We start from the raw sequence: 507,770 nt of genomic DNA, 5'->3' as shown, positions 1-507,770 counted from the left end.
AAAATACATATAACCCCTGAATATCATAGGTATAAACACGAAATCATATTTTTCAATCTGGGGAACAAACATTTAACTCAAATAAATGGTCGAATCTTAACTACGTACCCCTCTTATTCATTCTGGTCAGCTGCAATGTATTAGTAGTTTTACTGTATTTTTCTCAGGTATATAAAAAAAATACTGTAAACTAAAAAATACTTTACACTTTAAGGAATTATATTTAGTGCAAGTTTTAAATAGAAGAATTGTCAAGAATTGAGTCAAATACATATCAAATATAATATTGTTAACAGGCATACGTAATTCTCTACTACGTTACACAAAAACCTATTTGGCACACCATTTTATAAAACGGAGTATGATATGTGTTTAAAACGTGGCATTACTGCATTTATTTAATACGGTTTTTTAGTAAACCAAGTATGCAGTAACTCTACTATTTCTTGGATCGTATCTAAGTGGGTCAGAGTAAGCACAAGGTTCGTTCCTAGATAATTAATTACACACGATAATGTCAGTCGCAGACGATCTCTAGGACTTTGGACAGCTATGATAGTTACAATGCCCTCTAGTTGCATTTAATTATGTTAACTATAAAATAACGTAAGATCACCATAAAAAACTAATTTCCCAGCATTGCCAAATAACTTAAAAAAGTGAGTGAATGCTTGTATAAAAAAACTTGTCAATCCAATTAAAAATTATAATGCCCCTTCATTGTAGTAAAGGCTTATTTAGTAGGCTACTTATGGTGAATTATTAGTTTTATTAGTTTATTATAAGGCATCAATACGTGAAATATTATTACATTATATTTTTTCTAATTTTTTTACCACATTTAATAATTTTTAATTTTACACCTTAGAAGTTTCAGTTTATATTGTAATTTTTTAGTTATAGGCTTACAAAAGAATCACTAAGCAAGTTAACACTTTTTGTTGTTCTTTGGCACTGACTGAAATGTTAAATATTACATATTTCCTTATTCAAATGTTTAATATATTGTAAATCTAAGTATCAAGATTGCTCCTCAAAGTTTACAAATCCATGTTGGAAGTTTTAATATTTAATCTAACATCTTTCAATACACCAAAGATGTTGTATAACCTTAATTAATCATATCGATTCAAAACAACTGTAAATAATTTAACCAAACCATTAAAACATACACAATGTTACATTCGTATACTAACAGTAAGATTATTAAATAATTTTTTCAAAGTTTTCCTCACTTGACCCTTTCAGTAAATTAAATAAGAGTGTATATAAATGGTGAAAAGTAAATTTAGGTCACAAAACACACAGCTCTTTACACAGTTACTTTACATACACATGGAATTCCTTGAGTTTTATCCTTGCAATGTTCTGCATTTTCCTCGTACTTTTGTCGTTTTATAGTTGTGTCTGGCTTTGAGGCATTAATATTTTTAATACTTTTCAATGAAATGTCGACCATACAAAGTAGGTATTTTAAGCAACATTCAACATGTTGCCCATTTTCTTGATAAAATTTAAGTATATTATTTTAAACCCAATTCATTTATTTTATTTATTTATCTTTATTAAAGGTACAGTATTATACACTATGTTATATATTACGCAATAATTTGTTTTTCTTTTCTTTTTTTTAGGAAGGAATGTTTATGTTCTGCATATTTAATAATGGATAAAGGGGTTCCTAGTATTAGACGTTATCAATGGGTGTTTGGATAGCTCACATTGATATTAGAGCCATGGTATGCCTTGTACCTTGTTGATGGAAGGCTTCTGATGTTAGTTTTAGTCAGTAATTACTAATTTCAACGTCAGGCTTTGACAACACCTTCTGTTAATTTATAACCATACAGTATAATATAATCCAAGAAATATTTATTGCAGGTAATTTTAAATTCTTTAATATTATCCTTCATATTTTACATAATATTGATTGATGCTTTCACTTGGGCACTACTCGACCCATAGAATGTCTCATATAGAGAATTTAAGACTTGAATGATAACAAATATTCGTATATGTCAACAAAATAAGATACGGTACACTATTTAATTAGCACATTCCCTTTAAAGTTCAGAAGGCTGCCCACAAGACCACTTAGCAACACCAAACCACGAACTCATATCCGTCAAATCAAACCTTTAGTATTTAAGTTAAAATAAGAAGGTTTCCAGTTTTTCCTTAGTTGACTTCATAAAAAGAATAAGCCTTTTTTACAACCCAAGATTAGTAACCCCTACTGCTTTTAGATCTTTTACAGTATTAACCTAACATTTAAATTGATTTTGAATCAGAAATAATATACAACCTTACTTGAAAATAAGACAATAAGTTCCATACCTTTCATAAACGTGATAAAATAATTTGTAACGGTGTCATTCTCTCTTTGAAGTTATATAGTTAACGAAAGTAAAGCAAATACGAATGGTGTATTGCTTGAAACGTAAAGTTTCGTTTTCTTGAACCCACGTGTTGTGAAAAACTATGAAACAGATTTCCATGCCAAAAACTATGACTACGATACGAATAAAATGTCACCAAAATCTTACATACTTTCATAACATACATCACATACATTACATACTTGTAATCTATAACAGTAAACTAGATGGACCTATTATTCTTTAACCACCCTAAATGTAAACGTTAAAATGTTTAGTAGAGAACTCTATAAAAGATTATGCTTTTTGACGTTTTATACTGTAAATCAATATGATTCTCTAAACCAAACCACCAAACCACTGAAGTCACAATTCCGACATGTTGGGACATGTATTGAGACTTTAGTTGAGAATCGTGCTAGGAATGACAAGTTTGGTGTCGGTCATGATGAAATTTTGACGCTGATGTTTTTTGTGCCAATAACCAGACGAATTTGTTTGATCAATGTTGATAATACATGTATATAGGCCTACTTTTAAAAGTATTAATCGTTTAAGATTTACACCCAATTTTGAACGTAATAGGTTTTAGTTGGTGGGTCCTAATTAAAACTTACTAGTTCTAGTACCTTACTTAAAAATATTTCATAGTCAAAATTATCTGCTAAGGAATAAAAATGCAAAAGGAATCTATAGATTCTTTAGTACATAGGACTGGTTAAAATTGTTAAGTTTGACAACATTTCCTGGACTTGGCCTTGAGTGCCTGACAAATAAAATCCAAAACAAACTATCATTACTTTTTTAATAGTAACAAAATACCAATGACTTAAAAAGAGGACATTCTGTTTGTATAGTAAAATTATGAAAAATTTATTCCAACAAATCAGAACGAAATGGTGGAACCATAAAATAACAATGCGTTTTAAAAAGCAGATTATATTCGAAAAAAATACATATTATTCTTACTAAAATTGTGAAATTGTTACTTAAGTCAAGAAATCAAATTAATTAAAGAAGCTAGTATTTTGTTCAATTACGCTAGCCAATTAGGCCATATTCTTGTACAGTATTGCTTCCTCGCAATTCGTTCTGATGAATTAGAATCAAATGGGACTAAGGGGTATATTTTTTTTACTATGTACTTATTATAACTGTATAGTTCAAAGTTTGTAGCGTGTTGGATATGACTAGTACATTAATAGCTATCACTTTGTAGAATACCCTGTAAATTAAATAAGTCTTAATCATTTTGGTACGAAAATATTTCTGACAATGATGTTAGCAGTTTTCTTATAGACTGGTTGCGATCCACTCTAGGAAAACTTTATTAGAGCAATTTATTATATTAAGGATTGCAGTCTTGCAATTTGTTTGATAATCAAACAGATGATTTAATCTTATACGATTCAATATATTTACTGTATAGAAGCCTCATGCATTTAGGATAAAAGTACTTCAAAGAAAACTACAGCAGACCTCTTACCTTTTGCACTTAGCTAGTTATGTTAGGGCACTTTTACTATTTATTTCTAATCCTTTGTCACTGCTTTCAAAATACATTTTATAATTCTCTTCAAAAGAAAATGTGCTAATAAAACAATAATAGGTTAAGAAATATGGAAATACCAAGGAAGTTTTACTTTTGAGGAGATGTAACACTTACTTCTACTATCCAGTTTATTGTTTTTCAAAATTACGATTTACCACCTCTCCAAACTAAACTTATAAATAGAATGATATATTCCCAAATAAAATTACATTAATATAAATCATATATAAATATAATATATAAAATACATGTTTTATATTTTATTTGATTTTCCTATACATACGGACAAACCAGTCACGTTTTGAACTATATATTTGGTTTTTATGACATTAAGAATACGTTTCTGTTATAAGTTTTCTATAAAACTTAGTAGCTTACTTTTATTAAATGCATTCAAAACGTAAATATAGGTAATTATTTTTATTTGTATCTTAATAATAATAAAGTTTATTTTTGAAATATATTGTTCATTCATCTATTCTTTTAATTAAATAGACGCAAGAGTCGAACGGCAACATGCTTATGTCACAACTGCGGTCATGCAAATGTTGAATTGTAGAAACGGTTTACAATTGACTTTAATGGATTTTAATAGTTCATGTTTTCACACTGCCAATATTTTTTAAATTTTATTGGAATCTTTCATATTGAATTTTATAATTTATATCCGTGTAATAATAATACCAAAAGTAACCAAGTAATAAATTGGAACTGTAACGTTATTGAGTACTTTGGTTTAAAGTTCTCTTCCATGTCTGTAGTGAACGAATATTTGAAATCTTACGCCGTTACATCAGTTTCTGAACAATTTATAAAAATATACAAGGAACAAATTATGAATAGGCATTTGTTAAAAATATGCTTGTTGTTATTTCATTTGTTTCAATATTTTTGTATTTATTGTTTTTATTTTACAGTTTGTTTCTAACTTACTACCATATCAAGAACGTCCAGAACGACCCTGTGCACAATAAGCTGTTCTAGCTGCGCTGCAATCCCGTGGTTACTTAAAGCCTGGCCCTCTATTAATAAAAGAACGACCCATGTAAACTGACTCTTTGGAGCATGCAAAACACATCCTTTAAAAAAAATAAAAAAATAAACAATTATTTGATTATTTGCTTATATAATACTATTTCAAATAGGAATCCCCATTCAGTGTACCAAAACAATATTCTTTAGGTATTTAGAGAGAAGGCTTTATTAGATGCCGCTATGGTTTAAAAAAAAAAACTTGAACGCCATTTTGTAAACTCCAACATGTAAGCTATTTTCTCGACGAGTTAAATCAATTCAAACATTGTTCAGTAAAAATATGTAATTTTAGGCTACTTAGTGCATGATAACCTAATATTTGGTACTCAACCTAAACTTTGGTAGAAGTTCTGGAAACAGTTGGTAGGCCATTAGATGATTCATCTATTATTCATTGAGGTAATTGTTTGCAAATGACCATTAATATCAGTAGCCATTATTGCATACAATAAAATAAATTTAACAAAGAATGATATGACAATACGTCTAGGCTAGTCGAACATCTCCACCTGGGTTGCTTCGCTTTTCCTCCTTATAGAGCTGTCGGCGAAGAATTCGAGATCACGAGTAACTCTATTGCCCAGCCTGAGAATTCTAGCTGGAGGACTGTGAAAGTAATATGCGGTGTCTCTGAAACAACGGTGTGTTTTTACATTTGTCCCCTTATAATCTATATGGCTTATAATCCCATTACTAAAACCCCATATCGTATATGGCTTCTCTATCTTTGGTTATATGGGTTAATATGCTTATACACATGTATGTCAAAATACATTATACAAAGCTATGGTTACCTGTGTCTATAATCTCCTTGTATTCAACTTACAACCTGATTAACAGATGTGCTGAGAAGCAACAACAATTGATGCAGCATTGCATTTATTTGTGTACATGAATGACTATTACTCTGATTTATATGAATCCAAGTGGCGGTAAAACAAAGAAATTATAAAAGTGCACGAAATAAAGAAAGAGATTTAGATTTTGTGTATGTAAGAAGTATCTAGAATTGAATCCATTTTGCTAAACTCAAACTGTTAAGTAGAGACAATAACGATGAAGGGTTAACATTTGTGATGCAAATAGCAGCAATGCAAATGACACAGGCGCTGTTTGTGACCCTTGAGACCTTTACTCATTGTTTGAAATGACTCATCATTTATTTATTTATCATATTATCTCAATTTATTCATTTTTAAAACCTGGTATGACTTCAGTAATTTTACAGAAACACTTATAATGCCCGTTATTTAACTGAATACCGATCCAGAGTCTATTTGGCAAACTATTTTAACAATTTGATATTTTTTCTGGCTCTGGACTTGAAAATGTACGAAACCAAGTTTTGAAACCTGGTATGACTTCATTATTATTACACAATATTGAAGTACAGCATCTAGGCTGTATACTAACTTTTATGAGGCTTTGTAGAAAACTGTATAAACACCAAAAGAATATCTTTAAGTAAAAAATGAAAATTTTCTAATTTGTTATTGAAATCATTCACAGTAAATCAGGTATTTCAAACTTGCTATAGCTGGAATATTATTTATCTCGCGATGGATTTTGGAGTTGAGGTGTTTAGTATTACATTTCTAAATAAATGCATTTTACCTAAAAGAGAATATGAAGTTAATGGTAAATTTGTATTTAACATCAGGGAGATAGCGTAAACTAGCTATTCAAACTACACCTCAATACCATTTATAATAAAGAATAGAAAGGAAACGCTAAAAAATCTTAGTTACATTCCAATACAACGAATAAAAAAAATTGGGAACTTATTTGTCCGGGTTCTAAGACTTATTACTTTTATGGTACTCATCACTTAAATACGATCCAAGCTAAAAACTGATGATACAACACGTAAATCTTTGCATACGAGTGGAAGCATTGACGATCCTTTGAACAGATTATAAATACACCACCAAAGCAGTGCATTTACTGATTGAGTTACGTTTGAGTAAATCTTTTATGTAATTTAGGTAATGAAAAATGTTGAACGAATCAAAGCAGGAAACTTGAATGTGAACGAAATATGGACGAGGTAGGCCTAATACATAAAACTGCGAAGATAAAAATGGAGGAATTTCATGTTCAAGTTAAGTAAGTAAGTGTAAAAGTATAAGTAGTTTTGGCAACTCGATACAAATGTGCTATTTATTCCCTTATTTTGTTTACTTAAAAAAAAATGTTTTCAGTACAGCACGTAACTCTATTATTACCGGACCTGTTAAGAAACAATTGTAAATTCAAGAACAGTTGTCTCATGCATACGGTTTGACAGTGTTCTAGCTACTTTTAGACAATCTTTAGACCATACGTAAATCACCCTTTCAAGACCGTTTCATAGCTGTAAGACACAACAGAAGATTGATTGTCAATAACTTAGCAGTTCATTGTTACCTGGTCCAACAGCATATTCGGTTCATTGTATTATGGATCTGGCTAAATGATACTTAACTTTACATTCGTTACTGTAATAATAATTACTGCTAATGTCATCTGGCCATATTTTCTTAAGATAGCTTTTGCTTACTTATTTCCCTAGATAAAAAGATTGCTTTCAACCAGTGTTTGACTTAGCCATTCTTTTGTTATTTTTGGTTCAACGGTTCTTTTACCATGAACATTTTGCTTGTGTTAAGTTGTTTTTTCTAGCAGAAGACATATGACATACAAATGAAATTACATATGAGACATATGATGACGATCCCTTTGAGTTATTTGGTTTTATAAAGCGAAAGGCTGTTGTTATACATATGTTACTAAAATATAATACCATCTTTCGAAATGTCTACGTTTTAAACCAAACGTATTAAAGCCTTCAGTATAACTTTGAAATTCGTCAGGTGAGTAAGACACAACTAATCACACAGTTTATTGTGTTGTGCTTAAAATGTAAAGTTCTACCCTTAGTTTGAGGCACACGTATATGTTTAAAACACGCTGCGTAGTGCTATAGGCACTGTACTTTGACACGGTGAAATGCTGCACCACGTATACTAAAATATGTGATAAATCACTCACATACATTATAGCCTATGAACTCAAACTTTGAAAAAACATATAATTGATTAGAAACTTTCTTATCAATGCAGGACAAATTATTAAAATACTTGGACTCTGATGTTTAGTGTATGGTACATCAACAAGAACATAATAACCAACATGGCTGTCTAAGGTCCTAGATTCGCCTGTGACTGACATTATCTGGTGTAATTAATCGTCTCAGAAGACTTGCGCATAATACTGAACCACTTACATCTGACACTAGAATAATGTGATGCTTGTCTTACTTAACATACAACAGCGAAATGCATACTAGTAAAAAAATGCCGATTACATACTATCGTGAAAAAGATTTTTACTATTCTATTTTGATGATAGTGTAGCTAGCTTTTTATAACTAAGTATTAGAACTAGTCTTATTATTCATGAATTTACAAATCATAAAAGTATGGGTATCTGGTTAAGAACAATTTCTTAAGTTTAAAGAGCTTTTATAGGATGTGCTGTAGGCCTCAGAGTCATTACAAAACCATGAACACTTAGAGGCTCCTGGACCGGATACTAACTTTGAGTGGTTTGCAGTTAAACATCTGTAATAATAATTAGTTCGTAGTATAACAAAATGAGTTCGTATTCACTAATGCAATATTAAAGTCCATGCATAAAGTATAACAATCCCTACTACGAACTAAGAGGAACATCTGCCTCAAGGAATAAATAAACCAATTGAATTTATTGTTTTATAATTTTGCTTGCATTAATTTACTTTGGATTGCATGATGGAATGTCCTCTGGATCGTCTCAATTAACTATATAGTGGTTTAAATTACCTTGATACTATCAAAACGATTCTTTGTATTTTTTATGAATACAGCTGTTTCATGCTTCAAATGGAGCACATCATCAGGTCAATTCTTGTCATTCTTCTGACCTGATGATGTGCTCCATTCGAAGCATGAAACAGCTGTAGTCTACTAACTACAAAGGATCGTTTTGACAGTAAGAATGTAATTTAAACCACTATATAGTACTTAAGATTGGCTTTGCCAAATAAAACTTTATTTACCAACCACTTTTTAAATTGTTTATTTGTCCATACAATTATTAAATTAATCCACACTAAAAGAACGACAGGTTTTTAATGTGATGTTTAAAAGATGTGTTTTTTTATAAATCGACTATCAATAATATTCTAATCTAAACCACAAACTGGTGTAGTAATAACTCAGACAGGTCGGGACATGTGTTCATACTTTGGTTGAGAATCGTGCCAGGAATGAGAAATTTGGTATTAGCGGTGATAGAAAATAAAAAGCATTGTTCATCTACATTCGGACCTAGAGCGCATTGTATACATGAAATGTTTGTATACGAGTGTTGTCCGTAAAAAAAAATACGTTTATTTACTTTAAAAACCCTCAATCAATATGTTCGATAGCTACTTAAATATTTCACTGTAATCTTAAACACAGCAACAGTTGGTACAACTGCTACCTCCATAACTGAGTGCACTTCCGCTCCGTCTCCGTCCATCCACATCTCAATTTCACATGTTGACAATGTTACCTTAACGATATATCAGTACAATGAAGGGAATTCTTGTATTTATTTTGTTACAGACGGCTAACACGACTATTAATTAAATAACTCGTAGACAAAGTTGGTTTTCGTGTGTATCTTTAATTTTATAAGGCTGTCATGTGGCTTGCTGACAAAGTAATTTATTGACCAACTAGTAGGCTTCCCAATAACTTTTCTTAAAAATAATTAATTTTAATACTTTCTCTCTGCGTTCAAGAGCATAGCTCATGTTGCAGGCTTGAGACTGTCAGTGGCCGCATTAAAAGTATTGACCCTCAAAGCCCCAGTGGGGAAGGGAATCTGTTTGGTAGAATATGGTAAAAGGTGTTAAAAAAGGTGACAAACCTAGAGGACAGAAATTAGGAAATAGGGCTGAGAAGTAAGGGGGTGAAGGTTGCACGAAGCAATTTATGTGAAAGGAAAAGCCTAAAAGGTAAAAAGTAGTGTATAGGATGTACGAAAGTCAGTGAAGAGGTTTATGTTCAGAATGATAAGTTAGTAGAAGGGCAATAAAGGAAGAACAGTCGATAAAGTAACAAACGCAGGTAATTAGATGGATTTTAGCTTTGGAAATATTTAGGGGTTTGTTTGGGAAGAACAGTGGATCAAGTGATTGGGATGCAAATAAGGTCGATGGAAGGTCATGGTTGAAGACTACTTGCTTCCACTATGACATAGGGAGATCTGGGGCCGAGAGTCTTAAATATTTCAAATTTGAGATAAGGTTTACTTTGCTTTCACAAAATAAACCTTTCCTCGCATTTGAAATATTTATAATACAATTTTTTTCTAGGTAACGAATAAATAATAGAATGATATGAAGCTATAATCACCTGTTTGAGCTGCTAAGGAATGCTGAAACTATGCGTAGAATACACACAAATAAAATAAAAAATGAAATAGGAGCAGTGCCCCAGCGAATGACCATTTCGTATAAAAAATCACAATAAAATGTGTTTATAAAGTCTTTCAAAAATGTGACTTAAAGGTGGATAACAATATCTGTGTTTTGCATTATGACAGTAGGCAATCATACTAGAACCGCATTCATTATACACATACACAGACTATCAGTCTAGTAAACTCGGTAAAAAGTATAAATTAATGATAATCTCAATCGTAGAACTGTTACAGTTGTATTTTAAACTTCATGAAACAGTAGGTTAAGCCCGTCTATATTACTAATCCTTCTCGAGGCGGTTTTGGAGTTTCGATCAACCAGACTGAGCGTGTTAGGTGAAGTGAAGCGTATTTAGATCAAAGTGTTTACAAGCGTAAAAATGTTGTATTATTAAATTACAATATCTTAACAAATCTATATTGAGTCATAACCCGTTTCGTAACATATTTTTTGTATAGTGTGTATAAATACCAAACTACCTTATCAATACCATTAAAGGACACTGATATTCTGTACTCTTAGTAGGATTGTGAGGTGTACAAAAAAGTGTCAAGACTTTGGAAAAGAATTTGTAATAGAAAAAGTAAGAAGAAATTAATATGAAGGTATGTCGAGAAATGCATATCCACCCTGAAGGACGGCATTTTATTTTTATTTTTACACATGATCATTAGGAAAGTTGATGTGTATTTAAAAGATGAACTGTAAACACAAGCAGCCATCTAGATTTTAAGCTATCTAGTTAAAAAGAAAGCTACACAGTACCAGAAAAAATAAGTTGCTTGAATCTGAACTTTTTTTAAATTGTGGATATTTTATTCTTATAACTTAAGTTATTAATACTTAATTATAACTTATGAAAAAGACAGGGTATCATTGATTTACAATTTTAAATTTCTTGTCAAACCCCACCAAGGTCAGAAAGATCGAATAGCTATCAGCTAAACTGTCACGTTTTTTAGTTGTAAAAGTATGTGCACCCTCAATAACTTAGCCTCATCTTACAGCTTCAAACGTGATATTTCAGCTAATGGCTTTTGATAGGAAATTTTTAATGAAAAAACTGTTCTTGACTCTTTTTCTTAACTTAGGTACTTTTTTATTTTTAAGTGGCCTTCACTCACCTGATAATGATTTTGTTATGTCCATCTTACTTAAGTAAAATAAATAAGCTTCTTACATATCGTAACTTACAGATTTGTGTAGTCAACTCTTTTTATTAAAGACATTACAAACAAGAACAATTTTGTTCGTAACAATCACAACGGTCGTTTGAAAATTGTCCAAACTAGCTTTACCTACAAGAGGATATCTTTTAAGGAAAGATGATAGGTATATTTATTTTATTCATTTAACACTAAACCGATAACGAGTACGACTAATGCGGTAAGCGTATAATCCATTAGTAATTAGAGAATAATCCTCGAATTACGTTGAATCATTAACCATTGTGATTCTATTATTATTCAGCAATTAATTGCTTCTGTGATATTAATCAGTGATTACTTTCATATATTTTGTGCTTTTATGTGTGTGCTCCTTTAAAAATATAAAAAAGATCCAACATTCATAAATATAAAATCTTCATTTACTACTCTAGTTCAAATTAAGAAAATTAGAATTTACTCCATTGTTAATTTTAGAGATAAAATTACTTGACGTATTACTTCTATCAATGAGCCTAAACCGTCATTAATACCAATGTTTATTTAACTCAAAGGACTTGAAATGTCCAAATTTTATTCGAAAAGTAAGATGAGGTTATGTTTCTTGACAAGTTTTGTAGAACTTTGTTATCTAGAACATCCGTGTTTCATGTTTGCATTAGATTATTGGATCATCGGAATATGGGAAAGCTTCAATATTAGACTAATGTTCTCTGGCTTTAAAAAAGTATTATGTTAGTTAGCAAGGAAACAAACAATATGCGTTTTTATTTGTGAATTGACTGATAACAAACCTAAGGTAATAGTTACATAAGGTAGGTGATATTATTACAGTAGGCCTACATTATAATATAATATATTATATTATAATGTAAGTTGAGTAAAGCACAGGGCTGCCAGTCATGATCTCCGCGGTGCCACCAATCGTACCATGGTTAGGTTCTGGTAGCAGCTATGTCAGGATGTCCATACCGATCCCTAGAGGACAGGCTGCATGGCCATAGCTTGGCAGTAGGGGCACACTTGCCATCTGAGGTCATGGAGTAAAGTAGCTACTGCCGCAAACGCGTAGTTTCCAAATCTCTACTCGGACCTTCTAGGGATTTGGGTGACTTATGACCAAAAACAGAATTCAGGAAAAAGGAACCTTAATCCAGTGTACAATCTCTAAGAAAAGACAGGTCACGCGGTCCTGTTAATTCCAAAATTATATTAAAGCTTGTTGCTTGGATGGATCCAAAAGGAAATTAATATACTGCGGGTATTCGAGCACAACAAAGGCCAGCTAGCAACGTTGGTGCAATGCCACAGTGTATATACAGGGTGTCCCGGAACTCTCTACCAATATTTTAGGGCATTGCTCCTGGGTAAGAAACATACCTAAATATCATATTTAAATTGTCCGGAAGTCTTTAGTTACTCACACAGACGCCATTTTGTTTTTTTCAGTTATTAATTTTTTTCTAAAGAATGGTTAAACATACGAAATGGAAACTTTGCACAAACATTAATGACAACTAGACAAAGCTACAAAAAATTATGACGATTTTTCAAATTCATATAACAAAATGGCGGCTATTTAAAATTTTTATAAAATCAACGGTTTTTGAGCTATTTAAGAAACAAAATTTTAAATGGTCGCCATTTTGTTTCATGAATTTGAAAAATCTTCATAATTTTTTTGTAGCTTTGTCTAGTTGTCATTAATGTTTGTGCAAAGTTTCCATTTCACATGTTCAACCATTCTTTAGAAAAAAATTAATAACTGAAAAAAACAAAATGGCGGCTGTGTGAGTAACTAAGGACTTCCGGACAATTTAAATATGATATTTAGGTATGTTTCTTACCCAGGAGCAATGCCCTAAAATATTGGTAGAGAGTTCCGGGACACCCTGTATATGTGTGGAGTGTGTGAACACGACCACTCCAGTATTTTTGGCAGATTTTTATCAAATTCAGCATGGACAGGAGCACACCTACACGTTCTAGGATAGACCTGAATGACTTTGCGACATAGAAATTTTGGGTTATTTCGAGTATTTTAAAGTAGTTTTGAAATTTGAAAAAAATTGTTTTTTCTTTTTTTTCTTTTTTGTAAGACCTAAAACATTAAAATTCTCAATGTTTATTGCATCCATCATGTAGAGAGTTAAAAACCGATGATCTGATATATTAAAGCTAAGTGTACAATTTAGTTACAAAGCAAATAAAAAGCTGTAAATTTTAAATTGCCGTGTTATTTTTTATCGAAAAAGGCATCCGTGGTACATGACGTAAACAAATCCTTCTAAGTACAAAATATAACGTATAAATATCAGGAAAAAATAACATAATCATACTTATATTAACTGAATTTATGCTAACTAAAATATTGATTTGATATTATTTTGTATGGAGGGTAAAAAGTTGTATTTATATTTGTTTTTACATCAAATACTACGTGTTTGTGTTCTATAATGACAGAATTAACGTTGAAGCACCCTGTGGCGTTTAAAGGGATAAACCTGGTGTTTGATTTACAACCAATCACTAACACAAAGGAGCCAAAATGCGGATTTCGCTCTTTTATCACTCTGATAGCGTTAACAAGGGTAAAGTATTTTCTTGTCGTACTATCTTCACAGGTTTCTGAAAAGTAAAATTAACGTATTGGAATATTCTAGAAGAAATGTGTTCCGTTTACAACTAAGCATCATCGTTACGTCTACAGTTGCTGTAAAAAGCTAGATTATGAGTATTGCTCTTTGTTTGCATTACGAGAAAATTTTTACATTTAGGTGAAACTATCGTGCAAGTTTTATTTGCTACAATAGCAGAATAATTTCTGCAATCACATACACAATTTAATAATAATATGTAAATTATAAATAAGTTCCGATTGAAAATTTCAAAATGGCGACCGTTTGAATTTTTATTACTGAAATAACTCAAAAACGGTTAATTCTATAAAAAAATGTCAAGAATACTTTTTTTATAGTTTTTAATTGCCTTTCAAACGATAACAAGATGTAAGACCAGGCAAAATTAAGGGTTCCCCAACTAAATTTGCCTTTTTTTTACACAACAAATTTATATTTCAGTTATTTCATGTTCGATCGTTTTGATTTTTGTAAATTGATAGAGAATTTGAAATGCTAAATTAAAGAGTAATTTTGATTTTTTTTTTCGTAGAATAAGCCGTTTTTTAATAAGAACGGCCACCATTTTGAAATTTACAATCGGAACAACTTTTTTTCTATAATAGGTCTTGTGTATATTAACATGGTTAAAAAATTTCATAATCATCGAATGAAAAATTTCACACATAAAAATATGTTTGTATAGAAAACAAAAATGGCGGATGACTGGGTAAATATGCATTTGTGGACATAGCTTCACAAATACTTTTTTCTTTCTTTTAGTAAGATGATTCATTCCCCAAAGTCCTGAAACGTTTTTTATGGACACCTTGTATAAAACGGGGTTTTCTGCAGTATGACGAACATTTTTCAACCGATGCTTAGCGGTCATAGCATAGCTAAGTTATATTTGGCTTCTTCATAAATCAGTGCATCAATATTCGACTAGATTTATTTAGGAAATGGGCATTTGTTCATCATTATTTGGATCGACAATTTAATGTTCTATATGAATCAAAAACTAAAAATAAACTAATAATAGATAGTGTTTATACTTGTGCAGTAAAATGAATAAGAATTGTTTTCTTCTAGAGAAACAAACTGCAACAGAGTAGATGAGACACATGGACAGTTACTCAAAATCAATTATACTCGCTACCACCATTTGTATCCAGTTAACTCTATTACGCTCCGGATTAATGTTTTGCTTTGTTGCAGAATTGGGTCTGACAGTACCACTGTTATCTGTTTGTAAATGTTGCTGTACATTTGTAAATCACTTAGGATTGGTTGGTGTGAAAAATATGCTGTACATTTTATAGATTTCGTCATTGTTTTCGGCAGTAAAATCATGTAGTAAAATCAAAAAGGAATTATACAATACATACATGTACTTTTATAGAGAAGGAATTGATATCACAAGACTCTATGAATAATAAAGTAAGATCATCAATGTTTTTAGTACACCAAAAGAATGCTATTTACCTTTTTGAACCTAAGAAATGTTAATCAGTTCATAAAGGAAATAATGAATTTTCAAGTTAAAAGTAAGTGCGCTTGGTTTTGAATCAGTTTTCCAATACATCAGTGGTTATAAGATAAAATAATAAAATATTCTAATGTATTGTCCCTATTAGCAAATACAATTTTCAAACAAACGACTCTTAACAGTAAATGGATCCTTTATTGGGTGTCCAATCCGGATAGTGAAATGTTGGTTATGCACAGAAAATAAAGCTATGTTTTTATTGTTTTTTTTTATTTATTTATTGGTTGACTTTTACGTTACATTTGTCCGTCCAAATGCGGCACAGATCCCTGTTCGCGAAACATATCCAGAAAAGCAAGGTCTGAACATGTTCACAGTGCAAGGCTGCTGTTTAGTTATAAGAAGTTGTGACGGCTACCGAAGTCCAAAACAACGACATCGCTGCCTTGTACAGTAGAACGGTCTTATCTGCCTTGAATTCAAAGGCTTAACAGATATGATATCCATTTGGTTTACATATAACGTGGTATTTAGGTAGAAAGGCTAATGCCTTCAAGTAGTAATAACTTAAATGGTAAGGGTTAATAATTGTGTTTAAAGTACATAGCTATATTAAAATGCACCGGATTCGAATAATAGCTTAGTTTCCAGTTGTTTTATCAAATAATTTCCATAAAAATAATTATTAGTACTCGTAAATTATGTAAAAGTCACACAAGTACAATATTTATCATAATTGAAGATGTAGTATTTTTAACATACTTTATACTTGGATCCAAACTATTTTCATCGTGACCAATTTACCACGAGCTCCCTAAGGTAACAGTTATAACAAACAGTTTTTTCATAAAATTTATAAAAAATTTATTTATAATTTATTTACAAAAAAAAAAAAAGTTTTTTTATTTTTATAAGATTTTTATAAAACCAATGTTTTATAAGGCTGTTATAAAGCTAGGGCAGCCAGAACACTGAACAGTGGTTCTTTTTATCAAGGATACAATGTAGAAATGGATGTCATTTTCCAAAATGGCACTAAATTTGAAAATGGTAAAACTGTATTTTATGGTCTCTTTTAAATGTAGATGGAATTTTAAGACTGATTTAGCCTACTTAGAGCATTTTCTTTCTAAACTTACTCGTTTAGGAGCTACATGATGCAGAATGTACACAAAAAATAATGTTTTCTTAGTTGTAACACGCTGTAACTCCTAAGTAGCTTTAGGGGAAACTGCCTCGAATAAAAACGTTTTTAAATTGTATTTACTTTCTTAAGAACCATAAAATGTATTGTCTTCCATAAGAAAAATCAAAGTTGGCAGCCATATTGGAAAAATGGCGGGCAAAATTATTTTTTCAACCTGACAAAATAAATATAAAAAGTCTAAGGCAGTTACGATTTTTTTTATATCTATTATAACTTTCGAATAAAATACCTGGCACACTTATATCAATCACTCTGTATAATGACACTCCTAAAAATAATTATTTTCCTCTTTGTCATTGGATAGGATAAACAATTTTTGTTATGTAGTTGTTAGAACAAATGCTTTATAGTCATGATAAACCAAATTTAATATGCATTATTTACTTTCAAAATTAAATCAAACCAATAATTTAATTTAATTTAAACATATCTAATTTATTGTTCATTGTATTTATATTGATTTATGGCTTTGCCTATTGAAACTGCTCAGTCAATGATCATTAGGTAATGACATTGATACTGAATAATGTAGTTATTAGAATGGACTTGGTGGCACCACCAATACGCCGGAGTGATGATTCATTATGAAGCAGAGATATATAATCGTTAATGTCATGTCAATCAGTGGTTTGTAATAATGCAAGTGTTCATAAACATTCAACATAATGCAAACATACGTTCTCTTTTAGTCCCTCACATATAAAAGATTTGTTATGAATTTCTAATCCAAATTAAAAGGTTACTCTTACTTGGGCATAATAATATGAAATATATATAATCTTTTCCCGTAGTAAATTTTATCATTAACGGTTTTTTGATTTATAATAATCTTTTTAAAAAAATATAGGCTACATAAATTTCTTAAAAAAAAAAAAAAAAAAAAACTACACATTTTGGTATGTTATTGTTATTGTTGTCACTATAAAAAATTATATTACATTTTTATACTTACTACTTCATTTATTTGGTTAAATGCCCTTTTATACTTCTTTTTACCTTTTTAGGATTAACAAAATATGAAATATTAGGTATAAAATAAAGGTTCAGTTCAAAGCAACTACTGTATCCAACAGTGATTGCAACATAAGTATAAACTGTATCTCTATCCCCGTTTACAGTTAAACTGAGCTATATATAATAAGAAATCGACAATTTATTTCAAAAACATTAATACCATTTGCCTTCAGAACTCGCTCTACTTCACCTAACCACACTGAACGTCCTAGTTTGGTTGACTGAAGCTGTAGAACTGCCTCAAGGAAAATTAGTAATCACAGAAATTAACCCTCGTCTTCTAAGTGATTTAAGCATTTCACATACTAAACTATAACTGGAGGTATTTTGCTTGTCAGCTTGAAAAAATAAAATTATTCAAAACTAGTTAAAAGCATGTATTGTACAACATCTTAAAGATTTTATGAAAAAACCTGCATCTAAAATAGTGATTTTCGATTGACATTTTATTGGGTAATTTAAAATTAAACTTATTCAGTGAGGGTAAAAAAAAATAATTTGTAAAATAATGTAAAATAATTAAGTGAAATAAAAATGTAGAAATAGTATGCTGTATTTTAAGCACTTAGTCTAAACAAGGGAACACTAAATAATTGCCTTGGTCTTTAAAGGCCATATGTTGGCTATGGTGAGGGTATTTATTAATTATTAATTATCAAACCCAACAAATCTTTGATTTATCAACCAATTTCAATCAACCAATGAACCAATTATATTTACACATAGATTTTTTCTTTTCATATCCATATTTGTTAGTTGATTATAAACGTGAACAATAAGAAACCCCATCATGTTAAAATAATATACACCATTCTTTCATAAAAGAAAAATTGATCCATGAACCTTAAGCTAAACAGTTGGAATAGTTGGAATAGTTTTTCCTTTTAAGTAAATTTAAGTAACTTTACCAAGTTTTGTTGGAAGTTATAAAATAATATGAATTACATTTCTGTGTATTATAAGGCTACTTACTAAACAAACCAATATGATAAAAGCTATGATTCGTTCGCTTTATACATTGAATTTGTCAGAAACCAACTTCAAACACAGATGCATCAATGTCAAGTTTATTGATAAAGCTTGTTCAAAACCACATCAATTTATATCAATAACGTTTAACTTTTTATCTTTAATAAACTTTATTGGCCATCATACCTTTTTTATGAAGTCAATTTCAAGTTTATTAAAAATATAAATACGTTTACACAGTTCTAAATACCATACGGTATTTGATAGCCATTTAATATCAAAAATTAATTAAAAACTGTATTAAGTTGAAAAGTTTAATTTTGATTTTAATTAAAAAGATTGATATAGGCTGTATTTTACGAGTATATGCGTATCTGTCATTATAATTAGAACTATCGTATGCGTAGGCTCATTCTATAACTAAATTTTCACAATGGCTGTGTGTTTAGAATGAAGGTGATAAGAAATTGTCGCTAACGCTTCGGTTATTAAATATAGGGTGTCCCACGAAGGGGTTTAAACGTTTGATTTTATATTACGCACCCATTCATGCACCGAACTTTTTGAAACTTTACACAGTTTACAAGGTAGGTTTTAAAAATATTCTGGAAAAATTTCAACTCCCTAACCTTAGTAGAAACAAAATGGCGGCATATTGAAAAAGTTACTTTAAAACATTAAAAAAGCTATTTTTGGTTTTATAAAATATTTTTATTGTTACTTTCCAGGGCAATATGACTTTAAAACAAGAAAAAAATAGAACATAGCCAAATGGAAAACTAAAAATTAATCAAATAACTAATAAATAATAATAATAAATAAATAACTAATAATAAATCATGAAAGTAGTTTTTATAGAAAGCACATTGGTAAATTTGTCAATAAGCCGCCATTTTGTTTCTACTAAGGTTAGGGAGTTGAAATTTTTCCAGAATATTTTCAGAACCTACTTTGTAAACTGTGTACAGTTTAAAAAGGTTCGGTGCATGAATGGGCACGTAATATAAAATCAAACGTTTAAACCCCTTCGTGTATATTTATTGAATTAAAAATAATACAATAACCAATAAAAGATAATTTCCTAGTTTTGTGAACAACGAATCATCAGGAAATCATTGTCACGCAGAGGTCGTACGCATTCATAAAGTTTTTTTTCTTTCATCACATATTAGTAAATGTATGAAAATATATTTGAAGCCCAATACATTTTCGAATTTTAAAAGTAAGCTCAACCTATGTGTTTACCTATCAAGCCAATAGGTTAAAAGTAAACTTAAAACATAGACGAGGCCAAAGGACGAAAATGCAAAACATTCTTTACCAATTCATATTTTCAAGTTGGAAATACCCCACAACGGTTGTGAGGTCCAATCATTACAACTAAGCCATTACAAAACAGGTCGGAAAATAGGTTTAAATACAACATATCGTGAAGATCTAACTCCTTCCTAGTAGCTGCTATACCAAAAGTAAATGTATAAAATCCTATAGATGAAAAATAAGCATCAGCTAACCCTGGGTAAAGCCATCTGGATTTGTAGCATGATTAGACACTGTACTCTGTGTAGCATAGGTGCAATTGTAAAAAAAAAAAATAATAAAACCATTTGTTTCTCAAATTTGATAAAACGCAGATTAAGTTTTTTGTTTTATATTTTGACACCCAATATCACACAAGTTAAGACTCATTAAATTAGAAACAATAAGCTATCAAAATAGTTCTAAGCATATATATTTTTTTTCTACTGTCCACAAAATTGTCTGGCAAAATTTTTTTTATAAAGCCTAACATAAATAGTTTGGGAACAGTCCTTTAATTGACTCAGCTGGTTATACTATCTTACATTCTTTGATTTATGTCCACAATCTTAAAATAAATAAAACTGTCACATGGTTCTGCGAAATTCTATATTCTGTTGTCAATGTCAGATATTTGGAGTTTTCAAAGGAAAAACATATGACAGTTCTGCTGGTTTACATTGACATGTCAAAGAAAATTGGAACGTTGGGGGTTTGTTCATTGCTCACATGGAGAACAATTAATTTTTACCTACTTTTAAAACTCTCACCTCAGAATTCTGCCAACGGTGCAGAATTCCAGGTTAGTATCAATGAGGATATAGTCCTAATCTATTCCTCAGTAGCTGTATCTTTTTAAAGTGTTGTATTACCTAAGAAAAAAAGAAGAGCGAATTCCGCACTCCGCGTTCCGCGCTCAGTTTAACCACTAAGGAAACAGAAAATACAGACACTATAAGATTAAATATAGTATAGATTCTTAATATTTTTGTCAGTTACAGCCGCAACTTAACGTATACAATGATAAAAATAGAGAAAATACTCAACCCTGTCATTCTAAAAGGGTGCTTGTTCTTTGAGAGTGATGTGATTGCTACATTTTGTCACGCCGAAAGTGAAATACGCAGAATAGTCAATTAATACGTGCTGAAACATTTGTTAATTTCAATAGATCTCTGAATTGATTGGAATGTTTTTAATTTTGATATTTTATAGCCCCGAGTAGGGTTTAGATGTATGATGCTGCTGTTTGATTTACAGACCATCACTAACACAAAGGAACACAAATAGGGATTAAACGCTATTCACTGTGAAACCTTTCCGTTGTTTATTCAGGTTTCGAAATGAAAATTATAACCATGAGCAATATCGCTTTTGATATTTAGATTTTATCCAAACAACTATACTTTGGTATTCATCGAAATGTGATTTAATATTTTAGTTAATTACAAGACATCAACGTTGTGTCATAATTTTAAGAATAGTTTTGTGTATTAAATCAAATACGGATTATATTTATTAAGAATATATTTAAATACTTTGATAATACATTATAGAACCAACGTCTTGAAAAATATTTCTATTCTTAACTAAATGTCAATACTGTTATCATAATCTTTACAGTTTCGTCAAAGATTATATGGAATAGTAACACTAATAATTTATATATCGTCTCCATAAAAAAAATATTTTTTTATTTTTAAATAATAAATATAAATCAATATTATTAAATGTTTATTTCACTTATTCTTTGGATTTCAGACACGTTTACTGGTTGACTTGCTGTTTACTCGGTTAACAACCGCACGAAACAAATATTTTTACCCAGATATTTTTTTGTTGTTTAAAAACACAATAACGATCCGCAAATTGTATTTAACAAGAAAACAACACCTTTTTGTGGGCAAAAGTAACAATACAAATGCAATTCAAAATATTAAAACGGGGAAATCAGCATTACATATTGAACATTTGCAATTATTTTTATATTTATTTCATTATCTAACAACACACTTCACTCTTCATAATACAACCACTGGTAATTTTCATTTACTTTAAAAACCACGAAACCCCGGTAATAATAAAAACAAATATCTGCAAAAACAGTTGTCTTTCATCTCTCCCAGTTTCATCTAAATCTTTGATCCGTCGGACTATTCCTGTGTTCAGGTCAGTTGGCGACGTGGTCACGGGGGTATGGGAGGGGGTTGGGGGTATGGGTGGTGTAGGGGTTGGGATTGGTGGTTGGGGGTTGAGAGTAGATGTTACTCATTGCGCTGCAGTCCGTCAGTTCGGTGCTGTCCCTACATTTACCGCGTAGTCTAACGCATCCACGTGGTGAAATATTTATCATGTTATTTAAAACTATTTAAACCGGTTTCTATGTTCGGCGTAAAATGGGGTGGACTTTATTGTAAAGTGCAAAGTGTTTGAAGAAACTTGGTGAAAAACTTGTCAACTCTTCCTGTAGTCCATCCTGATTAGTGAGAATGCCTTCTAAACCAGGTAGGTCGTCTATTTGTAAGCTTGTTTTAGAAATAAGTCATATTATTATATTTAAATGTTTTCAAATTAAATACGCATTTACAATTTAATCTAGTAATAGATTGATCTGTTACATTCAATGCCCTTCGTAAGGAATCGTGTAATTGAAACATGTAGGCTGTTATAAATTTTTTATAATTAAAACTGTTACAAATTGATAGTTAGTTTTTTACACAGTTCGTACATACTCGCTCGTATAAATTAAATTTTAGTCACCAAAAGCCCTCTGTACTTTAACAATGGTTCCACTGTTATTTTGTTATAAAACAACGGGTTTACCCGGGCTATGTTACAATTAAGAGACTTCTTTGGGACTATAACAATTAACGTAAAACATTATTATTATTAAACTGGCCCCACCATTAAAATAACTTGAGATTGCAGGTCTTGTTCAAATAATGAGGTACTTGTTTTATTTTAAATAATACTCATGCTCAAAATACTGATACTCCCTGGATTCTTTTTTATAGTTTACACTTAAACCACACAAATTATTTATGAGCACTAGCATTGACAATACACGGATATGCTGTGTTTAGTCAATGGTATTAGGAACCTGGACGTTATGTAAGGTATAATATTACATAGCAGAGATAAATTGTAAGATCGTTCGCTCCAATGTAACTAATGATGTGGTCTCAAATTGACCGCGTTACACCTTGTTCACTGTAAAATTATACGTGTTAGCTTGCTTCCCTTACTTGTTAAATAACTATAAAAAATCACAGTTTTTTTATATTTGGTCAAAACATTCAACAAAAATATTTTTTCAACTGTAAAATCTACAATGGCACCTTAAACTAAATTCTAGAGTAGAAAATGAAATTAAGCTAATCCAAACAATGTCATTCTAAAATAATCTTGTTTCATTACAATCAATACCCTTGCGACAGTTACCCAGTAAATGTGTATTTTGTCATAAAAAAATTTAAAGAATGTAAGAATGAATTGAATCAGAACAGAGCGAAACATACCATCCAGGTGAAACTACTTTAATTATTAAAGTACAGAGGAGGCGCAAGTACAAAAGCACACTTCTCCAAGCTTCCATAAACAGTTTTATCCTTTTGGTAAGATTCTCTTTATAAATGGAACTAATCCATTTAACAAATTAAATTGTCTTTTTGCTTCCACTTTTGTCTATCTACATGTAATTAAAACGTTTTAGATCCAACACTTAAATGTTTATTCTGCTTAGCCTTATTTGCTACTCAAAACTGTTAAAACCAGTTTACCTTATCTACGAATCTTGAAATGTACTATGCAAAATTGCTACTGTAATAATAATTTAAACTGAATAAAAAATTTCAATTCAGGTCAATTTGCATATGGGGTCAATGAGAATTTTACTTCTTTTATGTCTACAGTAGTAAAGCAAAATAACACAATTTATTTTCAATTTATCGAAACAGTAAGAATCATATTTTTTATAAACGCCAACAAAACAGAAAAGGGGTTTAAATAAACGGTATCAGCATTCTGACACATACTTTCTCCCATAAGATTGTCAACAACCTTTCTCACGAGTAAGCGGTGAGAGTAAATATACGGAAATCGGATTTGTACAATTTTCTTCAGAATTTAATGGACTATAACATACTAAATTTTTATCAAAATCGTTCTAGCCAATTTTGGGAAAATCCGATTTTCCGTTCTTTTATGGGGATTTTTATGGGAAAATAACATAATTTAAAATAACTTTTGAACTGTAATTTTTACAGAAATGGGATTTGTATCATTTTGTTTAGAATATAAAGGACTATAACATACTAAATTTTTATCAAAATCGTTCGGGCCATTTTTGAGCAAATCATATTTTTCCCGTTTTTATTGTGTTTTATGGGAAAATCCCCATCAAAAATAAAATTTTCTAAAAAATGACAAAAACTATCAAAATTGTAAGGATCATAACATACTCTGTTAAATCAAAACCGGATTTTTGTCTAAAATCCTATTTTTTGTTATTTTATGGGGGTTTTATGGGAAAATAACATAATTTACCATAGCTTTTGAACCGTTTCAGAAATGGGATTTGTACCATTTTGTTCAGAATTTAAAGGGCTACAACAAACAAAATTTTTATCAAAATCGTTCGGGCCATTTTTGAGAAAATACGATTTTTCCAGTTTTTTATGGGTTTTTATGGGAAAATCCCCATAAAAAATCAAAATTTCTAAAAAATGAAAAAAACACCTGGAGATACCACGGATTAGAACCTACATACCAAATTTCATTGAAATCGGACCACAGGTGTAGTCCCTAGCTCTGTACACATCCAGACACACACACACACACACACACGCACACAGACATCACTTCAAAAACCACTTTTTTGGGTCCAGGGGGACCCAAAACGAATATATCCACTCAAAACTCAAACTCGAAAATTTTGACGAAAACAATACTTTCTCCATATACTATGGTATAGGGGGAGAAAGTAAAAAACATGTAATCATACGATCATCTATCCAGGGAGTTGATACTCCCTAAGTGTGCTTACCAAAAATAATTTTCTGATAATATACTTATTGAAAGATCCTCCAGTTATTATAAACTTCTTGTATTCGGATATTTTAAAATTCAAAACTCGTCTTAAGCCTTGCACCTTTCCATAATTAGTTAGGAAAAATTAATACAAATGGTCAAAGCTTTTAAACTTTTCGAAATGGGGTCTGATAATTAAGTTACTAATTTATGTAACATACAATTTTAAGTTTATATATATCGTGAAATTTAAAGTTAATGTTGTACCTTTACATCAGCAAACCTATTTGGACTAAACAATATGGAAGGTAAAAACTGTCACGTATTGGAGTTACCTTAATTATCTTCCTAAATAAGATAACATCTACTCCAAAGTACAACAGAGCTAAGTTTATGAAGATTTATTAATTTAAGTGGAATTATAGAAATGCTTGGCTTGAAACTATGTTCATGTTGCATCCATCATTGGTTGATAACATGTAAAAGGGTTCAGTTCGGTATTACGTACAACAAACAATGTACTGAATACAAAACTGTGTTTCCTTCGTGATCCTGATGCAAGATAGGTTATTTGGATATGAAGTTATTTGGTTTATATTTGGCAAATTTATTCACTTTATACCAAGTTACATTACACTTCACAAAAAAACAATATTTGCATCAAACATAAGTGTTTCTTAAACCTAGTTTTATGGATTTAATCTGATGTTAGTATTCTTTGGATCAGCTGGTTTTGGAAAATGATGGTTTAAAAAATTAAGTAGATTAATTATATTGAGCATATTTATAAATTATACAACAAGAAAATATTTTTAATAGATGAAATCAGGTAATATAAAGAATGTTCAAAACAATAAATAAATAGGTAAATAATTGTGAATTAGGCAAAGAAGAAAGGTTTATTAGGGTTGGGTTACTTTAATAGTTTTATTTTTGTTTAAAACCTAAAAATCACTATTTTATTCCTTAAAAATGGGAAGATGGACTCGATTTATATTAAAATTACCCTGATTAATGCACGGGCTTACCAACTTCACCATTCAATCACAACCCAGCTTAACAAAGTTCTCCAATTGCATTCGTGGTTAAGGATCGTCACTGGCATTACCTGTGACAATTAAGTAGAGTTTGTTGGCAGCATTGGTTGTTATATTCTAATAGGCAAGTCAGCCTTTTTTCTCATTTTGTTAACAAATGTTGTCACTACACAAAAATCGGTTTTGATATCATTTATGAATTTAATAAATTAGTTTGCTTATTTAATATATTTTGAATCCTAACCTACGATTGAATCATTTATATAGATTTTTATAGAAAAAGCGAACAGCTTACCTAAACTACTATCTTGAGATAACACAATTAAACCTGAAGTCTACAGAAAAATTGCATACGGCATTTCTTTGTTATGAAATATGTATACAGTATTTATTTCTGATTTTAAATTAATTATATTTTCCTTGTTTTCACTAGATTCCTGATTTCCTGATTAATTATCAGCAGTCATAGAATATGGTACTACTCTAGTATTCTAGTTGCTACTATCATTGTGCTTAATATAGCTACCCTTGGGAGCCGTAATATTAAGTAACCAGCTCAAGTAAACAGCTTAATATGATATGGATTTACACTGAAGAAGGTTATTTTGTAATGTAATGATTATTGTATAACGTAACCTCAAAGACCAACGACGGAAAACCCCTGTTATTTAAAAAAGTTTAAGTTTATGAAAACTCTCAAGTTGATGTGAGGCTATTTCGATATGACCTTCGATATGAAAAGATCCTTTGCATTCCCACTGAACCCTACAGGAAATTGGAAAATCCATCAGAGATAAAACAATCACCCAATGAATAAATCATCAGTCATTTGAGTTGCATCTCGTTTCTTTGACTAGTGCTAGGTTGACGACGCTCTGCAACCAAAACAGTACATGTGATTAGTCCTATCTCAGATTTTTATTCTGAGGTCCTATATAAATAACCAATAAGCAATCTTCAGTTTACGGACTAAAAACGTTATAATCTTCAATGGCGTGCAACAACGCATTTAATTATTTATTTAAACTTGAATTCTTCATGCTGAATAAATTAAAAACCTAAGTAAGGATTAAAAACTGTTAAAGTACTTTATTCTAATAAAACTGCTGTTCTTATGAAAAGCAAAGCAAAGTGTTAGCCAATCTCGTCTTTCAGATTCAAACTCGCCAGTTTTTTTTTTTATTCCGTGAGCAAGTTGGTGCCATTGCAACGTGTCAAGGCCATAGGGAGTCAACAAAACGGTATTTGGTAAGTATGTTTAAAGATCAAAAGTAAAAATAATTTAATCGCAAAAATGAATTAAAATGTATAATACAATGTGTAGGTAACATACTTCAACCTATATCAAAAAAAGGATTGTTATTTATGTAGGCTACTGTAATCTTCTTCTTTAAAAAGACACTAAAGTTTAGATTAACATTGGTTACGGCATGATATCTATACGGAGATGACAGCCTAACATTTACAGGAAACAGATTTAAATTGAATTACATTGTAATTGTTATGCAATTGGATTCATTCATTCAAGGTTTAATTCAAATGAGTTTTTTCTTTGATTTATTGCTACTGAATAATACTAGTGAATTATCAAAATATTTTGTACATGATAAAAATAGCATTTCAACTAAAAAAAAAAAAAAAAAACTGATTCACAAGATGTAGGTTATAGTTATATAGAAAAATACTTATTTGTCACAATAGTGGCAAACACATAACTGTACATAATAAATAGACCAGCATATCTGCAAAACTCGGGTGATAAATTTTCCAGCAATGGAAACTTTTCAATTGATCAAAGAATATTGAAAAGATTTATGTTGTCATAAATGCATTGTCTGGCTGGATAAGCTTGTATTGGGAGCCTTCGGGGACGTAGTGTATGCAATTTATATACTATATGCTACTGCTATATTGCAATAGACATATTTATGGTTAATGTTTGGGTTATCAACTCTCATAAAATCAGTTATTATTTTAAATTTATTGATTTAATTTAACAGAATCCAAATAGCTACTTATTTATTTTATAGATATGATTTTTTACTATTAAAATCTATTAATTAGTTGGTAACACCTCGCTTTACTGGAAATCATATTTAAATTTCTTTCAATGACTACTAATAAGTATTTAGATACCTAAAGAATGATTTCTTCTCATAGCTTTTAATATCATGTCACTCAAAAATCCATCACCTGTATGGTAAAATCCTATACCTAGAAATGTCAAAAATGGTTACGTTACATATGTGGTTATATAAAAAAAAGATGGTCTTTGAGAAAAAGAGAATCTATTGCATCGTCTACGGACCAAACAAATATCAAACACATCGGCATGCAGCTTCTGCAATTACTATCATTTACCACTTTAAATTACGTCATAAACCTACACATAAACAGTTACTTGAGAAAAAAATGTAAAAAGTTTTAAGGATTTCAAAGTTTTTATTTCATTGATACACCATTCCATCGATGTAATGGTATTCCCTTATATGATTTTTGTACTATCTTCTTTGTCTTCATTTTTGTTTAAAAGTGTTATTTTTCCTCATCTAGATTTTACAGATGATCGTTCCTATATTATTATTCAGTTAGGATAGAAACAAAAATAGCATCCTTATTCAGAATAAAAAAATGATTCTATGTGTTTTTAGTAAGTTAGAACTGTTAATTAAGTAATTAAATGTTATTAATATTTAATAAACTATGATTATTTTAAGATACCTTAAATTGTTATCACATTATAACAATAGTTAGTCGACTTTATCCTGAAAAGTAATTTGAGTTTTAATTACTGTATTTTTTACCTAACAAAACAATTGTATTTGCCAATACCAGATGTACTGTCAATTCAAACGCCCCACTACTCTTGAAACTTGTTATAAAACTCTCCGATCTAAGTCTATTTTTCAAATATATACACTAAAAACTTATATAAACTCTTGTAGATACAACAGAAGGCCAATCAATAATATATTATTATTACTAATTAACTGTCTTCACTGTTTTATGTCCATATACAAATTTCCAACCACATAATGGTTTTAAAAACACTCCAAGAGAGTATTGTTTTAAGATAAACAGAAGTGGAGAAGCCATTAAGAATTCTCATTACGGAGCTCGATAAATCTAGAGTCTCATCGAGGACTTAAGCTTTTTATAGTTTTTAGATTACATTTACAGAACTGTACCTTTTGTGGGAGGTTCACTATTGATATATGTTGTTTAATAGTAGTAGTACAGGGAGTAAATGTGCATCTTGTTTGGCCAACCTTTAGCAATTTATTTCTTACAGAGCAATATAGTGATATAATGTGAATTATAAATTGTAAGGAGAGATTATGAACATATTATTTATTGAAGTACACATAACGTTATTTAAGTAATGTCGAAGTATTTGTGCCACGTTAATTTTTCCAGGAGCAAAAAGTAAATAACAAACCTTTCTATGGTTAAGTTATGGTTGAACTTTTTACGTTAGTGAGTTATAATAATCCATTTATTACGATTTAGTAAGGTTCTAGCCAAGATAGGCTATCCAAATTGCTCCAGTCTAGACATAGAGGATGTATTTTACCGTATTATCATTACTTAAATAAAGCCAATGTGTGATTGGTGGGTTTTGAACGTTGAACCTCGAGAACCAAAGTCCCAGCTTTACTACTAGACCAGTTTGATCCACCATCGTACTTTTCTTTTGGAAGAACATATTACGAGTATTTTAGTGTTCAGTAACTCATAAAATATATGAGTTTTGTATTCGTTGGGCTTAATACTAAATCCATCGTTTTTATTCGTTTTCATCATCCATTGCATATCCTACAAAAACGTAAGAACAATTGTTACCTGCAGAAATTAAAGCACAGAACCTATCATAACGTCCCTTGTTTCCTTTCTGATAATGAGAATAATAATTATTATATTAAAAAGTTGTTCAAATACCTACCTATTAAATGGAGTATAATTTTCGGGGCTAATAGATATTATATTATATATAATATTATTATTAATTATTAAAGATATTATGTGCTTAGAACTATAGTTTGCTGTAAACGCAAAGTAATATTTTACCTGTAAATAAATATCTTAGTGACCTTAAATATCCTGGTTTTTAATTAACAATATTAAATTTCAATATCTAAGTAGCATATCAAAGTAAGGAGTTTAAGGTTTAAATATTGTAACATTAAGCCGTCCCTTGGCTTACAGCCCAATCTCTTTCAACAGTTGCGTAAACATTTACACATTTTGTTACCCTGGAATTCTTGCTGTAATATCCTCGTATTATATACCGGGTGTACTTCTGTTACTTTGCGTTAAATTTGTTTAGCTTTTATATCTTGGCCTTCATATTATTTTAACAGATATCGTTATTAAAAAACATTTTATACTTTTTAAAACTTTTAAAATATGTTGCAATAAGAATAAGCAAGTACCTGTTATATTCAATTCTGATATAGTTTAAAAGGATTTTAAAATACTTAAATACGTTTTAATACTTTTCAATGAAATACAAAGTAGGTATTTTAAGCCAAGTATGAATGGAGATGAGTGTAGGATGAGTGGCGCGATCTTGCAGTCTTGTTAGTGACTAAAGCCGACATATTCCTTAGACACAGCTGTTAATTACTAGCCCATACAGCTAATGGCAACTAAGGGAAAATCAATAGAGGAAAAAGGTTTTAGATAGTCTTCAGAAACATAGAATGCTTTCACACACAGTCTTTGTCTAGTAGGCACCGTATTGCTGATTAACTACACAGTATTGCTGATTAACTACACATTATTGCTGATTAACTACACGTTATTTCTAATGCACCACCATTGAAAAAAGGTAAATCTCTCGTGTAAACTCGCTATGGGAAACAACTCATCAAGTGAGACGTTATCTAAGTTTAAGATCCACATGACTAAAACGAGATCCTCACTTACATTTGGGTCGATATCTTTCTGGTGGGATGTCATGCTAGTTAGTGGGATTGAGAGTAGGCCGCAACGGGATTATTTGACTTTTTTTAGGCTAGTTAATTGGAAATCAATAATCTAAGTTGGGTACATTCTTTGTTAGCGCAAAAGGGAGTACTGTAAGTAAAGACAGCAGGGTTCAATACCGCTGTAATCTTTATTATAGAGTATTAGGTTTGTAGATTTACATGGTAAACGAAAGGGTAGTAAACCTTGTGATAATACTACTAAATATCCTTTAAAGACTTTTGGACACAATGAGTAGGATGGATTTGTTTAGGTTATTTTTTAAGTGTACATCTCATTACAGATGTAAACTTTTTCTTCTTTTAAGTAAAGAAATATCAAAAGTTTAGTCTAAAAGCTTTAACAGCTTGAATGCCCTTGATACTCTTCTTCAGTTGACGAGTTGAGATCAACTTCATGTAAAAAACTATATAAACTATGTTATTTGTTAATACAACTTATAGGTCATATCCTAAAATTCGTAAATTATCTTCAGCTTACAGTACATGGAAAGTAATGGTAAACATTTGATAATAAAATTTGTTCTAAACTACAGGCTATACAAAATTGTTTTTAGGAAGTCGTATTATAAATTGTCCATTCCTTGGACGAGACATATCGTGAGTGTTACCTACGTTACAAGAAGTATAGTGTTACACGAGAAAGACTAATGGTAAGATCGTTCGTTTCAATGTAACAGACAATGAGGTCTAACATTGATCACGTCAAAACTAAAAAGAAACTAGTAAAACTTACGATCTTTAGTTTTTATTTCTGTCTTACCAACCACAGTAATAGTTATTATTCGTGACAAGATATTATTTGAACCCCGCATGTTCTTTTAATATTGTTTAAGGCAACGCATTAAAAAAGAAACTGTGATATTTGGTAAACAAAAGCAATATAGTAAAATCAGTTTGATGGACGTAAAATTACAAATATAATACTTAAAACTAATGTCTCCAAACTATTTTTTATTAAATGAAATTAAATGTATGGTAAACAACTTTTTCCGTTAATCTAAATAATCATGGTAAATTAAAATTATTACTTTTTCGACAGTTGCTTAGTACATGTAAGTTTTACCGTAATCAAAACAAATTAACTGAACTGAAAATGAATGAACTGACTTGGAACGGAACAACATTTAATTTAATAGTAAAACAAATTTAATCATTGAAGTGCAGTACAAATAGAGAAACAACACTACACTACTTCAAGCCTCTATAAACACTTGTTTTTGTTTTGGTAAAGTTCCTCTTACTAATGGAACTAATCCATTTACAAATATAGTTACGGTGTTTATTTCGCCCTGCGTTTATCCACTTTTGACCAGGACCTTTTGGTCAAAATAATTAATAAATAATTTTAATTCAAGGTATACTGTTTAACTCTTTTAATATGTTAGGAATAGTTACTAAAATCTAATAATATAATCTTAAAATCTGTATTATAGTTTGTTAAAGATTACATATTTAAAGCACAGTTTTAATAAACATGAAATTATAATTATAATTTTATTATTTAAAATTATTTAAATTATTTAATAACAAACATGTTTTGGGCAGTTACATTAATCCAAAGCACTGAAATTTTGTTTTTGTATACCTAAATTCGCATAAGTTTTTAATATAAATATTCAGTTTTAAGTGCATTAAGAAATGTTTTTGTTTTTTTATTTCATAAAAGAAACAATAATAATGCTTCTAGAAAAAAATAATATTAGTATCACACAGTTTCTATTAGATATATAAACTAAATTTGCTTATTACTAACTGTAAAACAGCTTATAAGGCGCTGATTAAGACATTGTTGATTCTTTGTATTAGCTAACTTAGATATACTGAACAATATTGAAAGTAAACACATAAACATTTAGTAGTTACCTTAATTATTTCTTGAATTATACAGCATTTTGTCTTAGAGATACATAGCTACATTTATAAGATTTATTTTTACTTGCTATCAAAAGGCTGGTAGTTAAATGTAATAAAATTTGTTGATATAAAATTGTTCGGTCGATTTGAGTAGTTTTTGCACAAAACCAATGTTCTGAAAATACCTTTAAAGACTTTATGACCGTGCAACCTTTAAATAAACTTTATATACACAATACGTTAGCTGCAGAAACTTATGTTATGCGGTTGGTCCCTTGTAAAGCCGTGGCATTTTTCAGACGGTATAAAGTAAAAGTTAAGTCCTAATTATCACATGTATTTTTCATTCCTTACCTAGCTACTGAGAGAACAAATTAGAAGGATTTATGATACATTAATTTCGCTTACAGTAAATATTTAAATCTACGTACATTGACTAAAATTAGATCCCTATTCAAAATTTGGGGTGATATACAACAACAATTTAGAATTAAGTGAACACATATGAGTAGGTTGAACACATTGTTTACTCTTGAAATAAGATAAATAAAAATAAATGTAATTTAACTTTTTTATTGAATAAAATTTCGATTTAACATTTCTTTCGCTAATAAAAGCACCGAAAAAATAATTGTTAATACGTAAAAAGGGATTCATCCTAATAAATGGACATGGCCCCTAACATTTCAATCAAACCCAACCCAGCCTAGCCTATTTCTCCAATTGCATTCGTGGTAATGTATGATCCCACTCTGGTTTTGCCTGAGGAAATGTAGTGGTGTATGGTGGTGAGATTCTAATTGACAAGATCATCAGTTTAGCATATTTTAATAAAAGAGGTGCTATGCGTTTTTTCTGTTTTCACAAGATTTATGAATTCAATAAATACGATTTTTGTGATATTGCATCTTTCAGAAATCCTAACTCATAAAAAAATCACTTTAATTTTAGTGCAACTCATTAAATACAACAATACAACACAACAATACAACAATACAACAATACAACTATTGATGTGTAAATATTATTTGCTTACCAAATGCATCTAATCCTTTAAGAAATCAGCAAATAAAGCCAAGATAAAACAAACGCCCAATGAATAAATCATCAGTAATTTTAACAGCATCTTTTTACTTTGACTCATACATAACTAACCCATGCTGAGTTGACGTCACTCTGCATTTAAAATGGGTTGGGAGATTATGTATAAATAAACAATACGCCATCTTCCGTTTGTGAAAGAAAAACAATATTACCTCCAGTTGAGTAAAAAAAGAGTTTTAATTTTTAATTTAATCTTGAATTCTTTCCTTACCAAATAAACAAGTAAAATCTGAATACAAATTTAACAACAATAAGTGTTTATTTTTAGAAGTATGGGTTAGAAGGCGAGTCAAGTGAACAAGTTTGCTCTGTCGTCGACTTTATTCTTTTCTTAGAAGCCAACTGAAGTTGATTTTACTATGCCATTATACATCATATTGAGAAAGATAACATAAATAATTGTAAAGATACAGGTAGTCAATGAGATATTCGTTAATTAATATGTGTCTAAAAAAAAAATAATAATTTATGTTTAAAACTCAACTAACATTTACAGAATGTAAATCATTTATTAAAATCATTGAATGAGACTATTAACATACTTAAATCTAAAATACATTGTAAATAATACGTGTATATATTGTATATATAATTAAGATATCTATAATAAATCAGGTATTTCACTAAAAGTGATCGGACAAATTAAATGACGGTTTAACTACCAAGGACAAGACAAAGAACAACAAAAATGTATATCGTACGTTTTACTAAACAAATTGTACATTATATTTCGTGGGCATTTGGGTTTCCAATAGCAACAACCTTAAAAACTAAAGTTAGTATAGCTTAAACATATACGATACCGTTGAAAGTTTAATATAATTCCGAATTGTTGTTTATCAATTACGTTATATCAGGACTTTCTGTTATGCTATTTTTTAACAATTCGTGGTAGATTTAGTCTCCATCCAAAATACTCTGCCTTTTCTAATCACTTCTAGTATATACATATATTATCTCTTAAGAATATTTTTAATTTACCCTCATAAAGTGCTTCAAAATGACTATAAATTGTCAGCCGACCAGATTATCTTCCAAAGGACACTCTCCGCCCACAAAATACACGACCAAGGGGTAACCCTCTATCATTAATTAGTCACTTAACCCTAAATTTCCATAACCCCCTTCTCACAGTAATTTTCACTTTTTTCGTGTGGTTTGCGTTGGTTAAAATTATAACTCAAATCTAAATTACTCTAAGGTTAATAATTTTAATCTTAAAATTAAATGAAAAGTCAAAGTTAAGTTAATATAAAATCAAAGTTTCACCTACATTGTAGGTAGATAAAGCCTTATCTCGGACCTAAACATTTATGTATAGTTAATTTATAATTTGCGTACATTAAAGAAAAACAGTAAATATTATGCTTGCAATGCTTTGATTCTTGATAATGTAATTTCATAAATAGTAAAAAAACAGGTTCTTTGTTTTACTTAATTTATCGTTATTGTCCTAAGCTATATTTTATATTCATAACAAATTTTTATTGTAGTGTTTCAAAATAAAAATATAAACATGAAACATATTTGCTGTTTACAAATAGTACTTTTACTGATTTACATATCCAAAACAAAGCTGTTTGTCTAAAAATGCAATGGCATTTTAAATCTCTTCTTACACACAGACAAAGTCTAAGCACTTTATTTGTATCGTTATATTAAAACAAACTAGTAAAATGTATCATCACCAAAACATAGTTGGCATTTTTATGAGATGAATTGTATAGAGGATTTCAAACTATAAACTTATGTGTGTGGTAGCTTATTAAAGTAAGGGGTTGAAGATTAAAATACTGTAACATTAAGCTGTCCCTTGGCTTAGAGCCCAGGCTCTTTCCACAGTTATGTAAACATTCACACATTTTGCCACCCACGACTTCTTGCTGTAGTAATAGTCGTATTTAAACACCTTGTGTACTTTTTTATATATATATTTTTATTTCTGTCAGTTTTATACATCTTACAAATTTAAAATATTTATCATTACATTTATTTCGTTATACCTCATGTTAAAATATATTTTTGTAAATATAGTTTATGTAATTTTTTATTTTAGTAATTAAAATTACAACGGTCACTATTTTAAAGTTTTTTTGGACTGACTTATTTGATTTTTTAACATAGGTATCTTACCTTTATAAATGCATCCTAAGTTTTAGGATCGGTTAAAAGTCTTACCGTATAAAAAACATGATACAGTAGTGTATATCTGGGTAAATATGAATTTTTTACATACCTTATATATAAACTTTTATTTTTTTTTCATAAGAGAAATCATATTCTAAAATCTTTTGGACACATTTTACCTATGTGGTTTGTGTTGGTAACCAAACTGAAATCAGAACTGGAAATTGCTTAACTACAAAATTAAATTCTACAAAAAACCTTTACATTTTAAAGTAATCAACTGTTACACGGGTGAGTTCATGGGTTCAGTCTGGTTAACAAAGTTTAATTTGTACAATTACACACGCTGTCTATCTGAAGCTGAATTGAGCAACTACAGAGATGTCTCTGACTGTAGCCCTAAACTTGTTCCAAAATAAATGTGTGAAATATTTTCAAAAGCTTACAAATATCAGTTTTGACTAGTTATTGATAAATTATGGCTGTGATGTTTATAATAGAAATTATTATGGTTTCAACTAGATAATTTTAAACTTAGAAACACATTAAATCAACAATTTAAATCGCTCAGTGTTTGTTCCCCAAATTTTGGTCAACCTATATCTTAACTTCTTTTCAGATTTTGAAATTTTGAAATATATATGGATGGGTGCTAAAAAAAGAACAAAATTGTTTACACAAAATTGTTTGTAACTAAATACATCCACTCAGATTATTACAATAACGACTTATCATAATCACGTTAATACTATATTCATAATCCTACTGTATGTTTCTTTGATTTATGTTTGACACATTTTTTAAACGAAAGGTATCATACATATGACATCAAATAAAAAAAACATTAACAAATCAAAATTTCAATGCGTTGTTTTATATAAATGAACAAAAGCTTTTTGTCAACAGTGTAGGTTTAATATTGCATCCGTTCACAGTGGGGTGAATTAATGGAAATTGGATGACTTTTTTACATTTTCTAAATTAAATAATATAGAAGTATTTTAGTAATAATATTAGTTTCAGTAATACTTTTAGACATATCATTTAATGATTTATAGTCCTATATGTTTTACATACCCATTTAAAAATTAGGTTTTACATCGGTGTTATTATAAAAAATAAACCTTCCGAAGAAAATCTATATACTAACAAATTTAAATTTGTCTAATTGTATTTGTCTAATTGGAATTGTAAATATTTCCATTAATAAGATATATTAATTGCCCTTTTAATTAACTTTAGATTTAACGAGTACTTAGGTTTGCTGATTGGGGAAGATAACAGTATTTTCTTTACCAAATTTTAATAGTATTGGGTGAAATAAATAAATTTGCTAAATTTGGCAACAAAACATGCACAAACAAGCAACTATTACGGTTAATTTATTTCCCTAATAGTAACGTGGGAATGTTAAATACAATTTTTTTTTATTTTCTCCATAACCAATAACCGTAAAAATACACTTATTTGTTTTTAAGCTCTTCAAAATAGTTTGGAGAGAAGTGGGGGAATGTTATGTTTTAAGGGCCAAAAATTAAAAAACCAAAATTTTACCCCATAAAACCCTGTTCCCATAGTCCGAGAAGTTCAAAATCAAATTTATGACCTGATCAGTTTTCTAAGGACCTTGATCGGTCTATAGATTCACTTGCTTTTATTTTATCTGTTGTCTATCACAGCTAATCTTAGCAAAGCTTTACAATTGCAGTAATGTTTAGATAAAATCTCGTGCTGATTTCACCTGCTACACTTTTGTGGGAAATGGTTGCAGCATTAGTATTATTGTTCTATACAATCGAATCGATAATTGATAATTTTAACTATTAACAATTATGGTACCACCAAACCAATATCTGTAATATCACTTAAATGAAATAAAGCGCCGTATAACACCTCCTCAAACCATTCTCAGCTTAAACTTTTCTCGTACAATTAAACCCGTTTCTTAACTGCGGATGGTGGCATGGATTGTCTCCTACACCACCTGGCTTTCGCAGGAACTAAGTTAATTAATTTTATGGATAAATGTAATAAAGGAACATAACATTTTTGACGATACCATTTATTTACATCCTTGTTATATTTACCTAAAATATACTTTTTTGAATTTATTATGAACCTCTAAGTTTTTTTTTTACAACACAAAATACTAAAGGATACTAGGAAAAACTAATCTCTATCCTTTAAATTTGAAAAGCTCTGTTCTATCCATGTAAGATAAAAAATCTTTGCTATCAAATGTTTCATGCTTTGTTCTACAGTAAATTACATTTTAGCTACCTGTAGCTTGTGCATTGAACTTATAACTTTAATAAAGTGAAACGCTGTGTAAGAATAATATTTGTATTAATTATTTCCTTGTTTGTAGATAGAAAAAAAATATAAGGCATAATTCACTTATCCTAAAGTTAACTACAGCAACAAAGGTAAGGTGTTATGAGTTGTATTATATTTTAGAACCTTTTGTAAAGTCTACAATAAGTTTAAACAGAAACCTTATTAAAATTCAGTTTTTAATTCGTTTGTTTGTTCTAAAACAAATACAATTAAAAATTTAAACATTAATGTTCATTTTTACTTTTACTGTAGAGTATTTGTAACAATAGCTTAGCTTACTCTAATCCCCTTTCATAAGAATTGCTGTTAATTTAAAACCAGTCTCAGACAACAACACGTTAGTAGCATTAGTCGTAATTTGAATTAACTTTTGAACTAATATCAATGAAATAAGCTTATTCGAACATTTATTTTAATATCGATTATTCTATCATTGCATCCTCCAAAATTCTCTAATAATACTGCAAAAAATACTCCAAAATGATAATTTAAGCTTTTAACCACATAATTGATAAAAAAAAGCGACAAACTGCAAAATAAGACAAATTACTTATTTTGGAGTTCAGGTTTAGTGCTACTTCCTGTACAGTGACAAATTTGGTTTGACGTATTCAACAGTATAGCCATGGAATTATTTAGATAGGAATGCACTCATAATATTGGACATGGCATATGATATCAATTCATCTTCCTATTAGCTAAAAGTTTATGTAATGCTAATACATTGTATACTACGAGCTCAGTTATCTTGGATCGGTCTTGGATCTATGTGGCAGTAATATTGAAATAAACTTATATGCAACATGTATTTTAAATATTGATTATCCAAACAATTAGTCAACACAATATATTGTGTTACTTCCAAATGAAAGTAAATATATTGTACAGATTGTTTAGAGATTAATTTAGAGATTGTTGTGAGCTGGTACAGTACAAAGGTGAACTGTACTGATAAAAGTTTGTGGCAGTGACCAGTATCCGAACCCACGACACTTCTGCCTTGTGCCCAAAGTCCGTGACGCTATGAATCAAATCACAACTGATATTATCGCAGGAGTTAGCAAATAACAAAAAAGTCAGAAATAAGAAAATATATAGTTTTATATCTTTTTAACATAGACCCTAATGATAAATATATTTCATAAATGGAAAATTTCTAAGAGATCGAACAATTACGAAGATATTTATATTGTACTGAATCTATTGTCTGGCTGGATAATAATGCCAGATATTCTTCGTGCTTAGTGACCAGTGTTAGAGAGTAGTTAGAGCAGTATATCAATACTGCTATTAAAAGGCTGATGTGCACTTTAGAACAAAGACTTTGAATGATACTAGACTAGAATTACCTTCGGAATGTAATTACATAGACTTAATTTAAAATAATTTCGCCTGAATCCTATCTTAACTGTGTTCTTTGAATTATCTTAATCTGTCTAATAGTTTTTTTTTTTCGCTAAGATGCTTTGATGCAAAACAAACGACATGCTGTTATATTATTGCAAGACAAATTCAAATACACCCCGATAATTAAGCTTATGTTTATTGATTATAGAAGATTACTTTTTTGTAGCTAAGCCAAGGCTAAAACTTTCAAATATAAGTTACAGCTAACGTGGCTGAGCGAGAGAGTATTTTATTTCAACACTGGTTTCAATACATACTTGTTTTTATTTGTTTATTTATTTATTTTTTTAAGAGGTTGCGGCCTCTTTTAACCTTGCACTTGCCCGTCCACATAGACTAGATATCTGTGCGTGGAACGTATCAGCAAAGCAAGGGGTGAGCTGGTACAGTACAAAGGTGAACTGTACTGATAAAAGTTTGTGGCAGTGACCAGTATCCGAACCCACGACACTTCTGCCTTGTGCCCAAAGTCCGTGACGCTACCAACTGAGCCACCGACTCACCAAAATTGTTTTCCCATGTAAAATGTGTATCATTATTCTAATACAGTTTCATGTTTTTGTCAATTTAATAGACTCAGGCCGATCCTGTAACAGGTAGAAAATTATTGATTTAGCTTTATTCTAAATTAAAACAGAAGTAGAGAAGCCATTGAGACCTCTCATTGCTGAACTCAATTAAGGTCTGATCCACATTGAGACCCTCAGCTTTTTATTGTTTTTAGATTGCATTTTTGAGGTAAAACTAAGTAAGTTATTAAGTAGGTTTACTTGGAATGTTCTGGTTTAACAAATTTGAAACAAAACAGTCTTCTTGGTCATGTAGCAGAGCAATTCACATGTTACAAAATAGTTTTGTCAGTTGATATTGTATGTTTGCTCTTTGTAACAATACCAACAAAAATTAAGATACAACAGACCAATACTCCAACCTTTCATTACTTATGAAGTTTTACGTTGTCCCTATATAATGTTCCTAGAGATTAAATTATAACTGTATCCATTCAAAAAGTTAAACATATAAAAATAAAAACACATAGCATATAACGTGAATATCATGGCTTTCTTTACTAAACGTGTTCCTAACTACTAATTCAATAAATCACAACGAATAAATATAACATAAAATTATCGTTGTATTACAACTGAACTAAAAGTAAAAACTGTTAAATTCAAATGGACCTTCAACCATCATATCATACGATATTCAATGTACTTTCATGTTATAATGAATTTAATGTATGCTTTAGCGAAAAAAAACATAAATTAATCATTATTTAACTTCTAATACACTTTGCATGGTCACACACTATGATTTTCTGAATCTGGATAGAGTAACTACATTATTAGAGTTTTTTTTTTGTTTCTCTGTGGGTGAATAAATTTAAAACATGGAAATACTATACTACTAAATATGATTACCTTCCCTACTGAATGAGTCTTCTGCTTGGTAATTAAGTATTAAGCATTTTATACTGGTTTTAAAGGACAAAACATACTTTCTTAGGCTACTGACTTGTAATTTTATGAAGGTAAATACTGGCTTGACCGTACTATAAATTAATAAACGCCTTTGAAATATTGTATGTAACCGAATAAAGAATACATTTCGTAAAATGCATAATGATGGGAGAAGAGAACTATAATGATGGCTTAACAGTCTTGAATTGTAGTTTTGTATTCTGTGATTTATTTCTGTCATTCCTAAAATTATTTGACATATTAAATATATAATGCTGGGCAATGACATTTGGGGAAACGAGGTTTAAATTTATCACCGTCAATGGAGCATTTATCTCTATACTTTGTAATGTAATGCTGAATCCACACTATTTGTCGCGCAGGTTCAATATTTCATATGTGACATTTGGTAGTTAATCAAACACAATGCTATAGCTGTGTCTGTAGGCCAAACTGTTTATTAAAAACAGAGTCAAGTTTAGTAGAGGTAATATAGCAATATGACGCCACTTTGAGAATTCTTCCCTTAAGAATAACATGGAGGAAATGTTTTAGCTAGACTAATTTTTTCAAATATGCCTAATCTTTGCCTACATATCCCTATATAATTGTCCAACCTTATAAATATTACTAATCTTCATCCATCCCCTATATATTTTCAAAATAAAAGCTAAAAAAAAACTAGTCCTCGTGCGAATCCCGCATGATTTTGAAAATATACGAGTACGTGGGAATGTATACGGAATTTTATGTTTATAGAGTTGGACAATAGTATGAAACATTTATATAGGGGTGTATAGGCAGTAGGCATGATTTTAAAAAAATGACTAAAAAAGCCCACCATGTTATTTTTATGGGAAAAACGCTCAAAGTGACTTATCTTCCTCCTATTGCCTGTACTTTACATATACACCTGCATGGGTCAATAAATGAAAGAAATAGTTTTTTAACTTGATTATGGAAATATATAGGGGATGGATGAGGATTAGTAATATTTATAAGGTTGGACAATTGGGATATGTAGGCAAATATCAGGACTTTTTGAAAAAGTGGCCAAAAAGATTATCCCCATGTTATTCTTTAGGAAAAAAAAGGCCCAAAGTGGCGTCATATTACTATATTACCCCTACTAAGTTTTTAAAAGTTAATAGTGGTACAGTATAAGGTTTAACGATGTTTTTTTTATGTAATCGACACTAAACCGGCACTACTATACCAGTACCAAGGGAAACAAAATGCATGCTCAGTACTTGGTTTTTCACTCATTGATTGAGGTGAGTTCCCTTTATAGGAAAGAAAGGGTTGTTAAATATCGACGAAGACGTCTGAAGTATTCCTCATTAAAAGTTTATCCAAGCATCTGTGTTAAGTATTCTATAGTTTATTTTTCTTCTAGTCTGCCTCCAACACATGTTTTTGGGTTTTTAAATATTTGCATAATAATGATTATTGTTGTTTTTAAAAATAATGTTCTAAATGGTCAGGAAATACATCTCAGTTTTGTACTAAGTTATTTTTACCTTAATTTTTTGGTGATTTTCTATACAGTATGTAAGTATCTTAACAAAGTTATAAGGATTTTTCTCTTTCGTCAATGCCATTAACCTCAAGAATAGAATCAAGATAAGAAAGATATAATTATTCAAGATAAATCTCTATTCATATTCAAATACCAAGCCTAAAGCTAAACTACTTCCTCTCTAAATTCCCTAATCATTTCATTGGTCCTTCGAACATCGGATGAAAGAATTAAGAATATGGATATTCAACATTACTAATATTGTACATTATTATTTATTATTTAATCAAGATATAACGATGACAAATTGCAATGTTTGATTCTGTTGCCTTATTAACAATATTACTACACCTTTCTATCTTTGCCTTTACAACCACATTTCTCCAATCCTCTAAAACCTCCAAGTCCTTAAGCTCACTAGTGCATTCCTTTAATATACAAAATGAAGTATCAAACCTTTGTCAGATTTTCTTACCTAATTAAAGTTCGTCTCAATAATATTCTTTCATTTATTCACACTATACCAGAAAATGATTTGTATATAAATGTTAAAAAAAAGCTGTATGGAGAAATAACATGATGAAAAAATAGAAAAATGATGAAAGTACTCTTGATTTTGAACCCATATTTTAAATCTACATTTATAAACGTTCGTGAACGTTTTGATCAATTGAATAGATCTATTTAGTAAAATTTAGCATATTAAAGTAAGCTTTTATAGGCAGTCTTTTAACATAGAGCTTAAGGCTATAGACGTCCCTTAAGTTATCTCAAAATTTCTGCAAAATCTTCGTATTTTATGATCTAGATATTACTTTAACAGGATTGTATTCAACCAATTTTGTACTTTTGTATGTTTATGTTTCACTTAAACCGGGTTTTTTAGTTACTTGCTTGCAATTTTGTTTTAATACATTTATTATTAAATGGTATTTCATTATAGATTTTGTTCTTTAATAATGTGGATATATATATATATACAAACATCCGCTATGAAATGGTTGGATTTCTTAATCGGTTTATTTTACGGTTCTGTAATTTTCCATTGTTGAAGCATTATCTAACATTGTTATTACAATATTGTAACAGTTTTAATCCTTGTTTATCTCTAATTCAACCTTTAAAACAAAAATATTATTTGTTTAAAGGCAAGAAAATGTCATCTACTTGTAAAACATGTATACAAAAGAAAACACACTACAAAAAGAACCACCTTTGTCATTTCCATAAGTTTCTCAATAGGTTTCTACTTGTTTTATAATCCAGCCAAAACATTTAATAAAGTAAATAGATTGAGGAATATGTAAAAGCTAAAGTTACATATGTGCATGATTTTTTTCGGTGATTTACCAGTTTTTTTAAGCTTAAAACACCACTTACTGCACACAAAAGACGATAGTTAAAGTAAAAGGGGAGCTACGTACACTTTTAAATCCGGAATAAACCAGCATCTGCCCAAGTAGCTCCTATTTTCTCTGCCAACTCTGTAAATGGAAGCAATCTACTCCGCATTTGCCGTGTTATCTCCAAAGATAATTTGGTCTTGGAGTTGGAGTATTTACATTATTCTGACTCATTTTTTCAAAACATTTCATTGTCTTAAAACACAGAATTGTTGATCTGTTGGTAAAGTGAACAGGAAGTTAACTGTTATAAACAACTAGAAAAAAATTATAATAATTTTATCAAAGATTTATAAGAGCTTGGTCATCATACCAAAGACCTTTTGGACCATTATAAACATAGGGAGGTAAACATCTTTTGAAACATACTATATATATTTTTATTATTGCTTCACGCAAAATTTTTTTGCCCATTGGGTGGACCATTGTAAATTGAGAGTCCAAAGTATGACACAATCTTCCTCAAAAGCTCCCTCAAAACTCCCCCTTTTACCTCTAAGATAAGGCCTCCCAGAAGCCCCCCTCCTGAGAAACCTCATACCGAAGTGAGACAATCTCGCGTAGTCAGGCTCGCAAAGAGGCAACGTTGTTCAGGCCATGCAGCACATCAAAAACCTAAATATGACTTCAACAGGAAGCAGGCTAGTTATTTGACGGAAGGTACATATGGAAAATAAACCGGAAAATTAACAAATCTGAAAATCAAGTGGCTATCAAATACACCACTAAAACTTCCTGCTTTCTCATCTACTACCAGACACTTACCAGCAAGAAAAACAGACCCCCAGTACCTTTGAGGGTACTGTATGTAAAACAATGCAATTATTATATTCACTTTCAGCCCGTTGATTATATTCTCGAGGTCGGTGTTGAGTTTGTGAATTGCTTCTTTTATGAAATCAGGCTCAAACGGGAAGTGCAACTGAGAATCATCTGCATACAAAAGTGCTATATAGGCCTGCAAACAGCTGGTGAAGCCAGCTGTGTAAAGTGTAAAGAGCCCAAACACCTAACTCAAGAACACCATATTGTATGACGAGGGGTTCCAATGTCGCAGTTTCAAGTTTAGTAACCTGTCGTCGGTCGTTGAGATCGCAACAAATCCAGATAGTTATATCATGACTAAATACAAAAATAGTAAATTTTCACAATCTTTATTCATTGAGTTTAAATCCCAAGAGTAGTCAATTGCAATAATATCTATTATTGCAATATAATATCTATTATTATCTATTAATTAGTAGGTATATCTATACTACCTTTATCTTTACTATTTACCATATCACATAAACTATTTTCCAATGTAGGCCTGGTACGGGTGAAATAATTCTTTATGAATCCTGCATTTTAGGAAATATGATGATTCTTACTAATACATTCCGTTATCTGAGTATCAATGATCTGATCTAAGACTTTAAAGACTGTTTTGATTTTTTAGGATTTTGGGAAAGTTTTTTAGGACTAACTATAGACGCTGTTTTCTTAACTGGTCTGACAATGGTTTTCTTATTCGCTTCTGGGATTGGTGTATTGATTGGGAATCATTCACGAGATACGCTATCGATCCAAATGGAATTGCACTCACGCCCACTTTCTAGTTAATGACGAAGAAAAAAAGTTTTACTATAATACTACACCATTAAATGCTTGAAACCCAATTGAGAGGAGATCCAATAAAAAAGAAAGATCTCCTTTATTGAAATCCAATAAAGGAGATGATTTCATTTAGCACAAATCATGGAATCTCTAAAACTTCTTGTTTTCACCTATCTTAGGCTACTTAAGCTCGATGCAGACAATGCTTCTAGTTAATTTACCATACGTGTGACTTTTTAACGTGATTAGCTCCTGAGTGAATTAACCAGAGTTGCTACAATCTGTGAATAAAAACATCGTCCGTAGTGATTTTCCTTCCTTTTCATAAGTTGACCATATAGAGAAAAATTACAAACAAATTGAGAAACCAATTGTATCATAGTGCCTTCAAACTCAAAGGTCGATGAACCGATTTCAAGTGATATTTATTCTAGATCCAGATACCATTATTACCATTGAGCTACTATATTCGTATGCTGTCCTACAAAGGTCATTGCCCGATACCAAACGACCAAGGTGTTGACCAATTCATTACAATAACATACAAAATAACAATAGCATGGAACCAACTTTCAATAAACATAAATACACATTTCTTCTAGAAAAATAAAAATCTCTCAAACAGTACCAGTGCCTATTATAAGACTGAAATCATAAGTCTTGTGGTGATAGAAAGCGTTGATAAAGAACAATAATAACTACCAGTTAAAGCAGTGGGTTTTATCAACAACCATAATAAAGCTAGAAAACTTTCTTAGGTACATACTAAAGCTAAGTAGACTTACGGATATCTGGATTGCATTCTTGAGTGTCTGAATACGCAATAACCAAGTACACATAATGCATATTAAAGTTTGAGTTTTAAAAGGACTGAGATTTCGCGAGAAACTCTTGATTACCCTAATTTTCACGAAGAGCGTAATTCATCACTGTTTGCTTCACTGAAAGCGATAGCAACGTCTGGAAACATCGTTAATCAAAGTCTGGTACAGGACAGCTGACGTATTCGGCAGAATGATTTTACCGCGATAAAGTGCTATCTCGTTTAGTGAAATCCTCTCAAAACTCTTTTAAAAAGAAAAACAAAATTATTTTTCAAACTTGTAATTACAAATGTTTCATACTCATAACCTGATAAACATACCGTCACCATTTCGTTTTACTGTAGTTTGTATGCAGTTTATACCTAAAAAGATTTGTATGATAGAGTTAGATAAAAATTGGGTCCATGCAGAAACCCAACGTTAATAGAAGTTATATTATTTACCAACCAAAGGCTTATTCGTGGTTCATTGTTCAATAAACAATTATTGTGTTAGTTATCTTACAATCGTTGTTTTTGTTTCTATTGGGATATTCTCCAGGGTGTCAAATAAAACGCGCAACATATTGAAAAACCCTAGTAAAACGAAACAATCTAAAATAAAAATTATTATGAGTTTGCAGATATCAAAGAATAATTTATGAACTATTAAAAAATATATTTAAGAATATACTTTAAAAATCTTCATAATTCCGTCCATCCAAGCTAGCCTGTGATATCCCGTTTTGTCACGTAGCTGTAGGAAAACTATATTGATTGATGTCACGTAATGCCATTTATTAATAAATTGAACACTGTATTACCAATCAATGTTTTGTACACAACAGTTTACAACGTTTCGCATCACACACAATAAAAACCTTTACAAATCGATTCATTAAGACATTGAGTTTGTATGGTCGAAACAGTCGAATGTAGTCCGTAGAAAGCGACTGAGGTGTAACACGTAGACGGAGTGATGTCAATAGTGACTGACCTTGACTGAGTCAGCTGTTTTCAGCTTGACTGTCACATATTGTAAACAACTACCTCTTCCGTTGTCTACTAGCTATTGCATAATAAGTAAGTATGTTGAGAATAAGCTTTTCTCAGACAATCATTAGTACACTACCTTGCTTACTCTTATTCCAATGTTCTGAAATAAAACTAGTTTTGTAATATTAAATAAAGTCTATTGCAGTTGGTCTTTTACTGGCTTACTCAAGCAGCTTTAATAATTTTTTCGATACTATTTATGTTTTATTATTGTCAACAACATGGCAACCAATAGAGCAAATGTTGATAGTTTTAAAATATGAACTTATAAAATTGTTTGCAAATATACACTTAACTTGCCACAAGCCTCTTTGAAGACTTATTTTTTAAGCAAAAACAAAAAGTCAATCCCTACATCATTAATTTGATTATATTACCTGTATGTTAATATTATATTGTATGTTATATTACCTGTATTGTTACCTGCATATGTATGAAAGAATAGGTACGGAGTGTCCTCAAAGTCTTAGTCTGATAAGGAAACTGCATAGTATGAAAACGGGTGTTAGTAGGATAAAGATTCAATTATAGATATAACAGGTAACTTATAAAGATTGTATAACTATGTACAAACGTAACACAACTCTACGTGTGCTTCTCCAGTGGCCTGCAGATCTTCTATACATCTTTTCAGTTTGTCCCAGATTTAAGTCAGCATATCCTGGGTTACAGATGCCACATAATTATTGATTTTCTCCTGCAGTGTGTGAATTAGGTTCCGGGATACACAAGAATACACAATGTCCTTGACAAATCCCCACAAAAAGAAATCCATGGGGTTACATCAGGGGAACAAGGTCGGCATTTCGTCGGGCCATCACGGCCGGTCCAGCGTTAAAAAAAAATCCCTCAAACGTCTTTATGGAAATTTATCATAGGTTTTAGTTCTTCTAATTGAGTGACTACGAACATCTCCAACATATCAAAGTAAACAAAACTATTTAAATCTTCTTCCGCAAAGATAAATGGTCCAATGATTCCATCATGCATTACACCGCACCAAAGATTTAGTTTTGGACTATCCCTTTCATTTTCATCCTTGATCCTGGGATTTTCACTCCCCCAAACTCTACAATTTGTCTGTTAACCTTCCCACATAAATGGAAGGTCGTTGAACTGCTATAGGGGATTGGGTTTCAATAATATCACATTTATATCACAATGTTCTTAAAAATACAATAGAATTTCAACACTTCTTTTAAAAATAAACTTATTTATTTTCTATGAACTCTTGTATTTGATTTAGTTATCTGAACCAACGATAAACATAACTGTGGAAAACATTCGTCACGATGTGATGTCCAATATTGGTCTTTGTTATCTCTAGTGAGTGTTGACGAATGTTGACAGCTGATAATGACTCGAGCATCAGCTGATCGAATGCCAAGTAACTTCTGCGAACTGTGAATTCTTGATTCTCATTCTTATAGAGGAGACTGTTGCAGCTACTTCGTTCTTTTCTCGGTAAGTGTATATTTTTTAGTGGTGATTGGCTTATTCAGGTTACATTTTATAACTAACCTGATTTACTGTAGAATAAATACATATTTGTTTAGTAGGCTAAATTCATAATATGCTACAATAATTAGATCAAGGTACAGTGTTTCCTAAACGCTGCAAGAAGTTATCTGATTGAAATGCTTTCATAACGCATATGTTATGAACCACACAAAGGGTTTCATCATTTTTGTTTAATTTTAAAATTGTTATTAATAGCATTTCATTAACCTACTGTTGTGAGTCATTGTATAATTTACTATTGTATGGCTTGGTTTAAGACAGTCTGAGTTATATGTCAAAAGCTATAAAAACTTTGATTGGACCTACTTTCATCTGCATGCTATGTATAATTAATAATTTGTAATCAAGATTGATAAAATTTTATTTTACTGCTGTGTGTTGGACTACTGAAATTCTAATAGCCTTAATGTATTATGTGTTTATAACATTATTTTAAAGTTTGTATGCAGTAATATCTTATAGTTGTAAATATTTTCACAATATTAGATTAATCATGGTTTATTGCAGGGAAATCTAAAGAAGAATATAAGATAAGGATATACGTAACAATGTACTTAACATTTAAATCAAATGCATAAATATTCATAAAGTGGCTTTGGATTCATACAAATAAATGTAAAAAAAAACTAAGGGTTTTCCAGAAGATTTGCCAAAAACCAAGATATCCTTTGTTATTCAAGTAACTAAAAATGCAGTAAACGCATTAAGGTGATGTGATTCTTTTAGTTTTGATCCCACACGCTTTAATTCAGTTATGTGTAACTTAAAGCTCTTGCTACAAATTTAAAGCTGTGTACCATTTTACAGGATCGAAACATTATTATAACAATGAAACAAGTTTTTACCATTGGAGCTCTTCTCATCTGCCTCACAATGGTGAGTGTTTAATATTTATTGCACGTCACCTTTCTCGGGTCTTTTATTAGTCGATAAAAATGAAATAAGATTAATTTTGAGGTTCGTTTGATGTTAATTGTCTTATCAATTGTTAAAATTGATTTATACATTATAACCTCATATTCTGTAATTTTTATAGCAAAACATACACAATCTCAGTTACCTTTAAAGACTTCAGTGTTAAGAGAAAATCACAAGAGTTATCTACAAAAAACGTTTGTATTTCTTTTGTACAATGATCCTTATATATAATTCTGTAAGACAAAATTTTTACTGCTGATTTTTGTTTACTTCAATACAGCTGATCGTGATTTATCATCAAGCCAGTACGCAACGTTAACATTTGGATTACTTATTTGCCAGTCAATTCTGCAATGTACTATATAAAACTATATAAAACCAGGGATAACGTTACCTATATTAATTAAGACTTTTTAGTTACGTTATAGAATGTTGAAATCAATTATTTTACTGTGAAACTTTTCAAATTTGTGTATTTTTAACGTTTAACATGAAATAACCACATTGACTATATAATTAACGATTCAAGATTAAATGGAAAACTTCTTATTTGTTTTTATTTTATAACATATGTTCAAGATTTATTCTACACTTTCTTTGTAAATTACTAACAACATTTTAAATTTGAGATTTATTGTCAATATTTTGTATGAAGTGGAATAACCTCAACGGCCACTCTTAGAAAATAACCTGGGAATAAAGATGGAATAGGTTCGTACAGGAAATATATTTGTTAGTTAAGTAAGTACTATGGCAAGTTCCATTGGGCGGAAAAACAATATTGTCTGGAGATTTTAAACAGGTACTGTCTGTTGCTCTAAACAAAAAAGGTTTCAGTAATATAGCCTAGCATGTATGGTATATAATAGTAAACGGAGCATCCAAATATAACAGTAAAACTTAGAGGCAGTTTCCGTTTCTTTACGTTGCTTAAACAAACCAAAAATATTCATGTTAATGCTGATGAAAAGTAATTTCGTGATTGGTTTCGATAACTGGGTAATGGAACCCTAACCGGTCACAAAAGAGTTAGGAATCAGCCGATGGTTAGGCCTATTTTGATAGAATATGTAAAGTCAATCGCATCTTTAAGGAATACCACCACATAAACTTACACTAATTGCAGTTTTTTTATAAGAAAAAAAATCTAGGATTGAGTTTGGTCAATTGGATGCCTTTACTTTACACTAATTTTCTTAAACCTTAACAAAAGGAGTATAAACTTAGAAATATTAACTGGTCAGGGATTCTAATTTGGCGGCTTTTACCAAGCTTACCTCAACACTCCTTTATTTGCTTTTTCATATTTGACGAAGACAATTTCCAAAAATCCAATTAGGGAAGGCTTTTTTTCACCATTAACCACAAGACCAAAGCTACCCTAATAAACCAGTATTTATTCACAAACAATTATATCTTTGCTGCCTTTAGCAGAGTTAAACTTATGGAGTGATTCAAATTATTTATTGAAAATAACATCAACAAAAGCAAACAAAGACAAACAACAAATGGTTTTCTACACAAAAGGTATAGTGTGCAGGGATATCTATTCTGACACATATATAATATATTTCTGAGTTTGTTTAAATATTAGAATATTTTTTTTAAATTATTGAGATTTTTAGGGACTTATGTCCCTACAAGCCACTAGTATTAGTATAAATATGTTTATCAAATCTCCTTTGTAAATTACATTAAAATTTTTTAGTTTTGTTTTGTCTATGAAATATACTTTAGTAGCAGCTACAGTATTAGGACATTTGAACATACACGTCATTTTCATTAGTCGCTCTAATGAATCATATATTTATATATAACTAGTTTTTAGTCTAAATCAATGTAAAATAAGTCTTTAAAACTACGTAATTATACTGTTGGACTAGTATGAAACAAATATGTGTCTTTAGATGAATCAAATCTTTAGGTATTTAAATTATGATGCCATAATTAAATATTTATAAGAAATTATGAATATTTCAGATTATGGCTGACCCTGAAAACAATGAACATTTAGTTGGAGGACTCACACTCATAGACCAGACTGAAAACATCGCAGATGTCGAAGAAGGCAGAAAACTACTGATGAAACACTTGGAGGCTAAATTTGACACCAACCGAGAGGCGTGTGTTGTTAAAGTTAGTCTTCCTGACCTCAAAATTTATCAACAGGTATAAAAAGGAATGCCTTACTTACGTAATTAATTACTTACTCTCAGGGCCATGTATATCTAAGAAGATATTTGGCCGCACCAACAAAGCCTCTCCATCTTGCTCTATCCTCTGCATCCTCCTCAGTTGCTCCTAGTTGCTCCATGTCTTTCTTTACTTGGCTCCACCATTTTAGTTTTGGCCTTCCTCTCGGTCGTCTTCCTTCGGGATTTCTTAGTAAAACTAATTTTAACTTATTTTGCTCCTCTCTTCGTAAAACATGTCCAGCCCATCTAACTCTTCTAAGGCCTTACCTTTTAAAATAGACCAGCCATTATTTAGAAAATAACAATTAGTAGGTCTTTTTACACAAGAAACAGATTGAATGGTGATTGATTGTCAATGTTGTTCATTAACTGTTTGTCTCTTGGTATCGAAACGAAAGAACAGATGATAACTTTTAAATTTATATTCAAACCATTATAGCGAAGACTAGTTAGCATCACTACATCTTTGAAAGCAAAATCTAAAAAATCAAACGCTGAGGGGTCGGAGCCATAAGAAAGGGTCTTTTCAGTTACTATTCGTCTATCCACTAGATCATCGGCTTTATAACTCAATCGTAAATCTCGGTTGAGCAGGAAGGTTGAAAAAGGGATGTAAATAAGTTAAATAATAGTTTACTCTAGTTATTTGTGTAACTAGTGAGCAAAGGGAGTAAATTGACTCACTCGAGAGGAATACTTACTGGAATGGTTTCTCGAGTGAGGCAATTGCACTTTGCACTCGAGTTGCACATTATAGTTTTCTTACAGTTACCATAAAACAAATAAATTGATAAAGAAACGTGACATATTTTTACACAGAAGTAAACTTTTAATATTACATTTAATGATACAACAACAGTACAATACAGCTGACCAGCTGATTTACAGCCAGTGCTGCCAACGTATTTCGCGCGCATACGACCTTGTCTGCATGTTACGCGCTCACTATTTCGTGCCTTCACGTTGCAAATCTGAGTGGTTGAGACAAAGTAATTAGAGTGAGACAATGTTAACATTGTCTCACTAATGAGCGAATTGGCCACTTTGCTTTCTCAAATCAGTGAGAGAACGAGTAAATTGTTAGGTAACTGTAGGAAAAAGTAATACTTTGTCTGAGAAACCATAATTTTGTTAAAATATTGTTCATGAACTGTTTTTAGGTTGTCGCGGGAGTAATGTACCATTATGTTTGGACCCAGGAGAATTACACCTCTACGTGTAAAGATGGCTCAATGTCAAATGACGGTGGTGACAAACAGGTAAACGTTGTCAACTTAAATACAACGGTAATGTAAAACGTCAACTTTAAAACCCTTCATAGTAACAGTTTTGTATTTTTTTTGTACTGCATATACTCAATACAGTTTGAACTACAATTTAGTTTGATGTTACGTGATAAGTATTTAGGTTAACCTATTAAAAATCCATATGAATCAATTTTATATTAACACGCAAATAGTAACTAACCATCTCGTCAAGGGATCACTTAATGGAGAAAACGGTTTAAAGTTACTTTTTAAATGTATCATTCGATTTTGGCATGTACAAGATTTACATTGGTTTCGTATCTTGAAACCAACTAATTATTCCCTATGCACTTCAAATGAAAACTGTTAAAAGTAAAAGTAGTGGCGAACTACCGGTTTAAAGTCACTTTAGGCGTTTTTTCCCATAAGAATAACATGGGGATCATTTTTTGGCCACCAAAACCAAAAATCCTGATCTTTGCTCACATATCCCTATAAAATTGTCAAACCTTATTTCTTACTTATTTCCCATAAATATATTCGATATTAAGCTAAAAAAGCTATTTCTTATATTTATTGACCCTTACAAGTGTAAATGTAGAGTAGTGGTGAACCCACAATATGACCTCACTTTAGGCACGTTTTCCCCATAAGAATAACATGGTGAGCTTTTTTTGACCACTTTTTTAAAAATCCAGCTCTTGGCCTATACAAGCCTATATAAATGTTCAATACCATTGTACAACTCCATTACTATTCCACATCCATTCACATGTATATTCTCAAAATCGATCGAGGTTTGTACGCGAACTCGGGCGCGCTCCCGGCTCATGATGTATGCATGCTCCCGACTTATGGTCAGGCTTCTCGCTCCCGACTCATGGTCGGTTTTCTCGTCTCTAGTGGTAGCTCTTGATTAAGCCTTGGGTGGGTGACCTCCCGTTGAAATAATTTCTAGTTAAATTATTTAAAAGTTTTTTAATTTCTAGCTAAAAATTTTGAAAATTTCACAATTTCTGGTTAAAAATTTTTGAAATTTTCGAAAAGTTTATAAATAGAAGTGACATTCGGGTGATATTTCATTCTGGACCATGAGGCCCACCTGTCAACACTGCTCCGTGTCGCTCTCCACCAAAAGTAACCTGATTCGCCACTACAAGGTAATTCATCAAATGAAGGTGAAACTGTGCAAGGTTTGCAATTTAATCTGTGATAATAATGTGGCTCTAAAGTCGCATATATTACAAAGACACAAGAGTTGTAATTTTTGTAAAAGAAATGTTGTTGGACATTTTAAAAGACACGCCAATTCTTGCATGAAATGTCCATACACAATGATAAAATTTGTTGGTGAATCGATTAGAGCTGACCTTGAAAGTACTCTGAAGTCTTGTCCTCTGCCAATAAAATGGACTTTAGTTAGGAGAATCAAATTTATAAAATATTCAATGGATCAAAATGGAAAATTAGTTAATGAAAAAGAATGTATTGCAGATTTTAGAAGCCTTACTACCTTAACTATTGAGAAGAGAGATTTAAAGTCTCAAATTGAAAATGCACTTTTAAAGATTGATGCTTCTATACACAAATACCAAGCCCAAGGTAGTGGATGGATATATGACTATACTAAGTATTGGCAGTTGCACGTTTACAAGTATAAGCCCTTAACTCCAAAGTCATATATTCCCACACCAAAAACTATTCAATCGAAACATGCAGTTTTAAATATAAAAAATGCTGATAATAAATGCTTCCTTTGGTCAATTTTAGCAGCTTTACATCCAAGGAATTGTATCAATGAAAATGCTGAAAGGGTCTCTCATTATCTACCCCATGAAAGTCAGTTAAATATGACAAACATAAAGTATCCCGTAAAAATATCTGATATAGATCAATTTGAAAGACAAAATAATATAAGTGTTAATGTATTTGGGGTTGAAGACCAGAAATTCATATATCCATTAAGAACAACCAAACCAAATAGTGATACTCATGTAGATCTATTGTTATTACAAGATGGTCGTAAATCACATTACTGTTTAATTCGTGATTTTGATAAGTTAATGTTCCACTCTACAAAAGATGACCATAAGAAGCATTTTTGTAAGTTGTGTTTACAACATTTTTACACTAATGATATATTAGAACGTCACATAACATATTGTAAAAATTTTGATGCTCAACGAGTGGAAATGTCTAAACAAGATACATTACAATTTAAAAACTATAAATATCAACTTAAAGCTCCATTTGTGATTTATGCAGATTTTGAATGCTTTATAAACTCTAACAAGCATACTCCATCGGGATTTGCATTTGTTGTGGTAAAAGATTCTACAATTATTTCTGAAGAGTTATATAGTGGTGCAAATGTTATGGATGTGTTTTTTGAAAGATTATTTCAGACTTACGATTATATTAAAAATCAAATGGCGATATATATTCCCCTTGTAATGACTCCTGAACAAGAGGCATGTTTCCAAAACTCATCGCATTGTCATATTTGTGAAAAGCCCCTATATTTTGATAGGGTGAGAGATCATTGTCATTCATCTGGTCAATACCGTGGAGCTGCCCACAATGATTGTAATTTAAACTATAAAGTAACAAAGAAAATCCCAGTATTTTTCCATAACTTAAAAAATTATGATGGTCATTTAATAATGCAACACTTGGGAAAGTTTAATCGTAAATTAAATTGCATAGCCAAGGATATGGAAAAGTATATTTCATTCTCAGTTGATGATTTAGTATTTTTAGATTCATACAACTTTCTGTCCCTTCCATTGTATAAATTAGCTTCCAATTTAAATACTTTTAGATTCATAGACAATCCACTACTACAACGTAAAGGCGTATTTCCCTATGAATACATGACGGGACCAGATAAGTTTGCAGAGTCTCTACCCCCAATTGAATCATTCTATAGCACTCTAACTAAAGAACATATATCTTCCAATGAATACGAACATGCTAAAAATGTCTGGACCCATTTTAATATAAATAATTTACAAGAATATCATGATTTATATCTTAAAACAGATGTATTGCTACTGGCTGATGTGTTTGAGACATTTAGAGACCTGTGTTTAAAGGATTACAAACTGGACCCCGTACATATGTATTCACTTCCTGGATTAACATGGGAGGCCTGTCTTAGAATGACTGGTATAAAATTACAACTATTTCAAGATATTGACATGCATTTGTTTATAGAAAGTGCGATTAGAGGAGGAGTCAGTATGATTTCCACACGTTACGCTAAAGCCAATAATAGATATATGGGTGAACACTATGACCCCAATCAAGAGAGTGTCTATTTAATATATTTAGACTGTAACTCACTATACTCTACAGCAATGTGCGAGCCACTGCCCGTGGATGGATTTCGTTGGACAAATGAGATAGACTACAAATATAATCAAAATGATGAGTTTGGATACATTTTAGAAGTTGATTTAAAATATGATAAAAGCTTACATGATTTACATAATGACTATCCATTAGCACCAGAGAAAATGAATGGCAAATTAATACCTAATTTAAATGACAAAACTAAATATATTTTACATTACAAAGCATTACAAAAATATGAGGAATTGGGTTTGATTGTTACAAAACACCACAGAATTTTAAAATTTAGACAGTCTAAATGGCTTGCGCCCTATATTAATTTTAATATTGAAAAACGAAAATGGGCTAAAAATGATTTCGAAAAAGACTTTTACAAATTGTTAAATAATAGTCTCTTTGGTCGAACAATTATGAATCAACGAAAGTTTCGTGACATTTATCTCAAGGATGAGTCACTATTAACAAAATATGTCACTAATCCAAGGTTTGACTGTAGCAAAAAGTTCGATAACAATTTACATGCTATACATTTAAATAAATTAGTTGTAAAGTTTAATAAACCTATATATTTAGGAATGACAATTTTGGATATCAGTAAAGTAATAATGTATGATTTCCACTATAATTATATGTCAAAATTTAAGAACAAAAGATTTCTTATGACAGATACAGATTCTTTAATGTATTCTATAGTTACACAGGACTTTTACAAGGAAATAGAATGTGACTTGCACTTTTTTGATACCTCTGGATATAGTAAAGACCATTTCTTATACTCTGATAAAAATAAAAAAGTCACTGGCAAGTTTAAAGACGAATTAGATGGTCATATTATGTATGAATATTGTGGTTTAAGACCAAAGTTATATTCTTATATTCCTCTAAAATGGTTATATGAAGAAGACAAACAAGCTTTAGAGGTGAAGAAAGCTAAAGGAGCTGATGGTGCTACAGTTAAACATCTCCTTAGACATCAACATTATTTGAACTGTCTTGCAACTGGGCAAGATTACTATGAGAATGTGACAAGAATTAAATCTACAAATCATCATCTTCAAACCTTAACTATGAACAAGAAAGTACTATCGTTTGACGATGACAAGAGGTTTATTCTGGAAGATGGTATCAATACTCTTGCACTTGGTCATTATAAAATTGATCAAACATAAATCTATATTTGCCATTATTCTTTAACCTTTCTTTGTCTATTACAAAAAAGCCATATTTAGTTTTATCCCAACATTGATGACAGAGATTTCTAAATTGGTTAAATGAAAAATCATTACCAACATGATTGTTATATACATGTTTTAAATTCAAATCATCTTGTTTAAATAATATTAGGAAATTTACATTATCACGTAAATGTTTGTGTACTTTGCTGTAAGATTGACACAAGTAAAAACTGTTAATATTTTTATGTCGACCCATTGAGAAAAATTGTGTAATATTTGGACTATTGATATCATCAAATACAACAACTGACTGTGATTTTACATCATTTGGTGTGATTTCACAGTCAGTAAACGTGTGTAATTTCACTTCGTCACACAAACTAAATATTTCAATTATTTTTTTATATTTTTCTTGTTCTAAAGATTTTGATATTAAATATAGGTTTGTAAATTTTAATCCTTCCTTTCTTACAATTAAGTTATAAATTACAACCGTCTTCCCACTTCCACTTGGGCCACAAATAACACATCGAATATTGGTAGGAAATAGACCCAACTTCTTTGGTATATTTTCCTTAGTACGTACTATTTTAAATTTGTGTTTTTGTTGAATAAAAGACATTTTTTATATAATAAAAATGGTAAAAAATAATAAGAAAACATGTAAAAAGGGCAAAGGTTTATTCCTAAAGCCTTACAGGGGTCGAGGGTTATTGAATACTCTTATAAATAACCTTCCATTCCCACTTCACATACCATCATATCGGTACTGTGGACCTGGAACGAATATACGTGAGAATCTAGCCAAAAATGTACCTCCAAAAAATAAACTAGACTCTTATTGTAAAGAGCATGACATATTCTACATGAATAATCCTGATACTGCTGCTCGGAACAAAGCAGACATGAGATTAGCAGACTTAGCTTGGACTAGAGTTACAGCCAATGATGCAAATCTCGCTGAAAAAGCTGCTGCTTATGCAGTGACAAATTTGATGAAGGCAAAAGCAAAAATGGGAATGGGATTAAAATTTAATAAAAAATATGGACAACTACCAGCTGTTAGAGGCCGCAAAAGACGTGCCTCACTTCCGGGGAGTGTACCTAAAAAACAAGCTAAAAAATCTAACACCAAGAGTAAAAGAGTGCGGAATAGTTAATTTAGATAGCTCATCTGGCACACATTGGACAGCATATCGTAAAAATAAAGACATTGTAATTTATTTTGACCCATTTGGAATCCAACCTCCAAAAGAAGTAATTAAATATTTTGAGGGATATAAAATATTCTATACAACCGATCAAATACAAGATTTAAATAGTTCTATTTGTGGAATTTTATGTTTATCATTCATAAAAAATATTTCTTTATAAAAATGGATTCATTTACTATAACATTTTCGGGTACAGAGTCAGAGCTAAAGTCAGTGTTCTTTCCTCCCATAGAATTAAATGATGATTATGTAATTGGATTGGTAGATTTTCAAAGTTATAATTCTATATTTAATGTTAAAAAACCACTAAATACTTTAACATATTACAAAGTAGAGAAAATTACATTACCAAAAGGAGAGATCTTAGTTGATGATTTAAACCAGTTATTAGATGGTAAACTTAAAGTTATAATAGATAAAAATGGAGACGCATTAATTAATACTAAATCCAAACTTTTATTCAAAGGGCTTATTCCAAAATTAAATCAACTTAAAGGCAACAAATTAACCATTGGAGAAGGTGATGATGTTTTCTATTATGATCACAATGCTCCAGTTACAATAGAAATTTCTGAAGGAACATATGAGGTGGTTGAGCTTGCAAAGGAAATTCAAAAGCAAATCCCAGACTTTTTCCTTACAGCTAATAATAAAACTATGAAAGCGACATTACTTTCTAGCCACGTGTTTGATTTTACAAAACCATGTTTAGGGTCTGTTTTATTGGGATTTAAAGGTATTTCTACTCCTGGTGTTCAGTTTGAATCTACAAATAAAATAAACATTAATAATGTAAATGTGATTAGAGTAAAATGTAATATTGCAAACGGGTCCTATTTAAACGGCAACAAATCACACACCATACATAGCTTTTATCCAGAAGCTCCTCCTGGCTACAAAATTATTGAAGTTCCAAGAAATATTATATATTTTCCTGTAAATAAGAGAAGTTTAGATGTTGTCAGTATTACATTTGCCGATCAGCATGACAAGGCAATTGACTTTAACGGAGAAGAAACTACAATTACTTGTCATATAAAAAAGATATGAGAATTTATAAGAATTTATCTATAAGTGTACAAAATGCTAGGTTCCTAAAGTCAATAGGACTAAAGTTAAAATTTTCTATTAATAAAAATGGAAGATTTTCTAGACGTTACAGGGAAATCCCAATTCGACGATAGTGTGGTTAAAATTACAAATCACTCCTATGTTCCCCACAACACTTTGGCAATAAATAATTCTGATGAAATTCGAATATGTATTAATAATCAAGATTTGCTAACTCTCCCATGTAGGAGTTATCTGTATATTAAGGGAGAAATTGAAAATCATGATAAAGGTCATTTTATAAATATTGCATTTGCGTTCTTATTTGATGAAATTAGATACGAAGTTGCAGGTAAAGAAATAGACATTGTAAGAAACCCAGGAATTTCTAGTCTTATGAAAATATTGAGCTCTTACAATAAAACTACTAAATTGTCAAATGTAGCATTTGATTCTGACACGAATTTAAAAGAGTTCCATAAAGGTGGCAAGTTCAGTACTTGTTTGCCATTAGAGTTGTTAATGGGTGTATTCGAGGATTTTAATAAGGTATTAGTAAATGTCAAACAAGAATTGGTGTTGAAAAGATCCAAAAATGATTTGAATTGTATATTAACAACCACTAGTGCTCCAGCCAGTGGCACTGCTGATACGATTCCCAAAATTACACTTAACTCAATTCAATGGGTAATGCCACATGTGATACCATCAGATGGAGAGAAGTTACAATTACAAAAGATGTTATTGCAAAATAAAAATTTGCAAATTGCATTTAGAAGTTTAGAGCTGCATGAACTTCCATCATATCCCAATACCACAAGACATACATGGTCAGTAAAGACATCTTCAAGTTTAGAGAAGCCTAGGTATATTATATTTGGTTTCCAAACAGCTAGGGATAATAGTGCACGAAAAAGAACTGATGAATTTGATCACTGTAAATTAAAAAATCTCAAAGTATTTCTAAACTCTGAATATTATCCTTATAGTGATTTAAATCTCGACTTTGAAAATGGAGATGTCTCTAAAGCTTATGAGATGTTTATGAGGTTTAGAGAGACTTACTATAATACTATCCCAGATCCTATGATTAGTAGGGCTGAGTTTATGAAGAAATATCCACTAATTGTAATAGACTGTTCTAGACAGAACGAAACTGTGAAGGAAGGAATTGTTGATATTAAATTAGAGATTGAAACTGCAGAAAATGTACCAGCAAATACATCTGCATATTGTTTGATAATACATGATAAAGTGTTTGAGTACAATCCTTTGTCAAATGAGATAAATAAAATGTAAATAAAAGATGAAAAACATTCAACAAGAATTGGTTGACTCTGCAAATCAAATACGAGAGAAATATAGAGCTTTAAAACGTGGCAAGTTTCTAGAGGCTGAAGAGAGGTTCCAAACATTCCAACCTTTAATAGAGCCATTACAAGAATTAAAAAAAATCACAGCTATTGGCAAAACAGAGAGGCCTCAAATGGAGATACTCCCAATGACTCCATCTAGAATATCAATGATACCAAGATTACAACCATTACAACCATTACAGCAATCCACTCCACAGAAATTAGATTTTGGTCTTTTAGCATCAGACTATTTAGGAAATTACCTCAGTAAAAGTAGTATGACAGACACTACATATGGTATTAGACGAGAAGCAAATAAATTTTTTATTGGAAATAAGGAAGTTGATATTGCCAATGATGATGTCACAGTTGCAAATAAAACCTACAAGGGGACAAAAGGCTTGTGGCAGTTGTTAACTTTAAAAGAACCTGAGGATTATACTCAGGTTGATTTGCAAAATTATAAAGAGATTTTGGAAGCCACAAATGGACATTTAAAGAGTTATAAAGATGGTGCACCAATTTCAAGTAATAGACATACTAAATATCTTAATATAATTAAACCTCTTTTTAAATCTGTTGGTGAAGGTTTGAGACAAGTGACTGGTAATAAAATAGACTATATTTATTGGGATGATCCTAATGAGCTTGTAGATAGGTTAAGACTTCTTTGGCTAAGTCGCGAAGCCGGTAACTCAGGAGTGGATAATGAAATAGATTCCATTATTGAGGAATTAAGAGAAAGTGGAATTATTTATTAAATAAAAATATGTTTATAGATAAATTTTATCGTTTATATAATCCATATAATAAGCCTACAGAACCCAGGGCTAGTAATGAACCTACTTTAAATTTACAAGACGATAGTTGGAATTGTTTAAACCGTAAAATTGGTAATGTTAAAGATGGGGAGTTTGTAGATGATGTATCAACTTTGGGTCAGACATTAACTAGAAAAGGTGATGTATTTTTACAAGGTAAAACTAAATATGAGTTTTTAGAATCTAAGAATAAAAATTGGAATGCTAAAAAACAGAAAATTACTAATGTGGAAAAGGGTGAAAGTTTAGATGATGTGCCCACTTTACAACAGACTTTAATACGTAAAGATGGCAAATTTGTACAAGACAATAATAATTTTGAATTTTTAGAATCAGAAAATGGTGTTTGGAATGCTAAGAAACGGAAAATTACTAATGTAGAAAAGGGTGAAAGTTTAAATGATGTGCCCACTTTACAACAGACTTTAATACGAAAAGAAGATGGTAAATTTGTACAAGACGATAATAATTATGAATTTTTAGAATCAGAGAATGGTGTTTGGAATGCTAAGAAACAGAAACTTAGCAATTTGATAGAAGGTACAGATAGTAAGGATGCTGTGAATGTTTCACAAGTTCCAAAAATGGAAGCAGGCTATTGGGATTTTAATAATAAAAGGTTAGTATGTGTTAAACCTGCCATTGATGACACTGACTGTGTTACAAAAGAACAGACTATAACTTTTGATAAAAAAGAAAAATGTTGGGATGCCAAAAAACAATATATAAGAAATCTACCGATGGGGGAATATTTAGATGATATTTGTTTGATGTCACAAGCTATGTATTATGATGGATCAAAATTTGTATATGCAGGAAGAAAATTTAATTTGATGGAATACAATCCTGATTTATTAGTTGCCGACCCTACATCTTTGAGCGGATTTAAGTATATAGATAATAGACCATATATACCAGAAAACTATGTATTTAAAAGAATGGAAGATAATCTATTGATTGGGGCTAATGGTAATATATTTACAGTACAAGGAAAGAATGATGTTATAAAAAATGAATGAAATTGCATACGAACTTCATAAGCCTGCAAGAAAGAATTTCATTAGAAGGTCTTTTAAAGTATTAGGTATAAACGAAACTGTACAAATAGATTTAATTGATATGCAAAACTATGCTAGAGAGAATTCTGGCAATAAATATATTTTAACTTTAATAGATACATTTTCTAAAAAAGCTTATGCTGCTCCGCTAAAGAATAAGACAGGGCTGGTGGTTACAGAAGCCATTAAAACCATTCTACCAAAGGGGGTTAAAAACATTCAATCTGACAATGGAAAAGAATTTTTTAATCAATATTTTAGCAAACTAATGAAACAATTAAATATTAATCACTATCACACATTTTCTACAACTAAGGCTGCAATTGTGGAGAGGTTTCAGAGAACTTTAAAGAATTGGTTATATAGGGAATTTAGTGCTCAGGGGAGTTATAAATGGTTGGATTTACTTCCAAAGTTAATTCGAAAATATAATAATAAGGTGCATAGATCTATAGGAATGAAGCCTAACCAAGTGAATATTAAGAACAGTAAATATGTTCATGAGAGGTTGACTTCTAAAGTAGTGCAAGTTAAAAAGCCAAGATATAAGGTAGGTGATAGTGTGAGAATTTCCAAGTATAAACATGTTTTTAGTAAAGGATATACCCCGAATTGGACAGGGGAGCTATTTACAATAGCAGAAGTAAAGAATACAAAGCCTGTGACTTATATCTTGAAAGATGAAAATGGTAATATAATCAGGGGAGGCTTCTATACAGAGGAATTGTTAAAGACCAAATATAAAGACATGTATTTGATAGAAAAGGTTATTAGGAGAAAAGGTGATTTATTATATGTCAAATGGCTTGGGTTCCCAAGTAGCCAGAACTCATGGATTTCCACTAAGGATGTCCAAGGGAGCACGTCATGAGCCGGGAGCGCGCACGAGTTCGCGTACAAACCTCGATCGATTTTGAGAATATACATGTGAATGGATGTGGATTTGAAATAGTAATGAAGTTATACAATGGTATTGAACATTTATATAGGCTTGTATTGGTCAAGAGCTGGATTTTTAAAAAAGTGGTCAAAAAAAGCTCACCATGTTATTCTTATGGGGAAAACGTGCCTAAAGTGAGGTCATATTGTGGGTTCACCACTACTCTACATTTACACTTGTAAGGGTCAATAAATATAAGAAATAGCTTTTTTAGCTTAATATCGAATATATTTATGGGAAATAAGTAAGAAATAAGGTTTGACAATTTTATAGGGATATGTGAGCAAAGATCAGGATTTTTGGTTTTGGTGGCCAAAAAATGATCCCCATGTTATTCTTATGGGAAAAAACGCCTAAAGTGACTTTAAACCGGTAGTTCGCCACTACTAGTAAAACTACCATAAAAATAATGCAATTTACATTACTGTATATACTTAGAATACACAGCTTTGTTTAGAAAGTTATTTAAGTATGTATAAGTGAATTTATGCAACACCAAAGTACGAGAAATTGTTGTCTTCAAAGTATGGTTGAATTTACATTAAAAAGTTGATTCTTTAAACATGTTTGAGAGTCACAACCATGTTTCTATTCACAATTATGAACTTTTAGATATTATCAAAATTGAATTACTTAATATTTTAAAACGTGAGTTTTTTTAACCGTCACCAACAACTGAATTACGTCTTACACAACGGGCCATAATTGATGACATTGTGATATTTTTGTTTAATTTACAATGAGACCATGTAAAATATATAGCAACAGAATTGCATTACAACTTTTCCTCATAATAATCCAAAGTCGTATAGGTGGTTTCGATTTTGAAAGTCATAATTTTCAGTAAATTTGGTTGATATAAACCATTTATATACCCTTCATACTCGTACTACTTAATACGAGTATAACTAACAAACAGAACCAAAGTGTGGAGAAAATGGGTAATTTAGTAAAAATAAAAGAATAAAATATTTAGATTTTAACCAAAATAGCACAACTTATTTTTGTTCTATGTTCCAGAAGGTGGAAACAATGTCTAAGAAAGTGGACTGTGAGGCTAAGTATCTCGTACAAAGTTGGACCAACACTAAAAAGCTATTTACACCTGAATGTTAACAAAGCAAAAAAACCTTGGTGAGAAATAATTAAATATGTACAATAATATGTATGGTTGATCATTGCTTGGTGGTTGACATTGACAATCCTTTCTACAATAAATCTTTGCAGAAGTAATACAGTGTTTTGTCTTCCCTTTGTAAGTGTTAGTAATACTCGTAGGATAAGATGGCAATATGATATGAACAATTTTAATAGGCTTGGTGTTTGAAAAATTAGTTAAGTGTGGTTACAATCATAATAAACAATTAAAAAAACCAGCTATTTATTCAGATAATTTCTCAGTACCTAGGCCCGGGCCTGTAGTACATTTGGGGAAATAGTTATTTTATTCCATATTTGATAGTTGTAGGTTTCTTAAAAATAGTTTGTTTTGAGTTTGAGTAAGATGTATCTATATTAGTATTAATGTCTGGTATTAATATATATAAAAACACGAATTTGTGTACGATAGAATCTTTTATTTCTAGCTATTGTTGTGCTGTTTGTTGTATCTAATATCTTGTTTAAGTTTCAAAGGACAAACTAGTTCTATTCTATTTAAATGCCTAATATATTTTTTTAAACCGTAATGACGTTGTAGAGTTAGCATTATCTGAAACAGATTTTCCTTATAAACAATTTCATAGCGGGACCTCAATGAAATTGTGTTCAGTTTATAAAGTGGTAAAATATTAGCTAACAGCATTAAACAAATCTATTTACAAATTACAAAAAATGTCTATGCTTTTGAAGTCACAATCCCAACTTAAATACATCGTTATGTCTTTACTTAAGAACATTTTACTTAAGAAATTTTCCTGCCTATTTAATCATATACCTACATTGAAGGGGAAATGTTTTAAAATTGCCTAGGGTTCAAAGAAAACATTAGTTTTAAGGTGTTTTTGAAGGTCCACTTCAAAAGGTTATTTACCCTTCTTCTCTTGAGAAATTTGCTGCGGCACTCGAGAGATACAAGGTAAAACGTAATCCACTTACTCGCCATCTGTTACACTACAAGCGATTTTGTCATTTCTTTTCATCCAGTTAATGCTCAAATTTAAGAATAATAAACTATGTTGCACATAAGCAATTCAGTTATTTCAGCATTCATTTGTAATTTTATCTTTTTGTATATCAATTGTCTAGATATCCAGTGGTTATAATGCTCTCTTTCAAAGCTGAAGGTCGTTGGTTCAATTATTCCAAGCTAGATAATTTCTTGACCCAGATGCCATTTCTCATTATTCACTAACAAGGCTACAAGATCGCGCAACTCCTACACTCATCTCCATTCATCCTTGGCTTAAAATACCTACTTTGTATTGTCGTCATTTCAATGAAAAGTATAAGTAAGTAAGTATGAATTACCGATGCTATCCACAAACTTCGACATGGATGGTAACAAGACGAGGGTTTGGACAGTTCCTTTTCAAAACGTAAAAAGTGCTATCAACGTAGAAACACACACAAAAAACTAAAAATATGGTAAAACGCAATAGATATGTAACCTACCATTAAAAGTAAAACTATCTAATAGTAAAATCATATTTTTAATTGGATAAATTTGAAATGATTGTCATTTTAAATTATGAATATTGTGAAATACTGTTTGCACTTGCGTACATAGATAAAATATAAATGAAGGGTTCCTCGAATTAGTGGGACTATCAAAACTCCTGATAAAAGGTATATTGAAAAAGTATGCTGATTATTTAAAAAAATACTCGTTAGTAATCCTGCAATATTGGATTCAAATCAAATGGATTTTACACACTAATTGAATTCAATTAGTGTGTAAAATCGATTGAATTTTTAGTGAGTTGATGGGGTTTCCTTCCTGGCAAACGTATCAGTGCAGTTCATCTTTGTACTGGACTTTTCACATTTATCATTGCTTGATCAGTCCGACGCACAAACCTATGACATCTATGTATAGACAAGAAAGTGCAAGATTAAATTAGGCCCCTAACTTCTTAATACAGCAACAAGCGATTTATAGATGAACATTATGACGAACCTCAATTTGCCTGATAGAGAATTGACTAAGGAACCTTCCTTCTGTACCTGATGTAAGAAACTTTTTACAACATTATTCATATAATCTGGTACGGCGTGGATCGCATTAAAACTTTGCCACCAAACTTGTATTCCTTCCTGTGGATTAAAGTTTCAAAGGAAAACTTCCTAAGTGAGTTTTGTCCGGCAATAACTCTAAACTGAAACTAATCACAAAGTTAAGTTCTCAGAATGTTTTGAGGTATTATACCTTATTAAAATCATCAAATATGTATTGCTTATATGATTATTAAATTCTATAGCTATTATAGGTAGGTATAGATATTTGCTGGTTTACCCATCATAATTTTGTCTCACTTGTATTACATTATTATCTTTAAATGATTACCTTTAAAGCTGTTTGAACAAAATATTATACCATGAAGAGTATTTCAATTCACGAATTAAAATTTTTCATTTACACTAATTGAAGAAACCCGTAGTGTTGTCTTTTTACTAGGCATGTAGTTAAATTAGTTTAAATTTAGTTTTATTAAAATAGGGCTAGGGGTTTTAAGGACGCTAAAACATTATAGAAACCTTAAATTAATTTATAAATAATAAAACTAATATGCCTACGTTTAAAAATAAAGCATTTTAACAAAGTTCGTTTGGTGAAACGTTTTATTTCTGGAATTGTGGGGTAAATGTTTCCCGTTAAAGATGGAATATGAAAAAAAACATATTATCCCTAAGAAAATGTTATTTAGAAACTGGAATAGTCTAGGGGCACCTTTTTTTAAGTAAATTAACAAGAATTTACCTGTAATAAATATTTTTGTAACTCAATTGCTCATGTATTTGACAAAATAAAAAAATATTTGCAAAGTTTATGTTAATATCTTTTTGTCTAAAATTTAAAACAGTTAATAGCGGTATTCAAGCAGAACTCAGTGAATGACAAACTTTCAAAGAAACTCAAACTATTAATTATAAAGAGTTTATGATAAAAACATTTAAGTTACACATGGTCAAAAGCCTTATGCACGGGAAACACTTTCCAAAAGGGTAATTTTTCCTTCTCCCTTTGCCGTGGTTCCTAGAAAGCTGTAGACAAATATTTATTTTCGTGCATTAAACCACCTTCTTTTGCTCATTTAACGCGTATTCTTAAACAGTCGAGAAGATAAGTGGATTACTTTTCCTTATTGAGAATGGTAATTGTTTTTAGAAATAATTTCAACTTGACTAAATTAGGGCATTGCTATGTCGTTTTAATACAACGATATAGATACAAATGTTTAAAATTTACGTTTTACTCAATTTCAATAAAAAAAGAAGTTAATTGAAAATTATTGGAGATAAAAAAGTCACATCTGCTACTCTCTATATGTATTCGGTTTACTACAGCTTAGTCCTCTGAAACATCTGAAGCTCATATGTCACATATTACTTGTTAATACTCGTCCATTTGGCTGGATTTTAAATTGCTATATAATCAACAAAAAAAAATTTCCTATAGCAATATCTATTTGGAACAGCATAAAACTAACAAATAAATAGTTCATTCTTGTTTACATATCGATTTCTCATCAAGCTTTGATATCAGTAATATGATGCGGTATTTCCCATCTACTCAACAGCAAGATATTTAAACGTGCATTCGTAACGTTACATTCAGTTCGCATGCAACCCATTGTGTCAATCATCTTAACGAATACATAAAATTACACAAGAATAGCGGGTGTCTGATCTATGAAATGATTGCCACATACCAATTTACTTCATGCGTCTACATTGTCAAATCCTTCATAGGGCATTGTATGACCAAATAAAATGGAAAGTGGAACGGCAATCTGATTCATACTGTATATTATAATTATGTTTATCATTATCATAATTTTCTTAAAATGGTTAACAAAGTACTGTTTGGACTAAAAAAAATTTAAGGTTGAATGACAGATTCAATATTTGCAGTATGTATATTATGGATTATAACGGCAAAGCTGCATGTAAGCAGATTGTCTGCAGAACACGTGGTGACCAACCATAACATATTGCTTAAGTTTCCAGCCACACAAGTTCTACATATTAGTGTTGGTTGTAACCATAGTACAAATTCTTTAGTTATAATCACTTTAGTTGGGATTAAAGCATTTTACAATTAAAAGTCAATTTGCAGTATAGCTTTGTATCCGATGATCCGTAATATACTATTTCTTAATTTTCATACTTAACAGTTAAAGACATTTCGAGAAATATATTTTATACATAGGCACGAAGAGTTTTCTAATCATAGTAAAATTTCTCCCTATAGATTGCTAGAAATGAAATTTTGAATTAAATGTCAATTAGCATATAAATGGATCAATGTTGAAATAAGTATTTATTTCAGAGCCAAGAAAGTATTTTCGATAATATACGACCGCCATTTTCCAATATAGCCGACAACTTTAATATTTCTTATGGAACGCTGTGTTTTATGATTTTTATTTTTCAAATGTAAATGCAATTTAAGAATGTCTTGTATTGTTTCTCGAAAGCTACTCGTTTAGTTATACTGTGTTACTCATAAGAAAAAAATTGAATGTGTTGTACATTCTACAAACTTGTAGCTCCTAAAGAGTAAGTTTGGAGATAAAAGGCAAAAGTTAAATAAGTCTTTGCATTTTTAATGGAAAGTACACCATAAACAAAGAAGTTAAATTATATTTATAAAAAAAAAAAATTATTAATATTTTAATTTTTATCTCTTGTTTGTTAAATTATTAATTTGCTTCATATTTTCAGGTATTGCAGGAGACACTCATTTAACTTAAACGCTTGCAAGTAAGTACTGATTAATATTGTCAGTGAAAAGCTGACTACTTTCAACAAAACCCATTGAAAGTAGTCAGCAGTTTTAGATTTTTCACAGAATCGGGAGACTTACTCGTACGTGTTTACCAATAGTCTATTCACTATATTGAACTATCTTGTACATGTTCATTTATTTATGTAAAATATATTTGGTTTAACCAGCTGTAAAACAAAGTTAGGGGTGCTAAAATCCAATACACAATAACAATAACTACATCAAAGTAAAAAAAAAATTAAAACTAAATTTCCAATACAGTTTTGCTCGCTTTCAACATGATTTAGGGGAGAGAGATTCAATGATCTACACATCACATGGATTGGAGGTCGTCCAACAATCCTGTTTCAAGGGTCTTTACTCTACTCCTTCTACCTTTAGTGGGATTCCTAGTGATTGGTTCTATGTCTGTGTTAAATTACCATCAAGGCTTAAAGGAGAGAAGTAAGCTATCGAAGACAGATTTTATAATTACCCTCCACTCACGTGTTTTCTATGGTTTTACCATTGTAACAGTTTCGACTTTACTATGTTTTGGCTGGACTCTCAAAGAGTTATAGTTTTCGGCTTTAGTGTATTTTACTAACACAAAACATATACTTTTTTGTTTATAGGCTTTGATAGCAAGTATATGTAAAACATCAATTAAAATACCACTTAAGACGCTTTTGGTTGGATAAATCGTAAACAATATTTTGAGTCAAAACTTAACTAACTTATTTAAGCCAAGATATTATATTTTTGATTGTTACTCTTGTTTTCGTCTTACAACATGTACAACATGTAGTAATTTTCTGTGTAACGGATCTGACAACATATTTTTTGGTTAATCTTGCCGTTTAACCTAAAACTGAATCCTTAAATCTGCAGTTTTTTTTTTTTTTAATTGATCAAACCTATAATCTATTTATGGCTTTAACTGTTTCGTACTTATTTTATATATTTAGTGTCAGCACTTAACATCATGAACACATTCGTTACTAATATCAAAATAAGTTTAACTGTATAGATTTAATAAATTGCCCACTGCAAATGCTTTGTTAAACGGTAACGTTGTCTCTCAGCACAACATATCTGTTAAAAAAATAACTTAAATTTGAGCTTCACTGCTCAAGGTAGTTGTTCTAGGCTTCTACTTTATAGTCCTAACAATCTTGGGGAAATATTTGGCAAAAGATAACGATTAATCTCGCATTTAATTGTTTGATTTGTATTCAGTCAGTTTACTTAACACCAAAAACCTTTCTTGTGCCTGATTTGCCAGAAATAAACATAGTTTTACAAGGACCAAGAATCAATTATAATATCATTTGTAAATTAAATTTAAATGATTGCTGTAAAATAAAAAAAAATCATAACCAAACTGTATTCTGGAAGAAAGCAGTAATGTTTAAGAAAATATGTTTAGGTAAATTCCCGTAATCACGGATCCATCGTAAAATATGCGTAATCTAATTCTCAAAAGTTTGTAATTTTTTGACATCTTGGTTATAAAATAATGTATTAAATCTCATAAAATATCATTTGTTTTGGTAATTGCAAACTTCTATATAAAATTTTCATTGTTCATGAGAAATTATGCAGTAAATTAACATATCATCCACGTGTTTATTGGTGTTAGACTAAGGATTTAATGTAATAAATACAAATGATCAAACTGTATCATGTTTTTACCTTATAGAAAATAAAATTTTTTACAAAATTAATCAATCGTTGAAAGTTATTCAATGAAGTTTGTTCTACATTGTGTTTGGTTATGATACGTTCAAACTAACAAAGGTACGTGTAAATATTAACTCAAATGGTACAAACGTACCTTTGGATATTCATTACACAGTACCAAGAAATATGTATTAAAAAGGAAATTTTATCACGGCAAGTATTAATTTAACGAGTAGCCATGATTTTAGCTTTTTTCAAGTTAAATATAATTGGATTTGATTTTTTTATTTACTTTTCCCTCTCTTAGTAGTATTATAAGCGTACTGGGTAGTCCTGTGTTTTTAGATGGAAAATTTCTTTATTATTTGCAAATTTGTAAAATTATATTATAATTAAACGCATTAAGTTTAACCTAACAAATGTATCATAAGGTGGAGTCTAAATGTTAAGTAAAGCAAAAATGTCACATCAATAAATATCCAGTAATGCATGTAATACAATGTAATAAAATAGCTACTTTGAGTTGAAACTATACATTTAGAACGAGAAAAAAAACATGCAATAACTAACGATAATTACAATAATAAATATTTACAATTCCATAAATAAAATTTGACAAATAGTAACAAAAGGTATTAAAGTAAGTACGTGAGTATTATTGTGAGTAATGTGTTGCAACAAAGGGCAGATGCAGGAATAAAGCGAAAAATAATACAGCTCGGCCAAAATTACCTGCATCAGTGACATACTAAATAGAGAATTGGTGAACCACAACCGTCATCTGGTAGTATATGCGCACGCGCAGGTTCAAGGCGTAAAGAGCTTCGAAGCTGTGAGATCTTTGATGTGAGATATTTTGTCGCTGAGCACGTCACAGTCCGGAGCAACACGGTTTCCAAGCCAGGCAAGACGATCTAGTGTGGAGGTTGAATGGCGTGGTGTATTGCCTTCAACTGACGATTTCCTTTTTCTTTTGCCAGAGGGTACTATAAAATCGATTTCATTAGGACATCAAACCAATTTAATGAAATATGCGAACAAAAGCATGAAGCATGAAGTCCACTATGTCTTAGCGCACCACAAGAGATGCAAGCTGAAACTCAGAAGAGCGAATATCAACACGGACATCCGCGTAGTTGAAGCGTTTGCGAAAGCTTATGTAACTTTTCCAAAAATCTAAACTCTGTTGACGTATAAAGTAATTAGATATATCCTAAACTGTATAGATAAATAATCATTAATAATTGCTAAATCATCAGTATATATTGGTGAAAATTATATGGTGCAATCGGTGGGTATAGTTGGCAACCTAGTCTTTGATTAATTAATATGGAATTTTGTGCCGTCAAAGGGCTGAATTAGCGGTAAGTTTACTAATGAAATGTTCAGGACGTAGACTTTTGCTTCAGTAAAGAGAGTAAAGAGTCTTAACCTAAACACACGTGCAAGCAATGCATTTAATGAAATTCGACTATTGTAATGCAAAAACCCCGTTCACTCCATAAGTGAATTACAATAAAACTTTTCTCGACATTTTAATTTTTTTTCTACTCGAATTTATTTTATAAAATTCACTGTTCCACTTCAAAAAATATGTATTTTGACAACTCTTATATGCTGATTCTGAGTGTTGTGTATCATTACTAATCGTTTAGAACCATTCATACTATCAATTGAAATTCCTTATCTATTACAGTATAAACCAGGATAGAGAAAAAAACCATTTGAATATGAATACGGTAATATATATTGAACAAAAAATCCTCAACTAATAAGCAGTCCAAATGAGGAAAGGTAAGGTCCCTTAAAAATATTGAGGGTGAACTAAATGCAAATTTTCATCCTAACTAGTGCATTCCAAAAAGAAACCATTTGTTATACTGAATTGTTACTCAAACCGCCCATATATAGGGAATAAAAAAGTACAAATTACCACCGTTAAAATTATTGCATACCCCTTACATTGAGTACTGTCTGTTTTAACAAACTATTATAACATTAGATACAATTTTAGCAACAATTTAATGTGGTGTAAAATAAAAAAGGACCCCTTAAAAACTGGATTGGGTCAGAGAAGGTTCTTGTGTTTCGGACATAAAAGAACACACGCTGTATGGGCCACAAAATAATATATCTGTTAGGCCTACATACGTTGTGAGTTTCATTTTACGATGTGGAAAGGGCCCAACAATTTAGAAACGTTTGTGAATTGTGGTTATTTAGCCTTCCCTGATTTTTACCTTATGACTTGGTTAAAAGTTAAAGTTGTTACTAAAATCAAAGTAAAACTATATTGTGCAATCAATGATTCACATACGATCTAGAATACCATACATAGTCTTGTGTTTGTCATTGTGAGGGATTTAGATTTTTGTAACTAACCCTGAAATTTTTTTTGTCTCTTTCAACTTACTTTTTTAGCGGGGTGGACTCCCAAACAATGAAAAAATTCCATAGCAACCTTTTTGATAAATGTTTTATAAACATTTAAGTCAATATTAATTCAAAATTCTTTTTATGGAAAGTTATATAGATATTCATAAACATCTGTTATTAATTTAGGAAACATTGAACAAAACTACGTTAGGAAGCTTCTAAGTAATGCAATAGCATTACATTTCTTTTGCATGATTAATCTGCTGATAAATGTGAAAAAAAAAACGTTTACCGTGGTTAATCGGTGCTATGTATTCTCAATAATTTACCGTACAATTTTATAATAATTTACAATTTATTTTACAATAATTTTTGAACATTAGTCAGACACCTAATGTTCAAAGTATGATCTAACACGTTAACGAAATTAGTCTAAATGTAAAGATGTAAAGTCATTCCCTTCAATGGCTTAAGAAGAAAAGGCAAATAAAACTCATTCGTAACCATTTCAAGACCCAGGTGGAAGTGATGTACTTGCAAACCACATCTATAAAGTGAAAGCAGGAGCATAAATCATTGGATATTTCTCACTTTCTATTGTTGTGATTTCATTTTTAGGGGGAGGGGGGTTATTTATATACACCTAGCTACTTCGGCATGTTGACCTATTTTAGGACAACTTGTTTTGGGTCTTAGTACTACGGTATCGATTCATAGCTTCAGGAAAATCAACAACTTATATTAATAGCTTTTGAACTATTGCAAACAATAAAACCAAATTAAAAATGATTTGTGTTATGGGTGTAAAGCATTTGCACGGTATGATTTATGACGCTATTTTTCAAAAGGAAGCGCTCTATAGTTTTATTAATTATTCAAACAAAAGATGGTTATTTTGGACCTCGCAGCAACATGGGATATTTCCTGCTGTATTTGATAATTGGAAGAATTTACATACATTAACATGATAAAGACATATATTGTATTTACAGTAAGACGAATCATGCATATAGTAAGATATCCTTATGAATATAAAATAACCCCACCCGCCGGATTTTATTTCACATTACTTCAGGCATTATCACTTAGATAAAATCCATTGGTGATTTGCATGGGATTTGAACCCGGGACCTCGGGGACCCGTCCCGCGCTCTAACCACTAGACCACCTCACTCCCCCTGAATAAACCTATATTAAACTACTTTGTATAACCAACACAAATAAACCAACGACATAATGAGTAATAGTAAACTTATTTGTACATCATAATTATTATAATTCACTAACGATTTTAGAATATTGTTTATCAAATGTTAGTTTGAATCAAATAAATTAGACCATGTCACGTAGAAGCTTTCTAAAAAACACAAACTAAGAATGGTAGCACAACATGATGTTTAAGCAAAAACAAGATTGACGCAACATGTTTTGTACAGAAACTGTCACATGTCTTCGCGTTCAATACAACGCTCTAACATATTGGTTGCAGTACAAAAACTGCTTCCTGACATGCAAGCTTAGTTGAGTTATGGGTCATCCTGAATTATTTCTATAGTCTTACGGAACTAATGGCATATCAGTATAATACCATAGTGATAACACCTGTAAAAAAATCGTATACTTTCTTAATAGCTGACGTAATACCACTTACTGGGAAAAATTGACTTGTTTACGATAAATATTTTAGAGTTTGTTATTAAACTTACAGTTAGTACATATTTTAACCAATGAATAAAGTAATTTTACTACAACAATTTTACAAAAAAGTCTTTAATCGAATAAAGCAATGCTTTTCTAGACATGCTTGAAAAGACGTGTGCTTGTTGTATCATTTTGACAAATTTATTAATTTATTACAACTTGCCCGAACTGACCAGAAAGTAAGAATGACATAAAAGAACGATATTTTAACTTTCAAAACCAATATGACAAGAGTAATATTGTTGCGTCAAAAATCACTTTTAAAAATACATTTCCATTTGGTCTACTTTAATAGGCATCTAAGTCATTGAACCATTTAATTGATTGATTAGTCACACGGTTACTTGTTGAATAATCAAAGTTGATTACTGATTAGGTAATTAAATAACCAATTTATATACGGGTTACCATTTCTGACTGACTAGCAGCCACCTAGTTGATTAATTGGTATATGTTGCTGTATAAATATTTTGAGACGTACAGAAAATGTAAAGAACTAAAATGTGTATGTGTAGTTATTAAAATGTTAAAACAATGTAACATATTATTTGACTGGTATCTAAGAGGTTATAATGCCCACCTTTCAATTAAGGTAGCTCGTTTGATCCCCAACGAGATCGTGTTCAAACTCAGATGCCATTTTGTCATTAGCTATCAATTAACCAAAATGTCGACCTTAGATAGTGAATGACGGTTTTGAACCTTCCTAAAAAAACCTTGATATGTCAAGGAGGTAAATTCACAGGAAATAAAAATCAATATAACATAACAAAACTTTATTATATGATCACTCTATATTTAAATGTTGTACGGTGTATGAAGTATATTTATTCAATAACAGCGAGTTTACTTTATGCCAATGGTAAATATCCCCTTTGACAATAAAACAGCGACAGTATTGTGACTATTAAGGAGACCTAATATTAAGTTCCTAGACTACTTTTAAGCCATGTTTGCTGGTATATTTTGTATAGGAGAAAGATAGATTGAGTAATCCTCACATTGCGTCTTCAGAAGGGTCGCCCACCTACGCTCCACCCACAAGGATCTTTACTTACATGTGTTGTATGTTATTAGATTTGAATTATTATATATCTGTTCCACCCATTCTATAATTATTAGCGATCGCTTGTACTTATAATAAACTGTAAGGAAATGAAGAGACAGGGACAAAATATTATCCGTAGCACTATGTTTCAGTGATGTAATGCTGGACAATATTGTTTCAGTAGGTGCTTCACAGTTTGAATCACCTAATTCGACACCTTGAGCATCGGTAAACTCAAAAGGTCACAATAATAAACTACCTTAATCCTTCAGGTCCTTCAGTTTTGTTTTATAAAAGCAACTGTTTTCATGGAAAGGGTTTTCAAAATATGTTGCAGATTCATGGGAAGAGGACTAAACACAAAATGGACATCTTCTATTGTTCTTATTAAATATATAAATGATTAAAACTTGATTGACATAAAGTATTCTTTACAAAATTAAGTTTTTAATGTGTATTTATATTGTTTGTCCTAAAACGTCTAGGGACCTTATTAGTCTAAATATTCACCAATTTGAATTAATAACTATTTTTTTTTTCAAAACACTGCGTTTTCGTTAGTGATACCCAAAGGGTTCTCCGTCAATACTTTTGAGAGCAACAAACTTAAAACATTTTACTAACATGTAACTAAAAAATGTCACTGTGGATAAAAATCATTAAAAGTTATTAAAATTCTTTAATTGTGATTTTGTGCACACTATACGTTGGTTTAAAAAAAGTTGAGTTTTAAAATCTAACTGTACCTCTCTAACCATTGTATAGTTTTCAACTACTGTGATGATAGCTTGAAATCATTAATTACAAGATCTCAATGTTTAGAAGTAAATACAATTTAATCATTTAGTTCAAACACAAATAAATCAAAGGAATGGTTTTTATTCGTTAACTTTTATAGGATAAAATAATTTTAGGTTTATACATCAACATTATGTTTGATGTTATTATTAAATAAATACTAAATACTTTATATATTTTGTGGAAAGAGCTTTGTAATGATCCTCACGTTGGTTGGAAGGCGTCCAACACTCCAGCGAATTTCACTCGAGGATCTCAACGTTACTTAAACAACCTTTAGAGGAGCTTTGGGTGATCGGTTTAAACACATATTAAAGTCCCATTAACGTTAAAAAGATAAATGTTTTTCCGGATGTAAAAATGTAAATCAAATTTTGCTGAACACACACTTCCAACCCCTAATCAGAAGTTTATAGCTTAAATAAACTATCCCTAACTTTTTAATACAAAATTATGTTTTTCGGCAGATTTTATATTTTATGTTACAAGAAACGAACCCTGAGCTCAATTTAGGTTACTGGAGATCTATAACAACAGCCTGATCAATAGGGATGACAAACATTGACTATTGATGAAAGCATTTACAATTGACTCATTGACTGTATCAACTACTGTGTTGACTTCCAATAATGAAATATTGGCTTTTCTAAATTTAAATATTGTTTATACATTTAGCAAATCAATAAGCGTATCCTTTGTTTGAAGTTCATTGTTGGTGATGGTGAGTTAATGTTGTTCAAAGGTTTATTGCGGACATTTTCCATCACGAATGTAAAAAAAACAATACACAACGTTTCGGGATCTGGAATCTGATCCCGACCTCAGGTGAAAAAACTTAACTAACACACTACAACTAACAATACACAAACGCCAAACCTAAGTTGGAATACACTACAGAGGGAAGTAGTAAAAAAATATGCACTGTATAGCAGTCAAGTCATTATACAACATGCAAAAAACAACAAATCACAAAACACTCTAATCTATAAAAACAACCTAGATAGATTAGAGATTTTATAGATTAGGGTGTTTTGTGATTTGTTATTGCATGTTGTATCATGACTTGACTGCTATACAGTGCATATTTTTTTACTACTTCCAGCTGTAGTGTATTCCAACTTAGGTTTGGCGTTTGTGTATTGTTAGTTGTAGTGTGTTAGTTAAGTTTTTTCACCTGAGGACGGGATCAGATTCCAGATCCCGAAACGTCGTGTATTGCTTTTTTACATTCGTGATGGAAAATTTCCGCAATAAACCTTTGAACAACAAATAAGCGTATACTATAAAAAAATAATAAAATGACGGGATGAAAAATATTTATTAAAATTCCAATAATTGAGGGACTAATAAAGTTACAGTTTTAAAGCTTGATTAAACGTAAAGATTTTTACTCAGTACACAAATAACTGTGACCTCGTCTAGCTGATTGTATTTTATACCTCTATCTCGTTGACAGAATAATTAAGGTATACTAGAAGCTAATTAACAATTAATCTGTTTGAAATGGTTCGCTATTACCTTATCATATGCGTTGATTACCCCTAACCAATAGTATGAATAGTAGTATGATAGTAGTTGAATGGTATTGCAATAGCCTATGAAAATGTGAAATGCATGTATTGCATGTACTAAATAAAACATTTTGTTGGTTTATACTGCAGTATCATGTGGTGAGATAACATTTTACATGAATAATTTTAAATCGATATAACGATTACAGCTTTAATATGTAAGTTTATTGTATGCAGTGATGACATTTATTGATTAACAATAATTGCCTCTACAGCTTACGTGGTTTCCTTTTTTTATTTTAAGAGTTTACAGTAATGCTCCGTGATAATGTAATCCACAAAGTTTTGTCAACAGTGGAAACTTTAGTAATTAAAACTCCTAATTTAACTCATGAAAACAAATTTACGCACGTTAGTTCTTACAAAAAAATTAATAATGTTTTTTGTATATTACTTTGAACAATGAGACACGACTACTCGAAAATGTATAGCCTATGAGCTTACGCATTTCTGATCATTCAAATAAATTATTAGTTGAACGATTACCCCTTTAAATGTTCAAAGTAACTAAACATAAAACGTATAAGTTAATACTTTCAGCCTCAAATCAACAAAGAAATGTAAAACTATATAATTTGGGAAATGTTTTAGGTTAAATATTTTACTTTTGCCTGGTTAATATAAATGTGTTTATTTATTATATATATTTATAAATTCAAATAGTATATTTAACCATAAATTGTCCGTAATAGATTGAAACAAGTGTTTTACATCAGTTTTTGTATTTAAATGTATATTTATATACATATAGAATACAATTCAATGTTAAACGATGTAACCATTCATTTTCATAATCCCCGATGTCTCAAAAAGGCAAAGGGAAAGATTGCGTCCATGATTAACTTGTATAGAGCATAGAAGTAGTCTATACATTATGTTTAAAATTATGTTTAAAATGTCTTTAAATAGTTTCTTCACTTATTAATATTCGATAAATCTACAATGAAGTTGAAAATATAATTTAAAACCTATATACCGGTATTTTAGAATAAATACAGGTTGTCACACTCAATTTTCATTCAGAAATGACTCAAATGTAAGAAAATTACATCAACAGTGCAGGAAATAATGCTATAGAATAGCTTTTTGTGTATTTGACTGTTTGCGCTCGTACACACAATATTTTTTTTCTATCACCATAATTAACTTATATTAACACACAGTTTAACTTTTTATTTGTGTATAAAATACCATTTAGGTAATGTTTTCTTTTATAAACGTTATGTTATTTACTTTCCACTTGTTAACTAACGTTCCGGATCCGTGGCTTTGATTGGTCCTGATATAAAATACAACTGGGAAATCAGCTGATTAGTGAGTGGGAATGATCCTTTCCCGCTCTAGAGTGACAACGAGCTGATTCGCGTACTGTTTTCAGGTCAATGGGATCATTTTCATGCAGTGGTAGAAGTATATTATTATTTTTTTTTTGTCCTAGGACGCTAGGCACGAGCCTGGGATTGTTTTTCACATTACTTCAGGCTAGACCTAGGGGTTGCGGCATTATCACATGGATAAAATCCATTGGTGACTTGACGGGGATCGAACCCGGGACGGACCTCAGGGACTGAAGTCCTGCGCTCTAACCACTACGCCAGCTCGCTCCTCAATATATTATTGCTAACATTGTCATTTTCCACTAAAATATTGCGGTACTCTATAACCAAACAAAAATAATAATAAAAAACTTATCTTTATTGGAATACCGAGGAAGCTCAAATTCTTACAGAACGAAGCTGGTATTATAAGATACTTTAGAGCAGATAATAATCCTCCTATTAATCCTCCTAAGGCCCATGTGATATTACTTCATTTACACTTTATTCATTGACCCTATTTACTGACAATGTATCGATAGTAATATTACTGACGATCGTCATAATATTACTGTAGTAACATTGCAACAATTACTTATCTAAATAAATAACTGCTAGAACCTAAAGTGCCGTCTTCCCGATATAGACATTAGCCAATCTTATTACATTTATACATTTCAACGGATCTGGAAAAGGGTTTCGCGTCTTAAGGAAACACTTATACGAAGTATTTTTTTATTAGACAAACATTGTTTACTTAATAACCCACTGCCCTAACTGTATGATGACTTTTATTTTATAAAAACTTTAAAAAATTCAAATACAGTCACAGTTCCACTTATGTTATTAGTGACTATTTTGTAATGGGTGGTCAACTAATATACAGGCATATTTACGAACCGAAAATCCTATGATGCATTGCCTAATTTGTTGGATTGTGACTCAGTGGTGGACTAAAGGCATTGACAGAATATGTGATGATTCATTATACTGTTAGGCTTTAATTGCGAATATATTATCGGCCCAAAGCTCGTCAGAGTTAACTGACACCACAACAAACGTTCTAACGGATACGATTTCCTTCACTCCTGATTAAATACATGACTGTAATCAAAATTCATTTTTTACTTTGTGGAATTAAATTAAACGATTTGGTATTTTGTTTTATCAATTGATTATTAACTATTATAAACTTGATTTACAAATGCCAAGTGGATAATGTAATGCCCAGTGAATTACAAAATCTTATGTTTTGTGTTGTTTTAAAGGTCTATGCAACAACTTTCAGTGTAATACAGCTTAACAAAGGTGCATGTGGTAGCTGACCTGACCTGACTGAACATGTTACTGAAGTTCAACAACACAAAGCCTTTTCTCACTACAATACAACAATGGATGGACATTCAATTCAGATATTTTGTTTCAATTTGTTAACATAAGCTTAGTGAGTGGCTTTTAACAATAACTAGATTTTAACTAAATCAGAGAAGCAAATTTTAATACAGACTTCTTTATTTATTTTCAACAATCTACTAAAGAAAAAAAACACTAGAAATTTTCAGTACATTAAAAATCTAAATTCATTACTTAAAATTATTTAACAATGTAAATGAATATTTAAAATGTCACAAAACAATACACGTTTCCAATTTTGAATAATATTCATGGTATTTAATTAATTATTATGGTTTTTGGACTAATTGTCGTGCAATGTATATTACAAAAATCCAAGATTTAGGATTTCATTTAATATTTAATACAATTTGTCATCGTTTACTATATCTGAAATCGTACAAATAAGCAATGTTATGTATTTTACCAAAGTATTAAGGTAAAAATATGCGCAAAATTATCACAGGAACTTTTTAAGCTGTAGAATTAAGTAGGATTAGAGGTATTTAAGTTAGATCTTAGTCTCGTTGTCATGCAAATTCTTTCCCCAGTTCTTAAAACATTGGGCTGCAGAAAATACGTCCAACATATGGAATTTAAAACAAAGTTCAATCAATCTTAAAAAAACTGTAAAAAAAACTGATAAAATAGAGAAAGAACTTAAAGGATTAACTCTGAATGGACATGTTTTTTATAATTTTAATATATATTTAATACTTAATATTTAATATTTAATTTGATGTTTAATACATGTTGTAAACGTTTACTATATCCGTCAGTAGAAACGAACAACGTAAAAGCAATGATATGTATTTTACCAAAGTATTACGCTAAAAATATGCGCAAAATTATCTCAGGAACTTTTTAAGCTGTAGAATTAAGTAGGATTAGAGGTATTTATGTTAGATCTTAGTCTCGTTGCCATGCAAATTCTTTCCATAGTTCTTAAAACATTGGGCTGCAGAAAATACGTCCAACATAAATTTAAAACAAAGTTCAATCAATCTTAAAAAAAAAAACAGTCAAAAAACTGATAAAATAGAGAAAGAACTTGAAGGATTAACTCTGAATGGACATGATTTTATAATCCTGTACCAAGTGACGTAGAGAAAAGAACCAACCGTCATTAAAACTAATGGCTTACGAACTACAACGCCATTGAAGAAACAAAAATAAAAATTGATTATACCTGAAACCACTTATCATAAAAAATAAAAAAAATATTTAGGTAAGTATATTTTCTAGTGTTAAAAATACAGATATTGTTGTAATACAACAATACGTTCATGTATTCAATTCATTTCTATTTCATGTTTGGTTCATGAAAGAGTTGAAAATATTTTGAAATAGCCTAATTTTACCTTTTGATAGATATAATTGGTGTAATTATAAACGATGATAGTAGCAATTTGGTTCAAACAATGTTAAAACTCAAGTAGGAGTTTGTGCGATTCTTTTAAAAAGTTAATCCGAACCTTAATTCCAACTCTACCTTAGTGATCAACTTATTTTAAAACGTTTTGACATGGCACAGTTAGCCTATTTTCTAAGTGATAAGAAACATAAAATAAGATACATTTCTAATACAAGCACGAGTGGCCCTTTGTTTTCAACATGCTGAAAATTGTTTTCGTAAATCAAATTAACTGAAAACAATTACTTCTTATCCAATCAATATAAAATATTCCAAACTCTTGTGTATTACGTTCGAAAATAGTGCTTTCATTATTATAAAATATATAATGATAATTACTGTAGAGCTGTCAAACAAGACAAGACAAACAAACTTACTTGCCTGCTTCATTGTCTAGGAAGAACTCCTCCGGTCAAATTTATGACTTGCTCAACTACACCTGACCAACTATTTGGCTTTATATAGCATCGAATACCAGTACTGTTATTGATGTGGATATGTTTTTTGGGAAACTATTGAATCTAATAATGTAGATGAATCGATAATTTAGTAAAGATAATTTTTATTGAGTTATTTAGTTTGATCAAACTATATTCTATTACCAATCCCATATTCAAAGATATCACACATTTGTGTTTTTTTTTTTATAAACTTAATCCAAAGAATGAAATTATGAAACTCTAATATAGACAAATATTTGAGAAACCTTACGTATGATCCGAAACATAAAGTAACGATGCGTGTTTGAGCGCACTTGAATGTACAATGTTATTGTGTTTAATAATGGAGAAATGAGCATGCAGTGCTAGAACAAACGTATCCGGAGTATCAACAATGAACCTGGGATATCTTTTTAATATCAACTTGAAAATGAATTAGAAACCGAGATATTCAATGAAGCGAATTCTAGGATGTATCAATTTTTAAATTCTAAAATGTAGTTTATCAATTGGATTGTTTTGATCATTTCATTATGAAGAAAATATATCTTTGTCTGTAGTGGTAAAAAAAAATTGGTAAAACTTCGTGGGCAACATATTTTTACAAAAAATCACCTGAAAAAGAAGCTGAAAATATTTTATAAAATACCAACTGTTGTATTTCAACAACCGTTGCGTAGTTTGAGCAAACAACTTCATGATGCTCGTAGGAGGTGAACTCTATAATACAACGAATATAATTAGGGATTGTACAATGTTTTGTTATTTTTAATGGCTTTTATAAAGTTCCTCAAGAAAAATACAACTTAGGTGGGTTTTAAGTTTTTTGAAAACTTCGATTTACTTTAATCATACTTTTGTATACAATATGTCATAGAGAAAAAAAATATTTAAGATTTTTTCTTCATGAAAAAAACAATATTTCCGTTGCTAAATAATTTTATTTTTTCTTACGTATAGTATTTATGTTTTTAGTTTAAAATATGAACAAGTTACCACTTTTTTGATATAATCAAATCAACACCTACTTAAGTGACAGAAATAAAGAGAGTAGTATATTAACCGAAATAAATACATCTGAACCATTAAAGTGGTTAACCTTTTAGCGAATTTCCCATATAGGGAATAAGCTATTACCATAGTACTCATGGTAAGATCTGGACCCGGGACCGATTTACTTTTTCGTTTTGAGGTCCCTAGATGCCAAAAACACCATCCGTTCAAATTCATATATATATTTATAAATATATGTGTCCGTTAGCACGATAACTCGAGCAAAAATCGTACGATTTTGATGAAATTTGGTATAAACGTGTAAACCTACATTTATTCGAACGAGTTTGCGAACCAGCATGATTGGACCGTGGGAACGGGGATTTATGGGGGCTCTCATGGGGTAAAAATAGGGTTTTCCCATTTTTGACCCTAAAAACACAGAATTTTACAACTTATTTCCAAACAATTTTGTAGAGCTTAAAAAAAAAAATAATTTAGTACGGTATACTAAAGCGTTAATGTGTGCCTAATGGTTACGGAGAAAATTCCAAAAAATTGTTAATTTAAAATTCCCATGTTATTTTTATGGAGAATTTGTCAATTGTTATAGTTTGCTTGTTTATGAACATACTTTGATTGGATTTGGAAAATGCATTCACTTCTTACTAAACTATTAACATTTTACAAAAATAACTACTATAACTATATAACTATACTATAACTAAATAACTACTAATTATAAGTACTCGTTAAACCAATTCTATTTTAATAGGGAATACATGTGATATTTTTAAGGAGGCATTTTAGTGTTAATCCAATCAGGCTAATGGACATTTGCTTAGTCTGCAGGTTTGCTGCGGCGGGGGTATTTAGTATATCAAGACAAACAGGATTAATCGTTAGTTCTATTACTGTTCAAAGTTATCTATAAAGTGCATGCATAAGGTCTCACATAAGGTGCCACACTGCTGTAACAGGATTTGCTTTAAAAAAAAACAATTTAATTAATTAAATTCAGACTTTTAGTAGTTGTCAAAAATTAAAAAAATATTCTTATAGGGCGAACAATTAAAAATACATAATTGTTTTTAAACTCTATATCGATGATTAGTTTTGTAGCCAAACAGCTACTATGAGATTATGCAAAAGAGAAGTTAAGTTATGCATTTGAACGTATCAGTCAACTGGATGACATTGTTTTGGCGTATGTTTGAGCTGTTTTCTCTTCAGCATTTATTCCCTATGTAATCCTTTAATGCCACTCGGGCAGCCATATCTCTCAAAATCCTTTTATCTTTCGTCCTTTGCGTTTAAACGTTTTGATAAAAAGCTCGTGCTATCATAATACTGCCAAAGAAAACTACTAGTAAACAACCCACTATTACGGTGAGAGATCCATCAACAGATGGTTTTTGTCATCACTTATATAATTTATAATAAATATAAAAAGTCATTTTAATAAAAAACCTTACACATTTTAGCCGTAAAATCCCTTTAGAAAGGTTTCTGAATGACAGATCTATTGGATAATATGAAGAGGATACTGAAAACTAGAGAATTCAGTAACTTGTGCAAAATAAAAATATTACTATCTACTTAATAGATCGAAATTAGAAAGTAAGGTGGTTTCGTCGTAGGAGAATTTGGAAGACACGGAAATAATTAACGGATATAAAGAAAACTATGTTAGTCATTGGGAGGACTATGTAGTTAGTGGTGTGTGAGTGTCTATTTTTAAACTTTTGGTACAGCCAAAAACGTTTCTGCTGTGAGTGTGTGTGTGAGTGTCTACATGAGGATACGATAAAGTAAAAACAAACCAAGTTTGCTTTGATTAAAGTGAGCACATATGAACTTTTTTAATGACAATATTAGCTTATAGTATCATCATCAGAATATCAGTATTCAAACATGTTATCTCTCAGATTGTGTTTTAAAACATTCATGACCTAAGATTTTTTAAGAATTGAGTTGCCAATTACTAGTACAATAACCAGGTTTACAATCATTAACGGTTTAACTATGTAAAAATATTGTAAATATTTATTAGAGTTTTAATAAGCTTTAACGGTTATTTTACACAGTGCTGTTTTTTGCGTTGCTTCACACCCGCAAAATAAGCATTGCATAGATTTAACACATTATTTTTTTTCTATTCCAATTTATTAGAAAAGTTTAATAGTTTGATCAACTTATGATTACAAAAAAATCTATTATATAAGAAACCATTCAACGCAAAAATCATCTCCCTCACCTATGAATTAGCTAGCTGTCAAAAAACAAAATTTTAGTGGTTCGTACGGACCACCCGTTTTAACAATTTATGATATAATACGAGTATATAATAGCCTATTATATGACATGATTACAACATGATCTCGATTTTTTGTGTGTTACGTTTTAAAACATTTATTTAGATGTGATGACAGTAATAATGAACAATAGTTAATCAGGAAATGCGTTTCTTATGCAGATAACGCGTTTCTTATCCGAGCAAGGGATTCAAAGTCAACTTAGAAAACCAGTTGTTCTCCAAAGAAATATATAGTATTTATTTTATATTTAAAAACAAGTTTATTTTTATTTGGATTAAATTCATTATTGTGAGCTATTGTTAAACCTTTCCTTACAACAACTAATAACAATGTGCAAAGTTTAAAGAAAACACAATTTTATTCTGTTCATTTCAAAGAAAGTTATAGTTGCATAAGTTTTGAAAAGTCCAATCCCCCCGATAGTAAATTGGACATAGAACCTTATTCCTGTACCTGGTGTAAAACCTTTTGTAAAACATTATTAATGTAGTCTGACACAGCGTGGATAACATTAAAAATTTTCTGCCAAAAATGTATTTATTCTTGTGGAAAAAAGATTAAAACAAAAAAGTAATGAGTGAATTTTGTCTGGCAATATATATAAACTGGAACTAATCACAAAGTACCCAATCACATTAAAGTTGTAAACATTCTGTGTATATTAAGACAATTAGGCTTTCATGTTTGTTCAATTCCCGTCTAAAGATACCTTTGTAGTGTCATAAGGTCTAGTATATAGCCACTATACGATTTCTTTTTTTATGAGAAATTAATAAAATTTAGACTTTAAGACTAAACAAGACTCCAAATATTTTTTTTATATAAAAAAAACAAATAAACAAAATGTGTGGACTATTATCAATGCATTATTGTTTCTCCATATCGATGATTATAGCCAAACAACCTCTGTTGGATTATGTTTTGGTGGAATAAAAGTTAAGTAATACAATTGAACGTATTAGTCAAGAACATGGCATTGCTTTGTCACATGTTTGTGTTGTGTTCTCTGCAGCAGCCATTCCCTCTAGGATCCTTTAATGTCACTCAGGCTCCCATAGTTGACATACTTTTCTTTTGCATTCGCTCTCTATGCATAAAGTGTTTGAAATTTGCTACTTTATACTTCCAAAGATAAAGGAAATCAATTAACCTGAACCAATGAAGCTTTGAGAGCAAGATATAGTTTTTGGGTATCATTTTAATTGTTTACACTAGCCTACAATAAAATGTAATTATATTTTAGTCAATAAATTGTAACACTCTTACCGTAATAGCCCTTGGTAATATAAATGTGGTTATGTTCGTAATGTAAATCGTTTAAGGTTCTAAGATAACATTGGTTGGAAGTGTCTTTGAAAGTCTGCTTTAAAAGATTGTTTATCTCAATTCTCTTATGAAACTTGCTGTGGCTCTCAGAGAGAATCACAAGGTAGAATGTAATCTACTCGTTTGCCATCTGTTAAACTACAACCATGTTAGTCATTTATTTATTGACATAAAATGAAATTTAAAACTCTGTTTCAAATGAAATATTCTTATTTCTTTCTGCCATAGATTAAATACTGAATTTGTAAGCTGTAAACTTGAATATTAGTGGGAAAAATTTAATACCCTAAAAATTCTAGAAACGTTACATAGTCACTTTACAGTATGTGTTAATAGCATTCCTTTTCAAATTTTAATCTATTTGAATGCAAATGCAAGGTAAAATAATGAGGCTGCCAGCCTTTTAAAACCTAAAAAAACATTATAGTGGCTTAACAATGAAAAGCCTTAATCCGCCTGTATAACATTGATCGTGGAACCTTCTTTCTGTACCTTGTGTAAGAAATTTTTGTATAACATTATTCATATAATTCGGTACGCCATGCCTCACATTAAAACTTTTCACCAAACTTGTATTCCTTCCTGTGGATTAAAGTTTCAAAGGAAAACTTCCTAAGTGAGTTTTGTCCATCAACAATTCTAAACTGAAACTAATCGCAAAGTAAATATCCCAGAATGTTTTGGCCAGTATACTTTTAAAATAATAAAATACGTGTTATAGGTATAAGGTTATTAAATACCCAATCAGCCTTATGCCTACATATTTGCTTATTTACATAACTGTTTTAGTTTCTGTTGCAATCTAACTTAGTTATCCACATAGGCATACTCTTAAAGTTATTCAAAGCTGTAATATTACGTGACCTTTTTACAAATTAAACTATGTCTTCATAAGTTTTGTTACCGTAAAACAGTTCTTGCTTGTATATAATAATTCATAACATAAAGTTTTTTTTTATATGGCAATAGTACAAAGAATAGAAAAACCCCTAGATTGATATTTTTAGTAATCATACTAAAAATTCAAAGTTTTTAAGTGCTCCATAAACTTAATTGATACTTACTAACTTTAACGTTTTATTTATTTTAATTCCACGGTCGCAGCAAACTTAGAAAGTAAGTTAATTTTATGTTTGATAGATTTGAACAAAATGTGTTTAACATTTCAGATTTATCACCCCTTTTAAACAATATTATAATACATAAGTACTTTGCTGCTCCGTAGCTATATATAAATTTGGCATTACCATTCGAAAAGCAGTCGTTTGTATAAGCTCAATATATAATATTTACTAACTTAAATATAGAGTGTATATAGATATATAGTGTATATAGAGTGTATATAGATAGAGTGTATTTTTTGAACAAATGTTACACAGGATGAAATAAATAAATTTGCCAACACATATTCATAAACAAGCAAACTACAATAGTTAGTTTGCCTTTTTCAGTACTACAATAATAAGGAAATTTGTACGTACAGTTTTTGCAATATTCTCAGTAAGCTACAATATTATAACAAATACTTAATATACAAAATAATAATACTTTTTTAGCTATTCCTAATGGTGGTAGTGAAAATTGGGCATTTTTATGTTTAAAGGGTAAACACATTAAAAAATACTGAAAATTTTAAAACCCAATAACACCTCGTTGCCATGACTTGGTAGTTCATAAACTTCTTCAAGTATTAGCCATTCTGGGCATCTATACCAAGTTTCACTATAATCTGAAAAAAATTACTTGAGTAATCGAAAGTGTTAACGAATAATGATTTTCACCTCTGGGGGCATCAAAATGGAAAAGCAAATCGGTCCCGGGTCTTACCATGAGACCTACAGTAACAATTTAGAGATTCACGAAAATAAATTGGTACGATGAATGAGCACATTATCACAAACACCTTGTTACCCCAATATAATTCATATAAATAATCTAAAAGAATATATAATCTTAATTGTATCTTTTTTGTTGTGTAAATAGAATAAGTTATACATAAACGTATTCATTAGTTAGAATACAAAGAGAATGAGTACTTTTACACGTAAAATTGTTTGTGTTAGCAACTTATTAGTTCCACATGGTATATCTTTGTCATCAACCTTTCACACGATATAGCACCTTTCCTAAATTAGGAGTCTTATTAAAACAAAGGAGAAACACTTCGTTAGGTGTATTTCCAAGAGAACTGTAGAAAGATATATAATATTTATTTAAAACACAATTCTGTCATTTACTATTTAACTCATGCTCTTGAACATAAGGTTCTTATTAAAAAAAACCTTACATGACTAAATTTCAGTGTGTTGTTTTACTTTATCATTGTTTTATAAGGAAATCAAGTAAAATATATTTTGTAAGCTTAATAGCACACAAAATCTATTGAAAAATCATGGTTATTTATACAATATTATTATATTTCAGATTTACGCATCCCTCATATCGATAAAAGAAAGAAAAACTGCTTATTGAGATGTAATGAAGATGAAAATAGTCGCATCTGCAACACTCTATATGTATTCAATTTACTGAAAGTTATTTAGAGCCCCTGAAACATCTGGGGCTCATAGACTTCTATTAAATGTTACGACTCATTTATTTTGACTTAAACGTTTCAGTGTTAAGGTTACTCAGCAATTGGTTGAGAGGGACTGGAAATTGTATATACGAAGAAAAATATTGTGTTGTTTTATATCTAGTAAATAAATGCTTATAAATCAATATTATCGGAAACCTTTTAACACTTTGATTCAATTATATAATGATCAAACGTGATGTTATACCGTATTTCCAATATAATCAAAGTAGTTTTTAAATGCATTGATGGAGTACAGTAACATCCAGTTTGGTTGCAACCCTCTCTAATGACTATTAAGGAGCTTATAACGGATGCATCAAGGTATAAGGGATTGGAAGGTATCTGAGTTGTAAGTGAACACTTACATTCGCCGTTTACTGAATGTAGACGTAACCTATATTTGCCAAAAACTTCATAGAGAATTGTTCGTTCCAAGTCAATGGAAGGTGGACCGGCAGTCTGATTCATATTATAGATTATTATTTTGTTTACCATTTTCTTAAAATGGCGAATAATTTAAAATTTTAACTAAGGTTGAAAATTTATTGAAAGGTATAAATATTTGAAAGTATAGTAGTCCTGTGTATATTATAGGTTACCACGATATTGCTAAAAGCTGTAATACTATAAGCGGATTGTCTGCAGAACACGTGGTGACCAACCATAACATATTGCTTAAGTTTCCAGCTACACAACTTCTGCGTATTAGGGTTGGTTATATCCCTAGAAAATACTTTAATTAATAACTCTACTATGGCTTGGGCCATTTTAATGTTCAACGTAAATTTGTAAGGCATTTTCATATCTGTTGATCCATATTATTGCATCCTGTCTTTTAGATACCAAACAGTCTATGAAAGTTCAAGATACGTTTTTTTAATAGGTGCTAAGAATATAATACACATTGTGCAAAACATTTCCGTAAATAGTTGGACATATATACGTTAATAAGCTCATAGTTAAACTTTCTAATTATTTTATAGCCTATCAAGTATTTGTGGATACAAACATTGTAACAATTTGCTAACATCCAAAACGCTTATTAATAAGCAGTTACCCCGTACATTTGGCATATTTCAAACACTTTCGTAACATCAGTGATCACTAGGTCATTTAGACGTTTTTGACCAAGCAATTACAAACATTTAACTACAGTGAAGATAATATCTTTTTAAGCTGCTACTGGACAAATTTGCTTACACAATAATATGTCTCTTACGTCTTTATTAAAAGGAAATTGTATGTTTGTTCCGATGAAACATAACATCTACAGAACCAACTAGGTTGAAATTGTACATAGATCATGTTTTTTATAATGAATCTGGCAAACATATAGTCCAACCATGTTGATGGTGTAAACGTAAACAGTTTTGATTTTAATTTTTGGAGCTTTGAGATGGCATGTGTGTGAAAACTAATGAAAACTATTGATGAAGAATGAAGAGCTAATCTAGTATTTTATTACATACTGAAATTATTTTTTTAATGTGCAAAATAATATTGAGAATTAGACTATTTTTTATCAGTGGCTTGATAAACTATTAATTTTCACCATATTTTCAGGTATAGTAAAAGCACCATTCAATGTTAACGCTGGCATGTAAGTATTTAATTGCTGTTGTTAGTCTAGATAAAGCTTTGTTGTATCTCATTGTAAGAAAAGTACACATTTTTTTGTAGATATTTTGTAATATTCAATTCTAATTATTATTATCCAGGTTTAAAACCTATTGGTTTAATGATGGAATATTTTCCATTCGGCTCATAAATATAAATATTTATATTATTTTAATATTTATATATTATTATTACTATATTAATATTATATTATCATGACTGGGACGGGTGGCGTCGTCCTGTAATCCAGCTGTTAGGAGGTCATGAATTGTGGATATTTATAGGGATGCACTGTGGATGCGATATTCCCTGGTGTGGATTAACGTCCGCACTAGTGAGTACTACGACTATCCGCAGTACTATCCTGATAATTAGACCAATTCATAAATTACAAGAAAAACATGTGGTTCCGATTCCACTATAAACTGTAGGTCCTTTGGTTGCCATTAGCTCAATGGGCTATTAATTAACAGCTGTGTCTAAGGAACATGTCGGCCTTAGTCACTAACAAGACTACAAGATCGCGCCACTCATCCTATATTCATCCTTCACTCATATTTGGGTTAAAATACGCACATAGTGGCGTCCCCATCTTAAATAATTGATAATTGATAATTTATTTCGTAATTTTTAAATTTTCGATGTTCCATTTACCAAGTTTTACCAATTTTGTTGAAGAAATTACAGATTGTACATGACCAAGTAATCCACATTACACATTAGCAATTACTGTAAATTAAATCTAAAACACTTTGAAAATGAAGTTTAAAGTAAGTTTTTCAGGTTCACAAAAATGATTTCTGAGGTAGACAGATTCAATGATCCACGCATTACATAGGTTGGAGGATGTCCAACGACAAGGGTCTTAACTCTACTTACAACCTTTAGAGGGATTCCTAGTGATTGGTTTTATATACCTGTATTAAACCACCATCAAGCTTTTAAAGAATGTGAGCTAGTTAGGGCAGCCTTTGTAATCTACCACTAAAGTTGTTTCGATTTCTTTTTTTTAATTTTATATTATAAAAGTATTACCAGTACCAATTTTAACAAGCTTCTCAAAGAATTATCATTTACCACTTAAGTGTATTTTATTACCATATAATATAAGCCTTTTTGTTTAAGGCTTTTATAATTTTAGAAAAGGAAAATGTAAATCTCATCTCTTAGCGAAATACTTGCACTTTTTATGAAATACTAACTTGTATGGTAGTTCTTTTATAGGCCGTAACTGATATAAAACGATTGGTCGTTGTAAAATACATTATTCTACACTAAAATGTAGAATGTGGAAACGGTAAAAGGTAGAAACTAACATAGAACCCCTTAAATATTTATGATTTTATTAAAATTATTTAAGTTATCAACATTGCATAAAATATTTTATATTTTCAAACTTAACTTATAACAATATTATCAATGAGAAGTTAATGTTATTTTTTGCATTGTTGTATTTTTAATATACTTTAAGGTAATAAGTATAACATTCTTTTTAAAATACTGTTAAAAAATTCAACTTTAAACCACGTGTTTATTAGTGAAAATAAAAAATGTTAAATTTATCCACAGAAGTGGATCAAACTTTATAAATTAAATTAATTAAATAAATTACAATAAATTATTGTTTTGCCCTTTTCGAAAGAATAATGTTGAAAGTAAAATAAATAAACTATTTTTTGAGGGGTACTTAATATTGTGTGTTGAAGGATCCTCTATCAATTACACATTCTTTGTTATGACCAGTTTAAAGGTATTTGTAGATATTAGCTCAAACAAACATTTCAATATTCATTACACAATACTAGGAAATCTATTGCAGTATACAGGGTGATTGATATAAGTGTGCCAGCCGTTTTATTCGAAAACCATAAGAGATATAAAAAAAATTAAATAGTAAGTGCCTTGGATTTTTTATTTAAAAAATTATAGTCAAGTCAAACAAAATATTTTAGCCGCCATTTTTCCAATATGGCCGCCAACTTACATTTTTCTTATGGAACACCCTGTATTTCATGATGTATTCTGGTAAAAGATGTAATTTTAAGACGATTTTATTCTTGTAATTTTTTTCATAAACCTAACCGTTTCAAAGATAATAATGGTTTAAGTTGTGAAATTTTGAATGGTTTTAGAATAAAACAGCTGGCATGCTTGCTTAGGCCTTTATCGAAACTCTTTCTCGTGCAGAAATTTCAAAACTTTAACCATTATTATCTTTGAAACGGTTAGGTTTTTGAAAAAAATTACAAGAATAAAATCGTCTTAAAATTACATTTTCTACCAGAATACGTCATGAAATACAGGGTGTTCCATAAGAAAAATCTAAGTTGGCGGCCATTTTGCTAAAATATTTTTTTGACTTGACTACAATTTTTTAAATCAAAAATCCAAGGCACTTACTATTTAACTTTTTTTGATATCTCTTATAGTTTTCGAATAAAACGGCTGGCAAACGTATATCAATCACCCTGTATTACTTAGATTAACGAGCGCCAGAGGGAAAAGTATTTTGATCATTGACTATTTAACCAATGTTATGAGAGGCCATGGAGAATGTTGTGAAATTGCACATGAAATAATAATAAATACAATTATTTTATTTACATCCCGTAATGGTGGAATGGCATTTCATAAGGTTTTGGTTAAATTTTACAAAGTTTGAACGTATATTATGGTAATGATAGAATTTTCCTAGTTATACCACTGGTCTAGAACTCATTTTTGACGCAGAAATTAGTAATACCGTAAGTATAACGGTGTTTCATACTAACGATTCCGAGATTGAAGAAACAAGTATACAACATTTACTCATTTATTTATTTATTTATTTATTTCCAACGGACATCTCCATTTTACAGCATACAAAACAAAACATTAAACTCAGGATGACTTAATTGATATATACTCATATCATATATAGGATATCTTCACTCACTAGAAAAATGGCTTATTACTTGTAATAAATATTATTGGTCTACGGTAAGTATGAATGCAGTTTAGACTAATAAACTGCATGAGGTAGGTTTTTATGACAAAATGTAAATTAACCCCTATCAGCATACTCTGTTGATAGTTCACACATTAATTTTAAATTTGGTTACACATTTAACATGTAATTGGGATGGCTATTTAATTCCCAAAGGTTTTACTAAATTATTCAACATTGTAAATAACTCCGTTGGGAAACAATGGGAAGACTTCTAGAAATGTATCTACATACCAGTTCTTTGGGGAAGCGAGCTGGTCCAGTGGTACAGCGCGGGACTTTGGTCCCTGAAGTCCTAAAATTAAAAATCGCCTAATCCCCAATGGATTTTATCCAAGTGTTAATGACGCAACCCCTAGGTCTAGTCTGCATAATCGCAACAAACCTAGCAACGTCCTGGAAAACCCCGACCGGTTCTTTAGAATGATAATGTTATTATGTATGTAAAAAAAAAGAAAATTAACTTAACGATTGATATCAACCCATACAATTATTTACTAATACAGATATCTGATAGGTGTTAATAAACCCCGTTTTACAATGCAACGCCAAATGTAAACTTACAGAGTCATTCCCTTCAATGGCTTGAGACGGAAAGGCAAATGAAACTAATTTGTAACCATTTCAAGACCCAGGTGGAAGTGATGTACTTGCAAACTACTTCTACAAAGTGAAATCAGGAGCCTAAATCGTTGAATATTTCATACTTTCTGTTTATTTGTATCTTTCGAGTCTTAAAATAAGGTATAACCACGTCAAAGGTTCAGTCATTAGTAAGTATGGATAGTTTTTTGAACCGGTTTAGGCTAGCTATGTAACAAGGTCAAATAAGCCACATGTTGTAAAGATAAAATGAGGATTCGCACATATTATTACTCTTAAATGATTTCTCTTTAGTTAAGAACTGACCATAGTAAGTTGGGTTGTGTGTAGGATAGGTAATTTTATATTGGACCGATTATATAATTTTACATGCAATTTTTGAATAAATTCTGCAATCCTGTTAGCATTATGAAATGAAGAAACTAAATATTATAACCGTTTATTAACCATACTTTAAATTTTTTTTGGTTCATTTTTGTAAATTTGTGAGGTGTTTTTTAACTCTCTTTTTGTTACTTTAAATTAAATACCGAAATATAGTTTCATAAATAAATTGAAATAGTCGTTTATACTCTATATTTCTAATATATAAGCAATAAAATAACCATTAAAGAGTTCAGAGCAAAATTCCCATGCATGATACAACATAACAAAGGTAACATATTGCTATTATAAATGCCATTCATGGAAACGTTTTACGCATATAAACTTAATCTATTGTTAATTTTTCTTCGTGGCCCCTATTAGTAAGTTCTTAAAAACCTATTGAATCTACTGAACTTTATAATGACATTTACCGACATCGTAATGCAAAATGGCACAAAATTCTTTATGTAAATAAGATGTGGGACTCTTCAAACTAAATTTTAAGGTTCCTTTTGAGTGAAAAGGAAATTTTATAGGAAAAAAAAAGTAAAAATAATAAAACCTAAAGTTAATCAGCAAATTAAGTACTGATTATTATAGATAGTAGCATTAAGATATTATAAAACCGAGGAGTTCTACTTAGGAAAAATCCCTAACTGAAAAACTCCTTAAATATGTTTACTCTAATAAGAGTTTACCACAAAGCAAGTTATTCAGAATTGGTTATCGAATAACTTGATTATTCTTCCGATTGAAACGGTATACTATTTAAAATTAGTATGATAATTGTATCAACACCCGACTTGTCAAATAATAATGGTAACATTTTCAGTATCTATTATTCTGAATAAAGCTAATGTTAATACGTTGCTTTGAAGCCGAAAACATACAACAAAAAGGATAGGAATGGTCACTATGAAAAATATGAATGAAAAACATAAGTAAAACATAAGTAAAAACATAAGGATTGGTTGGACACTTTGTTTTCTCAAAGAAGAAAAGCCACAAAATAAATTGAGAACCAATCAAGAGATACACATGCACGAGTGTAAGATCAACATAGTTTCTCAATCGTACACCTAAATCATGTTACTCTAACAAAGTTTTTGCATTGTTGAACTTGAACTATTTTAGTAAATAATGTAAATATTTTATTAATTCAAATGAAAAGTCAAATACTGCTAAAAGTCATTTACATATAACTAAATGCGAGTGAATTCATGAATCAGATAAAACCATCAAAGTGGTTGGAAATTCTGGATTTTATCCACGTCGTAAAATAAAACAAACTTCTCGCAGCATATGCAACAAACATATTCCTCGGCAGCAACTGTATTTTGTAAACGTATATTTATATCCTGGTGTGTATATTGTATAGGAAAATATATATTTTTATTAATTACAAGGCAACATTCTTATTTCATGTGATTAGAGAAGGGAATACTTTTAAATTTCAGATTAATATTAATAATAACCAAACTGAGATTAAAAACCATTTTTAAATAGTATTTTAACTATTACGGAAAAATTAACCTTATATTATTACTGCATTATTAAATTGGGCACTAGCTATAATAGATTCATGTGTTATTTTGAATGGATACTCATAGCAGCTAGTACAACAAAAAAGACCAAATAAGTGATTTACTTATGTTTTGTTCGTTGGTTATTACATAAAGATCAATTTTAAACTATTCATGAAGTATTTTTTATTAACATTTTCCATTGATATTGCTACTAAAAATGTAAAACAACTTGTAGAAACTAAATTAGTTTTTTTTTTTTTTTGGAGAGTTTCAAATGACAATACGTCTTAATATTTAATTGTTAATATAAGTAGTTTAACTAATTATATAAGCCGTACAATGACCATTTTGGGAATGGCATCCAACCTATGTAACCTTCATTAAATTAAAGCATTTGTTTTTTAATATCTTAATAATACTATGTAATAAATGAAGGGTTTCATAGTGATTTTCCATTGGAGAAGGTGCGATGGTTCCTAGAGCTAGATGTTGATTGCTGGCATTTATGGAATACTTAAGTAGATCAGGTAGCATCCTACGCTGAGCTATTAACAGCATTCTACATTACCTATTGATCATAGCCTAGCTCATATATTTTCACAGTTATTTTAATGCATAGAAACCTATTGAGAACTAATTTCAACGTTATTATTTGCTGTTTATTTGATAAAATATTCACTTTTATGATAATATTTATATAATGGTTAAAAAATATTCACAAAAGTAATTCACCAATAATGTTCTATGGATGTGATATTTCTAAAATGTATGTAAGTAAAGCAAATAACCTTGTGGAAGGGCTGGCGACTCTCCAAACGACACAATGTGAGTATCGCTCAATCTTTCTTCCTCCCATACAAATATGCTAGCAAATATGGTAATAATTGCTTGAAAAAATGTCTTCCTAATAATTCTACAAGCCTAAGTTTGTTTAAATGGCAAATGCTTGAAGGAGTGTATTTGCTAAAATCATAGTTTAAATTGTCTTTTATTTAATAACATAAACCATATACTTAAAATGTTTATCAAGACGAGAAACCTTACTATCCACTTTTTCACAAAACAAAAGCACAAAACTATCCATTATTTCATAAATTTCCCTTTAAGGTAATTACCCAAGGGCTTCACACCGTTTGACTTCATAAGTATTAATAAAGCTATTCATTGGTTAAGTTAAGCTGAAATAAACAAAACAGAATACATTAATACAAACAAATAATCACGCCTGAGCTTAATAAGGTAATAAATTACAGAATAACAAACAAATAAGTACAGCTGAGGTATTTTTAACATTAGGTATATGGAAAGTTCCCTTTAAATAGGAATTACGACTTTAAAGGACTATTTAAAAAAAAAATTGATAGTTTTGAGCAAGGTTTCTCGTCATGACGAACATTTTAAGTATATAGCTTAAGGGGATGTCACTTGTAGTTTTCTCTAAAGTTCATGGGTACTTTGGGATTTATAAATGGATAAAAGACAATGCTCTGACTGACATTGTTTTATTCTTTTTTAAATAACAAGTATAAATAATTTATATTCTGGTCTGTATTTCTCAGTATTTCAGCATATATTAACTAATAAATTAGGTGGCTGCCAGTCAATCACGAATGGTGAGCTGTATGTTAATTGGTCATTTGATTACCTGACGTGTTTCAACTTTGATGATATAACAGGTGACCGTGTGACCTATCAATTTATTGGCTCAATTGGTTAAGATGCCCAATTAATGTTTGTTAAAATAAAATGTACATCAAAATAGGGTTTGGACTATTACGGTTGACATTTCGATGCCCTTTATGTTGAGTTAGACAACTTAAAAATGTTTCTAATGTTTTCAAATATTTTTAGAAATTTGGTAATAGTTATCCTATTGTTAAGCGTATAGCTTATTCTCTTAATTGTATGTATATTACAGAAATTTTAAAAAACAACGCCCTTTCAAGCCTGTCTGGTATTCGTCATATTATTGTATTGCTATTATTAAATAAAAAATATTGTAAAAGATTTCGATAAAGTAATAATGGATGTATGATATTTTTTTTTATTAGACTCTGTGTAAAATATGGTTACATTGTAAGATTAACATTTCGGTGTGTAACAAGAGTACGATTTTAGAATATACAATTAAAATTTGTTGACGTAAGTGTTTTCACTGACCTATATAATTGGCGTTGTAAAATAATAAATAACAAACGTTTTAAATGTACCCATTGTTATTTTATTTTTATTTTGTAATCAAAACATAGAGAAGGATTCAACCTCTTACATGAAATTACAGTTTCTTGCCTTCGAAATAGTATTAAGTTGATTATTTCAATAATAGATAATATGTATATTTATCTTTGAAACACCCCAAACATTTATGGTGTTAAAGTAAAGATTTTCATCGATTAAATTGCGAATCTTCAATTCAAACGGTTACAAATGCTTTGTCCCCCAATTCTAGTACGTTGATTAAGCCATGATGTTCCCTAAAACTAGAGGAATAATTTAGGCATATCTCATAACTCAACTAAGCTAGCATGTCAGGAAGCAGGTTTTGTAGCTGAGCCAATATGTTAGAGCATTGCACTGGACACAAAGTCATGTGGCAGTTTCTGTACAAAACATGTTTCGTCAAGCTGTTGTTGCCATCGATGTATAATACCGGGTTGTTGCTTGGACAACATTGTTGTTCTGAATTATATTCAGTTTTAATTGAATTCTTGATTCCCGTACGTAGGAAGGGCCAACAGCTAGTATCTAATAAAGTATTAAAGTAATAAAGTAATTGATCCAGTAACGATACGATTTGCAGTCTGGTAGATTATGTTGAGCTCCATTGTAATTACCATATGCTTACTTAAACATAGATTATCTAAATTTGTTATGTGTTTTAGTTGTAATTTGTTCAGTCACCTAAATCACTATGACTTGGTTCAAAACCCCAAAAGTTTATCCGGAAACATCGTTTACGTTAGGAAATATTATAATTTAAGGTTAAATATATGAAAAATGTTTTAAAAAATTCCTTTAAGTTAATAAATTTATTAACCTCTCTTAATAAATAATTGGTGTAAATACCTGCATTTATGCGATCAATGTGTTGCTAAATTGCAACTGGTTTCGACTCACAAATGAGTCATCGTCAGGCCAGTACATATATCTTCTTGCTTCATTCGAAGGTCGTCAATTAATAATAAAAAATACATTTAAAATGCTCACGTACACGAACATTTAGAGTTAAAAACTAAAGGTAATACTAGAACGGTAACGGGACACGACGTGATCGGGCGGGGGTTATGTCTTGGAATGAAGATATCTGTACTGGCCTGATGATGACTCATTTGTGAGTCGAAACCGGTTGCAATTTAGCAACACATTGATCGCATACATGCAGGTATTTACACCAATTATTTAGTATTTAAAAGCGATTGGGCGGCTGAAATTCAATATAATGAATCTTTCTTATATTTTAAAAATACACGCTTTATACAAAAAATAGGCACGAGCCCGGAATAGTTTTTCACATTACTTCAGGCTAGACCTAAGGGTACGGCATTATCACTTAGATAAAATCCATTGGTGATTTGACAGGATTTGGGACCCAGAACAGGAACCGGAGTCCCGCGCTCTAACCACTAGACCAGCTCGCTCCCCCACTTTACTTGTAGTAAGCTGTTAAAAAAACTAACTGCAAACATATATGTCGCACTAGCCATGGTAAGTTTGAGTGGTCATTTTACAAGCAAATAAATGCCCTAGCTTTACTTTCAATATTACGTTTAGGTTTTGAAAAGTAAACTATACTAACAAAAATGAAAATCGACAAATTCTTTTCCATTTTCTTTTTATTTGTTAAAACATTATATTTAAGTGACGTAAATTTTGTAATAGAAAAGAAAGAACGGTGTAATGATCCACACATTGGTTGGATGACGTCCAACGCTCCAGCTCTCAACCCCTACTTACACTCCAGGATCTCAACACTACTTACAACCTTTGAAGGGGATTTGGTGATTGGTTTCATATGCATGTATCGAACTTCCATGTACGTTATAATTAATTTAGTTTTCGCGTTTGAAATAGTCGAAATCACTTATTTTGTAAAAAAGACTAAAAATCATTAACCATATCGATTCTACATTGGCTTAAACTTTAACTTCAATACCTATTACTCAAAAATAAACTGTTTTCATTTATTGGTATATTCTATATTTTTGTTACAATAGATGAGGTTTAAGATCAGTTTGTTTTACTGGAAACCTATAACAACAATCAACCACGCACGATCATTAGGGACGACACATATAGTCTATTTATGATAGTCTTTTGAATTAAATTTAGAGTACAGGATGTGCAAAAATAAACAGTATTGAAAATGAAATATGAGAATATGTGTACAAATTATTTTGGTACATACTAATGTACTACTATATTAGAGAGAGACATTTTGCAAAAAAGATACAATGTTAAATGCATGAAAACCCCTTATATTTTATTATCTGTCCTATTGTACTAAAAGCTAGAAGTATAGCCAAACAAATATAAGAAAACAGGAACATGTCTCGACTGGACCACCGAGTAAAGCTCACATTTTGTTAGAATAAAGCTGGTATTATGAGATTCTTCAGAGCAGAGCATAAGCCTTCTCTCGTCCTCAAAAGCTCTTGTGGGTTTTCTTCATACAAGCTTTATTTATTAAATAACCTTTACTTGTGATAATAATACTGTGATAATATGTTTGTTATAGTTTTCAAATGGGCGTAATAATCTTATAATACTGTCATTCGTAATCGTACAATGATACAATTAAATGATCAAAAGTTGATTAGAAACAGCTTTATCAGGAAGTTGATCAAAACATGATTTATATGATAAATAAAAAGACAATAAAATTTAGCCAATAAATCAATTCAACGAAAAATGTAGTATTACCTTTATTTTGAAAATTATAAGCTCATACATTTTGACAATTTACGTACAGTCAGCACAGTTACTACAATTTAATGTGTAGCATACGAATATTTAGCTCTAAAATAAGCCGGAAATCCTATGATGCGTTGCCTAATCACTTGTTTGTGATGCATCGGTGGAATTGAGGCGTTGCCAGAATTCACAATGATTCATTATTAATATACAGTTAGGCTAGCATTACTAATCTAACATTAGCTGTAAAGCTCGCCAGAGTTTACTGATACTACAACAAACATACAAATACAGAAACCTCTCCTTGGCTTATTTCTGATTAAAACTACATATTATAGTAACATTATTGCTTATATCCTTGTATTTGATTACCAAAAGGGAACATCGTTTATACATTCCTTTCAGCGAATTTCCCTATAGCTATTATCGTGGGTGGCATGGTAAGACCTAGACCCGGGACCGATTTACTTTTTCATTTTGATGTCCCCAGAGGCCCAAAACACTATTCGTTAAAAACTTTCTACATCCCAAGAAACACCGACTCACAAACTGATTGTATTGTAGAAATAATATATTTATAATGGTTCTTTTGTGATAATATACGTCTTAAATACGTACAAAAAGGACATATCTACGACCATTACTATTATATTAAATGCAATCTGTCCTGCACCTATAGTGTACATAGAATTAAAAGTGTTTTTATTTGATTTATTTCATATCATAATATATGTAGTAAGTTAAATGACGTGTCAAATTAAATTTTTTCTTTGCTTACCTTTCATGTAACCATCATCATGCCTGTACCTTTCAGATATTTCGTTGTTTTATTACCTCACCACTCTAACTTAGTGGCCAAAGATAATGATCCTTGATATATTTAGTACTTTAGCTTACACTTCACCAAACAAGACATAATTACCCTTGTATGCTACTAGGATACTCAGGTAATCAGGTATAGTTGTTATAAGTTATAATTATCAAGGTTCATGTATATTAGCATATTAGTTTAGGCATTAGGTTAGTAAATTAGTCTATTTTAGTATATCACAGCTTCTTTTGCAAATAGGTGATTGGGTAATAAAGAAAAACTCAATTTTTAAGTGTACTGATTTATTACGAGAACACAATGCACTATTTAAAAAATAAATCATTAAAAGAAACAGAAAAGAATGTTATCTTTCTGTTTAGGAATTATTAATAAGGCTACTTCTTAGCGAATTTTTTTTAATATTTCCTGAAAAGCAATCTCTTTTGACAAAAATGTTTCAAATTAAATACATAAAAAGAATTATGATTTACATCAAAATATTTAAGTACTTGTAAAATTTTGTTAAACTTGAACACTATCTATATGTTTAATTATAACTTACAAATGAAAAGATTTACAGCTATGTGATGCATTGAGCTAAAATTTTAAGTCCCAAACCCTTACAGTTTTAATTCTAGAGTCTTTTTAAGCTGTTAAATTAAGTAGGATTAGAGGAGATTTAAGTTGGACCTTAGTCCCATTAATATGTAAATCCTACAACCAGCTCTTCAAACATTGAAACCATGTATATTCTCACAATTGCTATTTAGATGAGAATTTGTATTGTTATACCACAAATTAAAAAAGATAAAATATAAACCAGTTAGACATTAAATTCGTATAAAATCATTTATTTCCTAGCAATTTTCAAACAACTTTGAGGAGATACTCATCATGAATTGCAACGCAATAACAAGCTCAATAACAAATAATGCAAGACACTCTGTCATATCGACACACTTGCCTGTTATGCAGTGATTTTAGAATAGGTTATAAAACGTGTTAGATATAAATTTTTGATAGAAAGAAAATTAATTTTTTCGTCGGTAAGAACTCATTCAAAGTAAAGATTAAAGTATACCCAATAATATGTGCACTTCCTTTTATAAGGAAATCGTTTTTATTTTTACTCTAAAATACACTTATTATGTCATTGTTTATACTATTATAATCGTATACTCATATCATGATGTATGATAATTTAATGATTTTTAATGATACTATGATTATTATGATAGTCAAAGTAATTATAATCGTGACAAGATGAGCTTGAACATTTTTGAGATTCTTCATAACAGAAGCTGTGCTAATATGTTTGGATATAATACCTTTTTTGAATACATTTATAACAATAAGCTATGCGCTTAGATACATTTTTGGTTTGTTTTGAACTTCTCTTATTATGTTCACACGTAAGAATTTACTAGTTTTGAAATCCATACTTTATAGTGTAAAACAAAAATGGACCTAATGTGGAAAATATCACTCCTGGAACAATGTAAATTATGAAAATAATTATTGACAAAGAAGAAAAGACAAACTATATTACTTGCCTGTTTCATTGCCCTAGGAAGAACACATCCGGTCAAATTTATGACTTGCTCAACTACAACTAACAAACTACCTGCTTAAATATAACTGGCATTGACTAACTGTTGTGTTGCTGTCTTGAATGTTAAGTCTTAAGACATTATGACTGTTTTCACGATTCATCTCAAATTCCTAATGAAAAAAATGTATTGTAAACACATTGAAAATTCCTGAAAAAATGAATTGAATTTGTTATAACAAGACTGAATAGTATTATTATTTATTTTACACATGTTATTTACCATAGAGTTTATTCTGTTTTGTTAGGCAATATTTTTCTCAAACCTTACAACTATAAAAGTGAAGAAAGCTAACACTTAAGTTCTAAATATTGTTCATAGATGCATACAAACACTAGTTCAAAAAGTATATGACATAGTCGTACAGTTATTTTCTCATTTTGTGTGTAGAAATATCATAAATATAACTGTGGGCACCACTAATAATAATTGCCTTTCAAAAAAACATCAATTAGATGATTGGTTGTATACAAACAGCTTTCATATGATGAATTTTGTAAAAAAAGGGATGTCATGCAATGAACGTACCAGTAAAGAGGCTGACATTGTTTTGTCACACATCTGAGTTGTTTTCGTTCCAACATTTATTCCACGCTGATCTCTTAGTGCCAAATGGGGTCCTTTAGTTCTTTTAATCCTTTTATCTTTCGTTTTTTATGATGAAGCTCTTTAAAAGTGCTCGCTTCATCCTCATGCTGCAGGTTTTTGTCAAGCGTCATTATAGTTGAATTGATGAAATAATAATGCATTAAAAGTGGCAATTGGAAAACATTCTTTTAATGTTCCAAAATAATTAAGAGGTTTATTTTACAATAAAGTTAAATCACGCTGCAGATAATCATTTAATATTTTAGCAATGATTTTCTTATATAAAGCAGAATCCAGCACTGAAATCCAGCGAATGAATTGTCATTCGCTTATTGGGTCTGATGATGATTAGAGTGTCCAATCGAAATCGATCACCACTTACCATCTTTTTTGTATATTTACTGTCTTGTGAGTAACTGTATAAGCGTGAATATATGTTTTAAGTTAGTGTTATAAGACGTTTCTTTTATTTACTTTCCGTATATTTTAAAAGTAATGAGAAATATATTTATAAACTAAGAAGTTTTCTACAGGAAAAGTAAGCATATCTTTTAATTAAAATATTTGCTTACATTATCACAAACATTATATCAGTCTTAAAACATATACTCTGAGATCCTGTATTTGAACAATTAGGTTATTTTAGTTACAGATAAATTATTCTGTTATCGATTACAGCTGTATAATGTGTGTTGGATGTTTAAAGGATTTTAAAAATAAAAATTTTTAATGTTTAGCACAATTTGGATACAATAACACTGATAGAAATTTTTCATATAAGTTAATTTTAATTTACTTATTACGATATATGAATCATAAAATCATTTCATAAATATAATATCGTTTTTAACTCGTTGAATCTATTATGCCTCGATTTGAATGAAGAAACATCTGAAAAAAACTTGAAAACATAATTAAATTTTGTGGTAAAAATTCACTGGTAAAAGTACGTTTAAATAAAACATTAGCTTTATTTATTGGGATACCTCTGATGCCCCTCAGGTTAAAAATAATAAATTCAAGGGAAGAGTAAGTGAAAAAGACAGTTATTAGAGCAATGCCGGGAAGATGGGCAAGTTGGCACCCCATTAGTGAAGGTAATGTTACCTTTCTTCTTGAACATCTCATAAAGTCTTAAAATCTATGATCTGAAAATGTTTTTCCCATATGACCATTAGCAGGGTTGTGAAAGTGTTTTAAATTATACATAATAATCACGGTCTTCCTGTAATTAAATAATAAACACTTCTTAAGAATATATGAGATTTTGGTTTTAAAAACATGATTGCAATAAATATATAATAATTTATTAAAAACCATTTATATCCTTACATCAATGTAGAACATTTCAATTATATTAATTATTACATTTAATCATACAGATAGTAAAAGTATACTAAAAGTATATAAAAGTATAATTAGTGACAAATATGTCACTAATTAAAGAAAATACAGTATCTTATTATGGTGAAAATAGCATCTTTTTTGCACAATGTGTGTTTAATTTGAATTTAATGGGTTTAGTATTTTTGTAAGATTTACTCATCATAAAGTATCGGCATTGATTTTGGTATGGTATCGAAAAACAATTATTATTTTGTGAGTTTGCACAGACCTCAGAAACAAAATATATGGAAAACGTAGAAGCAAGATATACAATCTGAACAGTAAAAGCAGGATGTCATAACTTCTCTTAAAATACACAATACACGTGGTTTATTTGAAGCAATACTTGTTGTATTCTTTTCTCTTCTTAAAAGTAACTTTACTTTTATATCATTTCAGAAACTTTATCCACCCTATTAAAAAGTATAAACCACTTTAAAAATGTCACTAGAAAATATTAACGAGTAAAAATATATTTAAACTAACGCATTAGCTACCAACTATACTCATCCTCAAGTTGGTGTGACGGTTGGTAGGAAAGTGTAAAAAACTAGTCTTAAAGTCTTAAATCAAAAGTATGTATATACATGTACTTTTATTTCCGAGTTTTACCGATTCAAACAATTCTCTACATATTATGGGATCTCTATTGATACTAGTAAACAATTTTAAAGTAAAAATTCAATCTACACTGTAACAAAAACCCAATAAAATTGTATCCATCACTTCAATCCGGAAGTAGCAGATAAACCGGAATGGAGATAAATGGAGCCAAGAATGGCCGTTGGAAATTTACCAAGAATAAAGTATTCTCCTTTTACCTTAGGTTATGTTAGTATCTCAATTGACAGTAGTTATATGCAGATATAATAAGGAACATATACTATTATTTTTTTATAATTATTGAAGAAGTTTACGCACCAAAATAATCTAAAAGTATTTGAAAACAAATCAACAGTATGTACTGTTGAGAAAGTCACATTTGAGTGTTAAATCATAGAAAAAATATATAGTTAAAAACCCTGTAAAATAATGTTTAATCTCGGAAAGGTTTTTACTATATCGGAGAAGCTATTTGTCATCTATAGAAATTACTGAATTATTTATACTGAACATTTTGTATGGAAATTGCGTATATTGGTTAACTTTTTAGTATATATGTCCTACAAAAAAATTTAATGGACCAAAAGAAAAACATTTTTACATGGAATGAGCCTGACAAATTATAAGATCTTAATGCAAGGTAATATTAAGCTTATAAATAGTATATTTGCTGTCTCAGTGTTAAATCAAATAATATTCTTCATGTAGTTTTCTTTTATTCACAATTAAAATTAACTTGGAAAGCATAACAAACTAATGCAAACAATATTAATTGTAACTGAAGCAGCTGGCTCATAGATCTATGGAAATCCTACATTAATGAAATATGAGTCTAGTTCGGGCACTTTTTCTAATATTGGAGACACATAACAGTTAAGCCAAATGTACTAGAATGTATTGGAACTGCAGGGGTTTGTTACATTATTGGCAATATGAAGGCAATATACAATATCATACATGACAGTAAAAAGCGATTTAATATATCGAGTATTACCTTGGTAAAACTAGACTCACTTGCTGTTCCGAAATACTACTTTCAAAATCAATAACTAAAAGAAGTCTGGAGGAAGACCATTTAATTGATTTCAGTGGATATTGCATTTATACACTAAGTCTAAAAATATATAAAAGTTTTTGTGGTTTAAATATAAAAAAAATGTCTTTGCGAATGGGCATAAAGAAAGAAACCCAAATTAAGAATTATAGAAGTACATTTAGAAGTTTATTTCACAATTATTTGTTGAAAGAACCTAATATTCTTAATGATTTACTATGGCAACTTAATCATATATTGCAAAAAATTACCTATTTTAAAGTTTCAATTATAATTGGGTTGTATTCGTATATTACAAATACATAACGAGAAAAACCTACGAATAAGCTATTTAAGAACAATTTAAATTATTTAAAGCTATTCAAATGATCCTTCGGAGTCCAAATCTTAGTTTGAGGTTTTGCAATATTCAATACTTTCGGGTCCCATATTTTTTACGTTTCAATAGTTAGCATAACAGTGTTAATTTATTCTGGATTTATTTGTTCTGATATCTTTCCGACATATACGATTAATTCATGGGATTGTATCAAAACAATACTTGTTTGGATATATATTTTACAAAAATCAAATGCAACAAACTATGCAGCACTTATGTTTTGTGAAACCTAATTACATCAATGTATAATCATATAACAAATGTTACATTTATATCTCCTCGTAATAATACAATTTATATAATCATATTATTTCTACTCTGTTTGCTTTCTCTAATGATGAATAACATTTATGAATCTCGTCGATTTCTGTTTAAAAGTAAGATGACTGTAAAAATATTATATAACTTTTATATCCAATTTGTATGCTACTACTTTTTACTATAGTTACAGGCTGTACTAAACCTATTTACAAATCCAGGTTTCGCTTCGACACCCATACAATATTTTATCTAGAAAATGTTTCTGCCATAATTATAACGAAAAAAAAACAACTAGTGGTTAATTGAAGGACCACAATATGGCTGTCCAGTGTTTATTTTGCAAGACCTAATGGCTGTCCCGTCCAGAATAACATTCCGTAAACCATTTTTTACACAAAACATGTGATGATTGGGTAAGTAAACTGGTATCGTGTAAAATAACAAACTAGATAGTTCAAGTGACCAAAAAAAAAAAACTCCGTAAACTCCATGTGATGATCACATTCCCCTTTCAAAGCATACACTTAATTAAACTACTCGCAATAGCTATTTAGTTGGCAATATTGATAGAAAAATAATTTATAAATAAAAATACTTTTAAAAAACACGTTTTTAAACGCACTAAAAAGTATAAAATAATTTATAAAATGTTGAGAGAATAAATACTTGTAAGATTTAAAACGAAAAACGTGGGGCGCATGCTGATTTACAATTAACTTCACCTATTGAACTATTATGATGTTGCATACGCCCCACGTTTTTCGTTTTAAGTATTTATTCTCTCAACATTTTATAAATTATTTTATACTTTTTAGTGCGTTTAAAAACGTGTTTTTTAAAAGTATTTTTATTTATAAATTATTATCTAGTTTTTAGTCTTTAATGTGTAAATATGTTAAATCTATTTTATATAGCCTCTTAATGCATAACCAAAACCCAAAACCTTATTATCTGTAATCAGATGTTTTATCTTTACTTTGAAATGATTGTTTTATATTTTTAGAATATCTCGGGAGCAGAACCTGTACCTCTTAACCTCTGCTCTTCGAACTGTCAAATTTAAGTATTTACAGCTACTTAAATTAATTTATATGTTTAAATTCTTTTAAAATGTAAACATGGAAAATTTGGAAGCCAAAGGGGCGTAGCCCAAGGGACATAGGACAATTAAATTATATAATATCGCATTGTCATCCATTTGTGAGCTATGTTTCAAGTTTCAAGTCTCTAGCTCATCGGAAACTTCGTTTCAAATTGATATCAAAATTTGTAGGAAAGCGAGCTAATAAAAACAAGCCCTTAGGGCGTAGTCCAGGGGAAATATGAAAATTTAATGATATAATATTGCATTGTCATCCATTTATGAGCTATGTTTAAAATTTCAAGTCTCTAGCTCATCGGGAAGTACCTATAAATATTTGCAAGAGAGCGATTTAATAAAAACAAGCCCATGGGGCGTAGCCCAAGGGAAATATGAAAATTAAATTATATAATATTACATTGTAACATTTGTGATCCATGTTTCAAGTTTCTCCTAGTTCGTCGGGAAGTTTGTATAAAATTGATTTCAAAATTTGTACCGGACAAAGAAAGCGAGCTAATAAAAACGTATTAAAAAAAACTATTGTTATCATAAATTAAGTAGTATAAAAAACATCTCTTATTAATTTGATGAATGTTTAATTGTTATCTTATGTTAAAACGTTGCAGCGGTTTGTGTAATGGGACCCTCGAGTCTTGTAAAAGCATAAATCTGGATCTTGGCGAAACGTCAGGAAAGTTAAATGAGGCTTTTTAATGGCAATTTAAATTAGATTCATGTGTGCAGATTATGGTTGTTTATGGCTAATATTGAGATCTAGGTAAGTTTTGTAGTTCGTTCACAGTAAAACTTTGTAGAATTCATAATTTGTTGGGTCATTTGTAAGCTAAATAAAGATTTAACTTATAAAGGCACAATTCATTTAGTAAATTACGATAATAAACACATGTTCAAGATGAATATAAAAAAATGTCTCTTACAAGATTCAATGCATTTTTTGAAGATTTCTAAGTTAACTAAAATTAGAAATGTATAAATAGCTGATTTCTGGTAGGTTTATAGACGGAGAGAACTTTTACATTAGGCTATAGCAATCACTGCAAAATAGTTTTCCCCGAATCATTTAGTATTAATATCAGAGTTTATCTACATCGAATTGGTTTATCTAAATCAAATTGGTTTATCAACTAGCTGTACCCAAATATTAGTTTGGTTATTGTTTAAGTATATGTTGTTTTTTCTATTAAATATGAATAAAAAAAACACTTTCCTCTACATTGCAGTTTTGACGATACAGGATGATATTTTGATTCAGGTCAAAATAGAGTTAGAACTGTGTAACACTCTGAAGTTCAGGTTGAATGCCACTCAGTGTAAGTGGTAAATTGAAATGTTGATTGTTTTAGATCTGGCACCGCTTGTACTTGAGTTTACAGATGGGTTTTTTACGTTTATTTAATCTATATATTAGTACCCCCTTATTCTATCGCTAGTTTAGATATTCATACTATGCACGGACAGAAATATGAAGAAATTTTAAACTCTCAGGATCTTTCACTTGAGTATTTTAGTAGCAATGGGTTTATCTGAAGGTTTTACGTAAAACCAGGAAATTAACAGTCACTAAACTTATATCATCAAATGGAGTTTAGTGAAATCTATAACATACGTTTCATATAACGGTTGAACAAAGTATATTTCAGCTAAGAATTTTCTGCCCAGTATTCCAAGATAACCCTAGTCTGTCAAGTCTTAGAATGAAAAGAATGGAAGCAGGTACCATTGGCATCATTTAACATTGGCTTATACAATAGTTACACTTACATCCTAAAATAAATTCCAATGTTTTGGTCAAATAATAAGGTCAATGCATGCATGTCTTGCTTGTAATTTATTTTCAATTATACTTTTTATTTAGTTAACTCGTAAAAATAGTATCCAAAATTATTTCTTATATATTTTGTTAACTACCAAACTATGTTCGTGTACGTATAAAATTAGGTGATAAAAATGCATTCTATACATCTTCCACGATATTTAAAACTCTAACATTTTTTGTCGTATACGACTAGGTAGATAAATAAAAATAGCGTAGGGGGTAAGCATTTAGTCCTACATAAAGATGTAATGAAAGTCCAACGTTTAATCGTCAAGTTAACGACGTTCATTCTCGTTAATTCGTTAATTCTTTAACGAACCATTTATTAAATGTTATTATTTAACAATATCCTCAGTCATAGCGGATAGGGATTGCAAAATTGTTTTTTGACACTCTTGTAATAGGATTAACTGTTACCATACACTCTCGTGCGTGTTGTAGGATTTTACGGATCCGATTGTTATTCAGATACAAATACTCAACGGTACACAGATTTAAGCATTTAAAAGTTAAATCGTTCCCTGTCATGAAATACATTTTCTTTCTAAATCGCCAAAATAAAGTAAAAAAAAAATTAAAAAGTTATATCCATGGACGCACATTATCTTTTAATGTTTTAATGCAACTGTTTGACACTTTTGGTTTTTAGTTTTCTTTGTTAAAAGAACCAGTTAAAGACTCCCTGTCTTTCTATCAGATTTCTTGAACGATAACACATACATGTGTTAACTCTTCGAAGGCAATGGGATAGTTGTTTTAGCATTTAAAGTGAGATGTTATTCCTAAATGACATGAGTAATATTCAGTTATGTTAACTTGCGCTTAAATATTTTAGATTTCTATCAAATTAAGGCAAATTATGTTTAAATACAATGTTGTTATAAAATCAGGTATTTTTTCGTAATAGGTACTTAAATTAGACACACAAATTAGGTACACACTTTTGTTTGCCTCATAAAAACTGTTTCGTAATATTGCTATTAAATCATCCGGCTCCCTCCAACACAATGTTTTTACAGCTTTGGGGGTTGTGCATATAATTAAACGGATCATAAAATACTATATTTTATTAACAATAATTTGACCCATTTTGTATATTTTTTTTTCATTGAAGGGTTATTAAGGATATACCATGATTAATATCAAGGTTCCAAAAAAAATAAAAAAACAAAAAAAAAACAAGCAATCAAAGAATACCAGGAGATACTGCATACCAAATGTAATAAAATATCTGACATCCAAAATCGGTAGTCTGTAGCTCCACACTTCCTCACATACATAACCGCAAAACCCACTTTTTGGAGTTTATGGTGAACTTTATTAAATGTTAGTTAGACTACTTTCTATCCTCAGACCATCTAAACTATTAGATGAAAAATATAAAAAAATATAAAAAAAACAGAGGAAAAGTTTTAAATAAAACAATGTGCTGCACTTAACTAACTTATTCAATCTGTTAACTGTGTAATTTTATCCAAGAGACTTTTTAAACCGTAATGTTAAGTAGGGTTAGAGGAGAATTAATTAAGTTAGGCAATAATGTAATTGTCATGTAAATTCTTTCACCAGTTCTTAAGCTTTGAGCTGACGTATACTTCCACAATTACAGTTCAGAAGCCCAAACTCGTTCAATTCAGACTTAAAATAGCTACAATATTTTTTTATGAGAATACCAATCGGTAGCAGAAAGATTTTAGAAAGTCATTTCCTTATTGCTCCAGTTTTTTTTTTTTTTACTTAGGATATAAACCAATAGTCAATAGAACTAATTGTGTAAGAGTCACTAACTCATAATAAGTTGGTAAAAAGTTAGTAAGTCATTATAAGGAACTATTATTAGATCGTTTATATTTAATAATTTTTAAGCGGATAAGATTGGCTGTATAAACAAACTTTTGAATAATACTGAAATACCCTTTAATTGTTTCCTTGTAAGAGTGTGTACATTATTCAATCCGTAAATGAGAAATCAGGTGTGTATTAAGTAGTATAGAGCATACTGAGCATAACATGAATTATGTAGATAATCAATTTCAGACAGGAGAAGACAAACTAACTTACTTGCTCGCTTCATTGTCCTAGAAGAACACCTCCGGTCAAATTTATGACTTTCTCAACTACACCTGACAAACTACTTGCTTATGTCTAAAAACATTCACCATTACTTTTTTGATCAAAAAACATTACGTTGCTGTAGATTAAACTTTATATACTAACTCATAATATATACTTTAGTGGGAATCATATTCTAGATTAGATTGACATGTACTATTAAATGTATACACGTTTACACATCTGAAACAGTAATTTCCCGTTTTATCCCGTTTCTTATTATTTAAAATAAAATTACATGACCTTCGTTAGTTTCAGAAAAAAAAAAACATTACTTATAACATTAATTGCGGCACTAATAATAATTTATTATAGTCTTTTGGGAGTAAAAGGCCAGTCATGCAGTTGAACGAATCAACCGACATTGGCTGACATTGTTTTGTTCATGTTTGAGCTGTTTTTACTTTGACATTCATTTAACCTGTGATCCCTTAATACCACTCGGGCTCTCTTAGTTCTCATAGGCCGATATTTTTATGAACAATCTCTCAAAGTTAAAGTAGATAAAATAATAAACCATAAACTAATAACTTTGTGATTGAATTTTATTTTAGTTTTAAAAAACATATTTGTACAGAGAATTACATTCTTTGTGGTTTGTTTTGTTAACTTTTTAAAACTGTTTAACAGTAAAAAATTGGAATTTATGGAAGGTTGTCAGTTTTAAGATCACCAAGGGGAATACGAAAAATCAAAGAACTCTGAAATCTAGAGGCAAACAAGATGTGTTAGGGCCATTTTATAACAGAAGGTTATGCTGTTTGATACAATAACAAGATCATTTTGGGAAATACATCCATGAGAAATGGCATATAGTTACAATTTTCAGGATAATACCTATCATGGGGAATGCAAGGCGGGGGTGGGGGAATAGAAGTGTCTAAAAGCATTTGTTTTGGTGAAGGTAAACTCGTGATTTTGATTTTGAGCAGTCATATCTCGTGATATTTTAGCATCTGTCATCTTTTTGACTCTTAGATAAACAGGTTAAGCAGTTGAGTATTAATTTTATACTGAACGAGTGCATGTTTCGACATTAATTTGTTAAAATTTTATGGTTTATTGACGGTCATCCAATTCATATATTTTTTGTAAAACATTTTTTAATCACCGCTCTTATTAGAGTCAGGTTTCTATCTGCAAAGGATCGTTCTAATTTCCCAAAGCAGCAATGGATCATCTAAACGTCCATTTTACTACTCTTTTAATTTTTCATATAGTTCCTAGAGTTAGAATAGATAGTTGAAGTAAAGAATCCCAAGTTAATTTTTTTAGATTTTTTTATTAAGTGTTATTGTACATGAAACATAAGTAAGAAATCACCACAACACTCTTTTATATGTTTTTAAACCCTCTTTTAGTTTTAACCAAGAATACATTTAATGCTAGACCTTGACCACATTAATATTTTGGCAACTACAAATGTAAAACAAAGAAAACCAATTGCTGAAATCAAACAACATGTTTTTATTTGTCATTTTGTTATTATTAGAGATGTGTTAAAATAATCTGTTACGTAGGCATATAATGTTTCATTATTATCATTTAAAGGCAGCAGAACTGGCTGCTTACTATATTCTACTCCATGTAGATATACGACATGTAAACATCTTCAATATTCCTTCTGAAACTCACAAGTAAACCTTTAATCTCCGGAGGATAACCTCTTTGCGTAAATATTTGAGTCAAGAATGTAATGTTCATCTACCGTCTTTTAAGATTTTCAATGTTTTAAACTTACGTAAGTTACCGATTTTTAATAACTGCTACCTTGATAATTTATAAATAGTTTTGTATATATTTATTTGTGAATGTATTGGTATTGTTTTTTTTACAGTAACAATTATAAGTATATGGCTTTGTTCAAAAAGTACATAAACAAGAAGAAGAATCAGACATGACATCCAAACACTTAAAGCAGGTCATGATTTCTCTTAAAATACGGATGAGACTAGCTAAATTAACCTTATTTAAATTAAACCTGAGTGTAGGCTATCAGTTTGATGTGATTTTACTATTTCGTCAACTGTGTACGTTCTCACATTTCAATAGATATTTGTTTTAGTATACGCCCAACCACTTACAGAAGCCCAGGGTAGCCAATTCTTTACTTCACACCGGAAGTATCCTATAAACTGGAAGGGAGATAAATGGTGCCCGGAACGACCTTTGGAAATTTACCATGCATATTATTATCCTCCTTTCACCTAGGTTTCTGATAGTCATTCAATAAACATTATGTATATGCATATTTGCTCAAATTAAATAACAAATTGAAACGTTTATGGAGACATGTATTATAGAATAATGAAAGAATTAATTTTTATTTTCTTTATTTTGTACTTGTTTGCTTAATATTTTAAACTTTTTCTTAAATTTTAATTTACAGTACCTTCTATCTAAGAAACTGACAGCTTGAAAGGTAAATAGTTACAGTATCAAAGAAAGAACATCTACCTATAATGCAGCACTTTCACTTTCCAAGAAAATCTGCTAGAGACCCACAATGCCTTAGGTAGGAATATTTGTTACCTACGATTAATTAATACTGCCTAACTGAAATAGTTGTATAGTAGTTTAGGAAGGTACTAACCATTCGTATATCGCATTAAAAAAAGTATGTGAATGCCTTAATCCTTTCTTTCAAAGTTCTTGGATAGTTAATATAAAGTATATCTTCTAATTTTCCGTGATGATTTTAAAAATTCAGTTCTAATACGAGGTTTTTAAGCCAGTTAGTAGTTTATCCTGACGAAGTAATTATTTTGTTCAATTGATGTTTGTTAGTAAATAAAATAATTGGGTTGCGTTCCAACCACCGCAAACTTTCCCGAAAGGGCCCAGTATAATAAGCTCATTAGTAAGACAAAGTTTGTCATAAAACAATTTTAATTATTATTATTAATTATTCATCCAAAGTTCTCGAGCGACATTGACGTACTTTGCGCTCTTCATACAGAAATAGCTATAGAAAAACTGTACTCTTTCAATAGAATTGATAATAACTATTGGCTGTCGTGCAAGTTGTGGGATTATTATGTATTTAGTTGATAAGCAGAAAAAGATCAATGTACGAGGATTGAAACGTTTTAAAGTAACAATCTTTGAAGTCCCACAACGAAAACAGTTTAATTAAGCTGGTTAAATTGTATCTAATTATACATTTTTGTTCTCCATAGCAACTATTCTACACACACATGTGGTAGAATTAATAAAAAATACGTGAAAGACTATAAATATTACAAAATACCATGTTATTTTTATCTCTAAGATTTTAAATGCTACAACTAGAGCCAACCACCCATGATTATCAGGATTTCAATTATAATGTAAATATAAAAGTCTATTGTTCAGGTACGAATTTATTACAATAAAAAACAAAAAAATTAAAAGCCAAATAGCACAATTGAAAGCACAAACACACCTCTAACCATTAAACATTGTATTTGAAAATATTATTCTGCGATAACAAAAGGATTACAAAAGTGGATTTGTGATACTCTTGAAATAGGATTAACAGTAACCATATACTCTCGTGCTTGCTGTAGGATTATACACTTCTGTTCGTTTAACGGAAATAAATGCTCGACGATTAAAGCTCTAAAGATTCAATGTTTTTGTACAACTTGCTTGGTTTGGCGGTGCAATAAATATGGCAACAATTCAAGTTTCACAACTTGTTGTATTCAATATTTATTTAATTTTTACTTCTTTCAACACAATATGCTCTAGAATATACCAGAAAGTAATTATCACATATTTTACTTGTGTTTGTACTAACTATAAATGAGTTAGCCTAATAAGTTTTACATTGAGTGTCAATATTTATAAACTATGGTTCCGGAATTTTGAACAAAAAATGAAAATAAAGTAATTTTTGTTTGCATAGCGATATTTTTACGCGTCATACTAAATAGATTCATAAATAAACCAAAATTCAATATCGTTCTGCTAGAGAGTTTTTCATTTAGGTTCTAGTTACCTTAATTTATTTATAACCTTTTATTTATTACTTTTTCACTATCGATGAAACGAGTCTTTGAACAAATTGTGTTAATACGATACAACTATTAGGGAAATCATAATCTTTTTAGTGGTCAATAATTAGGCCAAGGAACTTATCTAAAATGTTTAGTAAAATTATCGCATAACGTTGGCAACCATATCAGATAAATGCGAATGACAGTGATGAGTAAATTGTTGCTGAATTATACAACACGCGGCCCATTATGCTTTGGCAACCATTATGTAGGATATTAACCATCTTTTCAGAAAATTTCACAATCTCACATTGTGGTCTTCTGATGTTGAATAAAAAAATTATATAAACTCCTTTAAAAAACAAACATTTCTTTATTATTAATCATACATGTTTAATCAAAAAATGTTAGTAGGATACATAATGGTGATATTTAATTAACGATTAAATAGGGAAATACAGCTCATTGTTAATGAAATAATAAAACTCATACTTGTATGAGGTTTTGAACTTGACGTAAATAATGTAGACATACTAAACCAAACACTTAGTGTCGGTGACTGTACAAGGAAATCAGTTTCATAATAATTATAAACGGTTATACTGCAACAAAAATTAGACAGGAAACCGACAAAAAGGCTTGCTAAGTTATTTGTAAATTAAAAGACCAAAAGAAATGCCAAACGAAAAAAACATTTGGAAATAATTTTCGAGATGTTGGAGGTCTATACATTTTGAAGTATTCTTAGTGAGCCGACCCCTCGCACCGCCCCCAGACGAACAACTTTTGGAAGCATGCCCTGTGTTTAGATGTCAATTGTTTATTGTTAACTTGTTCTTCTGGCCACTTTGGACCAGACAATTTAAATATTTTCTCTCTATTGGTGAAATTTATCACTGTCACATACCCGTCTAGCCTGCTGACACCTTTACCGCAAGTATTAATGTTACCGATCTTGTACTGTTTCACCTGTTAATTGTTTGTTTAAATTATTGTTATTGTTTAAAATGTTTTATATTGTTAAAGAGCTGTGATAGAGAGACAAACCTTGTAAAAATTTAGAGTTTTTTCCCTGAAAAAATATGTTAGGCCTGCTCAGTGAAATGTTTGGAACTAAATGAAAATAGTGAAATGTGTGTGACAGTGAATTTTGCGGATATGGACTTGAGCTCTCCTGGTACTACTGTGTTTCTGGATTTGTTACTCAGGGCCCGTGAGGAGGACTATGCACTGGACCGTTTCGACCTTGGCGGAGGAAATTTGTAACTCATGGCTGCCTCGTAGACCTTGGCCCCCTCTCCGCCCTGCTTGGTTCCCCCTCCGGTGCTGAACTTCTAGACCTGGCCCAAAACCCAACCGCACTACCGCAAGTTACCCACTGTCGTTATGTTTTTTGATTTTATTTATAAAAAAAAAAGCAACCCAAGAGACTATTTGAAATTATTATTGTTATAGGCCTATACATAGTTTATTAATTGTTATTCTTTTTAAATTTTAATTCTTTAGGCTACTTGTTGATCTTTTTTAAATTTTATAATTTTATTAAATATTCGATTAAATTCTAATTTGGGGCTCCTAAAGTTTCTATAGTTACCAGATAAAATGAATTTATCATAAGAGTCATTATATATATCATTGTTGTAATTTGTTAATTTAAAAGTTTTTTGAAAGGTAAAAGCTAGTAAGATTTATTTTTGAAATTTAGCCTATTTGAAAATGATTAATGAAATAATTGTAAGTTAGTAGGGTAAACGGGTATCAAAATTTTTTAAAGTTTAATTGAGAGTATTTAATTCATGTATTATTGTTAATTATTGTTGTTGTGTTATTCTTTTAAATGGTTAATTACAGCTCGTTTCTCTCAAATGGCGTGTTGTTCTTGAGCCTCCATCCATGGTTCTCATTTTGTTAAGTAAAGTTTTGTGAGCCGCTCCTCGGGCCTGCGCATGGATCACGCTTCCTTTTCGTTAGTCTGGGTGCAGGCGCGAGGGCATGGTTCATCTGGTCATGGTTTGCGAGTGGCCGCCCCACATCCCTAACAAAATGAAAGGCCGTGGGTGAATATCAAAAAACAAACAGTTGTCAACAAAGCCTATAATTAATCAAAATCAACAAAAAACAACAATCAACAATGTCAGCCATCCAAAGAATTCTTTTAAAAATCTTTCAAAAAATTTACCCTTCTGAATTACAAAAACTGGTACCAGTAACAAATTAGGCCTAACAATGAAATAATTAAAGATGGTAACTGTAAATATACTTTAAACTTTGAAAAAATTAACAATTAAATAAATAACAATACTATAAAAATAAATAACGAAGAATCAATCATATTGCGGGGCCCCTTTCAAATATAAAGTCTTTTAAAATGTTCGTAATTTCAAAGTAGGCTATAACTTGCGTATTGCGTGGCACAACATGTTCCTTGCTGGTGGCAGGCGGTGGTGGTGGATGACGGTGCGTAGCTTAATGATCCCCGGAGAAGCTGGGCCATTGGCAGCCCCAGGAGGTGGAAGATGGAGTGTCCCCCCAGGCGACCCTCTCCGAGGACAGCAGCAAAACGAAACCTCCCATCCGGGACCTCATCTGACGTTCTCGGCACACTAAACTACATGTTACTGAAAATTAGGTTTGTATGCAACACAGTAGAAAAACTGAAAGGATGGTAAAAGATAATTTGACATAACCTTAAACACAAATCTTGACAGTAACCTATGACAGCCGCACGTCTTCTGGTTCACAAGTCAAGCGGACATTCACTCTGGGTTGCAGGTTTGCTGCCCGACCCAAACCGATTGAGTTCCGGCGCAAGGCCAGCACTCGCACTATGCAAAAAACACTGAGGCGTGACATTGGTGGGACGCTTGGTGGGCATGTCACGGCTCATTAGTATAGTGGATTTGTCAAACGAAATAAAAAGAAAGGCTTAATACATTATGTGTACCCCGAAAGTTGGAATTATTTGATATTAGTAGTATAAGATTCTGTTTAATTTTAAGATTTTCCTTAATTTTGTTAATACGATTTAACTTCTAATTTCGGATTTTAATACTTACAATTTCTTGTTTACAGTAAATAATAGCCGGAGCTACGAATATAAAGAATAAATATTCAGCCAAATCTTAACGTTAGCCACCAAACGTCTCGGTGTAAAGAGATTTTCACTGTATGTTTTATTTACAAGGCCATGTGTCAAAACCTTGCACGTGAAGATATTATCCTCCGTTTTTGTTTCTTTAACTTTGAATGTACCTTCCAGATGTATAATACGCATAAATACTGTATCTGACACATCTATTTAATAGAATGTAAAAAATAGATAATACATTAAGAAAAATTATCAACAGTGTTAATGCATTCTTCAACAAAAAAAAAACAAGCATCGTAATATGTCATAGGAGAAATATATTTTTTGTCAATCAAAACTGCTTGGATCTGTTTTCATTTAAACTTTACAATATTGTTTTACAACTGGCAATATTTGTCTTTAAATTCACTAGTAAAAATAAAAACCCAAACATTAAAACGACACATATATGCTTGGTTTTAAATAATTTTGGCATAATTTATAATGGTAAAATTACGCTGGTGTAATATAAAGGCACAAACGACGAATCTTAATTCTATACTGGTCACCTAAATGACATACTTATATAATACGAGATATACTGTCAGCATCTATAGGAAGATTATTCTGTGTCGATTGAGGGAACTTTAAAACTGATAATGATTCTATTAATTTTGTTGCGTCATTATCGAAGTTAAGAAATCTTTTTTTTATGATGCTTAGTGGCCCAGGATCACTAAGAATAATTATTTTAATTATTAAATGGTTTGGTTTACCTGTGGTGAACCTTATTTCACGTATGGTGGTCGTTTTCAAGATATTAACCACACAACTACCCTTGCCGCGTCGTGGTGTACTGTACTAGCCAATTCACAACAACAACATTCATACATAGGGTTTTTCGTAATTTATGCTTTCCATTCATGTTTATGTGTTCACCGACAACCTAAACATAAGTGGCATTACACTTGAATAAATCTGATAATGATATAATAATCTAGAAATCCGTCGCCATAGACGACAATGGAATCACCGAAGGACGGGTAAGTTAAACCTTTTTAAAATCACTGATTGCACACTACTATTGTTGGTCCATTCCAAGTAGATTTAACAAACACATATCTGCAGTTAATGGAAAACGCGTGCACGATATATGAATGTAGCTTTATACTTTTGCGGTATTCAAACTACATTTTAAAATATATTGTTTTTAATGCATAACATGTCTTCAGACTTTGTTTTACTAAACGGAAAGACGAAATTCCTATGTTATTATTATAAGAAACGTTTTTACGAATAAAAAGGAAATAGTTTAGTAAGAATGTTTAAGTTTGTTTATGAAACAACATTTTCGTGTGATGCGAATGGAAAAAAGAGAAATAAATCCCAAAATACTTACATTATACGGCGCAAAATGCGAATAAGCCAGATGGAAATTACGTAGCTTTTACAAGAACTTCTACAGCTGTCACAGAACCAATCAGTACCACTCAGTTAATGGAACTGACCTTGCATAATGAATCCAGTGAAATGGGACACATTAGCAGGTTTAATTTGGTGTTATATTTCAATAAATAATTCTGGAAAACCTCATATGTTTATCAACGTAGGTATCTGATTATATGGATAGGTCGTTTTTTTTTATATGGAGCAGGTTTGCATGATGTTAACACAACTAATAAAATGCCAAACATAGAAACTTTGGTTATAAAAATGTTATAAAAACGCCTTTATCATATATTCTTTGGCACATAAAAATATTTGCTTTTTTCATGAATCAGTAAATAAATTTAAATACATTGATTTGTGGGAAGCACTCGGTCTACAAAACGTCTAACGGAAGTTCTTTAACGTACGTTGATGTTACCAGGTGCGTAAAACTGTTACCAATATCATTACATCACGAACTTCATCTTGAATATCACCTTTCTCTACAAATTGTGTTTGTATTTTACGGTTCCTGTAAGTTAATAACAGTTCAGGAATTTTGTACAATGAAGCGTTTAGAGAAGCTTTTTACACTGAGATAGACTTCATTAGTTTTGTAGGAAATTATTTAGTGGAAGTGTCGCTTCCACTGATCTTAACAAATTGATTATTTATACGATTATATACACTAGACTTATTTAAATGCATTTAAAGTAAAGGTAATATTTATAAAGAACAATTATCTATTCAAGGGAATATCCTCTTACAATACATAGGATCAATGTAAAATAAAAACAGATAGATATAAAGAATGTAATCAAATATATGTATATATTACATACATATATTATATATCATATATATATATATATATTTCGAGTAAGGCTTGGAAATTCGTTACTACGATCTTAGAATCGGACACCATAAATGCCTTCATACTTACGGTATAGCTAGGTTCTGCTTAAAAACAAGTTCTGGACCAGTATACTATTAAGAAACAGTCTGTTTGCGCTATAACAAGCATATAAAAAGCGTTTAAAGTGTAATTACAAAATAACATGTTATGTTTTATACTAAGCATAATATTACTGCAATACAATTTACTTTACTTTCTGAATTAAAAAAAAAACCTAGAATTAATTGAAAGTTTATAATAGTTAACTCTGAATATTGATCCATTACATTATCGTTGCAACAAGTTATTAAGCAACAACATCAAAATCGTATAAAGAGGCTAAAACTTGTTCCATGAAATTTTCTTCTTTTGATTAAAACTTTTGATCTTGAAGTTAAATAAAATAAATGTTATATTTTTCCTGAATGTACCACTAACCATTGAAAGACGTACAATCGTCTTGGGTGAGGAAGAAAGAATAGTGTTCAAAAGTCTGAACTCACTTTAAGCAAATTCTATAAACGCTTATTATATTATTGTATGCAGTTTATCCACCGTTGACACAAATATTCTATATTGGCAAGAAAAAGGAAATACATTAAAATATTTTATGTTTCCTTGTAATAATAAAATAAATATACATCTAGTAATAACTGCACTGTTAATTTATTGGCATTTATGCTAAGTCAAACAGTGATTAAAACTCATTGATAACTTCCCTGTATTTTGTTTTATTTTTTTGGGTTGGGGAGGGGGTTTATACTAAGCAAGTGAACTCTCAACACATAGAGAAATATAGTTCATGTTTACTTGTAGAATAATTTGTAAATTTTTTTTTATTTTCTTACGTGTTACATTAAAGAAAACTGAGCTGTATTCATTTATGCGGAAAGCTCGTATATCAATGAAAACACTGATATTAAAACATAAACATAATAACACAATAGACTTGTAACTTTGGAAATTAATAAATTCACATAATTGCAAGAATGTTAAATGTTTGCATATTAACATACAATGATTAGAGTATTGTGAAAATATTTCTGGACATTGGAGACACATAACAGTTAAGCCAAATGTACTAGAATGTATTGGAACTGCAGGGGTTTGTTACATTATTACCAATATAGAGGCAATATACAATATCCTACATGACAGCAACAAGCGATGTAATATCTCGTTTATTACATAGGATAAATCTAGCTTTTCTGACACATTATTAACCATTTTTAAAATTTATTTTCAATAGTAATTCCGTTTGATTTTTTTTACTAAAGGTAGTGCGTGGCTTACTCTTCTGCTGATATAAATTTAAAGTTAACCAATTAATTATTTATTTTTTGGAAGCGTTAACAGTGTGTATAGTTTTATTAATAAGCAGTAAAAATGCAGCTTAGATTGTAGGTCCTATAAAATGTTTCATCTGCAATGTAACTCTTTGTAATCTGAGCGTTTAATTGTTATCTTCAGTTAGAACGCAGCGCTAGTCTGTGTAACGGGACCCCGGAGGATTCTTGTAACATAAATCTTGATCTTGGCGAAACGTCCCAAAAGTAAATAATGAGTTATAATGCGATAAAAATACGATTCGTTGGCTACGTGTATTACTGATATAAAACAAAGTATTTTAGTAACAATTTTGTAGTTGCTTATAACTAGTAGTACAGATTGAAATAACGTTGTATAATAGCTTACGTATTGAAAAATTGTTATAAAAGGCTTGGCTTACACTTGATACATATAGGCCTATAAAATGTGTGCCGTATGTGTGTGCGCGCAATGTGTACGTGTATGTACGTGTCAAAACATAATCCAGACGACATTCATGTGAAGTAATCATTCTTGTACGCACCTGATGATGATCTCTTTGCAGGTCGAAACTGGTTGTGGAATACAACAATTATTTCGCCATAATCAGGTATTCTAACCACGATTATTAGTTATTCTTTGTGATTTGGAGGCTATTCATAATACAATGAAGTTTTAAAATGACTTTACGTGAATTAAAATTTAAATAACACTCTTTAGCTTTTTCGTCATTAAACACAAAATTTAAACGTCCAACCAATATAGGCTTACGTTTTTGCTCTCTTGAAATAATTATATTAAATTTTAGTACATAAATTCATATAACGAATCATTGTTAGATTGTGAATATATTATACATTTTACATTTTAAATATTAATTCAAAATCTATTATATTACTAAAATGAACAATCAAATTTTATGTAAACGGTTAAGGTATTTACCAAATAAGATTGTTGGCATATGGTATATCAAAATGAAGCTTAGAGTATGTAGATTTGCCGAAAAGTATTGACATGGACGAACTCCCTAAGGGCTCTGCCCCACAGGCTGATTTCCAAAGGGTTACGCCTTGAATGTTTTGGAAGTTAACGTTATTCGATTAATTTAGTGAACAACAGCTGGCCAATGCAATTGAAAATCTTGTTTGATTCTTTAAATTTTTGTTTACTTATTTTATTATTTACTTTTAAGTTCTTTAAAGAGGTGCGGTGAATGGATAGTGAATCTATTTCTAGCTGTTTGATACAAGTGAGTGATTAAAGGTGTTCGAAACCTGATGAATATGAGATTACAACTCATGTATGTTGTTCGTTCCAAGAGGTGGTCACCGATCTTTAACAGGTGGTCATTTCATTGAAATGTATTAAATACGTTGTGAAAGAGAGTAGCAAGTTCAGGTACAGTCGTACCCACCTCGGCCACCCAGGGCGTATGGTATGACGGTCCCGCTGCTTTTAACATCCTTTCAGATGACAATTTCTCGAATTTGGGTCCTTTAATTGAAATATAAAGCCAAAGTTGATTAAATTAATTTAATGGTGGCTTCTTTACACCCGTGAATTCACGGGTAGAACCTCTTGTAATAATGTATTGCCCTACACACAACAGTTTCCTGACTCTAAATGATGTTGGTCAAATATCCAAGTTATATTCAGTTCAACGTTCTGATGTTGATCCTCTAATACCACTCGTCGTCTCTTAGGATTTCAAAACCGTAAACGGGTTTGTTTTCGACAAGCTATTTTTATCTGATTTCAAATATTCATATCCTGGCTAACAATAATTAAATAATGTTTTCATTAAAAATATTGTGTTTCGTTTCTTATTTGGCTAAAATGTCTTTTTATTTTAATTGCTTTTTAGCAGAGTAAGAAGTGTTTAGCAGAATGCCTTTGAAAGGGTGTTATTTAATCAAATCATCAAATACACGACTTGTACCAAAACAATTATAATTTTAATTAGATCGGTCCTTGTGAAATGGTCACTAGCCAAGCGGTTGACAGCAGAATAAAACTTAACCCTCAAGAGTTCAAAAGAATATTTTGCACTTTGAACCCAGGTTAGTTACAAAGAAGAATGTTGATTGCAGAAAGCTATCTCGTTTAGGTTTGGTCCTTAGTTTGATACTAAATGTTATAAACATGACTGCACTAGATTTTGTAAATGAAGATAATACAATAAGATCAAAGATCAAAGATATCTTTGTAGTGGACTACTAATATATTTTGGACATGAAAATTTTTACATTCATATCTTGTTTGGAATTCATATTTTCTATGTAACATAAATCCATCCAAGTACAGCAACAAGTACAATTTAGTTTACAAATCGAACACGTAAAAACTAGGACTAGCCTATCGATATATTGTTAAGATAATGCTTAATGTACATGAAAGCTTTTAACTAGCCAAATAGCCTTTTTGTTGTATTGGTAAATTTAGTGTAGTATAATATTTTATCCGAATATAAAATAATTATTATGTTGTGACAACATATTTGTATTATTCGTAAATTTTAAAATTCATTTTAAGTTATTTGCTTTTATGATTATGTTTGTCTATATCACCAAAGCACGGATTAGTTTCATTTCATCTTATATTTGCTAAATGTAGGCTTCTTGAAGTGATAATTAATGTTTCAAATTTTAATCCTTAAAGTAATTTATATTTAAGAATCTTCAGTAAAAGATAGTATAAAGCAAACGCGTTGCAACGTTGTCAAGTACATCAGATAAATGGGATTGACGTTGCTGTGTAAATTGTCGCTGAATTATACAACATACGTCTCATAATGCTTTGACAACAGCTATGTAGGAATATCAACTACGCGTAACTTTGTTGCATTATGTACCAACCCCACGTGATGGTGGCCTTATATCACATATAAAAACTCCACTCCTTTAGAAGTCAAATATTATTTACCTAATAACATTTGTAAACATACATGATCCAAAATGACATTGGTAGTAATATATATTGGTACGTTACACAATTATACACCTTATTCTTTAATAAAATAAATACCCATATAAGTTGTTAAATTAACCCCTAAAATATAAAAATACTGACACAGCCACATGCTTAGGTAAATATGATGAAAAATATTAAAAATCCTTTTATTACGGTCCATACTGCAATGATTCTCAGTTAAGAAAACTGGTTTAAAAGATTCTATACTAAACCTTTCTCAAGTAATAATATTTTAAGGAAGTTCTGTACGTAATTAAGGTTGAGTCAGATTAATAAATGCTTGACTTTACGCTGGTACAAATATTTACCTATTAGCGAAGCTAAATCCCATCATTTTATGCCAATAATGAGAGATCTTTTAAGAGCTGGCCACAAGGATACAACAGTTTGAGTATTTGCCAAAGTTAATGCATCTATGAGATTTTGTAAGCACACACAAATTGACGCAAAACCATTTAAAAGGAGAGTTGATCAAATAAAGTCCAACCTACAGTATAACTTGTTTTATTTACATGAGAACATCCTATGTTAAAGGATTATTTTTATTTTATCCCTCCTGTTTTATAACAATAAAAATGCAATAATAATAATGCCAATAGTAATAATTTAACCTAATTATTGATTGCCAGATTAAACAAAGTAAAGTGTAAGTTGTTAGCAGATAACCTGGGTGTTGTTAATCTTTTTACCACCAAATATAAGATTAAAAATAAATCTTAACGTAAGCCACCAAACATAAAGAGGTGGAACTTTCAACCTTGTGTTTTATTTATAAGGCCATGTGTCACAACCCATACAGAGAGATGATATTATACAGAATTGTTTGTGACGCATTTTCAATTTACACTGAAAATATAAGTATTTTTTAGAGATGCGTCAAAAACAAGATCGTAGTTATTAATACAATTATAAATCTTTTACAAAGAAAAAAAATAGCAAATTCATTATTTATTAACTATTGAAATAGGTTCGATGACACATATTTGTATACTGTAATTCTAAATAACGTCCTATACTATAATTTCAGAAGGTTTTGTAATAAATATAACACAGTTTTGTAATAAATGGAAACATCTGACGACCTTCTAAGAAACCTATATTTGCCATTTGTTGGTGTAAACAGTTTAATAATATTAGCGAAGTATAACTAACAAATGTATACAGGAAAAGGGAAACCCATACAAGTAGTTAGATAAAATTTTTATTTATGTAGTTGTGGTATTAAAACTGTACAAAATAATACAATAGTATCTTCCTATCAAGGAATGTAGACATGTCTATATTTTTTATAAATTATATGAATTTAAAATTACCATTAGTCAATTTTTACTGGGAAGAACGTGCTTCCCAGAAAGAGAAGTATTTACCAATTTATTGTTTGTTTCAGGTACCAAATACCAACAGATTTGAACTATAAAGTAAGTAAGATTAAATTTTAATAATGGTTAATAATATTTAGAATGATAGTAGCTGGTTAAATTATAGACATATTTGTTAAAGTTGAACCTAGATTATTCTGTTTATTGTTATAAAAAAAAAAAAAAAATAGAATACGCCCAAAATCTATTTTTTTGCAAAAGTTTTATGTGGATCTAACAGTATTAAATGGCAGTTTGCAACAAGATTTGTTCTTTTTTCCGTTTGTTTTTAAAACATTAAAATCACAATTGATGCTAAGACTTTTCCTGAATCAATGGGCAAGAGGAGATAAGATGTGGTAAGAAGTTGTTTAGTCGTCTCGTAGTGTTTTACTTTTTTACTGGATCACAAAATTGTAGAGATATTTTAAAACTTATAAATTACTAAAATACAGAATGTACAAAAATAACTGAATGTACTTCAAATAAAATCAAGAAAGTCGTATGAAGTAGTTAATAAACAATAAAAACTGCTTATTATTTACGTGCGTTCAAAAAAAGGTAGTATTAAAAAGATGAACACTGTTTAGTATTTACGATGTTAAAGACTTAACCACAATGCTTATTCACAACTTAAACATATTAACCATAATACGCAGCGCTTAGGTTTACATTTTCATATAAGACAATTTGAAAAACTGTTAATATTGATTATAATTGTAAGTTTTAAACGACAAAAACTAACTCCTCTCAACAGCATGGTTTAAACTAAGCTTTATACTAACACCTTACTCATGCTTAGATGCTAGTAGGCCTACTGTAGATACTGTGTAACAAACGCGTCGGATGGAAAGTCTTTAAAGTGCATCAGTGTGAACAGGTGTGCAAAACTGTTTTCAATATCGTTATATCACAAACTCAATCTTCAATATTGTCATTGTAACCAAATGGTAAAAAGTTGAGTTTACGGTTCGTGTCTGAGTGTAAATATCTTACTCTCTTCGCCAAATTGTGTCGGAGAAACTACTCGAATTATGATGGATAAGCTTAGTTAAGAGTAATCTTAAGAAAATATTTTATTAGTAGGATATATTTGTGAAAAAGTTTTTTTTTTTGGCAGGTTACCAAATTGTTTGTAGTGTAGGTGGCCTAACTCAGTATTGGTTTCAGAGTGACTTATAAAAATAACGAGAAACATATACTGTAGGGTAAAAGTCCGCAGTGGGCTACGCAGAACCGGATTATGTATGTACATAAATGAAATGGTTTCGTTATCAAGACATCCACCATTTTTTATTTTCACATCAATATTTTTATCATTAGATTGTCCTAAACTGATTTAATGAAACTTTGTATGTAGGTTAAAATATAATTGACTTTTGTGAGAAACAATTCTTAAGTTCTTAAAATTCTATGAAGTTAGTAAGGGGTTTATATTAGAATATTTCTGTTAATACCCGTCTAAATTAACATTATTAATTTACGCCCAGGCTTTAAATTTACAAATTGATTCTAAAACATTAGTTTAAAAATACCATGACACTTAATTGTGTTAAATCGTGTAACACTGGTTATAATAACTTTCCAAGTTTGATTTAAGTATTGGAAAAATTGTAAAATATACTTATCCAATAATGTATTTGTTGTTGTTTACAATTTATGGGCCGCTAAATAGGTTTTCAAAGAATATTCAAGAAAACTACTATCATAATACTTTTAAACTAGCGACATTATGCAATATTAGAAAATATTAAACAAGACCACAAGCTCGTTACTATGCAAATATCACCATGCACTATACTTTTTAGGTGGATGTTGTGGCTTTTTGTATAAACACTTGATATTTATTAAATAAAGGAACTTGAAAAATTAATGAAAACGATAATATTTCGTAAATGCGTGGATTATTCTTCAAAAGGGTTTTTTTTTATTTATGAATAATGTAAGAAGGATCTTGATATTTTTAAATTAATTCAGTGATCAAACCTAATAAATGAAAAATAGCCTAGTAACCTTTGGTGTAAGCTAGGTCTTCCAAAATACAAACAAATGTAACAAGTAAATAACAATTTTATTTGAATTAGTAAACTCTCTATATATATTATTATTTACAGCTGTATTTTTTTCACACTCATAATTAATATAAGAACACAATTACCTATTACTTTAAAATATAAAATTAGCATTTTATAATTTCAGTCAACTAGAGGTAGAATGACACAATTGGGTAAAAGTGTTATTTTATCACTTCGTTCACTTTCGACAGCACTTAGTATAATTTTAAGAAACAGGAGTATCTTCCCAGATTGGGAAAAGTCAATAGCTTAAACAGGATTTAAATGTAAAACACATTGGCCCTACTGTAATTCAAGAAACGTAATTGTATTCTTACTAAAGAATTACAATAAAGAAATCTTAGAGGGAACAGTCGTCGTGACCTGGAAAAGCGTAACTCTGAAGCTTAGCGAAACCGGGAGAAAGTTAAATAACCCAATTTATTGTGAATAATCCAAAATAAAACCCACTACAGCACATTTCTTATGTGTGATTCTACAAAAATAAATTAAAATTGCTTTTACAAAATGTGTAACGGAGCAACGTTGTTGATCTTAGGTAAATTTTGTAATTTGGTTAACTTTATTTTTATATATAAGATACAAAACTAATTTTTAAGAGGCTAGTGACAAAAATACAAATTTGGAATTGAATTTTATTATACATTCACTACCGTTTCGTTTAAAAAAAGTATCTAGGCTATTTTGTTTAACACCCCCAATAGCTAACTTAAATACAAGATAAATTAACTCCCAAAATATAACTGCACTAACATCAATATTTTAAATTCACTTAGTATATTTTAATGAAATTTCAGGTCAGTCCTTTTGGATATAAAGGTTGCACGTGAAATCTTAGTTTTACTGGGTGAATTCACGTGGGTCTCAATAGCGACAAAGGTAATTTTTGCCGATGAAGAAAATGTTTTAATCATTTTTAAAATACACTTAAGAATCACACTATCTATTCATGGACAACATACCGTCTGTTTTAAGGAAAATAAAGAGTATCTAGTGAAATTGTTATTTATGCTCCATTCAAGCCCCCGGGTTATTATTTTAATCCACTCAGCGTCCCCTGGATTTTTTCACCAGTTTCCTCGTGAGGTTGCTTTGAAAAAGTGTAATGTATGAATTTTCTGTACCTTTAAGAAAATATAAAGACTTAGTAAGTCTAGACTAAGTAAATATATTATTGCACATGATTAACAATGTCGTCAAATAATATACTTTAACGAGAGTAATTTTCTAATATAAAGATCAAAACATAAATAAATGGTAATGAACCCAATGTTACTACCTAATGTAAAATGTCGTTAGTAGTTTTATGAGTTGATGAAGTTATAGTATTTCATTAGTAAGTTTACCTCAATATTGGAAAGTAAGACAATATATTAGTATAAAATAACGATGTCTTTTGAATCAAACAATATAATTTTATGAGTTAAAAGAACTAATCGTTTAGAACGAATTATTTCGTAACGAAAACAAAAGTATTCTTATTTAATGGTAAAAAAAAAGCATTTGTTGAATACAATCACCGCTTGATACAATGTTGATCTATGTAACAAAGAGAGTTAGTTACGTGTTTCGGAGAACAAAGAAGCACAATAAGCTACAAGTCACACATTGTGTTGTGTAGACAGTGATTTACTGAGTAGACGGTTATTTGGGTTGACATATTTACAATGCATGCAGCTTACGCAGAGAAACGTACATTTCTTTACGCAAGTGATTTGTTTGACGCTGTGAAACACATATGGTACAAAGATGGCTAAAGGATATAGGAGGAAGGGAGGATATATAAGTATTATTTGACTTCATGAAATTTATATGAAGGTGTTGGGTACAATTAGATGCTAGTACACTCGGATACCTATATTTCTAATGGAAATGCAGGCTAAAAAATTCATCAAGTTAATTCAACTATTATCTTACAAATTAATCATAAATTATTAAAAATGCAATATTTGATTTATATAATGTACAATGAAATATCCGCATCTTTTAGGTTTTGAGTAAACAAGAGTTAAGGTGAGTGTCTGGGTGGGACCTTGTAAAGCTTTTGTTTTTGTGATTCTTACACTGACTAGTTAAATGATGATTCGTATAATTTGGATTGGCTAAATTCAACAATATTACAATTGACTTTACACAATCGAAGCCATGTGATGTAAGGGATAAGACATTAAACAGCATTTCAATTCCCTTCAAAGCATTTAGTACTGTATGCCTATTTATGAGTATTATAAGCCTAGTAATAAAGATATGTACTTAAGAAAATAATAGCTCATATAAACAATAGGACTATTTAATTGCACCAGAAAAAAAGAAATTCACAAAACATATTTTATTAGTATGTGATATACGTACACATACGTATTATTCTGGGAGACAGATGGAGACAATAATTTACAAAGTCAAAGCAACATGTGTCTCGAGAGTTGATATATTTTGCCTATTATATCTCACTCTGAATATCCGTTTATATTAGGCCTAAATCATTTTTATTGGACTACTTGAAATGTTCTCATGTGATTGTATTGTTAGACTATACAGTGAAATAGTAAAAATCCCACAAATAATAAGTAATAAATCCCATATTTTAAAATATATAACTCCTGACTCACAGTAAAAACCGTAAAAAGTTGTAACTTTATTATTTATTGATTACCTAACCAAAGATACAACAGGATAGCTACGGAATAGTATAAATAATTAAATGACTTGAGTTAATAATTTCTGCTGAATGGCTGGCGATATTGGGTACTCAGTAGAAGTTTAATACAGCATGCATCTCATGATGCTTTGACAACCATGATACAGAAATATACCAACTAGCATTGATGATTAATTTACAAATTATGACATAATTTAGATATTAACCTCATTGTTGAATACATTTACTATTAGTATCCAATACAATATACGATTACAAAATAATGAGTAAAAATGAAGTGGTATAATGGGTAAGTATGATATTTATTTATTTTTAATTGCAGTTTTAATGATAATTAAAATTTATTTTTTTTTCTTTTACTTGCACGTTTATAATAAAAAAACAATAATTAAAAGTAAGTTTATGATAAAAAATCATCAGAAAATCTACGAAGGAAATAGTTATAATTGGGAAAAGTAAACCCATCTTATATTTAGTGGATTTTATTATTTAGTTTAATTGGGCCTCGGCCCTCAGGATAGTGAAAACTCACCACATGCATAATTGTTTTCGTTTACTAATAATCATAGATTTTAATAGAACGTATAATATATACTGTATCCTCAATAACCTAACTTAAAACGTACAACAACAACAACAAATTTGTTTTATCTCTTTCATGCAGTACCGAACCATTTTTGAATTTGTATTGACAAAACCCAGTATTTTTAAGAGTTGGTAATTTTTTAAATTTTTGTAAAACTCCTAAGTTTGAAAATTGTTGTCATAATTAATTAATTGTATAAGATTGTATCTTTATTAGCTGATACTAATAAAGAAGATTGTTTTTTTAAGGAATGTCAATTCGAAATTAGTCTCAAAGAATAACAGGGTGACTTATAGAGTTAAGCTTTACTTACTTATTTGTCATGGCGGCTAGATGTCAGCATATAATCTATCTAAAGTGTTTGGGTAATACTTATGATCCGTTTATGTGTCTTTTATTAATATTCTGTAGTTATTGAATCTCCCAATTTAATAAACAGAAGGTTGTAATTCAACTTAAGAAAGTTTGTAACATATGCTGTCAAATACTGTTGTAGGCATCAATTGCGCATGTAAGAATCGAGTTTTAAAAGGTATTCAGGTTTTTAATTTACCTTTTTACTAGATATATTAACGAACACCTTCCTTATTGTAGCATTATAATACATAATACGGTATTATACTTCTGACAAAACATCATTTTATATGAAACCTTATATCCTTTCTATACGACCTCTTTTCGTTCATTTAAGAATTAATTAGTGTGGTTCTATAAATCACATGTTACAGACTTTGCTAACGAGGCATAACCTGTTCATCATCGTAGGTTTAATAAACTTACTTTTTCATTCATTAAAACCCGTATATTAATAGGATATCCCAGGACTACCGTATAAAACATTAGATGAAGCCTAGTAGACAAATCTACTATATTCTATTATAAGTTAACTGAATTATACTTATTTTATCCTTTATCACAAATAAATTGTATTCAGCTTAGTAAATTCAACACACAAAAAGTAAAAAAAATATGAAATCATTAAAATAATAAACAAGTATTCAATTCAGTTCAACTAATTGGGACTGTAATTACATCATTTACAGAACCTACGCATTAAAATATCGTAAACATGGCTACGACACTATTAACGTTACACGACCATCCAAACAAATACAAAAATTTTTGTGTTTATATTGTCTTAAGGTCTTACTGAAAGAGCTTAGATGTTGAAACAGTGCTATTCGCAACAGATAATGAAACTCTTTCTTTGCAAAATGTTCATAAGTTAAGTTTCAAGATTCTAGGTTTAATTAAACCCGAGAGACTACTTGATGTTTTTGAACAAAAGTATTGTTCTAACCAAAATTGAGATAAGGAAAATACTTCATTTATCTTTCTTAACTTCATACTGATTACATGAAAATTAATACTGCATTATCAGTATAACTGTGATGTAATTCACCACTAAAGCTTTTGTCTCTATTTTTATATTATAATATTTGGTCAAAAACTGTCAGGAACCTAAAACTCCGTTTAATGAAATTTGAGACTGGTTACTCAAAACACAATACGACAAAATATATTAAATATTTAATGTAACTTTGCCGTAATTTTTATCAGAATTAAGTTTTAAATACTGTGCGGTTGTCGAAGCAAATAATACTATTACATTTCCGACTAGCAATCCAGGCATTGCCAATATTGTAGATTTAAATTATAAGAGCACATTCAAAACTAACTTGTAGTCTATACTCATAATAAAGTATGTTGTGCAAGGTTTATCGTTTAGTTGCAGACGTTGTGAGAAATCGATAAACCGTTTGTTGTCGAGATTGGAGTATGTCCAAACACAACTACTTCCAAGTCATGTTAGGTGAGTAAACTACGTGAGATTGAAAGGTAAAATAATTTCCTCTAGACCTTAACGTTGTACAAAAGTTGTAGTACTTCTCTTGCATTTATCTAACGTGTATTTAACGTTTTTACGTAAGTTATATTATATGTAAGGTAAGATAAAATTAACATTATTTATACCTAATGATTAATATTGGATGAGTAAGCTACAAACAAATTATCTATCGCATAATATATCTAAATAATGCATAATTATCATTTCCTAGTCGTATAAATATTCGTAACAACTGATACATTGAGTGGTAATACATTTCGTCGTGGTTTAACTTCTTAAACAATCTGATAATATAAACAGTTAACTTTTGGACTAAAAAATATTTTTGAAACTTATTTGTTATGCTGTGGACGCTAAGAACAACTTATAGTTTTTTTTTTCTTTTAATGTTTGCTTTGAGCACATCAGTCGGTCTATACAAATATTTCCTCTTGGACCGTTTACTTATATATTCGTATTGCGTAGGATTATTATCTCTATGACATACAAAGTAGTTATAAAGTCGTGTTATCTGGTCGTATATGAATCCAGTAATTGGATACAAAATAGTTTGTAACTGTACATACAAATATGTGATAACGGTACGTAGATTATTGATTTAGAGTAGTATTTTTGTGTTTGAATGTCATTCTTAACTGTATTAAGTCCATGTGGTATGTAGGAAACATTTATTTTAATATATTTTTACGACTATAGGTAAAATAACTACCTTATTCGATTGAAAAGAGTCGATCTATAAGAATATTAAAATAAGGCATCCTAAAAAGGAGCTAATTATTTTGATGAATGAACTTCATGTCTCAAACATTCCACAGAATAAATATACTGTATTTCAGATATTGAATTTGTGCTAAAACTTATATCGATTAATATTTAAATTATTTGTTCATACTTATGATTTTTTTATGGATCTCTCTATTAAACGCGAAATCAATTTCAAAAGCCAAGGACTCTCCTTTACGCCACGTTCCGGAAGCATCCTATAAACCGGAAGTGAGATAAATAGAGCCCGTGTAGTGGAATGGTCTTTGGCCATTTACCAAGGTCATAGTTATTATTTTAATACCTAAATATAAAATAAACCTAAAATAAACCTAAATCCTAAAATATAAAAACATAACGATAAATAATAAAACCCTTAACAGGACAAAATTGAACTTTTTTAATCCTTTTTTTTACCAGTCAGTCAAATCAGTGTGCAAATTTTCATTTCAATTTAAAAAATACAGAAATGAAAGTATCAACTAACATTGGGCAATTATTGTGGTTAAAATGGAATTCAACTTTTATAGATATTTGTGTTAACTGACTTAGAGTGTGGTACTAAATACAAAAAAACGTAATTACCGATTATCATTAGATATACAGTAGCATAATACAGTACAACATTATTATAAGAACAGTGCAAAAGTAAATGGTTGGTAAGTCTCTTTCCGTGTTTTCAAACAGCTGATTATTACAACTATGGAAAGAAGGTATAAGTGTGTTTTGACAAGGTCTCAGTTGCTTAGTTAAGTACCACGAATGGCTTCCATAAAAAAGGAAAAAGAATTTTGTATTTTAAAGTTTGCTCGTATCAATGCTATTGATAGTGTTCAGCGGAATATTTTTACAAAAGAGGCTCCTCACCGAAACGGCATAACCGGTTGGGTGAGGCGATTCAAGACAACTAGATGTTAATGGTTCGAGAAGAGTACGTCCTCAGACTGTGCTGTGAAGAGAATCGAAACTGAGTTTTGTAGTGGCTATGTGTATTCAACTAAGCAACTGAGACGAAACATAACCTTATCAAAACAAACTTATAAACACGCCTTTTACTTTTAATTTAACAATAAGCTGTCTGAAATCACGAAAACCAAGATAGCAACCATTTAGTTTTTCATCATTCTTACTGAATAACCCTGCTTATTATTTGATCTCGTCAAATGCAAATCTTATTTATTTGGCTTGGTCTTTGAAATGTTTAAGAACAATCTGGTCAAAAGGTTTTTTTAGATTTACAATAATATATCTGTGTGTCGATTTAAATCACTAGTAAATTATGCAAAGATAGCTTAAGCACGCGTTTGAGTTTTTTGTACGTAATTTCTCCCCTCGAGACTTTCAGTAACACAGCTAAATAAGTAATCTCTGAATTTAATGCTTGTGTTAGCTCTCAAATCACATTTATAAATGAAACTCGTCATTATTGTAACTCTTAAAAATATAACTCGCTTGGCTTTAAAGAGGAAAATTATTGATGCTTTTTGTTAGGCCAACTAAGACTAACTTATATAACCTACCATCCAAGGACGAGTCCCGAGGGTCATGTTTGCTGGAATGCGTCTAAATTAAACTTTCTCGTCAATGTACTGCTTATATCTAAAGGCTACTGCATATTCTACATTATTAAACAGAATCTGAAATTAATTTTGGAAGGTTTATGATTGTTTGGAAGGTATATAAAAAACTCTCAAATCGTATGTATAAATTTATCAAATCAACCCATGCTAAATGCTGTAAATAGACCTATATTTCATTTAAGTGTTATAACTGAAACAGTCAAAAGTACCTTTAATACACCTTTACAAAATACTTGCTATATTATTTTTTAAACAAAAACCGTTAGCTCGAAGCAAAACACTTTATTATAGTTTAACATTTAGTTTGTATGAGATATTACTTTATGGACAAGACATTATGGGAAATACTGTTAATGTAGACCATGAGCGTTAATAAGGTACTTACAAATCTATATTTTCCAACTCTCAATCAGTCAAGCAACTATCGTTTTGATGTTCAGTTAACCTCCGTGATAATATCCGGTCCCCATCTCGGTGCACCCACGGTTTACGATCTTCAACCAAAGTACGATACTACGAAAACTATCATCAATGGATTAAAACGATACTTCGAATATATAGTTTTGCTTTAGTCCACTAAAAATTTAAGACTTTTCATAGAATGGCTTCTACCATTTGGAAAGGAAATTATCGAAATTTTGCTAAAGATTTAAGCTATTAAATCATCAGGGTAACATTAACAATTTTATCTGCTTTGTAACGCTTGTTAATCTTGGAACGTCTAATTGTTATCTTACCAACGAATTACAATGTAGCAACAGTCTGTGGAATAACACCCTTGAGGCCTGTAACAGCATAAATCATAGGCTTGGCAAAATATCAACCAAGTTAAATGAAATTGTATAATATGATTTAAAATAATTTATATTTACATAAGTACTTTATATAGGTTTATAAACCTTAAGCTATTTTTTATTTCATGTAATTTGTTAGTTTAAAGAATATTTTCTTAGCGTTGTTACTTATTTAAACACTCAAATGTTCATTCCATTATGAAAAAATAGTTTGGTTTAGTTGACACGAAATTTTTTTCACACGTTAAAAGTACAATATTTTTCGTTTGGGAATCGGCCAAAAAACTCTGAAAATTTAAATCTATTATTGTGTTACCTACAAAACAAACTTATTAGTAGTAGCTGTAGGGGTATAATGTGAAATGATAACGGGTAAGATATTAATATCTAAACTTATATCGGTACAGTAATTATTAGGTTAAACAGGGTTTTAAACAAATACATTTTATGATTATATTTTCAATCACTTGATTTAGTAACCCAGAAAATATACCTGTTTTACCACAACTAAGCAATCAATAGAGCTTTTTTTCTGTTTTGCGACAACAGTGATACTATTTCAATTCACAAAACATATGCCACGATTGTATTGGATGTTTGTCAAATGTTTCAGTCGGATTTCGTCCACTACTCCACTTGCGACCCTTTAATGCTATCACATGTCTCTTGTGTATTTATTTTTTGTTTGCATAGTAAAAAAAATGTAATCTGTGTCAACAAATAATTTTATAAATAAAATTTGCGATTTTCCCTAATTTAAAATACTTAATTACTTTTACTTAACATTATGGTTTTAAATAATGTCGAAACGTTCAAAATTGATTATTTTAAATCATACAAATACCGATGCAGGGTTAATATTCTCTGACATGGTAATTTAATTTTGATCAGATTATAAGTTACTGAACGCATTGTAATTTTATAAATCAAATATAACTGTAGACTAGTTTACTACTTACACTCAGTCAAAACAGTTAACCTTAAGTGTTTGGCCAAAAGTACCTAAACTTTACGTAAAACAAAAAATTAATGGGGTTGTTTGAATGCGAACTAAAATAGAAAATACAGATGTTTCACAAATAATTACCTAATTATAGTGAAATTTACACTTTTACAAATGATTATTAATTTTATAACTAATTATAGGTGGTAACATTTTAGTTATTATAGTATTTAAAACGTGATGAAAAACACGTTCAAAGTAACTACAGTATATACAATAGAGCTCCTTGAGTAGCAAATATTGAGCCTCATATAGAAACAGAAATTGTTTTTTTTATGTATGCAAAACGTAATACGGTGAAAAAGCAATGATAATTCTGGGAAATCCCCACGTACTGACATTGAGGGGATTTCATTATGGCTCTTCTTAAGGATTCGGTGGTTTAAGAAGAGGAAATAAAGTTTAATGCTACGTTGTTTTTTTTTTCGTGGTACTATAAAAAAATTTAATGCTGTTCATAAAATTGTCTGCGTATTGTTAAATAGTGATTTAATAAGATATTTTATCAATCTATTGATTAAAAATTGGTCAAGTAATCCAGCTACGGCCCGCTCTTCTTGGCACTAACAGTAAATGCTATGTATAGCAGATTATTACCTAACGCAAAACACAAATATTTTTTGTATGAAATATAAATACAAATTTAAAACTGATACGATTAATTTTATCTGAACTTCCAATAGTATAAATACACAAGTTTACTAAAGCCTAATGCATGGTAACGTTAAAGAAATCCTTGTCTATGTAATAAGAAACGTTTATTTTACAGTGGTTAATTCTTCTTAGGTAAAAAATATGGATTTCCAAGAATATTCGTAAGTATGAATAACGATTTTTAAATTGATTTGAAATTTAGGGATACAAAAAACATAAATACAAGTTTTTTTTTTATTATTGTATTTTGAAATACCAGGCTACACTGATCTTTTATCTAATTACAAACCAACATCAATGTTGTGAATAAAACGTGACTGGATTAATATAGAACACATTTTTAAGAAAAACATAAAAACCAAAATTGTAAATATGTTAGATTGATAGCTGTAAATTCTATTGGCTATTATGTTACAATGTGCAGTCAATGAAAATAAACAGAAACTGTATACCTGCTCTATAACATGGTATATATGTCAACTTAAATAACCGTCTACTCAGTATATCATTGTCTTTGGCAACACAATGTGTAACTTGAAGCTTATGGTGCTTCTTTGTCTTCTAAAACAAGTAACAGACACTCCAATTCATCGTTATGTAGTAACAGTTGTTCATTGTTTACAAAAGATTTGTCTGGAAACATGCGGTTTCCCTTATTTCTATAGTTTACAAGACGATAGTGAGCGTTTACAACAGTAAAACTTCTAGGAAATGTATTATTTGCTAATTTGTCATCGGTAGTTTTAGAAACAAATATTTATAGTAGGCCTATCTTTGATTATTAGTTCTACACCGCATTAAATACGTTAAAGTATAAATATTGATCTTTATATATGCTTTTGACTTGTAAAAAATAGTAAGTTTTTACTTAACCTTACATTTCTTCAATTGTGTCTGTCGGACCTTACCGAGTGTCTAAACAACAAATAGTAATATTTTATATAGGTAATAGGAGTATCATAATACACTTAATGAGTGTAATCTTATTACACGCTAACATGATATTCTTGATATTCATGATAACATGATATTTCCATTTATATCTCCACTATAATTTTTTTCTTGCTAGAACTAGCAATACCGAATTGCCATAGGTACGGCTTGAGCCATAACGAATGCTGGCTTACTCTAATGAATAAACTTTTCTAATATAGCTGAACATCCATCCTGTTCTAAGCCTTTGCATCTACTTGATGATTAAAAGCTCTATAACTTACCTTTAATAGACTTTGTTAACGATGAATGCTCAGCTCATTATAACGAGAACCAGGGATTGTTGTACAAACACTAGGGTAAAAAACGTATCTTTAATATTCAAGAGATAGTGATTGCTTCAGACCTAAGCAGTGATATACGGACGATAATTATGCTGGCTTGTATTAATTGATTCGTTAATATAATCACGGCAACACTATTTTAAAGAAATCACTACGTCTTATAAACAAAATCAGGTTCTTATACACAAAATCTGTCAAAACAGATACAGAGCGAATAGAAATGAAAATAATAAACGATTTATTTAAAACTATTGTCAGACATTGATTTTAAGACTTAAAATGCTTTCTTACTTGGCTAGATAGAAGGCACAGAATTATTCGTTTCCTTGATTGAGAGAATTACTTAAATTAAATCTAATTGAATGTAACCAAGTTAACAGGTATGTTAGAAGAATGAAAGCCACGATGTAAAATACACTGACCTCAGTTTTCAATAAAATAATTCGCAAATTTTATAAAATAATATCATAACAATTTCCAATTATAAATTACTGGAACATAACATGTCTATTGCTGGTAAATATTCCAAAAATTAAGTCTGGTGGAACTCCAACAAGGTCGTGGAGATGACTCGACTTTTGTGGAGTTTTAAAAGCTAGTTGAGCACCATATCCTATATTCAGATTATGTTGTAACCTTTTAGAATGCAGCACTATTTCCTCAGATAATTTGGTTATCAACCAAAACCAATTTTAAGTTAGAAAATCACTATTTTAAACTAAAGCAAATGCTAACGGGGAAAGTTAAAAACATGAATGATGTAGTGTATTTCCAATAAGCATGTGTGAGGCATAATTTGTGGCTGGTTCACGTATGCCGTGTTCCTCGTGTAAACGACCTCATTCACGCACCATCTGCGAAACATAAATGCAAAACATACTTTTACTGACTTAAACTTATACTTTCTACTTTTTTTTACTGTCTTATAATTTTAGTGAATAAAACAATCGAGGAATTAATGTAATCTTCAATATAACATCGGGCCTCCTTAGCTAAAAACTACAGCTACTTTTTGTTATATTAGGAAATTATCTATTTTCAAAGGTTTTGGCAGCTTAGAAAGTGGCATGATTCATGTATGAAACTGCTATTTATACAGGGTGGTAAAAAAGTCCCTGGACAGTTAAATATTTTAAAAAATAATGCAGATAGAGCTACAATACTTGGTACAAAGTTACAGGGCATAAAACTCTATTTTACCACATATTCAGTGATCCAATTACTCTTCAGGGGAACGGCCCACAAGGAGTCGGAAGAAAATCTTAAATGGAAGCATAGGTCAATATGCACATCAAATTAAAGGTCCTTTTTAGTAGAATACAATGCCGCAAACCGCACTTCAAAAGGTTGATCCTGCGCAAAATGGCAGTTGTTCAAAGATTTCTTGAATCCGCCATTTTGAATCTTTGAACGACTGCCATTTTTTACTTAGTCATTCTTTTGAGCTTGAAATTACGGCATCGTAATCTACTAGTGAAGACCTTTAATTTGATGTGCATATCGACCTATGCTTACGTTAACAATTTTCTTCCGATTCCTAGGGCTATGCCCCCTGAGGTGTAAGCGTATAATAGCAATGTAAATTAAATGAATCTTTGAACAACTGTCATTTTGCACAGGATCAACCTTTTGAAGTGCGGTTTGCGGCATTGTATTCTACTAAAAAGGACCTTTAATTTGATGTGCATATTGACCTATGCTTCCATTTAAGATTTTCTTCCGACTCCTTGTGGGCCGTCCCCTGAAGAGTTATTGGATCACTGAATATGTGGTAAAATAGAGTTTTATGCCCTGTAACTTTGTACCAAGTATTGTAGCTCTATCTGCATTATTTTTTAAAATATTTAACTGTCCAGGGACTTTTTTACCACCCTGTACAGTAAATACTTGGTCTGCGTAAATCAAAATCTCAATTTTCTTTACGGTACTTGACTGAAAAAGTTAAAACCGGATGGAGTTAAATGAAACCTAAATAACAAAAGTGTTTGGAAATTTATGAAAAACAAAACTATTCTGCTTCTTATACTTGAAATAGTTAAAATTAAATTCAAAACTATATGACTATTAAAAAAAGTTATTAAATACGTTTCTTGAATTTAAAATTATAAATTTACTTTTACGTAAGTAACTAAATTTTATCTTCAAATCGATTTCCTAAATGATCATATATTTGTGTAATTGTTGTATAAAAACTGGGACGACAACCCTTAACAATTAAATTAGCATAATGGCATAGACTATATTTTTTACAATTATAATTTTTGTGTGTCATTTTTCGCTTACTAGTTGATGTAAATTAAATTTAACTGTGTGTGTTATGTCGTACGTAGATAAATTTGAATTACAATATTTATTTAGTGCCCCTACACCAGATGGCATATATTTAATCCCATTCTCCTCTTGTTGGGACTAAATAAGGTACTAAATACTAAATAAGTCAGGCTGACCAAAACTAACTAGTATGATTTATCACTCCAGGACAGTCCCAGGGGGGAAGTTTGCTGGATGCATCTAAATTAAGTGTTTCAGCAATGTTCTCAGGATATTACTGCAACCTTTCTAAGTATGTTTTATAAATGTTTAATTTTATATATATTTTTTTTGTATATTCATGGTATTCAAATTGTATTACGTATACAAGGTGTATGGCAAAAATATAACGACAACATAAACGTTGAAGCCGAACAAGTTATTAAAATTCTTGACGGATAATTTAATGAAAAATATTTCAGCAGATATTTTAAACGTATTAAAAAACAAACGTCGTACTTTTTTATTTTAATTTATAAATTACTGTGATGGAAATTTAATAAACTATTATAATAGTTACTTTAAACACCAAGTGTTTCTTAAGTAATATAAATGTATATATCAAATGTATGTATGTTGTATATGTATGTTTGTAAATGCATAGTTAAGATGGTGATTTAAATGCTATTAATCAACGTGTCAACAGAGTAAATGTAAATATAAAAATCTACTCGATTTTTAACAACTCGTTGGGCTTTCTTTATTTGGAATTTTTAGAGAGTGTATATCTTTGTAAAGCTAAATAAAAATATGATATTGGTACAGTAGATTTTCTTTATTATGCTCATGGTTTTCATCATGCTTCGCTTTAGGTTTATATTAAGCATTGTTCGATTAAGTAAAACGTATGCACCGTATACCAACTATTGACTTGTAAAATAATTAATGAGATAAATTTTAATAAACACAACTTTAAATAATAAATATAATTAACACTCTGCAATATGATCTATTGTAGTTCTGTGCCAAAAATAGGATGGTTACAAAACAATATAACAAAGGTTCTATACGCTAGTACCAATATTAGAGCAATATACGTTGCAGATTGGAACGGGCTATGCAATATGTCACATATTAAATAGCTGAATTGGATTGTTACATACGTGGTTACTGCTAATACTGTTTATATTTTCATTGAAGTTCATACACACTTTTTACATCATTGAAAGTAGGAGATGGTTAATTTCATTAAATACAGTTTTGTCAGTGTATAAAAATCACCCATTAGCGATATATTTAGTCCAGTGGCAAGATTACGTATTTTACTTCAAAATATAAGTTGGTCTTTGTAATGCAAATCTGTTTGAACCTTTATATTCTTCTACTGAAATTGTCAAGACATTTTTTATAGCTCTTGTTATTTTTTTACTTTAAGTTAGCATTTGACTTTTTTATCAATATTAAAAGTAGATTCGTACAACTTAAATTTAATAATGTAACTATAACAACCATTTGTGATAGCAGCGGAGCGATAGGATCGTATGTACGTTTGCTAGATGTGATGACGTAATACAATTTAGTTGACGTTTTCCTCTACCTTAGAGGTAATATTGGTTCTTGGATCTTTTACGGTCACTGAATATATGGGAAAATCACATAATATTGGAACGAGATCTTTTGACAACAACTGCGTTCGACTAATTTTGTAAATTTTTACACTAGTATTTTTCTTGTCTTGGTATATTATGGTCATGGTTTAACCTATTCGTTCTAGGTAATCAACAACAATATTCCTGATATACTTTTACAAAACTTTGACAATAAAGTTTATGTATTAAAAACTGTGTGAATATTCAAACTAGTGTAGGAAACAGTATCTATAAACACTTATTACCTAGGTTTTGAAAGGATATTCAAGATAACCTTTTTTATGAGGCTTGCTATCTAGTAACATTATGCAGGATTAGAAAAAAACTTAGAGACATCGGACTCATTACCATGCAAATATCCCCACCACCTCTACTTGTAAGGTGGCTGGTGTTATTTTAGGTTTAAAATTTTATATCTACCTATAAAATAGTCGGAAGCAAGCTGGTCTAGTTGTAGAGCTCGGGGATTCGGAGTCCGAGTTCCCGGGCTCAAATCCCGCCAATCACCAATGGATATTATTTATGTGATAAACCCCCCACCCTATAGGACAGGAATTTAAAGGTGGGACATCTTACTAATAAAAAATAAAAATAAAAAAGTAAGTTATAATGTTTTGTTTGTACTAATTGTTTACATTTATAATTTTAAAAAATCAGTAAAGGTTAAATATAGAACATATTGTATATAAATTATAAAGTGAATAAAAAATTAAATTTTTAAAAGTAAAGACAGTTAAGATTGATGTCAACCTAGATTCCTATTACGTGTCAAAACAAAAAGTTGAGTACAAATGTTTTTGATGGAAATTGAGCATTCCATATCATCAATTATTAACATTTCAGCATAGCTTATCATGTCTGTTTTCTGAGTATTATACACGTGACAAAATATGCATACCAGGCTCATCAGTTCGCAAAGAAATTTAATCAATAGCGTGAATGTGTCGCTGATGGGTTTAATTTTAATTTTAATTAAGTTTGAAGAAGTTTGACACTCGTAAATCTAGTTAATTAAAGCACAATTGTTTTTATTTTAATTTTAGACGTAAAGATATATTTTGTTTGACATGACTAATGCAAATTTGTATTTGTTACTTTGGTTTAATAAACGAGAGAGAGAGAATAAACCGTATGTCGTAGAGATTGGTGGATGTCCCAACACAATCAGTGCTAGGTCGTGTCAGATGAATTAACTAGGTACATAAGATGTTGCCAATGCTGAGTTAAGTTTTATTTATAAATAACTAGCTGTAACCCGCGGGCTTTGCCCCGTTTAACTTCTTAATTTTCAAGATTATCTCGTTCGCATGGCTCAATCACGTCCTGGTTGAAGTTTGTTCGCTACGCTCACTCACCTTTAGGTTGGAGCTCGTTCGCTACGCTCACTCACCTTTAGGTTGGAGCTCGTTCGCTGCGCTCACTTGCCTTCAGGTTAGCTCTTTCGCTACGCTAACTCGCCTCCAGGTTGAAGTTCGTTCGCTACGCTCACTCACCTTTTGGTTGCAAATTAGCTGATGTCATAAGTGTAAAAGAAATAATAGTGCTGCACCCTGTTGGTAATCCTTGTAACTTTAATGCTATTGAACATCATAGAACAGAACCAACTTGTTTAATTGAAACAGCTGTTAAGATTCAATAATTCCATTTCTCATAAGGTTAACATGGGAAACTCCAGAGCCACTAGGGCGGAGCCCGAAAGGACTTTTGAAATAAGAATATGCCTATATGTTAATCGGGAATGTGAGCTATCATCATGCCAAATTTCAGCTCAATCCGACCAGTATTTTTCGCGTTCACTTGTCACAAACATACATCCATACATCCATACATCCATCCATACATCCAAACTTTCTCATTTATAATATTAGTAGGATAACCTTATTTTAATAAATTTAAATAAATATTTTTTATTTTTAATGGTACATTTATTAATATTATTTAGCTCTATTAACATAAATCTACATTCATTCTTAATATGAAATGATGCTGATCTATATTATCAGATTTTTTTATAAGTCTTATTAATGAAGCGTTATTACAGCTAGTAAAATAAATATTGCGAGTAACGGTAAATACAGTCGTTGACTCTACTACGTTTCTTTTATATTCACTATTAAGCAGTGGGAGATTTTGAGTATGTTTGATATTTCTTTGGATTATATCAGTCCACAAACATTTGCTGTTTATTTGAATATTCCAACAGCGTAGGATTTCAATCTTAGTTACTTATACAATCTACATATTATAATTTTGTCTCGTCATATATGAAGCAGGTAACTATACAAAAGAAGAGTGTGTTTATATATGAAAACAATTATAAGCAGGATATTTTATAATTATATTTTTATTCGTTGTTGAATAAATAAAGAGTTATTTAATACAACTCAATAATTTTTTTTTTGTATTGGTCTATAAAAATTTGTAACTGCCATCCATTTAATCTCTAAAGATAACAAACTCAATGGTAAGTGTGAATTTGTCTTTTTAATGTATTTATTGTTAGATTTTACAATATTGGAAGTATTTGTTGTTTTTAGTGAAGTTTAATAAGACACCTTTTTAAGTTATTATGGAAGTAGGACCTAAAGATTGTTCGTTGTTGGAATGCGTCAAAATCAACGTTAACGACATTGGACGCAAATATCTAAATGCTACTGCATTTTCAAGATCATAAAGAACATTCAGTAAAATTCATACATTTGTATATGACCACTTCAATTTTAATGCCTTATGTATTACAGAAATTGATATCAATCTATAAGTTGTTTAAGTGTTGTAACTCAAATCATAATGAATTAATTGCGGAATCTTCCCATCAAAATTTGTAAAAAGAAAACTGTAAAAACACCTTAACTAACTATGATAGAAAATTTCTGTAGGACTTTCATAAATAACAAGAAATCACCACAATCACAAATTAGCTTAAAAAGGAACAAAAACAGTCAAAAAGAACCATTTAACTATTGGGTGTTTCATAAATCTTTCCATAAAACTTGGTATAAATTCTTTAGTCATGGTGAGTTTTCTCACACAAAATACTTCACATAAACAATAATTTTATTTTTGATGTTTGTGAAAACACTATGTTCTAGGGATCAACATTTTACAAGGCCAAAGCGTTGAAGTGAGATATATTTTTATAGTACACGTAATTTAGACACCCTCACCAACTATTGATTGGGTTATCAGCCAACTTCCATGTTAATATCCGTTCCCTGTCACTAACTCCACAGTTTACGATCAACAAACGGAGTTTGAAGCTAATAAAATCAACTAATTTTTTGTATTTTTTTTATATCAACAAAAAAATAAACCCCAATTGTTATGCTATGCCCTACTAAAAATAATTAATAGAATAACATTTTAGTTGTTAGCTAAAAGGAAAACAATTGTTATCCTGAAATCAATTAACAAAGTATTTGGGACAAAACAATTTTCGGATTCGCATAGCAAAGGATTAAATGTATATCTTTAAAAATGGTTGATATATTAAAATGGACCATAGTGTAATTTACACAGCGTAATGAGTTTTTAATAAATTATAATCGTGAACAAGACAACACAAAAAATGTGCTGTGTAAATGTTTGCTGTAATATTTTTTTTTTTTACAGACTTTAAGTACGTTTATTCCACGTTCATTACTTTAAATAAATAAGTTTTTGATTGTTTTTTATTTAGATGGTTAGACCTATATTGTTATAGATTTTGGAATGAATCTACTAACATAGTTTGAGTTCTTTTAGCTTTCTTTAAATTCTAGCCTCTCTGTGAAACCCAATTTATACCTTTCGAATCAATATCAAATATGTTTCACATTTTTTACATGGCAAAATGACAAGTCAAACATTGTAGTATTAAAATATGATAACAAGTTCACATTTGTTTGGATAATAAATACAAGTTATATTTATTTATAAACAAATATATTAAACTAAATATTATATTAATTAGATTTACCAGTCTTTTGTTTCATTGTTTCATGTAAGCCTCCGGATTACGTTGAATATATAAATTGGTTTAAATACCTGCTTCTAGTAATCCAAAACGTGACGGCGTGACAGAAATTGCGACTATTGTATTACTAAAAGTAGGTATTTAAACCAATTAACAGTTTTTTTTTTATTTCGCCTTTATCAAGGTCTAAAATTAATAGTAAAAACGCATAAAAATAAATAAAAAATAATCGTAGTTAGATAGCACTAAGTAATGGGATTTCAGTTGTTTAAAAGTTGTTTGGAAAAATCTGTTCTCACAGTTGTAGAATATCCCAAGGGTGTCTGTAAATCAATCGTTTACATCCTCGTATATTTATTATATTTGTTTCGTACACGCCATCTGTAAATAGATTTCTTTAAGTTATTAAATCGGTGTTAACTTCCATTTTAAAAGAATAAAGATTAAATCCACGGAGAAGCCCATTTGGCGAGGCTAAGCGGATTATTTGCAACTACCCGGATGTGTTTTAACACTTTTTGAATTACGTGTGTAGCTATTTATAAAACAAAAACTGTTTATGTCCCAGGAAGTAAAATAAGAATCTAAAACCAGACAAGCCAATTTATAATGCTACTGATTATATTGAATTGTCAAAATAACAAAGTTTTAAAAACAAAATATTCTGAAAACGGCTTTTTTAACTTCTATATAATGTCGTTTTAATCTCTTGGTCTTTAAAAAGAGGTACTAGTTGACATGTTATTATAAGGATGATACTATGCTTAATCAATAAATAAATATTATTAATTCTTAAATACTCATGACTTTATTTCCTTTAGTATTGTATTAGCATTGTATTTCCTTACTTACCTAAAACATCAATACTCACTGCAAATGTTTTAATTTATTTTATAAAAGAATCCATAATTAAAAATGCAATAGTTATTTGTTTAACTAGTGAGCAAAGGTCATTTGCGCTCGTGTTACATATTATAATTTATTCCTACAGTCACTATAAAGCATATAAATAATTAGTCTTTCAAAAACTATACAACACGTTTTTAGGTTAGGTTAAACCCAAACATTAAACAGAATGGGAAACACTGCACCTGCTGATTGTTTTCGTAGTTTTAAGTGTTACTTATTATGAAGAGTACACCTATAAACAGTAAAATCAAATCAAATCAAATCAAATAATCTTTATTCATTTTTTTGTATTTACATGAATACATTGAATAGAGTCACATTTCTTATAACTAATGTCCTTAATTAAAATATGATGGTTACAAATAACACTTTTTTATGTTGTTGTATGACAATGACACTAATAATTCTTTTTTTATTTTACATTCCTTGAATTAAAAAAATCTTTACTTGAAAAGATAGGATGAGTCAATAGGTATTCTTTAAGGCGGGTTTTGAAACTGATATATTTTTCTTCACAAAGAATATTCTTCGGTAGATTATAAAGAAATTTAGTACCAATAAAAGTTGTTTTATTTTCAAAAATCTGTAATTTATGCGGTTCTACATATCTGTTATTTCTCAAGTTGTATGTATGTGATTTTTTACTGTATTTTTGTGTGTTTAATTTTTTTACATGTAAAATGGTTTCAAATATATATAGGTAATAAACCGTCATGATTCCTAATTTGGAAAAATATGGTTTTGTGGATTTTCTATTTTTTATATTAAAGATAATTCGTAATGCTTTTTTTTGCTGTTTCAGAATTTTTTTAAGGTTTTTATTGCTAGTCCCGCCATATATAGCAATACCATAAGCCATATGCGAGTTGATCAGAGCAAAATAGATTGATTTGAGAGTGTTAATATTGCATACATGAGACATTTGTCTCAAAGCATGTATGCCAGTTGACATTTTATTTACTACATGATCAACATGCTTATCCCAACTCAAATTCTCGTCTAGAATCAATCCAAGGAATTTTGTATGGTTTACTTGAATAATTTTTGATCCATCTAGCTAAACGTTTGGTTGTAATTTTAATCTAGACTGTTTTGTATTGAATGATAAAAAATTTGATTTATTTGAATTAATTAAAAGATTTTTACTGTTTGAAAATTCACTGACTGATACAAGATTTAAAAATGTTTTAAGCTCTATTTCTTCCTGGGATTCCCCTGTAACTATGATACTGGTATCATCAGCATAAAGGCATACAGAACCTCCTGCATTTATAGCTTTTGGCAATCCTCTCATGTAACAAAGGAATAATAGAGGGCCTAGGATGGATCCCTGAGGAACCCCGTGTTTTATTGTTTTAAAATCAGAATAATAGTTTTGAGTATAAGTGTATTTGCTATTGGGATAATTGAATTTATGTTGAATTTGGACACATCGTTGCCGATTTTTTAAATAAGAAGAAAACCACTTGTGCTCCTTATTATCAATATTCAAACTAGAAAGAACATCAAGCAGCTTATCATGAGTCACACTGTCGAATGCCTTTGAAAAATCAAGGAAGATCCCAATTACTTTTTCATTTTTGTTGATTGAGTTTATAATCGATTCAATAAAGTTTATTCCCGCAGTAATCGTAGATTTACCAGGTCGAAAACCATGTTGTTCATTGTCAAACAACAGATTACTTTCTAAAAAGTTTAGCAGTTGGTTGTACACCACTTTTTCTAAAATCTTTGAAAAAACCGGTAATAATGATACTGGTATATAGCTCGAAGGTTCGAATGCATCCCCTTTTTTATAGACTGGCACAATTTTAGCAATTTTTAATTTACAAGGAAAATGGCCGGAAATTAAAGAAGAATTAATAATATGGGTTAATGGTTTTGAGATAAGTGGGAATGCCTGTTTAACTACAGCAACTGGAATTTCATCTATACCTGTTGAAAGTTTATTGGTTAAAGACCTTATTATTTTTTCCACATCCCTTTCATCAACCTGCTTGAATTTGAAGTAGCTTGTGGGTTTAGGTGGATCATCAAATTTCAATTGTTGAAGTTTATTGTTGTTGATGTTTGGAAGAACTAAGTTATCAATTACATTTATAAAATAATCATTTATTACATTTCCAACCAAAACAGGTTCCGACTCAGGCTTACCATTTGATCTGATTTGCATGTTACTGTTTGGTTTTGTTTTGTTGTTAATCTCAGAATTGATTATTTTCCAAGTTGATCTAACTATGTTTGTAGCTTCTGAAATCTTTTTATCAAAATATTTTTTTTCTCATTTATTAAATCAAACTTTAACCCTTTTTTTAACTGTTTAATTTTGTGTTTAGTGTCATCATTTTTAAATAATCTGTATTGTTTTTCAAGCTCCACAATGTTCAGTTTTTTTCTCTTAATGTCAAGAGATATCCATGGATTGTTGTTGTTAATCTTTTGAGTTTTTAACGTTTTAGGAAAGCTATTTTCAAAGGTGTGTAAAAAGATTGAATGGAAAGTGTCATACTTTGTTTCTACTAGAAAAAAGTATGTGAACAGCAGATTTTGTATAACTTTTGTATAGTCGCCATTTCAATAAAAAAGTTTTAAAAAGTACATTTTGTTTATACTGACAATTTTGTAACTTTTTTACTTAAGCACCAAGAAGAAAACAGTTCGTATGCTCCTTCATACTTCTTTCTTGATTTTTCAGGTAACAGGTTTAATGAAACATGTTTTTCAGTTTCTGCTATTTCCTCTTGTGTACTATTCAATATCACAATACTATAATATTCACAATCACTTTCACTGAGTAAATTCTTTTCAAACATGTTAGGCCTACTTATGATTATTTTTTCTAATACTAATTTTTTTTGTTATTTTAAAACCGAGCGTTGAACGAAAACAGAATATAAACAGGAAATAAATTGTTAAATAATCGTACCATCTATATTTAATCAGTTAGTAGTAGTATCTTTAAGGGTTGCCAACCTATTTCCAGGCATACACGGATTACGTGCATAATAAAACCAAGCTGTTTTGTGTTGTTTGGTTTGGAATAATGGTGTACGCTAAAGTATAAACCGAGCGACAAAGTATAAACGGTGCGACAAAGTAAGTAAATGCAGAAATTAGCAGCTTTCTGTACAAAAAATGGCCGTTTAATCAAATCTATTAAACGATAAATATAAACACACATCTACGCTACTTGCTATTTACCCTAAGAAAACCAGATAGGCTAAGTACAATTTATTTTCCCTGTAATAAAGCCTAGATTTAAGTAGCCTCTATTTAAGTTGGGTTTCGTATGCTAGTATTTAAATTACATTACAAGCTTTTCTGTCCGATAATGACACTCCTTTGAAATTTGCTCTTAAATGAATTTTCAACATCTCAAGCTTTAATTAAAAATGAGATACTTTTACAAATGCTTAACACATTGGAGACTTTGCACGAAAACCAAAGTAGGTTGAGTAGGTCAAAGTAGTCTATGAAACCTGTTAAATATTTTTTGATATAATATGTTATTGTAAGCTAAATGCATAATTTAGTATGCAATGGAACAATGATTCAGTCTAATTTAATAATAATTTGGTCAGCTGGTTTTTTGGTGTTAAAAATAAATGTAATAAAAAAGAACAGAAATTTTATTTATAAGATTTTATTAAAACTACCTAACATTTGGTGCCGAAACCCGGGAATCATGTCAAAAAAAGAACCATTATCTCGTATGACTACAAGATCCTGTACAAAAAGAGAAGAGAAAAAGGACAGTGAAGTTGAAAAAGTTGGCCTTGATGTCTCTGCAAAAAGTGCACTATCCTTTCCTTCTTCTGATAGAAGTTGCAATAAAAGTAAAAGTAGCAGCAGGAGGAACAGAGAAGTCGCTGATGTTATTAATGAACTCATTAAGATTCAGGAAGAGGAAACAACTATCACAATAGCACGTGCAGAAGCTAATGGAGAGGCAAAAAGACAAGAAGCTAATGTAGAAGCAAAAAGAGAAGAAGTTAGAGTAAAGGAAGAAGCTAAAAGAAAGGAGTTAGAATTGAAGAAAAGACTGATGGAAGAAAGACTATCACTAATCAATTCTACATCGTCCTCAAGAGGTAGTAGCACTTCCGAGCGTTCTCTCGTGTCAATTGATCAACCTATACCAACTAAAGAAGCTGTTACCTTTTGGATGCAAGGTATTAAAAATGAAATGATTCCTGATGATCAAGCACAGAAGTTCAACACTGTGAGGGTAAGGGATGAGCCGACTGATGACCATCTAGATGATCAGTCAAAGCCTAGAGTCAACAAGTCGGTGAGTACATTCAAAATACCTAATATGAACGCTCAAGATGAACAGTTTAAGCCTTGGGCAAATGAACCAGCAAGTTTGGGGATAAGGGATGAACCGACTGATGACCATCTAGATGATCAGCCAAAGCCTAGGGCCAACAGGTCGGTGAGTACATCCAAAATACCTAATATGAACGCCCAAGATGAACAGTTTAGGCCTTGGGAAAATGAACCATCAAGGTATGAACCGACTGATGACCATCTAGATGATCAGCCAAAGCCTAGGGTCAACAGGTCGGTGAGTACATCCAAAATACATAATATGAACGCCCAAGATGAACAGTTTAGGCCTTGAGAAAATGAACCATCAAGGTATGAGCCGGCTGATGACCATCTAGATGATCAGTCAAAGCCTAGGGTCTACAAGTCGGTGAGTACATTCACAATTCCATATAGTAATGCCCAAGATGAACAGTTTACGCCTTGGGCAAATGAACCATCAAGGGATGAGCCGATTGATGACCATCTAGATGATCAGTCAAAGCCTAGGGTACAAAAATTGGTGACATCCGACATACCTAATGCTAACGCTCAAGATGAACAGTTTAGGCCTTGGGCAAATCAACCAGCAAGTAATTCCAAAATAAAATTGTTTCAAAACCCCTTTCCAGACCTATTTGAGGGGTTTGGTGTAAGGCCTCGAGATGTTAGATATGAAGAGCCTCGAGATGAAAATACCTCAACAAACCAGCTCAATACGGATGAGAAAGAGGCCAATGCTAGGGTTTTATGTGTCGTCCCAGATTTCAGTGGAGATCTCAGTCAATGGTCAGCTTGGATTGCTGAGTTTAACCGTGAGTTTAAACGCTCTACTGATATTAACCTCGACGAAGAAAGTGGAAGAGTAGAAGAGTGGTGCATGGCATTATTGAATTTCGGAGCTGTCTACTCATCATCTTATTCAATTTATGTCCATCAAACCAATTCTGAGAAGAAACTGGAGAATAGTCTAAGGGAGGATTACGATACAGCTCAGAGTCTAGTTGGTACAGGCAAGTGCTGTACTGCGTTAAGTCAGCCAGTGATAAAGTGGATCTTTGGTCAAGTGTCTGTGTGTGACCAGATGTCTACTGCCACCAAGATTACATACCACAACTGTAGCAGGAAGAAATGTATCACTTTGGACAGAGACCTCACTGAACCTGGCGGAATGTTATCTGAAGATGCACCTAAAAGAGGAGGATCAGTGTTTATGAAAATTTTAGAGTTCACAGAGAGTCAGAAGGCTTCGTCCCAGCTTGAGACAGAATATGCAAACATCGACCAGATGATCTGGACAATTCATAAGGACGCTGACAAGCACTACTCCCTGAACCAAAGGCTAGAGATCAGACAAGCGTACGTAGAAATAACGAAGACCAGGATACAATTGTTCATGAGAGTCAGTGAGTGCAAGAAAAAAGAAAAGAAGTTTTCAAAAAAGGTTAAACAGCTGGAAGCTAAAGTAAAAGATGTAAAAAAACCAAGAAAAAAAGAATTAAAACCTGCAGAACAATAAAATAAACTATTACAGAAAAAGGCAGAGGAAAGCATAAATAAGTGGAAGGAAAAAGAGCAGGAGTTTGTTACGTCAAGGTCAGAAATTGAAGAATTGATAAAGAGCATTGAAAACGAACAGCAAGAAATTAAAAAATGTGTGGCTACCAATGAACAACTGAATGATAAAGAGCTTGAAGAACAAACCGGGCAAGCAAATCAAGCTCATACAGATGTTAAGACGCTCCATAAGCAAGTAATGGATCAGAAAAATATTTTGTCAAAAGTGAACAATGAAAATACAGTAACACAGAAAGACAAAGCAGCATTAGAGAAGGAAAGTGAAATGCTGCGGAAAATGATATAGTTACAGCACAAGATCACTAAACTGAAGTCAGACTCTGACAGTGCTAAGAATACGCTGAATGACTTCTTGAAAGCTTACAAATGGATTGAGAGGGACAGACAGATCTTTGGTCAGCCGGACGGAAAGTATGATTTCAAGACTAGTGACCTTCACCAAGTTCAGAAGCAACTGTCTATACTCAAGGAGGCGAGGAACACAGATTCAAGAGGCATGTTGTCAAAAGGTTATAGAAGCTACCTATCCTGGCAAAAGTGGCAAAGTCAGGATTGTCGACGTCTAAACTAAATAAGGGAATTTTCAGAAGACCTAAGTTACCAGCAAATATGTAAAACTTAATGTTTAAAATATTGTGGCCCGGAGAAATGTTAAATATTTTTTGATATAATATGTTATTGTAACCTAAATGCATAATTTAGTATGCAATGGAATAATGATTCAGTCTAATTTAATAATAATTTGGTCAGCTGGTTTTTTGGTGTTAAAAATAAATGTAATAAAAAAAGAACAGAAATTTTATTTATAAGATTTTATTAAAACTACCTAACAAAACCCTTAAACAATTAAGTTGGTTTGTTATTGTTTAGAATAGCTACAACCATGAGCCCAATAAATGAAAAAGGTTTAACTGTTTTAATAATACTTTCAATACCAGGTGTATAAAGCTTAAATGCATTTTAATATACTGTTTTTTGTTTTTTTTTTTTCAATTACTTCCTTTTAGACGTTTAGATAATTAATTGATAAGGGACGTTTGCCAAAAAGGGCCGGATTCTCGAGTTGGTAACGAGTATGACAAATATCCTCGTGAATCACCCGATTCTAAAGATTTTAATCCAACGCAAATTGATTTAAATATTAGTAATTCATTTCAAAAGTATTACTTCAGAGATAATTAGTCCTAGATTTTTACATACGCCCTCATCGTCAATTTATATACTGTAAAGAGCTAATAATATTGTGTATTGTAATGTGTGTGCAAAGTACGTAAAAACCACAATAAAGTTTAAGTTAGTGTAAACTCAACTTTCCTGAAACTAGTGCTGCAAAAATGTCAGACTTTTGTACAAAACTGGACTTGAATTCGCTACCAGTACTCAGTCGAGTATCTTCAGTTCTGAAAACTTAGACCATTTGTATTATCTATGTGGCCATGTTTCACACCACTGAATAAAAACCCCTTTATGACCATATTCGTCAAATCTTTAAATGAAAATAGTTAAAACAAAGTATATGAATTTAATATTCATTTGAATATTTCTAATAATGATAAGACGTAATTTTACAAATCGAACTTTTACTGCAGCATACGTTATTGTGATTGCAATTAGGTTATTAACCAACTTATAACCTAATTTTATTTTCAATGCCGGTGACATTTCACGAGATAAATGTTTAGTGGATGTGCCGGGATTGAACCCGTCCCTCCCGCACCGAAGTCCGAGACGCTAACCACTAGGCTAGCAACACAACCAAATAATTAATTAATTAACAAATGAAGAATTAATTAATTTAAGTAATAAATTAACTTAATTTAATTTTGAATAAAAAAATAAAAAAAAAACTAAGTCAGGTGAATAAGAACAGGAATTGATGAACAAGATTGTTTGTAAACCAATTCAACTAATGCAAACTGATTTACTAATTACTAGTGATTTTATAAACAATTTACATGAGAATTTATGTTTTGTGAAACGTATACAACAGGTGGCAAACAATTGCAGTATCGTTGCAGTTCATTTGAAGTGAAAAACGTACATTGTAGTAAGTATAAGGGAACCCGTCCCTGCTTTAGTGTGGTGAATATTGAGCCTTTCTTAAAGGCAGAAATTGGGTTGTATACGTGTGTGAAGTGCAATGAAAGGCCAAGAAGTGAGAATAATGCTGTAACATCCCTGCGTACTGTCATTGAGGGGGTTTCATTATTTCCTTTCTTTAAAATGCTTTTTTTTTTACTAAAACGTTACCTTACGATGTGATGTTTTCCATTACATTCTGTGTTAAGGTAAATAGTTATAACATAAGATCTTTTTGCCACATAAAGCTAAGGTCAAACTATAGGACTATAGTAGCTACAGAGGACTCCTTAGGGCGGACTTATTATTGAAGCTGCAGGAAGCAGATCTATGGTTCTAAGCAGAAAAACAAAGCACAATCCCTTTGTTATGAAATAACAATACAATATAAAAGATTCATATATTTTTTCAATGGTTTACAAAAACAGTAGTATACAATATATAAACGATAAACATTATTTTTGGGGATTTTCTTTGAGGGACCTTCCGGAAGCTTTTTGTGTTATTGTGTACGGCAGAAGTGAATGACAATGGTTCAGCGTGCATTTCGAACGAAGTTCAACCTCCTTAAAGGTGATGTATTAAACGTTGGTGTAAACAGCTTACAGAGAAAGGGTGTTTGTGCAAGGGAAAAGATCTGGACGAATAGTGAGGAAAGAGTTTGAGTATCGTGATGATATTGCTCGAGTGTCTGGAGATAGTCAGATTTAACATCTCTGAACTAGGTATTTAAAGAAAAAACGTTTTAAAATACTCTTTGTAATGATTTACAACAGAAGGTTCTATTATGTTTCTTTCATAAAATACACATTTTTTAAATTGTGGTATTCTATTTAAATCACCTTGTATTATCAATTTTGGGGATTACTTTACAAGACCGTCATGTGAAAGATATTATAGGTAATTTATTTAAAAAAGGGGAGCAATAGTTTAATATCTGTTAACTGCTGCTGGATCCATGTAAATAAACAGAAACTGTATACCATCTTTATAGGAGATGTGTCTAAATAGCCTGCTACTCAGTATATCATTGTATTCACCAACAGAACATGTAACCTGTAGCTTGTTGTGCTTCTTTGTCTTCTAAAACAAGTAGCTTCACTGACACTCCTAACTCATCGTTATATAGTGACAATGGTTTATTGATTCTACAACGTGTGTCTCACACATGCATTATCATTTTTGTAACCACAAAATGTAACCACTAACCATAGTTACCCAACAAACATTTGTTGTATACAAGCTAGCAGCATTTTGTCATTCTTTTTACACGCTATACGATTTTAGTATTTTATCCAATTTCAAGCTGCATTTATCAATGTATAATTTCCTTGTTTGTATAAGTATACACTGTCCCCATTACAGTTGCATTAATACGCACTAATCATATGCTTCGGTTAATTGTAGGTTAATGATGGATTATTCTGATGCTCATTACTAAACCATAAAGACAATGACTAGACGAGGGGAAAATTTTTAACAATACAACACTAGTAAACGTATAGTTTGTTAAGTGTCTTATTGCTCATAACTGTATCTTACATATACTGTATCTTAGCTAATAATACCCAATAATATAAATTTGACAACTGATAAAATGGTTTAAAGTACGAGCCTATGTGTAGTTTTGCATCTTTTTCATTAAATGTGTAGAATTACTGTATTGTTATTTTAATTTACTAACTAGTTTCTAATCATTCCTTATTAAAATAGATACTATTTATCCCAGTACATTGGTGTTATTATTATCCATAATAATATACAATATGTGTATTTAAGTCCAATTGTGTAGTAATATTGTCTATTTAATGATATTGGCCAAACCAAATGCAAGCTTACCCTAATGAGCAAACTTTTATAGCAAAACTTAACATCTGTCGTGTTTTAAGCTTTTGCATCAACTTGTGATCTTGAAGTATCTGTAAGGCGTATTTGTTAAGACAGATTTTTTTCTATAAATTACCTTTAAGATACATTGTTATGCGGATTACCCAACTTATTAAACCAAGAACATTTATTAACAATAGTATGTATAACACTGACTGTGATTTTCTGTGAGTATGCATTAATATCATAATTGGTGGGGATTTTGTGAACTGGAACTAGCTTTTTTCACCAAGTTATTGTCCAACCATTTTTGCAAAACAATAAAAAAGTGTTTTCTATTTAAAGGGCAAAGTCAGGAGTAGCCGTTATAAACTTTTGTGTTAATAGGTATCATGCATCAACTGTCAAGAGGCATGTGTATGTCACTGTGACACATTGCGTTCCTTTGTCTGCAGTTCTCTGTAGCGCTCTTCTGTTCTCTCATCGGCACTCACATTTGTTGAGGATAAAACAGAACTGTACACAGGTAAATATCCCTAATTCTTATAAAGATCATGGACTAATGTTTGGGAAACAAGTTTATATTGCAATTCATGTATTACAAAGTTAATAAACAGTTTTTGTATATCACCTAGTTTACGTAGATTCCATTTGAAAAATAAAAAATTCTTATAAAAATTGTTATGTGTGCATATTTCAGTATTTTAGTAATGTAGCACGTGTAAGTAAAATGTAGAGGAAGCTTGCCAATAAAACTTGCTTGAAGATTGTATTTGTAAAAAATGTAGGGTGTATCGAGTAGAATATTACCAACTTCATACGCACAATACACACTTAATTTTAATTAGATTCATTACTAAGTTCGTTGGGCCTCCTTTAGCCTATTATTGGGTTAATATAGTTTCTATATCGGTTAACATAGGTGTCAAGCATAACGTATCAAACAAAGCAAGGGTGAATATTACAGGAATCGATCTGTACTGGTACAAAGTGCGTAGTTACGGACACCCGAACTGAGCAACTGTATAATCAACGTTTGCCCAATAACTCACTAATGTACAAGCTATATAAAAAATAAATTATTTAAATAATAATAATCAAATAATGATGAGCCTCTTTTTTAATAAGTAGGTTGAGAAAGTTTATATTTGTCCTTAAGTCTCTTCATTGCGAGGAAGTTATGGGGAATTGGGCAAAATATACTTACAGATAACCAACCGTAGGAATTGGAGTGTGTCCAAACAAGACATCCACCCATGTGGACGTCCTCCAAACACAAAAAGCTGTCAAGTATAATAGCGTATTTGTCGTACATGGTCATTATTTGTTAGTTTCTTCAAATATAATTTTTATTCTATAATTTTTAAAAAAAATCTATTTTATTGTAAATGTATTGAATTGAAAGTATTGTGAACCAACAAGCTGTCACATGAACTAAATAAGACTACAATTGAAATTATAAAACTAAACTAACATGCATGGATGTGAAATAAAAATATTTTTAATTATCTTATTAAAATTGTCTTTAGTTTGTAGATGCTTGTTGTTGTAGCTAAGCGTTTTCGACATTCGAGGAATTATTATTTGCTAGAAAAATGTTATAAGAACATTGAGTTTTGCAAGCAAAGAATTAACTTTCAATGGAACAATCCTTATCATTGAGTTTATGAAGTTTTTTTTTAGACTTGCAACGTAATATTCTAATGAATGAAATACACCATGTTTGACTTAATTTATTATTCAGCCTTTTTCAAAATTAGGCTGTACAACTCTTGCAATGTTAAGGGCCAATAATCGTTAAATCCTTGTTGGAAGTATTATTGTGGACCAAATATATCTCCTCTGCGATGGTTGGTATTTGCAATTATATTATAATAAACAGCGAATATGATTAGCGTAATTAAAAAATAATAATTTGGGAATCATTTTTGGGTGCAAACATAATGGGAAATAAACGAATAATCCTACTTATTCCTGCCAATTGAACAGTCTTTGCTATAAACGAAATATGTTCAATTTGATCACTTTTGATTTTAAATTATTGTTCTATTTAATATCATAACGTATTTGTAAGAACTAATACTGTAAACCCCTGACACGGCAAACCTGCACACTATGCGACTTCATTTTGTCTTATTGGATTTTCACCTTTTTTGCCTTATTTCTTACAGGGAAACTCGCTAACAAGAGTAAGATATGAGTAACACAGAACACTTTTTGTATGAGTTTCCTTAAATAAATAAATTTAACCTCAAGATTATCGCATCTTTGTTAAGCTTTCAAACATAACTTGAAACGTTGGTGGTTTTCAAAATCACTCTCAATAGATATTTCTGGTAAATACCAGATGAGCTTTAAAAGCCGGGGGCTCTTCTTTACTTCACATTCCGGAAGTAGCTCATAAACCGGAAGTGAGATAAACGGAGCCCGGATGGTGAAAAGGCCTTTGGCAGTTCACCAAGCACATAATTATCCTTCTTTTATACCAGTATCTTTCTTCTTATTCTATTGGTGAGCCATATCTTAACATTTAGATCTCTCTCCTCATGAAACGACCTGTATAAATGTCATAAATCCAGCATGAAAAGACAATGACTATTATAAATCTATTTTCGTTTCTACATATGGAAATAATATTTTCTGTGTAGACCAAGTAGTCTCCTATTTGGACCTTATAACCTTATAATTTGTTCAATGGAATTTTTAAAGTAGATTTTAATTTGTTACATTGGATACGTATGGACATGGTTTGGGTTTTCACCTCACGTTATCCTTTCCAGCCTCGTCCTTAATATCTTTGTCTATATATTTACTAGTATATACGTTTTCTAATACTAAGTACATTAATTTATTGTTCATAGCTACCACTTCTTATATAAATTACACATATTGATTGTTCAAATACTCGGAAAATTTTAAGATAGCTTCAAAGGAAATCACTTTCTTAAAGCAGTGGTCATAGCTACTTTGATATTATGGATCATCGTCACGTTATCTCAGTCAGTTTGAGTTGGTTAAAAACTTTAACAATGCCTGAAAGATCAAGTTTATTATTTTAAAAACTCAATTATACACAAAACTAAACAATTGTACAAATTATGTTTATTTCACGTTGAATTTAGTCAGCAAAATGTTTTAAAACGTAGATGTATTGTAAAACCACAAATTCCAAGATAAATTAACTAGGGATGCTTTTAGCTAACCGATTAAAGTTCAAACGAATTAGAGATTTTATAGAAATTAAGTCTGTATGCTAAGTGATCTTCTTAGCATGCAGCATTTGATTTTTTCATAATTTTCAAAGCTTCAATATCTTTCTTTGTAACAGTCTTCAATAACATACGCCTTTTCAATGACCTAAAATTCAGGTAATTTAGTAACACGTACTGGTCGAGAAGTTATTTAACTTCTTAATTGTAGCAAGGTGGAAAAGATAGACGATTTACTGTTGTGTATGGCGACTTAATTGAAGCTAAATTTTCTTCATCACCGGTAACAAATATTGATACTGATTCCTATTACAGTCACTGGATACTGGAGTAATGAACATTATAAAATGATTCTAATAATATGGATAAACAAACTAATGTCTATGATTGGAGGTAAATAAGGTTTACAAAAATTAATCTACTAACATGTTATTATAATGGTACAAATATATTTCAATAAAAAAAACATCTGCTAGCAATCCACAAAGCTTATAATAACTACAAAAAATTACAATGCAATGTATTTTTCATAAACTTATTATTTAAATATTCTTTCAACATTTAAGAAACGCCTGATTTTATTTTATCGTTTTACAACATGTTTCTATTTAATGTACAGTAATACCTTTTGCAAGAGTATTTAGATGTTGTTTACCGGTTAATATTCAGGAACTGATTCATATAACTGGTTCAAGCTTGGCCTCAGTTTCATTGAAATGCTAATATTTTTATCAACCTTACATGCTAATTAATTGAGTAGGGTGTTTAAATAAAAGATGTATGAAAAAAGATTATTCATGAAAACTGATTCCCACAGCGCAAGAAATTATGTAAACTGTAAAGGGTTGGGTATACTATTAAGGACAGTTATTATACCTTCTATTATAACTTGTATTATATTGAATTATCGTTCTGCAATTTTTTCCGTAGCTTCTACTGATACTGTTTTAAATTGCAAATAATAGAAAAAATTTGTTACTTTCCATATCCGTCGAAGTATTTAGCTTAAATCAGACATAAGTCAATTGTTATTAAAAGAGATTAATATAAAATAACTTTTCTTATTAAAATAATAATGTTGTTTATTTGTTTTGGATTCGCTTTACTATGTAGGATTATGATAAACACAATACCACACTATTTAATATAACAACCCAACCTTGTCAATAATCGAACAAAAGTCACAGTAAACACTTAACGATCTAAATATTTTCAAATAATATAAATATAGTTTTTGTTTATAAACTGTATTAAAATATACTGTCCAAGCTTGTTAAAATTTATAATAATATCATGTAGGACACACGCTACCTGAAATTGTATTTTTAGTACTATAATAAATCTGCAAAAGTTACTTTTTATCACTGTTATATTACGATAACTATTGTTAAACCCGAGCTAAAGTAACACGATAGTAGGTACATCGTCGAGCGCACGATCCTTTTAAACGGTCCATTTAAAAAAGCACTTTTCATCAATTACTCTTACCAATAGCTAACACAATTCTGTATAGGGATAAAAGATTTAAAAGAGAATAGCAAAAATATTGCGATATACATAGTGTTTAAAAACTCTAACTTAACTGCTACTTTATTCTCTTAAATAAAGCTAACTACGATGTCAGAAATACATTTTAAAAGCAGCTCATGTAATATAATACAACTTATCTCCATCGTAACCGTTAACATTCTAAGGAAAGTGTGATTGTATTCTTACCAAAGAATTACAATGTAACTGAAGTCTGTGTAACAATACCCTCGAGGCCTGTAAAGGAATAAATCCTGGGCTTGGCAAAGTATCAGGATAGTTAAATGAAGCTCTTTAATTCTAAAAAAAGTACTATGAGTTAATGGTTATTATTATCACGGACAGATTAAAATTACACGCACTATGCAATGTCTTATCCTTTTATACGTATATGTTCAAATCTAAGACAAAAAATTGCTTAACCTTAATACATTAATTGCTTAATTAGTTTAGCTATTTAACCATAAGTTTTTATCAATATACTTGTTATTTGCAAAACAATGTGAAATAAATTGTAAATTATATAAATGTTTGAAAAGAAATGTTTTTTTTAAGAATTGTGAAATGTTTGCTATAAATTAAGTATTTGAGTTATTTCACATTAATATCAATCATATCAGTTATATTGTATGTGATCCAATGTAAACAATACGCGATTTTAATACGTATTAAAAAAGAACAATTAATAATGATGATGTTTATTCGTGCTTCACATGAAGGGTTCAATGGATGTTTGTCAAATGTTTTAGGTAGGTTCTGTTTAACGCACACACATTGATCTGTTAATACCTTTAAGCGATATTTGGGTGCTTTACATATGTAACCCTTTCGTGGTTTAACAGTAAAATCGATTTGTTTCTTAGTTTGTGTATCGAAGGAAAATTTTGAGGAGTAAGCCAATAACTTCACAAATGGTAAATTTTCTGCTTGTCCACACTTACTGGTTTTATGTATTCAAGAAATAACATGTAATAGAACTGTCAATTCATATTTTGAATATATTTCCATCAAACTTACATACACCTATGCAATGTTGCAAGGAATGTTGTTTAAGCAATAAAATGTGTTGTACAATGTTTTATCAGGCTATCATTAATCGAGATGCAGAATTAACTTTCCAAAGGATTGGTAATGCAAGTGTAATAAGTAACTTAATATAGTAAATCGTTAATTATTTAAACCAAGATGTGCAAAGATTTAAACTCGAATTGTTTAAATGTCTATATTATAAAACAAAATAAAAATTATTCAACGACTAATGTAGGTAATGGATCACTCGTCATGAAAGTATTTCATATATTATATTTATGTCTTTGCAACTAATGAAAACCCGTAATAGTGGTTTTAACTTTTACAAAATAAAGCATGATATCACGTTTATCAACCGTAAAACAAGCAGATTTAAAATAGCAAATAAAACCCTTAAACACTCTTTTATCTTCACCCAAATTTAAAGGTAACCAATGTTAGATACCACAAATCATGTATAATGTGTATTGTAAATAATGAAGTTACTTTACGACGCAGAGATTTGTCTTAGCTAACTCTATAAAGTAACGTGTTGAACTTACAAAGCCAAAAATCTACATAAGAAAAACATACATTAGTCCCATATTTTTGTTGGATAAACTTCGCGGTTACTCTTTTATCATAAAACCAACTTAACGGCTAAAGTTTTGAGTTATGTTGCTGACTTTGTCACGCAAAGGAACTATGTGTTTTGTAACGGAGACTAACTTTCTCTTTGGTCTCGTGACAAGTTGAAAACGTCCGCCTACAAAACAATTTCAAACAGTACCGTTGTGGTCCAAGCTGAATGTGTCTAGTATGTAAATGTTCATTTACGAATGGTGTATCACTGGTTAGTTGTAAATACCTGTGACATACACCTGTTAGCTTTATATTTTAATATTATACGCAGAAAAGACCTTAAGATTTGGCGCACTTTAAATCCCTTAACGTATTTTAAATCCATAAGTAAAGATATAATTTGCTTTTTATATTTTAAATTTGGAAATAGTATTTACTAAACGCTTGTGATTATTAAAACTTCTTAGGTGATTAAAAATGATGTTTATTTTTCAAGCGGCATTCAATCAAATATATAACTTTTATTTGATATAGTAAATAAAATATGTAAAATACTTTTTCATGAAACTCTTTATACAGGCAATATTATCACATACGTGCAGGTGTATAAAATATACAGTTTATCCTGGTTGTTGAGATCACTGAACTTTCTAGAGTATAACTTTGATCCATGTTTTATTTATGTTTCCACGTGTAAGAGCCTAATATATGACGGAAATTATGCAAAATTAGTTTGTTTTCACATATTCATATATATTCTAGCAATATAAGTAAATTTAAAGTGAGAAATAGCATATTAAAGACTGTATTCGTGTTCACTATTGTAATAAAGTTAATGATCGTTTTAATATTATTATCGTTTGGTGTATTCGTGAACATCCTCGACAGTATTTTTTTTTTTCAAATAAATAAACTTTAATATTTCATTTATATTACGGATTATAAGATGGGTTAACGACCCCAAGACGTATACTGTAGGAGGTTGGCCAGACTGAATGTGACGCCAACTCTTGCCCGGGGCCGGCCTGCTACACATGTTGAGAAATATATAAAACCAACTGCAGAATACAAACAGAAACCTATGACCAAGAGGGTACAGCTGTAGTGTCTTAGGAAATTAATGAAATAGTACACAAGGATGTTTTATTTAGATACATAAACGCAAAAGTCAAGATACAATTTTATTTAATCACGTATTTTATCTGAACTAGTAGTTGCACACGTAAATCACAATCTTTGAATACGAACTTAAATTCTCGATCCTTACCTTATAACGGATGTATAAAAATAGATTGATCAATAGCTTCGGCCATAGTTATGGTCATGGTTTCTGATTCAGATACATTTGTAAGCCACAAATTATTACCTCACGGCATTTGTATGCATATAATTGTATCCACAAAAATGTATATATACATGAATGAATAGTTTTCAATCCACTCCATTCAACTATAATTATCTTATAATCACAGGAAATAGTACAAAGAGAAAACCTATACATAAAATAAACCAGACTAACTATAAATGAATAGCAAGTGACGACATTTTCTGTAATAGGTAATGGAATTCTTTCTCTGTAAATTGCTCTTAAGTGAAGTTTCAACATCTCCAGCTTTAATTAAACTTGAGATACTTCTCTACTATTGTCATTAACATTGACGTTAGTAAAGTTTTAATCAAACTAATACGATAAGGTTTTATTCCATACATAAATCTAATAAACTCTATCCATTTTATGTAGCTAAAAAACTGAACACGTAGAAAAACGTAATATAAAAGGGTTTGTTAATAATTATCATATTGTTTGATTAATGATTGACTATGGTTTCTATTTTTCAATAAAACCGAATAGAAACAACTATTCAAACAGCAGTAATAAATAAACTATTTGTCGCTCGATTTGTTACTAGCGAATATTTGGCCGCACCAGTAACCACTTATAGGAGGGAACATTTGAAATATCCACGTTATTTGGTGTCAGTTCGGCATGCAATATGTTCTGATTTGAATTTCATTCCCTACAAAAACAATATCCACTGAGAAAATCCGGCAAATTTTATTAAGTTTGGATCAACATTTATCTAGAGCAGTTTTAAAGTGCTACATTTCTCAGGGCTTCTAAGTTTTTAGAGAGAAAATACTCACTACACACTGTACAAACCGTGTTAGGTCGTCTTTGACAAATCATGAAAACTTTGACCATTTATGATGTTTATGCTCCTATGTGTCATATACTTTTGAACTGAATAAGACTACCATAGCCCAAACCTAAAAATTGTTTCAATAGCTTATTTGTATAGTTAAGGTAAATGCAACTTTTAACCATGTGTAATCTGATACATCTGAGTAAATAGGTCATGCAGAAGCTGATCAGAATTGTTTTTATAATGCATTTCATTACATTACAGTAATTATACATCCTCACTTATTGTATATTTTATATTTTTTATATTTATTAAGTGAGTCATTACCATACCATTATTATTATTTCAAGTGTTCAAATAAAAATAAATTATGAATACAATAAAATTTCAAAAAGCTGGCTCGGTCACCTGTTATTATGAGAGTTATATGTCCATAATACCCATTGCATAATCTTTTTCTTCATACAAACTGTAAATAGCAATTGATAAATGACATGGACAATAAAAGTAAAAATACGTTTTACATTAAAAAAAACTGCCATAAATGTATTCAACATATTGGATCAATAAGTCAGGTGAATTAGTACTGATATTAAAAATTGTACTTGGATTATAGATCACTACTAAATAGTTTTGTAACATTATAATTTAGATCTACTCAATACGTTCCAAACACTTGGTGATTCAATTTCAATGTTCCCAAAGACAACACCGTTTAGAATCTCTCAATTATTGCTATCCCAATGAACCGCTCTTAACTCATGATGTTAGGATAACTTAACATAGTACAGTCATTGTTTGGTAGCTATTTCTAAGAAAACTATTATTGGTAACCAGAAAATTTCTTGTTCCGTATAAGACGTATGGTTCTTTTCACTTTCGAATGGTTATCTAAGAATAGTCCTGTGAATGTTTTCAACATTTAACCTTAATGTTTTTCTATAGGGCCTATACATGGTTAAAAATCTTATAATTTTAACTAAACATTTTTTAGCTTGTTTAGACTTCTTGTCCAGGTTTCAAGTTGTTCAATTTTTCTTGTAACACTGGTCTTCCCAAAGTCTTCCGTTGAAACTAACTTTACTGATGACAGTTTCCGTTTTGTCCAAAACAGTACATAATAGATAATTATCATAGCTTAAAATTCGTATAGAAAGTTATCGACTGATTAAATTTAAAAATTTATATATTACTAATGTATTATTAGTTTTCTTATTAATTTAGCATGTCTTCTGTGGTTTTTTGAAAGAGTTATACCTGTTGGATTACCAACTTGATTGTTTCTCACAATCTGTTAGAGTTAGTGCGTTTAAAAAAATAAAATAATGATGAATCCTAACATTAAAAATAGTGTAATAAATGTAAATTGTGTTGCGAATTTACAATGTATACTTTAAACAATAGAATAATAAACGTAAAAACATTAACAGAAATAACAATGATTTAAACTCATTTTTTCGTAAAATTAAACAATAAAATGATCAGCATAGACTACATTTATTTACATTTTCGGAGCTTTTTAAAAGTAAAAGAAACCAAGGAAAAATGTGGTCTTAGGCGAATTAACAGTCGCACGTCGGACTATGGACATTGAGCCCTGGTAAAAACCGAAATTTGGTTTCATTACTGTGTCCAAAAGCGTAAAAGTGTCAAGCGGTTTAACGCTTTTAAATCTTCAGGCACTGACAATAGTGTGATTTTCATTATCATCCTCCAAAAACATTATCTCATGTTGGAATATTAAATAAATGTTGTGTGTTTCAGGTATTATGTAGTGGGTTTTTTGTTGGATTGCATTATTATGTGTTCAATAGGAAAACACAACAATGTAAAAAGTAATGAAAAAATTAGATAAATGGAAAGCATACGTTAGGTTGTTGCTTATTAAATTGTCAATTGTTGAAAAAACTGATAAAAATTTTTGAATACTTATTTATATTTGTTAACACTCATAAGTTTTTGTTCCCATTCCATTGAATAAACTTAGCATTTCTATCATAAACCATGTTAACGGCCAAAACTTTGATTCATGTAACAAGTTTGACTCGAAGAGGAACTATGTGGTCTGTGTCAGAGAGTACAACTGACATTGATATATTAAATAACTTTCTGTTGACAAAACAATGAATAGTTTATATAAGGAAATATCATGAAATAAAATGAAATAATATTTTACTTCCCATTAATTATAAATACGTTCATTGTATTTTTTTTTTATTTTTTACCTAAAAATATTACAGCAAACATTACTATCTAGATAACAAAACAAAATTATATACCGTAGAAATGAAGCGAATAAAAGTGTAAAAAATCTCTTCTATCAACATGTATACTCTTTTAAAATAATTGTTTACGATTATGACTGGTATTTTTATTGTGTACCTTTAATATAAAGTGGATTAAAACTAATAAAATACCAATTTGATTATATAAAAATAGTATGATTATGGGCACCATTACGGATGTCCTTACGTATGTTACGTAAGAAAATCCTTTTTTCTTAAAGTATTATATTTATTAACAAATTATTTTAAGACATGGCTTTTATTGGCAAAAATTGTGTCTGATGAAATTTTTTTTGTAAGTAGTTTAACGATATAAATTTCCTACTTGCCAAATGTGCTAACCACACTTATATGCTGTTCCTGTAAAATTTTGTTTAAAGTCAATATCAAGATAGTGCTTTTCTAATTTGAAAATAGTCAAAACGCATTACAAATCATATTTTTATATTCAAGATTCTCTGGAAAAATCGATGTCACACCTGTGTTTAAATTGGGCTGGTTTTACTCATCAATACGTATAAATATTTATTCACCCTTCTCTTAAAATGTCTAAACTGTCAGATCACATTTACCATGTGTATGACAAACATATTATTTTAAAATAGTAATGAACCTTTGGCTAACTATAATTAATATAGTAATAGCTACCCCCCTTAAGTGGATAAGCTAAAGTTGGTCCATTGAAGTTTAATAATGATTTAACTACAGAAGTGGTCCTATTTAAAGTGTATTCTCTCTAATGAATAAACTTTTTCAATAAAGCCAGGTATCCGTACCATCCTCAGATTTTGCATTAACGTGAAAATAAATTAGTTCAATAACTTACCTTTATTACACGCATTTATCGAGGGAATTCTGTCTTATTATATGAGTAACTTAAGAGTACATTAAAATTTATATAGTTCATAATCGACACATTCAGTTCACATTCAGTTACATTTAGTTCACTCGTCAGTTAATTTATCTACGAATCTATAAACAATTTTTCAATATTATTACTTTTACTAAAGATTATGTAGTTTACTCTATTTGTGATTAACAGTAGTTTATATGCATTCTTAAAGTGCAATCTAAAAGTCATAAACACATAATACGTTGTTTACCAAGCTAATTCTTTGTAAAGCTACTAATTCTTTTAGAAAAAAAAAATAAAGGAAAACTAATTATATATATAAATATATATGTGGGTGGGTGTAGAAGTCACTAGCTTTATTTACAAATATACTTCTTTCAGAACTAACTTTAATTCAGCGATAAGTACAGAGTCTTACCAATATTATCTATTTGGCTATATTTCTTGGTCAAGATAGATCAACATTTGATGGTTTTACAAAATCTGCATCAACTTATATAGTTAATTAAATGGGAACAATCTAAATAATTAACAATATTTTTTTGCATTTTATAATTTGTTTTTTTATACCGTTTTATATGAAAGTATCTGAGATGTCATGTATTTAGCATGTTATGTATGGATACGCATTTTTAAATAATCGTATTATACATTTAGTTGTTTATTTTATAACAATTTTAATCTATACAAATGGTTCGAAAAAGGATATCAAAGCATTTAAAAAAAATTCTCATGATGAAATGATAAAATATTACAAAAAAAAAACTTGGATATACAAATCGTTTTTATCTTCAGGAACTAATATCATACGTTTTTACGAAACAAGTTTTTTTTATAAATATTTTTTTATACTTCTTATGATTTGAAAATATTTTATTGAAATCCCTGTGTACGTTTTTTACAGTATTTAATAATGATAAGAACATGTCTCATTTCCACTATAATATCCACAATTGTTTATGTAATAAGTTTTTGACACGTTTTCACTAATGTAGAAATTGTGAGTTCTAAGATTATTATTGCAGTTATTTAAATTACATTAAAGTCTAAATTTAAATGTTATTGAAAATAAATAAATATTTGTGACAGAAAGTATGAAACGTGTTACTTTAAATAATCTCAAGCCCTATTTCGATATGTTGGGTATACGAGTGTTGCACTTCTTAACAAAGAGATTAGATAAGTGACAAGCTTCTTTATCTGATAATGAAACTCTTTCTCTGTAAATTGCTCTTAAGTGGAGTTTCAACATCTCCAGCTCTAATTAAACTCGAGACACTTCTATTATGGCTTAGTGTCGTATACTAAGACTTAATGAAACTATTATGACTATATAATAAATAAAATATTGAGATAGCGTTATACCAAATAGTCAAATCTTATGTGAACCCTTTGCACTGTCTATTTATTTTAACATTTACATTAATTAATTGTATACTGTAAACTGTTAACAGCTTAAAGACATTTTAGTATAACACATCTTTGAACCAAAACAAAGCAGTTTTTAATAATGTAATTAATTTGATATTATGAAAGTATCAATTTTCGTTTATCTTAATATTAGCATGATAATAGTTTCCAATAAACCATTTTATACTAACAAGAAGTAAAAAAATGTACTGTTTTAATTTATTCCACATGTTGTTTATATCGGATTTCACCTTGTTGTACAGAAATCTCCCAGATATCCTCAAGCCCTTTGAAGTCGGCCAGGTGTTCTTCCGAGTCACTGTTAAATCCCATGTAAATTTATATTTAATGAGACGGAATATTCAACGACAGTATTATTAATGTCACTATCTACTTAGTTATCATATAAAATACATTACATTGAGATTGTCTTTTAAAAGTGGATATGCAAGTTAAGGTACATTTATTTTACTTTATATAAATGTATATTCAGTTTAATATATTCAGAAACTTTTGATTTGAAAGTGTAAATATTGAACATTTGTATAAAGTTTCGCCGGAATGCACTAACTGTGCTCGGTTGGGTTTGTTCATTGCTGAAAACTTTGACCATTTATGATATTTATGTGGCCATGTGTCATACATCTGAATGAATAACACTTGCATGGCCTTCCTCTTTAATAACGCTTTTAAACTAGTCCATATGTGTTGAACAACACCTAACCCTGTTGATGGGAACCTGTGTAGTGACCCTAGTGTTTTTGTTAAGTGAAGACTCGTCCTGTTTATGATAATACAATAGTGGGGTAAACTGCGTAGATGTCCAGTTTATCTGCATAAACCTAATTCCCTATACCCGTACAACACGTTCTAAGGTACTTCTCAGAATGAATTTCTATCTTGACGAGAGATAATTCATGATCAATTGATAATTCAAAAGAATGTGCAAAGAATATAGAAAATACTGACAACTTTTAATTCAAAATAAGATTTCAAGCTCTATGGCTATTCTAATAGAAAGTATCTTGGCATTTACACGTTTTTATCACACAGTGTGAACATTTCTTTTGTTACCTGTGCCAAGGAAAGTTTCTCGATCTCCAATCTGAACATTAAGAGTTAAACGTGCAAATTGGAGGGAACAATCCAGCCAATGTAATAAGACACCTAATATCAGTCATTAATGTATTTGTCTTGTGTTTTATTCTTTATGTTACAAAATTCCAATATAAATTTAAATTAACAAAACCGGTTAAAAGCTTATCTTTGTATGAAATGAAATTGAGTTATTGAACACAGGTCGGTTTATGATTGTAACACATGTAACATTAAGCTTATGATGAACTGCAGGAATAATACGAAAATACAATGATTATTTCATGAAACCCAAATAGCATTAGTGTAATTAATGAATTTGTCAGAATCAGTGGATTCAAACCTCAGAAAGAGATTTCATAATTGATTGTTAACTATCGGACAGCAGTTTCAATTAGTTGCTAACTTTAAGGGTGATTTTCTTTTAGAATTTAAAATACTGGTTCTTATTAGTTGACTACGTTTAACATTTCGTAATATTCCAACTAATAATTCTTTGAAAATTATTAGTCATGTAATTTGTGGAATACTAAATAGTTTTCTGAAAAGGTTTCAGTTTCATTCATTATTTATGAAAAAAGGTAAAGTTTTGATTTATGATAACATATTTCACGAAACAAACAGTTATGGATTTGACCAATAGTTCAGGAATCTTTCTTTGGCGACTTAATTTTGAAACTATAATTTGTTCGAGTTTATTGTTTTTATAAGTAGGCTTCTTTGTAAGATAATTTTATAACTGAAACGCCCTTACATATTTTATTAGCACATTTAAAAATTTAATGTTATATCTCTAATTAAACACTACTTCAGAAAAAACGATTATTTTATTAAAGATTGGTTCATTCCCAGAATCAACATTCTATTCGTAAAATACTTTGAGCTAAATCGAAAACATTTACCCTTAATGAAACCCAAGAGAGTGCTTTTGGAAGTTCGGAACAATCTGATTTACAATAAGAGTTTTGGAAAATGTACTTCTAATTATTCATAATTTCTTGGTAACTATTCTCACCTTTGTATAAAACTGGAAGGATGCCTTTTTGGATAGTTTATAACATAGTTATAAGTATTAATTAATCCATTTTTGTGTACGGATAAACATCTATGGTGGATGCAAACCTAAACTTTTATCAGCAGGTATTACAATTTGGCACATTTTCTTGTAAAACATTGATTCAGGTTTTTAAACATTTCTAAATAAGAAACAAAATTAAAAAAATAAAACTATGAGACACCATCCAAGAGAATTATTTAATCAAAATGTCTGCATTAAAATTAATGTAATTTATCCTCTTTTGTAAGCTAGACTTCGCAAGCTACAGATTTTACGCAATTCAACACAGAAACTCTAGTTGCTAATTAAGTTTAGTAGCGTACTTGGATATCAAGTTAATCAGACACAACCCAACAACTTACTTGAACAACTTTTGTACTTGACATTGGTGTCAGTCTTAACTTGGAGCACATTGCCTTTGGTTATTCGAGCTCAGATAGGCCAAAGACTACAATCGCAGGCACGTGTTTTTCTTGGTTAAACTGTTTGTTGTAAGGTTAACTTAATGAAGGAGGGATTTTTAATTAACTTAGTGTTACACAATTCACGACAGGAGATAATTTTTTAAAGTATCGAACAATATAATTAAATATCACTTGTTCGAACAAAACATAATTGGTTTATTTATGATATTAAAACTACAGAGCAAATATACAAATTAAAATTTAATTTTATAGCTAGAGTTTAAGATAGAGTTTATTTCTCAATGCTAAGTTGGGTTTACTTACATTTTTCGTAGATTACAGCTTGTTTCTATAAGGCCTAACAGGTAACAACAATAAAATGGTAAACAAACATTAGAGAGGTGCGTCAACCATATTATGGTATGAGCTAAACCCTACCAAGCCCTTAAAAATAGGTTTAATTGTTTATTTTGAATTAATCGTTTGTAAAGTGATCATTTTCTAATTGCTTGTAGTCTCGATTAAGAGTTGTACATCAATAGTTTTGGTGATTAACCTTTTCTGTTGGATATACTGTATCTACTCTAATAACTATTTCTTTCGTCGAGTCAGAGATTCTTATTTTCAATACAATCTTATTCCACATAATCCTCAATAACATTCAAGATGGTTTTAACATTCAAGTTCACTTCATAACAAGAATGAAAGTAATGAATTGTAGTGGAAATGGTTGACATGTGATTATTACGAGGGTTCAAAAACATATGTTCTTACAACAAAATATTTTTTGGACAGCCACAACAATAATTCCAAGGTTAAAAATTTATCATTCCCAAGAGTGAATGTTGGACTTCCTTTGAGAGCCTAATCAATGAAATGAGCATATATAATATTGTTTGGTCCATTGATGTAAATGTACTGTTAGTTGATGACAATTTAATCAGTACGCATATCATAATTAATTAGATTATGTAATCTAAATTTGGTAATGCAACTTATAAAACATGAAAAATCGTCACATTAATAAAATAATTGGATTACAAATCTTAAGGAACTTCAAGCAGCTAAACAGTATTTGGCCTAATATTGCATTTTTTTTGCAGGTTTGCATCGCTTTCACATTCGTAAGTATAAAATGAACAGCTAATTAAAAAAATAATTTGCAATATTTTTGTACATGTCTCTTTATAACATGTACAGACCGAACAACTAATACAATACGAAAAATATATACAATGTTCAAAAAGTACGGTAAAACATTGTATGACGAATAAAACTTGAATAGGTTTTGTAAATCGTTATCCATATAAACGTTTAAAGTCAGCCAGAATAGATATTTTGTAGGTAATTTGTAATAATTAGGTTATATTTCAAGTGGATTGTGATACTTGATTAAACTTCATTTGACATTACCAACAAACCTCAGGGATTACTGAATATTTTAGTTGGTAGTATGTATTTTCGAAAGAAATAATACCGAATATTTTTGCTTTCATTTTCTGAAAATAAAAGTTTTGGCTGAAAACCCATGGTTGCATGTTGCAAGATGTATAATGGTCAATATACAATTAAACATATTTTACACGAAACATAATATGTGTTAGTAAGAACAAATTTATGCGTGCCACAGCTCACAGAAACGAAGATAGCATTCTCGACAACGAATCAATTTGATGGGGTTAGGTAATTGTAGGACCTAGTACATTAATTAAATACAGTTAAGAATTGTGTTTAAAGTATTAATATTTTTAAGTAAATTTTAGCATTATTTTCGGTTGTAGTAATAGTTGACTTTTAATCTGGAGTTAAGTAGAACACACAAGTCTGATAGACTCTAAGTTTGTGGTAACACATTTTCATGTGTTCAGCCTAAAATAAGTTCCTTTGCTGAAACTTAGTATTGTGTTTAAGACTTTGCAGACATTTCAGATGCCAAAGAGGGAGGGTTAAGATTTTGAGCACTGTTTTCGTGTGCTATTGATTTGAAAATCTGTAAATTATTTAAACTGATTTTTGTAAGTATCTAGTACAATTGATCTCTTTTTTGGAGTTATAATCATTGATAGTATTGTAATTCCCATAAATGTGTAGCGAATCCATCCACGCGAATTAGAAATAAAGACAACCAATGGACTGGATCGGTAGTGAAAGCTGCACCTATTGTTAATACTAAAGGGAAAATATATTTAAGCTAGTTAAATCGCTCTTAAGTGATTTTATAATAGACATCCTCTTTTATATATATAGATGCATGGTAGTAAATCAAAAACCTTGACTACGAATAAATCACTTTTTGGTTAAAATAATGAAAACATGTTGATATGCCTAAAGATGCTTTTAAAAAAATACAATATTTATTACAATTAGTTACAATTATAGGTGATTTTAACTATCCAAACTAAAGATTTGATGCAACCCCTGGGAAAAACATTCATTATTTTATATAAACTAGACCGAATTTATATAAAATGCTTGGATGTATAAGTGAAATAGAACAATGCAGTAAGAAACCTTTTTACGGGTTGCTATAACTTATCCTGCCCACAATGTATTACAAAAAGTGTTTCTCAAGTTTAATTTAATTTCAAATTCATTTTTGTTCAGTCTCTTTTTGTCAATGTTAATCTTTCTTAGCACTTTTTCTATTTTATATATGGTAGAAATATTTGTACAAGTAATATTTACTCTTTATGTTCTACGCCATAGGTTTTTGACATTTTGCTTATATCTTTGTAATACACATATCATCATAAATCATCATTATATACTTACTAGGAAACTGTATGTTCTAGTCTATACTGTAACCATAGATAAAACAGCTGTAACTATGTTCTTTAACGATATAGTCGAATGTACATTTCCCGGAAGATCGTGGAATTTATATTTAATTGCAAGCAAAGTTGTGCAGGTGTGAAGAAGTGAAAGCTAATCTCATCAAAGGCCGCCTTAGGCAATACTATTGAGAGGATTTTCATTACGATGCTCCCGAGAGAGTTGAGAGTACTCTTACTAGACGTACATTTACAATAAATTATCTCCCTTTTACATCTGCCGACAAAATATCTACTAAATTTCGTCATTTGATTTGTTACACACTGTGTAGGGCCGTCGTTTATAACATTAATTGTTTTTGAACAAATCTCAAATATTGTAGTGAATTGACAGAAGTTTAAGAGCTTAAGCTAAGGTGTTAATACAAGAACACTGAGTAGTCTGCGGCAATATCAAGCTCATCTAACACAAAGAAACAATTAGAAAGCATAATGCAACACTTCCCCTAGAGAGAGTTTAAGTTTGTATCACCCATGGTGGCGATGTTTATGTTACAGTAACAGTGCCAAGGAAAGTTTCACGATCTCCAATCTCAACTTTACGGGTTAAACTTACAAATTGGCTCTCTGTGATATTACAACAAATATAACACCATACTTAGTGTTCAAGATTCACAAAGTTGTTTTCAAACTGAATTTATATTATGGCTAACGTAATTTTTTTGCTGTAAATTATTATTTTTTTAAAATTCAGATTTTAGATAGCTTTAACAAAACTGCTAATCCTATATCCGTAAAAAATGTGATATGGACGTAGGATGAATCACTTTTAAAACGAAATTCTGGTCTACAAATAAAAGTCAAAAGAATAATTTTAGATTTGAAAAAACATTTAGAAATCTATAAATTGCCCTTCCAAGCATCTATACTTATTTAATACGCAAGCAGGATTTTTGTGACAATTACTCCTCCGAAACTACGAAACCAATTTACATGTTCTTGGTGTCATTGGAAAGAGCGTACCGTGAAGTTGTGCAGGAAACTTTCTTTTTAGGGAAATAATTAGAGGGTGAGGCCCTGGAGCCCTTTAAAGTTTTGTATTTCTCCATAAGATTAACATGGGAAACAAATATTGTTATGAAACTCCAGCTGTTGTCAGAAATTTAAAGTGAGAAGAAGGGCATATGTTAATTGTAAACACAGTCAATAAGTTTGCTAATTTAACGGTTAGTTTGCTACAAACATTTACTTACTTGGTTGAAATGAAATAGTTCCTATTTGAATTTGGGTTGGCGTAAATATTACAACGGAAAAAAACGAGAGAGCCTGGATAAATGGTTATACTAAAAATAAACTGAATTAACACTGTGCTGCATTTCTTAGTAATCATTGAAAGAGCCGATTAGCAAACTATGGAAACATAAAAGTCATAAAACACCACCAAGGAGAATAAATTGAAATAATGTGTGTTTTTTTTTATATATAATCGTTATTATGGACAACCTAATGTGGCTTTGAGTAAGGCTATATGTAGAAAACACTAAAAAATCTGCTTCTGAAAAATGATAAGATATTTTTACAAAAAATGTTGATTATATCGATCTGTTATGTACATCTTGAGTATTCCATAATATTTGAGTCGAATCTTTTAAAGTCATCAAAAATTATAACTGTTATTTGTTTTAAAATAATGCCTGAAATACTTAGAAATTGCTCGATTTCGAGCAACAGGGACACTAGTAATTTTTAATATAACTTATTCATAAAATAAGGATGACTGCTTCGGTGGATTAAAACTTAAATATTAACCATCTAGTGTTACAATGGACAGTAATTGAAGGGAACGGATGGATTATTAATAACCATGAAATCCATTCTGATAAATGTACAGTGGAACACTACCTTCTTTACATCTAGTGTTTAGTATACTGATATGAAACATTTTGCCATATTTTAGCCAATTCCTAATCACAATACATAATGATAAAAAATAAATCAAGAATGATTCTAGAAGAAGAATTTTATAAGAATAAGTATTCCCTTTTTTTACTAGATAGTGGTCTACATCACCAGGCTACGTATACTTAGGAACGTACAGATGATTACACAGGTTACATTTATTCATTTAATGTTCTCATACAAGATGTTGTTTAAAAATATAGTTGGATTTTCATTTAAAAATATTTTTTTTAAACGCAATGTAACTAAAAATATATCAATGCGTATTGGGTTTCAGTAGGTGTTAAAGTATTTTTTTTATTTTCGTGATAACGTTTCAAAACACTCAAACGGAACACAACGATGTAGCGACAATTTAATTAACTCAACTCAAAAAATATACCTCTATGGAGCCAACGATGTTCAACGCTAGATATCAGCTGTGCGCTTGAATATTATTGTTATGCTTTAAAGTATTTTCCTAACCTAGCTTTTGTTGGTAAAAGAACGTTACTGTTAGGTGATGAGTGAAATGGATAATGAAAAATATTGTATGTAAACCCCTGTATATTGTAGGGTCAGGTAAAATCTTGTACGGTTGTAAAATCTTCACTTAGGTGAATTATGCAACTCGCTTCCGCTTGTTGCACAACATTCACCTGCGTGATGTAAAAACGCTCTTACTACACTTGTAAGGTAAATAGCTATTACATGCCTGAAAAAATTAACCGTAAATATATATGATACACTACCTAGTACACAGTATGAGTATTAGACCGCTATATTTTTACCCGAATCGTAATTTACTTTATTTTCGGTGGAACAGTAGTTGTCAAGTTAAGGCGTGTACGCAAATCAGCGTGTACTTAGGATATCAAGTTACTCAGGGACAATTTCCTTGCTCAAGTTTCTTAAGCAACCTTGGTACTTGACATTAGTGTCGGTCTTGGCTGAAACCAGTTGTCTTTGGTTATGTGAGCTCAAATAGGCGAAAATCAACAACGTCTTTGTTTTGGTTTACCGGCTTAAAGTAAAACCTGTCATCGTAAGGAGAAATTTTTCATTAGTTGTGTTTGTTTTAAATCAAAGGATCAGGAAATGTGTCAAGCCATAATAAACGCATTCAAGGAGTACATTTGTTATCAACCAAATGGGTTTATTAATGGTATAAATGTAAAAAATGTGTATATGTAAATTTATAACTGAAAATGACAAATTGTATTTCATTTTTGTCATGTGATGTATACTTTTTATAAAGGTAGACTTAATCGTAGGAAAATATACTTCAAATAACGACACATAGGAGGAGCCGAGTGTGTTTCACCCTTAGAGGATATGGTCGAGTTAACTTCAACGAGCAAAGTTTCGATGATCCTCAATCTTCATTTCACGGTAGAACCTCATTCATTTCACCTTTGACTCTATTTAACACAACAACAAAGGCATCACATTCGATTGTGTATGGTATACTGTAGTGGCAATGAGGTAAGCCATATTTTGGCATTAGCTTAACACTACCAAGCGAACTAATACTATTAACTTTTTAAAGACTAAATATACCTCTTTATGTTTAATTTAGCCTAATTTTCGCTTCCAACTCAAAGGGTTGTCCACTGCCATATTCTGGAGTACTGAACTTTCTTTTAGAACATGTTTGTCTCTACTGCTACTTTCTATGTGTAATTTATTAAGAAACCTATTGTGCCTCAGTCCACGATATATTAAAATACGTTTACCTTTTAACTCGTGTTATATGGCAATAATATATCATTATATAGGACATTTCTGAACGGATTTTGATTTAAGACGCTGTCATGTGTTAGTTAAATACAAAAATAACCGTTTCAATACACAAACAACCATCCTATGGTCCAAAATAGATCACTCCCGGTGGTACAGTTCAGACCACCTTGGTGAGCCTAGATACTGTACAATGTAACGAGCGTACATTAATCACGTCCGGTCTGCGGATGGACATCCACCGTGATAAGTGACAAACTAACTACGTTACTGTACATGATATGATTTAGTAAATATTTACTAAATCATACTAAAATCAGACTAGAGATAACTACGATTAAAGATAACTGAGTTAAATTAAATATAATTGAAGTGTTGTCACTAATTATTGTTAAACAATTATAACGAACTAGCTCTACCCGCGGGCTTTGCCCCGTTTAACTTCATAAGTGAGCTCGTTCACATGGCTCAATCACGGCCTGGTTGAAGTTCGTTCGCTACGCTCACTCACTTTTAGGTTGGAGCTCATTCGCTGCGCTCACTTGCCTTCAGGTTAGCTCGTTCGCTACGCTGACTCGCCTCCAAGTTAAAGTTCGTTCGCTACGCTCACTCACCTTTTGGTTGCAAATTAGCTGTTGTCATAAATGTAAAAAGAAATAATAGTGCTGCACCCTGTTGGTAATTCTTGTAACAACTTTAATGCTATTGAACATCATAGAACAGAACCAACTTGTTTAATTAAAACAGCTGTTAAGATTCATTAATTTCATTTAAATATGAGTACTCATAAGGTTATAATGGGAAACTCCAGAGCCACTGGGGCGGAGCCCGAGAGTCCGATCAGAATGAAAACAGCTTAGTTTTCCTATTTAATGCCTAAAGAATCAGTGTACCAAATTTCAGCCTCCTAGGTAAATGGGAAGTAAGAGAATTAGTGATGAGTGAGTGAGTGAGTGAGTCAGTGAGGGCTTTGCCTTATATATATATATAGATCAAAAAAACAAATCTTTATTTGATTTGATCAGCCTTGCAAAATAAACTATTTTTTTGTCGATGCAAGATACATTGTTTTTTTTTTATTAAGACGATTGTTTGTAGAATTATTAAGAATTTCTTTATGAATTAATGAAAGAATTCACTTAATTTCATAATCGAAAATCCAAAACTGCCAATTTCATGAATACTTGGATATCCATTAATCAGACACAACCCAAACACTTCCTTGAACAACTTTGATGTTTGAAATTGGTGTGTGTCTCAGCTTAGACCACATTGCCTTGGGTTGTTCGAGCTCAAATAGGCCGAATATAACCACAGGTACACATTCATCTTAGTTAGTCAGTGATTAGTAAAACATATTTTTCCAAGGAGGCATTTCAAATTAATATTGTTTTCGGAAACTCGCTGAGTAAGGTAAAGGTTACATAGCATTAATCAATCATGTTTACTATTCCTATTCTTTGCATCATATCCGATCGCGGCTTTGCACACGATTGTTCAAATTTTAATACCGTTTGTGAAAAATCTAAATTAATTCTATTATAAATAAAGTCTAATTAATATCCTTTGACGGAAATGGTCAAGCTTACTCTTCCGAGAAAACTTTAGATGATCTCAATCATCGTCACGATAGAACACGCTTTACTCTATGAGGCGTAACAAAATACGTTAGATTTGTTATATAAATCGTCAGTGATGTTCACTATTTTATAGGCTCAACAACATAAACCCTATAAATATCGATAGATTATTTATAAAAGTGATATATAACAAAATACTCAGTATTGCTTAGCTTTAACGCTTAACACGTCTTGAATCAATGTTTTTCGTATATGACTAAAAACTATTACACTGTACATGTTATGTTAGACAAGTTTAGACAGCGTATTCCTTTTGATGTTTTAAAGTAGCTTATATTATGTCAAAGGCAGTTTAACGTTTTACCATTCGTCCACTTTTAAACACAATTTAAATGATTCCTGAAAAGAGGAAATAGCCAAAATGAAATAAGTTACTAATTATAAGGTATTGACAAAATTATTATGTATTAAAACAGCAAATGATAATTTTTTAGAACAGCTAGAACCATCTCTGGTTTAAAATAGATTACTCCCGAGAGTGCAGTTCAGGCCACCTTAGTAAGCCTATATACTACGGAACGAGCATCCATTAATCTCTCATGGTCTGTGGATGGATATTTACTGTGATTGTTAACAACTACATTACTTGCCATAGTGTGATCTAATAAATGTATAACAATTAAACAAACTAATAACCGTTAAAACTAAACCAGCTGTTTAGTATTTGTTCTAATATTGGAATTTTGTTGCAGGTGCGCATGGTTTTCACCAATCTCGTAAGTAAGAAGTAACTAGTACATGATCGTGCTATAGGCTGTACAAAAAACTATAGAAAATATGACACGATTTCACAATTATAAACAACCCCAATATGTACAATGTATATATAAAGTAAAAATAAAATAGTTAAAATAAATTAAATAGGCAGTAAATATTATGTGTGATTGATATTTATTTGAACTTTGTTAAAGCAAAAATCAACCCATATCTCGTGATAGTATAGTAGCATGTAATATAGATGTAATAGAGATCTGTTAGACTATTGAAAAGTGATAAGTCTAATATTCAAAACAACAATGGTTAACGGACATCAAGGCTTGGTTTCTGTACAAATGAACCTTCAGACTGAAAACCAGAGGTCCCTATTATATCACCACAGAATCACTGAACCATGTTATAGCCATATTAGCCTTGGTATTTATTAATTACGAACGATTCTCAGACTTCCCACCCATTATCATTTCTGGGATAACAATAATGCTTTGCACAATTATTGTTTGATATAAATCATTTTTTAGGTTTTGATTGTTTTCTAAACTAAGTTATATATATACAGAATGGCTGAAAAGTAACTTACACCCCCCCCCCCTTAACCTTTCAACCATTTGAGATATTTTAAATCTGTTAGCGGCAGCCTTCTTAGCTATGAGGGGCTACAATAATTATGGTTAATTTTGAAGATTTTGCCCTTAGGGGTAGTGTGGGATAGGGGGTGGCTCAAAATTTTCAAATGACTAGTATAGTCGAGTTTGGCATCGTTTTACAGGTCTTGACGAAACAAACAAAAATTTACATAAAGAAAACAAAAATCGGCCGACTAATAACAAAATACCACACTAAAACGTTTCAAAGCCAAATAACCATGAGGCTGCCTGAAAATTAACTTGCACCCCTTTTAACTTGTTAAACTATTTGAGATATTTGAAATCTGTTTGCGGCAACCTTCTTAGATATGATGGGCTACAATAATTATGGTTAATTTTGAAAATTTTTCCCTTAGGGGTAGCGGGGGTAGGGGGTAGCTCAAAACTTTCTAATAGCAAGTATAGTCGAGTTTGGTATCATATTACAGGTCTTGACGAAAGACAACAATTAACATAAAAAAATCGGAACATAAACAACAAAATGGCAGCTAAAAATGATTAAGACAACGGTTATTAAAAGTAATTTTGAACTGTCATTTTGTTATTAATGGTCAGATTTCTATTTTATTTATGTTAATTGTTATGTTTCGTCAAGACCTGTAAAATGATACCAAACTTGACTATACTTGTCATTTGAAAATTGTGAGCTACCCCCTATCACCATCCCTAAGAGCAAAATTTTTAAAATGGACCATAATTATTGTATCCCCTCATATCTAATAAGGTTGCTACAAACAGATTTAAAATACCTCAAATCGTTGAAAGGTTAAGGTTAAGGTTAAGGTTAAGGTTAATTGAGGGGGGTGTAAGTTACTTTTCAGCCACCCTGTATGTTTAAGATAAATACATTGCTTACATCAACATTTGGTGCAATGTGGCATCTTCGTTATTAAGCATTAGTTTTGAGTGGATTCCATTGTTTTAAATTTATTTTCGTTGCTTAGGGATATGTTAATTTATATATTCATTCATGCCGTACAAGTTAAGTTCTGGTTAAGACTGATATCCCTGGGAGTAAGGGAAAAGGCTTTTTGTATATAAAATTTATACTTATATAGAGCATCACCCAATGTAATATAAACAGCCAATGTTATGTTAGTGAATAAAATGGCCTCAAAAAAGGGTTCCACCAGTACCTTTATCTCCCTAACGCACATCCCGTGTATTATTTATTATCTTGGTATCATATTTAGTGCTTGTCATTTGGCTGGCAATGTTTCAAATGTATGTCACCACCTGACAATTATTGCTGTTGTTTCATTTAATTAACCATTTAGTATCATCACCAATTCAGAATTTCTATAAACTATGATTGCGTGGGTTTTTTTATGTTCATATTTTGATTGGATAACCTTTTTTTTATTTAAATCAATTGCTTGTATGTGTATTTGTTGGGTATCAATCGATAATTAAAATATAAATGGTCAATAAATTTGCCGTATTGATAAAGGTAAACTGAACATAGTGTCAAATGAAATTATTTATTCATATTTTAAAATGAGGATTTTTTCTCTATATCACAACAAGCCTTAGATTTAAACTTGTTTTCATCAATCATGGCTGTTAGAATTTTCTGACATATGACTTCAATGAAAATGGTCAAAGCTAACTACTAGTACTAACATAGTTATTGCGTTCAGATATAATATCACATAACACGAATAAACAGTATTTACAATATAATACATTGACTTGTTTAGTCATAAATATTTTTATGATATCTATACATGCAACCGAAGGTCATATCACTCTTCGAATAATAGAATTCGTCGTCTCAAACTTTGACCATTTGTGTTATAAGGCTTTGTGTCAAGTACACTTACCAATAAAAATGATATTAGGCAAATCCTTTTGAAAACATTAAAATATGACAGAGAAAAAATTGTTTTTCTTTAGAAATATACAAATTGCAAATTTAAAGCTTATCCTGGTTTGTACACAACTCAATTGGTACCTTATAAGTTATTTTTACCTGTGTAATATCGTATTTACATATCCTAGGATGAATGTTTTGTCAAACATGATGACTGCCAACTACACTTGTCATACAAGCCAGACAAGACATCAGAAGCAATCCGGCTCATCAATGCTGATTTGCACAGCATTTTTCAATGGTCTGTCATGAATGGCCTTGGATTGAATGTTGACAAGTGTGTAGTCATGCATACTGGACCAAACATTATGATGCAGGAATTGAGTAAATCTGCTATAGAAGTCACCCTTGATGGCATGAGATTGTCTGTTTGCGACACTGTCAACACACTTGGTGTTGTACTTGACAAGGACCTCTCTTTTTCTGACCATGTCACATCTGCAGTTCAACGCGCAGTGGGTAGACTGAGAGGTCTTAGCAGATTTAAAACTCTACTGCCAGAATATGCCAAAATGCAACTCATGCGGTCCTTGGTCCTCCCAGCCTTTACATATTGCTTTCCTCCATATGGAAACAGCATCTTTAAGGAGGATATGGCAAGAGTTCAAAGAATTCAAAATTCTGCAATAAGGTTCATTTTTGGCCTTAACCGCTTTGACCACGTGTCCTCCTTCCGAGATGCTGCAAAGCTCATCCCAATGGATGAAATATGCAGGAGGCTGACCTGCTGCCTGGTCCACAAAGTGCTCACGCTGGGAGAGCCTCAGTACCTCAGCGAGAGGCTTAAGTACAGGGGGGAGATCTGCCTGCGTGGTACTCGTTCCGACCGCAGGCTTCACTTTCCTAAAGTGAGGCTTGAGGTTGGAAGAAAGTCATTTTCTTATTTTGGCCCGCAGTTGTATAATGGCCTCCCTCAGGACATAAAGAGCTCCAAATCGTATGGCTTATTCAGGGCCGCAATGCAGAAAAACAAATGCAAATTGTAAATGTTTTTTTCTTTGTAGTTTTTTTTGTATATTAAATTTATGTATATATTAGGTTAGTTTAGTTTTAGTTTGACTTGAGTAAGTTTGAAAATCATGTATATGAAACTCGCTTGTAAATAAAGGCCTTTTTATTTATTTATTTATTATTTATTTAAACTTTATCTTTGAGGTAATGTTTGATTATTTCAAAGGTGTTTGTTTATTATTTTAGTCAATCCTGGAGGGACTTTTACAAAACTTATACAAATATTATACTGGTTCTCAAAAGATGAGTTAAAGTATTTTACTGTAGGTAAAAATCTTTATTTATTTTTTTTTACACTTAAGATACTGAAAATGTACAGTAACTCACAAAAAGTTGATTAGGTGGTGATTTGTAAAAGTATATTAAATAACAGTTTTATTTTACATGGGTAGCATAATGTACAATGGTGAAATACAGTTAAGTAACGTGTTAAAAGTACCCTCGCACTTAAGGTGTTCTCATAGATAATTGTTAAAATAATTTATTCGCCTAACTAGTGTTAAGCGAAACGCAAAGGACTGATAAAGCTAGGTTCACCGTAACATAATTTCATGAGTTCCACTTTACAGAAAGTTCCTTTGTGAAACTATGTCTTGTGTTTAAAACTTGGCAGACGTTTCAGATGCCAAACTACGAGCATTCAGACTTTGAATACTGTGTTGCAGTTTTCTATTTAATTTAAAAACTTAGCTTTGGACTTTTTATCATGTTATTCGTATGTATTTTGCACATTATATTTACAAGCAAACTAATGTGTCGGTTATTGATATTTTTACAGACCAAGTAAAATAACGTTATACAGTAAGCTATAAAAGTATATTCTTTTATACTTTATTATGAAATGTCGTCCATACTAATGTAGGTATTTTAAGCCAAGTATCAATGGCGATGAATGTAGGATGAGTGGCGCGATCTTGTTGTCTTTTTAGTGACTAAGGCCAACATATTCCGTAGACACAGCTGTTAATCATACAGCCAATGGAAGTTAGGGGACCAACATATTATAGTGGAATCCAAGTCATATTTTTTACTTGTAATTTACGAATTGGTCTAAATATCAGGTCAGTACTGCGGATAGTTGGAATACTGCGGACTCACTAGTACGGACGTTAATCCACACCAGGGAGTATCGCATCCACATTTATATTATGTAGTAGAATAGGCCCATTAGTTTATACTTAATGTAAAGCTAAAAGTAATCATCGTTATTATATCTTAACACTTTGTAAAGTAAAAACCCCAATAATTAGTATAGAGAACTGTTGCTGTTGCTAACATGTGGATTCCAAAACAATATTTTAATAAGTGTAGTAAATTAGTTTATGTGTAAATTTTTCCTATCCATACTGAAGGAGTTGTACAAAACTCCTAATAATAAAAGGAATTACAGAAATGGTGTTCATAAGCATATTTTGCCTGTACGATTTGCCCAATAATTTCATTATTTATATGTAATGGCTCAAAGTTATTTAATTGTATATTTAACTTTTAGATTTTATTCATACGATATTCATAATTTTAACCGTCATAATGTAATGTCTATACTCATACATATTATAAATATGCGTAATATTAACATGAAAACCTTATGTAAAAATATTCTTATACATTTTAAACGCAACGCCATCCATATAAAATATATGGTTCAAATCCGTTTATGCAGAAACCTCGCAGTATTTATTTTTTTGGTAGACTCTAGAATAATATTGTGAGACGAACCTTTCCTCTAAGATCGTGGAATTAGATTTTATTGCAAGCAGACTTGCACGGGTGTGAAGAAGAGAAAGTTAATCTAATCAAACCATGTCTTAAGCCCCGTGTACACGTAGCTAGTTTACTAGCAGCTAGTATTCGCTGCTAGCACTAGCTGGGCACACTAGCGCGAAAATTCCCATCTACACGTGGCTAGTTATTAGCGCTTATTATTAGCGCTAGTCATGTAGAAGTGAAGTGTTCATTGGTCGAAATAGTCATTTCAGTTTAGCACAAAATGTCTTCTGTTCCCTTAAATCGAAATGTTTCGAGACAAATTTTAAGAATTGGTGCACAAGGGTTGTGTGAACATGACCTTAATAAAAAGAGACGATCTGTGTGGGTTCGAAAGTGGATTAGGAGGCGAGAACATCTTGGTGCGTCCAATACTCTTTTAAGAGAACTGGCATTGGAAGACCTTACAGAGTACTTTAAGTTTTTGAGAATGAATGCTTTAAAGTTTGAAGAACTGTTGGAACTAATCACTCCACTGATTAAGAAAAATGATAATGTTATGAGAGAGGCTATAACGCCAAAAACTAAACTTCAAGTAACTCTGAGGTATTTGGCAACAGGAGATTCATTTCCTTCTTTACAATACTTATTTCGTGTGCCTATGACATTTTAGGTACCTATGACACTTGAAGAGTGGAAAGCTATTCAAACTGATTATTATTTACAATGGAATTTCCCAAACTGTTGTGGAGCGCTGGATGGCAAACATATTCGCATAAAAAGGCCTTTGAATTCTACGTCTACATTTTTCAACTACAAAGGTTTCTATAGCATAATACTATTTGCTATGGTTAATGCCGACTACACTTTCAGTTTCATTGATGTAGGCTGTGACGGAAGAGCCAATGACAGCACAATTTTCAAAAACTCTGACTTAAATATAGCTTTGGAGCAAAATCTTCTTCAGTGGCCAAAGAATGGCTTATGTGTGGCTGATGACGCTTTCCCGCTACGTCACAATCTGTTAACACCCTATAGTCACAGAAACTTAGAATTAAGCGAGAGAGTATTCAATTACCGACTCTCAAGAGCCAGAAGGGTATCCGAAAATGCATTCGGAAATTCTGGCCTCAAGATTTCGAGTCTTCACAACACCTATTGCAGTATCAGTCGAAACTGATCACCGGCGTGTGGCGAGTGGCGATTAGGACTAGCAGAAGTGCAAATACCCCGCTAGTACCGCGCTAGTTCGCTAGCGCTAGTGGTCACGTGACCACCCCCTCCACTTATTAGCGCTAGTAATATCAAACATGTTCAAAACGACTAGCAGCGAGTAAAATGCTAGCGCGCTAGTATTTTTTAACGCTAGTAGACCGTTTACACGGAGCAAATTTACTAGCGCTAATCAACTAGCTGCTAGTACTAGCCTCGTGTACACGGGGCTTTAGCGATTTTATTGAGCGGATTTCAAGAGAGTTGAGTGTCCTCTCCTACTAGATGAGCATTTTCATTAATTTATTTCCGTTCTCTGATTGCATTTGGAACATATAGAATTAATTAATCAGCTGTAATCCCCATATTTTTGGTTGACTTGTTATTTTATGTACACTGAGAACTGGGTATATTAAAAGATAACTACGTTTTTTTTTTAGGAACAAAAAAGTGAAATTATGATTTGTGCCCAAAACGCTATGTTAGTTAAACAAATAAAATGAAAAACAATTACAATCGTTATAAGTTATATTTTTTCATAAAATATTTGTAAGTACAATTTGGTTTCTTGCTTCAAGCAGTAGTTTTTTGTATAATGTGTATCAATAATCAGCAGGAGTTATACTTTGTCCATCTCCCTTCCTTTAGTTTGCAAGATTATTGATGTTGATTATTGAACTCTTATGAATATAAACAGGTTATAATACAACTTTGGGGATTTTTGGCTATCGTATCTAGGTAAAATACACCACTTATAAGGGTCATATGTCATATTTATTCAAACGTACAATATTTAAGACAAAAAGTGTGTGTAATAAATAATTTAATTTCACAATTCACAGACTTTTTTAATATCGTAAACTGAAATAGATACTAAGCGTACAGTTGTTTCGTGTTGTAACTACCTGTCATTGTACGAAAAAACTAAATAAAACAGGCTACGTTATATAAGTCGTGAGGTGAACAGTTTCAAGAGAAGTATTTTTCTATACACGTTATTAAAATCTTTTGCAACCCCAAATTGCATTCAATCTTATATACTGTAAGCACATTAGGGAAATATTCATTTGAAAATATTTATTTTACATATTCACCTATGTCAGGAATAAACAACCCTACACACTGCAATAGGTACTCAATTCGTTCATAATAATTTTCATTTAGACTTAGACATTCTGTGCTATGATTACATCCAGATGAACTTAGTTCGAAAAAACGCCTTCAGATCGCAGAACGTTGTAATGTCAGCCCACCTACCTCCCACAACCCCCTACATGTTAGTTACACAACCTGACGTTAGACGGCAGCACTTGTCTATTGACGTAGGTAGCGACACTGGCGGACATGTGTGGAAACCGTTGAACTAGTTCCAATCACCACCATTAGATATCATACGCTTGCATTCTTCAAAAAAATATACAGCTTAAAAATAGTATATAATAATAAGAAAAAACCACACAGAACTTTATTACTGTATATATTTTTTATTATAAGATAAGGTAGACTATATTATTTTTATAATTGGCATAACGGCATTTATGCGTGTATTACCAAAAATGTAATACACACGTTACTAATGTATTTAAATCCACACGTGACACAGAATAACAATTTAAAACACAGAGGATCTTAATCGTTGTTGTCTTGGCAAATGTATAATTTACTTAAATATGTTGCGATTTAAAATACATAGATTAAAAGGTACTATACTTTCCATGTTTTATTTTTATTATTACAATTATTTTATGGTTTTGTCAATCAATAAATGAATTCTGGTTTTGTTTACTGTATAGTCACAAAAATATTCCCTTACTATCATTACTGTAGAGTCCACTTAATTGTTTGCAAAAAGCCAGTTCAGTCCTACCTAAATTATAACTCCTCACTTTCTTACCAGCTTTTAGATTTTATGTTGTGTTCATAATCGTATCGTAAAAAATGTATCTTTCCTTATACAATATTCAAAATTATTATTGTATAGATGAAACAAAATGTTTTATATGTGTTAATTTTGGTAAGAACTTTGGCCATACTGAAAAGTAAACTTTGTTTTACAGAAAGAAAATAGTTAACAATTCTCCGTAGATTGACCAATCGTGTCTCTTAGTTACAAGAATAGTGAGAACTTCGTTGTTTAATTTGTCTTGTATTTAAGTAATATAGTATAATAACAAGTTTAAAAAGTGAAGACCAATCTTCCAAATTTGTAAAGCTGTGAAACTGAAAGTCATCAAATGGATCGTTCGAGTTTAACTAGATAACGAACATTTTACATGAGGCTACCTGACACAAAAGTTTCTCTTTCATGGTATATTAAGACAAATAAATTAGTCAGTTTGTGCTGTTAGTACTTATAAACTTTTATTATGTTCAGTTATTAACTTTTCCAAATTATTTGCTGCAGCATTGACAAGCTAACAACGAAGTTACCAGCTGTTTAACATTTCAAACTTATATCATCAGCCATGCGGTTTCTACCAGATGCGTCTGCAATTTACAATGAATAACTTATAGACCTGGCATCTTGTGGCTGGATGTGACAAAATTGAACAGTACAAAATCCGAAAACAAATAGTGTCGAATACACGAACAACTTATATTGGAGATATTGACAATTAATAATGAAATGTATAACTGAATTAAATGTTCAACAAAGCCAATATATAATTATTTGTTTTATTCACAAGCGCTTTCGGAAACTAGGTTTCCATCGTCAGACTGTATTTACACTAGTACAAAAAGTAAATATTTACGTAATAATAAATAAAAAAAAACATCTAATCAGAATATGTTAAGGATATTGAAAAAAAATATATAAAAATAATATTAGAAAAAATAATCATTTAAATTTTGGATATATTACAGTGTTGTTCTTGATGCAATTATTTTCAGTAATTCCGAGTTAATATTCATTCGGGGTCTTCATTATTTACAATTATGTTTTCTCCTATTAAATAAGATTCCCTAGCATTAACATGTTGAGGTTTTATAATTTGTTTTAAAAGTTTAAGGTTTACTAAATTGAAAATATGTACTGTAATAATACTGTGGCTAGCAATGGCTGACTTTTCAGGTCTTCTGTATTTTGCACGAGCTTGGTGTTCTTTGAATATGGTTTGGTTTTTTGTTTTTGTTTTGCCGATATGTTTCATATTACAATCATAAAAATTAATTTCATAAATTCCAGACAAAATCTTTCTTTAGTTAAAGGTGTATTGAGTTAGTGAATGAAAAACAGTCCTCTTCTGAAAGTGTGGATGGTTTGAGTCGTAGGTTATACATCTATCTGTATAGCATGTTTTTTTTTCTTTCTCTAGATGTCAATGGCAATGGGAAATCATATTTCATATTTGGTCGCTAATATATCTATGAACCATTTCGTGTGCGATGATTAATTATTCATTCAACTGTCTTATTATAAGACAGTAAAGTAGAAACTAACATACATTAAAAATCACTGTGAATCTATTGCTGTAGACTGGGTTTTATTGGAACTTCGATTATTGTTCCAGCAGGTATGTTGCAGCTACAACTCCACATTCTGCATTGTTCTTGACAGTCAAACACAACACACCGACATGGAATATGTGTGGAATGCACACTGTATCTCGCTAACATTTTGAATCACTTAGTTTCAATAATCAACCTTTTCTCAGTTAATAAATTGTATGTGGGTCTATATTATTATAATATTTCTATGTTAGCATAAGTATAAGATACTCTAACAAATATATATGTCTTAAAATAACTACAACTAATTATGTTTATAATGTAGTGCCTTTCACCATAGTATTCCGTGAATATAAATTTGGTTAGTTTTTCACCATGTAGGCTACATTTCATAACAATTTCTATATTTCTCCTGAGCAAGTGATTTAACAGAAATAACTTGGTAACATTTTAACCTTTAGCACTTTCTGTAATTGTTTGTTGTGGTGAAATCTCACCTATATACACATTATGTATACACGATTTGTACGTATACATACTTATAGGCTGGACAAATGATAGGTTAAAGTCTCCCATTGAAATCATAACGTCGTTAAAGAAAGTCCTGAGAAAGTTTTATCTTTTTGATTTTCAATGTTCAATATTGCTGAGGAAAAGTATTTGTCAGTTGTATGCCGTTTTCAACCCTTCAATACTTTAGGAAAGAGATTTAAACTAAGAGTAAAACTTTTGGTATGTGAAAGAAATATGTCCAGATAGGAATACCGATGAATGTAATTAATGCACTATCATATTGAATTTAGTAGTTTGACTGTAACATAACTTTGAAACTGAAAGTGTGCATTTCACTCGAGATAGTATAATACACCCAGCGAAACATGGTCTACGATAAGTAACTTGTACAGTGATGATATTTAGCCGAGCTAATCAAAAACAATTGTATGGTGACTGAACGATATTGTATGGATGGTTCACCTCGGTTCAACTTTAATTACAGTACGACTTTTCAACCCCTCTTTAAACTAAAAACATTATCTTGTTATGCAGCACAAATTTATAACTCTTTAGTGTTGTTCTTTTACTATTTTATTTGTTTAGCCATCATTCAATGTGATACCTAATGATTGAATATTTGCTTCATTCTCACAAAATAGTAAAACATAACATAACATAACAACATAACATAACATAACGTAACATAACAACGTCATTTGAAAATTAAACTATTAATTTGCATACAAGTTTAGTCTCAATTTACATAATCGCAATCCATATTTTCTAACTCCTAGCTGGTCCTATAACTAGAAAACGGCCGCAACATTTTTACACTTCGGTAGCTGGTTGACGAAGGTAATATTTTAGTTGCATGACCTTAGACTCTAATATTTCGTCAAAAGGTATAACAAGATATTGGACAATTGATGAATGCTGTAGACCTTCGTTTTAGGTTAAGAGACACACGCTTATTAAGTGTGGATGATTCTAAAATAATGTATCAAACCATTTTGTTTTTTAAATAACTTAAATCTTAAATTTAATGTATTTTACAACCAAAAGCAAAGTAATACGAAACATTTAACAATTTAAATGTTTTTCTATCCAAAACATTTTATAACTACAACAAAAAACATATAGAACAAATTTCAAACCATAAGATGTCTACCTGAGGTTTTATCGTTGCTGGTTGCAGCGTTGGCAGTCCTCCAGTTGGATAAGGCAGTTGCGAGTGTCTCACTCAGGGCTGTTTTATTGACAGTCGCGGAGCTATTAATTTGATTTTGTGTTCGGGTTGTATTTTCAAATATTTATTTGAGGATTATTGAAATATCATACATGACATGCACATTTACGACCCAAATACTACAGTAATACTGACACTATTTTCGGATACTTTAAAAGACTTGCGCCGGATGTGGCCTGTTATTTATTAGGTTCTTGATTCTCTGACAACAAAATAGTATTTTGTGGAATTTAGTATATCTTTATTGAAAGCTCGCTTTCAAAAACCATTAAAAACTATTGATATCAAGGTTGCCATAATGTCTGCTACTTATTGGTTTGAGGCCCACGTAATGTCTACTCGAACACAAAACAGGTATTGGCATAGTGACTTAATTAATGAGCATAATCAGGATCATGTCCTTTTTCATACGTACAATAATATACAGGGTGAATCTCGTAAGGTGTCCAGTATTGATTTTAGACAAACCGTTGGTCCTACGATGATGAAGTAAAATTATTTCCCACTAAACCAACCCCAAGGAATAACGTAAAAATATTTTTAACGATTTTTAAATACAGGGTGTACCAGAAACTGAGGGTCACTAGTCCGAATCTACGAAATATCAAATACAAACGTATATCATGTTATACATCAAATTAAAGCTCTTTTCAATCCAAACCATTTAGCGGAATTGGATTTTGATTATATTGATTCATTTAGTAGTAGGTCATTAGTAGTAGGCTAAATTATGGATTATTCTGCTGGGGAGGAGCTTTTGACAGAACTTTAAAACCAATTTATATTTTGCAAAAGAAATTTGTAAGGATTATTAAAAGTAAAAATCGAATGGAACCCTCATGGCCTGTATTTTTAGATCTAGGTATTCTTCCATTGAAACACATGTTTGTTTTTAAAGTTTTAAAGATTTTCTATGTTATGAGTGGTAACATACCTAAATTACAGAATCCGTATAAAGTTAAATTGAGGAAGCAAGAATTGCTAGCCGTTCCAAAACCTAATTTATCATTTTTTGTCAAAAGTTATTGTTTTCTAGGTCCAAAAATCTTCACTAAGCTTCCAGAAGCCATAGCAAATTCTAAAAACTTGTGTATATTTTTAAAGAAAACAAAAGCTTGGTTACTTGGCCATGAAAATATTAACTCAATTTTAAATATAGAGAAATAATTGTTCATTCTACATTGTTTTGGTTTAGAACACTATATGTTTTATTTAAATATTTTGATTTAGTTTGTATTTATTAGGTATAAGGGAGACCAACGTTTTTTTAAGTCAAGACTTATTTTAGAATGATACTCTTTTGCGCATTGATTAGATTTATTGATATTGATGGAACCTCCACACAGGCTTTGCCTTGGAGGCCCTAGATATTTCTGAAATATTGCTTAACATGTGTGTACAGTAAAAATTTCAGTTTATTTGTGTTATTAGAGTAAATAACAAGTTATTAATGTAAAAACCTTTGTAAGATTACTTATAATAGCGTAATATATTATACTTTACGTTGATGATAGTGTACTGAGAACTGTGCTATGTATTGTTGTAACTGTAATTTTTCAGAAATAAAAAACATTCATTCATTCATTCATTCATTCATTCATTCATTCATTCATTCATTCATTCATTCATTCATTCATTCATTCATTTCAAAATGGTGGCTGTTTTTGTGAAAAAATTAGTATTTTTTTGAATACCCTGTATTTTTCTTAAAAATGCAGATATCTTGATTCTGATTCAAATATCGCATTTCTTCTGAGCTAAGCTTTATTTTGATATGCAACACTTCAATATTATCTCTAAAACAAAAAGTTTCAAAAATATCAGTTTTTGAAAATATGTACATAGCCAAAACTCAAAAATTTCAAATAGCACCATCAGTCAAATAGCATATCATTTTAAAGGTATTGGAATTCTAAGAAACTTTCAAATTTAAACCTTATGCGTATCTATTTTGGTTTTTGAGTTATCAACAAAAAACATGTTTTCCCACATTAAAACTCATGTTATTTGTGCGTCAGCCAGACGGCTAGAACTGTGGTCCAGCCTTTACCACCATGTTTAACAAATAACATGCGTTTTAATGTGGGGAAACATGTTTTGTGTTGATAACTCGAAAACCAAAATAGATACGCATAAGGTTAAAATTTGAAAGTTTCTTAGAATCGCAATACCTTTAAAATGATATGCTATTTGACTAATGGTGCTATTTGAAATTTTTGAGTTTTGGCTAGGTACATATTTTCAAAAACTGATATTTTTGAAACTTTTTGTTTTAGAGATAATATTGAAGTGTTGCATATCAAAATAAAGCTTAGCTCAGAAGGAATGCGATATTTGAATCAGAATCAAGATATCTGCATTTTTAAGAAAAATACAGGGTATTCAAAAAAATACTAATTTTTTCTCAAAAACAGCCGCCATTTTGAAATGAATCAATATAATCAAAATCCAATTCCGCCAAATAGTTTGGATTGAAAAGAGCTTTAATTTGATGTATAACATGATATACGTTTGTATTTGATATTTCGTAGATTCGGACTAGTGACCCTCAGTTTCTGGTACACCCTGTATTTAAAAATCGTTAAAAATATTTTTACGTTATTCCTTGGGGTTGGTTTAGTAGGAAATTATTTTACTTCATCATCGTAGGACCTACGTTTGGTCTGAAATCAATACTGGACACCTTACGAGATTCACCCTGTATATAGTATAATAATGATTAAGAATATGGGCCAATCTTCTGACATTTTTGCCCTCGTCATTTAACACGCACACATTAAATTAGTCAAAAGAACGTAATAGAAGTCCTATAATGGTGTAATCCTAATGCCAGCCAAATTCTCGTTCGCAATTTTGAAGAAAAGGCCAACAAATTTTCGCATATAACCGATTTTTCTAAAGTAGATTAAATTAAATAGGGTTTCTGCAAGCATTAGGTTTCGTAAAATCCTCATTGCTGTTTCGTATTCTTATCTAAATTAGGTTCGTGAGTCTTGACTCAATGAAGGCCTGAACTCATTATATCCTCTATCAGATGTAACGGTGGCCGAGGACGTGCTAACAGTACGTGACGTAATCACTTTGAGGAGGTTATCTTTAAATCACCATTATTATACAGACGTGTTATATTAAATATTTTGTATAGCGTTACAACTGTTGTATTGGAACATACTATTGAATTTGAAAGTCTTCCGGCAAAAAAATGAATGAAATATAAGAATGAATTAGAAAGTTCACTCAGAGAATGTAACAGAATATTATTTATCATAATTTGAAATTGTCAGTTTACCCTAAAGCAGGGAAACAAATATCTAAAATAAGAGATATCTTAATATAAAGTGGGACGTTTTGTATTCACTGAAAGGAAAACGTCTAGGTTAAAAAAGGGTGCATAATATAAATACAAATGCTTAATTAAGATATTTTTAAATTACATAATGCGTTCGAAATGTCTCATTACTTTATATACTTGTGTATCGAAACGATGAATAAAATCAATACTGTTGTTTAAAGGAGTTCCTTAAATATTTCGAACTATCAACAAAAATAGAAAACTTAAAAGGAAGTGGGCTTTTGCCTAAGTAAGGTAATCTCTTTTAGGTGTTAGTAAGGATTGCCAAAAACGTAGAGAGCTAAACGTGATGTCATTACCAAGGCTGTAATTTCTCTTTTAAACGTTTTCTGTAGCCACTATCTATTCAACACTTGGAATAATCCTACCGTTCACTTACAATTTATATAACTAATGTTCTTGTTATGTTTTATTACTTTGTATTAAATCAAGAAGATATTCTTAGGAAACATATCTATTTATGCAACTAATGGCATAAAAAGTTAACAAAGTTCTTTAAAATTTTAAAGAAAGGGCGCAAAATAAATCAGTTGATCTTAGAATTCAGAGTATTATGAATAAATTTCTAAATGAAATAATTTTCTAAGTTTTTTTAAAGATCGTTATGCTAAAAGGAGGAATAAAATTGAACGGAATGGAGATAAAGTAGTGTTTTAGGTACTTCGTACTTATCAAGGCTTAATATCTCCAGATATTATAAATTATAACTATAAAACCTGAATATATTATTAAGCAAAAAGTTGTATATACTTTCGTATATAGTTGTAATTGTATATAGTTTCGTACTTGTAAAAGTGGACTGTTGAAATTATGTAAAATTTAGACTTAAAGTCGTATTTTAAATTTATATTCTAATCATAATACTATTAAATGCTGCATATTTTCAAAATATTATTGTTGTCTTTTTTTGTAATGCAATAGAAAGTAGGAGGTATTTTGATTTTGATCCCCAAAACACAAGATTTATGTTACAGTTTATCAGTTAGATTTTCTGCCAATATCTAAGTTTCTCACAAGATATGTCGTCAACGTATACAGAAAAATATATATTTGGGCTAAAACGAAATGTAAGTGCTATTGCTTGGCTCCATTAAACATCAAATGGCTCGGAGGCTGGTTGTTCTGCGTTGCAGTAATATAAAATGTAATTCAATTGGTTTGTTGGCTACTACAGTGGAATCACAAATTTAAATTTCTAACGAAATTTCAACGTGTTTAGATCTTTATTGTATTTTATTTTGTTTGTGGTTAAATGTTTAAGTTTATTTGTGGTGGTTTTTATCAAACGGGTCAACAAGTTTTGATAGAAATCCAAACTATTAATGGTCAAACCTTCTTTAGCAGGAGAAACTCGTTATAAATTGATATTATGTTTACACGATTGAGATTATGCTTATAGGCCCTATTATCAGAACAATATCCAACCAGGCAACGTTAATGTAATGTATAGCTAGTGTAAAGTTTAAATAGCAACATTCTTCGGCTATGCAATCTGACGTGAACACGATGTTTATTATAAATAAGGTTCTTTGTAACCTTGAATTTTGCAATCATAGCTGGTATAGAGCCCTACCATACTGGAGGCTAAGATTAAAATCCTGCCAGATACTAAAAACTATTGGATGGTAAAATAGGATGGCTTTTATTGGAAAGAGTGTTTAAATATAAAAATAGCCGTTCTAACTAAAGTAGCTATCATTTTTGCTACCAGATCGGTAAACCTTTGCTTATAGTAGAACAAAACTATGTGGCGTTGAAAAATATATAAAGGAGTTTGTGCTTTTTAAAGAATATAAACTAGTCGTCCGGTCTAAAGGTTATTGATTCGATACACCACACACCACTCATTCAGCAGTGCACATAATTTTCTCATGAGAATATTAAAAGACCTTATAAACCTGAGGCCACTGCAATCTTATCTAGCAAGAAATCAAAATTAGTTATGATATGTAGCAATGATTTATGTATGTTTTTGAAGACTACACACTAGAGTACTATAACAATTAATATCAATGGATACACGAAACCACGATACATAATACTAATAATAGTGCTACTTTTCAAAACGATCAGTGATATGTTCGTTGCGAGACTCTACAACTGGCTTATTCTGTTGGAGGATTGCCAACGCTGCAACCAACAACGATAAAACCTCAGGTGAAGATCTTATATGTGTTATAACTTTTGAACAGAATTAATTTTCTGACGAAGTTTTTTTATCGTGGAATAATTAACTGATGTTATTCATTTTAAATCGAAAATTCTTCTACGTCAGCATAAGGTATCAGCAAACTGAGGCATACCATTATTTATTAGATTTTTTTTATTCTTAATATTGGATAAGTGGTGGGAGTAACTGTCATATTTTATTTGTTAATCCAAACAGATTGCTGGGATTATGTACCTTAATTCTTACAGCATAGGGGTTCTACAATTTGTTTAAAGGTTAAAAGAACCATAGCATAGCAAATTTGAATCAAAAGCTTTTGAGCCGTTCAATTTATGGGGAATTATCACCCTATAAAATAAAAATTTCACAAAAATTATAAAACCAGCTTAAGATTCTATAGATAGTACTACAGATAATAGTCTGTGATAGTACCCATTCTCCATTCGTGAAAATCTGACTGAAGTTGTGGTATGTAGCTATAGCCTACGTACTCATCCACACACACACACAAACATCACTTCAAAAACTAGTCAAATGACGATTGAGAAATAATGACGTTTACATCATGTTAGGTGGATAGCTGAAGCTTTTATTACGATATGGCACACAGTCCTTGGGTGTTAAACGTAGTAAAATTTTTTTTCAAGCATAACAGTTTTAATTATTTTAGTAAATTGCAACAAAGTGGGTCCTTTACACGTTTTCAGAATCTTTACACCCTACTCATTTAACCTTAGTCTAGTGGGTATGCCGAAAAACGTAATAAACGCTATCAAACCAGTTTAAAGTAATCTTACATATAAGTATCAGTTGCGTAGTTTTCAGGGTAAAACGTTTGCTATCCTTTAGTTAAGCCGAGCTTAACAAGGCGTAAGTAGAAGTTTGAGGTTTGTGGCGAGGTTGAGTTTTACATTTTACTGTGATGTTAGAACAAGAACCACAGACATGATACGACTGTAAAACTATTTTAATTTCAATTAGCTAACTTTTTTCCCTAGGGGCAAATAAAGGATTATAACTGAATCCTTATTTTCCCATATTTATAACTGATGTTTTATTTAGCAAAATAAATAGAAACTGCTCAATGTCAAAGCTGGATAGTCGTTACTAATTCATACAGAGATCACACAAAATAATTATGAAAAAATAGCAGGTCAATTGAAAGCGGTATTAGGTAATAGATATTGCATTGTACCACACTGCATTCAGGTTATACGCTGTGTGAAAACCCTTTATGAATATTCGATGGAATATTAGTATTCATGATTCAGCAGATCTTTTATAAATCTGGACTTGATATTTTATAAAAAATCTTGAATAATATAAAAGAAAATATTATCGTTTTATTTCGGAGCTATTCTTTATTGTTACCTAATACGATTTTCAAATATAGTATAAATATTGGAAATTAATGGATTTACCATTACAAAAATCGTTACATTTAAATATGTGTTTCAGTATTGTGATAACAAATAATATGACGTGTTCGATGATATTTTTTCTTTATTTACTTATACGCCCATTTTTGTAGAAAAATACTACTTAAGTAACCGTTATAGGCATACATCCTTAACCTAAAAATCTAGACTAATAAAAAAACATATAGAAGCACATACATTTTTTACCAAGCCATATGAAGCTATATTATCTTACTATACGCGTCTTCTTTACATTTATCGGCGTACATCTAGGAATGTGTTTCAATCGTATATAAAACTAAATGGCAGTAGCCATCAATTTAGCCTTTGAGTCCACCCATACTCCAGGTTATAAAGTGATTCAGGCCTGGCTATTTTTGTTAGCTGTAACTTGTGGTTTTACAAAATCTACAACATTCATTAGTGCAATTAGGCATAATACGCCTTTTAGCTTTTTTGTTGTAGGCTGTGTTTATGGTACATCAAATATGACACTAAATAATTAACTATAATTGACTAGTTATAGATAAAAGATCATACAGTTCAATGCTATTTCATTACAAGATATTTAGTATCAATGGTCCAACCATCTACCAGTTCCAAGCAATTCTCTCACGACAAGGTAATCTCTCGTGCAGCACGTGATGGTATGTAGAGCCTTGCCAGATCACTAAATGGCACAGTGGTGACATTTATATGACTGTCAAGGAAACGGGAATATGTTAGTTTTTTGTGCATAAATAACCGTGTATGCCAACAAATTTATTATATTTTTAGTTTCAAACTACATTTGTTTCTTGTCAAAAAATACTATTTGCTACAGTGGGTGCTTCATAGAAACTGGATGTAAGGGCATTAAAATTTAATTTACAGTTACAAATTTAGTATTTCCTTAAATAAAATATACTTTTGAGATGAAAGGGTTCTTTTAATGACTTGAGGTATCTGTTGTAAAATTAATTTTCATGATATATATTTTACATGACAATAAATGGGGTTTAAAATAGAAAGGATAACATTCTTTTGTTTGATAACATGACATTTACTTTAAATATTTCGTAATTATAAATCCATTAGGTGTTAAGCTACAACATGCATGGTAGGTTTTGCGTGGTTTTAGCACAGACTGGCCTCGTTAATCAGTGCAAATTTATAATCGTTTTACATAAATGTTCATTTCATTTATCGACTACAACACTATATTGTAACACTTCGACTTAAACCATACAACGACTTAGTAGTTTTAACAGTCCCGATTTTCTGAAGCTATTTAAATAACCTTCTTTAACCACTTTGTATTTCTTAATATTATAAAACAATATTGATTTCCAATACTTACTCTTTAATTTGTCCTTACTCAGTTATTTGTAATCAGAGCATATAACCCTAGGCAGATCATCATAATTTAAATATGTATGTTAAGTAGTATAAGTTTAAACTCAAAATCTATGTTTAGGATAACATGACTACGTACATTCAGATGTAAATGTTATGCTTCTTTGCAAAGCACATCCCAGTCATAACCACTTAAGGCAATCCACAGCATATAAAAGGGAGTCTTAAGGGTTTGAATGGCGCATCTTTATGCAAATGCACATTTGAACATTACAAGTATTTAAAATTATATTTGGAATTTAATTATTTAACGTATTAAATGGTTAATAATGTTTCAGACCAAAAAATAAAAAATTAAAGGGTAAACCCTTTCTATGAGATAAAAAAATGTAGACTAATAGTAGCCTACTGTTCATTTTATCGGGGTCATTAGTATTATAAAGTCGTTGCAGCCAATTTATTAAATAAATACTTAACTTATTACAAGATTAAGAGTAACTATATTATTAAAGAATCTTGTATAAAAATCTATAATAAAACGTTTGGAATTGAAATAAAATAAAATATTAAGTGTTTATTGTAGGAAACCTCTACACACGTTACGTTATAAATACGTCAAAATTCATCATCATAATCTTCAATTGGGATTATTAGGATGTCTTAAATAAATTAGGAAATGACAAAAATGAAGCATTACAAATTATTAGAAAAAAATATATATATTTTATATTCCATAGACCTAAAATAAATTCACATTTATCAAGAAACATTCGTATAGTAAGAATTAAAGATTTATAATTTAAAGTAACCTTGAAAAATATGTATGTACTACAGCTGTATAAAACACAATGAACGTGAAAATTATGTTTCGTTTTATTTTGTGTATTTAACTTAATTTCGTATTAATTGAACTCTTTTTTTTATAAATAATGTTAGATATTGGATTCACGGAGTAATATAAAACCAAACCATTCTACTAACACCTTTTCGATCGTGATTAGTACTTCTCTTACCTTAAATAACCATAAACCATATTATCCTAGCCATGATGTTGAATATATTGTTACATTGGATTAACAACTTTGTTAAAAGTGTTTTACTGTGTACACAAAGAAGTAAATGTGCATATATCCAGCCAACAAGTGGAACAATAGATGGTAATAAATTATATATAAGCTACTTTAAAATTTATTGAATCATGCTATTCAATTACTTTGTCCTATTTAAAACCTTTTATGTAGAGCATAAAGCTTTAATTTTGTTCAACATAGTAAAAAGTAACATTGAGCTTACAATAAATGTCCATAACAAGTTTGCATATTTCAATCTATGTACCTTACAGCCTATAAATATTTTTTTAACCAATCAAATTTCATATTTAAATTTATTTGTAAATAATATATACTAGTTTACAACCTTTTAACTTGTCCTTTATCAGATGTATATAAAAAAATATGTAATAAATATTACCCTTGGTCCTCTCTTTCTTAAACTCGTTCTTAAACCTAATTAATGAATAATTTAGTGCATACATCCATTTTTTTTTGCCTTCTTTTATATACTGTGTATAGTTTCAACTACAGTGCATAGTATAGTTCGTTGTGCATAATAAGTCCACGTTTGTGTTGATAATTATAATGCTAAGTTCGTTTGCTTGATGAGCATGTATAGCTTATGTATTTGACTAACTGATACCGCTGTGTACATAATGTAAATGTCTATCTGATGCAAATGTTGACGTGACACATGTTGGTTTGTTGTATGTACGTATTACATGTTTACTCAGTGAAATTGATAATTGACCATTCGACCATTGGTTATGGGGGATCGGTCATTAAACATCATAGAAATAAAAACCAACTTATTCAGATCGTGCTTTAATTAATTGTGAATTCCATGGTATTAAGACCACGTAGTATAGAAATCATCTCATACTTAGTTATGGGATAGCTACTATATTATATAGTCTTCTGACGATGATAAAAGAATTAATTTACTCATAAACTTACTTGGTGTCTAAGTATTAACAGAATAGAATTAACTTCTTATAAATACAACGGCTAGTTGAATTAAACTATTGTTCTATTACAAAGTGATTGATTGCTACGGTTTCATACTTCACACAAATACTTTTTTAATTGAATAAATCACTATATTCTTTGAATCTCAATGTTTGTCCCTATGGAGATATAGTTTACTCAAAAACTACTGACAATGCGATGGCACGTTTCCAACAATATGGCTCACAAACTTACATTAGCCCACGATTATTTAGAATACAATTTTGATAAGTTCAGTATTAATTTCATTGTTATTAAAAAAATGTGTAATCGAGAACCGTCTGCTTCGCAACGGGATGACGATAAAGAGAATAATAACGTTATTCTTAAAATGTACTGTAAAACCGTTAAATCATGCATTATTAATTATAGAGGCAAATCTCAACTGTACGTTACTGATTACTGCTTATTTTTATTTATTATCTCTTTGGGAGAATAGCATAGGAAAAAGTTATCTAAAAACTTTTACTATAGGCCTACCTATGAAAATGTAACAATTTTCATTATGATAAAAGGACCATACATAAATTACATGCACGTTGTGTTAAATGGAGTCCGTATTTCAATGTTATCATAATATGCACAATACACATAGCGTAACACAGTATTCGCTTGTTAGCAGTTTGATAATTACAATGTTCTACTAGAGTGTGGTAAAAAATAGTTATACTATATAAACAACCTTATCACTTGCCATAACTTGTTGGTTATACTTTAGTACTTTCTGTTATTTTAAGTATTTGTAAATGCAGTTATTTAGAAATTATGAATACAAATGATATATTTCGCTTTTTATGGTTCATAAGAGTGTCCATTCTTGAAATTGTTTATTTGGTACAACTTTGTATTTTGTAAAGTTAATTTTTTAACACAATATAATGCTCGTTAAAAACTATATTTTTTATAATCAGACTTTTACATTCATTAATTCAACAACAAAAGTAGTTACACTTGAGCCGTACATATAATGAATATTGTGGATATGATGGATCGTAAATATGATATTAAGACTTGTTGTTTGTTGTTTAGGAACTAAGTTTACTCACTCAACACCATTTAGACTTTGTTTTCAAAGCTATTTGGTTATAGTTACCCATAAACATGGAACCTAAATGCTTGTAGAAACACGCCAATAAATGTCGCCAACGTTGTCCAACCACGAGTTACAACTAACAATAACGACTAGGCCCGCATCACTTTGTTGGTTCTCCATAACCTGTATTGTTTGCAACAATGGCTCAGCTGTTAAAACTTGCAAAGAGGAGAAAGAAAGAAGCTGGTGATTATTTCAAAGATAAATGTTTAATATTAAACAAAATCATTTTCTGTTTATGCTTGCGTCAATACCTGAAAACTCATTTGATTTGGACGTTAAGGGATTTAAAGTGTAAAAATCGTATACACTAGTTGCTCGTAGCAGACGTCTGCAAAGAGATTGATTAGAAAAGCAACTGCACGCATATTAACGCTGTTAGTTTAAATATTAATTTAAACTAACAGCGTTAATATCCAAGAATTACTGCTAATAACTTGAAATCAAAGAAGCACCATTTATTCATATTTTTCTATCTCTAATGTCTTAACACTACCAAACAATCCCCCTATCGTGATTTAATTATTTGGTACAAAAGTACAGATAAAACACTATATACACTGGTATTCATCTGGTATAAAAGTAAATTCCTTAAATTGTGTACACCTTTTCCGGCGATTATACTACTAACGTTAAAAGGGGAATGTTAGCTGTAAAACAAGTCACAACTGTAGAAGGAGTACGACGATGTTGCCACTAAATTACCACAACACAATATTATTCCAGGCAGATACAATGTTATGAGGCCACAATATGCAATAAGGGGAGATTGCTGTTCGAGGACCCTTAAACATGATTATTTCCGATCTTTAGGCAAAGGAGTTAATAATGCTAGTCTACGAAGTATGTGCTGCGATACACATTTCTCTTTAGAAAAATGTGAAATTTCTTTTCAACCGATTCGAGAATGTGGACTGTATAAATGGGTTATACTGTTGATATATAAACGGATTACACACATACACTACCTTCACTACACACATGGATATTTAAATATCACTTGATTAATCTATGATTGCAATATACTTTATTTTATTAATTTCCACATACAATGGAACAAATAATTTGAATCAGGTATTTATTTCAACAAAATATTTATGTTTATATACTCATTTATTTGGTCTACACAAAAATAGAAATTTACTACAATGTGATAGTAAATGAAAAACACATTATAAATAACAACAACGACCTGGCCGTGACGTAAATGGTATAGTAGGATAACATGGTGTGATATTTGTACATTGACAACACTGGTGGGATTACCTTATTTGTCAGGTCATACTGGAAATATTTTATATACTACCTATAAATGTCACTATTAGTATATTTAACCAAAGATAACGTTAACCACGATATGACCTATTTACTAACCGCATATAACTAACAAAAGGGCAAAGCACATTAAACCCTCGTTTGGGGCAATGCCGGCTCAAAACGTGCTAAAGAGAACGTGATGAAATTACCATTGTGGCCAATGTAAGGTCGGAACCTCATTCAAAATTTACAGAGGCTTGATAAGTGGTTATTGGGTACAATTAGGAGATTTAATATTTTGTTACTGTTGTTTTCCATGAAATAGTATTTTGGTGTTTTCCTCAATAAATTGTCAAATAAATTAGGTTTGAGGAAACGTGTAAAATCTTTATGTCGTATAACGCTTTGTTCTCCAGCAGACTACTATACCGTGTAGTAAAATGTCAATAAATAAAAATATGTTAATAACCAGTTGTGTTTGGGTGAAATTCTCTTTAATCAACATTATTAACCAATCGTATTAATTTTGTGAAATTAATTGGAATTTCTATGAGTGAAATTAATACATTACGCGAACTTTTGTGACAATGCCTACCCTAAAAGATACTCTATTGCACACTTTGTTTATTTTATTACAAGTACATTTTATCGTTACAATAGTTTTTAATAATGGCACTACAATACTCATTGACAAACAGAGTTTTGCTTGAATTAGGCCAGGGACATCTAGTACTTAACTGAAATAATAATAGAAGCAACTTAATTTCCGTTGTATTGAAATTTTCTTAATGCAATCACGCAGGTGAGGTGGTATTTTTAATCCCTTATGAACCTGAATGGCAATGAAACCTATATAAAATACCTGTAACCAGAATAAAACCATTGTTCATAAATCTTTATCTTAGTATTATTATTGAAAGATTACAAACGGTGAATCCATTACTCACCGTCCAATGTTATGTAATGTTTAATGTAGGCTAGGTTAAGTGATGTCCTAAATTGTTTAAACCATTAATTTGCAATTTCCATGATAATAGTATTAAACCAGAGTTGATGGCATAATACACTCCATGAAGTGGAGTGTTTATGCATAAAAAATGCAATTTTAAAATTTTTATTACGGGAAACGTGAATCATACAAATAATAAAAATAGTTCTGCAGGAAACCTGGAGACTAAGCAAATTTATATTTTTTCATATTTTCACTTAATTATTCATTTCACCAAATTTATTTCCAATATAATAATATTTGGCTCAATGAGTATTTAGATTTGCTGTTCAAAAAATATAATAGCAAATCATGCTCAATTTTATTTGTTTTTAAGCAAAAAATGGCCTGGAAATAAATTGTTTTAGGGTTTAAAATGAGAGAACAGTATTATAATTTTCAAACCCCCCCCCCCATATAACCACGTTACCGTAGTCTGATTACGCTGGTACAATCACAGACTAATGTCTGTGGTACTATGTATAGCATTTTCAGGTGATTTTATAATTTTTGTAAAATTTTGATTTTTATGATAATGATGACTCATAAAATAAACGGCTCAAACGTGTTTGATTAAAATTTGCTAGGTTATGGTCCTTTTTACCTTTAAACAAATTATAGAACCCATATGCTGTAAGAATTAAGGTACATAATCCCAGCAATCTTTGTGGATTAACAAATCAAATATGACAGTTACCCCCACCACTTACCCAATATAAAGAATTTTAACAATCTAATAAAAGAAAGTACGCCTCAGTTTGCTATGCTGACGTAGAAGAATTTTCGATTTAAAATTAATAACATCAGTTAATTATTCCACGTTAAAAAACTTCGTCAGAAAATTAATTATGTTCAAAAGTGATAACACATAAGATCTTCACCTGAGGTTTTATCGTTGTTGGTTGCAGCGTTGGCAATCCTCCAACAGAATAAGCCAGTTGTAGAGTCTCGCAACGAACATATCACTGATCGTTTTGAAAAGTAGCACTATTATTTGTATTATGAATCGTGGTTTCGTGTATCCATCATATTAATTGTTGATGTACTTTAGTGTGTAGTCTTCAAAAACATACTTAAAGCATTACTACACATCATAACCAATTTTGATTTCTTGCTATATAAGATTTGAGTGGCCTCAGGTTTATAAGGTCTTTTAATATTCACATGAGAAAATTATGTGTGCTGCTGAACGAGTGGTGTGTGGTGTATCGAATCAATAACCTTTAGACCGGAGGACTAGTTTCGATTCTTTTAATAACACAAACACCTTTATATATTTTTCTACGCCACTCAGTTTTGTTCTACTATAAGCAAAGGTTTACCGATCTGGTAGCAAAAATGATAGCTACTTTAGTTAGAACGACTATTTTTATATTTAAACAATTTACAATAAAAGCCATCCTATTTTACCATCCAATCGTTTTTAGTATCTGGCAGGATTTTAATCTTAGCCTCCAGTATGGCAGGGCTCTAGACCAGCTAGATTGCAAGGTTATTTTTTCGTATGATTCTAAACATTCAACATTTTGCATTTAAATCATTGAAGTCACATCGTTAATTAAAAGCTCATACTAATTTTAAGGTACAGCTTTGAACTGAGGCATTTAAAGTGAAACGAATAATCCTGGAACAATTTATTGGTTTCGTAAATGTCTAAACATTTACCCAAGGAGTTTTTTACTATGGGGTAACATAATAATACTTAAAACATGTATAATATAACCTGAAAGGAAGATTATGTTTCAGCCATTACATCTAAGACATCTACCAAGTAAACTGTCGTAAATGTAAACGGACGTCTTAAAAGGGTGAAGAAAAAAATGGAATTTTCTATGAATATCTAATATACAATATAATAAGTATTTCGTTGGGTCGTAGTTGTTCGTAGTGTACTTGTTGAGTTTTTAAAGAATATTATTGAATGTTATGCAATTACAATGTAATGTACTATCCAAAGAACATTACAACATTACATAGCACATAACAGTAACATTACAGTTAAACATAACAAGAACTTTATTCGGAATATCCGCGCAACTAACCTCTATCTGAACTGTAGGCAGTTTACATATCGCTTATATAGTAGGTATTAATCAAACCTTTTATGGTAAAACAACCATTTTCACTATTTTATATAGTCTAATCTCAATAGTTTATCAATCTAACTAAATTGGCTTGGACACTTCACTGTTTGTTTCATAACACAACATAAAGTAAAATATATTAATAAAACTTAGAGGTTAAATCTCAACAGTGTTCCTTTGTGTGAAAGTTAAGGCATGAGAAATGAAAATCATAATTAAATCGATGAGTAAATGTTGTATCGATACAAATTGGTGTTTACGTCAGGTTGTATATTCATGTTTTATAAAGATTGCCTTATCATAATCCAGAGGGAAAATAAAAAAAATATATTTGTATATTATTGGATACAGTTTTTTTCAGGAGAAATATATAGTAAAAATGGGCATTATTAGGTCTACATTCCTACTTCAAATAAAGTTATATGACTCCTAAAGCAATAATGGCGTAAGCTCATCAAACCCTCGTTCTAAGGCAATGCTGGCTGTGTACGTGCAAAACAGAACGTGACGTCATTACTTTGAGGCCGTTTTTACAAACCACCATAACAATCTGTAATAATTGTTTGTACAGAAATGTTATAAACTTGATCATTAATGGATGTTTCTGCCGATGGTAAAATGTACCCTGAGTAAAAATATCAATTTAAAAATGAGAAAGCAACGTATCAAGTTAGTTGAGTTTTAATGTCAATACGAGAGCACCGTTGTTTGTCATTTAACGTTTTATAATTTAAATTTATTTGCAAGGATAAAAACAATTACTAGTATCTTATCTAAAAAGTAACCATATAACGAGTAAATCTTAATTTCTTTACATTTTATGTGTTTCAATACATCATTGCTACGGTCATATCATACCTAGAAAAAAATTAGTTTTTCACGAATTACAGTGTAAAACATATGTTTTAAATATTCGGAATTTTCAGTGGGTACCGGTCAAACTGTGCTCAACGTTTGATAAAAAAAAATTATTGTTCATATTATTTATGCTTTTGTACTTGAATCATCTCATATTTTGAAACAAAATGTATTAGGCTACTTGGTGTACACAGCGATACCACATTGAATTTTGGGATGTACGTAAATATGTTACGAGAAAAAATACAATTTTTTCAGCTTATTCAATATTTGATCCAAAACGGAATGCAAATCCAACAGTTTGGCTCCATTAAGCATCAAATGGTCCATACGCGAGTTGTTATACGTAGCAGTAATGTAAACTGAAATCCAATTGATTCTAGCTACTACAGTGGGACGAGCAGATTCTAAATATTAAGTCCTCTAAAGACCTAATAATTGTAACTTACTCAGCGAAAAAAACTCCAACAGAATTTTCCATCAAAGATTTACTAAATAAATACTGTTATCATTTTCCTGTCAGTTGTCTAATGAATTTTTACTTATCTCAAAAAAATTTAGTACCGAAATAAAATAAAACAAATTACTTCAAAAGGGGTAACTTTATTATATATTTACTGAGTGTATATGAGTTAACAATGTTAATACCTGCATTAGCTGTAGTAATGGTGACTATAATAATTTGATCTTATTCTGAGATAAAAGCTCTGAAATTAATGAAATTAATTTGTATTAGTTAATCGGTATAATCATTAACCCAATGCCATTACTTTTACAGGATGGGATTTTTTCTTGTATGATTACACTTCTATTGATTTTGCCACTAATATTTAATATTGTAAATAATTCCAGTTATTTTTTAATGCGTTTCAGGTTTCAGAGGGTAAAACCATTGAATATATACCTCTACCTATAGTAAATGGTATATAGTAGAGGCGTATAGTCAATGGTAAAACATACCTTCGCATTGTTAGAACGTAAATGAGATTATGTTCAGTTAGGAAAGACCTCAAATGTAGCCCCCTGAGCTATTCACGTTGTAATAAAAGGTTCTTGTGTACCTTTAGCGTTTCATAGGACATCTAATTATACAAATTGTCATTTAAAATATCCTTGCTTTTTCATGAAGACTATTTATTTTTTATGTAAACCATCATGGCTTATTTAAATTTATAATTTACATGACATACGTGTCAAGTAAAATAGAAAATAAAACGTATCATAGTATCAAGACATTGTTTAACGCATAGAATGAAATAGCTCGATGATATAACTAGCATAATGTTCTGGATTAATCGTTGTAAATACAGAATAAAACATACACTTTAGCTTTCTTATAGACTTTTGTTTTTTATTTTTTATTAACAGCGTTCAAAATATTAAATTTACTAAAACATTTTTAGCAAAAATTCTACATATTCATGGTACAAAATGTCATTATTTTAGGATATATTTTAAATAGACTGTACATTAAATCTATGAAAACCTTACATGTAAAATTTTAGGTTAATTTGAACTAGTTTAGAGTAATCAGACCCATAGTTTTTGCTCATTAATGACGAAAATCCAGCAATAGTTCAGGCACATCTATCTCAGGGCCACGAACTTATTTATAATTTTCGATTACTGTACAAAAAGAAAAACACCACTCAATTTGACTGGGTGTTGTATTTTACCAAACGCTGCTCATCTGGTCTACTTTCACATTCACTCTACTAACAAAAAAGTAATATTAACCTCGAACATAGCTCATTACAGTTAAAACAACCAAAAGAAAACTATAATTAAAATATATATCTAGAGCTTAAGTAGTTATCATTTTTATAATAAAGGCTAAATGAATACTGCTCAAATATTTTTTCAAGTATATCCAAGGTTATGCGGACAGTCTATATACATCTATTATGCATATCTATAAAGCCCGGTAAACCTGCCTAAGCAGCATGTAGACAACTAATACAACATGTGTACCAAATGCTAATATCTACATGCAAATGTTTACTGATGGTACATGTATAGGACCACTGTATACCCCTAATACGTGTTAATACTGCACAACTACTGATTATAAACTGATTGACAGTAACACGAATACACATAATAAAATGGCTAACAGCTTAATACAGCTGGAATACAGGTTAATATAGTCTAACCAAGTTTATAGTACTAATTAATCACTTCTTCTTACTTATATAACTGTAAAATACTGATGACATATTACTAACTTAATTGTACGAAACAATGTTTATAAAAATTTTATTTTGCTTGGCATAAAAAACGGAGGTATTTGTCCATGCAATTTCAGAAACCACAGAGTCTTTTAAGCAAAAAAGGTTGCTTTCTGGGTAAAAAACTTCTTAGTTTACGACAATCATCGGTATTATAATAAATGCATATTCTGAACCAATATGGACATATTATTTATTTTCGAACAGTATTACATTATTGCTGGAACAATATCATTGTAGGCAGGTATGCTATTACAAGTCTTGATGGAAAAAATGAGAGCTTTGAGAAGGCTTTAAATAGATTTTCAACTTCTTTAGGGAATAATGTCCAATTAGAATTAATAATAAATTATGCCGTAATTTTCTAAAAAAAATATTAGGCCTACAGGGGCCAGAAACATGAATTTTGAATTGAGGTTAAGATGAATTTTGTTAAGCTTAATTTATAGTTATTAGCTGTGGCCGATAAATGCGCAAAGTGCTGCATATCAGTGAAACTCATCGCTTTAGCTTTATTTTTTATGAATATTTGGTTCGCTGGCACTGATAAAAAACAATTTCAATATACAAATTTAGCAAAAATATATCAGTAAAAATACCAGCTTCAGGACTACGTTTTGTTCTTAACAACAGTAAAATCTCATAATAAAGATCTAGTATTGTGTATACCTGCCCTTTTACACACTTGTTTTCATTTCAAGCACTGTTGAGGGGGGCCATTTACTAGACAACTACAGTATATAGTATTTTAGTATTAATTATTCTAGGAATACATACACATTTTTAAATACGTTATTTATTTTACCACATCCAGTTCATAGATTTTTTCTACAAAAATTCAAGATAACCTTAGGCACTAATGTTCAGTAATTGTAGACAAATGATTTGTCAATATTGAACAGGTTTAAACATAAATACAAAAAACTAATATGTTTAATTTTTAATTCATATTGCTTACAAAAAATATTAAATGTGTACGGAATAGTAATTATAGCCTATGTTTACAGAAAGGGCTTTGCTGGTTAACATTGTAATGTCAAATCCACTACAATAGATAAAAGAACTCTAACAATATTGTTTAGTTAATACAATAGTATTTTTAGTTCAAAATTTAGTAGCTAAGTGCAAATATATATCAGCGGCGTGCATACAAATAAATTTTTAGTTAATTTTACGTGGTAGCACAGTAACACAATTTAAAAGCCAATAGTTATTTGTGTAACTAGTGTGCAAAGTGGCACTTTGCTGCACACGATTTTTTTACGCACGAGCCGCTGGCAATTTGCACTCGTGTTACACATTACAATTTTCCTACCGTTATCATGAAGCATAGAAATAATTAGTCCTTCACAAACTAAACAAACGTTTTAAGTAAGGTAAAATCCAAGCGTTGAACAAAATGAGAAACACTGTAACAGCTGATTGTAGTCGTAGTATCTTTCCAAGTGTTGACAACTTTTCAAGCGTACGTACACGTATAACGTCGCTATTAAAGCACGTTGTCTTGTGTTGTTCGGTTAGAATACTGCGACAAAAAACGAGTGCGAAAAAAGTCAGTAAATACAGCAATCAGCAAATTCCTGTACTGTAATCTGTGCAAGAAAATCACTTTGTCAAGTGACTGTAGGAAAAAATAATTTAAAAATAATCACACTATAAAAAATCTATTATTTTTCATTTTTAGCTAAACGTGACTCATAAAAAATATAACATATCCTAGACCTATTGACTATATTTTGTATGGCATCAGGCATTACAATAGGTCCACTACCTACGACTTGGTGTACATAGCACATTGATAACTATTGAACATATTGAATGACCAAGAGTACTACACATAAATAATTAGTGTTGAATTACATCATAGTTAGTGTTATTAGTAGTTAGTACTAGTTACTAGTTAGTAGTACTTTGCGTAAGCACTAATGGGATTTGCAAACGCTGTTAGAGGCATTAATAATTTTACTCTAAGCTAAGTTACAAAACAATATGCTCTTGACCTAAATGACCAAGGCATAATCAACAATTAATGCACTATTAAATGGTGAATACAGTTAAACAATGTATAATTTAAACTGGCCATTTTCAATAATCTATCTTACCAAATTAGCCTAAATATAAACTCATAAATAGCCATAGGTTTACATAACTCTTTTAAAATCTACACTTTTGATACTAAGACACTGTAATGATGTCAATCTAATTAATCAAATTATGTTTTTTATAACAAGATATTGTTACAGTTAAATACTACCTACCTGACAAATACTAGATTTGTACTAGAATGTTTATTCATGTTCATTTTTAATTACAATATGTATATGTTAGCATAGTTAATGCTAGATTGCCGTGATTTGAGTTCATTCCTTTTATACCGATTTTAATGATAATCATTCTAAATGAAACAAATCTAATGAATCTTTAAACAGCGTAACCCGTATGTCATGTAGCACAACACAATATTTATGCACTAAAAGCGCTTCCAATTGACCTCCTCTTGTTTTAATAAACATCATGTGTGATCGCTCTATGAATCAGCAATAAATCTCATGACATTTAACTGTTATTTGAATATTTAGTCACACGTATCTATAAAAAAAATATTATTCTAAGCTAATTTAAAGCCAGGTTTGTACAAGCACATACATTATATTTGAGTAATAAATTAAACGGACATATTACATTGAATAGCTTTGTTAAAGAAATACTTTTATTGGAGATGGGAGCTTGTTCTTCCCACTTTAATGATATATTAAAATTCAGTTAAGGTAAATGTCCAACTTGCCACACAAACCTTAAGCTCTAAAGTTACTTTGTTGTATAAAATTAAAAATCTTTTATTTTAACAACTCTCAAATTGTATTTTAAAAGGTAAGCAATTTTCTTTGGATTCAACTATTTGTAAAAGTGCAATCGAAATATCAACTACTATAAAACCTTTATTCAATTAGATGAGTAGTGTACGGTTAAAAGATCTTCTTTAAGGTTATTTGTACTGTGACTCTATATGGCCTAATTATCAATTCTAACATGTACTATTCTACCTGAAAGTAATAATTTTAATGGCAGTTTTGAACAGTGATTCTGATTGCTTGTGGCTGATTATTTATTAACAGAAACATAACCTTAAATGAACTACGAACAATAGAAAATAATATAGATTGTTTATAATTATACATGTTATTGGCAAGCTATACAATCAGCAATTCTATAGAATGACAAGGCAGTTTGTACAGTGTTCAAAATCAGGTAAAGTATGAACAAATATTGTTGCTTAGCCTAGTCATTCTATATAATGTCCATTGGCAGTACAGGTAAAGTGTAAATTACATACTTGTTGGACTTTGTAGGCTTCAGTTTTCTTGTTTGGCATTCACTAATCTAATCTTTAAAATTCATAAACTAACCTAACTTTACTTTTAACTTACCGAAATTAATTTATAACTATTGGTTTCATTCTAATCTAAAATAAACTAAGCTTACCTCATCAAACACTAAATATTTCGTAAATCCTTTGTTAAACACATTTTTGAATGCCGGTGCGTACTTAGGCACACATCAGTTACAACATATCCAATCCATGGAACCTAGGTTTATAAATTCCACTGCAGTATTGTCAGCAGCTTATTTATATTCATTGTGAATCGAATATTTAGCAAAGAGTGATTGTTTCCTGCTCACAGTTAGCCAAGTATTGCAACTTGGATGAACCCACTGTTTGTTTGATATAACTAGGAATTTTAATGTATACGAATATAAAGTTAAAGCACTAACGATTTTAGATACAGTACATAAATTGGCACTTTAATACACAAATTTATGTGCGTAAATAAGTTAATTTTACAGTGTTTAGTGGAAATCTTTACATGGAATATTATTATCTGCTTAAGTTAAATAAAATAAAATATATATTTAGTCATATAAAGCCAATGAGAGTAAGATGTACCTTTACATTACAACAAAATTTGTTGTAATGTAAAGGTACATCTTACTCTTATTGGCTTCAGCACCGTCTTTAATGTTTGGTCTTCTAGTACTTAAACGTTTTTACTACCGATCGTGTGTCCTTTTTACATTGTCGGCTGTAATCTTTGTATTTGGGAGTTTGCGTTTGAGTTAATCGTCGTTCGTTACTACACTACTGAAATAAATTGATAACAATACCCTACTTATACGAAACTAAACTAGTTGCATTAGAGAAATAAGTATTAAGGTTGAAGCGAAAGCAATATACTTGTTAATTTGACCTATTTATAAATACTGGTAAAAATAGCAAGTAAGTAAAGAAGATCTTAAATTTAAAACGCAAGGTAAGATAATTTGATATAACTATTAAAAGAAAAATTTATAAAAATATGCAAAAGCGTAATGATGATAAATGTTGATTGGTATAAATATAGGCTGTTTTGTTCGTGTAGTAGAACAACCACCACCAACGTTAGTAATACTAATATGAAGAGTTCACAACCTTTAGCATTTTATATTTTTTTTGGTTGCAGCTTTGGCTTCCTTCCAGTTTAAAAATGCATTTGTCGATTGTACCACAGAGCTTTCATTTTCAAAATAAAATTAATAATGTCTGACCATTATACAACTAAATCTTTACATTATACATTATATCACTCTTCATGTTACATATTTAATAGAAAGTGAATATCACTTTTCAAATTATATTTGTAACTTTTCAAATTAAAAACTTGTTTAGTGGATGAACTGACGTTGGAAAAATATTTTTGTTGTGTTGTATTAAAAACAAGAATGGTAGGCCTAATATTGTGTCAAAATTGTGCAATCGTTAGACATATCTAATTTAAGGCAATTATTTTACCTTAATTTTATAGCGCAACTTTAAATATGGTTTCTATATTGATAGGTAATTTCCAAACTAGAAATATTAATAAAATATTAATATACATAGGGTTATTTAAATAAAAGCTTTAACATCTAAAAAAGGTAATTTGAGATTGGTTGTAAAATGTTTGGTAATTATAAATCCATTAGGTGTTAAGCTAACATGCGTGGGGGGTTTTGCGTAGATTTATCACATACAAGCCTAGATAATTAGCGTTTGTTAATTATTGCGTTAAACATACATTACTTTATTTATCGAGTTCAACACTGCACTTTCATAAGTTGTATTCATCTACTATTGTGCACACTTGCTCTTGCTTAAAATGAAATTAACTTTAATAATTAACACTGTTATTTTGTATACCTATGGATTTTAATTTTGAAACGAAATATAAAGTTGGATTTGTAATTTATTTTTATCCGTAAAACCTCCAATGGTAAGCAAAAAATACCTTAACGCCTTATGTGGTGCATAACATTTATTAATACGAGAGGGAGGACATTTATTGGTATTAAACTATTCTCAAACGATATGTATAAAACTAATTTGTTTATAGTAATTGAGTTTGACAACCTAAGGCATGAATGGCATTATTATTGTAAATAGCTAAATACTATTTAGATTTTTTGTAAACGATATTTATGTAGAGATTCCTTGGTTCAAAATAAAGTGGAAATCCAGAATAACATTTTTCCCAAAATCACTTCGTAACCAGATATCTACAGCTTTGCATTTTTTAATAAAAAATGGTATCTTATATATTTTATGATGTATTTTTTATAAACTAAAATGTTGTTTAAACAGTGTGTTTTTATTTTTAAAGACTTTAAGATTTAAGTTGTAGTTACTGGGGCTGCAGGTTTTGACTTATGCCTTGGTTGTGAGCCTATATCTAGTACATATAATGTGTTTTGAGTTACTTCATACGTTTTCGTAGATATTCTGAGAAACTTAAGCTTTGTTATACAGTACTAATATCCAGTAGACCTGTCATTCTTTTGTAAGCTATTTTTATTTTATTTCGAAATATATTTATTTCGATATTTGATGTATAATATTATATTACAATTATTGTAAGATGAGTAGCTAAAAACAAGTGTACATGGTGAAATTTCATTTTTTGATTATTACGAACACATATTTACCCTAGAGCTCATTGTATACAAAACATCTTGTATACGCCTAAAACCCTGAAACACTATTGAGACTCCAACGCTATTGGAAAATTATTTCAAAGTCGTTATTTTATAATAACCCAGTTTGTTAGACGTAAGACTAAGCCACTGAATTACCACGAAACAATATTATCCAGGCAGATACACTGTTACGAGACCACGATATGCAATAAGGCAGGAATTGCTGTTCGAGGACCCTTAGACCTGATTACTGCTCTTCCTTAGGGAGAGGGGTTGATAATGTAAACAGACGAATATTTATTAGCTATGATTTTCTTGGAGTTTAACCAAGGTTTCTTTAAATTTAACATTGACCAACGATATCTTTTAATACATATTTACAGACCACGAACTCTTAAAACGTCAAAAATAACAGCCAGACAATGTACGAATATTTATGTTTTGTAATGATTGATTAAGTTATGGCAAGAAATGTTACATGTTTATTAAGCTTAAACTTAACCATCACTTCCATCACTTTTATTTTTTCCATGGCTCTAAATTTTTCAATAACCTTCAGTAAACGTGACCATGGTGATGTCACGCACTGTTTAACACGATTTTTGAATTTCATCACCAACCCCCAAACAGGGGTTGCTGGCGGGGTTTTGATTTTTTAAATACCAACCCCTATTGGGGGGGGGGGGGGTGATGAAATTCAAAATCGTGTTAAAAAGTGCGTCACATCTCTGTGGTCGCCTATACTGAAGGTTATTTGAAAATTTACCGCCATGGAAAAAATAGAAGTGAAGGAATGTAGAGCTCCATTTAAACAACCGTCTAACATTTCTTGCCATATATTTTGAAAATTAGTCGTATCAAATTCGGATTTGCAGTATTGATTTCCTTTTAAAGCTCTTTTAAATTGAGTGCTACTTTACCTGCAGTCACAGATTAATAAAGACTTTTGTACAATCGTAAGTTACCTTTAGGTATTACAGATTTAAAGGCATTCATCTACAAACCCATTTTAATGTTTAATCATCATTCATCTCTTAATGTAAAATCTCTTGGTGCAGCAAAGTTGTTTGAAGTCTCAGAACAGCCACAATCCTCAAACTTCTAGTAATATGTCCCTTAGCTAATTACGTAAGCTTGAAATCCGTGACCCATTATTGTTATATAAATTAATGAAAGTGCACAGGCTAAATCTTACCTTTATATAAAACTTGACAGTATGACTTGTCGTTATATCGAAGGTTGATTGGAAGAAGGTTGCAACATTTTTTTTCAAAATTACCTCGGATACGTATATTGTTAAATGGGCTTTAATAACCGTGTTGATAAAATGAAGTAGCCTACAAGTGCCTGAAATACCTTTCTTAACAGGATTGTGCAATAAATGTGGAGCTCAATTACCACACAAGGTAAAACATTTTATTTACCATAAATCTTTATTCATTTTATGTACCCCACCTATCATTTTATTTACCGTTTTATTTCCTATAATATTCTTACCATAAATATTGATAATTAAAAAAAAAATTTAAAGTATAACAACAAATGTGAAAAGAATTCATTCAATTAATAACTGTAATACATTTTCACACAATTAGACTTTTCCGTTATGTTTGCTTAAAAATTGAAGAAATTACATTGATTGGAGAATACTTCATTTCGATCATATCAATTTAATAGTGGGTTTACGTTTTTGAAAGAGTTTGTTCTACGATGAATAGACATTACAACAATATTTTGAATGTATAAAAATGTTCTTAATAAAAAGACATTTAAAATGTATTTTAACAAATAATAGCAATAATACCCCCGCCGCAGCCAACCTGCAGACTAAGCGAATTTCTATTTGACTGATTGGATTTACACTGAAATGTCTATTTAAAAATTAACATTTATTCCCTATTTAAATAGAATTAGTTTAACAAGTACTTAGGTTTGCTGCATCAGGGAGAGTAAAACTTTTTTTTGTAAAATGTTAATAGTTAGTAAGAAATAAAAATATTTTCCAAATTTGATTAAAATATGTTCATAAACAAGCAAACTACAACAGTTTACTTATTCTCCATAGGAATTTTAAATTTAAAGTTTTTTGGAATTTTCTCCATAACCATTAGGCGCATAATAACGCTTCAATATACTAAATTATTTGTTTTTTTAAGCTCTACAAAATGGTTTGAAAAGAAATTGCTTAATTTTATGTTTTTTGGGTCAAAAATGGGAAAACCCTATTTTTACCCCATAAAACCCCCCGTAAACCCCCCTTCCCATGGTCTGATCATGCTGGATCGCAAACTCGTTCGAATAAACGTAGGTTTACACGTTTGTACCAAATTTAATCAAAATCGGATCATTTTTGCTCGAGTTATCGTGCTAACGGACACACACATATATATATATATATATGTATATATATATATATATTAAGAAAACTGTAGTGATTAGGGCTACTATTTTGATGTATAAATGCATTATTAAAAACTAAGTACCCTTTTTTTAATTCATTTTATTTAAATAAAATAAATAAATAAAATGAATTAAAAAAAGGGTACTTAGTTTTTAATAATGCATTTATACATATATATATATATATGTATAAATATATAAATAAATAAATAAATATATATATGAACGGATGGTGTTTTTGGCCTCTAGGGACCTCAAAACGAAAAAGAAATCAGCCCCGTGTCCAGGTCTTACCATGAGTACTACGGTAATAGCTTATTCCCTATATGGGAAATTCGCTAAAAATGAGATAAAAAGGAAGAGCAGTAAATTGAAATTTACCCCACCATTCAGTGTAAAAACATTTAATTGCATCGACTCTTGTTTCAATGCCAATCGAACATCTGGGTATGAACAAATTGGTCCGTTTTAATTTTTGTTTGATCAGAATGAATATTTTTTTTAGTCATACTTTTGGATTTTTTAAAACCATTAAGTGAAATACTTCCTTAGACAAAAAATTGTCAATAAATAAAATATAATAGTAAACCATATCTCACGTTCAAAGGAGTATAATTTGCTCCTTTATCAGTTTAGCCATTTTATTGCATAGGTTTATAATCAATCATTTAAAAGGTAACTGGTAAAGAATATTTCCATAAAAAAACATTTAAGAGAAATCCATCCATCCTTTGGAATCCTTTTGGTTTCTAAACGTATATTGGTAATTTGTATATCACATATTTGGAATTGACTTGACAACATTAAAAAGTAGATTTATACATGATGCTTTACATGACAAAAATGATAAGCAATTGTTTAGTATGTATATTTGTCACCAACAGTTTATGTGAAGTTCAATCTATTTACTAAGTTTACTCCAATAGTATTTGTAACACAATATATTGGACGCTTTTTATTGTTACGTAAAGCAATAATCTGTTAAAATTAATTCATTAATAAACTATTATCAATTGACTATAAATTATTAATTTATCATGATTGTGACCACGCGAACCGTAACCACAGTTTTAATCAGGAATTGATGCAACCAATCATTTACTTTTTTTATACAGGGTGAATAAAAAGTCAAGACCCCCCCCCCTTTAATATTTTTCCCATTAAATATACAGAGATATCCTTTTGGTTGTCGTGCAATCTTAGCAGGAAGTTTCATTTTATGATTTTGAAATTTTTAAGTGTCCCCCCAAAAGGGGGGATTTGGGGGGTAACTCAAATATTTTAAATGTAAACCCCCTTCAAGTGACACCTCATTTTGAAGTTTTTATAAAAACTTAAAGAATGGTGAAAACTAGAGGTCGCTATCTCTTTTCTATCCAAAATGGTAGCCCGTCAAATGTTGTAGAAAATCAATGGTAAAATTGGTTCGTAATAGTAATATTGGCTACAATTTTGGTTAGAAAAGAGATAGCGACCTCTAGTTTTCACCATTCTTTAAGTTTTTGTAAACACTTCAAAACAAAGTATCAAAAAATGGGGGTTTACATTTAAAACTTTGGAGTGTCCCCCCAAAAGGGGGGATTTTGGGGGCAACTAAAATGTTAACAATGTAAACCCCCATCAAGTGACACCTCATTTTGAAGAAGTTACAAAAACTTAAAGAATGGTGAAAACCAGAGTTCGCTATCTCTTCTCTATCCAAAATGGTAGCCAATATTACCAATACGAACCAATTTTACCATTGATTTTCTACAACATTTGACGGGCTACCATTTTGGATAGAGAACAGATAGCGACCTCTAGTTTTCACCATTATTTAAGTTTTTGTAAACACTTCAAAATGAAGTGTCACTTGAAGGGGGTTTACATTTAAAATATTTGAGTTACCCCCCAAATCCCCCCTTTTGGAGGGACACTCAAAAATTTCAAAATCATCGAATGAAACTTCCTGCCAAGCTTGCACGACCACCAAAAGGATATCTCTGTATATTTACTTGGAAAAATATTAGAGGGGGGGGGGGTCTTGACTTTTTATTCACCCTGTATATTGTGTATAAATCAATAATATAAAGCAATAAATTAGTATTGACAGTAATCCAACATATAATTTCCTTTTCAAATTACAATTTTACAGTGTTTTACTTTTAGTTTCAATCCTTATTATGAGATCGAAAGTCAACCAACCGTTTTGTATTCATGGTTTAGCTCATAATTGTTTCTCTAAAGAAAAAGTAAACAATGACGGATTGAGTTAGGTACTGTTTGAGCACAGATGGAATAGTTACTGTGCAGTGAAATACCAATTAACATTGTTCCAAAGTTACTTCTGGTTCAAAGTTTACTGATGGAATGCTTTGTTTCATACGACAAACGGTATAGAATGGCAGGTTCGTTCAAATAAAATACTGAATTTTTATCAAAATGAATTCCCCCAAATTTAACTTTAGTGTTTTGCAATATTATTTACAGATGTTGGACCTATATTGCTGAAATCTAGTGTTTATACCTGTATCAAAACTTAATGTTAACATGATGCAATGGGATATAAAATGTATTAGCGACCAGCTATTACTAGTATTATTTCTGCCTCAGTTTCATGGTATCTAGATAGAGTCCAAATTTGTTCACCGACAATCGTTTTCAATTTACGACGAAACAAAACCAGACCATGCAAGTTCAATATTTAACTTACCGTTTCCCCCCGAGTCTGTTGCAATATAATACACATATCTTCAGTCACATGACTATGTGAAATATTGAATACCAAAGTATGGAAGGGTATATGCCACGGGACAACTATAGCTACTAAAGGTAAATCTATATCGTATAGATTTCTAATCCAATGATTTATTTATTATAGATCAAATCTATTCTATGTAAGTTATTTCACACAATTTTATATTTTAAAAATCCTTAAGTGATTCTGCACATGAAACCAACCTCCAACTAACGAAAGGCCTAAGCTCATTAAACCCTCTTTAGGGCAATTAAACCCTCTTTAGGGCAATGCTGGCTCAAAACGTGATAAAGCGAATGTGATGAGATTACCATTGTGACGACAAATCTATCGTAAAATATCCGTTTTTCACACACAGAGATATTGTGACTTTCTTATGACTATGGGAATTTTTTTGTTATATAGAGTTGTGAGATTCAATTTGAGCTTAAATAGGTGAATAATGAAAGCTAGTTAACGTCGTCGTATACATAAACTTAGGCTATAGGCAAGTTATCGTTAGGCTATAGCAAAAAAATTAAATCATATACTGTCTAAATTCTCTTAGCTCTTCATATTTCCCTCCTAGACCTCTTGGCGGATTTTCTTTAGTATATTATCAAATTCAAGGTAGTTTGTTTGTTTACGTTGTAAAGCTATTATAATTCACTACATATATTTTATTATTTTATTACATATTAAATATTATATTACGTAATTATTATTGGAATATTACATATTATTACATATATATTACATTATTATTATTGGAATATTACATTATAAGATGTCAGATTCTAATCATTGTGAAAACTTTATTGGCGAATCAATATCTGTCGATGACAAAAACTTCCCATTGAAAGCCTTTTGTTCAAAAACATTTTCTCTTACTTTACGAATGGCAATACATGTCAAAGTGATCTAAATTAAGTTATGGGTGAGTGATTTTTGCATAGCTCAACTTCTATCTGCTTAGTTTGAAGTAATATAGGTAGTTATTCCTATTTACAAGGTTATTTCCTTTTTAAACATCTTGATTTTAAGTTTAGGCTCCATACATTACAGAACTATTGCATGATAATGGATTACAAAATATAAACATATCTTGGTCTGAAATAAGTTAACTACTTGACAGTAATTAATACAATTCTACTTGGAAATGCTATTTAGTTGTACTTAAATTAATAACCAATACAATAGTTCAACAAATGAACTGGGTGTTTTTTTTTACGCGCAACCGAAATTAATTGTACTGTGAGACCAATTTTAACAACAAAACCACTCTATATTATGGTATCCTGGTTTTTTTTTTGTTTTTTTTTTACTTCATTGTTAATCAGCTGATATGAATGAGATCAATGAATTAATTTCAACGTATTATTTTAACTCTTTGAGATTTTGCAAAAACCATATTGTGTCTTTTTTACAATAACACTAACTTCCATATGGTTTATAAATCATGAATTTAATAAAAGCATAATACACTATTGTGGTGTTTTTATTTTTACAGGTAGATCATAAAATAACGAATATACAAAACCATGTCTAGAGTGAGTAAATAGATCTTATAGAAATATAAAATACTAGATACTACAAATACTATAAGTTCTATGCTCTATAATCCATATCTTACTAGATTTTTTTTTTCAGTGGCATCAGCCTACTGAACAATCGTAAATCCATCAACAACAGATCACTATCTCCTTATATCAATGGCACGTTTTTTATTTTAATGTACACGAAATAGGGCAGCTAATATGTATAGGTAGTAAATTAAAAGAACTGTGTACTTTTCACAAAATTTACAAATTAATATACTTGCATAATACTACTGGAAAATTCTTGTTATTTTTCAATTTTGATTAGTGATCCTGTCTCTTAAAAGAAAATCATCTATAAAATCAAATTATATTTACAAATATTTACTATTTATTGATGTTTGAAAATTGACTGAATCCCGGATCATGTCAATAATTCAAGAAAATAGTATTACTTTTTGAAAGGGTGCACAGTTATTTTTAATCTACTAACTCAAAGACAAGTTATACTTTTAACATAAAAAATACCAAATATGACGCATTTTCACAATTTTTATCCTTAAATATGAGTGTAATATAAAAACCACTTTACATGTAAATTTATTTTCTCATATGTTTTAAGGTAAGTTAAACAACTAAACAAAATCACAAACATGCTTGCAAGTTATATCACATAAATGTGATACAACTTGATATATATGATATATATCAAAGCAAACAAGATTGTATTACTTTGATGTCAGGTTTGTATTGTGTTGGTGAAATAGAGTAACGTTTAACCCACATAGTGTTAATGTAATCTTACTCAAAAAAAGTCAAAGTCGGAATATGTATCCTACTCACGTGCTAGAAAAATATATTTACGCCACACTACATTATTTTGACGAACTTCCCACCCAAGGATTTAGTCCAGAAAACAGCTGTTTGCCACCAATTTATTCAAATGGGGTTCTATTGCGTACTACTGTACTGCAAGGAGTTTTACCGGACACCAATTAGCTAATTATACTGTATTTAGATGGCAGTGAGTGGTTATAAACAAAAGCATGAAAGGTTATGACTAGTGATTTTTATACCTTTAGTTGGTGGAAATATATAAGGATTTGTACGGATATAGTAGTATGGCGTAAACTATCGTACGTAACTCGTCCAAAATGTGTGTACCGGACTCGTATGGTAATCCCGTACTCGACTTCGTCTCGCACGGGAACGACCACACTCGTCCGGTAAACACTTATTTTCAGGACTAGTATCGTAATATATTATTATCTGTTCGCACGTAGGATTTGCAAGACTGATTAGGAACGTGATAAAAAATGTGTGATTACCTAACAGGAAATAGCAGCATAAATGGCCCATCCAGACATACCCAAACACAATTTCATATTTTTTGTCAATGAGAACATAACAGTGATTGACTAAATAACAAAATCTTAACTTACCGAATAATATACCTATACTATCCTACAGTAAGAAACCAATTGTTACTTACTAAATACAATTTAAAATTATACTCTCTTCCTAAAAAAATCATGTTCCAGATGTTACAAAATAAATGAATGTTACTTATTTTAAATTATTTAACATTTAGTAAATTACATGCGTTATATAATTAGAGAGCAGTTTATAGAAATAATTTAACGACTTAATTAATAAACAAAAAACTTCATTTGGCTACCATTGGGCTTTAAGGGACTATCTAGTGTAGGGATAACCACAAAAAATAATACGTAATGAATCAGACATTAATTAAAAGTTAGCATATAGTTTATTTTATGCTGAGTGATTATTAAGGATTCAAAGTAAGTCCTTAATTATTCAAAGAATTCAACCTTTATATTAGTTGGTCAGCCTGTACTTCCCAGCTGGGAGAGAACAATGAGAAGATATTGTGGTTCTTCATTGTCTGGGCCAAAGCCACTGCTTGGATGATTAGGTGTTTGATCTCAACGTTAATAAATTTAATAAATGTCAACGTTTTAAAGAAAAATACTCTACAGATGAATTTATTTTTACGAATCGTTACAAATAACTGACGAACTTCTAAACTAAATTGTATAACAAACTTCGGAACAAAATGAAAACCATTTACGAATCTAAAACTATGCAAATCATAAAAGGCTAACTAATTTATAAACAAACGATCAATAGTATTTTGTAGTTGTACCAAAGAGAAAGACAAAACTTTCTCTACACAAATTATAAGCGCTCTAAAACCTACGTAGATATGAAACAAACGTCAGACAATAAAGTAACAGAAAGGATTACCGTACTTCAAGTACTAAAATTAAATAATCTATACTTTAATTACCAAGGAGGTACATTGATTTTAATTCATAAATGATAATTTATTCAAATGATTTTTGGCTATGGAATAATAGTAGGGAATACTATAACGTATTGATACAATTATCAGTGTAACGGTGCTTTTCAATGAAAATGCACAGTTATGTTGTAATCTATATATTAATTTGAAACTGTTTTTCTTTGTGACAGCTAATTTGAGAGAACGGCTGGGCGTAGAAACTCGGTAGAGGTGTCTAAAGAAAGGGCTTGGTCTGTAGATGAGCCATCAAAAGAGAAACGTGGTAAATTCCCTTAGGGCTCTGCCCCAGTGGCCTTTAAATTCCCATCCAATGTTATTCTTATGGGGGAAAAACGGGTTTTTGTCACAGCTAATTTCAGAGAACGGCTGGGCGTAGAAACCTGGTAAGGGTCTCTAAAGAAAGGCCTTGGTCTGTAGATGAGCCATCTAAAGAGAAACGAGGTAAATTCCCTTCGGGCTCTGCCCTAGAGGCCTTTAAAGTCCCCTCAGCAGATTTGTTTACATTATGACCATATGTATAATTTTACACTTCTTTTTAATGAAACAGCTGTTAATATTTAAATAGTGATTTACTGAATTTGTCAAAATGAAGTATTTGCAATGGTTTTTTCTGATTTTAAAATCAATTTTCTTCTGCACCGTGTCATGTTTTGCAATATAATGTTCTATTGCCAAATCAGTGGAAAATCCTAATATCACAGTAACTTAACTCTTAAAATTATTTGTTATGGAGTTAACTTATGTCTATTGTATGGGTTGGTTTCTGCCTTTTTTACTACTTCTTGGAGATTGTACGTAGGCGTGTTGCACGTAGATTATATTCTTTGGTTTATTGCATCTGTAGACGATACTTGGGTTGGTGTAATTATTACAACGGAAAAAAGCGAGAAATTCTGGACAATTTGATATAGGCCTTTTAGTTTTTAAAATAACGCCTGTGATGCTTCGCAATTGCTCGAATTCGAGCAACAGGTACACTAGTAAAAATTAAGATAAGATACAATAAATATACTGACATACAAAATATAAAACCTCTAGCATATGCTTTTGCACGTGAGTGAGCGATTTCTGCTGTCAGAAATTATTAAGAAAATAAAATGCATTGCTGTTGGTGGATTTTACTTCTGTATACATGCTTCTATATCTGGAATACCAATAAACCATGATATACTAACCTATAAATAATTTTATAGGTCAACTATATAATTGGGAAATTATTGTGGGGTTGAATTAAATTTATCACTGTACTGGTAGTTTATTTTTATTAAGAATCTTAATGCTTCCCACGACGAAGGACATTGGAACAGTGCTAAGTGTGTTAACATCGTAGTCCAAGTTTCTCGTAAGCCTTTTAAGTTTTACACAGCATAAAATCATGCAAATGTTAATGCATACTGTACACTCAAGTATTGCTTATAGCCCAGTCAATAAATGCTTTTTATCGCAACTAAATGGTGGAAAGCTGGGTTTTGTATATGTGATAGAACCACATGAGAAGTGTATTTTCCCAAAAGTCCCCACTTCTACCCCTTGAGCTTTCCCCCCCACCCCCCTCCAAACATAGAAATTGCAGTGTTTTACTTAATTGATCATAAGTCGAATACTATGTCAGCTATCGAGCTGCAATTTGTTTTATTTTGTTTCTGATTAGTTTTCCTACAACTTTTGTATTTATAACATTTTTCTAAAACCAATACTTAGGGAGATATAAAATTTAAACTTCGTTAAAAGCTTTGTTTCAGAGTGCAAAATTTTGTTTTTATCTATGTATACTTTTAATTAGAAATAATACGCAAATATGGTTCAAACAAAAGTTTTAGTACGTTTTTCAAGGTTTACAAATATATTATTGGTTAGTCATCTAGGTGACCGGGTGAAATGCTGGGCGTCGGCAAAGAGAGCGCGTGCGGGCTAGTTGAACACCTCTGCGCTGCGTCATCGCATCTAGCCCAGCCAATAAACGCACAAACTGCCTTTTTTCGTAGCTAAATAGTGGAAAGCTGAGTTTGTTATATGTGATGGAACCACTTAAGACATGTATTTTCAAAAAGTGCCCGATTCTCCCCTTGAGCTTTCCCCCCTAATCCCTTCCAAACCTGGAAATTACAGTCGTTCACTTTACTGGATATAATTAAAATTCTACGCATTCCATCGTAGTGAAATTTTATTTGTATTATTTATAATTAGTTTATCCAAATTTTTTTTACTGAAAGGTTTCTTATAAGACTATATCCAAAGAGATATAGCATTTTAACTTTTTTTATGTTTATGTTTTAGAGTACACAATTTTGTTTTAGCCTCTATATATTTTTTCGAAATAAATTACGCAAAATGTTTTAGAAAGAAAATTTTTGTATGTTTCTTAAGGTATATAAATATATATTTGTTTAGTCATCTAAAAAAACTGATGTAGTGTGGGCGTCGGCAAAGACAGCGCGTGCAGGCTTCGCGCAGCGCAGCCCCGCCCGTCGATGCATAATAAGGACCGGCACCGTTAAGTTCTCAACTGTTTCATAAAAATCCTAAGACTCCCTAATTTGTAGCTTACTTTACTACCAAAACAATCTGTTTCCAATCGAAACAGTGACTAAATGAAGTACCTCGCGGTCAGTAAAAACTTTCATCGACCCACTAATCCTTGATACAAACTGCGTCATTGTTATGTCCCTCTCTTCACGCTTCCCGCTAGTAAGGGTTAGCTTTCTGCTCTGCCATGAGTTGTAAGCCTGTGCTAAAATAATATCACGAACAACGTAGAAAACTGTTGGTAATATTTATAAGCCATTTTTAATCATGGTAATGTATACAAATTATAACCAGTCAATGTTAAAAATAACTTTTTTATTAAGTTTTTAATTTAAGATAACATGAAAACAATAAAATATTAGAGAACATAACGTCAACCAAGATTCACAATATAGAGTCTCTAAAAATGATTGATCTCGACCACGTATTAGTGCCGTAAAGCAGATTCGTAATACATTGATGCAAATGTTTACGAAAAAACCCCAATTTGATTGACACATCTACACAATATGTTTGGAAAGGAAATTTGAATAATCTATCTGTATGTATCCCGTAAATAGTCTTGCCTGCATGTATGGGGACACAAATATAGTTTTTTATTTACTTATTGATAAATTTTGGATATATGCCTTATTACATTAATTAATTGGAAAGTAAATAAAAGAAAATACGTCTAATAGCCTAACAATTAAAACATAAATTTACCCTTATAATGTTACTCACAATTCTGTAAATATACATAAAAGAAAAGATAAAAGAAAAAGAGAAAAAATGAAAGATGGTAAGTGGTGGAAGATTTCGATTCGACACTCTAATCATCCTCAGACCCATAGGCGAATTGGGTCATCTCATCATTGGGTTCAGTAGGTTTCTTACGCAGCTTTATGTAATGCAATGTTTGTATCCGTGTACATTATTGTCAATAGGTGTAGCCGTAGACAGAAATAATTAAAACTATTATTATTTCAAGTGAGAAACGCGTTAAAACTGACAATAAATTAAAAAAATTACAAATGATTAGGTTTCATCTAATTAGTATTTTTTTTTTTTTTTTTTTTTTACTGTTTAGATTTTTACTGACCGCGAGGCGCAGTTAGTATAAATCTTGCGGAACAAAGCGAGTCCCATTGGTGGTTAATGGAAAGCACATTGTAATGCAAGGAAGAGCAAAGAGTATGTTTTTAAGTGATTTTTAAAGTATTTATTAGGCCTAGTGTTCTATACCTCAATCTATCAAACGTCTATTGGTCAAAGATGAAGAAATCAAGTATTACAGGTATTGCAAGTATAACAAGTAAGTAGGTAGAGATTAATTTACCTGAACCAAAACTGGTTATTATAAAGTAAATGATTGGGTTCCATCTAAATAATAATTGTTTTTGCAGTTCACGGTTAAGCTTGGATACAGATTGTTTTGATAGTAAAGTACAAAGTACAAAGCCTTAGCATTTGTATACAACCACAACCTTTGAGAACTTAGCGATGTCGGTGCCTACGACGCGATGCATCGACGGGCAGGGCTGCGCTGCGCGGATGCTTTGAAGAAGCCTGCACGCGCTCTCTTTGCTGACGCCCTCACTACATCAGTTCGTTCTGTCGACTAACCAAATATAAAAATATATTTATAAACCTTAATAAACATAGGTACTTAAATTTTGTTTCTGACACATTTTGCGTAATTTATTTCGAAAAAATATATAGAGGGTAAAACAAAATTGTGTACTCTAAAACATAAACATAAAAAAAAGTTAAAATGCTATATCTCTTGGGATATAGTCTTATAAGAAACCTTTTAGTACAAAAATTTTGGATAAACTAATTATAAATAATACAAATCAAATTTCACTACGATGGAATGCGTAGAATTTGAATTATTTCCAGTAAAGTGAACGACTGTAATTTCCAGGTTTAGAAGGGATTTGGGGGGAAAGCTCAAGGGGGGAATCGGGAACTTTTTGAAAATACATGTCTTAAGTGGTTCCATCACATATAACAAACTCAGCTTTCCACTATTTAGCTACGAAAAAAGGCAGTTTGTGCGTTTATTAGCTGGGCTAGATGCGATGACGCAGCGCAGAGGTGTTCAACTAGCCCGCACGCGCTCTCTTTGCCGACGCCCAGCTCTTCACTCGGTCACCTAGATGACTAACCAATAATATATTTGTAAGCCTTGAAAAACGTACTAAAACCTTTGTTTGAACCATATTTGCGTATTATTTCTAATTAAAAGTATACATAGATAAAAACAAAATTTTGCACTCTGAAACAAAGCTTTTAACGAAGTTTAAATTTTATATCTCCTTAAGTATTGGTTTTAGAAAAATGTTATAAATACAAAATTTGTAGGACAACTATTTAGAAACAAAACAAAACAAATTGCAGCTCGATAGCTTACATAGTATTCGACTTATGATCAATTAAGTAAAACACTGCAATTTCTATGTTTGGAGGGGGGTGGGGGGGAAAGCTCAAGGGGTAGAAGTGGGGACATTTGGGAAAATACACCTCTCATGTGGTTCTATCACATATACAAAATCCAGCTTTCCACCATTTAGTTGCGAAAAAGGGTGTTTTATTGCATTCATTGACTGGGCTATTATGTAGCCGCTATTATAGCGGACCTCATTGCATTAAACTTGTGGTATAATTTGATTCCTTAATTTTTACGATTACAACTGCATCTGAACTAATCTTTTTTCTATTTAACTTAAGTTACTGTACATTTTACTATTTTATTAATGAAAAAAAATAACACATGAATTCAAAGATTTTTAAATTTCTTTTCTTAAATAGTTATTATAAATGAAAATTAATTATAATTATAACTATACTTATGGTAAACACTTGTATTTGTTTTGTTTGTTTGTTCCTGAAGAAGGCTAATGCCAAAATATAGAACTTTTAAAAAGTGTGTGATAAGTTTATTTTGTAAATAATATATATGCAATTATTAGTAGAATAAAGTGGTATTTACAATAAACATCTTTGTTTTGACAAATGTTAAGGAGTGGTATTTTTACTATAAGTATTTGTTTTGTTATTTCAATTCATTCGAATATGTGTATAAACACATCAATTTAAGTGATTTTAATTTCTTTTAGTATGGTATTGAACACATTTTCAAGTTTTAACTGATTTAAATGACTTCAAACCTTTTTATAAACTAAGTTTTTGCATATTTTTCTACTATAAACTTCGTGAAATTATACTTGATACTTATTATAATCTATATTTATTTAAACGCGAGACAATTATAATCGCTTATAAACATCGTAAAGGTTTATTATAAAATGTAAACCTATTTATTGTGATCACGATATCGATATTATAATTTACGAGGTTTATTATAATTTATTATTTCTTTTTACGGGTTTTTGTTTTACTCAAAACAAATTAAAAATACTGATTCACGCTGTTTCAGGTTAGTTTAGTAGTTCTGTATCTTTTACTTTAAACGAAATAAGTAAAAAAAAAAAAAAAAAAAAACTGAAAAAAACATCCTGTACTTATTTTTAAGGTCATTACTGGGATTAATTCCTATGAAGATAATATGTTTTTATTTGAAAAGAGAGTTGGTTTGCTGTCACGGTCTCATGAATTCTGGATAGAGTCCATGTATTCGTTGTTGATATGTGCCCCAACCAAACCAAACAATACAAGATTAATTTGCAACTAGTTTTTTTTTCATTTGCGCTGTTGCACAGTCTGATTTTTAAATTAATCCAATTATTTGGATTTAGTTTTATTGACTTTGGTTTTCACAAGTAGACATAATTAGTTTTCCTTGCGAGTGTTGCATTCGTATTTTCACTCTTAAAATATATCAAAACAGCACACACATATTAATAAGTAATGAAAGATATATGTAAAATCAAAATACTGTATTTCAAATACAGTATGTGTAATAAATGTTTTATACTACAAAAATAGAACACAAAAAGCTATTTAGGACAAAATTATTCAATTAAAAATATTTCTTGGTTAAAGATGGCGACCATTTAAAAATGTATGAATAAACATTATTATAAAATAATCTAAAAAAGCGTATTATTGATCATTACACTTTCCCCATTAAAATTAATCAAATAAAAAAACTTAACAAACAGCTGAAATATCACGATTCTAAGTTGTACATGCTAAACACAATAATACGTACCTTGAAACCTTGGTCTTATTCTACAACTAAAAATCGTGAGTAGTTGACTTATTTAGTCATTGGATATTTTAAAACTTGATATACAATTGTAGCCTATGCTGAAATAAAGTTGTGTTTAGATTTATCATAAGATCAGACATGTCCTAGAAATTTACGAGCTCAGTATTCAAATTACGTAATTAAGAAGTACCCTTTAACGATTATTGTTTTGTTTTATTTTTTTTTAATTTTCTGTGGCTAATAATTTTCCCAAAATATAGTTTTTCGAGTTTTTTGCTGCCTCAATAATATCGTATAAAACTTTTTTATAAAGTTTATTGATTCTAAAATTGTAAATTTTTTAAAGAAAAATCAAAACTTCTGATATTTTTCAAACAAAATTGATGTTTTTTTGACAAATATATTATTGATTATTATTTTATTTTGACCTATAAAAGATAAATAAAAAATTGTTGTACTTGTATATTAGGCACACTGTTTAGTATTTCGTTCTTACATGGTTGGGGTTTTACCTAAAAAAAAAAACAAAAAAAAAACACTTCCGATTTAATAATACACCCCTTTAAATTTGTATTGGAAATCTGTGTAGATAATTGATTATGTTTGATACGATGTTATCATAGTAAATCAAACCAATATAGATTGTTTTGATCATTTAATATTGTTGTAATATTATAAGGCCCTTGATAATCAATATAATTCTGTTATAGTTACAATAAAAAAAATAATATAAAGTTGTCAGTTTTATTTTGTCGATTAAACTTACTTGGCTGATGTACAAAATAGAAAAAAAGAAATATCCTAATAATGATGGTAAAAGGTAATTCGTATATCTATTCAGAGCCAGCAACATCTTTTAAGAAAAAGTTGTTAAGGGTTGTACTCAGGCTGTACAAAGTTTTAACTTTTTAAATTCCGGCATAGTGATACAATTGAATAACGTTTCTTTATACAGACTTGGCGAAGATAATATTATGTAAATGCAAACTGTACAGGCTTCATTAGCTTTTTAGACAGGGCCGTTCTCGTATGTGTTAACATCCTTGAAACTATAAAATTTAATGCATGTAGACATAACAAATGGTTTGAATAAACCCTGATTTCACACACCAGTTCGTTCTATAAACGAAGTTTTCTCCGGATGATAGTTTCAAAGTGATTCAAATCATCTGAACTTTAAGTGTGATATTGTTGTTCATTTTCAATCATTGTCTAGTATTTGCACTCAACCTAAACTCTTCAACGATAGGTCTATCTCAAAAACCCAAAATATTTTTCTTGAAAAGTTTAGTGCATAATACGATTTGAACAGAAAAATGTGCATGTAGGCCTATTTTATGGTACAATAACCATTTATTTGTTCTTTGTCCCACTAACAAATTAATAAATATACTATACTAAAAGAGTAATAAAAAATTACATTTCTTAATAAACACAAAAACTATCAAGATCAGGGTGAAACGTGACTCAAATCACAATTATGGACAGTCTTTTAAGTGTAACAAAACTCATATTTTGGTATCCCTGCAACTTTACCGTCATTACCGATCACGTTATATGCATTGTTTGATAGTTGTCTACACAGATTGGTGTTATTGGGAATTGATAGTGAATAAAATAATACGATGGTTTTCCCTAAACGCAACCCATGTTTGAGAATTTTATTTTACATAAAAAGTTCAGTATTGTTTATCCCTAGTTTCAATATGAAATTTAGATGACTTATTTGGTACCAAAATTCCACCTGAAAATCCTATTGTGAACCTTTCTTGGCATGAAATGAACGTTTTAATTGTAATTAATTGCTTAACTCCACATACCCTTTGACTCTAAAAAAAATTCAGCAACACTACTAAGCCATGTGGACAACAATGCAAAATACTGCTAATTAATAATCATTTGATTGAAGCATTGCAGCAAACTTATGAGCATATGTCAGGACTTTTGCAAACAGTCTCGGTAATATAAATATTTGCAGTTTGAAAAAAATCACCCTGTCCATTTATGTTTATTGTCCATAGTAATATTTGTTTCACGACTCTCAAGAGAAAGGGATCTCGTTTCTTGTTAAATTATTTAAAAATAATGGCCTATATGAAAAAGGAACGCGGTAAACCAGGCAAAAGTAGATTGTTTTACAGCAACTAAAATTGTACTAGGCGATAATAAAATCACAAGAACCTTTATTTTATAAACAGGAACACAGTGGGTTTTAATAATAATATGTGTGCTTAATTCATTGATATATTGTTTCCAATTGTATAGTCATCAGCGATAAATAATATAAAGATTTTATAAAACCAACACTGAATTGTATGAAATCCCTTTTTTTTACTGGATACACATTCATAATTACTTTATGTAGTGGAAAACATATGCATTTTTGTCAAATCTAACATTAAAATAGCGTTTAAAATAATCAATTGATTGATAGGATAAATAAAAACTATATTGGTTGAAAGGAAGGTTTTGTTTTATGACAATACTGTACTCACAAAAGGTTTTATATGTGCAGAGTGGATATTAACAGAAACGTAAGTTACATTAGGCGAGCGACCAAGTGTAAAGATCAAGCAATCAAAATGAATGTCCCGATAGTTATTAATGAACTAGATCCCTGGCTACATTTTAGTAAATGACTTGGCCTCAAAACTATTCTGTGGCTGATTTACACGGTCTCACTACGGTCGAAGGCGACATAAATTACTTTTATTGCTAGATTACATGATCATTTTGTTCACATTAGGTCACAATGTACCGCTCAATTGCCACTGTTCATCATATTAGTACGTCGAGAGTTTTAACATAAAAAAAACATATATTTACGAAAATTCTATATGTTTTTAGATGCAAATTGATTTATATTAAGCCAAATCATTCTACAAACCATTTCCTGTTTTATATTAAATTTTAAAATTTATATTAGGTCTAATACAAACTACGGCAACCGTAACTAGATTTTACCAGGTTACATACCCATTTGAATCTTGAATTTGCTCATCCCCATAGGTCTCGGGCCTGTAAATGGAAAGTATCAAGAAAATGATTGGATAAGTTGGTACAGTTCAAAGATGAACCGTACTGATCCCAGTATCGGTACCAGTTTAGGAACTCACGACATCATCATCATCATTGCCTTTGGTCCAAAGTCCATCGCGCTATCTACTGAGCCACACAGTCATTCGTTTCCTAATATTGTTTTATGATTTTTGTAATATGTACCAAATTTACTGTAGCAGTATTAATCAAACGTATCTGATTAATGGATAAACCAGTTCAATAATGGGTGTCATACTAATATGTAAGCCTCTGTAGTTGTACTTTCAAGTAAGTGTCGAGTAGTGTCATTAGCATTCATTGAGATTAGCAAATTTACCCTCAGGACTACATTCGATTCACAGCTGTTTATGTGTTCCAGAAGCCTTAAACACTGGTTAATAATCAACATCAAAACATTCAATTAGTTCCATTTGTTGCCGATATAAATCGGCCTTTGACATGGAAATATTATTATTAAAACTACTTTTAATAATTTTTTAAAATAAAAAAATCTTACGACTTAAGATTTGTTTATTAAAATCTAAAAGTATCTCATAAATTTAAATCATTTGTTGAGATCAACGAATAAAGCACTTTTAAACAATATACTGTTGCAGTGCAGATTATCTTGAACTATTCGCTTGAAAAAGTCGTGGTGAGAACATATATGATAATTTTTAATGATTGTGCTTCTCTTACAGCATTTTATATTTTGCGAATTTCCTTGAAGGAAATCCGTCATTAAGGGCTACAAAAACGAGATAACCAAGTATCATAACTAGTGATATCTGTAAATGATGTTTTTAATAATTTACCTCACAGAAAGGAATTCCAAAAGGAAATAAATATCTAAAAGCTTTATTGTACTTCTTTGACAAATAAAAAATTCTGTTATTTTCATAATTTACCTTACAAATCATCTGAAAAACTAAAAAACATAGATCTTGTTAAAAGAAAAGTGTTTTATTAAACGCCAACTTATATTGTATACCACATGAAATATATCACGGACGTGTTAATAATATTGAATGGAATTTGTTAAATGGGCTATCGTCACACCAGTTAGAAACTATTCAGAATATTGACTACGTGTCATAAATGAATATTGGACTCTGGAGCTTCTCATGAATCATAGTTAATAGTGAACCTTATGGTACGAATATTATCTTACCTTCAACTGTGCATGCAATTCCAGTAGGAATAAACTATTAGACAAGATAGAGCTCAACAATCACCCATACTTAAACTATTTAATAAAGCAATATCTGCCATTTGTCAAGTTTATATATGTATTCTCATCTCATAATATACCAGTTCATAGTACGACATTCACTATATGTATTCCTTGAATAGTAAGTTAATATAAACTGCACTGTACAGTCTACACAACGTTTTTAAATCATGTTGAACGTACTTCCTAACGAGTAAGACACGTTTCGACTTATTAACTTTACTAAAATTTTATATGTGTTGTTATAAAACGTATGACTAAAAGTATTATGGATTACTCTAACACAGTAACATAAAATGGTGAAAAAATATATTGTAAATGCATCCAAATATTATAGATAACACATACGTACTTGTAATTTTTGTCTATTAGGACTTTTCTAAATATTATGTATAGTTTTTTAACTATCTTACTATTTTATAATAAATTGGGGATTAGCCTAATTATGTCTTTAAGATTGTGTACTTATAAATTATGAGTTTTAATTTATGAAAGAAACATTAATACTCGATACTCGTACTATTAATCAATAGAGGAGTGAGCTGGCGTAGTGATTAGAGTGCGGGACTTTTAGTCCCTAAGGTCCCGGGTTCGATCCCCACCAAGTCACAAATGGATTTTATCTAAGCGATAATGCCTCAACCCCTAGGTCTAGTCTGAAGTAATGTGAAAAACAATCCCAGGCTCGTGCCTAGCGTTCTAGGACAAAAACCTATTAATTAATTAACAATAGACAAGTTTTATCAACATTCCATAACCTTATGTAGTTTAGACAATGCCAATATTTAGATGGGTGCATATACGATGGTAATTTTCTAACTGAAGTCCAAAAGTAACTTAATTGGCATAAATTGGTCATAGGCAACGTAGTTTACGCTCCTTTCTATATAATATTATATTCACCTGGTTATCATGCCAACGAAATGTACATGATATATTATAGCATGTTCCACAAATTATTTGATATGGTTTCTTCTGCAATAAAAAGAACGAACCCCAATTTATGTTACTGGACGAACATTTTAAACTCCTAGGTCCATCCTAGGTCAAATTTTTACATAACTGTTATTGGAGAACAATACGAGTAGTACAATTTACTCAGTACAATTAACGATAAGCCATTGAACTATGCATCATCTTACTCAAAATATGATACAGAGATATTACAACGTATACAACCATATTACAGCATCTATTTTTAATTGAATTTATTGCAATGACTGATAGTTTGTTGGATGGTTATATCAAGGTACCTTAAAACACGTTCAATGGCTTATCTGGACATGCAATACATGTTTCAGTGTAGATACATCATTGATACTGCTGATGCCTGAAACGTGTCGTAACTACGATGTTACAATGCTAATGTTACCCAGCAACATGTTATGCTTGTCCAATCATTAACTCCATTAATGTATAGGATGTATAAATACAACAAAGTAAAATATTGTTAACAGTTTAAGTCTGTGATACTGACTGTGTTATTTTTTCTTAAGCGCTTAGCTAGCGAAAAGTGTTACCATCGTGGTACTGAATTCAGTGAGTGGACGGATCTTAGAGGAATAGATTTCAGATGAGATTCTAGTAAACTAGGTGGTCCAATTTAAACTATTTATGGGGATTCAACTATTATTTGGCTGATTAACTCGCTTATTTTGCAGTTAAAGGCTCTGAGGTGCTATAGGTTTTATAACTGCGTAACATGACAATTTTGCCATACCAGGGAACGAATATATCTTAAAAGTAGGTGGTAAGTATTTTAACCCTAATTATGCAAAATATTTACATAGTTTCATTAGATGGTATGAATGATATAAAATAGTCAGCCCACTATTTAATAGACCTCTTATCCAGCAGCCTATTATGGATCTTGGAACAACATATAGATAGGATACATATACATATACATTATTATAATCTACAAAGGAAGAGACATCATTGTTAATCCTAACTACTAGGTTTGTGATTTACAGCGTTTTCACTGTATTTAGGACCAAGTTTGTGGTATCAGTTAACAAGGTCCCGCTGCACATGCTACTACTGTGTACGATGCTATTGTGCCATAAAACTTGAGCATACCTTCCCGTACGGTAAACTCGTTATATATGTAATGATTCTAGTGCATTAGTGTGTACCTGAATACACGAATCAACCGTAAAAATATATGCTCCAAACCATTAAATTATTAGTAGAAAAATTAGTTTCCAAATATATAGTTATGTTAATTTTTTAAGTAGTTTTGTTGTATGTAACATATTCAACTTTCCATTCACCTTAATTGTTATGATATTGTTCAATTTCAACAACAACGTGTTTTATTGCATATTGAATTCACGTTGTGTATCTCTATAACAAGCCTTGTTGTGTTCTATCTCTCCTGTATCAAGTGTCTGATGTTACAAAGACGAGGTGTAGACAATTTGTAATTATACTAATGGTTCTTATTGCATTTTAGAATCAGTGCGATCTATTACGCAACGCATGGGATTTTATGTAAAACCTTGTTTAACAGTATATTGCGTTTAGCTCGAACTGAATAAATCAACCATAGATCGATAAAAATTGGCAATTTTTCCTCCCCTTTTTCGTTAGAATCGTCAGGATTATCATTGATTTAATAACTAAATAAATGTGCAACCTAACATCAATTTTCCTTACTTAAATTGTTAAATTTATACACAATTCTATAATCCAGCTAAAGTTTTCTTAGCTAGCTTATATTATGTGAACAAAATGTTATTCGCTAACATTAAATACATATAAACGATGAACGCTCCTACATCAATTACAAGATAATTAAGCGAACCTATCTATATCTATAAAATCCAATGTATGTTTGTCCTTTATGGACTCCAAAACCGCTCGACAGATTGTAATGAAGATTTCAGGCATTATTAAGCATTATTCAAGGATGGTTTGTGTGAAGTTTGGTGCAGATCCGTCAAAAGGGCTCCGCCCCAGTGGCTCTGGAGTTTCCCATGTTAACCTTATGAGTACTCATATTTAAATGGAATTAAAGAATCTTAACAGCTGGTTCAACTAAACTATCTGATTCTGTGATGTTCAATAACATTAAAAAGTTAATAGGTTTACCAACAGGGTGCAGCACTATATTTTTTTAAGTTATGAGAATAGCTAATTTGCAACCAAAATGTGAGTGAGCGTAGCGAACAAACTTCAACCTGGAGGCGAGTTAGCGTAGCGAACGAGCTAACCTGAAGGCAAGTGAGCGCAGCGAACGAGCCTCAACCTAAAGATGAGTGAGCGTAGCGAACGAACTTCAACCAGGACGTGATTGAGCCATGCGAACGAGCTAATCTTGAAAATGAACGAGCATGTGACATAAAACCACAATAGGACAGGTCGACGTCTGTTGGGCCAGCTAGTTTGATTATAAATTGTTATAATTGGACAAATTACTTAATTTAGACAAACACATGTTTTAACTCTACGATAAATCAACGAGAGGACAATTTTAATGCAGAAGTAATAACGATGAATGATTTTGACCATTTAAGATTGATCCAAATTGTCTTGTGACTTAAGTATAATAACGACTGTACTTAGTCCATCCGATCCGAACAGCCGAAACGGCTTATTAATAGCCTAATAAATGACTTTTTGTTTACTTATGAGGGAGAAGAAGATAAATAAGTGTAAATTTAGTGTAAATAATAACCAATAAATATAATCAAATTGATTATCTAAGTATACTCAACATGTGATGTTGAATGCCTTTTATATTGTGTAAACATTTAGTGGTGCATAACAGAAATAATGCGAAGAGATGTTGAGTTTGTACTATGCCAAGTAAAGAGGCCTTAGTGATGTAGCATGTGCCTCCAGTAACCAATCCAGTTTAGAGTTCCCTTAAGTTATTTCATCCCTTGGGTGTGGAGTTCCTTTACAGTGTCGAAATGGAAATCCTACGTCCTTTGTAGGGTAAAAACCATTTACATATTTTGTTTGGTTGTGTAAAAACACTTCTCTTTTGCAAATATAAATTGGTAATTCTCTTTACGTGGTTGGCGTTAGACGTTCTCGAGATACCTTGAAAATTACAACTTGAAGCTTTTAGAAAAACTATAATATATAATTTTAGTTTTACTAATACTTGTATATCTTTAGTAGACATCCGTACTATCATATGTACAATTGTTTTATTATTATTATTATTATTATTTGCAGTGCAAGCCTTTCCAAAAACCACTGGAATAGCTATAATTTATAATTCAACATTCTAATTTACGTTTTATGCTAAGACTTATTTGCAACTCTCATGAAAATAAATGAGCACAATACTTATATGTAGCCTATTGACAACGATTCTCTGCTAACATCATACATGAGGCCTACAGGGGGAAACATGGCAGGTTTGTGCTAGATTCAATACCTTTTTTACAATACCATCGATATTTTTAGTGATTGAGCTTTTAAATCTTTAAAATTACCACTAATACAACAATAATTTCGATAGTCAAAACACATATTACATAAGAATAAATTATTCACCATAGAAAATTGTAAATGCATTACATTTATTTACGTGGGGAGGTGATAGGTTGCTTTGGTATTTCAAGTTACATAGATGAAATGTCGAATCCAAAAATAATTAAGCCCGTAAACCTGGTTCAATAACAATCAAACGTTAACATGCAGACCACGTTGAGAATTTCATTTCCGTGCACAGGTAACCCAATATTAAATCCTCACTGACAGCTCAAAGTCAATCAGATTTCAACTATCTACTACTAGTTTATTAATGGGGTATATGAGACATGTGTTTAAACACAAATTAGAAAATCCCTAAACCTTCAATTAGGCTATATTTTTCCTTATACTTAGGAGAGCCGTTTCTTGAAATGAGTTACAACGTGATTTTACGACATCTGATATATTTTTATTTCGTTACCACTGATGAAATTCATATGACAAATCACATTTACAGCTTTAAGTTTAATAGAATTAATTAATAAAAACAGTCGTCGATAGCATTTTTATTTCATATTGATTATACATTACTTTATTATGTAATTAAACTACTTAGGCTCAAAAACTATTTTGGAACTGATTAAAAGCGGGTCTATAAAATACTCACACATGTATTCTAAGGTCTTCTGGTGGTCAGAAGCTTACTAAATCACTTTTATGACTGCATAACATGGGCATTTTGGCTAAACAACGTTCATAAAATATACATAGTTGAGTAGCCCCTGGTCGCTTTAGCTAGTCGTTTTACTGTCATGCTATTTGTTTGGTGGAATACCGTTAGTATAAATACAGTTCTTGCAACCTAAGATATTAATCACATTACAGTTACATGTGTAATCATTGCTAAGGTAGGGTGCCTAATTACGTTATTCAGAAACCTAAAATGTTCATTCACAATAGGTAAAAATATTTTACCTGGGCTTTTAGGGTAAACGTCCTGTTTTCATCATATCAATATGTTTTAACTGAATGTGAAACTAAGTAGCGTATGCTACAATTCCTACATTGTAACCAACCATACATTCATTAAAAGGTCAATTTGTAATTTGCAATGTTTTTTTTACAGATAATAGCAATGTTTTATGTAACCTAAACCAAGGAAGGCTAACAAAGTGGTGTAATCAAACCGAAGCCAATTTACAGATTAGTCAATTAGGGTTACAAACAATATTACCATTTGCTCTACAAACACTAGTTCCGTTTCCATATAGCACGTCTAATATTACCTTAAATTAAACTTGTATCGGGGTTTTTATATTATTGTTTAATAATTCAACTACCACGTTGTTTTTTAGAAAATTTTTTGTAATAATTGTTGTAAAACGTTATTACTTATATGTTAACTTTTGGTTTAAAAAGCTAAACGAATATTTAAAAAATCCTCTGAAAACAATATTTTTACAATGTTTTATTGTGAAAATTAAATAATTCAACCATGAATTTATGCTAATTAATATATTTTATTTATATAATCATAGCCTCCCAAAAGATTCCAAGTATCCTTATATTTCAGAATTTTAATAACTTAAAATGCGTGTAACGTTATAATCCCTGTTTATTTAAATACTAATATTAATATAATGTTAGAAGAGTTTTACATAAGTTCATAAAAACTTACGAGTGTAGTTTTATTCAAGAACAGTAGATTATTCAAGGCTAGCCTTTAACATTTATTTAAATTCATCATTGTCTTTGTTCTAAGTATAATTGTGTTTGTATGCCTTAACCCTTTGATTACTCTTTAAAATGACTCCGGGGGTGTACACCGGAGTATGAAATACACATTTTGAACCTTTCTAGATACTAGCGTATGTTATAATTTTTTTATCACAACTTTCCCTGTTATTTTATTCAACCCTAGCTAATTAACGACAATCATCGTTGTTGCATTCTTTAAAATCACCGGACTTATATTCCTGCTCCGGTTAATATTTCAAAGCAGACAAGTGAATTAACAACCTAGTCTAGTTACTTAAAAGCTCATAGCCATACATTTTATTTAGGTTTGTAGGTTAAGGTAGATGGATTCGTTTTTCGGAATGATTTTATTGTTGTCACTGTTGCTTGGATAGTAATACAGAGGAGATAACAAAAATAGTCTGAAAAGTAAAATTTAGTGTTTTAAGTTTGCTTTTAATCCAGTTAAATTTTTAAGAAGACAAAACAATTTTTTTAGTAGAATGTTTCAAATGTTTGATACGCTGCACTAGCCAAAGAAAGTTTAAAGGCATGAAATACAAACACTATCTGAGGAAAGGGAATAGGGAAGAAGTGAACACACAGATAAAGGTTTAGATTCTCCTGAGCTATGTAACACCTGCTACTTGGATATAGGTTACCGACGGATTCACATTTGGCGACGTTTGAAGCAGCTGTGTCGACATTCTCAACAAATTTGTTGGGTTTTTGTACTCTTCTCATTCTGTTCAGTTAAATTATAAAGTAACTCAATTGGTGGAAACCTAGTTGGGACTTGTTTAATTGCAAGTGAAGTTTAAAGTGTATTGCATATTCCTAAATATTCCAATTATTAATTACATATGAGTAATCACATATGATATAAATATTCTAAGTTACTTTTATCGATGTTTACTTGATAAAATACTTTTACTTATTGGGTAATGCACTTTAAGGAACCCTATTGTATGGAATGACAAGGGGTGAAGTAAAAAGATTAGGAAGCCAGTATGTTGGCCCACGCCTTGTGTATCATATCTGCTAGTAAAAAATTTTATTTTACGTGGTAAAGCACGTTTAAAACTAAAGATTTAGTTAAAATTTTAACTCTGAACTAATGCTAATCCGTAAGTTTTATTGTAAGTTTTAGCATTATTTACAAAGGTGTGAATGTCGCTCATCATCGAAAATAATAGCTATCAATTTACAATAATATTCATTGGCCTACAGATTTATAAATGTTTTTATTTTTTATTTTATTACTAAGGTTTTTTTTTAAGGACACAAAGGGTTGCCAGTTCTGTAGGATGGTCCAATCTACATTACGACTCTCAAGGGTGGCGTCGGTCTCCCGGAAAAGTTCTAATTTACCTTTGTAAAGAAAGAAAACCAGAAAAGCCAAAGTTATTGTTTTGGGACTACGATGGTTATTGCAGGAGTACCCCTTGCATAAAATAAAAAAAAATATCGTAAAATTCTCATTTAACTATTTACAACAGAACTAGCACTTTTTTCAATGTAGATGGGACTATAAAAAATAATATATTCTTTTTATAGCATCAAGAAGTATAATTATATAGCCCAAAATATTTGCTTACCAGACCTACGATTTAAATATATTCAATATACAACAAATTTTTCTGTGATAGACTGTTAAAAATTAGTTTTTGTAACCCTCTTTCATCATGAAATGTTAAATTGGCTGTTTTTATATAGTTATGTTTTATTCTTGGTTTAAGATTTCCCAATTGTTAGTTTCTAACTTTTACAAAATAATTGTAATAAAAATTATAATGCATGAGAAATAATCTTTATGTGTACAACCCGGTGCCACCATTCTAATTAGCCCTACATTATAGATTCCCAGGTATTCATATAAATCTGAAATCTTTAAAATGACTACTTAATCTTATAATATAAAGCGTATTTTAAACTCTAATAATAAAATACAGTAAATTTATTTATATTTCTTACTTGATATATAACTTTTTATATTATTATGTTTTAAATAAGTAGGCCTATTACAGATTGAGTTACCAATCAATAAATATATATTTATTAAATAGTTACAATAATACTGTATATCCAAGTATAACTTAGAATGGTTGTAAATTATAAACATACAATTCATCTAATTATATCACCGAAAGCTGACTTGAAAATAATGGGATTCTGATTCAAGTAAATTTTCAAAATGCATAATAAAAGAACTAGTGCCTTAGAGAGACCAAGTAAAAGGGATAGTGACGCCGCACGTTTCAGTAACCGAACCAGTTCCGAATTCCCCTGAGGTGTTCCATCTCTAGAGGATTGACTGCCTCTTTTATCATGGTGAAATAGGAATCCTAAATCCTTTGAAAGATAGAAAACCGCTAGAATATTGAATGTGGTTTTGTTACAAAACCTTACATATTTCAATATTATAAATATTTTTAGTTTTGGAAATCATTATAAAGGCCTAATACAATTGGACACTACCTATTAGCATTAGCCGATTAATATGAAACTGTGTATAAATGATGAGTATGATCAACGGTTTTGAATACATAATGTATGAAAGTTGTTAAAAGATTACCGGTTGGATCCTAAAAAAATTAAAATTGATTCATGACTCAAAACTTTGTAGAGCTGTGTTTTATCAAAACTTAGTTTATAAACAATTGGTTTTAATTAGTTACCAAACTACACAAGGCATCTCAAGTCATTCTGAAATCATACTTCACTCATAATGTGTCGTCATCTTAATAATTTGTAATTCAATGTATTAATAGATTTTATACATTTGGATAGTAGTACAGAATATGTATATGAAAGAAACAATACCTTTATGACGCAAGCTCTTGCTAGTATGGATACTTTTTATGTATTATAAACGAACTTATGACGTATAATTGAAATATGCTTGAATTCAGGTGTACAGTACTAGAACTAACTCAAAATCTGCTCACCTAACAATCTAAAGGTCGCCGATTCGAACCTGAGAAAAGTCATTAGCTTTTTTAATGTTCAAAACTGGAGCCAGCTATTCTTATTGGGCTTTAAAATAAACATCCTGATTAATGAAACAGCTGTTCTTGGTCAGTAACAAAGCAACACAGATCATCTCACTCCATTCATCACTCATCCTTCACTCATATTTGGGTTGAAATACACACCTAGACAACGTCTCAATCTCAATGATTGACAATTGATTGATAAACTACCACGTGCGTGAAAACCAAATATCTTTTCAACGTATACATATAAAAATTATTTAAGTCATATTTATGCAGAATTTTTAACTCAACTTATTCTTTTTGTTTAGTATTTTAGTTTTGGTTTCTGTCCATATCTACACTATTATCTTTTGTACAATCGTAAATAGAACGTCGAAAACGATGGTGTTGCTATCTATCGTTCTGGTAGGTAGAAGAATTTATTGATAGTCAATATCAAACGACACATGTGTCTACAATCTCACTTTGAATCGACCCAGCGATCTTCAAATTAGATGGCAAGCCTACATTAGGCTATTTAGAAAATTATTTGTATTTGTTTGGACTAAAATAATAACAAGAAATATGCTCAAGGTTGTGCTATGTGTATAAGCAAATTATAATGATTGTGGTTTATAAGAAACAGTTTCAAAAGCCAGTGGAGCAAGGTAGTTAATGGTCCCTGGCTTATATCGCTAGTAAACAAACCCATCAACTAACCGGCCTCCTCCTTTCACGAAATCAGGGAAAAAGACTTTGAATCCAATAACAATATAGCAATTATTTTTTTACATATTTTCTCGGTAGTTTACAGTATTTCGATTTTTAATTGTCTCTTAATCTTTAACTATTTTTCTTGAATTATTTTAAATATTTTAAGATTGAAACATTGTAGTTTAGATTTGCCTTCTAAGAAACCGCTATTAAAAACATATCAGCTATGTATTTATTCAGCTTCTTATTCCAAAAAATGTTGATACATTATACATATTTACATACTATAGACATAAAAAAACAACATGTTTACACTTTTAATCCAAAGTGAATATTATAGAGGAATGATGTATTAGAAATTTGAACAACGAAGTATATTTTGCAGTTAGGACTGGAAATACATCAGAATGTGTTCCTTTAATTAATTAAAAAATACCAACAATTCTTGTGCAAACGTTGCTGTTTGTACAGTTTCTTGATACCTCTGACACATAATAGTAAATGTCTAAATACTTGTTTCACAAGCGTAGTTCTACCCTTATGTTGGTTACCAAAACATGGTTTCTTTAGACTTGCAGATAATAAAAAATAAACTAAAATTCCAAGGAATATAAATTGGTATTTTCCTAATAAAATACAGTAGACATATACGTAAAAGAACCGTTACTGATCTATATAGAAACTATTTGAACTTACAGCTACCCTTTGAATATGCATCAGATGAATATTGATTATAAAACACAATTTAAGCATTGCCAATGGTAAAACAATGTTCAACTCCAATTTTTCATTTAGACTGATAAACAAACCATGTCAAACGACCAGGTTGATAATGGTTGATTGCAATTTTTTCAAATGTCAATCAACAACTGGTAAATGAAAAGGTTGGGTTGTTTTCATTTGCATGAAGTTATCGAAACATGAAATGTCAACATCTGACTGATTTTAAACCTACCGTTTGGAGGTGATAAATTGGCATTCTCAGTTTATACTTCAGAAAAAAACATGTTTTTTTATCACAACGTGTTTGAATTGATATTTTACAAAGGTAACTGTTTGTAAAAGGTAAAGCCAAATGCGTATTATTAATATAGATTTAATTTACATATCTAATAGTTTTAACATAACCAAGGTCAGCTAGCTAATTTAATATACATGAATCAAGTAAAAAGTGTAATGTAAGATGAGTGAGAAAAAAGTAACGTTATCTTTATACTATTGTGTTAGTATAGTAATTTGTAGTATAATCATATAATAGTATAATAATATGGTATCGAAAAAAATCCAAGATATGAAATTTAGTTAACAGTAAAAAAATACGACGAACAACACTTGTTAACCTATAATTTCAGTTAGGCCTATACTGTTGACTCACGAGACGGTAAATACACTTAAAAGATGGATGGCAAGTGGTGTTCGATTTGATTTCGAATGGAGTGGTATGAGTAAAACCTAGATCCTGGACCGATCTAAATTTTAGTTTTAATATCCCCAGAGGAAAAAATCGTAATGGTTATTATTTTTATTTCTGTGTGTCGATGAACACAATATTCCACGCATATTGTGTCTGATTTTCGTAACATTTGGCATGTACGTGTAATGCTGGAGAAGCTTGGATGAGTCCGCGAACAAGGAAAACCAGGTGAAGGACACCACCAACATGTGTTATTTGGTTGAAGGGTTTCGAAAATTGGGCTTTCGTAATAACCACCTAATAAACATGAAACTCCCACTTTTTATAACATGTATCAGGTAAAATTTAAATGAAACAGTTTATTGTATACGAGTGTTTTCTTAAGCTATATAAATAGCTACAGAGAAAATATAAAAAAAAACTTTACATTAGTTTTCTGACGTGTATTTGTTAACGAAAGCAATTGTGCATTTATAATTAAAATTATTTAATTAGGAGAGGGTAACTCAACTGTTGTATTTATCTATTAATGGATATTAATTAATTAATATTGGAAAATGTATATATTTCATACTAAGCTACGGCTGGCAAAGTCCTCGAGAAATTGATCCGTTCCCGGCTGAATTCAGCCGTTGTCGCTGCGGGGGACCTCTCCCCTCGTCAGTATGGATTCAGGATGGGGCGATCAACGATTGATGCGATTGAGGAGGTGAAACAAGCAGTGATGAGAGCTGAGGATTTTAACCACTACTCTCGCAGGGTTGTGCTGCTCGTAACGCTCGATGTGCGAAATGCATTTAATTCGGCGAGGTGGTGCGATATGCTGGACGCTCTGGAGAACACCTTCCACGTGCCGGCATACCTCATGCGCATCATAGAGGATTATCTCCGGTTCCGCCTCCTCACGTATGACACTGCGGAGGGCCCGCGGACGATGAGTGTCACTTCTGGTGCTGCCCAAGGTTCCATACTCGGCCCAGACCTCTGGAACGTCGCTTATGACAGCCTTCTGAGGTCTGAAATGCCTGAGGAAACGGTCTTGGTTGGGTACGCAGACGACGTTGCAGCTTTGATAGCTGCACGTAGCGTTGAGCTGGCTCAGCTAAAGCTAAACCGAGTTATGCGTACCATAAACGCATGGATGGCAGACCACGGTCTCTCACTTGCTCTGAGCAAAACCGAGATCGTGATTTTGACAAAAAAACGGATTGACACCATCGTGCCGTTGAGGGTGGGAGCCGTCGAGGTTCAAACTGTTCGTTCTGCCAAGTATCTTGGGGTCATGGTAGACAGCAAGCTTAGCTGGCGGGATCAGATCTTCCGAACAGCGGACAAGGCCGCTAGGGTGGTTTCTTCTCTTAGCCGGTTGATGGCCAATGTCGGAGGGCCTCGGTCCAGTCGTAGAAGGCTGTTGATGTCTTCGGTCCAGTCCGTACTCTTGTACGGTGCGGAGGTGTGGGCAGACGCACTAAATAAGGAGGCATACAGGATGCGGCTCGCCCGAGTGCAGCGTCAGGCAGCACTGAGGGTAGCATCTGCCTACCGAACAGTGTCCGAGCCCGCCGTCCTGGTGATTGCTGGAGTCATCCCCGTCAAACTTTTGGCGGCGGAGAGAAAGGCAATTTACCGGCGCCGCGGGGAGGACGAGGCACGAACAGAGGAACGCACCCGCACCTACCAGCTGTGGCAGGAGGGCTGGGAACAGGAGACACGGGGACTCTGGACCAGGCGACTGATACAGCAAGTCCAACCTTGGGTTGATCGGCGGTACGGAGAGGTGGACTTTTACCTCACCCAATTTCTGACGGGACACGGCTTTTTCCGGTCGTACCTGTTCAGGATGGGCAAAGCCGTGTCTCCCGACTGCATATACTGCCCAGGCATTCTCGATGACGTGGAACATACATTTTTCCCCTGCCAGCGCTGGGAAAGGCCCCGCCTGGAGGCTCAACAGTTAATAGGACTGCTGTCGGTGGACACGGTCATACCGATTATGACGGAGGGTGAGGACAATTGGACCTGTGTGTCACATTATATCCAGGGTATCCTCCGCGCCAAGAAGATCGACCTTGACCGGGATGCGGTGTAGGTCATAAAGAATCAAAATGCCAGAAACGGTGCGAGCCCTGAGGGCTTAGGTCACATGTTGGCCTGACTTGAAGTAATGTGACAAACAATTCCAGGTCTGTGTCCAACAGAGTAGAGGGGGTTTTTTAGTGAGTAGTCTGATAATTTCAGGAGTCTCACACTACAGGCTGGCTACCTGTGTGCGTAAAAGCATTTTCCCTCCTCTCCCTAAAAAAAAAAAAAAAATACTAAGCTACTAGGGTAGTACCAAAAACGTGTCATTACTAACTTGTAACACTAAGTAAAAATCCAATAAAAATATAAATTTAATTAGTCAGCAGGTTTGCGGTGACGAGGGTATTTATTAGGCATGTAGTAAATTTAAATTACAATGAGAATTTAGTATTTTGTCTGTCTTAAAAACAAATCTAAGTAAAAATCATGGAAATCTATTTTTGTTACATAAGCATCTAATGGAAATATACATTTATTCAAATATTGTGATATACCTGATGCAGTTAACTACAAACTAAAATTGTATTCATTAGATAATATGAAAGTAATTTAAGTATATAAAAAAGGTATGCATAAACAGTTTTAAAATACTCTTATAGAAGCGCAGCACTCATCGTATAGCAATGTAAACATAAAGGCTACAGATAGGTATGGTCTAGCCACAGTTTTAGTGTAGAGTCCAGTTAGCCGTCACGTGTGGTTTGTGGTTGTATTTCGTCCACCAACAAAAAGGATTTCACTTCCTTTTTGGGCTTAAGAAATAACTAAATACAGTCTTTAGTAGTAATATATTAAATCGAAACCTATCTATTATGAGTGAACACATAAAAAATGTTTTAAAATACACAACTCTTAATACAAAAAAATATGTTTAATGAAACTCGTAGTCGAAATATGAGCATTTAATGTGGGTAGGTGCGACCATGTCATCTTTCTGTATCTCAGAAAAACATTTTAAAAACTTTAACAATGAGGATTTTAAGGAATAGCTATTTAGATTAGCAACCCAAGGACGGTGTTTTCTTTCGAACATTGTTAAAACCAGAATATGTTTCTAATGCAATAAGGGAATAAAACTACAAATCTGTGCATTTTAAAGATTATTTGAAAAGTGTAATATAGATTTGGTAACTGTTGGCTTGGCTTTGATCTTATGTATAATGACTTATAACAAAACTTAAGTTCTAACTAAAGTGCTTAAGTGCTTATATGTTGTCTTGTCAATTGCGTTATGCAATATGTGTAGCGATGTAAGTGAACAGAATTAATATTACCAAAGCACACAACGTGTTTGTGGTTTAAACCATATTACAATGTTGTTGTGTTTCAACAACATATTGACATTCTTGTTAAATTAATTCAATGATATTTATTTAGGATTTATGTCTTACTTGAGTAGAATTGTTGCTGAATTTACTAAATTAAATATCCAGTAAGTATACTTAAGCGTAAAATTTTTAACCAAAATATTTTATTTTTATTTCCTATATTAATCTTAAAATTAGAATAGCTCTACAATTAAAAGGCAATAATTACAAATTATTAACAAAAAATAAATTTACACTTAATTTAGAAACATATTTAAATTTTATAGAGGTATACATTTTGTCATTTAATTTTTAAGCCTATTATATTAATCAACCTATGTTTGTAAATAATTAATGACATCCTAACTATGTCTACGATTGTTTAGATTACAAATGGTATCATAAAAAACGGGTTCAGTTTAACTGAAAAGATATACAAAATGAAAGTCAAGTCGAATTATTAAAAAGAACTGTTTTAATAATTTGCAAATCTACATAGATGAAGCTTTACATTGACCTATGAATTAATAATATCGGTACAGTGGATCGGCAAAGGTTTTTAAAACAGAATATATAAGTCGATAAGCAATGTATTCCCCCTGGTGTTCCTTATCTTTTTTAACATTAGTGTATTTTTACTAAATTTAAAAGTCAGTGTCATCAAGTTTAACTTGACTTTCGAATCGAATGAAGCTAATGACCTTACAATCGGTGGAACTATGGAGAGCCTAATCATTGCCCTTAGTTAATATTAATAGATTCCTGGTAATATTTTAGTAAATGACTTGGTCCTGAAACTATGATGTGGGTTATTTTCATGGCCTTACTGCGGTCTAAGACTCCTAAATCTTCATATCTTTGTCAATGAAACATTTAGCTGTACCAGTTCGTAGAAGTTCTGCCTGATAGCTGATTTTATTCTGTGTTGATTTATTACAGCATTTTAACATTATCATGCTAAGTATAGGCCTACACACATATGCTTCCTTAAGAAGAGATTTTACTATAGGTATTACAGAACACTCAAAATTTCAACATATACCATTAGAATATATAACATTGACATAAAACTATGTTTACGATGAAACTTTTTTCTAATTAAATATATGAACAGTTTTGTTATCGTTCCTTTGCTAACGTAAGCTTTAATGAATGTGTATTTCTATTCATTAGAGGTTTTTAATTTTCTGTAAATATTCCTGTTACGTTAGACTATTGTTTAAGCATTGACATAGTCTCACTTGTGTGAACACAAGTGGGTCAGGTCTCTCTCGTATCAGAGGTGTGCGGTTACAAAGGCCTAGTAGGAATTGACCAAAGGCGCTTATTACAAACAACGATTAATTCCAAATCATTGAGTGTAGTGTATTATTTTCAAACTTTTATCTCATATTTTATCTCATTTTTTAAATAATCACAATAAATTGTAGACAAAAATTAAGTATTAACACTATTAACAACGACTATTGCCATTATTAAATACTTTATAAAACGGTACCCAAGAACTTAAACGTAAATTAGGCAGATCAAGTTTGTAATAGTGTAACGTAGAGTTTTACATAATCTAAAAGTAAATATATTTCAATAATATTAAAATTAAACTCAAACTATAGAAATTACAATGCTGTATAGTTTAGTCGTTTTATCGGGCTTAAGTTCCAAGGTAAAGATAAGTCCTAGATTCACCACAAACCTCAAGCTCTCAGTTAAATCTTGTTAAGCTACCTCGGGAATTCCGTTGATGTGAGTATCGCTTCGTTAAATATATAACATAAAGGGCTTTTACTGTGTATATAAACCCAAGTCATATGTAAATTAATTAGCAATAATTAAGGGACAAATCATTAGTTAACAAATAGTGATATAAGAAAGTTTGAAACGATAAGTTTTTTTTATTGACGGAGTAACGATGATTAATTGTAATTTTGGAGACATAAAAGTTTATATGTTTGTTACAAAAGCTGTTTAGCTTTAACTTTTCATTTCTATGTTAAGTACAAAATTTCAATTTCTTCCGCTTGTTCTCGAACAACAATTTAAATACATATAGGATGAAGAGTAACAGCGTAACCTTAACAATAAAATTCTGCAGCATTTCGTTCTAGTTTTCCACTCAACGTTTAAATCATTTAATTAAATTGTTTAATTAGTTTAATTAAATTGTATTAACCTCTCTCGTACTGTGCAAGCTTAAAAGCGATTCCTAATAATAATGAAAACCATCATTGCTGTTTTGATGCCTATATATTCATATTAGGCTAGCCCACAAAAAAATCTGAAAATAAATAGTTTTTTTGTTATTAAGAGAATTTTTCCAGTATAATAATTAGTGGTTACTGAGTTTTTGTATTTGTGGCGGATGCTAAAAAAAATGCTATTATATGTTGTTTAGGAATCGGAATTATAAACGTTTTATTTGTGTTAAGTACTTATTGCTGTAATATTAGGTTTTTTTTTGGCAAATTCAGACGAACTTTCAACCAAAGTTCTGCGCACCAAGTCATTATTCGATAAAAGATTTACTTTAAACGATTTACTTTATTTTTTAATAAAGTGTTCAATGCGATACATGTTTTAATAACCAAAACTATCATATAGATAACTTATTTTTGGCTTATTGGATTTTTGTTAGTTACAAATCTTATATTTGAAATAAACAAATAAACGGTATCAACAATCTGACACAAACTTTCTCCCTTTATCGTGCCACAATTCTTTTCAGTGGTAAGTGGTGGAAATGAATACCGTAAGTGGTCAAAGCTACAAAAACTGCTGCAAAGACTTTTGAACCATAATTTGCACAGCATTGGGGCTGCATCTTAAAAAAAAAATTATAAAAAGAGCCATAACATAAATTTTTTTTTTACAAATCGTACAAGCAGTTTTTGTGAAAATAATATTATTTATAATAATAAATGTGAAAATAATTATGAAAATTATATCAAATGCATGCAATTTTTACTAACGGCTGTTGCCAACCTATTGGTATGTAGTACATTCTGGTTGAAAGCAACTTAATTATAATAAAATTCAGAAAATTAATATGGTTTGTATAGCAGTGTCTAGGCAACACATTTTCAAACAACCACAATATTTTACCATAAGTTTATGTTTTATTGTTTATCAATATTGAGAACATAATACATACAAATTATCATTCTTAATTAGAAATTAAACGTGTTTGTACGTTTTCAGTTACAAATATTACCTCTAAAGGCTAAAGAAAGCTGCTGGTACTGTAAGTTTAATATCGTTAGGCAGAAACAAATATTGGATTGGCTGCTTCCAAGATGATAACCTTATAAGCAAAGTAAACACGGAACTTGCTTTCTTGGTGGGTTATAAACCTTGCACCGAAATAATTGTTGAAGTAAGATTTTAGTTTGCCTGTTTATTTATAACATTTAGGTTGCTGGTATTAATTAAAATATACTACTTTAAGATCAACAAGAAATGTATTATTTTTTACTACAGACGTTTCAAACTGGTGTAATCAGGATCTGGTCCTTTGAATGTTGATTTTTGTAATGTAGGCATTCACCACTATACCAAAAGTCCAGCTGGGTACTTAAACTAAATTACCGGTTAACTTTGAATATTTAACTGTAGCATTTTATTTATTGGATGAAGCATTTTATAAACACATTTATTTTATTTAATAAGGGTTGTTACCACTAAATTCCTTTACAAATATCCAATTACATTTATAAATTAAATCCATTAATGTAAAAGTCTTGCCGGACTTTAAAAAATTCTTAAAATACAACTTTTGTGTATAAATGTTTAGATTAATAAAACACAGATACACCAAGCACTGTATGAGACTTTGAATCATTATGACGATAAGTAGTCAATGTAGCCTTGAACTAGGTGGTAAGTTCTAAATTAGTGTAATCAACCCTTAGTCAGATTACATGTTAGCCAATCAAGGTTGACCAACAATACTACCCACGGGGTTACACATGATAGAGTGCTGATCACGTGTTATATACGTTCCAGCTATATTGTCATTGTTACACTGCAGGACCTGGATGAATTAAAAAAACTATTAACATAACTTTGGAATATTTTCTTTGTGAATGACAACTCGTCTCCTATTCAATTACAGTATTATACATGTACACGTAATATTTTGTTAAACATTTTTACAAGGTAGAAGTTTAAACGGTTTATACTTTTAAAGGACATAGCCAACGTCCGTAGAGAGGGTTTTAATCATGATTCAAACTATTTGAATTTATGGTCATCCAGAGGAGTTTTAAACGCATATTTAATATTACCTTTGATTTTTACAAACATTTTACTAAATTTTAAATTAATGTTTAACGTAATGCACATTTATAAAAGCTGTCACCCAATGGGACGTACTAAATGTAGGTTAAATAAAACACATATGTACAATAATGGAAACGAGAACATTGCTACATTTTAAATAAACATTTAAACAAATTCCTCTGATTCGGTGAATATTCTTTGTTTTGTTAACGAAATTACAGATAAATAATGCAGCAGGTTTTCAGATATTATATTAGTTAATAGGTTGTTGTTTTATCTCCATACTTAGTTAATCAAAATTATAAACTTTAACCAATCGATTATTAAATATCCAGAGTTTAATCTATTACAGAAAATACATCTTAGTAAACACCATATTTTAGTTACTGCTTAATGATTTCTGTTAAAATAAAATCTATTTTATACTTGTTTTTAATAGAGTATAAAGATACATTATGATTTTAAGATAAGTTTCTACCCAACAGGTCTTGAAACAGCGTTTTCTAGGACTAGCCTGAAATTATGTATCAAACAGTTCCGGGCTAGAACCTAGCGTCCTAGGATGTGAAGGTGGGATATACGGAATATATATTTTATAATTAAACAAGGTTTGTAAAATAAATGTATTGTTGATCCATGAACACTCTAAAAATTGGCGATTTGGTCGTTAGCATCTTAACAACACTTATTCCATAGCTGTTTACAGTAATTCGTATATTTATCGTTACAAAAAACATATCCAATACACTCTTGAATGACATGTTATACAGTAGCGCATGACTACTTACAAGCATCTTATTACAAACAAAAAATAAATAAAAGACTCTTTTTAAAATAAAAGTTTATAATTATTTAAAGTGGTTTTGTATTGAATTACTTTATACTTGAAACATACTCCTTACTCAACACTTACTCCTATTCGGAAGGAGGAACTATGCACGCGGATACCTGTACCATGGACCCCTTGCAAGGATGCTTCGAAATGGGAATGTCTTCTGTGTCACCTTCGACATCTTCAGAGACAGCCAAAAAACAATCCTGAAGAAGTTATTGGCTAACTTCCACCGCTCACCATAGTTACCACCCAAAATTACTGTTATTAAATTTGTTTCAGACCAATGAATGAATAGCTTTCTTTTTACAAATCTTGTTTTCTTTGTTATTGTTAAAATTATATTTACTGTTATGGTTGAAATTCCTATATTTATTGTTATTGTTAAAACTCATATATTTATTGTTATTGTTAAAACTCATATATTTATTGTGTAATATTTTACTAGGAATTAAGTGAATGCACTGTTTTATGTCATAACTCAAACTCAACTAACTTTATTTACCTTTTCACAAACATAGAATAACAAATAAACATATGATAATAATTAATACAAATTAACAGGTGTTATGAAATAAACTGTTCTCACAACATCCTCCCTTTTAAGTTTGAAAGTTCTTCAACCAGCTTGGTTTTTGTATATTTCTCTTTGGACGGTTGTATGGTTCTGTTTGATGTGTATTTGCTGACAAATTTTGTTCACTGTTTTCCTCTCTTAAATAAGGGGCAAGTTTGAGGTGGAATCGATTTCTTCTCACATTCCTCTTATCAGTTTCAACAATATATGAACGAGGGCTGTCCAGGATTTTTACAATTTTGCCATGTCTTCTAAGGTCCACAATCCAAACTGGGTCTCCTATATGAAGAGGATTGAGAGTTTGCACTTTGTGCCTTCTATCATAGTTGTGTTTGTACTTCTCACGATATGTTTCTTCTCTCCCTTTAAGATCCTTTAGATCTGGTTTTCCACAAAGCAAATGTCCTGTCTGAGGCAATGTGCTCCGTAATCGCCTGTTCATAAGAAGCTGAGAGGGACTGAACCCATTCCAGAGGGGTGTCGTTCGATAGGCTAGAAGCGCTAAATAAGGGTCTTCCACATTTTTCTTTAGAATCATTTTGGCGATTTTCACTGCCGCTTCAGCCTCTCCATTGCTTTGGGAAAATTTTGGGCTACTTGTTACATGCTTGAAGCCATAAACTTTGGAAAATGTCTTGAAATCTGAATGTTCAAGGACTTGAAATTGAGACCCACAGTCAGACCTAATTTCTTCTGGAATGCCATGTCGACAGAAAAAGGCTTTGCATCTCATTATTACTTCTCGTGATGTTAATGACTCTAATTCAGCTATCTCAAAATATCTGGAGTAATAATCTGTCACGGTCAAAAACCAAACGCCTTAAAGTTTGAACAAATCCATCGCAAGTGTTTTCCATGGCCTGTCAGGGAATTGTGTGGGAAGCAATGGTTCATGACTGTTCCTTGAATGTTTAATACAAGTAGGGCATGATTTCACCATACATTCAATGGCTGAAGAAATTCCTGGCCACCAGACTGACTCTTTTGCACGTAAACGACACTTGGTGATTCCAAAATGACCTTCATGTACTCTTTGAAGTGCCCAAGACTGCAGAGCTGGCGGAATTACAAGTCTTGAACCTCGTAGTATCATCTCATTATCCACACTTAGCTCATCCTTAACTGAATTATACGGTTTTAGGTCATCTCGTAATGATGTCTTAGAAGGCCAACCTTGGATGATTATTTTTTTCAGTTCACGTAAAGTCGGATCTTTATTTTGTTCCTCCAATACTTTAGCAACTATGCAGTCGTTTATATCGATGGACGACAAAACCATTTGAACAAACGCTTGAGTTTCTTCTTCTAACTCACGGTCATCAGTACCTGAAAATGGGAGAGGTGCTCTTGAAAGAGCATCAGGAACTAGAAGCTGCTTTCCAGGAATATAAGTAATTGAAAAATCATATCTCATGAGACGCAATCGAATTCTTTGTATTCGTGGAGACAATTCATCAAGATGTTTGGATTTCAAAATTTGAAGTAGTGGTTTGTGATCTGTTTGTATTGTTATTCTCTTGCCAATAATAAATTCTTGAAACTTTTCACATGCCCAAGCAACAGCTGTAGCCTCCCTCTCGATGTTTGCATAGTTTTTTTCAGAAGGAAGAAGGCTTCGGGATGCAAATGATACTGGTCGTATAGAACCATCATCTTGAACTTGAGAAAGAGTTGATCCTAGTCCTTGAAGCGAGGCATCACAGGAGATAATTGTTTCCCGATTTACATCGTAAATGGCTAGGCAAGGAGAGTTAGTCAAAATGAGTTTTATTTCATCAAATGCCTTGGCCTGCTCTGGACCCCATATCCATGGAACGTTAGCTTGAAGTAGTGAATTCATTGGGGCCAAAATCTTAGCTTTGTCAGGAATAAACTTACCAAGAAAGTTTACTATCCCATTGAACCTTTGAAGTTCTTTTACGTTTTTTGGGCAGTCCATTTTGAGAATGGCGGAAACCTTTTCCTTATCAACAGAAATTCCATCGGATGAGAGGAAATGCCCGAGGAATTTAATACTTGACTTCCCAAACTCAGTTTTGTCTTTGTTAAGTGCCATTCCTACATTTTTAAGCTTTTCAAGTACTTGCCGAACAACTGTATCATGTTCTTCTTTCGTTTTGCCCCAAATCAGAATATCGTCCATATGGACTGCGACATTTGACTGGTTGTCTAAGATTTTGTTCATGCATTTCTGAAAATGTTCAAGTGCTGATGTGATTCCAAATGGAAGATTGAGAAATTTAAAACGTCCAAAAGGGGTAAGGAAAGTAGTTAGATCCTGGGAATTTACATTTAAGGGGACTTGCCAAAAACCACTGTTTGCATCAAGTTTTGAAAACCATTTTGCTCCTGAGATTGAGCTGAGAGACGTTTCAATTTTGGGAATCGGATGATAAGACCGCTGGATGGATTCATTCAACTTTGTTAAGTCAACACATATGCGGACATCTCCATTAGATTTAGGCACTACTACCATTGCTGAGCACCATTCAGTAGCATGCTCAACTGGTGTGATTACATTATTTTGTACCATACTTTCTAGTTCTTTTTTCACTTGACACATTAGGGGTAAAGGTACTGTCCTAGGAGTGGTTATTGCGTATGGCTTTGCGCCATCCTTAAGTGCTGCTATTGTGTAGGGATCAGGAATGACGCCCAGACCACTAAACATTTCATGGTATTCGGTAAAAAAGTCACTGTCTACCTCTGCAACTGAATTAACAAAAGTTAAAATCTTCAAGTCCTGTATTGCTGGACGACCAAGCAAGGGTGTTATGAGTCCCTTCACTACGTATACCATGTGATTTATTTTAACATCTCTGTATTGGATATTAGCTCTAACACAACCTACAGTTTCTAATTTTGTTCTACCAGCCCCAAACAACTAAACTAGAGTCGGCTGGATCCTACTTGGATCAACTATGCCAGGGGGAATTACTGTTACATCTGCCCCTGAATCAGTTTTAAATGTTTGTGGTTTTCCCTCAAATACTAATTCTAGTTTCCAGGGCTTACATTTTGACCCATCCCCAAGTGTACCTATGAATACTTTATTATTTGAAGGTCCAAGTTCACTTACTTCATTTTCCTCAGTTACTTCCTGTGCTTCTTTAGATCTGCAGACCTTCGAAAAGTGACCAATCTTTTTGCATAAGTTACATGTTGCGCTTTTTGCTGGACACGTGCTTCTTGGATGGGACGGTTTATAACCACACCAGATACATTGCGCTGGGTATTCTTGTTTCTTTTGACGAAACCTATATCCTTGATTTTGGTTTGAACTCGATGACGTAGTTGCTTCAATTTGAACTCTTTTCTCATCACATAAATCTGCCTTCTCTTTCTTTACGTTATCTGCATGTCTTATTACTGTAATGGCCTTGTCTAAATTCATCTCGGGATCTAGCAACAAGCGATCACTAAGTTTCTCATCATTTAAACCCAGTATTAGTACCATCAACACCATTTCATTATTAAGTGAACCCTAGTCACAGGTTCTAGCCAAGGAATGGAGACTAACTATAAACTCTTCAACTGTTTCATTAATTTTTTGTTGTCTCTTCAAAAACTTTGCTCTTTCAAAAATTAAGTTCCTCCGTGGAATAAAATGTTTGTCAAATAAATCTAAGACTTCTTCAAATGTTAGCGTTGATTCGGTTGCTAAATTAAAAGATGCAAAAATCTCATCAGCTTTCTCACCTAATGTGTATATAAGAGTGTTGATTTGTTTGTTCTCAGACTCTTCAGATAGCCCAGATGCTGACCGATATCTTTGAAATCGTGTTTTCCATCTTGGCCAATCTGCTGGTACAAAGGAGAAACTAGCTGGAGGTTGAATAACTGAATGAGTGTTTGATACAATGATTGACTTCATAGTTGAATTGTTGTATTCATTTTCTCTGCTTCTTTCATTTTGTTCTTGTTCATTTTCATTATCTTCATAGTCAGATTGTTTCCTTCTTGGATTTCTCTTCTGAGGCATAGCTCTAAACCGCTGCCACCATGTAATATTTTACTAGGAATTAAGTGAATGCACTGTTTTATGTCATAACTCAAACTCAACTAACTTTATTTACCTTTTCACAAACATAGAATAACAAATAAACATATGATAATAATTAATAGACATTAACAGGTGTTATGAAATAAACTGTTCTCACAACATATTGTTTGTCGTTCATTTATATTTTCAATGATTCTTGTTTGTTGTTCTTGTTCATTGGTTGTTATATAAAGTTTTGCTTTGTGTACGTCTATTTTGATACTGCTCAAATTGTATTTACTTTACTGCATGTCATTGTCAAAAATTACTATTGTATGTATATGTTTAAGTTAGATTAAGTCATCTTATACAAGATATTGTAAGTTGGTTCTTTACCGTTGGAAGGTAAAATAAAATAAAATAAACATGATAACTGAGATTTTTATCCAAAAATATTATCAAAATTAATCACGGAATGTTGCATTACACGAACACACATTGTCTCCAGGAATACCCTCCACTTCCCACAGGAACAATAATCAGATTCAACATAATCATGTTCGACATTGTACATCAAGAACTAATCTCCCCTTATTGGATTTACATTGCATTATGATGCTACTACGCTCTCCGTTAGGGATTATCCAATTTTAGAATTACTCCTTAGCGTGAAGTTATATTTTTGGATTAACATTATTTTTATTGTTTTCATTCAGTAGTTAATAACACACAGAGGAGTTTAGTAAGTGTTACATTGAAACCCTTGCTGAAATATTGGAATTTTCGTTTACGTTTCAAGAATATAATTAAATATCTTTAGGTTTTATATGATCCTATCAACCAGTTTAGGTTGGATTGGTACTATGTTTTGAAGGTTAACAATAAATTGATATATTAAACAAGAAATTACTCCGTAAATAGGTAATCTATCTATACCTATAAAAGTCAAATACAATTCACTGACTCACTGATCACTGTATCTTAAAAACTACAAGCCGTAAGAACTCAGGAATTGGCATGGAGGTTCCAATCAACCTCTAGGTGTGCAATAAGAATCGTTTTCAAGAAATTCCATCAGGACTCTGCCCCAGTGGCTTTTAAAGTTCCCTTGTTATCCTTATGGAGAGAAACTCTGTTTACAATTGAACACATGAATACTTTTGAATATGTACTATAAATTAAGTGAACAGCAGCTGGTTATATTTCATTTATTTCAGATCTTTTCCTAGGATTGTGAATGATATAGTCCCAAACAAGACTTGAATCTTAAAACTAGCCAACTGTAGCGTAATATGCGTGTTAACTACACGCAAATGACACTTTTAAAGCCCACAAGGAAACGTTTAAAACGCAATTTCATCTGCATAATTGACCCCTTCATGACCAAAACACTTTTATTCGAATTCTTATGGAAATAGGTTGCACGAATATTCACTTCCAAAACTTCTTTTTCAAGTTGGAATAAAGCAATTATCCATCATTATATGTAAAAGTATAAGGGTATTTTGTGTAAATTGCTTATTATTTTAGTATTAAAAATGCTGTAATACATTAATTAAAATAGTTAAATTAGGCTAAGATACTATATAAACAGCCCATTTAAAGATATTTATATTATAAGAGAGCTATATGCGCTTGCTTACTTTAGTGCTTTTTATAATATATATTACTTCACTTTGTAAAAGACCTAGACATAACAGGGAAATATAAGTTTAAATCGTACTAGAGGTCGCCTTAACACATCAATAGATATCAATAAATACGTCAGGCTTTGTAAAACCAACAATAACGGAAAAGCCAACGACGTAATATTGGCCCTATATAACACAGTATATTGTTAGATGCGATAGAAATGCTTTGTGTATTACCAGTGGTCCAGGTAATAAAAATTGTGTCTGAAAAGTGTGGAATACAATTTCCAAAATATATATTAATTCACTTACACTCTGGCATGCTTGAGAAATACTCTTAGTATACTAAGGTCTTAATTTTTAGACAAGTCTTAATTTAACATGATGTTTATTATTGCAAGACTTTAATCATTGTATACTAAAACATTCTATAATATTAAATATAACATAATATACCGAGTGGTCACATATTGTTGGACATATTTTAAGTTTAAGTAAATAAATAACCATGCAAAATAGAAACATGGGAATTGTTTGAGCAAATACCAAATTTAAATCGGCAAATTAATTAAGTAATTAAGTTTAATAAGTTATTTTGTACCAAATTTTATCATAACAATACAAATCAAGATAACTGTTTTATAATTCAAACCAAACTATTTAAACTGCTTCCATTTGTAGTCTTATTTTGACCTTGGACCATGATTTTTTAGCATTGCTGGAGATATGTATTCAATAACTTCTCAAATTATTAGTCCTCGATATAACCCCAGAAAAAAGGTCTAACGATGAAACTTCTGGAGAACGTGGAGTCCAAGGTATCGGACCATCACGACCAATCCAACGACACTTTGCTTTTTCTCGCTCACGAGCCATCTTGTAACTGAGGTCAGTGTAATATTTGATGAGTAAAATTGGTATAAAGCTGGTGTATAAAGGTCCTTTGTTGGTCAGCTGATAATGACACAATACAAGTCATTTAGAATAAAACAGAACTTACGGTAAAAGTGAATTTCAAAGACTTGTTATAAAGACTTTTTATAGTTACTGACATTTCTATACTTTTTTTGTAGTTATTGTGTAACACTGTTTAAAAATTTCAATTCTATGAAACTGTTTCTATGTTTTTAAGTTGCTTGGTTATTTATATATGTGTTAAATCTTTAAATGTGTCCAGTAATATATGTTCACCCTGTATTATTATGCTTGTGCCTTGTATTACATTTTCAGCTGGCTATTGAAACATTTAGATACGCAACCTTCCGCTAAAGAAAAAATTACTTTTGGAGCGTAATTTATTGAACAACTAAAGACGTATTTTTAGATTAAATAAAAGTAACCCATATAATTTAAATTAATTTTCAACGGATAGTATTTTAATGCATTTCTGGAAATAGTTTTATAAATTACTTGGACCCAAAGTACCCTGGGGCTGATTTACATGATCTTTCAGAGTCCGAAAGCTGCATAAATCAATTTTATAGCTGCGTTACACGAGCATTTGGCTATATTATATGACAAATATACTGTCTAATAGCCTGTGGCCAATTCATTTCTATATTACTCCTTACCAAGTCTTACCAAGCCGTACTGGTTGTCGTTCAATGGTCAAATAAATATTTTATTGAACCTACCAAGTAAATTGATATGATAACCTATTCAAGTGGTAATGGACACATACTATTAAAGTATTATTATAAAATGAACTGCGCTTTACTCTGAAATAGATTAATATAATACCTATATGAAACCCTAGCCATTATTGTGATTACAAAATGTTGGAAACCCCAAGAAAATATTCGTGTCAAATATAATATTCAATACAATGGCTAATCACGGTCAGATAAAGTTATATACAATTGTTATTAGTTTCATCCTATAAGCGTACAAAATAATGCATAGCCTGGTAATGACGATAAACTAAATATTTCAAGTTCAGAATAACCTTTACCATTCCCCCCACCTGCTTTAGGATATCAACGTTTGTTGTCGTTTAGAACAGCTGTTCCACAGTTATCTGTATATTTGTTGACTCTCCGTGATCTTGTCTACTACTTGTAATATTTAACTAGGTTTTTTTTCGATATATCTTTTAATCGTCGAACAGGAAGCGATATTTACGTTGATTGTCACAATTTTCTGCAATAATTAAACGAAATTGTCATAGAATTGCTAATACTTACATCTTAACATAGTCAATAAAGATATTTTCCTTAATCGCTTTAACTGTGTATATACAAGTCCACAAAATCAAAAAAGTTCATTCATATAAGGAAAAATAAGCTTTTACAAACAGATGTAGCAGCTAATTTATGTCATTAGTTTTATTTTAACAAAAAGTTATTTTCTGACATTGAATACGTGTTTATTTTTCTGGTAAATAAACAAATGTTTTGATATTACTTGGCTGAAATTTAATTTAAAAAGGAGATTAAGGACCCACTAAAACAATCATCTATTCTTGCCCTAATGTATATTCAAGCACTAAATTCCAGGAAATCGTATGCTTTCCTACCGCTATCCAGTTATCAAGGGAAACCAAAAACAAATAGTTGTATGTGTAATTCTCATCGTATTTAAGGTAAAGTCTTCAAGTCACGTTATCATGACCCCTACTGAACTGAAGTTATACTTCGGTGACCTGGCTGTTTCAAAAATGTGAATTCTGTCGTTTCTAGTTCATAATGGTCACTGTTAAAACTGTTATACGTCTGCAATAGCTACATAAATGTGTAACAATCGATTAAATCAATACGTAGTTCAGGGGTTACTTGAAGGAATGTTATTCAACTGAACAGATCAAACAAATTACGTATGTATTTTTAGATATACAATATTGTAAATGATTGGTGGAAAAAGCAATTGATAATGTTGACACCTATTCAATTGCAATCCACTTTTGACATACGAACAAATTGGGTTTCCATGTAGAGTAAAACAAACATATGGTTGTCACTGACTTTCGTTCAGCAATCGTTTATTAAGTTATGTCGGGTTTATAGTTAGTACAACCGTTAAAATTTAAAAAATATCTGGTTACTCTAACGGTGTAAGTTTTACGTATTGAATACAAATTGTCATAAATTTCAGCCTTTTGTAATGACCTATCTTGATGTTTTCCCATTTAATATCCAACCGATAAAAGTCCATATCTTTTTGTCTATATAAATAACTGTGATTTAGATTTAGTTCTGATAGAGCAAGGTCAATAGATTAATAATGATGTGAAATGTTAATAACTATGTAAATTTATCAATTTGGAAACTATGTGAAACAACAGCATAACATATGTGACCACATAAAAAAGTAAAGTAAAAAAGGGTAAAGTCGAAAATTTTAAAATTCTATCACTTCAATTTGAATTGTAAAACTGATATGGTTAAATTTTCAGTTTTAAATTGTCATAGACTAGTGACGGTCGATTAGATACCTTTTGTTTTCATTGTCAATCAACTATGGATGAATAAACAAGTGGGTTTTGTTTTCATTTGTATTAAGTTTTGGAGCCTGAGATGTCCAAATCCGACTGTTTTTCAACCTACAATTATTATGTGATTGATTGGCTTTATCTTTAAACGTTTCAATGTATATTTACACAGATTTATCAAAATATATTGAGCTTATATATTTTGCAAAGTTATGTGTGTATACTGTACACATACAAGTATCATCATTTTTGGACCGAAAGATACTTGGTTTGGCTACCGTACCTAACCAGTCTCAAGATGGGCAAACCAAATTAGCAAAATTTTAAACAAATTGGTTGAATATAGTCGGATGATTATAATTTTCTGTCAGGGGAAATATGTAAGGTCTTCGTAATACCTTTACTATGCCAATGATGTTCAATTTTATTTTACCGTTGACACTGCATTATCTTCCTTCAGTAATATGGTATTCCAAAAGAAAATAATCAACGTTGTAAATATTGTCAAGCTTAGGCAATATAAGTTTATAAACATATAACGGTTAACGTAAAGCTTTAATTCGATTTATTTAATTAAAATCTTTATGCAGTCAACACATCATATATTTCGTAATATTTAAATAGTTAAGTTATTTTTTACCATTTGATTATTTAAATATTATAACTAACTAATTACTCATTAAATCTAGTTGTTTTACATCAGTATAAAAGAATATAATTTTCATTTAAACAGAAGATATTGTGATAAACCTTCTGCAATAAACTAAAAGCTAAACGAGTGCACAGAATAAATTAAGTAATTGTGATCCGTCAAACATAATGTATGATAAAAGTAACGAAGCATAAAATAACAAATACACGTCATCCTCTATATCATGCGTCTATGAAAACACAAAGGCTGCAGGAGCTCTAACCGCAGTTTTAGCGTATAGTTCAGTTAGCCATCACATGTGGTTTGTGGTCGCATCAAGTGTACCAACTAAAAGGGGTTCGCTGCTAAAATAAACTGACCCCTATTAAATATATGTATTTATTAGTTTAGATCATATCTGCTGGATTTAGCACGCAATAAATTAATGATTCATTTGGTCAGTTTATATTGATATAAGAGACATTTGATTAATCATGGTATTAGATTTGCTTTGTAACATAATCTGTTTGTGTTCAGAAAACACTTGTAAAAGAGGGGTGGTATGAACACGTTGCATAACAGGACCTTTGATACAAGTAACAAAACAATATAGGTTGATGTTTAAAAACAAAGGTACAAATTTAAGATTTTTTATGTTTAGCCTATCCCAAACTAAACTATATTTGGCCAGAAATATGACATAATATGACCAATGACAGATATCATACATTTACTTGGCTACTATTACCATTAATTGATATTAGACTTCAAATACTTTTATAAGTCAAAATGAATTAGGTTACTTAGGGCATAAATAAAACTATTTCCTTCTATTTCACCTAAAGAAATCATTTTACTTTACGTAAACTCTTTAGCATGATAAAATGTAAAGAGTATATCTCCTTTAATTGTATGATATGCAGTTGAACGTGTTAAGTAGAAAAAGGCCCTGGAGGCATACTGGCATAATGTCATATCCATCGATGGTCGTATCTTTGAGCTTAAATTGACTTCATAAAAAAAACAAAAAAAAAAACACTTGCACATTAACTTGATTAAACTTTTAAAAATACAGTCAAATGAGTTCGAACTTGAAAAATACAGTTTACTTCAGAACCATAAGTGAGAGTTTTTATACAAACTATGCAACAAATGCATAACTTAAGTGATTTTTACATTAGTTTGCACTTTGTTTTAATTTAGGTGCTTATACAGTAACAACATATAACTGAACTCTTATCAATTGAGTTGTGCTCAACATGTAGGGATTAAAATACATAATGGATATTGCTGATGTACGAAACGTGTTTGTAGTTTAACTATGTTCCAGCGGCGACCAGACACAGCGACATATGGTTGTACATGTTTAACCCATTAACATTTTCATTAAACATTTACAGTTTTATACATTAAAGGTATTGATTAAATTACCCAAGTGTAGTTTGTATTGAATTAATATAAACCGTATCATAAAATATTCATTTTGTAATTCGGTAAAATCTATTTTAAAATTCAGAATACTAATAATAAATTAAAGAAAGCTATACTGTATACGTAGTTGATATTGATTATGGTCTATCAGAAATTATATTTGAGCAGTTAAGATCATTATCAATTTCTATTTTGCTAAATAAAACAAAATTAGGGTGAAAATTATTGGTTTGGATAGTGAATATATAGTGACAAAAACAATGATATGGAAGAATTTCTTCCAAATTCATGAATTAAATCCTTTTTTAACGTAATAGTAAATAGATCAATGTATTTGATAAATAACTTGTATCTGTTCTATTAACTAATAAAATAATGGCTACTTTATTATGCTTATCTTTTTGTGTATGAATAGTGGAATTCCATTAAAAATCATACAATTGTGCAAAATGGCTAAGTACAGTAAGAGAAGTCAAATTTAATAGACGGTAATGCGGTTATAATTAGTGGTTAAAGTCAATATCAATAAAAAAGTAAAATGTAAAAATCGATGTAAATAGCAATGTAGTTTATTAATGCAATAGATTCCTGGAAATAAAATACTTAAGTGAATTACTTGGCCCTGAAACTATCCTGCGGATGATTTGCTCGGTCTTGCCGCAGGCAAAGGCTCTCTAAATCAGTTTAATGTCTACGGTACATGAACATTTGGCTATTTAGGTCACATAATATACTGTCTAACAACCACTGGTCTTTGCGTAAGTATGTTTTACTTTTTACTCGTGAACAATTTACAGAAAGTTACTTTAGTCAAAGCATTATCTAAAAGTATTAGTTAAATAGTTATTTAACGATTCCTTTTGGAATATCTGACGATTGAAAATGACAAATATTTAAAGCTGCTTAAGATATATAATGTTTATCATAGGTATCTGGAAAAATATAGTTAATCCTTTTTAAACTACTGATTTAATATTAAAAAAGTAATTATTGAGAATCTATAAATAATTCTGCACAGCTTTATAGTCCCCTATTAAAAAGAGCTTATTTTCTGTTTGGTACTTTATGTTCTATCATGTGCTTAATGGGAAAGACATACTTGGTGGGGATTTCTAGCATTATTAAATAGTGGCGAGAGAGTAGGTTATTTAGGTTCTAGCACAGACATTGTCTGTATTCTCTCAGGGCTGTACTTGATACATTGCTGTCTATAGCTTAATGGTCCAGCATTTTGTTATTCATTACTCTTAAAGTAGAAAGTAAATATTTTTTTATTTTGTAACATATATAGAATTTTACATTTTAATCAAGTTAAAAAATCAAAGAGATAAATTATAAAAGGAATTGGTAAAAGTAATACTTGCCCGTTGGTACTTCAACTTTAGAATTTACAATGTTACGTGTTTTATGGGGCCTCTTTAGTTTCTGTTAAAATACCAAGCTAAGTCCTAGATTTGCCACAACCTCAAACTTCCAGTTAAATCTTGCTATATTGGAACTTCCTTTGACGTTGTTTTGTTTACTACCTTAATAGTTATAAATACGTATAACTTTTATATCATTTGTATGGTGCATAAAATGTATGGTCGTGTAAACAGTGAGTCTAAAACGAATATTTGAAAGACAGAAAATAAAACATAAATTGTATAATTATTTGTATTTTTGGTGGATCTAAGATTGACCTGATCTGTTTGTCATGAACTCTTTGTGTTTTTAATTTCCAGTTTTGGTTGGCCATTTCATATTCAATGACTTTCCTAAACTACCATTTAACATGTTTGGATCTAACATTTTCTGGTTTAAGGATTACCTTAAACCAGAAAATGCATTAAATCCATGTATTAACATGGATTTAATGCGAACATATTAACTAAATAGGGTAAGAGTGTTTCATCGACACAACGACCCTTCGTTATGTTACCATATTATGCCATAACGATGACAGTTTCTATCGTGAGAGTTGCACTCGTTATCGTAACAATACGATGGCTCATCCGGGTCACTTCCCCTGGCGAAATTTTGTTTTGAAATGCAAAAATGGAAATAATATCGATACTATTATTTTTTACAAAGTATAAAGTATGGGGTTTTTTGTCTAACTAAAACTGCAACCAGACAAGGCTTCTTTTCGTAAATGTTTACACAATTGAAAGACACACAAATTAAATGGTTTCCCTACATTTTAAAAAAGGGGTTTAGTCCCTATATGATATATTAGCTAAAAAAAATGTAAGGTAATCAGATAAATGGGTTAAACTTACGATGTATTAAAAAATACCTAGGGAAGTAACTGGTTCTTTAACCTTAATATCATGAAGCTAATATAAATATTGGTTTGGCTGCTTCGAGGATGATAACCTTACAAGCAAAGTCAACACGAAAGTGTTATCTTTTACGCTCGTCTTTATCGTGGGTTAAAACAATTGGTTTGGTAGGTGAATGGTTATAGTTATTGCCTAGCAATCAAAAGGTCACCGGTTAAATCATTAGAAAAGTAAGTAGCTTTTTGATAGATAATAATTTATGATTAGTTTTAATACCATAACCTTAAAAAATCTGATACTGTTGTGTAGTTTTAGTTAGTGTTCTTAGGTTGTAGTAAAATGGTCATATGATTACCGGTGATTTATGGTCATAAATCTTTTACCGTTAAGCTTAAAACTGTACTTTTAAAACTGGACTAGTACTTTTAAGGATGTAAAAGTAGACTGGAATTATAAAACATTGAAATTAAAATATTATTGCCAAAATAGGAATGATAAAAAAATCAATAACGCTTGTGCTGTTGGTGATAAATAATAATGAATTACAGTAACTTGAATACAAAAGTCCAAGGTTCTATGAATTACATAAATATAATGGATAATTGTGAGTAAATTTGGCAAATGCATTTACTTTATACTGGTATTTTAACTTTTTATGAAAGAAACACACACACTCTATTACCTTCTCTGTGGCTGCAAACCTAAGTTATGGTTTCTCTTCCTTTATATAAATATTATGTAATTTATGAACATCGGCAGTATTACATGGGCCTGCATTGAATAGGTGCAATCATTCTAAATGTGTTTGAAGGGTATAATTTTTATTGTATACCTAGATAATTGCCCTTTGTAACTATACATTTGTTATTTATTCGAAATAGAAATATTTCTTAGACGAATCAGCTAGCTACATGTTCAGTTACATGAAAAAAAAATATACTGAGCGAATACAGTACTAATTAAAAACATGAAAAAGCAATAAGTAAGTTTATATTTAGACCGTTAATGTAAATCGTATTCGTTTCAAAGGTTCATTGTTTTATATCAGGTATAAGTTTTTCCTAAATAATGAATACATTTGACATGTATAAGGTGATATTTAAGTTAAAAATCATACCAGGAAACGGAAGTTCACTAAGTTTGCTCAGGAAGGGAAATTTTATCTGATTTTACAACAAACACATTTGAGGACGTGTGTTAAAAGAAACTCACGATTCCTGCAATTCGAAGCACCTGTGACTAACTTTGCAGAATATTTGTTGAAAGTACGTGATTACTACTGAATTTTTTGTTCTTTTTTAAAAGCAAACAGGATATAAATAATAAACCTCTATAATTTTTTATGATTCGTACACAAATAAATCTCAGTGAAATCAATAGTAAATAGTACAGCCAAGTTCCATCTATTTTTTTAAAAAGTATTGCAAAGTATAAGCCGATTGTTATATTTTAGCACTACTCTGTACTATTATGAATATTATAATAATTATTATTATTATAATTATAATTATTATAATGAATATTATATTGTTATGCCAATATAACAATAAAATATGGAGTTTACCAAATACTTCAAACAAAAATCACGATTGAACATCAGTTGGAATCAAACACTACACCTTAAATACATTTCAAAAAACTATTGTTGTACTTAAAATTCTATTCAAAAATAAGGTGTTCATTAAAATTAAATTACTACGTGGTAAAAACATTTGCAATAGGCCTAGCAGTTTCTTATAGGAACTTTCAGAAATATAAAACATAATTTAAAGTGTAAATAGGCTGTAAATTTAAATTTGAAGAAAGGAAACAAATTTAATTATTACTTTGTAATTCTTTTGTTAGTGCTGTAACCACTAAGTATAATTTTTCAAGTGATTAACTAGCTAATTCGTCGAGGAAATGTTTCTGGTTTGGACATTTTAAATGATTGCACACATTCAACTCAGGGCCATGTTATACAAAAATGAACAAACTATTAACAGTCTAAAGGTCCATCAAAGAATAACCCACACAGTGCAGGTTTAACAAGGTCGCCAGCTTCATAAATCACCATTATAAATCACCCTAGCGATGTCGGAGAGTTTACACTCCAGTGATGCGTGCACCCTCGTCTCACAGTATACTTCCCAGATATATACACGTTTCTTGTTTCTCATCACTCTGATGAGGTTAGTTACCCTTTGGCAAAATAATTCAACAAAATGAATAATTTTTTTTAAATTTTGATTAGTTATTTTCCAAGTGAAGCTTACAGCTGGGAAAGTAAACATATTTTTGTGATAAAAATAAGATAATTGTCAAACACGATTTGAACTACCGTACGTTATTTCAAAAACAAAACTACAATTTGGTTAAATTTTAAATATGCCGCAGTTGTATTTCAATATAATAAGAATGAATGTTAATAAATAACTCAATACGAAATGCGAATTGAAATTAAACAAATCAAGAAAATGCCTAAAACTATTTTTTTAACTATTTACTCTTATTTAATGGTTATTTTTAACTATTGATGCCTTACAAATTACATTCTAAGCTTGAAAGGAATACGGTTGATATTATCGTCATAAAAAATGGATTTATGACTTCAGATAAATGGTTATTTGACACTATCATCATTTCATTAATATTGAGTTATCGTATTTCTATTAGGTAGTTTTAAAATTAAAAACCTTCTTTATCAGCACCGCACGTGTTATTAAATTACTTGAAAGTACAAAAAAAGTCAAATAACAAATCTAATAATTATTCAAGCGTTATTTGAAGGGTTTTTATACTTTCAGATTCTTTTAAATTGTAACTAAATCAACACAAAGTTTCAGTCTGGCAGAATAATAGAGTAAAAGTAAAAGCTATTGTTTTGAAGGCCCAACTGAAATTACGTAATTTTTTTTTACAATTTGATCGCTTATGGATTTAATTTAGTTCATATATTATTATAAATTAATATTAATATTATTATATATCAATATATTAAATTATATCACATGTTTTGTGGCTAATGTGGGGTAGTCCTTCTTGAGAGCAATATACGTTTTCAGTTTCCTTTCTTGTTTCAAACATGCCCAAAATGATAAAGTTGTATACACGCCAGTAAAAAAGCTTAAACAAAAAATAAAGGTACTAACTAAATTTTAAAACAACGCATTTACTAGGATGCTGCGGGTTCTTATTGTTTATGGAACCACCTGCTGTGGGGATAATGACGTCACTACGTTTGTCATTCTTCACAACAGGTGCATTGCAAATTCGGATGTTTTCATTTCTCCTTTGCTGGAATGAAACCTTTTCAGTTAGGAAATTTAGAATCTTATGCTTGTGAATATAATATTTCATAATATATATGTGGATGCTAGCATCACAATGGTGTCACAACATTTAATATGTGTGTTTGTTGAATACAGAAGCACTTAAAGTTGCAATCAAGGACGCTAGTTTAATGAATAGTCAACTGCTTCATAAATCAAGTACTTATAAATCACTGATGTTGCTGTTAAAAAGCTCCAATAAAGCATTTAAACTCTTCCAAAAAAAGTTACACGGTTTACATTTGCGGACAATCGTGCTTAGTTTGAATAAGAAGTGGTTCAGGGTTTCTGTGACTCATGTACGTTACCGCATAGTTCTACGTTATCCCAACTACTCAAGGAAAATCCTTATGGTGATCAATTTGATCACCCAGATCGTGATAATATCCAATATAATTTTGGTTTTCTTCAAATGGAAAAATGGAAATGTGTTGAGAGTATGAACACATGTTTTCCATTGTTTATCACCCTATACTTGTACCTATATTTTAGCTTGTCAATTAGTTCACAACCTTACAGGTCTGTTCGTCATCTAAATTCCTAAATCACATGTTTGACTAGAAGAATTAACCTTGGGTACACACGTATTATTCTAGTTAAAAGGCAACAAGATGCACAACTTTTCATTTAATGTATTTAGTTCAGACTCACCAAACAGTTCCGAACACCTGCTACTTGATCGCAGCGATTGTTGCCGTTTAGAGAAGCTGTATTGTAAATACTTCTATATTGGTCGAATCGTGGCGATTTTGCATCATCACAGATAGGTTTCAATAAAGGCAGCAATAATTATAACTGTCATTAATACAGTTATGAATATAGTTTTTAATATAGTTTTGAAAATGGTAGGTGATCGCTTAGTCAGTAGTTTTTTTTTTATGTTCTTCAATTGACTCATACAATAGACTTCTTTCAATAATTTACTCAACTTTTCTAAACGTCTTAGAATCTTAATGGGTTTCAATATGCTTAAGCCCAGACTTTCACGTTTATTGTACATGTAGATCAGGCGTCTCTTTTATCAACAGTACCCAGTACATAGGCTAAGGCAAACAAAAGTAATTATTTTAAGACGCTGATATCTAACCATAAATATACTTTTCCTACAGTTACCTGACAAAATGGCCTTGCACTGATTATAGCACAGAAAGTTGCTAATTGCTGCATCTGCTTTCGCCACGCACTTTTTAATTTTGCCTCAAAGTGTTTTTCCGCACACCAGTATTCCTACAAAACATCACAAAACAACATGCTATTATTAGGCACGTAATACGTGTACGCTTGAAAATAAGTTGGCAACACTTAAAGATATTGAAACTACGATCAGCTAGCTGGTGCACCGTTTCCCATTTCGTTCATGTTTGGATTTAACCTAACCTAAAAACGTGTTGTACAGTGTTTGAAAGACTAATTATTTATAAAGTTAATAGTAACTGTAGGAACAATATATTGCGTAACGCAAGTGAAAACTGCCTTTGCTGCACTTGAGAAACTTACCACACTCGGCCATGGCTTGTACGTAAACACTTCTCTTGTGTGCAGCAAAGAATTACTAGTTACACAAATAACTATTTTTGTATTTTTAATTTTTGTTATAAATTTTTATAAACACAACATGTTACAAATATGTTTATGAAACATTTAGATTTTCAAGTGCAATATTTTCTGCATTACTATAAACCTTTTAAAAGTTTGACTATAAACAATATGTATCTTTTCTACCATACAATGACGTAGGCCTACACGTGTAAATTATTCCAATTTGAACTACTAAATACGTTCAAACCTATCATAAAAGAAAAATGGACTAATCTTGTGTGTGATGTGAAGTCAAGATAAAGATGTATAGTGATACCTGTGTGTTGAGACTGCAGTCGTATTTTATAAAATTTTGGATAAAATTTAATTCCTAATTTGTTTTAGATTTAACGTCATTACAGCCTAATGATGAATTGTTTCAATATGTAACACGATAAGTTATTAGATTAAAGAAACATCTCTGAACAAACGTTTTCCTTGTTCAACGGGATTAAGTTCTTGTCAGAATGCGAAGGTAAAGTCGGGTCTTAGATTCACCGCAATTCCAAAGCTCCTCAGTTGTATCTTGTTTAGTTGGCCATTCAGAAATAGAGTTAATATGATGCAAACAGTTCTCAGATAGTTTGAATAGACATATAAAATACTTAAATTTATAAAAGTAATACCAACTATATTTTTTCCATAGTTCATAAGAAATCATGATCATTTAGGTGTAAGACGATAAGGTTTTGAAAATCATAGATACAAAATAGAATTTTTCTTATCAGAAACTTACTAATGGAAACGCTAATGTAAAGTTTAAAGTCAGATAATTAATAGGTCTAAAAATATGTTATGGTCCTTTAAAATCTGAACAAAATGGTACAAATACCATTTAAGTAAAAATTGTGTTTCTAATGTTTTTGTAACATACGGTTCAAAAGTTATTGAAACTTTTGTTATGTAAGCAATGTTAATTGTTATTGACGAGCCAATGGGAGAAAGTATCTGCCAGATTGCTGATACCATTTATTAAATTTTTTGAAAGGCGAAGAATATTTCAAAATGTAAATCAGTGCAAAAACTTATTGTAAAAAATAAATATCCCTGCGGCACATTGTGGTGTGGAATTTTCAACCTAGGATAGTTTTAATATAAAAACTGGTCTTGTAATATCCAGTTAATTTATGTATCAATATTGATTTTTAAAAATATAAAAATAACCATTGATATCATAAATTGATATTTGCGATGTGTTAGTGAATTTCCCATATTGGGAATAAGCTATTACCGTAGTACTCATGGTAAGACCTGGACTCGGGACCGATTTTCTTTTTCGTTTTGATGTCCCTAGAGGCCAAAAACACCAACCGTTCAAATTCATATATATATATATATATATATATATATACACGATAACTCGATCAAAAATGATCCCATTATGATTAAATTTGGTATAAACGTGTGTAAACCTACATTCATTCAAACGAATTCACGAACCAACATGGTCGGACCATGCGAACGGGTTTTTTATGGTGGGGTTTTATGGGTTTAATTTTTTTTTTTCTCATTTTTGATCCTATAAACATAAAATGTAGATTTCTTTTCAAACCATTTCGTAGAGGTTAAAAATCAAGTAATATAGTATATTGAAGCGTTATTATGCGCCTAATGGTTACGGAGAAAATTCCTCAAAATTGTGAATTTAAAATTCCCATGTTATTTTTATGGAGAATAAGTAAACTGCTGATGTTGTTTGCTTGTTTATGAGCTTATTTTGATCACATTTGGGAAATGAATTTGTTTTATAATTTTACAAAAAACTTACTTTTTACTCTCCCTGTTGCAGCAAACCTAGAGTACTTTTTTAAACTAAAGTTATTTAAATAGGTAATACTGTACATGTAGTTTTTAAGGATACATTTTAGTGTAAATCCAATTAGGCGAATGAAAACTCACTTAGTCTGCAGGTTTGCTGTGGCGGGGGTATTTTATAGTTGTGATGATTGACAGTACTATTTTAGTACAGTATTTTAGAACTAAAATATATTTATTAGTTTGTCAGTTTTCTTTAATATAAATTAATACTTTTTTATTGTCAACTATTGCTAAGCCATATGTTTACAGTTACCGTAGTATATTGGTGTTGAAAACTGAGCTAAAAAAACTAAAATGATAAATACATTTTGGCAAGGAGTGCAGTTTACAATTTATTTAATACTTTATTCAGGTAATTAGTAGGCTTATTAGGTCCACGTAGAGCTAGGTTCATAAATCGTTTATACTTTGTTCGTTTGTACAATTTCATTATAACAAATTAATCCATACTACAGTTTCAGTGAGATTATTTTGGTTGTTTGAAGAGAGTTTTTATCAAAAAGTATATTTAAAATTTGATTGCGTACCTAACTTGGAAAATCAACTGTTTTTAAGAATTGCTATCGCATAGAGCTTGGTTAGCATTTTATGTAATAAGGAAATTAAATAAGTACTATAAACTAGTAACTCTCACAACAACTGTCAATATACTTAAACTCATGCTGTAATAATTTACAGGCCCGAAAATTATATGATCTTATTGTTGTCTAGCCTCTGAGCGAATTTGTTTGTGTTCTATACTAACGAAGTATGCATTTTTGTTGATTCATTCCTATTCAAAGCATATATGTTCCACTAAATAGGAGTTTCTACAACTAGAAAATGACTAAAAGCAATCGTTCCGTTACTGAGATGGAACGGACACTTGAGATGGTGGGATCCGTTCCTTTGAAAGTTGGTTTTTAGTTGACGAAGGAAGAAGATTAGCACTCTGCAAATCCACTACAAATCCAGCCAGGTATTTTTTTTTACATTTACCGGCCAATTTCGTATTGATTTTATACAACGTGTAGTAAGCATATCAACGTCATTCAATGGTGTGATGACCACCAAATCTATAAATATCCATTTAAAAATATAAATTCACTAAATTAAGATACCTTGGTTTAAGAGCACACCTAATTTGGTATCTTGAACTAATATCATTCGTCTAACAGAACTATTGTTCTCGATTACAAAATAAAAACACATATAATATATACACAAGTAAAGCAAAGGACCTTTAAAAACGCATTATCATGAAGCTAATTATAGTATGGGCTAAAAAAAGTTGAAACATTTAAATTAGTATAATCAACCCTTGGTCAGATTACATGTTAGCCAATCAAGGTTGACCAACAATACTACCCACGGGGTTACACATGATAGAGTGCTGATCAAGTGTAATATACGGTCCAGCTACATTGTCATTGTTACACTGCAGGACCTTAATGCATCAAAATATAATTAATATGAATATGGGCAGCCTCATTAATTGAACAGCAGCTTGATGCAATAGTTGGACCTAATATACAAAATTGTCGTTTTCTCAAGATCAATCTCATACACCTGCATCTCACCAATCATAACGATCAATAATACTTTATAAGCAATCTAATCACTTTGTATTTTTCAATGGTATCCATCCTAACCATATTCTATGGACTAACTATTTCCATAAAAAAAAACTGAAAATGATCTATAATGAAGCTATAGATAAAACATACTCCCTCGTATTGCTTAGTCTATCGTGAAACCCGACATATATATATATATTTTTTTTTTTTTGAAGCTGTTTAACAGTTTAAAAACTACTCTCTCAAATCAATAAAATCATAAATAAAGATAACTAACCTCGCAATGTAGATTTAATAAGTCAATCAACTGCTTTATGAAAAAGTAGTTTAAAAGTTCCATTTAACTGTTTATTATTAAAATCAAACAACATTCCTTTTTGTACACCTCCTAAGCTAGAAGTTCTTTTAAAATTAACGATTATGTATCTCTTAGAGTGTATAGTCTTACTTACAATGGGTTAAAATCCTATTTAAGATACGTTATTTATTTTTGTGTACACTTTAGGTGTGGTTGATAAATGATTTAAAGATGCTAAAAAAATCTACATTTTTTAACAGTAACAATTTTTTTATGTAGGTTTACACAATTGTAATATGCTAAATAGATAGGTTAAAATAGTATATAAACGATAGGCTGAGTATAGAAAAATACAAGAAATGTGTTGTTTTAATATTTTGGTTTTGTTACAAAAGTAGAGACAAAATTCTTTCTAGTATCAACAACATAAATAAATTAACAAAATGTAATTACTACGTATTTTTTCTGTACAAGTACATTTAACTTGTTTTACAGTTGCCTAAGATTTTACGTATTTGTTAAGTTATTAATTCAAACACTAATCACTATTGTTATATTTCCATTTTTGTTTCAGGTAAATGAAAATCTACACGAAGGCGGTCTTAACTATTGAAAAAGTAAGTATTATTCTTTAAACGATTTATTTAATTGTCGTAGGCTTAAATTGTATTTTAATGACTAGGTAGTGAAAACTTTCATGAATCCTATACTCTAATACGAGCAAAGTTTGCTTGTATGTATGTATGTATGCTTGCACCAAGATCTCGAAAACGGCTCCGACGATTTTATTCAAATGTTGAATATAGTTTATTTCTGGCCTAAAAACGAGTTTACTGCAATTAGAACTGCAAACAAAAATCTAATTACGTAGAAAAATGAAACTGAAAATCACATTTTTTTTTTATTAGTCTTATGGGTTGCTAGGTAACCATGTTGGCTGAATTAAATAACAAGGAAAAAGTAAACAAAAGACTTGTAATTATTTGTCTATCCACAGTATACTAGCAAAACAAAATACAGTACAAAAGGAAAAACATCAGTTGTTACTATTGAGCAAAGATTATACTGAAGATTCCTCGATTCTATAGTCAAGGGTAGCAGTGTGGAGTGTGGGATCTGTTTATGACGATTAGATTACGGTATCTGCAATCCTTAAAAGCTATGGAAAGGGAGGAAAACAGGTCCACGACATAGGAAGTGGCGAAGGAAGTAGTAAAGGCGAGCAGTCTAGAGTGTGGGAACTGTTTATGACGATTAAATTAAGGTATCAGCAATCCTAAAATGTAATGGGAAGGGAGGAAAACAGGTCCATGACGTAGGAAATGGAGAAGGAAGTTGTAAGCCTAGCAGTGCAGAGTGTGGGAACCATCTGCGGCATTTATGTATCTGCAATTCTAAAATAGTATAAGGAAGGAGGGCAAACTGGTCTACGACATAGGGAGTGGTGAAGGGAGTAGTAAGGGTGAGCAGTCCGGAGTGTGGGAATTGTTAATAACGATTAGATCAAGTTATCTACAATCCTAAAATGCTATGGGAAGGGAGGGAATCAGGTCCGCGACGTAGGAAGTGGTGAAGGAAGTAGTAAAGGCGAGCAGTCTGGAGTGTGGAAACTGTTTATGACGATTAGATTAAGGAATCTGCAATCCTAAAATCCTATGGGAAGGGATGGAAAGAGGTCCGCGACGTAGGAAGTGGTGAAGGAAGTAGTAAAGGCGAGCAGTCTGGAGTGTGGAAACTGTTTATGACGATTAGATTACGGTATCTGCAATCCTTAAATGCTATGGAAAGGGAGGAAAACAGGTCCACGACATAGGAAGTGGCGAAGGAAGTAGTAAAGGCGAGCAGTCTGGAGTGTGGGAACTGTTTATGACGATTAAATTAAGGTATCTGCAATCCTAAAATGTAATGGGAAGGGAGGAAAACAGGTCCATGACGTAGGAAAAGGGGAAGGAAGTTGTAAGCCTAGCAGTGCAGAGTGTGGGAATCGTCTGCGGCATTTATGTATCTGCAATTCTAAAATAGTATAAGGAAGGAGGGCAACAGGTCTACGACATAGGGAGTGGTGAAGGGAGTAGTAAGGGTGAGCAGTCCGGAGTGTGGGAATTGATAATAACGATTAGATCAAGTTATCTACAATCCTAAAATGCTATGGGAAGGGAGGGAATCAGGTCCGCGACGTAGGAAGTGGTGAAGGAAGTAGTAAAGGTGAGCAGTCTGGAGTGTGGAAACTGTTTATGACGATTAGATTAAGGAATCTGCAATTCTAAAATCCTATGGGAAGGGATGGAAAGAGGTCCACGACGTAGGAATTGGTGAAGGAAGTAGTAAAGGCGAGCAGTCTGGAGTGTGAAAATTGTTTATGACGATTATATTAAGGAGTCTACAATCCTAAAATGCTATGGGAATGGAGGGAAACAGGTCCGCGACGTAGGAAGTGGTGAAGGAAGTAGTAAAGGCGAGCAGTCTGGAGTGTGAAAACTGTTTATGACGATTAGATTAAGAAATCTGCAATCCTAAAATGCTATGGGAAGGGAGGTAAACAGGTTCACGACGTAGGAAGTGGTGAAGGAAGTAGTAGAGGCGAGCAGTCTGGAGTGTGGAAACTGTTTATGACGATTATATTGAGGAATCTACGATCCTAAAATCCTATAGGAAGGGATGGAAAGAAGTCTGCGACATAGGAAGTGGTGAAGGAAGTAGTAAAGGTGAGCAGTCCGGAGTGTGGTAAATGTTAATGACGATTAGATTAGGGTATCTGCAATCCTAAAATGCCATTGGAAGGGAGAGAAACAGGTCCGCGACGTAGGAAATGGTGAAGTATGTAGTGAAGGTGAGCAGTATGGATATTGGGAGTGGATTAATGTATCTGCAATACTTTTCAGAGTAAACTAATAATTTTCCCTGAGCAAAGCTCGGTCCCCAGGTACTGTAATAAAATAGGGGAAAGATATAACCTCTAAATGAAAAAAAAACTTAAACACTTAATAACTAGGATAATATATCTGGGTAGAGTCTGCAATAAATATTTAAATAAATTACCCTTCTAGAGACGAAGCTTGTATGCTTGTAATACTCAGGAGATTATCATCAGACAATTACAGCTACTGCTGGTTTTCCAAGTACAATGTTCTTTCTACCTGCATTGGTATATCAGCCACATGATAAAGTTTGGTTTCAATCCTATCTTTTGCCAAGTTTATTAATTGAAAAACATATAGTTTACCGAAACTTAAAAAAAAAATTGGCCAGCAGATGCAATTAATCGACGAAGTTAGCAAAGATGCTGGTTTAGCGGTTTACATGCACTGAAAGGGACAGTCGTTGAAGCTTTTCTCTATGAAACCATCTAAATGTAATACTATTTCGATCCATTTGTGTTCAAATTTGTTTTTTGCATTCTACCCAATACTGAAAAATATTTGTCTTTTTTATTTCTTTAACACGGAAGATAATGGTCCTTTATTTACTCTTTAAGAAATCATACAGAAATATATATACTATCGAAATAAGGTGTTATTCGGTTGGCTATTCTTGTCCATTGGGTCTGGCAATCAAAAGTTTTATCTTTACTTCATAATCACAAAATTTATTTAAAAGAAAAAAAAATACAGCAATTATACCTTTGAAATGTAGCCTATACACAAACAACACAGGTAGAACGACAAGACTTACAAAAATATTCTTTAACCAACAGATTTGACCTAAGTTAAAAAAATATTTTAACAGGTTCTTTAAGCCCGTAAATAGAATAATAAATGTAAAGTGCTAAATGCTTAGTTATACGTGGAGTAGTGATATCATTACATTCACACTCCATTAGGTGGTTTGGGTAGACTCTAAAAGCTTACAGAACAAAGAATTATGCAAATGTGCAATTATACATTCAAGTCTTGTCCTATGCAGAGGCCATTGTAATACCTAATATTACACGCAATACTTGGGCCACGTTTGTTCCTTTCTTCCACTTACAAGCTTTTATTGTTGCGTGTTGTACTTGGATTAAAGTTCTTTATTCACATCGCTTATAAAGTTTAGAGTTCTTAATAGATGTATGCTTGTAATACTCAGCAAAAATCAAAATGTTCAAAATGTTACATTTCGAAGTAAAATATAATTTATTATCACACATGATCAAATAATGTCTTAGTCACACCTTTAAACAAACTACCCAACTAACATTGGAAACATGCCACCCTATTTATTGTATTTGTCGTGAGCAGTAAGCAATGGGATATTGTAAAAAATATAAACATAAACTAATGAAGACAATTTAAAACGCATAATAAACTGAACTTATGGAAAATTTATAAAATTCTTAAACAACATTAAGTAATTAACAAAGTTTTCCTTTGGAGGCGTTTTTAAATTACGTAAATAGTTTAAGAAATCTAAATATGGCCAGACTAACTATTCCAGCAGAATGGTCCAAAAGCCTTAGAGGCGATTGGTTGACTTAAAGCAAATCGTTTCTATCAACAAAGGAAATTATCATGAACAATTAAAATTATGTATTTTTATGATGTATAACCGTGCGGTAACGTGTAGATCCAGATTACCTGATTTTCCTAAGATAGCTGATTTATCAATAGTTTTTGTTGAAATACCGTTTTATATGTCGATGGTACCTAAACACCATATACGAATAAATCCTTATGGTACACAAATAAAACTTCATTTATAATGCTTTTCAATTCATTACATCTACATTTTGTTCGCACATTTTTAAAGATAAGGATTGCCGTATTTATTTATTTTTTTATAAGAAATAGTATATTTGAAGTAAGGACGCAGGATTCCGTTGTTGTGAAAGAAACAGCTTACTCCCGAGATAGTATCACTTAGGGGATTTGGGGAAATGTTCAGTTATTGTGTTGTGATATATTGTGAACGATATGTGTTAGAAAAACACCCATCTGCCACACATATCCATCACAATATAATAAAAATTATTATCATTCCACACGACAACTACCAACGACATAGGTTATATTTTTAAGAGGAAAGCTTATCCAATATAACCATTACTTGTACAAACTGTACATAGTATATAAGACTTTTCCATCACTCTGTATACTAAAATGGACCAATTGCGTACAGATAAGCTAGCCAAAAATGTTTATTTTCCAGTCTAACGAGATAAAGGATTTTTCCTACAGTTACCTAACAATGTACATGTTCTCTCACTGATTTGAGAAAGCAAAGTGGCCAATTCGCTCATCAGTGAGACAATGTTAACATTTCTTTGTCTCACTCCAGATTTGCAACGTGAAGGCACGAAATAGTGAGCGCGTAACATGCAGGCAACGTCGTATGCGTGCGAAATACGTTGGCAGCACTGGCTGTAAATCAGCTGGTCAGCTGTTGTACTGTTGTATTTGTCACTTCACATTACATGTTATATTAAAAGTTCACTTCTGTGTAAAAATAGGTTATGTTTCTTCACCAATTTATTTGTTTTATGGAAACTGTAGGAAAAGTATAATGTGCAACTCGAGTTCAAAGTACAATTTCCTCACTCGAGAAACCATTCCTCACTCGCCTATGGCTCGTGAGTAAAGATTTCTCTCGAGTGAGTCAATTGCTCACTTTTCTCACCAGTTGCACAAATAACTATTGTCTCTTCTGAACAATGTCTTTCCTTCAAACAAACATTTTCTTATAAAAAGATACACAGAAATCCAAGTTTCTATTTTCACAAAAATAAGGCTAATGTATATGCTACACTAGGAAACCCGTCCCGGCTTCACTCACGAAAGTGTAAATTAAAAATTTGAATATTTAACCTGAGTTGGGCCTATACTTATTTTTACATTCTTTAACTATTAAAAATGTGTTATGCAGTAAACACTTTTTCAAGCAACAAAAATAATATAAATATATCTTATGTAATAAAATATAACTAGATATTCCCTTAATTAATAGTGCAGATTCAAAGGTATTTGTGAGTTCAAATGTAAACAAACCTTATCTCCATAAGGATAACTTAGGAACTTTAAAAGCCACTGGGACAGAGCCCTGATGGAATCTCTTGAAAACGCATCCTACGCACACCTAGAGGTTGATTTGAACCTCCATGCCAATAATCAAGCCTTATAAATACCTAATACAACAACAAATTAGACTCAAATTAAGTTACAACTCATGTCATTTGTAATCTTATTGTTCTTTACACGTTAAAAAAGAACTTACTGAATATTTCAAGGTTTGACTACCTTTAGCCTACTATTCCAGACACCTGCTGCCATAACGTTTTCTGTCGTTTAGAACAGCTGTTCCACAGTTATCTGTATATTTGTGGACTATTCGTGATCTTGCCGAATACTTTTTGTTTTCAATAATTGGATTTACCAGTATATTTTGCATTTTTGAGTTTTCACGCCAGATGAAAACATTGAGTTTTATCTTTGAATTTCCTTAAAAACTTATCTTTACGATTAATGCAGGTTCTTATCTATTTAGGAAACAAAAATAACCACTGATTAATTCATTGAAATATTACTGTAGGGTTACTATTTTTTTTTTTGTATTTATGAATAAGAATCTATTATTATAATTGTTAGTACAACATTGTCTTAAATGTTATTGTTATAAACAGTTTCATTATATACACGTTTAAAATTTCAATTTCAAAATACCGTTATAAAATATAGTCTTTATCTGTGTATATAAATGTGTTTCTGCCAGGTATATTTAAAAAAAACTTATCTAAATGAAATTTAAAATAAAAGGTAGGTCAGGAACTTATCCAACCCATTATCCTCCTCAAGTCCTAAAAGCTCACATTTTACGACAAACATTATTTTCCCCACTTGGAACTAGCCATCAAAAGATATGATACATTTTTTATGCCTCTAACACTCATAAAATGATTAATTTAAGTCCTAAAATCCCCATAAATCTAAATTTACAAGTCATACAACGTTAACCTTGCTATTTTGGAAATTCTATTTATGTTGATTGTCCAATGGCCACTACTTTTAACATATGTAATTTTCAATTAGTTACAACGAACACAGTACACAATGGTACATAATAGTACAACAATTGTTTGATTTTATTAAAACACAATCGATAACTATTACTGAACAGATGTAATTATAAAATAAAAGAATTCAAAGGTTGGCACCAAACAATGAGTCCTTTTGACCTGATTCAATTGCAATCATCTGTTGACAAATGAGAGAATCGGGTCGTTTTATTTCCGTGCAAAGGTAAACAAATATGCTCGTTGTATTTCCCTCCAAAAACACATTTAAAATATTTATGACCGTATTAGAACTACAATGGCTACAACATAAATTGTTAACTCTCTTAGGGATTTTGTTTTTATTATCTAATACTTTTCCATGGGGAGCGAGCTGGTGTAGTGGTTAGAGCGCGGGACTTCGGTCCCTGAGGTCCCGAGTTCAAATCCCGCCAAATCACCAATAGATTTTATCTAAGTGATAATGCCGCAACACCTAGGTCTAACCTGAAGTAATGTGAAACAAATTCTGGGCTCGTGCCTAAAATCGAAAAATATTTTATTTAGATTTATTTGAGTTGATAAATGATTTCCACTGTTATTAAAATGAATAAAAAAATCAATGCTCACTTTTTCATTCATGTAATAGATTGTTGGTAAGATAACAATGATGGAACATGTGTGTGGGAATGGTGTTAGTTAAAATATTCTACCATTTATTGGTGCAAGAATATACATGGCATATTAGTGCGAAGTAAAAATTATTATATAAAGAATTATTTTAACTTATTTTAATACGAAAAAGAATAATTGGAGGAAAAAAATATTTTTAGGTAATTATTTTATTTAATGAAATGCCAATTAAAAACAAAACAGTTCCGTACATCCCTTTGTCCCTATTTTCTCTAACGATGACAGCTTCCATGTGTCAATTGCACTTGTTATCGTAACAATGTGATGGCTTATCTAGGTCACTACCCTGTTCAATGTTTGTTACAAAATACATTTGAACGTAAAAAAATCCAACCAATGTCCTCAAAGGCTCACAAGATTACGCAGGTAACATTATATTCTGCGAACACACAATGTCTCCAAGAATACCCTCTGTTTCCTCTGGAGAGCAATAATCAGGTACAACATAATCATGTTTGACAATGCACATCAGGAACCAATCTTCCGTTTACGCATTTTGGTTACAATAATCTTGTTACTATTCCCATGCCTTACCGCATCCCAATTGAAGATATTTACCGTTAAGTTTTATTAAACTTATATTTTCAAGGTTTTGTTACTCCTTATGATATATACCTCAATGCAAGATAATCATTTGCACACTTTTCACGACGACGTGGATAATTAAAACATGTTCTAATATGAGTTCAACTAAACATGGATCAACCGTTTCTTTTTATCTTTTATTATATAATTTTGCCTATACTTTACGTTACGTTTTGTTTTAATTTTATCTTAAAGTTTAGTAAAAAGTTTACCTAATCAAAACAATTCATTAACTAAGCTAATGATGTTTTTTTTTCAAGGAAGCCTTGTTAAAACATAAATAGCATGAACATATTAAATTCAGTATTTTTACCATGCATTAAAATAGTTTTAAAATGGTAAAATGGGTATTATTATTTAGGTAAGATCTGTATAATATGCATGTAAATCTAGTGTTGATTATATTTATGTATCTAAGCTCGAATGTGAAATATTTTGCCAAAAACAAGCCTGTGTAGCATTCATTTTATTTTCCCTTGGATTAGATCATATTATATCTATGTAAAAAAACATAGTGTACAAACAAAAATGTTATTTGTATGAAATGTAATACATTGGAGACTTTCTACAACCTTATGTTAAATGATTACGTCTTGCTTGGATCCCGATGATTTCCCGGGCGATTCCGTTTTAATTGCAGATCTGCAGAAAACGAAATTATTTTCAGACGTGCTGTCCCTTTTAGATAATATTGTAAGTTTTGTTTTATAACAACCGAAACATATGCTACAACACTTTTTACATCTATAAGATAAAGACATGTAATTTAATCATTTATTCTAACAGAATGTACATAATAAAAATTATCTGTTAAAAACTCATTATTGAACAAATATGTTCATTAGTGTTTCTTTCCTTGTTGTTTCGTGTATGTTTGATTGTTGTTAACAACTACAGTGTTGTATTTTACGAGGCAATATTTAATGTTGGCTGAAAAACCCCTAATGCTCTTGTAGATTTTCAGAAAATAACATATTAAATGACCTCTACGAATCGTTTAAACTGCCATTTTATTTGCATAATAGGCCTATGCGTGACCATAGTACGTCTGTTCTAATTGTTATGGAAATACGCTGGCTATTTATTTTATCCCCACATGTCGTGTTTGACAGAATGACGTTATAAAATATTGAAATACTATTATAGACATTTAATAATACCCCCGCCGCAGCAAAACCTGCCGTCTAAGCGAATTTCCATTTGGCTGAATTGATTTTCAATCGATCTATTTAAATAACATTAGGTTTAACGAGTACCTAGGTTTGCTGCTACAAGGAAACTAATAAAGTGTGTGTTTTAAGTAAAATAATTATTGCTTAGTAGAAAATGAATATATTTGCCAAGTTTGAACAAAAGATATCCATAAACAAGCAAACTACAACATTTTACAATATTCTCCATAAGAATAACATGGGAATTTTAAATTTACATTTTTTTTAGTTTTCTCCGTAACCAATAACCGTACAAAAACACTTTGATATACTGAATTGTTTGTTTTTTTAAGCTCTTTAAGAAGGTATAGAGAAAATTTGGAAAATTTTGTGTTTTGAGGGTCAAAAGTGAGAAAAACCAATTTTTACCCCATAAAACCCCCCATAAAACCCGGTTCCCATGGTCCGATCATGCTGGATCGCGAACTCATTCAAGTTTATCCCGCCTTACACCTTCAAACCAAATTTCATCAAAATCGGATAAAAATTACTCAAGTTATCGTGTTCACGGACACATATATATATAAATCTATATATATATATATATATATATACATATATAAAAATTTGAACGAATGGTGTTTTTGGCCTCTGGGGACATCAAAATGAAAAAGTAAATCGGTCCCAGGCCTAAGTCTTATCATGAGACCTACGGTAATAGCTACTTCCCTATAGGGAAATTCGCTAAAACATAGACAAATTAGTGATTGAATAACATTGACACAACTGTTTGAACCCAATTTGATTACGAATCGAAAGTATCTTAAATAAATATGCCACGTAAAAAACTAAATGTAAACCATTTTAAACTGTATATAGCATTAATCTCGTTTAACACTTCATGAATATGTTTTTATAACTTTGCTTAATACATATGTTTTCCATTCTGTATGTTTTCCCTCCAAAACCACTATAAAGCTAAAATATAAGTTCACTCTTTAATAGGTTTAGGTCCGTGTTGGTGGTTTAATTGCAGCAATATATCTCGGTGGTGAATCACCAATGACAGTTACGCATTGCTGTTACCTAACTGTTATACTTATACAGGGTGTCCATAAAAAACGTTTCAGGACTTTGGGAAATGAATCCCCATACTAACAGGAAGAAAAAAGTTTATGGGAAGGTATGTCCGAAAATGCATATTAACCCAGATATCCGCCATTTTGTTTTTTATACAAAAATATTTTTATCTGTGAAGTTTTTTATTCGACGATTATGAAATTTGGTATAAATGTTAATATACACAAGACCTATAATAGAAAAAATAATAAAGTTGTTCCGATTGTAAATTTTAAAATGGCGGCCGTTTGAATTTTTATAACTTAAATAACCCAAAAACGGCTAATTCTATGAAAAAATGTCAAGAATACTTTTTTTAGCATTTTTAATTTCCTATCAAACGATACCGAGATCAAAAAGATCGGACAAAAGATAACTGAAATATAACGTTTTTTGTTTAAAAATAAGGCAAAAATTAAGGGTTCCCCGACTAACTTTGCCTTATTTTTACACAAAAAACGTTATATTTCAGTAATCTTTTGTCCCATCTTTTTGATCTTGGTATCGTTTGATAGGAAATTAAAAATGCTAAAAAAAAGTATTCCTGACATTTTTTCATAGAATTAGCCGTTTTTGAGTTATTTAAGTTAGAAAAATTCAAACGGCCGCCATTTTGAAATTTATAATCGGAACAACTTTATTATTTTTCTATTATAGGTCTTGTGTATATTAACATGTATACCAAATTTCATAATCGTCGAATAAAAAACTTCACAGATAAAAATATTTTTGTATAAAAAACAAAATGGCGGATATCTGAGTTAATATGCATTTTCGGACATACCTTCCAATAAACTTTTTTCTTCCTTTTAGTATGGGGATTCATTTCCCAAAGTCCTGAAACGTTTTTTATGGACACCCTGTATATTTGTTTATCAAAACTCAGTATTAAGTACCATTTGGAATTCATATAAGGGGTTATTTGTTCAAAGTTTAATTGCAAAGTGTTCTATTTAATCTAAGGTTTTATAGTATTTTAACCGGGTAGAAATTTTTATGATTCAATGAACAATGATTCTATGAAATAAATGTTTCTTTACAATCACAATTTGGTGGTAAAATTAACTCAAAATACTTATGTTATACATTATTGCGTTTCTTACATTTTCTAGCAAAATTAGGCTATTTTAAGCAATTTTTCCTTTTTCCCCTTTTTTATTGGTTTTTTTTTTGGCGGGGGACGATTATTTCACCAAGAAAATTGCGTTCGAACATCGGCCTATCATTAGCCGGAAATGAAAGATTTTTGGGTAAACCAAATCAAATACAATCCAACCAAACTTAATCTAACCTAACCTATCCTAACTCGACCTACCTCAAGCATGGGTTAGAAAAGTGACGAAAATTGACGATTTTAGGTGAGCCAAGGTAAGGTTCAAAGTTTAAGTTAGGTTAGGTTAGGTTAAGTTAGGTTAGGTAAAGTTAGGTAAGTATTACGTTATTGGTCAAATGTGCCGATATTATTTAGGCTACACATTATAATGCTTTCCCGATTTTCAAACACGTTTTTTTTGTGAAATATTTGTTTACCGAAAAATTTCAAGATGAACAGTGTTGAAATGGCGTAAACAATAAAGAAAAAGACATTAAAAGTAAAAAAATAACACATTATTCAAGCGTCTAAAATTGCCGATGTCCCGCTTTTCTCGAATCTCAAACACGATTTTAGGGGACACAACGCTGGTGCAATAAGTAAGTCAACAACACAGTAAATAAAGTCACTATAATTCACCGCAGTGTTATCGTAGTATATACGGAATACCCCGCAGTAACTCTACACCTGTTTTATCGTACACATTTCAAAAAAATACATTTGTGATTTTCCTGTGTTAAATATTTACAATATACAACTAAAAAGTAAACTGTAATAAAAAGTATATTTTTCTAAAGATTTATTTATTCTTTTTTCAGCGATAAGGATTATTAGGAAGATGGTAAAGCAAGCATCTTATTTCAATGACATAAAATGTAAAACATTTAAATTAAACATTCTTAAACCATACAAATTGAATGAACCTTAAAGTGGTTTGAGGTCAATTTCTAACAGCTTTTCTATTATAAATAACTTGTAAAATTGTCTCGAGATACATAAATTGCAACAGGTGATTTTTTTACGACTAACTGTATTTATATAGGATAAGTTTTATAAACATCAAGTATTAAAGTAGTTCAATATTTAGTAAAGTTCAAGAACAAAGTGCCACTTTTTCTGTACACCAAAGCATAGTCAATTAAAACCTCTCATACTTATTTATGTATTTTTAAGGTGAACAATATTACAAATCAACAATTTCTTTCAGAACAAATCAACTATTTTTTATTGTAGCTTTAACTATTGTGATTGAGAAATATGTGTTACTTTTTATTTTCAATTCGACTATCAATCGCAAACAGGGTTAAGATATTTACAATGAAGTACTTATGCCACCGTCTTGTTTTATCACATAAGTTTATGTTTTCTTTTTGTGAGATCTTCTGCCATAACCTTGCCTATACTTGTGTCTATTAGTTACGTTTTTACACTTATGATAATTTTTCTACTCTGTTAGCGAATTTCCCTATAGGGAAGTAGCTATTACCGTAGGTCTCATGGTAAGACCTAAGCCCGGGACCGATTTACTTTTTCATTTTGATGTCCCCAGAGGCCAAAAACACCATTCGTTCAAATTTTTATATATCTATATATAGATATATATATATATATATATATATATATGTGTCCATCCGCACGATAACTTGAGTAATTTTTGTCCGATTTTGATAAAATTTGGTTTGAAGGTGTAAGGCGGGATAAACTTGAATGAGTTCGCGAACCAGCATGATCGGACTATGGGAACGGGGGTTTATGGGGGGTTTTATGGGGTAAAAATAGGTTTTTCCCATTTTTGCCCCTAAAAACACAAAATTTCACAATTTCTTTTTAAACCATTTTGTAGAGCTTAAAAAACAAATAATTTAGTATATTGAAGCGTTATTATGCGCCTAATTGTTACGGAGAAAATTCAAAAAAATTGTAATTTTAAAATTCCCATGTTATTCTTATGGAGAATAAGTCGACTGTTGCAGTTTGCTTGTTTATGAACATATTTTGATCGATTTTGGAAAATACTTTTATTTCTTACTAAACTATTATCATTTCATAAAAAAATCTTTTTTACCCTCCCTGTTGCAGCAAACCTAAGGTACTTGTTAAACTAATTCTATTTAAATAGGAAATAAATGTGCTATTTTTATGGAGGCATTTTAGTGTAAATCCAATCAGGTCAATGGAAGTTCGCTTAGTCTGCAGGTTTGCTGCGGCGGGGGTATTTTTATTATATGAGCTGCATGTATTCAATTGTTAAGATTTTAAATCAGTATGTTTTATAGCCACTAATAAACGCACTTTTCAATATAATGTTTGGAGTTATTAATTAAAATCTTGTATAATAAACACATTATATTGGCAACCCATAGCTTTGCATGTATAAATTTATTAAATGTCAATAAAATATAGTCGTAAAAGGACAGTGGACCGAAAAAAAAAAAAAAACTATTTACTGCAGTGGTTTTGTGCTACAGCACCATGTTAACACCTGCTGCAAACACACCTATGCTTGTCATCTTTTACAGCATTCTGCCATTATTTCTAGATGTACTCGTATTTGTTGCATCTTCATGTTTTCCATTAATGTATTTTAATCTTACAACATACTCGTATCTCACAAAGATTTTTCTTTTGTAAATTTAAGATTGAATTGTTAACATCCTTAAGAAGTTCCCATTCCATTATGTAAAAACCCCTATCTGCCCATTCCCAACAGTAAAACACTTTACTAACATATTTTACTATGTTTCCTTTCGTAACTCTATTATTTTGAGACGAGATCATTGTGAAATATTTTTTTCAGTTAATAGACTGATAATCAAGGATAAATATTCACGTCTACATTGGCATGTTTTTGTATGATTCAAAAAGGAAAAAACCACAACATCTACACCTCCATATAGATTCTATTAACTCGTAGTAAAATGTAATATAAACTTATCATAATTACATAGTTTAGGAAACTGACATAATAAGCTTAATGTGTTCTGCAAAAACCGGGAATTATTGCTGTTGCATACATTTGATAATCGAGTTAAGTATTTACAATCTCTCTCCAGGGATGGCTTGGCAAGTGGGTCTTGCCAAACTCACGACCTATAAAGGTACATAAATCAGCAACAGAGTCGTATATCTCTCAGTCTCATGCTTCACAGCTTGTTGAAAATTCATTTTAATTCGTCCTTAAAACTTAAAATCCGTTTTTACAAAAGCTGCTTATTAGTTACGAAACTATTTCCTAATGTAAAACATTTTTTGAGGATATCGATGACGATTACGTATCGTATACAAAATGTATCCACGGGAACATCTGTAAATGTACGTTGATTTGGAACAACATTTAGGTTAACCACAATGTTGTGTTAATCCCAATAGTATACATAGGGTTTGAAATTGTCTAACGTTTATTACTCATGATTGTGTAAATAGTGCAATTTAATCAACAATATACACTGTTGATTGTTATAGTATTGTATGTAACAATGTTATGGACTGAAGTTTTACAAAATCGTTGGTTAATTAGGCAATCTAAACAATGGATTCATCTCAGCCCATCCCTTGAAATAGATTCTATTGTTCTTTATTGTTATATTTTATGTTTTCATTTGCTTGAGTTCTATTATTAATTCGATCAAGTATTTCTCTCTTTACAATCAAACAAATTTTCGTCTTAAGGATACAGCCTATACTGGGGGTTAAATGGAGTATGGTGTTTCTGCAAAACAGATTTAAATAAATTGAACCTTGACCAAATTGATTTACAGTGCCAATTATCCGTTGTTGTTTCAGCGTGGTTGGGGGTAGGCAAAATAATCTAAAAAAATAGTAGGTCAATTTCAAAAGTTAAACTATTTTAATTGCAAAGTAAGTTCATATAATTACGGTTTTGTTATATTTGGTGAGACTAAAAATTAACAGTTAAAATAATATTGCGTCAGCAATTTTGTTTCATATATTTGCACATTAATTACACATTCATTTAAACTAAATTGATATAATTTTATTTTGTATTGATTTTAAATTAAAAAAAAAATCTGGATCTAGATAACGTTAGTTTAGTCATAATATCTTGCCTACATTTCCATGGTTTCCCAATAGGTTTTTAATTGAAAATCTACAGTTAACAAAATTATTAAATTTAGAGTAATCGTACTTGTTATGGTATTTTTGACCTATGAGGCTAGGCACGTAGACGATATTTATTCACATTACTTCAGGCTAGACCTAGGGGTTGTGGCATTATCACTTAGGTAAAATCCATTGGAACCCGGGACCTCACGGACCGAAGTCCCGCGCTCTACCACTAGACCATCTCGCTCCCCCAAGTTAGAATATAGTACATATTTTAAAATGAACCAAGTAGTAAAATAGGTTTGAACCATTTTAAAAGTGAATTCTATTTACACATAATATAATAGGTTTAAGCTTAAAACAATTTAAAATTTTCACTAACCATTTATTGAATATACTATGTCTTTGGTTAGAATGTTACCCATGATTAATTGAATTTTTTTTTTTATGCGATCATTTCTGCCATCATTATAAGGGATGTCATATTTAAGCAGATTTGTCATCAATGGGAGGACACATGTCATTCTATAAGAAGATAAAACATCAAAGCTGCATTATTTGGTAGGACAGACTTGACCACTTCCAGTTCATTGCGAAAGTCTAAGAATATGTCATAGTGTTTTTATTAAAGCACACGTTGTTAAGTTTTTTTGGAATCTGTTATTTTCATAAGTGTTTAAATTAGGGAGCTAGTACAAACGCATGCATTATGATCACCGGAAAACAAAACAATGATTTGGGTAAAGAAAAGAATTTTGAATAAATGCTGGTCTCAACATTTTTCATTAGAATAATTTATCCTCTTTAAGGCTTTGTTTGATGCAAAAACGTCAATTTTTCATTTACGTACTTATATAAAAAAACAAGTCACCAACCTGTTCAAATAACAAGAGTGGAAACTGTTATAGCTAAGTGAGAAAAAAACATTTTTGTTGGAATTTACCCATTTTAAGTAGTATTTGAAAATATGTTCATGGCAAACACCTACTTAAAAAGCCTTAAAAGTTAATGGTTAGTTAGGTTTTTTTAATTTTTTTTTTCATTCGCAACCTTTATAGGATGGATTATGCTTTTTACAAGCAAATTTTTAGCATCTTGTCGGTATGTAACTTAAGAATTGTAGCTACATACAACCCTCAGCAGGATTGGCTACCAGCAGGGTTGGTTACCAACAGAATTGGCTACCATCAGGATTGGCTACCAGTAGGATTTTCTACCAGCAGAATTGGCTTCCAGCTGAATTTTCTACCAGACAGGATTGGCCACCAGGCAGGATTAGCTACCAGCAGGATTTGCTACCAGCAGGATTGGCCACCAGGCAGGGTTAGCTACCAGGCAGGGTTAGCTACCAGCAGGGTTTTCTACCAGCAGGATTGGCTACCAGTAGGATTTGCTACTAGCAGAATTGGCTTCCAGCTGAATTTTCTACCAGACAGGGTTAGCTAGCAGCAGAATTGGCTACCAACAGGGTTGGCTACCATCAGAATTGACTACCAGCAGGATTAGCTAACAGCAGGATTGGTAGTTGTGTTTTCCATAGGTTAGTATACTCTCTTAGTCAAGAACATCTATGACCCAACAAATTAAGACAAAATGCCAAAAGCTTAAAAGGAAAAAAAGTCAAATGAATATGTCAGAGTCCCTGCGCAGTATACACACTATATTAACTGCTTTGAATACAATGCATATGCAATCCATGCTATCGAGTTTGTTACTATACTACTATTTAGAGAATTGGTGTTAATTTTGCAGTTTTGCGTATAATAGGTAATTTCCAATACTGTTGATAGTTTACTGGTATATTGCATAATAAGCTCTTAAACTAATCATATAGAAAAATCCTTAGACTCTTACTTCAAAATCTAATATTATAATTAGTTTTATTCTTTACAAAAATTTGAACGTTTTAAGTCAAATATAAAAACTAGGTTTGTAAATTTACATTCATTCAATCCGTTGGACTTAATTCCAAAAGTAATCATTTAAAGTTTGTTACCATATAGTGGTCGGCTTAGTTTACGCCACAACTGTGGCGAGTGGCAAGAGTTGTCTTGTACCATGAAGCCCTGAAGTGACAAGTGGTCAATTAGTATAACAAACTACGGAATTAGCTAATACAGAATGTCGAAACTTAGATAGATATTTTTGTGGTTATAAAATCGAAATTTTAGTATGTTTTACTAATAATATTGTCTTCAAATCATTTTAATAATTGTTTAAAAAAGGTAATGTACTTATACAATTAATAGTTATTTAACTCACTTCTAAAACAAGCTAACAACAAAAAGAAACTAAGAAAATGCTGTGCCAAAATTAAGTAGTACCATATAAAACTGCACCTTATAAAAGAAAACTATAAAACTTGTTTAAGATAGTTAGCAGCTCACTACTTGTTGCATTTTAATTGCAGTAAATATTATGATATATTAACAACACTCATTAATTGTACCAGTATAAGTTTAATTGTTTGCCAATATTTAAAGAGGTTACGTGTGAGAAAATATGTTTGACATAATCAATTTGATGCTAAAGAATTAATATTGAGCAAATATTAAACCATGCGGTACAGTAGAAATTAGCACTACTAATGTAGTATTGTTATGGTTTTGGAATGGAAAATACAGAAATTGAGACGAGGAGATTAATTACATCAAGTCCACTATTGCTATGATAAGTGTTCCCACAGGTATAGCTAGAAGATACAATATTACTCAGCTATGTCAAACATCGTAAAGTATAAACAAAGGTTTTGTTATCACACAATAGTATTTCAATAAGAAGGTCAACCTCATCATGAGTCAAGGGATTATAAATCATTACAGAGTTGTCACCGTGTCTACGCTCAAGTGATAATATACTTTCTACAAACATAAATGTAATTCTTCAATGCTTTGTTTTGTGTTTCAATGGAAGTTTTACAGTAGAATACAAATTTAGATATTGAATGTGATTTGGGTAGAGAAATTCAAAATTACTCTACATAAATTATCACTATGTTTGAGCTGTCGCATAAAATTACCTGAATACCAATCCATACTTGGTTATTGTTATAGGAATTGTAAACATATTTACAAAACACACTAAACATATTATGTGATAAAACAAAATATTTGAAACACAAATTTCACTTTGAAATTCTAACAACCTATAACCGGATACAGAAATAAAAAATCAAATGATTATTTGCGTCACTGTTATAAATATTTTTACCACGAAATAATTTATGAATATCGTAAAAACATCCACCACAAACAGATGATGAGAAATTGCATTAAAAGCGGAACCAAAATTCGTTTTGTCAACTTTAGTATGAACTTGCGTGCTGTAGTACTTGTAATAATTTTGTATTTTTTTCGTTTTTGCTTTTGCATATGTCTGTGTTCAGAACTGTTATCATGTTTAAAATCCCTTGATTCGGTGGTATCATAGCTTAAACATAGAATACTTCATTATATCAATGACGCAAAATAATCAACAAGCAGAAATAACTTTTAATTTTAAAAATTAAAAAGCAAATGTAATAATTAAATACAGGTTTATTTTCAAACAATATAATTTTATCATTTCTGTTACAGGTATAACAACTCCTTTAATGAGTATGATTATTTGGCAATTAAAGACAACAGTTTTACTCGAGTTGTTTGGAGTTTACCGTACTTATGTTAACACCTGCGCCAAGTTTTCTACATGCCATTACATACATGCCTATGTTAGTCATCGTACACAGCAGTTTGACATATTTCTAGATGTACTCAAATTCTTTGTATCTTCATAATTTTTAGTACTGAAATTTAATATTTCTAAAATGTTTCAAGTATATATCAATCGTGTTGTTCACAGATTGATATTTGGCAACGGTAATAAATAAATATAAAGTTTTTTTTTACACAATAGCTCGAATCGAACAATTGTACTAAAATATAACAGAACTGTTTGAATAAACATTTAGAATGGGAGATTCAGCTTGTAAATGTAAATATTGTCCCTGAGGCAGCGACAGTTTCATGACATTTCCATACAAACAACCCTCTGCGAAAAAGAAGCACGACGATCAATTTGATTGCTCAGATCGTGGCGACGTCCGCCAAATGAAAAAAATATTCAGGCCTTTTTGCCAGTTAGGTATTTACTGTTTCAAATCGCATACCACAGAATTTCTTCGTCGAAGAGGAAAAACGTCAGATATTGGTATATCTGTTTCTAACTTACATTCCTTGTTGAATAGGGGTTTTCATTGCCCAATTCTAAACATGTAAGTGTCAGTAAATCCCATCATTATAGGCCTACTATATAGCAATTTTTAAGAGTCACATACAGTTTACTATTTATTATTCACCATAAGATTAGGAATAAAACTATTTAAGAATAATGATAAGTACGATCGTTCTTATTTTATTAAGGTTGGTAAAGGCAAAACAAAAACAATTAGAGGATATTTTTTGTGCTGTTTCATTTGCACTCATGCGTTTTTAAATTTTTACCCATTACGTGTTTAATTTGTACGTCTCATTTCGTATCCAATAATTATTGTATTGGTACAAAACACAAAGTTGAGCTTATTATGTAGCCTATCCTCATGTAAGTTTTAAATTAAAATTTATGCTATTCTTTAGTGCCCTATAGTACGTTATTTCTTGAAACATTTAATATTTAATAGTAATACACTTGTAAACCATATAAGTCATTCTAATAACAGGGAGAACATTCACAATTACATGACAAGACGTTATAATAAATTGTATATCCAGCTGTTAGATATCAAATAATGGATAGTCATATTGAAATACAACAAAACATGATTTTTAATGGTAGTTTTGCTACATTGTTATCAATTAATAGATAGAACATAGTAAAATACACGAGTATTTCTACATCGTGATAAGAAAAATACGCTTCAAAGAAATTCGAATTGTTATTCAAATTAGTATCCAGTAAATGGACAGGTAGGTCATGCGTTGACTCTAGATTTTCTGCGTGATTTCTTTCTCTCAATCACTTGGTTGCCTGACGAACAAACATTTAAGTGGCTTGGTCACTACCGATTATAACTTAATTACCATAAATGAGATTCATTAAAATTAATTCCTTTAGACGTTTACTGAACATGCAGTAACTAGAAAGTGGAATACCTACTTTAATGAAATAACAACTTTTCTCCAACTCATTGGTATCATAGATATTTTCTCAATAATATAAATTTCTATTTAATTAAAGTTAATTACCAATGCTTCGTTAAACATAGGCACGTCCCAGTAAAGTAAAACGATTACTAAATTAGATTGTACTTTCTCTAGTACAAAGTATTAGTCCAGGGGGGGGGTTATTATCTTCAGATGAAGAACCATAATTAAAGTTATCCTAAATTCAATTTTAAATATAACCAACACTATTCCGAGATTTTAATTTTCGTCTTGTATTCGTACGCGTAGTATTTTAATAGTTTATAAAAGTAGCAATCGTCTTTAAAAACTTTAGCATAAAAAGATACATGATCAAAAAACATAAATTTGCTTAACCCCTTAGCATTAATCAATTTTTATTATAATTTATTTTTTAAATCCTATAGTATGATTACATTAAACGATCATCCTCATTGTGTTATATTGAAGAGGCTTAATGTATGAATTAGTCCGATTTAACTGTCAAAAGCAATTACTATAAAGAAATGTATGCTTAAAATGCTTAAGTATTAAATTAAAAGCGTCTGGGATGAAACAGATTACAGTTTCTTTCTTTCCTAGTTATAAAAATAAAGTGACGAATAAAAGAAACACTTTCCGAATGTCTTAGACCAGCGATTATAATCGAACGTAATTTACCACCCTTACCAATAAAAGAAATTTACCTAAAAGCTGTTAAACGCCCAGAACAAAACAACTAACTTAGAACGCTACAAGGGTCGGCGTAATTGTATTAAATCAAGTTACCGCAAGGCTTAATGGACTGCGCCGCTTGCGGACAATAAATTTTAATTAGGGATGACGAAAGACATTAGAGTTCCTTAATTCTACCATTGTGGAACGCAGACTAATGGGGCAGCGGTTACGCTGGCAGGTGAAATGGGGGTTGTTGCGTTCGGGTGGACTCGGCGATCTTCGGACGTGTTCGTGTATGTTCGGGTGGCGTCGGGGGTGTTCGCTGGACTGTGGTGAGCGCTGGAGCGTCAGTTTGGACCGTGTCTCTCCCGCGTAACGTTAGCGTAACGGTGAACTTGTGTGACGGTGATGTGATCCTCGTCAGTGTGATGGTAGATCCACTCAAAGTGTTATGGATCCTCACCAACAGCACTTATTTAGGCGAGTGGTGTATTACATTATTTGACATAGAGGTTGAATGAGTTATTATTGCATTGCTTATTATATAAATGATTTTCAAAGCTTAAACGGCTTTAAATATTAGATTATTAAAGAAATACTAATAGTAAATATTAAAAAGCCAGTCTTGATTTATCTTTATCAAGTAACATATACGGAATTCCAAACAAAGAAATTAATAAATAAGAAGTACTGCTTTTAAGTTTTGTGGACCTATTGGTGTAGCTCATATAGTGTGATTGCTTTTACAGTATCCAGAACGACGAATGCATAATTAATAAAACTGTTTTGCATATGCAGAAATATAAGATTCGTATACAGAAATATGATACAGATCGCAATTGTTTAGTTATGTATATGAAATCAATTTTGTATCGTTATATTTAATTTCTTACATTCTTAAGTTGATAAGCTTAAAATTTCTCTAGATAATCAACGCTTGAAAATATATATGAATGTAAATAACATAAGTGATACGACAAAGTTTAAGAAATCTGTATCATAAAAATATACACTCTTAATAAATATGTAGTATCCCAACTTTTACATTGTTGTAACTATTCATTTGTGGGTAAAATAGTTTAACTTTAAAAAGTATAGGCCTATTTTATTTGAGTTAAAACCACATCCTTATTTCCATCATTAGCGGTTTATTTGTTTGTGGTAAACCCTGTAGCAATGCATTAATAATTAACATTGATTAATATAATTTGCAAACGAATTACTAAGGAAAAATGATACATGAAAAACATTTCTTATTTTTAACTATTTTCTGTTTAAGATAAATTAAAAAAAGATCTTTATTTGTAGTTTATGTAACTAATGTATAAGGTATTAAAATAAATACTTGATATGTTAGGATCTTAAGACAGTAAATGCATCCATTTAACCCTGTCTATACAAAGTTTACATTTAATATTTTTTGTGTTTTACAGAATATTTAATTATAAATTCTCAATGTATAACCTTTAATTTTTTTTTTCATTTTAACATGTGTATATTTAAAAATACAACCTTGAACGTTGAAATTTGCTAGGACAAAATTAAGGAAATCTTCAGTGTGTAAATTTGAATACAATACTAAATGACAGAATTATAATTCGAGTATTTATAAATTTTGTCTCGAATTTATAAAACTAAAATTGTTTAAAACTTTAATGCCTACAGTTATATTGATTTTTACGATTACTATGTATATATAATTAGTTTATACATTTTAATTTGAATAAAATGTATTATGACAATAGTGTTTGCTCGATTTGATAAGAACATAAAACACATACAGGGTGTCCCGGAACTCTCTACCAATATTTTAGGGCATTGCTCCTGGGTAAGAAACATACCTAAATATCATATTTAAATTGTCCGGAAGTCCTTAGTTACTCACACAGCCGCCATTTTGTTTTTTTCAGTTATTAATTTTTTTCTAAAGAATGGTTAAACATACGAAATGGAAACTTTGCACAAACATTTATGACAACTAGACAAAGCTCCAAAAAAATTATGACGATTTTTCAAATTCACAAAACAAAATGGTGGCCATTTAAAATTTTTATAAAATCAACGGTTTTTGAGTTAATTAAGAAACAAAATTTTAAATGGCCGCCATTTTGTTTTATGAATTTGAAAAATCGTCATAATTTTTTTGTAGCTTTGTCTAGTTGTCATTAAAGTTTGTGCAAAGTTTCCATTTCGTATGTTTAACCATTCTTTAGAAAAAAATTAATAACTAAAAAAAACAAAATGGTGGCTGTGTGAGTAACTAAGGACTTCCGGACAATTTAAATATGATATTTAAGTATGTTTCTTACCCAGGAGCAATGCCCTAAAATATTGGTAGAGAGTTCCGGGACACCCTGTATATAGGATATCTAATGCAAACAAATGAAGAATATGTTTGTAGCCTATTGTTAATATAGTTTACCAATAGTTAATTGTGTTGACTTCTGCTATTGTTCTACGTTTGTACATCAATGCCTCAATCAGGTCAATGTTTAGCTTGCAACACAAGCACAGCATGAAGTAACTGTAGAGCAATTTCAATAATAAACAGTAATGATTAAATTTGTTATTGGTTTTGGCATTTCAATTATTTTGCTTGAACGGTGAAATCGTGTTTCATTTATTCATTTGGGTCTGTTTACACATGTGCTTTAAATCGCATCTTTTGTTTATTTTAGAGCTAAATTGATGGTTATGTGAGGTATTTTTCAACTATTTACCTTTTTGAATCAAACTCAGAATATAGAAAAATATGCAAAAGTTTCAGTTTTCCTTATTAGCCTAGTAAACTTTCAATTTTGTATTTTTACTAACTGCTTTGGTAGATAAAAAATTAACCATGCATTCTTATGACTTGGTACACGTAAACATATACATACTGAACATATAAATTGATATAAGTAACTGTTTCATCAGTTGTTTTATATAATTCCTTAAAGCGTTTTCGTGTTCCATTGCCTGCATCGAAGGTTATCAATTATAGGTTATAGTTGTTATACAGTTATAGTTCTTATATAAGGTTATAGTAGTTAGAAGGTTATAGTTGGCAAAAGGCCTACTAGCGTAAAATATACCTAGAACATGCAAATCCATTATTTCATTACCCTATTGTTAAACAAAATATCATACATTAAAATAAAATATATATATATATATTATATATTAATGTAATATTGTGTAACGTATGAAGATATTTTCTTCTGATGATGTCTCCATGCGAAAAGTTATATCTTAGAGAGGAAGTGCTTTATTTATCGACGTTCTTTAAAATTGTTGTCTTTTAGAAATAAAGGTGTGCAATAACTGTGTGAAATTATATAACAAATTTAATCTACACCTATCAAATACGGGGATTAATGTAAATAAATTCATTATAATATATCAACTTAATAATTGTTAACAACACCTAGTTTTAAGAAACAAAAACATAATTTTTCGTCGTACTGTAGAAAAACCAGCTGTTTTCACCGCATGCGTTGCGGGTCTAAAGTAGTATTTTGCTAGAGAGTAGAAATCGTTTTTAGCCCCTAGGGAATAAAATCAGCTGTTCTAATAAACTCAGTTGCAAATTTAGATTTTGAACAATTGCATTCAACCATTAACTAAACAATCGATACATAATTTCGTGTATCGATTGATTAAGCGAATGTCGTCAGTTTTTACCTCATTGTTAATAGTTTGAAATATCGATGGAATAATGTACACTAACAAAATCGTAGGAGACGAACAGCTGCTTGTTTTCATTAGCAAATTAAATTGAAAACAAGTTAGTAGTATCATTCAGCGGTCATTTTTAATTTAACACCATTAATTTTAGTTTCGTAACATAGTTTGTTCAAATAATGGTGCAATAAGGAAAAAATATAGTTCATTACTTAGAGGAAAAGTGTCTTTTCAACCCTCGCTCATTTTCCGATATCGACTTTGCCTCGATCGTAGAACTTGAGCCAAAGAGTCACTTTAGCCCTAGTGATGAAATATACTATTGTTATATATAACGTTTATTCAGGGGAACGGGTTTTCTAGTTACTATAGTGTTTTTTAAGCAGATCTCCGTTAAAATTCGGACGGAGCTCTTATTCTATTGGAGGAAATTCAATCCCGATTGCAAATAGCTTTCACAGAATACATAGTTCAACGGGCAATACCGTCTCCCGGAGGTTAGGAGACAACATTTAACTTCATTATCAACTATTTAGTTGTCATTATATAACTAAGAAGCAATGGCCTCTTGGTCCCACATAACTAGCTGTGCATCTAAAATATTCTCCCAAAACAAGCAAAAGAGTAATAATTTTGTTTTAGTATCGCTTTGTCGTATTTTTCCAATGTTTTCGTGATTTTCTGTAATATGTTTTGGTCATTCATAGATTGGAGAGGATTTAGAAGTTTGGATCAAATCAAAGTTGGCATTCATTAAGCTGTGACTTTCTTATTAGGATGAATAGCAATGATTACGCCACGCAACGAGTAAAGTGCTTTTCCATTAACGTCAGTAATTCTTTCTTTTGTCTCCCCTCGAACTGTATATTAAACTTTGAGAAAGTTTGCTTGAAAGCCTATTTCAGCCTTAGTGATAACAAATGCGTTAGATTGATTAATTGCCTATGTTTTTGAGCCAAAAGAGACCTGAGACAGGCCATTTAAGTATTGAGAAACCTTCTATAAGTCTATATTGTATTAGGAACGTTTGTTATGAAGCCAAACTATTATTTTAAAATCGTTTAAAATTGTTGGCATACGTTTGACTTTGTATTACATCGTAATACCTATAAATGAGTAACTGCATTGTTATGTATGCATTAGTAATGAATGAACATTAAGCATCAGTTATAAATACAGTGCTAAAGCTTATCATGGAATACTATGCCTAAAGTTAGTTAGGTACTTTGCAGTTTGCTAAAAAGTACTTCTAAGAATATGTTTTACTGCCCACAACCGTGCTTAAATATAGTACAAAGGTTGCATTACATGTTGAAGAAACAAAACCAATTTCTTCAATCTCTGCCTTACACCCAACTTATTTTTGTAACATTCATTCATAATGTTCCTAGCATTGGAGAAACAAGCGGTTTTGTAAAACAGTGTCCCTGCAAGTTTAATTCATGGGCGGCAGCCCGGTACTGGTATTGATATTTCTGCAAATAAATGGAATATATGATCACATCCATAGAATAGTTAGTTGTATTCTTGAACTCATATCAACTATTAAAAAAGATCAATAGTTTATTGTCAAAAGAATAGTGTCATTCCCATTCCAACAAGTCTTTCAACTTTTAACCAAAGCAACTACTAAGTAGTCTTAAAACACCTAAAACTAGTGTTTATCAGAAATAATCGAAGTGAAAAATATGTACATAAAACATTTTATGACGGTAGAATATTACGACATTACATATTTTTTAACACACAAATTATCAACACACAAATTAATACAGATCAGTTTTATATGACAAAATGTTCAATTGGCTACGGGTGTAGTCTAGTCATAATTTGATACTTGTTTACATTAGTGTATGATAAATTATGAACGTCAGTAATTTGTAATAATTTGTACAAAATCTTTTACCAAAATAGCTGTGAGTGAGTAGTATTTAAATTGAATTTTGAAATTACGTTAACTTTGTAAATTTAACGTTCCCAAATTCAAGGATATTCTTTTAATTGTCAGTAACTGCAGGTAACTGATAGTAAGTTGATAGCTTATTATCAACTAGCTGTGTGCCCGTTCTACGCACGGGGATCTTATCATAGTCAATTGAAACGCTCTTATATTAAGAACAGCAGTTGGTTTTCATATTTTCAGATATACTGGCAACACTATTATACAGGGCGAGTTTTAAATGATCAGTTCAAAAATATCGATCTCTTAATGCAGCATCTTGTATATACAGAATCTCTTTTCCTAATACATTTACATTTTTTTTATAATTTCAATTTGAAATTATTTTAATCAATGGGTATGTTTCTGGTGACTTATGTACTATATAGATAGATAAATTATCCTTGTCAAGGTAAAGTCGAACAAAACAGATATCGTACGCCATTGTCTTCAATCGTGGAAAACAAATAACTTAACTTTGCTGACTTTAAATTTATGTTCTGTAAAGATTCTAGTTGGATACGAAGTTTATGTTATTTTCTTCTGTTTCTTTTCTAATTTATTAGACAAATTTTGCCAAAAACCCATTTTAATCTCAGAGTTTAATTAAAGTTAATGAATATCCTAAATTTGTTTAAAATTATAGTTTTTTATTAAAGCTAAAATAAAAATCATTTTCCCCCTGCAATATAATTATTGATTTTTGATATACAATTATTAAAATAAAATAGGTTGGATGGGGAAAGATGCATGCATACCTATGAATACAATAGTATATTACGTTACTAGTCCTGAAAATAAGTGTTTACCGGACGAGTGTGGTCGTTCCTTTGCGAGACGAAGTCGAGTACGGGATTACCATACGAGTCCGGTACACACATTTTGGACGAGTTACGTACGATAGTTTACGCCATACTACTTAATTCGTACAAATCCTTATAAATTTCCACCAACTAAAGGACCAAACATCACTAGTCATAACCTCTAAGAGAGGTTATGTTTTTGTTTATAACTAAATCATTGCCACGCAAATACAGTATAATCAGCTGATTGGTGTCCGGCAAAACTCATTGCAGAACAGTATTACGCAATGAAACCCCATTTGATTAAGCTGGTGGCAAACAGCTGTTTTCTGGACTAAATCCTTGCATGGGAAGTTCGTCAAAATAGTGTAGTGTGGCGTAAATTAATAATTGTAAGCAACGTATATAATGTGTGCCTTACTAATGGGATTTACCTGGTAATGAATTAAACAAATTTCCCATTCTGGCTCAAGCTTCCAATTATTTCTGCTGCGTCAAATTCCAAACAACGCTTTAGTAATTACGTTCGCTATTATAATTTAAAGAATCCACTTCCAATATAAAATGTTATGGCCAATCAAAACCGAATATTATGGCATATTAGTCCTTAAGTCGACATCTGCTACGTTAAAATAAAGCAGGTTATATCATAGATTAAACATAAACAGCATGTCATATCTATGGTTATATATTTATTTTTGTTTATGTTGGTTTACCTATGTAACATATTTAGTATAGTTAATTTTTTTTTTGCTTTTCAGATTAATTCAGGTATACACTAGCTTTTCACTAGCACCATCATTAATTTGTTATCGGCATGGAAATTAGTACAAAGCTGTTCATTATAATCATCCTAATATTACTTATAGTCCATAATTTAAACTTAAAAATAGTCTGTTTTCAGGATTACATAAGCATCAGTTTAGTTATTACGACTAAATTAAATCCATTAGTTATTAATGACACTTTGCAGTTTCATTATCACGATAAAGACTTTTCCAAGTTTTCCTAACCAATTAATCATTTTCCAACCTAATGACAGCTAGATATACAATTGAGAGTTTTAAAACAATCACTTTAATCCAAGAAATGTTTAATTAAAAGAATAAAACCTCAGGCTGTTGTTCTGGCAGCTTCTCAATTAAGAGAGATGATACAGTATGTCAAGGCTATTTGTTAGATAAAGACATTTCAAAAATACAACTATCAATTTGCTATAAAGTATGGAAATTAGGAATAAACTATTTCCATAAAAAACCTCCAGTCGTCCGTTTTATGTGAATGTTAAATACTTGCTTTGCCAATTGATGTCGTGTTTTCTTATTGCAGTACAGATTATACATAATAAGGTTATTTATTTAATATATATAGCCTACATATATTAAAAACTTTGCAACCAAAGAGCGTTTATAAATCTTTATATTTTTTATACAGTCTTGTATGTGTAATTGGAGTATATCATGTACATAGCATGGAGATAGCATCTACATTCTTGCATCCATTTATAGAGGAAATTTAACTTAGTGTTTACACTATAAATGTGAAAAGTGCTAATCAGAGTTGGACCCAAATCTTTCCTATAGGTTTCAGAGCCGTTCCTATTAGCCAGAACCTAGAACTGCTCAATTGTATATTATCACCATTTTATATGCTGATTATGTATAATGTATATTTTTGTTTTGAAATGTCCAATGTTGAAAACATGATATCAGGACTACGATGCCTAAACTTCCCTGGTACCAGCATAGGATATTTTTTTTGTTAATTTTCGTTAAGAGTTAAAAGCAAGGAGATGCTAAATATGAATCTTATAATCTATGTAAGTTTATTTTATTTATTTTTTTTTAAGTAGATAGTAAGTATGGAACAATTGACGACCAGAACTCGATGTAATAATGAGTTTTTTTCTTATGTGTTGAAGTAAAATAATATGTTTGTAGTTTAACTAAGATCTCGGTATCTGAATTAATGGAACAACCAAGAAGTGCATCCAATAAATTCTCCCTTGTGTACAGGCCTAAGTAATGACAGGTCCACATAATAACCACAACTGTCAATAACACACACATAACATGCTGTCTATTGCTCACTGATGTGCACATGAACAAGCACTCTATGAAACTCTATTGTGATTGTAATGCGTTTATTACTCTGAAATACCAAAATGCTTTTGCCTTTCAAACAATATTGAGGTTTTCAATCTTAGACTATTATTAAACTTATTTTTGATACAAATGCGAGTATGTTTAAAGCTGGCCAAAACCCAGTTGGCAATAAACTACTAAATCCTGCTGTTAATCCTGCTGTAAAGACGTAAACCATTTTTTGTCGGTTAAAGGTTGTGAGTCTCTGTATTAAAGGAAGCTCTCTCATAAATATGCGAAAAAAAATTATGGCCCTATTTATGATATGATTTAAGTTTATAAATAATAAAATGCATCATTGGATATGATTTGAGTTACATTTACCATGATTATTTTCTACGTAAAATACCTCTTTAAAAGTAAATTAGATTTGCTAACTTTCTTATAAAACATATTTCATGTCTGTAAAGAAATTTTGGTAATCGTAATTGTATAGGACTAGTGTAACTAATCTTTATTGTTATAAAAAAACTTTACTGACATAGTAATGTTTTTGACAAATACGTGTAACAGATAATATTTTATCGTATAAAAATCAATGAACCCAAATAAAAAAATAATAATCTTTGGAAATCAATAATAATATTAGTTGTTGTAGCAACGACCATGCGTTCAAGTATGTTGTAAACCAGAGTCAGACTTCATAGAGTCGTTTATAACTCCTTGTCAAGAAAGCGCTCCCTGCAGCAGTGCTAATGTAACTGTAGATTACAACCCTACAATGTATGCATACATCTATTAGGAACTGATATGTAATTAGTGACTTTAAACAGAAAAAGCGTCTGGTTATTTAAAGTAGTAAAGTATACAACCTGAGGCAATCTTTGTAGCAACGAATACATAGGGAGTATTTAAAAAGCGTATCATGTTTTTGTATCTGCATTTTTGTTTTATTTGAAAACTTGTCTCACGTACCATTTTAACATGAAATTTAAAAATTTTAACAGACATATGAAGTAGTTTTTTGTGGTTATGGACCAGCCAATCATGTTGGTCTATGGATAAAGTTTAATACAATGAATTAATATCCCAGGCAAAAATTGTATCTGGGTCTAGAACCAACCGCATTTAGAATCGAACGATGACCTCAAATCATATCAACAATATTTTATTGTAGTCAGCCAATATACATTGTGTTACAAACGTCAAACTTAAAAATACTTCTAAATACAAATAAGTGTTTCGTAAGGATTTGTGTAAACACAAACTCTAAATTATTATCATAAATATAACTACACTGATTCATAAACTTGCTAAATTTAAACCAAACATAAGCGGTTTTAACTTAATTAATTGAATTAGTTATACAAATTTAACATTTAAAAAACTTACACTGCTACAGTGAACATTTTGCAGTCTCGTCAATTTACTAAATAGTAAAAGTCAGTTTTATTTTTCATTTTTAAAGGACCTGTTCCAATTTGTGTGTTTATAAAGTTTCTTAATTGTTATAAAATAAGCAATTGCAAATTTAACTCTTAAGATATTTCTTTGGTAATTAGTAACAGGTATGCTCATCTTAATTGGCAATCATATTGTATTATTGTAGTGTTTGAGAAATTAGGAACTATCCTAAGGTTATTTAATTTTGTTGTAAGCAATTATGCATGTAAGGTAATGTTTTTTTATAATACTTCCAACATCCAAATATTACAAGAGACTGACAAAAGATCAATATCTTCCCAGAAACATTTTATAAAATGCTATGCTGATTACAACCGTTGCACTTCATAATAGGAAATAGGCAACATAAACGATTTAATTAAAAAAAGATCCACTACACGCTACAACGCTATGCTTCCTAATAGTTCGATGGAGATGAACATGAAACGAACGACCAGCTAATGATATCTATTAACTAATGACACTAATGTTTATAGTAAAACACATATACTGTGATGACAAACTGTTTTTATCTTCCGTTCTGTGTAGAAATCTATTGTCTTAATGCCGTAACAAAAGCTGAACGTTGTAAGCAAACTAGGCCAATGGTTCAGTTCCCAATCCCTAGTGAAAATATCATATCTGCAGAGTTACATTTTACTGCATTGCCTTACAACATACGATGAATGTTAATGCATTCCCTATATTGTTAGTCTGCAGTGTATTTGTATAATGTTGTACACCGACTAAGAATGACTAACCACACATATATTTTACACGTATGAGGTCCGTAACAAACATGTTACATGTATTAAATGGACCGTAAGTTGTTTAGTTTATAAACGTCATTCTGTTATCATAATGAGTTCCCATGTAAATATATTTAACTACAAATCTCATTATAATTTTAATGGTTTTATGGTACTTTTTGTGAAATGTGAATGGAAAAAAGTAGATTTGCCTCGTATTTTGATGTATAATGAAGGACAGAGTTTATCAATGAAGTGGTTATTCGTTAGAATTATAATACTTAAAACGGGGTTTCCTTGATTTGATAATAGTTTAGTAAATTACACACAATACAGTTTCCCATCAACCACTTAACATATTTGATACGTTATGCTCATTATTTATTAATTGAACCACCGTTGCACATTAACAATTTCATTAGCTATTAAATTGTATTCGTATATTAAGAAAGTATATTGTTCTAGTTATAGTACAAGTTTGTGTACGATTCCTATTGGCAAAGATATTTTTGCACAATCAAAACCCTTTCCGATAAAAAGTATATCTCCTTCCAAGACACGCCCGCTAAAACAGTATTGATCACCAATTTATAATGTAGAGTCGTACTATTTTTGAAGTTGAAATTACAATTTAGTAGCAATTGTTAATTTTGGAGTAACATAAAAAGTTATAAATACGTAGAAAAGTTTACTGTTTCCCGAACGCAATGTTGTTGGTCGTTTGCAGCAAGTTGCTTTGGGGCGTCGTAACCATCAGTCACTTTTACGGTCATTTTATACTTCAGCATTGGGTAAACTTTTATCTCTGTACTATAACGAGTAAAGTTAAAGTTTTATATAGATTTAACTTGTATAAATATGTTTATACACAAATAACAGTTTTAAGACCTAGTGCCAAATTCTTGAGCGAAGGCCTCCAGAAAAGCCTCCTTTTATTTTAAACTTGTCCTCAAAGGATAAATGTTTTATTGATATTAAATTTCAATTGTGTCCGTGTTCCAACTACTAGGATTAATATGAGTATGACGTATCAATTATTAAGATGGTCTTTCAAATCATTTATAGAATCCTTCAAATACAATAAGGTATCTACAAGCATGTATATTATGTTTCTGATATTTATTGATAATTAGTTTAGATATTATAAATACTATTAATTATTCGAGAAATAAAGCTAAGTACAGTTTAAATTGGTATCGTAATGCCCCTCAATTACTTATCAATTAATATAAAGATTGACTCAAATGTCATTGAAAGATTTTTCCACGAGAACTATATTTTGTACCTAAACGATTATTCACGAAACAAATATGAATGGAAAACGTTTTTGGCAGTGGTGAATTATTTTGAACGCATCTCACGTTCAAGTTTCTATTAAAATCTTAATTTGCCATTATTTTGATCTACAGCTTCAAACATAACCCGTTTCATTAATTAGCTTGATAAAACATGAAATTTAGATAGTGTTGTTCAATCTAGTGTTGCAGTGCAATAGTACAGTGTTGGGCTTATTGGGCCGTGTACATTCTAACTTTATAGCCGGTCGTGTCAGCTGTGATATATTACCCCTACAACTGGGTGAAAATAAATCTTATCCTTGACAAAATAATTTTGTATTAGGTACATTGTAAAAGTTCCTCTGTTATGGTTGTAAGGTGAAAATGTGTAAATGGATGTTTTATGAGCCATTATGCACAGTAATTTTAATTTTAAGATTTTTGTTTGGGTAATAATTTTTTTTCACTTTGAAGCCTTACGGAATTGGTAATCGCTGGTTTCATACCTTGGCGTCCACAATTCCTCAGTAGAACTTCTGTTGACTGTTTTCTACGACTAAGTAGTCATTTTCACAACAAGAACATTGGATTTCATTCATTGAATTACGTCCATTTTATTTTACAGCCAGTTTTAGTTTTTAGTAAGGACTGCTAGGTACAAATCGTCAAACATACCTTTCTATTACTTGGTTGGTCTATCTTTACTGCTATCAAATCAAGTAATATATTTGTAGCACACCTGCAAACAACATTATAGATTAAGTTTACTGCTACCACTTTAAGCTGACTATCATTGTGTTTGTTACAGTGAGCAAGTTTTTGCGCAATGGAGTGTCAGACAAGGACGATAGTTCGCCTTACTTCGAACAGTCTCTGTATGAGGCTGAGGTGGACGAGAATGAAGAGATCGACACAGCAGTGCTGGCCGTCACTGCAGCTACAGCGAATAATGGTGAGTTTACAGGGCTATACATGTAGGCACAATGTCATGTTGTATCAAATAAAACATGGAAGGATAACCCTCTTGGAACGGTGTTTCATCTTAAACTTATACTACAAGGATCTAATGTAATGCACGAAATAAATAACAATCTCCATTCAACTAGGCTTTGTAAAAAAAGAAAAAAAACTTCAACATCTCCAAAATATAAATATGCAAGTATTAATATTAAGGTTTGAAACTTGGACGTAAGCTACCATTATAAGTTTTCGAATTAAGTTTGGCTTAGGGGTGTATAGTATAATAAGTTTCGGTATATAGCTAAAACATGTTTATTTTACTAGGCATTTGATTGTCAATACATTATTATAGTTAGCCAAAAATTAAAAGTAGATTAAACATGCATCATTAATCAGTTTGGTCCAAAGTGATAAAGTTGTAAGTATTTGTGTAATTGTACCAAAACCAAGTGAAACTGCAAATTTTAAGAAATAAATCTGAAAATATGTGAATAATACTTAATACAACGCACGTAAAAACTTATTTCTTTGATTGACAAAACAGGATTAGTTAGAGTGTCTTTAACAAAACGATCGTGAAACCTTATTTTCCGGTTAACCGCTCTTCTAACGTTTAACGTAAAAATATAATATTCACTGCTATACATTCCAGGTTGGATTCTAATGTATTTGTTTCCAGCGACGAATATTCGATACGAGATTACAGGCGGTAACGTAGCCGGAGTGTTCAGCATAGACCAAGATGGCGTGTTGAGGGTAGCGGGTCCTATAGACTACGAGACGAAGAAACAGGTAATTTCTCATACTAACTGTTGCAATATTGTTACTATTTTTGCCACACATTGTCAAATTATCCTCAGTGTTTTAAGGCTAAGGTCTGGCATTTTCAGCATAAGGATGCCAATTTTAAATACTAAGAGACATATGTAGGCTATGTATAAGGTGTTTCCTAACACAAAAGACTAATCGCATACAACAAAAACATAGAGTGAACTTAGTTTAGTTTTACAAAACTACTTTGTAGTGTACTGCAAAGGTAAGTAATCTCGAGATTATCTAATGATTTAAAGTCTGACCCAGACCAGCTATTTCCAAATAATCAAAGAAAGCCAATACCAGTTCCGTAATATCAAAGAACTATTATATTTCAGGGCCTAACCTCTCTATTGGCGACCACTCTAATTATAACTAGAATGAGTTCTAAAATGCTATATTATATATTGTTCGTAAGGCTTGGAATGAATTCATAGGAAACACATTACCCATTGAGATGTTGTTTTTATTTTACATTAAGAGAACTACTCAAGATTTGTATTAACCATAACCAGATCCACATAACGTGTATCCCGTTTTAACGTCTGTGTACAACCACGGCCACCTTTAACTTCAGGCCGCGCCCTTCGAAGTGGTAGCATCGCAGGTAGGGTTGTATACTGGGCTATGAAAATATTGAATCCACTTTAAATATACAAAAATAGATTTTAAACTTAAATATTGTTTTGGGTTTCAATTCTGTATGTTTAGTTTTCAATATTTTAATACATTTATGCTCATAAATTTTAATTTAAATGAATAATACGAAAATTAGTGAACTGGTGTCACCTGTCTGCCATGTTATCTTATGTATTTACAACAAAGGAAACGTGTTGAACATGAAATGTTTCAGCAATTTGGTTTTCTCCAAATAAAACGTGAGGGAAATGTTTAAAAGAACGAACCAGTCAGTTAGTTGTCAACTCACGTTCAAGAATATGTTAGGAAATACATTACACATTTAAAGTGGATTAACATTGCAAAGCAGATTTATGTATATATTCAATGATATAACGTTGTAGAAAGGTCAATTTTATTTTTTTTTACGAAAAATATATCTATAGTAGAGAGCTATAATAATATTTACTAATATAATGTAGCTATAATAATATTTACTAATATAATGTAGTTATCATTGTGCAGACAAAAGTTAATTTGTCTGAATGGTACATAAATAACAAATACCTCCGTTGGAGTTTGAAGTAATATATATTTATATATATTGTTACATATGGCTAGTTAAAAATAAAAAAATAACAGTCGCACATGTGGTATAAGAGATATTAACACTATTTTTCTTGTAAATTCAATTTTGAGACTCTTAAATTCTAAAAACTAATACCAATCATAAAATCAAATAATCTTAAGATAAAATGACCGAAAACCCTCAAAAAGATTACATAATGTGGCGCCCCATGTACTTCTGTTAAAGGCAACTTTTCTCGTAGTAAACCTAATATAATACTATCTAAATGTCTCGGAGAAACCCAAATGACTTGTCTATAGAAAGGTGTCTATTTCAATAAAAAACATGCTACCGATGTTTCAGTATTTGTGAAATGTATTTTCATTCCACCACAGTATGACCTAAGAATAGTCGCTTCGCACAACACGAGTGCCAGTTTCACATCTGTGGCAGTAAAAGTCAGAGACTCCAATGACAACCCACCGGTTTTTGAGCGACCCGCCTACAAGACACAGATCACCGAGGAAGATGACCGAAATTTGCCCAAGAGAGTGCTCAAGGCAAGTCCGCAAAAAAGTAACACATATAACAAAAGTGGTTAACTATTGCAGACAATCTATGTCAGCATCTTCTTAGTAAGGTTTAAACTTGGTTATCCATGGCTTTCAGTGCTTTATTAATACATTTGATCCAAAAATATAGTGCATGCAGGTATTTACGGACTATTTGGTTAGCAAAATTTGTATTTAAGAAATAAAAATCAATTATTTTTTAGTAAATTTGGACACGTAATAGAACTGCTTGGAAGTGGTCCGGTGGTTCAGTTTGTCCCATGTCATAAAGTCAAGAATATATAGACTTGTAATTACCATTCATCGAAGTAATTATTTCAAACCATTACTATATTAAGTAATGTTGAACATCACCGACTATCTCTTGATTTACTAACCGTCAGAGATCAACAAAAACTTCGCGAGGAATTTAATAACACCCGACATTGTACACGCCTGCGACTCTACTTTGACAGAATAACAATTACCAAGCTACAAATTACATTTCAGACTTCTTATCACTTTACATTAGCTAAGTAGGTCATAGGTAGGTCAAGTAGGTGATAGGAGTATTAACTTGAGTGATTATGGAAATTATAAAAATACACTTTAGTTCTAACATACACACAGTGGTTGCGACCTTTGATCAAAGGGGGTTGGCTTATTAAGTTTAAGGGGTTGAACTATATAAATTAAATATATTATTCGTGCACTCCCCCTCATAAAGAACTACCTTCTTAGATTTATTTATTATTCCTAAGATCTACTAATTAATAGTTTGATTTGTCCTCCTCCCGCCTTATAGTTATTGAAACATGTGATACATTATAATTTTAGTATAAATACCTCTTCACCATGACTAAAATAGATATTGATATTTGGTGTACAAATGATGATAACCATCAAGTCATCGATGATTGACAGATTGATATCTACATAATTAGTGGGATTTATTCTATTGACATAGTAAATAAAAATCTTAAATGTGTGATTCCGTTTTAACGACTCTTTATATTAATCACAATTTTGTAAGATGCGTCATACATTACTTGTACAACCTAAAATAACTAATATTTTACAAATACAATACCATCTCACGATTCAATAAACAAACTCCAAAACAAATAATCACGTTTTGATTGTATGCCATTTTACTGAACAATAAACGTTCCACATCGCCGTAGGTCGTGGGATGCAATTTGATTGCAACCCATCTGTTGCAATAACATTGGTAGCAATGTTGACAGAAGTTTTATTAACTTCCATTACAAATCTTAGGTAACGTTTATTAACTTTGACATTGGATCACCTTTATTACGTAATACAATAAAACTTAGATCATTGTAGGCTTTGTGATTTAACTCAAGATTGTAAGTTTCTGTTAACATTTAGGAAAATAAACGGTATCACCAATTTGAAATTTTCTCCCATAAGCTTGTCAACAACCTTTATTATGAGTAAGCGTTGGATGTAACTATGATATATTATAGGGAAAAATCACATGCAACACCTTTTGAACCGTAATTGTTACAACAATGGGGGATCACACTATTTCGTTAATAATTATAAGGACCGTAACAATGAATTTTAATCAAAACCTAAGTTTTTCCTAAAATTGAATTATTTTTTTTTGGGTTTTTAGGGAAATTAACATAAGTTACAATAACTTTTGAACTCTAAGGTAGTAAACTATTTACAGAGTTAATAATATGAAAAGGAATACAATATCTATGTCAAAGCCACATAATAATCAGAATAAACATTTTATATCTGTAAAAAGAAACAAAAGTAAAATTGGATTAAAAGAATCTGGCCTCACCTTTGTTATATTTTACAGGTGGTAGCAACCGATGGCGACCTAGACAGACCACACAACATAGTGTACTCTCTGACAGGACAAGGTATTGACCCTGACAACCCATCAAATAGCAAGTTCACCATAGACAAGCGGTCTGGGGAGATATTTGTGTTAAAGGTAACTAACAGTATAACGATGAATACACATGTAGAATAGCCAATCATTTCAACTGTTCCAGTCTTTTAATTTTGAAAGTGATTAGTTTTTGAATTGGAATCGGTTTTGTTTACCTGTATTTCAAAGAATTTATACGTGTTGTAGCTAACAAACAGAGGGCTACAAAAAGGTTGATATATATGTATATGTGTTTAGTTGAAATGAATCAAGCGTTATTTAAAGGAACTAAAAGTTAAATTTTATTTTTTATTCAAAATAATGTTGCACAAATATAGGACACGAAATATTTTAGTAAAGAAAATTAAGAATAGACGAATTTCTATTTGCCTGTTTGGAGTTTCACTTGAATATTACCTTAAACAGCAGTGATTATATTTATTCCTATTTATATAGCAGGTATATAACATAATTTATTTATAATTTAATAGTAGATCTGACGAGTACTTAAGTTTGCTGTTCCAGAGAATTTAATAAAGTGAGTTTTCTTAGTGGAATGATAATAGCTTAGTTTAAAATTCATACTGCAAAATTTTATAAAATGTATACATAAAGAAGCAAATAAAAACTCTTTTCTTTTTTGTGAAAAACATGAACATAACATAATAATTTAAATTAACAGTGTTTTCTCCTTAACCGTCAAACAATAAAACATAGAAGTATACGAACTAGTTTTTTTAGTCTTTACAAAAAGATTGGAAAGAAGCATATTATTTTCAAGTGTCTGAATATATTTATTTATAAGATACCGTACACAATCTTACCCCATAAAACCTCTTTTTCATGTCTAATTATATCGTTCGCAAACTCGTGTGAATAAATTAGGTTTACAAATTTCTACCAATCGTCAATCAGTACATTTTCACTCAAGTTGTCGTAGCAACAGACACATTATACGTGATCAGGTGGTGTTTTAGTCTTTTTTAAGAAATAAAAAAAGTAAAACGGTCCTGGATTCACGTCTCACCACGATACCTGTGGAAAAATATTGTTCTTTATATGGAAAATATAATAAAAGGTTTACATTTTTATTGCCTACTAAATTTATGTATATAGCTTAAACCAAATGTTAGTTTAATCAAAAATTTACTCATTATTCTTATTATACTAACGATTTAAATGTTAGCAAAGGACAATGTAAATTTTCCTGAAACAGATTTATTTCATTTCTTTGTAATGTTTCCTCGACAAATTACAAATTTTGCGAGGTCGTTGTGAGAGGGATCATGAGAAAATGCAAACGAATTATCTCAAAGCGAAAGCTTCGCAGCCGGACAGATGGGAATGTTTTTGTTCTCTTGATTGTGCATAAAGAATTTTTAATTACGCAGCAGGCCACAATTATCAGTGTATAAATATTTCTTCCTGGGTACCTTTTTGTTTATGTTAAATATAACAAGACATTATTTATGTCACACTATTGTGAAACAAACTATTCAGTGTAATTAGTACCCTGAAGCTAACCTGTATATAGTTTATTTTTATTTTTTAATCATTTAGTATCCCACGTCATATATACATTTTACAATATCTTAAAAAAGTACATCTCAATAGTATACATGTTACATTTAAACTTAACGTACCAGCCTCTCTCATTTTGGAATTATTTAACAAACATAAATTTCTGGACTTATGAAAATGATATCACCCTCCTGGAGTCATGATTTCATTATAATTCACGGCAGGCTGCACGCCTCTAGTCACGGAAGTCAATATGAGCTTTCTTCAATAACGTAGGCTTAAGACACGACTTATAATTAATTTATATTTCCATACTAGGAATCGTATATGCATACAAAAAGTTCCTCTAAAAGAATCTGACAACTTACAATTCTTAATGACCAGGCAATGAATGGAACGTTGACTTAAATTCCGAAACATAAGACCTTCATTTCAATGTTTTAACAATGCAATGGGGCTCCTAGTTTTATACTAATAAAGATTAAGATAAGAGTGATTTTAAACAAACATAAAATGTAACAAAAAAAACTAGTTCCCGGGGAATCTTAAGTGTAGCCATGTATTTGCAGCCTCTGGACAGGGATCAGCCCAGAGGTAGACCAGCCTGGAAATTCACAGTGTTCGCTCAGGACGAGGGTGGTGAGGGTCTGGTTGGTTTCGCCGATGTCCAAGTCAACTTGAAGGACATCAATGATAACGCACCGGCATTTCCTAGCAGCATATGCTATGGCAACATCACTGAAAACGGCGAAGCAGGTAATCATATTATCCAAGCATCTAGTACGTTATCATCAGTAAAAACACGGATCCATATTGGCCCTTGTTTAACTAAGCTATTCTAATTAAAAAATATAGTATGGTAACAATATCGTTTTATGTAAATCCAAGCTTAAATATCTGAAAACAAAAATCGACAAAAAACAATTGGGTAGTTTAAAAAGTAAAATCTTGTGGATTGATGAAATTCCAAATTTGGAGTTTTATGAAGCTCATCAATATGTATAACTAGGTCAAAGCAACAAACCACTAATTGAATTGTGTGATAATCTAATGCAAGAGTAAACTACATAAGCTATTCTTGTGTTAACTATGTAAAACACACAGTATTAACCAATGCGGCTGTTTCTATAGGTTTGTTTAAATATTAACAAACTCTACCGTAACATGAGTAATGCATACTTATTTACAAGTTAATTAAGATATAATGTCTCTGGAACAAAACCGTTTTTATCAAGAAACTATTCTTACTGCGCGTTCATAAAATGCTCATGTTCATGTGTTCATGTTGGACACTTGGCAACAATTTCTATAATATAATTACACCTATTAGTTACAAATACTATTTTACTAATACACGAAATGTCAAGTTTGCAAAATTAACTAACAAATTATTACTAAAACTATAATAATACCACTAGTTATAGTAAAATCAAAATAGTAGTTCTGCTTTCAATGTCTAACGTTTGTAGATCTAAATACCATTCCACGTGTAACACGATTTAATGAAATAAAGAAGCAACTCAGCGTATAAGTTAAGTTATTAGTGTCTTTAACTTGCGTGACAACATCAGTGAAAGTTACTAGGGCTAAAGTTGAATCCACCCAACGTATCGTATGTCACATAACAATGGTTTTCATTAAAATATTATTAAAATTTGCCCAATGCAAGCACTAAAGTACAATTGTGAATGAAATTTTATTTAAACATAATATTATTTGAAAACAGAAATTTATCCCTAAAAGTTGTAAATAATTTATATCACACCGATTTGATTTGCTTTACCACAAAAAACAACATCAAAACGTTGGTAAAAACGAACAAAAAAGTACATAATGTGTATAAATACAAAAAGTAACGCAGTCCAACCTTTATTAATATTTACATTTATTTGAAATCCTTTATTCGCTAATTTTTTATAAGTGGTGGACAGTAAAGGTTTTGCATTATATCTAGAAATAATAATAATATTGATAAACGGTTTCCTGGTCACTTTCTTTTAATATACTAAAATTTAAAGCAAGTGTTCGTTATACAAACAATAATAAGGATGTTTTTATTGATAAAAGGTTAGACATAACAGTATAAACTGTTTGTACAATTTGTTAAAGCTATTTAAAAGATGAAAACTTTAAAAGTTTTGTAAAACCTTAGTTCTGATAGTTCCGATGTACTATGGTCATATATCTTACAAACTCGTTCATGATGGATTTGCAGGTGCAGTAGTGATGACTATGACTGCCATAGACCACGACGACCCCATGGAAGGTACAAACGCCAAGCTGAGATACTCTATAGAGAAGAACGTGATAGAGGAGGAGACAGGAGCTCCCATCTTCGACATCGAGGCAGACACCGGGACTATCAGGACTGCGGTGTGCTGCCTGGACCGAGAGAGGACGCCGGACTACGCGGTACAGGTGGTGGCCTCGGACGGTGGCGGGAAAAAAGGTGCGTCTGTTACGAACTATGTGTGCCAGTCAAGCTTTCCCGTAAAACATATATACCTTATGATTGTTATATCAGGTTGCATACAGTGTAAATAAAAAGTCAAGACCCCCCCCCCCCTCTAAGATTTTTCCAAGTAAATACACAGAGATATCCTTTTGGTGGTCATGCAATCTTAGCAGGAAGTTTCATTTTATGATTTTGAAATTATTGAGTGTCCCCCCAAAAGGGGGAATTTGGGGGCAACTCAAATATTTTAAATGTAAACCCCCTTTAAGTGACACCTCATTTTGAAGGGTTTGCAAAAACTTACAGAATGGTGAAAACTAGAGGTCGAATCGAAGGTAAACTCTATCCCAAAATGGTAAAATTGGTTGGTAATGGTAATATTGGCTACCATTTTGGATAGAGAAGAGATAGCAAACTCAGGATTTCACCAATCTTTAAGTTTTTGTAAACACTTCAAAATGAGGTGTCACTTGATGGAGGTTTACATTGAAAACTTTTTAGTTTCCCCCCAAATCCCCCCCTTTGGTGGGACACTCAAAAATTTTAAATGTAAACCCCCATTTAGTGACACTTCGTTTTGAATTGTTTACAAAATTTAAAGAATGGTGAAAACTAGAGTTTGCTATCTCCTCTCTATCCAAAATGGTAACCAATATTACCATTACGAACCAATTTTAACATTGATTTTCTACGACATTTTATGGGCTACCATTTTGGATAGAGAAGATATAGCGATCTCTAGTTTTCACCATTATGTAAGTTTGTTTAAACACCTTAAATGAGGTGTCACTTGAAGGGGGTTTACATTTTAAATATTTGAGCTGCCCCCCAAATGCCCCCTTTTGGGGGAACACTCAAGAATTTCAAAATCATAAAATGAATCTTCCTGCTAAGTTTGCACGACTACCTAAAGGATATCTCTGTATATTTACTTGGAAAAATATTAGAGGGTGGGGGGGGGGGTTTGACTTGTTATTCACCCTGTAGTATATCCATTGTATTAACGTCAGATTATTTAGGTGTCGCGGGCATTTTCCATTGTGATTAATGATGAACACTGTTTCAAAGAGGTTGTGGAATCTAAACCCGACTTAGGAGAGAGGTTGTCAAAACATTACGAGAATAGTACATAAACTCCAGCTAAGGCTGAAAAAACTGCAAAAAACCCAAAGAACAACAGTACAGTATTCAAACGCTAATAAAAAAATCCTTAAATTAAATAAATAAGACAGTCAATCAGCAAACAAAGACCCTCCTTCGTTCTAAAATAATAAATTTGTTGCTTATATTGTTTAATGCACACTGTAGGCCTATTTATTTCTCATACCTTTTACCACAAATATTACATCCAGTTTTAATCTAAACTGTTTATAAACCATTTTAGGTACAGTATATCGTACTGCTATGTTGTAACATTATTAAATGTCTTGGCTTAATAGAAAGCCTTACCGTTGTAGGATGTCATAGTCTAACAAATTAAACACAATAAACAACTATAAACAATAAAACCGCCTTTAAATACTAAGTATAATATATAATGTTGAGTGTGGCATAAATACGCGTCCATATCACACCAACTAGAAATGCAGTTTCATTTCGGATGAAAAAGCAAAAGAAAATAAATTCTAATTTTGTGAAGAAAAAGCACCAAGTATAAAACCACCTTCAAAAGACTTACTATGAACGAATTATATAAATACATCAACGGTTTTTCAACACTTTCTTTAACCTAAACATATAAATATATCCGTAATAAGTTCTTTGACAAGTCACCCATATCGCAATACTCTTTAATGAACACTAGAGAGAATACAAAAGGCTGACAAAGCTAGTAATGAGTGGACTCAGTAGCCCTTCATTTTGACATGGCTCTTTATGTTGTAGACGTCTCTGTCATTCTAATATTACTAGTCTGACATTTTATATTATTTCTGTTTGCATATAACGTGTCATATTTTGACATTGTAAGCGAAAAAATATTGTTATTTCATCAAGTATCATGGTATTACAATACCATATAATATCCACCATAACACCATATATTAATCAGAAACTGATTATAATTATTGAAGAGAAACTTACACTTAGATTACATGTACACAACTCTTTGATACCACCATAGTTATTAAGCATATTTTAAACTAAAAATATTGACCATATAGGTTACAAATTTCCAATGCATTCAAAGATTTCATGGAGTACTAGACTAAAAGCGACGTATTTTCACTTGATAATATTATCATAGCATGTAGTTATAACAGTCTTAAAATCATTAGGTATATATGTGGTTATAACTACCAGGTTTTACAAAAAACTCGTTTCAAAATAATGTGTTTGACCTTTTTTGTGTCTCAACTAATTTGAAGCTATACCCAGGGACGGGAACTGCCTCTATTCGTGTGACTGATGTTAACGACCGACCACCCCAGTTCACCAAGGACGAGTGGGTGACGGAGGTCCTGGAAACCAACGGAACAACACTGCCTTCTGAGCCCATCCTTACAGTTACTGTACTGGACGAGGACGAACAGAACGACTTCCACTACAAGGTACAAACTGAAAAGTCTAAATATGGTATTTTTGTAAAACTACCGTCGGGAATATTTATTACTATTTCTGATAAAGTAGTTGCCTTATAAACATTTAAAACAATCACACTAAATGCTACAGATTTACCACTTTTATGTAATTAAAATTTTTAATGAATTTTTTTGGGACTAGATGGCTATTTTTGGCTCTTGTGAATGAATTAACTACCTTAAGTACCGCATCGCAAGTATGGAAAGAAATTCCGTTTTATATAGTTTTTTATAAACAAAATAGGTTAGAGAAATATAATAAAGGAAATATGGTTTCGGAAATCGTTTGATATGTTTTAAACATTGAATAATTTAGAATTGTCAGCCAGCATTTGTATCACTAAGTTTGTAATGCAATAACAGTTAACTTATCATAACATGTCACAAAAGTTGTCTTAGGTGCAATAACAATAATATGTTTTTTGTGTCTTACCGGAAACTATTATTTAGATTATAGCCAAAAATCTACCCCAATTTAGAAGCTTACGTACAAGTTTAATCTATATGATTCAATTTGAAGCAACGTTAATAACTGCTTGTTTAACAGGTTATAGAAAACAGTGGTTTTGGTGCGGACAAGTTTTCTATGGTTCGAAACCCAGATGGTACCGGGTCATTACTTGTAACCCAACCATTGGACTATGAAGATACACTGCACAAAAACGGCTTTAGATTCAGAATACAGGTCAACGACCAGGTAATACTTTGTTTAAATTCCTTTAAAATGCATTTTTTGTTATACCTAATGGTAAAAGACGTTTAGTAACAAACTATATTTTACAATACAGACAAAAAGATCCAACGACGTGTTACTTCCATCCCGTTGGACTATGTTAAGCGTTCTTTGTGCTCGAGTATCACTTAACAAAGGACAAGGCTTGAGCTTCCGCTCTTTACAAAGGGGGAAACGAGTGCAAATCCCAGTTTGACTTGTTGAGAGCACATTGAATACAACATAATATGATTTAATTATGAAACAAACATTTTGAACTATACATGTTGAATGTCTTAGCCAGGTTTATAATTTGTTTCGAATTAAATTACTAAAAGTGTGTCGAAGCATTCTTATATGATTATTTATTACAAAATAATTTTGAAATAAATGTTCTATTGATGTTCTAATGATACAGGGTGTGAAAGGAGAGGCGGACAAGCTTCACACGGCGTACTCGTGGGTAGTGGTCAAGCTCAAGGACATCAACGACAATTATCCACAATTTGAGAGAAGCCATATTGAGGTCACCATTGACGAGGATGCCGAGGTCGGAAGTCCTCTCGAGGTCTTTAGGTAACTGAGTTTTACTTAGTACTAAAACTCTCCTTAAGTTAGTAAACCATCATCTGTCCTCAGTAGATGGATGGCAGCTTCGCAAAATGGCTTCGTATATTTATGGATGAATTTAAAACGAAGACTCGAAAGAAATCGATTTTTCGGCAAGGCCCTTCAAATTGGTAAATTGTGGGCTTACTTTGGGAACTAGGAGGCGGAGGTAATATGAATACTTAGACGAAGTCTCTCAACTTTGTGTAATCGTAAAATGTGTACAACTTTGAATGTATATAGATTTGAACTATTTATTAAATGAGTTTTAAGTATCGATAATATGTATACATTTAAGCTATATGAGAGTTGATAAATAAATTCGTTTTGCCAGGGCTAAGGATCCGGACCAGGGGAGCAATGGGAAGGTAGTATACAACATAGACCGAGCGACTGACAGGAAACGAAACTTCCGCATCAGCCAGGATGGAACAGTCTATATACAAAGAACCTTGGACAGAGAAGAGAAGACTAACTTTACAGTGAGTTTGAATCAAAAGCATGACCATAAGTGTATTTTTTTTAGGACCCTGTTTTTTTACGGAATCATCCCAGTAAACATGTATTTACGAATCTGAACTCAAGGTATTGTACGGAATGTAGAATCACACCAAAAATAGCTGTAGGTACGGTGTTTAGTGAGATGAATTCATAAAAGTGCGCAAGGCCTTTTCCTAAAATACTATTTCTTTTTAAAATACAGATAAAACGCTTAACCGATTTATTTCCAAAGAGGGATGTTTTCAATTGGTAAAATATTATCACTCCTGGTGGTATAAGATATTTACAAAATGTAAAATAAAACTGACTAGCTCAGAAAAGTAATAGTATTAACCAGTAACCAGTGACAAAACACCAGTAGTAGTAGTAGTAGTAACCAGGACACTTTTCAACCCGAGCTCAAGTTTCACAAAAAACGAGTGAGGGACAAAAAGACACGTTTTGCCCGTCAGATGAGCTATATTTTTCGTGGCAACTTCATTATTTAAAAATACCTATGCTGCAATTCGAAAATACTTTTCATGTAAAGATAGCCTCTCAAAATGACTTCCAGCTTGTTTCTATTTTTGCTAATTAAAACAAACAGGTGATTAGTACAGTCAAGTGTTTAGATAAAATAATTACTTCTATCATGATTGTGTTAGTGTAATAAATTTCTTACAATAAATTTTTGTTTTTACAACAGCCGATTTTTACTCACTAGGAGTAAAAGAGCTACATAAGACCTGCCATGCACGTATTGAAAACGTTTGCTTTGCTGCAGTAGAACAAAATATGATTAGCTTATTTATACTAGAAAAGTCAATGGTAATAATTATTTTTAATATACCATAGACTTACACCTACATTTATTCAATATAACTGTACATGTTGTTGGTATCTGTCACAGCTGCGTATTCTGGCTGCTGACGAAGGTAGCCCAGCTCGGACCTCCACAGCAGCCATGACTGTCCTGGTGTCAGATGTCAATGATAACGCCCCAGTGTTAGCTCACCAGTACAGACCAGTCATCATGGAGGGGGAACCCAGCAGTAAGGTAAAGATAGCAATCATCATAAAATTAATAATATACCTAACAAAAGGACATACTTAGTGGTTATATACAGTAATGGTACACTAATCTGAAGAGTCTGTATTGTCGTATTAAAATTAAATACAGGGTATTAGAATATTTTTTTCTTTCTTTGTCTTGCACTAAACAAGATTAAGGTTAGCATTATTTTTTTTATATCAAGCTTAAATTTAAGATAAACAGTTAACAGGGGAAACCCATTTTCCCATTTCGAAAGTTATAACTGGTATACACGAACCTGGTATGATGAAAACCTCTAAGCCAGGGTTTTACTGAACCAAAAAAGGTTTGACTGATAAACAAAAATAAAGTCCTGGTGCAGAAATTTAGCTACATTTTAGTACCACGAGCATTTTAGTAGTTGTAGCTACTACAGAAAATTGTGTTAATATTACATATTTAATTAGTACTGTTATATGTATTTTATAGTAACATTCAGGTTAAAACTAGTAACGTTAAGTTTTGGTAAAAAAAACTTCATTGGAATCAATGATGTCAGACTGCTTAATTGTAACAATATATCTTTTTAAAATAATAAGTAAGGATTTCGTAGTAATAATTACGGCATAATAGTGAAACAGTTATATATTTAAACATTTTACCATTGTAAAAGGCAAGTAAAAACAGAATAAAATACCAAAACAGTTTTTACAAAAGCTTACTGAGGAATTTACGACCAAAAAGCCCTCTTGATAGTGACAGTCAATAAATCGCATTCAAGGCATTATTTCTTGTTTGGCGTCTGCTGTCCATTTGTCTCTAGGTCAATCAGGGTAGTTGTTGGGCTTGTCTTTTAAGGTCAAATATTATCAAAAAGTTTGGTGATTCATTGTAATGAGGAAAATATTGATAGTCGTTTACTAGCGACAACTTTAATCTATAGATCCTATTGTATTTAGTAAAGGTGTTGTTATTGATGTGTATACATACAGTTTCAATATTACACCTTTAAATCGTAAGGTGATAGGTTCTAGCCCAAAATTGAGTATCCATTAACATCCTAACTATCACATAGCTAAAGTCTATTGGTGCTCAGCATGAACTAAACCCCGGAACCTCTTAGACCAAGGTAATTTACTCTATTAGCCAAGCTTTCTCTCAATATGTAATACTGTGTATACATTAAGACGAAAAGATTTGGCACCACTACATTTCATTTATTATATTTAAGTATAAATTGTATTAGAATTCATTGAAAATATTTATTTACTTAGTGTGTTAGCAAAATCAATAGGTCCTAAAAGCACATTGATAAAATATTCGGTATTTGAAAAATTAACTACACACATAACAATGTATTTTAAACCATGTAAAGGATATTTTTTATACAGGTAATCCAAAGACTTAATCCATAAGGCTAATGTTCAATATCCAGTTTCTGATACTACCTTTGACTATTACTACAACTTCAGTATTCAGTAGTCCATGATGCTACGCACTAAACAATCAAAGTCAGAGTGCTGATATTCAAACTTAACCTGTAAATTTTATGAGTTGTTTATGAATTTTCAATATTAAGGGGTGCTCACATTGAGTGCACTTCTACGTTTATTTTGTCATTTCGTGACAATTGTTGTATTATTTTAACCACGTATGTTTTGACAATAGATTTAAGGCTTCAACATTTGGTAAATATTGATGAGTGTTTTTTCATGTTACTAACCATCAATATTATATTCCATAGATAAAGATTATCAATGTTATTCCTCCCTAGGTAGTGGAGCTGGTGGCTCAGGATGCAGACGACGCTACGAGAGGCAATGGTCCTCCCTTTGTCTTTGCCATTGATCCTGTGGCAGACGATGTCCTCAAGGCCTCCTTTAAAGTAGAGAACATTCCAAGTATGTGTCAGACAATATGTTAGGCACGAAATAAAAGTGATAAGATTTTTGTTAACAACAACGTAAATTCTGTAGTTTTTGTTTTATAGTTCAGTGATTATGGACATAATTTAATTTATATTTTCTTTTGAAGTTCTATAAAAATGTGTAGTCCATTAGGATTCAATATAATTTTACATTTATATTTGTTCTTGAACAACATTAAATTTCGGCGAAATGTCTGATCAAATAATATAGTTCTCTAGCCCAAGGCAACTTTGGTTATCATATTTATGAGAGTATTTGCATTTTACACTATTGTTTAACGTTTGTTATATGTTGATCGAATTATAAAAAAACTATTGTTTTTCAGTCAATGAAAAATATCATAACTCAACCACAACTGTAAAATCAGTTAAAAGTTCCAATTTAAACTTTATTTTTGTGTGCATGAAAAATGTAAATCTTTAATGTCTTGCAACATAGTAAGAAAGAACTTAAATTTACATAGGGTATGTTTCAAAGAGCCATTGTTTTATAAACATAGGAATATACTTTCAAATGTCTTTTTACTTTGCCCTTCTTATAAAACAGAAATTCCAATCAATATCACCATAAAAAAACGCATGATGAAAAAACCTTTACAACAAATTTAAGATATTCATTATATTTTGTACAAAGAGACTTTTGAAAAAATTAAAATATCCTTTTAAATTATCCTAATCAATTTTGTATTAAAAAAAACGAGCTAGATTCAAGATGGATATTTGAAATTGCTTCGTGGCATACCACAACTTGTTTGCTTTAAATTATCTCAAGAAAATTGATTAAACAAAGACAACAGATGTTATCAAGTGGATCTTGACTCAAGAAAATGCATTTATAATCAACTCTGTTAAAAACTGAAATCTGTCTTTCAGGAGAGAGATTTTGTCACGATCCGAGTTGCATCTAAACAGGTTGCTAGTAAACTCTACTTGTAATATCAACATAGTTATTTTTTCATTTTAAATTGTTTTAAATAATTAAATTATAGAAAATTGAAAATAGTTTTTTTTGTCTAATTACTTTACACTGGTTTTTAACTGTACCTCACATCGAATGATCAAGCTTACTTTCTATATTAGTTTTTAATGCAATATTTCAACTATATGTTATCCTGCCAAAACATCATTATAACAAAGTCTTAAAAGATATTGTAACACACAACAATATATAATAACAACCCTATCATATTCTAATATACCAACAAAGCCAATGTCTAACGTATAACAATAATGCACTAACAGTTAACCAATTATCAGGAGGAGCCGGCGGCAATGGGACTGGGGTTGTTTGGTCCACTCGCGCTCTGGACAGAGAAGAACGCAAGGAGTACCTCGTTCCTATCGTGATCCGGGACTCTGGTAGACCTCAGATGACCGGAACAAGCACCCTGACTGTCATTGTAGGAGATGTCAACGACAACCCAATGTTCGGGGGAAGAAAACACATCTTCGTCTACAACTACATGGTTGGTAACATGACGTTTCAAGCTGTATTACAGGATAGCTGAGGGCATTTCATCAGTTGGGAAATATACAGAGGAAAAATGGCAATTATCTACCAATCTTTCAATTTGTTCAACTTTAAAACTTGTTTACACAAAAATCTACTAAAAATTGCTCAAAGATTATGAAAATAATGACTGAAGTTTGTATGAAAAATGTTTCCACATTGTTTTTAAAGCTATCGTTTATTTGGTCTACTATTTTTTATAGCTTTTCTCGTGACATTTCGCATGCATCATGTCTGTAAACTTATTATAGAAGAAAAGTACATATATAACAATTAGTCAACGCATAAAATGTCTCGTCCTATTTAAAAGGAAACATTTTCAAAGCTTGGTATTACAATCTATTGTATACTGTACAGAGAATGACAGCAGTTTACAAACTCAAACTCCTCCGTTCGGAATAAGTTGTCTGAAACGTGATTCTGATCCGCGAAACTTTGTTTGCCGTCATGAATTCCAATTGTCTCTAAGTAAATAAGATTCCAAGTATCCCAACCACGAAAACTGCCCAATTTGCTTCTATTCTCTTTAGGGAAAGTTTTAACACAATCTTCTTGAACATTTTGAATTCAATACTTAATCTTTTGAATAATTCCTACTGGGTGCGAGATACTTTAAATATATAGATTGTAGGTTCTTTCATTTGGAATAAGAAATATTTATTATAAGACTTATTTAAAATGAACTATTTTGCTATCAATACAATTACTTGTTACACAATTATAATTTAATTATTGCAAATATTGTAGTCGTAACTAAAAATTAAACCAAATTATGCTAATTTATCCAGTTATTACTATAACATCAAGTTAATTACAGCATTATGACTGAACCATTGTAATCTGCAGGGAATATATAATTAGATCACGTTTGACTAAATATCGTTATACGAAAATTCAAGAAACTTCAGACCCATCCAACATATAAACTTTTTTAACCTAAGAGCAATGATGACGCCCTTTAATACAGGCACTCATTACAAGGATGTTGAGTATTTTCTCTAGGCTTTTATATTTTATTTTCCAATAGAAAAAAATATCCTCAGGCTCAGGATGAATCAATAAAATACAAGGCACTAAGATATTTACCACAGAAATATTTCTCTAAACATTCCTAGTCAATAAGTAGTTTGTTAGACTCTAAAATAGATACCCACAGTTTATATTGCCTTGTACTGGGACAGTCCGGAAAGTTCTCACCCAGATTAGTGTGTAGGGACAGATACCTGACACAGCGATAGGACGGGTCCACGTGGAGGATCTGGACGACTGGGACATTCCGGACAAGATGTTCTACTGGGACTCCAGTGAACACGTCAGGTTTCGCCTCAACGAAGACACTGGCATGATCACCATCCGACAAGGCACTCCTGATGGGCGGTACATTCTAAGATTCAAGGTCTACGACCGGAGACATACCAGGACAGAGGTAAACCATCCTTAGTTATCATGCATAGTAAGTTGCAGCTCTGTATAAACATAAACATGAGCATTCTTAGTAAATTTATTGTCACGAAAGAGCAGTTTGAATTTTTATGGTAGCTATAAAAAATCATGTGATATTCATGATAGTAGTAGTATTGTTCTTAAAGTAACTTATTTGTTTGGTTTAGGTATTTTGCAACGTAACGGTGACAGTGAAGGAACTACCGCATCAAGCCGTGCTCAAGTCTGCCTCTTTAAGGATCACTGGCCTAACAGATGAACAGTTTATCGCGGAAGATCACAACGTGAGTCTAGTAATGCAACTTTTGATGGTAATGCAACTAAAGCATATATGAAAACAGGTGATCTTTGCGTGTTCAGTCAACTTGAATTAGTCCCTAAAGCGATTACTAGAAAATGTTGAATGCATCATGTACTAAAGTGCTTGGAACAAAAAATAATTTTTGAGTGTTCCTTTTTAGAATAAAGTGCATTGGCTAAACATATTGAGTACTAAATTTGCAGGTGAAAGCAAAAACATAGTTTGCAAAACAACTTTTGAGTATAATTTATTTTCAATCTTCCACATTCTTATCTTAAGTTTTCTCATACTTCTACTTTACCCATGCCAAATTTAATAATAAATTAAACCCAGTGTTCCTCCTAGGTTTCTCAAGGTGGTAGCAAAGCCAGTCGGCTCCGTGAGAAGCTCGCTGACCACCTAAGGCTGGAGGTGCGGCAAGTCGATATCTTCAGTGTGCAGACCGTAAAAGGATCTCCTCCAATGACAGATGTGCGGTTTTCAGCACACGGTGCGAGATATTACAGTCCAGTCAGACTACAAGCCGTCCTTCTGCTCAATAGGGTGCAGGTGAGAGATCTTGTAAATAGCGCAGAAAAAGTACTAAAAATTGTGTTTTAAGTGTAGATTCATACGCTTTAAGTTTCGAAATTGAAATAATGACTGTACCAAGTATAAGCAACTGGTTTAAAAAATATACCTCAGAATGATGTTACAAGATGTGGTGAATCATGTGATTTGCCACTTTCTTGCAAAACGTTAAATCCCGATATTTTATTTTGAATATGATTTTAGTTAAAATTGTCCACGTGCTTATTTCATATCCAACACTTAAAATGTACTTCTATAGAAATTTCAAGCAAAAACATAGAATACACCAAATTTATTGAGTAATCTAAAAAAAAAGTAAAAAATAACTCACAAAAAATAAAAGGAGACAATTATACAACAGTTACCGATAAATAAAACAAACCTATAATCAATAAAACATAATAAAAACATAATATCACATTAACGTATTATAACTATGTAAACACGCGTGTGTATTACTACAACTAATTAACACATAGATTAGATAAAATGTATGCAATATTACAAATTAAAATTCTAACAAGCCAATAAATATACCCGATAAAAACTACTACAGTATTACATTCAATAAAAAAAAAAATTAAATAGAATACAAAATCTAATGACTTCCAATTAAAAATCATTAACTTTGTTTGTAGTACATTATTTCTAATATAAACGGTTAAGTATAGTTTTGATGATGATGATTAGTTCCTTGTTGCAGATAGAGGAGACTGTCGGTATCAATATAACAATGGTGGGGGTTGACCGATGTTTGTCAGAGACTCAATGCCCTGACTCCTGCACAAACACTCTTAGTGTGAGTCACGAGCCTTCTCTAGTCAATGCCAACCGTACAGCATTGGTAGGAGTTCAGGTAGGTCAGAGGTGAAGTTGGGTTTCATACCAATAATAGTTTATCTAAATTGGTATTCATGGAAGGATTGTACGCAACAGTTGAAAGACAATCATAGGGTTATTCGTATCGGACTAAACTTTAATGCGCTCGGGGGCGCGAGCTGGTCTAGTGGCTGAGCGTGAGGCTTCGAAGCGCAATGTCCCGCGTTAAAATACCGCCAATCACAAATAGATTGTACTTATATGATAATGCCACAAGTATCTAGGACTAGCCTGAAGTAATGTTTGATACAGTTTTTGGCTAGAACATAGAACCTAGCGTCCTAGGGTTTGAAGGTGGGAAATAAACAAAATAATATGCACTGAAATAGGCCAGATTGTATGAGTAACATCTACATACCATAACAAATCTGTACAAATTTTCTTCATGCATCCACCATAGGATAACCTTAATAAAAAAAATACCGACTATGTTTATGAAATATTTTGTTATACTTTAATGTTTACTCATATTCAATTTCATCACCTTTCAAACTATAATCCGGCAATATTAGCTGTATTTTTATCGACCTAGAACAATTTCTCGAATTTTTCTTACATATATTGAAGAAATACAAATTTTGTTTTACTTATGATATAGGTGACAACAGTTCCGAGATGTACTTGTGGAGCAAGGGACTACACGGTGCCTGTCAGCTGCAAGAACAAACCTTGTCTGAATGGAGGGAAATGCTCCCAGCTGAAAACAACTGTTAGGTATGACGACTCAATACATGACTATTATTATTGAATATCTAATGCATGGTAACCATAATGAAAATACTTGTAAGCCTAGCGTATAATCCATCGTAAACAAAACTACGTGAAGAAGAACTTTCTTTGAACATTTATATGAAATATTTATTATTACGAACTTGTTTACTATAGTTATATCCAAGAAACAAGCTTCAATATGATTGCTTTTGATTTAAATAATACCTAGTTAAATATTCTGCTTATTTTTCTTGTCATGGGTTTAATTTGAAAAACAAACCGTCAAAGTTCCAAGATGGATAAGGATTTGTCTCTTTAATCAACAAGTTTGGTGGTAACTCGGCGAGTTTGGCTTCCGCGAGTTCTCAACAAACTTTTGTTGGTTTCTCTTGCTTTTACTCATTATATTTATAGTATATTTATGTGTAAAATGTATTTTTTTTGATAGGGCCTACGTATATTTGTATATTTTGACGCGTTTTAGGGTAAGTGCTTGCAAAATAAGTATCATCACTGATCTTTGGTTGTAGGTTTTGCCATTATTAATATTTTTTACACCCAGCTGCTCCTGTCCGTTGGGCTACACGGGCCCACGCTGTCAGCAGACGACGCGCAGTTTTCGCGGGGATGGCTGGGCGTGGTATCCCTCTCTGCAGTCTTGCCACGAGTCACATCTCTCTGTAGAGTTTATCACTGACCATGAAAACGGTCTCATCCTGTACGATGGTCCTGTCACCCCTCCTAGACCTGGACAAGACGTAGTCTCTGGTGAAGTATACTGAATCATTTGTAGAAATGTATTTTAGCTCATATTTACAGTGTAGAATAAATGTTTAAAACACATTGCAATTTTCCTTGATTGATGTAAATGTTAATGTGATGTTTATTAAATTCTCGTATAATATTTGAAATAAAAGTTATAAGGTCTGACAATAACGTTAAAATGCAATCTTTACATAATACATCAATAAATAAAAATACCAACAAAACAACACAGAAATACGTGAGGCAATGTTTAGATCATGCATATGTACCTATTTTCTTTTATGTCTTTATTAGTATTCGTATTTGTTTATCCATTATCGTCTAGTTCTATGATACTCCTTCACACAACCACCCGAAACTGGAAAATGTGTTTATTTATTAGGTTTTTGTATCGCTTTCCCTCATGTCGTAAGCGTTCCAACAACGAAATTTAATGGTGTGTTGGTAGTCAAAAGGTTTTTTGTGTTATTAATGAGATAAGTATGGTTATTTTCCATCTTGATCAATATTTTTTTCTAATTATTATGGAATATTGCCACAATAATCGCATGAATAAGCTCGCCATCACATATTATGGCATCTTTAGTGTATTTCCTTTAACCTTTGTCAAGACCAATTTGATCTACCATTACAAAGTGAAAAGTTTTATTAAATGAACAAAATGAATGGCTACACAATTTACAACCACATGATGATCCAATTTTAAGAGAGAAGGACACCTTTTCAAAGTACCTTACATGAAACGAGTGTAATGAAACGATCCTGTAATTAAAGCATGTGCTAATTGGTTTATGGGTAGACATTCCGCAAATCTTTGGACTGTCAACCCAGTAAACCAAATTAGTGTTATAGTGTTTTAACATTTTGAAGCTATAAAATCATATTTTTAAATATCAAAATTTGTATAAATAAAATAACCTTAGCATCACAAGTGCAACCACAAGTAAATTGGTGTACTACCTACAATTTACGTTTGAACATTTTATTTTTGTTTACGTAATAAGTCCAAGTAAACGTGCTAACTTACCCAACTTCAATATTACCCGCTTCAATAGTCATTATTGGTTTAACCTTAAATCAACAGGACTTAACGATTGATTAAACTTCGTCCAAATAATTCTTGTTTGGAGAGATAGCAGTTTGCTGAGACTGGCTTTTCGGTTTATTCTTCATTCAATTTGTTGACATAGTAAATTTACTCTTTGCTAAAAACCTTTATTATGCTATTTTCATAAACACTGATAAAAAAAGTCAAATAAGGAATTTTAAAACAAGGTTTATTATTCACTATATGTGTAACAAGTTGACCTTTTATGGTTTTAATTGTTTGTAAATTATTACTTATATTTTAGCTACGTAGTGTTTTATATCAGTTTTGTATTAGGTAGAAGTGGCTAGTCCCTTTTATAATGCAACCGGGACCAAGAAAAATGGGAAAAAGCAACTTGTTGTTCATCTAGCATCATACAAATCAGCAATCGTTGTTTCCTGTTATGGAGAAATTTTAACGGTAATTAAATAAACAACTTTTTTCCGTGTAAAAAGAAAGAATTTATACAGCAGGTATTTTAAGGCTTATGTTTAAACAAGTTGGTGGTTATAACAGATACCGAAACATCGATTACATGCTAAACAATATTTTTAAAGGTTCACAAAGTATCCCATCTATTGAGTATATATTAACGAGTTTTTCATAGTTTTTGGCGAGTGTGGGGAGAGCAATAGACTTACGTTTGTTCTTGGCTAGAGAATAAACTAAGTGGACCAGAGATACCCTTGTCGTAGAATTACCACGTAGTAATCAGTCAAGAGCCATTGATTAGAAATCCGTCACTCTAACCAATACACTAACCACACTGATTTACAATCTTAATCAGTCATGATAAGAAAACCCTAATGCTAGATTGTGCTTCAATGATTTGTAGGATTTATTTTCTGATTTGATTAAAAACTGTCCTCTTATCGAGTTATCATGATGTTGTAATAATATTAAACATTATTTTTGTAGACTTTATATCACTGGAAATAGCAAGAGGGCAGCCAAGACTCTTAGTAGATTTTGGATCAGGCACTCTTGAGCTAAAAGTTAAAACACGAGCGAGTTTAGCAGATGGACGATGGCACCGTCTGGACGTTTTTTGGGATAAAGAGGTAATAATTATAGAAAGCGTGAATATATTTATTTACTTTTCATTAGCATCTACTAGATTGTAACTAAGAATATGTACTCTTAATTGCTTAAATTTCTTGAGCCATCTATCATACGAGTAACTAAATAGGTGTACCTTAAATCAATGCATTTAATAGGTGTCTGGAAGGAATGATTTTGTTTAGGCGTTTTTGTTAAAAGCATTAATAAACAAATGTATATTTTCAATAATATCGCATCACAGTTACTTCACAACTTACTGAACAAACATGTAAATATTAAAATTCAATGTATTTCATGTTCGCAATGAAAATAAAACTCGCATTAAAAAAGTAAATTCTCTTACAACCCACTGTAAGAGTATGAAGTGATTTTCAAGGGGTGGAGTGTTAGAAGGAAGTTTGTTTTTGGAACTTTTCGTAGTTTCCAGCAAGAAACGACATCTGGATATGGTAATGTCCTTCCCTTATTTCTTTTGTTCAAGTGTTGGGGAAAAATAATATTTGACTAAGTTAATTTTAATGATTATAATAAGCTGAAGCGATATGTTTACCAAATTGGCTGTCTTTTTTCATTGTAGTGTATAACAAGTCAACTTAGTTTTTCGATCTAAACAGATAATTATTCATTTACTGTTTTAAAAAGTGTCTAAGTCATTCCAAATTAACATTTTTAAACGTATCTATGATAAATAAAGTGTCTGATACAGTCTACATAAACTCAGCTACAGTCTTTTTATTACATCCATAAATTTACATTTATGTCTTCTCCAGTTCGTACGCATTATGGTGGATCTATGCAAGACAGCTGATATAACAGAAACAGAAAACGACACCAGAATAGACATCGACGACACTAGCTGTCAGTCCAACGGAACTTTGCCGCCATTTCACGAACACCTCAACGTTAATTATCCATTGCAGGTTAGTTAGACAACACAATACCTTTTCAAAATCAAAAATAAAGTATTAAAAGTAACACTGTTCGTTGATATATAGTTTTTTTTTTCTCATATAATGTATACTTTTGCAAAATGCTCAAGAGGATTTTAAATGGTTAGCTCCATAATCTCAAAAGTGTACTTGATATACCGTTCAATTTGTTAAAGTCGAGCTCATAAAGCTCTCAATTATAGTATTTTCAGGGCGAACCTTTACAATCGGTATATTCATATTTAGTATTTACTATGTAGTGTTTCCGTATTGTGATATACTATTCAGTTTGTCTCTTTAGGTTGGTGGGCGCCATACCCTGGGTGTAGACCCCGTCACCTACCATTGGCACCACGCTCCCTTAGCCACGGGCTTCCATGGCTGTATCAAAAACTTGGTATTTAATACTCAGGTATGATATAACGTCAACTATTCACCATTCGAACAAAGTTTTTACATAACCATAACGGTTTTTTTTTTAACTGACTATCGTCACTGTAAAACTCTAGAAAACATGTCTCTACTCGCAATCATAAGGGTAATTTTAAATTATTTTAGAATTTCAGGTATTTAAGAGAGTATTTTACGTTAAGTACAATTTATGTATAGATTTATATCATAGTTTTGCAGTGTTAGGGTATTTAAACTTAGCTAATAAAAACCCCTGATAATTATAATGGTAGTTTACTTTTAACTAAATGTTTGTTTTTAAACACATAACACGTGTCAATAGTGTTTTGTTTCAGTGTCGCATAAAATTCTAAGGTCTAATCGTAGGTTCCTCCTTATAGAAGGTATTCATGTTATCTTCGGCTTCTAGATGTACGACCTAGCTCAGCCAGGGTATTCCAAGAACAGTGTTGGAGGCTGTCCTCAAGTGGAAGACTCATGTGTCAGGCAGGACCCTACGCTGCGGTGTTGGGACAGAGGTCAATGTACAGGCAGTCTTTCAGGTATTGAATAAAACAGTTTATTAGACATGACGTAAGGAAACTACATATGGCAAGGTGATTGTCCCAAATCCCAAAGCCCATGCAATTCTAAAAGACTTCAAAATAATAATAGCTAAGTAAAATCTGTGATTGAGACCACCCTAAACCATAGTTTATCGTAGGACCTCAAGTAAAGTCATTTAATTCAGACATATTTTTCAGTATTCTATATATACTTATAATACAAATTAGATTACTTTTGGCTATCAAATTGTCTATGACACTATATGCCAGGAGGAATTTGTGTCAAATATTGATCGTGAAGAGCAAATATATCATATATTGCCTCTCAAAAACTATTAAATAACAGCAATTATTTCGATATTTATTTTTTTGCAGTGAACAGGAGATATTTCATCTATGGGACTATTTAAACATGTATTCCATTATAGTGTGATTGTTTTAGGAGGAGACGCCAAGTGTGAATGTCTCCCAGGCTACAGTGGTAGAGTTTGTACCCACTCTACAACCCCCACCACCTTCCTCCCCCAGAGTTACGTCAAGTTTGCCCTCTCCTTCGACCCCGACCACTTCCACACCGAGATACAGCTGAGGTTTCGTTCCAGAGAGAGTTCTGGGGAACTCTTTCGAGTCAGTGATCAACACGCCCGAGTCTACGCTATTTTGGAGGTTAGTAAGGCTACAACTAATTTTTCTGTATTTTTATTTTGTCGCAAATTTCCTCTCTTAAAAGCTTCTTTTTTCTTTATTTAATTATCAATACGCAATAACATTAGTTGTATAAATATACATATTTACTAATAACTTTATGTTTTTAACCCAGTTTGACTAAAAATAAAGTTAAGGTGGATTTTTAAATTTTAAAGGGTATTTTTGTTCTTAGTTGGCAAACAATAGACTGCAGTTTCGCTATAACCTCAACAAGTTGACAGTCGAAGAAAAATGTCTACAGCTGTATTGGGTCGAGGTTACTGACGGTCAGTGGCACGTCGTCACTGTGAGTATTATTTGTCTAAAAACCTGGTTCATTGTGAATTAATAATTGTATAAACTGATTAAGAGGTTGATTTTATTTAGATATTATTCATGTAAACATAGTTTGAGTTGTTTGCTGTTACCAAGGCCTATATATACATTATTCAAAAACATGCTATTTTCATATTACAGTAATATTTATTATTATTTTTGAGATATATAAAACATACTACCTATTTATTAGCGGCTGTAATGGAGAAACTACTTTTAATTAACTTTTATAAATATATTCTTGGTAAAGATGTTTATGAGTAAGATTTCAAAAAAGTTCATCGCATTTGTAATATTTATTTAAAGCTATTATTCACTGGTTGGAAATCTCAAAATTTTTCCCTCTTTTACTTTTTTTATACGAACGAGTTAAAAAGTTACATAGGAAGATTAGTATTATTACTTCCAAAACCTAGAACTACGTATACAACTAACAATTACCATTTTGTCGTCAAGTTGGTAATATGAAATATTTTCTTGGGAATACGCATTATCCTTCCAATAATGACACTATTACATTTAAATAAACTTGAAGTATACTCAAATATGTTGTGTTGCACAGAAGAAATAGAGTAATAATATAATTTTCTTCCTGTTGTGAAAATTTTCATAACACGAATTTTGCCTTATACTCTACGTACTCTATGATTAATACATGTTTATCAGGCGGTGAGGTGGGGGAGTATGGCGGAGTTGAGACTAGATGGAGGGGAGGGCAGACGACACAACGAGACGTTTGTTTTGGCGGGACCGCAGTGGCTCCTAGTTGACAAACAGGAGGGAGTATACGCAGGAGGAAAAGCGGAGCACACAGGAGTCAGAACATTTGAAGTGCTAGCTGACTTTCACACAGGTAAGTTAAGTTGGTCATATTGTTGTATTCATCCCAGTTTCAAGAACTTGAATTACATTGAATTTACCTTAGTTGTTGTTACCTGATGCCTGAGTTCTTCTAAGTAAACCTCTTAACTAAAGTAGATCTCATAAAAGTTGGTCATGTTCTCATTGACAATGAAGTAAAATATTTGGGCATCCACCTCGACAGAAAACTTACCTGGCGAAGCCATATTTGGAACAAACGGCAACATCTAAATTCAAAGTTCCGACAAATGGCCTGGCTCATAAATAAAAATTCAAAACTGTCAATAGAAAATAAATTATTGCTTTACAAGGTTGTCCTCAAACCAATTTGGACATATGGCATTTCTTTGTGGGGAACAGCTTTAAAATCAAACTTGGATATATTACAAAGATTTCAGTCGATATTACTAAGAACCATCCTGAAAGCCCCTTTGTATGTATCCAACGTCACCATTCACAATGATTGCAAAATCCCATTTGTTACTGAAGAAGTTACGAGCTGCAGTAAAAAATGCATCTCTAAGCTTGAGTATCACCCGAACCATTTGGCACTCAACCTCCTAGACAACAGTCAACATGTCTACAGACTAAAAAGAGAAAATGTTTTAGACCTTCCGACTCAATTTGTACAGCAGCTCTAATTTTTTTATTTTTATTTATTTTTTTTTTTTTGCTAAATCTGTTTAGCTGCTAACGCATGCATTCCAATTTTTATTTTATTGTTAAAAATGCCATCATATTGACTTATTGTTTAATGCAAAACAGATTGTAAATAAAACTATGTAAAAAAAATCTCATAGAATTTTTAAAATCTTTACTAATATAGAACGGATCTGTTCGTGTTCATGCATTTAGCTTAAGTACCCAAAGGAATTGGGTTATTTGCAGGTAGGTTGCATTTGTTGTTCATGAGATAGGAAATATCATGTTACTAGCATAATTTGTCTCAGTTATTACAAAATTAATTAGTAAAATATTCTAAAATTAGTATTCATTTAATACCACATGATTTTTATTTGTTAAAGCTGTTTGTAGAATCATCAGAAGAATCTTACATCCTATGTGAAATTAAATTTGACGTGACAAAGTTCATTGTAATTCTATCGACATTTTTAAAAATAAACACAAAAGCAAATGCATTATCAATGTTTTTTATGTAATTATATGAGACAATTATTAACTCTCCAGATAATTATCGTGGAAAAATCTTTTTAAAACCATATATTACGAACCCCATATGTTTTAAAATATTTACCATGCACCTTCAAAATATACTGCCAATGTAAATCTCAATAAAATTAGTCATACCACCCTCTCTCTTTTTTTTGTCTGTCTACAGTATATTTTCTGTTAAATAATCACTTTTGAATTACGTATCATAACCCATGTGGTAAGTGAATGTATACTTCCAGGCTGCATCGACGACATAAGACTGAACGGGTTCTACCTGCCCCTGCCACCCTCGGTGAACGGGACCCAGTGGGGCCAAGCCACCATGGCTCGCCACCTCGGCCGTGACTGTCCTTCCAGCAACTCGTGTGCCAGCGCCACCTGCCAAGAGCCGTTCTCATGTGTCGACCTCTGGAACGACTACGAATGCTCGTTAGTATTTGATGTACACTTACGAGTTTTCTTACACTATTATTTAAAATAAGTTACGATTGAAAATATAAATTTTCCACGTGTGCTTTTTGTTATTGTAAACTAGAAGGTTTATAGATTGTGTTTTATAGTTATACAGGAATTGTTCAAATGATGAGGACGCAGTAGGTGTTATTGACGATGTTCCATAAGAAAGTGTAATGATAAAAATGTATGCATTTTATTACTCAAACTTAATAATCCGTTGATTTCTAGTCTGTGAAATGAGAACAACTGTATGTACAATGTTGTGCCAAAACGTAGGAACATAAGTAGAGTCGGTCCTTGATTCTTTTAATTACTGCATACATAGTGATTATGATATGTATAATCAACATATTTAGACGCTGTTAATAACGAAAGAAGTATCATTGCGAATATTTATGTTATGTTAAATAATATAAAACGATAAACAAACGATTGTAACGATGGTTGGAATAAGAGTAAAACATGCAGGACTTAATAAGAGCCTATCCATATTATTAATCAAAACCCCTTCATTACTGAAACGATTTTTGCTTATCGCATTTTAATCCTACTGTTTTAAGGAACATGAAGTTACTTTGAATTGTTAGGTGATTTCACAGATTGTATTACCGTTTTAGTATCCATTAATAAGCTCATTGTTTTAACATTTGTTGACAGTTGCGGAGAAGGTCGCAGCATCTCGACTGACGGCAAGTCGTGTGTGGACCGCAACGAGTGTCTGGAGTCCCCTTGTCAGAACGGCGGAGTGTGTGTCAACCAAGAGCCGAGGTCTCGCTACCGCTGCGTGTGTCTGGACGGGTTCTGGGGAGACCATTGTGAGATGGTACAGGAGCCGCAGACTATGAAGTTAGGGCTGGGAGCTCTCGTCACCATCCTGGGCTGTCTGCTTATAATACTGGGTAAGTCAATAGGAGCAATCCTGAGTTCGTTAGTTATTTGAGTGTTATGTACAGTTTTCTTACACCCACCAATTAATTTAGGATGAAAGATATTAAGTTCATTTATTAGATTAAAAGAAGTCGGAGCCCGAAAGGTGGAAGTGCCCACCTTTGTATCTTAAAGGTTCTGGTTCATTATATACCCTAAAGATTGTTCATATATTTTTGCTTATACACGTATTGTTAGATGCGTTTTGGATTTACTTTTTTTTATTTTTTACTTTTTTTAGAATGGTTGAAGTAGGATAGAATGTGACAATAATAATGTTTGTGACTCTTAATTAAATGTGTTTTACTCAAAAAACTAAGTAAAATATTTGGCATTTCCTGAAAGAAGAGAAACCCAACTAATCTCCACAATGCCATAATTTAATAAACATTAAAATACAGAGATTATAGAAATATACTCAAACTACAATAGATTAACTTTATTTTTCGTATAATTACTGTTCCAGTGATCGTTCTGGCCCTGGTGATGTACAACAGACGACGAGACGAGCCTGTCAAGAAGCCACGACCTGAGGATGACATCAGGGAGAACATCATCAGCTACAATGATGAGGGTGGGGGAGAGGATGATATGACGGCGTTCAACCGAAGCACAATGAAGATGGACATACACTGCAACGAGAAACAGACTATAACGAGTGAGTGTTGTGTTAAAAAATATGTAGAAGTAACCATAATTAACAATCGTTGACATTGGAACTTAAATGGGAGCCAAGGCACACACACTACGGTGGCGGGCAACCAACTATGGTACCATAGCAGGGAAAACTATGATGACGAATGTTACCTTTTAATGTATCTTTTCAGGTGTCTCTATGGTATAAAATATGTATTACCTATTCGCCATTATGTTAGGGGTAATATTATTAACATAATTACTGCATTCATCACAGTAAAATAAGCTTTTGTAATGTTTTCTAATATTACTTTCAAGAAAATAAATAAATTTGTATTCCTCTTATTCTAATAACCATAATAGTTTTAAGTATTCTAAAGGCTTAACATCAATAAACCTTGAATTATCACAAGACAGTCCCATCCTACACAATATTTTGCATTGGTTATCATCTACTTTACTTTAATATTTGTATGCCCTCTTTCATCTGCTGTAATGTTTAATTCTTCTAATGATATTTTGGCATGTACGTTTTTGGCTAAACAGTTTTGTATTCTTCTCTCACCTTATATTATTGATCTTCTTTACAACTCTTGTTCGAAGAATCTTAAAGGATGTGAATAGTTAAAGTAAATTTCCTTTATTTGTCAATTCTTTTAATTATATACTACATCACTTATTATTTAAGTTTTATTTTATAAATCAGAATATTCATGTTTCAGTGGTTGAACTTCCCCCACTAGAGGCAGTAAAACAGTTCGAAGCAGAACACACTCTTTTGGCTTTTGATGACTTCAGAACATTCACTGAAGAAGGCTCTGGGAGTCTGGCTAGTTCTCTCTCTTCTCTTGCAACTGGTAGGTTTCTTAGCTGTAATTTTTACAATCAGATAATGAAGGCAACATAAATAAAAATATTTACTGTTAAATGTTGATAACATATTATGATGAATTGTTAGTATGTGCTCTAAAAGGTACTTCTCATGTATAAGAGTGTGTTGAAAAAAACTAGGAGTATTTATTAGGAGCTGTTAATTTCTGCTAACGGCCAAATGAATTATGTAAAAAGTCATATTTATGCGTTCAGCCACTAAATTATAAGACTCTTACTGGTTTATGTATACATATATTTGTTATTATTAAATATTCTGATTGGCTATACAACACAATATTGATAAGCTGTTTTGTTTCAGAAACGGAGTTTAAACAACGAGAGTGCAACTTGTCTGAACAACAAGCTCTAAAGTTTCATAGAATAGCTGAAATATATCTGAAAAGAGATAAAGCTTCCTAGCTAGACTTTACTGTGCACGTGTGAAGTGTAAAACAAACAACGAGTTGTAAAATTTAGAAATATTATAATTTTTAAAATTATGGAAAAAGAGTCGTAAACGAAAATGGTGCACATTGACAACGTGTATTTGTTTAACCTAACAAATTGGCTCCTGCAAATGTAAATAATTATGTTTACTTATAATTACCGACTGTATTGGATTAAAATTTGAATATAATGTACCTGTAAACGACGTAGTTTCGTTGCAGTAAGGTTGTAGTTTGCCAGTTACGTGATATTATTTGCATTATAATACTCATTTTATTTTAACACAGATTGTGCTTGGTAACAAATAAATTCACTTGATTGAAACAAGTTTACTAATATAGTTTTTTTGTAAAATAGGCTATTCATTTTAACACTCTGTAAATTACAGCTTACACACGAAGTAATAACTCTTTAGAAATACAGAGTGTTTTGAATTGTCTTCTTTTTACATACGGATGAAGTGACATACTCCAAAACGTATCATATAAGAATAAATATTTATACCAGCACTGTTTTCTACGATTTGGTACTTTCCATTAATTTCTTGTCTAAAGTTCTCAACTTATGTTTAATGTAAATATGTATATATGGACAAGACTTTTTTACAATGGAACACGTTCGATGTGCCTTTCCATAATCGTTTTAGTTTTGTGGATGTTTCTAATTTTGTAATTATAATTTTAAACATTAAAAGAAATTACTTCTATGTATTAAATTGTAAATTATTCTCATGCATGAGAAATGTAAATGATAATGTGTAAGGTTTTTTTACAATAAAGTTCTAAAAATAAAAACTCCTCGTAAAATTGGAGCTTAGCATAAAAATTAACTCTGAAATATTTATCGAGATATACCGTGTGAATCCATGCAAACGTAACATACGTAATAGACATCCAACCAACTCGATGTTAATACATTGCTCAAAGCATAGAGTCCTATTCCACCTAACTTACATTTCAAATGCAAACATGTTTTGTTTCTATTTAAGAGTGACCAAGTCACTAATGTTTCGAAATAACTGTGATACTTGTAATATATCGTAGGATTTTGTTTATGATTAGATAGTTTATATTGATTCGTAATGGTTTTGTTATTATCGAATAAAATATTTTTCCAGCAACTTGTTTTAAGACTTTTCTTCAAATATCTTTCTTCTAACGTGTCTCACACTCTATAAAAGTGTTGCGATATTACTTGTTTTATCTCATAATAATTATTTGGAAACCCGTTCTAATGGACCTATTTATTAATTCATAATTGATTCAAATAGACTCAAGATGGGAACATTAATCAATAGTACCAAGATTAAATGCAATATTTTTTTTTTAATAAGGTTAAATTCCTCTGAATACATAATAATAAACAACAAAGCATGTAACAGTTGTATACAAATTGCACTTTAAATAACTAAGTAACTTCACAAGTTCCTGAAACATGACTTAAAAATAGTAAAAAGGTGTCGAATACAAGAGAGAAATATATATTGGCATCTATTGGTCTTAGATTCATTTAACGAAAGAATTATTTAATTTGACCATCGTTTTACAATCATAAGATCATGCATGGCCATATCTCGTACCTCGGGCCAAGTTGTTCTCTAAATAAAAATTATCGTACCGTCAGCAATAGAGAACGTTTACCAAAAATGTTTTATTTAGAGATGTTATTTATATATAATAAGATTAAAATTCTAGAATTGAATCTTGGACCACCCCGTAGTCTACAGGCATTCTACTGCTATTCACACCACATATAGCAACATAATGTGTTTTATTTGAAAGAATTAATAATGCTTTGTAAGTAAATGTAGTAGCAATGGACTTTGTTGCAGGTTAATGTCAACGTATAATACTAACCAGTAATAAATCGTCGTGCGTACCTTATAACCTAGTCGTATCTTTTAATCAATCCTAATACAGTCTCAGGCAACAAGTTCCAAATATTATCGCGTTTCATTTTCATAAGCTTTGTCTTGTAATACTTAAAATGTTGGAAATGGAAATACAGTATAGTGTTTAGCAGCTCGTCGCCTGAGACTAAAATAGGATTTAGGATAACAGGATTAAGGTGCCTAAACCTATTTATTACTGTCATAAATAAAAACTGATTGCAATAATGATGAATTTGATACTAACTGAAAGTCTTGGATTTAATTTTAAGATGGTTGAGACATTATGTTTTATAGTAAAATAATATTTTTTACAACAACTCAAGTGGGCTTAGTTATAATAAAAAGCCAAATATTTTTCCGTGACACAGTTAGTCTACTTAAGTTAGTGTTAATATTACAAAGTAAACCATGATTAAATTATTTCATAATTAATATTTATTCCGTTTAAAAAATTTTAATATTTTTGCAGGTTATTTTTTTGAATAGGTTAAAACAAAATTCACTTTTTAAAGATATGTTATACATAATTTACTTATAGCACGTAATGAACCGTAATAAAAATGGAAGAAATACTTCCATTTATAAAGTAGCAAAAGGAAACTGTCTTGTTCAAATATTAATTGTCTAACTAACTGAGTTTTCTGAAGAAGGAATCAACGAAACTGTTTTATCTTTCCTACAGAAACTTCGAATTATTATTTTCTGCCTCGTCAATTTTCACGAAAAGTGCTAACAACCTTGTTTGGCTATATCTTAAAAAGCTCTTATATATATTTGTAATTTACAACAACAATAAGTAAAAAATGATTTGGTTGAAGATATTTTAATTAGCCTACTGTCATCACATCTGACTTATGTTTAGGCTAGTTTTAACAATGAGGAAGGTGGCTATTCGCTGACCAATTATTTATTTTATTTAATTCTATCTATGGCCAGTCTTCATCCTATGCTCAGCAAGATTCAAACAGTTGGGTCTGGTTTAAATAAATATCCTGGTCTACTGTTAGTGGATCAGTAAAATCATAACTCCGAAAGCTTCTTTCTACGCAAGAGAACAGTTGTGGCCAGGAGAGGAGGACTTCATTTTAGAGAGGTAAATATAGAAAGGTAGGATGCATGCATATGTATATTGCATATGTTTTCATTAGCACGATAGATCAGGCAAAAATAGTTATATTTTGATGACATTTGGTAGAAGCCTGTGAAACTGTGTTTATTCAAACAAGTTCACGAACCAGCTTGCACACATCAACATTGTTGGAACCGGTTGGAAACCCTAAACTCTACAAACATCCGTTCCCATAGTCCGATCAAGCTGGTAAGTAAGACTGCAAATAAGTCAGGCAAAAATTGGGTTTACTGTTTTTTATCCTAATACTATAACATTTCGCAATTCTTTCCTAACCATCTTCTTCGGTTTATCACAACAATTATTTCAGAACACTGAAGCATTATTATGCGCTTAATAACTAAGAACAAAACTAAAAAACTTGTAAATTTAAAATTCTTATGTTATTGTTACGGGTCCTTAATAAACTGTTGTAGTTAGTTTGCTTATGAACATATTTCAATCAAATTATTAAATCATTGTATGTATTAATATAACATGACAATTTGACGATTTGTAAAAACACTTTATTACTTTCCTTGTACCGGACAATATACACAATCCAATGTTATTAAAAAATAAAAAAAATAAAAAACTAATGAAAATTCACTTAGTCTGCAAGTTAGCTGAGGCCAGGGAATTTATAAGTTACCTTTTTTTAAAGAGTGAATTCAAACGACAATAATCACAAAACTAAATAAATACATATGAGGTAAAGGTAGTATCAGAGAAATAATAACTTTAGGTCAAAGTTATTGGAATATGCTGTATTATCAAGTTTTGTATGATGTTATGATGTTACGATGAATAAATGCTTAGAAAGTATAACGATGAAATATATACCATTATGTATAAAACATGTAACAAATAACCCCGCAGACTTCACTAATCGAATTTAATTTTATTCTTTTACGTGACATTGATTTATTTCAATCTAATTTTGAACGATTGGTTTGAAAACTATGTTTGAATAATAAATATGGTATCTAGTGATGTATTACTGACGACTAACTTGTATTTCCGGTTTTGCATCAAACTACTACCATGAGTTTTTATTGTTTCTATAATATATTATATTGCTGCAGTATATGAGATAGTGGATAAACTGTCCCTGATGTTATTGCTACAACATTGCTGCTTTTCGTTTCATAAACACCATCAATCTTCTTCACCCTTGTGACAAAGCTGACAGCTGATATTTACTTTGGAGGTTTAAAGTTTTAAAAGCCCATAAATACTCTATGCCCAGAGTCTAAATAGGCTGGTCTTATGTGCATAGTAAAAGAAATTAGGGGTTAGATGGGATAAATTTTAATTTTATGAAAATATTTAGGTATTAGTTTTGTTTTATCATTTATATTTGAGTTGTTTTTGTGGTAGTATTTTTGTTACTACCGTACCTTTTAGCGAATTTCCCATATAGGGAATAAGCTATTACCGTAGTACGCATGGTAAGACCTGGACGCGGGACCGATTTTTTTTTCGTTTTGAGGTCCCTAGAGGCCAAAAACACCATCCGTTCAAATTCATATATATATATATTATTAAAATGTAATGTACAATGTGTCCGTCAGCACGATAACTCGAGCAAAAATGATCCGATTTTAATGAAATTTGGTACAAACGTGAAAACGTACGTTTATTCGAACGAGTTCGCAAACCAGCATGATCGGACCATTGGAACGGGGGTTTACGGGGGGTTTTATGGGGTAAAAATAGGTTTTTCCCATTTTTGACCCAAAAAACATAAAATTTAGCAATTTCTTTTCAAACCTTATTGTAGAGCTTAAAAAAACAAATAATTTAGTATATTGAAGCGTTATTATGCGCCTAATGGTTACGGAGAAAATTCCAAAAAATTGTAAATTTAAAATTCCCATGTTATTCTTATGGAGAATAAGTAAACTGTTGTAGTTTGCTTGTTTGTGAACATATTTTGATCAAATTTGGAAAATGTTTTTATTTCTTACTAACTATTCAGATTTTACAAAAAAAAAACAGTTTTACCCTCCCTGATGCAGCAAACCTAAGTACTTGTTAAACTAATTCTATTTAAATCAAGAATAAATGTTATACTTTTAAGTAGACATTTCAGTGTAAATCCAATGAGTCAAATGGAAATTCGCTTAGTCTGCAGGTTTGCTGCGGCGGGGTATTATTTGGTTAAAGTAGTACTTTGGGTACTGGTTATAATAAAAATAGTGTTTTAGGATTTGAGTTTCAGTAAGACAAGAATTATTTATTATGGATTTTATTTATTTTAATTAATATCCCTAACAAAAATGTTTTTGCAACCTAATCCATAGTAAATAAGACAAATCAATGCATGTACAAAAAAGGATTAGATATATTCTATTGCACATGATATCTAAGGAATAAAAGTTAATAAAAATTAAATTAAATATTAAAAACATATATGAACAATTGGCATCCGTAAGGTATGTATTCTCATATTTTTTGTATATAAATTAATGATATATTAAGTTGTATACTGTTTTACCATCATGGAATTTTAATTACCTATTCCGGTTATCAACAGATCAAACTTCCGTGAGATGTTGTCAGAGTTTATCTACCAAGGGGAAAGTTAGCTGTTCCATTCCATTTAGTGACAAATATCACAGTATGCATATTTGTTCCAAATCTCACATCAAACTTATTATAAACTGCTACATAAAATTTGGTTTTGTAAATGGTTTTTCTAATAAATTAGGCTGGTAAAACTGAGTATATTTTTATTCATTTATCATTCATAGCTAAGATTTGACTAGATAGTTGTTTGATTTATTGCAGTTCTTGGGGGAAATCATCTACATCAATCTTATTAGTAATTTGTTTACTAACCAGCAATTATTATGTGGGTTGTATATGCAAAATATCATTTGGTTAATTTTTTCTCGTTTTGGATATTCAATTACTGTTCGTAAAGAAAATTTCAATATAGACAAACAAAGTTAATTGTAACGTTTTGTAAATGTTTCCAAATACTAACAAATTGTTTAACAGTATTGTTCTTAGATAATCTAGCCTTAGTATTTAATGACAGTAAACATAAAACTTAATTTTAAAATTGTTCATAGCTTAAATGTATAAATTATTCACCATTGAACTGTAGGAGAATTATTGTTTTGTTTTATAAAAATCTTTAACAATATTGTGTTATCCATTACAATGTCTAATGAATAAACTATCACTGAAGATATCATTATTACTGTTCTGATATGTGAAACTTACTCATCATTAATATTTTCACATATACGGAATGCCAAAAACTTGTAGAATTACTGAAAAATGTAATAAAAACAAACCTTGGTATTTATGTTCAAAAATGTTAGTTTTGATTATCATACTTGTGTATGTTGCTCGCACTAGTTATATTTTCACTAATATAATTGCTTTTTTATCATGTAATTGAATTACTTTACTATTACACATTTTATTAATCAATAATTCGTGTTTTTTTTATTTTTCAAGTGTTAAATTTGTTTAACTCAGTAATTAATTATATTTTAATAATAAGCATACTTTTATCGGAAAATGCAGTATTTCTTCTTAATATTTGTCTATAAACAATACAAAAAACTTTAACACAACCGAATCATGGTGTGCACATTGTTTCTGTTTAGTTAAATTCGTTATCTTGCCAAAGTTCATGTGTGCAGAGATTCCATTGTCGTATACTTAACTGCAGAACAATCAACAATACAGGATTATTATAACAATGTGTTCCGTCTGAGTTCTCTCAAATACTTGGAAGGTGGAAGGCGTCAGTATTTTATTCAATGTTATTATATATTATTATTATATGTTTATTATATATTATTCAAGGCATATGAATAATATAATATACAGTATTTTTTTTAGAAATCTTTATTGTTTTTTCCATACAACGAACAAACACAAAAATACATTTACACAAGAAAAAAAACAATAACCACCTTAGGTAAAAACCTATGTCGGTAGATTTATACACTTTCTTAAGTTCTAAAAATCAAAGAGGCGGTTTTGTCCGGTCACTCATATCACTTGGTTATAATATACACAGTGAGGGTGAGTTCTACACAGCGATCTTCTTCAGCACAGAGTAAAAGTCGATACACTTACAAACAAATATGATACAACAGAGTAAGTATTTATATTACTAATTATCTATATTATTCACTTCTATACTATACATACTAAATTCCATAAAAGTACATTTCAGCATTTTCCAAACTTAATAAATAATACCGTAGCTGCCTAGAAAAAACTGCTTCTGAGATGGTTTTGAGATTGGATGGTAGAGCATTAAACATTTTTGGTGCAAGGTATAAATACAATTTCTTGAAAGCTGTTAAATTTTGTTTTGAAACCATTGCGTTATACCTATTTCTTAATGTTATTCTCCTTCCAGACATAGTTTCAACCTAATCCCCAAACCTTTTATAAAATATTCGTAAAACTTTATACATATATAGATTACTCAAAGGAAGAATTTCTAACTTTTTAAATATGTCCCTAATACGAAAAGAATGTTTATTTGAAAGATGATGGTTGGATTAAAACATTTCCATTTGCGACGGAAAGTACCTCCGGTCAACAAACGCTTGGAATTGTATGGAAGCACAATATGTATATTTTTCATAAATGAGCAATCCTCATAAGCACAGTAGATTTAGAATAAATTGTCAAGAATGTTTGAAAATAATCTAATGCTAGGAGTAATAGGATAATGTTAGGAAAAATTTTAAGACAGCTTAAAATATTACCATTACTAAAAACTGTACGAATAATAACAGTAACTTACTTTAACAATGAATGTCTCTGGCAAATAAAATGCGTACCTTTAGAAGGTATGTATTTTCTACCTCAGCGAGAATAGTTCATGTTAGTTAAAGGAGTGACGTGGTCAATGCGATAGTAAACCTTTGTAATTGATAAATTGCCTTACTTTCTCATCTACGAGAAAGGCTGTAGAAAGGTCTGGTCTGAGCTGTATGTATGATGCGAGTTTGGTCAGTATAGCAACAACATATAAACAACTATAAATAAAATATAAATGCCTTAGATATTTGTTATTAAAGTAATTTTAGTACTCTTTTTATGTATTTAATTAGCAGTAAGCAATTTTGAAATAAGCTTATGACTCTATTCAAGTTCATGTAATGTGAAACTATAATGAATAAAGAATGTTTTGACTTTGACTTTAACATATTATTAAAATGTTTAACGATAGAGAAAATCCAATTGTTAATACTTTTTGTATAAACTGTAAGTTCATTTTCATAAACATTAGATGTAAATAAGATGTAAAAATTATACTTTAAATAATACCTAACACCTTTGAGCCTACAGTTAATTAAATAGCGGTATGTGTTGCTTAAGCTATGGTATAGAAACATAAATATTTTACAAGTCACCAGATAGAAAGTGGATTAATTAACGTCAATGGTTATATTATTGAATTCAATTAGTTAAAATAGGATTTTATAATAGTTTAGGATTCGTGTAGGAAGTTTTTATTAGTTTTCTAAGTTAGGCAGACGTGAGATCTAAAAGGGAGGGCACGGAGAGATAGATAAAGATAACGTGTGATACAGTTCGTGTAAACTACTATAGGGTAATAATAATAATAATAATAAGTCTTATAAATGCAATGTAGTAAATATAACAGTTATTTGCAGCACAGCTATAGAATACCAAGATGATTAAATATTAAGACTTGGTAACATTACCCTACCATTAAACCACGATCAAAAACATCTGAGGAAAAGTCCTTTTTAAACACCATAGTGACTATGCTATGTTTCAATACTGGCTAAGCGCCGTGTGGCAGGCTTCATAAATATTGTATGAGGTTTGCACAGATATCCAAACAGTATTGAGGGCAAAGCGTCCCAGGAGTGTGATTCAATGTATCAGTTCAGTCGTTCAGTCCTGGTCAATGTATTTTATTATGTCAAGTATTTTCATAGCCCATTGATGAGATAAAACCATCGTTTATAACATTTTGAGTACTTATTTCATTGTGTGTACTGACGGTTTGATTTCATTTTTATAAAACACCTTTTGGATATTAGTTATTACTAGCACATTAATTATTAAATTTTTAGAGATAAATATTATGTTTAAGAAAACTATCTATTATTTTCAAACAGTGATTACACAAATTAAAATTATTTAAATCTAATGTAAAATCATCTTAATACGTTCCTAAGTTTTACCAAAGATAATCAATATTGTTGTCCGTGTTATTTAGATTAAAAAATTAAATAATCAAAGTATCAATGTATGTATGTATGTGTTTGTTGTGTATTCGCGATAGGCCTAATGTTTTACCAAATAAACACTTCAAAACTTAGTTACGATTGCATGCTTTTTTACTACTGGTGAGTATTCAAATGGTTTAACCTTATATGGAAATATTGTTGGTGACAGGCACCAATCACGCAACATACACCAACATAAATGACTATCAAGTCCCTATGCTCTATAGCCTACCTTTTAACTGGTTTCAAAGTATTTTGTTTTACAGAATGAACAATAGATAGTTTATATAGCTAATGTTAACAGACTCTATTTCTTTACAGTACGCTGGCTTGTATCATTCGACTTGGGAACGATATTTGCCAACAAATAATTTTTTACAAAAGCAGTATTCAGTTGTTTAGAAGAAAACCCCTTTTTCTATTTTCTCTATTAGTGTCATTTCTTGTTTGAAAACTATTTTAGCAAACTCATTATATTATTCCATTTTAAAATTTCGTGAAAATGTTCTAGTCTATTTCACAGTGAAGTTTTTGTGTTGTTCAATTCTAGCGTAGTATTTTCCCATGGCAATTTTGCCCGTTCTGTTATTGTTGTATGTTTAAATTTTATCGTTATTCTGTTATTATTATTGTGTTCTTGTTTATCACGTTATCGTTACCAAATTTGAACTAAGTATGGACTTGATTATTTATATTGCTATTATTTATTTTTGCTTATTGTCATTTAGTGAGTATTCGCTTATAGTACGACATGTAGTTATTTACAAAGCATGAATATAGTATGTGTAATATAAATAAAAATGTTAGTCTTTTGTCTTATAAACAATTACACGGGAAATCTTTCTTTTGGTAATATAAATAAGTCGAAAAAACTAATTTTTTTTCAAGGAAAAATATTGTCAACCTCCTATTCCCTAATTTATGAAAGTTAGTATCTGGAAATACCAAAACATCTAAATAATATCTGGCTTCAACCACAGGGATATTAATGGTGTTTTAATATAATAACAATGATAATATATGATGATATTTTTTGTGCTTCAACAATATTTTTAGAAGCGTTACAACAGATTAAACAGGTGGAATCATTGTTGTTTCTACGTTTAACGTATAAAGAAAACACTGTTGTTATAAAATAAAATTTTTTTAATACCACCTCATGTCTATTTTACTAGATTCAATATTTGATAGTTATAAAATGAGCTGTAGTAATAATAGTTAAAATGTATAATGCATTATTCTGTTATTTGTATCATTTTCACTTTTTCAGATTATTTAAACAAAAAAAGACAAAATATGCAGTTATATTGTCATGCTAATCCCACAGTTTGGAATTACGAAATATTTAGCTTTTTACTGACCAGGGAATTTCAAAACACACATTTGCTGTTGTAAATGTTGATACTGCCATATTTGTTGTTTATTTTGTTTAACAATAACACCGCAACTAGCTGTTTATTTATGTATTCAATTTTAGCAGCAACAATTTCTTCGAAATATGTTATTTAATTACGACGATGTAACAACAATATTATACTGTATTTTATAAAAATAGGTGAAAAAAGTGAAAACAGCTATGTAAATTAGTCAAATAATTTATCCGAGATAATATATCAACTTATATTTGTATAATAACTACGTATTTTTACTATATATGAATTCTCTTTAGTAATGGCAAAATTGTAGCTATAGGTTTAATGGGTTAAAATTCAAATTAAATACAGGTATGAATATTTCCAAAAACAAATTAACGACAATATTTTATTATTTTGTATTTTTAATGCAATATTATGGAGATAAAAAAATAATTAAAAAGGTATTTATCAAGCAAGCGTTCATCATAATCAATAGTTTTACCTATTCTTTTTTTCGCCCTAGTTGTCAATCTTATATTATATCCTTGTCTGATTTGGAGTAAATTGTAAGGCAAAAATTAACTAACAGCCAAAATATGTATTTAACAATATTTGTTGATTTTGGAGTTACAGTATTTTCCATGTTTATGGCTAAAAATGATGAATGTATGAATATATATATATATATATATATATATATATATATATATATATATATATATAAAGGTGCCCATGAAAAATCCTAATTTCGAGTTTCAAATTCAATATAATGCCATTAAGTTCGATTTATTAACTAGCACAGTACCAGTCCTTCGTATGGGGTATATGTACAAAATGCTTATTGAAGTTGTACTCCTGCTTTAAGTTAAAAATGTAGAAGGACACGGTTTTTGAAAATAGGCTTCAAAGATTTACGGTATGATATAGAATAACATATCTACTATAGCCATATTGTTCTACCACTGCACCTAAACAATAGAAACAAATTAATTATCAAACATTCAAATCAACATTCAAAATCATTAAAATAACTGTAAACAATCCTATTTTAACAGTTCTCATTGTGTATCACAGCTTTTTGTCGATGCTTAATTCAAATTAGATGTTTCCATGAGTGCAAAATAATAATATAGTGCTGCACCCTATTGGTAAGCCTTGTAACTTTTTAATAATATTAAATATCATAGAACCAACTTATTTATTTGCTAGACACGGAGTAAGCCCTTTGGGCGTATGCAAACTCGGCCTAGTTCTGATGAAGTGCGACAAGTGTTCCCAGGCTAGTGTAAGAGTAGAGGGTTTATAGTGAGTAGTCCCTTGACCTGTAGTGGAGTCCCACACTACAGGCTAGCCACCTGTGTGCATAAATGCGCTTTTCCCCCTCTTCCTAAAAAAAAACTTGTTATTTCATACAGCTGGCAAAATTATTTATTTCTATTTAAATATAAATGCTCATAAGGATAACGTGGAAACTTAAAACCCTTGTGGGTCGGAACACTAAGGGTTTTCACAACCTTAATTTGCCTATGTGTTTTTCAAGACTATCAAGTACCTAACTGCAAAATTTCAGCTCTATTAGTCAAGTAGTTTTCACGTGATGGAACTTCAGGTTATACACAAACATCCATAATTCACATTTTTATAATATTAGTAGGATAAATAGCAATGAAATTACACCTTTTTTCAACTGTGTTGGCCAAATACAATGGGAATTTTTTAGTGCTTTGTCTATTACAGTTTAAAATCCAGTTAGTTCCACCAATTTATTACTTCATCTCTTTGATGTTAATATTAAACGGCAGGGATTTTTATAGTAATAAAGATGTTCTTATTGACTTTTTAATAAGTTTTTTCTTTATATTGATGTTAATAACAATAAGTTAGCCGCTTTTTATAAACCAAAAATAAAAATGAAATATTTTCTGGAAATTGGTTTATATACATTTTTAATTTTTTACCAAGTTTCATTATGATATATTCAATTATTTTTTTATATACATAATTGGTTTTAAAATAACTCTATAACCTTTTTTTTAATTGATTTCATATTTTTATGTACAACGCTTAAAAGAAACATTACACTTCACAATGGCAAAAATAATCTTTGTGTAAAAATTTAAAATTAAACCGTTCAAAATATAATACTTTTCAGAGCTACGTGCGTTTTACTGACAGGTGAAAAGAGTACAATGTAACATCCACTTCACTTGGCCAATATCGGAAAATGATAAACGTGACCTGAAATGCGTGTACGATAACGTCTATTGCGAGGCACGGGCAACAGGCATGCCTATCAGTGGATTTAAACTTGGTTTAAAATACAATTCGTCCTTATAAACAATCTACACATACATTCACAGTTAACAAAAATATAACATTTAATCGGTTACTACAATCTCTTAATTTACTACATTCAACTCTAATTCTACAATATTTAATATAACGTGTGATTTTAGCGAATTTCCCTATAGGGAAGTAGCTATTACCGTAGGTGGCACGGTAAGACCTAGACCCGGGACCGATTTACTTTTTCATTTTGATGTCCCCAGAGGCCATAAACACCATTCGTTCAAATTTTTATATATGTATATATATATAGACTTATATATATATATATATATATATACGTCCGTGAACGCGATAACTTGAGTAATTTTTGTCCAATTTTGATGAAATTTGGTTTAAAGGTGTAAAGCGGGATAAACTTGAATGAGTTCGCGAACCAGCACGATCGGACCATGGGAACGGGGCTTTACGGGGGGTTTTATGGGGTAAAAATTGGTTTTTCTCACTTTTGACCCTCAAAACACAAAATTTTCCGATTTCTCTTTAGACCTTTTTAAAGAGCTTAAAAAAACAAATAATTTAGTATTTAAAAGTATTTTTGTTCGATTATTAGTAACGGAGAAAATTTAAAAAATTGTAAATTTCAAATTCCCATGTTATTTTTATGGAGAATATTGTCAAATGTTGTAGTTTGCTTGTTTATGGATATATTTTCATCAAACTTGGCAAATTTATTTATTTTGTACTAAGCTATCAATATTTTACTCAAAAACACACTTTATTAGTTTCCTTGTAGCAGCAAACCTAGGTACTCGTTAAACCTAATGTTATTAAAATATATTTAACTGAAAATCAATTCGGACAAATGGAAATTCGCTTAGTCGGCAGGTTTGCTGCGGCGGGGGTATTTTAAACAAATTAGGCCGTATGTTTAAATATAAAAATGTCTATTAGGCTTTTATTGTAAAAATCTGGAATATTACCTTGTTTTGCATGGCTTAATTTACTTACTCAAATTTAAATGTTTCTTGTAAAACACTGGAATTCATACATATTTGTAGATTAATCTCGATATTTTATACAGCAAATATTTTGGGGAATAATCAGTGTTTACAATTTTGTTTCCGTAAGTTACGAGGAGCCTTGAAGGTGTCGTAACTATAGGTCATTGTAACGGTACATTTATCCTCCAAGCCCTGATCTTCCACAGTTTTCCAAAAGGTTTATGGCCATATATAATAGCCAAGTTGTATAAATATTAAGCAGAATATTTCATCACATTAAAGACGATTGGGCATAAAAATCGGTCATTAATATGAGAGGAATATATCACATGTGATAGATGTGATAGATTACATAGAGTCATTTTTGTAACTCGGTTACCTGCATTAGTGCTTATACGTCTTTGGGCTACAACAAAACTGTGTGATTTATATGTAAGCTTCTAAGGGTTGATACATAATGATATATAGCCTGAGGCCCTGTATGGAGTCATTTAAAACCGATTGTAAAGTAAGGGTTCCTTGCACAAGTGCTTACGTAAAGATACTCTTTATTAAAATAGTGAGATTTATGTAGAACACCTAAGAATTTATGTATCATACACAACCTAAGGTAGACTATATATAGTAATTTGTAACTCCTTGCCACGTAAGCATTCTCTTCAGCATCATAAATTTAGCTTCAGATACTGCAACTGTAAGTGGTTACCATACAGTTAAGATCATAATAATCATGATGTGTTTAAGATAAATTGTGACCTTTATTATGTGTACAGTAAGCTAATATAATCCTTACTAAATTTTACAAAATTATTTAGAGGCAGGGAGGCTGTTACTTTGATGGAGTAATTGTTAATTTTCTGTTGTATTTGAATGGAATAATGCCCTTATCTCCAACTGCGACAGGCTTTCAAACGTAATAAAAAGATAGTATTATAATTCTAAAACATGCGGTTTACAATTACATTTTGCCAAATAAAAATCATGATCCCTAGAAAAAGGTGGCTGGCTTAGGTCTGATATTTAAATGTTGGTTCCAAAGAAACCTTAAGTGTAAAATATCAAGTTTCGACTAATGTGTATTTATGTTGTGTACTTAAGTAATATGGCCTAGCTTACAATTCAGTTTTCTTAACTTGCCTGGTGCGCACAATTGAACTAACATAAATTTCCCTTTCAACATCCCCCAATTTGAAATTTGCTCCTAGAGCACATAGTTATGACCTGATTTACTTAATGTTACTATGTATTTACTTATTGTTAACTTCAAGATTATCGTTTCTTTGTAAGTGTTCATTTATTCATTACGAGAGCACGCCCCGTGGTCGAAAAATCGAAACCCTGTTCAGCATATATCATTCCAAACAAGTAAATTTATTAACTGTTTTAAACACCTAATAATTTAACAGAGCTTCAACTTGATTAAGACTAACTTATATTCTTTATTGGTTTTGTAGGCTTATCACTTTGGTCTTGCACTATAAATTATATTGAACAAATTTAAAAACAATGTTAATATGTGGCCTGCATTTTTGTCATAAAGATAAAATTATACTTTCTTGTTATTATTACCTTCTTTTATTACCTCCAGAACTTGTGACTAGATGTGGCAATTGGACGATCATGGACTCAACTGTTTGAGTCAGGAGGTCCAGTGTTTTTCAATTATAAAGAAGACAAAATCTATACATTTTAAACTATGAAATACACAGTACTAATATCGATGTGTTAATCCTAATCATCCATATCATGAAGTCGTTTTTTCATTACTAAACCACAAACCAAAAATATTAAAACGTATTGACTCTTATAAAGAACAACCCTCAAAATCATTATCCGCACGTGGTACCATTTATTAAACAGAACTTTGAGGCTTGTAAACTCAAAATAAAAACATGTTATCTAGGCTTAATGTTACTTTACAGTGTTCAAATATTTTGGTAACGTATTATAAACATGTTATTCCTTTGCGATAAGGTAAGGAATTGATACATCTCATTCCGCGTCATTTGCCACGCCCAGAAATAATGTTATAAACGTCATTAATTCATCTGATTTATCTTTCTAATAATCGAACAGTGGAAATCTATCAGGCATTAAAAATAGTCAATCAAAATATTTGTATTTATGATTAATCGATTTGTTTTTTACACCTTAAAAGTAAAAGTAACCTCTTAAAATACATTTATTTCATTTTAATTTGTGTGCTAGGCCTATACAAATATTTCACATCATTCATTATATAACAAGAACGAAAGTATATTCACCCGCAGTGTGAAATCAAAATAAAGGTGAGCTATGGTTACGACGCCCCGAAGCAACATCCTCAAAACGACCAACAACAATGGCTTATGAAATCTGTAATCTTTTCCAAATATATCCTACTTTAAGATGATTCCAAAACTAGGCAACCATAATTAATTTCTTGAACTAGCGTTATGGAATAGAGATGAAGAAAGTAAAACATTATGTTATGGTCGAGTTATGGTTACAATTCTCTGAAGCAACCGTTTGTATACTACCAATACCGTTCGTTTCAGAGGAGAGCCAACTTTATCCAAAATCTCTTTACTATTTACTTTGTTGTAATCAATTTTCCAAGTTTGGAATGTGTTATTATTTTTTTATTTTTTTATATAATTGTTTGAATTTTGTGCTATTACCTTTTTATTCAAAAATCAAATTTCCTTTGCTGTAAAAGCAAACCTAAGTAGACATCAAATGCATTGTTGTGTGTTGCATGAAGTTTAGGGGAACACTTAAGTCAAAATACAATCAAATGGAAATTTGTTTAGTCTACGAATTTGCTGCTGGTGGTATTGAAGTAAATAATAACTTTCAAGTGGTTGGTTAAGTGTCAACATTTTAGTTATCCTACATATAGAGCGCTTATGAGTGGTTACTAAATATCTCATCTATGGTTCATGGTTGAAATAAATTGTATGACAAATGTGTAGCCTTACCAACTCAATTCAATATTAACGCATTGTTTTACCTTCGTATACATAATCACTGTTTTCTAGTTATCTTTGTCTTTATTTCGGTATGAGATGTTTGGAAATCAAAGTTACATTTACATGTAGTTTAGTAAGTTCTGTGAGTTGTACAATAATATTTTGAAATAAACAGTATAATTTACAATAAACCTTTACATACAATGAGGTCCTTGCAAATTAGGAATTTTACAAGATAATAATACACCATAATATAACTGTTGAGAAATACAACAATATTACTCCGCAACTCAATGCAGTATATTATTGTAATTCTGCAGTTAGTATATTATCACTGCAGCGCATACATAAATTGTCAGACTTTATCACTTTTGCTAGAGTTAAAGCAACTGTTTTTACAGAACATACACACTATTAGAAGATGTTTGGCGTATTAATCAATGGGTAAAAATGTTACCTAAATTTTTCTTAACGAAAATTTACAACTAAATATTAAAAAGAAAATAAAATCTCGTATTTAATTGATTTTAGATCGATTATTTATTCTTATTTAATTGGATAATCCTTTAATGCTGTAGGGAGAACTGGTTTTGGTTTGAGGTGGAACCATCACCAGGCCTACAAGATGTCAAATTGATACCTCCTAGGAAAGTGTTAGGCTATCCATTAGGGTTGGAACCTAGGAAGAAATGTGTTGATATCTGTAAAAGCTCAGAGGTTAAGCTGTAGATTAAAAACACTAAGATTTTCCAACGGTCATAAAATGATGTAACAAAATATACATGTCTAAATCTAATCTTTTATGTAATTAAAATAATTGTAAACATTTTTTATAACATTCCGAGATATTTCTGTTATTTTTCTTTAGGCTATATTAACACTAAAAACTTCTTGTAAAACTGCAAGCAATTCAAGTATTACAAATACATTTCATACACTTAATTGCATGATATTCTTATATTCATGCTTAATGTTTCTATTTTTTTATTACAGACAAACATGCATGTTTTATCAATTATTATGTATATGATAATAACCCTTAGGTCAGTCATATTACTTGCTGTAAGTCGCTGTACAATATTTAAAATAATATACAATAATATAATGAACCTCGTATTTAAACCATCGTTTAATATAGTCCATAGTTTCTATCCTACAATGTATTTTGAAAGCAAAAACGAAAAAAGAACAGGTTCATAAATGTGAAATGTTGTAAAACAATTTTGTCAACCTTCTATACTTATAAAAGACTTAAATATTGGAAATCACATGTATGTTATTTATTTTACATAATTATGTAGCATATTTCGTGTAGTATATGTGCGTAAACTGTTTGGAAAATGTTAGGAGATCAGTGCTTGTAGGATAAATGGGCCGTTAAAGTGACCAATGGTTACGACGCCTTTAAGTGACTTTCGGAAACAGAGGGGTAAACATTTGTGACCCCTTGGATAAAATATTCCATCGGGTATTTGCTACTTTATTACAATTTAAGAGGCCTATGCTATTTAAAAACTCTAGACCAATTTCATATGTTTTATGTTTTAAAAAACTTTTATAAACGTGAATGTCGTTGTGAGAAACAAAGGGAAATTATTATTCGATGTTACCCCAATTCAACTCATGAACAAATGCCTAGTCCTTATGCTTCTTATTAATTTTACTGTCAGGATTGTATAGTTTTTTTTTTTGCAAGTGCTTTAAGAATTTTAAATTAAAAGGAGCTTTTATCGTGTGATCTTAAACTTTTTTGTTTTGTGTATTAAGTCTGAAACACTTTTTTATTGGTAAAGAAAAGTTTTTATTGGTTACTTGGTTTATTGGTGTGTTAATCAATTTAATACTAACAAAATCAAACTTCTTGTTGATTATTTGTAAATCGTGCTGTCTTATATTGCTAATTACTTGTCTATTGTACATTGGTGGACCTTTGAAAGTATATTAAAACAAATAAATAAATAAAACGAAACGTAACATACAGTTTGTTTCAACATGTTTTGTTAATGATACGTAAATTGTTTAAAGCAAGCTTAAAACTCACTAAATCCAAAGCGGTTTAGATAAGTGTTGACTAAGTGAAGGAAAGTATACTTTTAGTTTTTATTCAATTCAAACCAAACAAAGGCCTACAGTAGTTATTTTTTAAGACAATTATTATTGTGTAGACAAATCTTGAATTTACGTTGAACGAATAATTTCGGTTCCGTTACTAATTTTGTAAAATATTGTATTTCATATGACTAGATTTAGATCAATAAACTAAATACATATTGTTTATTACTTTAAACTTTCTTAACTGTTTCTTGAAGGCCAAATGTCAAATAATTTGCATTTTTAATCTTTGTAATTTACTCAATTGCATTATTAGACTAGTAACTCAAAAGAAAGCACAAAACCCACCAACAGTGGTAAACACACTAATAATTCCTAAATAAAAAATGTTTACTGTGTCCCATCAATTAACTTGTAGAGTGTGATTAAAAGGTTAAGAGGGAAAAATTTAATATTTTAAAAACGGGTGTGCCAATTACGAATAACCGTTGTTATGCATGACAGATCCGTAGGGATATGCAAATTCAAACGTTCGTAACTGATTTGGCTTTAATTGCCAGCGGAAAACATTGGTCAAAGCGGGATAGAATATAAACTTGGTTTGCTTACTAATGAAATAAGTTTTTAATTATATTTACATGTGTTTTCAACCAATTCTGCAGGTTTTCAGTGGATTGAAACAGATAACTTGACATGAAAAATACATTACACGAATTCTATAGATGAAATAGAATATGTAATGTTCAAACAATTTCAGTTTCATGAAACTTCTAAACTAATGCGTAAAAATACTGATTAATGATATATTTAATCCTACATCCTTTTATAGAAGTAAAGTTATATACAAAAAAAGTTTGTTAAAGGTGTTTTAAAAGAAAGATAATTTTAAAAATCCTAATAAACAAACACAATACGATTTCAATATATGTATGGTCTCGTCCTCAAAAAGAGCTACGAAACAACTATTGTTTTATATTTACTCAGACTGATCAACACAACTGGTACATCCAATCACACCCCTGGGACGCTTTGCCCTAAATACTGTTCGCTTATAGTGAAATATGTATGCAATAATAATAATGTACCTTAAAAATATTTACGTTTAGTATAAAACCATGAGGCTTGTAAGCTAAATACAATATTGTAAAAACACGATAAAAATTGTTACAAAATTAAAATAATCTACGAAGAAACAGCGTACAGGTATTACTCAAACGAAACTGTATACGTAAATAAAATGACTAATAATATGCATGTTAACTTGTTACATAATCCATACCTCTAGAAGTAAAACGAATTCACCCACGCCGAGTTTGAAATCGCGTTTAAATATTAAACTCACGAAAATAACTCTTGATAGTGATTTGTTTTGCGATTATTAGGGATAGAATCTTTAAATAAGTTTCACTTGGTTTGATCCTGAATATTATATATTAAAGTCACTATCTAGTATATTGTATACAACTTGGTATGTCAAAAAATGAAACCTCCACTGCGGCCATGGCTAGTTCATGCATCAGCTGTGATAGGTTGTCAACTTTAACGTACCTGTGAGGAAGATTGATAGTGTGTAGCTGACTCTAATCTATTGTCCCACCTTTGTTGTCGAGTATTAATCATCTTATAAATATTTTTTAAATACAAATGCTGTTGCAAAATCTAAAAAAAAATATAAATACACTTTTTAAATATTAATATATACTTATATTATTATCATTACTTGTTAGGATTGGGATGACTTCTTATACTTTTCTCAAAATAAATCTGGCTATAACTACTCAGCTACCAAGCCAGTCTTAACAATTTAAATATCTATTAATGACTTTTAACAATTCATTGTTACAAAAACGAGTGTCCAGCGCGTCAGCGGTTAGCTCTAAGCAGCAAAAAGCTGTGAAACACAAAGGGAACTGACAAAGTAAATTGTTTACAACTATTTTTACATTATCAATTTCATAAGTAATTTGTGATATTTTCTGAATAGGGCAATTTTTATTTTAAGGATGATCGGATTATTTAAGGTCATGAAATAAGTAAGTGGGATTTGACGCTATCTCCGGACCTTTCTCTGTGATGCTGCTGCGTCAGGGAAAGACACACATGACTTAATTTTGGTCGTGAGTTGCCTGTGAATCTCTTCTATCCTTCTGACACGTGGAAAGGTGAAAAACTCTAGAAGTATGAAAGGGAGTTTATTTTTTTACATTACTAATAATGCAAACATACTAAAATTATGCTAAAATAAAATTTATTTATTTGGTTATTGTGTAAGTAGTAAACTGCAAGAACAACTTTCTTGATAATCGACTGATTGATAATCTATGTTTTATGCATATAGTTGTTACCAATTGCAGTTTTTTAATGCATTTAGTACAATTTGCTTTATGTATTTCGAAGAAGACTGACTCAAAGATACTTACTACTTTCTCAAAAATTGTGTACTAAACATTTACGTAACCTAATTAATTGTATCCAAACCTTAGGCATGAACTGGGCAAAGATTTATTGATTATGAAATGTTTATGGTAAATGTTATCAGGTAACAACATGTGTAAAATCTTTATGCTTTTTATGGATAAACATAATTTTGTTCGACTCACTTTAACATGGCTGTAATACATAGGTCAGATAAATAACAGAGAAAAACTCTTGAGTAACTGCCGTGCTACTAATTTTGAATACTATTAAGCAGGAGATATTTTTATTCATACTACTAGCTGCTATACCCGTGTCTTGCAACGGGGTCAGTACTATGCAAGAGATACAGATTCAGCACAGATAATGAGGGGTCACATGATAGGTGTTTGCATTTGAAAATTTGGGGCTGCCCCCAAAATACCCCATTTTGGGGGCTGGGGCAAAGTTGTAACATTGATGAAAATTTGGAATTTCTTATGTTGTAAATATGTGCCGAGTTTGGCTTTTCTACTGCAACGTTTAAAAAGTTAACTGGGGGGGGGGGGGGTTCCAGACTTTTGCCTAACTCTGTATACCATAAACATAAACAAATTATGGTACTGAACTAATCATACGCTACACAACATTAAACCATTTTAAAGGGAACATCACAAAAAAATTTAAAACCCGTCAAACCATAAGCGTAAAAAGACAAAAACATACTTAATGTTAATTCAATTCAGTTCGAGCCGTGTTTTTGTAAATATTATATTTTTCCCCCTTATATAAGTGGTTTAATGAATAAATGGTTAATGAAAATCCAATATCCAAAACCAAAAATTTTGGGTTACTATGAATTAGTACCCACAAACAAAATTGTATCAAATTTGTAAAACAGGTGTAGAATTTTTATCTATGTACGTATCCATAACACATGGAGAAAATCACTTCGAAAATATATATTTACAACTTAAAATCAAACTAAAAAATGTTACCGAAAACAATACATTCTTCTTCTTTATGGGAAGGAAGTAAAAATGAGGAGAATGAGGTAAAACGGCGAATGTTATTAAGAGCTTTTGCTCAATGGCAACATTTATGTGTATTCTTCCTCTTATCCCAAGCGTCTTTTGAAAATGGTCAAACGTATTCTATTGACAACAAACCATGCATAATGTTTATTTAAGCAAGTTCCACGTCTACTGTTTAAGATTTAACGTCCGTGGTGCTTTTGTTTATTCATAGGGAGGGTTTTTATACGTTTCCATGCTAGTCTAAAGCCATGGGTGTATGATTTCGAGTAAGGGGCGTAATTAGTGTGTTTTTGAAGTTGCATGATGATACGGGGGTTTTAATGTAAGAAAAGTAATAGTTGACACAATAAAATGAATACTAATTCTATTTTTTTCGGACACCCATTAATTTGTTTCAGTCTATAGATTATGTCTACATAGTATGATTATTGATTCCTAAAAAAACAACTTTCTGAATTAAAAAAAAAAATGTGTAGAGCCACAAACATGTTATTACAGCGTCCAGTTGAGTATCAGGGGTAACAAGTTGTCAGCTTGGTCGTATCTGTGAAAAAGATTAATGGCGAGTGAGTCTCATACATCAACAATGCTGCAACGATAACACCAGTGACAATTTAGTCATTACACACAACCCAGAATGCTACAACGTGTTCAAAAACAATAAAATTCTACAGCTAGGTAATGAAATAGGACAATGCACATATTTTTTGCAGGATTGAATTAAATTTTAATTCCCTCATATTTAAGAGTACAAAACAACTACATAATATTGGTATTGTATTATTTTATGTCAAATTTATTAGTGATGAGTAAACATAATTTTATAATACAAATCTAAATATATTAATGAACTGATTGAGTTGTGTTTTGTATTTGACTATCAACACAAAACTATCTAAAATTTTACCTATTTTCCTTAACGATAGGAGTAAAATCAAACCAACACCATTTTGATTTTGACATTCCACTTGGATTGATTTCCGTTTGGAACTAATTTTATCATCATTGGTTTTTTTTCGATTTTCTACTACAGCATATCTTTGCATACATACACAATAGGTGTTACGAATTTGGGTTTTATATTCACAGCCTCTAGACATATGCTAGTAATACTAATAAATGAAAAATATTCGTAATAATCATTTATAAAACACAGAGGAATTCATTTTATTTCACAGTTTTCAACCGTGTCTCGAGAATCAGAACAAAGGTTCATGCAATATTCAATGCGTTTACCGAGGAGAGCTCAGTCTACATAAAGCTCTTGCAGAGTAACTACGAATTAAGATAACGTGAAATATGTATATCACAGAATTGTCTATGTCTATGTGCTGACTCAAATAGAATTGACTAAGTTATCTGTGAAACTACATGCCTTGAGTAACTATAGGTAACAATAGGCAGCCTGATCAGCGTGTGTTATTGACAGCTGTTAGTCTGACCAAGAAACTCTGTCATTTCCACTATGAGGTGAATAACTGGGATCAGATACTTCGTTAGTCCTTGTACTGTATTTGGATGCTGAAAATGGTTTATAAAACGTAGTTTTATTGTTATGCAAAATTAATCTACCTCTAGTTTTACTATGTGGAATTAACACCTAAAACAATAATGCGTTTTTTAGGTGAATAGATCATCACGTCAATGACCTTATTACAGACTTTACGATAATATTTGAGGACTAATATTCAAACCTTAAGTAGAACGATTTCAATTATATCAATTCTTGGTTCCAACGGTTGCAACTAGTTTTGGTTCATTAGAAACCCATTTTATATAATCAAAGAGTATAAAATTATTACTTTAAGTAATGATCGTCAACAAATAATTATTACGAATCCGAACCTTCTCTAACAACAGCAACCAAAGATAGACATACCGATAATGAAGAACCTATAATCAGTAAATAACCCTTACAAAACAAATCATGAAGGACTACGAAGTATAAATTTACTGTTTATAAAACACTTTAAGTACTCAGTGAAACTATTGTAATTACGATACAGCATTCTCCCTAGAATTACCAAGAAACATGCTACTGGTACACCCGAAAATGTCTAATATTTATTTTGAATGTGTCATGCCTCAATTATTCCCCCTTCATTAAATTTAACAAATAAGCTGTCTTAGCTATTAATGTAAATCCTAACTATTAGTCAATAATATAAGCAAATATACTATAACCCACCATTGTTCCGTTATAACTATGAAATAAAAAAAGTTGCAAATGATGGAATTGTGAGGATACCAAACGTGGATATTTTTTACAGCACATCGGTTAGTTTGTTGTCTTGGTCATGTAAACTATATTTTGCAAAACACTTAAAATAAACGTAAACTGAATAAACTATCTCCTAAAAGCTGAAACGAGTAGTTCAGTGTGTGACACAGGCTTAAGTCAAAGATGTTTACCCTTTCTGTTTTGTGAGAGTCACTTGATGGTGTCGTAACCATTGGTCACTTTAACGGCCCATTCATCCAACGAGCTCTGATATTCCAAAGTTTTTCAAACAGTTTACGCACATATAGTTAACTATAACCTTTTACAAAGATATGATTTGTGTGATTTGGTTTGTGATTGATTTGTAGATATGGTTTGTGGATATGAGTTGTATTTCACATTTCACCTTCATTCATTTATCACTTTTCGTTCATCTAATCTTAATCTTTCAATATTGTATCTGTATCAGCATGTCAACCCTGTAAAAATGGTGTTATACCGTAAACAAATAAATAAATAAATAAATAAATAAATGATGAATGACAAAAATGTTAATATTCAAACAGGGTTTATATTGCATATAAATAGTGCTGTTAATTTGGTTATTCCTTAAACCAAAAGACATAACATAAGATTCAAAATTTAAATTTGTATGCACCTAAAAATAAAAAAAGAGCAATGGCATTTTAATTACAATGCTCGTTTAATTACAATGATGCTGAATCCATCGACTATTGAAATAAGCCAAAGTTCTCAAGAAAATGAATACTGAACATTTATTTTAAAATATGCCTGTAATACTAAGTATTACAGGTTAGGAGAATAGATTAGTATTATCTGAGGTCTTCAGATTATAGATAATAGTTTAATTTCTACCAGAAACTAAGGATTGATGTATAATGTATAACCAGAGGCAGACTTCATATAGTCGTTTATAACCCCTTGTCATGAGAGCGCTCCCTGCAGCAGTGCTAATGTAACTGTAGATAACAACGCTAAAATGTGTGAATTAAATGCTCGTATAGCAAAAGTAAGCATACATTATTATAACTTTTTTCAGTTAAAAAAGTTTTAATCACATGAATCTATTAGGAATGGGTTTTAATGTGGCACAGCGGAGTTCTAAGTACTCAATTTATTGATTAAATTTTGAAAATATTATAAATATAATTTAGCTTGAACAATATGAATTGGTGACAATAGTACAAGGATAAAATTGTCGTTTTATAGGATACATTAAAAGCTTATTTGGGCCAAAGAGTGCTGGGCCAATTATGCTTCGTAAACACAACGTTGATCATGATTCTATTCCTGAATATTACTACCAAGTAATCAGTATGTGTATATTACAGAAATAAATTATATCAAACTCATTACAAATCTAGTTAATGGAAGAGTTATCGATGAATAAAGTGAGTAAGTGAATTTGGATTAAGGTATTTTACAGATATTTTGAGGTATTAATTTGAGAGGCATAAAAGTAAGTGGACCTTAGCTCAACACTGAGATAAATGCATTACATTGGCCATAACGTGTTTCACACAGCAGTGCACTAGGTTTGGCAGGAGGCTAACTAGGATGGATAAAACAAGAGTTCATTCTGCTCCATCACATTTTGCCAATGTTATATTTAACTTTTAAGGGAAGAGTCAAAGATCTATTGCTGTTATTTGCTAACATATACTAAAATACTGGACTACAAAAAAACATCCCTAGACTGATTTAAATATTAATGTGGATAGTTATTTCGTTTTGGGATGTAATATATACAATTTTTCATCTGTTTGCTTATAGTTTGCAAAGTGGACATCATAATTAATTACTTACAGAGTAGGCTAAACATTAAAGGCATAAATGTCATAAGGAACAAATATATAAACATTTAATTGAATAGATTATGCTTAGTACTCTTTAGGGATAATATAAACTCTATTGCGAATACTAAGTTTACGAATATCATAAATTTCAGTATACATTTCTATTCAAATTCAGTAATTTAGTCAAGTTCAATTAATTTTCCGAGGTACATTTCGTTTGCTTGTTCACTTCTGGTATGAACACTTGAACAAATCTGGTAAACTATAATGATTATCGTTTATAGTGATGAATCTGATGATTGTTGTTTGTTACATCAAATGCAGATGTTGTAGAGGTGAGTTATAACAGTTTGCCACGCAAGTGTTCCCTACAGTGGTACTAATATAGAAGTATATTACAACACCACGCTGTGAGAGCTACAGCTGAGAATTTCCTACGACAAACTCTCATCAAAATGAATATACAATTTCTTTGCGTGTTTACGATATAGTGTTTGCATTTTGCCTCTTCCTCGTCCTAAATTTGTATACGCCTAATAGCTTTAAATTAATGATACAGTATTAGGTTTCAGATTTTACAAGAACCTATATTTTCCTTCTATTTGTTATCATTATAAAGGTAACCTCAGGAAACATATTGAAGTTTCTTATAACAAATTGTCTAAGTTGGGCATTGGGCATCTTGTAAAACGCTCTTGAGTTATTTTGTAAATAAATTAACTTTTGAAAATGAGATTGCTTATGAAATAATGATTTGATGTTTGAGAAATTATATTTTATGCCTGCTAATTAACTTTATACATTTACACCTGGTCTGCATGCAGAATGACTAGTTGGTAACTTATATTTAAGTGGCTACTAATGTCAAAGATAATAGCATACCCATTTTAGTTTATTTCAACAAACTATCTTTCGGATGAACCAATTCATCTGTAAAATTTAAGCTTTTAAGCTGTGGTCTTAAAATTAAAGTTTTGAAATAACAAAAGAATTGTATTCTTTATAATTAATTCATTGCGAGTTTTGATTCCAACACAAATACATGGAAAAATCAAGACAATGATATTCTGCTTGGATCTTATCTTTTTAAATTCTTGTATTTTATTTTTTATTCAATGTATTTTTAGAAATATGCACTAATCAATTATGCATATTATTAAGTATCACTCTATCATAGTAGTAGGCAAACCAAACACTTTTAATGCAGTTTTAGAAAGTTTTCCCCGTTTTTAAGTTTAATAACATGTTACGAGTAAGTATGCTTGTAAAAGAATTTGTTTCTATGAGGTTATGTAAGATTTATGCGTAATATTCGTTCCCTCCTGAAATCATTCTGCTGGGAATCAGAGCAATGGAGTATTTTGAGCATGTGTTTTCCTTAGTCGCTGTCACACGCAGGTGGTTAATTTCGTAATATATTTCAACAAAAGTAATTAAATGTAGGAAAAACTAAGATGGGATTTTATTAATTATTATTTTATTATTTTATTATCTTTATTCCTAAAGATTTTATTAAATTATTTAGTCGGGGTTTAAAATACAGGGATAAAAAAGCTTCTGAAATTAACCCGTCTAAGATTCTGAAGGCAAAAGAAACTATTAAGCATTACATTTTGAGATAATTGTAGCTCTTGTCAAGGTAAATCATCAAAATCGGCAAAAACTAAGAGAGCGCGACTTTGATTGTTATGCGCCATGGAATCATAAGGCGCTATTTTATTCATATTATAATACATTTTCTTTTAGTTAACAAGAAAACTCGTCATTCTTGGCTTATTTAATCGAGTTTAAATATGTGTATCACGATTAGGTTTTATAATCAGAAAGACCACCGTAAAATGTTTTATTTTACACAATTAATTATAAGAAATATTATAAATTATAAATTGAATGGTAGAGTTACATTGCATGGAACAAATAATAAAAAATTAAGAAGAGATTTTTTGTGGACCAGCATTAATTTCAATGGGGTTTCAGGCTTTCACATATCTTTATTTACAAAAGTGAAACCTTTATGATCGTTAAAATGCTATACAATCACGATAACGTGTGATTAGTTTCGATTATGTTGTTTGATTGTACGGTAAATAAAATGGTAAATAAATGTTAGAATAAAAGTGATGGTCTTACTAAAAGTCTATATTAAAAATTATTTGCCATTTAACTTGCAGTAACTCTTTTTTATATTTAAGAAAAAAGTAGTTGTATTTGTATTGGAAATGTACATGATTTAAGTTTCATGGGTGATTTGTGGTGAAAAATCAATGTATTATTGGATTAGTAGTTCTATGCTCTCCTTGATAATTTAAAATTTTCCAATGATTAGCGTTTAATTTAAAAACTGTATTATTGTCCTCTTGTTTACAGCACAATTCAGCAAACAAATTCTGACTAACTATGTAATTAATAGTATACACTTATTTTGAAAGTAGAATTCTGTTTAAGTTAATTCTAGTTCTAATTAAAACTGTTGTTTGTCTATTGTATCTATAAATACATTTTATAATATTTTTAGCGAATTTCTCTCTGGGGAATAAGCTATTAATGTAGGTCTCATGGTAACCAAAGTGGGCCCATAACCAAAGTATTTTTTTTTTATTTTAAGGTCTAAAGAGAAAAAATATGCCATCAGTTCAAATTCATATGTATAATATATTTTGGCTATTTATTTAACTTATGAAGTTTGTTATTATGTTATTGTTACATGTGAAGTTGTTTAGCCTTGAGTTCACATAATGGAAATGAGAAATAGGTCAGACATGGCAAAAGTCGAACAGCACTCGAAATTATACTTACTAGTAAAAGTTGTGGGATTCATTGTTTGTTGGATACCTAAACTGATAGTTTTAATATTACAAAATGTATTTTTATTTATTTTAAAATCTGTTTGTACTGCAAAAGAATTAACGATTTTTATTAAGAGTTATAATAAAAAGTTGATTTAGGAATACAAATTTGGCTACATTTTCTATATTTATGATGTTAATGTAGTATTAAAAAAATATTATAAACCTAAAAAAAATCCGTATATCTACATTAATGCATAATTTGTTTTTTTACATAATATTTTTGTTTTTAAGGGGTCAAAATTATATACAAATAAATTTAATTTTTTACAACGCTCGTTTAAGGATGCAGATATACACTCTAAAGACACGAAAATATAATACAGACTAAGTGCCCTTACAAAATAAATATTATGTATTTAAATACAAATTATACAATAAATGTTGTATAAAAACTCACAATTATAAGTATTTGATAACTATTGTGAATCCTTTATACTTTTTAGGGTAGAATGAAACTTTGAGTATCAATAATGAACTCACTTTTTAGGAAAAGATTTAGTATATTTAACCATACTACAAACTATGTAGTTAGATGATTGTGATAGTACTCTATTGCAAACAAACAAACAAACTGAAACAATTTTAAGAAATAATTTACATAATTAATAGGTACCACGTTGAGTTTTGCTTTTAAATAAATTATTTGATTATATATTTAACATTGCATTAAACAGAATATTTATACAGGACTAAGAAAATATAGATTTTGGTGCTTTACGTTTTCAATATAATAATGATTGGATAAAAAAATTAGATTTACTATTGCAAAAAGTACTGAAAAGATAATATTAGCGAGTTCAAGGGGAATTCAACAGTAAAGCTTTTATTTACGATGGGATCGTGGAATATTTATATGACGTCTCAATTTAAGTGAACATCTAACCAACGAATAAATATTTAACTCTCAGTTAAACTTGGAGAAAGCTAATTTGTTTGCTCAATATTATGTATAACTGGTAAAACGAATATCAAAAGGTAAATGTCGAAAGATGAATAATATAAAATCTGTCTTTGAGGGTTTTATTTAAAATCATCCAAATATAACGTAAGTTTAAAACTGATTTTGATGATTACTCCACTGTTGTGCATATTGTTAAGGATATGAAAGGGGTTGAGCATGAACTGAAAGCCTTTTGATTGTGGTTATAGGCACAATAGTGATCATGAAAACATCCCTGGGGAATATGGTGGGGGTGCTGTATACCTATACAGTACCTTTGCCTATAACTTGAGATTGATTTTAGATAGAGCATTTTAGTAAGCATCAATCTACAAAATAAATATGATTATCCACAATAGTTATGATGTTAAAATCCCTCTCTTGGTTAGTTTTTTGTTGTTTGTGTTATAACATTTTATTTTATACTGAAGCTAAAATTTTTAGCTTCTTCTTTAACTGCACAGGGTGTTTACAATACAACTACAATACAAATACAACTTTATACAACCTAGTAAAAAGTATGAAAATCTTCTATTAACAACACTTTAGAGTTAAATTAACAACAAAATATAGTTAAAATCTACAACTACACCAGAAGTACTACTATTAGTTTGGAGAGAATAAGGAGAAATGTTTCAAACTCAAGGTTTTCAGTAGCTGTTTATTTTCACAAAAGCCCTGACGAACGGAGAGGTATATTAAGGGACTTGTGTGTTTCCAGTTGGCTTTCCTTTGTCCGGTAGTGTTACATCCGGTACAAGATCTCACAACCAACGTTTGCCCTTGTTGTACAAAAGTATTTTTGCCTTAAGAGTTTAAAATGTACAACTACACCAGAAGTACTACTATTAGTTTAGAGAGAATAGGGAGAAATGTTTCAAACTCAAGGTTTTCAGTAGCTGTTTATTTTCACAAAAGCCCTGACGAACGGAGAGGTATATTAAGGGACTTGTGTGTTTCTAGTTGGCTTTCCTTTGTCCGGTAGCGTTACATCCGGTACGAGATCTCACAACCAACGTTAGTTAGCCCTTGTTGTACAAAAGTATTTTTGCCTTAAGTGTTTACAATGGAATATTGTGAATCTACTGTTATCTGCCTGAATTATCTAAATAAAAAAAATACTAATATAGTTATTCGGATTGAGATAATTAACACATACATATTTCCAATCTCACTTCATAAAACCTTTTTACGTACATACGTTGAAGACCTATCTTTCCCTTGTTAAACATTGTTGATGCAAAATGTTCCCTTGGCTAATGAAATTTCATTTCAGCTCAGTATAGTTTTCAGAAAATATTTTGACAAGTAAATGGAATTTATATTCTTTACGATATTATTAATGGTATAGTTTTAAAAGTAATTTAAGGGATGGTTCCTTCAAGGGCCCAATTTAATTATTCTAAATTTACTTTATAAATTCATCACAATACTAAAAGACTCACTAAATAGTGTTTTTATAATAGTTTATTAATGTGCATTAATTAGAGTAGGATTTTATCTTTACTTATTTTTTTATTTCATATAGCTACTAATTTTATGTGGACATGTGCCTATATATATGCCACTTGATGTTTCACTAATTTAACTGTGTATTAGAATATTTCCGGTGATTATAATCGTTCAAACATCTCATGTGTGGAATACATGCAATGTGCAAATATAACAGGGAAAATCGTAATAACTTTTAAAACTAAAAAAACTACTGTATCCTTAACTTGGCATAACTAGAATGCAGTCAATGGCATTAATAGATTTATACTTATCAACCCAAACAGATAACCTGTAGTTTTAGGTAGGTTAAAACATATATTTTCATGAAATGTTGATACTAGCATAGTTTAGATTTTATAGAATCTTAAAAATACTAGTGACTTAGAAAATAAGAATAAATTACTTTGACACACTACCAAATTATAGATTGTACCCTCATTAACAATATGGCATATTCTACCAACTATATTTAGTAGTAATTTTTCTAACATAATCAGAGAGTGCTTTAATTATATCCAAATCCAAAGCAATTTTGATTCTGTTTTAATACTTACACAAACAAATGTGTTGAAAGGTCTTTGTCGCAGTCACAAGAACAATACAAATAACAACATAAACAAAGATAAATATTATCATAACTGTGCTTTACAGCTGCTAAAACATTTGTTTACTTGGAGACAATAGAAAGTCAAAACACAGAAGGTCCCACTGGAGAGTCACATGTACCTGGGCCACGGTGTGTGTTGGGTTGCATGTTTATTTACATATACAGATGACAAACACCGTAGTTAGAACAGACTAGAACTGCCAACTACTCTGTTTCAAGTCAAACCACAAACCGCATTACAACCAGAAGATTCAGATATTTTTCCTAAAAAAGGGGGAAAATATAAACAGTTGTATTTTACTTTTGTGTATCAATAATTTGACCTCGATGGCAAGCTGTGTAAGCTTAGCGAAGCCAAATATTTGAATTTGATTTTAAAATTTGAATACCAATTATATTAGCAAAAAATGCTTCAATTACATCCATTACATTACCTTATACACTATATATATATATATATATATATTAAAATCAAAACATATATAACAAAGTACCCTTTTAGTAATTATTTTATTTTTCATGACGACATGTTTCGGAACTAAGTCCATTGTCAAGTCATTTTTACCATAACCTCATTCTTTAAACTAACAAAATTAAAAATATAATCATATGTAAAAATAATAAACTATGTTAACTAAATAGGTATTAATACATTTTGGTATTAATTTTTTTTTTTCATTATACTATATGAATGTTTTTCTTTCTTTCCTTAGTTTTTCAATTTTATCGTAGATAGGTTGGTTTAATTTTGGAATCATTGTGTTAAGTATGTTGTTGGGGTCCTTTTTGTTGTGTATATAAATATTTAGTTCTTCTTTTACATTAAGTTTCTCACGTTCTTTTTCATATTCTAAAATTGTTAGATTTTCTTTCATGTTTTTATAACTGTGGTCTGTGTTCATTATATGGTCGGCGAAGTTCGACTTCATTGATGTTTGATTTTTTGATTTCAATGCTTGTAGATGTTCCTTGAATCTTGTTTTAAAACTTCGAGATGTTTGACCTATATAATAATTGCTACAGTCACTACAGTTTATCTTATAGATTCCTGATTTGTTGTACTTTTCGTCTTCATTATCTTCTGTGTGTTTGATTTTTTTATTGATTAGATGGAATATATTGTTCTTAGTTCTGTAACTTACCCTTATATCCGAATTTTTAAATGTATTTCTTACCGCTTTAGTCATATATTTGTTATAAGGTATACATATATATGTCTTTTTCTCTTCATTTTCCGTTGTTTTATTTTGCTTTTGTATTTTGTTTTTCAATTTCTTCTTTATCATATTGTCTATCATTTTTGCCCTGTAGCCATTTTTCTCTGCTAAGTATTTAATGGTATTTTTCTCTTTTTTGAAATTTTCTTTATTCAAGGGAATATTAATAAGTCTGTGGATAAGTGAATGGAAAGTAGCGATTTTATGACTCCAAGGATGATTGGAATAGTATGGAATAATGATGTCTGTGGTCGTAGGTTTTCTAAATATGTTAAATGTATGTCTGTTGTTATTTTTTGAGATTGTAATATCTAGAAAATTTATTTGTTCTTTTTGAATCTCTCCTGTAAATTGTATTTTTGGAGATAGGCTATTAATATATTTTAGTAGATTATTAGCTTCATTTTCATTTCCTTTGAATAAACAAATTATATCGTCTACATATCTGTACCAGTATTGGATTTGGAATATTGGATACCAGCTGCAAGAAAAACATTAGAAACAGCAAGAAAAATATGGGTTAAGGAAGAGATTAATTACTTATATTCAAAACTTCATCAAGTTAATGAATCAATTAAATTATCTTACGAAGAAGCTAAGAATTTGTTCCATGAAGAAAGCATTGATGAAATGAATCACTACATATCAGAATGGATCAAACCATTAATAGATAGTAAAAAAGAAATACAGAAGAAAAAGATCAATAAACTTATTGAACTTCAAAAAGGTAAATTTAAAAAAATCAACCTTATTCATGATAACCAATTCAACAATGCAGTTCAAAACCTCACTAACATTCAATTTACACAAGAAGAAACTAATTTATTAGGTAAGTCTTTAAAATGTAATCTTTCTTTAGATCATAAGTGTGATCACATCATTTAAAAGTGCTAGTCAAGTGGAGTTCATTGCCGGAAACCGCGTCAAAAAAGGTTCATCCGTTACAAAATGGCGGCAGTTCAAAGTTCTTGTGGAATATACCTGCAGAGGCCTTAGTATTGGTAAATCCTCATAGTCAACATTAGCAGGGAAATCTGAAACCCGGTTAAATTTGTTTTGAAGATTGAATACTATTATTATATGAGCTAGTTGACTTTAAAATACAGTTTAAGCTCTCAAGCTAATGTTTAATACGAGTATTTTCCCATACTAAGGCCTGTGCAGGTATATTTCACAAGAACTTTGAACAGCTGCCATTTTGTTACGGATTAACCGTTTTGGACGCGGTTTCCGGCAATGAACTCCACTTGACTAACCCTTTAAAATTATGTGCATATCAACCTATGCTTACATTAAAGATTATGTACCTACTCCTCATGGGTCGTCCCCTGGTAGAGGTAAAAAAATGACAATGCTTGGAAAAAGTAGTTTTCATACATGTAAGTTGATGTGAAAGGTTTGAATTTTCTAAAGGATTTAGTTAAAAAGATATTGAACCGTTTCCAGACTTTTTTGTCACCCTGTATATGTATAGTGCCGTTATAGAATTATTATGAGAAGGCTGTAAAACTAATGTCATTTAGAGTACGGAGACAGATCCCACAGTCATGTAAATGTCAAATACGCCTCGGTACTAAAAATTATTGTTATTATTATATGATACTCTGCATTATTGTGCCAATTATTTTCCCTCTAGCCAAATTGATGAAAAAATATTATTACTATTATCATTAAAAGCTAAATTGAAACGTCAAGCACAAATGGATGCTATTTAATAACATAATTTGTAATAATGAATTAAATCTACCTGCAAACCGCCCAATTATAAATTAAGTTGAAGCAGCACAAAGAGAGAGATAACCACTTTGAAATATAAACTATTTTAGTATTTGAACATCGTTATTACATGTTCTGTGACTAAACTATATTGTTCCTAGTGATTTAATTACCATTCTTTGTCAAAAAAAGTATACTAGTATCATTAAAACACGATTTAGTATGTTTTTATACAGTGAAGTAGTATCAGCTTTCTACAAAAAACTAGTTAGCTCTTTAGTGCATATTAAAACTTGTAGACAACAGATGTTGCTTAATAAAAAAAACCTCATCTTTCTTATGTTAATGGTTGTTTAAAATGTGTAAAATGTATCACCTAAGTTTTTTAATTTGGCATGTTTCTCCATAACACTTAACCGACTGGGCCTATATAATCTTTGCTGGGTTTCACTACCTATCTACTATCCAAAATATACAGGGTGCCCAGCTTAGACTAGGACAAACTTTACCAGATTTTTTGGGAGGTCAAAACAAGCAAAAAATTCAATACAATATGTGTCCTTTCTAAAACCATTAGCGTCTGTCTGTCTGTATGTGTCTATTACAATATCAATCATAACTCAATAACGGTTTGAGTTATAGAGTTGAAATTCAGCAAATATGTTTATCGTTTTGTCCACAATCTTTGTGTAAAATTTAATAAAACAACGTTTCAAAATAGCGGCTATTTTTTGTTTTCAAAGCTTAATATCTTGAAAACCATATTTTTTTAACTTTTACTCGACACCATAAGCTGCAACATTTTATTTTCTAAAAGATGGTGCAAAGGTTGTTAAGATGGGGCCATTAATAACTGAGCAGTTGCTGTTTTCACTTATACAATAATTTGTAAAAATGGATTCGGCTACACAGTTTTCCATTTATTTTATTACTCAAATAGCACTTCAACTTAAGTAGATATAATACCAGAATATGACCCCACTTTCGGCGTTTTAGAGGCACTTTTAGGGCACTTTTTATAGGGGAAAAATGAGAAAAAAATGGAAGAGCTTTTTTTGGCCACTTTTTTTAAAGACCCAGCTCTCGACCTATACACCCCTATATAAATTTTCTACTTTTGTTAATACTAAAAATCACGTCTGGAAATGGTGAGCTTTTTATGGCCACTTTTTTAAAGACCTGGATCTCATCTAATACAAGCCTATATAAATGTTCAAACTCCATTAAAATTTCAAATCCACATCCATTCCCATGTATATTTTCAAAATCATGTGAGGTTTGTGCGCGAACTCGGGCACGCTTATGGCTATGTGTAAACTATGCCTGACTCAAATGAATGACTGTGAGTGTAACCTAATGACCCCAATCAAAACCAATTGTCAACATTCTCTGCCTGTCTGGCGCCAGTCTGTCTGGGGCAGGTTTAGACAATTACCAAATATGTTTGATTGATTGACCTCAATTATTCAATTGTTCAATTTCAGTTTGTTCAATTTCCATTGTTAAGTTCTAAATTAATTTAGACAATTTTGTGGTATATAAGGGGGGCATTCTACGGAATCATCACTAACTCTTCCACCTGGATCTTCTTGTTTTGGTAAGTCTTTGACATCTAAGCTAGACTATTGTAATATGTTGTCGCGTGTCGGGTCATGGGATCAATTGGTGACGTAATTGATGCTTGTACTCATAGGCCTACTCTGTATTTCTTTTAACTTAGGAGTGTAGCTAATTTCCCGAGTCCATTTTTCAAAACTTAGCCGAATTGAGTCACTAAGGAACTTGTAAAAAATGTATATAAGTCTATTTTTAAACACTTAGAGTATTTTGAACAGTCACTAAGGAACTTAAAATGTATATAAGTCTATTTTAAAAAACTTAGCCAAATTCACTCATGACTTTGAGTCAAAAGTTTGCACAAGTTATTATTTAAAAACTTAGCCGAATTATACTTACTATATAATTTTGTCGAGTTCCTTTTAACATAGGTAACATAGTCTTCTCTATAACTAACACTCACTCTGTATATATGTAGACTCAGCATTCTGAATTGCTAAAAAGTATTTTTACTTAAGATTTTGGATTTAGTTTTGATTTAAAAAATTGCAATTGCCAAATTTTATTGTATGAAATTGTTTTGAATATTAAAATTTAAAATTCTGATTTAAATTATTATTTCCCATTAATTGAAATTGTCTAAAATGTAATTTCCATCATATAGAAGATGCTAACTTTGTTTTTTTAGTTACATGTCAACTGTGTGCTGCTTCTCTATCCAAAAAAATAACTTATTTTGTTATTACTATTTTTAAGTGAGTCAAAATTGTGCACAAGTTATTATTTAAAAACTTAGCCAAACTTCATGCACCGGGGGACTTTGAGTTAAAAGTGTGTACAAGTTATTATTTAAAAACTTAGCCAAATTCACTCACGGGGGGGGGACTTTGAGTCAAAAGTGTGCACAAGTTATTATTTAAAAACTTAGCCAAACTTCATGCACCGGGGGACTTTGAGTTAAAAGTGTGCACAAGTTATTATTTAAAAACTTAGCCGAATTATATTCACTATATAATTTTGTCAAGTCTCCTTTAAAATAGGTAACACTCACTCTGTATATATGTAGACTCAGCAATCTGAATTGCTAAAAAGTATTTTTTATTTAAGTTTTTGGATTTAGTTTTGATTTAGAAAATTACAATTGCTAAATCTTATTGTATGAAATTGTTTTGAATATTAAAATATAAAATTCTAATTCAAATTATTATTTCTCATTAATTGAAATTGTCAAAATGTAATTTCTACTATATAGAAGATTCCAACCTATTTTTTAATTACATATATAAAAATGAAGACTACATGTCAACATTGTTTTGCATCGCTCTCCAAAAAAAGCAACCTGATTCGCCACTACAAGGTAATACATAAAATGAAGGTGAAACTGTGCAAAGTTTGTGATATAATCTGTGATAATAACATGGCTCTAAAATCTCATACATTACAAACTCATAAGACTTGTAATTTCTGTAAAAGAAATGTTGTTGGTCATTTTAAAAGACATGTAAATTCTTGTAACAAATGTCCATATACAATGATTAAATTTGTTGGTGAATCGATTAAAACTGAACTTAAAAGTACTCTTCAGTCTTGTCCTCTACCGATAAAATGGACTTTAGTAAGGAGAATCAAATTTATAAAATATACAATAGATCAAAATGGAAAATTAGTTAATGAGAAAGAATGTATTGCAGATTTTAGAAGCCTTACTACCTTAACCATTGAGAAGAGAGATTTAAAGCCTCAAATTGAAAATGCCCTTTTAAAGATTGACGCTTCCATACACAAATATCAAGCCGAAGGCAGTGGATGGATTTATGACCATACTAAATATTGGCAGTTGCACGTTTACAAGTATAAGCCCCTAACTCCAAAGTCATACATTCCCACACCAAAAAGTATTAAATTGACAAAAGCAGTTTTAAATATAAAGAATGTTGATAATAAATGCTTCCTTTGGTCAATTTTAGCAGCTTTACATCCAAGGAATGCTAAACATGCTAATAGAGTCTCTAACTATGCACCCTACGTAGGTAAGTTGAACATGACAAATATAAAATATCCCGTAAAAATATCTGACATAGATCAATTTGAAAGAAAGAATAATATAAGTGTTAATGTATTTGGAGTTGAAGACCAAAAATTTATATATCCATTAAGAAGAACCAAACTGAATAGTAACACTCATATAGATCTATTATTATTACAACAAGGTCGTAAATCACATTACTGTTTAATTCGTGATTTTAATAGGTTAATGCTACGGTCAACAAAAGATAACAGTAAAAAGCATTTTTGCAAGTTTTGTTTACAACATTTTTACACCAAAGATAAATTGGAGTGTCATATAACATATTGTAAAAACTTTGATGTCCAACGAGTGGAAATGTCTAAACAAGATACATTACAATTTAAAAATTATAAATATCAACTTAAAGCCCCATTTGTAATTTATGCTGATTTTGAGTGCTTTATAAACTCTAACAACCATACTCCATCTGGATTTGCATTTGTCGTAGTAAAAGATTCTAAGATTATTTCTGAAGAGTTATATAGTGGCGAAAATGTTATGGATGTGTTTTTCGAAAGGTTGTTTGAGACTTATGACTTCATTAAAAATCAAATGGCAATATATATCCCCCTTGTAATGACTCCTGAGCAAGAGGCATCTTTCCAAAACTCAACACATTGTCATATTTGTGAAAAGCCTCTATATTTTGATAGGGTACGGGAACATTGTCATTCAAATGGCCAATACCGTGGAGCTGCCCACAATGATTGCAATTTAAACTATAAAGTAACAAAGAAAATACCAGTATTCTTTCATAACTTAAAAAATTACGATGGACATTTAATTATGCAACACTTGGGAAAGTTTAATCGTAAATTAAATTGCATAGCCAAAGATATGGAAAAGTACATTTCATTCTCTGTTGATGATTTAGTATTTTTAGATTCCTATAACTTTCTGTCCCTTCCATTATACAAATTAGCTTCCAATTTAAATACATTTAGATTCATAGACAATCCACTACTACAACGCAAAGGCATATTTCCCTATGAATATATGACAGGACCAGATAAGTTTGCAGAGTCTCTACCTCCAATTGAAAAATTTTACAGTACTTTAACTAAAGAACATATCTCTCCCATCGAATATGAACATGCTAAAAATGTCTGGACCCATTTTAATATACATAATTTACAAGAATATCATGATATATATCTTAAAACAGATGTATTGCTACTGGCTGATGTGTTTGAGACATTTAGAGACCTGTGTTTAAAGGATTACAAACTTGACCCCGTACATATGTATTCACTTCCAGGACTAACATGGGAAGCTTGTCTTAGAATGACTGGTATAAAATTACAATTATTTCAAGATATTGACATGCATTTGTTCATAGAAAGTGCAATCAGAGGAGGAGTCAGTATGATTTCTACACGTTACGCTAAAGCCAATAATAGATATATGGGCAAACATTATGATCCCAATCAAGAAAGTGTGTATTTAATATATTTAGATTGTAACTCGCTATACTCCACAGCTATGTGTGAGACACTACCCGTGGATGGATTTCGTTGGACGAATGAGATAGACTACAAAAACAATCAAAATGATGAGTTTGGATATATCTTAGAAGTTGATTTAAAATACGATAAAAGCTTACATGATTTACATAATGACTATCCATTAGCACCTGAGAAAATGAATGGCAAATTAATACCTAATTTAAATGACAAAACTAAATATATTTTACATTATAAAGCATTACAAAAATATGAGGAATTCGGTTTGGTTGCTACAAAATACTATAGAATTTTAAAATTTAGACAATCAAAATGGCTTGCACCCTATATTAATTTTAATATTGAAAAACGCAAATGTGCTAAAAATGATTTTGAAAAAGACTTTTACAAATTGTTAAATAATAGTCTCTTTGGTCGAACAATTATGAACCAACGCAAGTTTCGTGATATATATCTCAAGGATGAGTCACTATTAACAAAATATGTCACTAATCCAAGGTTTGACTGTAGCAAAAAGTTCGATAACAATTTACATGCTATACATTTAAATAAATTAGTTGTAAAGTTTAATAAGCCGATATATTTGGGAATGACCATTTTGGATATTAGTAAAGTAATAATGTATGATTTCCACTATAATTATATGTCAAAATTTAAGAACAAAAGATTTCTTATGACTGATACAGATTCTTTAATGTATTCTATAGTTACAGAGGACTTTTACAAGGAAATAGAAAGTGACTTGCACTATTTTGATACCTCTGGATATAGTAAAGACCATTTCTTATACTCTGATAAAAATAAAAAAGTCACAGGCAAGTTCAAAGACGAATTAGATGGTCATATTATGTATGAATATTGTGGTTTAAGACCAAAGTTATATTCTTATATTCCTCTAAAATGGTTATATGAAGAAGACAAGCAAGCTTTAGAGGTGAAGAAAGCTAAAGGAGCTGATGGTGCTACAGTTAAACATCTCCTTAGACATCAACATTATTTGAACTGTCTTGCAACTGGGCAAGATTACTATGAGAATGTGACAAGAATTAAATCTACAAATCATCATCTTCAAACCTTAACCATGAACAAGAAAGTACTATCATTTGACGATGACAAGAGGTTTATTCTAGAAGATGGCATCAATACGCTTGCGCTTGGTCACTATAAAATTGATCAAACATGAATTGTATGTGTAGATATATAATAAATGCAAATGTTAAAAAACTCCAGTCTTTTATTTATTTACCCTTACCATCCTCTTGATAGAATTGGTCAAACATGAATCTATATTTGCCATTATTCTTTGACCTTTCTTTGTCTATTACAAAAAAGCCATATTTAGTTTTATCCCAGCATTGGTGGCAGAGATTTCTAAATTGGTTAAATGAAAAGTCATTACCAACATGATTGTTATATACATGTTTTAAATTTAAATCATCTTGTTTAAATAATATTAGGAAATTTACATTATCACGTAAATGTTTGTGTACTTTGCTGTAAGATTGACACAAGTAAAAACAGTTAATATTTTTATGTCGACCCATTGAAAAAAATTGTGTAATATTTTGACTATTTATGTCATCAAATACAACAACTGACTGTGATTTTACATCATTTGGTGTGATTTCACAGTCAGTAAACGTGTGTAATTTCACTTCGTCACACAAACTAAATATTTCAATTATTTGTTTATATTTTTCTTGTTCTAAAGATTTAGATATTAAATATAAGTTTGTAAATTTTAATCCTTCCTTTCTTACAATTAAATTGTAAATTACAACCGTCTTCCCACTTCCACTTGGACCACAAATAACACATCGAATATTGGTAGGAAATAGACCCAACTTCTTTGGTATATTTTCCTTAGTATGTACTATTTTAAATTTATGTTTTTGTTGAATAAAAGACATTTTTTATATAATAAAAATGGTGAAAAATGATAATAAGAAAACATGTAAAAAAGGCAAAGGTTTATTCTTAAAGCCTTACAGGGGTCGAGGGCTATTGAATACTCTTATAAATAATCTTCCATTTCCACTTCACATACCATCATATCGGTACTGTGGACCTGGAACGAATATACGTCAAAATCTAGCCAAAAATGTACCTCCAAAAAATAAGTTAGACTCCTATTGTAAAGAGCATGACATATTCTACATGAATAATCCCGATACTGCTGCTCGAAACAAAGCAGACATGAGATTAGCAGACTTAGCTTGGACTAGAGTAACGGCGAATGACGCAAATCTTGCTGAAAGAGCTGCAGCTTATGCGGTGACAAATTTGATGAAGGCAAAAGCAAAAATGGGAATGGGATTAAAATTTAATAAAAAAGATGGACAACTACCAGCTGTTAGAGGCCGCAAAAGACGTGCCTCACTTCCGGGGGGTGTACCTAAAAAACGAGCTAAAAAATCTAACACCAAAAGTAAAAGAGTGCGGAATAGTTAATTTAGACAGTTCATCTGGCACACATTGGACAGCATATCGTAAAAATAAAGATATTGTAATTTATTTTGACCCATTTGGAATCCAACCTCCAAAAGAAGTAATTAAATATTTTGAGGGACATAAAATCTTCTATACTACTGATCAAATACAAGATTTAAATAGTTCTATTTGTGGAATTTTATGTTTATCATTCATAAAAAATTTTTGTTTATAAAAATGGATTCATTTACTATAACATTTTCGGGTACAGAGTCAGAGCTAAAGTCAGTGTTCTTTCCTCCCATAGAATTAAATGATGATTATGTAATTGGATTAGTAGATTTTCAAAGTTATAATTCTATATTTAATGTTAAAAAACCTCTAAATACTTTAACATATTACAAAGTAGAGAAAAAAACATTACCAAAGGGAGAGATCTTAGTTGATGATTTAAACCAGTTATTAGATGGTAAACTTAAAGTTATAATACATAAAAATGGAGAAGCATTAATTAATACTAAAGTCAAACTTTTATTCAAAGGGCTTATTCCAAAATTAAATAAACTTAAAGGCAACAAATTAACCATTGGAGAAGGTGATGATGTTTTCTATTATGACCACAAAGCTCCAGTTACAATAGAAATTTCTGAAGGAACATATGAGGTGGTTGAGCTTGCAAAGGAAATTCAAAAGCAAATCCCAGACTTTTTCCTTACAGCTAATAATAAAACTATGAAAGCGACATTACTTTCTAGCCACGTGTTTGATTTTACAAAACCATGTTTAGGGTCTGTTTTATTGGGATTTAAAGGTGTTTCTACTCCTGGTGTACAGTTTGAATCTACAAATAAAATAAACATTAATAATGTAAATGTGATTAGAGTAAAATGTAATATTGCAAACGGGTCCTATTTAAATGGAAACAAATCACACACCATACATAGCTTTTATCCAGAAGCTCCTCCTGGCTACAAAATTATTGAAGTTCCAAGAAATATTATATATTTTCCTGTAAATAAGAGAAGTTTAGATGTTGTCAGTATTACATTTGCCGATCAGCATGACAAGGCAATTGACTTTAATGGAGAAGAAACTACAATTACTTGTCATATAAAAAAGATATGAGAATTTATAAGAATTTATCTATAAGTATACAAAATGCTAGGTTCCTACGATCAATAGGACTAAAGTTAAAATTTTCTATTAATAAAAATGGAAGATTTTCTAGACGTTACAGGGAAATCCCAATTCGACGATAGTGTGGTTAAAATTACAAATCACTCCTATGTTCCCCATAACACTTTAGCAATAAATAATTCTGATGAAATTCGAATATGTATTAATAATCAAGATTTGCTAACTCTCCCATGTAGGAGTTATCTGTATATTAAGGGAGAAATTGAAAATCATGATAAAGGTCATTTTATAAATAATGCATTTGCATTCTTATTTGATGAAATTAGATATGAAGTTGCAGGTAAAGAAATAGACATTGTAAGAAACCCAGGAATTTCTAGTCTTATGAAAATATTGAGCTCTTACAATAAAACAACTAAATTGTCAAATGTGGCATTTGATTCTGACACGAATTTAAAAGAGTTCCATAAAAGTGGCAAGTTTAGTACTTGTTTGCCATTAGAACTGTTAATGGGTGTATTTGAGGATTTTAATAAGGTATTAGTAAATGTCAAACAAGAATTGGTGTTGAAAAGATCTAAAAATGATTTGAATTGTATATTAACAACCACTAGTGCTCCAGCCAGTGGTACTGCTGATGCAATTCCCAAAATTATACTTAACTCAATTCAATGGGTGATGCCACATGTAATACCATCAGATGGGGAGAAGTTACAATTACAAAAGATGTTATTGCAAAATAAAAATTTGCAAATTGCATTTAGAAGCTTAGAGTTGCATGAACTTCCATCATATCCCAATACTACAAGACATACATGGTCAGTAAAGACATCTTCAAGTTTGGAGAAGCCTAGGTATATTATATTTGGTTTCCAAACAGCTAGGGATAATAGTGCACGAAAAAGAACTGATGAATTTGATCACTGTAAGTTAAAAAATCTCAAAGTATTTCTAAACTCTGAATATTATCCTTATAGTGATTTAAATCTCGACTTTGAAAATGGAGATGTCTCTAAAGCTTATGAGATGTTTATGAGGTTTAGAGAGACTTACTATAATACTATCCCAGATCCTATGATTAGTAGGGCTGAGTTTATGAAGAAATATCCACTAATTGTAATAGACTGTTCTAGACAGAACGAAACAGTGAAGGAAGGAATTGTTGATATTAAATTAGAGATTGAAACTGCAGAAAATGTACCAGCAAATACATCTGCATATTGTTTAATAATACATGATAAAGTGTTTGAGTACAATCCTTTGTCAAATGAGATAAATAAAATGTAAATAAAAGATGAAAAACATTCAACAAGAATTGGTTGACTCTGCAAATCAAATACGAGAGAAATATAGAGCTTTAAAACGTGGCAAGTTTCTAGAGGCTGAAGAGAGGTTTCAAACATTCCAACCTTTAATAGAGCCATTACAAGAATTAAAAAAAATCGCCAAAACAGAGAGGCCTCGAATGGAGATTCTCCCAATGACTCCATCTAGAATACCAATAATACCAAGATTACAACCATTACAGCAATCCACCCCACAGAAATTAGATTTTGGTCTTTTAGCATCAGACTATTTAGGAAATTACCTCAGTAAAAGTAGTATGACAGACACTACATATGGTATTAGACGAGAAGCAAATAAATTTTTTATTGGAAATAAGGAAGTTGACATTGCCAATGATGATGTTACAATTGCAAATAAAACCTACAAGGGGACAAAAGGTTTGTGGCAATTGTTAACTTTAAAAGAACCTGAGGATTATACTCCGGCTGATTTGCAAAATTATAAAGAAATTTTGGAAGCTACAAATGGACATTTAAAGAGTTACAAAGATGGTGCACCAATTTCAAGTAATAGACATACTAAATATCTTAATATAATTAAACCTCTATTTAAGTCTGTTGGTGAAGGTTTGAGACAAGTGACTGGTAATAAAATAGACTATATTTATTGGGATGATCCTAATGAGCTTGTAGATAGGTTAAGACTTCTTTGGCTAAGTCGCCAAGCCGGTAACTCAGGAGTGGATAATGAAATAGATTCCATTATTGAGGAATTGAGAGAAAGTGGAATTATTTATTAAATAAAATTATGTTTATAGATAAATTTTATCGTTTATATAATCCATATAATAAGCCTGCAGAACCCAGGGCTAGTAGTGAACCTACTTTAAATTTACAAGACGATAGTTGGAATGGTTTAAACCGTAAAATTGGTAACGTTAAAGATGGGGAGTTTGTAAATGATGTATCAACTTTGGGACAGACATTAACTAGAAAAGGTGATGTCTTCTTACAAGGTAGAACTAAATATGAGTTTTTAGAATCTAAGAATAAAAATTGGAATGCTAAAAAACAGAAAATTACTAATGTGGAAAAGGGTGAAAGTTTAGATGATGTGCCCACTTTACAACAGACTTTAATACGAACAGATGGTGGTACATTTGTACAAGACAATAATAATTATGAATTTTTAGAATCAGAGAATGGTATTTGGAATGCTAAGAAACGGAAAATTACTAATGTAGAAAAGGGTGAAAGTTTAGATGATGTGCCCACTTTACAACAGACTTTAATACGAAAAGAAGATGGTAAATTTGTACAAGACGATAATAATTATGAATTTTTAGAATCAGAGAATGGTGTTTGGAATGCAAAGAAACAGAAAATTAGTAATTTGATGGAAGGTACAGATAGTAAAGATGCTGTGAATGTTTCACAAGTTCCAAAAATGGAAGCAGGCTATTGGAGTTTTAATAGTAAAAGGTTAGTACGTGTTAAACCTGCCATTGATGACACTGACTGTGTTATAAAAGAACAGACTATAACTTTTGATAAAAAAGAAAAATGTTGGGATGCCAAAAAACAATTTATAAGAAATCTACCAGAGGGGGAACATTTGGATGATATTTGTCTAATGTCACAATCTATGCATTACGATGGATCAAAATTTGTATATGGAGAAAAAAAATTTAATTTGATGGAATATAATCCTGATTTATTAGTTGCTGACCCCACATCTTTGAGTGGATTTAAGTATATAGATAATAGACCATATATACCAGAAAACTATGTATTTAAAAGAATGGAAGATAATCTATTGATTGGGGCTAATGGTGATGTATTTAGAGTTACAGGAAAGGATGATGTTATAAAAAATGAATGAAATTGCATACGAACTTCATAAACCTGCAAGAAAGAATTTCATTAGAAGGTCTTTCAAAGTATTAGGTATAAATGAAACCGTACAAATAGATTTAATTGATATGCAAAACTATGCTAGAGAAAATTCTGGCAATAAATATATTTTAACTTTAATAGATACATTTTCTAAAAAAGCTTATGCTGCTCCACTAAAGAATAAGACAGGGTTAGTGGTTACAGAAGCCATTAAAACCATTCTACCAAAGGGGGTTAAAAACATTCAATCTGACAATGGAAAAGAATTTTTTAATCAATATTTTAGCAAACTAATGAAAAAATTAAATATTAATCACTATCACACATTTTCTACAACTAAGGCTGCAATTGTGGAGAGGTTTCAGAGAACTTTAAAGAATTGGTTATATAGGGAATTTAGTGCTCAGGGGAGTTATAAATGGTTGGATTTACTTCCAAAGTTAATTCGAAAATATAATAATAAAGTGCATAGATCTATAGGAATGAAGCCTAACCAAGTAAATGTTAAGAATAGTAAATATGTACATGAGAGGTTGACTTCTAAAGTAGAGCAAGTTAAAAAGCCAAGATATAAGGTAGGTGATAGCGTAAGGATTTCCAAGTATAAACATGTTTTTAGTAAAGGTTATACTCCAAATTGGACAGGGGAACTATTTACAATAGCAGAAGTTAAGAATACAAAGCCTGTGACTTATATCTTGAAAGATGAAAATGGCAATATAATCAGGGGAGGCTTCTATACAGAGGAGTTGTTAAAGACCAAGTATAAGGACATGTATTTGGTAGAGAAGGTAATTAGGAGAAAGGGTGATTCGTTGTATGTCAAATGGCTTGGGTTCCCAAGTAGCCAGAACTCATGGATTTCCACTAAGGATGTCCAAGGGAGCACATCATGAGCCGGGAGCATGCCCGAGTTCACGCACAAACCTCACATGATTTTGAAAATATACATGGGAATGGATGTGGATTTGAAATTTTAATAGAGTTTGAACATTTATATAGGCTTGTATTGGACGAGATCCAGGTCTTTTAAAAAAGTGGCCAAAAAATGAGCCATATTCCAGACGTGATTTTTAGTATTAACAAAAGTAGAAAATGTATATAGGGGTGTATAGGTCGAGAGCTGGGTCTTTAAAAAAAGTGGCCAAAAAAAGCTCTTCCATTTTTTTCTCATTTTTCCCCTATAAAAAGTGCCCTAAAAGTGCCTCTAAAACGCCGAAAGTGGGGTCATATTCTGGTATTATATCTACTAACTTATTATAAAATACCTGATAGTATTCGTTGTCATATATTGTGTAATTATATCAAGTTAAGTTGTCTTTTAAATCAAATTATTTTGGTAACTTCTTAAACATATGACAATTTAAAGGACAAATAAATAGTCCTAGTGAAATAAATCTTTTTCATGTGGTACGTGAAAATGTGATAAATGTTTATGTTTCCCGTGATACGTGGTTTGTATAAATTACAGCTAGATATTCAACATATTTTTATTAATACTCAAAAGAGAACAATTTTATATTGAAGTTTTTAGATGAAGTTTATAATAAAAAATAAACATAACAGATACATTATAAATCATATTTAAAAAGATCAAACTAAACTAACTTGTTTAACTGCTCCTGGTTAACAAAATGACAAATAGTTAATAATGTTATTGTCTTACTATAAATTATTATGCTGCTTTGCTAAATTATTGCCATGCTAATTAGTTGTGAAGCAGCTAAGTGACTATTGGTGCATAATGGACATAATGGACTCGCTATAGCCTGAAACTTGGTTAATAACTTACAAACTTAACACAATGACGGGCATCACTAGATTACATGCTGCTATTTTATATTTTACATTATCATTGTCAACAACATCGAATACGACAAGTTTACATTTATTTTAACCGGAAATAACTATTGTGTCGAACGCTATTTTGTATTAAAATTAATAAATTACGTAAAATTACTCGATGTGTAAAAAAAATAACAATCACCACAAACATGTGACCATAGTATAGATTGTATTAGCTAAAAATCATATAAATTATCCTATTACGTAAGATATCAAACTACAACACCTGCTCTTTGGGATCTTAGGCAAAAAAACTTTGGCAAACAATCCAGAAAAGTCAAAATGTATATCTTGGAGTGTACAGCGGAAATCAGTAGAACTGCATTCGTTGATGAAATTTATGTTGTTACAGGTGTATTAAGTATTGTTCAACGAGCCGTAACTTAAATGTTTGGAAAAGGCATGGAAAATGAGTTATATCAAGAGAAAAATACGATTCTAGGGAAATTCAATTTAAATTAAAGAGGCTATACCAACAATATTCAACAATACTAGATGTTATTGAGGAATAGGATTATTGTTATATACCTAAAAAGTGTATTAAGGAATAGTGGTAGAACCGAAGCGTATGCTATTACCTCCATCGATTAAGTAAATAATATATTGTACTATTGTATACAATATGTAAAATAATTTTAATAGAAAAAGGCTAACAATTTTGGTATAGTAAAATAAACCAAACTGTGCTATTTCCTAACAAGCCATAACAATTACATGATGCAAAGCTTGGTATTATGAAAATAATATTAATTCGTTACTCGATTCACTTTCTTGCAAATTTCATATGCAGCATCCAAATAACCTTATAAAATGTAAGAAAACACAATAATGTCTAAAAATAATCTTAAATCTTAAATTGGTGAATTCAAAAGAACAAATGTCTTACGTCGTTAGTTAGCAGAGTTGGCAGGAGTCGAGTACCATTTCATTGAGAGAGAAAAGAACAGTAATAAACATAAACATCCTACAAAGGAATGTCATCTAGATCTTATCATATAATTGGTATATTACTATCTACTAGCTTATAAAGGTTGTTTTCGCTGGTATGTGTACGATATTATCTCACCGTCATTATTGTTATTATCAACAACTGCAATCACATCAAAACAAAAAATTGGGAGGCATAGAAAAATACCTTTGAAAAAATTCAAACGAGTTTTTTTTAGAAGAGTGCCAGTCACCTTTACCATTTATAGTAGTTTAACAACAATCTATTTGGAAATAATTTGTTGTGTGAATAAAAGCTAGACTATTTCCAAACAAAAGAATATACATTTAAAATTAAAATCATGTAGAACGTTTCAAACCATTTTTAAATTACGTGAAATCTTCAGAGCCATACAATCATAGCTTTACCGTTCTAGACCCTTTAGGCATGACCTATCTGCATTTCTTATATGCGGAGTGTCTGGACATGTCAGTTAAATGTGTGTCTTCAGAGATCATTAAGGCGTGTTTCACAATTAACTTATTAATTAAGTCACAATACAGTTGTGATAAAACAAACGAGGCTTTCTACGATGCCATTTGGGGATTCTAATGATGTCAGAGACCTACAGACCTCCCCGTTAGTCATTAGTCTTCTGCAAGCCACAGATTCGCTTGGACGCCACATTTTGCTGAATCACCGAACGCAACCTGAAATTAAATCGACTTTCGTGACGATTTAAAAGCATGTTCTTGGATGGACATTGAAATTGCTTTCCATTTAGTGATAAAAATTGTAACAATAGGCTCAGGGATAATATTTTACTGAGAAATTTGATGTTAAGAGTTTGTTTTAACATATATAGTTTGGGTATATAGGAAACATGGTTGATACTACTCATACAACACGGATTTGAAAGTATGAATTACAACTGAATATTATATTCATGTTCATCCACTACAAATTACAATAATTGCTAGATTTTTCAAGGCTTATAGTAACAATTATTTATACATTCATGTACTAGGAGAATGTGTAAGAGCTTAAATAAATTACAAGCTTAGTCTAAAATAGAATTGATTTTGAGATAAGTCTAGTAAATAAGAAGTATCTCAAGAATCTGTCTTTCATAACTTCAGTAATTAGTTCTGCAACTGGATCTATCTTAATTGCTTTTGTAAGATTTATTATATTTTTTAACAAGATTTATCGAGAGGAATGGTTGCGTCAAAACAAATAAGATTAAGGTTTTTAAGTAAACGTTAAAATTATTTATACGCTTGGAAATATTTAAAAATGTAACTTTTTTTAACCAACTTAAAAATTGATATTGTAAACTTACTAGAGAAACTTACATCTAATGCCATGCCATATTATCTTTACAGCTAATATAATAAATGGAAATTGAACTAAATGAGCCAATTGTGAGATACTTTAAAGGCTATTTTACTATAGCTCGGGGAAACTACTAAAGAAACAAAACAAATTTAATTTTAACATTAACTTTCTAAACAAAACTCATTTTGTACAGCTTAGTTTCGTAATACATGTAACTAAATTACGTACAGGATGTGTTATATTTGCTTAAACATGTAGAACCTGTGTAGCAAAACAATCCTATTATTTAAAAAAAATGTCTAGTTAAGGTTAAGTGCAAATTAGTTAACCCATATAAGAGTGATTTTTCCAACATCATGGAATTCAACACAAGCTCACATGAAACAACATCAAACAATTCATTAGATTTTGAAATAGGATACAAAGTGCGCTCACAGTATCCAAAGTAAATTAAAGAAGAAAATATATATATCAATAACCTTCACTAACCTTAATATATATAAGTAATATATCACTTTAGATATACAGACTGTCCCAAAAGTCCCGGTCCGGTTTAATATTTTCCAAACGACAACAGATAAATGAATAAGATTTTGCACATCAACACCACACCTAAAAATCTACTTTTTTAAGGAACTATAAATATTCTGTCATACCATGGGAACGTCCCGCAAGGAGTCAGAAGGAAATCTTAAATAGAAGCATAGGTTGATATGCACATCAAATTAAATACATTTACTAGCAGAATATAAACGGACTCAACGGAACTCAAACGCATAACTGAATAACAAATGGCAGCCGTTCAAAGATTTCTTGAATCCGCCATTTTGAATCTTTGAACGACTCCCATTTTTTACGCAGGCGTTCTTTTGAGCTTGAATTTACGGCATTGTAATCTACTAGTGAAGACCTTTAATTTGGTGTGCATATCGACCTATGCTTACGTTAACAATTTTCTTCTGATTCCTAGGGCTGTGCCCCCCGAGGAGTAAGCGTATAATAGCAATGCAAAATAAATGAATCTTTGAACCACTGTCATTCTTGACTCGGTTGTCCGTTTGAGTAGCAAAGAAGTCGGTTGTCCAAGAAGCAAAAGCATGGTTCCAGATGAATAAGCTGCAACTGAATGGAGACAAAACCCAGAGACTCCTTTGTACCCTCTCAAGAGACTCCTCGGACGACATGGCTGCAGTTAAACTTCTCGGTTTCCAGCTGGACAGCCCACTCGACTGGAATGACCATGCTGCCCATGTTGCCACACGGCTTGCGAGAGTCAACTGCCTCCTCAGGCGCCTCCGGAAATGTGTCACGGAGCAGTACCTGCTCATGGTATACCATACCCTGTTTCATTCGCACATTGCGTATGGACTACACCTTTGGGGTCATGCGTCGGAAGTGGAGGAAGTCTTAAAGCTTCAAAAAGCAGCAGTCCGTATAATCTCAAGGAGCCCTTTTAGAGAACACTGCAAACCGATATTCAAGAGACTTGGAATTCTAACCGTCTGCAGCCACTACATCTACGCCTGCCTGGTTGAAATAAAATGCAGTGTTCCTCTTCTCAACACCAGAAGCCACATCCACGCCCATAATACCAGAGCTAGGCAGGATCTCGATGTTCCCCGTGCGAGATTGAGCAGGACGCTCAATTCCTTCCCTACATCAGCCATCAAGTTCTTCAACAGACTCCCTTCCAGCATTCGATGTCTGGACGACCGGAAGTTCAAGAGTGCTGTGAAAGACTTGATGATCAATAGACCATACTACAAAGTAGAGGATTACTTTAAGGACAATTTGGAGCGGGACAATTAATTTTTTGTACCGCCTACTGCCTGCCCGCCATGTTTAATACACAGTTTTATTTTATATGTGCGTGTAGTCTTTGTTTTTGTGTTTTTTTTCTGTATTAAACAACGACGCAGTCTATTCCCTCACCAGAGGGTCAACGACGAAGGCTAATGAATAATGAATAATGAATAGTTCAAATTTGCGGCATTATATTCTGCTAGTAAAGACCTTTAATTTGATGTACACGTCAACCTATGCTTCTATTTAAGATTTCCTTCTGACTCCTTGCGGGACGTCCCCATGATGTGACAGAAAATTTATATTTCCTTAAAATTAAAAAAGTAGATTTTTAGGTGTGGTGTTGATGTACTAAATCTTATTGATTTATCTGTTGTCGTTTGGAAAATATTAAACCGGTCCGGGACTTTTGGGATAGTCTGTATATTACCTTTATAAATCGCATATTACAAATTTACTTAAGGTGTTCGAATAGTAGTAGTACTTTGAATGATTCTAGTAAATCATGTCTTATCTAACTGAAATTAACCACTCTATAACCACTCTAATTAATGTGCTGTAAAATATGGATAACTAATCAACCAAATTGTGTATTTTAAAACTTGGTCTCTTATAAATCTATGTGTTACGCAATTCGAAATATATGTAGTTATATACTTAATTATAAATAAGTTTTTTTCCAAACAAAAGAGGGCGCACTTAACAATGAACTAAGTAAAGAACTTGTCTATAAACCAAAAAACTCTCAAGAAACTCCGCTGTGTTTAGATGCTATCTTGAGATTCTTTTGTTATAGTCGCTTCTTTGTTATTATTTTATATTGAGAAGCATTATAAATTCGAACAGAGCCATAGATTCAAAATATTTCAAGCTAATTAACTAATACTAATTTTTTCTTATGATTCGGTAAGTTCGGTATGCAATGTAAATGATGACAATCAAAATACATTGTTTTTACTTAAGATCAATATATGTGGTGGTAACCTGATGAGTTCTTACAACGAAATTATTTTTATATCTCTAACCTTTGCTGAAAATGAACAAATTCAGGTACCGGTACACAAGTCGACGAAAAGTAAACAAAACTCAAAAAGGCATAGATATATATGTAACATGTGAAATCTGTAAGCAATACTGTTTGCCATTTTCAACAGCATGTTTCGAAACTAATACAGTGATGCAAATAACTATAGATAAACTCAAGCAATCAATTTTACAACTTTCATATTGTAATTAATATTACAAGTTATATTGGAAGCTGGTTGAACAAATCTCGACTGTATTGAATAGAAATCCACTGAACTGTTGCAATAATAGATCTCTTTCAAAACTTCGACCAAATAAACCTCTTGCATTATAGTCAACTTCTATTTAATAATGCAAGTTCTATCTACCAACTAGTTGTCTTCTTATACTTGGTTAAAGTTGGTCTGATCGTTATATAGTTGACTTGATCTTGTTGAATAGTGGTTTGTATCAAAACAAAGTAAAGTAGGGTGAACATAATATTTGACTATAATGATGATACAGCATTAAAGAAAAAATATGTTTTTGTTAAATCAAACTGACAACCATCCAAGAAATTTGGTTCAACATACTTGGTTGATGTTGCTGACGAAAAGAATAATATCATATGTAGCTGCACGTAAAATCCTTTGTCAAACTGCTTTCTCTTTGTCTGTTTCGTACGTATAATATTGGAGTCAAAAATATCATTATCATTATGGTGTGCTGATTTGAATGTGCTTGAATTTGTTTTATCTAGTTTATGATCGATCACATAAACTTTGACAAAACGTTTGAGTACCTGTGTAGCTATTTATAAGATTTGAGTGTTGATTATTGCTGTGATTTCTTGTGAGCTTAATCTGTGATAAATTATTATCACATAGGTTAAGATTACCTCTGTTAGTAGGATAAATGTTTATAGTTTTTTTTCTTGCTGCATTTTAAATTTTAAATAAACTCTCTATCATCAGCACCATTCCACGCTTCAGAAGCTATGTGTTAAATGAAAAAAAGTTTTTGACTATAACTAAATTCAGTCCATAGGGAATAATTATGGTTACTTATATTATTTGAACATAAAATAAGAAATTATTGTAAGACATTATTATTGTAAGATACTAAAATTGAGTACGAGACAATGTCAACCAAATATAAGGTAAATAATACATTGATAATCCTTAAATAAACTGTATTCACTATACTTAGAAGATGGTTCTTATTATGAACCTAAGTAGAAAATGTAATTTTAATAGTTCACCATGCCAAACCTGACATGTTTTGCCACAAACTCTCAGACCTCAGTAGTGGTTATCTAACTAACTAAAGTTTGACCAGCGTTGGCTTGACCTTGTTCTGAAATTATCTTAGTTAATACCTCAACGCTAAACAGTCTATTACAATAGATTATTGAAAATAGAATTAAGTACTGTAGTTTATAATCATGTTATATTTATGCGTAAAACACACGATTATATTAGAGATAATAAACAATTTTAGCTAATGGATATTTAGCCTTTATAGTTGTGTATGTTCACTTTCAATATTTTCATGATATTTTACACACACAAAAATAAAGGTTTATTGAATTTATTTGGATAATTACTTTCAGGCAACAAGTTTTTCTTTGGTGTAATCCTTGTAAAATCTAAATTTAAATTATCATTTGAGGGAGTCTCATAAAAAATCTAATTGAGTTAACTTTTTACTAGGATTGAAAGTTTTGCTGACGTGAAAAATTTCCATTTTAATTGGAATATAAATCTCCATAGGCGGGGCAACGCCGTAAATTTAGTTTAAAAACGAAGGGAGTTGATAAGTTTATTTAGGAACATACTTTCGTATAAAGTAATGTTAAAACAAAAAGTCCATACAATGATTGTGAACAAACATTTTATATGTAACTGTAAAATTGTTTTCCCTTGTATAGCAAAATTATTGACTTGTCAAACATTGTGTGATTATCATACAATGTGTAGAAATTAAATGCAGCTCTCATGGTGTAACGAATTTAATATAAACTATAACCAATGTAGTTGAATCATCAGCAAATACAATTTGTATTTGGTAATTATTATATGGAATGATAAAAAGAAAGAAATACGGTTATTTTGGCAAAAAAGACGGGGTTTATTCAGAACATTGTATAGTTTATATTTTTGAGCTAAATAATGACTAAATATATTTTTTACATTGAGTATTATAAAATGTTTAATCTCATAGCCGATGATAATCATTTACACAATTGTGGTTTCATCTTGTAGTAAAATGTTAAATTAATATTTAACAAGCTTGTGTTGTAACTAAATACATACTTAACAATTTCCTGTTTACTCTTTAATGGTTTTAATTATTAAAATCATTGGTTTTTCTGTTGCCTTATCATAATTGAATTTATCATTTGCACAGTGTATTATAATATTAAATTTACTTAATTTTTTAAATATAATGTAAAATAAAATTTATTATTAGATATTATTTCAGTATTCATCCCATTGAAAATTTGCGATATTCTACAAAATCTAGACTACCTCTACATGAGTAGTACTGGGCGTAGTATAATAAACCATAAAATATTGGCCAACTATTCACAAATCAGCCCCATGACCTAAGTTCTACGTTACGGAATTTAATATATAGGTATACAAAATTGAAGAGTGACCCAATAAATGCAAGGACATACTCTACTACTACTTTGCATACACTATTAGTGATGCAATACGTGCACGTCAATGTTAGTCAGCGATAGCTTCTCTCCAATATTTGGTTTGAAAGCTCAGCCTCACTTCTACGAGAAAGTTTTAAAAACGCCTTACGAAGTATTATTTCCTTTCGTCAGACAGTCGTATATATATTCAACGTTACTCCCATTAAGTTAAATATAATTTCAGCTTCGTTGGACTATAGATATATTATCTGTATTACATTGGGACTTTTGTTGTAAACATTTTATAAGTGGCATAAAGCTCATGTTTAAAATTAATGTGTTCTGCTTTACCATAGGTCAAAAGAGAGATTATTCTTATAGGCTATCCAAATATCTTCAAACACTTAGAAAACTTCAATTTATTTTGGAATCTATCTATACTTATTTAATACGCAAGCATAACTTTTGTGACAATTACTCCTCCGAAACTACTTAACCGATTGCCATGTTTTTGGTGTCATTGGAAAGAGCGTAACGTGAAGTTGTGCAGGAAACTTTCTGTTTAGGGAAATAATGAGAGAGTGAGGCCATGGAGCCCTTTAAAGTTTCGTATTTCTCCATAAGATTAACATTGGAAACAAAAATTGTTATGAAACTCCAGCTGTTGTCAGAAATCAAAAGTGAGAAGAAGAGCATGTGTTAATGGTAAACAGTCAATAAGTTTGCTCATTTAACAGTTTGCTGCAAACTTGCTGACTTGGTTGAAATTCGTTTCAAAATAACGCCTGTAATACTCAGCAATTGCTCGATTTCGAGCAACAGGGACACTAGTATTATTTTTATTTCATGAAGCTTAGATTTTCAGCCAATGCTGACGTTATATCATGACAGCAAAAACTGGTGATATTATATAAAATAAAGTAGCCTTGCATCTTTAAATATTATAATTTAAAATCAAATACTAAATAAAACTTATATTCAAACAGTATATTAGTAAAATCAATATTGTATAAGAATTTGTGATAAATACAAGGGGTTGGTAATAAATAAATCAAAACCCGACTTACAACCCCTATTTGGGGGTGGTAGGTGAATTTTAAAATACCACTAAAAAGTACTTTACATCATCCTATTAACATGTATCGAAGCTCGTTTGAATATATGCAAGCGTTCAAACATTTACCAGGGGGGACTAATTGGACACTCAGGATATAAAATTGAAACTTTAAATCGTCAAGTTTGGCACAGCAATGAGGAAGAATCATCTATACATGTATATTTTTCATTGTTCAGCCCATTACGTAAACCCGCTCTAGAGTCTTCAACTGGGGAAAACTGTTTTAAAAATATATTATAGCTAAAATCAGAAAAAAAAACCAAAAAGAAAATTTTTGTATTGTTGGCTCTAGCCCTCGTTAGTTCTTTTACAGGGTGTTATTCACACGTTAAGGGCTAGGCGTGAATCGGAACATTATCACCTAGTATAAATCCATTGGTGATTGGCAAGAAATGAATCCGAAACATCGGGGACCGAAGCCCTGTACTTTACCTTTAATCCTGATTGCTCCTGACAAAAAGAACAATATAATTAAGTAAACAGAAAAAATGTGTTACTGTTACAGTGATAATAGGTATTTACTGTATAGTTGGTAGGTTAGTCTGAGAATCATGATCACATTGCTGTGTACAAAATTAAATATGATAGCTAACTTGTAAGTATTAAATATTTTCTAAGGAACGTTTACTTGGATAATTAATTCCTTAGCCTATAAGATCAAAGATTAGTAGTCACAATAAACATTATCGGTGGAATGTTCTTTGATCTTATCTTTTCTTTGTGGACAAAAGCCTTATAGACATAAAGTTTCTTCAAACTCCTCACTTTGCTCCTTCTCTTCTGAGCCCCTTTTATAAGAATAAAAAAAAAATATTTTAAGTTATATTTTTTGTGTGTCGTGAGAATAAGTATAAAAAAGTGCATATTCAATTTCATCCGGTAAACAATTCGTTTTATCATTGACTACATGCCATAATTAAAATTAACAAGCCTCCATTGATATGTAAATCAATGATGTGTGACAGTTAGGGAAGTTTGTCGAAGATTGGCTAAGGTACAGGTTTGATACAAGTTTATGATGTTCTATGCAAGGAAATAAAATCATCACAACGACCGAAGAAACGTGATTTTTATAGAGATATGATGTTATGTTAGTATTTTTGGATAAGTAAATATCCTGTGAAGGGGTGTGTGAATTCTGATTTCCCCTAGAGAACATCCTTTTTTAATAATAATAAATGAAAAATTGATTTAAGATTTTAGCAAATTTACAATCGAAATATCTAGCTTTTTTATTAATCTAGCAAAAACGATTAATGTTTTTTTTTCTTTAACATGTAAAAGCATTTTATACCAAAAAATTACTGATATTAATTACAGTTTCTGATTTAAGATTTAGTACGAAATGTCTCTTGCACGAACGTTAGTAATTTGTCTTTATCCTCCCTGAAACAAAGTTTGAAAAACTGTTGTTTACAACTTATATAAAGTCTACAGTACCTGTATTTTAAACTGAAACAAAGTATTTTTTTCAGATAGAGTGCACGTATAAAGAACAAAATTAAACTCTTAAAACATGTATTTAGGTAAAAATAACCATCAATATAAGCAGGATATAACACTTCAAAATCTTTTCAAATAGGTAAATGTACTTTTTGGTCCTATAACAGTAAAATTTTAGTAGATTTGTTAAGGTGAAATGTAAAATAAAAATAAAAAATCGAAACTCAATATAGCTTTTCACAACGGAGCCAAGAGTGTATGCACTATATGATGTGGGGTTTCACCGAAATTGATTTGGATTGTTCATTCAACTTGAACAAACCATTTAGTCTGTTTAGTGTGTTGTGGGTATGTTGTTTAGTTTTTTTTTTTTTTTTTTTTTTTTTTTTTAGCGAATTTCCCATATAGGGAATAAGCTATTACCGTAGGTCTCATGGTAAGATCTGCACCCGGGACCGATTTAGTTTTTCGTTTTGAGGTCCCCAGAGGCCAAAAACACCATCCGTTCAAATTCATATATATATATATATATATATATATATATATGTGTGTGTGTGTGTGTGTCCGTTAGCGCGATAACTCGAGCAAAAATGGTCCGATTTTGATGAAATTTGGTATAAACGTGTAAACCTACATTTATTTGAACGAGTTCGCGAACCAGCATGATCGGACTATGGGAACAGGGGTTTATGGGGGGTTTTATGGGGTAAAAGTGGGTTTTTCTAATTTTTCACCCTGAAAACATAACATTTTGCAATTTCTTTCAAAACCATTTTGTAGAGCTCAAAAAAAACAAATAATTTAGTATATTGAAGCATTGTTGCATGCCTAACGGTTACGGAAAAATCGCAAAATAATGTAAATTTAAAATTACCATGTTATTCTTATGGAGAATAAATACAGTGTTTGTAGCTTGCTTGTGTATGGACATATATTAATTAAATTTTGAAATTTTGTTTACTTCATACTGAACTATTAATATCTCAATAAAAACCCCCTATTTTCTTCCCTGTAGCAGCAAACCTAAGTACTCATTAATATTAATGATGTTTAAATAGGAAATAAATCTGACAATTTTAAGGGAACAATTTAGTGGAATTCCAGCTGTGTATATGGAAATTCCCTTAGTCTGCAGGTTTGCTGCGGCGGGGGTATTTTTTTTTTATTATTATAAAGTAAAACTTAATGTATTAATTAAAACACGTTATGTAAAACGTAGTAATTCAAACGAACATTGTTAGGTCAAACAAAAAAAAAAAATATTAATATGCATTTAACAATGATAAAATCATGTCATAACCGTTATTTTACTCAATGGAAATTTAAAATCCATATCATTGGCTTTTCCAACATAAATTAGACACCCAAGATAGAATGTTAATATATTGTAATTTGATCAAAAAAGGTAATTGGAATTACATGTACAACAGTTATCTAAAAGTAGTTTGTTGCTTACCTATAGTTGTTATCATACCAACTATGTTTTGCTTAATGGCAATTTTAAACAATTATTACAAATCAATTGTGCAACCTTAAACACTTGTGTATGTGTATTATTCCGATGTAAATAATATATCACGTCACATCTCTCAATTATACACGAGTACACTCGAAGTCTTCATATTTCATATTAAGGTAAAAGTTTTATGATGCGTTAACATTACACCGTTTGATCACTGTGAACGCCATACGAGTTTGTCTCTCGCTTTTGAGTTTTAATCAACAAATGTTGTTTTCACTTTTGGTAAACAAAACTGCCATCCTCTACATTAGGAAGATGACTGATATGTGCTGAACATATATTTTATAAATTAATAATTTTGATTATTTTTCTTATTGCATTAGAAGAATTGTTTTAAATTGAATCACTCAAAATATTATATTACTATTTTAATTCAATAATTTAGTTAATTTAGTAACTAACTACTCCACTCTCAAACAGAATATTAGTGTTCATTTGATTCCTTGGTAAATGCTCAAGAGTCTCATCCAAAAAGTAATACTAGAATGATAATGGTATGGTACAAATTAATGCAAGTTTCTAATGACCACCATTTGGGCTTTAAAAGTTTTCTTGAGCCATTCCATTTATTTGAATCACATATAAGCCTACCCATACTAGTAACCAATTTGGACACTGCAACCAGCAGGAGTTTGGATACTGAAAGTAGACTCTCCATTTACGGGAACTAGACGTACCATTAATTTAAACTTTGAATAGGTACTGCAAATAAGAATTCAATTTATGTGAACCAAAGATACAATTGAGTTTGTGGTAGTGCAAGTGAACAATTCGTTTACGTGAACCTAACTTATCGTTGAATTTGAATACTACAAATAGACATTCCATTTAAGTGAACCAGAAGTAAGCCTACCATTGAATTTGGATACTGTAAATTGACACCTTATTTATGTGGACCAAATGGATAATTTACTTTGGATACTGCAAGTAGATTTCTCATTTATGTGAAGCAGGTGTACCATTGATAAATCAATGGAAACTGCAAGGGGAAAATGCATTTACGTGAATCAAATTTTTCATTAGGTTTGGGTACTGCAAGTAAAAAATTCGTTTACTTGAACCAGACATACCATTGATTTTATAACCTGTAAATAGACATTCCATTTAAGTGAACCAGGCGTACCATTGGCTTTGAATACTGCAAATAGGCGTTCCATTTGTGTGAGCCAAATATATCATTGGCATTGGATACTGCAAGTATATATCTCATTTACGAGAAACAGATGTAGCATTGGCTTTAGAATAGTATTGGATTAATACGCTAGCTCCAACAGTACGGTTCTAGTATTATACCGGTTTCATTTCGATATACTCATCATCACAAACTGTGCCTAACTTACTGACTTTCTAAGGATTCCTTTATCATTTTAATGAGTAAAATGACAGCAGATTTTCAGAACTAATGTGCTACAAAAATTTGACGCTCTGATAAAAAGCTGGACAAAACCTTGAGATCGTTCAAAAGGTTAATTGCCTGTCACATAGTGAATAGATCAGGTAGTCACAGCGTGAAACCGACATTAGTATTGTTGTTTAGGACAATGGATAATTAATGAGGGAACTAAATGGGCTGCAGGGCGTGTGAAATTGTACGCCTGTTATCAGCTGGAGAAACTATGGTGAACTGCGTTATAACTAAAACATATTGAAGGGATTAGGTTTCGGATACACATATAATATACAATGTATTAATTTACGTGTTATGGTTTTGTAATATGCCATAAATCCTGTAAACTAGATCTAGCAGTTAATCTTCATCTTTAAGCCCCCATTCTTAATAGATTTCTATGCTACACACTTTAATACTTGAATCATTGCTATAAATTTCCATTTAAAATTTGTATTCGCATTTACAGTAAATACGAGGCCAAAGATTGATTGTTTATATTATTGTTTGAAGACATAGTGAAAGAAAATGCTTTAGTCAGATATGAAAGTGAATGATGGATTTAATTCTATTCTCAAAGGAAAGATTCTACAATCTTTACAGCTTTGTTGGATAACGATTTCTATATTACACTATAAGTTAACCAAAACAACTGAAAAAGTTGTAAAAATTAAAGTATGTATTAAGTTGTTAAGTAAGTATTAAATTGTTTCAATTTTAAAATTCGTTAGGCCTATAGTAATTATCTTTATGTTTGAAGAACATTTGAGTTACCATCAAGATCATAGATATTATAAAACCTTTTTAGTATATAGTACATCAAGTTTTACCTGAATAATAATTAATGATACCACTTCAGGGCAGGATTATTATTACAAACTGGCGCTGTTGCACGAGTTGTAGGCTGAACTGACATGCTTCCCTGGACTCGTTCCAAATTGGTGAAGATTTTAGATGCCTCTAAACACTTTATACATAATACAGGGCGTTTATAAAATAACTGTACACTTCAACAACCAAAAACAATAATTTAACATTTACAGGTATGAAACGACAATCAAAATATATAAAATTATCTCTGGTTTTGGTAAATAATAAGTATTTTCAATGAGTCCCGGGGATTCCAGTTCGGAATCGACTTTCTATCGTAATTTAATTCAATGAGTGATCTCCTGATTCTTTCTCTGAGTTTTTCTTTGGTGTTCACTTTACTGGCATAAACCCTATGCTTAACGAATACTTACACACAGGGTTAAGTTTTTATTTTGCTTTGACTGTTCAAACATTTCTGCTGAACATGCCGACATCTTCATCCCTGACATGGGGTCTGCCGTTCCCTTTCTTGTGATGCAAACTACCACTGTTGAGCCCCTAACCGTCTTTAAAAAAGCATTATAATTATATATGGTTAGAAATCTTGGTTGAACAACAACATCAATGAACTCGCTGCACTTTAATATAAGCCTTGATTATATTAGCAATTCTAACGACCCTCTTGAATTATTTGTCATCGTTGCTCGAGCAACAACATAAACCGATCAGCTGATACTGACGAACTATACTGTATATAGAGTTAGGAACCAGAGCTATGGTGTGTTATGTTTACTATGAGTTGTTTATATTTTAATTTTTGGTGTTTTTAGAAAACTGTTATGTTACATGGAAAGATAATGGGAAGATGGTAAAGTTGTAACGCTTTATTAATAACACCTTGTGCGTGACAACAATGATCTTATATCATAGGACCTACTAAGTTCATTCTATGCTATTTATGTTTCCTTGCTATAAACACAGTTTCTCACTATGCTTCAATTTTACTTTTTTATGCAAATCAGTAATGCTACTTTAAATGTGGTTTACAAAATGTTGCAATTCCATCATATTTTCTTGTTTGTGCTAGTTTCTCATAACGAGTATAGATTTCCCTTGAGTAGAAACAACGTAGACATAAAATTTAAGTTGGACTGATTAAACGCGTATAGAATAAAACGAGTAATCAGGGATAAATTATACCTATTAACGTTTTATATTGTATTATTTGTTGTCATATTTTCCATTTATGTCAGCTCATCTACTGTAATTTAAAAATCAATATTCTAGAAATTTAATGATGCGCTTAGGTACGATTGGAAAGATTTTCCAGAATTAACACCAAACGGACTTGATATTTGGTTAATTTTGTTCCTTACAATTTAGTCCTAAATTTAGTGTACTTAATTATAGAACACCTGTATATAAAGCATACAAATTGCTAAATCGCTATAAGATAATTTAATTCAATAAAATTTAGAGATATATATTTTGGGTAAACAAATTTGAAAATGTTTAGGAAGTATAAACATCCATGATGTAATGCATTTTTAAAAGTGTCTTACTAATGAGTAATTTGAGAGGTGGAATATTTAATATCTTAAAACGTTTTTTGTAGGATATAACGGCAGACAGTCATTATATCTGAAAGGACTTTCGATGAATAATTAAGTATTTACCAGACTAATCTTTCCCGATAAATTTCATCATCTTCCGTTATTTATGATCCTGAAAGATTGACAACCAAATTAAATTATCATTTTCAAACATAATTTTGAGTAAATAGCTTAGAAGTTAGTGGGTTTACCTAATTTTTTTTGTTATTAATAAGTCACCGTATGTTTTCCACGAAATGTTAAGTTAGATAAAACACAGACTGTAGGCCAATTTGACAACAAACACAATTTTAGAACCAACAAAATCGACCTCTGACTAATTGAGTTAATTGTTTTTTTCATTAAATCAGACTTTTATTTTCATAGCAGTCTTGTTAAATTTAACATTAGAGACAATTATGTAATACTAAACTTAACAAACTCTGAAAATCAGGTAAGGAATAATTGAGTATATATACCCACTGATTGATATTCTCAAAATACCTTCAAATAAACATTAACATACAATAATATGGAATAATAATATTTTATTTTATAAAATATTGATATATGTATGTGTATAGAATATACCAGTTGAAAGATAACAAATTATTCTGATGTTGGTGTTACATAGGGACTAAAAGAAACAAATATATTCTAAGTATTCATTCAAAATATTCTTTTCTGCAGATCTATTAAAAGCCTTATTTGGCGTATTGGAAAACGTTGCCCATATCTTGAATACGGAATCCAACATCCACTTTAAAATAAGTTATATAAAGTACTTTTTGCACTTCCTTTTATTAATATCTTGCTTGGATCCATCGTTGAATTTGATCATAAGCTGTACTGATAGAAATATTATTTTAGTAACCATACACAGCTTGTTTATTTACTGAGAACCCGAATTCAATCAAGTTGAACACGTACGAGTAGGGCCACTTATACGAGTATATTACATCTTATTAATCATTTTGCCTTAATATTTCAATAACTATTAAAAGTATTTTACACATTATTCAAATCTATATTGTAAGTTTTAACGTATGACAGTTTGTATCGCTTTCGTGTTTGTAAATAATATATTCTTGTATTTTTATATATTTGATAACCTTTTGTAATGTCGCAGTTTTGTGACGCCCGGACATATTGCGAAGACTATGGTTGCAATTATTTTTCTTGAAATAGCCTAAACGCCGCATACATGCGACAGTTCATTGTGGTTTTGGTTTTTAGGTGAAAGTAAGTAAAAATATATATATAAAATACCCCCGCCGCAGCAAACCTGCAGACTAAGCGAATTTCCAACCGCAGGGGGCTCACGCTTGCGTGGGTTCGTGGCCTGGGCGACCACGCGGACCCTAGCTCTCCCAGAGGGGAGGTAACTGCCCGGTGTCAGACCCGGCACTTCAGGTAGACCACAGTTATGGACGACTGGAAGCGCCAGCCCCTTAGGGGGAGCCTCCAGTGACATTCCCTCCATTCAGGGTGGGGGGGTGTTTAGCTCTCAGTGACGCCGTTAATTCCGCCTCTCCTCATCTACCTGTAACTGTGGTTGTGACACTGTCCTACCTGTTGTGTTCGACTGACATTTTGTGAGGCATATCCTCGACTTTGGAAGTAGCCTCGTCCTGGGAGGTGAAATACCTAGCCCCCAGAGGGGAGGTAAATGCCCCGTGTTGGTATCGGCATTTTCAAGTTGGCCACAGACATGGACGACTGGGCATTGGGTCCCAGTGACATTCCTTTATCCAGGATGGAGGGGTGTTTAGCTCTAGGAGAGATGGAAGTACATCATAATCTCTAACCTACCTGTGTCTGTGGTTCTTTGGGCTTCGGCCTGCTTGTTGTGTGCGACCAGCATTCAGTGGGCAAATCCTCGACTTTGGAAGTAACCTTTCCTGGAGGTGAAAACGGGCAAGTACCCGCAGCTCACGGGGACACTCAAGGGCAACGTAACTTTCCGCAGTGTGAGGGCAACGGTTTGTAGGTACTTATGCAAACCAATCCCTGTCTCTGAGCACGGACGGTATGGTTATCTTGAGTGTGGGGGGTTCTTCCCGGAACCTCAATTGAGTTAAGGGTGTCGCCACCTCTGGTGGATAGGTTCATCCGGGTGGGTCCCACTTCTATACCTGCCTCCTTTTGGGAAACCCTGATGGCCTGGCAGTGATGTTGGGTCTGACGGGCAAACGAAGTAGATCGAGTGCTGGGTCCGAGCCCGCCAGGGGTATCTGGGGATCTATCGCTCTGGTTATCTCTGGTTTCCCAGCAATGGGTAAGGCCTCGATCGGGCAGCGGTGTAAATGGGAGGTTGGGGTTCCCCCCGTCAGCGTGCTGATGGGCCCCTTCCTCCTGGCTATCGATGGCGGGTTCTGCCTGTCAGGGATTAGATAGGTCCCGAGTGTTACTTGCACTAAATGCGTCGGGGCGCTCTACCATGGACCTCTAGGTCCCGACCTAGTGGAACCCAGGTGGAGTGATGCTTAAACAAGCAGCCGGAATCCCTGGTTAGGATTGAGGGGCAACCCTTCTTCCGAAGGGTCTGCTTCGGCAGCCGGCGAGCCTGATGACCTTAAGTCATCCGCCCATGATGTGCTAAAGGTTGATGCGTAAGCTTCGGCCTACATCATGGGGCCCGGGTATGTCCTAAAGGATAGGTACCGGGTATGCAGTCAGGGGGCTTCGGCTCTCATGACAACAACAACAACAATAATAAGCGAATTTCCATTTGCCTGATTGGATTTACACTAAAATGTCTCCTTAAAAATATCAAATTTATTCCCTATTTAAATAGAATCAGTTTAACACATACTTAGGTTTGCTGCAACAGGGAGGGTAAAAGTGTTTTTTTATGTAAAATGTTAATAGTTAGTAAGAAATTAAAACATTTTCCAAATTTGGGCGAAATATGTTAATAAACAAGCAAACTAGAACAGTTTACTTATTCTCCATAAGAATAATATGGGAATTTTAAATTAACAATTTCTCCGTAACTATTAGGCGCATTATAACGCTTCAATATACTAAATTATTTGTTTTTTTAAGCTCTACAAAATAGTTTGGAAAGAAATTACAAAATTTTATGTTTTTTGGGTCAAAAATTGGAAAAACCCATTTTTACCCATGAAAGCCCCCATAAACCCCCGTTTCCATGGTCCGATCATGCTGGTTCGCGAACTCGTTCGAATAAACGTAGGTTTACACGTTTGTACCAAATTTCATCAAAATCGGATCATTTTTGCTCGAGTTATCGCGCTAACGGACATATATATATATATATATATATATATATGAATTTGAACGGATGGTGTTTTTGGCCTCTAGGGACCTCAAAACGAAAAAAAAATCGGTCCCGTGTCCAGGTCTTACCATGAGTACTACGGTAATAGCTTATTCCCTATATGGGAAATTCGCTAAAACAGTTAATTGAACATATAAAAGATACATAGGATAGTGTCGTTTTGCTACAATAATTGTCATAAAATAAAACTAATTGCACAAAAATATCTTTTCTTGAATTACAGTGTTCAATGTTTTTTTTTTTAAACAAATCACAAATCTTCGTAGGTTATACTACGAAACGTGCATTTAAAGTTTTTAGTATATAAGATATCTGACTGATATGTTAGTATATGAGACTCCTACTTGTATATTGAATTGTGTTTGTCCACTAATGCCAAATCAAACAATTACTACCTTGTTGCTTTTAGTAACTAAATGATTATACTACAAAACTCATTAGTGGAAACTTTCAAAATTGAAAGTAAATGTAAATACATTCAGTGTGTTAACTACCTTTATCAGGGTGTTTCAGTAACTTTGAAATCATCACGTCTTTCATTTTTAAATAAATGCACAAAGTAAACAAACACCAAGTCTTGACTTGTAAATTTCAATTTCTGTTAATTAGCATTAAGAAAAGTCATGTAATTCTAGATCAATAGAATGTATTATCGTATATAATCAGTATTTTGCCTGTAATTAGCTCATTACAATTGCACAAAACATAGAACTCACCATTTTAGATGTTGGATGAAGCATATTTCACAGGACGACCTCCTTGTCACTAACATGTGACTTCACATTTATTGTCCTAATGTGAGTTTGACGTCGTTACATTTCATCGTTCAAAAGGAGGCTCATTTTTACGAAACCTGCCTCGAGGGGTGTGAAAACATAAAACTTGGTTTTTTATGGAATATACTTAGTTGCAACTAAAAAGAAGGATACGTGAAATAATTGTCCGTTTAACAAACCTTGCACATTTTAAAATTACAATTTTAACACAATATGTACATTTTACTATTACATCTATCCGTGATAAAAAGAGGCAATATGTTCTGTCACGGCTTAAGCTTTTATGAAATTATTAGTGTACATTGTTGTTGCTTCGAAATAAATATATATTTTGTGTTACCAGTATTTGTTACACAGCTAAATGTAGGGAATTGTAAAATGACAAAACATGAATATGTCTTTCTTAATAAAAGTTCCCATAAGCGTTTAAAGTATAAGTTAGCCGCTTCCCTTGGTGGCTGAAACTTCCCAATTAGCGCCCATCGACGCTAAACCCTAAAACCTACCTGCCTAAAATCCTATATTCCAATTGACTTGTTTTGATATATCTTTAGATAGGAATAGTTTCAAGAAAAGAATGCATTTTATCTTATTTTAACTAAACAGATAATAGGTTTACTTGATTTAAAACTCTTATAAACGAGGCGTAGGTGAAACTAGTTTGCTCACCAGTTCATTACAAGTTTATTTATTTCGTAGTTAACTAAAATTACTATACAATACAATTTTGTCTTTAATTTAAATGTTTTAATTAATACATAATTTAATTATACATCCATTTTTATACTGGAATCCGCCCTTTTCCGTAAAAATTATTAATTCTTGAGAAAATTTAACAAATATGAAAAATGTCTTTATATTTTACAAACAAGTTATATAAAAAAATGTATTAAAAATAAATAAAAATTATATAAAGCTTTTTATTTTAGTCGTTGCGGACAAGTAAATATTTTTCTCGGCATTGTTTTACACATAAACCAGACTTCCTTATCATGACTTTTATTGGAGAAATATGCATAATACAAAAGCCATTAGCCACATTAGCTTTGAAAATAATTATATTTGTCTTACGTTAAAATTATACTATGCATCTCTCAAAATTTAAATAATTCAACAATCTTCATAATCCTCTTACTTATTTAATTATTACGATTTTAATCATTTTATGTAATCGCTGACTGTGATAAATCTCATAATTCATTGGAAAACGAAGAAAGAAAATTAATTATAAAATTGTTCAAAGGAAGAACTCAATTATTGGATTGTTGAATATTTTCCTATACAGATTCTTTTATATTTTATATTCTTTCAAGTTCAAATTCTTGAAATTTTCCCTTTTATTAGTGAGTCATATAATGTTTGAAACATATAATACTTACTTTCAATATAGTTTAGCCTTTTTATTAAATAAGATACGTTATTACTTCTACCACCCACTCCAGGTAAATAGCTTTAAGTTAACTTATTGGACATGTTGTAAATTTGCATATATATACAGGGTGCATTCTTTTGTAACGCATTCCAAATCACAAGGTGCATTAAGGTGTGACAGGCTGCCAGTGTACACTAAGCTGCCAGAGTGCATCGAGCTGCCAGAGTGCATCGAGCTGCCAGTGTGCACCGAGCAGCCAGTTTGAATATTTTTCAGTGAGAAAACCAAATATATGATTAGTGTATTCAAATTTGAAGAGATATTTTAGATTGTTCGGTTAAGTACTTTTCAAAAGCATATTTTAAGTAAAAAGTTTACAATCTTATGCATGGTAATCATTCTTAAGTTTAGGGAGTTAAGGGATAAAAGCTCGTCCTCAAAATGCCCTTTAATCAAGCCAAGCCTCTCATGAGTAGCTCACTTGCTAAACTTATCCAATAAAACCATGTTCGCAAAAGACAAAATTATTTCTCCTATAACTAATCAGTTTTCATGCATCGATAAAACGGTCTAAAAATAAATGAAAAATAGTACCAATGTTTAATTAAGATTATTTTAATTGTGTAAATATTGAAAATAAAAACACAATTTTTAAAACAATTTTTTAATTTGTGCAGGTAAATTGTGTTTTTTTTTGTCATTTTTCACATCTTGAAAATATTTAGGTTTCCAGGAGTACAGCAATTCGTTGAAAAAACTATACCTAGTTAAAATAAAAATGAACATAGTTTTTAATTTTCTCAAAGACATTTAAAATCATAGTATCGTAAGTAAAAAATTCTATTGAATTAAGTATATTAAGTAATTAAGTATATGCTATTGCTATTAACAATAAATTATAAATAACTAATTATCATTAATTAAATATTATAAAATTTTCACTTTCTTTTATATCTAAGAGTTATCGTACAGAGCATTTTTTATCACTACAATTGTTTTTGTATTGTTTAAAGAAAATTAAAGTAGTTTTTCATAAAGTTGAAAAATGACAAACACGCAGTGGTGTTTTTTGTCACGTTGTCTCGGCGAAAGGCGTTTTGTCATATTAGTAAGCCACTTGTCGCAAAAATATTTGATATGAGTTATATATGTGTCGTCTAGCTTCAAGAGTGCCTTTCATTTAGTATCCGTACTTTTTGTTATTCTTACTTTTGCCCTAAAAATAAATATTGCTATATTTTTAATACTATTTTTAAGCTTATTATACGATCATATAGCATTAGGAAAGTGTACACTCCTTTATGAGATGACAGTGTGATATTCAATATGGAGTTAAACTTATACTTTTTTTAAAGAACAATTACTTAACAAGCAAAAGTCAGCCACAAATAAAAAAAAAAATTCTATTAAAGATTTTCTGACTTAAAACTTTAGTTATAAATAGTTACTTTGTATGGATTTTCTTGAACCCGTATTTGATGTAGTTTGTGAGTTAATCGATTGGTATTCATCCTTTTGATATTGTAGCTTTTATAAGCTAAATAGATCTAGACAAAATAAATATTACAAATGATCTCAACTTTTTTTAAATCCAAAAACACAACGACAAAATGCTGTTTTAACGTAAGTTAATTCAATTTTATGTCCGTTAAAATTTAGATATTCTGGTTTTTGACGTGGGTAGGTATTTTAAACAGAAACCCCGTTTAATAATTAGACTAAATTTTCTATTCAAACTCAAGACTCGCTTTCAGTGAAACCCACTTCGATCTCTATTCAATTTTCACTGAAAATTATATGCATAAATACCCAATTCAAAAAGGTAAATGGAGACATCTTAAAAAGATTATAACCAACATTCAAGACCTACTAAAGCCTTTGAAAAGATATTTCTAAAGATGATATATTAGAGAAGATGTTCAAATAAGAGCGTAACCAAACCAACTGACAGCTTAGGAGAAAACCAATATGAAGGAATAACTTGTCTCATAAGAATTTCGTAATCTTAAAATCTACTGGAATTTACTGCTCAAACGTTATTCAATCTAATGTTTTTATAAATTCATATACCTTATTTATTTTGTAAAAGTGTTATACTTTCTTATTTTTACTTTGAAATAGAAATACTTTATTTAGTGCGTAATAAGTACCGTAATATAACAATTTAACTGTATCGGTTTATTGCTATGGATTATATTGTATAGATTAGTTACTAGCTTACATATTAGTTTATATTAACTGATATGTCAATCGACAGTGATAAGACTTAAAGTAGCCTAATTAGGTTATCTGTTGTTAAGATGTTGTAAAACTTGTTTCATTAGTATAATTCTTCCAAGAGAACTTAGGGATTGGATTTCCTTTAAGAGAAACCTTATTTTTAAAATAAAATAATCTTTACTCCCTTATTATTGATTTAATGTAACATGATAATTCGGAAAAAATCTTCGTATAATATAAAACAAAACTAATATCAGCTGTATAATATAAAACAAAACAAATATCCCATATCATTTATGGGAAAATGAAAACAAAAAGCGTAACATGTAAATGTATCAACTCAGTGTATTACACGTCTGGAGTATAAGTATATTGTTAAATTTAATTTTGAATTCAGCATTTATATTTTATGAAATATATATATATATATTTCTTTATACTCTAGAAATAAACAGGTTGTGTTATCGTTCTCACAATCAGATGATATGTTTAATATTTTACGCTGATTTACATGATCTTTTATGTATAAAAAGAGACACAAACAAAATGACCACAGATCCAAGGTTTTGTTTGTAGGTATATATTATTGTTAACCACAATATCGTGGAGATCTCTTGCACGTAGTATTTAGTTTTTCACACAGTATCCAAGGCTAAGATACAATGTTTACAAAAAGCACCTTATCCCAATCTTTCTTTCAACCACAGTGTTATGATGAAGGAGTGTAGATACATACAACTACAGCCTAAGAGTGCTACCATATAAACAAGCCTAACTGCTACAGCTACATTAAGATACCAAGCCTCGCTGATGGTGGACATTTCTTAATCCAATCAATTTACGTAAGTCGGGACCGAGGGTGAGGTGACAGTTAGTTGCGTGATTAATTTACCACAGTTTTTTTTTTCAGGGGTTTTTGCATTATAAGGTAAGTAAGGGCGCCAGATTGAAGTGTCTTAATTTCCTGAACCCCATTGACTCTGTATTTGACTATGAAGGTTACAAATCACCTCTGATAATTTTAGGGAGATTAGCATATCAATCCACAACATTGTGAGAGTTAAGCCTCAGTGACACAGAAAAATGTAAGGAGCACTTTTTTTAACTTGGTAATGTTAGTTTATCTTAATAAACATCCATTGCTTGTGTTAAAAAGGTGTCTTTAGCGACACTTTTATTGTAACACTCACAAACTAACCTATAAGTTTATAAATGATTTTTGAATACAGCAACAAGACAATATAAGCAGTACGTAGAATATTATGCTCGGAAAATAGGGGATGGCAGTCCGGTAAGCCACTCGGACAAAATGACCCAATGAATAAGCAATTTCCACCTCGGGGCTCTAAAATATCGGCTACTTTATCATGTGATTGCCTCTCCAAGAGATTTGGCCTTATATGTGACCTATGACCAATCATTAATCTTGAATAATGGCTTCGCGGCCAGGCTTACATAGCCTTTCTCACCTTATATTAGGTAATGAAATTAATTTTTTAACACGACGCCTAGTTAAAATTAAAGTTAAAGAAAACACATCAATTTAAACATATCAAGGACAAAAACTGTTGAGTTGGATTAAAATATTTCTTAGGTTATAAAGGGAAGATTGTCTGCGAAATGCATTCTAATAATTCTGAACACTAGAGAAGTACTAAAACTAAAAAGGTTTACAAAAAGTATTTCCTTATTTCCCCCCTAACTTGATTTGGATGGACAAGAATAACTATTGTCTATAATTTAATGGACTGTAAAGAAGAATAAAAAAATCCAACAGCCGGTTTTGATTGAGCGTATTATTTATATAGCCAGGTACCGGTACCAGGCAAACAATATGCTTTGATTTGGCTTAACTAGACGTTTTGAGAGTTCTTATGAATAAAGCTACATTGGAAACGCATATTTAAGACCTAATTGTCTTTCATAAGCATGCCAGTTAGTTGTTGCTGATCATAGTTTAGTAGTTAAACTTTTTATGCTAAATGGAAGGATTAAATTTAACATCGTTGGACAGCATACACAGCTTCGATAAGTGTTTTTCGGGTTGTCCTTTGTTAGAAAATACGTAGTAATCTACTTATGGTTGTATCATTTTATTTTCCTTTTCTATATTTATAATTATATGTTTTTAATATAATAATTTATCATTATCATTTGATACTATTATATTTATAAAAATACTCTCACGATGTATCACTGGTGCAACTAAGATTGTAAAATGTAAAGTAAGGTTTATACTAACTGACAAATAGCAGGGAATAATTCATCTTAAAGCATCTACTTTACTTCCAGAGAAGATCAGGCTTTTTATTTGATTACATTACACAACAGGAGCTAAACTGCTTCACCTGGGGATATTTATGTGTAAAGTTATGCGGCCACAACTAAGTCACAGGAGTGTTCTTGAGTGTCAAACCTCCTAGCCGTATATAAATGCGAGAGTTAATGTTTAAGTTTGTTGAAATAAATTACAAACTGGCCTTGTTTTAACGATTATCTGTACTTATTATTTTCGTAATCTGATGTTAAGTTTCCAATGTAAGGATACCAACAAAGGGTGGTATGAATATTAAATAGTTTTTACCAATATGCATCCGCTCGACAATTATTTGATTTAATTTCAATGATACCCAACGCCTAGGTCTATATTTTAGCCATACCATAAGCTGTGTGTTATACAATTGAAACGTTGGCTTGGGCTCTAAACACAAATTTGTGCTATATATTTACGTGTAATATCACATTGTACACTAGATGTATTTTAATTAACTTTGATACTTTGATTTGTCCCTAAAGTTTAGGCTTGCAAGAACATTTTTGCCAGGTTGCGGATATAAATTATATTTAAGGGTCTAAATTGTTACTCACTTTTGTGGTCTGAGCTCTAAATTATATTATTACTAATTATTTACATACGTATACCATAATACATTTTTATACCTGTATACCTGTGGATATTCCTTCCTTACAAGCACCCAGCGAAAGATATTATTTTAAGTTAACATTAAAATGAGTTGATGTTTTATGACTAAAGCGACAAACTAAGATTTGCCATTGTTTTCATGAGCTGTGTTAACGTGCAGGCAGAAGTAACATTTCACAAGTTTATGTTATAAATATTGCGTAAACAGACTTAAGTGTAAGTATTGTGTACGTTTTCTGGCCTCATATAGTAATTTAACTATATTATGGTACTAATGGTACATTTAACCATACATTATTTAAACCATAAAATACTTATACAATGCACAATATAAAACATGTAAAAAAGTAGTTAAACAATTAGTACTTAAGAGGAGTTATTTGATAAAAATTAACAATTAATATCTTAAACTATTTTTCCATTTCTTAAAACCAATTTATAGAGTTTTATTGTTTTAGCTCGGTTTGAAAACTAAGATAAACGTAACATAACATAACATATACAGTATAAAACCTAGTACGTCTTTATTGAATCGCAATTCAACTTATAGGACACCAGGTAAAATCTTGGTAATACTAGAGGTGATTTAAAATCAGTTCGTATACTAGTGATAAATTATCAAATATATGTTTTATATTTCACCAAAAGTCGGTTTACCCTGAAAGACTAGAAAACAATTTGCATAGCTAAATAAGCAATTAGTACAACCTTTAGTAACCTTTAGTAGTACACGTTGATTAAGTACCCATGTAGGTAGGTTAGCATGTTTTTATTACAACATAACTATTATAATTTTCTCAGAATTCCAATAATAGTTTTTGCTACAAAAAAAGTATATTTCCTTGTAAAAAAATTACATCTCACCAATCTACTGACAGCAACGATGAGTGCTGTAGCCGGTACACTTCGTCACTCGAGATGTGACCTTTGGACTTGGATTTATTTCTCACTGACAAACACAATGTACAATACCTATCTCTGAAATACAATGGTACTATGGTGTGATATGTTTTTGGTAGGTGAAAAGATTTTTGTAATGTGATGTGAAATACCCCCACCGCAGAAAACCTGTTGTTGATGATGTTGTTGATGTATCTCATAAATGTATACAAAAATACGATGCTTTACAGTTTAAACTTAAGAATAAAATGTATCATAACAATTCATGAAATTATACATTATAAATGTATAATGTATAATGGATTTTTATGTCCTATGTATAATGACACATAATAATACATATAATAATACATAGGACATAAAAATTCATCAATCATAAATTATAAGAGATAGGCTAATAATAATGGCCTAATAATGGCTAATAATAGTTAGTTATAACTTTAGTCTAAAATCAATTATATTTACCGTATTTGATTTCATGTGATAGTTAAGTGACTCGTTACTCTATGAAGTTGTAAAATGGTTGCAACGGTATATCTTATTAGTTCGGATTCAGGTTCAATTGATCTCAGGGGGTTATTGGAGTGGTTTAATTGAATTGGGTTCACATTAAGGAGCCTTACAAGGCCCCAATTACGCAAATCTGCATTACCTACAGGGTTTAGAGAATTATCAACCGCATTCTCACTGTAGTTACATTCATTCATACCACAAATAATTGTCAATTCCGTAGAATTACGAATAAATACATTACTTAAATTCATTGTTAATGCACTGTTTTTAGTTTACTGTGAACGTTATTTTTAGTACTCTTTTTGATGGTGGACAAAAATGTGAATGAATGAATATATAGTTTATTACAAAAAAAAAAAAACATTGGCTACAAACTGTGATTGTAAAGTTAAATATATTAGACAGAGACTTTTGTCACTAAAAATACGTACGAGTACGATGTATCTATTGTTTCCAAAATATATAGGTTATTGATCCTGGTTAGAGTGTCCAATCGGAATTGATCATCACTTATTTTATACACACTTACCGTCTAGTGAGTTATACAGTATATGAGTAAATTAATGTTTCAAGTGTTATTAGACATATTCATTTATTTCCAGTTCGGTGAAACAAGTCACATTCTCACAGACAGAGACTGGTGACGTCATAAGAGCGTGAGACTCTGGTAAGTCTGGAGGAGATTGCACATTTGACAACGTCACTTTCAACTACACGAGAGGTACCTTTTCGGCAAAGAAATATCACTTTTAAAGTAAGCATGAAGTAATAACCAAAGTTTACTGTAAAATATGCTCTACGAATAAAACATTTGGCGAATGGTTCCGTTCTTGCAGAACCAAGATAACTAGTTACATTAAGCAGGTACTAAAACAGTATCTGTAGTTGCCTTATTACAGGCTATATAAATACTGATCATGAAACTAATTTGAAAATATTGTACTGAAATCAAGAATAACACACTAGCTGTACTTGGAGATTAAATGTAACAACAGTAAATTTCATTAAATATGCTACTTATAGTTGTTTCGAGTAGTATCAGTTTTATTGATTAAGTCAACAAAATTAATATAAGCCTATATTTTATTTTCAAGGTCTAGTTTTAGAAATGAATGATTAATAAACGAATGTTTACTAACTTAAGTAGAAAACTACTATTGTTTGGTATACTCCAGGATTTTACAAGTATTTTTATTTATAAGGGAGAATGTGTATTGTTGGGAAAACTCAGGCTTTTTACGATACTAAACTAAACGTTTCCCAATCTAGCAAAAATAAATAGTAAAAGGAACTGATATCTGATTGGTGATCATAAACTACCTTGTATTAAAATTACCAAGTATTTTAAAAGCTAGAAGAATTTCTTTGTTTGAAGTTCATTGTTGGTGATGGTGAGTTAATGTTTTTCAAAGGTTTATTGCGGACATTTTCCATCACGGAAGAATTTGAGAAGAATTTGTATTTGTTTGTCAAGGGAAAACGCTAATTATGTTGAGTTATTGACCATATTTTTTTAATTACGGACCATTAAAATAGGCAAATAAAAATAAAATAAAAACAGGTTTTTAGAGTAAATATCAGCAATATAGATGAATAGCTCTTATGAATCTAACTTAGAAAAAGAGAGCCATATATCTCGCACCAGGTGGTCATATATTTCGCACCTTTTCATTATGTCGTCTGATATCCTGTATAATTTGTACTTAGAGGAATATTTCTGAAAGTGATACAAATATTTTATATAGGTGTTTTACTGCTTATTTTGTCACAATACATTAAATCAGTGACAAGTATACTCTGCTATGAAAATGCAGTTAAATACAAAACAGTCTTTGAGAAACTGCGTATTACATGGGTGACCCATATAATGTTTAATAAGCTTAGATTGTTACATGGGAAACCACTTGAAATCAGCAAATACTGTAGATCATTACATCCGACTGTAGCGGATGAAAATATTTACAAATGATTGAAATGTAAATTTTACTGATTGAATCAATCATTTTATTGAGATATTTAAGTACTAGTAAAAAAATAATATTAATATTTCTGTCATTTTATATCGTGCCCACGTGTGAAGTGCCAATTCAAAAACTAAATGCAATGGAATTTTATGCTATCATATTTCCTAAATTAAGATATAAAACAAGAAACAAATTTAATTAGAATAAGTGTTATACAGAAATAGAGAAACTTGATTGTGTAGCTCTTAGCGTCACATGGCACTTGAAAGAATAAGACATTTTTTAAACTTTCAAAACTAGATTTTCTTTTGATCTACAATAAATTCAAAGTATATGAGTCATTACTTCAACAAGACCTGTTTCTGACAGCCCAATCAACGACGATTTATATTTTTTATGTCTTTAACGTGATAAATATATATTTCTTGTTTATGCTTTCAACTAACATAGAGCTTTTATAAAAGTTGCAAGACTATTGATTATTTTATCGGATTTAGAGACTAAGAACGTGAGTTAATTAATGTGATGAACATACAGGTAAAAAACAGGTATAACTGAATTTATATCTTCTACATTTTTTTGCTGTAAGACTCGGTAACCGTTTCTTAAGCTTTAAAAAAATCACTTGGTCTGTGAAGTTACGGTATCAGTAAAATTGAGGTGATAAGTAGTGTTAAGCCTTAACTTAGTTGGTCGCTTACAAACTTGCCTCATTGGCAGATATTACGTTTGTTTAAGCCACCCTTCGCTTGTATTTAAATCGTTACTAAAACCATTAAAAATCAACTAGGCCTATATCACGTATGATTACGGCATGGATTTATAATTCATGCTTGTACTTTTGACAAAAAATACACAATAGCTTATAAGAGAACGAACAAACAACTTAGTAATAAGCAGTTAGTCATTTATCTAGTTCGATTGAAGATAAATATCTTCTGTTGGATATTATGTCGTAAACAATATGTAAATATACATGGAACCTTTTAGATAAAAAGTAATTCTAACAGTTTTTGGCCATAAAATGTGGTTTTTTTAATCACAATTAATTAAAAAGAAGGCCCTATGGTATATCTTGTTTATACATTATATGAATGAATGTTTATATTTACGTATGTTTGTAAAGTTTTTATTTTCTTTTATTTCAAAACCAATTGCTTGTTATAATTTAAAGGTATTATTTCTTGCGTAATATTGTATTAAATTTAGGTACTGTAATAAGTTTTCATGACAAAAAATAGTTAATTTAATGGTGAATTGTTGAAAATTATATTATAATAACTGTTTTCAGGATCGGAATTCATCTACTACAACTAATAACTAAAGGGATCTATATAACAACATTTCTTTTTATCTTAGATAAATTTAGATCTGCTAATCTTTATTGTACTGAGTAGTTCTTACATTATTGCGTGACATACTAACTTTTACAAAGTGGAAATTCACATTTCAAAATATATTTTTTTTTTTTTTTTTAATTTGTGGTTTAAATCAAATGTATAGTATTGTTTTATTAATTCAACTACGTACATTGAGAAAACTTTTGCAATATTGTATCACAATTATTCCGTAAAACTAATTATAAAGGCAACAACGTATGCTTAGTAGAACAAAATAATGTATCGTACTTTCAAAATCATTCATTTCAATTAGTTCAAGTACAATATTTTAATTAATATTTATCAAATACCATTTTAGTATTTATTTAGTAACTATATAGTATAATGTATTCTTTGATGACATTTAATAACATTATTAACAGGTACAGCAAAATAATAAATATTTCAGATAAAATCTGTGCATACATTTTCTTCACAAGGTAACATAGTGAACACTGTTTAAGGTTGTGGTTGCGCAGGGATTTGACATATTGTAATTGGATTTTCTTAGACAAAACCTCCGTGACCTCAAGTGAAACTCATTTCTTAAATGAATTTTTATACGTGTATCTCTCATCTTCTTCACAGAAAGGGATTAAGTTTAAATATTTCTAATGTGAACAATATTAAAATTTAAATGATATAATGAGAGAAAGATTCTGTTGTTGAACGATCTACTTAAAATTACTCACTAACATTTTATACAGCTTTGAGGATCAAGTAGTTTCATGGCTCTTATACGTCTTTGAAGTTATTCCTGAAATATTAGTATTTTTTCGATGTTGCACTTTCGACTGTTTTACCACGTGATGCTGTATGCTGAATAATAGTTGACTTATGTTAAGTAATGTAAACTCTTCACGGTGTACTTCACATTGAATATTATTTGTTGTTGTGCAGTATACTAATAAAATTATTATTGTAGTTGCAAAGTTTGAATTAACCAATAAAAATATTTAACAGTAAAAAAAAGAAGAAAATTCAATTTGAAAGAAACATTGAGTCATCATATTATTTGTTAACCATCCACAGCACAGTAAAAGAAAGATCAACTATTTTCCTACATGCGTAACAACATGACCTTTTCACTGCCATAAAAATAACTTCCCAATAAATCAACCTTGCCATGAGTTAAATCTTCTACTGTGTTAGATGAATTAACATTTATATTGGGCCTTGTCAAATTATGCAACACGTTTAAGTTTAAGTCCTATAATAGCTTTTGTTTGGAAACCAATCTTTACTTCAGAATGTTTATATTATTATTGTGGCATTTTATTCAGAAACATCTTTTCGGAATATTTTGTTTATAAATGCTTTGATCAAAATGCCAAATTATTTTTAACACTAAATACTTTTTTTTTACTTTAAACTATAGTTTTACTGTTCATATGGAATCACAATTTATTATTTTCTATAATACCATACTATTAAATGATAATTGTGTCTTTATAGCTAATATTTTAAAACTTACTCATTTTTATGTATTGAAGGAAGCAATAGTAGAAAATGTTTGACCTAATTGAAACTATTGGTCGAAATAGAGTAGGATATTTTCAAAGAATGTCTTCAAAGAACATTTTATTCACAACTAACAATTAAAAAAATTACAGCACTGGAACATTATTAAACTGCAAGCTTAGTTTTAAACGTTACTTAATTTGTTTATTAAGATTTTTAGACATGTATTCAACATGTTTTCTACCCCAATATTTAGCTTAGCTACTTTGTTATAAGGTGTACACAGTGGATTCAAGTAATTGTTGCATAATATAATCTTAAATCTTGTCACGAATGCAATGACATGGTGGATAATAATATATTTTTTCTAAGGTTTTTGTCAGAGCTTTTTCAAGAATTTTGTTAGTGAACCTCTAAGCCATATATTGGTGGGACGTAATCGATGATTAAGATTGGCGTGCATTGCTGATGGAGTATATCACTGACTCGCCTTTGGCTCGCTGGGGGCTCCGCCCCCAGGCCCCCTAGCTGTTAGTCGTCATTAGTACAGCTAATCCAGCTAGCTGTTAGTCGTCATTAGTAGATTAGAGTTAAGTTGTAACAAAGCAAAAAGTGAAACCGTCAATATTAAGCTATATAAGCTAACTTCGAGCTCAACCTTAAGGAATACCTGATAAAAAAATCAATTTTTAAGTTGCGGTAAGAGAGTATGATAGTTAAGTATTTTTACAACTGAGTTGTTGGTCAAGCGAAGTACAAATATAAGGATAGTAGGTTTCGTTATAGTGAAAATCGACATTAAAGTAATAACGATTTCATGAATATATAAGAGGAGATTGATAAGTTCATAGGTTGATAATAGTAAAGTATTATATGAAGTAAATAGACTGTAGTAGATATTCATGTATATATTTATGAAAATAGATTAAGTAATGTTTGTTTCCCTGTCGGTTAGCCATAAACTTTATAGCATATCCAGTTCCGCCACGAGGAGGCCAGGAAACGTCGGAACCATATTTGTAATTATTTAAAAAATATACAAGTTAGTAAACTTTTGAATAAGAAAAGTAGATTGATGTAGATTGAAGTTAACAAGTTGGTAACAGTAAAGTATTATATGAAGTAAATAGATTATAGTAGATATTCATGTACATATTTATGAAAATAGATTAAGTAATGTTTGTTTCCCTGTCAGTTAGCCATAAACTTTATGGCATATCCAGTTCCGCCACGAGGAGGCCAGGAAACGTCGGAACCATATTTGCAATTATTTAAAAATTATACAAGTTAGTAAACTTTTGAATAAGATAAGTAGATTGATGTAGATTGATAAGTTAACAAGTTGGTAATAGTAAAGTATTATATGAAGTAAATAGATTATAGTAGATATTCATGTATATATTAATTAAAATAGATGAGGTAGTGTTTGTTTCCCTGTCGGTTAGCCATAAACTTTATGGCATATCCAGTTCCGCCACGAGGAGGCCAGGAAACGTCGGAACCATATTTACAATCATTCACAAATGTACAAGTTAGTAAACTTTACTAACTACTTAATGGAAATATATACAAAAATTAAACTAACTACTAAAAAAATAAAAAAATATATACAACAACGGGGACTTTTGATAAGGTAAGCCCCCTATCATACTGTCAAACTAGAATACTAAACACACAAAAAAACGACTTATTACTAAAAAAAAATAACTAAAAGGAAATATGTACAACAACGGGGACTTTTGGTAAGGCAGGCCCCCTATGTACAACTGCCGGTGTTGTCAAGTCACGACGGGGAGTTTTGATGAAGCAGATCCCCTAGCCTACTGCTGGTGTCAAGTCCGGTTTAGAGAAGGAGATCGCCATACACGATGTTCTTTGCGTATGCGATTCCATCTCGGACACGTTCGGGATGGACGAGAACGACAATGTGGTCGGGATGTCTGACCCTACTGAGCAAGACGTACAGTTGCCCGTGCGTGAAGCAATCGGTCCGTAAATCAACACCGACTGAATCTATTGTCTGACCTTGGCTTTTGTGTCCGGTCATGCAATAGGCCAACATCAGTGGGAACTGACGTCGACGAACACGTAACGGCGAACCCTCGACAAACGCGAACGTAAACGTAATTCGGGGAATTCCAATAGGTTGCGTCTGTCCGGGAAGTCTCACTGTAATCAGCCGGTTGGTGATGCCGATTACAATGACTTTAGTGCCGTTGACGAGTCCTTCAGCGATGTTGAGATTCCTCATAATAAGGCAAACAGAGCCGATCTTCAGCCGCAGAACATGGTCTGGTACGCCCTTGCCAGTAGCCGTGTTCAGGAGTTGTACGTCGACATCCAGGCCATCGTCGTTCTCTCTGTCCACTGTGTCGGCGCTCCTCAGCTCGTACAGATGACCGTCAAGGGAGTTCAAGATGTGGTCGTTGATCTCCTTGACGTTCACTATCAGAGTCGAGAGGATTGCGCGTCGCGAACACATATCAGAGTCGAGTAGGACGTTTGCGGGAAAGACGGAATCGACCAAATCAGTCAAAGACGTCACTTGTCTAATCCCGTGCAGCGGAATTAGACTTTGTTCGTTCCGTCCCTCCAAGAAAGTTGTCGAACTGACAGTCCCGTTGCCTACCTCAAGAAGGAATTCGGAATAGGCTGTGGAACCACTAGTCCGATGAGCTGTCGTCAGGGCAAAAATTTTGAAATGCTGCCACAGATGGGAAGCCCGAAGAGAAACACAAACTATGTCAGGTGGCGTTCGAGCGTTCACAACGACGGGTGCGATCTGGCGGAAGTCGCCACAGCAGAGGAAGATTTTGCCACCGAATAGCTCATTGGAACGCATGAGGTCTCGCAGGGATCTGTCGAGAACCTCGAAAACAAACCGATGTGCCATCGGGGCCTCATCGAAGACAATAAGCCTTGCAGCCCTGATGAGCTCTGCTCGCTGGGAGCCGTTGGTGATATTCCAAAAGCCGGTGCCGTCACCGAAGTCGAGTGGCAACCGGAACATGCTGTGAGCTGTAGTCCCACCAGGCATGTTACCCGCGGCGATCCCAGAGCTGGCGACTGCCAGTGCAACCTGACGACAACCTCTCACGTATGCGAGAATGACACGAATAAGAGTGGTCTTTCCGTAGCCACCCGGACCGTCAAGGAAAATGATTTTCGACGACGTTCCGCTGGCTGGGGCATTGAGAACGGAGGTAACGTACTCAAATACACGGTGTTGGTCTTCAGAGAGCTTTGGCACCCACTCCTCCACAAACGCTCTCTGTTGATTTTCGCCGTGTAAGAGCAGTTCTCTGCCCAACTCCGTCGTGTCATCGTGTACATCGGGGAGGCCGTGATCTGCGACGCAAGAGCCCTGCCGACGGAGACTACGATCAATCTCGATGAGACCTAGCTTGTAGGCCAGTTCAACATCGAGAGGGTTACGTTCAATGTGGTCCTCACAGATGGAATCACGGAAGGCATCCCACAGTAGAGCTGCGGGAGCTCCCATGTTGCAGAGTATCACAAAGAAAGAACGGAGTCTCGGGCCAGTCATGAAAGTGGCGGCCTCGCGCAGCGCGTGGTGGTATTCCTGTTCATCTTGCACCAAGCCGAGATGCCGTGCAACCTCTTGAAAAGTTCGGCAGTTTGGTCCGCCACGGGACAGGAGGTCGGCATAACCACGGCAAGGAACAGTCATGAGGAGGATACGGAGATAGTACTGTTCAGTCCTGCTCGGAGAGACCCAAAACATTCTGCACACCTTCTCGCCACGCTGGCGGGCAGTGATAAAATGAACGCCGTCGGGGTGCTCGTAAACCTCCTCAGTTTTCGGACGCTTGCTTTGGACCACGAATGATTCATAAAAACCCTGGTAAGTCAAGTCGTCAAACATTGGAATACAAGGCCGGTCGAAGTAGATGGTTAGTTTTGAGCTATTTCTAGCGGCTGCCTCTGCCAGCTGACCAGGTCTAAATAGAACAGACTGCTTGCCCTCCAGGGCCCTGTTTCATAAAAATACTAGTCTAGTATTTACTAGTCCATGGACTAGTAATACTAGTGTATTTTACAAGTCTACGTTTCAAAAACCTACTAGTGTAAAATACTAGTTACTAGTGTAGGGACTAGTATTACTAGTGGTTTTTACTAGTGTAGACAGCAATGTGTTTCATAAAGTTTTACTCTTGTAAATTACACTAGTAAATACTTGCTATTTTCTACCAACCTCTCTTCACCCGTACTATTTGAAGTAGACTAGGATTTTTGAAAAGAGAGTTATTTCATTACACACATAATTTAAAAAATGAGTTATTAATTTCTTTTTTCAAGTCCGAATTGGTTCAAGAATAGATCTGTGAGTGCTAAAATTATAATAATTAGATATAAATTACAATCAATAAATGTGGCGTAGTACAAAATTAGTGAAATTGAATTTTATAATGTATGTACAATCGCCCTATTAGAATAATTATAATTATAAGTTATCAATTTCTGTGAAATTTTTGTCTAATTTTACTTGAGTTAAATTTCATGGTTATCTCAACTATTTAGCTATCACAGAGAAAATATTTTTAAGCTTTGAGAGAAACCAAATTAAAACCGCATACCGGAACCGTTTTGCATACAAAGATGTACAAAAATGTATCCAACATTGCAACATTAGTCAGATTATTTTAACCCAATTAAGGCTCTCGGTTTTATTTAAAGACATTTTAATAGGAAATAATAGTAAGGCAATTTTAAAGAGGAGTTGCATTGTATTTTTGAGGTGCTTATTATTTGCTAAATAGCTAAAATCCTGTGATGTACTAACAATTTTGTAGGCCTATATTTGATTTTTGGGCGTTGAACTGAACGCTTATCATAATAACATTACTTTTAATCCATTTCGGTATTCTGAATTTGTTCATCAAAGTAATAAAAAAATAGATGTTGATTAGAGCTGTTATTTTAATGTAAAAACATGTAAAAGTTTAATTAATGGAATAAGAGTATAGAGAGTGGTGCAGATTTGAACCAGAGACTCACCACGACAATCGAGAACTCTGCCTCTGAGCTACGCCCTGCCATAGTGACAATGCCATGTTTTACTATACTTGAAAACCTACCATTTGCTTGAAAACCATTGCTTGTAACGGCGTTGCAATTATTTGTTACATCAATAAACGTTTAGGCTTATTATTCATGGTTTGTAGACTCAAAATTAGAATATCACCAAATAGTTTGTAACCCAAATATTCTTATGCATTCGAATATTTGAAAGCATAGGTTAGGGTACGAAAACGTTCCAAACAAAATGTCCTTAGACGATTTAATTACATTCAAAATTTGAGCCTTCTTTTCTTTACTCATAGCAAGCTTAATTTTATATGTCAGAATAAAACAAAAACTATACAAATCACAGCGAATGCGGCAGCAACAGATCAACTTCCACCCAACAGTTGAGCGCCGCAACTAGGCCTACAATCACCGTGTTGATTGCAGCGACGCGCGTCGGCGGGCTCATTGATGAACATAAATAATAGCGGTTTGATAAATAATAATGTGTGATTGTTTTACTTATGTGTCTATATAGTTATTAACTAAAAGAAAACACTGCGTTTCTACAACTATTTACTTTTTGTATCAAATGAAAACAAAATTAAAACCCTTTATAAAGGGTTTGAAAACCCGTGATTGAGGTTAGAAATTTGTTTTGAAAGTTTACCTTGTAAAGTTGGTCACGTGACTAGTAGTTTTGGTCACGTGACTAGTAAAATTCACTAGTATTTACTAGTGGTATAAAAACATTTATGAAACACAAATTAGTAGGACAGGTAAATACGGGACTAGTATTTACTAGACTAGTAATTACTAGACTAGTATTTTTATGAAACAGGGCCCAGGTGGACGGGAAGACATTCAACTGCCGGTTCAGATTCTGAGACTGGGAAGCTTAACAACCGCCAGCATGCGTCACTGGCACCCACCATTCTCTTCGTCACGTAATGCTGTACCTCATCATCTTGCTTACTGAAGGGAGTAACTGTGACGTTCTGGAGAGATCCTCCCTTCATAAGATATTTGAAGAGGTACTTAATTACGCGGCGAGTAGACGCCAGCTCCAAATTGATGTGGGCCTCGTATTTCAACATCAGTGCGGGGTTATACGGCACAACCCAACCGTCATGTACGGCAATGTTCTTATTGCGTGATACAATTGTCCCCTGATTGGTATAATCACGTCTGTATTGGACGAATCCCCTCTCGTCGACGTGGGTGGTTTCACAGCAGGGCTTGGGGAAGTATTTGGTGCAGTAACCCTTTGCAGAGTCCCAACAGAGGAAGTCAGTCCTATGATCATTACCACATGGACCGTGGATCATGTGTTTGAGGACCAACTTTCTCAGTCGGCCTCCGGCCTCTTCTTCCGAGGGAATATCCGCGCGGATGATGGAGTCAATTTCGGACGCCTGAACTGGTCCGTCGCCGTCAATCTTGAATACAATGTGGGCGTGAGGAAGGCCCCTCATTTGCATCTCGATGACGTAGACGATATAGACAGACCGTCCGAACATTGATCCGCTGCGTAGGTCTCGGAGAAGTTCCAGAAGTTTAAGTCTGAAAACTCTGCAAGCAGTGCTAGGGTCACTGCGACTTCCTCCACGAGGGCAAGCTTTCTTGTTTTCCTCCCAAGTTGCGTTGTACGTGAACGTCAAAAAGAAAGTGGGGGAACCTAGTCACGATACGATCGCCATGGCGTCCTCATATTTGACCTTCATGTACCTAGGCCCACCAGTAAAAGAACTTGGGAGATAAACCTTTCCTGCCTGCACCCCGCCCTCACCTTGGACGGTTTCATCACCAGCGATGTCGTTCAAGACCTGCCGTGCATTTTGAATCTCGTCAATCGGCCCCACCCGCAAGGCTCTGTCTGTGTTCTTCAGCTGCGTGTACTTGATGTAACGCAGTTTCTCCTCCTCGTACCTCGCGAACATCTCAACCTGCCAAGCTTGTGAGAGACGGCCTAGGTGAGAGAAGCGAGGTTCCGAAAGTAAGAGGCACCGCGAGTACGTAAACTGGGTCAGTTTGGCACCTTTGTTGTCAGGGCGACCAACGTGCCAACCCACAGTGCCTTGCGGGTAGAGTAGGGGATATTGGAATGGTTCCATCAGGGGATGTAAAAGGTCGATGAATGATGGTCTGTCGGAACCGGATTTCCATATTGTCAGTCTCCGGGGCTCAGTGTCGTTCTCATCATTGCTGAGCACGGCGTGCACTTCAACGCCTGTTTGCCGATCACCGAGAACAGGGCCATGGGTAGACCTGCTTGTTACTTCAAAAGCCAAGTGAGCTGTTACAGAAGGCTCGTTGCTCAATCGACGGTAATGCTCAATGTAAGGATTTTCCCTAGACAGGAAATCAGCAATACCGTCGATGATCTCGGCATCAAGCGATCTACCCATCGCAATGTTACGGCGCTCTTCGCCATCGTCAATATACAGGCGGGACCGATTCACAAACTGAACGTTCCCAGAACGAGTGGTGAACTTTTGTCCTGGGGCGTCCAGATTGTAGACCTGGTGGTACATTCTTCCCTCGATCTTGAAAAAAGAAAGACCACTGGGATGACGATACCCGCCTGACACTTCGAGCGCGCAGAAAGCAAACAGGTCGTTGTACGCACGGGCTCTTTCCAGGAAGAGACGGTCAGAATAAAAGCGTTCTTGCAAAGGAGGAAGGTCGAGAACGTTGAACGCTCCCTCCCCGCAGCACCATTGCTTTCTATTCTTCTCTTCCTCGAAGAGCCGTGCCTGGCAATGACGACACCTATAAACGTCGTCCACCCAGAGACTGGTCTTTTGTAATCTATACGGCGCTATTGTGTCCAGCAAATCTCCTCTCCAAACAGACATTGGGCCATTCTCCAAAATGGACCGAGCAAGTGGACCAGACAGATGTCGGAGTTTAGTAATTATTGGATTTTTCAGTCGAAAAATCTGAACTCTTTCAGAAGCCGCTCCAGGGTGACGCTGAGAGAAAGTTTGCACATCGTGGCGATTTTTCTCAGGATGAGTCTCCCTGTACTTCTTCTTAGCTGCGTCCACTTGCTCTTCACGAGTGGAAGTAAGGGTTTTAGGACGGCCACGCTTAATTAATTTTGGTCTCCCACGAATTTTGTCTTTGGGATTTTCTTGTGGATTGGGACTGTCAGTGTCACTATTAACAACAATAGGGTCAGCGCTTCGAATCAAAGGGGCGGCAGGAGCAGGCATGACAAACTTAATTTTTGTCAAACAATAATAAGACACGGTAAATCCAGAATTCGACAGAAGCAGTGCTGCCAGTGAATTTAACGTGTCACAAACAAAGAGCCTAGCTTTGTTGTTTTCTGGAACGATGTCACGGCACCGGTTTTCGTTAACAGCGTGAGAGTCGAAAACGTAGTAGCGGCCATTTGAACGCCAAAAGGCGACTGCCGCTAATTGGCCGGTAAACAGAAAACCGCCGTCGAGACAATCGGAGGACAAAATCCCCTCCAGTATACTTGATAATGCGTTAACAGCATCATCAAGTAGATCGACAGCCGAAGGGTACTGACCATTACACACATACGATATATCCTCAATGGATACATGCATGTTACCAATTTCAAAGTCCCGCACAAGTTCATCGGGAAACAGATATCTGCTAACAATCTGATACTCATGGCGTGATTTCATGTACAGACGATCACCGGCCATGAGAATCTCGTCTATTGATCGGGTACTGAAACCATCACCTAAAACATTCCAGGCTAGCGCGCAGGCCGCATTCGCCACGCACTGAGCGTTATTGCTAACAGTAAATCTAGGATCTCCCTGGTTAAAAGATCCAGCGGCAACGCAAGTGAAAGCCATCTCGTATGAATACTAAATAGAGGAGCGAAAATATGATAAAAACCACTCAACTCACATAGAAATGTACACCTGGAATTAAGCAAGTGTAGTCAATTCTAGTAGCAAAAGTAAGAGCGAGAACCAAATGTTAAAACTGCATAACTGATGGTAGTATGTGAAGAAGTAGCAAAATTTAGAGCGAGAACCAAATCTTAATACTGCATTACTGACTTTCACGTACGTAAATGTGACTTAATGGAGTTTTTTTTTTTTACAATGGAGCATTTTGAGTATACAAATATATAAGTTTGAAGAGTAATAAAAAAAAGAGTTTTCCTCAATGTTATTCTCCATAACAATAACATTGGGCTCGTAAAATTGGTCAATTTTGACATTAAAATGAAGTTTTGGAGGGTCTAGGAGTAGAGTTACGAAAAAATACTTAGTGAGTAAAATTTAAAGTAAAGTAAGTAGAATACAACGCAATAATAGTATTTGCAGAAACGAATTATTTGGGTATGGAAACATAGGAAAAACCGTTAAAGATTAAAAAAAAAATCAACCAAATTTTGAAAGCAGGGCGTTTTTAAAGGTTAAGGAGTGTGATTTTCGAAAAACGCATAATAGTATCTTGTAGGAAATTTAATTCCGAACCTAAGATTTTCCCTCAAATCGATTCTAGCTCTTACCGTGTTCTAGCTATAGCCGTTTGAAAAAAACGTGTTTTGTCGTTTTTAGAGGTCCGCCATTTAGGATTTTTGGGGGGGTTAAACTTTGAAAATGGGACTTTTGCAAATTTCCCCGTTAATTAAAGATACCATACTACGTTACTACCGAATTTCAAGTCTCTAACACGTTTTTAAACCATTCAGATGACCATAACAAAGTCATTCAATTTCAATGTTATTCTCCATAAGAATAACATGGGGCTCGTAAAAACTTTCAAATTTTGACATTAAACCTAAGTTTTGGGGGTCAAGGAGTAAAGTTACGAAAAAACACGTAATGAGTAAAATTTAAAGTAAAGTAAGGAGAATACAAAACAATAATAATATTTGCGAAAAGGAATTACTTAAGTATGATAAAATAGCGAAAACCGGTAAAAATTTGAAAGAAATTTAAAAAATTTTGAAAGTAGGGCGTTTTTTGAAGCTGAAGGAGTGCGATTTTCGGAAAACGTCTAAGAGGGTTTTGTAGAAAATGTAATTCCTGTTCCTGGATATACTTTCAAATCTTTTCTAGCTCTTACCGTTTTCGAGCTACATCCGGTTGAAAAAAAAGTGTTTTTTTCGTTTTCAGAGGTCCGCCATTTTGGATTTTTGGGTGGGTTAAAATTTGAAAATGGGACTTTTGCAAATTCCACCGGTAATATAAGATCTCATACTACAATACTACGCAAATTTGAAGTCTCTAGCACGTTTCTAAGCGGTTCATATGAGAGTACCAAATTCGGTATTTTTCAATGTTATTTCCCATAAGACAACATAACATAACATAACATAACATAACATAACATGGGGGGGGGGGAATTCGAAATTTCGGGGGGGTTAAAATTTGAAAATGGGACTTTTCGGATTTTTCCCGGGGGTTTGGGCACTAGACCTACGACCACCGAAAATTTCAAGTCTCTAGCTCATCTAGAAGTGGTATAACCGTAAATTGCTGATGGAGTATATCACTGATATAACCGTGTATTGCTGATGGAGTATATCACTGATATAATCGTGCATTGCTGATGGAGTATATCACTGATATAACCATGCATTGCCGATGGAGTATATCACTGATATAACCGTACATTGCTGATGGAGTATATCACTGATATAACCGTGCATTGCTGATGGAGTATATCACTGATATAACCGTACATTGCTGATGGAGTATATCACTGATATAACCGTACATTGCTGATGGAGAATATCACTGATATAACCGTGCATTGCTGATGGAGTATATCACTGATATAACCGTGCATCGCTGATGGTGTATATCACTGATATAACCGTGCATTGCTGATGGAGTATATTACTGATATCACCGTGCATTGCTGATGGAGTATATTACTGATATCACCGTGCATTGCTGATGGAGTATTTACTGATATCACCGTGTATTGCTCATGGAGTATATCACTGATATCACCATGCATTGCTGATGGAGTATATCACTGATATAACCGTGCATTGCTGATGGAGTATATCACTGATATAACCATGCATTGCTGATGGAGTATATCACTGATATAACCGTGCATTGCTGATGGAGTATATCACTGATATCACCGTGCATTGCTGATGGAGTATATCACTGATATAACCGTGCATTGCTGATGGAGTATATCACTGATATAACCGTGCATTTATTTATCAGACCGGTTTCATTGATAGAGAAATACACAGAAATTGTTAAATAATAAACTGCTAACTTTATTCAAAACTTTGCAGTTTTATTGAAATTAATAACATTATAATAATAATTAATAACATACTAAATGTTTTCTCGATAATATTAGTAAAAATAATACTTTTATACGTTTCAGGCCAATGTATACAATACAGAACTAATTAATATGTATTAATTGATTATTATGTTTTTTTATTAGTCAAGTTGATGTAATCTTTAGAAACTACAGGTTATCGTTTCCTCAAGCGAACCTACAGTCTTGATGAAACATATAGTAAAATATAGACAGGAGTATGTGAAATATTCCAATAAAAACATCAGTATTATAGTAAAAAGTACATCTAAAATATGTTTTTAATGAAAGTAAAGTGTGAAATAAAATTTTAAGTTGTATAAATAGGTAGAAATACAACTTACAATTAAAATAATGAAAATAATTAATATATAAAAGAATGTTAAATTCATTACTTATATAACTAATTATCTAACGACCACACGGATGTTTCAGATAAAATCATCAAGCGTAATCCTTAAATATATGAAGCCATATATTATATTTGGTCTTGTATTTATTCAAAACCACAATAGTTTATTATAATGTATTCGTTTAGTGTTAAATCAAATTATATGTGAAGTTTTATCAGAATTAATTTTTAACTAATTGTATGTTTTTACAGGAGATACTGTTTAGTGCTGTAGTTTTTTTATGAATAGATTCTGTTATTTTCAAATTCATACTAAACCTAAAATAAATTTTTTTTTATATCTTGATTTATAAAACTTTCCAGTAAATATGTGGTGCAATAACAGTAAATCCAAGAAATCCATGAACGGCTCATTTAAGTTCTGATTTATGAAGTTGCATTCAATGTGCTTATCAACTTTTGTTTACCTTACAGATTTTCTTAAAACTTTTTAAAACTCCATTGCTAATTCATTAAATCTTACATTGGCTGCCGTTTTGGCTCGGTGGTGCGTTTCAGATTCAATTTGCGGCAATTATACTTATATAACATTGTATTTACTGTCGATATAAACCTACATCTATGTTTAATATATCCCTCTAACTCCTAGCGGGTCGTTCCTTAGAGGAGGGACCTTATCACTGAATATATGGTTTAATTGATCTTCATCCTTGGCAGAGGTTTCTAGTATGTCTGAGAACTACCGATGATGTCATTCTTCATTTCCAGAAAATCGCCATGTCAGCTGGACAAGATTTGCAGACGATTGTCGAGGTGCTTCTGTCTTGAAATCAATAGTACATTTCGTAAAAAAATATGTCAAAAAAATTGAAACATATAAGTTAAGCCATGAATTTTGGTATAGATATAGACCTAATTTGCCTAATCATAAACCTTTTTGAGTCAACTATTAGCACAATAAATTTAACCTTCTGTGATACCAAAGAGTTGTAAGATTGATGTTTTTTTTTTAAATTAATAGAAACGTGCTTCTGTATTTTCATTAAATAAATGTGTTTTATAGAAGTGCACCATAGTGTAATTTGAGTTTTTTGTTAATTCCGATACTGTTTTAAAATACACTATAAAAAACGAGTGTCAATGCTCAGATTCCTTTGGCAGAGAAAGGGAGGGAAAGCTTGGATGGATATATATCGAAAGAATAAAACCGATATACGCCCAAAGTGTGAGTTTCTTATTTGTTGATCTCCAGGTCTAAGAAGCTTACTGGGCCTCTAAACCCAAAGCCATACATTTTCTATCGCATAAACTTTGGTTTTAGAGTGCGTAGGGCTAAATAATGGTAAAAAAACAACCGGTACTAGTAATTACTCTTTTACAACTAAAGTATTTTTTTTCGTTTGCAGATATTTAGTTACAGTTAAATGAAAAATGCGTACCATTTGCCATAGGCTAAGTGGTTGTTTTAGGTCCTCCATAATAATTTACTCGTTACATTGGGCCACACTCTAAGGCATATTTTCGAAGACGTCTTTATTTGTCTGTAGAGTGCAGTCAGTCCGTAGACTTTGTCCAAAAATGTTTATGATGGTATTTTACCACTGAAAAACTTATTTTCCTAAATAATGTTGTCAGTGTATCTGTGCAATACGTTCACATCGTGGCATGGTTTGTTTGTTATTTCGTATTCTGACTTGCTTATTGTTTGAATATATGCCCTGGTAGGATTCCCATAAATCATGAATGGTTTAAATATATGCCATGATATGGTGGTCTAAATCTCGCTCGCGGTTTGGAGCCGCATTAAAACTGAAATTCCACACAAACATAACAGTATAGCATATCCTTCGTTTGTGTATAAGAGATCTACTTCCATTAAACATTTAACGGAAGTTTAATATTTAATTTAAACAATTTCTCAATTCATTAACCTACAAGGACTGGTATCTTCCGATATGGATCTTATCCTTTAAAAATTGAATCATTATTATTCTGATATGCACAAAAAACTTCATAAAACTGTGAATAGTTGCATTTTACCTACAGATTTAAAGATAACTTACAGATCCGTTTGAATGCATTACAAGGTCTTAACTAACCTCACAGTTGGAAAACTAATTTGTAGTTGGAACTTATCTGTGTAACTACATACAAGCTTCCGTAACTTATCCTCAAAAGGTTTGCAATAAAATCTCAATAGTCTCTATTAAATTAATGTTGGTTATTCTTTCTTTGCTTTTCATTGTTGACTAGACACAGTTGGGGGGGGGGAGGGGTTCTTTATGCTCAAAAAACTTAAAATACAATGTTTAAGTCTTTTAGATGAAATCTTTTAGGTTGTGTAATGTAAGACAGATGATCCCCTCTTTGCATTTTTAGTCACAGATTATCGGACCTAGGTTGTGATTCTCTAAAGTTAAACCACACTGGCAAGATTTGAGTGCCTTGACTCAATCAAGTATACTATTTGAATTAAAAACAATTTTTATAACTAGAGCAAGAAATTTCATTCTTACAGAATAAATTATACAAACCTAGAGAATATGTATTTTCTGTTACGTTTTTAAATATTTTATGATATAATATTTTGTTCTACTATAAAAAATAGCAACTGCATATTGAAATAATGAAATTACCATTACAATTTCAATTACATACTTATAAATTAGAGAAATAAATGAAGGAATATCATTAGGGAATATAATTAGAGAAATAATTATTTAAAAAATCACATAAAACGTTGTAATAAAATGTTCAAGCATTCTTATGATTAAGATCGAACACACAACCATTAAAATTCCATCGGTAAACCCAACTGGGGGCTTAAACTATAAATGGTTATACAATATGACAAGGCCCAATCTAAATGATAATTGAGTACTCTACTCTTAACGAAGAAACTTTCGACGAGAACAAAAGTTTGATTTAATGGGCGGAGTGATTTATTCATACAGTGAATCGTTCATGTTGTCATGATTGTCTTACATTCGCTACTTCTATGTTTGTTTTTAATTGTTTAGAGCTAATTTAGTATTTAGAATAAACATGTGTGTTTTTATTTATAAGTTTGCTATTACTTAATCATTCCAACTATCGGTTAATCTTTGTTATGTCACTTTAATAGCCCCCTTACAAAAGCTTACGTATGTCAAGATCATAGAGGTTATGATAGAGAAAAAGGTATAAACTGTTGGTCGCTTGATTGTTCAATGGCTTTACATGATAAGTCCACTATGTAAAAAATCTTCATTTCCAAAATCAATACAGCTGAACACATTTTGAAAAGTTTTGAAACATATTTTGATAATAATGTTGTCAGCTAGCTGTTTTTATTATTATAAACTATAGACGTTTCTTAGAATGTATTAGTTAACATTAAATTGATTTAGATATTTTAAATAACATTGAATAAGTTGTGTAACTTGTGCAACTTAAAAAGTTTATCATCTCGAGTAAGGGGAACGTTAGGATCATCTCCGATGAAAAACGCCATACGTGAACATCAATGTGAGTTGGCGATATCCTTCTCCAATATTTGGTTTGGAGGCTCAACTCTTCCTATTTACGGAAATATTCTGTGATTACTTTCAATATTACCTTTTCTAGGTCAACCCCACCAATTTTTCTTACTGTAAAATATCATAATAATAAAAGATTGGTCGATAACTAATTACTGTAATGCAATCCACATATAGCTAAAAGTTACTAAATAAACTCTTACAATTTTAAACATTCCCTTTGAAGATAAGATAAAATTAAATGTGAAGTATATCTTTTCAATTATATATCTTTAACCAAATGAGTTTTTGCTGCAAGTGTCGCGATAATTATATGGCTGGTACTTTCTGATTACTTGTATAGTATGTAAGGCAGGGCAGAGGTTACATGACCTACAAAAAATGCTATTGTAACACATATATTTAAACCTCTTGTTGTTATGAGTACTAACCTTTTGTTGTTATAAGTAAGTAACTTAGCCCAAAATTTAGTTCAGTGACTAGCTGCACTTAAGTTCATATTTTTTAAAATCGTTATTTTATGCTACGCATAAACGTTTTTCTCTTTTTGGAATTTTGTGCATAGAGTGTTTGTTGAAATAACGAATAATTTAAATAAATGTTTATTCCATAGAGTTGCTCAGGAAAATGTAACACTTTTGGATGTTGGATCTAGCATGTGTGAAACGTATACTGTCTCCATATTGTTGTAGACAATGTGTAAGTATGCGATAATATACATCGCTTGTAAATAAACAAAAACCTTTTAAAACTCATTAAAATGTTTTTTGACAACTTACTAAATAATATGATTTTGTGTGTTGTTTTTAAAAACTCCAAAATTATTTCAACAAAATATATACAAAACATTGAAAAAAATATGACATGAAATTAAATGAATAAGTGTTAAGTGGAATAACTATACTAATAAAAAGCATACAGGTAAGAATACAGGGTGATTGATATAAGTGTGCCAGGCGTTTTATTCGAAAACCATAAGAGATATCAAAAAAGTGAAATGGTAAGTGCCTTGAATTTTTTATTTTAAAAATTGTAGTCAAGTCGAAACAGTTTTTTAGCCGCCATTTTTCCAATATGACCACCAACTTTGATTTTTCTTATGGAACACTCTGTATTTTTTGATGTATTCCGGTAGAAAATGTAATTTTAAGACGATTTTATTCTTGTGATTTTTTTCATAAACCTAACCGTTTCAAAGATAATAATGGTTAAAGTTGTGACATTTTGAATATTTTTTTTAATAAAACAGCTGGCATGCTTTATCGAAACTCTTTCTTATGCCTAATTTTTAAAACTTTAAACATTATTATCTTTGAAACGGTTAGGTTTATGGAAAAAAATTCCAAGAATAAAATCGTCTTAAAATTATATTTTCCACCGGAATACATCATAAAATACAGGATGTTCCGTAAGAAAAATCAAAGTTGGCGGCCATATTGGAAAAATATTTTTTTTTGACTCAACTAAAATTTTTTAAATAAAAAATCCAAGGCACTTACCATTTAACTTTTTTTGATATCTCTTATAGTTTTAGAATAAAACGGCTGGCACACTTATATCAATCACCCTGTATAACCAACTTTTACAATGATAGCTTTATAAATTTGCCTAGCAATTAACAATAAAGGTCGTTTTGACAGTTTGTTGGCCAGTTATGTTTTTAAGAAGAAACTTTAAAAAAGGGTAAAAATAGTAACGGATTCCAAGTAAATAAAAGGGCAAAAATCACCCAACCATTATCTGAATGCTACATTAGCTTACGAAGATAAATTTAGAGTCCTCATCAAAGGGTTTGAATACTAATCCGGGTTAATGTGTGATACTTCAGCTAATGTTGCTCTTATGTTAATTGCAATTCCTGAAATTCTAGGGAATCTAAGGGGTGAATTCACTCAACCCCTTCATTATAGTGCATTTTACGTTTACATGTTAGTTTTCCTTATTTCCTTAGTCTAATTCCAAATTAAAACTGTTCGGATGGAAGACAAATCTTTCCTAGTTTATTTCAGTCTATCATTCATTTTAGCTAGAAAAAGCCATGGAAGTTGGATTTTATTATAATCATCAAATAATTGCAAACTTCTTATATCACATGTGTTCCGACGTTCGTTTAAAACAGTTAAACTCACAATTTGGTAAGCTTAAAATGATATAAAGTTGTTTAATCATATATATTTCCTTAGTAAAAAGTACAGTAGGCTACAAATTAGTGTAAAAATCAAACTTAAATATAAACAACCATTGGTTTATAAATGTAATATAAATACAGTTTTCGAGAAACGCAATGTTACAAATAGAGCGTAATCCGAGTGGAAGAATTTCTAGAGATTCATTTAAGTGCAATTTGCAGTAAATCGATGCCAAATCACGTCGAGTTTCTCTTGTTAAGCTTTCGTCACTATGGAACAGGTTCATGTTTTGATTTACACAAGATATTACTTCACATAGCTTATGATAAAAATCATAGAGCTCAGTAAAACTTTTAAATTACCACCTCTAATTGAGTTGGTGTAAAGATCAAAACTTTCGTTTAATTGTTATAAAACCGTTATACATTCCTTATAAAATATATTGAAATGCCCTGCTTTAGTACAAAAAGTAGGCCCACTAGCAAACTGAATAGACTTGTAAAAGATATATTCACTTTTTAATAAAATAAATTTACACTTAATATTAATAATTAATAAACATTTAGTTAAATTATTATTTACTAAAACACCTATAAAACTAGGATTAGACGTTGTAAACTTAGTTGATTATAAAAGGCGGAGTTAAAGGGAAAAATTAGTTAGGGTGGAAATTTAGTTTCAGGAGTTGTGATGGAAAAAATATTCCGTTGCATTGTCGAATATATCCACCAAAACAACAGATTCAACTTTAAACTGTATGTTCTTAGAATGGCTTTTAAAGTCAAAATGTTAAGTAAGCTCAAACGCTTTTAGAGAAGGCGGTCCAAGCCCGAGATTATATGATTATAGTTATGGTAGACGTACATCGAATCTAAGCGTATTACTTTTGGCGTAAAAGAGGGTAAATGGTGATCGATTTAAATTGGACACTCCAATCATCATCAGTGATGATTGATGATTAGTGATGGACTGATGATGAATGGATGTGTCCAATAAATGACACAAATCTATCAATAAAAAGTTCAATAATTAGGAAGAACACTGTGGCAAATTGTTGAGCTAACATTTTTGCTAATTAGCGGAAACTGTTTGGCTTTCAAATAATTTGAATGAGTGGATTAATCAGATCTGATTACGTAACACACTAAGCAAACCAATCAGTTAATGCTCATAATTTATTAGCACAGGAGCTTCATTGGATATTGTGTTTTAAAAGCAGGCCAAGGCAGATGGCTACAAAAGCCTCAAATTAGTTTTACCAGTAAATTGGGACCATCAACCTCTCACATCCCTCAAATTTATGCTAAATACCAATCACTTACGAAGCTACGTAGAATACGATCATGCAACTCTTATAAAATCCGATTACTTGCGCTTATAATAGTGATGTTTGCATACACATGCCTATTATAGGCTAATCAATTTCTTTCCAAAATACTACGAAATCACAGTATTACGATATGTTTACTATTTTAAATATGAATGTCCTATTATACCTAAATAAAGAAATCAACTTATAAAATGTTTTTATCGTCACCCATTAAAATAAAATATCAACTTATTAGAATTATTTTCACACAATGATAATCACTTGTCTAACCCAAGCATCGAAAGGATCTGTATCAATCATCAAGGAAAGGTCAACAAGAAAATAAATTATTGTTCCTCTACAATCCATTTAGCATCAATGAAATCAAAGGGTCTACAAATAAGTTTAAAGAAATCAATAGGCTGTAAGTAGCTATCACCCTATGAGTAGATATATTTGCATAAGATATTTTCATGGTAGCTAGATAAACGTATTATAATGTGAATATTTGCCCTATTTTATTACATAATAATCATTATATGTTATAACTACAATTATATTATGATGATCAAGGTTAAATTATAATCATAATATATTATGGTCATATAATGATGTTCTTATAATAGTATTATGATCTTTTTTCAGCTATTAAACTCATGGATATTACAGTATGTCTTCGCCGATAGGCAAATCATTCACCTGTTAGGTCTGATGGGGGTTGGAATGTCCAATCGAAATCGATCATCAATTACATCATTTTAGATGTATTTACCGTCTTGTGAATCTGCAGTGTAAGTGTCAATGTACAAGTTGTTAAAACAGCAGTGACATAATTTATGTATTGGTTCCCTTGGTCAAATTAAGCTAAGCTTAAAGGTTTGTAATGCCATATCACGTTCCGTTTGATGTACAACTGTTTATTTAGTGGATATCACTTATTTATTGTCTCACTTTACTAGAAAATCGTATTTGGGATAAGAAATGCTTCTACATTGAAAATTTTAAGATTTGTATTACCACGTAGTATGAAAATTTATTATGTATCAAAGAGTAAGCAAAAATACGCAAGTAATTAAAATCAACAGAATAAAATCAGCACACAATTGAATACGTCTATAAAAGAGGAATGATAAAACAACAAGTATAAATAAATGATACCTCTCTCAATTATAATCCTCTGTAATCAAAAAGGAGTAAGAAGTTGTCTTGCCTTTCTGTTGTACGAGTATTAGTTAATTTTTAGGAGTACGAATTAAAAGATGAACTGATTTGACGACAACATTTCATCCAATGTTATGATATATTGTTTTTTATTTGTAACCGTAAAATAAGAATAACGTGTAATAATTTGACATATTTTTGTGAATATATGTGTCTTCATATACTCGCATATTAGCATACTAATGATACTATCTTTGACTACAATAGTGAATGATACTATCCTGGATAAAACCTTTCCTTGTGTAATAGAAAATTTACGTTATTAAAATAAGGAAAAGTTAAAGAATTAAAAACTTGTGTAAACAGGCTTACTTTATTTTGGATAGCTTTATTTTAATAAGAAATATTTGTATAGGCAATTCTTAAATTGTTTCCCTGTTTACATAAATTTTGGTCTTACGATTTAATTCTTTCGCATTTATCAAACTATAAAAATGTTGTATTCTGTGTGAAATCCCTGAATCGTGCTAACCTGTAGACCTTGCGTGGGATTCTGCAAACCAAATAATTCAGTTTCCCGTATAAAACTCTACTTTATTAAATATTTAAAGGCAACTTAGATACAGAAAACTAAAGTTACCATAACGTACGGTACGCATCATATCTCAAAAAAACTTCTACTGTTATTATTTGAAAAACTTATTATTTAATAAAATTCATAATTCGTGGTAAACCTAAGAAACTTTTATATTAATGAGATAAACAAAAGTAAGTTACAGATTGCACAGAAGTAAGGGCTGTTAGCACTAGAGAAGTCACGGATCCGTTTGGATAGATTACGTGGTTTCAGTAACTTTCAACAAACCTCACAGTTATAAAACTAATTTGTAGTTAGAGCTCGTCTGGGTAACTCCCTACAAGCCCTAAACTGTAACTTACCTTGATCCCTCTGAAGTGGAGTTGTGAAAAGGTTCAATCCCTGAAAGACTCCAAGGATAACGATGCTTATTCCATTATCTTGCAATTTGTTTGAATTGAAACCCCGAACATTGAGGGTGATATTTTTTCAGACACAATAACGAACAAGATTAACTCGATATTCTTATCTCTAACATAACCTTTTGTAATGTGATACAAATTTGTACAAACATAGCTTGAATAAAAAAGTCAATAGTAAACGAAATACTTCCCCCCAAATGGGACCATGCGTTGATAGTTTTAATTTCTTGCCTATTCTTCCTATGGCCATTTATAAGTAATTGCTTCTTCACTTTGATTATATGTACATTCATTCAGTGAATAAAATATTGTACACAACACAATATAATACAATATAATAATTGTAACACAATTTTTTAACAAAATATATGTACCCACTACATTGCACATTATTTACTTAATATTTTTTTTAGATTTCTACACGAAAAACATTTGTTGTTTACCTGAATATTACATTACCAACTGTGTCGATTATAGTAATCTTACGATTATTTAAATATTCAATTATCTGTTTTGAATATTTTTGAACACCCTTAAACTAAACCTTAAAGGCAGAAATCCTTTATCCAAAGAGGGTTCTTTCGGTCAAATGACCCAATGAATAAGCAATTTCTACCTCCAGGCGTTCTAAAATAGCGGTTAGTTTATCATACTATTGGCTCGTCCGTTTATATTGTTACTTCGTATCCAAACGATTACAAACACTCCATCTGTGTCTTTACTATGGAAAACGACCTATGTAAGGCGTTCATTAGTTTAATGATTCAATGTCAAAAATTATAAAATCTTCGATTATGTTGGTTTCATCACAACGAAACTAAATAATCTCGAAACAACAAGTTTATGAACAGATGTTCGGTAAGTCCAAACAATCGATAGTAGATGTATAATGCCGATTGATCGCCATGAGGAAGTATGAGGGGTATGATGGCTGATGTAACATGACTTAGGGTAAAAATGAGAGAGCTAGCACCACCGTGTTATTAAACGGCTGAGAGAACTGGCACGGGGAGAACGTACATGGGTGAGAGAGCTGGCACGGTGAGAGAGCTGGCACACGGTGTCGAAAGTTTCCGTCGGCGTGTCGGGGTGGACGGTTGAGAGAGCTGGCACCGCGGAGGCTGGCACACGGGAAAGGTGTCGGTGGTGTGTCGTGGTGGACGGACGAGAGAGCTGACACCGTGGAGGGTACAGGTGTGACAAGATGTATTATAAATATTTAAATTAACATTTTGATTTTTAAGGTGGTGATGATTAACTCGCAAACGCTTGTCGCTTTTGTCAATTAGTGTTGAGTGTAGATAGTTTTCCAAATGCGTGGAGTAAATAGAGTGTTTAATTGTTAGCCTGATGTAAGGAATAATGGATAAATAATATGTTTATATAGATTAATTTAAAAACGATTATGGTGGAATCGCAAGCGATTTTATGGCATGCGCTCGTATATCATTTAACGTTGAGGTTGTTTCCACAAATATGTGACATATTTTGTTTGGGAATTTGTGTTCGAAACTTATATTTTAAAAACTACCATGTGATTAAAAAAATATATATATAAAATATTAGTTTCATCTGTTTAAAAAATCTTAGGACTGACATATGTTGTATTTTAAAATAAGTTAAACAATTTACAGATTGTATAGTATTTAGATAAGCGCTTAATGGATTTGCATCGTGGCTTATCGTGACGTTGCAGAAAACATGCGATAGTGATAACTGCGAGTGCATCATCAATTCATTTGAGTCAAACAACAGATAAGATGTCTAATTTATATACCAATTATTTGTTTACAATCTGAAGCAAGTCTTTATACTGATATCGATACGAGGTAGGTTGTGTAGGTCATGTTTCAGGTTGACGAGCGGTTATCGTCTCGGGCTTCGACGCCACGGGACCGGGTTCGGGACTGACGAAGGTAAGTATATTAGGATAATTTATTTTTACTATATTTAATTGTAATTTATATATGTAATAAAAGAAATGTTTTTGAGTTTAGTATATATTTATTCACAATAAGCAGTAGTACTACAGTATAAAAAATGTCTATTATATATCATGTTAAACAATATTATCTTTTTGAATCCAGGAGTTTTTGGACGAAGGAAAACCAAGCCATTTTACAAACACTTTATCATCCTTCTTCTTGAGAATCTTTTCGACTAAGTAAACGTCTTTATGTTTAACCTTAGTTAGCTCTTCTTGATAGAATCCTCCGGCAATGGGTTGGTTCTCGGCATCTACCAACTTGTAAGTGACGGGTTCTGTCGGAACTACTTGCGTGATGCGAAATATTTCTGTGGAATAATTCGGAGTATATCCCTTGGCGAATTCCCCTTTATATTTGCTAATGCGGACGTAGTCGTTAATTTCAAACTTAGGTATCATTCGTAGTTTGGGTTGTTTATATGAATAAATGGTCTTTAGTAATTCCATTTCATTCTTCTTTGATACGTCACACGGCTTCATTTTTATAGTCGAATGTTTCTTTGTATTGTAGAAGTCCATTAGTTGGTCTAGTATGTCGATCCAATTGTAAGTACCATTAATTGTAAATTTTTTCCACATAAAATTTTTTAACGTGCGATTAAATCTTTCTGCCACGCTCGACTTTAAAATGCTGTAGGTAGAATAGTGGTTAATTTTATAATCACCCATCAACTTTTTAAACTCGGAATTGTAGAATTCTGTTCCTAAATCGGATTGTAAATTTTTTGGAACCCTTCCCTGTTTTAATATGTTTTCCATTGCAAAAGTAACCTCTTTACTGGTTTTAGTTTTGAGAGGTCTTGACCAAGCATATTTTGAAAAAACGTCAATTACTGTGATTATATACTTGAATCCCTTATTGACCTTGTAATATTTTGTCATATCAATTAAATCACACTGCCAAAGGTCGTCAAACCCTTTCACAACTACCTTTCGTCGAGGAAAATTCTTTCTTACCGACTTATGTAACTCGTTAGCAATATCTTCTTTTATACCCATAATATTAGTTACTCTATAACTCCTTTATCTCTGAGCTCTGATATTATATTTATAACTTCGTTATTGTGACTAGTATTACCTGAAATCTCTGATAATTTCAATAATCGCAGCCTGTCCACAATTTCATTTATATTATCATAATGCACATAGTCTGGAGCACATGGATAAGTATCCAATTTTAAATAGGGAGTTTTTAACCCACTCCCTTTCTTAAAAATATTTTTTATATAGTTTCTGTATTTAAATGTATTTGTAGCTTGAACCTTCTCTCCATCAGAATGTCTCACTAAATGAGCATTTGTAAGCAGTAATATATCTTTAAAAGAATTCAGATCATCTTTAGTGATAAGTGTCTTATTTGGTTTCTTCTTAAACATAAGTTCCAACAAACCAATTGTTGGTTTAAATTTTTGACCTTTTATTTTAATGAAACTATCAGATGGATCGTAGTTAATTTTACTATTTCCAATCATCCATTCATCATTATCACCTAAATATACACCATACGTATGATCCATTTCATTTTTACTATCGTTAATAGATTTATTGATATAATCGTTAAAATTTTCTTCGTTTTCATCATGTTCACTATTGGAATCCGATTCTTCTGATAATGATTCATTGGTTTGAATTTGTGAAGGTTTGCTTTCATTCATAACTTTAAGTGATGACGACGGAGTTTGTTCACTATCAAGAATTGATGAATTCTTGTCACTCTTTTTTTTCTTTTTCTCTTCAATATTTTTTACTATTTCACTAATAGGATCGACGATAGGTTTAAATTTCTTTTTGAATATTTCTTCTTCATCCACAATACCTCGTTTCAGTGCTAAATATTTTTTTCTTACCGTATTACTTGTTTTGATTAACTCCTTTTTAACATCCATTTCCTTTCGAAGTTGGATGAAGACTGTGTGGTATCACATACAATATTACCTTATAAAAAATTTATCGAACCCATTGCGATATCTACCATTGTTCAGATCACTTTCTTTATCGATTACGAAAAATCCAAATTTTTTATTCCAACAAATTTGACACATATCTACAAATTCCGTAAATGTTAAGTCGGGATTAATATGATTGTTATAAACATGTTTAAGATTATTATTATCCTGTTTAAAAACAATTATCATATTAGCATTATCTCTAATTAACTGCTTCGGAATTCTGGAATAAGATTGACAAAGATAAAAACAATCCACGTCTTTGTGTCGACCCATACTAAAAAATGCACTTACGTTGTTTTGCTTATCACATATTATATCATCAAACACAAACACCGAGTGTTTCTTAGCCTCAGAAGGTTGAATTACTTCTTCATTTTCAGAGAATTTATAATAACCAATTCCTTTTACATTTTTTAAAACGTTTTCCAAAAACTGGTATTTTGGTTGATATAAGGACTTTGAGTAAACATATATGTTTTCAAATTTTAATCCATTAGGATCTGTAATTAGGCTTAACATCACAGCAGTTTTCCCACAAGATGATGGTCCTGTAATTAAACATCTGATTTGATTTGGAAGGAGCCCACTATGTCTTCGTCTATTATCAACCGGTTTTAAATCAAAACTTTCAATGTTTAATTTTTGTTTTTGATTAATCACCTTCATTATTATGAGATAACCTTCTCTTACCACGTTCTATGCAGAAATGAGATTGATCGGCATTCTTAAATTCTTATGTAATCTTATAAGTAGTACACAAGGGAATATAAATAATAAACGAAAAAGTATAAATGAAAACTATTTTATTTCCACATGGTTCTATTTTCCATCCTATGATATAAAGATTTCATTTTTTCTACAGCAAGTTTTACTGACTTAATTTTTGAACTATTAAAGCTTTTTGAAAACAGATCACCGATACGCTTATCTTTCTCCTCGTCTGTGCAGTCTGAAAATAATGATGTAAACCCCTCAATGTCTTGCCCAGAAGATCGATGGATCAGATACATCAAAGTGTAGTATCCACTGTAGTCTGATGATTCACTCTGTATTCGATGTCGATTGTAACTCCATTTTTCAGTAGCATTTTGAATGAAGAGAAATATTTTGTAAGGTGGAGGTAAACCGAAACTATCAAAATATTCACCCCGATGAAATTCGTCAATGTAAACGGCTACCCATCGGTCTCCAGTATTGAATATATATGATGAGGGATAGTTGATGTATGAAGGTATTCTACCTTCAGCGTGAAATATTCCGTTAAAATGTTGAACGATTTGTGGATTACTTTGAATAAAAAGCTCTAATTCGATTGCGTACATCTTGCACAATTTTCTTTTCTCTGAGGTTTTCCGTCGATGTGATCTGTACCCGCACCTGAGGAGTTGTAATGTTCATAGCAGTAAATTATATCCTTTAGCTTATCTTTTTTGTGATCTGGGAGAAGGTCCCACACGTGCCATAGGTCACTCGGGGACACGTGATGTACAAAATACTCTTTCGGTAGGTAAGATATTTCTTGTATTTTTAAATTGGCTAAAGTTCTGTTACCGTATTTATCAAGCGTATTGAATTTATCAATAATTTCTCCAATCTTGTCAACTGTTTTGTCTTCGATCTCCAATAATGTGGATTTCTTTTCAACCTTGTTTATATACCAGTGTAACAACAGTCTAACATTTTCACTTGCACATTGATCAGTCGTTCGAGAATGGTAAAAACACTTTCTAAAGCTCATCTGTTTTCTCAGATCGTTGATTCTTGGACAACAAATTTCATCCATATCCCGCACGGACACAGTTTTATTCGATAAAGTATTTTCAATAAAAATCTTTTTTTCCATACCTTTGACTAATACAACATCGTAAGATCCTAATATCCTGTTAAAAATATTCTTCATTTCGAAATATGGAGTGTAACCGTCATTCCAGTCAATTCCATGACAGAATTGCTTAACCCATGTTGCAACCTTTTGTTGTGTTTCAGGTAACGCTGTATATGGAAAAGGTGGTTTGAAAATAATCGATTGCACTTTACTACCTGAAGTTGTGAGAAAAGCTGCTTCCTTCACGATGAACTCATTTTTTAGTCCACGGAACCCTTGGATATCACATACGACTGTTCTGTTCGACATCTTGTTAGCAACTGGAATAAAAATTGTGAATTATCACGTTACAACTTGTTTAATCTCAACCTACTAACCCTTGACCTTGTTCCTGACCTTTTGTTTTCCTTTTTTCACCTCATACTAACTTTTTTACCAAACTTGTCATCGGGTTGTATTCAACGACACGATCGTGTAATATTAAACAATATGCTGTAGTTTTAGCTGCGATTGTACTTTTCGATTCAAACTCTAATCTTATATCCACTGGTCCTGATTTTATGGATTCGTTTTGTCTGGAACAATCGATTACAATTAACGGAGCATGTGTTACAAATTCACTATATGTGAATAGGGGTTCGCCCTTTTTAAAATAGTAGTTTTCTTGAAATTTTACATACATTTCATAAAGAATCGCTAGCTGATTCTTGGACTGATCAAGGTTCATATCGTCATACGGGTAACACTCTGAATTCAAATAAAGTTTTACATTTGAAACGTCACATATATCAAATTCGCTGACATTTTTTTTGATATTGTTTGATCTGTCCGTTTGAAATGCTAATACAACATATCGTGGTTTTTCCAACTGAGTTGATGTTTTTACATTCCATGTCTGTCTATTTGATTGTGGTAATAAAGGATATTCATAAAGCTCCCATGTTCTAAAATTGATGAAAATTGATTGATTTTTTTCAATAACTTTGAGTAAAGATAGTTTTTCTTGATCTGATGGGAATACGTAGGGAACTCTCCATTGAATTTTCTTGATGTTAATGTCCATCGTTGGCTCGATACTTGTACTTGTACCTGCAGCTCCTGTTTCAGTCTTAACCTCACCAAGCATAGCATTTAGGTCAGTTCTTGATCTTATAAGTATAAGTTCCTGTTTAACGTTTAATATAATTTTATTATAATCCTCAGCGAACCCAATTAAAATCTTAAGAGGAATGCAGACATTAAAATAGAAAGTACCTTTATTTGTACTGTCTTCTTTGAGAGTCAATAAACTACCTTTTTCACTCGTCCAGCCTGCATTAGTTAACATTTTAATGTCACTATCATTAAAAGACAGATAACCTTTCATTGTACTTGTAATTCCAACGTTTTTCACCCTATCTATTTCAACTCCACCGATTTCGTATCGTATTTCATCAAATAAATAAGCATATCCGTTATTAATGAATTTTGTATTTGTTGATTTAACCACCCCCTCGATGTAGAGAGTACTGTTGCAGGGATACGTATAGATATCTTGATGTTGGATTGGTATTCTAATTTCATCATTATTGTTGAATGAAGAATTAGCATATGGTTGATGTGCGTGTACTTCTATTTTATTTATCGATTCGTCAAAGTAAATTTGCTCTCTTACTTGTAATATACTACCAGCCATGTTTAATTTTTAAGCCTAATGATACTAAAAAGTCTCTATTACTCTTAGAAAGAGAACCTCTCTTCACGGTGTCCGGTGTAGAAATGTTCACGGTTTTCAAATACGGTATGTTCTTAACTGGGGTGAAGATCATAGGCATGATTACAAACGTTTAAGATGTAATGTTACTGTGATGGTTTCTTCACGGAAATTGATAGGTTTACCATTTTGATCAGTTATTTTAAGGGATATGTTATCAATCGTCCTTGTGTTGATTGGAAGATAGATTATATTGGCGGGAGTTTCAACTATTTTAAATCCTGGTGGAACAGTGGGAAAGAATGTATGTATCACATGACTTGGATTACTATTTACAAACGAAGACGTAATTATATTACACTCCACGTTTATAGTATTGACTTTTAAGACGTTTACCGTTCCATCCGACACATGAGTGAAAAACTTGTTTAATTTTCTATTTTTGAAACCTAATAAAGGACCTATTGAGTCTGAAGGAGTGAAGTCGATGTCTTTGGAACACTTTATCTCACTTTTTAACGTATTATTGTTTGGTTGAATTGTTATCAGTACATCATGATTAATGGGATACGCATTTTTGTATGATAAGCTAGTATCGATGTCAGTTTCTGTTTCACCTCTCTTATCTCCAAGAACCTTTCGTAAATACTTTTGCAAATCTTTAACTTCATATGATCCAGTAGGTATTTCTATACCCACCTCTTCATTTTTATCGGTAAGATAATAAAACATATTACACCCTTCCTCAACATTTGGAATTGAATTAAATGTTTCAAAATTGATGAACCCTAACACGTAATCTCGATCATTTTCTAGTTCAATTTTGGGGAATATTTCACAGCTTAAGAGTGAACTATTTCCCGAAATTACAAATAGGTGAGACATGTTGCTTGTACGATGGTCAAATAATGACTGAGATAGTTATTGGAGAATATTTTAATTACAATCAGACAGAAATTTCAAACACAACTGTCCACATATTTCAGTGTTAAAATTTTGATCCCTAACATAGTTATACAAAATAATACAGTTTTTTAAATAATGTATAACTTCCATTGGTGGTTTGAGGTTCCCAAAACTGTCGTAATACTTTGCATGTGATCCATCTTTACGTAAAGCGACCCAATGAGTCCCGGGCCCATCATCATCGTCTAAGTTTATGATTATCGCTTCTTTATTCCATGGATGCAAAGGCAGTTTATCCTTAGAGAATACTCCTCTAAAGTAAGGTATTTTCAATCGTTTAGCATACCTTTCCAAATCCAGATTGGTTAGTGCGTTTGATCTAAAAAAATACCCATCCCTTGTTTGTATGGTCTCAAATACAATCCTTTTCCTGTTTTAATCTTAACGTCACTTACATTTTCCTTTCTTGCTCTGTTAACTTCGTTTATGGCTTTATACACTGAGGTAGCTCCGCCGGCCAGACTTCCGATGGCAGACAGTCCGGCAAATAATGGCAACAGGAACGGTAACGCTCCTCCAGATTTGGGTATGGGTATGATTCTAGGTTTTTTTATTTGATCCTTTTTACCACCCCTCATCGCATTTCTTGCAGCTTTCAACGCTGCAGGAACCAATACCTTAAGTTCTTTGCTTTTACTCTTTTTAAGTTCGTTTTTAGCCGCCAGTATAGCATCCTTGAGGTGTTTCTTCTGTGTATTTCCATTCTTACTGTCATGTTTCGGACTCCTTTTCTGCCTTTTCTTTGTAACACTTTCTGACTTCGATTTCTTCATACCAGCACCGAGTTTAAGTTTTGCTTTCATAGCGTTCGTTACTAAAAAAGCGTTTACCTTTTCACCGAGTTTAGCGTCCGGAGCCGATACTCTCGTCCACGCCCTATCGGCCAGCAGCCTGTCAGCTTTGTGTCTACTCGTTAAATCCTTGTTCTGAGCGTATGCTATATCGTGTTCCTTGCAGTAACTATCAAGTGGATTGATCCCTTTGTCGCCCCTTGCCAGACGTTTCTCCAATTTAGTACCAGCCCCACAAAATTGGTATCCACCCAACAGATGTGCCTCAAAAGGTAGGTTATCAATAAGCTTATTAATTAGACCTCCACCTCGTTTGAAGCTCAGAACCATACTGATGACCAGTCCTACTTGCTATTCAACTTACCTACCCTATCCCAAAAGTCGTCTTTATCATCATCTTCTGTTGATTTACTTTCTTTCAAGGTTTTTATTTCAGACCTAAGATAAGCTAAGTCATTTATCATTGCACTCATGACATCTGATATGGGCTTACCTTCTCTATTTCGGGACCTTGCAGTCAACGAAGAAGCTGGATAAAAAACCTTAAGCTTTTCATCAATACGTGACATATCAGAGTTTATCCTGTTTTTGAAAGCATCTAATTGTTTACGAGTCACAGGTGAATTTTCATTCTCGCTCGCTTTGACAACCAATTGAATATTATACTTTTTTAAATCTATGACACCATTCATATCAGGTTTAATATAATCCTTTATCATTTCCCTCAGTACCACTTCAACTAAAGTTGTATTGTTGCTTCGTACTGTTTCATCTACATATTCTTTGTTTGCAACATCATGTCTTTCAATTGGCTTTTTGACATTTGTTATTATTGAATTATTGATATTTACTTCACTTTTGTCATCAATGTATAAATACTTCTGCATGAGTGTTCTTGCCTGACCTAAAGTAATGGGAGAATAATTATTTATGGCTTCATTTATATTAATTATAAACTTTTTAAAGTTTAATTCTCCTTTTTCTGGTTTAATGAAGGATTCCACCGTCTTGCTAATTATTTGATTTACCCTAACTAATTCTTTATCTAGATAAAGTTTATTTATTGCATCAGAGTCATCGGTTGGATCTTTTTCAATTTTAAAAAAGCTCAATCGTTTATTCTTCATATTAATTTCATCATTGATACCAAAAGTCACACATTTTAAATTAATCTGTGAATTAACATAATTTTCGATGTATTGTTTAGAAACTACATCCGTTAACTCGGTAGGATCTCCAATATTGTTAATTCTCATTCTTTTAGCATTAAAATTGCCATTTTCATACATTAAAGTATTGCTTTTGAAATAATCGAGAGATATTGCATCTTTTCCATCTACAGGGTTTGATATATTTTTAATATTATGATTTTCGCAATCAATAATAAATTTCTTTCTATCAAACTTAATAGTATCTCGTAGTTCTTTGTCCATACTATTTTGAAAGTACCTCTTATTAACAACATCCATGTCTGATTCAGGATCATTGACATTAACAATTTTTCTCTTTCTTAAATTAACTTGTTTATCCTCTAACAATAGACATTTTGATGAAATATAATTTAAAGTAACGGCATCACTAGAATCGACAGCTTCCCCTACGTTTGTTAACCTTTTGTTTTCAATATTAAAATTTTGTTTATCAGTTAGCTTGAAACCTATTCCTGAAGGTCCTACTACAACGTTTTCTTTGGAAGTAAAACCTATATAACCTCCAAACTTGTCGATACTTGGTTTCATCGTCTTGAAAGTCAAACATCAAATGATGCTATTCTCTTATTTTGATTGATATAACTATGTTTTTATTCATGACGTAATATTTAATTGTGTATAAATATATATTTATATCAGATAAATGAAAGGGAGATAAATTAATCTGAAACAAGGTAGGTAATAAATAACACTGAACACAGATTGTATGTCAAAATAATTTATATTTATTTACAAACATATCAAAATTACAAATATACATAACAAATGTCAAATATAATTGTTACACTTACAAAATTATGAAAAAAAATCTATGTATTAATTTGAAGATTCAATGGTTACAGTAATTAAAAACATAAACAATCAAACTAAATAGATAAGTTAAGTTTACAGTTTTTTTCATTACAGTCATAATACTTTCTATTATTCCACTATTTACATAAATTTACTGTAAAGCTCAAATTACTTGATTTATTTGTAACTAGATAATGTCCCTTCTTACAATGACAGACACATGATTGTCAACAATTATTTCCTCTAATTTACAGTCCGGATCATCGTGATCTTCGGAACCACCGTTTAAGACCCAACACACCCTAGCAACCTTTATTAGGACAAGATCTGCGATGTGACTACAGTAATTAATGCTGAACGGCTCGTTTCCATGATTTATTAGGTTAACCCTGACTACGTCTGTATGGTTGGAGTCAATAGACGCTGGAGAGTCTAAAACTGTCACCCCGAAAGTTTCCGCTTGCCATGCTACCGGTCGAATTTGTCCTTCATAACCTTCAGGTATTCTAATTTTTATACCCGCAGATATGGTTTTTCTTTCTCCAGGATTTAAGGTTATAGTGTAAATACAGGAAGGGAAAAATGCGTGCAGAGGTATAGCAACCCGACCCATGTTCTCGTATTCAGGCATATTAAGGAAGCCCTCGTCAACAGAAAGTTGTTCGTACCTGACCGGTACAGTTTCCAAAAAAACATTATCTGAAAAGTAAAAAACTAAATTAACTTACATACAAATCTAACAAATAATTTGAGCTTAACAAGAATCATTGGTCATTTTAGCTTTTTTTGCAATCAGTTCTTTGTGTAAATCAATTTTCCTTTTTTTATTCTCAATTAGTTTGTAATGGCCATATGCCATGGTATGGATATTATCATTTAATACAAATCTTTTATCATCATGAGACGATAACGCTAGTTTTCGTACTTTCGTTGTGTATACATCATGTTTCCTACTCCTAATTATATTCATTTCTTTGTACTGGTTTTGATTACAAAACAAAGCTCTCTCGTAGTCCTGAAAAGTTATTTCATTTTTAACAACACTTTTCTTTACACCCTTAGCACGTTTCTTACAATCATAATTCTTACTAAGAGTAGTATATAGCTTTGTCCTAAGACCAATGAATTTCTTTAGGGGAACTGATAAAGTTTCATCTTTCATAACACCAAGTCTTTTCTTATTATCGAGAGAGAAACAAGCGTGTGTTATTGGGTACTCACTAGTGTCAAAGTAATGTATATTCTCCTTGATTTGCTCATATACGTCAACTGAGTTTACATTTATAAGGTAACTATCCGTATCTGTATATAATAGTTCTACATTTCCTTGACCAAATACACGAGGAAAAATATCATAAAAATATCTATACATTACGATTTTGCTTAGTTCAAGAATAGCCATACCTACTGCAATGGGTTTGTTAAAATTTACTTTAGTTTTATTTAGATGAACTGCTATCAGTTTTTCTGTAAATATAGTTCTATCACGAAAATTAGGCTTAGCAATAAGCTTATCGAGCCTTTTAGTGCTACAAACTATTTCCATATTCATTCTGTTTCTTACGTTTTCCATACATTTGCCATAAACCGAATTGTTCATGAGTTTGAAAAACTCCTTTTCAAACTCATTTTGCGCATTTTTTCTAAATGTTGTGTTTTTTTCGATGTATCCATACAACCACTTAGACTGAACAAATTTCATACCTCTATGGATTTTAACCAAAACCAATCCATGCTCTACGGCCTGTTTTAACGCTTGGCTGTGAATTATGTAATTACGTTTAGGTTCTAAAGTTGTTAACAATTTTGAATGTTTACTACCTGGTGGTACTTTTCTTTGGGCGCAAAATGGTAAGTCGTTGTGTTGTTCATGTAGATGTGCCGGATAATCTAGATCTACCTCAAGTATAAACCCTACTTCATCATTTTCACCAATATCATTAATTTTATTTTTTACTTCATCAATTTCAACAGGGGTTAACCATTTAAAGTCCTTTAACGGTAAACTTTCTCCCATTGCAGCCCCATAAAGGTTATTTATATCTAGGAATAATATAAAGTTTGAATTATCAACTGTCCAGAGTCCCTGATCCATAGGTTTGACACCAGGTTGTGATTCCGAGTCAAGATTTGTTTCTGAAACTAAATACTTATTTGATGCCTCGCAGTAACGTTTAGTGCACATAGAAATACCACCACGAATACCAGCTTCTATGAACATGTACTGTTCATAGCTTGTTAACAAATCGATTTCAACTTTAGTCAATTTAAGACACGCGTCGAACGAAAGGCCAGGAGCTGTGAAATACCAACCTGGGTCCAAACCATAATTGGATTTACAAACTTTTCGGAAATTTTCAAATACATCGCTTAATAGTAACACATCAGTCTTAAGGTAGATATCAGAAAATTCTCCTAAGGTTTGACAGTTAAATTTGTTCCAAACCTCAACAGCCCTATTATAATCTTCTACAGCAACTTCTGACTTATTTAGAGAGCTGTAAAACTGATCAATAGAAGGCAAGTTAGTCTCATTAAATTTTTCCCAGCCATCTATGTATTCGTAGGGAAAACAGCCTTTTTTTGTAACAATATTAAGTTTATCATAACCGAAATAAGAAAGTGTTTCATTGAATTGATTTTTGTCAAGATTTTTGACTAGTTCATCAAGACTTCTAGACATAAATTTGTACGAATCAAGAAAACGAATTTCAAATCTAGCAGCAACTTTCTTTGATAAAGAGATATACCGTTCTTCTGTATTAGGGATTACCTTTATTTCCATTTCATCATAATCGAGACTTTTAATAATAAAATGGAGGTCATAATTTGACATATTGTGCAAGACTACGGGCAAAAAGTGTGGATTTTGATATGACAAGTTACAATTTGAATGACTTGCACCTCTAAATTTCCCTGTATTAGGGTCGTGATCTCTAACCCTTAAATTATCAGCAGTAAACTGTTCTTCACATATGTGACAGCAAGATGAACGTTCAAACATGTCCACTTCTTCATCCGTTAACTCCATAGGCAACTTATTTTTGTACGTCTCGTACACTTTAAGAGCTTCATCTCTGATCTTTTGGCAAAATACCTTCACAGCATTTTCTCCGCGAAAAAGGACTGGTTCTGATTTTTCACCATTACTTGAAACAACATAATAACAAAAACTTGATGGGTAGTGCTTTTGATAGTCAACAGTTGAAGAGGTAGATTGATTTTGCGTAGCATGTTTAGTTTTGCAGGTGTGGGAGTTCTTACAATTCGGTCTTTTACAGTTCAAACAGCATTGATTCAAATTATTACAGTTGACTCGGAAACAGTTAATACAACATTCATTGGGATTTTTACAGGTAAAAGAATTGCAATTATTACATGGACTTTTTTGTATTAATATACTTTCAAAATCAGCATATACAATGTACGGGACTTGTTGTTGGTGTTTGAAATTTTTAAATTTAAGTTTACAATTATCTTCATTAGGCATTTCTACAGCAACAGGTTCATGATTGTTACATAGCTGTTTATGTACATCGAAGGTAGGTTTATCATTAAAATGGATTAAACATGATTTACAAACAAATTTTCTTCCGTTGTGGTTAGAGGTTTGCGCGCTTACTAATTTATCAAAGTTTTTAATCCACACATAGTGAGATGTTGTTTCATTTTTCAATAGTAATAAATCACGGTGATCATCTTTTTCTTGTTTTGTTACTTTAATAGGATATACAATATATTCCTCACTATTGTGTTTCTTTTCTATTCCAAATATATTTATAGACATATTGTTTATCTGTTCAAATTTAGGTATTGACTTAAGTTTTACAGGATAGTTAATACAGTCCCAGTCATACGCTGCATTCATTTCTGCATTATCAATATAATTGCGGACTCTTTGTGGATTACGAGGTACATTTTTCGCCCATATACTATACTTGAAGCAATAATCATCCTGATTCTTTACATTTACAACAGCTTTCTTGTTTGCAATGAAAGCTGGTAAGGATATATGTTTACATCCTCTTAATGGATAGTATTTATTAATTCTTAGTTCCAGCCCTATAATACTCTTTAGACTCCATCCTGAACCTTTACCTTGGTGTTCTGATTGTTCTGTTAAAAGTTTATCAAAAGCGTTTTTACAATACGTGTTTAGATCTGTACCTAGTAGTATGGGCTCGTTTGCAGTCTTAAATGACAGTTCTTTGATTTCATCTTCTTCTCCTTCAGTTCTTGCATAGATACATTTTAAAATAATATTACATTTCAGAGTTTTCGACTTAAGAAGGTGTTCTTGAATTTTTGAAATAATCAAAGGTTTCGTGTGATATTTTAAAAAATTACCTATATCGATGTATCCTTCACCATTTGTTAAGTAATAGGTTTTAAGCCTACATTTTGCAGCAGACTCGGTCTCAATAATTGGCAAATAGCCCAATGTATTTTTTAAATGAGTGTTACTTGCAGGGTGATTGTCAGATTCTCTGTACCACGTATTACATGGTTTACAAAATTTGAGTTTAATCGTTGCAAGATAGTTTTGCATCGTTAACAGATTACAATAGAATAGTAATTTATATTTGACAATGATATGGAGTATTTCTTATTCAAATTATAAAATGTATTTTTCTATAATTGGCTAGTCCCTACGATGAATTGTACTATAGTAATTGATGGTTTTTCACTATCTCTTACTATTGATGATCTTCGAGCGCAGCTCAGCCAGGCGTCTGGTTTGAGCCAACGTGAGGTCTGCCGCAGCGGAGATTATTGTCACTGCCCCAGCATACTCCCCAAACCTGGCCTGGAGCGATGTGAGCTTCACACAATACGGCAGCCGTACTCTGTATGTTTGGTCATCCCTCCGTTCAAACTTAAACAAACATGTAAAATAAAATTAATTTATAATATTTTTTAAACGTGTGTTAAAATAAATTAAGTGCTGTTATCTTCTGTACCTTATCTAGAAATATATCAAAGTTTAGTTATAGGTTTAGTCATAAGTTTAATTTATAGGTAAAAAAATAATTAATCAACCTAAACATTAATTAACAAAGAAAATAATGATGAACATGAAACGATAAATTAAAGCCTTCTTGTTCCATACAATGACAATTTAGTTTTTTGGGCAATCATTTTTGAAATAATCATAATTCAAAATGTAGATATAAAAATAGAAATTGACATTGATAATTTAATTCATAAGTATGATTATTTAATTTAGGGTATTATTACTTGCAAATAAGTTTAATATACAGTGTATTTATCAGATAGTAATATAACATATCATCACTATTGAATCTTAGGTGAATTTGGTTGAAAACATTTTAAAGATATAAAGTATAACGTTTATAAATCTAAAGTTTTTTATCAATAATATTTTTATTTTTTTCCTACCTGAACATTAGGTTGAGGGAACACTGCCTTCAAGATAATGTAGAGGTCTTCAAGACTCTCCAGGCCTGATCCCTCGACGATGGAAACGTCCCAGGTGGAGGGTGTGGTCAGCGCGTTGGAGGAAGACATGATGATAATGATTTTGTGTGCGCGAATTATATATCTATATATATATACTGATAAGATATGACGTCTTTGACCTTAACCTCCACACGTGGTATTTACGTTATCAGTCGGAAGTCATTAAACACACACGCTGCAACGCTGCACTTTGTAATGGTTACGCAAATTATTATGTTTTGATAAACTAATGCTGCATCCATGATAATCCCTATCAAGAGTTTTTGCACGCCACGATAAGCCTTGCATCATCAAGGATAATTATCAGCTCAGCGCTAAATATTTATTTAAATATACAAACAGTAGTTTTATGATATAAATGAATTTCAGATATAAATGTACAAATATCCTTATTAAACAAATTGTTTTCATGGTAAACAACGTCATCGTTAAATGACATGCCATAAAAGCGCTTTTAAGTCCACCATAAGTGTTTTTAAATTAATTTATTAAGATATTATTATTTATCCATTATTTCTTACATAAGGCTAACAATTTAACATTCTATTTACTCCACACATTTGGAAAACTATCTACACTCAACACTAAATGGCAGAAGCGAGAAGCGTTTGTCAGTCAAACGTTACCACCTTAAAAATCGAGTTTTAAATAAAAATATTTATAATACATCTTGTCGTACGCCCGACATCAGGTAACAAACACCCTTCCAAACCGACACACCTCCGACACCTTTCCCGTGTGCCAGCCTCCGCGGTGCCAGCTCTCTCAACCGTCCACCCCGACACGCCGACGGAAACTTTCGACACCGTGTGCCAGCTCTCTCACCGTGCCAGCTCTCTCACCCATGTACGTTCTCCCCGTGCCAGTTCTCTCAGCCGTTTAATAACACGGTGGTGCTAGCTCTCTCATTTTTACCCTAAGTCATGTTACATCAGCCATCATACCCCTCATACTTCCTCATGGCGATCAATCGGCATTATACATCTACTATCGATAAATAATTGATCTAGTAGAAAATTTCCCATTTGATACCGTTTCATTGGCATTTTTGTTTATATGTTTTTTTCATGAATACTAGCAGCGTTTTCATATCACTATTTAATGTAGGTGGGCTTTAAACAAAGTATTATAACATTTTAACACTTTTATTGTGTATGCATGGTCCCTTTTTGAGTTACCTGTATAAAAGCTGTTCTCTGTATGTTAAATGCAGGTATTGGGCTATCAATGGAAACGTAACTAGAATCAAGTTATATGATCTCATATTATGCATTATGTCTTCGTCACAACGTATAAACCTCCATTAATGATCCATTGCATCACAAAGTTCCAAGCACATACTTGTCTCAATGAGATAAATTGACAACGATCATAGACAAAAACTACGTTTTGTCTACGTGTATTTCTACGTACGTGTTTCTACGTTTTTGAATAGTCTTATGTATGATGTTTACATATAAGTCAGTTATTAACTTTTTTCTCTCTAAATATGTCGAATCATTTTTGGCAACAAAATGAAAACGCAGATAGAGTCGCTAAAACAACCACATACATGCACCCTATACAACAATTACTGAACAGTAGCAAACCAGAAACTCGCAAATTACTGAGAGACGAATGGAAATGTAGATAAAACTAAGAAAAACTGGTCACCATCTTATTCTTTCCCCAGCGGACCAAATAAGGCCGATATCTACCGGAACATACACAGATCGGTGTCAACTTGTGCCTCAAGAGCAATATAAAGCACATTGTAACCCAATATTATCTCTTCCACTTCAAACTCGCTAAGCCGCTCTTGTGTTTGGTGGTCTAAACTCAAGAGGTTACCTTAAAGCACATCCTCCTTCAATGTCTCATCAAGTTTGATGCTAGAGAAGCTCCTTTCGGGCTGTACTCTTAGACGGATTTTGACTGAGCCCAGATTCTGGAGACTGGCCAGTAATATTTGTGAGAGACAGCTTGCCATCGGTATAAAGTGATGCTAGTTGCATGTACATAATTAAATTAAGTAGCTTGAATATACAGTATTTGATTCGAAGATTTTGAAAAAAATATTCCCTAGAGGAATCAAGTTTAACAAACGTAGATTGTAAGACTACAACAGATATGATGAGCCGTGACATGTCCACCAAGCTTCCCACCAATGTCACGCCTCAGTGTTTTTTGTATAGTACGAGTACTGGCTTTGCGCCGGAACTCAGTCGGTTTGGGTCGGGCAGCATTCCTGCAACCCAGAGTCAATGTCCGCCTTCTGTCACATTTTCACCAGAAGGCCGGCGATTGTCAATTTGTAAGGACTTGGGTATCTTCGATGAATATCAGTGTTAATCTTTCAATATCACTGTTAATTTTGTTCTTCTGTTCGTCGTCAATTCAAGTCATGATTTAAGTGTTTTGCCAGTCGTCAGATGAGTAAGTTGATTGATATTTTGATTTGTTTAGGTTAGAAAGTTTCTGAATTAGTTTTGGCCTTCGGCCACATGTTGAGCAGGCTTTGAGTGGGTTTTGGCTAGTGAAAGACAAGTATTAAGCACCTTCTGTGCATTGGAATTACTTTTAATTACCAATTACTTGTTTTTCAAGGCGCTAGACCCATTTCTGAGGCTGGAATTGAACAGAGTTTTGTTAGGCCTTTGGCCAAGCTTTGTGTGGTCAGACCACAAGTTTTTCTGGTTAGTTTTGTAGTTTTTGTTGTTGCCAAGTTTTCAAAGCTTTCCCCGAGGCTCTAGGCCAGATATTACCCAAGAAAACTCACTTTGAAACTCACTTTTGTGCGGGCTATGGTCCGTTTGTTCTGTGTCCCTGTTAATTTATTATTAGGCCTAAGGCCTAGTTTGTGCTCTATTTTGTATTGTTATTGTGGCCTACAGCTTATTTAATGTAAATTTTGTCCCTTTGTCCCCTGTAATAATGTTTTTTTGTTATTTGTAATGTAGGCCATGTCACTCAGCCTAATTCTTTTTAGTTAAGTAATGGCACCGTCTGGGGGCGGTGCGAGGGGTCGGCTCAGATGGTAGCAGAGCGTGGTTTTTTGGTTGCGTCCTGGGTGCCTTGTCGTGAAACTTCGGTTTCACGACTTGGATACTTAGAGATCTGATCACTGTCCACGTTCTGATTTGTTTTGAAGGGCCGTGGATGGATTTGATTTTTGGGTGATTCTGGTCTGGCAGTCTTAGGAATTTTTTGAAGAAATGTTGTCGTGTTGGGGTAAGCACACTGTTGTAGTTTTTATTAGGAGCTCGCCCTTGGCCGAGTCACCGGGTGGAATCTGGTTAATGACTTGCATCCTTTGGGAGCAAGAGTGTCTAAAGCATGGCCAAACCCAAAATTGAAACTGTGTGTGTGTGTTTACCTCATCACACAAATGTTAGGTGTTGTCGTTTAGTGTATGTATGTATGTGTGTATGTGGTGAGTGTAAGTCCGTGTTTTTGTTTTGGTGGCTTAGGCGGTGTGTATGGGCAGGTTCTTCTGTTTGGGACCTCATCTGACTGTAGGCATTTCAGTCCAGAGCCTTTAATTAGTTAAGTTTGTGAATTGTTCGTTGTAAAAAAAAAAATTTTTTTGTGTGTTTTGAAGGTAGACCGACTGACTGAGAGCAAAATGGGTTTGTTTGCTCCACTGCCCAATCCCATTGCTGGGGTTTTGAGCGACATTCGCCCGGTTGATGGTTTAGAGGTGGAACCTTTGTTAGAGTTTTTGGGAAAGGTGTTGCACCTGAAGGAGTTCCCAGGCATGGAGGACTCAGTAGTGTTGGAACTGCTGGTTCCACTCTGCCTGAGACCTCTTGGTGACAAATTGTTAGACTGTTTGAAACGGGGAGTAAACTTTGACATTTTTCACAGCGAAGTACTTGAGCTCTTTGTCCCCTTCAGGGTCATGGAGAGATTGAAAGTTGAGAGAGTGCTTCGACCTCAAAAGTTTGATGAAACTCTCAGTCAGTATGTGGGTGACATTTGTGGCGTGTGGCGTGTCCTACGGCTGGGCATCCCTGAAAACCAACTGGTGGACATTGTCTTGCAGGGGTTGAAGCCTGAGGAGCGGTCCAGACTGATTTTTGCTCCGAAGCCTTCTTCTTTTGCAGACCTGGATAGGCTGGTCATCCTTTCACGGAGCGTTCAAGACGCTGATTTTTAGAGGGAGCATGTTCCGGGGCATCTTCCCCAGACTGTTCTCCATCCCGTTGTAGCTTCCGTGGGTCAAGGTCCTGAAACACCGCAGAGACAGAGGCATCCTATTGTTTGCTTTGGTTGTGGTCAACCAGGTCACATGAGACGAGAGTGTCGTCAGAGGGTTGATCTTGCGACTTTGTCCAAAAACCTGAGTAGCTCGCAAGGGGAAAGTTTGCCTAAACCGCCCTGTGAGAAAGCTGTTTTGGAGAAAGTCAGTAAGAATTTGGTTTCTGTGAGTACTGCCCCTTCTGGGAGTGCTGGGTTCGGGGAGCCTCTGTCGCGGGGTATGAGGGAGCTTGCATGCATGGGAGTGAAAGCGGCGCGCTCAACTTGCCCACGACTCAACATCTTCTTAGGTAAAACGGTGCAGAAGGCCCTTGTGGATTCTGGGTCAGCCCGTTGTCTCATTTTCCTTTCCCTGTTTGAAAATCTAAAATCTTCTGGGCTAATCAAGCAAGTTGAGCGAAGTACCCACATCTGCTGGACTGCATCAAAATCCCCACTTCCTATCATCTATGAAGCCCGTTTGAAATTCAAGATTGAACATTTTTCTTGGGTTTGGAGTTTTTGGGTAGCCAAGGACCTTTGCATTCCTGTCATTTTGGGAGCGGATTTCATTAAGCATTGTGGCCTGATTTTGGATTTAGGCAGAGGCCAGTGCTTCTTTCGTTTCGCAAGACGGGTGCTCATTCCTTTTGCGGATGAAATTGTGAATGGTGCAGCTGTGGTAGAGCCTGAGACTCCCAGCAAACCAAAAGTTGATCCTTTAGGGCATCTGACTCCTGGTGAGGCTGAAGCAATCAGAACATTGTGTTCTCGTTTTCCTGAGGTGCTGACGCCAAAGCTTGGAGTCACCAATCTTTTGGAGTACGAAATCCGTTTGACTGACACCCGTCCAGTTCGTTCTCATCCTTACAAACTTGCTCCACCCAAGATGGAAACACTTCGTGGAATCATCAATGAGCTTCTTGAAAATGGGGTAATTGAGCCTTCTCGCTCAAGTTACGCTAGTCCAGCTTTTCTAGTTCCAAAGCCAAATGGCAAGTCTCGAATGGTTCTAGATTATCGCAAGTTGAATGCTCAGATTGAAATTGACTCTGTCCCTCTCCCTGATTTGCACTCTGCGTTCGATTGGTTCGGTAAGGCCAAGTATTTTTCCGTCTTTGATTTGAACCAGGCTTACCATCAGATTCCTTTGAAACCTGAATCTCGACCTCTCACTGCCTTCTGCGTTCCGTGGAACTTGTACCAGTTCACACGTGTACCCATGGGCCTAGCTGTGGGGGCCCAGACCCTCACCAGACTTCTGGACTCCATCTTTCATGACGTCAAGTTCAAATTTGTGTTCAACTATCTTGACGATCTTTTGGTGTACAGTGAGAGCTTTGAAGACCATCTGGTTCATCTTGAGGAAGTCATGAATAGGTTGCTTAGGGCTGGCCTTACCGTAAATCCCGAGAAAGTTAGTTTTGCTCAGGCTGAGATTTCTTTCCTAGGTCATCTAGTATCATCTCGAGGTGTCTGTATCGATCCGGCTAGAACCCAGGCTATCAGGGATTTTCCTCCTCCCAGAGATGTCAAAGGCATTGCCCGTTTCATTGGCATGGTGGGTTTCTACCGGCGCTTCATCCCCAATGTGGCTGAGTTGGCGGCTCCTCTCAATGAGCTTCGGAAGAAGGGCGCCAAGTTTGTTTGGGGTGAAGCACAACAGATGTCTTTTGATCTTCTGAAAGAAGCTATCATGCAACCTCCGGTCCTGGCGATGCCAGATTTCAGTCAAAAGTTTGTTTTGCAAACCGATGCTTCCTCCGTCGCAATTGCGGCTGTGTTGTCTCAAGAGGTAGATGGTGTTAGGCAGCCAATTGCGTATGCCTCACGCACTTTGAACCCATGCGAAAAGAAAAGCTCTTCTGTGTATGAGTTAGAGTGTTTGGCTGTCGTGTTTGGAGTGAATAAGTTCAGACGTTATTTGGAACACAAAGAGTTTTTGCTGGAAACCGACAACCAAGCGCTCTCGTGGCTCCTTGCACATCCTCGCCAGCTTGGGAAAATTGGTCGTTGGGTGGTCCAAATATCTTCCCTCAAATTCCAAGTGCAACATGTTCGAGGCACGCAGAATGTGATTGCTGACACTTTATCCAGGATGTACCATTCACCTGACGACCAACCTTCTGATCAGGAGGAGCACACAGGGTGTGCCGTGCTCCTGGAGTTTCCCCTCGCCTTTTCTGAGTTCATCCCACATCAGCTAAAAGATCCCGAGCTGGCTAAGATCATTGGTGAGCTTCAAAATGGGGGAGCCCACCCCCCGTATTTTCTGTCCCAGGGTGCCCTTTGTTGTCGAGACCGACAGCGAGGTAAACCCAAGATTGTGCTGCCTAGTCTTCTTGTACCCATGGTCTTTGCGTACTTTCACTCTTCCCCTGTGGGTGGGCACTTAGGGATTCACAAGACCATTGCGAAGGTTAGGGACATGTTCATCTGGAAGGGTATGGACAGGGACATTGCGGCACGAGTGCGTTCTTGTCAAACATGCTCGCTAAGCAAGCCTGCTCAGAATACCAAGTATGGGTTGTTGTCATCTGAGGTGGCGGAGAGACCTTTGGAGAAGGTTTTCATAGACTATGTAGGGCCTCTCCCACGTAGCAAGTCAGGAAACAAATTCTTGCTTGTTTGTGTGGATGCCTTCTCCAAGTTTTGTTGGCTTTTTCCTTTGAGGAACGCCACTGCACAGCTCACCGTGCAGGCACTTCGTACCCATTTGTTCCAACACTTTGGGATACCCGCCACCATTGTTTCCGACAACGGAACTCAGTTCGTGTCTCACCTTTTCAAAAGAATGTGCTTTGGGCACGGTATCCGCCATGTGACCACTTCTCCTTACTATCCACAGCCTTCCCATGCTGAGAGGTTCAACAGAAATCTTCGATCCGCTCTCATAGCTTTTCATGCTGACAAGCAGACCACCTGGGATCAGGAACTTCCTTGGATTCAATTTGCTTTCAATACTGCACACCATGAGAGTCACAAGGCGGTCCCTTTCGAGCTGTTGTTGGGCTATCCACCCAATAATCCTTTGGCAAATGTGTGGAAAATTGGCGACCTTCTGCCACCCCCTGGTGCTGCCAATGTCAAGGCAACTTGGCAGGCGGCTAGGAGGAACTTGATCCGAGCTAGGGAATTGGTCCGGAGGAAGCACAATCGAGGTCGGTTGGACAATCCTTTCCAGGTGGGGGATTTGGTTTTCTGTAAGGCTCATCCGGTCAGTTCGGCCGTGGACAAGAGAGCCGCTAAGTTGTCTCATCGGTGGTCAGGTCCCCACCGCATCTTGAAGTTCTTGACTCCTGTCTCCGTGCGGCTGGGAAATCCGCAGACTGGAGAAGTTTTCCGGAGGGCTCACATTTCTCATCTGAAGCCTTTCCGGGGAACAATTCCGTAGGTCTTCTTTCATTACTCTTGTGTCTGAGTGGGAAGTGCACTGGGCCAGAGAGCTTGATCACCTCTTCTGTCCCTTGTGCGCTGCTGAAGATTTTTCCCTAGTAAATTTTCCAGCACTGGCCAGTGCAAACCCTGGGGGTGAGTAGTCCCTCCAGTTGAAAGACTTTTGGCGTTCCCCACTTCAGACACTTGAGTTGATCTGTGGTGTTGAGATCTTCTAGAATTGGGAGAGGTTGTTTTCCTTTTTTTTTTTGGAGGGGAAGTCCTCCTTTGGGGGGGGAGGTTGAGCCGTGACATGTCCACCAAGCTTCCCACCAATGTCACGCCTCAGTGTTTTTTGTATAGTACGAGTACTGGCTTTGCGCCGGAACTCAGTCGGTTTGGGTCGGGCAGCATTCCTGCAACCCAGAGTCAATGTCCGCCTTCTGTCACATTTTCACCAGAAGGCCGGCGATTGTCAATTTGTAAGGACTTGGGTATCTTCGATGAATATCAGTGTTAATCTTTCAATGTCACTGTTAATTTTGTTCTTCTGTTCGTCGTCAATTCAAGTCATGATTTAAGTGTTTTGCCAGTCGTCAGATGAGTAAGTTGATTGATATTTTGATTTGTTTAGGTTAGAAAGTTTCTGAATTAGTTGTGGCCTTCGGCCACATGTTGAGCAGGCTTTGAGTGGGTTTTGGCTAGTGAAAGACAAGTATTAAGCACCTTCTGTGCATTGGAATTACTTTTAATTACCAATTACTTGTTTTTCAAGGCGCTAGACCCATTTCTGAGGCTGGAATTGAACAGAGTTTTGTTAGGCCTTTGGCCAAGCTTTGTGTGGTCAGACCACAAGTTTTTCTGGTTAGTTTTGTAGTTTTTGTTGTTGCCAAGTTTTCAAAGCTTTCCCCGAGGCTCTAGGCCAGATATTACCCAAGAAAACTCACTTTGAAACTCACTTTTGTGCGGGCTATGGTCCGTTTGTTCTGTGTCCCTGTTAATTTATTATTAGGCCTAAGGCCTAGTTTGTGCTCTATTTTGTATTGTTATTGTGGCCTACAGCTTATTTAATGTAAATTTTGTCCCTTTGTCCCCTGTAATAATGTTTTTTTTGTTATTTGTAATGTAGGCCATGTCACTCAGCCTAATTCTTTTTAGTTAAGTAATGGCACCGTCTGGGGGCGGTGCGAGGGGTCGGCTCAATGATCAGATCCATGCGACGTTCCTCTGTGGGATGTTTATTGCTGTTCTATTCTTTCTCAATGAAATGTTACTTGACTACAGCCAAATCAGCTAACTAATGACGAAAGTAATTTGTTCTTAGGCATTCACTGATTTTTTATTTTTATGAAATCATTATTGTGTAGGTATCCAACTGTTAATGATTATTGAAATACGAGTGCAAGGCACTATACTTGTTAGATGGGTATTTTCACTATATCACGCTGTTAAACAAGTTATAAATTAGAATACCCCCATCTTAGCAAACCTGCAGACTAAGACAATTTCCATTTTCTTGATTTGATTTTTTCTCTTAAACCTATTTAAATAACATTAGGTTTAATGAATACCTAAGTTTGCTTACAAACCTAAGTTGCTAGTTGTTGTTACAGGCAGGTTAATGAAGCTGTTTTAGTAAAATATTAGTAGCTTAATATAAAATAAATAAGTTTTCAAAGTCATATCAAAATATATGTGCAAACAAGCAAACTACAACAGCTTACTTATTCTCTGGAAGACAATCATGGGAATTTTCAAGTTTACAGCTTTTAAAATTTTCTCCGAAACCAAAAGCGGTACAAAAACACTTCAATATACTAAATAATAGTTTTTTTTCTTTTAAATTAGTTTATACAGAAATTGGGAAATGCTATGAGTGTTTAAAACGGTAAAACCCTATTTTTACACCTTAAAACACCATTCACATGGTCCGATGTGCTGGTTCACGAACTCAAATAAGTGTATCCAGCCTTACACCTTTAAGCGAAGTTTTATGAAAATGGGACAAAATTACTCAACCTTTTGCATTCGGTTTTGCATGGGCGCATATATATAATTACATTTTGAACGAATAGTCTTTTTGGCCTCTGAGGACATCAAAATGAAAAAAAATCTGCCCTTGGCCTAGGTCTTACCGTGCCACCAACCAATAGCGAAATTCGATAAAACCCTCTAGTTTAGTATTAATAGAATGTATTGTTATTTTTAAGAGCAAATCAAGTTCCTTTTCAATGGTTCCAACTTTAAACGAAAACCTTTGTTCCTTTTGTTATTTAAGGTTAGTGGCAACGAAAAAAAACTTACCTGAGAAAATCAATGTTCCCGACATGAAAAATAAGCTTTCGACTCGCTCTGTCTTTCAAAGTAGCTTATAACACCTTCCTAACATCGTATATGTTATCTATTCCCTATGTATTTGCATAACAGCATTTCTATATCTACTGTATATACGATTACTTTTTGTAAATTTAAAAGCCATTAAACATTTTATATAATATTCAACTTTAAAAAAAAAAAATCTTTATATTAATAGACAAGCATGTTTATTTAAAACCTTTTTTCTTACCTTGTGTGCATCGAAGGGGAAATCTACACTTACTGTTAGAAAGATATTTTCCTGCGTTAGATGTGTAGAATCCCTTTAAAAATTTAAATAGGCACAAAAATAAGCACAAAAATTAATTTTAGGCTTTATTGGTTGTCATTATGGTGACGAAATAACAACAAAATATGAACAGAAAATTAAAAAAAATTCTAGAAATCCCAATTACATGTTGAATTTCCAGCGTGGGGTGAAAATAGAGAAGTCTGCACATTACATATTTTTGGTCGAGTTTTCGACCACTGGACGACCTCTAGTTTAATTTAATATTCAATAGTTTTTAAAATCAAGATTCAGTTCTAAATATATTTTAATTTACTCGTCTTGCCATTTTATCAATTCATTCACTAAACTAATAAGTAAATACTGCCAATTAAAGGCAAGTGAAAAGAAAAACTAGTTTAATCCTTTTTAAGTACTGAATGAGATTAAAAGTTATGTTCAAGAGAATTGCCCGCCCAATTCTTGTCAAATTATTGTCTGATTAAGATATTTTAGACTACCAGAACTTAAAAAAATCACGAACAAAAATCTAGAATTATCTATGTTGTGATTTTAATGATTTAAATATTTAAATTTGTTTGAAGTGGTAATAGCTATTTACATTACAAGTGTAGTAAGAGCGTTTTTACATCACGCAGGTGAATGTTGTGCAACGAGCGGAAGCGAGTTGCATAATTCACTAAGTGATGTAAACACGCTCTTGCGTAACGTGTAACGTACAAGATTTTACCTGACCCGACAATATACATGGGTTTACGTACAATATTTTTCATTATCCATTTCACTCATCTTCTAACAGTAACGTTCTTTTACAAACAAAAGCTAGGTTAGGAAAATACTTTAAAGCATATAACAATAACATTCAAGCGCACAGCTGATTTCTAGCGTTGAATGTCGTTGGCTCCATAGAGGTATTTTTTTTAAGTTAAGCAATCAATGTTATTTTACCTAACCCGCCATGTTAAACTTCCCTATCTCAAGCGTGATGTATACAATTTCCTTACTTCTCGAGTGATGTAAAGTATCAAAAACTCACTCGGTGATGTAAAGAAACCCATTTAAATAACATTGAGTGGTTAACTTAAAAAATATAACTCTATGGAGCCAACGACGTTCAACGCTAGAAATCAGCTGTGCGCTTGAATGTTATTGTTATGCTTTAAAGTATTTTCCTAACCTAGCTTTTGCAATTTTGTTAGTAAAGGAACGTTACTGATAGAAATGGATAGTGACAAATATTGTACGTAAACCCATGTATATTGTCGGGTCAGGTAAAATCTTGTACGTTACACGTTACGCAAGAGCGTGTTTACATCACTTAGGTAAATTATGCAACTCGCTTCCGCTCGTTGCACAACATTCACCTGCGTGATGTAAAAACGCTCTTACTACACTTGTAATGTAAATAGCTATAAATGGGTTTCTTTACATCACCGAGTGAGTTTTTCATACTTTACATCACTCGAGAAGTAAGGAAGTTGTATACATCACGCTTGGGATAGGGAAGTTTAACATGGCGGGTTAGGTAAAAGACTTAAAAATACTGTTATTTAAAAATGTTCTTGTAGCGTACTACATGATCTAGTAGCTTTTAAAATATTTATTTTAATGTCTTTAATTGTACGAATTTTATAAGTGCCAAAAGCACGTAAGGATATCATTATTTTAAAATTATAAAACTTAACATTTATTTAGCACCTTCCGTTTTTACGAAAATTGCCTTCAACATTCAATACACGTATACTTAAATTCTCAAAAATAAGCTCTACTCATTCAAGTATTATAACTTTCAATCTTTAGCCTAGGTATATTAGATAAGTTACCGGAAAGTTTAGGTGCAGCCCTAATCACCATTTTTCTTTATGTTTATAGGACGCCAAAAACGAATTTGATGTTTCATGACAGTTTATGTTTGGAAAACATTTTTTGCAAACAACTTTAAAATTCGGTAATTTTTGGGGGTTGTTGGCCTTAATCTTGCTACCTATATAAAGTTACGTGATAAGACCTTGTTTTTTTTTATTAAAGAAGACAACATTTACTACAAATTTCATGCATAATATTTGTTTCTACGACAAACCATTACTACACTAGAGCACACAAGAAATAACCCAGAAGTACCAAAAATGTCAATAAACGCTAAATGCTGCCGTTCATGTTATGTTCCGTGGAAGCGACTCATGTTACGATTATGTTAACTATATTTGACGGAAATATATTAAGTCTTTTCTTGGTTTAACACTTAATTAAATTGCAATTACAGGATTTTAAGTGTTTTCATTATAGGGCACATCATTTTCCTGCGAACACTATCGGAGTTCAATTGTCTGGTGTTTACAAGCCAGATAATCTGAGCAGGGTTACCCCGAGGCAAACAAGATTGTGCTAAAAACTTAGACCAGTAGTTCTAGAACTTCCACAATATCTTTTCACAAAATATAGGTTTTTATACTACCTCTTTTCAAACATTTCATCTGCAGAAAAATTTAGCGAAGGCTTAACCACGTTCATTATCAGATTAGATAACTCAAATTTTATATAGTTTTTTTTTTTAGTTTTAAAGTGGGTATCCTTAGCACATATCAAATGGTTCATTCGGAAAGCAGACCTGACCATTCACACTTTTCAGAAACAAGAGCTAGTATTTTGTCATACGTTAAATAAATAATTAGGGTCCATATTTCAGGGTAGCATTTAATTAGAAATGTATTTACCTATGACCGTTTTATAAATTAGCATTGTCAATTCAGTTCTTAGAATAAAAAAAAACACTTTACAGTATTGTTTGCTTACTTAACAGCATTGTTTTGTTACTTTAAAGAACAAGTTTGGACAATGAGGTACAGGCTTGAGAGAAAAGAAGTAAAATGATAGTGCTTAGGTCAGCTGTTGAGTCCAATTTAATTGATTATTCAATGAGTAAGTGGTTGGGACAATGAGTCTTTGTATCACAATAATGGGAGGCTATAAATGAAAACATAACCTCTCGTAGACGTTATAAATAGTGATTGTTAGTAATTTAAAAACGGTCGTAGGTAAAGTAGTGTACGAAGCTTACGTAATAAGCCTTTAACACACTCGTAGAAGTTTTTTGCGTAAAACTACTAAAAAGTTAACCTGTTCAAAAGGTTAGGCCTACCCTGATGAATAAATTTGCATGACAACCGATCTAAACTTTTCGACCCTGATTATCGATGTATTTAGAATTCACAAGTCCTGTTGTGTCCATCGATGTGTAATGTTCATCGATGGTTGTATCAAAATTCGATTATGATAAATCTAATACGTTATAGTCAAACTTTGGCCATCATACTATAGACCATGATACTTCATTGCTAATTGGAATATTTGTATTAATATTGTAACAATATCCTGGTTTAATTTAATCACTTGTAAACTGTTTAATAAAAGAATCCAGGTGTATTCAAATGTTTCGTTTATGATTGCAAGTTCATAACTGCTGTTTTAAGGTCAAAATACTACATTCTAAAAGAGCATAAAATAACTACAGTAATAGCAAACTTACTTACCATACGACAAATTAGCTTACGATCAAAATATAAAGTTTCTATGCGACGTATCCTGTTTTGATTTTAAACTGATCATGATTAAAAATGTATTTTTCGGTTAAGAAAAGCCTGTTAGATATTAGTTTGTCAAACCATTCAGTATTATTAGCATGATTTGGTCTATTGCAACACTAAGAATTTAAGTACATGGTAACCGTTTCATCGTGCGTTTTAATATCAATTAGTTTCCCCACGATTTTGTTACGAAATGTGTTAAGTACACCATGGTATTGTACACAATCGTATTAAGGTAATCAAATCAGGAAACTTCTGAAATCCTTGAATGGATATTTACTAACTTGGCATTGACGATACCATGTATGGGAAACATAGCTTCTTTATTTCCGATAATTAAATTCAATGACTTTTCATAAAAAAAACGTAAAATCATAAAAGAAGTAACTTAGTGAAGATAATAATATGGATTTATTTCAGTAATGCAATTAATTGGAAATAAAATCTTTCCGAGCTACGAAGACTTTTCTCTTGTTGGCTCGGCTGGTCGTCATAATGAAGACGTTTCTTTTCTCAACTCAAACATTATTTCACCACGTTTGGAATTTAATAATGAATTTAAATAGTAATCTTAGATTTGAAAATAATTTTATTCATACGTGTCTTTAGGAACTCATTCATAAAGTGTTTGTGCGGTTTTTTATGTTTTTTTGTTAATGAAAAAATGCCTTAATTCAACATAATTAATCGTTAACGCTAAATCAAACCATTCAACTAATTAAGTCAAGTCCTATAGTTAACATTATGTTGCAATAACCAAACTTTTGCGTTACAGACCAAGATTTGGTTACTTCGAAGGTTTAACTAATGAAGGAAAAAATAGTCTATAGTGCATAGATAAATAGTGTGATAGACTAACCATCACAAGCACAAGTAAACTTAGTACAATAACTACAAACACGTAACATTTGAAACTCGTTTTTCGTGTCTAGTTCATGTTGGTAAAAGTATTTGCTAGTGTCTACGAAGTTTTGTTACTATTATTTCAGGGTTAATTTCAATTTGTGCTTTATTGTTTTGTTATAAAATAGCTAGGGAACAAGTTGTCGTTTGTGAAGAAATCGTTTTATGGGCTAAAGAATAACTTAAATACAGTAATAAGAAACAGATTGTAAACAAAAACAAGAACCTACCGTTAATTTTATAATTTGTCCTTACTGTTTTGTTATAAAAAATCTAGAGGACGAGTTATTGTTTATGAGTAGATAGTTTTATTTTGTTAAACAAGGTTTTAAATAACTGATATAACAAAAACATATTGCAAACAAAAATTCTATCCTAGCGGTACCAGACGTTACTAACAATTGAATTGTGACAGGTTAAGTGTAAGAGAGGGCCATGTGGCCCTACCTTTGCCTGTTTAAATAAATCATTTTCATTTCATTTTTCATTTCATTTCAATTGTCCTCAGCTGATCCATAAGAATAACAAATCTACTAAAGGAGTATTTTCCCCCTATTTTAGTACTAAAATTGTATATGTACTTAGTTATTGTACTTGCTAGGTACATAAATCTAAAACTGAAATGAAAGAAACACATGTCACAAACGTAACACAAGCAGTTGTACACTTCATTGAGATAAACCGTACGTAACAAGACGTCGCATGTACGTCACGTCACCTTCTGTAACTCTGTAACGTTCCTGTATTCAATATTGCCGAGTCAAGGCTTATCACATCATGATACAGGCTTGTTTGTCACTAAACCAAATGTAGCCATGACTTGTAGCTATGTTGGCTTTTATTTTGCTTTTCTGTCAGCTTTTTGCTCGAGTAGAACCTTGGTGGTTACGGAGTTTGTTCATGTCTCTTGCATGCTCATTTATACAGTGCTTTTTATGTTTAAGACCTAACTCAACATATTACACAGAGGATTAACACAATAAACTGGACAGAATTAATTTAACACAATTAATTAAACCCAATTAACTAAATACGAACTAAAATTAAAATTAATACACGGCCATTTTCATTAAAACTGGTTGTTGACAGTTTGTTAATACACTCTGTACGAATAGCTTAACAAATTAAAAATTTTTTATGTCAGTTTGGAGATAGTATAATTTCAATAAGTACAATATTATGTCAGATATAAACTATAAAATTCTGAGAGTGTGTGAACTGCTAATTTAACCAAATTACATAATCTTATTTTACCTAATTAAATTTTTAATCGTATATATTTATTTACCTAGTAATTAATTAGCTTACTAAATGTAAATAATGTTTTATACTCATGTTGTTACATAACAATGTCTCGCAAAACCTCTGAAAACATTAATTGAGTCACTCAAATGCATGAATGATTATTATACGCGAGTTTCTTCAGATTACTGTTTCCAATTATTATTACGATTCGTACCTAAAATTGCCCGAAGGTAATTAATTATTTAGACGCATGATCATAACCTGATGACACATGTATCATAAATAATGATGAAAACCTTAAGTGTTTGCTATCAAGATTTATAAAGGAGTTATTTAATTTTAGGTTGGAGTTTTGATAATTAATTATATAATTTTTCGGTGATTATACTCATCCTAATCCCGAATCTAAATAATATTTTGTAGATAAACGAAAACGTTTAATGGTGAGTGTGGAAATAGTTTTTTTTCGAGTTTAAGTCATTTAGTCTAAATCTTTATTGAGATCGTCATAAATTAAGGGTTAAATTAACTACTTAGTTGCTGCGAAATACCGTATAATATTAAATCATATTTACAACAATTACCCCCTATGAAATACATTTTTAGGTTTTATTAAACATTATTTTAATTTAATAAAGAAAATTTTTTAGGATATCGTATTCATTATTACATTTATCTGCAAGCAAACTTCAATCCTAGTTTAACTTAGTTCATAGTTAATGTGTGACCAATAACAAAACTTTTAGACACCAGGTGGTGTTCCAGTTCAATTATTCGATTATCCAACTGAGCGCATTGTAGGATTTTATACATAAGGTGCTGCAGTATGAGTTGCAGTAGATTTAAGAGTACAATATTAAAATAAAATAAAAAAACCACTTAAGTATTTTAATTAAGTAAGATAATATTCTCTGACAGAATGGCAATAAAAATTATGTGCCAACCTGTTTTTTTTTTTTTTAATTATATCTAGGTAAATTTTAGAGCAATATAGAATATTTCTGGAAATTAATTTTGTTTTATGTCTCATTGTCTACAGGACTCAACAGGAAAGTTGACGGGGTTGTGCTGCTGGGTGGCAGAGTGAACTGTGCAATGTGAAGGTTGTAAAGATTATACTTGTCTACTTGACACTAACGTTATCTACTCTAGAAAAGTTTATATTTGATCAATATCTATCAGGTATTCAAATGCGAGAACTTTTGCTCATATTAAATTGTAGAAGTGTCAAGTGGCCAAATTATAACAAGCATAAATCCCTATTCTTACTGTTAGGCAAGTTTTCCCTTCTTGTATAATTTTTTCGTTGCAAATTTTTGTTTTTTTACACTAGTCCAACGTTAACAAATTTATTACTGGATATTGCTATCGAGTCGATGGATCATTTACGCGTTCAAGATAATAGCATCTGATAATTGGATTTTCAGCATGCAAGACGTTTCCCTTCATGACCTTCACTTACTATGAAACTATGTTTATATAGCGACACGAATCCTTGATTTAGTTTTTAATTATTCATTTAAATTTACTTAATTCTAGCAGTTCAACTTATATTACTAAACCAAATAAGAATAGGGCATTATCAAAACTCCTACTGAGCTCTATAGTGTTCGTCAAATAGCATCGTTTTTACTCAGTTAATGCTGATATATCACATTACTGGTCATTTTTCATAGCTGCAAAAAAAGGTTATAATAATCCCAAATCATAGTATGTATTTTATAGTACGTGTATTTTAAACTTAGTTCAACGATACACAAACTATGAATTAAAAGTGAGTGTTCAATAAACATCATTTGAGTTTATAATGAAAAAATATCAATCAGATTCCCCAAAAAATACAGGTGGGCATGTATCTCAACATGCATTACACGCCTTGATTTAAAAGTAGGCGGAGATAAAAGTTACAGCTTATACTAAATAACATTTAAAGAAATGAGGTGAAATAGTAACGTTTTAACACACTTTATAGAACATAATGCAATGACATTTTATAATGCCCATAAAAAGTAGTGTACCTACTTCTTACCTAAAATATAAAAACCTTTAGAAATTTTGTTTTTAATTCGATACAATTTGAATCGGTATATGATTAGAAAAAGCATGCGAACTTCGTATTTTAGATTCAGAAATATAATTTTTTTTTGTCACCAGAGAGAAATTTGTATTTAAATTAAACTTTTGACAGTTAAAGTTTCAAATTCTTGGCAGACAAATAAATAGGCCTAAAATTATATTAAATTATTTTCACAGTCTTCATCACATTCCTTGCACAGTTATTCCTCTTAAAGGAGAGTTATTTTTTCTCAGATTGAATATACATTAACTGTATGTACTTGCAGTCAAATTGCGATTTACTTTAGCAAGATCGCTAAAGTAAATTGAAAATTCTCTAAAACCAGATTATAGTAGAGTATTAGGCTTTTCATTAGAATATCACATGAAAAGTAGCTTACTAATGAATCCATCTTCAGTATTATAGCAAGCTGTTAGCCAGAAACACATATTTATACGAAATGGAAAGTAATCAGACATTTATTTAACAAATATTATGTCGTAATCTTGGAAATGTTTCCAAAACACTACAGAGTGGTACTAAGTGTCGGGACATTAACCCATATAATTGTATTGCTGGAGGGTTTCATAGAAACCTTCAGGCCAATTTTAACATGTTCAAAGCACCATGTGTTACATCAGCCTTATATTTGCACTGGTATTATTGATACTTTAGTTCTCTGATGTAATAAATGATTTAATAGTGTCATTGTTAAATAATTTACTAATCATGAATGTGGCTAATTACCATTACAGTGTGTATCCCAATATAGTTAAACCACAGCACTAATAAACGTGTTTTATTCATATACACACTATTACAGTTGATTTATGTAAATACAGAAAATAATTATTACATGGCATTTTCCAATAAAACAATTCATTTACGAGTTGTAGCTTTCACGATGATACAACAGATAACATTATTTATCCAAACAAAAATATGATATCTCTGCTTCTTATACGAACTATACTATTTAAAATAGGGATTTTACAGATAATTTAGTTTCAAACTTGAGAATACATAATCTATGAAAGAGTTTTTCCGATTTAGAATACGTGTGTCCTGGAATCATAACAAAATATAAATACTTTTTTATAAATATTTTAAACACTTTTTATAAGTATTTGTAATACTTTTTATAAGTATTTTTAATACGTGTTATACATAATTTTAATATTTTTTACACTTTTGCTTACATTGAAATCCTTTTTTGTTTAGACTGAAGCTAAATGTAATGTTTAAAACATATACAACGAAGAGTGAACGGACGCAAAAGCAGGGTATAATTTCCGATTAAAACAAGTGAACCATTGATTGATTATTGATTATTGATTATTGATTATTGAGTATTGAGTATTGAGTATTGACTATTATTAATTCGGAAATGCAGGTAAAATAACAGCTTATTATTCATTTCTAATGTAAGAGTAGGCCTATATTGTTTTGCTGCAGGAGTGAAATATATAATTTTATAATTCAAATAGAAAATCTTGATTGTGGTTTTTGAGCATGACATCGAAATTGCCTAAGGTTTAAAACATTACTTGGCGTTTTTTTTTTTCAAACATGGAGAGGATTAAGACATCCCCACTTTGTTTCACTGATTATGAGAAAATCATATTGATTTAACATTATAACCGTTGATATATATTCTATGAATTAAATTTAAGAGTAAAATCTTAGTTACAATTGGAGAGTTTAAGTATATGATTGATTTTTTACAGAATAGCATTTGCTGATTTGACTGAATTTTACTAACAATAAAAACCAAACAACACACATAATATCTGCCTGTAATTTTTATTTGGGACTAATTCAAACTATTTTCGTGTTTTCTTACTTTTTTGTCAAATATTTTCAATGTTTGCCTTAATTTGCTGTTAAGTTAATAAAAATTTTGAGAATATGCCGAGCTATACTATTTTATTCTAGTTTAAATAACCAGTGTAATAGTGCTGTCTGGTGGCGTCTATACAGTTGAATATCTAAGTACAGTAAAACAACAGTTTGTTAAACATTTGTTGAAATGAAGCACAAGATGAATTGAGTATCCGACCCGGAAATATTTCTACCTCGCGTCACTTTGAAACTTCCGTTACTAAAACCTACGAATAAGTACATGTGAATATTTTATATAAAGTAAAACTGCATGCTTTAAATTTCACGGTGCTTTTATATCTGCCGTATCTCTTACTTGTCCAGGTTTCAATGACTTTACAGTTTTTAGTCCTAACGTATTATTTCTCGAAAATGAAACATTCTTGGCATTAGCTTAAATTTGATTTGTATCTATTAAATTAAACAAAATAATATATATCAGATTCAAAATAATAATTGCATTAGTTAAAATATTGACAACGTTATCTAATTCTTCAGCTGTACTGTTTGTGAAATGTATTTTGCTATAGTAAAGTTGTTCATCCATTCCGGCATGTCTTAGTCGTGGTGGAATTATCATTATTATTCTTTGTTTGGTGGTTACTTGAACCTTACTCTTGTTAAGAGACAAAAACAAACTGATTGATTAATTTTAAATATTGTTACTAACATAAGTATAAGACCCGCTTTCTTTGTAAACATGTTTTATCAAATAAGGTTACAATCCACAAACTTCCACTAAATTTTAAGGTGCGTTAGGTCACGATTGAGTGCAAGGAAACAGTATCTTGTAATTGGGTTTCCTTAAGTAACAGTTGTGCTTCTTAAATGAAAATACTTACTTAACAGAAGGTAATGATGACTATCAAATAAGTATTAGCCATGAATATTTTATGTGTATGTTGTTTTTATGCGTTGAGTAATTAGCGTAAATATTTTATTTGTTATTTTGTCCCTCTTAATAATGGTTCATTGTAATATATTTAAAATGAAATCGTTATATTCGCTTACATACAAATGGAGAGATTTTACATTTCCATTTCATTTCATTTCATTTATTTCAACGGCAAAATTGGCAATTTATACATGGACAATTCAAAATATACATGATTCTGTGCAACAAATTTCACAAGCAAAGACAAAGAACAATATTTAACAATTAATAAAAGAAACAATGCAGATCAGTCAACGAGAAATATCAATACATGCAATAACAATGCAAAAAAGAATAACAAGAACAAACCAGAACAATAAATACAATAAATTAATTTAAATGCAATAACAAACACTAATAGTACAGTGCAATTAGCTTAAAAAAAGAACAAACCGGGACATAAAAAAAAAAGTTTCAAACCAGTGCCAAATTGTTGAGTACACTTCCCTCAATATGTAAAAAAAAGTTACACTGATTTGAGTGTCGGGTTTGGGGGGGAGGGGGTGAAAATGGGGTGAAAATAGGACTTTTTTTACTTTTTCGCAAATACCTCAAAATCGGTGCGTTTTTCTTAAAATATAATGAATTACAAAAAAAATCTACATTAAATTTCGAAAGAAATGATACCATACAATACCTATTGGATACGGCCATATTGGAAAATGGCGAACATATTTTTAAAATTGGGAACCATTCCAATTCATCTAAAAAAATAAAGGGGAGTGTCCCATAAGAAGTCAACTAACTGTATAACCCATGATAAAAAAGTTAGCTATTGGTTCACTTTAGGTGAGACATCCTGTATACAGGGAGTCCTGTAAGTAAACAGCCAAACCCCAGGAAATGGTTCTATGGGTGAAAATAAAAAGAAAATCAAGAGTATTTTTTTCCAAAATCGCTTCGTTAACCAGATATTTGCCATTTTGTTTTTTTCACAAAAACATTATTTCATCTCTGAATTTTTTAACCGATCATTAACAAACTTGGTATGTATGTTGAGGTAAAATAGACCCACGTTAGAAAAAAAATATCTTAATCCAATAAAAATTTTAAAATGGCGGCCATTTAATTTTTTAAAATTGAAATTGCTAGAAATGGCTAATTTTATGAAAAAATGTCTGTAACACTTTTATTTAGCTTTTAAAATAATAAAAAATAAATAAATATTACGATTTTTATTTGTAAAATGAGGCAACCCTGAATAGCGTAGCCTTAATCACAATAATTTTACAACTAAAAATCGTTGTAACTTCAGTTATTTTTTATTCCATCTTCTTAAGAATTCAAACGGTAGAAAGTTCACCGTGTTCCCGTATCTAGGTAGGTTTGTCTTTTTTAGGTAGGTAAGTCATATTTATTTATACTGTAGTTATATTTGTGATAAAATGGAAAATAAAAAGTGTTACTTAACAAAATTTACAAAATTACTTATGAATAAAATTCCCAACCCTGTTTTCACACCCTCCTACCCAAGACCGGCACGAAAATCAGTGTAACATTTTTACACATATTAAGGGAGGGTTATTGAACAATTTGGCACTCGTTAGAAACTTTTTTTATGGGTGTCCATGGGTTTCCTCCATTTAAAAAACAACTTTTTTAGAATTTTAAGAAAAAAATCACATTTACCCCTCAATATTACCTGAACCGTTCATAGTAGATAGGTATTGTATGGTATCATTTTGTTCGAAATTTAATGTAGATTATTTTTGTAATTCATTATATTCAAAGAAAAACGCACCGTTTTTGAGGTATTTGCGAAAAAGTAAAAAAGGTCCTATTTTCACCCCATTTTCACCCCCTCCCTCCCAAACCCGACACTCAAATCAGTGTAACTTTTTTTTACATATTGAGGGAAGTGTACTCAACAATTTGGCACTGGTTTGAAACTTTTTTTTTGGATGTCCCGGTTTAGGTCTAATTGCACCGTACTATAACAAGATCTAATAAAACAGAAACAGTGAGTATTTCATACTAGGTAGCAACAAACATTAATTACATTAAATATATTACTATCTTAAATTATACTGCTTACACCTCATAGAAAGATATATGGTGCTTTTTTGTTAAATATACTCGTATATGCATATCTTAAAAAACGTTATTACAAACAATATATTTTATGTTTTAATGAATTTTAATAAAGCTTATAACATTATTACTTGAATTCAAGCCAAATAATTCACGTGCTAGCAGATGTGTTATAATAAATTTGTTACATGATAGTGTTTAATGTTATCTGCAGAAAGTTTCTATTCAATATTACCTGTGGAACTTGAAGAATCTCCTTGGTGGTGATGCGCTTTAAAAAGAATATTGAGATTTCCTATGATATATTGACGTCCATCAATCCTTGTGATCTCTTACAACACACATCACGGATATAATTTAAAGTTTCCTATAGCAAAAACCAATCAGAGAGAAATATTAAATTTTCCCAATACTGTTCCAAATTCAATTTTCAAAGTTACCTTGAAGATGCATAACACATGATATTAACCACGGAGATCATAATTAAATAATAGGCCTAATTCAGAGCTCGGGCTAACCACATAATTACTGCAGTACCAATAGTTAATTCGTAGAATAGAGCAATAGTTAATTAGTAATCAAGTCACCTGTCAAAACAAAGTGTAATTAATTATTAGATGATTTAGGAATAGCCGTACTTGATCGAGTTATATTACAGTTATGGTAAAGATTATTGCGCAGAGCTAATACAAATAGTTATTGTAAAGGACATTCCGATAGCCTCCTTTCATGTGCTAACTTATCTAACATTATACAACAACAAAAGTTATAATAAACCGTATTATAGGTTTAATTTTGCTTGCCTATTTTTTTATTTTGTATTGAGACCATATATGATTCATAACTCGCAATTCCCTGTTGATTCTATTGTATTCTGACGATCGTTACTTACTTTTTCTTTTATTCTTTTTTTTATATTGTGGGAGGAATACACTAGTGTGGCTTAGTATTTTTCTGTTAGTATTGGGTTATAAATTTAGTTATTAATAGGTGCTTTCAGGATAGTTATAAACAACGTTTGTACAAAGTAGGGAATAAATGGTTTGTAAACAACGGTTATTTACTCAGGTAAAAATATCGTGTTGAGCCTATCACCTCTGATATATTGTATATTTGAATATAAGCGACCATAAATTGGGAAAACGCTCCGCTCCTGGATTTTTATTCTTAGATGTTATCTTCCCTCATAATCTGTGAACTAATTTTCTTAAAGTTTTCTTTTAAATAAAATATATTTAGGAAAGTTACACTCTGTTCAGGATTGCATCATATCTTGATTTTCCTAAGTTACTTATTAGAATACTTACTAAAATTAGACTTCATTAACGGAATATTTTCTGTGGTATGCTAATCATACCAATTTATAACTTCATTCGCTTTCTACTAATTAATTTCTTTACATTCGTGAATTATTTTCTTACACATTTAAATTAATTTACACTGAAAAAATTAGAATTGTCTCTTAAAAAATCAAATAAATCAAACCGTGACTGAGATAGACACCCCCAATTCAATGTTCCGTATCTATTTGTGGAGTTTCAATAAGTCACAATTTAAAAAAAAATTTCGTAATTTGATCTTGTTCAGTAAACTTTATACAAGCTACTCTATGTAACTTAAACTGTTAATGTCTAGGACAACAGGATAAGGCAGTATGAAAAAACTTTTTAGATTAGACGTGTACTATTCTCTGTACGTTGATCATAGTTTGAGTTGTATATGTGTATAGTGTTAACAAAACGGGAGTGCCGATGGAGACCTGTAGGGGTGCGTGCGTTTGAAGGGACTTGACCTGATCTCCATCGGCACTCCCGTTTTGCTAACACTGTAGAGACAAGCGAAGAAATACAAAGGTAATATCTTTCAAGCGATTGATTGATCTGGCGATTAGCTAAACGATTGGTTGTATTTCAATTGAACATAAATAAATAACTATATATGCATATCATATTATATATTCGGAATAAAACTAACAGTGCATACAATGAATAAGTATAGACAAATTAAGAAAATGAAATTAAAGAGACTCTTACAGACTCACCGACTGATGATTGTACATGATAAGAAAACCCCTCATTCGCCAGTCGTAATGAACCATCAACTTTACAAACATACAAACATCATAACAGTTAAAAAATATACATCCGAAGACAGATAAGAAATAAATAAGGGACAGTTAATTACTCTATAACAACCATACTTTATTTGGCCGGTCTTTCAAATATTGTACTAAATTGATGCTATATGATGGTAACATTTTTTCATAAGGTTATGATAGTCCAACACGTTGGTACACTGCCTCTATAATGACGTAGCTTGTGGGGAAAGCATTGGCCACATCTAGACATTAATTTTTTTTAAATAAAATATGTATTAGGTATTAGTTTTGCATCAAAAATACCATTTTAATGTCACAGAAATGTATAGTTATAGATTAAAAGATTAATAAAAAGATCTTCTTCTTGTAAGATCTACTTAATAACGTTAAAACACATAGCAGCGATGTCTTTTAAACACTAACGATGGCGTTTTCAAATAATGTTGATGGAAATGGACAATGAACTTATATTTTCAAAACAACAGAAGGAGTTAAAGATAACATATAATGTTGCATTATACTGCAGAGGAAAATAACTGTTTTTTTTTTTGCATAGCGGACAGACATTTTATTTATATTTACGCTCCCGTTTGTCTTATGAACAATGCAAACCGATCTCAATATAGTAAAATGTGTTAACCCACACACATTTGCTGGAAAATAAGTTAATTAATATTTTATTTTATATAATTTTACAATACAGATACATCTAACTATAATGAAAATTAAAATAATTACTATCAATAATATTTATTGGTTCACATTAACGAATCGGATATACACTTTGCATACACCAGACGCAATATTTCAAAATATATAAAAAAGAATATAAGTACATAAATAATTTAAATAATATGCTTTAATTGTAGTACTTTGCAGTTTGTACATGACTTCTGGTACTGACTTGCAAGAAACCCTATAAGTTTTGCCTAGACTTGTTAGTAATTTTAATATCGTTATAATTGTTGATACATGGTTATTATGTTATTTAATTCATACCTAGCAGGCTTTTTGTACAAAACCAAAGTTGTTCCTAATACAAAAAAAAACTTACATCGTGATTTAAAACTACAACTGCAAAATACACTTTACCTTTATAGATGTATCGCTTTGTTTTACATTGAAGTTCCAAGCTAATAACGTTTTTAATTAAAGGATTAAATTTGCGGTTTCTATGAAACTTTCATCAACTAAAGAATTTCCTTTAACAGATTCCAGAATATTGTTTACTTTACAGTTTAACCTCCGGTCCATTATGATAGGGTAAATGCAAATGTGTCCGGATCCTCAAAGATAGAAGCTAATTTCCTCAACTTCAAATAAAGTTGTATCGAATTTACGTATGTAATGAAATGTTTAGTATATGTATGTGTCATTAAATAGACTCATACATATCTGATAATTATCGATGTAATCAGTAATGAGTAGTTTATGTTTTAAACAACTGCTACAAATACATAAAAATCTAGTGACATTGTGACAGAGTGACATTTGAGAGGACATAAAAAGTAAATTGGTGCCGAGTCGTACTATGTCACACCACGGTAATTGGTTCTTCCCAATTCAGAAAATTCACTAAAAACAAAGATTCCAGCTAAAATTGATTTCTGGACATGATTTTTATTTGATTAAATTTTACGTTTCATCGCCCAACTAAATTATTGTATTTAACAAGTTATCACATAAATTATAAAATATTTATCTGTTTTATTATAAATAAAAGCTAATTGGACTTTATAGCCTAGTTCCGGATATTATTGTTCTCGTAATAACATTTCATTATTACGAACGAGTGATTGGATGAAAGAATAAACAAAAGCTGTATTATTTCATTATATTTATTTAATTTAATTAATATGCCTTGTTATAGTTGCCATGTTATTCCAAACTTTACCTTTTACAACTGAGATTAGATAAATGTTAAAAGTTTAGTAAACTTAATGGCTTGTAAAATTTTCGGAATACTGTGAAAAATTAAAATCAACGTTTTGAAAGAGTACAAAAGCATATAAATCTATTGAACAATTAGGAAAACATACAATGAAGCAACTGGAAGGAATACAATTGTGTTAAAGTTGGAATTTCCTAGTAGTTTAATTAGTTTAGGTAGTTAAACACTTCAGAATTCCTAGAATCCGCATTTATCACATTGATTTTCCCTACTTTATTCATTGGAAAATAAAACTTTTCGGTAATCAATTCATTAATAAAAATAATATTTATACTGATCATTATGTCTAGTTCACTTTTTAAATTCTTGCACATTTTTAAACCTACATTTACCAACCTACAGTAAATGATATTTACATAGTTGTTTATTTCTTACCTTTTCAAAAGTATGTGAATGAAAGTTTCTGTTAGACTACCTTAAACACCAATCACGTGTATCCCAAACGAGTTTCAAAGTAGAAAATTGTGTTTACTGTTATACCAGGCGTGGTACTAAATTAACCACAAACCAACTCAAATTAACCGTTTATTTTTAGATAAAGTCTAACAAAATACATTCAAATACGAAGTACAACTTTTTCTGCTAATTAAATTTTCTTTGACAATTCTGCAATACATTATCAAGTTTCTTTTGAGAAATCGGAGGTTTTAAATCACGAAAACATATACATTTGGCTGTAATTAATATTCAATAACCATAGGCAGTATAATATCAATCAACCTTCACTTCTCCGAAGTTAAGTTAAATTATATCTGCAGGATAAAATTAAATTAATAATTACTATTTTTGGGGAGAATGAACGTTTGTCGATAGTTTATCCTGCAAAACTACGATGCTTTTAATTGTTCTACATATTTTACTCATATGCTATTTTAAATATTGAAATTACGTTACCAACGAAATTTTTTTATATAAAACTTATCTACAAATCTTTTAAGATTTCCATGGCTTTAATTAAGCATTTATAACTTGTCTTGTATTCAGTTTCACGAACTTTATAGATATTGAAAGATAAGTGATGTACAGCGACTAAAGGCAAGCATATCTTAGAAGTTCACAAACTATGTAAAACTGTTATGAGGGCTTAAATTAAACGCCTATAATCTAGCCAATCTTCTTGTTGGGAATTACGTTAACACTAAATTAATGTTTATGTTCCAGCGTACATTACAACAAAGACATACATAGCTTCATTAAGAAACGGCTTCATATGAGAGTTATAGAACCCTTAACTGTTTTTGAACAATCCAAAAACGTATTTACAGTTACAATTGTTCTATTTTAGTATGGGGTCTATATCAAAATGCTGGCTTCTGATTAATTCCTAAAGCTATAAGTAGGCCTACCCATTTGCTAAGAAAATATTGTTACTAAAAATATGGTGCGCCCCATAAATTGTTTAGCCAAATAAAAAAAATAATTTACATTTCAGCGTAACAAAAGTTTATTTGATATCAAATGATGTTGCTGTATACTAAAATTGTTACATGATATTTTAGAATCGGAATATCGATTAATTTCAATATTAACCAGAGTTAATATTGAATCACCAACGAAGCCGGATATTTTCACAACAAGAAACCTATATCCTTATCTAATATTATCTAAGAGTAAAATATAAAGCAACATATTTGAAATCAAACTAACGTTATACGACGAACTAACCCACAATGAAACTGCAAGTTGGAATGTGCAACATCCACATATGGTAATAGCGACAAACAAAGTTAACGTATCATTTAGTCGTTTAGTGGAAACTAAAGGTGTTAGGTTTAAATTTTTATGTTCCCTTATAAAACATAAATAAGGATTTAAAAAGAAAATACTCCGATGGACTATTTGGCCATATTAGGTATAGAATAGCTTGGATAAAGCTATGGATACCTTGCTTTTGTCAACACTGTTCCATAGACCTATGGCATAGAAATAGAGGTACACTTTCTATCCACGCTCTGTATACCATATCGTAGATGATTTCATTAAACAGCTTTATAAATGATAAATTAAGATAAATTTATATTTTTACAGAGACAACTTCATAAATTAGTTCTAGTACTGCCCTATTTTAAACCAAACAACCCAAACACTGAATAAAAAAATGTTATAAAGAATATACAGTCAATTTTATGCATAAACATAATGCTGGCTAGATAAACCACAAAGTCAACTAAGTAGCTTGCACAACATTACCTCATGAATAAGCGATTTCCAGCATAGCGCTTTAAACTATCGGCTACTTTCACACAAAATTCCCTTCCGTTTATTCAATAATTTGTATATTTTTGAAAGCGAGTTATAACATATAATTTATCATGCACCTTTAATACGAATCTCATACGATGTTCAAAATGATAACACAGTATCCACCCTTAATTAGAAAATTAAAAGATTTCATTTTTTTAGATACATTTTTTAATATCTAGGAAACATCTTAAACAGTTTTATACAAATATTCAGTCGCGCAAAAGACTAAAACCATGACCAGGTAAAAAACAAACTTTTGTAAAAGTGATCGTTAAGCTTTCTTGTGTGAAAATAAAAATGAAATGAACGGAATTGCTTTCTGGAGGATCATATAACGTGTAACTTTGGTAACGCCTTTGGAGAACGTTTGACATGGTCAGACAAAGCCAATTCTCTATTCACGGCAATATATTACGAGCTTTGAGTTATGCCAGTGCCAAGTCTCAAGAGGATATTTGATTATTGTTTTGAATTATTTAACAATCCCCTAATTTTACTTACATGTTACGTATTTTATAAGGATTATTTTCCAAGGACCGTTAACGTCCCTTAACGACCGTTAACCCTTAAGGGAGACTTTGGTTTTTTACTTTCTCCTCCTATACCATAGTATACAGAGAAAGTATTGTTTTCGTCAAAATTTTCGAGTTTGAGTTTTGAGTGGATATATTCGTTTTGGGTCCCCCTGGACCCAAAAAAGTGGTTTTCGAAGTGATGTCTGTGTGTGTGTGTGTGTGTGTGTGTGTGTGTGTCTGTGTGTCTGGATGTGTACAGAGCTAGGGACTACACCTGTGGTCCGATTTCGATGCAATTTGGTATGTAGGTTCTAATCCATGGTATCTCCAGGTATTTTTTTTATTTTTTTTATTTTGATTTTTAATGGGGATTTTCCCATAAAAAACCGGAAAAGTTGAATTTTCTAAAAAATGGCCCGAACGATTTTGATAAAAAGTTTGTATGTTATATAGTCCTTTATATTCTGAACAAAATGGTACAAATCCCATTTCTCTAAAAATTACGGTTCAAAAGTTATTGTAAATTACGTTATTTTTCCATAAAAACCCTATAAAATAACGAAAAATAGGATTTTAGAAAAAAAAATCCGGTTTTTATTTAACATAGTATGTTATGGTAATTACAATGTTGATAGTTTTTTCAATTTTTTAGAAATTTAGATTTTCAATGGGGATTTTCTCATAAAATAACGGAAAATAGGATTTCCCCAAAAACGGCCCGAACGATTTTTATAAAAATTTTGTATGTTATATAGTCCTTTATATTCTGAACAAAATGGTACAAATCCCATTTCTCTAAAAATTACGGTTCAAAAGTTATTGTAAATTACGTTATTTTCCCATAAAAACCTCATAAAATTTTCACAAAAATGGCCCAAACGATTGTCATAAAAATGTTGTATGTTATAGTCCTTTAAATTCTGATAAAAGTTTTACCTATACCTTTTCCGTATATTTACTCTCACCGCTTACACATGATAAAGGTTGTTGACAAACTAATGGGAGAAAGTATGTGTCAGAATGCTGATACGGTTTATTTGGTTGACTATTATATTTGGTTCTACATTATAGATCCTACGTTATTTGTCCACGTAATCAATGAATATTGGATAAAACCTTTGTATTGATTACGGCTCGTCAAATAGCACAAACCCCTTAAACTTGCTCTGACACAAACTGTTCCAGAGGTGATAAAGGTCATTGAAAGGTACGAGTGTTTGCTTAGCTTTGTACTTATCAAGTTTTAATAAGAACTTGCCAGAATGTTCTTTTGATTACTTAAAAAGCCAAGAACACCCAAACCAGTTTCAACCCTAGACTTAATAAGATCAAACTTTAGCTATCATGTCATATGTATCTAGTCAACTAGGCTATACCCTACCACTATTTAATAACGGTTTAAACCTTCTAGATGCAAATATGGTAAGTTTACTTGAATCATACTTCTAATTTATTTTATATTTTTTAAATTGCTCATTTGTTTCTTTCAATGTATCAAACTATTTCACGAGAATGCAAATTTCTTCAAGAGAAAATAACTCTTCCTAATTAGAGATATTCAGACTAAGACGAACAAGAAATTAATTTGCAACAAGTTCTCTCAATTGAAACTGATTCCTTACAGTCTACAAACTTCGTTTATTTATAGCTACATTAATTAATTAAGCTTCTTCCTCAATATCAATATTTATAATGTGTAAAAGAATATTTAATATAAGACGCGGTTTTTTATGTTTTCATACCAAATTTGTTTTAAGGAAAATTAGGGAATAGTAAGTATTATGTGTACAATTTTTTTTGTTCTAAGTCATTTGATTTGACAATTTTGTTGCAATATACAGCCATTACTTAATCACAAGTAATCAGACATGATTTGTGAGCTGTGAAAGTTCAATCTTTTATTAAAAACTGTGAATAAAAATCTCTTCTTATGAAGGCATAAGCGTCGACATTTGTATGGAATCAAGAACTCTTGCTGGACTATGTATATAGACATTTACTCTTTATCTTCAGTAGAGAAACTAATTCTGCTGTACGTTTAGTCGTAATACATTGAATACATCGATGGTTGTCACTACTCATTCAGTTTAGCTAGGAATTGGAAACAATAATGCATTTTCCTAATTATTCCTTTAAACGTTTGAAGTAATAAAACGCACCACATATTTAGTGTTGGGCTTAAAATATGAAACTATTGTACAACGGTTTTACAGTTATAGCTCAGTTTCCATCAACTCCGGCCCGCTCGGTCGTCAGCCGTATATATTCAAACCAAGTACAATTATTTAACTTCCTCATTCCCGTGCAAAAGACACGATAAGTCAGGGTGAGTTACTACAGGTTATTGATGTACTGTGTAAACAAGAGTACTGTAGCATGCCTAATTCAATTCGTACATACATAATCGAAATAAATTGATTGCGTATTATGATAGTTGACAATATAGTTTCACTCCGGTCTGAGTATTAAAACATAGTACTAAATTACGATAGTGAGAAAATCTAACAAAAAAATAAGATTGTTACACTCATGTATCAAGAGGCTTGACAGAAGAGAATGAAGTTGGCTCTGGTTCAACATTTCAACCAATCAGGCAACCAGAACATTCTGAGGTCACTCATTATTTATTAAAAAAATGCAGACTCTTTATGGGGCACCCTATATATTTCAATGGGTTGGTCTCTAATATAAATAAATTCTTTATAGAAATACGTTAAATTTCTATACTGTATTACATTGTATACTTAATTTTTAAATGGAAGGCATTTAGGTTCTCTTTGCAGAAGCTCCAAAATACCAAGATCATTAAGAATCCATCAGTGATTCCCTTCCAAAACAGAATTTCTAAAACAGATCAATCTTTTAGGTTGTTTAATTTAATACGACGGTTTGCCAACTTCAGTATGAGACTCCAGAACTCACCTGACTACTCACAAGAAACCCTCTACTCGGATGTAAATAGGTCTGGAATTTTTAGTTGATGTATCATGAAATATATATTTTCGCTACACTGCTGTGAAATTACCTGTTTTCGTTACATATTTATCACCTGAAAAATACATCATTACATTGTTTACTACGAAAGAGAATGTTTACAATGCGAAAGTAATGTTTGCTATCTTTTTTGGATTTTTCCGACGTACACAAACAAAGATTTATTAATTATTTTAATTAATTTAATAAATAATAATTATTGTTGCTGCATGGTCCAGAGGCTACCTATCATGAAAGATTTATTTGTTTTTGTTTTGTCACCTGTTTCAATTTGCAACAACCAAAACTGTACAAGCAATGTAAATATTACTTTAAATTCAATGGGCAACCTTAACAATTCTGGTAGTTAGGAATTTCTCAAATGTTCCTAACTTTAATAAAGAATAAATTAAAAATAAATCAAATAAAAATTTCTTGAAGATTGTCCATATAGAAAAATTTACAATTTCCGTTTTAATAAAGAAAATAATAAATAATTAGTCTCTGTAGTGTTGCGAAAATTGACGTTCAAAACACGTCACAACAGAGTTACAGTAGATCTATACATATTTTCGACCATAAAGTGCAAAAAAAGCTCGCATTTCAAACATATGGTCTCAAATATGTAATGACTAACTTTCTAATTTTGTTGTTAAATATACTAATATATCCTTATAAAGGAAATGTTTCCTCTGTTACATTCCTTTCCCAGCTTAACCGATTTATAAGATTGAGCTGTCATTTTAAATCTTGTGATCTAGTGCAATTATAAAATAATAGAAATGTGTTTACAATTGTGACCTGATTGAGGCTACTTTATATGACAGCGCCAGTCAAACCACGACAAACAAGATTGGGTGAAACTTGGATTATTTCCAGAGCAATCACGCACTCATGTGAATATTCAAGAGGTACATCAAGTTAGAAAATGCAATTTTTGCAATATATTATCCACTCTCTCGTGTTTTTATGTTAAATATTGTATTTGTTTAGGCTAGGGTTTTTTGTAGCGATTAGAGCGAATCAGGACTATATTGAGAAAGCTCATTTGTAATGTTTTAACACCAAAACTTCATGAACAAGAAAATTTCATTTCCCAATCATGTTGTTTATACCATTCCAAAGACCAACGCCCGAATAAGAACTTGCAAGGAAAATAAGAAAGTAACATTTTCTGAACACAAATTCTTTTTACTAGAAATTCAGACTTTTTTCAGGCTCATGGACCTCATCCAAGTCAGTGAAATATAGGAGGTTACAAATCAAAGTTTCAGAAGATTCTTAAACACAAGATTAACTCTTGTTGAGGTCACGCTTTGTATTGTCCAATACTGACTATTATAAATTTTATTTATATTAAAATTGCTATACGGTGTATCATAATAACTGCAGTTTACTAGTTTTATCCAAAAAAAAAATAACTTTGAGGTTAACATTGTAACAAGGGTTTTCTTATTAAGTGTAATCCTATCGTTATAAGTGTTACTGGGATAAATAGGTCAGTACAGATGGCGGTCCTTTGTAATTTCCTTTATGTTGTTTAAGTTGTATAAGCGGATATGTGGATCGTAGTATGAGTCTTCTTTTTTATTGTTTATATTTTCCAATAGTTAAAAAATGTCTCTTGCTTGGTTCAGCAATCTTTATAAAAGTTGCAACTGTTAATCCTCAAAAGCCATTTTATAGTGTATTTTGAATTTTATAAAAATGCTATAATTACTAGATTAATTTAATATTGAAAAGTCAACCTACGATCCATCTAATAGCTGTAGTCCTATGTGTCCTGATTATTTCTACTTCTTATATTTTTTAAAATACAATATTCACAAAATACACCTAAACTTTTGTAGACACCATTTTTTTTTAATTGCAATTATAATAAAGACTATAATTATTCATACAGTTTCCTCCTAACGATCAAAATCTTTGTGGATTTGTTTTGTTTATCGCCTTATACAAAAATCTAACGTCAAAATAGGTATTTTGCATTTAATTATTCTTAAGTGAATCATAATGTATCTCCCTAATAATATATATTTATGTTTGCTTCTAGTAGCAATTCTTATCAACGTCTTAATTCTCTTCTTCGTCTTAATTGAATATTTGCCACAGTTGTTTAAGTTTTCCTGGGATATTCTACTCGAAATAAAGTCAAGATGAGGCAGGGTGAAAGAGGACATTGCAGAAGCTCTAACAATAAATAACTATTTGTATAAAACGTCTTTTCAGGACGCTGCCAAATGGAACCAAAACATTTGTGCGAAACAGCTATTTATTTGATGGATTTCTAAAAAAGAAATGTTTACCTTGACTTTCCTTTAAACCTTATAGTTTTTAGGAAATACAACTCCTTGATTGGATATAATTCAGCAATAAATGTTACATTGTTACGTATAAAAATGTGGATTTAGAAGTCATAATTAATAAATAGATAGTGATAATAATCAAATCAAGAGTAAAATTCAAATACTGCGAAATCTAGTATATTGTAATATATATCTGCATTTAACCTTGTTTATCATCATATAATGTATTCTCTCTTGATTCCATCTGAGTAATAAATACGAGTGTAATCCTGTTTATAATTAGTCTATAACGTTGGAAACAGTATGATACAGGAAAATAATAAAAAGAACATACACATACAACCAGTACACTATAAATGTTAATTGCACTTGTTTTTTAGTTGAATAAGAAATTGCTTGTTGAAGTGTCTTAGTCAAGCAGACAATTTCAAGGAAGGTTATTCATATTTTTTCCGTGTATTATTACGTAAGATTTTAGACAAAGTATGGTGAAGAAATATTGCAGGTAGTTCAACATTACATAGCATACATTCTACGACATCAAACGGGGTGAGGCGAAAATTCCAAAGGGTAGGTTATTGTTGAGGGAGGAACTCAAACAATGTATTAAGTGTAAACACAAAGCTTAAACCCCTATTCAATCATAACCAATGGTTGATTTGAATGGTTTTTTAGGATGAAATGCATTCATTTGTTTACTGTGAATTTTTTTTGTACATTAATTATATGCAAACATGGTAACTTCAGTAAGACCGGGAGTTGGCTTACCATTACGACTACCTACAGCTACGCCTAAAACGAAACTCGTCCAAATATCCAAACCGATTTAAATTTTTTTAAGACAATAATACATTGGTAGCGATGTAGAGTATTCTTTCCGGACATTTCAATAAATAATCATAATTAATTAATGTTAACGAAAAATTCTGAGTTAGGCTACACAGTTGGGCTTGGCATTTTATTAAAGTAAAAAGGACAAATATTTAATTTATTACCGGTATATAAGGACTATTATATCAGTAATAAAACGTTGAGCATCTAATTACGCTGCTTAAAACACAATCGTTTTAAAGAGAAATTATATAATATGAAATATGTTGCTGACATATGTATTTGTGTGAATTTAATTCTTTGTGAAGCGAAAATTGTAATAATAAACAAAATTACGCACGTAGAGCTTCTTTTATAGCACAAGAAAATTATATCTTAATTGGATCTCCAATAATACCTGCCTCACAAGCTTAAGTGAAAAATATTACGTATCTCAAATTTATTCGTTTTTATGTACGTTTTGTATCGATAAAATATGAAAATATGCTATAAGGCAGAGTTAAATATTTATTTTTTAAATATAATATACGTATTTAACTCATGTAATATTCTTTAGATGAGTGTGTTTGTTTGAAACACTCTTGCTATCTTGTAAAATGTATACTATTATAAACGAAGTAGATACTTAACCAACTACGGCTTCCATCTGATATTAGATATACAGATAACGTTAAATATAGTCAAGTTAGTTTATGCAGTCTAAATAATGCGTGAATGTAAAAATAAAATATTCAAGAGGTGAATTTTAAGCTTCAGATTACTTTTACTAACATGCTTTGTATAATATTTATTATTTAATAGGTACTTTCTTTTAAATTGCAGTTGAAGCATAACATGCATTAGTGATGTAAGTTAGCAAAATCCTTTCCCAGTGATTTTAGAATGAAAACGATACAAATTTGTATTTATAAATTTAACTCATAATTGAAGTATCCTCATAATCTAAAATAATTGTTCTGCCTAATATAGACATAGGGTACAATTCTACATTTTAAACAACGGAATATGTTAAGCACTAACATATGATAATAAAGTTGCAGCGCCATGTCAAAATCAGTCATTGAAAACTTCTGACAAAGGTAATTAAGAACTGCAAGCAGCTAAATTGCTTTATGCGATTTTACGAGAAGTTATTAACATGTTTGACGTTTATAAACCTCATAATGACACACACATAGAGAAGTTGTTTTGATGTCTCAG

The 507,770-nt window shown here is 31.3% G+C and overlaps 3 protein-coding genes across 3 annotated transcripts; 2 read left to right on the top strand and 1 right to left on the bottom strand.

The window, feature by feature from the left end:
• The first annotated feature begins 22,649 nt into the window (after window positions 1-22,649).
• Window positions 22,650-353,106, top strand: LOC128999601 (neural-cadherin-like). Its single transcript, XM_054426185.1, has 32 exons — window positions 22,650-22,726; window positions 319,515-319,658; window positions 320,346-320,458; window positions 322,061-322,225; window positions 324,054-324,191; window positions 326,219-326,405; window positions 327,865-328,098; window positions 330,481-330,653; window positions 331,231-331,380; window positions 331,814-331,971; window positions 332,339-332,486; window positions 333,395-333,541; window positions 335,292-335,418; window positions 336,702-336,910; window positions 338,168-338,380; window positions 338,565-338,681; window positions 339,044-339,247; window positions 339,972-340,124; window positions 340,746-340,861; window positions 341,421-341,626; window positions 343,632-343,774; window positions 344,546-344,695; window positions 345,006-345,116; window positions 345,525-345,657; window positions 346,103-346,326; window positions 346,541-346,654; window positions 347,350-347,536; window positions 348,957-349,146; window positions 349,831-350,072; window positions 350,567-350,758; window positions 351,459-351,593; window positions 351,929-353,106. Exons 1-32 carry the CDS (start codon window positions 22,711-22,713, stop codon window positions 352,027-352,029), a joined length of 5,040 nt encoding a protein of 1,679 aa, XP_054282160.1. The 5' UTR covers window positions 22,650-22,710; the 3' UTR covers window positions 352,030-353,106.
• Window positions 49,315-66,023, top strand: LOC128999600 (uncharacterized). The gene is made up of 5 exons (XM_054426184.1): window positions 49,315-49,406; window positions 50,271-50,339; window positions 52,362-52,550; window positions 53,737-53,835; window positions 65,811-66,023. The coding sequence occupies exons 2-5, from the start codon at window positions 50,292-50,294 to the stop codon at window positions 65,904-65,906; spliced, it is 432 nt and encodes a 143-aa protein (XP_054282159.1). The 5' UTR covers window positions 49,315-49,406; window positions 50,271-50,291; the 3' UTR covers window positions 65,907-66,023.
• Window positions 353,107-435,175: 82,069 nt separating the features above from the next.
• On the bottom strand, window positions 435,176-438,407 carry LOC129000534 (ATP-dependent DNA helicase PIF1-like). Its single transcript, XM_054427496.1, has 2 exons — window positions 438,352-438,407; window positions 435,176-437,327 (listed from the first exon to the last, which is right to left on the bottom strand). The coding sequence occupies exons 1-2, from the start codon at window positions 438,405-438,407 to the stop codon at window positions 435,176-435,178; spliced, it is 2,208 nt and encodes a 735-aa protein (XP_054283471.1).
• Window positions 438,408-507,770: the final 69,363 nt, after the last annotated feature.

The sequence above is a fragment of the Macrosteles quadrilineatus genome, unplaced genomic scaffold (assembly GCF_028750875.1).
Source record: "Macrosteles quadrilineatus isolate MER2022 unplaced genomic scaffold, UCM_ALF_1.0 Scaffold_8__2_contigs__length_117827958, whole genome shotgun sequence".
In the NCBI taxonomy this organism is placed as follows: domain Eukaryota; kingdom Metazoa; phylum Arthropoda; class Insecta; order Hemiptera; family Cicadellidae; genus Macrosteles; species Macrosteles quadrilineatus.
The sequence above is the reverse complement of the archived record's forward strand: the minus strand, read 5'-3'. Positions and strand labels throughout refer to the sequence as shown.

Coding starts and splice junctions, on each gene's coding strand:
- LOC128999601 (XM_054426185.1), top strand. Junction 345,117..345,524: donor ACTTGGTATTTAATACTCAG/GTATGATATAAC, acceptor TTCGGCTTCTAG/ATGTACGACCTAGCTCAGCC. Junction 346,327..346,540: donor GAGTCTACGCTATTTTGGAG/GTTAGTAAGGCT, acceptor TTTTGTTCTTAG/TTGGCAAACAATAGACTGCA.
- LOC128999600 (XM_054426184.1), top strand. CDS start 50,292: ATGAAACAAGTTTTTACCATTGGAGCTCTTCTCATCTGCCTCACAATG. Junction 52,551..53,736: donor ACCTCAAAATTTATCAACAG/GTATAAAAAGGA, acceptor AACTGTTTTTAG/GTTGTCGCGGGAGTAATGTA. Junction 53,836..65,810: donor ATGACGGTGGTGACAAACAG/GTAAACGTTGTC, acceptor TCTATGTTCCAG/AAGGTGGAAACAATGTCTAA.
- LOC129000534 (XM_054427496.1), bottom strand. CDS start 438,407: ATGGCATTGTCACTATGGCAGGGCGTAGCTCAGAGGCAGAGTTCTCGA. Junction 437,328..438,351: donor CAGAGTTCTCGATTGTCGTG/GTGAGTCTCTGG, acceptor TTTATGAAACAG/GGCCCTGGAGGGCAAGCAGT.